Genomic DNA, 519,843 nt, shown 5'->3' on the forward strand with positions numbered 1-519,843 from the left:
GCGGCACGGTGGCATGGTGGGTAGTGCTGTCGCCTCACAGCGAGGAGGGCCTGGGTTCAATTCCCCGACCTGTGTGGAGTTTGCATGTTCTCCCTGTGTCTGCATGGGTTTCCTCCGGGTTCTCCGGTTTCCTCCCACAGTCCAAAGACATGCAGTCAGGCCAATTGGACGTGCTAAATTGCCCCTGTGTGTGAGTGACTGCCTGTGTCTGTCTGTGTGCCCTGCGATGGACTGGCGACCTGTCCAGGGTGTATCCTGCCTTCCGTCCGAAGACTGCTGGGATAGGCTCCAGCTTCCCCCCGCGACCCTGACGGAGAAGCGGCTTAGAAAATGGATGGATGGGTTTACCGAGTGATATCAAAGATACCAAAGATCTCATTTACTTACTACCAACAAGTAAACCCCAAAAGTATCTACTTAAAACAGGACAGCATGAAATTGCATAAATGTTTTCTGGATCAACAACTAGGCCTATATCTCTGAAATGCTTATTAATTCTACTGTCTGCAACTAGCATTTAGCTTGATAAGCAATCATTTGTTTCCCATCAGACTGACAAAACTAGCACACTGAAGTGTGGAGAGCCAGAACCAGTCTAAGGCCCAATCCCATTTCACCCCTTGCCCCTAACACTACCCCTCCGTTTTGCGCGTTCACGTCTATGGGTAGGGTTGTCCCGATTGTTGTTGAGATAGGGTAGGGTAGGGTAGGGTGGGGTGAAGTGTTAGGGCTACATGGCGATAATAAATAATTGCCCCCTCTTTGAAGGCGCATGATGCTCTAAATGTATTTAAGCAGTGAGGAGCTGAACTTATCCTGTCACTGCAGACCGGCAGGGTCGCCTACAGAGCAGCGCTAGTAGCTGTTAATGAAGTGATGTAGTTTTTTGTTTGTGCTCTTTTATTCGGTGACTCATTTGATTGATTGATGCATAAAACTGAAGTTGTGAATGAATCGTGAGTGCCCACGCTTTTCAGTCTTCTTCAGATAAATGGCAGATGTCAGTGTGATATACCATTATTGCTATAGTCTGGAGACAAAGCAGGTAAACATGTCCTGATTATTTTTTCAGGCTATTTTAAATACGATTCACCTGTCCTGTCATGTGACACACAAATGAGACCACCACAGTTGGAGGTGGCATATTGGAAATGGCTGGAAAACCTCATCTCATCTGTTTACGTAAAAGTTGCTAACGACAACTGATGACGCATCTGGTTCTTGAAGGGTTGTCCCATTTCATAGGGGCAAGATTTCAACCACTACCCCTTGTAACTCAGTTTCAAGGGGGAGGGTTACACTCCAAAACAAGGGGTAGGGGTAAAAATAAGAATTGGTATTGGGCCTAAATTGGCTCCATGATAAGTGGTATTCTGAGAGCTGTATTGCTTATAGCATAGAGTTTACATTTGTCTGTGTAACTCTGTGGGTGAAAGTTGAAAATAATTTAAAATAAAATTGCAGCATTTGCTGCTAGCCCCTTTTAGCAAGCTACTAAAAAATGCACTCATTTTTTATTATGAAAATAGTCAACAACTCTTGATTGTGTAAGGGGGAGTGAGGAGGCGGACGCATACGCTGAGATAAGCGAGATTTATTATGGGCAAATCCAGGGTCGTGGTCAAAACAGTCCAGGGTCAATGAGCCGACACGGACAGATCGAGGGTAAGACATGAGAAAATCCAGAACCAACACATCAAACAAAGACCAGACACAAAGATACAAAGTCTGGCCAACACAAGGGGCAAACACAGGGCTTAAATACACGGAACAATGAGGGACAGGTGAAAACAATCAGGGGCGGAGTTACAAAACCAAAACACAAACACATGGACAGGACTGGGAGGGGCCAACCGTGACAGATTGACTAGTCAGCTAGTGAAAAGGCATAGTCATAAAACCCTTATGATGTACACCCATTTCTCTTCAAGGTACATTTTTGGTGGTAGCTTAGTTGCCACCATTTTCAGGGTGTAGATAATGACTCTCACTGTGGTTCAGCAATGTACTAAAAACTTAAAAAGGGTTCTTTAACCCTTTGCAAACTTTTGTTCTTCTGTGCTTAAACTTTGTGGTGACTTCATCTCTTATGATACACGTCAATATGAGTGAGGCTTACATTCAACAGAGTGTGGCTGAATTCAAATGCAGTGTTCAATCTCATTATTAACTAAATTTGCTTAATTTGATGCATGAGTACTTTTTCACATGAGTGATTAGCATATTGGATTAATTTGCTCCTTAAATTAATAGTATAATTTTCAAAATATGTTTTGTGTTTGAAGAGATTCTATTTGTCTAGTTACACAATTTAATTAAAGATCTAAAAGCGTTCACTGTGACAAATATGCAATAACAGAAGATCATTGAAGGGGCCAATTTTTTCACAGCACTGTAAATAGTATGAATTTGCTTAAATACACAAATGATCGGGTTATATGATCAGCAGGATATTGCTTGCACTGCCCTAACGGAACTAAGGCTTGGTTTAATAACACTAAAGGGGCTCAAATTCTGTTTTTCTGTCAAAAAACAAGGAAGAACTAATTGTGCCTAAATAAGGTCTTCTTCTTTCGGCTGCTCCCTTTAGGGGTCGCCACAGCGGATCATCTGCCTCCATCTTGCCCTATCCACTGCCTCCTCTACTTTTACACCAATGTACCTAAATAAGGTATTGTCACCTTACTTCCAAGCTGTCAAATAGGTCTTCCACAGTTGACACAATGCCCAGACTAAATTGTTTAAGCTCACTGCTATTAAGTTCCACAGTCATTATCTTTCATAATCTTATGTTTGTCACAAACTTATTGTGAATTTGTGTTGCATTCAGACAAAATGTACAAGCACTCTTAAAAAGTAAACATTCCTAAATAGTTCTTGGCTTGAACATATAGTTCTAATAACAACCTTTTCATAATGTGGAGAGTCTACAGGATCTAAAGGATCTTTAAAATAACCGTCCTTTGAAAGGGTCTCTAGTAACCAAAAGTGTGTTTTTGAACCTTTTGGAATTATATGGATTTCTGCTTGAATGAAGGAAATGTGACAACAACAACAACAACAACAACAACAACAACAACAATAATAAAAATGAGGGCAACAACAACTCTTATTTAACAACAACACTTTATAGTGCCATCAGAAGTACAACATTGTGCAAAAGTCAGACACCACCCACAAATCAAATTTATTTATAACGCTTTTTACAACTGATGTTGTCACAAAGCAGCTTCACAGAATTCCAGTAAAGACAAAGTTTTGACATGAATGTAAAAACCCCCAGGTGAGCAAGCGAAGGGTGACAGTGGCAAGGAAAAACTCCCTCCGAGCTGAAGAAGAAACCTTGGGAGGAACCAAGGCTCACTAAGTGGGGGGGCCCATCCTCCTCTGGTCAAACTACCTACAAAGTTATTATACTACTAATATTAATAGTAGTAGAGTAGTAGTAGTAATAGCTAGGAGTCCATGAAAACTTCAATGTAGGGTGGGCAGCTAGTCCAAGGCAGGTGGCGGTAGCTGGGGCATGGGCAGCTGGTCTGAAACAGGTAGCAGGAGAACTCGACAGTAAGTCGTCCATCAGGGTCCGGCTGGATACCCACAAGTGCTCCTGTCCATCCTTTTGTTCTAAGAAGACACTCAGTGCCATTGATGAGCCTAAATTTGAAATCTTTGCAAATAACAGAGTGCAGTATGTATACTGCAGAAGTAATGAAATGTTCTTTAAACCATGTCTACATCCACCAAGTAGGGTGGAGGAATAGTCTTATGTACATCAACATCTGAAGTTGATCATTTTTTTTTTATTTAAGGCATCATAAATGTTGATAAGTACATCATACACCATGTAGTACCCTCTGGCACAAAATGAATTCAACATCAAAATGACCCCAAATACACTGCTGAGAAGACCAAGACATACTTAAACAAAGAAACTGCTAGTGCTCTCAGAACAATGGACTAGTCACCTCAACATTAGACCTCTTCACCAGTGAATGGCCCCTATTCTTCAAAGTTTAAAGTCAAATCTGAACGATCGTATAATAAGTGCATGCAAATTGGAATGATAGTTTTGTTACATATCAGTTTCTTCTTTGGCACAACTATACAATCAAACTTTCATCTGGTAGAAGTAGGCGTAGATTTGAATGTAAACGGTTAACAACCTGAAAAAAATGTTTGATTTGTGGTTAACTAATAACTTTAGTTAAGTTAAACAGTATAATGTATAATACCTGCAATAAAAAAACAACAAACAAACAAACAGTACTACTAAGAAATTAAGCACCTGGCACCTGAGCATTTACAACATTAAAGGGATTGAAAAAGAAATTCAAACAAGTTAAACTGAATTGAACAAAACTACTGGAGCCTATCCCAGCGGTCATTGGGCGGAAGGCAGGATATAACCTGGACACGTTGCCAGTCCATCGCAGGGCAGGAAAGAAACAAAAAACTATTTAAATAAAATGAAAGAAAAAGTTAAACTGAACTAAAACAGTTACAGCCTTTCGCCCAATGACAGCTGGGACAGGCTCCAGACCCACCCCCCCAACCCCCCAACCCCCCAGTGAACCAAAAGGAGAAGTGGCTTAGATGGTATGTGTGTGTGTGTGTGTGTGTGTGTGTGTGTGTGTAAAACAGTTACAGACTGTCTGAAGGTGGTTAGAGATTAAGAGTTCTGTTTTAGAGACTTTTGTAATAAATTCCAGGTCACTGGTGCTCTGTAGCTATAAGCAAATTTTCCAAGTTCAGTAAAAACTTTAAGTACCGGACAGTGTCCAGTCACTAGAGCAGGTCTGATAATTAATGTTATTTAAAGAAATCATAGATATATCATAAATGAATTAGAAACAAAAATAAGCCCCTGTGTTTGTCCCGTCATTGCTGCCAGTGAGGACCAACTAACTTTATCATACACTTTGCAGTGGTGGTGCTGTATGGGTGAGTTGCAAGGCAGAGCTGATGGACTGAGTCTAGTCATTTGAGGGTACAGGCAGACGCATGTCTATAACCTACATCAACTTAGTCCAGCTGTGATAGCAAGGCTTCCTCCACAGCTCCTTTTCTACCATAACACAGGTAGACAAGATTTATTTAGATAAAGGAATCTGAGCCTCTCTCTTTGCACTTACTGACTACTTTATTAATATGAGATTTTAATGCAAGCTTCTCATCCAGCCAGATGCAACCAAGTTTCTTATACCTTGTGATTAGCTCAATGCTGGATCCTGTCACGGTAGTAACTTTCACAGTATTTGAAGATCTGGAGAACAGCACAAACTTTTTCTTGGCTTTTAAACTTTAAAACTAATTTTTGCTTGTACAGAACATTCTATAAGGTGTTAAATGAACACTGGAGTTCTATAGCTGCATGAACAGATTGGGCAGAACAGTGTAAAACGGTGTCATCTGCATACAGGTGCACTTTGCAGTCTGAGACAACAAGATCATTATTATATATTTATTTTTAATGAAATTGGACCCAGAATTGAGCCTTGTGGGACTTTTGGTTAGAGGAAATTAAATCTGATTTACCATTACCCATTTTCTGTCTAAGAGGTCATTCTGGACCCACTGCATTGCATCATTGTTAAAACCAATCATTTGTAAGCATCCCAAAAGAAGACTTTGATCGACAGATGGAAATTTAAACAGGACAGACTTTTTATAAAGAAATGATTTGAGATGGCTATTCACAAACGATTCTGAAGTTATAACTAAACATGACAGTTCTTGTTATATATTTTTGTTGATTAACTGTAAGATTGCCACATATTTCTTGTAAATGACCCGTTGTGTTAAATAACTAGTGAAGATTAAAATCCATAGAACCTGCATTTCTGAAGCAGTATAGTGCAAAAGAAGCTCAGATATTTTATCCAATGCAAAAGATGGAGCCCTGTAGATCCCTACTTATACAAAAGAGTCATTTATTCCCAAGGAAACCTAGAAACTGAAAACATTTCTCTTTCAGCACCCAGTGATGATCAGTAATTTAGTATAGATATTTGTTCTTATAAAAATAGCTTCTTTGCCTCCTCTTGATTCTCTGTCTCTTCTATATAGAGTGAACTTATTTACAGTTACATCTGCATCACTAACACGGTGCTTAAGCCATGTGTCTCTGTTAGGATTAACATATCTGGGTCAGGCTGTGCAATCAAAACTTTCAGTTGATCCTATGCATCCTTTTGCAGTAAACTTCTGATATTTAAATTAATTATTCCATGTCCTTCTGTTCTTTTAAAACTACTAAAGAATTTTATGGGGTTTACAGGAGGTTTTGGCTGGGAAGACAAAGGAGGCGAAGGCTCAATGCAGATGTTTGTATTTATAAAGCCATTAAGTTTTTCTGCTTCACTGACATTTCTTTTGCACCAAGATAGAAAGCTGGTGCCAGATCTACTACCAATAACTACCGGTATATCTGAGCAAATATCTTTGGTATTGCGTAGTCTTTTAGAATTAAAACTGTCCAGCAAGTTTCAGAAGTGGGAAGCAGTGTACCTGCCTCGCAGAGTCCAGCAGTGGAGTTTGGTGTGGCTTACTGGCATTTTTCACAGACACTCAGGCTGTCTGTTAAGGGTCAGCAAGAGTGCTCGGCAGGATGTTCCTGTAGCAGAAGCCTGTGGAGAGGAGTGGTGTTTCTGCTGCCCAACCAATCCAGCTGAGGAGCTTGGTGGGGCGGCTATGACGCAGCCTCCAGTTGAGAGGTGGTGTGGCAGGTCCAGTGGGGTTCCAGGATGGATCCAGGGTGAAATGAATGACTGGAGAGTTTACTTGTGCGCTCAGTGTGATGGCTCCCTGTCTGTCAAGTGAATAGGAGAGGAAGGGAGTGGTGTCTTCCAGCTCTTCCCACATGGCGAACCTGTTACTCTGCTGGACTTCTTTTGGTACCGGGTGGCGGGTGGAGTGCCTACCACCATACATGACATACATTATTCATGTAAATGGTATATAAATAAGGTGCTGGTAGGCTAGAGCTTGATTTTATGAACCGATGCTTATTTATCATTTGCACTTAAATAAGAAGGTTTAATGAGTCAGATGCAGAGTTGTCTGTACGTCATTAAAAGCGATCAAATTTGTGTTCTTTTTAAGCATGTGACATGAATAAGGTCCACTGTGTTTGTGATTACTTGGATCATGAGAAGTAGAAAACGCATGTCTTAAATTGTCTTAAAGGTGTTTAGAAGAAGCATGGAAAAGTATCAGATTTCTTTGAGAGACAGAATGCAAGGGCTCATGAAAATAATCAAAGAGTGGCCACATGAAACACTGGAAATGTTGATATTATATTTAGTTTTCGATGCTCTGCCTAGTATTTTGTGCAATTTTCTGTCTGTCGCAGATTCCTGCAAAAAAAAAAGCTAAATATTGCAAAACAATTTAAATACTGCAAGAACATCTTGACATGCATGACTTATGCACAAGCAAACTTTTATCTTCACCTCATTATTCAGGAAGCATGAGGAGCGCAGATACAGTCTGTGATTTCTAATCAACTGGAAGACATGGGCGTGACATTTCTCTTTTTTTTGGTGTACATTCCAATAAGTGCTTGGAGCTTTCAGATTTCATGCTGCATCACTGCAGTTTGGTTTGGACAAATTTTATGCAGTTGTGCGACTGCTGCAGTTAATGGAATCAGTGAAAGTAGTTGTTTCTGTTCTTCAAATATGTGTTCCTTGAATACCGGAACATTCCGAAGGATTTTGCTGTGGATATTGATGGAGACAGGAAGATCATTTTGAAATTATGAAATATTGTAAGCCTACTGGAAGAAAGACAGACAGCATGACTTTCTGTAACCTGTTTGTGCTTGACCATAATTTTATGTAAAGAGCTATAAAAAGAAAAAAAAAATAGTCAAGATCAACAGTAATTTAAAGATCACAAAACAACTGAGAAACAGGCTTTTTGTTAAAATGTAAGTAGGAAAAATGTTTAGCTTCGCACACATCTCTTTACGATAAGCTCAAGCCACTGCATCCCAGGGCCTAGTTACAAGCTCTAAATCAATGAATTATGCCTGTAGTTAATCACCTGCATTAGTTTTTAAGAGTAGAGGGTGTCAATGTAGCCTAACCTTCTGGTTCTGTATTCACAAAGCACCTCAAAAAACAGGAGTGCTGACACAAAGTCAGTTTTCATTATAAATACTCCAATTTTAGCTTTGCTGATGAAATAATTAAACATGACAGATGGATGTATTTAAAATCTATAAGGCTTTAGATATAACCAGGAAAAAGACTAGGCCTGTGAAACCCATGCATATGTTAGATGAGTTTGTGAGATGATGCTGGCCTGGATAATCACACAGAAATGCTGAGGACTGATCTCTAATCACATTCCTTGATACTCCTCGATCTAAAACCAGAGTATTTGACAAAACATGCTAATGTCAAAACGTCTATTATTAAGCTTGCTTTGTGATACTTCCATGAACTGTAATGATTCACTAAAGCAATGCCTCATTACAACCTTGTAGTCAGGTGTGTCACTAGATGTTTATGTTTAGGGGGGCTAAGACTATACTAGGGGGTCTGGGGGTTAAGGTCCCCCAAGAGATTTTTTAATGACCCTAACATGTCTGTTCAGGTTGAACTTTGAGTGGCAAGAGCCAGAATGTTTATCAAAAAATGCCTGTTTGGTCAAACTAGAACACAGTAGATCTGTCCCTTTGTAGCTCATATTAAGCACAGAGCTAGTATGACTAACACTATATGCATCCAATTACAACAGGCATAGATCAAGCAAAGGTTCAAATACAAATATTATAGATTAGTTCAGTCTCAGTTGGTGCACTCGGAAAACGTTAGATTTTGCTCTGTAGGCATGAGTAACAAGGTAGGTGGTCATCGTGACAAATATTATCTCAGTTAAGTTCAATTAACTATAGTATTAGAATTGCGAGCTTAAACAACTTCCATGCTTTTTCTCTTGATCCCTAACCTCTATCAGATCTGCTCCTCCAGACTTCTGTGTCCTTCACCTCCTTTTTCTTTCCCTTTATGCCTGCATCAGACCTGCCTTCAACAGAGCTGCCACTGCTTAATTTCCATCTACAGGTTGAGGACTTGAGGAATACAAAACATTTCACTGACATTCACTTACTGTAAACAACAATATACGACAAATACTGTCAATGAGCATGTTTACATGCACTCAATAATCCAATCATAATCAGATTTCATCAGATAACTGCATATTCAAATGGTCATGTACACAGGATACACCAATTTCTTACATTGGAGAATAGATAAAGGTCTAGAAATCCGATTAAGAAACCTGGGAGTTGTATTTTAGTTCAGTAATTGGTATTTCTCAGCACATGTTCACTGACATGGATTTCTTATGGATTTCTCAGTCTGTCCATGTGCAAGAACTGACCGCAGCACCGGAAATATGTGAGCAGCTTCTAACACGAGAAAGCTGTGACCAGTAGACTTGTAGAGAGGAGAATTACCACTCTAATGTATTCCGTGTTTCTCAAAGGCTAGAGGGCGCTCCTGAGCGAGTACAAAACGAATGGGTTAAGATGAAGCATTTGAGTAAAATCATAGATTATAAATGCATAAACATTTTTAATATGAAAGAATACAATCATTTCCAAAACAAAAGATTTAACAATGCTGTTATAAGCGCTTTTAAACTTGAGTTATAGGAGCTTAAAATGGGACCTCATGTTCGTCTATGACGTTTGTGACCACAGCCAATGAGCTGCTATGCTTGCAAACCAATCAGCACTTAGTAGCAGTAATGCTAACATCCTGCAGCCCAAACTTTGTATAAAATTTCTATAAAAAAGAAATATACAGGCAAGTTATCTGTTTTTTTTTTTAGTTAAATACATGCTTCTAAAATTAAAGGAAAGTTCCAGCAAGTGATTAGAAGTTATTTTAACTTTTCATTTTTAGCAGTTGAGCATTTATTTTGAATCATTGAGGACTCGCTCGTGGGCACCCTCTGGCATTTTGCAGGGGAAACAGGAAGAGGCCAGGCTCCTCGTAAACGGCCGCAGATTTACACCTGCAGTTTGACCAGAGCCTGTTTATGAGGAGCCTGGCCACTTCCTATTCCCCCATTATATAAAAAACAGGATTGCTAAACAGCAGAGGGCTCCCACGAGTGAGTCCTCAATGAATGGGAGTGAATGGAGCTCAATGGCTAAAAACAAAGTTAAAAAAGTTTCTAATCACTCGCCCAGAACTTTCCTTTAATTTTAGAAAGGAGAAGGATGTATTTCACTAAAAACCCAAATAAAACTCATTTATATATTTCCTTTTGTCTACAACAAATGGGTTTTGGACAGCAGGAGGCGGGCTTTACTACTAAATCATGATGACTGATTGGCGAGTGGAGCAGCTCATTGGCTGTTCACGCTCACTAACGTCATGGACATACACGGGGTGCCTTTTAACCTCCTATAGCTCGAGTTTAAAAGCTCTTAAAAATATAACAGCAATGTTAAAATGTTTTATGATGTTCAGGAAATTATTGTATTCTTTTACATTTAAAGAGTTCAAGCATTTATAAACTATGATTTTGCTCAAATGCTCCATTTCAACCGATTCATTTGGCAATGCTGTTGTGTGGGCATTTATTTATTTTTTTGTTGTTGTTGTTGTTGTTGCGTGGTTTTACTTTCTGTACTGTAGTTGTGTTTTCTTATTTGGCAGAACGAGCTGCTTGGGGAACAGTAGATATGTATGAGTGCTTTTTTTTCCTTTATTAAGGTTAATTCAGGTAAATGTTTGTGTTACTCAATAGGGAGTGAGTCTTCTTACCAGAATTGACAGAATTTATTTGCAATAGTGTTTTTATATTTTTCTGCTAAAATTGTGCTTAAATTCCTCCCATATCAGGAGTGCACAACTCCAATGCTGGAGGGAATGTGTCCAGTACAGTTTGGTGGTTCAACTCAAGCAAACCCACTTAAATTGCCAATTAACAAATGAGTTGAATCAGGTGTTTTTAGCAAGTAACTCACCAAACTCTGCTGGACATTGGCCCTCTAGCACCAGACTAGAGTACCTCTGATACAGACCATTTCATGCAAGCATATGATTCTTTTCAGCAGCAGGGAGCAGTGTAAATTAACAAAAGAAAAAATCAAGTCTTTATTTTAAATTGATCAAACAATTGACTGTTGGATGAGTTGGATTATTTTTTTATAATCCCAATTCCAATGAAGTTGGGACGTTGTGTAAAACATAAATAAAAACAGAATTCAATGATTTGCAAATCCTTTTCAATCTATATTTCAATTGAATACACTACAAAGACAAGATATTTAATGTTCAAACGGATAAACTTTATTGTTTTTTGCAAATATTCACTCATTTTGTATTTGATTCCTGCAACACGTTCCAAAGAAGTTGGGACAGGGGCATGTTTACCACAGTGTTACATCACCTTTCCTTTTAACAACACTCAATAAGTGTTTGGAAACTGAGGATGCTAATTGTTGAAGCTTTGTAGGAGGAATTCTTTCTCATTCTTACCTGATGTACAACTCCAGTTGCTTAACAGTCCGGGGTCTCCGTTGTCATATTTTGCGTGACGCATTATGAAGTAGATATATCTATAAACATCTATCATTATCTATCATTGTCTATCTATCTATCATATCTATCATTATTTTCAATGAGAGATAGGCCTGGACTGCAGGCAGGCCAGTCTAGTACCCGCACTCTTTTACTACAAAACCACGCTGTTGTAACACATGCAGAATGTGGCTTGGCATTGTCTTGCTGAAATAAGCAGGGATGTCCCTGAAAAAGACGTTGCTTGGATGGCAGTATATGTTGCTCCAAAACCTGTATGTATCTTTCAGCATTAATGGTGCCTTCACAGATGTGCAAGTTACCCATGCCATGGGCACTAACACACCCCCATACCATCAGAATTGCTGGCTTTTGAACTTTACGCTGATAACAATCCGGACAGTCCTTTTCTTCTTTGGCCCGGAGGACACAACGTCCATGATTTCCAAATACAATTTGATATGTGGCAGATGAGCTAAGGCCCAGAGAAGCCGGCGGCATTTCTGGGTGTTGTTGATATATGGCTTTCGCTTTGCATGGCAGAGTTTTAACTTGCACTTGTAGATGGAGCGACGAACTGTGTTCACTGACAATGGTTTTCTGAAGTGTTCCTGAGCCCATGTGGTAATATCCGTTACACAATGATGTGGGTTTTTAATGCAGTGCCGCCTGAGGGATCGAAGGTCACGGGCATTCAATGTTGGTTTTCTGCCTTGTCACTTGCAGAGATTTCTCCAAGTTCTCTGAATCTTTTGATGATATTATGGACTGTAGATGATGAAATCCCTAAATTCCTTGCAATTGCACGTTGAGAAACGTTGTTCTTAAACTGTTGGACTATTTGCTCACGCAGTTGTTCACAAAGTGAATCCTTGCTTGTGAACAACTGAGCCTTTCAGGGATGCTCCCTTTATACCCAATCATGACACTCACCTGTTTCCAATTAACCTGTTCACCTGTGGAATGTTCCAAACAGGTGTTTTTTGAGCATTCCTCAACTTTCCCAGTCTTTTGTTGCCCCTGTCCCAACTTCTTTGGAACGTGTTGCAGGCATCAAATTCAAAATGAGTGAATATTTGCAAAAAATAATAAAGTTTATCCGTTTGTACATTAAATATCTTGTCTTTGTAGTGTATTCAATTGAATATAGGTTGAAAAGGATTTACAAATCATCATATTCTGTTTTTATTTATGTTCCAACTTCATTGGAATTGGGGTTGTATATGTGGAAGACCAAATTGTCAGCTCAATATCAGAACTGTTTGCAAGCAGAATTATGCTGGCTCTTAGGCTACATCCACATTACCAAGTGGCACAAGTCCAGTTTTTTGCCACAGTGTGACACAGATTTGACGTTTTGTGACCTGTGTGGACGCATTTCTGTTGTTTTCCACTGTGCATGCACGATCGTTCAGCATGTTACTAGCATTCTGAAAATACATTAGTATCTATCCAAGCAACAATATAAAGACTCAGAAAATCCATACAAAGAATTTAAGGTGTACATTTATTTATTTCTTTTTTTAATGGAATTGCCAGATATAAACAGCTATACATCTCACTGTGCACCTCTGATCAGGTCATTCGAGACAGATGTTAGTACACTAAGTGTAAACAGGGCCTATGTGAAATAAAACAGGGATGGTATTTGCCAAGCAGACTTGATCTCTGATCTCAGATCACATTCCTCCGTATTTGATAGTCATGGTTTCTTGGTGAACTTGTAATCTATGTTAGCAATAGTAAACATTGCATTGGTGCTCTGTCTTGCTAATGAAATAGAGTGGAATTTTCTTTGCTTCTACTGTATGGTGGTGCTGACAGCTTTCCACTGGTCCTGGTGACAGCTGTTTGCATATTGGTGTGTGTTCCCCCTTGTTTTACTTAAACACTTTGTGTTGCTTTTCCTGTATTCAAAAAGGGCTGTTGTTTTTTGGGTCAGCTGCTTTTAACTAACATTATTTGGAATGTTGTTAAGCTTGCTTTGTGACATACCCATGAACTGTATTTGTCCAATGAACCTTCACTACAATAATGCTTTATTTCAATCTCTTTGTGGCTAATAATGTTACATGAGACTGTAACGGATATGAAAAGCTGATGGAGCACTTTTGAGTTGAAGATCAGAGATAGATTCCCTCACTTTCTGTTGGAAATGGCTTCAAATTCAGTGTGGAGCCTAAACAGCTGAACACTGTCTAGGCCATGAGGCAGCAAACCAGCCCAAATCACTGCTATACTCCCGCCACCATGCTTCACTGGAATGAGGTGTTGGTGTTTGTGTTATGGTATTTTGAGTTCTCAGAGCATAATGCTGTATACATATATCAGAGCATTGAACTGTGGAACATATGAGGCACTGTCCCATGAAGCAGGTTCAACAAAAACAGGGTTCCAAAGTTTCACATAACCTAACAAATGGAACAGCAGGCAAATTGTAGATTTATATGTATAATGTAACATGTTAATAATGATGAAGAGCAGCATTGTAGCCACTGTGTTACTACTAACAATTGATCTTTATTGTTAATATTTGCTTCCTCTGCTAAAAAGCAGTACTCTTCAAGAGATGGATGCCCCAAACATCATGAAGAAAGAAGTTCACTGGAAGGGTCCACCTCCATAGTCCCTGATTGGTCAAAAGCTCGCCTTGATTGGATCAAAAGCTGTTTTTGATCTGAAATCCTGAACTTAATTATGTGTATGTGTATTTCATGGTGATGTGTATGTGTATGTGTATTTCATGGTGATGTGTCCTGGTAAAAAGTGATCTACCAAACTAAACTAAAGTTTAGGGTTAGATCAAGCTTTAACTTGTTATGGTGGTCTTTTGCAAACTTGATTCTGACTATGGACCAGGATGGAATGCCAGTACTTTACTTTAGGGATTTAATACTTTAAATTCTTAGACAGCCTGTTCCAGATTTATAAGCTTCAGTAACGTTTCATCTTGGGTCCTACTTTCTTTTGATTGGGCCATATCGTGCTTGAACAGAATATTGATTGGAATGTCGTTTTTTTATATTTTATATCTAAACACATGACTCCAGTTTATCTCATTCACTCTTTTTAAAGGTCATTATCTTACTCTGTGGTGTTGTTTGGTACAGTGTATATTTAACTTATGTCAAACATTTCAATAGTAAGTACAACAGTGCATGTAGTTTTAACTTGTGAATGAACACCTTTCAGAATGTTTTAGACCTCCAAAACATGGGGTGCTGAATGGTGTTTAATCTACTCCATGTATGATTCAGGAGCATTGATCAGCTTCAGCTGTGTGGAAATGCTGTTTATGTAAATGTGGGAGCGTGGTTTCTTACCTGTTTTGCACGCAGAACTATTACTCTTTTGAAGCACCTTGCACTGGAGTGACTTGTTATCAGGGATTATTTTCTATCTTATCTTGTCTGATGTAAACTAAAAGCCATGGCATTTTGTTGCAGAGCATTGCATGTTTTCGTGTGATTTTAAGGTGTTGTAATGAAGAATCAATAGGGAGAGCCTCACATAAGCTGGGTGCTTAAAGCTAGGCTGCAGCTGAGAAAGGTGGGTCTGCATTAGCACTGGCCTGTGAAAACTCCTTGTTTGTATTGCTTTGTCACATTATCAGAAAGGATTTGGTCTGAAAATTTTGATGGAGAAAATACTGCTGATGTGAATGATAGTAAGCTGGCAGGCAAAACACTAATGTGATTGATGTAATGTGGCAGGCAAAACATTAATTTGCTTATAATTAAATGCTATCCTGTAAGCTACAAACTGTTCAGCTCACTGAAAGCAGATACATGTCATATTGCTCTCAGTTTATACACTCTTAACTCTTAACTTTACTCAGGAAATAACACATTGTATATTTTCTATACACTTTACTGGCCTTGTATAAAACATTGTTATAGAAGGCCAGTAAAAAGGGCTCTTTGAGTATTCATGGTTCTATATAGAACCATTTTCTTCATTAAAGAACCTTTGAAGAACCACCTTTTTGAAGTGTATATGTCTCTAATCAAACAGGAATGTGTTTCAAGTAACGTGTTTCATAAATAGCATTAATTGGCCAGTCTTCTTAAAAGGGACACACAGGTCTCTAATTTGATTCTAATTCATAGAAACAAGTAAACAATTTTATATAAATAGATCAGACCAGATTTCTGAAACACATACATAGTTTCAATGCAAATGTAAAAACAAAAAAATATAGATTCCCATAAAACTACTAAACTTGAATAGGAAAAGAACAGATCCTGAGTGATAAGGCGATATAATCAGATATTATCTGTGAAGAAAAAGTAACCCAAGGGCGATGTGTAAAAAGCAATAAGGCATCAATTTTGGGAAAAGAACTGAGAGAACTAATTTACCGTTAAACAGTTTCTAGATATGCTGGGAAATCGGGGATTACATTTTAGGAATTGTGCAGGCATGTGCCCCAGTAATCAGATTTTTATATTTTAAAGATAGAGGTTTGCTAAGAGGTTAGTTATCACTATTACAGGAAATTCCGTGATAAACACTGGTAAAGTGACTGAGTATTACCTTAGAGCAGCTAGCTCTAACCTGGAGGAAAGTTCCTACAGCTGATGTTCTTAGAAGGAAAGGTAATATTGAATAATGTTGTAGCTCACTCCAGTGATGCTTTGCTCATGCTTAACTGGCCTGTATTTAGTTCTTACAACAGTACGTAAAGGTTTTTAGTTGCATTTTCAAGTATGTGATGTTAATATTTTGAGGTAATATGAAGTGTGGGTACTGAGTTTGGGAGAGTGAGGGATCACCATCCGGGTTTGAGTTCTGTTTCATAACCCCTGCCAGGATTCTTTGGTGGCAACGGCTGTGCTAGAGGTTTAAATAGTGTAACAACTGCTGCAGGCCTTATACGCATGTGAATGATGTGCAGTGATTTGTGGAGCATCACGGTAGTGCCAGACTAGCAATAAGAGAGGCTTTAATGTGTAAATAAGTTCCTGCTGAGTAGTTTAAGGTGTGTACATTTGTTATATGTGCTGGGCTGTGGGTTAGTTTGTGTGGGTTTACTGCCTACTGTCAAGGAGAGTTGTATGGTTAGAATCGACCTGCCTGCAATCTTGTCCTTTTCAGGGGGCAGGTTACTGATACTGTGTTCGAAAAGCATCAAGCTTGTTGATGTCTACAGCGCAGTGGGCAGTGGAGAAACCAGATAGCGGCCGAGCAAGCATCTCAGTGCTACAGTTTGCACTTGCTGGCCTTTCATACACACGGCACTTGTGCTGCAGAACAGAAAGTTATACAGACATTCCTTTTTCTAGATGGATAAATAGTCAGTTCAGTCACTCTGCTCAAAAACGGCTATAATTTATAAAAGAGCATGGTATATTTGCTTACCCATGACATCATTCTGACTTGATTGATTGAGTATTGGTCTCCAACCCGGAAGACCAACCAGACATCTGTTTTCAACCTGGATTTTTTTTTATCTAGTAGTTTATTTGATATCTTAATGAATTCAGGTAAATAGTTTTCTGTTTAATTTTCATTTATTTTCATGGCTCATTTCAGTGTGGTGCTGTCACCTCACAGCAAGAAGGGCCTAGGTTCAATTCCCCGGCCTTTCTGTGTGGAGTTTGCATGTTTTCCCCATGTCTGCCTGGGTTTCCTCCTATAGTCCAAAAACATGCGAGGTGCTAAATTGCCCATAGACATGAATGTAGTAAATGTCCAGGCTCCAGCACCCCCCACAACCCAGGAGGGTAAGCAGATTAGATAGGTTTGCGTGGATGTGCGATTAGTTCAAGATGTGTAGCTACATGTATTATATATACTGTCCTGTGCTGGGCTGAGGGATAGTTTCTGTGGGTTTACTGTCAATCGTCAAGAAGAGTTAGAAGTGACCTGCTTGCTATGTCAGCTGTTTCAGAGGCCCTGAGCAGTGGTTCTTCGCGAAGTGCATTCACCTAAAGCACTAGGTTTCCTGCAGCTTCTTCTTTGTTGACACCATAACAGCATATTTCCCTTTTGGAAATAAGAATAGTTCAAGTTTTTGTGTACCCCTAAAGTACAGAACACACAACGTTTTATTTAGTTTTGCAGGGGAGTGGTTTCCCTTTCCTCTTGTTAAAGAACCTAAGAAAAAACCTCTCTGTTTCTGTTTCGCTTTGTCATTTGAGTAAAGCAGCCAGTTAGTTTTTGGTCTTTATGTTCTTCATGCTGTTCCTGCAGTGTTTGCTTTGTTCTTTATGTTTTATGTCTTCTAAATGTTTGAAAGCGAGCGCACACAACGTATAACAAGGATACTAAGTGTCAGTGGTGCCCAAGCATGTAGTAACCAAAAAGCACTTCTCTTGTGTCCACAATGCTCAGTAGATTCAGCCATTTCAGCTAAAACAAGGTTGTTTTCACTTTAGTTACCGCAGTGGCAGTCGCTCCCCCTTGTGGCCAATCTTGGTATACTTAAGTGAGTGTGTATTATAAAACTAGTGGCGCACACAGGGTTTGCAGCACACAGAGAAATAGGTTTCCAAAACTTTTTGTTATTCAGAAATATCTGCGTAGGATTTTGGGTTTGGCTGAATAAATAAGGCTGCTTCTTCAGATGAGCTAGGCGAGGGCTAATACATTACTGGTCGGATGCGGCTGAAAAGATTTTGGCAAAATCTTTTCTCTGTGGACAATGTTTCATTACAGCCATTGCTTCACATGCTTTCCCCCTTTTCTGTATTTTAGTATTTTATACTAATGTTAAAACTCATCTTGTTCATATTGCTCTTTTGTTAGTTGCTAGCCGGTGTCGACCAGAGGAGGATAGGTTTCCCTTTTGAGTCTTGGTTCCTCTCACTGTGTTATGACACCGAAAGCATAATGGTTATTTGTTAATAAGGACTGCATAACATTATCATCATGTTGGTGTTTAGTAAGAGTACCTTTAAACCCACTTTTATTACAAAAGTGTACCAACTCTTTATAAGATGTTTCTCACACCAACCCACAACATGAAGGCCAAACAATTATCCGTACTAAATGCCCTAACACAAGGAATGATCAACAATAGAGATTGGTGACACTGTAAGGGTAAACAAAAATGCACAAAACCTTTTCAATATGCAAAAAAAAAAAAGATTTTATATGAGTTTAGGTGCAGATTATTTTATGCCATCTACTAATTGGATCTGGATCTGTATTTTGTAGTTGTTCGAAGATGAAAATGTTTAAATTCACAGAAACCTACTGGCCAACTCAGCTGTAAAATATTAAAAGATGCAAATAAAGATTTTACAGACATACATTAAAATTTCCAGTAATTTTACTGGCTACTGGTTGCTGTAAAACTGCAAAAAAAAAAAAAATTAGTATTTTTTTTAAATATGTAACTTTTAAAATGGCAAGTCTGAATTTTCAGAATAACTAAAATTTCATTTGAAATTTATGAAATTTGAAATTTATATAATAATAATGTTCTGTTAAAACAATCCTGAAATTTCACAGTGAATTACTGGCAGTTTTATTACAAAAACTGCAGCAGTGCTTTTCCAGCTGGTAAAAACAGCCAACCAGAAACTTTCTCCCACTCTGCCACGACAGACTTGTGAAATGTACCACTGTTTAGTGAGTGTTTGTCATGTTCTGACCAGTAACTGGCCACTCAGGAGCAAAAACACAGCCTTCACACTTCACATTTATCGTGATATGTATTGATATCAAATTATACGAACACTTTTATTATGAAAAGATTTTTGGCCATATCGCTCAGCTCTAAGGTTGAGCCCTTAAAAGGATTGTAATGCTAAAAAGCCAAACAGTGAATCTTTTTCTATTTCTCTCTCAAATGCTTCTCCAAGCTGTTTTGACAAAAAAAGCTCTTCATTTTAGAGATTTAATTTCTGGCTGTTTATTTGCACCCTTATTCAGTTTATATCCAAGAACAAAAGATATGTAATCAGTACTGGTGTATGGAGAAGCACAACAGGTGCAAATAATTTTGATTGCATGGAGCTAAATCCTGCATGTCACTGGTCACCAACTCTGGTCCTGGAGTGCAACCTTCCTGCAGAGTCTAGTTTCAACCACAATTTGCCACACCTGATTTAGCCAATTAACTTCTTCAGCAGTCCTTGAATGACTGGATCGGATGCATTAGTGCACAGGTCTACAAAACTAACATGCTGCCCCGCCCCCTTATTTAGCACAAATCATTTGTTAGATGCATTTACTAAGTGCTGTCCAAAGCAGATGTCCAGGAGGAGTATTGTTGACCACTGCATTAGCGTATGTGGCATTGCATGAAACCAAGGTTAATGAGAGCATTTTGCTTGAACAGTTTGAATAACTCAGAATTAGCATTGTTACGTCTCAGTGGCAAACTGACACAAGGCACACAAGTCTGTGCTTTTTCGTTAACAAGAACTTGTTCTTACAGCACACAATTCACTTTAAAAACCTAAATTATTCATTTAAAATACGCAAAATGCAAGCAACAGAAGGTAGGCCAGAGCCATAGACAACATACCAAGGGTGAATAAATCCCACCCAACATGCAATAAGTCCCACCCAACATGCAAATAACAGGATCCAGGAGTCAATGGGAGGCCTCCATGCCACAGTATGAATAAAATGAGTGCTAAACAAATACAGTTATGGGCCACTTCTTAGATGTTTAAAGGCATGACGCATAATGAATTTTAGATGAATTTTATGATCTTTTCCCGTCAGTTTAGGGGATTGAGGCTATTTCATGCAAACTAGTAAATGTATGTATGTATGTATGTATGTATGTATGTATTTATTTATTTATTTGTTATTTTGGTAGAGTCTACATATCCATCTGACTGGCTCCAAGGTGGCTGCAGTGGAGGATGTTCAGCAAATTTGGAACACCTGTGCAGAATGGTCTACTACTGTCTCCAAAATGAATAAGCAGTATCCAGTGTGTGACCAATATGTCTAAAGCTGACCTTTTTCAAAGCTTACTCTTGGTTTCAGAGAGAGGTAGTAAAGTCCTCCACTCATGAGGGTCATGGACTCTTTAAAACTCTGCAGCACATTTCTTGAAATGTATCCACACATGTTGCTAAAGGCCTGATCCGAAAAATGCTTAAAAGCAGCTACCAATGGTTGCTAAGTGGTGCTTGATTGCTGAGGAAAATGGGGCGGGTCTTCAGATTGGTCTGATTGTCTCAACCCCTGATGTTGGCAGTCTAGACATGTCCTTGCCCTGTAGTACAGCATGCGTACAGGATCTGTTGTATGCTGGATATTATGTTGTATGTTACTATGACTAGCAGTTTGCTGTACAGTATATGCTAGTGCAGTATGCAATGTGTAGTTGTATGCCATTTCGATTGCACTTACAGAGTACCACTCACTCAACTTTACCTTTTTTGCTTGAATAAATATGGATGTATTTTCAGAATACTATTCTGTATAGTCAAAGAATATTTCAAATCATGAAGACAAACTGTTGAACAGGTCAGGAACACTATCTAGCACAGGTTTGGCTACAGAAAGAGATACTGAAGAGCATATGCCTCAGCATTTACTATAAGACCAAGCACTGGTAGGGTTCGGGAACTGCAAGGTCACAGCTTATTAAACTTTACACAAAAACATCGTGTGCAGCTCTGGGAAAAAATGATAAATGTATAAGACTAAATAAGATTAAATAAAGATTAACCTAACTACTCAAGTCCAATCCGTTGCATCACTGGGCAAGATGCTCTGATGATGTTTGAGGGTCAGATTTCAGACAGACATCAGTTGAAAAGTATTTGCAATATTGCTATACACAATTATGTTACTTTGTTAAAAGTGTATGATTCCTATATCATCGGGGCATTGACGAGGCAGAGGCCTACAGCTTTTGACATTTTTTATTGCATATATCAATTATTAATGTAATTAATAATTAATGACTGGTTTTATATACAGTGTCAACGGCAATGCGTCTTACATTGACCTCTCCATAGATAAACAGTGTGTAAGCATTCAGTGATTTAAGCCAAATATAAGTTTTGTGTTTAATGCAAGATGCTGGCAATGAAACAAGAAGAATAGCAAAAGCACGGAATACAGTATGTTACATGGTTTTTCTAAGGGAAAGGTGGGCTAATTGAATGGTAGTTTATGCGTAGTAATTGCAGTCGTCAAAAGGAAATTGTGACGTTGCTGTATAAACAAAAAGCTTTCCCTTATTAATCAGAAGTGTGTGACACCATTCTTGTGTTGTCGTGTGTAGGATTGTAAGAGTTATGAATTTTGGCAGGTTTAATTGTTGACAGGCTCTCCTAAGTGAGGGAAGAGGCCCATGCATACAATTTTCAGGGGATCCCAAATCGTTACTGGTGCCCCTGTATATAGTTCAACCAATATAGATAAAAAATACCCCCAAATTAAAGCTTTTGGGTTTGATATTGAGCAGCAGTACTGAACCATGAAAAGACAAGCAACAACAACATGTCTTTTCTTTCTTTCTTAATTTGAATTATCAGAAGGTCTTTCAAGGTCCTTATTATTCATGTCAGTGAGGGAAGTTGACTGAGCCACAAAAAACATTTTCAGAAAAAAAGGTTCTAAAACTCTGAATGCAAAGAGGAAGAGCACAAAGGAACAAAAAGTTTTCTACCACCTTTCTCTTTCCTGCCCTTCACCCAGTTTCAGTCCACCAGCCCTCAACACATCACACATTAATTAATAGAACCATAACTTTAATCTTTTCATACTTTTTTAGATTAAATCCTGTTTGGGTTGTGAAATGAGGGTAATAAATAATGCTCTTTGCTAAAATACTTTGTCAATATGTCAAAAATATCAAAGGGAATGGGAACTATTAAATATACACAGTACGTGATTTTAGGCCCCAACGCTGAAAATCATATGCATGGAAAAGCTCTCCAATTCTGTGATTCTTTCAGAAAAGTTTTAACAGGTTATCAACCTCTTAAGGAATCCATTTTAAGTATCCTCATCATCTGTGTTGGGTATGCTCATCTATTTTAAGCAATATGTCTCCCTACAGCCAAACAGAGGGGAACCCTCAGGGCCTTCTAGTCTTTCTGAGAAAGCTTAATGATTTCTGGTAACTAAAAAAAATGTTCTCATTTTTGCTTAATAGAATTATCATCCTTGTTGCATTCAAACTCCAAAAGTATTGTAGTACTACTCTTCTTTCATTAAGTTTTGCTTAGTGAAAAAACACTGAAACACTGATTTACGTTTATTAAATTAATGGGTTCTGTTTAATACCCACCTTAATGGGTTTCCATCATGCAAGGACCCTTTACTGAAGAACGCCTCTGCAAAATACAAGGTAAAATACACGGTAATGTAACAAACAATGTCTTACTAGCTTCAAAGGTTTGTGTTAATCTGGAAAGACAAATAAATGTTCATGTGCAACACCACTGCCTTAGTGGTGACACGCAACTAAAATAGAAAATAGTTTTGAATTTATAGTCTGAGATGAAGGCCAAGCTCTAGTAGTCACAGTTTGCCATGGCAGCCAAATATAAGAGCTCATTGTGTTTGGTGAGTATGCATGTGAAGATGTATCGGTGGAGAATGATAACCATATTAGGCTAACTAGGGAGTAAATCCCCCCCAGGATAACCAATTCCCCCCTCTTCAAAAATCTCATCGCATTCACTCAAAGCATATAGAGCAGTGAAGTCTTTTCTGGAGTCGCTGTCATGCGACTATTCCTCAGTAGTAAAAATGAATGGAATTCAGAATTTCTATTTATTTATCACAAAGTTTGGCATTGTATGATATGTTGCATTCTTGATTGTACTCCATTCATGCCCTTTTCATTTTGATTTAGGGCTTGCTCAGAAAATTGGATGGTTATCACTTGCGTAGTCTCTGGAAATGGGAAACAGGTTGTCTTCCCTCAGAAAAGAAACATCTCAAAAACGTTGCATTGCTTTTCACAGATTTAATGCCTGAAAGAGCCTCGTCATTGTTATAGTTCTTCCTGCTGTATCTGTTTTTAGAAATATTTTCCCAGTCATAAACGAGTGATAAACAAGTGACAATATTTCCGAGGCTAAATATTTATATGGAGTGTGGAACGCTAAGTTGTGGCAGAGAGAGGGGAAAAAAACACCCCTCACCTCTCTCCTGTGGCTTTTCCATAGAAATTATTAATTTCTTGCCTTTTTGTTGAGATTTTTATGGAAAGTGGGTTTTCTGTCTTGGCAAATACTGTGGTGGGAGAAAAAAAATTATACAACATAGTGCGGTATTTTGTTTGGGGGGGAGGTATCAGTACACAGAGCTACAAGTTTCTTTTTATATTTTATTAAGAATTGTATATGTATTAAGATAATTGATATGATTGTATTTTAAGACTTTCATATGTATTAAGACCTTTGGTATGATTGTATATTAAGACTTTAATATATATTAAGTCCTTTGGTATGATTGTATATTAAGACTTTCATATGTATTAAGTCCTTTGGTATGATTGTATATTAAGACTTTCATATGTATTAAGTCCTTTGGTATGATTGTATATTAAGATTTTCATTTTCTTATACCACATTCAACAAAACGGTGCTGAGAAGCCTTTCATTATTTTCTTTCTGGTGAGAACAAGATATTATTTCAATACTTGTATACTTCCAGTACTGGAAGTCGAGTCTGAAGAGCAATATTTCAAATTAGGGCAAGTTATATTGAGGAATGACAATAAAAACCACTTGGACTTCAACTGAAATATTGTTGTCTGCTTCACAATTTTGTTTTGCTTCAGTAAAAAAGACTGATCAACAAAGCATAAATGTTACTAAGTGAAACAATTTTATTTTGGAGGCAGGAGAAATGACTAAATCACTAAATAAATATTAATATATATCATTATATATATATTTATATAATATATGTAAAACGTAAATATATAAAAATGACAGTAGAATTATACTGTGGCTCAGGTATTTTGATAGCATTGTGTTGTGGACCTCTAGGGCTTCCCAAAGTACATGTTTTATACATTTCTGTTTAAGTGCAGTCACTTAAAAGTGTTAGACATTAAAAAAAAAATCGAGCGATTGGATCAATTTTTCAAGCACTGCTCAGTTTTATGGTTTTATTGGGTATGAAGATATTGATTCAGGCGAGATAAGGAAACCACATGAATATGAAGTGCCTGATCAATAATACTCCTTTATGGAGATAAATTTGGGACCAGGAATGGTAATCAATATTTGGGTGAACATTGTAGGGCAGAGCATGCATGTTTGAATAAGTGTGTGGGAGAGTGTTTGAATGGAAAGTGGGTGTGTGGGTAGGGGAAGGGGGTAAGGTGACCAGCCTGAGTGGATGGGTGGGTCGAATTGATAGGTATTTTTTCAGACACTGGCTAAGTGGTTTGTGGACATGGTTTGTGTGAAGGAATGGTAAAGGCACGCCAAGGTTAAGGTAAAACTACATGACACAGCCCTAGAAAAAGACATCAATGGGAAAGAATACACATAGACTCTGTAGTCTAAGAGTGAGTGCCAGGATAAATCCACTTTCCATTAAACTTGTGGACAAGGGCTGATATCTTCTCCCTAGTTATGCCTCTATGATATGCTGCAGGGGAAGTGCAGTACTCCATCTGGGCTAGATTTCACCAACATTTGCTATTCATCCCCACTTTGGCTCATTAGATCAGATCCAAAATAATACTAACAACCTGCTGTTCCTGTGATACATACCAAATCAAATGATTAACAGATTAACTTGAAATGACAGTTGAGTTAGACACTAAACAGCTATTGTGAATATGTTACAACTTTCATCTAAATCTGGACATATTTTCTGTCACTAATACATTATAAACCCACATAAGATAGCACAACATACTCAAAGTTCTTAAAGAAATCTATTACCTTAACTACTTTGTAAGTTGTATTTTGCTGCTGAGAGTACTACATAAACACTATCAAAACAGAAACACATTTTTGGGTAGGCCTGTAGAAAAAGTTGGGTAACAGGCCTACCCAATCCAATGGGAAAAGAATATTTAGTAAGCCAACTTGTTAAGATAAAGAACTTTTATTGGTTTTCTTTGAATGCTATTGCTCTATTATGGCCAATCAAATTATTCTATGCCAAGCTCCGCCTTATTTTCTCAGCCCTCCAATCACTGCACTACAACCATTGCTCTCCGCCACTGTCTCAAGCACTGTTCGTTATCAGCACGCCATTGAATGTGAAGCTCCAGCTGTGGTTGAAACATGTAACTGGGTCGATTTCTACTGTAGTGGTTGACAGATTTCTGCATATTTGGTACTTACAATACTCTTTTACTACAAAGGCTCAAATAAGCTTCATGAAATTGCGAAAATAAACATCTAATGTTACTTCAATGCATGAAAAGTAGGCCATAAATGAACTATAGACCTTTTTCTTAGTCAGTGTGGGAGTTTGCTTTTACCTATTATATATATATATATATAAATAAATGAAATACACTCGCTGGCCACTTTATTATGTACTTATTAGCTTGTTAACACAAATAGCTAATCAGTCAATCACATGGCCGCAACTCAATGCATTTAGGCATGTAGGTGGTCAAGACAACTTGCTGAAATGCAGATTCTAATGTATATTGTGATAAACTCACTGCTGAGGTACATTGTTTAAAAATTTGCTTAGATGCCTAAAACTTTCACACAGTAATGTATAATCAATAGCTTTAAGGTTGCTGTATTATTTTTCTGATGTGTCTGATTTTATCTATCACGTTATCTTCTTTGGGTTGTTGGGTTGATTGTTGATGTTGACTATAACATACATTGCTGGAGAAGCATTGCATGATAGATTGGACAGAGCGCAGCTAGCACATATGAGCTCAAGTTGAAGTGCAGTGCAATATCAGGCTGACTGGCTTTTTAGTGGTTTGGCTCTTGGTTTATGTTTGACAAAGTTTCATGAGGTGAAGGTAGGATTAGAAAGAGGGACAGAAGGGAAAATAACCAAAATGCCTGTAAACTACATCCAAACCTAACACTTAGCATGAAAACATGTTATGATCCAAAAGCTGTTCATTTTATTTGAAGATAAATGAAAATAAGAGCTAACAGAAACCACCAAATCCACTAAGAATGCCTGGAAGCCCCACCTACAATACAAAATCAAAACTCAGCTAAATCACTTACATAACCTAAAAGAGTATGTAATTAAGTGTTAACCACACTTAAAATGTTTAGTATAAGTGCTGAATATGGTTTAAATTGTGTTTGCATAACTTGGTTCATTTATTTCAACTTCAGGGTTTATAGTGTAGAAGTCTCGGTTGTTGTTGTTCGCTAGCAGGGATAATCGCCATTTCTTCAAGTCTAGATTTGGGCTTCAACTTCATGCCTGTGCAGACCTCTAATGTCTAGTATCACTACAAACTGTAGATAACCTTGTTGAAACACATGCAATGACACAGTGACTAGTGTTTATATATGTTTTCCTTTTAACTTGTCAGAGTTTAATAGCAATAGGGCCCAGTGAAACAAAGTCTGCATGTGCTTGTTGAGGGTAATGTGCAGAAAACCTTTTTTTCTGGAACGTTGTGTTATCATTTTAAGAAAGCCTCGATTTAAATTGGAACGTTAGCAAATGAGTCAAACTGGATTGACCATATTTCCGTATTTGTGTGGGTTTGCTCTATTATGTGCTGCCAAATGGCATCTGAAATAACGACATTACATTCTGGAACAGCTCAGGCCAATTTGTGCCAGCCTGAATATTTGTCTTTGATGTCTTAAGTAGCCTTGAAAGAGAAATAGCCTTGAAGGTCCTTTTGATCCTTCTGTGAAATTAATGGATAGCCAGTGCTTCCCTTACTTTTGGCCTGGAAGACTGTAACGGTAGGATCTGTCTTGTTTCTGGGACAGGACCCAGTGTTATCAGGATCTCCAAGTTGCACGTTCCCAACCCCGCCCTGCTCTTTCAAATTCATGTCTTTACATCACCTATCTCCTGCTGCGTGAAGTTATAAAACATGACCAGAGGGATGTGGGAAAGTGTGGGAAATGTGTTTTAAGTTTGAGATGGTGAAATCTTAAGTAGCAAATATATAATGTGAACAGTGATGTCAGGTAAATGTCAGTGATGTCAGCAAATGTGGTGCTGCTGAGATTTATTGCTCAGCTGCATACAGAGTGGGAAAAACGAACTGGAATACAGTTCTGCATTCACTTTCCCTGTTTGCACTTCAATCTGCATTTGCTTCAGCAACACATCTCAAAAGCAGCCATCAGTCAGTTAGGGAAGCAATTCGGCTCGCTTTAATGAAAATGCAGTGTTAACTGAAACAGTGCAAGGCTATTGAAAGTTATAAAAATGTGCAAATTAAACGTGAAAATACAAGCTCCACTAAAACAAGCACATATGGGTCTTTTCTATGTTCAAATTATTATAAAGTTCAGATACTTTATTTCATCAGTTTTTGCAGTCGCAGTCCTGAAATCTGCACGTCTGTGCCGGCTTTACCTATTAAGCACTGTAAGCAATTGATTAGGCCCTTGCAGCTGCCAGGGCCACCCCCAACATTGTCCAGGTTATTACTGAACCATTATGTTGTCTTGTCGGTGGTCGTTTGCCCCTTGATGATTGATAATTTAACGCAAGAATGGCACTTAAAAGGAATATTGATAAAATTTTAACAAATGCATCATTCATGATTCCTATGTGTTTAACTGCCCCTTTCTTTGACAGAGAAGCCCTGGCTCTTTTTTTTGGCTGTCCAGTCACAACTTATCCACCGTTTGCTCACCACGCTGGCTGTGGAGTTACTTTATTATAAGAAAATTAACTAAATAAGCTGATTAAACTCAAGCCTGGGAGGTTTTTTTCCATCATCCATTGTGGGAATATTTCATTGTTCTAATCAATGTGGGTAATCATGAGAGTCGGGATCATTCTGAGTCTTACCTATTGAACGATCCTACCTGAGCAAGTATATTTCATTACAATTCAATACAGACTCTGCTTAATATTACTACTTATCCTCTGATAAGGTGATTTAACCTATCATAATATCCCACCTACAGTTGCATGTAGAGTGCTACCTATAATTATGAAGGACATTTCGATAGAGTAGCACAATTCGACAGAACACCAGTGGCACTGGAGGTGAATCCAGCATATTGGTTGATTTCTATTGTTTTCTGTATGGGTGGAAATATTGGAATAAGTTGGGTGAGGACTGTGCAGCTACCAGAAATAGGCTATAGGATGATGATGAGATTAGTGCATATGGAAATGATAAATTCCAAGCCCCACTTTGTGTGAGTAAAGAATTTGGTGTGGGCTGGCCTCAATTATGCAACTCCCACTCAGAAAAGAAGTCCCACTCTGGCTGTGATTATAGCCTGTCATGTGGTAGCAGGCTTAACTAAGTGAACCCATGTGTTCATTGTGTTTGTTAGCTTGTTTAATCACATTTTGTTGGCTGCCAGCTGCTATGAGAATCAAGATTAACTAACCAGAATTGTCCATTTTCCTTCACTTAGTGTTAACTGTCAACATATTTTGATATTTGACATTAGTGTCATTTATTCTATAGGTATTTTTAATAGGTTTTTTTCTGTAATGCTGCTTTGTGATAACACCTGTTGTAAGAAGTTACAAGTTAAATAAACTTTGCTTGCGTGCTTGTATAGCTGGTGTTTTAACATTTTGATCCACGTGCCCCTTTGAGCATCTGTACCTCTGAGGGTCTCTGCATGGCCTTGCACGAAAGCATGATGTCTATGAGGAACAGTTCATTGTGTGAAACATGAGAGGTTTCCATAGAAGGAAAAAGAAATTATATTACCTAAACATGTATTGAGTAAATGATTAGTTAACTTTAAATTTCACAGTACATCAGCTGGCAGTCTGAATGACTGAATGTCCCAATAACTGAATTATGCAAAAAAAAAACTCCCCCCTTAATTCCCCTTAAATCTGAACTGCTAAATTAGATTTACAAAATATACAGTACCATTCTAATGTTTTGCCACGTGCTGATTTTTTATATATAGCTTGTGTATATTATTTTATATAGCACAAACAATGTGGATTTAAATTTGCCAAAATATATTTTAGATAGAAGGGCGGCACGGTGGCGTGGTGGGTAGCGCTGTCGCCTCACAGCGAGGAAGGCCTGGGTTCGATTCCCTGACCGGGCGGCCAGGGTCCTCTCTGTGTGGAGTTTGCATGTTCTCCCCGTGTCTGCGTGGGTTTCCTCCGGGTTCTCCGGTTTCCTCCCACAGTCCAAAGACATGCAGTCAGGCCAATTGGACGTGCTAGATTGTCCCTAGGTGTGAGTGTCTGTCTGTCTGCCCTGCGATGGACTGGCGACCCATCCAGGGTGTATCCTGCCTTCCGCCCGAAGACTGCTGGGATAGGCTCCGGCACCCCCCCGCGACCCTGACGGAGAAGCGGCTTAGAAAATGGATGGATGGATGGATGGATATTTTAGATAGAGTTTTGTTTAACATTGATAAATAGTGTACAAGTTTATGCCCCTGATCAAATGGTATGTCTTGTTGATCTTTAAGGAATTTTAATTGATTATGTAAAAATAAGTTGACATCCTCTACAGAGAACACACTTTTGCACATTTTTATGCACAATTACTTTTTACTTGCTTTCCGTGAATGTTGGGAAAACATAAAATGTGGCATGTGCATGTTACCGCGACCCTGAGGGAGAAGCGGCTTAGTAAATGGATGGATGGATGGATGGATGGATGGATGGATGGATGGATGGATGGATGTGCATGTTACGGCACAAAACTTTCACTATGTTAAAACAAAGTCCTTCCACTTGGCAGTCATCTTTGCAACAACGCCCAGCAGTTATTTCCAGCCATATGAGACCAGGCTCCAGGATTCTATGTCTTTGAATGAGGAGAGATCTAAAAACTCAAAACTGAAGGTCAAATTACCATTTCAAACACATATTTCAAATCTATTAAGTAGTTTGTAGCATTTGGCTCAATTACTCACAAAAAATGTGTTTTCTCAGTTTAATCAGGCTACAGCACTTTTGCAAATCTCCACAATAGGAGGGGCTTTCCCCGCTTGTGGCATTAACAGCAAGCTGATTGGCTCTTTTTACTGAAGAGCAGGACTTTTCCTGAAAACAGATGACATATTGAGTGTTACAAGCTTTCCCATTCATATTTCGAGCAGTGACCGGTCTCCTCCTCCATAACCTCTTTGGGTAACTCAGCAAATAAATAGAAACTGTGCACTACAAGTTTCAGAATAATGCCATATTTAAGTGTATACCCTGTAGAGGATGTGGTTGACTTATTTCACTTAGAAAATCACCAAAATATGTTATTTTTGCACACAACTGTATTGTAATTATAAATCTATTTTCATTTTTTTTTCAATTTATCTGCATTGAGATTTGATCGTCACTTGATATGAAGAATTCTCAATATTTTAGAATATTATACATCACCGCTCACCATTCTGGACCCTTCTAAACTTTGGACATTTTGATTTACAGCTTTCTAGTGTCCTACTAATAGTCTGAAACATTGTGAAGTTTACAAAATTAGCCTATTATGATAATTTTATATGTGTCCGCAATTAAATTGGTTTCATATTTTCGAAAACACTGATTCCAAATATTTGAACAACGGTTCAAATCTTTTCAACAGTAGTGTAAGCAGCCTCCCTCTCTGATCTACCTTAACAGCTTGATTGCTACCCATCAAAGGGATACTTGTGGCAACAAGTGAACAATATGTTTGTTTTGATGGCTGCTGAAGTCATGTTCACAATGATTAGATGTATATTATCTGAAAACACAGACATGAAAAGAGCTCAACAGCCACACTTTCCTCTGTGAAACTAAAACATGATGCATTAAAAGTATAGATAAACAAAAAAAGCACTTTTTTAAAAATGTAGTTTTTCTTTTTCCTTTCTGTTTTTTTGTCTTAGAGAAATCTCATCTGGTTGCCGTCTTGGAGCATCAACAAACATCTCCTCCAGATAAGAAAACAGCTGTGTGATGTCCATCTTCCTTCTCCTTTTCTTCAAGAAAATGCAGATATACTTGTCACTGTCAGTCGTGGGGAATGGCAGAGCTGTCTCCATGCAAATGGATATGGCTGCCTCTCTGCTTTCTTTCACCTATCATTTCCCTCAGGTAATAAATGGATATGGCTCAAAGATACCTGAAATCTCCAACATGATGATAGTCATGGCACCACTTCATTTGTATGTGCTGGCTCCAGCTCTGAGTGTGCATCAGAGTGGAAACTATTGCACTATATTCAACACTGCTTTTCTTGTTCCACGAGTGGATGACACCTTGTCTGTATCCCTAGGATGTGCTATGACACACAAGAAGACCCCAGATGGAATATCGCATGCGCTTCCTGGGCAGCCATTCACAACAGATTATGTAGCAGCGTGGTGCTAGTATGCTAACAAGAGGAGGGACTATGACACTTAATTAACAAGAACGCCTGCATGCAGTCTGATGGCCTTCGTGGTGAAGAGAGCATGCTGACTAACAGATGGGACACTGGTAAACAAAAAGAAAGCTGTTTCAAAAGGTTACAATGGAAGAACTGTGCTGGGGCTTTTGGTTTCATTTTCAGAATCATGTTTTTTCCATCTCTTTTCTCTTGATATGTCTTATCATTTTTTATTACTGCGCTGTTTTATGTCTATGGTCATGCCCATCGCAATGCACATGATACGAGAATGCTGCAGATTTTTCCAAACTTCAGAATAATTTAATTGTTAAAAAGTCGTTCAGAGTGGTTTGATGAAAATGGCTATATTTGTATTGTAGACCATGTTATTGCTATCAAAACAATCATTGAACCTATGCTTTTTTTCTGAGGTTTACATCCTGTAAGTAATCTTGATAGTGGTAAATTAGTGGTAATTTATACAACCCCTTGCATGTTAGTGTGCCCAAGGTTACAAGTGTCCCTCTGATAGACTTGCAAATGAAAAATCCCCCATAAATTTTCAGTGAGATTCAAGTCAGGCCAACACCCTCTTGTTGAAATGTCCATCTTCTATTTCTGCTTGGGTGATGAGATTAAGTTGTCCTTTAATATGTCCCAGTACATTGCTCCATTTGCATTGCCTTCAACTGTGTGTCATGCCCCAATACCATTTGCACAAAAGGAGCCCCCTATCATGATACTCCCACCCCCATACTTCCCTGTGGGTATGGTCTTCTTGGGATCATTTTTTGTATGTCCCTGTCTCTCCCCTCACAGGTGTATTTGCCTTTGCCATCAGTCATGTCCAGTGTCCATGTCCCTGACCAGTCAGAAATCTGGCTGGTGTGATTAGGGGTGGAGCATAAACCTTAAAATGAAAGCATGGAATCTGGCTGAAGAGACAGAGGACTGCTACCACATGTGTGATGTGTTTTACAGTACTTTCTTTAATTTGGTTTACATGAGCTTGTCTCTTGAGTTGGGGGTGCACTTTGGTTTTGGTATTTTACCTGTATACTTTTAACTGTTTTACAAGAGATAACAGCTCTTTTGTTAAGAGTGTGCCAATGGGAACTCCCACCAACACACCTCCAACTTACATGAGCTGCTTTATCACTTATACCACTCAGGGTTTCAAACAAGTAAGAGAGGCACACCTATACATTTGCAGCACATCAGAGCTTACTGTCTAATTCTCTAATTCTAGTGTAGTAGCTTTTGTGTCATCGGGTGGTTGTTTTGTTCTTTCCTTTGGTGCGATCCACAGTTTGATCTTTCAGGGTGGTACTAGGTATCATAGCACAGTGTTTTTGTGTTTTAATTTCAATAAAAATGGCTTTAAAAGCATGTCTGGTTTTCATGCTTTTATACCTTCATCACCAATGTGTCAATCCCATGTGTTATTAACTGATCCCACAGTGCACTAGACAATGTGAGGTTGCAATAATATTATCAATCAATCAATCAATCAATCAATCAATCAATCAATCAATCAATCAATCAATCAAGCAATCAATCAATCAATCAATCAATCAATCAAACTTTATTTAATCTTGGAGAACATTGAGGGTGACCCTCATTTACAATGTTGCTGAGTTGATATAGAAGATAAGATAATGTAAGATAAGATAAGATAAGAACAAGGGATTGATCATTTCCAAGAACATATCAAATAATACAATTAAATTTAGTAACAAAAATATGACTTAAATCAGGTAAGTATAAAAAATGAAACATTAATAATAAAAATATAGTAGAAATTTGACATAGGTTGTACTGAGAGGTTGTTTAAGCTCAGGCGTGAGTGTTTAACAGAGTTGTCCAAGAGATCTTTAGGAAGGTCCTTCTTCATGATTGCTACTTGTTGTGTGAAATCTTCCCAACCAATGGCAATCTTTCAGAAATGACCCCAGGTATGTAGAACGTTTACATAAAGATCTTTTTAAAACCTATTTTTTGTTTATGCTGATGAATACATACGTCAAGATGTGTACAAATTTAAAGTGGGTATATGCAGTGAAAGTAAATGAAATAAATGTCTGAGTACGTTTCCCTTCAATGCATGCGCAACAAGAAAAATCCCCATTAAAACCTCATCCAGGGACTATCGGTTATGTGGTATATATGCAGCAAGAACAGTGTGCCAAACAGCAAATATGCACTGTAAAGATTTTGCTGTCTTTATGAAAAATTAAGCTGTCATCACCAATACCCCCTTCCACTGGGGGATGATAATAGGCTCTGAAATTTAAAACACAATCCTGGAATTGGACAATGAATTCATTTGAATGTATTTATCCACTAAAGAACATATGTGGCCTGCATGACAGCGTTAGGCCCATGATTAAGCTAAAATGCAAACATGAGTTCTGAATGAGATGCAGGCTGCGGCCCTCATACTGTACAGCAAAACATGCTACATACTTTATTTGATTTTCCTTGAACATCATCCAAGCTAAATGGGCACAAATTGTATCTTTTGAACAAACATCTACATGCATTACACCATGTATTGTTCTTTTTAGTACAAAACAAAATATGTCTACTTGTCATGCACAGTTTTTGGGGGTTATTTTAGCAGATCATAAAATGACTTTGATAATAAAAGTTAACCAACTAGTAAAAATGTAAAGTAGATGGATATTATTGGTCATTATACATTAGGATTTTTTATGATTTAGCTCAATGACTGGTGATTTAACTGTGATTCTCAAAGACGTTTCATGACCTGCTAAAATTACCCCCCAAATAATGCAAAAATAGTAGAAATATTTTATTTCTACTAAAAAACTCCTCTAGGGCCACTGAGCATTGGAGTTAAGGTCCCCACAGCCTCTGTGAATATAATGCTCTCCTAAACACAAACACCCCACGTATACAGTTGCATGCAAAAGTTTAGGCTCCCCTGGCCTTTTTTATTTATTTTTTATTTATTTATAGGTGAAAATGGTACACATCCTCTACAGAGAACACAATTCTGCACACTGTATTGCACAATTACTGCTTATTTGCTGAATTGAACATAATTTGAAGAAATAAAATGTAAAAGATATTTTATATTTTTTTCCCTCAAAATGTGATATTTAGATAGGGTGGTAGAATGTGTGAACTTATTTCTTTTAGAAAACAAATCAACAAAACTGATGTGTTCAAACTTTTGCACACAACTGTATATTGCTAACATGTTGACTGACCCAGTCATGGGCTGGAGGTTAGGGAACCAGCCCTATAACAGGAAGGTTGCTGGTTCAATCCCCAGAGCCAACAGTATGTGACTGAGGTGTCCTTGAGCAAGACACCTAACCACTGACTGCTCCCCGGGTGCTTTGGATAGGGCCGGCTACCGCTCCGGGCGAGTGTGCTGCTTGCTCACTAGCGTATATGTTGTATTTCACTTTCACTTCAGAGGTGAAATTTCCCCGTTGTGGGACTAATAAAGATCACTTAATTAATGAATTAATTAACAAATGACAAGCTGTAAGATCTGTATGTATGCCATATAGATATCAAAAACGTCATGTCTTAATATTATTTAACACTGTACATAAAACAAAAAGAAGCTAAACCATTTACCAAAATGTCCAGCATATATAGTCGCAACTAATGTGCAGCCTATGATTTATAGTGCTCTGGGATATTGCAGGGACTCAAAGAGAGAAATGTTTGGGAATTCTGACACAAGTCCATTTGTCAGCACAAGTTGCAACAGGTTTGCTGGAAGTGTGTCCTGTTTATTCTTTAGCTGCTCGGCTCCTCCGTCTGTTTGTTTGGTTCCACAGCTAAGGACTTTGTTGAGCAACCTTTTGGTGCCCCCATTTATTGGGAGCCATGGGCAATGCCCCAGGTTTCCCATATGGTAGATGACATAACATTACCTGGAGTAAAGTATGTAAGGAATCTGGTAAGGGAGGAGTAAACTTTGCATTTCCAGAGCTATTAGAAAACTGTGACACAGTTGTACAGTTCACTGTCTGTTATTTAACTGCAGTGTGATTTTGACTAGCTTATTCATTTCTGGTGAGCCCTCTATCTTCAGCTGATCTACTTTGGTTTAAGAGAACAATGCAATATGTTACTGCAATACTTGCAGAGTTTAAACACAAACATGCAAGATTATTCTGTTATATAAAATGAACTAAAAAATACAGACATGTATTTTTCTGTCCCCAGAAATCAATAAGCCTTCTCTGAAGGCCTGGAAGGGCCGGAGTGCCGCCCTTTGTATCAGAGCAATCACAAATAATCTTATAAATGATTTTCTTATAATCTTATAAATGGTTGTTCTCAGCACTGCAGTGATATCGATGTGGTGGAAGTGTGTTGTGCTAGTACGAGTGGATCAGACACAGCAGTGTTGCTGGAGTGTCTACTTGTCATCCACTCTATTAGACACACCTACCTTGGTCCACCTTATAGATGTAAAGTCCAAAGACAATAGCTCATCTGTTGCTGCACGGTTCTTGTCGATCATCCTCTAGTCCTTTTCAGGACGCTGCCCACAGGTCGCTGGACTATTCTCAGTCCAGCAGTGACACTGAGGAGTTTTAAAACTCCAGCAGCACTGCTGTACACACACTAACACGCCACCACCATATTAGAGTCGCTGCAGTGCTGAGAATGATCCACCACTCAAATAATACCTGCTCTGTGGAGGTCCTGTGGGGGTCCTGACCATTGAAGTACAAGGTATAGAAAACTCTGCAACATCCAGGGTTGTACCAGGGTTGTACAGTAGTACTGCAGGACCTGGACTAAGAAGCACTAGACTAGAATGATGTTCTCACAAAATTGGGCCCACCCTTTGTAAATCAAATTGTGATTGGCTGATTCCATTGTCACTCCCTAATTATATTCAGCTCCTGAAGTCTTTATTAACCAATGGGGGCTATAGCTTGACTTTACCTATCAAGACACCCTGGAGGAAAAAATTAAATTGGCATATTTGGAATTGGGTGTTCACCCTTTTTTTCCAGCCAGATGAAATGAGCAGTACTCATTAATTACAAATATGCACAAAAAGTACAGACAGGTATTTTTTTTCTGTTCCCAGAAATCATTAAGCCTTCTCTGGAGGCCTAGAAGGCCCTGAATGTTGCCCTTTGTATCATAGTTGCCATGCATTTTTAATGATTTTGCAGATGCAATCAAACTCACTGTGATTTTGCAATTATTTATGATCTTTTAGGACACATATAGCAACATCTAAGTAACACTTATTGACAAAAACAACAAAACACAGTGCCACTAAGTTAAAGTGTCTCACATTTCATATATTATGATAAGTTAAAGTAAAAATAAATAGTTCATATTATATTTTGTGCTTCCGTTGTTGCCTTGCTTTATCATCTCAGTAATATATTTAAAGCTGGGTCAGTGAACAGTTATACTGTTTCACAGCTGCCAAGTAATGCTGTAAATGAATTCTTATGGAGAAAAAAAAAAACTTTCAAGCTTGGCAGGAAATGTTTCATAAAGCCATTATGCACTTTAATGATTTTGTTCAGCTGTGATGAAAATCTTTTTCAGAAACATTTTAATTGACAATGTTATTTCAACATTGTATTGAACAACTCATAGATGTTTATTAATTGCCTTCTGGGGCGTTTGTATGAGACACACTGACATTTATTTATGTCTGTGCTTGATTTCAAAACTGATTTAATAATCTCATTAAAATGAGATCAGGCTTTATTGATTAGGCATTTGTGGAGCCATTCAGGCCAATTAATTTCATACCAAACACGGCTAAAACAATAGGTTTATTTCATTTGAAGACTGCTGGGCTTCCATTTGAGCTATTTAGGCTTTATGACTGATGAAGCTCTATCGCTTGCACCACTTTCTCTCTGAAGTCCTGTCCCAAATGCCACACTTGCAGTCCTGCAGTGCCCATTTGCACAAGCCTAGGAGGACCACATAGCCATACGATGTGAGTTAATTCTGTTTTACCTGTATTAAAATCTCAAAACACAATAGTTGATGTTTTACATTATGAAGTTTATATATTTTTGTAAAAAAATATGCTAATTCCAAGTTTTAACCTGGCAACACATTCCAAAAGACCTAAGACAGGAGCATGTTTACCACTGTCTTATATCGCCTTTCTTTTCTGGGACCGAAGATACCAAGTGAAAACATTTTTGCCATTAATCCATCTTCAGCTGCACAGCCATACAGGTTCGTGCTTCATAATGTGCCACACATTTTCAATGAGAAAAAAGTCTGGACTGCAGGAGCCTGTAATCTGAAATTAAGCAGCCATACTCTTCTACCGTGTCTACAGAGGTGACAAGTGAGTACTTCGTTACTGTACTTATGTATTTGTGTCTGTACTTTACTTGGGTATTTCTGTCCCTTAGGCTATGTTCACATTACAAGGTTGAAGTGGCACAAATCCGATTTGTTGCCCTAATGTGACTCAGGTCTGATGTTTGTGAACACGCATATCCGATCTTTTAAAATCCGACCTGAGTCATACGTGGTCCTAGATCGGATGCGTATCCCATTTGTGGCCATGTGACCTTAAAGTGAACTGCGCATGCTCCACCATTCAGCATTACCATGGCAGCAGCGCCGAACAGAGGTTAAAGCCTTTAAATGGTGGAAAAGCAACACATTTCACCTTTTTCGCCTTCGTCTCGCTCTAATAATGAAGCTGAGAGCTGAACAGAGTCGATTATCTTCGCAGCAAAGGCTCTTCTGCTCGTTAGTCTGTTTGCTGATGATGCATGTGACACACACGATTCATTCACGTGACAGTAATGAGCAGGACGTGGGCACGCGAGTCATTTCAGGACGCCGGTTCGTTCACATTAATGACAGATTTGAACCACTTTATCTAAACGAGTGTGAATGATCATGTCAGAGAGACCGGATTTGAGCTAAAAATCAGATTTGAGAATTGAGGCTTGTAATGTGAACATAGCATTTTTTACTCACTGCTTTTTCAAATCAGACCTGTTATTTTCGTTTTATCTATCTATGTATTTATTTATTTGTTTATTTATTTACATTTATGTTTATATATTATAATGTAATATATTTTACTCAGGCAACTGTATTCAGGTACCTAAAGACGTGAAGCTGTGCTTAGCTATTTTTTCGAGCAAAGGGATAAAAAAGAAACAAAGCGATGGCGCTGAGACTCTGAGACTAGACTGCATCCATGGCCTTCCTCAGAGTGCGTGGGTGATGAGGAGAGTCGGGAGAATTCCCGGTCTATCGCTTATTGTGAGCTAATGTATAAACTCACGCATATAAGCACAAGAACACTCACTTATACGTTTATCTGTAGGAAATTTACGGGTTAAACCAGCTGCCTCCACTCTGGTACACATCTGGTATCTGTCTGATACAGCCCTGGTTTGTGGATTACTGAGACTCCTACAGAAGATAGAGCTTAGGTGAAGCTGAAGATAGCTTTAGTTCCCATTCCACCTTAAATGATGTAGCGTTAGCAATAATGTTCAGCCGCCCGGATGAACAATACTGTTCAACTGCAGGATTTTTAAGGTGGAATGGACATGTTAAACTGACTTCAGCTTTGAGAGATCAGCACGACTGTGTGAACCTGGCCACAATATTAACCAATCTGCTGCTGGCTGATGGAACAAGCAGCTGTACCGAGTTTATCGCTGTTGCTTCAGTTCGTTATCAGGGTGGCTGTGGTTGAATTTTCAGCTCCAGTGGCAGTAAAGATGAAAACAAATGTAAAACACATTGTTGTTGCTAGTCTTCTGAAAATGTGACACTTACAGTGCAGTTGTACTAATAAGCTAGAATGGGCTGTGTGAAAACTAAAATTATTTGAGGAAATCAATACATCACATGTAGGAGCATAAATAGACCATTAACATGTTTCATATCCTCCTTTGCAGTATGTGTCTGCAGTTTTTAGGTTTAGATGTTTAAAATTGCTGCGCTGTATTTTAAGCCTTCACACATCAGCTGTTTTAATGAACTTTTATATTCTGTTCTCACGTCTATGTTACTCCCTGCTGTGGCAGTAACCTGTGTATTTGGTTTTGATTAGGTTTTAAGTTTATACATCTTTAATTTTAACTGGTCTGTGTGAGGGGAAATCGACGAAATTGTATTCTGCTTGCTAGTAAATAATGTGGCACAATGATGTGAACACTGCCTTTTGCTCTCATTGTGCTGTCCAATATGCGCAAGAACAATAAAAGTTTCAGACAAACCGCATGGAGTGAATAGAATAGAATAGAATTTAGAGCCATTTGTCACTGTGTTTGCACACTGTGAAATTAGACCTCGGCATTTAACCCATCCCTGCAGTGAAACATCCACATACATGCACACTAGTGAACACACACACTAGGGGGCAGTTAGCACACTTGCTCGGAGCAGTGGGCAGCCCTATCCATGGCGTCTAATTCTTCTTTGACTTAGAGAACAAGACTTCCATTTTTCTTCTTTGACCTGGAGACCACGACTTCCATTCTTCTTTGACCTGGAGAACACAACTTCCATTCTTCTTCTTTGACCTGGAGAACATGACTTCCATTCTTCTTCTTTGACCAGGAGAACAAAAATTCCATTCTTCTTCTTTGACCTGGAGAACAAAAATTCCATTCTTCTTCTTTGACCTGGAGAACAAAAATTCCATTCTTCTTCTTTGACCTAGAGAACACGGCTTCCATTCTACTTCTTTGACCTGGAGAACACGACTTCCATTCTTCTTTGACCTAGAGAACATGACTTCCATGCTTCTTCTTTGACCTGGAGAACACGACTTCCATTCTTCTTCTTTGACCTGGAGAACACGACTTCCATTCTTCTTCTTTGACCTGGAGAACACAACTTCAATTCTTCTTCTTTGACCTGGAGAACACGACTCCCATTCTTCTTCTTTGACCTAGAGAACACAACTTCCATTCTTCTTTGACTTACAGGACAAGACTTCCATTCGTCTTTGACCTAGAGAACATGACTCCCATTCTTCTTCTTTGACCTGGAGAACATGGCTCCCATTCTTCTTCTTTGACCTGGAGAACATGATGTCCAATTTTTCAATAAATAATCTGAAAGATTGACTAATCAGACCACAATACATACAGTGTATCACAAAAGTGAGTACACCCCTTGCATTTCTGCAGATATTTAAGTGTGTCTTTTCATGGGACAATGCTGACAAAATGACACTTTGACACAATGAAAAGTAGTCTGTGTGCAGCTTATATAACAATGTAAATTTATTCTTCCCTCAAAATAACTCAATATACAGCCATTAATGTCTAAACCACCGGCAACAAAAGTGAGTACACACCTAAGTTTACCAGAGCTTCACGGGTTGCCACTGGAATGCTTTTCCACTCCTCCATGACGACATCACGGAGCTGGTGGATATTCGAGACTTTGTGCTCCTCCAGCTTCTGCTTGAGGATGCCCCAAAGATGTTCTATTGGGTTTAGGTCTGGAGACATGCTTGGCCAGTCCATCACCTTTACCCTCAGCCTCTTCAATAAAGCAGTGGTCATCTTAGAGGTGTGTTTGGGGTCATTATCATGCTGAAACATTGCCCTGCGACCCAGTTTCCGGAGGGAGGGGATCATGCTCTGCTTCAGTATTTCACAGTACATATTGGAGTTCATGTGTCCCTCAATGAAATGTAAGTCCCCAACACCTGCTGCACTCATGCAGCCCCAGACCATGACATTCCCACCACCATGCTTGACTGTAGGCATGACACACTTATCTTTGTACACCTCACCTGATTGCCGCCACACATGCTTGAGACCATCTGAACCAAAAAAATTAATCTTGGTCTCATCAGACCATAGGACATGGTTCCAGTAATCCATGTCCTTTGTTGACATGTCTTCAGCAAACTGTTTGCGGGCTTTCTTGTGTACAGACTTCAGAAGAGGCTTCCTTCTGGGGTGACAGCCATGCAGACCAATTTGATGTAGTGTGCGGCGTATGGTCTGAGCACTGACAGGCTGACCCCCCACCTCTTCAATCACAGCACTGTTGCGCCTATCTTTCAAAGACAGCATTTGTATGTGATGCTGAGCACGTGCACTCGGCTTCTTTGGACGACCAACACGAGGTCTGTTCTGAGTGGACCCTGCTCTTTTAAAATGCTGGATGATCTTGGCCACTGTGCTGCAGCTCAGTTTCAGGGTGTTGGCAATCTTCTTGTAGCCTTGGCCATCTTAATGTAGCGCAACAATTCGTCTTTTAAGATCCTCAGAGAGTTCTTTGACATGAGGTGCCAGTATGAGAGAGTGTGAGAGCTGTACTACAAATTTGAACACACCTGCTCCCTATGCACACCTGAGACCTAGTAACACTAACGAGTCACATGACATTTTGGAGGGATTCTGTATATTGAGTTATTTTGAGGGAAGAATAAATTTACACTGTTATATAAGCTGCACACAGGCTACTTTTCATTGTGTCAAAGTGTCATTTTGTCAGTGTTGTCCCATGAAAAGATATACTTAAATATCTGCAGATATGTGAGGGGTGTACTCACTTTTCCATGGTGCACCAGTCCACTTCAGATGAGCTTGAGCCCAGAGAAGTCAGCAGTGTTTCTGGATGTTGTTGATCTATGGCTTCGGTTGTGCATTGTAACTCTAACTTGCATTTGTAGATGCAGTGACAAATGATATTTTTAGTGACATTGGTTTGTCAAGGTATTGCTGGGCCAGTAGTAGAAGTGAGCTGTTTTTAATGCAGTGTCATCTGTATAATTAAAGGTGATATGTCAATTACAAATACTTCTAATAAATACTTAAGAAAGATGGATCTGAGTGATTGCCAAGTTTTGCTTTCAGTTATATTTGTATTTGTGTTTATCTTACTATTTATAGCTATTTTGTCTTTATGGTTCCTTTTAAAAGGTACAACAAATCGATTGCAACTATGCTTTATTCCACACTTTGGCCTTGCACGCATCACACTTTACAAAGTACTTCAGACAAACACAAATAAAACAAATGGCTGCATTACAACATGCTAACTCATCATCTCTTACTTTGCTGACCAAAATACAAATAAAACCAAGGGATAAAATGATCATCATAGCACCAATGCAAACACTTCATATATCACAGTGAGGATATGTATATGTGTATAACTAATATGCTGTGACATAGACTGAATGGATCAGTTCAAAGTGTAATGTCAGCACTAAACCTGTGGCCTGGTGCACATCTCAGCAGAGAAAACCACAGATAATATTACTGCAAATATACTGAAGCTGTTTTTTCCCTCATCACTTTATTCTTTTAATTCCTCACATTTAACCTTCACTTTCATAGCACTTTTGAACAGAGGTGGAAAGTAATGTTATTGTACTTGACATTTTCCCTGCTATGGTACTTTTTGGAGTAGAATTTAATCATAGTACAAATAAATAAATTAGAAAAAAGCCTAATTGCATTTAAAAAATTCAGTTCTGAAAACCAATCAAAACAGAGCAGCTCCTGGCTGCAAAAACACTCCAGTGCAGAGCCATCCAGTGCAGTGCACTACACTGAAGAACGTTGATTCATTTTCAAATGAGCTAAGGACTATTGTGCAGCAAGGAAAATACACTTTTGTTGTAGTTTTGGAGGTAAGCTTCCATAATTTCACGATTCCATAATTTCATTGCACTCAGGCCTGTTTTATTCTTTCGATTCCTACTGGCCTAAATGTTAATCCCATCAGATTATGAGTGGTGGGGTATTAAGTTAAGTCACCTTACAGATAATATTACATCAGTGAGCTTTATTTTTGTCAGTTGATCACATAATGCAGCCTATCTCTGTCTCTCTTCCTCTCTCTCCCTCCCTGTCTCTCTGCCTTTGTGTTTGTCTTTGACTGTGTGTCACACCAGTCATTTCTGCTGCTCCTGTCCCTAACGGTGAGGACATGCCCACGGACTCCAACTCCCATAATGCCCTGGACTCTGGCATCACATGTCCCGCGGATCACATGACTCTAACCAGGTCTCAGTCACCTAAGTTTTACCTGTTACCACTAGTGTATATACCCCTTTGTTCACTGTTTTACTCGCCGAGTATTGTGGTTCCTTCCCTACTCTACAAAGCGTTCTTGTTATGATCTTTTTGCCCATTTCTCTGTTTGTGAATTTTTGCCTTGCCTCTAATATTGATCTGCCGTACTTCGAACCACTGTTTATTCATCCTGGTATGTTTTGTGTTTTGTACTTAATATTGAGACCCTGGCCCATTTTTGACTACACTTTTGGATTTGCCCTTTTTAATAAAGCCTCATTTAACTATCCGTTCTTGTCTTCTCCCTACCTGGACATGACACTGTGATTAGCTGTTTAACTGTCAAACACTAAAATAATTTCTGATTGTGTGTGAAGTAATTAGTATGATTACCAGGTAAATATGTCACAGTAAAGAAACTCAACGCTGGAACCTGCCTTTAAAACACTTGTCTTTTACCATTTTTATAATGAAATTTTTAAAAAAGTTTTTATTGAGAAGAAATCTTAGTCTGCAACTATATTAGCAATGAGAGCTGTTTTCATTGCTCTAAAAGACAGGAATGAAATCAGGAAACTTTTTAATATCTGAAGGATGTGAAAACATATAGATAAACAGTAAGAAATGCCATGACCACTGCTTTGCCAGGGGAGACTTACAAAGTACAGTGATACATGCAAAATAGCTCTACAGTAATAAAAAATAATCCAGCAGTTTTACAGCTGAGGCAACTGTTAGCTTATAGATTGTGCTGCCAAAATCAGGGACACAATAAAGTGTTCCTGTCATTAAAATAAAATTAATTTATGCTTCTTTATTATTATATATGTGGCACTCTGAAGAATCCAAACCCTAACTTAACCAGAGGGGCAAGCCTTATGTCTGGAGAAATTAAGTTTATTAATTTGCACGCAGGTACCAGACATCTAGCCAGCCTGTAAGACACTGGGCTGATGCTTTTTTTTTTTTAGCATGGACCAATGCCAAGATTAGGCTCAGCCTATACATGGCAAGTGACAGGTGTGACAGACATGACCATGTAGGGATAAACAAGAATAGACAGAAGAACGTTCTAAATACAGTCACAGTACAGGCACACACAATACAGAATATAGTGACATATAATGCAACACTAAACACATTACAGAGCAGTACTTTTCTACAATTCACAAGTTTGATCTTGTTAATGAAAATGTTGAAAATGTTCATATGAAAGCAACTCCAGACTTCAAATACTGTATGTAGATCAAAACAAAGGTACATGTATATACACGTGATGTATTTTTGTGCTATTGCATTCAATAGGAGTCTGTGAGCCAGATGGTGATATACATATTGCATATTGCACTGCTACTTTGTTTATACACCCAGGCATATTGCACAACTAGTAACATATGTTATTGTGTACAGTGTTTAGTCAGTTTGTTCATTCACTGGACGTGACATACACCACTGCATTGTCACCTCTATAATATTATGCAGTTTTACTTAAGTTTTTTGTACTGCACATTATATTTTATGGTTGTTTTAATATATTTTATTGCATATCTTTACCATTTACTATTTAACATACAGCCATGCTTTTGCTCTTGTTTTTCTCATTGCTGTACTTTGTGGTGCTGTAATAGATGACTTTCCCTCTGGGATTCTGTAGTTGTGATAAGGCAGTTGCAATGTGCAGTCTGTAGTTGTGATAAGGCAGTTGCAACATGCAGTCTGTAGTTGTGATAAGGCAGTTGCAACATGCAATCTGTAGTTGTGATAGGGCAGTTGCAACATGCAGTCTGTAGTTGTGATAAAGCAGTCTGTAGCTGTGATAAGGCAGTTGCAACATGCAGTCTGTAGTTGTGATAAAGCAGTCTGTAGCTGTGATAAGGCAGTTGCAACATGCAGTCTGTAGTTGTGATAAGGCAGTTGCAACATGCAATCTGTAGTTGTGATAGGGCAGTTGCAACATGCAGTCTGTAGTTGTGATAAAGCAGTCTGTAGCTGTGATAAGGCAGTTGCAACATGCAGTCTGTAATTCTGATAAGGCAGTTGCAACATGCAGTCTGTCGTTGTGATTAGGCAGCTGCCACATGCAGTCTGTAGTTGTGATAAAGCAGTCTGTAGCTGTGACAAGGTGGTTGCAACATGCAGTTTGTAATTGTGATAAGGCAGTTGCAACATGGTCTGTAGCTGTGATAAAGCAGTTGCAACATGCAGTCTGTAGTTATGATAAAACAGTCTGTAGCTGTGGTAAGGCAGTTGCAACATGCAGGCTGTAGTTGTGGTAAGGCAGTTGCAACATGCAGGCTGTAGTTGTGGTAAGGCAGGTGCAACATGCAGGCTGTAGTTGTGATAAGGCAGTTGCAACATGCAGGCTGTAGTTGCGATAAGGCAGTTGCAACATGCAGGCTGTAGTTGCGATAAGGCAGTTGCAACATGCAGGCTGTAGTTGTGATAAGGCAGTAGCAACATGCAGGCTGTAGTTGTGATAAGGCAGTTGCAACATGCAGGCTGTAGTTGTGATAAGGCAGTTGCAACATGCAGGCTGTAGTTGTGATAAGGCAGTTGCAACATGCAGGCTGTAGTTGCGATAAGGCAGTTGCAACATGCAGGCTGTAGTTGTGATAAGGCAGTAGCAACATGCAGGCTGTAGTTGTGATAAGGCAGTAGCAACATGCAGGCTGTAGTTGTGGTAAGGCAGGTGCAACATGCAGGCTGTAGTTGTGATAAGGCAGTTGCAACATGCAGGCTGTAGTTGTGATAAGGCAGTTGCAACATGCAGGCTGTAGTTGTGATAAGGCAGTTGCAACATGCAGGCTGTAGTTGCGATAAGGCAGTTGCAACATGCAGGCTGTAGTTGTGATAAGGCAGTAGCAACATGCAGGCTGTAGTTGTGATAGGGCAGTAGCAACATGCAGGCTGTAGTTGTGGTAAGGCAGGTGCAACATGCAGGCTGTAGTTGTGATAAGGCAGTTGCAACATGCAGGCTGTAGTTGTGATAAGGCAGTTGCAACATGCAGGCTGTAGTTGTGATAAGGCAGTTGCAACATGCAGGCTGTAGTTGTGATAAGGCAGTTGCAACATGCTAACAATTTCATTAAGGCAAATGTACAGCTGATTAGTAATGATTCACCAGGAGCATAAGTTGACTGGATTGTATATTTTATAATATGTGAAGATTTGTTGAAAGAGATGTTTATATCCAGAGTACTGAGTGTCCAATTTATTAGGAACACCTAACTTGTACATATACTTATATGCCATATTGTCAGGTACACCTAACCATGTAGTTTCACTTTGTAAGTTTACAATTACTGACTGTAGTTAATCCACTGCGTCACAGTTTATCAGCCACCCTATAACCACTCCATCAGTGGAAAAGAACCACCATACCACAGGACTACCCCTGACCAGCTGTTTTTCGGATTGAACTATTCACAGCACAGCAGTGTGACACTTGTGTAGCAGTAGAATGTTGCTGTATGGTGAACTGCTATATGTGTATTATGTTTTTAAATAGCCTATCAAACAAAAAATTATGTTCTGTGGTCAGAAACTGACCACTGATAAAGAGCTAAATGCAGTGTCCAGCAAGTGTACACAGTGTATGTGCCTAACATACTCAGAGTGGTGTATACCTAAGTTTTTCCTGAAGTTAAAGCAAATATTATATGTAAATAAATCATTTTCATTCTAAATCTGTTTTCTGATAAAATGCCACAAACTTTCAAAACTGGTTAGGAAGGGAGAGAAACAACATTGCACAATGTTGCCACAGTATTTCAACTGGGTGATTTTGGCAATAATGCAGTCTGTCAGTCTGGAAGATGGCCAGGTCAGCAACAAGGAATGATCCTCTTGTGTCTTATTGAATATCCCAAGACATTAAAACCCACAAGCTCTGCTAGGCCACGGCACAACATGACACACCAAATGTGTGTCATAAAATCAGATCAATCAGTTCAGACTTTTATGTCCACATGATGTTGTTTTGCAACTTTTCTGAATTGATGTTCCAAATGAATCCATATTTGTCAATATCAAATATGTCAGTATGAACACTAAGTGAACCAGAAATGCATCACTTTCTACTTTTGTAGTTTTGTCATATACAAATATTAACACATACTGAGATCATGTATGCATATCACAAATGGTCCAAATAGGCATATATATATATATATATATATATATATATATATATATATATATATATATATATATATATATATATATATATATATAGTGTCTGTATCATGCATTAACTTTTGCCACTATAATTTTCGGAATCTAAGGAAGTTACAGCTGAGGAGCACCAATTGCATAATTAGAGATATGCCCAGATGCTGACACTGTGCTGTTGCTATAAAAAGCAATGATGTAAACATGGCAGATAAATCTGTGATTAATTTATTAGCCCCCTTTCACCCTGTACTTCAATGATCAGAACCCCCACAGGCCCACCACAGAGCAAGTATTATGGTGGGTCATTCTCAGCATTGCAGTGACACTGATGTGGTGGTGGTGGTGTGTTAGTGTGTGTTGAGCTGGTATGTGTGGCTTAGAGACAGCAGTGCTGCTGGAGTTTTTGAACACTGTGTCCATGCCTGCCTTGTTCGTCCACTTTATAGATGTGAAGTCTGAGACAACGGCTCATCTGTTGCTGCACAGTGTGTTAGTTATCCTCTAGTCCTTCATGAGCCCCCTAATCATTCAATATGTAGTAAATTGTCTCTGTCTGTCTATGGCTGCTCTGCTCTTGATGACCGGTATTAGCAACTGGAATAACTGTGCATCAAACACACAACAAAAACAGTTTTTAGAGAACGTCTAGAAAACAAAACAAAAAACAAAACAAACTTAAAACACAATTCAAATGGACAAGCTAGAAGAGCTGAACTCTGCCTGATCAGAACTGTGCGGTTTTTTCAGACCACATGGTGATTGACAATGGTGTTGCCATGGCAACAAAAGCAACTCCATGGAAAAGGCTTTTTTGTTTGTTTGTTTTTTAAGCTTCCTTTTTTTTTGTCAGAAGTTGACCATGGACACCAGATTATGGAAGTAAAGTTACTTTTAACCAGCAGTGACCGTAACATTAGGTATGCAGTGACACCACTTGTGATGAAACCACTTGGCTTAGCTCATAATAATTACATAATATCCTATAAAGAGCATACACAGTATCACACTGAGTAAGATTACACATAGCATAACCAGTCACTGACTACAGTATCCATGGTGGTAAGTGGTAGTGTTAAACTCCAATAGGAATTTGGCCAACCACTTAAACACCGTGAACATTTGATAAAGCTGTGGCTTCCCCAGTCCTGCTGACTCCATCCCTTACATAATACTTATGTAAAATACACTTATATTTCACATTTGACATTTGATTTCTGCACACTTTGTGTTAAAAATACTTTTTTTTCACATGAAAAAGTTTGACCATATGTGAAAACCTGTAACGTTTAGATTTTTCTGTAAATGATGGTCTACACATTTTTGTATTTCCCTACTCTACACATGACCTAGGCCATACGGAGCTTATTAATTAGTTGGTGAGTTCACTCAGGTATGTTTGCTGAGACAAAGTACAAAAAACCCCAGAGTGTGAGGGTTTCAGGACTGGAACTGGAAAAATCTGTGCTAAAATATAATATTGTGACCTAAGAGGCAGGGGTGAAGAAAGACGATTTTACAAGTTAAAAGATAAGAATTCAGTATAAACTAATGTGTCTTTGGTGCAGGTCCCATCCTCGGTCCAGGTCTTAGAACGTTGAGAGCCTCACTGATCCTGCCGGATCAAAATGGCAGGACAGGGCCAACCCCTGGACAACCAGTTAGGGACCAACCTAGTGGTGGACAGGAGAAAGGGTTGCAATATCGAAGCATGGGCACCTGAAAGCAGCATAATAGGCAGGTAAATCAAGTTTTTAAGTATTTAAACGTTAAATAGAGTTGCAGGCCTGCTATTGGTCAGGAGTAATGAATGAATGAATGATGTAGCATTAGTGTTCCTGCCACAACTTTCACTAAAGCTTCCATCAACATGTACATTAGTCAGCTAAGTCTGACTAGCTACACCAAATCCGAATATTGGGCCTCATTCACCAGACGTTGTAAAAGCCACTTATGCATTTTTCAAAATGATTTTCACATTCGCCCATGATTTCTTATTTGGTATTTGTTATTGGGTAAGAACAGAATCTACACACATTTGAACACAAAGGTATGAACAGTTCTGAACATTGTGACTCTGACGTAGACTTTTAGGATTTTTTAAGAACACATTTCAGAAAAACCTAGGAAGATATTGGTAAATGAGGCTTATTCTGGTTTTGCAGTCAGTAGTACATTCATGCAGGAGCCTGTTGTTAAAAACATCAACAGCAAGTTCACAGCCACTTTAAAGTGAGGGTTGGCCAAAGATCAGTTCTGATGTTTGAAGAAAAGGTTTTTGTGTTTTGTGCTGGACCTACAAGAATACTGTAGCTTGTAAGAGAAGTTCATAGCTGCCAGGTATGCATTGTGCACACTGTTTGTCTAAATCAGTACATACTTGCCTCAAACTGTGTTGAGTTGCTAAATAATCTAAAACCTACTTGCTTATATGATACAATGGACAAATAGAGTATTTTTAGCAAAGCAACAAACTTTTTTCTGTTTTACAATTTGACTAATTGAATTAATACAGAATTTTAAATTTAACTGAACTGCTCATGCCTATTGGCTACATTTGCCTCACATCTCTTGGTGCAAAACAAAATAAGCAGACTTGGTACACCAAACACGTCACAACTGATTGAGAACATTTGGGATAAGGGAAAAATTGTGTAAATTTGATGTTTGGCCAAACCTTCACTTTAAGACAGAGTTTACAATGCACAATGTACAATGTACAAGCAAAACAACCCAATTATATCAAGTCTGGTTTCTCAAGCCCATATAGTCCCAAAACAAAAAAGAGAGATCACATCATTCCCATTTTGAAGGAACTGCACTGGCTGCCTGTATAATTCAGGATAGATTTCAAGGTTCTGCTACTAGTCTTTAAAATACAGAATTTACCATCTGTAAAATACAGAAAACATGGAGAGACTCTTTCAGTTATTATGCACCTAAACTGTGGAACTCAATTCCACCTTTTATTAGACAGCCAAGCTCAGTGCTTACTTTTAAGAAGCACCTAAAAACTTCTTAAACATTTAACTAAAACTGAATGTCTCGTGGTGTTTATCTTTATCTTGCAATTTAATCTTCTCGTCTAACTGTAAAGCACTTTGAGCTGCCACCTGCATGAAAAGTGCTGTGTATATATACTACAACAACATTATTGTTATTATTATTATTATTATTATTATTATTATTATTACTTCTAACCAAATTGTCTTTCTTGGCTGCACACTAAGTGAACTGAAGATGTGGAAGGTTGTATCACTGCTATCTAAACTTCTCCAATCTCCTGTCTAATTTCCCTTCACTGTTCCTTCACATTAGGAAAATGCAAATCTCACCCGTTATGCCCTCAATCATAGAGAATTTGATACTTCATCAGTCTGCAACTACTAATGAACATAATTGCCTTGTTAATACACTGCCAGTTACAGTGGGTGGACTGCGTGGGCTTTTGACAGGAGTAATTGGAGGTGCGTACCAGGCCAAATTTTTCTGATACCACTTGTCTGTTTCAGTTTAGTAGGAGGTACTTTGAGAAATGGTACAGTTATGTCCAAAGCTTTGGCAAAGCATCTCAACAATGCATTTAAAGTTGTCATTTTGCACTGGTATAAAACCTATATCTTAAAACTATCATCTAAAACCTACTTCATCAAAATCATTTCAAGCTCCAAATGAACACTGGTCCAACTTAATTCTGGTGCCAACAGAGGACGGTAGTAATTAGTATAATTTTCCTTTTTTACTTTCATAAAATTCAGAGTAATAAATGTGTACTTTTCTGAGTAATTTCAAGTTACAATACTAACGCAGATGCATATTTGAAAAGAAAGGAATCTACTTTCACTAAGTTCCATCATTTAAACTTAGTTCGTACTTGCTTACACTTCTCTCTTTGGAGTTTTTTAAATTTTATATCAAAAATATCGCAAAAAGAATGCGTGTAGCTGGTTTGAGGACACCTGCTCTTCCAGTGTTTCTTCTCAAATAAGGTGTGTTAAAAGGGAATTTGCCTCCCTGTGTTGCAGTAACAACTTCTATTTTTGGGAAAGCTTTACATTAGATGTTGGAACATTGTTGTGAGCATTTGATTGCATTCAGCCACAAGAGCATTAATAGGCCTGGGGCTGATACTGGATGATTAGTCCTGAGTTTTGAAAGCAGTTTTTTGTTGCAATTCTTCTGTCATATCTTCAGCTGTACAACTGTACGGGTGCTTCATTATTGTGTTTTGCAGATGTTTTCAATAAGAGCCAGGTCTGGACTGTAGGTAGGCCAGTGTACTACCTGCACCTGTATCCAGAATATGGCTTGGTATTGTCTTGTTGACATTATCTAGAAGGCAGCATATTCTGCTTAGTGTTCAGCTTTATTGGTGCCTTCACAGATGTGCCTGTTGCCCACTAATAATAACTTTACACTGGTAACATGGTCCTTTGCTTCTTTGGCCCAGAGAACACAACTTACATTGTGTCCATAAACAATCTGAGGTTGATTCACCAGACCACTCCACCTTCAATTTTGCTCATACCAAAGGTATTGTATGCAGGCTGCTCCACAGCCCAATGCTGGGGGCCTTTTTTGCCCCTCTAATTGACAATTGGCATTGCGTATGGTGACTTTATTCTCATGTGCTGCCGCTTCAGAGCATTCTATTCTATTGGCAATGTTTTTCTGTTGAGTTTATATAAGCTATTTGCACAATTGAACACCTATGTCAACAATATAATACAATATAACAAGCACATAATTGATCACTTTATGTATTATGAAACACAATATATTCTGAGGATTTTTCTGTGCATGTTCCTTTTTAAACCAAGGGACTTTAACTGCCTTTCAGTTTTGAATCACGTGAGTGGTTTTATGGTGTTTCTAATTTTGATTTTACATCATTTTAAATTACCATTCCCTGCATTTCACACATGCATTAGTGCCAGTGAGAGGGCCATGTGCTCCAGAAAGAGGATCAAATGGACCAACTCAGAGAAAAGGCAGTACTTCAATGATGAGGTGGTATTTCACTTTTAATTAAGAACATTGATCCAAGCTAGACTCACTTATTTTATCAGTTCTTTGTTTTTCATTTCCTGTATCTGAAACTCAAGAGGTTCTGAATGTTACTGCTATGTGGTCTTTAGTAATACAATTCACATAGGTCTATAGTATGGGGAACATTATGATACACTATTGTTTAATATTTGAAATCAATAATGTCAGCCTATATTTCTTAATCAACTGGTTTTGTTACACATAGATATATGAAACGATTCAAATGTTTTGCACTACTTCATAGGTTGGAAATACTAAATCAAACATTGGAAAATGGAATCTAATTTAGATGATTAAAATCTATATGCCAATATGACAAAATTTATTTTGTCAATATTTAATATGGCAAGTGATTCCACATTTTTGAGGGTAGTAGGGGTGAAGTCTTAAGCATCTAACTAAAAGGTGACTTGATAAAGCTGTTGCTCTGCAACTCCAAGTGGTTGTTAAGGTGTTGCTAAGCTGGTGTTATATTATCCCAGAAGGCCGCTAAGGTGTTGCTAGGCTGTGCTATGGAGTCTAAGGCAGTTGAAAAGCTGTTGCTGGACATTAATATTTTATCCCAAGTAGTTGTTAATATGTGTGTATATCTGCTAGTATGTATGCTTGAATGAACTCTGTAGGAAAACTGTATATCAGTCCTGAAAGCACAACCCACAAGCTCTACAATCCGGTAAAATTTCACTGAAAACTGTTAGCAGTTAAATGGTGCAAAAAAAAACATAGAATAATAATTCTACATGTAGGCAAAAGCCATGTCGTATCATTGTAGACTTATTGTTTAATTCTGAGTTTTACATATTCTGGATGCCTTTTCAGCACCTTATGCATCACCATGTTGATGGTCTGAAAGATGGCATCTGCTGGCTCGTTGGTCTAGGGGTATGATTCTCGCTTAGGGTGCGAGAGGTCCTGGGTTCAAATCCCGGACGAGCTCAGCCTTTACAAAGAAAGGTACAGCATGAATTGAATAGTTTCTCCTACATTCTCGTCAGGAAAAAAAAATTAATTGAGTTGGCGAAACTGGTGACGTGCTCCTTGATCTAGGGGTATGACTCTCGCTTGTCGCACTAACCTAAATAGTCACATAATTTCATGTGCCTTGAGTCCTAAAAAGTGAATGCATGTTATTGTACTATGGTCTTTAGTAATGTGCTTGATGGTTACTCATATTGTAGGCAAAATGACAGCTAGCAAAATTGATAAGTCACCAAAGCTTATGACACATTTGTTTACCTGCACAACTGGTGCATACCTAGTGGAGATATCCAACAGTTTTCAATTTCTATATAAATGCAACTAGTGGACTGACAATCAGGTGAAAACAGCACATAAAGAGAGCATAGAGAACATGTTATAACCACAGCTTTCTTTTTGCCTCTTTCTTTGCTTAGCTTAATAGTTATATAGAAATTAACAGAAAGAAAGTATTGAAAGAAAGTGATCGTACTGTGAATGTGCTTGAATGTGCTAAAAAATTGATCCTAATTTCAGATTTGAAAATTTCAGATCTGAAATTTCAGATTTTTACAAACTTCTGCATAATTAAATAGTTTTATTAACAACATCTTTCAGAGTGGTTTGGCATGAAATGCTCCAACCTAGAAAAACGTGCAGAGTCAGAATTGTTCACTATGATGGTAATAAAAAACAGATTAAAAATACACCCCTTAATGTCCAGGACACTCTTTTATCATAGTTTTGAGATAAAGTTCTAGCCTAATACATGTTTTTAAAATCCATTCCTGGTGAATTGGCACAAGCAGGATGTTGTAAAGCAAAAAAGTACGAAAAAAAAACTGTTCCCAGATTAACCACTATTCTACTGTTATCAGCATTGCATATGAAAACTCAGAAGACATGTAGGTTTGCTGGTGGTTTTGGGTAGCAAATGAGCTGGTTATATTTGTATCGTACACATCACAATATCTGGTTCCCGTCACTACCAATTTAAAGATCAGAAATCAGTGGAAGTCCTCTTTAATGAAATCTTTTGGGTACACATGTTGTTCATCCTCTATTTATATTACTCTTTGGCTTGCCACCTACCTGTAATCTCACCATCTTACTCTCAGTGTATCTTTTAGGTGACTCAGCAGATGGAGCTGTTTCTTTCAGTCATGCAAATGGACTGAAAATTAAAGAAAGACTCCTGGTTACTGAATACCAGTTTTACAGTCATATAAATAATGTGCAAATACACTTCACTTTATTATTTCATTTTTAGTTATATGTGAAGGACAATGGACATTAAAAACCTGAAGTAAATGTACCAGTGTCTGTTTTTAACTGACAAGACAGGTTTTACCTATTGAAACTTCTACCTTGTACTCTCCATTTTATGATGTCTGTCTACGTTACAGTTACACAATGTAGATGTACAATCACAGCGTGTCACTCAAAAAAAAAGATTGTCACTGCTCACCTGAGAGTTGCCCAATACCCAAAAATATCCAGCCAGGTGTGACTCTGGGCCAGAACTATCCATACCCTTTTGACTACCTGTGTCTGTTTCTCAGACTTTCTTGGAATTGGGTTTTTATATTTGGTTGTAAAGAGGCATACTGGTGCCATTAAAGGGCACTTATTATGCTTTTCTGATTTCCCCTTTCCTCTAGTACGTTATATAGCTTTTTGTGAATGTTAACTGTCTGCAAAGTTACAAAGTTTAAAGTACACGCCAGAGAGACTAACTCTCTTCCACAGAACCAATATTCTCAGCTGCCTGACATGCTGGAAAGCCTTTTTCCTTTGTTACAAGATGATGCAATATTTTAACAAAATCCTTATTACCTGCCTTACCCCCAAGATTGGCATGACCTCACACAACACACAGCAACTACTGGAGGCTGGGAAGATATTGTTCAGTTTTCTAGTCATGTCGGGAAGATTCCGACTTGACTTTCATGATTGGACTTTTACAGCAGAACTGACGTCATTGGAAAAATAGTCTCACCAGTGTTTACAGTTGCTCAGGAGAGAGGGGTCTGTCTGCAGACTGCAAGACAGGGGCAGAACAAGCAGGAGCACACTGGTCTCATGAGGAGGCGGGGCTTAAAGACACAGGAGCGTAACAGAGTGTTTTTGACAGAGGGTGCATAGAGATGTACAGTATGAGAAAAATAATGTTTTTGGAGCATTGAAGCTTGTACTTCTAGTCTAGTGGACCCTAAAAATAGAAATATGAACAAGGAAAATGAGCATAATAGGGAAATCAAGCGTTGAGATCTAAACAAAGTCATTCAGAGTGGTTTGATGTAAAATGAAAGTTTGTGTATACAATACAAATATATCCAAATAAAACAAATGGAATTCCCCTTTAGGTCAAACTAACTGTTGTTACACAGTTATTACCTTGAATGTTGATGTAACCTTGTCCTGGTAAGATGACTTCATAATGGATACAGCATTTTAAAATGTACACTTATTGAACTGCCCTCTGAACAGGTGATTATGTAGGGTAGAATACAGTGTGCTCGATTTGGTTGTGAATATGATTAATTTTGAATATTTGCACAGAGGGACTGAAGAAAAATTCCCCTAAAGGCAGGAAAAGTAATTATTAGAAGGTTGTTGCAGTTAAATGTAAATGATGCCTTAAAAGCATCCAGTGAAACCCATCTTTTTACTATTTTTTTGAGGTTCAAGATAACTATGTATTAAGGCATGCATAGATTCAGGGAAAGCAATTTTAGTGTGTGTTTTTCAACTGTTCTTTGTACTTTAGGCCATTGCATCATTGCCTGCTTGTGAATCCATGTGATTATACTCTCCATCCTGAGGATGGAAAAACCTGAGCGTTTTCTAATTATTAATTAAGCACAGGGGTAGATAGAAATAAAGAAAGAATAATAATGGCAAGAAAAAGTAGAAAAATAGCAGTATATTTAGCTTCTTTGCTGATGGGAACTTTTAGAGTGGCTCAGCAGGGGGAGGTGGGAGTGTAGCGTAGTGGGGGGGGGTGGTTGGTGGTTAGGGCTATAATTAGTGAACGGGGCTGTAGTGAACAGGACCTCTAAAATGTGCTCCAGGGAGTCTGCCACAACATATGTTTATTCCACAAAATACCTGGTATGCAGAACTGCTAAGACTGTGGCAGATACACAAGCCTGTATTACAGCTAATCCTGTATACTGTGGCTCAAAGACATGTGTCTCTAGTGGCTTAGTGAGTCATATGTTTGGGGATATATCTGCATTGTTCGGGTGACAGACAATGGGTGAGACTCCTTGTCGAAACTGTGATGTTTCTCCCAGAAAAAAAAGTCTGAGTCATGCTCTTTCCTGAACCTCAGTACACGCCAAGTCAAATTATATGTTTTGTTGATGCATTACTCTACAGGGAACAAACTGAAAAATAGCATTTTTTGCAGATTTTACTGCAACATTTCTGTGTGTTTGCCGAGCTTAAAATATTAAATCTATCTATCTATCTATCTATCTATCTATCTATCTATCTATCTATCTATCTATCTATCTATCTATCTATCTATATTTACACATACAGAAAATATTAAAAGTGCAATAACTTTTGCACAGGCCTCATTTTATTTTATTTTTCCCCAATATGTTCAATTCAGCACTAACTGAATGTATAGAAATGTACTTACCTTGAGTATGTGTACTTTCACCAGGGTGCCCAAACTTTTGCATAGGACTATACTTATCAATGGTTAAAATGCTGCTCCCATGATGTGCCAAGGTGATAGTACTCAACAGCCAATATGAAATTATTGTGACCAAAACCATCACTGACTTAGGAGCTACAAATTCCAGTCACCAATAATATTGGCTGACAGTTAAAGAATTAAACAGACTGCAGTCATTTTAGTTAAACACTGCTTTACTGACTGTTAGTCAGATTTATTTATCTTTTAATTAACATTTCTTACTTTACCAATGATGGTGTTTGCAATCAAATCCATTAGTTTAGTGTTGCTGTCATAGAATAGCAGAGGATGAATGTCAGCGTAGCAGTCTCTACAAGCTGGAGAGTTTGTACTAGTGGCAAAATGCACACATGCTGTAGTTAAGTGAAAATATAGATACCTTTTGTAAAATATTACTTGAGTGAAAGCAGAAGTTCTCTGTTTTGTGTCTAACTCATTTAAAGTCCAAAACTCCTTGCTTTTAAATGCATTTACTTATTAATGTTAAAAGTACTATGAGTTATAATATTTTTGAAAACCATCTCCTGTTAAGGTCCATGTGGCCGAAGAGTTTAAACTGAAAATTCCCTGTTCTTTAAAAAATTGTATTATCACAAACAAATGACAAGCAACATGGCATCAGGCCTATGTGACATTTTTCTATGGCACAAGTTCCAACTTACACAAGTCCCACTGCTTTGGTTACTGTTAATACATCTGGTTAGGGCTTTTTTTCATCTTTGTTATGGAAATCTTTATATACATTTATGTAATTTTCAGTAAGGTAAATGCCTTATAAGGAAGTGTGGAACTGGCTGTGGGTTTATGTTAACCTGTGTTCTTAATACTGTCTGTGTAATCTCGCTTTTTTTAAACCACTATAGGCAACCTGCTGTTGTTTTATACAACCAGGGCAGGTCAACACAGTTTCTTCTAAAAGACAGCACATAAATAATGAATAATTTAACTTTACATTAGGCTGTCATACTTATCAGAAATCTGTCATTCAAGAGCTTTGTTTCTAGAACCAATTAGATAGCCTCATTTTAGTTTTTGTATACGATAAGCTCCAGAATGTGCAGCCTTGTCCAGAATATCAAACAACATTCTTCCAAAAAAAAAAAAATGAAGGAATAAGTGTAAAACAGTTCGTAGTTATAACAGTGACATTCACCCAACATTGTAGTTAGTATGCTGCCGTGGTAATGCTGCACAGCCCCCATGTCACTGTGGTATCATAAAAAAAATCCCTGACCACAAAAAGGTAGCCAGGTAGGGACTCTCCGAGGCACCTGTAAATTGTTGATCTGAGAATGCATGGAAACTACGGAGTTTACAATGGCAAATGCACACTAGTGTACTTAGTAATGTTCGGATATTTTACTTGAATTGTTGTGTAATAAATAAAACAAACACATAATACTTCATCACTATCCTCCACTGGTTTCCGCACATAAGTGGTTTCTGTTACAATGTAAAACAAACCACTAAATACGGGTGCTTTATTAGTCTTAGTAAAAACCTACAATGCAGAGGAGTCTCCTACAGCTATGTTTGACACTCTGCTACATATCATTGGTACATAGCTGTCCAGCAAATGTCTGATTTACCTCCAGGAAGGGATTAGAGCCCCTCTCCTTTCTTTGTGGACTGACTTTGCTGAGTCTAGAGGTGTCCACATTACGCATGTTCAAAGTGAAAGATTAGTGTTTCCTTTGAGGGGGCCACTGGCAGTGATGGCTAGTGGTTCAACAGGACGTGGTGGGTGTGAGAGCATTAAGGTGAGATTATGTGACCTTGTTCATCCCGGATTAGAAGCTGCCTTGTAGGATTAGAATGGATATTTATGAAAGTAAACAGTCTGTATCCAAAGTTCCTTGATGATGCACCTAATGAAAAAGAACATCTTTTAAAAGCCCACCACTGCTAATGTAGCTTGGTTACAAGTTACAAGGACAAAATGTAAGCAGGTTACTAACAGGAATTTCTCTGTTGGTGCAGTGGAGTGTTTCTATCTTTCAAGGAACAGTACTTGAATGAACTTGAATCCCCCTCCTTTACGCTGTGGCATTTATAGTATATTAAAGAACAAGCTCAGTCAAACATGCCAGTTCTAAAAATGTTACTTTTTTTGGTCAAGCTATGCCTTTTATCAGAAGTACTGTACACAAATATTGATCCTCTGGTCAGAAACTGACCGATGGTGAAGAAGACAGAGGGTGGCAAATAATTGTGCATGGCAACAGTCAATATTTGTAAAGCTTTATAATGGACCTCATAAAGTGGCCAGGGGCAGGAAATACAAGGTAAGCATTGGATGACACTCAAAAACAAAAATGAATGTGGACATCAAGTTGGGGTGAAGAGTTAACCAGTTTAATGGGAGCCTGCGCCACTTCCTATTTCTACTATTATATCAGAAACATTATGGCAAAATACTAGAGGGCTCCCACAAGTAAATCCTCAGTGTATGGGAGTGAATGGATCTAACCATTTGTTCGGTACCTTCCTTTGATTTTGGAAAGTAGAAAGATGTGTTCCATTCACAGTTAAAGAAAACTTACAAGTACCTTTCTGTTTTTCTAGGGCAAACAGGTTTTGAGTTGTAGGACACTAGCATTAATGCTACTGAGTGCTGTTCAGCTCATTGCCTCATAGGCTCACTGATATTATAAACATACATGTGGCAAGTTTGAAAGTGCCAAAAAAATATATCAGCAGTGTTGAAATACTTTATGCTGTTCTGGGTTCCCATGTGTGCTTTTTTCTATGTAAAACACAATTAGGCATTTGCAAACTGCAAGCAAAATTTTGTAGAAAAGCTACATAGGAAGAAATTAATTTTGGCCTTGCTTGGGAGTGCCCTCTAGTGTCTAACTCTGAATACATTACTGAATGGTAGTTCTTTTTGCTATATTTTGTCTTGTGCAGACTAGTGCAACCAGACATGATCTCTTAACAAGAGCGTCTGAACGCAACCATGGGACATTTTGGGCTAAATGTGGGTGAAAATATAGTCTTGTCAGGATGGGAACAAACTAAGTGAAATTTATAAACCAATCCAATGCCTCGTGAAGGCAGACCTCTGTACGGGGTTATTTAACATTGTATGACAAACAACTAGCCTGTTGTTAGCCAATGAATGCAATGTAAGACCCCAAAAAACCTCAAGTTAAGCCTGTCATATGCAGAGAACACATTATATTAAACATTCTTCTGATGTCTGGATTTAATCACCATCGTTGTAAACAAAGACCTCTAGAGTGGAGTCTTAAGATCAAACCACTTTGAATGACTTTATTTACGTCATAACAAGGTACAGACATTTGAAAAAATAAGGAATTCTCCACTGACAACTTTAACTGCTCTCATTTTATAAATGATCATGAATGCTATATGAACCTTACTTAAAGTTTTAAAGTTAGTGGTCTTATTTCATGTCTTTCAGTAATACACCTGTAAAATTGATGGCTGTGCATAAATCTGTCATTGCCCCTGATGAAAAAATGTACATTCTTAAGCCTTCGATCATTACAGGGTAGAGTTCTTCTCTGCTTGCTTAGAGGAAATGAAGGGGAATGGACAGAGGGAAGAAAATGGTAGTAACTATTAAGGTGAACCCTGTGGGGTCTTTATTAGGGTCTCTGGGTTTATTAGGACCTATATGTCTAACAGGATTTTGTTTTTTCATGATCGCCCTCTCTTAATGATTTTAATGGTTCTACAAGACTGTTGTAGTTTATTGATGGACAGTGTATCTATTCGTATAAAAGGGCAATTTCTGTCATGATCTATTTCTTCACACCTAAAAAGAAGTTAGTATATGTATGCATGAGCATATACATGCATGTTACTTCAGCGGCTTGTCTTGACCTTCACAGATGTCTGCGATCCATAATTTCCAGGTTTCTAAGCTGCTTGAGGAAAAGCAATAGAAGCGAGTAATGCTCTGTGCATGCTGTGGCATTCCAAAGGAGAAAGACGACAGAGAACATGGATAATAAAACCAGTGCTGAGGCTGAAAAGTCTCACTTTGAAAGGCTTTCTATACACTGGCAAAGAGTCTCTAGTTATACCAGAAAATCCTTGATTTCGTTCTTCTCTTCACTTATTCATTTAAATACAATTGTCTCATTTTAAAATGAAAGCCGTACACTTCTGCTTAGCATTCCAGTGCTGAGCTTTTTAACTTTCTTACATAATTTGAAAACCGTAATAAAGCCTGTACTGTAGTGTGCAGTAAATGCAATGCATTTAGAGTGAAATTAAACTGAACATTCTTGGATCATTCTACAAAGTTGGTTGAAAATCAGAGTTGAAAACACATTTATCTCACTAGGACTTTACAATAAAATCCTTCTGCTTTGTGTGACTATGTCACAATCACAACTTACATTACCTAAATCATTACCTTAACATGACCAAATGTTTTGGGTAGTGATTTTACATTAAAAAAAATACTTAATTGCAGAAAATGTGGCAGGGATGCAGTCTAACATCCTTCTTTAAAATGCAGCGGTGTAGCTAAAATACCCCCCCTTGGACTACTCTTTCAGTAGGGAAAAACATGACACATGGAACAGCATTTGTGAAAAAAATAAAGTTGTGATTATTCTCAAATTTTCAAATTTACTTGAAATTCCTTGTTTTTTTTTTAATAAAAAATTCAAAACATGTATTAAAAAAATAAGTATTGTTCTGAAATTTAAAGGACAACCACCTCCCAATAGAAAGTCCTCTGTAAATGACAATTTTGTATATATTTAGCTTATTACAGTAAAAACCAGAATACAGAGCTCATAAGCATACTTGTTTAGTGCCACATAGGGTTGCTGAGAATTAGCTTTTGTATTAAGCACCAAAAGTTACTAACTGCTAATAGCATCCCCTTGTGGAGACTCCTCAGCCTGCTAAACTGAATTGTGTAAGTGAGGGAGTGACTTGCTTACTTCATCCATCCATCCATCCATCCATCCATTTTCCAAGCCGCTTCTCCGTCAGGGTCGCGGGGGGGTGCTGGAGCCTATCCCAGCAGTCTTCGGGCGGAAGGCAGGATACACCCTGGACAGGTCGCCAGTCCATCGCAGGGCTGCTTACTTCATGTACTTGCTTATTTAATAACTACTTACCAACAAATAAACAAGCCTGGTCCATGAAATAAAAATTAAGGGCCAGTTATATTTCAGCTTTGAGGGCATCCCATTCACTGCCTCTGACAGTGCAAAGTATTTGAAATGTTTAAAGCCAACCACACAGTGCTCCATAAGGTGATAAAGATATAGGAGCTTCCTGAGATCCCCCTCCCCATTTCCATGTCAACCTCAACTCGGTGCTTTGCAGCCTTTCTTTGTGCAGCCTAGCACATTGTACTCTGCATTGTAAGGCAGCAGCCAGCATGAAGGGGTGGGATGGTACAGGATAGCCTTAGCTCTGCCTTGGCAATGGCTTGTTCCAGTGATGCATACACTGCTAGGCCAACATGGCCCTGGAGATTCTCTGGCGTCAGTGCGATAAGAAAGCGTTGGGAAATTGGAGGTAGACCTGCCTTACCAGAGTGCATAGATTTACAGAGAACACCCTCAACTTTGATATTGGGTCCCTTGGGCTGTTTTGAGCACCGTCATCTGTCAGTTTTGTACCTCAGAGGTGCTGAGCAGCACTTGGAGGGACTTTCCTTACAGGCGCAAGTTTAGCTATGTGACCATGAGCTCTGTAGTTCAGTTGCAGTACCTCTCTATGTCCAGCTGAACCTTCAGAGATCCCAGGAACTTTCACCTTTATAGTGGGGCAGGACTATGTCTCCATCTACCAGTGGCTGTGGTAGTGGCACTGTGTTCTGTTTATCCAGGCCATTTGAGTACTGGCCACTAGCCTTGCTTGCTGTCTGCCCCTTGCTCAGTTCTGCTCTCTATGGGACTTTTGAGTGGCATCAGTTGTCAGCGTGTGGCAGAATTCGCCCTCTTGCCAGCTTTTCTATGGCTAGCTGCTAACTCTGTCTGCCCTTCTTCTTGTCTGCTGCTGCCGGGTCCATTTCCTGCCAGAGCTGCTCCACCTCCTCCAGCTGAATCGATTCATCCCACTTCTGACACCAATATATATGCACAGAATACTCACTGCAACATCACATGTTCAACTAGTAGTAGTTAATCAAGTTAATGCCATTGGTGGCTACATTACAGCTAGATGGACAGTTTTAGTTCATAGTGGATGCTACCATGAAGGCTTATTGGACATGCAAATAAGCTAGACACATACACAGAGGTCACAGTCACCACAATGTCCATGGCAAACTAATTAATTCACGTAGAATAAATTTCTGATGCATTCTGCCAGATCTTTGGCACACAAATCTTGTTTTTTTCAAACACTGTGCCAGTGCCAGTGGTAAAATATTAAGTTGCACAGTGACAGAACAGGAATAAGGACATCCTTTTAAGGGTAATCCACATACTTTGAAAAAAAAGGCAGTTATTCTATTAGTGGTTTTCAAAAATATTTAACAGAAAACTAATTTCTGCTAATTCTTGTTGTTGTTGTTGTTGTTGTTAATAATAATAATAATTTTATTGTTATTATTATTATTATTATTATTATTTTTATTATTATTATTGTAAGAACAAATTTTCTTTTAATTTTTCCTAAATGTGGTTTCAATAAAGGCTTCATAAACAATTCACTCCCACATGCCTGCTGATCTTGATGAGAAGTATTTATGGCAGAAGTCAATCAGGACACAGAGCAAGCTGCTTTTAGCCCAGGGTCAGAACATAACACAGCCAGTGATGCATGCAGCTTGGCCTGTGCTTTGCTGTACCCCACACAGCCACTTTGCCCATCATTAACTCACTGCCAACCTGATGACTGATGACAGGCATCTATTTTCCACCACTTGATATGGATCCATCAGACTGCTCTGGAGGGAGGGGGGTCCCTTGTTTTCGGATGTTGTTCCAGGTCAATAAGTCAAGGTGAGCACTACGCAGATTGACTGACACACACACACACACACACACATACACACACACACACACACACACTCCTCCCTGAGCCCATGGAAATGTCACAGTGTCCCATGAGGAGCTTGCTAATGTCGGGACATGTGGCTGGCGTGATCCAGACCACACAGTGCTCCAGTCCAGCTGTGCTCGGCCTGAACCCCCTTTCTGAGGGAGACTAATTGTGAACGTTATTGATTGCCAGCTCATAGCCCTCCTTTTCCCTCGGTTAGGATGATTGATGGACTTATCACTTTGTCATCAAGCTGGAGTGCTTTCCCCTCCTCCATTTTGTTTTTACAGTGACTCTTTGCTGCACGATAACATGTTTCAAGTTCACACCATTTGCCCTGATGTTGAAGTTCACAATTGGAAAGTTGTGTTTGCTGACAATTTTGGTGATTACTCAAACCTCTGCGAGGGGGAAAAAAGAAAGAGCCAGAAAGTGAAATTACTATGATGTCCTGAATGCTTTTGAGGATTGAAAGATTAAGACTCTCACATGTGGAAGACAGGAACTGAACTTTGGATAATTGACTAGAAAGGCAAACATTGCTCTTTACTAGGGGTTATTCCCTGAATTTACATTAAGCCTAACTACTAGAGTTGTGAATCTGCCTCTTTCAGACAACATGAAACTTGTCTTTAAACAGTCTATTAAACAGTAGTTATTCAGTTCAAATTAAACTTTACATGCATTAATATTTAATATGTCCTAAGGAATTACTATACCAAAACATTTCTTTACTCTCTGTATTATATCTCTATCTAGTGTTGTATAACAGCGTGGTTGTCATATGTTCTGTTCTATGACAGCTGTCATATGGCCTCTAGTTCTCTTCTAATAGGCTGTGTGAGCAAAGCAAGTTATCAATCAGGAGAAATGTACTGTGCTGTAACTGTAATATAAGACACAATGGCCCATCAATTGTTAAAGTTACTCACTCAGCGCCTAACAGAGGCTGTGTATCTTCCTTTCCTATCTGCCTTCCTTAATGTTGCCTGATTTGAAGTACATGGTGTCACTAAATATATTGGCATAGCTGACTTTGCATGTTGATCGACATGACTGCTAGATCATGCAAATTCAAGGAAAGCAGATATGTAAGAAAGTTGTACTCAACTACTTGGACACAGCTGGTGACTCCATCTCAAGTCACGTTTAAATGCTTACTGTTTTCATGTGTCTATAGTCATTAATGTGGGTCTAAATACCTCTGTGTCTCCTATGCTCATGGACAGCCCAGCATTGATGATGTACATTGATTGACTTGTGTGGTTTGTGTGTGTGTGTGTGTGTGTGTGTGTGTGTGTGTGTGTGTGTGTGTGTACACACACAGTATATAGCTCCTCTGCCTTCACACGCAAATGAACTTTAGTGACTTCCCATTCTTAATCCATAGGGTTTAATATGATGTAGGCCCACCCTTTGCAGCTATAACAGCTTCAACTCTTCGAGGAAGGCTTTTCACAAGGTTTATGTAAGTGTTTATGGGAATGACCATATTTCCAGAAGCGGATTTGTGAGGTCAGACACTGATGTTGGATGAGAAGGCCTGGCTCGCTGTCTCCACTCTAATTCATCCCAAAGGTGTTCTTTCGGGTTGAGGTCAGGACTCTGTGGAGGCCAGTCAAGCATTAAGAGTCCAACTCCTGAAAAACAACCCCACATCATAATCCATCGGATTGCCAGACGGAGAAGCATGATTCGTCACTCCAGAGAACACGTCTCCACTGCTCTAGAGTCCATTGGCGGTACTTTACACCACTGCATTTTACGATTTACATTGCGCTTGGTCATGTAAGGCTTGGATGCAGCTGCTCGGCCATAGAAACCCATTCCATGAAGCTCTCTACGCTATTCTTGAGCTAATTTGAAGGCCACATGAAGTTTGGAGGTCTGTAGTGATTGACTCTGCAGAAAGTTTGTGACCTCTGTGCCTCAGCATCCACTGACCCCACTCTGTCATTTCACGAGGCCGACCACTTTGTTGCTGAGTTGCTGTCATTCCCAGTCGCTTCCACTTTGTTATAATACCACTGACAGTTGACTGTGGAATATTTAGTAGTTAGGAAATTTCATGACTGGACTGTTGTACAGGTGGCATCCTATCACGGTACCATTCTGGAATTCACTGAGCTCCTGAGAGTGACCCATTCTTTCACTAATGTCTGTAGAAGCAGTCTGCAGGCCTAGGTTCTTAGTTTTTTACTCCTGTTGCCAAGAAAGTGATTGGAACAGCTGATTTCAATGATTTGCATGGGTGAGTGAATATTTTTTGGAAATATAGTGTATATATAGCTCAGCTTTTTTTTTGTTTAGTTGATATACTGTATTTCATGTTTAGTCTCATCTTTTTTTTGTTCCTCCTTATGCTGACTCTAATGAAGAGCACTCACTTTTGTGTCACGTCACCTTGTCTGCCTTACCAGCTCCAACATTTCAGATATATGCATGGCAGGGGAATACGTCAGTTGTCGAGTGCATTGATCTGTGACGGCTAGATTCAAACTCAATTTAAACTGTAAGTAGATTCAGTCGTATAACAGACTATTGGACTGATTTTCCAATTCTAATAATTGTTTCTTTGCACCCTTTAATACATTTTCATACGTAGAAATAGGGATTACATAGACTAGTCGACTAGTCTACTCATAAATCTTGAACAAAGAGTAGAGTGCCTTTTTTGCACTTGAAACTTGTTTGTCTGACAAGATTTTCTTCTGTAACTGTTACAATTGCATAAAGCTAGTGCAGATAAACCTGCCTCTATCACTTGCATTATAGGGGATTGGAACAACTTCTCTTGCATCAGACAGCGTGACAGCTGACTGTGTAACAACAGATCTGCTTTTTCTGAATTTGTTGTCGACCATAATAACTCTCCCTGCCAGAATCATTTCAGTCAATTGAGCAACTAAACTTCAAAAGTGACTGACAGTAAGATGAGCTGTTATTTTGCACCACAGCCTCAGCTGAAAATCAGTAACAGTATCTATCACATACATCAAGCATCATAGCAGATGCCGCTGTAGAGAGAAGGATGTGATTGCTAAACACTTGTATATGTCAAGAATTTGGTCTCCAGTTCCTGCACTGTAAACAAGCCAGTGACGGTTTCATTTTGTAGCAAGCAGCATTGTGTTTGTACAACAAAGAAACGTTGAAAGCTAACAGATTATATTTACCTCCAGAAAACAGCTTATCAAAGCGTCATTAAGCCAGCCGGGGCCTCCTCTCTTATATGAGCGGCTAATGATCCGTGTAATGTCTGTCCTTTCCCTTACGGATGTGCCACTCTTCCTTCTGCGGAAGGCTATTTGGCACGAGGTGCCCAGCCAAACATAGATGACCTCTTTGCAAAGACCTTTCATTAGCAATGCACACTTGTCTTGAGCACTTTTTAAAATTAGCTTGTTACAGTATGCTGCAGTATGCTTAATGATTTTTTTTGTTTTGTTTTTTAAACTTTTTGTGTTTGACATAAAACACCACTTAAAATACCTTTGCTTACTGTATAGCTTTGTTATACATGGTGTAGATGTTCATTAAAAAGTTGGATTATGGACAGGGGTGTACATATGGTAGGGAGAGGAAGTAATTAACCTTTTAGAATGAGTGCTCTTCCACAGGGGTGCTGTAATTAGATAAGTTTGTAAGTGTAAGGATAAAGTAGTAGGATAACAGCTTCACAGATTGAACAAGGGGAAACGCCAGTGTCCTTTGCCTGCTGTGCATTGCTAACACGACTGTTGTTTACTCTTAGTTTGTGTTCTTTCAGTCCCAGAACTGGCATCTCTCATTTCCTCTTATGAAGTCCAATAGGTTGAATGAAGGGCAATATCTATCTATCTATCTATCTATCTATCTATCTATCTATCTATCTATCTATCTATCTATCTATCTATCTATCTATCTATCTATCTATCTATCTATCTATCTATTTGTATCTCTCTCTCTCACACACACACACACACACACACACACACTATCTCTCTCTCTCTCTCTCTCTCTCCTTACAAAGTCCAATAAGTTGAATGAAGGGCAATATCTATCTCTCTCTTTATCTATCTATCTAAAAGTCATTCAGATTGATTTGATGTGAACTGGTGCATCGTAGAGAATCATACATTTTCTTTCAAGCATAGCTCATAGAAAATATTGAACTTTTGTCAAAGGTATAAATTCTAAACTTTATCAATATCACATTTTACTATGATTTGAAGTCAATGAAAATGTATTGTGTCATCTCAGAAAAGCAAACTCTTTTTTCCATTTTATAGACATTCTTGCCATTTCTTGACATCGCAACAAACAGAAATCAGTCAGAAGTGGAGGTCCGCTACCTGACCTGAGCCTGATGAGGCCTGACAAAACAATTTTTCAAATACAACTCTGGGCTCAGTTTTTTTTTCTTTATTTCTAATAAGAAATAATTCTAATAATTTTTTTATGCCGTACATTTGTTTTACTATGTAGGATCAAGCTTAAGTAAATTTAATGCAATCTTGTGCATCTAATCTCTTGTTTTCTCTCTCTAGTAATGTTAGCTCCGAAAAGAGTTCTGCTATTGTTACGATGTCAAGCTTGGCACTGTTGCTTTATAGAATCCTTTTCAAAAAGGTTCTGTATAGAACTGTGTGCAATTCATTTTTCATCAATCTGAAGAACGATCTTACCATGCAAAGAACCATTTAAACATGCAAATGGTCCTTTGTATTTTCCTGGTTCTATATAGAACCATTTCCTTTACTAAAGAACCTGTGAAGAACCATCTTCAAGAATGTAGGAGGTGGGTTTGGGCCTCAAATGCATGCCTGTTCAAACATCAAGTCAGAAGTGCACAACGTCCATGTAATCCATCATGTCACAAGTTGTGCAGTTACCATTTAAACAGTCTGCCAAAACAACAGCCTTAAATACAGATGTCTAAGGGTTAATAATGACAATTTATCACATGTTGGAAATCAAAAGTGTATTTTATATATTTAAAAATGTTCCTAACTCATATAGACATGCACAATGTGTAAGTGCATGGTAGTAGAACCTCACTGCATTCCTGTAAAGCTGTGAAGGTGCTGTAGCGGCTGGCTGATTTTGGCCTGGGACAGGTGTGGAATGCATTAGGGTTAGAGATGGCAGGACAGTGCTGGACGGCAGTGCGGCCTGTCAGGGCTCGGGAAATGAAGCGCTACCTCAGTCATTCCAAGGTTATTCCATGCTACGCTGCCTTCCAGAAACACATTTCCACGCTGTGCCTCCAACTGCCCTGCAGATATCTTACTTTTTGGCTCCACATTCTGCGCAGAGTTATTGCCGATACGGAGATTAATCCGCAAATTTTGACTCTTTAATGGGCTTTATAGAGGACCAGAGAGTTGCTGTTGTGTGTTTAAGAAAACTCATATCTATTAAACGTTTAACAAAGTGCTTATTGTAAAGGCTGAATGTAATGTATCTGTGGATTTATTTGGGCTTAATACAGGCTTCTATATTGCTATATTTACCTGTATTGCTATATTTACCTGTATTGCTATATTTATCTGTATTGCTATATTTCTATATTACTGAGTATTAAGATTATTGTATTTTAGCCATACTACTACTGAATTATGTAATATATTTTTCTAGTATCTTGCATCCTATAGTGGTGGTGCAATAGTATCTACAGCCTATGTGTCAAACATGAGCCCCTATACGGCCCACAAATTTATTTTAGATTTCTATTTACATTATAATATTTCAGTGTGTTGCACTACAATGCCCTACACTAAAATATTTGAAATAGCTAACGTTAATGTAAGGTTAGATAACACAATTGTTGTGCCTCCAGTAAGTGTCGAGGAAGCTTTTTCAAGCTTGAGTTCGGAGATGTACTGAGCCCAATTTTCAAATGAATAGACAGTAATAAACTCTTGCTACAAACTCTTTTGCTTGTTGTCACTTCACCTCCAGAAAGAAATCTGAACCATTTTGATTTGGTCTTGTTATTTGGAATAGAATGTAGAATGACCATTCTCTCTCTTGCATCCAACAACTGAGGATTATTAAACGACTGCCATCTCCTAGAAGCTGTAACATTACTCCAGTAGAGTGATGCGGAGCATATGAAGTGTGAGAAGGTTGATTTCACAGTTCATAAATATAAGGTAGCTTATGGTTTGCTATAGTCAATGACTGTTACCTGTGACATCTAAGATCACACCAAATTAAGTGTAATTTCCATACGGTGGTTAGGGGGCAGAATCCAAAAAAAAAAATGTTGATGTCACTTTATGCACTCTGTAGTGCCCAGTAAATGTTGGACTGAAGCAGAAGTATGAAGATAATAGTTCTGGGCATTTAATATGCTGAACCTACAGCTGCAACAACACAGTTGTCTCATCACTGTCATGCATAATCATGTGAAAGCCTTCCAAACCAACCTGTCCTTGTGGGAGAACCAAATGTGTCCAAATAACCTGGGTCACTTTCCGTCCTGCCAAGCAATCACAAGCGAGCTCAGTACCTCAGCTTTCCAAAGTACACATTTTATGATCAAACTCAGCACACTTTGCACAGAGTTTGCACAACAATTTACATACTTCAAGACAGTTTAATTTGGAGTTTTCCGTAATCTGTTTGCAGCTGATGTGGAGAGTGCACCAGTGAACATGCGAAAGGAGCTGGTAGAACAACAGTGCAATGGCACATTTAAAGCCGATATGTTAATTTTGAATATTTCAAATATTCATACAATACTTGAAAGTCTACAACAAGTGGCCTTATAACTCCAGATATGATTCACATACAATCTCACAGTGAGAAGGAATGGAAAAGGCAGGCTGCTTAGAGATTCAGGAAACACTTGAACCATATTTCTGTGCTGTATTTTCGCAAAGATAGAGAAACATAATGCAAACATCAAGTCATGGAGGTGGGAGGAAAAACAACAACTGCATTGGGTGGATTTTTGAGGACAGTTCATTTGAAATGACCTGTTACAGTCATTTCAAACTAAATGTAGCTAAATTGTATTGGATAAATATAGAGTCAACAAATGAGGTTTTACAAATGATATCTCGAATGTACAATATTTCCAAAAGTATTGATTCACCCATCCAAATCACTAAATTCAGGCGTTCCAATCGCTTCCATGGCCGCAGGTGTATAAAACCAAGCACCTAGGCCTGCGGACTGCTTCTACACACATTAGAGAAAAAATGGGTCGCTCTCAGGAGCTCAGTGAATTCCAGCATGGTACTGTGATCGGACGCCACCTGTGCAACGGTCAGTAGTATTACAACAAAGTGGAAGTGATTGGGAACGACAGCAACTCAACCATGAAGTGGTCGGCCACGTATAATGACAGAGCGGGGTCAGCGGATGCTGAGGTTTATAGTGCGCAGAGGTTGCCAACATTCTGCAGAGTCAATCAGATTAGCTCAAGAACAGCATAGAGACCTTCATGGAATGAGTTTCCAAGGCCGAGCAGCTGCATCCAAGCCTTACATCACCAAGCGCAGTAAACCAAGTTTAGAATGCAGTGGTGTAAAGCACCGCCACTGGACTCTAGAACAGTGGAGACGTTTTCTCTGGAGTGACAAATCACGCTTCTCCATCTGGCAAGTATGGATGAGTCTGGGATTGGCAGTTGCCAGGAGAACGGTACTTGTCTGATTGCATTGTGTGTAAAGTTTGGTGGAGGAGGGATTATGGTGTGGGGTTGTTTTTCAGGAGTTGGGCTTGGCCCCTTAGTTCCAGTCAAAGGAACTCTTAATGCTTCAGCAGACCAAGAGATTTTGGACAATTTCATGCTCCCAACTTTGTGGGAACAGTTTGGGGACGGCCCCTTCCTGTTCCAAAATGATTGCGCGCCAGTGCACAAAGAAAGGTCCATAAAGACACGTATGAGTGAGTTTGGTGTGGAAGAACATGATAGGCCTACATAGAGTCCTGACCTCAACAAAACTGAACCCCTTTGGGAGTAATTGGAGTGAAGACTGTAAACCAGGCCTTCTCGTCCAACATCAGTGTCTGACCACACAAATGTGCTTCTGGAAGAATGGTCAAAGTTCCCATAAACATACTCATTGTGGAAAGCCTTCCCAGAAGAGTTGAAGCTGGATTAAGAATGGGATCTTACTCAATTTCATATGCATATGAAGGCAGATGAGCAAATAATTTTGGCAATATAGTGTATTTTTAGCCTGCAGCTCAGTGTCTAGGCTAGCATTCAGGATTGTTTGAGAACTGTAGGGATTCTCAATACTGCGTATTTGTGTAATGCATGCATTCTGTCAAATCAATGCATCAGAGGCATACAACGCTGCACAGCAGAATACTGCAATAACATGAGAAATAATGCATCAAACTCTAGTTTTAGGTGAATGCCCCTTTAATCTAATCTATTGTATTCCTACCAGAGGTAGATCCGTTTAAACCAAATCAACTAAAACTAATATCTAGACCCAACAGATATGATGGTCATCAACTGTATATTTTTGTTGCAAATAATAAATGCTAAATTTGGTTTCTCCTTTGCCCACACACTGAATTTTTGAAAGATACTGCCAGTCTCACTGTTCTGTAATGGCACACTTGTGGGTTTGTGTCCCAGCTATAATAGCTGAACGAAAGAGACAGGTCCAGAAATTCATCTTAGCCTGTCTGATCCTACCTGACTACACAACTGTCAGAGAAACCCAATGTCCGCTAGCCCGAGCAACATACTTCTCTCCTCAAACGTAGCTGTCACTATAGATTATATTAGTACCTGAAGAACATACAGATCATTTTAGATTATTATTTGAGTTGGAAAAAGACCAAACGGCTCATATGTACAAAAATACTATGAGAACCCTGATCAGTCCTCACAGCTACCAGTGACTGTGAACTAATGTTGCTGCTTAGCTATAGTGTCACTTTGCAAAAAGCCATGTGTTTTCTGGTAGCCTGTGCCAGTATGTGTCTTACCAGCACATTGCTTAGTGTTTATTAATATTTACCATCAGCTGGACACTGATGGGTTTTGGTAACCCCCACACATTGCTGGTTTCCTCTAGCTTTTAGTCCTCCAGCTAGCCAGTGAGCATAAAAGCTACATGCTGTGTGTGCTAGCAGCCAGTAAAGAGCACTTCCTGATAATGCTTCTTCCTTGCTGGCTTTTACTTCAGTGTAAATGATAAAACAATTGCTGGTCATTCATCAAGAAGGAAGAATGTAATCGATTACTTTCACTTTAATCAAGTCATCATGAAATCCTGAGAATATAGCATAACATATAACAATCCCTCCCCGTATGTGCATAAACCCCATGAGGACAGCCTATAAAAGTGTGGCATAATTTATCACTGAATTTGGAACTTCTCAGTGACAGATTAATGATTCATGACATCCTTTGTGTCATTGAGCATTATGGCAATAAAATGTGGCCTACTGCACAGAGGTTGTACTATTTAAACACATGCAGAGAGTTTGTTGGATCTGTGTATCCCTCGTGCATTGACTGTAAGGTGCAGTGGCATCAGTTGGTTCTTATTTTGTCCTCTTCTTTTTTTGTATCAAAGGCCTTCTCTAAAAGTGTCTGTTGATAACAATCAATTTTTCAGTATGTAAAAATATATAATACTGTGCAGAAGTCTGAGAACATCCTTCATTCATTTAATTTCCAGTGAAAGATGCCAAGTACAAGTTATTTACTTTATCAGAAGATATCGAGAAGTGATTAGGTATAAGATATAAGATTGTATTAAAAAGGGGATAAAAACAGGAGTTTAAAAATATTTTTAAAAAGTTTATAAAAATGGAATTAACCAAAAAAAAAAAGAGAAGAAAAGAAAAGAAAAGCTGAGCAAGACCTGGTAGACCACCAAAGCTGTCACCATTGGATGAACAGTACTCAAAGGTTTCATCTTTGAGAGAGACAGCAGAAAGTTAAGTTCCACTCTGGTGTTTCTGTCTATCTTCTCCAGTGTGAGAAGACAACTTAACATGATGAGTCTGAGAGAAATTGTTTCTGAGAAAAGAAAATATACAAAAAGAAGACAAGACAAGAAGATGCTTCTGTTCACCACCCCAGAGCTCAGACCTCAACATCATTGAATGTCTTTGGGTTTACTTGAATTACACTATATTGCCAAAAATATTTGCTCGTCTGCCTTCACACACATATGAACTTGAGTGACATCCCATTCTTAATCCATAGGGTTTAATATGATGTTGGCCCACCCTTTGCAACTATAACGGCTTCAACTTTACTGGGAAGGTGTTCCACAAGGTTTTGGAGTGTGTTTATGGGAATTTCTGACCATTCTTCCAGAAGAGCATTTGAAGGGACCATACCCAAACTATTCCCACAAAGTTGGAAGCATGAAATTGTCCAAAATCTCTTGGTCTGCTGAAGCATTAAGGGTTCCTTTTACTGGAGCTAAGGGGCCGATCCCAACACCTGAAATACAACCCCACACCATAATCCCCCAACCAAACTTTACACTTGGCATGGTGCAGTCAGACAAGTATTGTTCTCGTGGCAACTGCCAAACCCAGACATGTCCATCGGATTTGCCAGACGGAGAAGCGAGATTTGTCACTCCAGAGAACACATCTCCACTGCTCTAGAGTCCAGTGCTTTACACCACTGCATTCCATGCTTTCCATTGCACTTGGTGATGTAAGGCTTGGATGCAGCTGCTCGGCCTTGGAAACTCATTCCATGAAGCTATTTATGCTGTTCTTGAGCTAATCTGAAGGCCACATGAAGTTTGGAGGTCTGTAATGTTTGACTCTGCAGAATGTTGGCGACCTCTGCGCACAATGCACCTCAGCATCCACTGACTCCACTCTGTCATTTTACGTGATCCACCAGTTTGTGGTTGAGTTGCTGTCATTCCCAATTGCTTCCACATTGTTATAATACCTCTGACAGTTGACTATGGAATATTTAGTAGTGAGGAAATTTCACGACTGGACTTGTTGCACAGGTGGCGTCCAATCATGGTACCACACTGGAATTCCCTGAGCTCCTGAGAGCGACCCATTCTTTCACTAATGTTTGTAGAAGCAATCTGCAAGCCTAGGTGCTTGGCTTTATACACCTATTACCATGGACGTGATTGGAACACCTGAATTTAATGATTTGGATGGGTGAGTGAACACTTTTGGAAATATATTGTATGAGAAGAATAAATGCAACCAACTTCAAAGACTGAACTTTGGAGGTGTGGAAAAATATCCCTTGTTTAAAAAGCTAATAGAAACTCTCCCGGAAAGATGAAAAAAATGGAAGGTTTAGTAAAGGCAAATATTGTGCACACCAAATACTGAAAAGAATATTATATTGTTGAGGCTTCTGCTAAATATGTTTTCTGTTTTTGCTCTGATGCTGAAAAATTAATTACGTGTCCTTAATTGCCACTTTGACTGGAAAAGAAATTAATCAGGGTAGTCTTTGACTGGACACAGATGTTGCTCTAGAAAAGATGCTGTTTAGTCTTATTTGCTGATGTCTATTCTTGCCAACTACCTAGTTAGAAAGTGCTTGAAGTGTGTTTTTCTCATCTTTTTGTTTACACTGATGATCACAAATGAATGGGCGCTGCTGTTTAATGCAGAAGCCTAACTAAAGGCTCATAAATAGTCTTTATCATCTGTTTAGCTGCACTTGCTAGAGCTACTGAACAATCTATGTTATGTTAATGCTAAGCCAGTGGTGGTGAATGAGCAGTTTATGGCATTTTTTCAAACTCTGGGTTTTGAAGCTCCCATTCATGGTACCTGTTCTTAAATGTGTTGTTGTATGTTGTTTTTGTTGTAGTATACTCCTTCAGTAAAGATTAACATTTAAGGCTTAGCCTTACAGCTATCTGCAAACCTTGTCTTCCTTCTGTAATCAGAGCAAGTATATAGAATATAGAGTGTAAATAAGTTACGGACAGTCTGTAAACATAATCCACAGAAGTCATATTATTTTTATAAAGCTCTTTGGGAAATCAGTGTTCAAAAATAAGTACAGGTGACTGAGAAGTAATTAAGCAATAGAATACAAGAGGGAACATCTTGGCACCGCTGTGATTTGAATGCATAGTAATGTAGAATATCATGAAGAACAAACAGATTAAAGAATAATCTATTTTGAGAGAAAGTTAAATAATATTGTAAAGACAAAAATGATAATCATGGGATTTACACATATTTTATATATACAATCACTTTTATTCTTGTTAGTTATGACAGGTGTTGTTTTAATATGTATATTCTAGGTTATGCTACTGTTTAGTGGTATGGCATACTGTTGACGCTTTTTATAAAAAAATCTTTCAGGACTCGATTTGTCATTTACTTAAATGTTAATTCAGAGTGCTGTCTCAAACATTTTTCTCTGATTTACATTCGGGCAGTATTTCTACCATCACTCTGCCAGATATATGTACATGCATAGGCATAGCTATGCTATGTGGACACCAAGGTCCAGACCTTGGTAGATTAAAAAGGGTTATATAATCTCCACCCGGAGAAGCGGAAGATAATGGATGGATGGATGGATGGATGGATATATAATGTCCATTCATTAGATTAGCTGTAGAAATGGTGCCTTTCTGATAATGTGGTTGCCTACTCTGTTGCACAGTCCAATCACTTCCATGGCCACATGTACAAAACCAAGCATCTAGGCCTGCAGACTGCTTCTACAAACATTTGTGAAAGAATGGGTCGCTCTCAGGAGCTCAGTGAATTCCAGCATGGTACCGTGATAGGATGCCAACTGTGCCATCCCTGCTGAGTCAAATGCTACAGACCTCCAAACTTCATGTGGCTTTCAGCTCAAGAACTGCGTAGAGAACTTCATGGAATGGGTTTCCATGGCTGACCAACTGCATCCAAGCCTTACATCACCAAACGCATGAAATGCAGTGTTGTAAAGTGCCACCACTGGACTCTAGAGCAGTGGGGACGTGTTCTTTGGAGTGATGAATCACACTTCTCTGTCTGGTAATCTGATGGACGAGTCTGGGTCTGGCGGTTGCCAGGAGAACGGTACTTGTCTGACTGCATTGTGCTAAGTGTAAAGTTTAGTGGAGGGGGGATCGTGGTGTGGGGTTGTTTTTCAGAAGTTGGGCTCAGCCCCTTAGTTCCAGTGAAAGGAACTTCAGCAGACCAAGAGATTTTGGAAAATTTCATGCTCCCAACATTGTGGGAACAGTTTGGGGACAGCCCCTTCCTGTTTTTGCCACACTCTGTAAATGTTTACATCCCCTGTTTATGTACAAACGGATCGAATAAAACTAATTCCATCTCCCTGCTTTCTTTCTGAGTATACAATCACCCATATGTCCGGCTGGACACTGAAGGACGACCGACTGCCGAGCCCTCCTGCTTCCCACTTCAGACCAGCTGCCCATGCCCCAGCTGCCACCACCTGCCTTGGACTAGCTGCCCACCCTATACTGATGTTCTCATAGACTGCTAGCTATTCCTAATACCAATATTACTGCTATTAATATTAGTAATATAATCACTTGTAGGTAGTTTGACCAGAGGAGGATGGGTCCCTCCTGGTGAGCCTGGTTCCTCCCAAGGTTTCTTCCTCAGTTCTGAGGGAGTTTTTCCTTGCCACTCTTGCCCCTGGCTTGCTCACCAGGGGGGGAGTTTTGTACATTCTTACAGTCCTGTTAAAACTTTGTCTTTTCCGAAATTCTGTAAAGCTGCTTTGTGACAACATCCGTTGTAAAAAGCCCTATACAAATAAATTTGATTTGATTTGATTTGATTCAACATGACTGCGCACCAGTGCACAAAGCAAGGTCCATAAAGACATGGATGAGCGAATTTGGCATGGAAGAACTTGACTGGCCTGCACAGAGTCCTAACCTCAACCCGACAGAACACCTTTGGGATGAACTGGCTGTGAGCCAGGCCTACCATCCAACATCAGTGTCTGACCTCACAGATGCACTTCTGGAGGAATGGTCAAAAATTCCCATCAACACACTCCTGAACCTTGTGGAAAGCCTTCCCAGAAGAGTTGAAGCTGTTATACCTGCAAAGGGTGGCCTGACATCATACTGAGCCCTATGGATTAAGAATGGGATGTCACTGAAGTTTATACGTGTGTGAAAGCAGACGAGGGAATACTTTTGGCAATATAGTGTACATAGTATAGGGCACATATTTTTGACCTAAATCAAATGGGGACAGAATATGTATTATGCCGGATTTTTAAGATATTGAAATTTGATTTGGTTTCTGTGAGTGCTGTCACTGTATTATGACTAATCAAAATCTGCCAAGCACTGCTTTATTTTCTCAACCCTCTTTCTGCTTAGCAATCACTGCTATCAACAATTGCTTCAGGACATTATTATTGATATCCATGAGGATATTAAGGTCTTTGAAAGTTTAAGAATGGTTTTAAGAGAATAAGTGTGAAATAAGCGACACGACTATACATTGAATAGTTCTCAACTGACCTCAGAACAACAATGGTTTGGCCAAAGACATAACCAATGCCAGCCATGTTTATCCAGAGACAGTGTTAGTGTATGAAGTTCTTCCCCATCAAAACATTCTAGAAGGGCTTTATTTTACTTTCGCTAAGAAAATAGATTTTGTCACACACGGAATACACCAGGTGTGTTTAATCAGGGAAATCACTAAACTGTTTTGGACACCAGACTTCGAGGACCAGAGTTGTGCACCTGGTTATTCTAATGGTAAACAGTATTTCAGGTTGTGTTTGAGGTTCATGTTTCCATCTAACCACTGTGTCTGCTGCCACTGTTAAAGGACTCTTTAAAAACTTTTGAGACCCTAGCAAAAATGTAGGCCTAGTTTTAAAATCCTAGACTGCACGTTTAGGCTCATGCACAAGTTCTGGACATGAAATACAGGCACGATACGTCTGATTTGTACCTGAAACTGGTGCAAAAGGATTAGTTCATCTGGCCTTTAGTGTTTCAATTCCATGCATGACTACCCAAAGCCTCATTAATTGATGCCTCACTCATGGAAAAAGCACAGTCATCTGAGTCCTCTGAGCTGGACATTACGCACATCTGCCAAGTTATGCCAGTCAATGCCCTTCAGCAGGATAGAGATACTGAAAATAATAGCCTCAAATTAGTTTGAGACTGTTGTCAGCCCCCTTTCCTGGAGCCAGGCTCCCTGCCTGCTTCAAAGCAAATCACACTCTTCCTACTGCATGCTATCCACCACACTGGGGGGAAAAAAGATATTGAATCCTCTGTATTTTATGCTTAAATCCTTCTGGCAGACTGTGGCCGTCATGGATCGCAGTTGTTAATAAGAAAGAGGCCTATCAGAGACCATTGTACATTTTAATTTTCAGTGTAAAGCGGAATGCAAATGCAATTTTTTTCTCTCCCCCCTCTTATTGATATTTCCACTGCCAGATTACGTGGGGGTATATATGCCTCTTAGCTGCGGTGAGCTGGCTTAGCACATACCCACACAGTGCTAATTCCACTTATAGGGCCACTGGTTTGTTTGTTTTTTTTTTCCTTCTCTTCTTTTTTGTTTTTTGTTAGAAACCTGAGGATTTCCTGGCACACAGCATAGCTCAAAATGGACATCTCACTAAAGACTCTTTGTTTTGGCATTAGAGGCAAAAACATTATGAAAGCAGATCATTTTGAGGGAGCTCGTAGGCCTTTTCTAGGTTAATGGCAGCTATGGGGGAGAGAGCAAGGAAACTGCAGTGGGTGACAGATGCTGCGTGGCGACACAAAGCTCAAAGATATAAGCAAAACTTGGCTGCAGAGATTAAATGGCCATGTTCTTCTGAGGTGTTTATATGTGCAGGTCAGGCTCGGGGAGAAGGACAGTTCCTCCATAAGAGTGACGTATGGTACGCGAGAATGAGCCGCAGGAGCTAGATTGTGTTTGCCCAGTCCACACTTTCATCTGTCTTCACCGACTCATTGTCATCTGGAATGGAGGTGCCGGCAAGTCGGAAAAAAGGCAAGAGGGACAGCAAGAAAGAAAAAAAGCAGGGGTAGCTGTGAAACAAATCAGAGGTGTGTGTTAGGGCCTGGAGATTGGTGCCCTGAAGGTAGAGAGGGACAGCAATATTGTATAACTACACTTCCTGCAAGAGGGGGGCTAAGGGACAGGTGGGTTTACTGCCATACTGCAAATGATATGTTCTACATGGTGCCTTTTGCAGCAGGAGAGGAGAGAAAGGACACACGAGGACACTAGAGGCTCTGTCACTGTACATCAGGTTGATATTAGACAGGTTTATGAAAGCACTGATGGACAGGCCAGAAAAGATGTATAAGGATATTTATATATCCATCCATCTACAGCTACATAGGGAAGGATATTATTGTATTATATTGCATCATCTCAAAAACAAATGCATATTTGTGTTTAGTTGTAAGTAAAGATATAGAATGACACAGACGCTCGCAAATAAAAGGTGAATGAGAGGCTTTACTAGTGCAAACAGAATCCACAATCGTAGTCAGGTCACAGACAATAGTCAAATCCAGAAAACACGATATACACAAAACCCAAACATAACCAGGTGAAAAGTCCAAAAGGGACCAGGCAAAAGGCAGGTCAAAAAACAAGGCAGAACAGGAACTGACAATCAGAAATAAAGCTCAGTATCTCAAGAAGCAATAACTCACAATGAGCCTGTCTACAAGCTCGGCTTTAAACTAAACTAATCAAAGAAGAACAGGTGGTACTGATCAGTACTCTGGGGAACTGGAGCACTGATTGGAGCATGAGAGTGAGGCTGGAGTCACATGATCTCCCAGGGGATTCTGGGAGATTGAGTCCAAAGAGCGTTCAGAGTTTAAGGGAGTCGTGACCTTAGTGGTGAAAAAACTACGGGCAGTGCTCTACAGAGATGTAGAAGTGAATGTGGTCAGGTGAGTCATCTGTTACCATATTTTTATAAGTGGAAGAGTGCATGTGTGGTGGACACAAAGCAAACAGTATCAGCCTGAATGTTTGACCCCTACAGTGAGACACTGATAATATAAATGTATTCTGACAGATCACTTTTACCCTATGATGACACATTTCTTATCCTGATGACAGTGGTCTCACAGGGCACAAGAGATACTGAGTGATTTTATAAGTATGAAAACAATGTATATCATATGCTGTGGCCTTCCCAAATGAACACTTCTGAGGGATGTGTGTGTATATATATATATATATATATATATATATATATATATATATTATATTATATTTAAAAAGCTACACACACACACATATATATATATATATATATATATATATATATATTATATTATAAATGGATTGCACTGAACAATAGCAAACCCTGCAGAGGCTTTCAAAATTCTAAAATAAAATAAAATAAAATGGGAGAAGATAAAGCAAAGTTTGAAAAAGACTAAAAAAAGCAAGAATGGAAAAGAATTCCACCTACAAAGCTTCAACAATTAGTGTCCTCAGTTCCCAAACGCTTATTGAGTGTTGTTAAAAGGAAAGGTGATGTAACACAGTGGTAAACATGCCCCGTCCCAACTTCTTTGGAACATGTTGCAGGCATCAAATTCAAAATGAGTGAATATTTGCAAAAAACAATAAAGTTTATCTGTTTGAACATTAAATATCTTGTTTTTGTAGTGTATCAAATTGAATACAGGTTGAAAAGGATTTGCAAATCATTGTATTCTGTTTTTATTTATGTTTTACACAATGTCCCAACTTCAGCAGAATTGGGGTTGTACATAAACACCTAAAACATGTGTTTTTTGGCAATTTTTTCTACAATGAACCATTGGCAGGTTTTTTTTACAATGAACAATTTCACATCAAAGCACTCTTAAGTCTTTGTGGGAGAATGCTGAACATGTTACACCAAGCCCAGGGATCGATGGATATACTTGGCCCTTTTGGATGTGATTGATGGCCACTTAAAAGCCTGTTTGAGTGGAAGCGATGTTGTGTTTGTCAGCAGTTGTGGAGAAAAGGATCATGTTGAATTGGACACATGTATAAAGCAAGGGACGTTGTGGCAAGTTGCCTCATAGCATATGCTTTGTAACCTGTTTATTATATCTGTAGAGCCCTAACAGAAAATATATTCACAATCAAGTGTTATTATAGTGCTTCTTGGCATATCAACATATTAAACTATAAGTATCAGTCATACAGCTAAGGAGAAAACAGTACCTCCTTATTGATGCCAAGGGTAGAGGTAAATACGAATAATGGGCATCAGAAAAATGTACAGAGTTGTAGAGAAAGGTTTCTTAAAAAGCAGAATAGTGGCATTTAGTGTTCTAGTCAGAAAGAGGAAAACTGAAGGTTTTTGTTTATTGTACATTTGTTATTAATTGTTATAAATTGTACACTATCCGGTTACTTCATTAAATGTAATCTTCCTTACACCTACTTTCTTTACACTCAAAAATAAATCATTGCATTAACACAATTTAATTATGCTATGCATTTTCCTTCAATTAAACAGCAGATGCAGAGTTATATTACCTCAATTTAAAATGCAATTGCAAATAATGTTGACACATTTTGGTTTGTAAATTAAACAGTCTGCTTGGTTCATTTATTTGAGTGTACAAAATACAACTTTGTGCAATGTGCATAATGTGTGAACCAAGGAACTCTGCATGATTGTAATGAGGTGGCGACTACACTGTAACATTTTGTACGGTATTCACTTAGACTAGCTACATTGCTGAGTAACCAAAAAAGTTGAGAGTATAAAAAATACAATGAAACATGCGCACACACACACACACACACACACACACACACACACACACACACACACACACACACACACACACACACACACACACACACACACTTTCTATGACCTTCAACCCCATAGACAGCGCTGCATTAGAAACTGGCATGCTTTTGTGATGGATATCACCACCTGGGTTCAGGAATACTGACAAATCATTGTCAATAAACAATCCTTGTAGCACTAAATGTCAGTTAAGTCTACGCACAGCGGAAGCCATATGTCAACAACATCTAGAAACGCTGCCGATTTCTCTGGACTTAAGCTCATCTGAATTTAACTCATGCACAGTCAATATTTTCGATTAAGTTGATGGAATTAATGTACATTAATTTTTGGCCTGGACAACACTAAAGGATCATGCAGATTGTTACCAGTGTAAAGTTCAAAAGCAGGGGTCTGTCATGTATGGTGTATTAATGCCCAAAGTTGCACATCTGTGACAGCACCACTAATGCTGAAAGACACATACACTTTGTGGAGAAGCATATGCTGTCTTTAAGACACTCTTTTTCAGAGTAGCCCATGCTCATTTCAACACGACAGCATCAAAAAAACATTCTGCATGTGCTACAATCAAAGAGTGCGAGTGCTAGACTTGGCTGCCTGAAAACATGTGGCACATTATGAAGTGCAAAATATGATAAAGTGCCTTTCCCTGATGTGCATTTGAAGACTTGTTTAACTGAAGAATGGCAAAAAATATCTGCATTCAAACCTGGATCAAGTTGTGTGTTAGGTCCCGAATATATATTGTGTTAATAAAAGAAAAGTGTTAATAAAAGAAAAGGGGGTGTAACATAGTTGTAAACATGCCGCTGCCATGTGTTGCAGGCATGATATTTGGAGTGAAAATACATTTTTACAAAGTGCATAAGGTAGAACATCAGTGTTTTTGTACTGTTTTCAGTGTAATACAGGTTGAACAGAATCATCTGTCAATGTGCAGTGCAGCTTCCCAGAAATTATACTCTTTTGCAGCTAAACCGTCATGGGTAGAACTGATAGCCTAGCTAACAGTGGAACACATCATTTTTAGTGCTTTCCTGGACATTTCTTCACTCCACTATGCTGCATAGACTCCAGATATCACTGTAGAGGTGCACCTTTAGGAATGATTTAAATCTATTTTTCAATGATTTGGTAATTGGTGGAATAATAGTGGAATATAGACAATGAAAATAATTCTCTAAGCTTTTATGTGTAAAAATAGCCAGATAATTTTGTTTTGGTTAAAAAATACTAGAAAATTGTATTGAATATATCCAGTTACAACTGATTTTCATAGATTTGTTTGTACTTTTTTGCTGAACTCATGCAGCAAGAATTCAGGCTGTTCTGGAGACAAAAGACAGATGCTGTTTAGTATTAAGGTACATATATTATTATATTATAAGTACACTCTCAGAAAAAAAGGTACAACTCTGTCACTGGGGCAGTACCCTTCTTGTCACTGTGGTGGTACACTCAGTAGTGCATCCCAGTACCTTTAGTCAGGGAATATAACTGTAACAGAATCCACTGAAATGATATTTTCTAAACTGTACTGATTCCACACACTCTGTCTCATCTCCAGGCTTTATGTTTTATTGTTCTGATTTAAAACAATAGGTTATGAAACGGTAGAAATATCTACTTTTCCACTAGGAAAAACTTTTGTAAGGTACACCATTGGACCTTAAAACCACTGTTGTACCTTTGAGGGTACACTTACATTGTTTGTTCCTTGATGAATGAATCATGTACTTGCATAATACGTTTATTTCTACTATATGTATTAAGGTACATATATTCAGGGTTGAGTAGTAAAAGTACATACAACATTATGTTATCAGGATACAAATAGAAAAAGAAAGTGTTTTCCATTACAGAAAAAAAGACACATTATAGAAATAGGCTGATTACTAGCCAGATTACATTTAAACCACAAACAATCCATAGAAGTTTTAGAATGTGGAATATGTAAGTACACTTTCACATGAAGAACAATAAATCACACCTTTAAAATTAGTTCTTGAAAATGATGCTAAGAGCCATTTATGAAGACATTATGAAGTATGAGGCAAAAGATCTGCACTCTTCTATGATCTTCTCCTGTTTCTTCAGAGGCAGCTAAGACATTTTAACTTAAAACTGAGATCTGAACGGGATTATTCTGAATAAAAATCTGTGCTTTGTACCTCAGTGAATATGTTGATCTGGGTTTACCTGCAACAACCACCTCATCCTCTCGTCAGAGCTGTAATCCTGCCCACACCTTCATGAAACTGTGGCAGATTTATAACAGATCAGTGATTGTTGAAAAGGATTCTCAAACACTTTGGAAAGTTCTTGAGGAAAGTTTTGAGCAGAAGGTTGAAGGTAAAGGTGTTTTTTTTGGGGGGGGGGGTCTTGTCAAGGGATTTACAGTACAGGTTGTCAGTGCAGGCAGGTGTTGCGCAAGAGAAAGCCTTCCTCTTGCGTTTGAAGAAATTGTGTTCGACTCGAATGGCATATCAAAGGCTTTAGAGCATGCTGTGATGACAAATAAAGCAGCCTTGCACTTGATCTTGGAAAGGCTTTTTGTTGGAAGATAATAATAAAGCAGATTCTCCAATCTGTGAGAGATCCCACAACCCCAGGATTTTGCTGGGTCCATCTGGCTAACATCAATTCCTCCTCAAGTTGCTCATTTTTCCATTCAGTGCAAGCAAAATCGATCTCGCACTCTGTTGCCAGAGTGTCAGTTTCATTTCAGAGATATCTCAAAAACACCTTAAATCTGTTCTCAGCACTTGGTAACCAAACATATTCTGTGATTGGTTTTAGTGTATACAAGGTTTGACAGGCTTTCAGCTCTGAACTGATAAAATTCATCACCATTTTCACGCCAAACATTGCATATTTTCTTCTGCTTTAAAGATGGTGTGAATGGCTGTTTGCTGCTGGAGTTGCTAATTATAGGTTTTCGATTTACAGGAAACAGTTTTTTGCAAAGCCCTAGTGTATGAATGTGAGATTGTTGGAACACAAACATCTTTACAGGGATATCAAACAATTTTTCATAATTTTTGCAAAATTTAGACATTGTGGCATGTTGTTAAGAAAGGTTTGTAGAGAAATTTATGAACAGTGGTGGGAGTTAGGAACCGCAATGTCTACAACAGAGGTCCATATGTTTACCACTAGAAAGTATGAAGGTCTTTTTTTTTTATTTTATTAATTTTCAAAACAGCAATTTTTGAGTCCTACAACATGGCATGTGCATTACTAAACATTTAAATATCAACAGATAAGGCGAACATTGTTTTATACTTGAAATCAGGCAAAACCATAGCAAATTACGCCAACATGTTTCACTCGTGAGTGGACAGTTGATACTGAATAAATCAAGCTTCTTTGTACAGCATTATTGCACGACTTATATATTGATATTGTTCACCATTTGAAAACATTTGATATTTTTCTGATTATTACATCAATTTTTATGACAAAGTACAATCACTGGCCCACCATGGACCATTTGCTCCACCTCAGTATTGGCCCAAGGACCACCAAAGGGTGGTCCCCACAGGTTAAGAATCCCTGGTCTTCAACACAAACATAACCTATATATAACTTACTTTACTATCCAAAGTGACTAGTGAACCTACATGTGTCTTAAGAGGTTTTATATATAGTAGTGATAAATATGAAGAAATACATTTTCTTTGGGTTCTGTTTCTTTGTTGTGGATGTAACTGAACTGGAAACAGTTGGTTGGTCTGTAATTTGTATAGCAGGTGTGTTAGCTAGCTAGTGTAATAGCTAATTCAGCTTAAGTTTTGATATTTTATAAAGCAATGTGAATTGTAGTTAGATCTAACTTTAGTTACATTAGCCGACATATATAATTGCCGTTGAACTAGCTAGCATATTTGCTATCCTAGCTGTCGACCATTTCAAGTCCTTTTGAGACACCACATTCACTGTGTGCAGGGCTTTGTTCTCTCCATCAGATTGTGGGCTTTCCTATTCTGGAGAGCTTGTTTTTTAGATATATTGAACCTGATGCCACTGAGATCTTTAGGGAACGGCATTAGAATAATGAATGTGCATGGCCATAGCAAAATTAACACACAAAGTTTTATTAATTTGCCACATTAAGGTCGATGGTCCTGATTTAACTAGTTTTGTTCTGTCTTTTTTTTTGTCAGGTTGATGAGCCTTTAGTTTTGAGCCCAGGTCAAGTTGCAAATCATTTTAGGGTGAGTCTGAGTTGAGTCACTATGTCATTTAAGGGCAGTACAAGGAACCAGGTATCACAATGTCTGTGACACACCCACACACACACACACACACACACACACACACACACACACACACACACACACACACACAAAGCCTACACATACTCTGTGTACTAACCTAAGTGACCAATGAATTGATGTCTTAAGAGTATTTATATTTATATATTTTGCTTCAGAATCTTTGTGTGTAACTGTGGCTGCAACACATTGACAGATGATAAATAAACTTTATTGTTTAAGAATATTATCTTATGTTATTAGCCTAGCTCAGCCCTCAGTTTAAATATAGGGTGACCTGAAGTGAAATAACAGAGCTAGCTATGGTATAGTGGACAGAAAAAATAATGATCTCAGGTTTGCCTTGAAAAATAGCCAAGAACAGCTACAACCTCTCCTTTTTAGGTATTGTATACATGCTTTTACTGATAAAGCATCACTACTGTTCTGCCAAGGTTTTTGTTTTCTTAAGTAGCTCTGATTTTTGCAAATGTTTCTCCAAACTTTTACATCTATAAACTTTCACATTCATTTATCTTTTATATTCTTGCATAATTTAATAACAAATTACACAAATAGCAGTTTGGATGCTTTTTTTTTTATCATGAATGATGCTTTGCCCATTTCATTGGTACAATTATCAAACAAACATATAACACATTGTATATAATGTTCTATTTTTTTGTAAAATATCCCCAAAAAAATTGTCCTTGGAAATTGTGACATGCGACATAACTGAATTTCAACAGTCTGACAGAGTATGGACAAGATTTTACTAGCAACACCTCACACAATGTGATATAGAGCTATGAGTCATTTAAGAGCAAGTTTAAATCTCAAGTCATTTAGGGGAGGAGTCTGATTTGAGTTGCGAGCCTTGTAAGATGACAGTGTGTTAATCCTCAAGTAGGAGTTGAGACGTGAGTAATTTAAGTTTTAGTCGAGATGCTTTGAAGTACTAATCTGAGTTGCGTCACAAGTAATTTAAGGGCTAATCTAAATTGAGACCCAAGTCATTTTAGGGGAGTTAAGCCTCCAGTCAATCAACAAAGCAACTCAAGTGACTTGAGTCACTGTCTCTGACAGAAAGCACTCCTGTTTAAAATATAATCCCATTTCCAAAAAAAAGGTTGGGACACTGTGACAAAGGTAAATAAAAATATAATCCAATGATATGTAAATCATGTAAACCATATTTTTAAAGGGAAATGCTACAAAGATAACATATCAAATGTTGAAACGGAAGAATTTTATGTTTTTTTTTAAATATATGCATTTTGAATTTGATGCCAACAACCTGTTACAAAAAGTTGGGACAGTTGTATGTTTGCAACTGTGTTTTATCATGTCTTCTTTTAAGAGCACTCTGTAAGCATTTGGGAACTGAGGAGACACTGCTGTAGTTTCGAAAGTGAAAGGTTTTCCATTCTTGTTTGATACAGGATTTCAGCTGCTCAACAGTCTGGGGGCTCATTTGTCGTATTTTTTATTTCATAACCCTCCAAATGTTTTTAGTGCACATCACCCATGCCATGTTCACTAATGTACCTCTATACCATCATGAATACTGGCTTTTGATCATTGCACTGATAACAAGCTGAGTGGTAGACGATTTCCAAAAAGAACAAAGAATGTTGATTCGTCGGACCACAGGACGCTTTTCCACATACATTTTAAATGAGCTCAGCCCCAGAGAAGGTGGCAGCATTTCTGGATCCTGTTTATATATGGTTCCTTCTTTGGGTTTAAGAGTTTTAACTTGCCCATGCAGTGATTTCCACTACAGAATCATGTCTGTTTTTAATGTAGTGCTGCCTGAGGGCCCAAGGATCATGGCCAGCAAGTACTAGTTTTATGCATTGTCTACTGCATACAGAGATTTCTCCAGATTCACAGAATCTTTTAATGGTATTATGTACCATAAATGATGAAAAGCAAAAGTCCTTTGCTCTTTTATGCTGAGAAATCTTATTTTTGAATTTGTGCACTATTTGCTCGTGCAGTCTTTCACAGACTGGTGAACTCCTCCTCACCTCTGAAAGACCCAGCCTCTCCGGGATGCTCTTTTTTATACCCAATCACGTTACTGACCTAATGCCAGCTGATGCCAAAAGCAAACATTTACATTATTTATTTAAGAATAGCATTTTCCCTTTCTTGTATATTCATGAATAATTTAAAAACCAAAAATTATACAAAAAAAACTGCTGTGAATACTTTTTTGGGGTAATCACATCACCTCACTTTGCCCATGCCATTGGTAAAATCATCAAATACACATGTATGACATTCTAAAAAAAACTGTATTTTTCCAAAATATATCTCCTAAATATGTCTCAACATTTTACATTATTTATTTGAGAATATCATTTTGCTTTTCTTTTATATTCTTGCATAATCTAATAATTATATTACATATTACACAAAAAAGTAAAATCACATTATCTCACCTTGCCTATGCCTTTTGGAAAAGCATCAAACAAATAAGACAGAAAAATGGATGTCAAAAGAAGGCAACAAGATTTAAAAAAATGGCAAACAAGAACCAAACAAGTGTGTAGCAAACACACTTTTAGGGACAGGTGACTAGGAAAATGTACATCAAAACAGCATTTTGAGGTTTTGCATCACAACTGACAAAGTCCTTAGTTTATAGGTCTGTCACAACACCATGTTATCTTTCCAAACCTCTAGTGATCAGGCAAAAGTGCCATATTAAAACCCTTCAAAGCAAAAAGGAGGCAACTTAAATCTTTGTAGCAGCTCAGTTCTGTCAGTGGGTCGGAAACTCTTTCAGCAGAGTCGTTAGGCCCGATTGCCTGCATGCTTTAATTCAGTTTACCACCGTTTACCAGCCTGCAGCAGTCAAAATCGAAAACGACTGCGCCGTTAATAAAGTTCTTTTCTCTTACATGATAAATGTTACATTCCTTATGAATATTTCAGCCGCGCATGCAATTTTGATGGCGAACTCAGTCTTCTATCTGTTGTAAGAGTCGGTAACTGTGTCAAGTCTCTTTCCTTTGTTCTAAAAACTGTTTCTGACATGGGAAAGGTGCTCTGACAGACAGTTAAAAGCATGTGCACGGTTACTAAGCTGGCCCCACCAACTTTTGTTCTTATTCAACAAATAAGACTCACATTCACTATAAAAATGGCAGTAAGGATTGATTTTAACTATTTGCGTGATTTTGGATTGACTATAACTGTGCAATCACGTTCCATGCTGGTTTAAGCTGGCTTATGCTGATCTCGGGCTGGTCTGGTTGCTGATTTAATGACCCAACACAGTCATGCTGGTTGACCATGATAGCTGACTTCTGTTACAAAGGCAATGAAAAGACACCCAATCATCCAGTTATTCATTAGTTTAGAGAATATTCTCCACCTACTTCTCCACCTGCTGATGCAGCCTATGTTACATTAATTAAATATGATTTTTGAACATTGGTGATTGACTGTAGCTTATAGGGGAGAGCAGTGTTGGTTAGCACAATTCAGAAAGCTGAACATTTTAGCTACATTCAGTTATGCACTTGTGCTAACTAGCCCCAACACGCCCTGCAAAAAATGGTGCATAGAATTAAAATGACTAAAAGTGATGGCACACAGATACAATTATTATATAAGCACAATAAATGCTAAAACAAGTAAACTTAATCAAAGCAGTTGTGTAACATATTGTCTTTAACACAATAAAATAACTAACCATTCTTTTCAGTGTGGGGTTGGTTGGCACAACAACTGTTCATTGGCAACCTGTTAACATTTTTGAATCAATTAAATGTTAGCATTTATTTTATCATTGACTCACTGTATTTCAAAGAACACTAATAAAACATGACAATTCATTATAAAGTTTTTTTTATCTTTTAATGAATTAAACATTCTGCCCTGCGATGGACTGGCGACCTGTCCAGGGTGTATCCTGCCTTCAGCCCGAAGACTGCTGGGATAGGCTCCAGCATCCCCCCGCGACCCTGACGGAGAAGCGGCTTAGAAAATGGATGGATGGATGGATGGATGAATTAAACATGTCTAATGCATAAATGCATGTTTGATGCATAGTTTTAGTTAAAATTTCATAATCAACAAGTCAAGCCAGTATAAAGTCATTAAATAACAAAGCTTAGAACCACTTGTTTCTAATTAGCACTGTTAGAAATAAAGGTACTATGGAGGTACATTTTTCATATAAACAACATAAATGTAACCTCAAAGATGTACCTTAAATAAGTTTTCCCATGGGAAAAGTACATATTTGTACCTTTTATCATAGAACAACATTCTAGTTACATTATTTAGTATACTATTTAGGATGTCTACTAGAGGTGGGGGAAAAATATATTCTTAGATGCATCGTAATGCAGACATGGGCAATTCTGAATTGATTCACAAATGTCAAAAATCGATTTTCAAAATTTTAATTGATAATGTAATGTTTACAGAACGCAAAAGACAGAACTTTGCAAAGTGCAGAGGTGCAGCGCCTGGACAGTCTGTGGCAGCACACTATGTTTAAAAGCTAGTGTAGGGGTGGGCAACCCAAATATTAATGAGTCATTTTGTCTTTATAACAAAAATCAACCATATTACATGTTTTCCATCACGTTGTAATTGCTGCAAATTACAAACTCTATCATGAATTTTATTGCCAATGATTTGCATCTGTACTCAGTCTTTCAGAACCAGGGCTTTCGTGTTATACCGAGAGCGCCCCGTCTTGAATATAATTTACTGACCCCCACTCTCTACAACGAGACCAAAACCAAAGTTATGAAATCACTGAAGAAAATGGGTAGGACAGCTGTAATCTGCTGCGTGCAGACCCATTGCAACAGGAACTTATTTCACTGTAACCCCATATTTTATCGCAGATGAGTGTCTCATGTGCTCCAAACAAGAGCAGTGAATGAGAGCCTTCCAGTTCACTTGCCACATCACTTCCATTTGATTTAGTAATAAAAGATATTAGAAGCAAATTCATTGTGGATCATTAAAAATTCTGTGCTTTAAAAGTTCGAAGATGTCACACAGTGTGAAAAAAAAAAATCCTGTATAGAAAAAAAAAACAATAATCGCTTTATAATCGCATCGCAGCCTTCTGAATCGGAATCGAATCGTGAGATGCCTAGAAGTTCCCACCCCTAATGTCTACTGCATATAAGACAAAATAATAAATGTGTGTGGCAACAGACCTTCACCTGGACAGCATAGCATTTTTTGACATGGAAAAAAAGGTTATCTTCACCTGAACAAGTGATGACATTTCAGAGCTCTTGATAAAACAGATGAATGTTGGTCAAGGGGGCAGTTTTTTGTATGTGCGATGTCCCCCTCCTGACCCAAAAATCAATACTGTGCCAACCAACCCCTGTGCTAACTAAACCTCTCATTCATTTATTATATAATAATAATAATAATAATAATAAAAATAACAATAATAATAATACAATATTTCTACACTCTTTAGTTCTTTAGAAAATGGAAAGCTTCTGTTTACAGGCCCATTTAATGCTTACATGATTCTTTGCATGGTGAAATGATTCTCCAGCTTGGTGGAACAAGTGTTGTATACGATTCTATATACATCATACTCCATCAATCTATATAGCACTAAAAAGGTTCCTCTACTGTTATAATGTCAAGCTTGTTACAGTTGAATAACCCTTTTCAGGGCTATATGCAACCATTTTCAAAAAGGTTCTCTATAAAATGACGTACACATTCTCCATCAATCTGAAGAACTATTTCACCATGCTAAGAACCATTTAAGTATGAAGTGCCTGATTATTTATCCTCGTTAACTGTTACTACCCAACCCTGGATATAAATGTAGTTATGTTATAACTGAGGTTTGTGGGGAGGATGAAACCCTGCCTTCCAATCTAATGCCCTATAAATTCACATCCTCACCTTCTGTTCATGTCACAGTGTTCACGGTTCCCACTGCCACCACATCTCTTCCCAGTTCCTCAGTCCTATATCAGTCCGACTATACAGCTATGAGGCAGGTCTGGCCTTCTTGCTACAGGCAGAAGCTGTCCAGAGCTCCAGCCCAGTTCCTCTGAGTCCCCCCGTCCCCCACCCCCAATCAGTTTTCCCTCATTCAACCACCACTTATTGAAGGTGGTCTGATCTCACAAAGTGACCATCAACTAAGAGGCTAAACACATTTATGGGAGCATCAGAAAAAAAAACTCATCTTGAAAAAATAATGGAGAGTTTGATGAACTAAAAAGATTTTCGTTTGTCTAGATCCTACTCCCTGATGGAGAAGGAAGGATGGATGGATGGATAGATCCTACTCAAAGGTCACAAACAGGCTTTTAAAACTGGTGTTGGACGTCCAAGCACATTCTGAAGTGTGAATTTGCTCGTCTTGATCATACTTGATTCAGGGAATGTATATGATACCAGTAAAGGCAGTTCAAGCTCAAGCTGTGGCAGATTTTTGCGTTTTAGCGTTACACTGTAAAGTTAAACTCACAACATTGTGACCGATGTCTGTGAAGTGAAGCTCTGCCTGGGCCACTGTGGTGTCACACCCAGCTCATGTGAAGGTAGCTCCTAAAAAGAGCTGTCCGTGTCTCGGTCCAGTCCAGTGCAGAGGGCTCTTTCAGCTTTCAGCGCGGACGGACCGGGTTTATATGGAGCCGGTGACGTCAGCAGGGAGCCGTTGAAATAGGCTGGAGCTGGCGGAGCTGAACTCACTCCACTCGCAGCTGAAGGATGGAGCGCTCCAGCTAAGAGCGGGGACGCGTTCGCAGCCTCGGTTCATAGCCCGACTGTCACGGAGAGTAAGAGTGTTTTTTTGTGGTTTGGAGCCCCTTCACCGCGTTCGCCTGGGCGTCATTGCTTCTTCACTCCCCGTTTCTGTCTGCGGTGGAACAGGACAGGTATGTAGCGCGGCTGCTTGCGCTTCATCTTACATGAGCACACATGACTTCTCGCCTGTTGGCCTTTAACGGGGCGAATGGGCGAGCGCTGAGACGCGGAGACGTGCCGAAGAGGAGTAGCCGTGGGCAGTAATGCAGCCTGACGCATCAGTTATGCCGCGTTCAGGTGGTAGAGATTGATGACGGTGCCAAACACGCGCAACTTCTCCAAACCTGTCCGCGCTGCAAATGCAAAGAGCCGACGTTTCTCCAGCTCCTGAACTAGATGTTCCACAACTAGCAGCAGTTTTAGTTGAGCCACTTGGCAGCTGTCATGTGCAGCCCCCTGCACGCTAAATGCATCACATCACTCCATCTGTCCAAACATGCCCAGCATCCATTCTGATGACTTGTTTTTGGTGATTAACCAGCCAGTAAACAACGCTGTCGTGGTGCAAGAGTATTGTAGAACGTTGAGGATGAGAGCCTCGAAGCCGAGACCGACGGCAGAGATGTTTACCACAACTACCTCAATCCAAAACATGGAAATCATCAACTCAGAATGCTGCTCTGTAATTGAAAGGTGCATCATAATGTTCTAGACTCCTTGTCTGCCTTAATGCGCCGACTCTAACTTTAATATGTATGTTATTATAAATAGCTTGAAATTGACTCCCTTAATAAACGCCTCAACGCAGTTTGGCGCACCGCGCGTTCACGCCAGCGGAGCTGTCCGTGGTGCTGAAAAGCTTCAACGGCTCGCAAAGGTGCGTTGAAACCACATTGGCTACAACCCGCTTAGGAGCGCAAGTGTTTGCGCACGAATGGTGCGCTATATTCGATACAGTTGCTCTCTAGATGAACAGCTCTCGCCAACTTTCCCATCCCACATCTGAAGGTATCCGTAAACGAGGTCACTAGGTGCACGTTCACTGTATTCACTTGCGTTTGTTTGCATAGTAGCTTCACAAGCACAGGCCACATATCATTTTGGATGACTCACCTTTCTCCACTTTGCCTCAGAATGTTATTGTTCCGGCAGATGACCCAAGTGGCGTGGACAAAAAGCAACTTTTTAGTATTTAACAAAAGCATGGACAGCTAGTTGGATTGATCATCTGCCTACATCATCTGTGAGCAAAGTTTTAAATTGTAGTTCCTGAGAGGAACCATGTTTCTTGCATTTAGAATCAGTGTACTGTTAGCTCCACACTGCTGTAAATGAGCTCTGTGCCCTTTGTCTCATGGTACACATTTTGTTTCAGATGCTAATGTTTAAATCATGCGTACATTGTATCAGTTAATTCAACAACAATCATTTCTTTAGAAAACGGACTGGGAAGGTGTGCAATCAAATTGGCAGAAAGCAAAACAGCATGATTGGAGTCGTGCTTGGCCGATTCAGCTTTGATCACTGAGATGTATTCCTCAAATTATGCGGGCGCTGAAACGGAGAATGGAAACCGCTAATGTGGATAAATGACCAAATTACATTCAGAGGTTCACTTGGCTGCTTGTGGAAGAACTGATTGCAGTTCTGTCACTCGCTTAGACAGCCTCTGTTTAGCTTTCCTGTCAGAACTGATGCATGCAGTCAAAGCTGTTTTGGTCATCAGATTCACATTGCCATCATTTCAATTTGGTTTGATGTTGTTCATTAGGAGCGATTGTTGCGTTGGTCTGTCCTGCTTGTTGTATAGTCTCTTCTCAGTGGCTTGGGAATTGAGTGTCGGATGCTTTTCACTCAGGTGCTGTGGACATGTGGAAGGAAAAGGGAATGAATGGTATGCTGTATAGATGGATTTCTATTGTTGATGTGTGCTCCCAAATATGCAGGATGGGCAAAAAAGTGGAGTGCGTGCGCAAGTGCTGGAACACGAAGAGGAAGAAGCCTGCTTCATTCTGGAAATCCCTTTTGTGTCTTGGAGGTTGACTGCGCTGCAGGCTGTCTCCTGCTGTCTAGGAGCTCTCGCTGTTATTTTATGGAATTAACAGTGGCCTACACTGCAGTTTGTGTGCCACACTTCTACTATCACACATAAAAATGGATTGCTATAACGAGTCTGACACTGGAATCAGGAGCCTTGCTGTGTATGTTATAATCTCTTGTGTCTTCATTCAGACATTTCCGACTAATGGAAGCTTGGTGCTTGGTGCTAACCCCGTTACATACTTCAGATTTAGGGTATGGTCTAGTTTGTCGAGAAACGTATAGGGTATATTTTCCAAACAGGTGTATAATGTTCAACAGTACATGACAGAGCGATGGCTGTGTAGTTAGTTAATAAACAGCCCAAAGGTAGTGACTTTCTAAAAAACATCCACCAAAAGAGTAGCTCTTATTAGCTCTTATTAGATTGTCTTTGGCCAATTCTTGCTCCAAACAGCCAATTTGTCATTTATCATTTTCATTTTGGCTGATCAATGTAAATAACATGAGTCAGGTAAGTGCACTCACGCTTTCAGTACTGCTGCTAAACCTATCTCAAAATGTTGCAGCATAATTGTGCATTACTCATTATGCTAAATAGCCAGTTACCTCTTGCTTTCAATGTAGCACTTTATTTGATGTTATTTAAATAGGCACCTGTTTTTTTTTTTTATTTAAAAATGTAAAATGTCAGTTGGAAGTCATAAAAGTCATTAAAGAGCAAATAATAATAATACTAATAAGAACAATAATAATAACCTTATTTATACAGCCTCTTTGGTATATTAAAATGCAGCACAAAGTGCTTTAAAGCATGAAGGAAAATGCAGCTCAGAGTGCTTTAAAGCAAGAAGGCAAGGAGCATAAAAGAGAAAGATGTTTGAGAAAATAAAAGTATTAAGGAAAAGGAAGGGGTAACCATTCTAAAAAGAAAAAAAAATATTAATGAAATAATGAAATGGAAAAATAAATGGTAATAAAATGTCAAAGGATACTAATAAGAATAAAACTAAAGAGCAGCTGAAGTAAAAATAAATGTCTGAAGCTTCTTTTCAAAATTACCAACCGAAGACACTTGCCGTACATCTTGTGGGAAGGAGTTCAACGGTTTGGGAGCGTATTCACTAAAAGCAGCCTGACCACTTCTTTTGTGGTTTGTTCTATAAACAGAAAGCGCTCCTGTGTTTAATGATCTTAAACGTCATGCTGGAGCATAATCAGTTACACAGCCTGACATCTAAGAGGGTGCTAGACCTCTACTTCCAAAACAACTGCTGTTACTGGGGTGGTACCCCCAAGGGTATATCTTTAGGACCATTTGTTGGGGAACATGATTGTCGCATTGACTCTCCATCCAGCCTAACTTGACTTTTCATTTCATTTTTCTACAAGGGCCAAATATGCCCCTTTCCTCTGGGAAAGTGGGAGTTTTCCATTTATGTACGCATTATATTTATAAAAAAGGAATCAGTTCATCTTAGCTCCTATGTGCACATTAAAACATGAGTGATATTAAAGCTCGATCTCAAGAAACCGGAAAAACATTGACGCCTGATCGAGCACTCGCTTGGATTTGTTCCGGCGAGTTCTTCACTCCTTTAGCTTCTTTCAATGTCACTTTGAACGGGTCTGAACCGCAACATTAACAACAGAGCTGCAGTTCACAAGCTTATCTCTGCAATGCCTAGGCCGCATAAATTCACTGCAGATTTGCTCCAATATGGCAAAGGTTTGTATGCCATTTTGTCATATAAATTCCTGCTTGGTTTGGCTGTAACCTGGAGACAGAATGATAGAGTGATAGTGACTAGGGGAAATGTGAATGTGTACGTGGCTGACAGGCGGCTTTATTCCTTCAGCCTCTCCGTATCAGTTACAGCCATATTGGCAGTAAACGTGAATGAGAAAGTCAATGGGCACGGGCATCGGAAACAATAAAAACAATATAAAAAATCCAGCCATGTTATAGAGCTGTAATTAGTTTATATGTATATTTTACCAAATCCTCATTTTGCCCCCCCCCCCAGTGTATTACATTCATCCATCCATCCATCCATTTTCTAAGCCGCTTCTCCGTCAGGGTCGCGGGGGGATGCTGGAGCCTATCCCAGCAGTCATCGTGCGGAAGGCAGGACACACCCTGGACAGGTCGCCAGTCCATCGCAGGGCAGACAGACAGACACAGACAGTCACACACACACTCACACCTAGGGGCAATTAAACATGTCCATTTGGCCTGCCTGCATGTCTTTGGACTGTGGGAGGAAACCGGAGAACCCGGAGGAAACCCACGCAGACACGGGGAGAACATGCAAACTCCACACAGAGAGGACCCCGGTCACCTGGCCGGGGAATGTATTACATTCAGAATTAAGCAAATGTGCAGTAGTGTGTTCTGTAGAGGATGTGAAAATGACCAAACATGAACTTTTGTTTGTGTGTGTGTGTGTGTATATATTATGTATGTTTACATTTGCCTTTTTAGGATAACTACTAGCTTTCCCCAATGAAGCAAACCAAGTGACTAGGTTATTAAAAAAAATCACAAAGTCAGATGAACAAATAAAGAGATAATCAAATATAAATATAAAAAATATAGAGATATTAGTTTGCTTAGAGAGTCTGTCTTGAGATGTATGAGAGTCACTGACTTTACTGAATTTAACATACACTGAAGTGCTGAATTTAACATACTGGGGGGAAAAAAACTACAACATAAAATGAGGCCTGTGCAAAATATGAGGCACATTTTAGATTTTATGATTTTGTGATACAATATTGCAAATTTAAGTTTACATCTGTGGAAGAGGTGTTAAGTTTTTACTTTAAAAAATCTGCAAAACATATCATTTGGTTCAAACTTCAAACTTTTGCAAACAGTTTTGGATATTAATTTTATCATAACATAGTTCATGATGCTACTCAGCTTTCCCAGTCATTTTTTTTCTTTTATCGTCTGCAGCTCTGTTCATCATTCTGTAGCTTCCTGAACTCCTACCAATTATTTGTAACGTGTAAAGGTACCCGGGGAGAGTATGTTACAATTGTTTTATTTACATGGACTTGTATTAGTTAAGTGAAAACATTGATTCCAAACTTTTGAAAGTTAGTTGCACACATACAGTACTGTGCAAAGACTCTAGGTAACTGAAATCAAATTAAAAAGCTATTTATCTGTAGGTGTTTAATAAAGCATGAATATTCAAATGAATTCAGGCAATATTAATACAATAAGTAGTGATTTTGTGGATGTTGATGCATTTGTTCAACCATTTCCATCTCTCCTTGTGGCAGCCTGGTATTGCTTGTATTAATCACCCAATACCTGGTTTGACTACTCAGTGCGGCATTAAGTTCAAACAGATGTGCTGGTAACAAAATCCATGCAATGGCTTGAACATGCATCAATGTTTGCTCTTATTCCAATGTTACTTGGTGTTCTTAAAGCAAAACACACTTACTGACAAGATAAATGGTATTAAACTATTTGCTTAGGTGCCCAAGACTCTGACAGTATACTGCATAAGGTTATTTGAGGCATTTTCATATTTGGAGATATTGGTTTGCTAGGAGAGGCTGGCATGAGTTGTGAAGATGTTACAATGCTCCAATCTTCAGATCAGTATTTCATAATGAAAATCCCAGAAGAGAGCACTCGGAAGAAAATTGTTTCCAAAGTGATTGAAGTTGCACTTTCTTAAACCCTGAAAAAGGTTTCACAGAATGCTTATGCGCTGCATACCATACATTCATTTGTGAACATTAAGTATTTCTTTGGCATCTGTATGAGGCTACTCGAAGAAGCATATTTTGCATCTCTCTCTATTGTCTCATGCAGAAGTGAGAAAGTTTCATCTCTCAAGGCATCTAGAGGAAATTTCCTCATTTGCATTCAGTGAAGCTTATGTAAAAATCATTGAGTGTGACTAAATTCAGTCGTCCCGCTGGTTTCTAAAAGCCGTTTCTATAGCTGTTGTCTTGCTAAGTTTTTCCCATCACATGCTTCTTCCTTTCTGGGTTTAAAATACAGACTCATCTCATTCAGATGTTTGATTGGAAAGGAGATGACTGTCAGAACATGGCTTGTGATTGAATATAAAAGCACGCTGGTAGCCCTGGCTGAGTCCCTAGTGGGCCTGCTTTGGGCTGCTGGCCAGTCTGGCTGGTTCCCTTGGCTGGGGGCCCTGGTCTCCATAGCTTATGAAACAACCAACCCCATGCAGAAATGCAGGGAAGCAGTGACGACAGGTGCATTTTGACGAAAAAGGCTTGGTCTGCTGCCTGTGAATTTGAAGCACATTGGCAAGCTGAGCTGTTGCTAGCTGGACAGGTTCTTTCATTATTACTGTCATATGTGAAGGGAAGCAGCGAAATCAATGATCGTGTGTCTGTGCGCTCACTAATAACATAAACAGTGATGAAGGTCCAGTAGGTTTCCGTTCTAATCAAATCACTATTGATTTTGTGTCAGTAGCAGAAGCTGATGGAGACAGGTTGCACGTCTGTCAGCCAGCATCCCTGCTTCTTGTTCGTATGAGCAGACATGTAATTACAATATTTGCACAGTAGCAGATCACAATTTGTAGCAGTTGAAATGATCGCAGTGTCATGGTAGTGTTCCTAAAATATGTGCATGTAGGTGTTTTGGTGCGGGTAAGGCCTGTGAATCTTATCAGTTAATCATTATGGACATCACATTTTTTCAAATCAAACAAGTATTCAGTTAAAATGTAAAATAAAAAATAAACTTTGGAACCTAAAGCCTAATCACATTTGCCATGACAAGGTAATATCTCCCTCAATCTTTCCACCAATTTTTGAACATAATTTCAGCCGAGAGATATTATCAAAGTCATTCAGAGTCAATGGTGTGATATGGTGCTTTGTAGAGAAGCTTACCAACTCAGACATTTTACAGTGTTGTTAATAGGAACCAGATGTCAACAACGCAAGCCACTTTATTTACCATCCAAAATGACTAGTGAACTCACGTTGTCTATGTTTTTATATGTTTTCTAGTATTTCTATGAAATGTTGATAATAATAAAGTAGTGGTAAATCTAGAAAAAGTACGTTTTATTTGGGGACTATTTTGTCTTAAAGTACCCTGCATGTATCTCACTACCATGAATGAACTTGAAAAATATGTTATGTCAAAACGTCATCTCAAATTATTCTAAAACAATGTTAAAGTCACCATGCAGTGCGTTTACAAGCATCTCATGTAACTTTTTGTGACGTAGCTTTCAGAGGCATTAAATGCTTGGAATGTCTGGTTCCTATCACCAATACCACTGTGAATAATTCTGACTTGGTCAGTTTCTGTAGAATTGTGCATTTTACATCAAACCACTCAGAATGAATGATTTTATGGGCTTTCTATCTTTAGCATTAGATAGAAAGCTGACACTAAATTTGCATAGTGACCTTAACTTATTGTTGGTTGTGCTGGAAATGCCTAATTATTCCTTCCACATCCCTGAATGCCTCAAAAGCAAAATTCTGGGGGTCCCAGTCACCTGGCTTTAATGTTCCACCTCTGGAAATACCTCTGAAAAACGTTAAAGTATGTCATAGCATGTTTGCACATTTGAAAACTTGCCTGATTTCACAAGAGATTGTTGCTCATTTCCCAAACTGAAGACAAAAGAGATGTTTTAGATCTCCATGAGTCTGTGAAAGAGTGCATTACCAAACTAGAAAAAAGAATTTCCACAAGAAGAATTATTGAACCAAACATTTTGGTGCTATTGAAGCTAGCACCATTGGCGCTAAGGCAAGCAAGTTAACAGTTCACCAGCGCCGCCAGAGTAGCCAGCTAACATGGGACCACCCCAAATACCAAGGAGTATTTCACACACTGGCTGTCTCAATGAAGAACTTTTATTTTGAACCATTACCATTTGTTTGAATTATAGATTTAAAATATAGACTAATAGCTTATAATACTATGTGCATCATTTTATGTTTGAAAATCCTGGGAACTACAAGCATTCAAAATTAGCTAGCTACTAAAAATAGTAAAAAAATTTGCTATTAACGACATTATGAAAAGGTGTTTGCCTACTGTGTTGATGTGGTAGAGATTGTATGGTAAAAATACGGTCAAAATAATCTAAATAAAGGTAAAAACAACATAGTGGTCAAATTTGTCAGCATAAGTAGTATGCTGTCATAGTAGAATGACACAAAATCTGCGCAACTTTGTCTTTCACAGCAAATAAATACTAAATCAAAAGAATTTCTAGGGGTGCTAGGGGCTTCAGTACCAAACATGGGGAAGCTAGCGATTGCAGGCGTAAATTTCTGCCAATTATGTCAGTGACTTTTCACTGATGTTCTCTATTTTCTACAGATGGAAGACATCTGTTAAAATTAGTTTGAGTCATTTACGAGGTGAAATCTGAGGAATTAGTCTTCAGTGGTCAAAGTAAGAGTTCTATTAGTCCTTTATCACCTTTCGTTTTTTATCTTGAACAGCATCACTATCCTCTTTGATGTTTTTGTTTTTTTACCTACCTTCCAACTTTAAAGAATATCTGACAAAAAACTCACATTCATGCCTTTTCATCGTTCTCGTCAGTTGCGACTTGTTGTTTCATGCGGGACAGCTGCAATAGCAATTATCGCCGGAGGAGAGCCGTCTCTATAATGTTGTTGAAGTGCCTTGTGCCCAGATTAATTAGTTGAGTGGTGATAAGTTTTGACAGCGCTTGTCTGTCTGAGCTGCATTTGCCTGTGGCTCTGAGTGGCAGGGGCCTGCCTGCATGGCTGTGTGACGCTTTGTGCCGTTTGTTTTCTCCCCATGACAGGCTGACACTGATGGGCGGGCTGGGCATTTGGGCACTCCCCATCCTGCTCGGAGCCTCTTTCTGGCAGGCCTACGAAGGACGAGGCAGCGTTGAAACAGTGAACAGCGCGGAGGAGGCCCCGGAGGGACTTCGGGAAGTGGTAAATGCTCTCTTCCTGTCTTTGTTTCCGTATCTTAGTTTGCTTATTTTTCTGCCTTTTTGCAATTCAGCTGTCAATGAAAAATGAGCAGTTTTATTTTCAATGATTTAAAAAAAGCACTTTATTACTCCAACACATGTATAGAGGAACATGGTGGTGATTGTGCCCGATATATCCTAATATCACTGTTGATGCCTCTGTCTGGTGTAATGCAGTACATCAGTTGTCTTTGAGGGTGTCCTTGTTTTCCTGTTATTCCACTCATGCAGAATTTCACCTGTTTTTAAAATTTTTCTGCATAGTTCAGTCATTCAGAGTGGTTTGATGTCCCATTGTAAAGAAACTTACTGAAATGCTGCTGACAGGAACCAAGGGGCTCAATATCTATAACTCAAATATATTTAATCTACTATCCAAAATGACCAGTAAATCTACATTTGTCTTTTGCGTTTTTATATGTTACATTGATGATAGTAAAATAGTGTTATGCTTTGCACAGCTTTACACCTGCGTCTACCTCTCTGCCATGAATGACTATAAAAAAACTACATTTTAGGCCAGAAACATACAATAAAACTATGATAAAACAATGTTTTAGGCACCAATGTACACATAACCACTTAGTGGAATAGCTTTCTTTGAGGCAGCTTTTAGAGGCATTATCCACACTGTAAAAATGATTTGTCAGTTCATATGGTAACAAGCAGTTGAACTAGTTTTATTCAACTTAAATACATACTTGATTGAAACAGGGGTTCATTTAAAGAGTGTTTGAGATGAATAAAGCTAGTTAATTGAGTTGTTACCACATGAGGTATGTTTTTTAGATTGAACTGTGTGTTCATTCCCCACCAATGAACAACTCTGATTCAGTTTCTCTAAAATGGAGCATGGATGAATACTCTGAATGACATCTTAATAATCTAATAATGCAGTAACTTCATCTTTAAAGATAAAAGTTGCTTGCTTGTGTGGTTCAAGGAAAACCCTTTTATTGATGTAGAGCCTTTATATTATATGGAGGTTCAAAAGTAGAAAAGGTTCTTCACACCTGCATTTCCCTTACAAAAATAGCTCTGTTCATAACTGTCTGTTAAAAGATTTTCTTTTGGAAACTGAAAGTGAGTCCTCTATAGCATCATTTTATAGAATGTTTTCAGTTACATTTAAGCACATTACGTGTGCTGAAGGCATTTGTAAGTTACTTCTCTAATACAGTGCGGAAAGGTTCTGCAAGAACACAGCCAACAAATTGCATCTATCAAGCGAACACACTGCCACGATACCATTTTCTTTGCTCTGAAATGACTCCCTTTAAAATTCCATTTGCTCCCATTTGCATGAAAACACCCTCAGGATCCTTTGCTTGCTCAAGATGTCCTGCCATATAAGTCATTGTGTTTTCTCCAGTGAAGCTTTCTTTCTGTACTTTCCTGCATTCATGCCCGCCTCATTCCTGAGCCCAGTCCATCAATGGAAGCTTTAGCGTTAGCTTACATTGCAGCAAGAAAAGAATGGGATTTTATGCCACGTCCAAGCAGTCTTCACAAGCCCCCGTCTCTTTAAATCAATTGCCCTACAGACCAGTGAAGAAAACGCAGGCTTGTTTTTTTTCCCTCACCCTCACAGTAGTTTTACCCCTCAATTCTTTGTGCAATTAAGCATGAACCCCTCTGGTCTGTTTTCAGTCTGTCTTGCCCATGGGGTGCCAAGTTGGCAGTGAGCGGGGGAATGTCATTGCATTCCAAACTCGCTTCTGCAACCTTAATCCCATGGCGCAAACAGATTCTTAGGCACCCCCGCCAGCCAGCCCTATTCTGAAGAAGGTAGGGTGGTAAAGCTGTCGGCTGGTGTGGGGGTTCTCAAACCCCGTGGTGAATTGGAACAAATGAAGGTGGATGCCTTCACAGACACAAATTGACTGTGCCAGCACTGCCAAACAGAAAAAAACAAAGAACAGACAGCATAATCAACCAATATTTACCTGAGCCTCGCAGTTATCTGTTTGTAGTTAGGATCAAAGCGAGCTTTCCTGAAGAAAAACCTGTCCCAAAACCTAATACCTATAAGTTTAGTTCTTCATGTAAAATTGATATTTACAATTTTTTAAATTTCTTTTAATGTGAATGGTTTAAAATGTAATGTGTTTAATTTAAAAAATGCTGTCCCATGTTTTTATGTTACTGCCGAAACACAAAGCATTTTGGTTGGTAGGTGGAGCCTTATTTTAGCCACATCTCTGCATTTTAGAGCAGGAACTGAGCGTCCCTTATGGCCACACGGTGAGCAGTTAAATCCTATTGCTTTGAACTAAATGTGTCCCAAAAATCTGAAAACCTTGTCACTACCGAAACATATTTTTGTGTTTTATTGAGAAATATTATGACTTTATGTTTGTACAACTGTTCAAAGCGGTTTATGCTAGTAATGTCCTAGCTAGCAGTTTTGAGTTCTCATCAAAATGAACTAAAACTAACGAAACATTTGGCAAAGTTACAAAGGAGTTATTATTGTACTGGTTGTGACAAAATGAAATGTTCAATCAATAATTTTTATAAAATAAACATAACGTGTAGCAGTCAAATGAAAAGGAATTTAGTGAGTTAAAATTGTGAAATGTGTTTTCAACTCAAACTTCAAACCAATTCAGTACAATGATCCATATACATTTAGAGCATTGGGCCTGGGAGTAACTACAGCTGAGGATAAAATGCATGTGCAATTAAAGCTCCTGTCAAACCTAAAAACTCTCTTTGGTCACAGCTGGTTTATATGCTTCACTTTTTTGATCATGAAATAATTTTAGTTCTTGTTCCTGATCATCCATCCATCCATTTTCTAAGCCGCTTCTCCATCAGGGTCACGGGGGGATGCTGGAGCCTATCCCAGCAGTCTTCGGGCGAAAGGCAGAATACACCCTAGACAGGTCGCCAGTCCATCGCAGGGCAGACAGACAGACACAGACAGTCACTCACACCTAGGGGCAATTTAGCATGTCCAATTGGCCTGACTGCATGTCTTTGGACTGTGGGAGGAAACCGGAGAACCCGGAGGAAACCCACGCAGACACGGGGAGAACATGCAAACTCCACACAGAGAGGAACCTGGCCGCCCGGCCGGGGAATCGAACCCAGGCCCTCCTCGCCGTGAGGCGACAGCGCTACCCACCACGCCACCGTGCCGCCCTGTTCCTGGTCATATTAAGCACAATTGTTTTTTTTTTGTTTTGTTTTTTTTTTCTCCAGAGTTGATTACAGTGAAGAGACTTTCATCTGACTCTAAAACAACTTTTTGGTTTTGAATACAAAAAAGAGCAGTATTTGTGCTTAATTTTTTAGTGTTATGCTTTGCATTTGCTTCACATTGCAGTCTTATGCGAGTTAACAATGTACAATAATACTGGTATTTTAATAACTATTAAATGTATACAGAAATTGCATGCTGCTTTCTATAAAGTCTAACATTGAGAGACATTTTACAAGAAATTTGTGGAAAGGTTTCCTGACTGAAGTGCGAGAAGAGCGGCTACAGCTGACCTGAAGCTTAAAGCAGAGCAAAGTAGGTCTGCGTTTTCGTTTATATTTTTGGCCTGTAGTATCAGCACATACTGAGATATGCTTGCAGCCAAGATGGTATAATGAACACAAATGTTTTGGCTTGGAAGGTGGTTTTATTTTTGTTGAAAGAACAAAATGCCTCTTCTTAACATTTTGGTTGCGACCCCTGAGCTAGGCCTACTAGTGAGGGGTGATCAGCGCATGGGACCCACGCATGCCCATTTGCTCTAACTGTCCGTGGCTTAGTCAGGATTGCACAGTTGCCACCAGCCCAGTTAACGGCCACATTACATGACTCAAATTTTGCACGTATTGCTTGAAAACTGTAGCGAAAATTTTAGATGCTAAAAATTTTTTGATGCTACAGCTATTAGCTGAAAAAAATTGTAGTTTGCAACAAAAAGTAGCACACTACTTAGCTACTCCCCCATCCCTGTATGTGTGTGTGTGTATATATGTGTGTGTGTATATATATATATATATATCGCTGTTGTCGGATTAAAACCTCGTATCTCCAAAATGGTAACGCTATAGGAGAAGGAAAAAACTTACTTTACTTTTAATGTAAACTAATGAAACCAGGCTTTTTTCCCAAGAAATTTGGGGTAATTTCTTTTAGTACATTCATCATGAAACTTACACACAATGTAAAGGGCGACAGGCAATTCCAATTTTTTATTTTTTTTCACTTTTATTTTCCTTCACAGCTGCTCTTGCTAATAGAATTAGAGTATAATGCTTACACAAAGGGCTATTTAACTATTTAGCATTAACGCATTCATTTGATTTTGGTACATGTTGGTTAAGATGCACGCAACTAGATCACAGATTTGTTGTGTTTACAGTAATATCTCAGGACCCTTAAATAGCTGTGTTCTTCATGGTGTGCTATAATGTGGACCATTAGTGGTTCAAAAAAAAGGAGAATACACATTTAAGCTTTATTATATTCCTGATTTCTAGATTATGATGTGCCCTTAATAAATTGTTAGGAATTCTCTCAACTCCGGCCTAAAGGTCAGGAAATAAATTAGTTCAAAGGATTTGCAATTGAAATTGCATTTAACAGTAAGATGTGTTGTTAAAAGAATCAAGCTTATCACAAGTTGGTAAGTTAATTATGCCTAAAAATGCTGCTTAACGTTTCTTATGCTGGAACTAGTTAATATTTCTTGCAGTGCACCTTTTAAGACAAAGTCAATGAACCGCATTTATATAGCATGTAGAATCCGGTAAAAACTGATGTAAGCCCTTCAGAGAGCAACATTTTAATTTCATCCAGATTTAATACCTAATTAGCGCATAGAGATTAAGAGTGTGTATGTCCTAGCCTAGCGTGCTATGAAGTCAATGCAGTGAAGGGCTCTTTTCAAGCGTACACTCCACCGAGCAGATGCTATTAAACTGAACAGCAGGCTGTCACAGACAACTGAATCTAAGTAGATATGTTCCAAGTCTCCATTTGAAAAAGGCACGTTAGAAAGAAAACATGCTGTCATTTCCCCATCATTGGATGTAGCTATAGCAAGTTGAGCTAAAAGGGCTGTGAGGTATTTGAACCACCGTTCAAGCAAGGTAGCTTGTTTTTCAAGTCTGGAGTAAAGGGTGAGGGAGACTATATTGCCTCTACCCCTTTTATTAAAAATAAAAGTGCTTAAATAATTCATGCCTTGGATAGAGTTCCAAGAAAAAACGCATACAAACTTTACGTCATGTGGGGTCTCTTTTTAAAACATTCCATGGTTGCAGCCATTATGGACAGACAAAATCTGATTTGATGCCGTGTTTAGTGTACAACCAAAAAGATTTGCTTAAAGAAAATCCAAGGTATGTGGCCTTTTTTATAGTTGCCAGAATGTGACATTATGGCTAGGGGCAGTGTGAAATAAGCAATATCTATCCCAATGTCTGTTTTGTAATATTTGGTTTTTATTAGCATTGGGTCTTTTGCCTTGCAATAGAGTGCAATGGTAATGAATGGGAAGGGAAATCAACAGTAAATCAAGAAGAAGAAGTCAAGCACTGAGATTCTGGAACCGTGCCATTCAGCCTAATGTGCTCAATGTGTGGCACGAATTCGTGAGAAGGCGAGAGGAAGGAGTGTTAGCATAAGGAAACAGGAAATGTAGGTATTAGCAGGGAGAAGACATCTTCAGCTCCTGACCCCCTGTGCCCTTCCATTGCGGGGGCGATTAGCACTTTAATTAGACGAATATCTGCGCACATAAAAGCCTCTTCAACCCTGCAGTGGAACTTCTTTGTCTCACTTCATGTGCCGAGCAGACACGTCTAAAATTACAGTTAATCAAAAAATACTTACGGGATGAATCGTGACCATAAATAGCCCCATAGCATGTAGCAATCAATCCAGCTAATGACGTGCATTAAACTCCAAATGTGGTGTCCTTAGATGTGATACATCATGTATTTTTCCCATTAATCGTCGCTGTGGACTCTCTGGGTCCCAGTTTTATGGAACTGTTGAATCTCTTGGCGACTGTCCATAAAGAAGGATACCAGCTGAGCTCATTAACTGTTGCCTCTCCATTAACTTGATGAACAAATGCTCAACACTGTGTCTTTATTTGATAACACAGATATCGTTAGATCTGAATGCAAGACCTCATCTGGGTCAGCTAGAAACTACCATAGACACAAGAGGATGTGTCTGCACTTTTGTAGTTCATCATTAGCTGTTTTTGTCTGTGGAAAAGTGCAAATTAGTTCAAATTATCAAACTAGTTTACTGCACCCTTTTAATCCTGCAAGTCACAAGGATAAGGAGAGAAAAAAGTATTGCCTACACACTGCTAACATGGGTCGCTCTCAGGAGCTCAGTGAATTCCTGCGTGGTATCGTCAAGTCCAGTCTTGAAATTTCCTCACTACTAAATATTCCCCAGTCAACTGTCAGAGATATTATAACAAAGTTTAAGCGATTGGGAACGACAGCAATTCAGGCACAAACTGGTAGGCCACGTAAAATGACAGAGCAGGGTCAACGGACATTGAGGAGCATAGTATGCCAATGTTTTTGGCTCCTGAGTCAATTGCTACAGACCTCCAAACTTCATGTGGCCTTCAGATTAGCTCAAGAACAGCATAGAAAGCTTCATGGAATGGGTTTCCATGGTCGAGCAGCCATGGATGAGCAAGTTTGGTGTGGAAGAACTTGACTGGCCTGCACAGAGTCCTGACCTGAACCCGATAGTGCACCTTTGGGATGAATTAGAGCGGAGACTGTGAGGCAGGCCTTCTCATCCACCATAAGTGTCTGACCTCACAAATGTGCTTCTGGAAGAATGATCAAAAATTCCCATGATCACACTCCTAACCCTTGTGGAAAGCCTTCCCAAAAGAGCTGAAGTTGTCATAGCTGCAAAGGATGGGCCGACATCATATTATACCCTATGGATTAAGAATAGGGTGAATAGAATATATATATATATATATATATATATATATAGAGAGAGAGAGAGAGAGAGAGAGAGAGAGAGAGAGAAAGAGAGTACAAAAAGCCTCTTATTATCATGAGAGCTCATGAAACAACTCCATCAACGCTGTAATACTGTAGATGCTGTAATACTCAGAAGATAGATCAATCTCAGTTTTCCACAGGTTGTGGTCATGAGAAATTTAGCCTAAGAGTTCTTTCAGTCCTATCATTTCAAATCCTTCCATTGAAAACTACTGAAGAACAGTAGAGAGGGATGTCAACTTACTGTTTAGTATCTTTTCTCTAATGTGCACTATAACCTGCTAAATCTGTTAAAAACAAGCTCTTTCTAGACTATGTGACGACAAAGACATATCATAAAACCTGCAGATGAAGATAATGGTTTGGTAGGCATGCCTAAGGCCTTTTATAGCCAAGAAGCTCTTTGCCAATTACAGAATGCAGCCTTTTTAAAAGTGTACCACCTGTCTCTACAAAATCATTTCAGAAAAAAATTCAAGCATTTCTTGGAGATGCACATTCTCAATCTTGGCTTAAAAATAAAGAGTTGCAATATCTGTTTAATGGATCCCTGAAAACCTTGGATTTTATATTTGGCCTTAAGTGCTTAAAGACTTAGTCAATCCTCCTGAATGTCCTGTAGTGGCAGGGAAGAACAGTTTGACTGAACCTCTTTCCAATTTTGTGGATTTTGTCTTAATGCCTTTGGTAACATCCCTTCTTAGCTGTCTCAGAGACATGGCAGACTTTTTACAGTGCCTGTCCTCAGTAGGCAGGATTGAGCCAAATGTCACCTTGACTAGTATGGACATTGCCTCTTTATGTACTTTATACGCATACCTCTTTATATACTCAGAGAGGGTCTCTTGGCCCTTTAAACATTTTCTTAGTGAATGTAATGATGACATTTGTCTTACTACTCAAATGATTACTGACATGGCAGAACTGATGCTTAGAAAAAGGATTTTCTGTTTGAGAATTCTTCCTATCTGCAGATTGAAGGCACTGCTATGGCAGCCACTGTGACCCCTGAATATGCAAAGAGGAACAATAAGACCATGCAGAGAGGAACAATATATGTGGACCTTCCATTACAGTTGGTCAACATGTAGACACAAAGTATGTAGATATTTTGAGAGTCAAAATCAGTGATGGAAAAGTTCCCTATATAGAAAGGACAGAAAAACAGTCTCCTTCATGCTGAAAGTGCCCATCCAGTTCCACTAAAACGTGGCCTGCCTTATCGTCAATTTACAAGACTCTGATGTATTTGTTCGAATTGAGCTGATAGTCGAGATTCTGTACAAGAACCTTTGTGTCTGTGGGAATTGGCTAAAGAAGGTACATTCCTCACTCCTTTTAAATCCACCTTTCATGCTTTTACTCAAGACATTTACTGTATCATCAACAATCAATGGTACATTTTATAACGTGATGGCCAATTATGATATCTTTTACAGATCCTCCCATTTGTCTTTTCTAGAGAAAAAAAAATGAAGAGACAAATTGGTATATGCAGACGCATACCTTCCTGTTGCTTCTGCAACTCTCTGAAGATATGTTTATTGTTGTAATTGTACCTCTTGTTCTCAGTTAGTGAAATTTCAAATTGTTTCACACTCTCAAGCTCTATAAGATTAGATCATTCAGAATAGAAAACTTGTGGACCCACACATGTGGTAAAACTAGCTCTGCAGTTTAGAATAATTGAACATACAAGTGCAATTCATAGAAAGGATGATCCATCCTCTGTTTTTTGTCATTTTGAATCAGCTAAACATTCTCACTCAGGTTTATGTAAATGTGTGTGTGTGTGTGTGTGTGTGTGTGTGTGTGTGTGTGTGTGTGTATATATATATATCAATGTATTAATGTGTGTGTGTCCTGTTTATCTTTGTAACAGCCTCCATTCATTTTGGGAGACGCTTGCGGTAGGAATATTCTTCCACGCCTCCAAAGTGTGGAAGTCTTTCAAGTCTTTGAAGCTGGCTGCATTTCTGCTTCTCATAACTCAAATTGTCCAAAACACATTCAATAACACTGAGGTCTCGACTCTGAGATGACCAGTTCATTGGTGATCGAAGCCAGAAATTCTTTGCAAATTTTCATCCTTTTTTGACTATTTCCTGCTTTCAGTAATGACTTCCATATCATTTCAGACTGTGTGACTGAGTTGTATTCTCACTATATACTTTTGTGAAAGCTGTAAGTACTGTTCACCAGATGAGGACTGTTTTGGTGGTCTACCAGGTCTTGTATAGTTAGAAGTCAATTTGAAAACACTTTGGAATGTTTTTTGGTTTTGGAAACCCGTGTTCTTTCACTTACTTCCCATTGACTTTCCCCTTTATGAAAGTAGATTATCTGATATATCTAATCTCGTCAGAAATATCCCCTGAAAAATTGACTTTTGACAGGAAATTAAACAAATGATGAGTGGTCTCTGACTTTTGCACAGTATTGTATGCAGCAGTATTCATATTTTGAAGATTTTATGACCTTGTAATTCATAGAACTTGGTCACATTTTGGGTATGTAGAACAAAATGTATTTGGAGTATATGAAACATTAATATCGACCACAGAGAAGGTCTATAGTGCTCTGAACATTCTTCAGAACAAAGCAAAGAAGCAAATTTGAGACAAGTGAACATTTTTAATAAGATAAATGGCTACATATCATTGCTCATGTTATGGTACTCTGGCAAATGCCAGTCTGGGCAATTACCATAATATAATTGGTGTCAATGTGGAGTTATCAGCTGAGATTTTTACAATGAATGCCTCTCTACAGTTAATGATGACTGACAATGATCGCCTAACGGCAGTGAACAATGAACTGGTCTTTTCAGTGAGTCCCGTAGGCAAAGTACACCAGTGATGATGTCTGCGGTATGCTTGCTGTCTTTGTTCAATAAGCCACGGTAAGCATGTAATGATTTTTCAATTAAGGAGCGTTTTCTCTTCTTACTCATTATAATCAGTTGCCAAATGACTCCGATAACTGACGGCTTTCTAGCAGGGGATTAGGAAAGCTTTTATTGTAAGTGTGGTACCACAGTGGGTACTGCTGGTCATAGCAGCACTTCAGGCCCTGTCCAGCCAATCATTATACTAGTACAGACTAAGTGCAGGATGAGGTGTGCTTAAGTCAAGTAGCTTAAAAGGTCCAATTCACACAAAGCTGGAAAAGAGCTGCTAGGTGGTTTCTCTTGAGAAATGGATTTTGTGTTTGGCTCCAAAGACAACCTCAATTCAGTATCAATGCAGATCAGTCTGCTAGTTTTGAGTGAAGCCTTCCTAACTGACAGCCTGTGTTAAATTTTGCTTTCTCTGGAACCTGATTCCTGAGGTCTGTCTGACGATGCTTCAGCTTAGCAAAACCTAACAAATGCAACCATGTTTAGCTTGTTTTAGGTTTTGCTTCCTAAAATGACTAAAGGAGATACTTCTGAGGAGATTAGATAGAAGATAATCCACTTGCATACAGAAGGGGAAAGACAAAGGGAAAGAAACTGGGAGAAAACAGGAGTTTCTAAAACCTGGCATTCAAAAAACTATTAAAGGATTTCAAGAAATGCGACTTCTGACAACTGTGCAAGACTCTGCAGGCTAACAAAACTGTCACCATCAGATAAAGAGTACTTAAAACTTTGATCTTTTGAGAAATAGGAGAAATTCAAGCTCCACTATTGCTTCAGATCTGAAAAAAAATCTAAAGTGTTTCTGCCCATCTTTCAGGGTGAGAAGACAACCCAACACTATGGGTTTGATAGAATGTACAGCTGACAAGAAACTGTTACTGAGGAAAAGAAATGAAGGAAATTTGCACTAGAGCATTGGACATCTGATATGTGGAGTAAGCCGTCATGGTGGTGTAACCCTGGTAAAAATCAGCCCAGGGTTACACCACAAAGGGATAGGTCAAACTAAGTTTATAAAGTTAGTTGGCTAAGCAAGAAGTCCTGTTCATGAGACAGTTTTTCTTGATTAATGGTGCCCACTAAAGCTCATTGGCAGCATTTAAAAGAGTATCAAAGGTGCCAGAGAATGTACAAATACTATTCTTGATACAAGCTTCTTGCTGTAGTGCCCTGTGTATTATATCTTGTTTAATGAGATCCGTTTTGCGTGACACCTCTTCATCAGTGCTCTTCCACTTTGGAGCACGTTTAGATGTAATAACGGACAAATAACTATGCGCCCTGCTCTCATTCCCTCCTTAACTAATGAGTGCAACAGCACTCTCCCCTCATCTCAGCAAACAAAATCAGGCACTCTGATCCTTTCAACTCTGCTCCTTGGTGGCGATGGGACACACGTCTGCAATTAAGACGAACAGATGGCAGGAGAACGGAAGATTTGACTTGGCTGGCGTCTCTGTAATCACGGAAACGCTCGACCACACTCTTAAGATGCTCTTTGTTCCTGACAATTCCTCAGGAGTATGAGCAAGCTATTTAAACTGGCAGTGAAAAAGAACGGACATATGCTTTAACAGCCTTCCAAAAGTGAGTCTCATAGGTTGGAAAGGTATCCATCTCTAGGGCTGGGCAACAGGACAGTGTTATCGTTATTGCAGTAATCTGTATAAACTGCACAGTAACACGCAGCTAAATGGATGTTAGGTCATTGTCTTCATAAGTGTATTTTTTTTTGCCTGAATTAAGAAACAAACTGTTCAATGTGACACTAGTGTTTTGCTGGCATATTTTCATCCATTGTAAATTGTATCTGCTTGGTTTCTGGGGGCTGGATTGGTGGGTGGGTGGGGGGTTACATTGTCTAGAACCTTTCTGCTCAAAGTAAAGCCATTGAACCTAAGACATTCAGAGTAAATAATGAAAAGCATTGTAGTTGGGTTCATGGATGTTGATGTAAAATCTTACCCATGCATTGCCCATTGCTTCTTTTGCTCATTGTGACTAAAAGGGACTAAACTGTTTAGCTGATTAGCTGTCTTGCTGCCTAGCCATCAACAGAAGATGCTCAAGCTCAAATAAACAAACATTATTTACTGCTGCCACTGGCCCAACATCAGGTTGAATTTAGTGGGGCAGTGCTTCATGTCCCACTAAACCAACTATCTTTCACTATAACTAAACTTTGTGTGCACTGTTTGCTTGCTGCTGATATAAAAGGCTATTGATTGACTTGGGAGAGTGTAAATGCATCATTCTGTATAGGCTGCATTATAGGGGTGCGCTGTTTCTCTCCTGAATGTGGAACCGTAGATCTACTGTACATTTATCACCTGTATTTCTTTGGCTTGTTGCTTTTTTTATTTTATTTTGTCATATGAATACAATGTACCAGCTGCCCAACAACTCACACCTCACCCATGGCCCCTCCATGGTTTTGGGATGCACAACTCAGGATTTAGTTCTAGTGCCAGGCCTGCACTGCCCTCTAAATGTTACAGCTTCCAGTCAGAAGTTAGAACTTTTGTGGGTTTCATAAGGTCTATGATATGTTTCAATAAATGTGTTTTCTGCTTTCTTTTGTTCAAGTTTATTTGCTGCAACCAAACAGGTCGAAATGCACCTAATTCATATTCTGTTTGTTGCATTCTGTTTGTAAACATGTGATTGTGAAAGGAACTGTGGAAAATAACTGCAATCAGCTTTGCAATCAGACCTATATATACAAGATCTTTCTTTTTATCCAGAATGTATATACTAGATATTTCACTTGTACAGCATTAGCATTATATTCTTTGTAGGCATCACTTTAGTCTCTTATTTGTCTATTAGTCTTAGGGTCAGTGAGTAGTGTAGAAAAGTGAATTTTGTACCTAAACACTGCATTTCCAATGCTTCTAATAAAGCAATGAGACAGAATGAGCTCTGCAGGCAGTTTCAGTGAGGCTTCTTAGAGCGACTGATTAGTTTTACATCTCTGATATAAATGTTTTCTCTCTGTCTTTTGCAGCAACATACAGCAACCGAGAAGAAAGACAACCAATGTAAGTAGAACTTCAATAAGATCTTGAGTCTGACACTCATTGCTGCAGCTTTCATTTAGATGTGTTTAGATATGGATTTGCTGGTCAGAGATTGTCAGAGTCCCACATGGAGGGTTGCTGGAGCCCTGCCGAAGTGTTCCTATTTTTTTCCGATATAATTTTCCACTGGTGATGTGACTATGGCAGCTTACATCGGTGTTATATAAATATAAATGTAACACTTGCTGGCATAAGCAACGTCTTTCTGCAAGGACATTATTTGCAATAGATTCTGGCTTCTAATCCATCACTCTTTTTACATTCTAGAATCGGCTAGTTTGTCTGTGTCCTGTTGAATTTTAGCAACGTGTGAAGCAGACTTCACAAATGTTCGCTGTCTCACTTAGCATGTGTAAGATTTTAAGTATGCGGTTGTTCATGTCAAGCTTCTGCTTGTACTGTGGGCATATTGAATTCCTTGCGACTGACAACAGTTACATTTTGCAGTTGCTAACACAGCTTGTTTTGACACGGTGCAGCCTAAAAATACTGCAGCATATGGCTGAGGTGTTCGTGTAGGCTTAGTGTGTGTTGAAAGATGCTCGACATTGCTTTGCTAATTTAACGCGTGCGCATGAAATGATTGTCAGAAAGCTGACAAGAAGACTTCCTATCATTGGCCTATCATGGGCTAGCAAGTGTTAGTTTGTCATAATCATTATGGTGCTGAGCCTCCCCTATGCATTCAGAGTTAAGTAAGTGTTAGCTTTTGCAGAGACCGTGCGAGGGAAACCGTGATTGTGTCAGCAGCTGTATCAGGCTTTCAGTGGCACAGGTGCTGCCAGCTACACTGTAGAAAATGAGATCTTGCCAAGTGAAAGCATATTGAATGTGGTCAGTATAGCTATTATTTCTCATTAGAAGATTGTACAATTGTTATAATATTTACTCCTCAGTCAGCATCACATGTCATTCACAAAAACCAAGGCAGGTTTGCCGAACTGCTGTATATGTTCCTTCAAAAACCAGATTGCAGGAGGACCATTCATATTTACCTGATTTTTTTTCTCCACAATGGTGAAATAACTGGCAAGGAGGACTGAATGTCTTAAAGCCTTCTGAAACTCACTTGCAACTCAGTTGCAACTGTCTCTACTTTGTCAAATCATTTTCATTAAACCAGCACTCAAAACATCCATATCAAATGATCAATGATTTCAAACCATGGATTTTACTGCATTATTATTGAATGAGAAAATAAAACATCAGTTTATTGGACAGCTGAAAATGCGATCCTCCTGCATAACTTAATTTGGGCAGCTTTTGATTTCGTCAGTCACCCAAGTCGTGACCACATAAAGAGTTTCTCAGAGCTAGTTCTCATTTCTTGATGCTCTGTAATTTTACATATTGTCTGGAGCTGGAGAGTAAAAACATTTCTAAATGAGGAAACTGAGATGCGGTTCTCCGTGAGCTTTCAAAGCCTCTACTACAGGCTGAACATCATTCATAATACAACCGTAATACCTATTTGAACATTTATTATAAAAAGATTAACACACACAGAACAGATTACAATCTTAATGTGTAGTAAAGAACTATAGATAGATATGTAGATCATGTCATTATACAGCAAAACTATGCTAACTGCAGGAGCAATCAAATGTATTGCATGCAACTTTGTTTTTGGTTTGTCTTATGTATCTGTCAAGCACCGGAATTAAGTTAAACACTGAAGTTGTATGCAACTCGCAGCATGCAACTAGTTGCATGTGAGTTTCACTGTCCAAAAACAGCCTTAAAGGAAAGACAGTATGCCTGTTTATAGTTTTATTATTGAGCTGTGAGTGTGGTTAAATGATCAAAATAAGATGTTTGAGTTATTACCCTTCGAAGAAACACCTTATTTACCTCTCTAATAATTCAGACTAATTTACTACCTCTCTTGTTCTCACTGCAGGTTTGTTCTCAGAGTTCTCAGAGGAAGTAGCATTTAGACTCGTTCTGATTGGCTTAGAGGTGTGGCAGTCATTATTTTGTAAACGTCAATCATCTGCCATTACATTAAAGACAAGATCGAAAATTTTTAGATATAGGATGAATCTTGAAATTCCATAATGAAAAATATTGGACATACACTTGTATGCAAAAGGTTTTGGCAGCCCTGGAGCTCCAAATGACATGTTTTATTGATTTTATAAGAAAAAATAAGTTAACAAATCCTATGCGGAGAACACACTTCTGCACATCTTAACGCACAATTTTTGTTTATTAGCTGAATTTAACACAGTAACACAAAACGTGTTAATGCAAAAAATATAGCACATTTTGTTTTATTTTTTTCCAATACATTAAACTCTGAAAGCAGAAAAATAAGAATTGTACACTAAAATTAGCAGAAAAAAATGCAATATTTAAGTTTGTTCCCTGTAGATGATGTTGATGTGCAAACTTTGCATACGACTGTATTGCCTACAATTAAGATACTTTCACTTACCAAGTTATGTGTTGTCTCTAACAGGCATGGGACTGTCGTTCAAATTCTCAGCAGCATCTGAGACGCTCTGTTTACTGTTGATTCAATTTCCTTCACTCCCTGAGCTTTTTGCAGGGTAAAACAAATCATTCGGCTTAGACCGCCAGCCAAATATAGTGCATCTAAAGGCTAAATTGCCGCAGGTAAGGGAAACGACGTTCCCTGAGCTGGAAAAACAGTGTTTTCCTTCGTCTGTGGGGTAGGAAACAGGGTGTTTTCCTCAACATGCCCTGAAATATTCAAATGGTCTGTTAATTCCTCTCCTGGGACTAATTATTCACTGTCTGTGCACTAACTTCACAACCATCACAAAACAAGCAACAGCACTCCCCCTCTTCCTTTTCTCTCTCAGATGAGAATCATAGCGTGTGTGTGTGTGTGTGTGTGTGTGTGTGTGTGTGTCACCCTGTAGCAAAGTGCTATCTCTGTCTCTTTCTTGCGCAGAGAGGCCTTTTTATTGTCATGTCTGTGCTTCTCCCTTCTAGACGCTGGCATTAATCAAAGTGTCCCACTTTTTCCCCCTCTTTTTTTCACATTTCTTTTCTTCCCCGCAAGAAGATGCCCGTCATGCCTACGCAAATGGCAACAAGGCGAAATGTGGCAAAGCCGTCACCCTGGCTTGCGCATCATAAATAAATAGTGTCGTGCGTGCCACCTTAAAGGTCAGCCGAAACAGCAAAGCCATAGAGGAACCAGATCGCGGAAGCATTCTTTTGTGGTCCGACACAAAGCACAATTAAATCTTTGCCATTCATCGGCTGAAATGCTCTGATTAATTTGGCCCTGGGTTCATATAAGCTTAATAAGGGGCTTCGTTACCATTGCAAATGAAACAATAGCATGAAGAAAACCCAGTTAAGCAGCCCCTCGGTTCATTTAGGCAGTAATTGGGAGGGAGTTAGATAGGGCACAGCTGCCAGTGGAGTTTCATAACAAGCTCTAAGTGACTGAGCCAGGGGGCAGAGAAGAAGGTGGGAGGACTAGAGAAGACCAGCTTATCGTGAGAAGTGAGGAAAAGTAACAGTTTTGAAATATAGAATCAAAAGATTAGAGGAGTAAAGATACTGTACTATTCAAAATCACTTTTCATTGAGTTGATTGAAATGTTATAAACTAGACATCGCAGTGTAAATGGGTGGTTTATTCACAGTTGAAACCAGGCAAATGGTTTTAAATAAGAAACTGTAATTATCTGTTTATAGTCATTTCTTCCCTGCTAGAAAAAACAGCATAGATCAGCATAGCTGTTCACCAGCAAAAGCAATATATGTTGTGTTTTGGATGCTGGTATGCTGGTCAGCAACATAACTGTCCTGGCTAACCAGCTAAACCAGCATCAGACCAGCATAAACCAGCCTAGAACAGCATGGGATTCATGCTGGTCTGTGCTGGTTTTCTCAGCAGGGTTGTTGTGCAGTTATGAATAGCTATTTGATCAATGAGATTTGGTTACCGCTAACATGATTCTGGACTTCAATTTCATCATAAAACTACATTAAAGCTATTTAAGTTTTGGGGATTTGGAGACCTCTCTGGCAAAAATGTGTAATTACATGCAATACACAGGAGAATATTTTGTATTGTCTGTTGTGCTTTGGGGCGGCACGTTGGTGCAATGGGTAGCACTGTCACCTCACAGCATGGAGGGCCTGGATTCGATTCCCTGGCCGGGTGACCAGGGTCCTCTCTGTGTGGAGTTTGCATGTGCTCCCTGTTTCTGCGTGGATTTCCTCCGGATTCTTCGGTTTCCTCCCACAGTCCAAAGACATGTAGTTAGGCCAATTGGATATGCTAAATTGCACCTAGGTATGAGTGTGTGTGTGTCATTGTGTCTGTCTGTCTGCCCTGCCCTGTCTGACTGGCGACCTCTCCAGGGTGTATCCTGCCTTCCACCTAGTGACCGCTGGGATAGTCTCCAGCAACTGTACCCTACTGTATAAAAATTCCGGGTTCAAATCGTGGTGTGCCGTGTCACTATCAGCGCGTTACTTTAGAACTTTAGAAGTATTGCTAATAACATTAAAGCCATAGATTGTTAATGTTGCATGATTTTATTGGCCAGCAGATATATTTGTTGGAAACTTTGATTGGTCAGGATTCTCACAGCATGCAGTGAAAAACATTGTGATTGGCTTATTTTATATTGCAGACTTAATAAAGAATGTCACAATAGCAATAAACCAACAGAACATAGTGGCCAGGCCTAAAATCACTACAACTTATCTACTTTGCAAGTCCTGAAAGGTACAAACTGCACTGGTGACTTGTTCTGAAGTGCTCAGCATTTTACCTCTTAAAGGAGGAAGCCCTTGCCAATGTTGAAGGCTATTGTTAGACATTACTGAGCAATGTCACTTATAAGTCACTATCATCCCACTCGACCATAAATCCCCAGAGATGTATAATTTCATTATGCCAAGGCCCAATAAAGTGCGCACCATGTACAGTCCATAAAATATACCACCCGAAATCAGTGAGCCATCAGAAAGTTAATCAAAATGTTAAATTATGACTGCCGAGGGGGAACGTCCCCCTGCCTCGCGGGGGTTGTAAGAACAATTGTAACACTCCCAAGTCTCCTCCGAGGTGGCAAAGCAGCAATTTCTATTCATATCATTAAATGTTCGTCAAGGAAAAATGACTTTTGGAAAGCCAAGCACCTGTACTCTTTCTTTTTTCAGATATTTTAATTTCTAAGTGTGCTTGTCTTTGTGAATGTGTGTGTTGCCGAAATAGAGCATTTTTCTATAGTTCTAAACCAGTTTCACTGTTTGAAATATAGTCACTGTCAGAAGTTTATAGGAGAAAAAACTGTCCCTAATTTTAATGCCCTTTAATTTAACAAGATAATTTTGGATCATTTCTATTGGGCCATTTGTCGTGAAATGCTCAAGTAATATAACGCCCAGATGGTGTTTTAAAACGGGGCAGCAAAGAGAGACAAAATTGAAGATTCGGTGTGACATCTGTGATGATGCATGCACTATGTAATAAGGACCAATCCTGACGGAGAAGCGGCTTAGAAAATGGATGGATGGATGGATGATTTATAGGGTAGTTTAGTTTAATTTTAAAATTAAAAAAGCTACCAAATGGCGGCTGACATCCGTTATCAACTCTGACTTTGAAGGAGCTGAGAATAATGATCCATATGCTGTTAATTAAATAGAAAACTTATAAAACTTGTTAATAAAAGTAAATGAAAGTGTGCAGAGTCGCTGTATTGTAACTTTGCTATATATCTTGACATTTGCAAAAGACCAACAGAACCCTTAGTCAAATCCCTTTTTCTTATCCCTATATTTAGAATTTAAATTTTTTCAATTTGTACATGAAATGCTTCCCAAAAGATTGTTTTGTGAGATTGCGAGCAATGAGAATAAAAGTCTTGCAGGTGGAAGAAGCGAGAAAGGGGAGGATGAAGCAGCAACCTGTGATTAGATATGCATTGAACACAACTCCCTTTGCCTCTGGGGTGACATTCAGACAGTGCTCTCTGAGCATAAGCATTACCTCTGCAGATTCATTTTTTCCCCCAACAAGAAAAAAACAGAACTTTTTGTCTTTTCCCCCCATCACAGTTTTATGAGGTAAAAAAAAACCAAAACAAAAAACACCTAAGCAGTCGCATGACATTTATATGATATTCCCACTCATCTCTCCCACTTTCTTTCACTTTCTCTCTCTCTTTCTCTCTATCATGGACAGAGTTTGAGAATAAGTCATGTGGTGAACCTCATTGGGCAGCACTTTGTCACTCGGCAGAGGACAAAGTAAATTTGCATATCTCAGGGGAAGTGGAAATATTAATCAGCGGCTGTCGCGCCAGAAACTGTGACTCAGTAAACAGTCTGAGTACCCATGCAGACAACATGCTTGATGGGTCAATGAAGGCCAGTGGTAATAAGACGTCAGCTGAGGGTCAGGTTGCTAACAGCAATGAGGTTGACTTACCAGAGCAATTGGACTTAGATTTGCATAAAAGGTAACCTAAGGGAATAACTTGCCCCAAATGCTAATGTTGCTAACAGTGAATGAAAACTAGACGTCGCCACTTGATGCATGTGTGGTAATGATAGCACTGGATCAATAAATGCTAACTTTGGTGAGTGGTAGCTTCGAAGAATTATTAACAACACTAGCATTTCAAATCCTAGCAAACAACAGGCTGGAGAGGAAGACAAGATCTTTTTAAGATTAAGAGCCCTTATTAGTTCCACAACAGGGAAATTTCACCTCCGCATTTAACCCATCGGTGAAATGACACACCACATACACACTAGTGAGCACAAACACACTAGGGGGCAGTGAGCACACTTGCCTGGAGCAGTGGGCAGCCCTATCCGTAGTGCCCGTGGAGCAACTTAGGTGTCTTGCTCAAGGGCACCTCAGTCATATGCTGTCAGCTCTGGGGATCAAACAGGCGACCTTCTGGTCACAAGACCGGTTCCCTAACCTCCAGTCCATGACTGCCCCAAGTTTTACTGACATTCAGGAGGACAGTGATTTTTTAAAATTAAAAACAAACTGCCTCAGTCATTCAAATGCAAAGGCAAATCTATCAGCCACTATGTGTGAAATCAGTAGATGAGCTAATGCTAGAATTAACAGTTTCATTAGACAAGGGACAGACATGAGGTCATTTCATTTCTGCTCAGTGGAGGAAGTGGAAACATAGTTGCTGGTTGAGATAACATTGCGAACAGAAGAATGTCTTTTTTCAGTTCAGCTATCACAGTTAGCCTAGTCACACTCCTTCAGACTTCTTGGCATGTCTATAGAACTTTACGGCACTTATGTTTTGCAGTTGAAAAATAAAATTATATGCAATAGTAACACTACTATACTGAGTGGGAAGTCTCCACCTGCAGTCAACAGACAAACTTTATTGTGGTGAATACTTAGGTACACATAAATTTGACATTTTATTAGGCTACTAATTTCTGATGTAAATGTAATGTACAATTATTTTTATGGTGTCAACTTTTTCCAGAGTCAAGTTTTAACATTTACAATTCTATATGTGAGGAGTTCTCGTGTCAGCTTGTGACAGCATCGACTATTTTCCTTACACTGGACACACAAAACAGTCTAAGAAATGCCGACAATGTGCTGATGAGTCAACAAGGGCCAGTAGTAAGAGGTTCAGATGAGATTGTCACCAAGTGGTAAGTTATCAGTGCACTCAGTTAAATTTGTCTCAGACTTGCCTAAAGGAAACTTTTGAAAATAGATAGCCACAAAATGCTTATGTTGCTTATGACAAATGAAAACAAATTAATGCCATGGTGTTAATGCTTACTTTGAGCAGATAGATAGTAGTTACTAGCATTCTAAGGGTTAGTATACAAATCCTTTAGGTAATTCATTCTGCAATTATTACTTATCAGACATGTAAAAATGATGGACATGGGTCAACAAGGGCCAGAAGCAAGACATGCTGATGAGATTAATGCTGCTGACAGTAATGAGGTTAAGTGGAGTTGGGCTTAAATATGCGTAAAGGGCAAGTTACGTAGCTAACTTTAGTGGATACTTGTTTTCATGCATTATTCACAACATTAGCATTTCAGCCTTTTAACCCTGGCTCAGAAATAACCTGAGCATCAACGCCAACATGTCTGATGGGTCAACAAGGGCTGGTGGTTAGACATTCAAATGAGGTCTAGGTTCCAGGCATTGAAGTTGAGTTAACAGTGCGTTCAATAAATCTGGTCTCAGAGTTGAATAAAAGGCAACTAAGATATATTTGCTAATACAGAATGAAAGCCAGAAGTTGGCAAATAATGCCAGCTTTTGGGGAGATATGCTAACTTTGGCATATTTTAATCCCAACCTAAAAACAGTCTCAGGATGAATTATGGCACCGTAGTGAACAAAAACTAGAGGCAGTAAGACAACAAGACCATGTGCTTTAAGATGTACAGAACAGCAACTTAAGAATAGACTGCCCTAAAAGGCTAATGAGAGTGAAAACTAGAAGCAGTGCTAGAACAAGAAATGCAAACTATGGAAAGACAGATGCTAATCTTGGTGGATACTAGCATGCATTGTTAGCAATGTCAACAGTTAACTGTGATGTCCCGATAGAAGTTCTCAGATGATATTCAGGTGAAGTTGAGGTCACCAGGGAGTGGATATGGTTGAATCAGTGAAGTTAGACTCAGATTTGCATACAAAGCAGCTTAAAGGAATAGGTTGTCCCAAAATGCTAGTCTTACAAATAATGACTAGAAGCTACTAATTAATGCCAGGGTGAGAATGCTAACTTGGTTACATAGCTTTGGTGGATCCTGGCTTTAGCTAAGATGAGGTAACAAGTGTGAGCTGAAATGTAAGCCCCTAGAAGCGCAGATGAAGATGCTGCAGAGGACAAGGAATAGTTTTCCCCATCTGCCTGATGGAGGCTTCTGGAATTGGCAGTCAGCCCAGAAGCAAGAGAGGCAGGGCTCTGCACAAAGAGTGGGCCGGAGTGTCGTTAATAATTAGCACTACAATGCATGCACCAATTGTTCAAAGTGAGGCAGTGGGTGAGAGGCATTGCAATTTGGTATGCCAACTGCTTAGGCAGACTGTATTAAGACAAGTAGGCGGACTGTACCAAGAGCAGTACAAACGGGGGTAGAATTTGTCCCTGTGTCAGCGCTTCTGAGCTACTTTAGGAATAATGGCCGAGTCCTCTATTCTGATAACTTGGAAATAGGCAAGAATTATTCATATTCTTTGAGAAATGGCACACTTTGCTATTCTAAAGTTCTAATTAAACATTTTTTGTGGAGTTTATTGCATTCTCACCCAAAAACACTAACAATAATGAAGTACGTGTTCACTACATGTTCCCTGGGGATTCTTGAGGTAATGTATTACATTTAGCCTCAAGGTTAAAATACAAATTCTTGCTCGCATTTTTCCTTCTTTAAAAGGGGGCTAGGAATAAATAATTCTGTATGTACTCATAAAAATCATGCTGGAGGGTTTTCAACACATTAATCTTACAGTGCTAATATGGCTTAGAACACGTCTTTGGCAGTGTGAACGACACCATATCTGCAGTGTATCTTGATCTGTTGATTAGCTGCTTCATTTCTTAAAAGCCATCAACACATGTTAATTTTGATAAGGGTAAGGATCTCTGCATGAAGTAAGGATGTAAAAATTCTGTGTTTTCTGCAACACCGTATGGAACCGGGAGGCTCTGCAGTGTACTGTTATTCTACAACTGTTTCACAACTTAGTAGCATAGTTGCAGATGCTATATTTAATGTCCTATTTAAAGTCAGTCTCGGCTCATGCTTCTTATTAAGCTAACAAGCTGAAGTTGTCAGTTTGGTCACTTTCACCTGTCTAACGGTTTCAGGCTGATGTTTTGATTAATGAGCAGTTTCACAAAGAGGTTTTTTAAGAGCTCTTGTCTGTTCCTGTTTGTGGTGAGTAGAGGACATAATCATGTTTTCACGGAGGAAAAACAAACCATTTGCAGAAATATACAAAATCATATTAAGGAAAACAAGCAGCCCTATTTTTCTCACTGTCTTTGAAAGAAATTTGACAGGTTTGTGTCTTATTAGACACAAGGAAAATACCCAGCGCATTTCTCCCATATCTACGCTGGAGGGGAGCGTTTTTGTGGATTTACTGGATTGTGTGGATTTGATTCCCTCCAGTAGTGACCTCCGGCTATGCATGCAGCCCTTGAGCTTTTTACAAGTAACAAGTACTTATATCCACACATTCAAACCAAGCCACATGTGAAATCACTTGTAAGAGGTTTTCCCACATTTGACAGCTAATTACAAGGGGTTTCATTTTAATGTCTAAGGACAGACCCGTCTTGCCAGCCCTGACGCTCTGCGACTGGCCTTTTTAAAATTCATTATGCCATGCATATGTTTAATGAGACACTAAAAGGTTTCTGTGGTCTGTGTGTATTTGTTAGGCATTATTATAGAAGCATTATTTTCCATATAATCGCTTTATACATTCCTGTGCATAGGTTTGGGCACCCCAGTCTAATGACTTTTGTTGCTTTTCTAAATGAAAAAAATAAAATAGCACACACCCTCTACAGAAAACATGCTTCTGAATATTTTTAAGCAGAATAACTGTTGGTGAAAGAATGTGGTCTGTGCAGAAGATATGACACATTTTATATTTTATGGGGATTTTTTTGTGCACTAAAATTTTGTACAGTTTAAAGTTCCCTGTATAGGATGTACTAACTTATTTTTACTTAAGAAATTTTTTTGTGGACACACTCTGCTAATTGGCAAGTCTCTGCCCAGCTTAGTCATTTTTTCCTGAATACAATGTCAGTACAGTGTCAGCCTATTTATATAAAGAATTGAAAGTGTGGAAAGTTATAATATTCAAATGTTTACTGTGTTGTATTTTGTAAAAAAGCAGCACCGTGGCCCACCCATCACAACATTCAACAGGAAACTGTAGGTGGAAATATGGAACTTGAGCTCTCTACCTGTAATGTTAATTTTGACAGGAGTCATTGGAAAGGCAAGCTGTTATTTATAAGTACAGTAGCACTATGTTAGGTATATTCTAGCTGTCAAAGGGAGACAGCTTTTCAGGCCTATTAGTCACACACAGAAACTGCAGCAGATCTAATTATTGTGTGGTGGTGATGTTTCATGTATGATCACTTCTTTTTGCTAGGTGCTTCATGGCCACTGAGGTGTTCACCAACATAAGCACTAGTTATTTCTTGAAGCGTACTTTTGGCATTTGTACTGCAGTCAGTAAGGCTGACTTCTGACAGTTTGATTCAATTACAGCACTGTGCAAATATCAGAGATATAGTTGAATTAATTTCCAGTCAAAATGGCCATTAAGTTTTTTTTAGGAGACATGTCCCATGAGACTAGCTAGAACATAATCCACTTGTGTAAAAAGAAAAAATAAGTGGACAAAATAGGAGTTTCCAAAATTGGGGTTCAAAATATTATTAAGACTCCTAACAATCGTGCAAGACCTGGTAGACCACCAACACTGTCCCCATCATCAATATGGGTCTGAAATGGTGTGTAGTTGTCAAGAAGCTCTTACTGAGAAAAGGAAAGAAAATTTGCTGCTTTGCTGCTGCTTTGATGCATTTTTACACCCCTAGCAATCAGAAGGGGAAAAAAAATTCACAAGGCCTACGCAATCCGCGCACAGGATGACTGTGTAGGGGGCTGAGTATTCCACTATTCCGACAGCCTTTCTGTAGCAAACAAATGCTGTGCAGTTATAAAATTAAGTTCTACAAAGAGAGTCTGATGCTTTCTGTGTTCAAAATCGTGCCATGCAATGAATAATAATAATAACAACAACAACGGGCACGTACTGTATGTGGGTGGCTCCTACGGCTGTCTCTGGAATTAAAACACTGAATTATTTATGAGGCGAATGTGAATCTGACTCAGGTGCCCGAGTAAGCACAACGACAGCTCTTCTCTCTCTCTCTCTCTCTCTCTCTCTCTCTCTCTCTCTCCCCCTCTCAGTGTAGTGCAGGCTAACAGCATGCATATATACTGCTGTATATGGCGGAAAGCAATGGCATGAAGTAACAGATTACATGTGCTCTAGTTGGTGTATTGCATACAGACTGAGGAAGAGCAATGGTTTAGTATAATATCGGAACTCGAGATGCATTTGATTCCTATGTCACATCTCAGACTCGCCCTTAAATGGCTCATAACTTGTCTCAGACTCGCCTTTAAATGGCTTGTGACTCGTCTTGGACTCACCATTAAAAGATTCACGGCTTTTCTCTGACTCACCCGTAAATGACTCACAACTCGTCTCTGACTCACCCTTAATTGACTTGCACATTTGCACATACTTTGCGAAATATGCTAGCTAGCATTGAAGTTGTCAGCTAATCTACCTAAAGTTTTATTAAGTTACAGATCACATTCCTTTCAAATTTTCTGAAACAGGAGTTGGAATAGTTATGACACTATCACACTTTGATCGTTTTCCTCTTTCCTTTAAACTCAGCATTTACTTCATGTTGTGCTTCAGTTCTGTCCTTTTTTCTGTAGTGAAAGGCTGATTTTGAAGCTTTGTTGAGCCTGACAGGTCAAATTTTAAACAAAAATTTCACCCCTGAAATCTTGAGACTCAATTCAGATTTGCATGAAGCAAGTTAAGACGTCTTTGGCTTATAGTAATGTAGTCAATTCAGAGCTATTTTCGCTATTTGTACGTACCTCACAGACCGCTGGAGACAAAGGTGCCCCATCTTTTTAGACGTAAGCTATTTGTTTTTCTTTTTGAAAAGGGATACAGTACCCTGATCTCTCTATGTGAATTTTATAGGTCGCTAAGTCACATCTTTTGACCATCTCTGGAGCTTAACAAAGTTTGACCAGGGTAATGGCAGGTAGTGACAGTGGTTAATCAGCAAGCAGTGTTCAGATTCATCTCCTCTGGGAAGGGGTCTACAGCATAATGTACGTTGTGTACAACTATACATTTTCACAGTCTCTGTTTTCCAACTTTACATAGTGTAGCTTTAAAGAACACTGATCATCTACATGTTGATGCAAACCTCAGAAAAATGAAATAGTGTGGTAAATATTGTGTATCATGAAAATTTCTTCAAGCATTGTGATTTTTGCCATGTCTTCCACATCTAGTGAGCAGAAGGCTAAGAACTAAAAAATGTGGCTTGGAATTATGTTCAGAAAGATACTGACATGGATTTAACTGGCCACAATACAATGACAGTACTTACAGAAAACAAATCAAACTTCATTATCTTAAGTAAATAAAGATTTGGTTCTGCCAAAAGTTGGTTACAAATGTTGTGCAGTTGCATGACAATTTAATTTTAATGCATGTGCATGTTTCACGTCTAATCCTTGGGGCACCCCTGCTGCTCGCATCCCCCCACAGTGCGTGTCCTGCAGGCTCCTTCCCCGCGACAGTGACTCTGACATACGACTTCAAGAAGTTCTGATTAGTATATCTAACATTTCTGACGAGTTGTTTACAAAGGACTTTTCTGTTGAGACCCGTTCAGATTATTGTGTTAATATTCACAAAAGCTGATCTCTATCTGCCGCATCAGTAGCGGGTGATTACCACTGATAGTAAGGCCGATGCATTTCCTTGAGCTCCAAAAAAAGAACAAAATAGCTGAACTGCTTCAGCACATTCTCAGTGGGTCCTATTATAAGTGGGTTTCTAGTGAACAGCCTTTCTGTTCGCTACAGATGTAGCAGATATTTGAGTCAAAATGCTGGAGCCCAATTTCCACAATAATATACTGTGTTAAAGCCAATCGATTTACATGATGATTTACATGTGATTTACTGTTGAATTCTGGGAAATATTTACAATACAGGCAATTTATACTAAATCAGACACCTTAGTGTATGGCTACTGTAATGTTATTGCAGCAATATTGTAAGATTACATCAAAATATAGAGCTTTCTCTTATGGTCGGCTTTAACAAGGTGCCAAAAGTCATTTTCTGAAGTTGCAAAGGACTATTATCTCCATTCCCATTAAATTTGTTTACGTTTATACTTAACTAGGAATAAGGTTAGTTAACAGTAGCCTACCTAGTTAATGCTAGATATCCAGTAGCATTCTAGTTTACCTGTACAAGTAATATGTGACGTATTCAAAGTTCATTGACTTTTTTATTGTGTCTTATATGTCATTATATTTAATATAGAAAATTTCACATTGCAAATATTCTTTTCTGTGTAAGTGTCTAATTACCACTGCTATGATAGTGCTAACTTCAGCTAGGTATGGGATTCAGTCTCTATGGGATTTGCAATGTTATGTTAGCACCAAGCTAACAATGGTGTACATTCACTTTCCCACATTGAGTTGAATACTAGCTCAATTCCAAAAATGTTGGGACAGTAGGCAAATGTTTACAAAAAAATGGAAAGCAGTTATTTGCACATCATTTTTGACCTCAATTGAAAACAGTACAAAGACAAGGTATTCAATGCTCTTATAGTTTATAGTTATAGTTAGTTATATTTGTTTTTTTTTTATTATACATTTATTCTAAATTTGATGCCTGCAACATGTTCCAAAAAGGGAGGACGGGGGCATATTTACCATTGTGTCACATCAGCTTTCTTTTTAAGAGTGTTCAGTAATTGTTTGTGAATTGAGGACACTGATTGTTGTAAAAGTGGAATTTTCTCCCATTTTTGCTTGATGTAACACTAAAGTTGCTTAACAGTCCAGGGTTTGTGTTGTCGTACATTGTGGTTCATTATATGCCACACATTTTCAATGGGAGACTCTTTCAATCTGGCAGGACAGACTAGCGCTCACTAACCAAAAAGCCATGTTGTTGCGACATGTGAAGAAAGTGGCTTGGCATTGTTTTGCTGAAACAGGCAGGGAATCCCCCAAAAAGGCATTGACTTGGTGGCAGCAAAATGTATATGCACACCACAGCATTATTGATGTCTTCACAGATGTGTAAGTTACTCTTGTCATTGCTATTGGCACACCCCATACCATGATGCTGGCTTTTGAACATTGGTAACAGTTGGGATGCTACTTTTCCTCTTTTGGCCCAGAGAACACAACATCCATTATTTCCAAAAATTATTTTAAAATAAATAAAAGTGGACTTGTCAGACCACAGCACACATCTTCCAGTTTATGTTAGACCATCTCAAACGAGCTGTAGCCCAGAGAGGCAGTGTTTATAGATGTTCTTGATATGTTGGCTTCCATTATGCATAATAGAATATTCATTTGAATTCGTAGATGCCATAAAAAACAGTGTTGACTGACCAGGGTTTTCAGAAGTGTTCTCAAGTCCAATGGGTTATGTTTATTACTGAACCATGACAGTGATTTCTGAGGGATTGAAGTTTGCAGGCATTCAATTGTGGTTTTCGGCCTTGCCATTTACACAGAGAGATTTCTTAAGATTCCCTGACTCTTTTGATATTCTGCACCATAGAGGATGAAATAACTAAAATCCTTCCAAATGCTCATTGAAGAACATTGTTCTTAAACTGTTAATGCTTATTTGGCAAAGTAGGAAGCGTCAACCCATCCTTACTCATCAATGACCTGTTTAAGATGTTTTATGAACATTTCCTAACATTTGCAGTCTTTGTAAAAAACATGGGGAAAAAACAGTTTAAAGATATAACATTAGATGTCTTTATACTCGTTTTGTTTAATTGCAGGTAACAATGAATTTATAAATCACAGCTTGATTTGCAGCTTAAAAACTCATTTTGGAGCTTGTACAATGCATTAAACATATTTTTACTCTGTATATTGTTGTTTTTCAGTGAATCCTTTAGAAAATTCTTCAACTTAAAGACTAACTGTAAGCATTATTAGAGGAGCCTGTTAGCTTTTACAGATGCAATTTAACTGCAATCTTAAAACTGCTGTTTTAACAATTTCCTTTCCTAATATGTGTGATTATATATATAATATTCAGGTACTCAGGATATTGCTGATGGTGTCGAAGTACAGTTTTGTACTGTGTTTAAATATATAAGACAGTATGTCATTACTGTAAACAGACGTTGCAGCATGAGTTCTTTAAATACAGCTGTCAATAGGCCTGTAAAATAACAATTTACAGTAATTTTACAGTGTATGGGGGAAGGAAAATATAGTGTTTCTAGAAGGTAATAAATGATTCAGAAAGAGTCTGCGAGAAGAATTGAACTGGTCAGTCACTATTATGACTTGGTCAGAGGTTTCATATACATATAGCCTGACACTATCTATCTGCCCACACGCTTCTAACTCGGATTCTGCTCAGATTCACGCCTACGCAATGCCAAGCAGTGTCACAGTGCGCTCCCCTTGCTCTTAAATGCAAAGGATTATTTATCTTTTATCCTTCCTTTTTTCATATCGTGCTTTGCGGCTCGTTTGATCTTCCACTCATCCTTGTGATTAAGTCGAAGCTATAAAAGTTTTCTCTTTTTTTCTTACCTCTCAGAGTGCTTGAAACTTTATTTATTTCATTTTTTTGAGGACATCCACAATATTCCCCAGCCATGTAACAGACGAGGCATCTCGCTGTAGCGGGCAATAAAGAAATCGCTCCATTTTGACACGGCATACTGCTTTCAAATGCTTCCCTTACGTCTGCACCTGTCTTTCCCCTCCCCCGACTTCATCTGCTCCCATACGGAGCTATTTTCAGGTGGAAAATGCGAGTTTGTCTTGACAGTGCACACTTTATGCCAGGCAGCTTTGTGAGCCAGTCTATCAGCATGTTTTAATGAGGAATGTTAGTTAGCATTTAAAAGACAGGTGCACCATTTTTCTATCTTTATTGTCCTGAGTGCCTCTTATAAATATGTTAACCCATAATTATCCACTAGAGGTTCACCACATGAGCAAGCAATGCATATTAATTGTCTGTTTGATCTCATGCTTGAGTTCTTAAACTCATGTATTCAGATTAAGTCCGCTTTAAAAGAAGTGCTTTTATGATTTTATAATCATGATGGGATATTTTTGTGATTAAATCTTCTTGCTTAATGCCATACATGCTTAACACTGCAAAAGTAGCCCCCCTTGACCTCCAGACTCAGAAACAGATATGGACGGGGTGGATTTAGGGATTCTGGGCCTTTAGGGAAAGGACAGTAATAGGGCCTGCGGGTAGGATTGGGCCGATAGACGATGCCATCGTCCGTCGCTGACAGACATCACAATTTTAATCTAGCATTATAACCCTGCCCCCAGCCCCTGGTCCATAGCGACAGCGGGGACGCTTTAGTCAGAAAGTCAGGCACAGACTTAGAATCATTCCGTTTTCACAGCGATGTCTAATGTAGAAATCTGTTTTTCAAACCAGCCTGTTGCATTTTCACTGCTAGTGTGAAACTCGCAGGGTTAGCTCAGCGCTGTTTGGGCTTTAATTAATTATTTATAATTAAATATAATTTTCATGTAATCTTAAATATAGATATTTTTAACAGCCATGTATGTAACAGTCTTTACTTTATACATCTCACTTATTAAGTGCTGCCTCATTTAAAGGCTTTTTAGCTTTGCTATATTACAACTAGACTCAGCCAAATCTGAAACTCATTCATTCCTTGTATACCAATGGTGTTCGGTTTTCTACTTGATATTCGGAAACCTAATTTGCATAAAAGGTTAGTATATCATGGAGACACACCAAAGTTTAATCCCAAATATAGTCTTATACAAAAGTTTGCACACCATTGGTCGAATTGCATTGTTTTGTTGATTTCCAGAGTAAAAAACAAGTACACATCCTCTGCAGTGAACATGCTTCTGTTGCACAGTTATGCTTTATGTGATAAATTTAACATACTGGGGGAAGAAATAAAACAAAGTGTTGCCTGTGCAAAAGTTATGGCACATTTTATATATTCTTAATGTGTTTTTTGTGTTATCAAGCCTGGTCGCTAGTCTATTTTGAACTGCAAAACAACGCTTAAAAATATGGTCAATTATTAAATGCAACTAATATAGTAAGTAAAGTAAAGTAAACATTTATTTATATAGCACTTTTCTAAGCACAGCTACAAAGTGCTTCACAAACAACAAGTACTAAAAATAGAATGATAAAACAAAACAGATACATATAACTATAAAAACAGTACAGCTACATTCATAAACAACATAAAACTGACATAAAACCATAAAAACAATGCAGCACTATCCAATAAATAACAAAAGCATCACCTGTGACCAAAAGCTAATGAATAGAGATGCGTTTTGAGTCTTCCTTTAAAAATGTAGTCTAACATCCAAAGGCAGAGTATTCCACAACTTGGGGGCATACACAGAAAAAGCACAATCTCCCTTTCGTTTCCGTTTTGTCCTGGGGACCACTAAGAGCCCCTGACTAGATGACCTTAGTGATCTGGTACTAGGATATGGTGATAATAATTCTGAAATATATTTTGGCACATCACCGTGCACCTAATATGGTTTTTGAAGGTGGTTTTGAGACCAAGCATTCATATAATTGCTCAGAAACAGCAACTAATATTCAAAGCCTGTAAAATGCTGTTTGGGCCAGCCCTACTGAAATGTGTACATTTTCATAAGGCTCACAAAACGACCTGCTCAGAATTTGATCAGTGTGACAAATTACATCCTTGCACCTGTAATAAGAGCTTAATAGGGGAATTATTGGCAAGTCTGAACTGTGATTTCTCTAGGTAGAGTAAAGAAGGAAGTAAAGAAAAGTCATCTGCCATTCAGTTCCCACAGGGAATACCTTTAAGGAGGGGTGGGATGTACTGCACATTCAAACACAAATGGGGCAATTTGTGCAAATAGCATGCGTAACTCAGGTGTGGATGTGCATGTGGACTCCTGAGAGTGGTTTCTCACCCCCACCACATCAGTTAATGCTGCAGAAGTGGGTCAGTGGAATGAATTAGGAGTGTCATTGGATAAGGACACTGGTGATGGAGAGAAAAATGCATTAGCCAAAATGAAGGGAAGCGTGCTGGCCTCACTTAGTTTATGCTTTTAGGTTTCTACTGATGTGTAATTCAAACTACGGTGACTAGAAGTCAATGGTAATGTAGGGTTCATTGGCTGAACTGACCTCTCTGTGACCCATCAACAAATGTGTTCTATGATAGCAACTGTTGGACAAGCTTTACAGGACACCCAATTCCATCTAATGAGGAACACATTTTTGTGAAAATAATATACATTCTGTGTGTCCTTAAAAAGGAACTTCACTACTTTAGAACATTTCTTTCTTAAGATATCAACAAAGTCATTGAGAGTGGTTTCATGTGTAGAGAAATGTGCGAGTCAGAATTGTTCACAGTGGTGCCAAATAGGAACTAGAAGAATTTAAGATGCCTCACAGGATGTTATTCTAAAAATGGTTATGAATATAAAAAAAACATTGTGTATCTAACGCATTATTTTTAAACAATAGTTACATCAGTGGTTACCAGCCCCAGTCCTGGAGATCTCCCTTCCTTCAAAATCTAGCTCCAACTGCAATCTGCTCCAGATAATTAACATGTTCCAGAAATCCTTGTTTGGCTGGATCAGATGCTTTTGCATTACCCGAGGGGAAGGACAGCTTGTTAGATGCAGGTTGGAGCTAAACTCAGAGGGGAAGTAGATCTCCAGGAGATCGTTCTATTCTTTTAGATCATTCTGGCTTTACCATTATTTTACCACTACTAATATTACATATGGCTGTTGTAAGATTAAAATCTTGTATCTCCGAAATAGTAACTTTACAGGAGAAGGTTAAAAACCTGCTTAACTTTTAATGTAAGTTAATGGAACCAGAATTTTTTCAAAGTCATTTTGGGTCGGTTCTTTTAATCTGTTCATTATGAACTTTACACACAATGTAATGGGTAACAAGTATTTTCAAATTATGTCAAAAACTGAAAAATGTGAACAATGGAGATATGCAATTTTCTTCCAACAGCAGTGATATAAAATCTCAGAAGACACAAATAGGTTCACTGGAGTTTTGGATAAGAAAAAGGCTACATTTGCACTATAAAAATTCTACATGGTAAGTTTCTCTGTTACTGTTAAAAAATGGGTCAGCCTTTACCTTAAGTCAGTATACTTGGTGGCTTTTTTGAGTTAACTGAGTTTGAGGGAATAGGAGTTCACAATTTCCTTCAGATTAAGTTAAATGATAAATTATATGTATTGAATTAAATTATATATTTCTGTAATTGAGGGCGGCACGGTGGCGTGGTGGGTAGTGCTGTCGCCTCACAGCGAGGAGGGCCTGGGTTTGATTCCCCGGCCGGGCGGCCAGGGTCATCTCTGTGTGGAGTTTGCATGTTCTCCCCGTGTCTGCGTGGGTTTCCTCTGGGTTCTCCGGTTTCCTCCCACAGTCCAAAGACATGCAGTCAGGCCAATTGGACATGCTACATTGCCCCTAGGTGTGAGTGACTGTCTGCCCTGTGATGGACTGGCGACCTGTCCAGGGTGTATCCTGCCTTTTCGCCGAAGACAGCTGGGATAGGCTCCAGCATCCCCCCGCGACCCTGATGGAGAAGCGGCTTAGAAAATGGATGGATTTCTGTAATTGAGCTAATGTTAGCATGGTCAAAAAAATGCATCGTTGTTGCTTTCAAACTTCCTTGCATTACCTAGTCCACAGTAATATAGGTCAACATTGTGGTGTAACAGTGGTCTGTGGGGAATACTCAAAAGCTTGTCCAACTTCACTTGCTGTCATAGAACGCGTTTGTGGGCAGAGCATGTTTGGTCAATAACAAACAGACACTTTTAGCCAAGAAGTGGTGACACAACTGGCACTGCGTTATAACCTAATAGACTTTAAATGACTTTTATTTGCCACTTTTTTCACAGCAGCCATCTAATTTCAGTCGTGATTCCCCATTAACACACACTTATTTAGCTTTGTGAAATTGTCAGACACACAGTTTGAAGCTTGTCAGTGTCATCTTGAGGAATTTAAAGAAGGCGTTGGTAATTTGCATCGTCTGACATTCGCGGTGTGTGTCCGTGGCTTTCTCTCAACTTTGACAGACACTCCACTGTACTGCTCAGCATGACACAGCACTTACATTGAAAGAAATGTTTGTTTGAAAAAAAGAAAGTGTTCACTTACAAAGTGCTTTAAATGATTTCACAGTTTAAGATGATATTCATTTTAATTTCACTTGAATGAAATGTAAAATGATATGGTGACACTCTGGCCATATAATTATACAGGCCATTAATTAACACCTTTTAACAGATACATTGGTCTGGCATTGACTATATTTTGAATGTTCCCACAGCCCTCAACTACACATTTCATTTAAGTTATTACTGTGGTTTTGTGTTGATATTTACATGTCATTTCATAGTTGCATAATTATGTTAATTGGTAACATTATAAATGACTAGTGTCATCATTAGTATCACCCTGTCGGCTTCTGTTGTTTTGCTGTATTCTACATATTGATTGGGATGTCATGTTCTCAAATGGTATCAAGTTGCAAATGTAAATGTTTTTGGGAGTTGTACGTCCTATAAATACTCAGCATAAACAGTGATTCCAAATTGTTTGCCTAATGACTCTTATAGAAACCACAGGTTTAGTTCCAAACAGCCAACACTCACTGTTTATCTGCTGCCGTTCCAGCTGTTTGAATATGTCTGCACTGGCAAGTGCAAGAAGGCAAATTAAACAGAGAAATCAAGCAAGTTTCAAAATTTCTTTCACTTAAAAATTGAAATATTAATCTTTGTTTTTAGTCAATCTTTTCAGCCTTTTTCTTCAAGGCAAAAATCGGAATTTCCATTTCTTATCATTTTACATTTACATTTACATTTATGGCATTTGGCTGACGCTCTTATCCAGAGCGACTTACAATTGGATCATTTTACACAGGTAGGCCAAGGTGGTGTTAGGAGTCTTGCCCAAGGACTCTTATTGGTATAGTGTAGGGTGTTTTGCCCAGGTGGGGATTGAACCCCAGTTTACAGCGTAGAAGGCAGAGGTGTTAACCACTACACTAACCAACTTTTTTCAGCAAAAAGCAGCGAATATTTCGGTGCATCCCTGCCACTTTGTTTATATGCTATAACTATGTTACATAATCTCACACAACATTTGTGTAGTAGCTTCTGAAGAAGTGTTTTTCTGTTCTATCTTATAGGCCAACACATATCGATTGAAGGGCCATGATGGTTTAGCAAGTGCCTTGGACAGATAATACTTGCAATTACAACCACAGCAGCACAGAGCACCAACAAAATGAAGACATTATGATTCTGCAAGGGTGTGTGAGAGCGCTTCTCTCTAAATGCAATTTATGAACATGACACTGATGACGGCGTCAGCATTCACCACCACGAAGCTTAGTGGAGCCCGTCTCTGTCATGGCTGACTCTCAGCTCAAGAACAATAAAAGAGATTTAGTGTGATATCAAATATTAATCATGGTGTCTGTGAATATTTTAATGGTAGATGAAGTGCACTAGCACATACACCCTCACACGCACTCACACACAGTGGGAAAAGGAGTACAAACGTACAAACACACACTTTCTCTCTTGTGGTGTGATATGTTGTGGGTGGGCTTGGGATTGATGAAAAATGCACAAGCTTAACTATCTTTGACATCCTCCCTGTAACACATAATTATAAGATGCAAGCAAGCATCTGGATGCTGATTGGGTGGAGAACTGGGTCTCAGCCTCATAGAATTGTTGTATTACATGTTTAACCTTGGCCACTTGGTTACACTTTTGATCTGGCCTCTGTTTATAGGGACGCAGTCAGGGCTGGGTTTAATTCTATTTTGTTCTGTTTTACTTTGACTAACAATCACTTGTGACTGGTCCGTATTCAGAAAAGCAAACAATAACTAACTAAATAATCAAAAATGATGGGGCTGTGTTTGTGTTGGCTCCTCTTTAAAGCCATTCACAAGCTATTTAGCAAGTGGTTTTTAATTTCACCTTCAGAAAGTTTGAAAATAAGTCTTTGTGGGCATTTTTAGACAAAAAAAGATCCAAGATTATCAACAGCAACATTGTGATATGCCTTGTTTTATATTTAAAATAGGTCCAAAAGTCTGAGGCTCCCAGTGAAAATGTTTGCATTTTGCTTTGTTTTCTAATTTAATACATATCAAACTTAAATAAACTGAGCTTGTGCCCTGCAACTTGCCAAAAAAAAGGACTTAAATTACATTTTTTAAATGACATTTTTAAATATATTGAAATGGGTTCATTTTCAATTGCAAAATCAACAAAACATGTCATTTGACTTGGGGTGGTCAAACGTTTGCATAAGACCCTTTATGTTTTTCATAAAATGTATAACGAAATGATATTTGTTACTGAGAAAAGTATTTTTTGCATAACACCAAACTGATTGTAGACCCTGAGGAGAAGAAATCCAAAAAATAAATAAATAAATACAAAATAAGATATATAAATAAAATACTGTGCACATGTCAAAGACCATCTAAGCCAGGTTTAAAGACTTTTATGATTTCAAAGCAGATTTTCAGAGTTGATATAGCTTAGCAGTTTTCTTTACGCAACATCAGGAACAAAGAACAAATTCTGTTTTGTACTGTATCGTCACAAATTTGCATGCCATGTCATGGCAAGACATTTTTTTAGCAGAAGCTGCAGACCTGTCAAAGATTGTCATCTAATACTTTATAGCTGTGCAAAGCAATGCCATGCGATTCAGACTAACACAGAATAATGGAGTGTGACAGAGTTAAATGTCTTAATAAAAAAAGGCTCTCTCCCTCTCTCAGAACGCTGACTCTTGGCAGGGGCACTAGCCTGTATTAGAAATAAACGACATTTAATCCATTGAGTTATCTGTAAGGCTATTGTGATAGAGCAGCTCACATAATGCACTTGGTTGAATAAGACAAACGCAGTGTGTAGTCCATTAAAGCAGGCTCCATTCAACTCATTACAAAAGCCAGTGTGCAATGCTTAATTATAGCCATCTATAATTGATATCGTATCTCAATATTATTTAGTCGGGGCAGAGTGATGTGGAGATTTTCCAGCCATGTGGACCGACTATCACACATAATTCACTCATATAATTTTTCATGGCAGTATAAATATTTTACTTATTCGAGATCAAGTCCAGATTGAGTGAGATAATAGTGTGAGATTTTTTTTTACATTGGCTCTTTTGTATAAAAAGGCTAAATCTTATCTTTGATTAGGGGAGATATAGAAGAATATTAGTATTTCTTCCAGAGCAATACAAATACAGACAACTAAAAAAGTTTACACCTCCAAAAAATACAGAGCACTACACTCACATTATCTAAGTCGCTTATCCTTCTCGATCGCTTGAGGTGCGGGAGCCTATCCCAGCACCTTGGAAATTCTGGAAGGAAGTAATGCTACAGGATGTTTGTGAGAGGGATGTCAATCATTGTTTTGCAAAGTAAGTAAGTGCTTACTGAAACTAAATAAACCTTTGACCTTACAGCACAGAAGGGAGAGAGAGGCTTTACACTGAGGCACTAATGCACAGTTGCACTGTGACTATATCAGTACATATGAGCATAACAGGAGAACTGTGTGATGTATAGGGTCCTCTTTTTTTTGTCCATAATTTGTAGGTAGTGTGACCAGAGGAGGGTGGGCCCTTGTGGGGTGGGGGGGTTACATTTCATGTTAAAACTTTGTCTTTACTGGAATTCTGTGAAGCTGCTTTGGAACAACATCAGTTGTAAAAAGCGCCACAAATAAATTTTGACATAATTTGAAAGTGGCTGTTGCTCTTTATATTGTCTGTAAATGCCATGATGAATGGACCAAAAGAAACGTCCCAAAATGACTTGGGGGGAAGTCTGGTTCCATTGACTTACATTAAAAGTAAGGTATGTTTTTTCCTTCTCCTGTAAAGTTACCATTTTGGAGATACAAGGGAACTGGCCCTGTGTTGGAACCTGTGTGGAAGGTTGCTGGTTCGATCCCCAGTGCTGACAGTCCATGACTGAGGTGTCCTTGAGCAAGACACCTAACCCTCAATTGCTCCCTGGGTGCTGTGGATAGGGCTGCCCACCACTCTGTGCAAGTGTGCTCACTGCCCCCCTAGTGTGTGTGTGTGTGTTCACTAGTGTGTATGTGGTGTTTCACTTCATGAATGGGTTAAATGCGGAGGTGGAATTTCCCCGTTTGTGGGATTGAAAAAAGTATAACTTAACTTGTTCCGACAGCTGCAGTATGTTAAATTTGTTTAGAATGATGCTTAAGCTCACTGCCACTTTAAGCTTTCACTTGATACAGCTGCCAACCAGTCATCAACCTACTGAATTAAAAGTAACATTTCATTTGTTTTTCACACAGCATGGGCCGATATTTGAAGGCTACTTTCAGATTCCTTCTGGTTTCATCTGCCAAATGCTAAGAAAGTACACAAAGCATTTTGCAGCATCCACTCACATATCGACTCCATGACTGAAGTGGTATTGATCTTTATTGGATGAAGTGCATGCACAGAACGCTCACTTAAAGGTTAACCCATCAACTCATGAATCTCCTGAACTCTATGAACTCCCATCACCCCTAAGACAGGCTACTAAGGTCCATATTATGTTGATTCCCTAAAAAAATTAAGGCTGGGTCACATTGCAATGTTTTGTTTTTTTTAGTTTTTTTTTTAATTTTGGAAAACCCAAAAGGTAACCACACTAGGCCTGGGCGAGATTAAAAAAAATAAAAAAGTTAAAAAGTTAAATATCGCATCATTACTTTTGAGACAATAACCTCCATTTAGTTTTGAGTAAGCATCAAAAGTTGAACTCCTTTTATTGTCCAAGGGAAGTTGTAAAACAAAAATCTGGACTCAAAACAGCATATAGTATATGGCCTCAACTTTTCCCCACATCCATTCTGCGTTTTCTCTTTTATGGATCGGTAATAGCAGGGTGCTTTAAACCTCAAAGGAGAGCATAGCATGCTATAGGTGTTTTTGGGGTGCAGAGGTTCAAAGATGACTACAGTGCAGCTAGAGATGCTTTCACTCACCACCTCCTGCAGTGGAGAAGGCCAGGGGCAGATTTAGTACAGGGTTTACACGCCGTCGTGCTGTGGTGTACTTCTTGTCGAGCTCTGACTTGGGCAGCTGTGCGTGTGAATGTGAATGTAAATGTGTGCTACATACGAGAATCTCAGTTTTATGTACAGGTGCCCCGATCTGATCCAATCCAAGTCTTGTATTGATGAATGTTGAATGTGCTGTATTATCTATGAATGCTGATACCAACAGGTTCATAGATAATACAGTTGCACAGTTGCATTTCCAGTACATTACAGTTAGCGTGTGTGTGTGTGTGTGTGTGTGTGTGTGTGTGTGTGTATATATATATGTATATATATATGAGTATATAGATATATATATATCTATATATATGTACACACACACACACACACACACACACACACACACACACACACACACACACACACAGTGATCAGGCATAACATTATGACCACCTCCTTGTTTCTACAATCATTGTCCATTTTATCAGCTCCACTTACTATATAGGTGCACTTTGTAGTTCTACAATTACAGACTGTAGTCCATCTGTTTCTCTGCATACTCTGTTAGCCCCCTTTTATATATATATATATATGTGTGTGTGTGTGTGTGTGTGTGTGTGTTAGCACATGCAAATAGGTATAATTTCTAATTGTTTTTAACACTTTTCCAAACCCCAAAGCGCTTTAAAGTAACCAGAACAGGAAATTTAACAGCTTGTTAGATCCATTTCTTTGGGTGATGAAGTGGTCATTAAGTATTATCATGGGCGCACAGCGCAGAGTGTTATGCCGTCTCTCTTCATTTGCTAGTATGAGACAAGTATCAGATCAAAGATATGGAGCATCTCTGGGACTCAAACTGTGTGGCTTCTGACCAGCTGGCTGCTCTGCAGATACTTCTGGTTCAAAAATCTGTGGAGTTCTGCTGTGGACAGAACGGTCTGTCCTTCAGCCTCAGCAACTTTTTTTGCGTACAAAGAACAAACAGAATGTTGTGGGCTTATAGAGTTACTGAGTGTTTTATTAATGAATTATAGATGAGAATATTGATTTTTGCTGCTGATATTAAGCAATGTTTTAAAGGTTATATAGCGTCTGTCAACTCTTCAGTTCCTGTTTGTTCTTACACTTACTTAAGACTACACTTGTACATTTGAAACCTTTACATGACTCTAGATTAGCACTATTAATCTGGAATCTTTGAAGAACTCCCAGTCAGTCTATTCCTGGTCTCACATGCCAGACATCTACTTTGACAGGAAAGGGCTATCTCATGAGCATGCCAAATAATTAACAACAGGCCGTTGTTTTGTGTGATGTGCTTTTTAATTGGGAGGAATGGAAACAAAGTGAAAAATAAAAAATACCAGCCAACAAGGATTACTAACGCCTGTTTTTCCCTCCAGTGACTCCACTGACTTGCTCCAAAAGAATGATCACAGTGTGTAGTGTACATAGCTATTTGCAAGACTGTGTTTCAGACAAACTGGTGCATGGAAGTGCGTACACACGATAATGAGGATAGCCAGTCTCAATAGTTGTGGCCAGTTTAGTCTGCAACATCCAACCTCTGTGGGCAGAGCATCTGAAGCTGAGACTGTTGTATTCCTGGCTTGGTTTGACAATACCAGTAACCAATACCCGTGTGAAACCTGAGCTTGAGAGCCTTCCTACGCTGATGACACTCTAAAGCAGTGGTTACCAACCCTGATCCTGAAGATCTACCTTCCCTTCAGACTTTAGCTTCAGAGCTAATCATCCCTACCTGATCCATCAAATTATCAATCTCAGAAGTCCTTCATTAGCTGTATATGGTGTGTTAGATTTGGATTGGAGGAAGGTAGATCACCAGAAGGAGGGCTGGTGACCATCACTCTAAAGAGTCATATGAATTGAGAATAACTTACATACTTTAACTGATTTAAGCTGATCAGGTCAGGGGCATCAAGCCATGCTTGGCAGCAGGATTTCTGGAATCCGTATGGAATATTTATCAGAGCTCTATCCCTCTGAAAACTGCTGTTTACTCATGTTGTTTGGTCTTTGAAGTGCATATTTGCTGCATTTCAATCAAATTATTCAGTCCTGTGACACAGCTTCACTTAAAAAACTCAACACAAGAAAAAAAAAAAACACATTAGTACAGTTCATGAAAAAATGGAACAGTTTCATGCATTGGGTCTCCAAACAAGCTATGTGATGCATTTGCACCTACCATAAGTGAAAAGCGTTCTATATTTATGTAGGCCCTATGTAATGTTTATGAGGATCTACAGACCATGTCATATTTTTGGTAGCACCTGAATTGATATATTGCAATTACTCACCTAACTAGCCAGCTAACATTTTTTCCTTGTGAGATAATTACAAGATACTGCATCATGCACTAAAAATAAAAGTTTGATCTCCTAGAATTTAAAAATGTCCCGACAACACTTCTAATTAGTGAGTTCATCTACTCTAAGATGCATCCATTGCTGACACAGGTGTTCAGCTTTGCCCTCACAGCTTGCATAATCTTCATAGAAAAGCATTGCCAATAGAATGGGATGCTCTAGAGCAGCTGCACATGAGTCTAAGTTCACCATGCCAACTGCTCAGCCTTGGTTAGAGAGGTATAAAGCTGTGCTTTCTGGAGTGATGGAGCTCAATCCAGTACCTTTGGGTGGACTTGGAATGGTCACAGCAGTGTTTCAACATCTAGTGTTACACCTTCCTAGAATAGGAACTAGAATAGGAACAGGAACCAACTTTATTAATACCCTTAATTTCTGAAGTACTTTTGGAGTGTATTTTGCTTTTTTGATACATACTGCTGTAGTTGTAGTATAGTACCACAAAGATCTATAAGTAATAAGACTTTGGTTGTTATGTACATCATATATGAAAATGTAATCAGCAGTTGCTTAATATGCAGCATTAAAAAAATGCCACATGGTGTATTAGAGCGTAAAATATAGGCATGAATTGCTGTCATATATTTAGACACTGACTGTCTCATTATGAGTTTCCCAATGGTACAACTGTCTAAGGGATTGCCTTATTGATGGGAGACCATTTCAGTTCTAGTCATGGTTGTACGGTAGTGACGGGTCATCAATATTGACCAAAACTATTGCTTCATTATTATAAATATCACTGTATAAGTAAAATTTACACCTTGTAATAATAATAACAATACGACTACTAATAATAATAAATAATTTCAGTGGACCATGCCTGAACGCCCTTAACAAATAATTGCTTCATCAGTGCTTCCTACCAGCCAGTTTTTGTTGTTAATGTCAACAACAACAACAACAACAACAACAAGGCATCCGTCTATTGCCGTCTGGAAGACAGCACTGCAGAATTAAGATGCGCATAAACAGAGACAGTTTTTTCTCATAAGCCATACAATTGCTGAATATTTGTATGCTGCACAGGCTGGACATCAGTTGCATACTGCACATCATGTTCTTGTAATGACTGGGCAAATAGACCGCACTACACTGTTACACTCTGCACTCTATTTATCTATATTTATTACTTGTATTCTATCCCTTATTGTACCTTATCTGTTGTGGAGCTCTGCACCAAACACTTGGACTCACTTTTATACGTTTTATTTTTGTTCAAATTGTGTGAACTGTGACTTAACAAATGTGGCTACTGTATGTAACTTATCCACTTCATAAAGCATATTTTTGTTGGCTAGAAATTGAGACACAATCGCTGATTCATGCATATATCTGACTGTGGAAGTCAGACTGTAGAATGTAGAGTGTATATAATGTATGCCTACTTGACACAGGGTTAGTTAAATGGACAGCAATTTCAAGAAGCAGGATGGAATAAGTTATTGCTTATTGGTTTTTCAGGGCTTTGCTTCTCTTGCTTCGCTTGGAGAACCTTAATTTCATGTGAAATGTTCATTGTGGCATTGTAAATAACAACTGAATAGTGGCTTGGGTGCATTGCAAGGCAGGCAGATGTGAGGGGAATATAAAGCTCAGTGTGGCTGATGCAAGCCATTTGTCTGGGAAAAACGATGGTACCTGAGCACAAAGCTATGTTACGATTTTACTCTGAGAAAGTCAATTAGCGTGATAAGTGGTATTTATAGCAGAGACGGCAGTTGGCGATTCAGCATATGCGGACAGCAGCTCTGCCCTAATGTTAGCAGGGGACGAAATAAAAGGTCTGGTGTGTTTTGTTTTTCAGTGTTTGCAGTAATTGCTAATTGCCATGGCTCCTATAGACTGTGGCCCAGTCCATCTCAGTAAGAAGAGAGAAGAGAGTGAGAGTGAGAGAGAGAGAGAGAGAGAGAGAGAGAGAGAGAGAGAGAGAGAGAGAGAGAGATGGACCCAGTCGAATCAAAATAATTTAATACTGGGCACTGGCTGATGATTTTGTTTTCATAAAAAATATAGCCACACATTTTTATAGTTTTTTAGCATGTGTATAATGTGGAATTCAAAATGGCATCTGTATTTATTTACTTGTTTATTTATTTTGGCCTGCTTGTTTTTTTTTTTGTATCATGCCTCAATTAGCTTATGATCGAATTTGATTTACCTACCTGGTGATTTGACTGGCAGTTAATTTTATATTCTGCAGTAAAATAACCACACTTACTTGAAATAACCAATTTATAGTGTGTATAGACTGTGACTTAATTACTCTGTGGACTGTAGCCTTCTCCTTTCTCTTATGTTTCCACAATTCCACAAAACAAAAGTTTTGCTTTCAACGAATTTTGCCAATGAAAAACATGGCAGGGGTGTATGTTGTATGCTTCTAGTAGCATGTAGCAGGCAGTGGTGAACAGTGACTGGGCATCCCTTCATGGGAGCTTGGCCTTCAGGTCAGGTCGTAAATATAAATCGGGAATATCCACCTTCACAAATAATGCCCATTTGTGCTTAGCACCTTGATGGGATTCTAGTGGTATGTCAGCACCAGAAGGGAACCCTCAGGGACTTGTAGTCCTTCTGAGAAGGCCTAATGAATTCTAGTAAAAATACATGTTTGGTCATATAAATTCATTTTTATTCAATGGAATCATGTTTCTGTTTGATCTCTGCAAGTTTCATCGTTACTTTTTGGATGAAAACAGAAGGGTTAAATTCTTCAGTGGAAAATTGTCCATTCAAAGTGTTTTTCTCCATGGTATCTAGGTAGATATTGCTAAAGAGCCTTTTTCCTATTGGTTAGGGCATCAGGAGCTGAACTGAAGGCTTAATGATGTCAGATTGCTCACTAATATAATTGGGAACTGTCAGTGGAATCAGCCAATCATGTTTTGATTTACAATGTGTGGGAACAAGTTTGTAGAAAATATCATTCTAGGCTTTCTGCAAATGGAAAACAGTGGCAGCTCTATGTTGGGGCTCGTCATGGAAGGAATCTTTGCAAAACACTGTATATTATATGATAATGTTATAAACTTTTGAAATGCTTTTTACAAGCTTGAAATATGTGTTGTTTAATTAGAATTTCCCAAAAAAGTTCATATGAATCATGGTTAGTTCTAGAGATTCTAGAAGGCCTAGACTTCATAATACCGGTAATACGTTAATCAAGTTTGGCCTTCTCATTAGCTCTTGAAGTCCTAACCAATGAGAGTGCTCACTTGGCTGTATCTAACCAGATACCATAGAAAGAGTTTTTCAAGACTTTAACCCTGGTGTTTCCAACCAAAACAATGAAATCAGAACATTAATACAAAACTTGCATAGATTTAAATACAAAACGCAAGATGATTCTAACTGATATAAAAGAAATGAACAGTACAGTACAGACTTTTTTTTTTACAGAAGTCATTCAGAAGGCCTTCTCTGAAGTGGTGGAGAGGTGAATCAGGCTTAAAGATGAATTCCATTAATGCCTCCTCACAGAAAGTTATTACATAAAATGAGATTAATATGATGCCTGATGCCTGAGACACTGTTTGATGATAGTTAAACCTTTAGTCATATTTTTAAAAATACATTTAAGCTGGAGAGGTACATGCTTGAAGCTATAAAAATAGAACTCAAAGACAATTTTTTTTGTTTGTTTAATGTACCACTATTTTACCACTACCAGCATTACATATTAAAACTCGGAAGACACGTGTAGGATTTTGGGTAGTTAATAAAATGGCTATGTTTGTGTCTTAGACGTTTTGAGCCCAGGTCCTGTCATAACCACTGTAAAGAAGTCAGGTTTCTCTAGAACAGTATGGTTAACATCAGAATCAGTGTAATTCCCCTTTAATATAGCCAGTATCCCGATCCACTAAAATATGCCTGGATCAGGACCTTCCGACTCATAGACGCTACAGGGGAAAAGTCTGTCGCTTCTCTTTGCTTGATTGCTTAGACATGGCTTGTAACAATCAGTGGCAATCATGAACTGATTGAGAACGACAGACATGTCAGCAAATAGAAAGAACAGAAAGGCAAAGATTCACTCTGAGATTTTCTGTACAGTCTTGACGCACGCATTTATGTATACTAAATCTTTGGAGCATTTATGCATTCATAAACATTCATATAAACATTTGATACTATTTGCAGTGCAACATTTGGCAGATGCCAGCAGAAAATGACACTGAACACCGGGCTGCCTTTTTGCTTTCGTAATGAAACTGCATATGAATGTTTGTATGAGAGATGGAGAGAGTGGTTCTAGCACTGGTACTTGAGGATAGTGCATTCTCCTCCTTCATAATCAATTTGAGCTTTAATCATATTTATTCTTTCTTCTTGCAGCTTACCCAGCTCTTTTATTTGTGGCTTTAATATTGAGTGTGAAGGGAGGGATATGTGGAGAGAGTTAGACTGGGGGTACTTTGGCTTCACTCAAACTCTGTCAGTGCCTTTCATCAGAAGATGCATTAGTGCATTGTTTTTTTGTTTTTTTTGTTTGTTTGTTTGTTTTTTGTCTGGAGTAAATAAATAAATAATTGAATAAAACCATGCGGTATTTGTTGCTCGCTTGCAATCTGAGAGACGTCTTCTCTGAAGCAAAGGTTTTATGTATTTCAAAAGTATTGTGCAGCATTTTGTTTATAATTGTTGATAGGTGGATCTAAGAATAAAAATAAAATAAAAAGGCTGAGAAAAAGGCAGTGTGTGGAGTCTCAACAAGCGTAAAATGTGGCTGTAATAGAATATAGTACCATTAGGTTCCCTAACTAAAACTACTGAAAACATACATAAGTGGAACAATAATAGTCTCAATGGTGAACCTCAAGAAATACCTGTTGGACTACTGAGATAAATCAATGATGATAATTCCATAAGAACACAAGAAGATGACCAAAGTTGTACTTGAACCTGATTTTTTACTTGATTTTTTTAAAATTTTTACCCAATTTAGTCGTTTTCCATCTGCTAATTAGAACTCTCCCAGATCACACGATACTACCAATGCTAGGAGGGTGAAGCCTAACACAGGCTTCCTCCGAGACCTGTGAATCCAGCCACGATATGTTTTCGAACTGCCAGTCACGCAACATCACTGGACAGCTGAACTCACTCTGAGGAAAGCGCTAACTGCAAGATCTTTTACGTCAGCTAACAGACGCCTGTGCTGACTAGCATTGAGTTGAGTGATGGGGGAGAAGGTGGGCCATCCTACCCACCCAGAGAGAGGCCAATTGTGCTGTCTTGGACTCCCGGCTATGGATGGCTGTAGCATCATCCGGGGTTGAGCTTGCGATCTCCTGATGAAAGGGCCAACACTTAGACGGGTTGCACCACTTGGGAGCCCCTACTTGAACCTGTTTGACTATATACAAAAAATCTATGTTTTATCTTATGTTAAGCTCTGCCCTGCTCTCCCCTAAAATAAATACCAAATTTTGCTACACTCTCAGAAATAAAAGCATGAACATCTTATGGGGGACGTAGCCCTCTTGCCAATGGGGTGGGACCCTCAAGGGTACATCACCTTTATTCAGGGGACATAATTGTTCCATAATTCATTGAAAATATATTTTATTTTATTTGTCTTAAGTTGTACTGACTCCACACACCCCGTCTCGTATCCAGGCTTTTTATTTTATTGCTATGTTTTAAAACATTAAGTTGTGAAAAAGTACAAATAAGTACTTTTCCAGTGGAAGAACATATTTAAGGTACACAATTGGACCTTAAAAATCACTGTTGTACCTTTGAGGAACCTTTATTCCTTTATTTCTAACAATGGACTTACTGAAATTACAATGGACCTTGCAATGAATATTACAAATATTGTAGAACATCTGAAAATATGATTGACTGGACATTTTTTTTTACATCAAAATAGTTTACAAATGTGCTAGTGATTCACCAAAATGAAAATCTATATCGAAAAAGGTGTTACTATATATTATTATAATTATTTTTAAATCCATTATATGTAACTGTAATGGTAATCAAAAATTGAGACGAGCCAAATATGCTAACATTGGTAATTTGGTCATGTTGCAATCTCACAGTAGCTAGCTAATGTTAAACAGTCTGATGTCCCCTAAGCACACAAACAAGTGTACATAATGGGGATGGAAGAGATGAGGCATCAGATATGAGAAAGCACACTCTAATGTCATCTCTGCAGATGATATCTTTATCTGGATAAACCCTCAGCAGCACATGTTCCACAGGCAGAACAGCTGCCCTCTGCCTGATGCACAGATGTTGATGGAGGTGACTCCGGCTCAGGGTCAGAGCATGCCAATGCTACAGCAGCGCCCTAAATGACAAGGTGCCACAGCAGAGTCTGCTGAGACCAGAGAACAAGACACTGATGGCGTTTTAAAGGGCAGGTCTGTAACTTCCGAAAAAAAAAAAATTCTGCTAATGTGTTCTCCACTGTATCGGCGGAGAGGCAGCCAGGCCTCCAGGGACTGCCTCATGAATGTCAATGTGTTCAGTGGATATTGCAACAGTAATAGTAAAAAGGAACATTCAGGCCATTGTTTCATTCATGTTTCACAGTTTAGACCCTGAGGTTAAGCATGTTAGATGGAGCAGTTTGCTCAAGAAAGAAGTTATACCAAGCACATCACTGCTAAAGAGAACACAGCAAAATAACCACTAAAATGCTTTTTTTCTATAAGGATGTTCCTCTTTTTCACTTGCCATGATGGTTAGTAAAAATATTGGACAGCAAAGTATTACTGTAGCATAATGGCTCACTGTTAGACGGATGAATATCACTTTGAAGGCCACTTTGGTAGATCTGTCTACCAAAAATGATGCTAATTATGCTGTATTGGTTTGGGAAAAGTGGAGGCAAAATGGAAGAGCTTGCGACAATGAAGCTGTCATGCGTTAAGCATAATTTTTCACATCAATAAATCATCCCTCAGCTTTCTGGCCTGCAGTAGTGTAGTGATGCATAAATGCAAGCATATGGCATAAACCCAGCCCATATACCCACCTACAACAGTGAGAAATACATCGGTGCCTGTATTTTGGGCTTGATTTTGATTTGACTGTGGAAAGCAAATACTTCAAGCTTGTCCAATCAGGGGTTAAATAACCACCACACGTCTCTGCGTTCTGCAGTGTTCTTCATTTTTCCTGGCATCGTGCTGTACTTGAGCAATAGAATAGAAGAGGGAGTGTGTTATTGTGAACAACATCCTGACTGTGATTCGATCGCAGACATGATCCCAAAGCATGTATCATAGATCATCAGTGGTGTGATGTTATTCGCAGTTACACCTCAAGAGATCTGTTGTTTTTAATACGAAAGTTCTGAAAAAAAGGAAAAGTGTAAAGTAAAGAAGACTGAATATTGTATCAAACGTGTATGTTCAGTAATATTGGCAGTTCATTCCACTAAAAAAATAGTATCCTGTTGCATTACAGATGAAACACCATGAAACAGTCATAATATCAGGTTCAGCTCAGGTTTTTCAATCCTTCAGTACTTGTCAGATTAACCTGAAAGTTGTTCTGTTCCAGTCTGTAAAGCGTTTCATGGCCATTCGGTTTCTAATGCCAGTTGTACCACTGTCACAGCTACTGACTGAAAACTTGCTTTGGGGCCACAACAGGTTCTGAATTTGATGTAATCCAGCTGCCACACTGTTCTTTAGAATCTGACCAAATGCACTCCAGGACAAATATTGTTTTACAGAACGCATCTAATGTATCGATTTTCATAATATGGTTCTTGTGAAGAAAGAACCCTTCGCAACCTATTGAAACCAATTGTTTTATAAAGTAATTGATGGAACTCTATAATGCTAGCAAGCAGTACCTAATTTATTGCAGTAGTGCAGGAACGAAGCCAACAAAAGTTGTTGTCTCCACTTTTTCTCCTGACAGCGAGAACATTAGATGCGTTCTATCTGACAGCTGAGCTGTGCTTGTTCCTATAGGCTACCGAAATAGCAAGCGAGCAGTAGTGCTTAATCGTGGTAAAGAACACAAAGTTCAATAATGTGAAAAAGGCCATTTTTCAGCCATTCACCCTTTGCATCTGTGCTTAATGCTGTAAAGAGTAGACATCTGGGTAATTAGCCACCCACTGTGGCATGCTATTAGTTGTTACAGTAACTAATGTAGGCCAGAAAAATGCATGGTAAGCAATCAAGTGTTTTGTTTAATATTCCAAAAAAAAAATTTCCATCTGATTATGGTAATGGGAGGGGATTTTCTAATGATTCAGCTATATTAAAGCTATCTAGTTGGTGGTGGCCATCCTCACTATAGTAATGTTTCTTGGCTGCAGTGCTTCCTAGCGTCCTAGCTGTCCTCTTAACCTGTAACCCGGCTCCCCTAAAATGAAATCCTGGCTGATCACTGGCCCACAGGGCATGGACGCGTACACTGTGGGTGTGCATGTACGATAAGGTTTTAGCTGTTGAACTAAACTGTTTTCACCATTAGACTTTTTGAGCATTTTTATATTCATCAGCTCGTTCCATATTGAAGTGTAGTCTAATGCATGATTATGCCACAGTGAAGACTTGTCTTTGTCTGTTAGATTAATACACAGAAAGTCATGATTTGTGTAATTGGCTCTGTAGTGCCAAGGTGCGTGTGATGAAACTAAAGACGCTGGCAATTCTTGCCTTGTTCTATGCGGGTTGGAACACAATATCAATATGCTTGTAGGATGTATATAGCTCTTGTTGCCAAGAATAGCTGTACATATGGCCCTCTGTGAAGAGCTGGACTCAGTGGGTGTTGAAGTCAAAGATTAGAACAAAGACCTGTTTCATTTCAGACCATAGCAGTAATGCTATGTGTTGAGATACTGGTTGACAATAAGAAAACTGAACAATCGCTTGATGTATAATTACGAGCAAATGCTTTAGTTAATCAGTCTGACATTTCATTAGGACTCCATTTGATTTATATTATGAATCAGATTTATGTCTACAAATATACTGAATGGGCAAATGTACATTTCTGTATTTGAATTCTGAAAATTACCCAAGAAGTTTGCTTTTGGTCAAGAAAATGCATGTATACTTAATTCAATATTATTAGAATTCATTCTACCAATCCAAAATTTATTCAGCTCTTTGGAACGATGTTACATTTTCTACCTCTATCAATGTGAAAACTCCCTTTAACAGTGGATGTATGTTGTGAAACAGAACTACTTGGCTTAAAGCAAAACTAAACAGCTCACTAAGGTGTTGGTCTGGCTATAGCAGCATAGATTCCAGATATAGGTATCCCATTATAGCAGAACCGGGGAGAGTTCAAGGAAGGTGCACAGTCCACAAGCCCATTTAGTGCTTTCAAACCAACAGCACCAAACACAAGTACAATACAGCCTCTCCTCCAGTGTGTATAAATGCCTGGCTCTTTCCATGTGAAGGTCAGCCCTAGCTAGAACAGAATTTCTGTGAAGAGGCTTGGGACTGGGAAGTGGAAGAAGAGAGAGAGGAGTGGAGATTGGTGAAGGACTCTCCTAAGGGAGCAGGCTGGCTGGTGATAACATTTGCTTTTATCACTTGTCGCATGGTCCACTGCAACTCATTGTTCAAGGCTAGCAAGTCCCATCAGTCTTCATTGGCTTCCATACCAAGCGATATAGATCATCCACAAAGAAATCGGTGCCAACATGTTCTCCTGAAGCTGGATGTGTAAGAAAAATGACATTTATAAATGTCCATTTCTCTCTAAAAGGCTGTTTTAGGGTCAATATCTTAGTTAAGGAGGTTTGTATAGCAAGGACCAAGTGGGCTTTACAGTCCATTTGTCTTGTTAACCTTTTCATATTCTTGGCACTGACAAATAATAATGTAACACCACAGTTCATATCAATAACATAGTAATGTAAATAACCAGGAAGAAAAAAATACCTCAGTTCTTCATTAATTCACTTCCGGTAATCAATAGATGTATAACTAGAGCAGGGCTTTTTAACCATGTTTGCTATTTGGGAATCATATTACTGTACCTCTACCAACATAAAATAAGGCATTTCAGTAAGTTTATGAACTTGTAATTTTATTGCACATGTAATAGCTACACATTTCATCATATAGACATCCATACTTATACAGACTCTGAAAGTAGCCTTTGTTTATTCAAAAAAACTAACGTACCCTTTATGGCCAACAGTATGTGGACTCGCCTAATTATTGAGGTCAAGTATTTCGGCCTCACTCATTGCTAACAGGTGTATAAAATCAAGCACACATCAGCATGAAGTCTCCATAGACAAACTCTGGCTGGAGAATGGGTTGTACTGAAAACTTCTGTGACTTTAAATGCTGATGTTTGTGAAACGCTAGATCTGCCCCGACAACTGTAAGTGCTGTTATTGTGAATTGTGTCGGAGAGCAACAACAGATCACCCGTGAAGCAGTAGACCACACAAGCTACAGAGCAGAGACACTGAGTGCTGAAATACATAGTGTGTAAAAATCATCTATCCTCTGTTGCATTACTCACTACAGAGTTCCAAACTGCCTCTGGAACCAACATGAGCACAAGAACTATTATGTCAGAGCAGCTGCACACAAGCTTAAAGCACTGGACTCTGGAACAGTGGGAACGTGGAGCAATGACTCACAGTTCACTCTGGCTGTCTGATGGACGTTTGGCGAATGTCAGAAAACTGGAAAACAAAAGTGCCAAAAGTAAAGTTTGGTGGAGGAGGGATAATAGTCTGGGAATGTTTTTTTATGGCTCATGCATATATTATATTTATTATTTACATATAATATATGCTGGGCAACAGTTTAAGGAAGGCCGTTTTCTGTTCCAGCATGTCTGTGCCCCTGTGCACAAACCAAGGTCCATAAAGACATGGTTTGACTAGTTTGTTGAGGAGCAACTCTGGTGGCCTGCACAGAGCCCTGACCTCACTGAGCACCTTTGAGATGAACTGGAACACTGATTGTGAGCCACTTTCTCGCTCAACATCAGTCCCTGAATTCACAACTGCTCTTTTGTTAGAATGGGCACACATTTCTACAGATAATCTTGTGGAAAGCTTTCCTAGTGCAGTGGAAGCTGATATAGCTGCAAAGGGCGCCAATTCCAAATTGATGCGCAAGGTTTTGAAAGGAGATGTCCAGCAAGATAATATGGAGGTGATGATCAGGTGTTCACATACTTTTGTCCATATAGTGTACATGCATTCAGGCATTCTATAATGTTCTACATAACATGCTCAATACATAAATGGTTTCATTTTTAGTCGACACTACACATGCCTTACTTCATTACCCAATAATGTAAACAAATGCTAATATTAATATGGAGATCCGTAAATTTGAATAAGCATGACCATCCGCAAACCTGGCCTGGTCTCAAGCAGAAAGCAATGCCCAGGCAGGAGGCAAGATCAACACTGAAAATAAATGTGCCTTTTTTCCCTCCCACATGAAGTTAACCTTGAGTTCTAATATGCCAATGACAGGTAGCCGCCACGCGAAAGCAATTTCATCTGCCACTGAGATCAAACAGTTGCAGGAATCTCCGCATCTATTAACCATACCTTCACACAAGCACAGTGGCATCTGTGTATAAATCACAGCGCAACGTCTGAAACGTAGGAATGTAACGAACAACACAAGTCAAGCATTCACTGTTACTAATGATTTTTAAATTAGCTGTTATGAGAAGGCACTGGGGCCAGGAGTCACTTCATTACTGTTCCCACATTGAGTACTGTACAAGTCATCATGGCAAAAGAGAGGGAGAGGAATTTTTATTGGTGCAAGAAGTTATGAGCTAGATCTGTCATAATGTAAAATGTGTCTGTCTGCATAGCTCTTTGATAAATCTCACATTACCACAGGGAGAGGACTTGGAATAGATTCAAGGTTATTCTAAGAGCCATCCATTTTGCCTGTCTTATCTTTTAATCAGCATTTTTTGAGTTGAAAAAAGAAATCATACATTATCACATGGCTTGGTGAATATTAATAGGATTGATCATTTTTCTGTTGTCCTTTTCCATGTGTAACGCGGAGCGAGGAGGTGGACGCATGTGCTGAGATAAGCGAGATTTATATTATTTATATTATAATATTTATATTAAATCCGGGGTCGTGGTCGAAACAGTCCAGGGTCGGTGAGCCAATACGGACAGATCGTGGGTCAGACATGACAAACAAACTATAAACAGACTCAAGCAAACAAATATAGACCAATACAAAGACCAGCGAACACAAGGGGCAAACACAGAGCTTAAATCCACAGGGAAAATGAGGGTCAGGTGAAAACAATCAGGGCGGAGTTACAAAATCAAAACAAACGCACATGGACAAACCAAAACAAAAAGGCACATGGAGTGGGAGGAGCCAATCGTGACACCATGGAGTCATCTCTCTTTTTAGTGAAAGTGACTTTTTGACAGTGGCTTCAGTTGACTTGTACAATGGTGCAATGGTTGAACTCAATTTGTCTTCATGTCCCAAATATCATTTACTACAATAAATGGCTATACAGTAATTTTGAATAGTGTAATTCATTGATGAATAACTACTCCTCACTGAGTAATCAATTCCATAAGTAGGCAGGTCTTAGATATATCTATATATAGATATAGATATCTTGGAAGGACCAACCTGTGTAATTGTTTTGATTAAACAGTTTCTCTATTTAATGTTGTCCATCTAGTTGCCTCAACATGGTATAAACCTACAGACTCCAGAGCAGCTTCCGTGCACTTGGCATAGATTCTACAAATCTCTCAAGCTGTGATGGAGGGATGGAGCACCATTTTTCTAAAACATATCCCCTCAACTGGTGTTGACAGAGGGTTGTTGTTGGTGCTGGACACTGCTGACAGGTTGCTCAAAAATCTAGCAGAGGTATTCAATTGGGTAAAGATCTTATGAGTGTGAAGGCCACAGCACCTAATTTACATCATTTTCAAGCTCATCAAACCATTCGGTGACACTTCATGCGCTGTGGATGGGGGCAATGTCATCCTGGGAGAGACCACTTCCATGAAGACAGAAATCATTGGACAAAGGTGATCAGTCAGAATAGCATTGTATTGATTTGACATGACCCTTCTGCCTGAGACAGGGTGGTGCAACAGAGGGCCAGAGTCCAGTTATGTGTTTGAGCAGGAAAACTGTGCAGGAGTCTGGCTCTCCAGTGCCAGAATTCCCCACATAGGGAAAGTGGACCCAATCCATGCCAGCAAAATGTTCCCCACAGCATGACAGAGACACCACACCCACACACTTTAGGGTTCAAGCATTCAGGCCTATAGTATTGTCTTGGTGTAAGCCACACATCCACTCTTCAATGTGTGGAGAATATGGTGAAGGATGGCTCGTCTGTCTGTATCACTTCCACATCTCTATAGACCAGTGCAGGACTCTTTGTAATGAGAGGTTTATGCATGGCAACTCTCCACTAACCCTCTCCACATATTTGTGGGTTGACTCTTTTTGCTGACACAGTCTGATCACGTCCTGCATTGACATTCTTAGTCACATGAAGAACAGCTGCTCTTCTGTTTTTCCTTGGATATCGCACTAATGCCCAAGCATTGTGATCATTAAATATGCACTTTCAACCACATTTCCAGACCTTATTTACTGATGCTTTCCCACCGGCCTGATCTAAATGCAGATGTCATTTAACTAACAGATTCTTTAGAAATGCTAGCCAATTGAGCAGTCTTTGTGTCAACTGCCATCCGTGCACCAATAACGAACCCTCTTCTGAAGCAACCTTTCATCCAAAAATAAGGTTCGCATGCTCAGCATTTCTATGCAGTTTTGTATGCTTCATAGATACATGTACGCATGTAGATGCAGGTTTGAAAGCTGCGGCACTCATTCTGTTTCTCCGCCCGTCTATTCAGGACTTCTTCATTTTGTTTTATTCATACAAATTTTACAAAATCTGCATAAACCTGTCATATTTGTTGTTGACATTTGTGGTTGAAGCAAGCATGCATTGTTACAATGTACTTAGCAGTCTGTAGTTTGCACCCTGCACAAACTGTAGTTTATGGTATTGCAAAAAAGATGAACAGCATATGTCACCAGACCACCAGCAGCGGTTTCCACCAGTTTGGTCTTTGACAACATCAACTGCATCATCATCCTTGGCCTCAACAAGACAGAAAGCAGTTTGGGCGCACAGACTGCATCAGTGGTTGCTGTATCAGTAACTTCTGTAGAGCTGTGTTGTGATCTCTCTCTCTGCATTATGGCAAGTTGCCTTATCAATGCCATCTGTCAAACAGTCATGCTTCCGTCAAGTAACGTTCTGTTTGATGTAGTTAAATTATACACACTATTTAGTGAAACAGGAAAAAATGGTGAAATTTTTTGTTAGTTAATTATAATGACAGCCTCCTTGGAGCAGCTTGGGGTTAACCTCTTTGCTCAGGGGTACACTAACCACCCAGTGGGATCAAACCTATGACATGTTATACTTTAAAGCTTAAGTGCTATTTGGACAAGATTAGTCCTACATAGGGAGGTGGGGTAATTAAGATAACAATGGCTTTAATCTACTATAAAATTAGCTGTAGAAATAACCCAAGGCTACATTAATTAAGTATTTCATCATATCCTGTGGAAAAGGAGTCTGTGTGTTTTTTTTTTTTTTTACCAAGGAAATATTTACTTGTATCCTCTGTGGCTCAAATTACAGCAAAAGTTGGAAGAGTCTTGGTCAAATGTTATGTTTGCATGGTGAAATCGTTCTTCAGATTGATGGAGAATGTGTTGGGTGTATGGTTCTATGTCTCTCATTTATACCCAAGATTTATTGTCCACTGTGAATCACTCATAAATATTACAGATGTCCTGTGGTAAAACTACATTGTTCCACCTCCTCATGTAAAAATTATCTTGTCTGAGTAGTACTTAATGGCCATTGGACATACATGAACTAAAACTTGATAGATTATTTGAACTAGACCTCCACAAGTAGTTGGAATTGAAAAAGAAATTGAATTACACATAAAAACTTTAGGAGTCCAGATGTCCCTCTGTACTATTTTGCCAAAATATAAGTTTTAGGCCAAAATTTTACATCGCCAGGTTCCCACCACTGCCAACAATCCCATGAACAATTGGCGTGAACAATTCTGACTCTGTAAGTTTCTCTGGAATGAGAATTTCCCATCAAACCACTCTGAATTACCTTGATTGCCTACATGGAGATTTAAAAAATCAGACGGAATTGATGGAATTCTTCTTTTAAGAAGATGGAACTGATAGAAATTCCCTTTAAATGGGGAATTTCACCATTTTTCCAAAATGTCTGCATAATTCAATCGTGATGTAAACAAAGTCACTCAGGGTGGATTGATGTGAAATGGTGTGTTGTGGATTGTGTGTAAATGCAGTAGAATCTGTATGTACTGGAAAAAAGAACCGGTAGAGAGTCTATGTTGTGCTTGATCGAACCATTTCCTGCCCCTCACTCCTTTCATGGGCCGCTTGCCTAATGTTCACTCTCAGCTATAGTTTATTATTAATCCTAATGCAACTGTTTGGCTGTTATAAAAGTACCCTTTGCTAGCTTTAGTCTTTGTGTTCTTCAAAGCCTATATTGATTTATTCACATCTATATTAAGCATTGTGAATAATCCTCTCTCCACATTCCAAGCAAGTTGTGTACAGTGTCCTTGATGCTTTTCAGCTTTTTTGTGCACTGCAGGGGGTATCAACACACATTAAAGGCATTTGATGGAGATACAAGCTACTTAAAATTTGACAGCACTTACTAAATGCAAATGTGCCGGAGACGTGCAAAGCACTCCTTGGAGTCATTTGCATGGATAGACAGGCATTCCTTTTGAAGGTGTCACCTGAAAATCTAATGGAGACGGAAAAGAAGAAAAAAAATCACACATTATAAAGAGAAAGAAAGTGGAAGTTTCTATTCTAACATATTCAAAGCTCTGTTAACATCAAATGTATGGTGATGAATATTAATGTGGACCATTTATTAAAATGGTCAGCATAATAGTGAAATAAGTGGCTCAGAATTTCGCTGGCTGTTTCGGGATAGTTTTCGTTGTAAAAGTGCTTTTATGTTAAGCAGATTATTTGTTATTTGTATCATTTCTCAATCCATTTTCTTTCATTTCACATTTTAGATTACCAGCCCAATTCCAGAGTGGGTAATCAGGAGAATTCCTGGTGGGCCAAGAGGGTTACTTTGGGCCAGTAACGTTGCATTTATGAAAACGACTTGCTCTTGAATTGCTTTACACATGTAAACACAAGAAGAATGCATTAATAATCTGTAAATGCAGAAAAAGCCTATTTTTGTTCTAATTTAGGGAGGTGAATTTGAAGCCCTCTCATCAAATGGTACGACCCTGTATATTCATTCAAAGGCTTTTGTGGAGTGCAGCCTGCATGTGACTCTGGTGCTGGATGACACAGCAGTCTGCGCTCTACAGTGTGCATTAAGTTAAGCATTGCTGGATGATGAAGCCAAATTACGTGAATCATGTGAGGATAGACATGAGGCCGAAAAGTGAAAAAGCAAAAGTGGCACAGAAAGTGAAGAATAACAGGGGCACTTGAGGAGAATAGAGTGAAATGCTTAGTGGACGGTGCGAAACGTGATGTGACAATGATTGAGAGTGATCCATTTGGCTATTTAGGATTAAATTATTATCCAGCGATCACACGTCCCCAACAAGTCCATTTCTGAGATATTCAGTGTTGGATTGGTTCATTTTGTCCTTTAGGATCGCTGCAGCAACACAGTATTATTGCTACCTGTGTGATGTCTTTTGAAATTTTCCCACGTTCTCATTTCAACAATGGAGATTGACTGAGGCACTTTGGCTATATTTATGCTTGACTTAATTGCTAATTAATAGTTAATTAGTAGTTAAATAGTTAATTACTAGTTAAATAGTTAATTACTAATTCTGGTATAAAAGTGACCCCATGTAATAGAATATTATGATACACTAAGCTTCAGACTAACTAGGACTGTACAGTGCTTGCATTTGTGATAATGTAAGATTTGTAAGATTTCCTCTGCAGCATTTAACTCTGTAACTCACACTCCCCATCCAGCGTATAACACCTAAAAACTAACAGAAGGCTGCCTGTATATTACGCCTCTCACATTACAGCATTTTACATGTGCTTAAAAAATCTTTAAGTAATCTCAACTTTACACAAATATGTAAAACCTTTCCCTTTTGAGCTCTTTTTTTGTCTTGTTTTGACTTTGTAAGAGTTTCATGCAGCAAGTTGCATGCATCCCAATTTCTATGCAGCCTGGCTGTTAATGTTACAAGAAGCAGTCCAAAAACAGTCGAAGCTGCGGGCAACAAAGAAGAATGAGCGCTAAAGCTCAAGCAGCACTTAAGCAGATATTAAGATTAGCTGCCTGCTTAAGCCAGCTGTTTACACAAATATAAGCTCTGAGAAATGTGGTTGTCTGTTGTCGAGAAACTGACCAAAAGAAAAACCACCAACCAAGTCAATCAGGCTGATGTGCTTTTCAACCGTCTGATAAAGCATACTCTCAAACTAACCCCCCCCCTTACAAGCTTTAAAAAGATGGTTCATCAAGGGTTCTTTAGTAAAGAAAATGCTTCTATATAGAACCATTAACAATCAAAGAAGCCTTTGTATGAGTAAAGGGTTCTTTGCATTATGAGACAGTTCCTCAGATTGATGGAGAATAAGCTGCAGACGGTTGTATATAGCCCCTTTCTGAAAAGGGTTCTATATATCACCAAAAAGTGCTCTTCTATTGTTACAAGCTTGGCATCGTAACTATAGTAGAACCCTTTTTAGTTCTCTATAGAACCCTTTTCAAAAAGGTTCTATATAGAACCATATACAGCACATTCTCCATCACCTAAAGAACTCTTTCATGAAGCAAAGAACCCTTTAATCATGCAAATGGTTATTAGAACCATTTTCTTTACTAAAGAACTCTTTTTAAATATGCAGAACAGAAGGTGAAAACTTTTAACATAAGTTAATGTAAAGAGGGGGTGGCGGGGCGGGTAGCGCTGTCGCCTCACAGCGAGGAGGGCCTGGGTACGATTCCTGGCCGGATGACCGGGGTCCTCTCTATGTGGAGTTTGCATGTTCTCCCCGTGTCTGTGTGGGTTTCCTCCAGGTTCTCCGGTTTCCTCCCACTGTCCAAAGAAATGCAGTCAGGCCAATTGGACATGCCAAAATTGGTGTGAGTGACTGTCTGTCTGTCTGCCCTCTGATGGACTGGCGACCTGTCCAGTGTGTATCCTGCCTTCCGCCCGATGACCGCTGGGATAGGCTTCAGCTCCCCTGCTGTGACCCTGAGGGAGAAGCGGCTTAGAAAATGGATGGATAATATCAAGAGGTTTTATTCCAAGTAAATCTGGAGCATTTCTACTGGTCCACTTTTCATGAACATTTCCTACAATGCATAGGAAAGCTGCTGTGCCCAAATCATGTAGAAGAATAAAAATGGACAGAAATGGTGTTGCATGTTTTTTTGGGCAACAACGATATTCTGTTTTTATTTCTTGTCCACTGGCTTTTTTTTAATCAGTTGACTGGAGTTTTGATTGCTTGTTGAAGTTGAGGCAGTTGCAACTGGGTGGATAGGTTTTGAACTGGTCAGTTTAAGGATTTACATTATAGATCAAATTTAGCTTATGCAAATTTCAACTAAAGCTTCTGCCACAAACAAGTGAAAGGCAAAGCTAGGATAATCTCCATAACCGAGAAAAAGAAGGAATCTCTCCTGCTGAAAAACCCAACATGCCTGTGTGTTGTATTTTGGAAGCCGGTTTGCTGGTCAACCAGCATTGAAAGCGGACTCTAGTTTCACAAATACAAGGCTGGTTGTTGATTTGAGGACAGGCTGACTGGAGTGAAAATGTGTATTATTTTGTTGAACTTTAGTGTTACCCAAGATTTTCTTTCTTTCCCCTTTCTCCTCCTCTTCTCTCTCTCTTTCTCTCTCTCTCTGTCTCTCTCTCTCTGTCTCTCTCTCTCTCCACTGGCGGCACCAGTTTCACCCCTCCCAAGTGGGCCCGGCTGTAATGGAGTTAATGGCGTTAACGCAGGCGGACAGCTAACACAGCGACTCTCCGCACCTTATTCAAACTTTATGGTGGCGGAGAGTGTTGCCCCCTCCCGCCCTCCTTCCCTGCCAGCCCGCTCTATGAATTATGCGTTTGCTCGACGGTGCACTTCTTTTAACCCTGATTTCTGCTGAATTATTGATGATCAACAGGGTCAGAATTTGCTTTTAGTGCTCCCCGGTGGCAGGCTCCCCCCGGCTAAAGCGTCGCATCTGCACTCATAATATCATGGCTCGGAGAAAATAGGCTTCATGTGTTGCACGCGCCGTCTTCCCACCCGAAGTAATGCATTTGTGTCGTGTGCTTGAGCAGCTACGTCTGTTGGAGAGAGCGCAAACTTCATGCCATTAGATCTTTGTCTGGGTGCATCCTCATGAGACCTTTACAGACACAACGCTGCTGTCAAGTTCTTATTCCCTTGTAATCTCACGTGGTTCCTTGCTTTTCCAGGTTGGGTTCAGCACAGTACCCCCCACCGTGAAGTTCAGTGAATCAACTCAAGCTCTAATCGAATTAGCTTTAGCTTTGATGCATACTGGACCAAGATAGCAGCCCCTCGGCGCTCACCGCAAACACACATGCACGCCAAAACAATTCATAGACAGTGCTCGGCTAAAGACAGAGGCTTGATTAAGACAGCTGTGTTTAATTGGCAGCGGGGAGCATTCTTTGAGTAACGGCCAGACAAAATTACTATGCTTTTTCACGAGCCCTTTTTTCCTGCTCAATGAAATAATTATGCGGGCCAATGAGAGCTAAATCATCAGGCTGTTCCACATTAGTCACATTACTGACTGACAAGGAAGGGGAGCGGGAGAAAGAGTCAGGAGCCTTCGCCAGGCTCTTACTTTTCAGCACATTTGGTACAGTGTTTGCAGTGACTGCACATGAGCCAACAGCTTGGCCATGCTAGCTAGAAGCAAAGCTGTGTGCGTTTATGGATGCATGCAAAATACGTACATCTGTTAATTATTCATTCTGAGTCATTAAATACGACAGAGGATGACTGGCCGATGTGGGTCTATGATATTGGTATTACTATGCTGGAAGTTGCTGTGAGATGTTAAACTAGCCTTGTTGCTCTTGGCATGTTTAAGAAGAGGCATGTGATTGCAGTCCAATTCAAGCTTGTGCAGTACTGAAAGCATAGCAGAACTCTCGTTTCACAAAGAGCCTGTAAACCACAACCATCAGTAGTGTAGCTTCAGAAACTCCATTGTAACATTGGATATCAGCCCATTGTTATCATATCATACATTGTTGTATCTGATCTGTTCACAGCTTGTTCTTAAACAGCAAAAAAATAAATAAATATCATGATGTATGCTGCATATCACAAGAACACCATAAAGGATCATGATGTTATATTTTGCCATCACCCACCCTCACTCCCAGATTAGTTCCAACACTATAGCTTATACCAGCTTGATTCATCGTCTCTCATTAATGCATGAATTAGACGCAAGCAGTGAGGAATGGTTATGGAAGACTTTAACTGAGTTTTTTTGAAAGATTTCACTGAGCTTTTTGGCTTTGTATACTTTACATCAAAGGCCTTTTTCCAGTGCATTTCAGTAAAAGAACTTTATCTTTCTTATGTACTAGTAGAATATTATGTATCAGCTTTACAGATTGAGTGGTAGTCTGAGTATCTTGTGTCAGTCTGTACATTATGTTTTTCACTCTGTGATTTATTAGAAGGATGCATTTCTACAATTTGCCCTTGATGAACCCAGTGGTGGGTCTCAGCAGAGAGCCAGTTGGAAGGAGCCGTGCAGTAATTTGACAGTGCTACCATTCAAGCTCATTATTATTACATAATAAAAGGTCTAAATTTACTAGAATATTGGGAAGCAAATCGATTGGAAAACAAGTAACATCATACTTATGTTACATCACAGATAGGCTACATGTGCTTGACTTCCATAGTGTGGCAATAGGCATATATATATATATATATATATATATATATATACTACTCAAAAAAATAAAGGGAACACTCAAATAACACATCCTATATCTGAATGAATGAAATATTCTCATTGAATACTTTGTTCTGTACAAAGTTGAATGTGCTGACAACAAAATCACACAAAAATCATCAATGGAAATCAATGGAGGCCTGGATTTGGAGTCACACACAAAATTAAAGTGGAAAAACACAACAGGCTGATCCATCTTTGATCTAGTGTCCTTAAAACAAGTCAATATGAGGCTCAGTATTGTGTGTGGCCTCCACGTGCCTGTATGACCTCCCTACAATGCCTGGGCATGCTCCTGATGAGGTGGCGGTCTCCTGAGGGATCTCCTCTCAGACCTGGACTAAAGCATCCGCCAACTCCTGGACAGTCTGTGGTGCAACGTGGTGTTGGTGGATGGAGCGAGACATGATGTCCCAGATGTGCTCAATCGGATTCAGGTCTGGGGAACGGGCGGGCCAGTCCATAGCTTCAATGCCTTCATCTTGTAGGAACTGCTGACACACTCCAGCCACATGAGGTCTAGAATTGTCCTGCCTTAGGAGGAACCCAGGGCCAACCGCACCAGCATATGGTCTCACAAGGGGTCTGAGGATCTCATCTCGGTACCTAATGGCAGTCAGGGTACCTCTGGCGAGCACATGGAGGGCTGTACGGCCCTCCAAAGAAATGCCACCCCACACCATTACTGACCCACTGCCAAACCGGTCATGCTGAAGGATGTTGCAGGCAGCAGATCGCTCTCCATGGCGTCTCCAGACTCTGTCACGTCTGTCACATGTGCTCAGTGTGAACCTGCTTTCATCTGTGAAGAGCACAGGGCGCCAGTGGCGAATTTGCCAATCCTGGTGTTCTCTGGCAAATGCCAAGCGTCCTGCACGGTGTTGGGCTGTGAGCACAACCCCCATCTGTGGACATCGGGCCCTCATACCATCCTCATGGAGTCGGTTTCTAACCGTTTGTGCAGACACATGCACATTTGTGGCCTGCTGGAGGTCATTTTGCAGGGCTCTGGCAGTGCTCCTCCTGTTCCTCCTTGCACAAAGGCGGAGGTAGCGGTCCTGCTGCTGGGTTGTTGCCCTCCTACGGCCAGTTCCACGTCTCCTGGTGTACTGGCCTGTCTCCTGGTAGTGCCTCCATCCTCTGGACACTACGCTGACAGACACAGCAAACCTTCTTGCCACAGCTCACATTGATGCGCCATCCTGGATGAGCTGCACTACCTGAGCCACTCGTGTGAGTTGTAGAGTCCGTCTCATGCTACCATGAGTTGAAAGCACCACCAACATTCAAAAGTGATCAAAACATCAGCCAGAAAGCATAGGTACTGAGAAGTGGTCTGTGGTTCCCACCTGCAGAACCACTCCGTTATTGAGTGTGTCTTGCTAATTGCCAATAATTTCCACCTGTTGTCTGTTCCATTTGCACAACAGCATGTGAAATTGATTGTCAATCAGTGTTGCTTCCTAAGTGGATAGTTTGATTTCACAGAAGTTTGATTTACTTGGAGTTATATTGTGTTAAGTGTTCCCTTTATTTTTTTGAGCAGTGTATATACATACACAAATGTTGGAGTAGTTGGCCACCTCCTTGAACTATAGTTTTTTGGTTTGATTGTCAGCTGGTTTGGTTTGCTTTGCAGTCTCTGAAGGATGCATGGATATTCAGAATAAATGTAATAAAAATATTTGAAAACTAGAAAGTCATTCAAATAGCCATTACATTGACCACCTTTATAAAACCACCCAGTTCTGTGCACTATTTTGTATTAGTCTGATGGGAAACAAACTTTTGTTCATCAAGCCAGTGCTAAGTAGCAAGGGCTCATCTTGATGCCTTGATGCAGTGATCCTTTCAAAAATGACAATCTGAAGCACAATAGATCAGATAATAGACACAAATAGGGCCTTAATTCCTAACTGTTTCAGTGCTCCAGAGGCAACAACATCAAGTTTAATTGACCAGTGCAGTTCAAATAAGTGCTCTGGATTGCTATCTAGTTAGCCTGCTGTCAGCTGCATTTATTTCTTGGAATAAATGAGCATGTAAGAAGTAGCTGCTGTTCACAATCATAAGAAATGTATTCAGTCTGCGTTGGCTGCAAAGTCCAACATTGTGCAGAATTTAGCACGAGTTCCAATAGAAAGCCGTGTCCATATTAATTAAACACCATCATAAGGTAATATAATCACTTAGCCTTAAGGAAGTATAATCACTTTTACTGATGAGATAACCAATAATGAGTTCTTTTTTTTTGTTTGTTAAAACATGCTTTTTCCTCTACCGTCCTGCATTGTCCAGTGTTTTCAGATGGTACACCATCTCTTATCAAAGCTTATTGTGCATAGAAAATAATTACCAAATGCAGTTGTATGTAAAGTTTAAACACCACCAAAAAACGGGACACATTCTCTAGTGACAACACACTTAAATGGAATTTGTTGCTAATTTTAATACACAATTTCTATTTATTTGCTTAGTTTAAGACCAGTCCAGGGCGTATTCTGCTTTCCGCCCAATGACCACTGGGATAGGTTCCAGCACCCCCTGCGACCCTGAGGGAGAAGCGGCTTAGAAAATGTGTGTGTGTGTGTGTGCTTAGATTAACATATTGTGCACATAACTGCACAGGAATTCAGGTGAAAACATTTCAAGTTTTTGCCAATGTGTTAAACTCAGCTAATGATTAGAATTTATGCATTAAAACTTCTCTTAGAAAATCACCAGAACATTGAACTTGACCATATTTTGCATATGACTGTATCTGTTTGTATACCTGTCTACCTGTCTACCACTGGTTTCTGTATGCGATTTGTCAGAAGGGTGCATCCTTTTCTTTAATGTGTCACAGCCCTTGCGTGATGAACTCAGTTGTTGGTAACAGCAGAGAATCAGGCTGGAAGAAACCATGCTGTATTGTTTTTTCCCTCTGCATGTGCTACCGAATACAGAGCCAGCAGCTATGCTTAGGGAGTGTAGAAAGGACCGAGGGAGAAAGGCAGTGGCTTCTTTTAGTGTTCCATCACAGCCATAATGTTCTCATGGTGATCTCTCATCACTTATTCACCAGTGTATCTATTATGGATAGTGAGTCGATTGAGAGAGGGAGAGTATGCACTGTTCTGGCCTTGCCGTGAACCTGCATTTGTGCACATTCCGGAAAAGCAGAGAGTACTGTGTCTCCTTGGAGAACAAATCCTAGGTGCGGTGTGGGTTTTGAGAATATGATCTCATAGACAGGCTATTTCCACAACTTACTAGCTTGTTTCAGCTGAGAGTATTGCTAAACTCATATATGCCCCGTCACATGTACTCTGAAATATTCACATCCTCTTTTAATACTGTTTCTCACCGCCACAAGTCAGCAGTTGAGTCATGTCAAAAAGAGGTACAGGCAAACCGCCAGTCAAATGACATATTTTGTTCATTTTTATGTGAAAATAAATGAGAACATCCACTACAGAGAGCAAACCTAAATACTTATTCATTTGGGGAAAAAAATCAATGTAAAAGACTAAAACTAAATTTTTTTCCCCCAGTATTTTCAACTCCGCATATAAAAAGTCATTGCATATTACAGTGTGTACTTATTTTCACTTAGAAAATCAAGAAAACGTAATTGAACCAGGGGTGCCCAAACTTGTTCATATGTCTGTATGTATATGTGACATGTAGAACATCAAGACACAGAAAAAAACACAATGCTGAAGAGCTAGAACCATTAGGGATCTTATGGTTGCTCAACCAAACCTGATTACTTGTTTTAAAATATAACTGAATTGAAACTTACCTTATAAATAAATTAGTAGCTTGCATGAAGATAATGCATATGAGGTCTTTGTCAGTGACAGGAACCAGGGATCACGATGTTTGCACAAACATAGCCAAAATGACCAGTGAACATACACATGTCTTCTGAGTTTTTATATATATCATTGATTATTTTTGTAATAAAAAAATCTTTGAAATGAGATGCATGGTTTGTTATTATTCAGTTAAGTGCATTTATTTGCTTTATTAATTGAACTTGGGAAAGCAGAAGGTTAAGGTGACTTTGGGCTACTTTTCTACAGTGTCTGCATTATTACTCATTTTACTGCACTTTTAACCCTGTAGAAATACGTGTTTACCTAAAGTAGATTTTTGTCGCCACTCTTGTTTGATGTAACAGTTTAGATACTCAGGAGTCTGGAGTTTCTATTGTTGTATATTGTGGTTCATAAAGTGCCACACTTTCAATGGGAGATAGGTCTAGACTACAGACAGGTCAGTCTAGCACCTGTACTCTCTTACTATGCATCCATGCTGTTGTGAGATGCTTGAAACGTGGCTTGTTGTTGTCTTGCTGAAACAAGCAGAGATGTCTTTGAAAAAGACGTCGTCTAAATGGAAGCAAATGTTTCTTCAAAAGGTAAATGTACCCCTCAGCATTCATGGTCCCTTATAAATCTTTAAGTTACCCATGTCATTGGCATTAACGCATACCCCCATACCATGACAGATGCTGGCTTTTGAACTTTACATTGGTGACAGTTGGGCCGTTCCTTTTCCTGTTTGGCACAAATGCAACGTTGATTATTTCCAGAAACAATTTGAAAGGTGGACGTTGTAGAACACTGTACAAAATATATGGAAATCAATACAGTTGATAAGATAAAATATGAAATCTCTTTTTTGTGTTGTTTTTAAATGAAATGCATGTAAAATACAGTTTAGAAATCTTTCTGTTTTCATTTTATTTCAACTTTTGTGGAATTGGATTTGCATTTATCTGTAAAACTATTCCAAGTAGTTTGTACTGTAACAGCATCAGCACAGATGCATGCAATGCCTCCCTGGTTGATGGTATTTTGTTTTTGAAAAGTGATTTCTTTTGGAATGGAGCATTGCTTTTTACTTCATTACCATGGAACCTCGCCACTGTTGTTTCTACCAGCGTGTGCTGTAGCGGCCTGCTCAGAGCAGTGCAGGTAGGCCTTCAGGCTGAAACAAAGGTGTTCTGTGCCTGCTAGTCCACACCCCCACACCTCCCTCCTCACAGCTCTAGCTTCCAGAAAGGCTGCTGAACTCTGGCTGATGGTCCCTGTGATGCTCCACTTCAGCTGCCGGGCCTGTCCCACTTGCCTCAAGCCCTCCTCCCCCGTGCCCCCGCCCCAGTCTAAGCAGTGATAGGTTGCCGTCGACACCGCCCTGGGTCAGCAACCAACAAAGCAGACCTAAGTGGACATGACTGATGCTCAGGCTTAGTGCACTTCGTGCCCTACGTCGGAGAGAGGTGACCATTTTGGCACTTTATTTATTTATTTATTTTTAATTTGTTTACAATATATAGCTGAACAATATTCATTGTGATTATATGGCTACATGCTGCTTTTGTGAAATGCCTCGATGGGCTTGTTATTTGTGTGATGCGAAGAAGAAGTGGAGGCTGGGAGGGTTCCCCATCAACAAGGTTCTGGAATACCTAGTACTGGTAGCTAGTACTTGCACAATACTACTTTTTAGTCTTAGCGCTGTTATAGAATACGATAAGCCCTGTTTACTGCATTGCTGGGTGCTTTAGATTACTTTGATTCATCAATTCAAAATACATAAAAACTAAATAAATGGTATGCTTCCTTCCATGTAGCCATTGTATTTACTATCCTGAACGTCCAGAGAACCTCTATGTATCTTTTGAGTTTTAGACATAATATTGATATTGGTAAAGTCGTGGTAATTGCTCTATTTTGCCTAGCAAGGCTCTGTATATATCTCCCCAAAAATGTGTTCTATGGCAAAACCTTGTTATAAAACAATGTCACAGGCACCAGGCAACGTATTCATAACCATTTCCTTTAAATAACTTGCCATTTAAAGGCATGAAACGCTTCCGATGCCTGGTTCCTATCACCACCACTGTTAACAATTTTGACTACATTGGAGCATTTCACATCAAATCACTTTGAATGACTTTGTTTGCCTCTTAATAGTTAGATTTTGTAAATATGTAGAAAAATCGGTTCTCTTTTAAGGTTCTCTATGGTATAAGTGTAAGAGTACAAAACAAAACAGTCCAGTCAAAACAAGCTAAGTATGGTTTATAAGACTAGAATGCCAGGAAACATGGGTTTATTGTGATACTGGTCAGGTGACGAAGTTACTTTAATATGGGATGAATTCCTCAAAACAGTCCTCTAGTGTAGGAATCACACTGAATGTGGCTTTTGATTGGAATTCCCTTTAAAAGATTACTATTACGCTATATGTCCAAAAGTTTGTAGACACCCTTTCATCAGTGTTTATTCTGAAATTTAATAGAGAGTTTATCCCCCTTCACTACAGGAACAGCCTCTACTCCTCTGGGATGGTGTTGTGCTAGATGTTGGAACATTGCTGTGAGAATTTGATTGCATTCAGCTTCAGGAGCATTAGTGAGATCATTTGCTGATGTTGTCCCCTTAGTTCTGGTTCCCAACAGTATTGGATGGAGCTTTGTCACTCCAGAGAACAAAGTTCCACTGCTGAGGGGCTTTAAACTCCACTAGCCAAAGTTTGCCACTGGGCACTGTGGCCTTAGGCTCATGTATGGCTGCTTCAGATCTTCCCATTCTATTGTAAAAGTTTTCTTTTACAACTGTGTGTGTGCAGTTGAGCAATGGGTGTCAGCAATGGGTGCACCTTAACTGAATTCACCAATTTAAAGAGGTGTCCACAAAGTTTTGGTGTGCTCAAGCAAATGAAAGCTAGTGACTTGTTTACGTATTTAATACTTGTTAACTTTAAGTCAGAATTAAAAGTGCTGTTGTTTGCAGACTAAGTATTTATTTAGGTTTTCTAGGTCTTCCTATTTTGTGAGAGATTTGTTTCCATGTTCTATCCATTTTTCATCTCTGCTCCCATAGGATTAGTACTCCCCTTTATGGGTGTACAATCCAAAGTGCTTCCCAGCTAGCAAATTTTTCGTTGACTGTGAGTTTTGTAAGAGTTTTCATGGATATTTCTGTTCAGAGGGAGTTCTTTTTTTTTTTTATCCACAAAAAACACCTGTGCAAAAGTCTTCGAGTGAGAATGAGAAAACAGGGCAGCACACCTGAATAAATGTGAGCGCTCGGAAGATATTAAAGCATTTTTTTTCTCGGGGTTAAATTTCAGTTTTATTGGAAGCGTTTTGGGTAAACACATAATACCTGGATGCGCTGCGTCTCTTTGCTTCTTGCCAGCTCTAGAAGGCAAAGCATAAGCAACGACAGGGCTGCACTTCTTCTACCTCTGCTTGGTGTTTTATTCAGTATTTCTAATGTTTTTCTCATACAGAGCTTCATGCAGGCCAAAAATACGACTAGTGGGATGATTAAGATTACTACTAGCATGTCTAGTAACACAACAAATACAAGTTGTAATATCTCTTAAGGTATATGTAAGGTCTTTATAAAATGTAATGGTGGTAACCAGTGCACTTCACTGTGATCATTTCAAAAGTACTGATCTGTTTCAATAAAAAGAAATGTTTATTTCCTCCCTTTTCTTATAGTAAGATTATAATCTGTGTTAGTTAATGTGCCTAGTAAGGCTTGGTACAGCAGTGTACGTACCTTAGATAAGCTTGCAATGAATATCAATATTTGTTTTACATTTACATAGTGTTTTATTCCACCATGACATATCTGCATAATGCAAAGTCAAACAAAGCAATTTAGTGTGAAATGTAGGTGGTGGTTATGGGAACCAAGGGTCACAATGTCTATAACACAGATATAGCCATTTTATTTACCATCTAAAACCACCAGTGAGCCTACACACGACTGCTGAGTTTTATATGCATTTACATTTATGGCATTTTGGCAGATGATCTTATCCAGAGCGACTAACAACTTGACTATTTTACAAAGGTAGGTGAAGGTAGTGTTAGGAGTCTTGCCCAAGGACTCTTATTGCTATTGTGTAGGGTGCTTGTCCAAGCAGGGGATTGAACCACAGTCTACAGCATAGAAGGCAGAGGTGCTACCCACTACACTATACGAACCATTTGCGATAAATAGATTTTTCAATTATAGGTTTTAAACCAAAATCGCACATCAAAATGGTAATAAAAACACTGTCATCATGAATCTGTAAGTTTCTCTAGAACAGAAAATGTCACATTGGATCACCCTGAATGACTGTACGGAGCCCCGCTGGTGACCTCTTGTATAAAAATAAATAACGTGTGGCCACAACTTAGTAAGGAATGGGAATGAGATGATTAAGTCATGGCCATGACTTAGTAAAGTGTGGGAACGAGATCTTAATGCATGGCCACGACATAGTAAGCCGTGATCTCGTACCCACACCTTACTAAGTCGTGGGCACGCATTAGGATCCCATCCCCAATAAGAAATCATTTTTATTTATACAGGATGTCACCAGCGGGGCTCCGTATGACTGCGTACATCGCCACCATTTAACAGTGAACTGTATTGAAAAATCGGCGCAATTCCACTTTAATATGCAAGTACAACAGATTCAAGTCTGAGAGTGTGAGATTTTACAGCATCCATTGAGTGGAAAAAATGCTCTAATAGTTGTCGTGTACTGTTGTCGTGTGTTTTTTCTGTTTTTTTTTATCATTTATATTAAAAACGTATTTGGAATAAGGTCCTGTTTCATTTCGGTGCTTTCTTTGCGTTTTGCGTTCCGCAGAAACGGAGCTCAGAGTAAAGTTCTTTTGTCAGTTTATCGTCTGCTGTTGTGTCCAGAATGAAGTGAGTATCCTTTACAAACTGTTATCAAAGCTTGTATGATCCTTTTTTGTTATTTACTCGAGTTTCACTTTCACAGACATGTTCAGGTTCGCGTTTGTGGTGAGTTAGCCATCTAGCTAGCTAGTGGCCTGTCGTGTTTAGCCGTTAGCATTTAGGTTGCGTTGTAGAGCTGCTTCGTGTTGTAGCGCTTTTAAGTACTAAACGGATGATTATACTGTGCCGTTTGTGATTAGTGACCCATATCAGTCAGACATTTTGTTGTTCACTGGACAGTTTTACTGCCACAGACTCTCTCATACAAATATGAGCCCAAATACTGAGTACTGCCTCGCAGGCTAATGATCTTGCCTGATTAACAGTGCGGAAGGTGCGTTCTTCCACCTCTCTGTGATCCTACCAGCACCTCACAGTGAATCACACCTATAATAAAGGTCTAAGAATTTCTTGCAGCATTATTCAAGGGGAATTACACCAATTTTTCTGCATAATTAAATTGCTAAGAAGTAAACAGTCATTGAGAGTGGTGTGATGTAAAGGTTCGAATTGTTCACAGCAGTGGTGCTAGGAACCAAACATCTGAAGAGTTTGAGGTTTCTGAAAGCTCTCTCACAGAAAGCCATTAAGTGAAATGGTAAGTGTGTTGCCTGATGCTTACACTGTTTTATAGTAAGTTTTTGGGCTAAAACATGCTTTTGTGATCCCTTCAAAGCGGAAGGCTACATGCAGGGTGTTGAGGCAAAACAGCAAAAGCAACATCACATATAAAAACTCAGAAGCACATTGTGGTCAGTTTGAATAGTACATAAAATGGCTATATTTGTGTTGCATGTTCCTGAATGCTATAAATTCAAGCTGCTTTGAATGCCTTTGTTTACATCACACTGATTTGCTGTTCATTGTATCTTAATTCTCATTTTGTCTTAAACTCTGCCTTGTACTCTGTAAGAGCAGAATGCTTACGTGATTCTGAGCTACTACACTAAAATGTTTGCACTGTATTCATTTCAACCTCCCACTCTCACCACCCTCCCTGAAGCCCTCCCTGATAGAAATATGTCTCATTACGGACTGAATGCACTGCGATTTGCCATCCATAAGTTCAAACATTTGAAATATGTTCACTACATGCCATTTAATTACTGTAATCAGTGAGTTTCAGTGCTAATTACAAACTCATTATCAATGCAATACATTTTATTTTCTATACATAAAACCAAATGTAAACTGTATAAATCTTTTGTGGTGTGCTTTTCTCATCAGAGACTAAAATGGACTTTTTGCATAAATGTAATTTGCTGATGTGTGGGGAAAAAGAATGTGCAAAGTGCAGTGCTGTTAACTTTGGTCCGAGACAATGCGTTGCAGGAATACAGCTGCTACTGCTGCTGTGGCCGGTGGGGGTGGTCACTGGGAGAATTGTGCTGGACTTTGCCAAGCAGGACTAAAAAAAACATTCTCTTGCTGGTCCACATGTAGAGATCTCTCTGACTGGACTTTTGTGCTTTTAAAATCCTCTTTAGGCTCCCTGAGGAACTACTGCAGTCAGTCCTGCCTGTCATACACACACATACACACACACACATACACATTTGTGAATTAATTTGGGATGTACACATCTGTAAATTGATGTGATTTGATTATCTAATTAGCATCCTGGGAATTTAGCCAGCCCAATGTGTATTTTCGCTGCTGACTGTTCTCCCAAGTCACATACGCAGCAAGCACAATGCAAAAAAATTCCTGCTTATTAATTCAAGAAGCAGCGTCTTCTCATCAACATGGAACACCACAATTAGATGAAAAATGGCAATGACTAATGTGTTTGTGTATAGTACCGCAAGAAATAATTAAATCAATTCTTATTTCAGGCTAATCGCAGCATGTTGTTTCTGTCCTATGAAAACGACATGTTTTTCAATTTATTTTTACACCATTCGACACCAAAATATTCTCTATTTTTTTCTATACCAAAAATTGTTATAGTAACTAGTGGTGCACAATGATATTGGATTGTGTGTGTGTGTGTGTGTATAAAGGGTGAGTGCCATATTATGAAGAAAAGAAATTGACTACAATAATCTATACATGACTATGGGATGTATAAATTAAACGACAAAGTAAACAAATGGCAAATAAATATTCTAAAACATGTAATGAAAGTTGTTGTCACCAGGAGTCGTGTCACTGGTGTTACCGCGTAACAAAATAACACTTAATTTGAAATATAAATCACATCACTTGACTTCCTTTTACCTATTTTCTGGGGATCTAGGGAACAAAAGCACATGGAGAGAGAAAGAAAGGGGGAGAGTGAAAGAGAGAATGTATTTTTTTCTGTAACCCATTACTGAGCAAACACAAGCTACACTAGCTACTGAGGACTGAGCTACGGCAGCTTGGCTAACCATGCTGTGCGCTGAAATATACATGGTAAGACAGTATGGTCTCTGTTGCATCCTCTTTCACAAAGACAAGTTTTAAAAATCCCTGTATTAATGTTTATATGTTGCAGTTCTATTCAGTCTCTTAAGTCAACATATATAAGAAATATTGACTTTTTCCCCTCCGTTCTGACTGCCAGTGTCGTCACCCATATTAGGGTTTGTAGTGTAGCGTGTGAGCAGACCTCAGTATCAACTAGTGTGGGATGCTATTATCAGTGCATTTTTAATAAGGTCAAGTGTAAGGTATAAGTGCATGAGCACAGTTTCAGGCTGATACCTAGTACTAGTAACGGTTTTGATGCGTCCCTAGTCACAAAGACTGCACAGTACACTACAGATAACAGTGGACATCTATTGCTGTTGCATTAGTGTTCTGTAATGACAACTTTACACAATGTCTGTCGAAATAAAATTTTGTATGTCAAAAACTGTAACCGAAAGAAACAAATGCTGTTAACTTGAGCGCATGTTACTGTTACAGGATATCACTCCAAGTAATTTTGAATTATTGCTATTGGTGGGTAGCGCTGTCGCCTCACAGCGAGGAGGGCCTTGGTTCGATTCCCCGGCCGGGCGACCAGGGTATTGTGTGGAGTTTGCATGTCCTCCCTGTGTCCTCCCTGTGTCCTCCATGTGTCCTCCATGTTCTCCAGTTTCCTCCCACAGTCCAAAGACATACAGTTAGGCCAATTGGACATGCTACATTGCCCCTAGGGGTGTGTGTGTATGTCTGTCTGCCATGTGATGGACTGGCGGCCTGTCCAGGGTATGTCCTGCCTCTGCCCAATGGCTGCTGGGATGGGCTCCAGTGATCCTGAGGGAGAAGCAGCTTAGAAAATGTGTGTGTGTGTGTGTGTGTGTGTGTGTGTGTGTGTGTGTGTGTGTGTGTGTGCGTGCTATTGGTGGGTTCATTACAAAAAGTTCATATCATGTAAATGACAGCTGGTATTGTCAAAGTTGTAAAGATATAAAATGATATGCTTTACTCTGTGTGTTTAATTCTACTCTGGCTGCTCCCTCTTAGCTCAGACTCCCTCTTTCTGCTGTATAAAAATGGTACTATAGGTCACTGGAGGGAAAGTTATCTTTTTTAGTAGAGATTAATCCCATTAGTTCTCCTCCGTGGTGAAGTTGTTTTATAGGCAGCCAGCTTTATTTTGGGCAATAACATGACATTAGAATCAGTTATTGCCAGTCTCTGAAGTAATATGGTCGCCTATGGCCTTTGTGTGCTACAGTGATGTCTAGCCAATTTAAGAGTCTAATTATATAAAATTTATCTCTGGCCCTTTGGGATTAACTGTAGAGTTATAACTTTTTATGTGTGAATAATCTGAAGGGCTTTTAGTTGGCTTGTATTGGTTTGTTGTCAGTAGTGTGCCTATCCTCTAGAGGCACCCATCATGAGCCACCTCCTGTAATTCAGTATGTAACTAAAATCTAACCAAGCTGGATTATTTTTACCTGGGGAGGTGCTGTAATTTAAGTGATTTCTTCCGAGATCCATGATTAAATCCAGTATGAATCTGCAGTGTCAGTTATTTTTAGAGGTCCACTAAGTGATAAGATCCCCGAGTAATAGTCCTGTTTGAACTGACATTACAGTAATGGAGTAACAAAACGCTGTAACAGGAAACAGCAGCTTCATTCTTATATATGTTATTGTGACCTGAAGACAAGGCTAAAAACTAGATGGAGCTCAATTTGACCCAATTCCTTAATCCTCAGGTTTGTGGCAAAACTAGTGAAATCCACAATTATGTGTGTATTCCCTCCATCTGTTTTTATGCACCATCATTTGGAATTGCTGTCGACCATGTGAAGTCTTCTTCATCCAGTGTTACTGTAACAAAGCAGTCATATTCCCCAACAGTAATTATGTGTGAGTTTTGCTGTTTCCCTACTATGTTGGCTTAGCAGTGAAACCACAGAGCTATTGAGGTGTGATTATTTGTGCCTTTTAGCTTTGTGTAAGAGAGAATTCATGGCCTGTATGGACGCTGCAATAGCAATGTAATGACCAAGCTGGGCAACATATAGGCTTAGACTCCACTGGCATCATGCTGCCTATGTTATGTGCACACTACATAATTAAATCATTAAATGACAGCTTTTACAAACAAACGGTGCTGAATAAAAGGTATTTATAATCAGTCAAAGATGCACAATATCCTATCTAACACAGAGAGAACCGTTTCAGAGTAGAAGCCGTAGTTTCATGATCTGTGCAGGGCACTGTATAGGAGCCATTTGAGTTGTAGCCGTAGACATACTCTCCCACTAAACCAGAATGATAACAGCAGGTTTTTGCCCATGCCCCTCATATCTCTGTGGCTGGTGCATGTTCATCATTTTCTAATATTAAAGCAGATCTGATGAAATGTTTCCTCAAGCCATTCCTCAAACACAATGTCATGGAAAGACAGGCAGCATCACAAAACATAAAGCAGTGTACACTTGTGTGATAGTGGTGGACATGTGCGGTGCATACTGGGCAGACGACACAGATCAGGTCGTGACAGTTGTTGTTTGGAAGCGTGCCATTTGTAGTGTAATGCCGAGGTAAACGTTCATGCAATGATGGTTCAAGCTGAGTTACTTGGGGTAATTTGGGGAAATGTCGCAAATGACAGTCATACAAGTAAATAGTTACATAACGTAAAATAAGTGCGTTTTACAACAAACATGTGTAGAGAGTCCTTGTTCGTGTGTGTATGGGCTGTTACAAATTTTTATATGGCATGAGTTTTACGCAACAAAAGGAGGAGGGGAGGACAGAAGCCATTGAGCTACTTTCTTGTGCAGTGATGATGCATTTGATAGCATAGGGATGCTTTAGTATTCACTCTCCGAAACTCATATGGCTGTATGCATCCATCTCTGAAGGTGGTTTGAGTGATCAGATTAGTCCTCTGGATTCCTTGGATCCCATTCACACTTGTACTTAACTCTGCCTATTGATGATGCCATATGCTAATATCAGGCGTTCGGTTGCCCACATGTAGCTTGGCCTAAGAGTGTGTTACCTACTCAGTGAAAAAATAAAGTTAACAGACTTTTGATTCATTTATTATCGATATGTCGACATCAAAGGAGGTAAACTTGCAGTGCTAGATGGGATTTTATAAAGAGAATTTCCGGGGACAGCCATAAGAAATTTTGGCTAAATGTGGGTGGCAACATAGACTTATTAGGGTGGAAACACTAGGAACGTCATACAGGTATCCGGGGATGGACTTTAGAGTCTTGTTTGTTACACAGTCAAGTGTCAGAAGATAAACAAGTTCCTCATTCATGTATTCTTATTATGAGGTTACGTCTGGCCCTGTGAGACTAATAATATAGTGAATATGAATCAACTGTCTAGTTAAATACTTCTTTTTAAAAAATAAAAAAAGAAGACATCTGCATTTTTCCCATGCAAAAAGATAATGGTAAACAATAGGTCATTATCATCTTCAGCCTCTACTCTTTCAGCACTGTTTGTCAGCCAGCCAGCTTATTGCAGGTGAGGAGATGGAGTTGCAGTGAAATATTTGCACTTGGCAGGATTTATTGTCAGAGTTGTTATCAGTGTAAATAACAATATTCAGTCTTAATTTCCCAAAACCTAATCTGGCAAGGCTCCTTCAACTATTGTTGTCGCAATTAATCCTTAGATGACAAGTATCGACCTGATCCATGATATCCAATAATATCCAAATGGCTTATGCGATAATATCTGAATAGCTCTTCTGTCTAATTACACCACATTGATTGTCTCCCATGTCTGGCTGCAGCTTAATAAAAGGCTCTTCAATGCCATGTGGGTCCAGAGCTGGAGTCCATTAACTAATGCCCAGGTCAAAGGACGAATGCCTGGGCATCGTAAAAAGGCAAAGTTGCCCTTGGTTCTGAAGCTGACCCCTGCTTCTCCGTGTGGTCTGGGAAATTGCATAGTGTCATTGAGGGAGGCAATGGGCTTGATAAAGTCGAGGGATGAAATAAGCTGCTGTGTCAGCATGACCACTCTGAGCTCCTGAACGCGGTGGGCCTGCAGATGGATCGATACGGTCAAGATGAGCACTGTGCTCACACAGGCACATAAGCACACAGGCTCAGAATATTCAGAGAGAAAGACGTCCGCTTTTCCTAATTGCAAAGTGCGGAAAACCTTACATCTTTAAATCTGTACTTCAGAAATGAGAGGTACAAGATCGAGGGGGTGTTATAGCCACACACAAAAAATCACAGTATTATTTGAAATATATCATGTGTCTGCATATGTTTTCTCAAACAAAACATTTTAGATGTTTGAATAAACCTCTTTTGTAGGTTAACAGTGACTGCAACTTCTAAGACCCAAAGATTATTCCAATAATTTCAGATTAAAATACTCACTTTCCCAGTCCATGGAGATTATTTGTAATTACTAGTTGTGTATATGCAGAAGTTCCCCTATTTAATCATAATATGGATGTTTTGAAATTATGAATCTTCCATATATATGTAGGTAGGTAGGTAGATAGATGGATGGATGGAGGGAGGGAGGGAGGGAGGGAATAAAATTCTATATATACACTGTTTTAGAGCTTCTTAGACTTTGCAGTCTTTTATAGCAGCGTGTAGGGCAGAGCCTCCATCCCTTTGTCTCAAGGAAAAGCTTTTCTGTGATAGGTCCCCATAGCACTTCCATGCAGTAAGAATACACAAATAACAGTTATCAGAATGGTTTTTGTCAAGACATAGTAAAAGAGTCATTTCCCTTTACCGTGGCGACTGCTGCAAGAGGCATTGGGAATGCACCGTGTCATTACTTTCCTCCAATTCATTGCATTGTTTCACCTATCTATGAGGCAGTTTGGTGTAAAATGTGGCAGGTGTAAGAGAGTTTTTCCCCGCCCTAAAGTACTGTTCTCAGCCCCCAGAGTCGACAGATGGAGGTGGGATGCAAAGATCAATAAAGCCTTATCAGGCAGACCAGTGAGACGAACAGAATGGTATTTGTTCAGCAGCCCCAGCTTAGTCTACCGCTGTTTACCTGCCTGCAATAGCAGGGTGGCTTCTTTCTCTCTCTCTCTCTCTCTCTCTCTCTCTCTCTCTTTGTGTCTCTCAATCTTATTCACTCTCTGTCTTTGCCTTTTAACTTCTATCTCCCTTTTCTATCCCTCCCTACCTTTTCTGTCTGTCTTGCTAACATTTGACCTCCCTTCTTTTCTCAAAGCACTCTTTTGTCCCACACGCTGAGCAGAGCCGAATAAGGGAGTTTCATCCCTGAGCTAAACACCTCTCTCCTTCTCACAGATGCCTTTTTTTTTCTAAATGCATGGCATTTTATACCTCTTAGACCCAGACTAGTCCTCTGATTACTTGACCCATACATGCTCTACCCACTAATGCGTTCTTTCAAACTGCAGTGCTGGACAAGCTGTACAGGAAAAAATCTTCTCATTCAACCTAATGCATATAGGCTTGAATTTAAAGTCATTACATAAAAATAAGCCTCCAATATAAAATGCTGGCTGGATGACGGTCACATGCAAGTGAAAAAAGTAATCGTCCTCTTCAGGGTACACACAGAAATAGGTAAAAAATAGTTTGAATAATTCACAATCTGTATTTATTGGCCAAGTTGAACGTATTGAAAACATATATATATATATATATATTTAGAATGTCCCAATTGGCTCCTCCCACTCCATGTGCCTTTTTGTTTTGGTTTGTCCATGTGCGTTTGTTTTGGTTTTGTAACTCCGCCCTGATTGTTTTCACCTGACCCTCATTTTCCCTGTGTATTTAAGCCCTGTGTTTGCCCCTTGTGTTCGCCGGTCTTTGTATTGGTCTTTGTTTGGTGTATTCAGTCGTTGTCCTTGCCCCGTGTAAATATTTATTGTCTGTCTGTCTGTCTGTCTGTCTGTCTGTCTGTCTGTCATGGCTTACCCCCGATCTATCCGTGTTGGCTCATTGACCCTGGACTGTTTTGACCACGACCCTGGATTTGCCCCTAATAAATCTTGCTTATCTCAGCACATGCGTCCACCCCCTCGCTCCACATTACAGAGAAATATAAAATGTGCGCTCCATAATTTTGAGTCTTTTTTTCTCATTATGTTAAATTCAGTAAATAAACGTTCACTATTTGCAGTAAAATGTGCAGACATGTATAGAAGATGTATACTTGTTTTCAACAAACATAATTTGATCGGGGGTGCCAGAACTTGCATACGACTATAAGCCAATGTACTGTCCTCTACCTTGAGTATGAAATTGTATTGTGTGTTATGATTTCTCATGTAGTTGAAAGTCATTTTTGTCAATGTTTTGTAAGAAGTCAGTGTCCTGTGTGAAGGAATCGGAACGGACCAAGCAAAGGTCATGAGTACGCTGTGTGCTGTGTTCTGAAATTTGGAATACTGCGATATTTACAATGCATAGTTATTGTGGACACAGTATTGACATTGCATTTTAGCCAAACAAGTTGCGGCTTTGACCAGAGATTTATTTCCTCTTCAATTTAGATGGTGAAGGCTAGCATGTGCTTCTTCTGAGAGACACATGATGTGCCACCACTTCTTTTCTAATTGCTGCTATAACATATCATTGGACAGCTCAATGTCCTTAGAGTTGAACTCCTAATTACCAATTCTGTTACATCTGTTAAGATGCTTGGCATTGGCATCGCAGTGAGGTGGAGAGGGAAAAGGAGGGCTATTCTAGAGTTCTCTTGGACTCCCAGCCACAGAGCTATGGCGTTATCTAAGATTCAACTCACATTCTCCTGAAATAGGGCTAACACTTAGGTCGTTGTGCCACTTGGGGGTTCCTACCAGTTTTTAAGAGGCAAAGAGCAGTACTGGTTTCACAAGCTCTTACTGTGCTAGGCCTTTCTGATTGCACATTCTGGTCCCTTGCTGCTCGAATGATAGATGCTGATGTAAATAGACACAGTGAACAGAGCTACAGCATGTCAGAAGGTGGAGTTGTGCTAGGACTTTTTTCCACTCACACTAAGGTGAAAACTCTTATCCTACTCAGCTTGGTGGAAGGAAGTGCAGGATGCCATGGAGAACTTATGTAAACAGTAACATAATATGCATCTGTGAATTAAAAGGCCTATAGGAGACTACTAAAAACACTCAAAGTAAGAACCTAGCTTTGTGTAACAACCAACTCAGCAGAGAGCTAACAGGCTAATCCATAATATTCAGAGGCTTTAAGTTGAAATATGTACTTAAGGAGTCACTGTAAAACTGCAACGTGCAGAGTATAATACTACCTGAATGTTACAAGTGCAGTGTTGCAATGTTGCTGTACATACACCACTGTTAGCTTAATGATAACATAGAAAATCTCATGTATACACTAGTGGACAGCATGATTTTAACGGTGGTATATTTAAATAAGCAAAAGTTCCTAAAAGGTTTCAACATTAACCACAGTTACAAAATAATTTGTATGGTTGGTGCATTTTCATCATGATATATGACTTGTACACCCTGTGCTTTATTATATGTTATTAATTGAAATAATTAAAGAGATATATATAAAATATATATATATATAAATGGCTCGTTCTGCCATTTAAAAAGTGACTTTTTAAATAAAACAGTTTTTTGTTTAAAAAAAGTTTTTTATACACTGAAAAAAAGTTTAGTTTTGTATACTGTACTTATGATCTCATTAACCAATAAAAGACTTAAGAGTTGTTTTTAGATCAGCACACGTCTAGCGTGGTAGAGTTGATAATTCAGGATAACAGCTTTATCACCACTTTATCCTGTAAAATTTGGAAGATTTCTATATCAGTATTCTATCCTCTGTGTACCTGCATCTCATTTATTATCTCCCTCAGACTAACTGCACATATGGAATGTGGACAGCAGCACATTTCATATTTCATAACTTATTACTGTGTAACTGTACATTGGAATAGTGCAATACTAGTGTATATTGTGTATATTCAGTCAGTATATATACTGAAAATCTTAGGTGCATAGCCCCCTTATAGAATGTAAATACATACATACATATATATGCATATATATATATATATATTTAAATTCTATAAGGGGGCTATGCACCTAAGATTTTCACTCACTTTCCACCTGTGTAAATGTGATGTGACAGTAAACGTGATTTGATTTGACTGTCCTCTTTAATTGACTTAGTGAAATGGAAACACATTTTTAATTTGCTCACCAGCATTCTTTGTCTCAGGTTAGTGTTTACAGGCACTCCATATCTAAATGATAAAATACTTGCTATTACAGAGTTACACACTATTACAGTACAGTTACACACTCATCACACGTATCTCTTACTGAAAGTAAAAGTTAAATGTTTTTAAATTTCAGTTTCAGCAGGCTTCTAATTTAAATCATTCCTTCTTAAACATAACGTGCGACATGACCATGAAATATACTCCTAAACCTGTCATAAGGTATATATGAAATGAGTTGACAGCTGACTATATTGTGAACTTGAGCTTGAGTGAACATCTGTTATTGCCAGGTTTTCTGTGCTGATAACTGCAGACAGATAGTCATCAAGGCAGTATTTTCCTTTTGCTCTGAAATGTTTGTTCAGAAAGTTGAGGGAGGTAAAATGCTGTTCCCTTGTGTGTTCCCTCTCAACTGCAGGACTGTTTTTGTTTGTTTTGCACATTTGGGAAACTCAAATCATCTATTTTGTCAGTGATTTTGCTGAGCACACTCATCAAAACAGAATGAATTGGAAATCCTAAATTTATTTTCTGCCAAGTGAGAAATGGTATCAGGGAGGGTGTCTAAGTTAACTGAGTGGTTCACTCAGTGAGAGATGGAAGGTTTGGAGACAGAACATGATATTATTAGTTTATGGTATATGGGGATTTGATCAGATATCAGAACATGTTTTGGATTTTAAAGTTAGCCTGTGTTTGGAATTTGGACATCCAAATGTAAAAATGCGTGATTGTTCATAATGTGAGGATGAGGTCAGTTGTGCTTCTGACCCCTTCCCTGAGCAGGTGAATCTGATTATTGGGAGTGCATTGAAGGAGTATTCAAAGAGAACACAGTCAAAAGGTGGTCAACGTCAGTTTCGATTTCATGTTGAGTTAAAAAAAAAACTTAAAAAGATTATTTACGCTCCCGAGTGGTGCAGCCATCTAAGCGTTGGCCCTATTATCAGGAGATTGTGAGTTCGATCCCTGTGTGATGCTACAGCCATCCGTAGCCGGGAGTCCAAGAGAGCACAATTGGCCTCACTCTCTAGGTAGGTAAGATGGCCCTCCTTTCTCCCCCATCACTCAATGCGATGCTAGTCAGTACTGTACAGAACTTGCGGTTGGCACTGTCCCCCGAGCACGTCCAGCTGTCCAATGATGTTGCGTGAGCGGCTGTTTGAAAGAAGTGGAGGTTGGTTTCACAGATCTCGGAAGAAGCCTGTGCTAGCCTTCACCCTCCTAGCGCATGACTGGGGGAGTCCTAACTAGAGGGTGGAAATGGAGATGACTAAATTGTGGTTAAAAAATAAAAAGGTTATTTACATTCACATTTATGAAAATGGTTCTGTAAGGATAGCTCCACTGAAAGGTTCTTTAGGGAACCAAAAGTGGTTCTTCTGTGGTGTCGCTCCAAAGAACCCTTACTGGCACCTTTTATATTTTACACCATTTTTAGCAGCGATCATGTCTTTTATGCATTGCATCCACAGTTTGATATGCTTTCTGTTTTATAATGACATCTTATGAGAGCAAGAATGTACCAATGTCCTTAAATGTTTAACCATATATAAATATTAAGTTGTGCAGACTTTCAGTGACCTCTTACTTGGCGACTTCTTATGAGACAGCAGGAGAAAGAGGTCAGCAGCGTGAATATAAAGCATATACTTTTTCACTTTTTCATCAACATGGTTATCTCTGGGTGGCAGATTGAACTGTAGTCTCTTAAATGGTATCTTAATATCAACCGCATTGATATTCACATTGAAGCCTTCTGCCAAAGGCCATTTGCCAGTCTGCGGTCATGGAGAAGAGAGTCAGCCATGAAGTGTTGTCTTGGAATGCAATTACATCCATCTGGTTTAGAATAAATAAAATAAAGGAAGATTAGCTGACATGTGAAAGCAGCCCTACTTATTTATTTATCAGTGCCGCCTTTCACGAGTGACTGTGACTCCTGTGTCATGTCCACAAATGTCAGACCCTGTCTCCCCCTGAGTCTGGCTTGAATTCCATGGCCACCAGAACAAATTGAAGTAATTCACCTTTCTAGCTGGAGATCAGCTCATGAATAAGACGGTTCATTGAATTTAGCTCATAACCATCTCTGGGACACATAAAATATATTAAGCATTAAAATAAATTAAGCACATTGCCAAAAAAAAATAAAAATGAAACCAAATCAAAGAAAAATGTACTAGAATTAGGGCGGCACGGTGGCGTGGTGGGTAGCGCTGTCGCCTCACAGCAAGGAGGGCCTGGGTTCAATTCCCCGGCCAGGCAGTCCTCTCTGTGTGGAGTTTGCATGTTCTCCCCGTGTCTGCGTGGGTTTCCTCCGGGTTCTCCGGTTTCCTCCCACAGTCCAAAGACATGCAGTCAGGCCAATTGGTCATGCTAAATTGCCCCTGGGTGTGAGTGACTGTCTGTCTGTCTGCCTTGTGATGGACTGGAGACCTGTCCAGGGTGTATCCTGCCTTCTGCCCAAAGACTGCTGGGATAGGCTCCAGCGCCCCCCCGCGACCCTGACGGAGAAGCGGCTTAGATAATGGATGGATGGTATTGGAATTAAGCAAAATTATCCGTCTGTATGGAGAGAATTTTACTTAAGACTCCAAGCATATTAATTGCATTTTAATTATCTTCTTAAAGCCTCATGTGGTACAAAGTCTTAAAATGGGATTTAAAATGATCACAGTATACATTAGAATAAAGTCATATTCATAATTCAAAGAAACATAGAAACAATAAAAAGTAACAAGAACTTCTTGGGTCCATATTTTTCCTTGACACCTTCACAGCCTCCACAGAGACTTGTTAATATCATCAATTACATCATGAGCACAATTTACTGAAGCACTGATTGGTCAAACCAGCAGCTACTTTTTAACTACATATAATACTGCACTTCCTTGAGGAGAGGTTTGGAAATGGTTCAAACACACATTTTCTAAGCCGCTTCTCGCTCAGGGTCGCAGGCGGGTGCTGGAGTCTATCTCAGCAGTCATCGGGCGGATGGCGGGATACACCCTGGACAGGTCGCTAGTCTATCGCAGGGCGGACAGACAGACAGATACACACAATCACTCACACACTCACACCTAGGGGCAATGTAACATGTTCAATTGGCCAGACTGCATGTCTTTGAATTCTAGGAGGAAACCAGAGAACCTAGAGGAAACACAGAGACACGGGGAGAACATGCAATCTCCACACAGAGAGGACCCCAGTCGCCCGGCCGGGGAATCGAACCCAGGCCCTCCTTGCTGTGCGGCAACAGCGCTACCCACCGCGCCACCGCATATAAAATCATAAGTGATTAAGTAGATGATGAGAAAAAGCACTTAAGATGTGGGTCTAATGAAAACAGTGAACACTGGACTTGGTGCTATAGCATGATTAGATGGCAGCGGTGAGTAATGCTTGCTTATATGAGCTTAATGTATTTCTGCCACCGATTGGAAGCTACTAAGTATTGACAGCTAGGAAGCAAAAGAGCTAAACAGCCAGTTTGGCCACTTTAAGCTTGTACTTTAAATGTTGCATACAATGAATAAGAAGAGAAATTGTTAATCAGAGTTCTTTATATGGCAGTTAATTATCAGGCTGAAATTTCAAGATCATGACAGGTATAAGAGAAGACTTAACTAGTGGGTGGGATTTGGTGGACATGACTAAATAAATGGAGACAGATAAATGGATAAAAAGTATTAAAATAGATTGTGGCTTCACATCGCCTTGATTTCCATCCATATATTTGTATGTAATTTTATATTGTTTATATGGTCTTCCAGAGTTACATATAGCTGTATAATTAACAACATAACAATGAGAAGTTGCTCAACATTAGAGAATTCTCCATATTCTTGGTCCATATATGCCAGAACTGTTTTTTAAATGAACCTGAAGTGTATTATTCTCTGTGCTCCTGGACTGCTCCTTTAACAGTCCACTGACGTGCTCAATATGGCCAGCTGGTAATCAAAATTACTGTTGCATGAATAGTTAAAAGGCGATACTCTGACCGAATCTTGGCCTTGCTGAATAATGGAGAAGGCAAATGACATTTCATCTGACATTTTGGAAACTTTGTCCAACTACTGTAACTTGCTGTCAGTGCTTGTGCCTGGAAACCTCCCAAAGGAATGATCTTAATATCAAAGTGGGAAATGTTCATATTACAAAAGCTTTTAGGGATTACAATGCCATTCCTGCTTCTTACTGACACTTTACAAATAAGGGAATCAATTAAACATATTTACTTGGTTACAATTGGATGAGGTCTAGAACAATCCAGTATTTAGCAAAACTGCCCCAAGATGACTCGCTTAATAATACTTCCAAAGGGCCTGGGATTATCCGTTAGCCAGCTTTTTAATGTAATGGATGTTTAACAGAGCTGGGCAACCAGTGGATTAATCGAAAAAAAACAAATGCGCTCAATGAATAACAGACATTAGACCCTCTATTGGCTTTTTTGGCAGGGCTGAAAGGGGTTTGGCCATGTAGTGTTATTGTTCAGAAGTTCAGACCAACTGGATTACTAGAGGCCTTGTTAACATCCTAAGAACTGAGGCAGTTCTTACTAAACATGACCAACAGTTTTAGAGTCAAGACTTTGTTTTCAATATGTCCTCCCAGCATTTAGCAATAATATGGCCTAAAGAGGGGGAATATGGGTATTGACAAGATTATTCAGCATGAGAGAGGGCCTTGGGGGAAGTAAGCGACAGCAAGTGGAGGGTGGAAAAAAAGAGAATGTCTTACACACAAGCAGGAGCCGGCTAAGCGCTTAATCTTCAATGCTCAGAGAATACTAACGATCCACTAATCGTCTTCGACCTTGACATGGAGCAACAAGGTCACTGGGGAGCCAAGGCATTTGCAAGGCTGTGAACTACTGGTGGAAATATTGTGAATAATTAGTAAATTGCAAGGCTCTGGGCGTGTACTTGCTCCTGCACCCTCCCCCAGAGGGGCTATACCTGCCTCTTCTGCCATCCGTCGAGCAATGTTTTATTATGATGAGCTGGGGTCAGCCGTCTGGGCATGCCTAGGTATATGTGTGTGCGGCGCAGCGGGCTCCACACCGTAATTAAAACGCGTTTATCTCCGGACACTGCAGAAGGCCAGCTATTATTCAGCCCGCCGCAAGGCTGAATACAGTCAAGTGCTCCAGAGACCCATTCAGTTTATGTTTTGTAAGGTTTCAGGAAAATAAAATGAACTCGCCTCCTGAGGGTGCTTACTTTTTATCATCAGAAGGAATTATGCCAGTGATTTTTGCAGAGCTTAAATTTGATCTATTCAGTCTGTAACTTTTCACTATTGTGCGCTGCCACTGTGGCTGCAAGCTGACATTCCGAAGGATTCACAACATGCCTGGGATTTCAGATCGTGAGATAATTTGGGGGATGGCGGGGTGGTCATAAAGTAAAAAAAAAAAAATTTTGTTTCACAAAGTGATTGTATTCTGATGTTGTTTCCTGTTGTACATATGAGGGGGACGATGTTGTTTAGCTAGGAAGTTACAGCCCTATGTTCACTTACATTGGGCTAGTTTGTATCCTCCGTGCCATGAACTTTTCCAAATAAAGTGCTGTGTTTGTGTTCACTGCAGCTTAAATTTTTTCACTATTCACCATCATCTGTACTAAACTGTACAAAAGACCTGTGGTCGCTGAAGCAGTCTGAACCATAAAATATGCAAATACCTTGACGTACGTGTGATCAGTTGCATTACATATGATGCTGGAAGCGATCTCCACTTTCTGACAGACACGTGAAGGGGTACAGGGGTCTGCACCTGAAAGTTGCAAACTGAGGATAAATGTGGCGACGGCTGTCCGCGCTGTACCTCATCGCTCCTACACAACACAGTAGATACATGTGGATCACTAGCTTGGCAAAGTCTAATTAAATGAATGCCAAAATAGATAGCTGTTGTTTGGATTATGATCAGCAGTACCTGGTTTACACCACTATTTCCAAAGAATGAAAATATGCTGATTCTCACTCCTGGCCTTAACTGTAACGATAAGCTCATGTTTGTTGGAGCAAATTTGACTGTTCAGTTGTGAAATCCAATTGTTGGCAAAGACTGGACTTTTCAGTTGTGAAATCCTATTAGTGGTCAAGAGGTCTGGCAAATAATGGCCAGAAGGAAGATGTCACTGGAAAGAAGAGCTCTTGTGCATGTGAACAAAACGTATTCATTACCATTTAGACAAAATCTACTTGATTTTGAATGTCAATTTCTTAAGATTGAAAATGGGCTAATTCCCACCCCTAGACCTACACAACTTTTTTTTTGCTTAAGTTTACTTGGACAGATAGGGCTGCGATTCTAAAATCCCATTGGTGTTGAAGAGGTCTGGCAAATAATGGCCACAGGGGAGACCCAATCTCACTGCAAAAAAAAGTAAGTGTGCTAGTTCCTGCTTTCTTTGGACTTGCTGCAGCTGAGTGCCTGCACCTGCAGACTCTGAAGGCGGTCAGGACTTGTGAGCCTCTTGCTCTCCTGATGCCCGATGGAGGTGCTAAAGCTGGTGTGGCGTGGCCGCTCCTCGGCCCATAAATCCAGCTTGTGATCCCAGCAGGCGCCGCCCCTCGCAGGCCCCTGAGGCGTCGCAAGATCAATCCAAGGTGGAGTGGCTGCAAGCCTCAGCAGCTTTTGTGCTGGTTTAAGTGCAAATGGAGGAAATCAGCAGGGAGCGCGAGGGTCGCCATGGGGTGGGGGTGGTTACTGACAGGTACTGTCTGGCTGTGTTTGAAAGGGAGATGGAAATCAGCATGTTAAAGTTCAAGAGTTCTTTTTATTTAGACAGAGGTCTAGATCATTGTCTGAATTGCATGATCTTGGTATTAAAAGGGTCTGTCTGGTTGAAGTTGATTAACTGAACTACATTGTGTCTGGAATGTATTGATTTTGCAGGCCAGAGATCACGTTTTACAGCTAGATGTTCTTGATTTGTTTGGATGAATCACAATCAAAAAGCATATATAATTTTATTGGAAAATAATCCAGGCCAGTCAAAATAAAAGTTTACTAATGTCAAACGTATATTGCAATCTCTGTGTTTAGGAAAGTAATTGCAGTGTCGTATTTTGTCCATATTGTGCCACCATAAGCAATACTGAACCACTACCTTTATTCCACCTGTAAATACAACCTTTCCACTGGTAGAGTGATAACTGGCTCAGTTTGGAGAAGTCTGACTGAGTGCTTGTTTGATTTTTCAAAGATCACAGTATGTATTGCAAAAATCTGTTGTATAACTTTTCATAATTGAGTGCTGCAACCATGGCAACAAGCTGACTTCACGAAGAATTCATCCCCCTTTTAATGAAATGCCTGGAATTATAGACCATGAGATAATTAGGGTGGGTCACTGTGTTGGTGAATGCATATTTTGGAGCATGCTTTTTCATAAAGCCTTTCTAATCTCTCACAGCAAAGATGTTGTGCCTTTGACTGCTGCACTGCATTTGAGGAGAGCAGAGCTGGGATGGCACAGGCCCAAGTTAGGTTTTTGTATGTAGCAAGTTAAAATTCTGTAGCTTGCTTTTTCGCGAATTAAGTGCTTTGTTTAGGTTCACTGCCGCTTCACCTTCTTCATTCTTTATTGTCATCAGCGTATTATCATCCTATATAAGCAGAAGCTGAGAGCGACTTGTGGTTGAATGAAGCATGCACAATGAGTTTTAGCAAGAAAGTTACTAAAATAAGCAGGAACGTTCAATAAGTGGGTAATATCTCTACCTAAAACACAGTGGCCCCTCTATATTTTATGTTGAATATGATTGTAAAGTTGCTTTGAGATTTGATCAACTTAATCCCACTTTTCCTGTTTCAGATGGGGGGCTGTGCCGGACAACTTACTGCGGAAGGGGCCGAGAGTGTGTGGTCAGGCAGCTGACAGGGCAGGCGGACTGTGTGTGCCAGGAGAAATGCCACAGCTCGTTTGTACCCGTCTGCGGTTCTGATGGGCATTTCTACGAGAACCACTGTGAGGTGTATCGCGCAGCCTGCCTGCAGAAGAGGAGGATCTATGTCGTACACAGCAAAGACTGTTTCTTCAAAGGTAAGCTTGTAATGTTAGATTTCTCATTGCTTCTTCTGCTCGTTGTTGGTTTTTCGCAATAACAAAGCCAAGTTTTTTTTTCCCCCTCAAGAGTTCTTTTGTTGGCTGTGATCGCATTGATATGTGCTTAACTTAAGTGAATCCATTGTTTTTCAATGAAACCAATTTTCAGCACTGTTAAAGGCGAGTATTATTGACTACAGCCTTGCTTGGGCTCACAGCAGTCGCAGCTGTTTGAGCAAACCTTCTAGTGTCCAATTGTGGGCACATGGCAAAAAACAAAAAAAATAAAGCTGCTTCCATGCTCATTTAGCTAATATCATTTAGGCTGTCACTGTGAATTGTATGAGTAACTGAGTAATCCATGCAGTATTTTGTCAGTTGAGCAATTTCTGCTTTCTTAAAAAGGGAAAGAATAAAATGGAGCGAACAGTTAAGTCCATTAAGCTGTGTTTCTTACAGTTTAGCTTTTTAAAATCCCAGGGAACACTGCCAAAAATATTCAAAATGTTTGCATAGTCCTAAAATTAAGTGTTAGGCTGTATTCAACGTCCCACAAAGTTTAATTAGAAATATAATAGAATGATGAGACCTAGCCGAGAAATGTCTGAGCATGATACTCGTAATCCAATGAGCACATATAATTGACACATCTCTGTCTAATACACCCAGCCTGCTTCGCCGCTCATGCTGAACTAAACACAATAGTGTGAGCGGGCAAACATTTTTGAAACAGGTTGTACATATGCAGGTGGTTTTCTAGACCCTGCTGTGTTCTTGCCTCACTAAAAATATTCTCCAGCTTTTATGTGATGACATCTTAAAGAAGATAAGAAAGGTTCCTGTTTGCATGGTTGATTGGATGAACGGATGACAGACAGACAGATAAGCTAGCTTGATAGGTCTGTTATGCTGGCAGGGTTAGCGTTTGCTTGCTTGTTGGCCTTCACTCCCTAGGTTTCTCCTGCTTGAACAGAAGGAGACTATAGAGAATAGTTTCTTGTTAAAGCTCTGTGTTTGAGATGAGCCACATCACCTTGTGATTTCATGAGGGTAGGTTTAGGACAACCTAGTTTAGACTGAAAGGGGACAAATTTGGCATGATACAGTCATCATGTAAAGATGATGCTTATTGATTGGACCTATCTGCCCAAATGTGATGTGTACGCAGAAGAGCAGATTAACTTAATTGGAAAGAGAACATGTATTTAGATTTACATATTCCAGCATACTTCAAACTACATTAATAGGAGAATTGATTATCTGCATCGCCATTGTGGAAACGTTGCTGATACATTAAGGATCTAATATAAAGAACATAATTAATTTAATGCCTGATTTTTTGGTATCACTTTACAAAAAGACCACTCGATGGGTATAATAAAGAGTTTATTAGAGTTTAATAATTAGTTCAGACAAGGCAGTTAATACATAAAAGTGCTATGGGGAATACCTGTGGTCCAATGATTGTGATGGCCCAGTATCAGAGCTCCTAACCCACCACCGCATCTACAGCCTCAAGGTTTCCCAACCTAAATCACAACACATAAATGTCCTCTGGATGCTGACTCAATGTCACATTTGACAAGTATCTGTAAGCTGTTGTTTTGCTGGTCCGTCATTGGCCCCAGCAGGAATAATGCCCATGGGAGGCTCATTTAGGTAGCTTGGGGCGGAGTCTTCCTTTAACTAACCCAAGGTCATTCTCAAACATGCTGATAGAAGCTCAGTACAACACTCTTCCCCATAAATAACAATGAACCCCCTGCATTTGCAGTGCCACCATGCAGAACTGTGCCACAAGGCTTTGGGAGGTCCATATGCATGAGCAGTGAGCAGCATGCAGCGAGGCTGTGGCTTTCAAATTAGAGAGCGAAATGGGAAAGGAAAAATATCCCTGCCGATTTCTAGCGGAATTCGTGCATGCTTAATCCGAATTAGGCAGGTGTTCAATAGCCATGTTACACATCACTGCTTTCCCAGAGGGCCCTGGAAAGAGAGAGGCACTCAGGAAAAGAGGCTTCGTTCTAAATGTCATGAAGGGATTGTTGTTGTTTTTTTTAATTTATCAGTTGAAAAGGAAAGCAGGTGCTTAGTAACTCAATCAGTACAGGATTTATTGGTGAAATTACTTCATTTGTTTGTTTAAATATCATCTGTACTTATGTAATATTAGACATTGATTTTGTAGTTATTCACTCTTGAAAAGCGAAGGATATATTAGTTGTTTTGATGAACTGTTATTGTGGAAGATCAAAATAGGTTGGAATCATCACTGTTGAAGTAAGGAAATGGATCTGCAAAAGATTTGTTAACATAATACAGCTGTTTACTAATATTAGAATTATATTGTTGAAAAGTCATCTTCATTTTCACATCGACTTTACTCTGACTTAATATCATTGTGAATAATGGCAGATATTATGAAGTTACTGAAAACCACGAAAGAAAGCATGCTTTTTTATTAGATATGACACCCATCCTATGCTGGGTAATGACATCGGGCTGATGTCTGCTGGATCGAAGGAAAAGATAGATTCCCATAGGTTTTGTCACAGGTCTAGCCTGAAATGCACAGGATTGTTGATAATGCTGCAAAATGTCAAGTGAAGTCAAGTTATAACCATTTTTATTTTGATTTTTATTTAGATTTACTTAGATTTCATGGTATAAAATATGTGATCCTGGCAATGGTTTCTATAGTTCTCTTTAACACAACCTGTGATATTCCTAAAAGCAGCAACTTGTGGGACTTTTGGGAACACTTTAGTTTCTCAGTTGATCACAGTAATGGCAGGCAAAGAGTGGAAGATATAATGGTGTTGTTCATGCTAATACCTCAACTATGCTGACATCACCCAAATGTGTCAGTTATCAGCGCAAATAGAAAATGCAAAGTCAGTTTCTTATTTGAGTTTTCCATTCCATCTTCCATTCCATCCAAATGGAGCTGCAGTTATGTGTTATTGCTTCTTTTAAGATGGAACAGGACATTTGAATAAGAAGCTGGCAAGTAGGAAGCCAACTGCAGCAGTGGCTACAACCCTGCCCCATTCCCCCCCTTCCCCAAGACAGCTCAGTGCTATGGCTCTGAAAAGATGCAAAAGAGCTTTCAACAAAAGAGCTGCTGGTGTTTTCAGAGCAATGGATTGACCACTGCAGAGCACTGAGCTCTGGTTGGGAATATGTGGTGAGAAGTAGAAAAGGCAACCAACTTCTTAAACTGAACTTTGCAGTGCTGGAAAAATCTCCTTGCAGAAAAACTACAACTTGTAATGCTTTTCATTTAATACTGAGATGTGGCCACAAAATGTACATTTTTCGTTTACTTTTACATTGATATTGCACTTTTGTTTATTTATTTTTACATCTTCTAAAAATGACTTATGCCAGTTATCCCTTCAGCAAGCATAGTCATCTTTGACATAATTTGGAAATGCCTGTTGCCCTTTAAATTGTGTGTAAATTTCATGTAGAATAGACCAAGCGAAATGGCCCAACTTGGTCTGGTTCCATTGACTTACATTAAAAGTAAAGTAGGTTCTTTCCTTTTCCTGTACAGTTATCATTTTGGAGATACAAGGTTTTCTTCCAACAACAGCGATATGTTAAACCATAGCAGATAAGCCATATGTTTTTTATGTAGATTAGAATTCACAGTACTTTAGTTCTTGCAGGGCTAATGATATTCATGCAGTCTAGAAATGGTGGTTTGCTGTGAATAACGCAGTGCAGATGGGCTCTGTTTGTCTGGGTGTTTTGCTTTTCACATGTGCAAAATTGCAGCTAAAAATAGTAAGAGTCTTTGGGGAACAATGTCGCTGAACTTGGCAAAAAGGTGATCCCATTCCATCAACATAACTGAAATTCCCCTGTTATCCTGTCTGTATACACAGAACTGTGGCTTCTTCGTCTTCTGCTTCAGCTTCACTCAGGAAAGCTGATAGAACCACAAGCGTCCATGAGCATAGCCACGTTTAACATACTATGCATGAATTGTTGTTACATTTCTTTCTGTTATGGCTAAATGTCTAAAAAAACAGCTGCACATCATTTGTGAGTCATTATTGCAAGACTGGTATTGGCAATACTGACTGTACACAGATGCAGATGAGCCCCTAGCAAATCATTATATCTTATGATTGTAAATATATGGCTGTCTGTAACATCCTGTCTCCCTCTGTCCCTGTCTTTCTGTTTCTGCCTTTGTTTTCTATGTCTGCCGTGTGCCTTTGTTTTCTAGTGCCATGTGCTTTTGTTGTTTTGTCCTGCCTTGACTTTACCCTACACCTGTTATATACCTAGTCCCATCTTCTTATTAGTCTCAGGTGTTCCTTGTCTTCTTTGTTACTGTGATTTGACATGTTCACCATGGATCTCAGTGCTATTTATCTGCCTGCATGCCATTTGGGTAATCCACATAAAGACTTAAAGAAAATACAATTGCGCTTGTACTCTGCCTCCTTATCTGCCTTATCTGTGTTACATCGTTGTTACCAATGTCGAACATTCCAGATGACGTTTCTGTGATTTTTGGTCAATGTAAATGATTGTGTTCAAAATATAAAATAATGAGGAACAATATTTTGTCCATATTGTGAAGTCCTAATATACGTTGTTACTGCACGCTTATCATTTCTACCTATGTTTGTCTATGTTTGTCTGTGAGAGCTGATTTTGCTTTTTCAAAGGCCAGTTGCTGATTCTGTCACAGCAGGCCATGCTCTGTTATTACTGTAACAGAGGCTATTCCCTATGAGCTAGAAGCCCTCTTTCTCTTTTTCTTTCTTGTTTTCTTTCTCTCATTCTCTCTCTCTCTCTCTCTCTCTCTCTCTCTCATTTTTTTCCTACACCCGAGGACAGAAATGGTGATGAGAGGGGCTGAGGGCTATTGATCCTCCCTTCATCCTCAAATCTCTCTTCTTTTCAGCATAGTATTCTCCCGTTTTCCTTCGAACAGACAGGGAAAAAAACTCTTTCAACACATGGGTTTTGTTGTGAGTGGTAGGATGTAGCAGATGGATATTCAATATTATCGATGAAAGCTTTTGGCTCTTACCTGTCAGTCCAAAGAGGGCAAGAGAGCTTCTCCAAAAAAATGCATAACCATTGTCACTCTTTCTAGTCCCTGTTTTATGTCATTATTCTTTGGGGAGCATTTAGTTTAAAATGGTGTATATTTATTTTTTATTATCTGTGCATAGCTCATAGAAATAAAATGCATTCAACACGTTCTAATGGAATTTGGAATTTGGACTTTTTACATACTTTTTAACATTGATATTTAAAAGTATTGATGAGGGTGTCAATCTTGCTGAGTAACATCTCAGCAAGACTGACACCCTCATCAATACTTTTAAAGTATTTTAAACCTCATAATACTTTTACATGAATGCAAACTGCCACTAACATGATAAAGAAAGAATTTTGTATTCGAAATTCTTTCAAAGATCAGAGATTACAGGGATTATGACTGAATTTAGGACAGTAGCTATTAGAGAATAATACGTCCCAAGTTCATAATCTTATCCTAAACTCCAAAATAAAAAACAGTATAACAGAAGCATCTTAACTAGACAATTTCTTAAATACTGTCCTAACATTAGGACATCGCAAGTGGTGTCTTAACTTTGTTTTAAATGTCTGTTTCTATTGTTTTTAGGCAGTTTACAAGCAGCATAGTTCAGTGCTAGCATTATGAAAGCATAATGCTGTTGTCAGAAGAAAACCTCGTATCTCCAAAATGGTAACTTTACAGTAGAAGAAAAAAACCTACTTTACTTTTAATGTAAGTCAATGGAACCAACCATTTTCCAAGTCATTTTGGGCCATTTCTTTTGGTCCATTCATCATAAAATGTACACACAATGTAAACGACACAAGGTATTTTCAAATTGTCAAACCAAAGTAAAAACAAAAAAACAAAAATGGAAATACACAGTTTTATTCTGAAAGCAGTGACATGTATTCATATAGCCAAAATTGTGGTTTGACTTTTGAGATTTTGAAAAAGCTGAGGTTTTTTAAAAATCTCAAAAGTCAAACCATCATTTGGCAATATGAATACATGTCGCTGCTGTCGGAAGAAAACTGTGTCAGAATGTCAGAAGAAAAAGTGTATTTCCATTTTTGTTTTTTTGTTTTTACTTTGGTTTGGCATAATTTGATAATGCCTACTGCCCAGACACTGCAGGCATAATCACCATCATCCCCTCTTATTACATTCTCCAGTTAATATTGGTGTTGCTCTTTACTAGGAGGAATAATATTTGTGAGGCCCACATGCTGGCTAAAGGTTGCATAAATGGAAACTGAAACTGGGGAGCAGCAGGAGGCATTTTCACAGTATTCCAAACTTCCAGTTTATTGTACTTTAGTTTTGTTTTGACCATTTTATATTGGTAACATTTTTAATATTATTTTGATTGCATGTCTACGTTTCAGCTTTGTGTATTGTTGGTTGCTTGGTAACAGACGAGACAGCTGATTATCACCTTTGGGTCGTTTAGAATTTTTTAACTTGAGATAAGATGCTATAAGATAAAATTCCTAAATTAAGATATGATTTGATTCTGTAACACAAATTTGTGAAAACTCTCATTTTGACCTGTCAGATTTTGAGTCAGGACAAAAGATAGAATATTTCTGTTGTATGGCCTCAGATTCCAGTAGAATGAGATGAATGTTTTTTCTTTACATTGAAAAAGTCAGAGATTATCCTTTCATTTATTTATGTTAAATGTGGAAGTTATAATTTTTTTAGCTTCAGGAAAAAAAGTAGAAAACATTAATGTAAAAGAAAATTGCACAAAAGAACAACAATTAATTGTATCACCTTTTATTTGGCATGTGCACCATGTGATTTTATTACAGCTTCCATTCATTTTGGTAGAACTACTATTTGGATTTTTTAAAGAAATCTGCACAGGTATATTTCTCACACTTCCAAAATTCAGTCTTAGAAGTTGGTTGCATTTTCTGCTTCTCACGATCCAAGCAATTACACATGTAAATGTTCGGAAATCTCATATGTCCATTTTCAATGATCTAGTGCAAAGATCTGTTTTCAGATCTGAAGTAAGAGAGAAGCTCTCATCTCTTATAGATTAAAGTGTTATGTATTGTTTATCTGATGGTAACAGTTTTGGTGGTTTACCAGGTGGTGTACGATTGTTGGGAATCCCATTCTTCTGTATCTTTTGATTTAAAAGATCATTAAACTCTAGTTGTAGAAGTCCTGTTTCTTTCAATTATTTATCTTTGCTTTTTTATGCAAGTGGAACTTATATCTAAAATATCTCTTCATTTATAGAAATATCTCATTTAACCCTTTTAAATACACATGGGAAAGAACTTTGTAAGGCAGCAGAGGTGTGTTTGGGTGGTAGTTTGTGTGAATGTTAGCATCTCTTTAGCTAGAAACATAATGTTATTGACTCTTTTGGGAAAGCTTCTGTCAGGAAGACACAGCTGCAACTCACTGATTTTAAATTTAAGGTTTTGTTTTAGACTTTGTGATAATCCAAGTGCTAAAATACTCTTATAATTGAAAAAGCATGCTACAGTTATGTTAAACTGTACTGAAAATAACAAGCTAATAAAGAGCACTGAGGTGACCCTCCCACAGGGAATAAAATTAAATTAAAAATGAAATCATGATCATCTTGTAAGATTAACAGGCTTTGCACTTTCACGACCTTTGAGAATACATGTAGGTCCATCTCCTACGCATCTAGTGATGAAACATCCTTGCATCTCTAAATATAAGCATGCTAATTTCTCTTTCTGTCTTCTTGCAAATGGAAAGAAATTGTTTACCAAGTTTGCACTTGCAATTAGAAAGAGACCTGGATCCGGCCTTGTGCCTCAACTTTGATTAAAACTCTCTCGCTTAGAAAAAAACAACGTAAAGTCATGGCAACACATGGCTGTTCTGGCTTTCATCTCTGAAGTGGCACAACGGCTGTTTGGCTGTGGAGTCTGGCTCACAGCAGGAGGCCTATGAAGTCGGAAGCTGCTTGACCACTCCGTCCCGTTCCACACGCATCTAGCCTGCCCGCGAGAACTGCACAAATTAATCATCGCTGGTGCAGACGAAGTTTTGGAGGGGTTACGACAGGGGCCGCGTCTCTGTGACACGTCTTCTAATGATCAGACTCAGGGTCTTGGCGGGTTTATTTGTCAGGGGGCAGAGTATTGCTCACCCTGGCCGGGGGCTTAGAGTAGCACAGTTTGATTTGTTCTTATCACAGACGTTTGGTTTGATGTCTGGAGTGTGGGCCATCAAAGCTTGCCTGCTTTTTTTCATAGCTGTGTCTGTCCATGCACCACAACTTCCCCTCAAAGCCATCAGAGAAGAAATGCTCTTTACCCTTGAGGGTCTGACTGGTGACACCTCTTCTAATGATCAAACTCAGACCTTGATGGGATTATTTCTGAGAAGCCATTTTTTGCTGTTGTATCTATTGATAGATATATCATATAGGGAAGAGCAGTGAGGGTTGTAAAGTTTTTTTTCCTCCTGTAATTCAGTGGTTCTGTGTGCTGTACCATTCAAACTATTATCAAAGGTTTTTACTAATACCAGTAGTGTATAATTATTTTTTCAAAGTTCTGTTGTCACAACTTTCTTCATCACTGGAAATAATAATTGAAAACATGCTTACGAAGTCACAGTACCATGCCAAAGTCTGAAACCAGCCTTAATTTATTAAATTCCTGTTCAAAACTGTCAATAAGTGCAAGGCAGTAACAAAATCAGAAGCCTCAACAACTACATTTAAGGTCACATTTTTGCGTATTTACTGTGTCCACTCTCTGCGTCCATTCTATTCAGGGAACTTGGTTTTAGTTTTTCTGCAAGGACATTTTTCCAGCACTGCAAAGTTCAGTTTAAGAAGTTGGTTGCCTTTTCTGCTTCTTACCACATATTCCCAACCAGAGCTCAGTGCTCTGCAGTGGTCAATCCGTTGCTCTGAAACCACCAGCAGCTCTTTTGTTGAAAGCTGCATATCTTTTCAGAGCCATAGCACTGAGCTGTCAACTCACAGTGGAGGGATGGACAGAAGCTCCTGTGGATTTTAAGCATCTAAAGCAAGAGTGAAGCTTGAGGGAAACTTGAAGTACTGTTTAGCTGACAGTTTGTTGATCTACCACGTGTTGCACTGTTGTTAGAAGCCTTGTTTTCTGATTTAGACCGTATGAGTGCTATCATATGTCTTGTGGATATTTAGAATAGTAATATCACCCTCTCTTATTACTGATTTGTGAAACTGGGGATCCATGTTCCAGTCCTCCCTAAATCTTGCCTATTCTGTAATATGTTTCTGTTTGGAGGTTTCACAGTCACATGGTGATATGTAGCTGTCAGTTTTTCTTATGGGATCCTGGCCAGTCTTTGGAAGTCTTTGAGTTCTGACTCTTAGTTTCATTTGTACATTGCCGGTTTTCCGTTAGAACGACCCTTGTCTCAAAGCTGTAATGCGGTCATGGCAGTGAGGTCAGCCATTTAATTTAAGAGTGATGTGTGAAATTTCCCAAAGTCAAACAGAAAACTTTTTCAGGGCCACAGTCTGAAGTTCAGAGCCAGGTGTGGCCATGCCTTTCGTAACAACCCTCAATTTTTCTTGTTTTTCAGTTATTAACGAGCTTTGGAATGCAACCCATCCTTCTTTCAGCATTCCGAATGCGAAGGGTCCCAGAGTCCCCTTGGTCACATGGTCACCTCATTAACTTGATTGGTCCCAGGAGATTCATTATATTAAAGTATTTGCTGTTTGAAATGGACACCGTGTCCCAGTTATAAATGTCCCTTGTTCCTTCATTAGTCCCTCGCCTCATAAACATCAGTCTGAGCCGCTAGAGAGAGTGCATAAAGTTCTTTTGGATGCCGTGTGGCGCATACTCAAGGATATTGTGCTGCCACCAACCCGTGACAGCCATATGTTCTCGCTATTGTGCTTCGTAACTGACTGAGGTTGTGTTCCGTTTGGCCACGAAATGGCAGAACGACATCACATTGTGTGACTCAACAGGGGGCAAATCGGAGCTACTTCCTCTGAAGACAGTTTAAGGCTATTAGAGACGGCTTTAGGCATTGTGTAGGCTTGTTTTGCTGCACAAAGTTCCTTTTGTCAAGCGGCTTAAGCAAATACAGGGTTTAGAACTTCTCTCTGGAGCGTCTTTCAAAACAGACCGCTATCATGCACTTTCATGGTACGGAGCCTGCAGTCGTCCAACAAGGCAGGATGAGCGCAACACAAACTGTCACTTTCAACAAATGCCCAATCAGCTCAAAAACAAAATAATCTCCTTTGAAAGCGCATCCTTACAGCCGCCTAAGAGCCTCTGACATTCCTTTTATAAGGCTGTTATCACTTTCCATGCCTTTTCACTCGAGATGACAGCCTGGCACAATGTTCTGTCTGGGTCTTGGTTTCATTGCATGGCATTTGCCCAGCTAAGCTGTACTCTACCCTCAAGCCGTTAGATTTGAAATGGTGAATTGGAGTTTAGAACAGCGTAATTCTGAATGCCCTCTTCGCTTAAAAACTGTAATTTGGGAATTCTGTTCACTAACATGGCGTTTGCAGTGTCGATGTGTGATTTATCTCTATAAATGCTCAGCCAATTTGAGGACAAATAACACAGTACAGGTAATTGAACATGAACTTCCTTTCACAGTAGACATAATGCCATTTTGACGTGTTTTGGAGGTCTGCTGGGTGTTTTCCTTCTTTCATACCGCTGTTGGAATATTATTGTACGACGGAAAACTGGAAGTGAGCTAGATTTTCATCAGTATTACTCAACATTTATATTTTATTATGTTTAAATGCCATTTTGAATGTGGCAGTTGTTTGGTTTTTTGCATGATTAAACTTAAAGCTATGTCTACTTTATCTAAGCATGGCTATCTTTGTGAAGAGGTGTGAGGTGTGAGTTGTTTTATTGCTAGTTAAAATTACACAAGTATGATGGGGTTGAAGTGCAGAACGTTAGCTTTAATGTAAGTCTATTTTCATTTGGGTAAACCATATAGGAACCATACATAATGAAACATTTAGATGCTCAGTTGCTTCTTGGCCAACTGTATGTTGTTGCGTAATTAGGTTATGTGTAAAATAGTGTCTAAAGCTTATTTTGGCTTGTTCACATCGCTTTATTTATCATATATGGGCTACTATTGCAAAAATGATATTGTGTATTCATTATCATCATTGGTAATTAATTCAGAGAAAAATGGATCATTTCCCAGTAGTCGCAGTTGTCTAAAAAACCGATTGGTAAGATTGTAACTGATTTGATAAGAAGATTAGCTTCTCTCTAAAGGCCACTGCACACTGGACAAGAAACACGATGCAGCAGAAATAATGTATACAAATATACAAAGCCCAGCTAAATCAAATATGAAGCATCACAATAAGGGTGGAGATGAACATCAAGCTCAAGTTCATTTTGGACTCTATTCTTATAAACTTAATTGAATCATATTTGGTAAAGCTGAGTAAATATTTGCAATCCTGTTGTATTTGAGGTGACGAGATTTGCTGAGGTGAAAACAGGTGACTCTGTTAAACTTGTAGACTACTGAGTGCCTTTCTCAATGTGAATTTTACTTACTATGGCCTTTTGTGAGCTGGTTTTTGTCCTAGTTTAATGCAGCAATAGAGAGATGCTAAATGCTACTTAGAAATGTTGAGCAGATTCATCCGGGGTTCCAAAAGATAAACAAAAATGTATTACAATGCAAAGCGCATGCCTACTTATTGAATTTCTCTGTTTGTTTTTTTATATATATATATATATATATCAAATCAAATTCTACCCAAATAATATTTTTGGATCTTCATCAAATGAAAAAAAAAAAACTAAAAATAGCTCAAACCTCAGCGTTTTGCATTTCTCTCAATTCTGTGTGTCTTGTTCTCCAGGTACAGTTCTGTTGTTTCTAGCGTTAAATTGAACTGTATGAAGTAGTGCTGCAGTGACTAGTTGGCAACGTTGATCAGTCGTCTATGAGATCAGTTACAGAGGAAGGTCTGGCTTCCGTCACTCATACCTACAGAGCAAGGTGAGGAGAAAATGCCAAAAATGTAATTACTTGAATAATCAGCTAATATTAAGGGATACTTTTTTGATCCCACAACAGGGAAATTCCACCTCCACATTTAACCCATCCGTGAAGTGAAACACCACATGCACACACTAGGGGGCAGTGAGCACACTTGCCCGGAGCGGTGGGCAGCCCAATCCACGGCGCCTGGGGAGCAGTTGGGGGTTAGGTGTCTTGCTCAAGGACACCTCAGTCATGGACTGTCGGCCCTGGGGATCAAACCGGTAACCTTCCGGTCACAGGGCCAGCTGCCTAACCTCCAGCCCCCGACTGCCCCTGCAACATATTCAACATATTAATCCGTTAAAGAAATAGCTGTTCGTTTTTATGAACACTGGAAAAGTTTTGGCTCAGAGTAATACCTTGCAATAAGATTAATACCTCTAATTAATACCTTGTAATAAGTCATACCTTCCTATGCCAATGAGGTGTTCTTGATAGAAGAAAGTCATTGCTTAATACATTCTCCACCTTCCCAAACATGAGCCCATTCCACCTTGGCAGTACAGCCTGTCCCGAAATCGAAGCATACATTGATTTATGCGTTCGGCAAGGTTTCCATTGAGCCACAGAGCGTAGAGTCTTACTCTGGAATGCGTCCCCTCACTGACACGCTTACACAGATTGGCTGAAGGAAATATTGTCACTCCCTCTTTTGAATGACGCTTTACAGGAACATTTAACTGGTCTTTCTCTTTGCTCTGCGTTAGATGAGCTGATTTTACAACTGTTCATAAAAGACGATCTTTAAGAGTTCCTGACAGCTGGACATATGCAGGTAGCACATTCACTTCATTCATCAGTTTATTGGTTCTATAAAATATATATTTAAAGGAAGGGCAGCAGAAAGATGAAGTAGTTGGACGGACACTGGAATGTTTGAGCTTATTAAGTGTGCTACATTCTTGTCAGGCTCTCTGTTTAATTTCACATGGAGGGGGATAATAATTAACATCCGAGAACTTGGTTGCATTGTGGGCCGCAATCTGTTAATGCAACGAGCACTTACAATCACTCTTTCACGAAATACCTACTAAAATTCTGGCACATGCTCGCTCACTCTCTTTCTCTCTGTCTCACTCTCTCTCTTTCTCACTCTCTCCCACTCTCTCTCTCTCTTTCCCTCCCTCCCTCTCTCTCCCACTCTCTCTCTCTCTCTCTCTCTCTTTCTCACTCTCTCCCACTCTCTCTCTCTCTCTCTCTATTTCTTACTCTTTCCCTCCCTCCCTCTCTCTCCCACTCTTTCTCTCTCTCTGTCTCCCCTCCCTCTTTCTCTCTCCCTCTCTCTCTATCACTTCTTGCTTTTTCTCTTTCCCTTCTCTCTGTATTTCTTCTCCATCTCTCCACCTTTCTCTCTCCTGATTTTTCTTCTCTCGCTTTCTCTTTTCTGTCTTCCTCTGTCTCTCCTCTCCTTCCTCTGTTACTCTCTGTTTTTTCACTCTCCTCTCTCTCTCTCTCTCTCTCTCTCTCTCTCTCTCTCTCACTCTCTCTCTCACACACACACACTCTCCCTCTCTCCCTTTTTCTTTCTATTTTTTCTTCCCCCTTTTCTCTCTATTTCTCTCTCTCTGTTACTTCTTCCTTTTTCTCTTATTCTCTTTGTTTTTCCTTTTCTTTCTCTTCTCGCTCTTTTTCTTCTCCATCTCTCCACCATTCTCTCATTCTTTTTTCTCCTTCTCAACCCCTGTTTCTCTCTCTCCCTCTGTTTCTCTCCCTCCCTCTCTCTTCACTTTTCTTTTCATTTAACTCTTCTCTCTCCTCTCTCTCCCTCATTTCTTTCCCTTTCTTTCTTTCATTCATTCATTCTTTCTTTCTTTCTTTCTTTCTTTCTTTCTGTCTCTCTCTCTCTCTCTCTCTCTCTCTCTCTCTCTCTCTCTCTCTCTCTCTCTCTCTCTCTTTCTGAACTCAGAGGAATGCTGTCAAGCTTCCTCCCTATTTTCTGGCCTGTGTAAAATTGGTTCGGAGATGAAGTAGAATGAGAAGCTCGGAGGAAAAAAAAAAGATAGCATTACCTACCTAGGCAAACGGACCTGAGGTAATATTGTGTGCATGTTGGCAGTGAGAGAGATATGGAGAGAAGGGGAGAGCGAGAGAGAGAGAGAGAGAGAGAGAGAGATGGAGAGAGAATTTATCCGGTCCCTGAAATGAGTTCTTTAGAAAGACCCTAAGGCTGTAACCTAGCTCTGAGCTGATAGTGTGTCATAAGAAAGCATGAGCTAAAGAAAGCTAAAGGCTATCACTCACTTTTATTTTAACAGTAAGACCTTAGTCCTCATAGCTAGGCCAATATTAAAATACACAGCATGGTAACATGCTAACTTCCCACCTGCTCTAAAGCTTAACAGAGACATTATTGCGCATACAGTGCAGTGCAAACGTAATTGTACTGTAAGACTTTTTGTAGTTTTCATTCTGTGGGCCTAATCCAGCACTTTGGATTTGAATTGAGGTGCAGATTGAGTGACTCATATGGGAATCACAGCACTACTTATGCACAGTACATATACATAATCATATAACTGTGTGATTTTAATGCAAAGCATGAGAAAATGTCAGTTTGCCCCTTTAGGTGTATTACTTAAATTCTGTCATGCACATTTTACAAGTAAACCATCAAGATGTAAACAGAGAAGACTGTCAGTGCATGACTGGTTATGCATCTACAAACCAGTAAGCAGTGGCACTGCCAATAAAATACAGCTCAACATGAAATGAATCTATTGTGACGTGACATTGGAATATTGATCATTCATTTTATTGACATTGTTAAATTCTACATAATTCTATTGTTGAAATGTAATCAAGGTCACTCAGAGGGGTTTGTTGTGATTTTTTTTTCTTTACAGTGGTTGTAATAGGAACCAAGATTTGCAATGTCTGCAGCATAAATAGGCACATTCTATTTACTACCCAACCTGACCAGTCAATCTATACATGTTACGTTGTTTTATATGCAGTATTGGTAAAATGGTGAAATGGTGATACATCTGAAAAAACAAGCTGTCTTTGGGTGCTATTTTTTCTTACATTGCCTTGCATGTAGCCTTTCATCATTATAGATTTTAAAATCCAAAACCATGTGTTGGGCATCAGGCAACTGATTGGCAATGATTGGTCAAACCAGGAGTTGCTTTTTAACTATATATAATACTGGGCTTCCTCGAGGAGAGGTTTGAAAATGGTTAAACAAACACACTAACATCCAGAAAATCCCCAAAAATATTATATATATATATATATATATTTACACACACACTCACCGGGCAAGTACACCTGTTCAATTGCTTGTTAACACAAATAGCTAATCAGCCGTAACTCAATGCATTTAGGCATGTAGAGGTGGTCAAGACAACTTGCTGAAGTGCAGACCGAGCATCAGAATGGGGAAGAAAGGTGATTTACGTGACTTTGAACGTGGCATGGTTGTTGATGCCAGACAGGCTGGTCTGAGTATTTCAGAAACTGCTGATCTACTGGGATTTTCATGCACAACCATCTCTAGGGTTTACAGAGAACGGTCCAAAAAAGAGGAAATATCCAGTGAGCGGCAGTTGTGTGGACGAAAATGCCTTGTTGATGTGAGAGGTCAGAGGAGAATGGGCAGACTAGTTCGAGATAATAGAAAGGCAACAGCAACTCAAATAACCAACCATAATCTCTGAGGAACATTTCCAGCACCTTGTTGAAAGTATGCCATGAAGAATTAAGGCAGTTCTGAAGGCAAAAGGGGGTCCAACCTTTTTCTAGCAAGGTGTACCTAATAAAGTGGCTGGTGTGTGTATATATATATATATATATATATATAGTGTATATATATGTATATAATGTGTCTTGGGTGCCTATGACTTTCGCATAGTATTGTAGCTTTTATGTGCATTAAAACCTTCAGATGTCTGGTTAACATCACCACTGCTGTGAATAATTCCCTCGGGTTACTCTAGAACAGCATACTGCACATCATACTATTCTGACTGACATCTCTATTTATATAGAAATTCTGTCTACAAATAGCTCAGCCAGTTTGCATTGAAGTCCCTGTAGTGACTGAATAATAAGCCTTAGTGTGTATTTATTTCATGTGTATTTTAAGGGGTTAAATATTAGAGATAAGGCAGGTAATAGGCAGGATGATGCTTAAGTACTTTAGGTCATCAGATTATAAAAAAGAATGTGTAAGCTGTGATTGAGTGTCAGAGCTGTGTCATGAGTCGCTTTGTGTGTGTGTGTGTGTGTGTGTGTGTGTGTGTGTGTGTGAGTCCTCCTCTACATGTCTGACCTTGTGCTGGAGAGACATTCGTCTCGGACATGTGAAATGCGAGCTGTCAGATTATATACAGCTGCTCCACCGGTCTAGACCTGTTGTTCACAGAGCAGAGGGTCAGCTGCAGCTGAGCTACGTGCTTTCATCTATAGACTCACATAGACAGGCTCTGTCTCCACAACCTGCTCGCCCTGTAATAAGCCAGCTCAGATGCAATGCAACTACTTTGATTTTGTGTAGGTTTAATAATCACCAGATCTTTTTTGTGTATATTATAAAAAAAAAGGGAACACTCAAATAACATATGAAATATTGAATAAACAAAAAAATAATGAAATATTCTCACTGAATACTTTGCTCTGTACAAAGTTGAATGCGCTGACAACAAAATCACACAAAATTCATCAATGGAAATCAAATTTATTAACCAATGGAGGCCTGGATTTGGAGTCACACACAAAATTAAAGTGGAAAAACACACTACAGGCTGATCCAACTTTGATGTGATGTCCTTAAAACAAGTCAAAATGAGGCTCAGTATTGTGTGTGGCCTCCACATGCCTGTATGACCTCCCTACAATGCCTGGGCATGCTCCTGATGAGGTGGCAGAGGGTCTCCTGAGGGATCGCCCAGACCTGGACTAAAGTATCCGCCAACTCCTGGACAGTCTGTGCTACAACGTGACAGATGTGCTCAATCAGATTCAGGTCTGGGGAACGGGTGGGCCAGTCCATAGCTTCAATGCCTTCATCTTGCAGGAACTGCTGACACACTCCAGCCACATGAGGTCTAGCATTGTCCTGCAGTAGGAGGAACCCAGGGCCAACCGCACCAGCATATGGTCTCACAAGGGGTCTGAGGATCTCATCTTGGTACCTAATGGCAGTCAGGCTACCTCTGGCGAGCACATGGAGGGCTGTGCGGCCCTCCAAAGAAATACCAACCCCCACCATTACTGACCCACTGCCAAACCGGTCATGCTGAAGGATGTTGCAGGCAGCAGATCATTCTCCACAGCATCTCCAGACTCTGTCACATGTGCTCAGTGTGAATCTGCTTTCATCTGTGAAGAGCACAGGGCGCCAGTGGTGAATTTGCCAATCCTGGTGTTCTCTGGCAAATGCCAAGCGTCTGAGAAGTACTGAGAAGTGGTCTGTGGTCCCCACCTGCAGAACCACTCCTTTATTGAGTGTGTCTTGCTAATTGCCAATAATTTCCTTCTGTTGTCTATTCCATTTGCACAGCAGCATGTGAAATTGATTGTCAGTGTTGCTTCCTAAGTGGACAGTTTGATTTCACAGAAGTTTGATTTACTTGGAGCTATATTGTGTTGTTCCCTTTAATTTTTGAGCAGTGTATATATATATATATATATATATATATATATATATATATTTTTTTTTTTTTTATAATAATAATTTGTAGGTAGTTTGACCAGAGGAGGATGGGTCCCCCCTTGTGAGCCTTGGTTCCTCCCAAGGTTTCTTCCTCAGCTCTGGGAGAGTTTTTCTTTGCCACTGTTGCCCCTGGTTTGCTCACCTGGGGGTTTTTACATTTCATGTTAAAACTTAGTCTTTACTGGAATTCTGTGAAACTGCTTTATGACACCATCAGTTGTAAAAAGCGTTATACAAATAAATTTGATTTGATTTGATTAGTGTTTACCATTACAGTACTCTGCAAAAGTCAGAGACCCCCCATTCATTTATGTGGTTTCCAGTCAAAACAGCTGCTAAAATAATTAAATGTTACATGTTAAAGAGAACCTAAATGAGTTTTTATAAGCAATGTTAATAATGGTAAAATAGTGTTTACTGTATAGTGGGTTCTATCTTGCCTTACAGTGCCCTTCAGGTACCATTCCACATTCATGGAAAATGCTAAATATGTTTCAGGCCAAAAACTTTCAAAACTATCATTAAAACACCAACAAGAGGCATGAGGCAGCAAACTCATTTCCATTTCATGTAGTAACGTTCTGTGAGAAAGCTTTAAGGGACGCTTTAGATGTCTGGTTACAATCAACACCACTTTGAATATTAATAATATTAAATTATAGTGGAAATCGCCTTTAAGTAAGTAATCTGAAATAAAACTTGCTTAAGTGGTTGCTGACACTGTTTGACTGTAAAGGTGGATCAGTACAAACAAAATGTAGGATGATGCAACTGCTGTTATAAACACTTTCTTCTACAATCTGTAAAGTTCTAGGTACTAACTAGGTAAGCATGAGGTTCAAAGTCAAAACTAACTATTTTGGGTATCATAAGTTCTAATGCAGTTTAACTAAATGACACTGAAATGCTCCGCAGGTTCTAGCTATTTAGTTACATCTTACTGGATAATTATTTGGAACAAGCTGGTAAGTACAAACATGACAGTTTCATCTTCATCTTCAAGTCAGTTTCATCTTCTCAGCATCACAGGAGCGATCATAAAGCTTCAGTGACTGACAGCTGGACTCAACACCAGGAATGTGTTCGAGCTTGCCGTAAAAAGGGCACAGTCACTTCTTCTGTCCTCGGATTCTTTAAACTTTGCTTTCAAATTTTGAACTATATTTTTAAATATTTTAAAAATATTTGTTTAAATATAACCTCATTCTCCTATGGCCACATTTCTTGGAACGCAGAGAGTTTTTGGATACGTCTCTTCTCATTTTTGCACAGATACGTTACACCAAATGTCTCAGTAGAGTGAAATTATGACATATGTGGAGCTGGATTGAAGAAAAAGACCAGATTTGGGTTTCTTTTTCCTGTGGTGTAAACATAGCCATAATGACACATGACATCAGATATCATTTTACCTCAGAGATTGTTTGGCCTTTCACTCCAGTTTTAGTAGGCTTTTTTGGATCTCACCGTCATTTTACCCAGAATAATTACCAAGTACTTTGGAGTTTGTACCTCGCACTTACTCAGTTAAACCTTAAAACCTGTAGGGCATTCTATGAGTTGTTTTAATAGACTGTCTTGGATCTCACCATCATTTTACCCCAAATAGTTGCCTAGTACTTTGGAGTTTGTACCGTATGTTTACCTAGTTAGTACCTTGACCCTTTGGTAGACTGTCTTTAATCTCACCATCATTTCACTCAAAATAATTGCCTAGTACTTCTAAGTTTGTACTTCACATTTACTGAGTTAATACATAGAACCTATAGGATGTCCTGTGTTATTTTAGCTGCCGTCTTAGCTCTCACCGTCATTTTACCCAAAATAAGTACCTATTATTTGGCGTTTGTACCTCACAATTCTGGAAATAGAATATTGAATTGAATAGTCTTCAATACTGAGAACCTGGGGAACTGTAAAAGAAAGCATCACCTTGTTTTTTTACTATGCTGCTTACTGTGTTTGGAGTGAGGAGAACATTTTCAAAATTAGATATTTGGTCCAACCATTGCTGGATCACGTGTTCTCTTGCTTCATGGTGATGAGATAGGAAATGCATTGCAATGCACTCCATGGGGAAGATCCAGCCTTTTTGTTTCTGTTTTGGGTCTCGCTAAGGGACCTGGCAGGAAAAATTGGTACTAATATCTGGTGACGTCCTGCCCTTTGCTCTCATTAGGAGAGGCTAGCATGTCAATAACGCCAGACACTCCTCATAGCAGGGCAGAGTATGTTCTAGAATACCAAAAAACGCTCTTCTGTGCTCCTTCTCGTTCTCTCCCGAGATAAGTAGTGCTGCCTTGGGGAGTTAACGGTGCATGTTATTGTTTTGTGTGGCTTCGTGATTTCCTCAGAGACGGACATGTGACGTGAAACACTGACGACCATTTTTATGCCCCTGTTCTGTGTGACAGCGCCCTGCCACTGTAGGCCTACTTCTAGTGGGGGAGTGTGTATGGATCTGTTTTCCTGTTTGTGCGTGTGTTTAGGATCTGTACAAGTGAGTGTTTGCTGCATGATTACTGTATAATTGAGTATGATGTATGCTTTAAATAACAAATTACTTTCAGCAACTCATGCTAGATGTTGCCCCAACACCGTCTGGTGGGAGTGAATACATAATGCTCCTGCATATTAAAATGCGGAAGCTTCATAAGATCATATTTGCTTGACAATCCAAGTCTGAAATTTCCCCAGTGAGGCAAGAAGCTGGAAAAATAAAAGCAAGAGAGTCCAAACAAGCGCAAATGTAAGTTTGAAAAGTAGGTAACTGTGTGTGGTCAGTTCCATGATCTAGTTTATTTTTTCAGTATTGTCCCACAATCTCAGGGATCAAAATGAAGCTTTTTTTTTCTTGTCCCATATTTTCTATTACAGTCCCAAGAACTCATCTGTGGAGTAATGATGATGAGTTTTGATTATTTCATTAACCTCACCATCTGCAGCCTTGCTAGCTTTAATTAATAGTTAAATGAAGGTTAAATGATAATTGTAGGACCGCAACTAGCAACTTTTTCCATAATCAGCCAAGTCCATTAATTTATTACTTAATCTAGAAAATAAAATGTGCGTATTTTAGTCTGTCAGTGATTATGTTTTGCATTATACACATGGTTTCATTCAATAAATTAAAATAATAAAAAGTCTTTTTACATTTTATGTAGCGTTTCTTCAAACACGAAACACGTATCCTGTCTTCTTGCAAATCATATTAGCAAAAGCAAAAAAAAATTAAACTTTTTACATACTGCTTTTGTTTTTTCACAGGTAAAATGGCAGCTTGTTTCTTGTTGAGTTTAATACTTTTAAGTATGACCTTCATGTAGTTTATGACGGTGCAACAATAATTTAATTTGTTTTACAACATTTACAGCTTTTCTAATACCAGTGCTACCTGCTCAAAAAGGTTTTCATACTACTATTAACAAATTGCATTGCTTAGTGGAAGATTTGTTTATTGTGACTTTTACCAATAATAAAAATGCTCATTTTTTGTGGCCAAATGAGTTGCAGCTAATGCCTCCAGCCAAATTTTTATTACTAAACTTAAATAAAGCAGACACATTTTAAGCTTTTCTGTGGTTCAATGGATGCAAAGTTTTCTAAGATATAAACTTGATTTTATATGTTTTACTGGAAAGATTACTTGATGAGGTTAAAGTGGAATTTGCATAATTTTAACTGTTTAGGTCTGTGACATCCGTTCACTCTTTGTCCTGGTCTTTCTGTTTGCCTTTTTCTTGGTTTCCTAGTGCTTTGTGTTTTTCTTTTATGTTTATCTGCCATGTGCTTTTGTTTTCTTTTGACATGTGCTTTTGTTGTCATGTTGGCTCCTCCCCTGTCCTGCCCTGTCTTCACCTGTTCTTTGTCTCCCAGCCCTGCTCTCTCATTAGTCTCATGTGTTTCTCGTTTTCTGTTAGTATTTATACCCCTGTGTTTACTCGGTCCCTTTGTCTTGCATGGTGTGTCTTTATGTCCTGTTGTGTGGTGCCCCTCATGGTTGATATTGATTCCTTGTTTAGTTATTGTTTGCTTTGTTTTACCTTGTACTGGATTTATCTGTCCCACTCACCTCTGGCCCGGTGTTTGTGAACTCTGCGTTGTGTGTTAATAAAAGCACTTGCATCTTGCCCCAATGCCTCATATGTTAAAGGGTCATGCACAGTCTGGTGCTGTAGTCTCTGCCACCCCTCTTCATCTAACAAGTAATGTTAATGGGGGGTCACAAATGTTGTCAAGCCAACTACCTGGTAATAAGATCCATTTCCAACAGTTTTTTTTATTGTTATTATTGATTAAGCTGGTTAGTTGTTTCAGCCCTAGTTCATTTATGAAATGACCCCCATTTTCGTAGTTGAGGACAAAAATCATGTCCTACTTCTTAGACACACTTATAAAAATAAAGGTGCTTCTAAGAACCATGTTTTGCTCTTGAAAGAACTTTTCAATGGATTGTTTTTCTTAGAACCTTGCTTTTGAGCCAAGAAGTATTACATTTTCAAGAGTGTGATCTAATTACCCGTTAACAAGGCTTAACACCTTTTCTGCTATATACTGTTGTAAATAAGCAACTAAAGTGAAGCTCTCTTTTACAGTTGTGAATAATGCATCAAAAATGTTCCAAATAAATTAGTTGCTGTCTTAAAAGTGGCTGTAAAGTTGATTCTTATGCTGTAAATGTATCATGAATGAAATCACTGTGTAATGGATGAAAATGTAATTTCCTAATTAAAATGTAATTATCATTTAAATGTCAATTCAGCAGTGAGGAAATTGTATCAGGAATAATGCCCTGGTCAGACCACATTAGGACGAGACTGTAAAGGCCAATGATGACATTAGTTGCTACCCAAGATGTTTTATTGTGATCTTGCCTTGTTCCCCTTTAAAGTCACTTCATTTATGACAAACGATACATTTTCCTGCTGTACTGCCTGAATGTAGAGCACTGTTAACGAATGACATTGCCTAGTGGAAATAATTGTTTATTGGGTTAAAATAAATAATTAATTGATTCTTTCACATTCTTTTTTCCCTGAAATTAACAAAGCTGTCATGCATGCTGTATTGTTCTCCCTGCTCCAACATATCCTGTTTCCCTCCGGAAGGAACACTGTTAATTAATCTAAAACACAGAGGGCAGTGGTAATTGAGAACCAGGATTGGAAACCAATAGTGTATTGTATCATATTGTATTTTGTTGTAATTTTCTGCTAAGTGCCGTTCCTAACAACATGTCTTAACCTTGGTAAAATCACTGTACTGCATGGCTTCTCGTGGCATATTGGTTTAATATCTTTAAAAGAGCTGTCCCATCCCAAATATACCACAAAGACAAAACGTGGAAAAAGGTCATGTCTGCGACGAGCTTAAGTGGCCAAACAGGGAGGCTAAAATGTTCAGAATGTGGATTTAAAAGGTTTTTTTTCCTTGACAAGATGGAAGAGGGGAAGCTCATCTGCTGCAGCCAGAACATATGTTACAGACCACTGCACTAGCAATTCAAAAACCACAGCCAATGACAGAAGCTGCACCCTATCCCTATTAGACCCCTAAAGAGGACAGCACCGACTCCATTTTTATAGCACACAGAAAGAAATGGACCGGAGATCCCCCAAGCTACTTTCTGAGCCACTTCCCTCACCCTCCCCTGAGCCTGTATTTGCTCTTCTCTTCTGTAACCTCCAGGTCCCCTCCCACTGAACACACACACACACACACACATACATGGGCAAATCTAGCCCAGACAACACACCCCAGCACTGCGTTACTGTCCCATCAGATCCCCCTGAACCAAGCCTCCAATGGACCTGCAATAATTGCTGTAAAACAGTCCTTCTTTCACTGACATCGTAGACTTGCTGGAGCGACTCACTGAGCTGATGTGTGTGAATAGGAGTGTTTGTTTTCAAATATTTTCAGGACATAAAAGGGCAGTACACATAACAGCTTTAAATATGTTTGAATCAAATTATTCATATTACTTCACTATTCACTGGTTCTAGTTCGATGTTATACAAAAACAAGAGCGATAGGTTCTCCTACATAAAGTCTGCTTTCTCTTGATCCTGATGATGAGACAATGAGGTATCTACCTCCATAATTCCTGAATGCTTAATCACTGTACCAGGTGCTTTGCGCTGAGACAAGATTGATGTTGCCGGAGTGCACAATTAATTGGCGCTATTATCAATAATAGCACAATGTCGTCCGGTGGATCTTTGGGTGATTTAATTAAGGAATGCGCAAAGATCAACAATGTTAATTACAGATTTACAAGCAGGTAGAAGCATCAGAAATAAATGTCAACAGCTGGCAAGCCTAATGCATTACTCATTCTGAGTCAGTCGCTAACACATTATGTCGTTATTGCAGTTAGGATAAATGATTAGCAACTTGGTGAAATCCCCCTTGATTGAGCCTCCTGGGAGATTGAAGGGTTATACAGAAGAGGAACCATTGGAATAAATATCTACAGCTGACACGTACCTAATGAGACTAAATTAGTCTGTTTAGTGCTTAGTAGAAGTCTGCGAACATGCAATGTAACTGTCAGTCATCAGCTTTGAAAAAAGACACCTGCAGGTATTTGTGTCAACATTTTATGAAGATAGTTCAACATGTCTCACGCTGTGGCAGTTGGAGTTTAGTTTTCCTTTTGCACCTCCATGTAGGAACTTGATGAGATGCCACAAATGTTTATGTTCACGCTTAATCAAACAGCAGGAGTGACATGCAATAACGCCGTACAGTAGCCTTCCGATCCAATTAAACCCCCTATCTGGGCAAACTTATTTTCAAAGGCCAATTACTTTCAGAGGGGGATCAGGCAATAACCTTTGAATAACCTTCTTTTCCTGTTCAGACCCCAATGTAATCCGCCATATATTTATATATAAATCTCATTTAAGATCCTTGCACAGATTGGCTTACGTTTAACAGCTATAGGTGTAGGCAGAACTTAAAGGTCTGTCAGTCAGCTTTTGTCAGTTGACTACTCAGTAGCAGAGTCATTCTCCTGCAGTAGGCAGGGCGGGTATCTATCTGAGGGTTTTATGTAAAGCTGTCTGAAATGGTTGATAATATCAAACAAAATCTGTTTGATATTAGCAAAAATTGTTAGTCAAAATTTCAAATGTTGAGAAAAACTGGAAATATTTTTTGATAAGCTGCAGAAGTTTCTTGACAGGATTATCATCGTCTTTTTTTATGGAAATGTGTCAACTCTTTTTTTTTTAAATAAAGCAAAAATTTACTTTTTACTGAATTGAATTTTAATGAACTGAATTAGTTTTTTTAACTGCGGATGACAAAAATGACAAAAGCTACTGGCAGCATGGACTCCCATTGTTGCATTGTACAACCCAGCAGTAACTATATATATCTTCTAAAAATAAACATAATGTTTTTTTAATATAATGTTTATTATAGGCTTAAATTTGAGCTTTTGGTGGTAATTTTACTTTCACAGCCTAATGAGGGGCCTGTTGTATGTCAGATAATGTCATTGCACCATTGCCCCTTACTTTAAGCCCCACCTTTAAAAGGCAATTGGTTTACAAATTTCATCATTTGTTTCCTCTATGTCTGCTTTTCAACCAACATTTTGCCCAGAAATTTTCATGTTCTTGTTATGTGATCACAGCTTATGAGAAGTACATTGACTCTACCAGCGGCAATATTCACAGCTTATAAGCACATTTTAATATTTGCCAAAAATGCATAGCGATGCATTGTGCTCTTTACCTAGAGCACAACTTCAGCTATTTAATGGAGCCTGAAGTATGCAGTGCGGCGCACATTTTCAGGGCAGTCACGTTTACCTCTAGTGCGGCAGATCAAGTGATGTGGCCTCTCTGCTAGCCTGGTACGTTCCTCTGTAGTAATTAGCAGGTCGGGGTATAAGAGATGCCCGGGACCCCCTGTTGTTCCTCCAGCAGATAGTAAGTCGCTGTTTCTAACTCCTGCTGGTGAGAGCCTCGGCTACCCTAACAAGAATGGGCCTCTCCTCAGCAGCCTGAGAGGCATTTTCATGTGTTCTGTTTCAAGAACCCGATCAGCATTTCAAGGGCTCCCCATACGTTCTTGTGCAACCTCAGTCAATAGATAAGCCAGCATGATGTTGAGAACAGAGCAGGGGTGTGTAACTGCCACATTCCACACTGGAATATGTTTTTTTATAGTGAACTATGAGGTATGTGTGGGCAAAATGTTACAGTACTTTGAAAATACTTTTATTGATACACAATATTTATCATGATGTTTAGTTTTAAAGAAGTTGGAAGTGGACAGAATGCACCAAGAGAGTAGGGCCACCTTAAAAAAATCTGTTTTTGATACAGAAATTTTCATAGGTCTGAAAAGAGTTTAGGACAAAACAAGAAACAAAAATTAATTAGGCTGACAGTGATGTGCAAGTGTACTATGTAGTAGTTGTAGTTGTTGTTGTTGTTATTGTTGTTTCCTCTGTAAGTGATCTAAATTGGTCTTGTTTGTGATACATATCAGAAAAACATCACAAACACAGTCCAACGTATTGTCATATTGCCTACCTACAAAGTACAATCACATGTAATGTATTGAATGTTACAGCACTAGTGTTTGTGAAAGAACAGTAATCATTTAAGTCAAATGTCCGCATTTATTTGGACTGCAATGAATGGTGTGCAAGTGCTGTGCCTTCATTTTGTGTGAAACTGACCAATGGGCACTCAAGAAATCACTCAGGACTCTCCCCTCACATCGGAAACCCTTCATTTTTTATTCAGTCGACATCGGAGACACAAGAGATGGCATTCAAAGAGTTCACAGCCACTGCGGGTACTGAAATAATGGCAATAATAAAGGAGCATTTTGATATGAAACATATGAGCATCGTGTTATATACAAGTGCCTTTAACAGTGACTTTAAATTGTTGTTCAGAAGTGCCCGTAGACCCCAGAGAGCTAGTATCCTACAAGATCCCAGGGAATCTGGGCACAAATATTAAAAAAGAAGTTCAAAGATGTTTCAGTATTCAAACACTGGCGGTGCTGAAACAACAACGCCATACTGGCTCAATACAGCGAGTGACAGATCAGTCAACTGACCCGAATCGCACCCATTCTGAGCCCCGGGTGATCCTTGCTTTTGAGCTGGAAGATGTAGGTGACAGAAGTGCAAGATCAGTTACTTACATAAACTTAAAACAAATTGTAAGCAGCCTCAAACTGCTGACTGTTGATGCACAAAATGAAGTCTTATAGCTGTACTCATCTTCTTAGCACTTAGTCCAATTATAAACTCATCTGATGCTCTGTAGGATGTTGAGGGTAATGGATTGAGTATCTATGTTGTGATTACAGCACAAAGTCTTAATGGGGTGATTAGCCTGCGGTCTAAGGGCATGTTAGTGTTGTTCCTCAGGTCTCTAATGGCCTCATGAGGTGCTGGGGTAAAGCCAACGGATGCGGTAGCACAATATTTCATAAGCTAATATCACTGCCCTGCAGTAATAGCACTAATCGCTATAATAAAAAACAATTATGACAGGTGGTAGTTAAACATTACCAAGGGGGTCGGACTTGCTCGTACTGAAAAAAGATAGCATGTGGTGTACAGTTAGTAGGTCTGATTATGATTGCCAGAATCAGTGACAGAGCTTAAAGCATATAGGAAAAACAAAATCAGCAGGCAAGTGATTGCAGATATGCTACACTTGAACAAATGTTGCAAGCAATAGCAAGACTTAAGCACCCATTTCCATCTCCAGCTGCTTGAGTTAGGAAAACATTTCCTGCTGAAAAGAGAGTTACTGATCCTAGATATACTGTGGGGACTCTTTAAACCAATATTATATTCCCTGAAGCCTCAATTATTGTGAAAGGCCAACACTGTCATTACGCTAGGAATCTTAATTTACCCACTGAAACTGCAAATTATTGTATGAAATGTTGCATTTAAAAATGCTGATTTATCAAGACTACCAGAGGGACTGTAAGCAAATGCATAAAGAGATGTGAGGCCATGAAGTTAATCACTGCAAATCAAACACACTGTAACTTTCAAAAATGAAAATTTTATCTGTGATTAAAACATGAGTGATGTTTCAATTAGTAAGCACATGAATTAACCAGCATCAAGAATACATTACAGCTTATAAGGTTCTGCAGTTCTTTTTGATTATGTATTTAAAAAAAAAAAAAATATATATATATATATATACACACACACACACATACATATGTTTCATATGTGTATATTTGCCCATATTATGGGTGATGAGCCTTATTCACACTTCACCTTTAATTCACAAAGAGCAATGGAGGAGTAAGACAAACTTTGGAAAGGCAGCTTGGATTGCAGCCTGGATTTGGCCCAGAAGGGATTGCCCACCCTCCACCCTCCAAAATGCAATTTTTGGCCACACTTTCAAAGTTGGTTATAAGTTATGAGGGAAACCACTAATTAGCACAGCTGTTGTAAACCAGACGGTAGAATTATAAACTGAGTTGAGCGATAAAACAAAACTACTGCTAAATAGACACCCATTTCCATAGTTAGGCTTGTAGTAATGAAATCTGACTACACAGACTATTCCTGGATAAATGGTACTATGGGTAAGATTAAGAGGCAAAGAAATTTGTTTAAAATATTCAGAATATTAAGAAGGAAAAAAGGTAGGAAATAAAATAAGAAGTAGAAAAGAGAAGCAAACCGATATAACTGACTCTTCTCATTTGAAGGTCATGATTTCTGTTAGAAATCACTTGAGCAACGTTACCGATTCCTAGTTCTGAATGACCAGATAAATAGTGAAAGGGGCTTGTGTTCATGTTAACATCAACTTAACATCAGCCATACAGAATTTGAGCCACTGCAAATGCAAGCTAGCTTCTTTAGCTAAAGATGGCTACCTAAGATTCATGACGAGAATTAAATCATGTTTTTAAAACTTTTACACATGAATACATGTCACAGAGACAAAACGTTAAAGCAAACATTGCTGTTTCGGAAAGGAACTCACTTTGAGTGGTAACTGTTGTGTCAGCAGTCCAGACATAGTTGGAGATGTTGTGCATGCGTAATGAAGCAGAGGACAAACTCGTCCTTTTGGTGTTTCTCAAAAAAGTTCAGGTTGTTATGATACCACTGATCGGTCAGCTTGCTTATTGCTATACTAGACACAGAGACGACAGTGACTGGTTGAGTGTGTTCACATTGCAAAACTTAAACAAAAGAGGAAGGAAATAATGACTTTTTTGCCATCTGAAAGATTTTGTAGATTGCAAGTTTGTAACAGTTATACATGTGTTTCAGGTTATTTATTGAGGTCCAAATAAACTGTGGTTTAATTTGATTACACGCAGTCAGCATTGGGCTGAATCTAGCATTAGCTAGCTAGCTAAACTTCAACGTCATAGTGTCTCCCGCACTTCTGAAACAAGAACTTGAGTCCAGTGGATGGAAGCCAGTATTGAAGCCCAAGTCAAGACCTGGAGAAGCAAAAAAATATCCTTTTGAAGTGGACTGGCGAACAGGATGTCCCCAGATTCACATCATTTGTGTTAGTCGTGTGCATTATTCATATCTCTGGATGGTGCTGAAGGGGCCGCGATTCTTTTTCCTCCCCCACTTCACTGAAAATAAAAAAAAAATCAAAAAAGGGGCTCTTTTGCCCAAAGCATGTTGCCCTCTTTTTCAAAGGATGCCTTTGAAATGGAAGAGGAGAAAGAGGAAGAAAGAGGGCCAACGGTCAATGTCCAGAGGGAGGACAATGGTAGAGAAGGCTTGGCACTGCCATTCCAGTCTGAGATGGGGCAAATACATTGCACCAGGTTGCCACATCTGCTGAAAGACTCTGCCATCAAGCCCAAACATATGAAAGCATTGAAATAATGCATGTAAGATCATTATCTCACCCTTCTCAAAAAGTTGGCTCAGAATCTCTTTTCTGGTAAGTTTTGACTGTGGTGTAAGTTTTGTAAGTTTTGACTATTTTTTGCCACCTAAAAGCTTTTTTTCTGACATTTTCTCCTAAGCCCCTAAAGTTCCTACTTTTCTCAGTGTTGTGACTGTTGCTGCGAGAAAAAAATAGACTTTCAATGTCTGCTAGTGTACAGGATGTGCTGCACCCACGTCTGCTAATATTATTGCATTTGACTATTTCTCTACAATCCTAAAATTAATTACTGGTTATTTCCAAAATTATATCATACCCAAAGATTTGAATGCATTTAGATTGTAATGAAAACGGTTGGGTTATGCACATATACTCCCAGCAATGATTAACATGAAAAAAAATTGCATTTTGGAATGGAACACAACCCTTCATATAAAAGATAAAGATCTGAAAACATCCACAGGTGTTTGTGTCCAACCGTCCACTATGAGAAGGCAACTTAATGCTATGGGTCTGAAAGGATGTGTAGTTCTCAAGAAGCTGTTACTGAAAAAAAGAAAATAGACAAAAAGCTGCGAGTGTTCTCAGAAGAATAGACTGGCTGCTCCAGAGCCCAGAACTCAAAATTCATTGAATGTGTTTGAGATTACTGTGTGAGAAGCAGAAAATATAAACAACTTCACAGACTGAATTTTGGAGGTGTGGAAATAAATCTCTGCAGATTTCTTTGAAAAACTGGAAACAAGACTCCTGAAAAGAACAGGAGCTATAATAAAGGCAAAGGTTTGACATTTAGTTGTTGTGACTACTGTGTAATTTTTTGTTAAACTTGTTTTCTGTGTTTTTTTTTTCTCCTGACACTCTTTTTAAGCACATTTTACAGTAGACTTTCTACTGCTTTATAGAAAGTTTTTATTGCTGGCTTACAGCCAAACTAAAACTCCCTAAGATGGCATGAGGAAAGGTAGCCCATCTTTATCTGGGCAGCACTGGACAGTGAAGTCATATACATAATTTTACATAAGCATAATGAGTACAGGAAGGACACATGAGAAGTAACCAATGAAGAAAGTCTATTACCTAGAATGACTAATTATTATGTTGAAGAGGTTACAGGATATCACAGATAAGAGCATGTTGCAGATAAGTGGGGAAAAAAAGCAGGTGGGTTGTTCATGAGGTTACTTTCAGTAGTTACCACCTGTAGTGGTACTTTCAGATTCACATTAACCCCTTACATGGCCAGGGCCCACTGTGCAGGCCACTTCTATACTTATATACCAGTTTGCATTGTATTTCCTGTAGTCAATGAATAACAAGCCTTAGTATGTAATAAGAATGATATTTTAAGTGGTTACAAGTTTGCCTTGTGTTAAAATGCGTATAACTTCTTACATTAATGCTACAGCTAATGTTCAAACCATGTGAAACATAATTTTATATGTGTATTAAGAGCCTTATTGAACAATACACTATGATACGCTTGTTACCTCCCCAGAAGCTACATTTCTCAACCTCTGTGTGACATATCAGGGTCTGAAGGAAAGGGTTTGAGAGTGCAGCACTGCGGCTCTGCAATTAGAATCTTCTCAGGTAGTGTCTTCCTCTGAAAAAGATAAATGAAAGATCAAGCATTTGGATTTTGTCATTTATGTGATGGTTGAAACTCAAGTGACTACAGGGAGTGTTTGAAATGGAGTAGCTTAGACTTAAGGTCACAAAAGCAGCAAGGCATAAGCTACCAATATTTGACAAGCTGGCTCGCATAGCTAACTACTTGATAAGACTGAAACACATTCCAGTATAAGTTGCCCCATTATATTAACAATTTTTTCAGGTGTAACAAGATATAAAGTGCTAGTGATTTGCTTAACCTGTTTTTAGCTGGCTAGTTTCTCAGTAATGAGGTTTGAGGGAAGCTGTGAAGCTTTGGCTAAAGCTGGCAGTAACTTCAGCCTTGTTAAAGGCAGACATAAGCACCCCAGTTAATCCCAGAATTTTGCAAGTGAATTCTCCTCAGTCTTTAATGCGAGTGCCATTTTTACTTCTGTTAGCCAAGTCTTGAAACTAAGATGAACTGCTTCACCTCAGCTAGCTTCTCACTCTTTTATGCCCTATAATCCTTTGATCTGCCACATGCCCTGTGACGGTAACCACAAACTGTCATTGCCACATCTCACCAAGGACCGATTGGTGAGTAAAGTCAACATGACAGTTTTTTATTCGCCTCCAGACCATCTTCTGCCAGGTAGGTAATTGGGATCACATGGTGTCTTGTCACTGGATTTAAGGGATTATCTTCAAATCCATTAGCCGGCTGTGGAGAGGACGAGAGAGAGAAAGTAAGAGAGGGAGTGAGGGAGTGAGAGAGTGAGAGAGAAAGAGAGAGAGGAGAGCTCATTAATGGTGCTGATGAATAGGATTCTGCTCCGTTGAAGGTGCCTGAGGACAGTATGGCAGTGGGTACGTGACTATCTCTCCAAAGAACAAGACGAGCTCTGTGAAAGAAGAAAGGGGAAAAAAATTAGCTACCGCCAAAAAATGCAGTGCAGCACAGGTATCAAAAAAGGGAATTACAATACAGACAGAAAACGCATCCATCATGCGATGACAGCTTGCCGCCACTCCTTTGCTTATCCCACAAAAATTGTTTTAGGCATGATTCAGATGGTATTAAGCTAGTGAAATTGGATTACCTTTGCCGTGAATCACGCCATACTGAACAAAGGTGTCAACAGAACTTGCTGTATGTGGAGGTATTTGTTATTTTTTGTGTACTTGTTTTGCCTTGGCGTCAATACTAAACTCTTTATTCTCTTGTGTGTGAGGATGGAGCTGAATGGCAATGTAAAAAATGCTCTTGTGTCAGAGTTTGGAGCACAAAATTGCCTCACACACACAAAAATCCATCACCTTCTCCACCCCAACCCCTGCCTGCTCTACACTTGAAGGTCTGACATGGGGCCAGCTCATTCATCACCCTCTGCCCTCTGCAGAGCAGCTGGACAGTATTATACACACACACACACACACACATAGCCTCACACTATCAGACATGTGTCCCACTCTGGGTCATGGGGAGAGTGTGTGTGTATGAACTTGATAGATGATGATCTCTCTGTATCTCTCCCTCTCCCCTCCTCTAACCGACAGATAAGGCTGTGAAGACATTTAAGTGCACCTCTGGGGCTGAATGCACATGCATGTGTGCAACGTCTAATTATCTTTTAATTAAGTTGTTAGGCCAAAAATCTAAATTACACAGTTGTCCCCTTTACCCATATAAGACATGTTTGTTGTCCAAACTTAGCTTCTTTAAAGAAGTTAAGGAAATAAATACACAGTAAAATATGGTATCCATGTGCTGCTGCGAGTCACCTTGCAAAGCTTGAAAAATAATACAAAAGTCAGATGCATCAAGCCACATCATATGTATATGATTTTGAGCCACATCATGTGATATGGTGATATGATGAACATGATAGTGATATGACAATAGTAGATAGTTTTTCTTACATTCTCAGAACACTTAAACTTCACAAAGTTTTCTTTTAGAATTCTCTTTTAATATTCTTTCATCAAGCTCTCTTACAACAGATTCACCCACGTTGGTTGTAATGGCACATTTCCACCAGAGAGGTCTCCAAATCCCCAAATGTTACATAGTGAAGCTTTAATTTTGGCTAATATACCTAATGTACATTTGAACCTTATAGCCCTCAGATTAGCATCATGTAAACCGCTTGCTTAAGTCATTACTTTTACTTGATAAGAGTTATTTTATGTTGGGAAGTGATTTTATTGGTTAATATTATCTTTCCTTGCCTGCTGGTGCATGTAGCCAAAAATCAGAAGACTTTTTAGAGGTGGAAAAGTCATTACATGATGTTGGAAGATTGCAGAAAAACAAAAATGTTGTCCCTTAAATAATATGGTATGATGAATCGAGATGTTGAATAAAACAGTAGTAAAAAGTCAATACTGGTCTCAACAAGAAACATTTATTTGTTTTTGAATGAAAGACGGCATCGGGACCTGATGATCCCTCAATAATTGGTCAGGGCAGTGGGATGAGGATGTGAAACACCATATTAATGGTTACTGGTCTGATTTTTCTCCATCCAATAGCACATATAGCCAAAAATCTAAAGACATTTTAGACATGGGCAAGTCACTGCATTTTGGTGGAAAATTAAGGAAAAACAACAACAGTTTTTCCTTTTAAATAATATGGTATGATGAACTGTGTTTAAACAGAAACCTGAATTATCTAGGTAAAAAAGGGTCATCATGATTTCAGGTTGACTTTCACCATGAATCAGAAATCACAGGGCATTTTTTCTTCCATACCTTGGCATATTTCAAGTGAAACACAGTATGAGTGAGGGTCTTCAACCTAGCATAGATTTTCTGGAACAATAGGTGTTTATTGGAGGAAAGAAGTTGATGTTAAAGATCAGAAGACATTTTAGAGGTGGAGAAAAGGTAGATGTAGCAGTGCATCGCAAACGTCAATTTGCCAATTTCTCATGGACTTTTGGAGAATGGACTTTTTATGAATTATGCCATCTAATGCAATTGCAGTGTTTGAGTGCCACAGTTTGCAAACAGCACCAGTCAACACCTCACTGCAACACTCCCTCTGCCGCACAGTTCTATTTTTAGTAAGCTGTGCAATAGCATTATATTTATAATTTTTCTTCTTAGGAATTTTTTCAGGAGACGTGCAGAAGTCATGTTTTGATGGAGGATTTGTGAATGCTGTCTATGAACAGAATGAATGATGGTAAATTGTGTTTAATACATTCAGGAACTTCAACTAACGAGGTTAAAAGATGATTTTGAGTTCAGGTTGACTGTGTTTTCTTATGATACATAAATTAAACATATTGTGACAGTGTTTAATTTATTTATCATAAGAAAACACAGTCAACCTGAACTCAGAATCATCCCTTTTTAAACATATTGTGACAGTGGCGGCACAGTGGCGTGGTGGGTAGCGCTGTTGCCTCACAGCAAGGAGGGCCTGGGTTCGATTCCCCGGCCGGGTGATTAGGGTCCTCTCTGTGTGGAGTTTGCATGTTCTCCCCGTGTCTGTGTGGGTTTCCTCCGGGTTCTCCGGTTTCCTCCCACTGTCCAAAGACATGCAGTCAGGCCAATTGGACATGGTAAATTACCCCTGGTGTGAGTGACTGTCTGTCTGTCTGTCTGTCTGTCTGCCTTGTGATGGACTGGCGACCTGTCCAGTGTGTATCCTGCCTTCCGCCCGAAGACTGCTGGGATAGGGTCCAGCACCCCCCCGCGACCCTGACGGAGAAGCGGCTTAGAAAATGGATGGATGGATATTGTGACAGTGGTAGCCTGAATTTCACTCAGATACTCAAATACCCATTGCAGTTAACACTGTGTTAATTGGTGAGTTATAGCTTTGCTTGTTCTATTGTTTGTAGCTGAAGTGAAAAAAAATAATGAAGGAAACTTCAGACATTAAACATGTCTTGGCTGATAAGGTAAAATCAGAAGAGGAACATTTCCATCTATGGACCGTCACTAAGTCACTGTGGTATAAACACTGCCATAACCATAGTATTATCATAGCAGCATTACAATGATTGCGTTATAAATAAATAATAAAGACTGCCAAAGCAGTCAACATATATATATATATATATATATATATATATATATATATACACACTTCATATCGATTATTTTCTTAGGTCTGCCAAGTTTGAAAGAACTAACAACTGCCAATCTGTTGATGCCATTTCTAGACATATTTTTGATAATTCTGTGAAACATCTGAAAATCCTTCAGAAATTCTATTGGAAGAAAAAGCTATGTCAGATTGGGCACGTCCAGGACAGATCAATGAATCAGTCAATAATGATACAAAAGTTGGCAAAGCACCCTGCAATAATAAGCAAGCATTAAATTAAGATCGATTTTGCACGTCGCATCAAAGTGCAATCTTAAACCTGTTTACTTGCGATCGTAAACGAAAGCAAACAAGCATGACAACCGGCTGCATTGAAAATGTATTACCAGGTGCAGAGGCATCTGGGAAAATTCCCCCAGGGTCCCCGGACGAGACTTGGTGAGATGTGCATTATTCAGTGACGGAGAGGTTTATGCACGTGTGTGTGTGTGTTTGTTTGTGTGTAAGGGATATGGGTGTGTGCCAACTCTGTCAGCCTGGCACAGTGGAAAAATTCATTGTGTGTGTGTGTGTGTGTGTGTGTGTGTGTGTGTAGGTGAGTGTGGACTGGGTTTCAAGCAAAACAACGGCAAAGTTAAAGTGTCACTGACTTATTAAATCATGAGGTGACTGGCTTCTGGCAGCAGCTTCAGCCTGAGCAAAGCGATGGCCTTTGAAAGCTACAGCTGCTGGAGCATAAGGGAATATGGCAGGCTTTCAGAGTGTGAGGCAGAGGGGAAATAGCGCTGGAAGTTTGTGGAGATCAGAGCCTTCGTGGTGTTCTCACCTCACATCCCAGACTGCTGCGTCGCGTCTTCTGTCGGCTGGCTGATGAAATCTGATGCAGCTTGTATCCTTTCTCTTCCCTCCGCTTTCGTCATATGTCGTGTACATTTAAGTCATATATGTACACTTTGGTCTGTCAATGTCAGTGTCATTCATATATAGTATAAGACATATACACATTATCTACACTACCATCCAAAAGTTTGGAATCACTGTTCAAAAGTTTGACATCACTGTTTTTAATAACAGAAAAGCAAGTTGGAGCAGATACAAGTATAAAGTGATTCTAATAGTATGGTAATATTATGTTGATGTAAATGATGCTAAAATAATTAACAAAGCTGTATAGGATATCAGTATATAGAATGAATTTATGACAAAATTATCCATAATGTCTCATATTTGAAAAGCATTGGCCAGATTTAGCTAAACAAATAGCTATGCACAGTAAATTTCATTGCAAGAAGTGATTAATTACTTAATTACAGCTTATTATGTAGTAATTATTTTCCCCAAAAACCTTTAGTTTGTGAATAAATCATCAGTTATGGTTTGGTCTAGTGTATAACATTGAAGTTGTTATACAGTAGGAATTATCAATATGAGAAGTAATACTAAACTTTTGAATTATAGTTTATATCAATATTAAAAAATTGCTGCATGGGTTCCTCACTTAGTTGGCCATGTATACCATAGGGATACATGTTACAGAGCTACATAGCTGACAATGTCATTCTGTGATTCTCTATGGAAATATTGTAAACATACTCTCCTCCAAAAATAAATACATATTTAGTGAAATAAGTGCCACATTTCCCTTTGACAGTGCCCATTTTAAGGATACCGGCAAGAAATTTCATGTGAAAGTGTAGATGTAGAAGTTTTATGTTTTGTGTTTACTCAGATGGTTTTGCTTAACATTAAGAAAAAATCTGGTCTTGTTCTCTGCAGAAAACAATCATGTTTACAGTTTGAGAGCTTCATTAGAAAATTGACCTATTCAATTATTTCTGGGGACAGCCATAAGAAATTTTGGACTAAATGTGGGTAAAACTTAGATTTATTAGAGTGGGAACAAACTGTGTGTGAAGTTTCTAAACCAATCCAATGGCTTGTAAAGTAAGCTCAAAGTAGGGTGTGATGATGTAACCATCAACGTAGTCCAACAGACTGTCATTATACCATGGATGTAAGTTTGTGTGCCTGAAAAAAAAAGTGCAAACAGGTACAAAGGACACTGTGTGTGCTGAGGATGCATTGCGCAAGCAGAGGACATATTATCTACTGGGAAATAAATATTACTTCTTGCATTGGGGTAAACAGTCCAGTTTGCTGATTCAATAGCTAGCTTGTTTTGCTTAAGTCATTGTACTCCGGATGTTGAAAGAGCTCAAACCTGAGGAATTTCGTCAGGTTTTAAGGGAACATACACTAGTTAGTAATGGATATAGCTGCAATCCAGCACCAAAAGTTTAACAAGTGTCCCTAGTGGAATATTTTCGTGTCAAGATCAATTGCAATGCAGAATTTTAGAATATTAGAAACTTGTACTTTGTCACCGACTGCTGCATATCATATATTTTGTTTGTACCCCATTCAGTATTAGTCAATTTCTGACCACATGGCCAATATTGACCAAATCATATTTGGGAGGTCTGTGCATTAACAGATTGGCTACCGTCTCTAACTGTATTCCAGCAAAATAGAGCTATAACATCAGAGTTTCTGTTAAAGTACCTAAACACCAATTCTGCATATACATTTATGCATCCATCTGGTCCTTGCATTGTTTCAAATTGCCTTCACGCTTAACTGTTATGAGTAAATTGAGAGGGATTGAGCTTTTGTGCAGTACAGCCTGTTCCTTGCCCGATTGTTTGTTGTGTTCTTTGAAATGTGCTTACTCTGTGCCACTACTATTGAGGTTATTCTCTACTGAAATTTTAGACTATTATTTTCACTTTAATTTCAGTCTCTAGTGTTATACAGCGGTTCACTAGTAACTGAGGCAAACTCAAAGCCAAGCCACGCATCTTTTAGAATGCCTGAAATTTTGCTTACAGCCTGCCTATTATATTTCACCAGTGCAGAATTAGAGGGAATCCAGGAATGAGCTCTTGCCAAGTTTGTCAGATTTTGTTTCACGTGGATCCTTAGTGGAATTCTTCCAAATATAAAGCTGATCTCTTACTATACTACATAAGCAAGAGCCTGGCATCTTTGCAGCATTGCGCAGTGCTGTGAGTGTACAATCTAGGCCACTGATTCCCAGTCCTGGTCCTTGAGTACCTTGCAATTACACATTTCAGTATGTTCCTTTTACTAACACAACCATTTGAAACTCGTGAAGGGATTGTTAATTAGCCGAAGAGTCAAGTCAAGTGTGTTGGGAGATGGGAAAAGATGAAAAGACAGCAGAATGTTTTTCACCTTTTGTTCAGTGCTGAACTTTAAATTAACTGGCAGTGCAGTTGATTTTATTTGCCTTAACTCAAAGCTCACAATGTGTCGGCTAAATGAAAACATGTTCCACATTAGCACAGTCCCACACTTTTTTTTCTATTAGCCAAAGTTGCGACAAAAATAACTTTTTAATGGTCCATTCTGGCATTTTAAATGAAAACTCAGTTGCCTGATTAAATAACAGGATTCCAAGAAGGTGTTAGACTGAAAAAGAGGCTATTAAGCACAATGAGTTATACGTTATTATGCTGTGATATTGAGGTATAAGTATAGCAGTGGCATGCAAATACAAATGGGTGCACTGGCTCATGTTATTTACATATATTGTGTTATTCATTTCTTTAGCATGGGAAAAAGCAGAAAAACAGTCTTTCATACCTCCAAAGTTCAGTCTTCGAAGTTGGTTACATTTTCTGCTTCTTGCAATCCAAAGAATCCAAACACATTTAATGATGTTGAGGTCTGGGCTCTGGGGTTTTCAGTAAGAACTTCTTGACAGCCACACATCCTTTCAGATCCTTTGCACTGAGTTGTCCTCTCACAGTGAAAGGATAGACAGAAACTCCTGTAGATTTTTTTTCACATCTGACAAAAAAGTGGAGCATGTTTTTTTTCCTATCTCTCCAAAATGAAAATGTAAAATGTGGTTTATCTAATGGAGATTATTTTGGTGGCCTTGCACTGTTAATGTGACTACCGTCTAAAAGCCTTCATTTGTTTGCTTGGGTAGGTGTTTTTAGTTTAGCAGATTAGAGTTATGCAAATCTTCGTGGAACTGCACATAACTGTCATGTCACTGTGGCTGGTAAGATCTAATTTGCCTTAATGAATTATTAATGTAACTATTATTAAGACCATTATTCATTTGTACTGATTTCCATTGCTCTAGAGACCTGTAGCTTTAATCCTCTGTATGGCGTGGTAATTGGATGTGTGTGTGTTGTTTTTTTTTGGGTTTTTTTTTTGCCAACGTATTATGTTCCCCAGCGACTAATTATATGAAAACTTCAGAAAAGCCCATGAGACGGAGTGTAAGGAAGAATATGACAGTTTCTGTTGTGAGAGATGCAGTGGAGCTGCTGATGGAACATAGTCTGAGTTTGATATCTGTATTTTTTTTTTACTTAACAGTGATATCTCACTTAGCTATGTGGTGTATGCTCAAGAATGAGTGTCAAAAGGCAGATGTGTATGGCCTTCCACCATGCCACTAGTTCTAGCCTGCTTTTTTGGTTTCAGTCATTACCTCTGGCTGTGTGTAACAAGGGGCCCTAATAACATCCCTCATTTCCTCTTCAGCTCCTGAGGGTGTCTGCCTATGTTTTCACTCTTTCCTTAATCTCAGGGTTGGAGCCATGCCGGGAATGAGATAGCTTTTGTCAGGATTTTTAATTAAGGGCCCTTTGTCAATAGACTCCGACTTCGCTCCATTGTCATCAAATTAGCCACCTGAATGATCAGGAGGGCTGGAGAAGATCATGCTAGCTCCAGGGAAAGAAGGTGTGTTAATTTTATCAGTCTGGCCCACATTTCTCCCCATTTCTGTCTTAGAAATTATACTCATTTTATTGCACAGTTAACCCTGTCACACCTAATGTATTAATAGGAATACAGTCGGAATCTATGACTTTATCCCCTTTAATTAATTTAAAATCACAAGCCAGAATGCACCGATGGGCCAAACAATTACAAACATGAGCAGTGTCCAAAATAATGTATTTCTTGTTTTGTTTGGTTGGTTTTTGTATTTATCAATCATTTGTACACAGTGACACAGTCTTTTACATTGTGTATAAGATTCATGATGAATAGACCAATAGAAATGCTCCAGTATCACTTAGAATAAAACCTATTTACTTTATATTACTTGTTTTTTTTCTCCTGTCAAGTCAAAGAAACACAGTGCTGCCTTTATTGTTGGATTGCACAAACATTCAGAAAGGAATTGATATTGCTATTATTCATTTCACACTGAGGCATAAAGTATATTCCTTATATAAAGTATATATTATATAACCTTTATTAGATCATGCGTTCATCTATCAAATGAAATGGCATTAATAAATCGTGTTATTGGATGAGAAGAGCAAATGAAATGGTAGAAAGAAATAGATATTTTTTAATTAACTCCACAACATTAATGGGTTGAAATGGGGAGAGAAGATGGAGGTTGAAAAAAAAGTAGAAAAAGAAAAGAAAGAAAAGGAAAGCGTTCTCATTGCATGCGCTAGAAAAGTCAATTTATGGGACAGTGGAGAACATCCTCATTGCGAATGCACTGTTGGTGAGTGACAAGCTTGAAGGATAGAAACTCGCAGTCTGGAGGAGATGAAGTGCCAATGGGTATTTTAATGGCTTTAGACCTCAGCTTTGAAACATGTCATTTCATTTGACACCGCACCGCTAAAGAGAGGCACAAGGGTGTAGTGTGTCCCCTAGCAGAGGGAAATCGAGCAGCGCCTGTTGATTAAAAAGAGCCCACTTCAAACCTTGCTTAGAAATAAGAGTTAGATTCAGAATGTACAACTGTATTGTTTATACAGTTTATACATGGAGACAGATTTACAGAAACAGCCTGTTTTATTACGTCATGGTGATGTCACAACCATGAAGACATTTGCATACAACTGCATAATCTGAAATACAGCTGACTACTGGGTCATCTCTGTGTGCTTGGCAATGTGGGGATGATTTATTTTTATTGAGTTTGCAATTATGTTTCTATTTATTATTTCATTACACTGTAGCTCAGAGGCATCAGCATTGCACCTAGTTCTTTTAAATAGGATGATAACTGATCGCAAATATTATAATTACCAATGATTCTAATGATGTGTGACTTGACTATCATAAATCAAAGATAAGATCAGACTTGGGAAATTAACCATTTGGACATAAACAACCTCCAAGCAAGTGATAAGCTTTTATTTTCTGGCAGGAATTGGACTTTGAATCTTGGTGTAATGGGGCATTACAGCAGTCTGACAGCCTACAAGTGTATTGTGTTTGCAACACGGTGCCATCACTTTGTTAAACCTGTGCTTCTGTTTTTCACTCTGTTCGTGCAATATGCATGCTTGTGATGTTCTTTATGAGGCCTTTGATATAAGATTTTTGAGATATTATCACTCTCTTCTGAGCCAAGATATTTGGGTAAGATTTGCGTTCTTATGTGGGTGGAGATATTTTCAAAATTATGATTTTGAGAAAGAAAAATGTTTCTCAAAGTATCCAGTAAGCAGCAGAAACAGAAACTGCTAATTACTTTTAAGAGTTAAAAACAGGGGTCATGTAAAAATGAATTCGGACTGTTTTTGTTTAAAATGAAGATTTGAAATTCAGGACACAGTCCATCAAAACCGAAACCAGGAAAAGCTGATGATAAATAAAACAGTTTTCATCTGATATATTTACCCACATTATGTAGGCTACAGTATGTGTCTTGAAATGCAAGAAAAATTAAAAATAAGGCCCCTTCAAGTGGGCAGAAATTGTTGTCAATTTTGTTTATTTCGGTGGTGTATTTAATAAATGGCTTAATCCAGCTTGTTTGCTGATTTGTTTGCCGGGCAAGCACGCTGGTGTACACAGAAGTTGTGTCTCGACTTTATTTGTTTATTTTTTTGGCTACAGTGAAGATGGTGCTTGTATTTACATATCTACAGGGATTCGCTAACACTGAGAGACATGTTTGACCCACATAGGATAATGAATGGGGTTTGGGGTGGGGAGGGGGTGATTGTGTGTGCAAGAGTCATATGGTGTGAGTCTCTGCCTCTATGGTGTGTTTGTTGATTTATTAATTTGCCCCTTCATTAGTTCCGTTCCTTGGTTAATGACTTATGTTCATTCTATTTACCTGCTTGCAGAAGGAGAAGGTGTGAGGGGGAGGGTAGGCTGGGGCAGTACTTGTTAATCACTAATGGCTTTGACATCAAACTTTCAGTCTTAAAGCCCCCCAGGTGTAAAGGGGTCGGGTACCCAACCAAGCTATTCCTGTAACTTCTGTTTGTTTCAGATAAATGAAAGTTTAAGCGTCGACAGGGGAAATGGCGCATGCTGTTTAAATATGCCTGCATTCAAATTAAAGGGCAGATCCTTTTTAGTTAGAAATGTCCTCCACAATACAAAATCATATCCCTGTTTTCTTTTGTTTATTTTTATTCTTTCTTCTTCTTTTTTTTTTGCTGTGACCGTAGATATTTTTGAAATGTGTGAGTGGGTAAGTGATGGCCTAATAGGTCACAAGCAGAAAATAACACTGAAAAAGAGAAAACAACAGCAAACAGTGACCACTAGTTTACATTTGCCCATCATAAAGCGAATATGAGTTCAGGGAAAGGTCAAAGAGTGTAATCAGAGCATATATATTTACATATGTGCAATTTATGTTTCGCTTTAAGGTCATATAGACCCCACAAACAAGCCATCTGGTGCGGCGCTGGCTACATTTCACTTCCAGCTCAAATAAAATTGGCCTTTTTTGTTTAGCTAATCGAAGTGCTTTCTTTTTTTCATCTTTTTATTAATGTGACTTGCCATATAGTTTGTCAGAGTCCTGAAAGTAAACCAAAAAAAGATAAATTCCGTGTGTTGCATAAACATTGATCCAGTGCTCTCGGAGAACAGCTGTGGGTATAGGCTTGCAAGCTGCCATTTGAAGCTGAAAAAATGTCCTCTCTGTCTAGAAAGCGCCACAGTGTTTTTAAAGTAAAAAAAAAAAAAACACGAGAGAGATCAAGACAGTGCACTTTAAAGCAAACATTCAAAGGCGAAATGTAGATGAAAGCACAAAATCTAACATGAAAGTAAGAAATTGCATCTCCCTCCATCTCTGTCTTGGTCTCCTGGACCCAGAAAGAAATGAAAGCACTGTCTCCGTCATTTTCTTTACCCATGTTTTACTGTAGTATGCCACAACAGTTATGCAGGCAACATTACCCCTCTACAAGTATACATCTTGTAATTAGTCAAAAAAAGACAGAGATTATGAAATCTGTTTAGGGGAGAAAGGTTTTGTGAAGGGCCTCTGCTAACAGAAAAGCTTATTCTGATCACTCAGGCAACGTAGTTTGCATTGGGGTGGGGAACAATAAGATGATGTGTTAACATTATTGTGGTAAATTGCATGATTGTGCATTTTAATAAGTATATCGCTGCTGTCGGCTCAAAACCTCGTATCTCCAAAATGGTGACTTTATAGGAGAAGGAAAAAACCTAGTTTACTTTTAATGTAAGTCAATGGAACCAGAATTTTTTCCACTTTATTTTGGGTCATTTCTTTTGGTCTGCTCATCATCAAATTTACACACAATGTAAAAGGCAACAGGGCTTTTCAAATGATGTAAAAACTGAAAAATGACAAAAATGTACATACAAGGTTTTGTTCCAACAGCAGCAATATGATGCATTGATACTGATACTGGTTTCACGTATCAGGCCGATGCCTTGCTCATTTACTCGTCCTGATGAAAAACGTTCTGATACCAGCTGTGGCATAAGCCAAGCATAAACTGCTGTGGTGGCTTAGCTTATATAGTTACTAATTCTGTGACAGTCTGACACAAAACGTGTGTAAAACATAGATAAAAACAGAATGCGATGATTTGCAAATCCTTTTCAATCTATATTTCAATTGAATACACTACAAAGACAAGATATTTAATGTTCAAATGGATAAACTTAATTGTTTTTTGTAAATATTCACTCATTTTGGATTTGATGCCTGTAACACGTTCCAAAGAAGTTGGGACAGGGGCATGTTTACCACTGTGTTACATCACCTTTCCTTTTAACAACACTCAATAAGCGTTTAGGAACTGAGGACACATATTGTTGAAGCTTTGTAAGTGGAATTCTTTCCCATTCTTGCTTGATGTACAACTTTAGTTGCTCAACAGTCCGGGGTCTCCATTGGCGTATTTTGCGTTTCATAATGGGCCACACATTTTCAGTGGGAGACACGTCTGGACTGCAGGCAGGCCAGTCTAGTACCCGCAGTCTTTTACCACGAAGCCACGCTGTTGTAACACGTGCAGAATGTGATTTGACATTGTCTTGCTAAAATAAGCAGGACGTCCCTGAAAAAGACGTTGCTTGGACGTCAGCATATGTTGCTCCAAAACCTGTATGTACCTTTCAGCATTAATGGTGCCTTCACAGATGTGCAAGTTACCCATGCCATGGGCAGTAACACACCCCCATACCATCAGAGATGCTGGCTTTTGAACTTTACGCTGGCTCTTGAACTTTACCATTTTTTGAACAATCCGGACAGTCCTTTTCCTCTTTGGCCTGAAGGACACGATGTCCATGATTTCCAAGAACAGTTTGAAATGTGGACTCGTCAGACCACAGGACACTTTTTCACTTTGCATCAGTCCATCTCAGATGAGCTCGGGCCCAGAGAAGCTTGCAGCGTTTCTGGGTGTTGTTGATATATGGCTTTCGCTTTGCATGTGAGAGTTTTGAACTTGCACTTGTAGATGGAGCGACGAACTGTGTTCACTGACAATGGTTCTGAAGTGTTCCTGAGCCCATGTGGTAATATCCATTACAGAATGATGTCAGTTTTTAATGCAGTGCCGCCTGAGGGATTGAAGGTCACGGGCATTTAATGTCGGTTTTCTGCCTTGTCGCTTACTTGCAGAGATTTCTCCAGATTCTCTGAATCTTTTGATGATATTATGGATTGTAGACGATGAAATCCCTAAATTCCTTTCAATTGCACATTGAGAAACGTTGTTCTTAAACTGTTGGACTATTTGGTCACGCGGTTGTTCACAAAGTGGTGAACCTCGCCTCATCCTTGCTTGTAAACGACTGAGGCTTTCAGGGATGCTCCCTTTATACCCAATCATGACATTCACCTTCTTCCAATTAACCTATTCACCTGTGGAATGTTCCAAACAGGTGTTTTCTGAGCATTCCTGAACTTTGCCAGTCTTTTGTTGCCCCTGTCCCAACTTCTTTGGAACGTGTTACAGGCATCAAATTCAAAATGAATGAATATTTGCAAAAAACAATAAACTTTATCCGTTTCAACATTAAATAACTTGTTTTTGTAGTGTATTCAATTGAATATTGGTTGAAAAGGATTTGCAAATCATCATATTCTGTTTTTATTTATGATTTACACACGTTTTTGTGTCAGACTGTCACAAAATTAGTAACTATATAAGCTAAGCCACTACAGCAGTTTATGCTTGGCTTATGCCACAGCTGGTATCAGAACGTTGGTATCTGTGTTATAGTTGTTTATCCATGGCTTGAAATTTACACAGAGAAAGGAAATCAGTCTTGAATCAGTTCAGTCCTGGGTTTATGTACTTGAAGGTGTGATACTAGGCAGCCACTCAGTTACAACAACAGTGAACTACAATTAAATAATAAAAAAAAATCCTGGCCCACAATTTGAAGACAATCAAGCAAGCAAAGTTTATTTGTATAGCGGTTTCTACAGCAGGTGTTGTCACAAAGCAGCTTTACAGAACAACCAGTATTACAGAAAAAAATCCATGTGCAAGCCCCCATGAGCAAGCCAGTGGCGACAGTGTCAAGGAAAAACTCCCTAAGAGCAAGAGGAAGAAACCTTGAGAGGAACCAAGACTCATAAGGGAAACCCATCCTCTTCTGGTCTACACCAGATAGCAAATATTGTTAGTATAAAGTATTATAGTATTATAGTACAAAGCGGGAAAAACAGGTGGGGCAGTGGTTAATTAGACTAGTTTATGATTATGCAGCGGCAGCAGCAGCATCTGAGGGTGAGGATGGCATTGTTGTACAGCATTAAGCTCAATGGTGGTCAAGCTGTTCCAGAAGGCTGGCATGCAGTGGCACCCGATCAAGGCAAAAGAGGCAACAGCATAAGACGCACAGGATGGACAGCTGTTTTACTCTGCAAAGAAAGTAAAGAAAACCACAGTCAGTTCTGTAATGTGACTGATTATTGTTTACTGATCTTTCCAGAGTTTGGGGGCTTTATAAGAAAAGGCTCTCCCCTCAGCTGCAGCCTTATGAATTCTAGGAACTATTAATAAGCCAGCACTCTGTGATCTGAGTAGTCGTGATGGCTCGTAATAGGAAATAAGGTCTTGCAGGTACTTAGGAGTCAGCCCGTGTAGGGCTTTATACGTCAATAAAAGAATTTTATAATCAATACAGAATTTAACAGGCAACCAATGAAGTGATGATCGCACTGGACTGATAGAATGATATTTTCTGGTTTTAGTGAGGACACTGGCTGCAGCATTTTGGACTAGTTGAAATTTGCTTAGATTCCTGCTCATACATCCTGACAGTAGAGCGTTACAATAGTCTAGCCTAGAAGTAATAACGGCATGTACTAGTGCTTCTGCATCACGCAGGGATAGGGCATTTGTTATCTTGGCAATGTTGTGAAGATGTAGAAAAGCTGTCCTAGTGATGCTGCCTATGTTTTGATCGAATGATAAATTTGAATCAGTTATGATGCCAAGATTTTTTGCTGCTGAAGCAGGTATAACTGGAAAGTCAAAGAGATTTAAAATTAAAGCTGGTAATTTATTTCTTGCCCATTTTTGACCCAGAAGGAGAACCTCTGTTTTGTTTCTGTTTAGTAGGAGGAAATTAAGTAACATCCAGCATTTCACATCTTTTACACAGTTCTCTATTTTCTTTAATCTGTATTTGTCATCAGGCTTGGCTGATACGTACAGTTGCGTATCGTCTGTGTAACAATGAAAGTTAATGCCATCGCTACTTGTAACTGTGTCTAACGGTAACCTGTATAGTGTAAATAATAATGGTCCTAAAATAGACCTCTGCGGAATTCCAAATCTCACTTTTGAATAATTGGAAGATAGAATATTTACACTGACGAACTGATAATGTTCTATTAGGTAAAATTTGAACCACAATAGGACTGTCCCTGTGATTCCAATCATGTTTTCTAACCTTTCTAGGAGAATACTGTGGTCTATTGTATCGAAAGCTGCGCTGAGGTCAAGTAGCACTAATAGGAATATGTAGCTTTGATCAGACGCAGGAAGAAGATCATTAGTTATCTTAACTAGAGCTGTCTCAGTGCTGTGATGTGGCCTGAATCCAGATTGAAATTTTTCATATATATGGTTCTTATGTAGATATTTGTGTATATAATGTATATATATATGTAGATAAGTTGTTGGGCCACAGCTTTTTCTAAGATCTTAGATATAAATGGTAAGTTAGAAATAGCAATGTAATTTGACAATACGCTAATATCAAGATTTGGTTTCTTGATCAGAGGTTTGATAACTGCTAGTTTAAAAGCTTTGGGTACATGGCTAAGGGACGAGTTTACTATGGTAAAAAGAGGGTTTATAATAACTGATAGTACTTCTAGAGGGTTTATAATAACTGGTAATACTTCTAGACTTGTGTATTCTGAATTTTCTGACTAGTTTTTTTTATTTTTAATTTGATATCTAAAGAAATTCATAAAATCATTGCTACTATAGGCTAATGGCGTCTGGGGATCACTAACTGTTTTGTTCTCTGTTATTTTAGAAAGTGCGATATAGTAGTCAAGGATTATTGTTATTGTTTTCTATGAGAGAGGAGAGATAGGCTGAGTGTGCTGCAGTAAGTACTCTTCTATAGTCTATAAGGCTCTCTTTCCAGGTGGACGGGAACACTTCTAGTTTAGTCAGGCACCATTTTCACTCTAGTTGTCTGGCAGTCTGTTTTAAAGCTCAAGTTTTCCTCCTCTCCCCTTCATCTTAAAAACAATAGATAAAAGAAGTTGATACCAAAAGTGATAAATTCACCTAATGATGTTGAAAGTTCCATTCCATTAAAGTTCATTAAATCTGTATGACTGCAGTGTAAAATGAGCTTGAGCTGTGATGCTTCTCAAATGAGCTTGAGCTGTGATGCTGCTGATGTTGCTACATTCTATCTGTTGCACGGCACAGATAATCTCTTCTGGAATCATTTATGTAGTTAATATAGACACTGTCTACTTTGAGTCACTATTAAAAGCCACTTCATTGGTAAGAGGTCATGCTGACATGGATATTGGTTGGATGGAATCGGTTGGCAGAGGTTGTGGCATTTTATGAGGTCATTTTTGATATAAACACATGGTCAAACACCGATGCAGTCAAATGAACTTTTATTTAGATGTTATCATCTGTTTGGATTGACACAGGCACTCGATTTCACATTGCAGTATAACCTTATTTCTGTGCATGTACACATTACTTGTAGAGGGCAGTTTGCACATGTAAATATACATTCAATCAAGTAACAATCTCTCATGAAAGGACAAAATAAGGGGCTTTGGGCCAGGTTCAGGTCAATTTGTTACATATGGCAGTTAGCTTGGGTCAGGCTTGCGTTTGTTTTCCTCTAATGAGTGAATTTTTATGCAATAGATTTGTTTTTATGTAAAGGTCTGTGTCTAGAGTAGTCGATGTCTCTCTCTCTCTCTCTCTCTCTAGTTATGTTATAGTTCATACCTGCATTCAGAATAGCTCAGATTTTGAGGAATAGGTGAACGTGCCCCTGAATGAAATTGGGGTGGTGGAAAGGTCACAGCCTTTTCAGTTTACATAAGCAAGACTTACATATACATCTACAGCATTTGGCAGGCGCGCTTATCCAGAGCAACTTACAATTTGATCATTTTACACAGGTAGGCCAAGGAGTCTTGCCCAAGGACTCTTATTGGTATAGTGTAGGGTGCTTTGGGGCAGTCATGGGCTGGAGGTTAGGGAACCAGCCTCGTGACCGGAACGTCGCCGGTTCGATCCCCAGAGCCGACGGCACATGACTGAGGTGTCCTTGAGCAAGACACCTAACCCCCAATTGCTCCCCAGGCACTCTGGATTGGGCTGCCCACTGCTCCGGGCAAGTGTGCTCACTGCCCCCTAGTGTGTGTGTGTGTGTGCTCACTAGAGTGTATGTGGTGTTTCACTTCATGGATGGGTTAAATGCGGAGGTGAAATTTACCCATTGTGGGACTAATAAGGGTCTCTTAATCTTAATCTTACCCAGGCGGGGGATTGAACCCCAGTCTGCAGTGTAGAGGGCAGAGGTGTTACCCACACTACACTATCCCAACCAACCAAGGCTTCTGTTAACAGTTGATCAAGAGGGTGAATGTTGTTGTCTGCCTGGGTACAATCAGCAGTTCCGCAAAAATGTACTAAAAGTGAATTCTTTTAGGTATCTCAGATTTGTGTAACGCCAGGTTATACGAAAATTTCTTTTGAACACTTAACAAAGCCCTCCAAAACCATGTCCACGATAATTCATCTATGTTAGAGCAGGTTGGGTTGTTGGGTTGGGTCTTAAAGTCGTGGCTATGAGTCAAGTTCGGCCTTTAATTTCATGCCTTTACAGACCCCTACCTCTCACACCCAAAAAACACACAGACTAGTATAGTTTGCTCTCGCTCTGTAGCTTAGAAAAAAAGATTGCTTTGATATGCATGACTGATGAGAAAACAGTAATTGATTAATATGGGGTGATAATTGTGAACTGCATAAAAGTGCTACTAAATCAGCAAGAACTGTGTGATCCCAGACTTCTCTTTGTCTTCAGCATAAAATTCACATTTAATTCCTTCACTTTACCAAGTGACCTAAAATTCATCTCTGATGCTGGTTTCACTGCATTTTCGATTCAATTATTCTCATATTATGGTGCATTTGCAGCCTTTATGCAATCATTGCACAACCATTACATGAAGGAGAATGAATTGGTGAAGGAGAACGGGGAGTAGAGAGGTGCTGTGTGAAATTACTTATAAAACTGTAAATACACTTGAGTGCTTCCATATACTTCATGCATTTAGAGAACAAAGGACCTGGGTTCATTATTACTGTATTATATGACCTTATAACCCTGCCTCAGAAGCCGACCATAAGCAGTGAGTACAGTTGAACATGACTAAAACCTTTTTTTTCTGCCTATCCCTTTTTTGGCCTATCCCTTTAAAGGTTTTACAAAGTGGTGGTGGTGATGGGAAACAGTATCTTAGACTTAGACAGACTTTAATTGTCATTCAAATTAACATCGTACAGTGCACATTAGAACGAATTTCGTTGCCTTGGCTCAGAGTAGATCGTTAATACAAGTAATATAATGTAGTGCAAAGTACAATGTAGTGCAAAGTGTAGTGCATTATGTAAATATATGTATATCAGCAGATAAATATTTTTTTTTAAAGTATATGTACAAGAGTATATTGCATTGGAGGTCCCATGTATGAGGTCCATGTATGAGCAGCGAGAACAATCCATGGTGGGGGTGGGAGGGGTCTCTGTTTATTTTCTGAGCTCTCATCAGACAGCGACTTGTCACAATGTCCTGTATTGAAGGAAGTGACGTCCCAATAATTTTCTCTGCTGTCCTTACCACCCTCTGCAGGGACTTCTAGTGAGAGGCGCTGCAGGCTCCTCCCCAGACAGAGATGCAACTGGTCAGTATGCTCTCTACAGTTCCTCTGTAGAAGGTGGTGAGAATCGGAGCAGGGAGGTGTGCTCTTTTTAGCCATCTCAGGAAGTGCATGCACTGCTGAGCTCTCTTCATCAGAGCTTCAGTGTGAGTGGACCAGGTCAAAGTGTCTGTCATCTGTACACCCAGGAACTTGGAATCTGAAGCTGGAGTGTAGTGCTTGTAAAAGATACCTCACAGAAAGTTATTACATGAAATGCCTATGAATAAGCTATGTCTGAGCCGCTTTTCCTGATAGTTTTAGATGAGCTTTTGGCCTAAAATGTATTTTTACTACTCATTCATTGGGGAAATTAATCAGGAAGGCAGAGAAAACATGCAGACCAACAGTTTAGTGAAATGTCGTGGTTTTGCTTTTATTTGCAGGTATCGTACATTACACTGGCTGAGAAGAAAAAGATGATGCAGCACCTTGATTAACTAGTCTAGCTGATGTTATCTCGATCCAGAAAATAACTTGTTTTGAGTCTTCATCAGCATCCAACTGATGGTTAGCTCTGTTAGCTCATTAGCTCATCCGAGGAGGCAACTTCTGTTATTTAAAGGGTGGAAAAACCTACCATTGTAAAGAAACTCCAAGTCAAACCAATGACTATGAATACATTTTGAAATTCCTCCTCAACTTTAGGTACCAAAAAACAGCAGTCTTACCTGAGGAGAATGTCTTTGGCCTTGTTTCCCTGGCCTCTTATGTGACCTGTTAGCATTGTCTCCTGCATTCCAGAAGCCCAGGCAGTTCTTGATGGATATATTTGTGGTATCAAAGCACTAAATCTCTTTAAAAACCTCACAACCAAAATACTAAAGATGTCTAACATCATCATCAGGTTAATTGCCATGTCAGACTAAGAAAAGGAAAGAAAACATCCTGGCACACTTAAAGGGCAACAGAGCTTAATCAGGTCCCAGCCCCCAGGACAGCCCAAAAATGTCAGTGGGTAGCTGTCCTTACACTACTCAAAACAGCCACAAAGGTCACTTCCTAACGAATGTGACATCTCTGTGAGGAGCATTTAAGAGGAGAAAGTGACAAAAGTATTATTTGGGTGGCATTAGCTTAACATAAGTGGTGGGGGAATGTAATTTTGTATGTAACAGAAAACCTGTAATGTTTGAGTGATTTGTGATTTGTTGAGTGATGGAAGTGGCAATTTGAATTATGCACTACCTTCACTTAAAAAAAGAAACAAAAAAACATCCACACATTACATTTCATTGTAATTTTCTTCACCTGAAGCATCCATCTAGTTGCTTTTAGTGAAAACAGTTTTATTACCAAGGTCATTAACTTGGGAATTAACAGCCATTCTGCAAGTTTCAGTACTTGGAGTCTTATCCTGACATTGGAGGGGGCGGTACATAAGTAGCATTAAATATCGGCCAGTATAAAACTATTCATTAAGTGGTGACCAAAGAGTATGTCTGTGAGTTGAAGTGGGAGATTGTGAGTGAAAGTGAGTAATTGCATATCATTAGGTGGTGGTGGTGGTGGGGGGGTGTCCCAATATTAGACGTTATCCTTGGACTGTAGCAAAAGGGCTCTAACTAATTTAACACTGCTATCAGTTAATGTGGTATCAGCTTCGAGTGACAGTTTTATTACATAGACTTAATTTAGAAACACTGTTCTTCGCTTTAATTTCCAGGCATGAAAATATTTTTGAACATATTTTCAGATAAATTGTTATATCAGTTTAACACACTATATGATGTGCTGTTGTTACCTCAGAGTATCATATGTTGCATTTATTTTATATAAAGGCACTATTCCAAAATACTAATTATGTTTTCATGTGTTCATTTTCACTTTCATGCTTACATTACTTGGCCACCGTACTCATATGGTGGGTCACATTGCAATTCCTAGCTCAAAGACCAAAATGGTCCTTCACTTCTCGTCACCAGACCACCCTTTCATGTTATTTAATCATTTTTGGTGCTTTTTTTAATGGAAAAAAACATTACTCACTGGATTAATGGCATAATTCAAAACTGTTTCTCTCCACATGCAAGGTCAAGACTCTCACTGTGGAGGGCCTTATGATGGGCAGCTTCTTACAGTGAAAGAATCAGTGGAGGCAGCCAGAGCTGAAGCAGCTCACTAAGCAATTTAATGCCTTGGACTCCCCTGGGACCACAAGGCCCCTGGTCCGAGGTCAGCTACTGGAAGTCCGCAGATTACAGCATTGCACAGTAGCCTCCAGGTGTAAGGGAGAAAATTGATGCTTAGAATGTAATTGAGGTTAGGGCTTGTAGTCTTAATCTATTTACTCTACAGCAGCTCAGCAATTGCATTCAGATGGACTTTGGGGTCAGAAAAGTATAGTCTGTGTCTGAAGTCTTTGCACTGTGTGTCAAGGAGGATTTATTTGTAGTCCTGATTGGGGTCATTGTTCAATTCTGTAATTTAAGTGGCATTGTAAGAGCCCACCTTGGCAGCGGTTACTGGGATGTGTAGTTGAGTTGACAACGATCAGGCCAAGGTCTCAAAATAAATAGCATTTTTGTAATGACAAAACAGTTGAGTTTAGTTAAGACTTGGTCAACTGTCTGTGGTCAAAAGTAGTCGATTATCGTTGAAGTCCTTAGGAAAACAGTGTAAAATATTATATGTTAGTATTATACTAAAATTGAGTGTTATATTAAACACTCAGCAAAGTTTGAATGAAAAACAGTTCAAAAACTGTCCGGGCCTGACATCCTTCTACCCAGCAGCCTGCTGAACACAATAGTGAGTGCCAGTAGAAATTAACATGATATACATATACAGATTGTTTTGTAGACCAGCACACTTTGTTCATGGCTCATGGCTTACAAATATTATCCAGCTTTTATGTGATGATGTCTTTACGAAGGTAAGGTTCTTATTCACTTTATTGCTGGATGTGCATCCAGTGAATATTGGGTTGACCAGAATGGTTCAATTGACAAAGGAACAACAGGTAGATGGACAAGTGATCTAGCTTGATTATGCCTTATGCACACTGCACTAGCTTTCTATTTGTTGTTAGCTTTCGCTCACTGTTTCTCTTAATCATACAGAAAGAAATTGTAGGGGAAACAATTATCTAAAGCACACATCAGACTTGTGATTAGTGAGAGTAATGCCTATGCACATGCCTCCAGTTTAGCGAAGATTAGGATCTCCTAGTTTACACTAACAGAAGATATATTTGGCCATTTAGTGAAAATCTATATAATGTATAATGTATAATCTGGGCCCACAGTAAGATTATCCTAATGATACGAAAAACACTGCTTTCCCATGGTTTTAACAAAGTGTTGTACACTCTACTATATTAGATTCTGCTTCTTCTTCAGTCTTCAGTCAAAATAGTCCAATATTTCTTATATCAATGTCCTTTCTGACTGTGATATTTTGTATTTCCCTTGGGCTTTATAGTTTTGAGAACTCTATAAGGGTAGTGTCTTGTGCCTAAGGTTATGTCTACATCTCATTCATGCCCTGCATTTTGAGTTTATATTTTACCACTGGCAGTGAGGAGGGGAAGTTACACACTCTGCATTTTGGCTGGAACATACACAGTGGAATCTAGTGCTTCATTACCTCTTACAGTGTTTGTTTGTGTGAAGTGGGAATTGACATAATAGTTTTTATATACTTAACATTTTTTCTTTACTTCAAATTTTTATAGTATATAAAATAGTTTTTATATACTTAACATTTTTTCTTTACTTTAGTTCCTTTCTTTATCTAGAGCCAGTCTCTTATTTCAGTGCCCACTTTCATTTGCATCCAGTTTTCTCCAGTCCTCCAACACAAAAGCCAACTAGCTGGGGTCCATAACAGGTAACATAGCAGAATTGCCAGTTCAAAGGGTGTTGAGCTGTATAGTGACTTGGCTTTAGCAGCAGTTTGAAAAGGTGTGGTGGTGCTTCACATGTCTGTAAAGAAGCACATGCTAGCTGTTTACTCTCCCGACTTGGTAGCATTGTGTGGTAGGGAGAACCTAGCTAGCAGGTGGGAATTGGACATGACTAAATTGGGGGAAACATCAGTGTTATGACCTAAGAAGTAAGCCAATAGGCCTATGTTAATTCCTTTTTTTGCTTATTCCTTTATGGAATGCACATCCTTAGCACGTTCATCTAGCCCTGACTGGGCACATATGGCTTATTGAGAGTCTGAGCTTGCTTATCGCTTATTGAGATCCTAAGCTTAGTTAAAGCCTACAATCCTGCCAAGCGAGGATAGGAGATGATTGGCTTACAGCTCAATGGATCTGGCAGTTGCGCTCTCACTTCCAGGTGTATGGCGACCTCCTGGGATGTCCTATGGAGGACGTTTGTGTGACTGCCAGTTGAGATATGCCTTACGCTTTGGTGGCATTTCACTGCTTACATGTAACAGTGTGTGTTATAGGTAGAAGCACTGTTGTTTCTCTGCTTTTGTCTTTTGCAGCTTGTTGGCTTTTACCCATCTTTGTTTTAGAAGTACAATATCTATATTTTTAAACCTCACTTCTTGTGGTGAAAGCATCTATCATAAATATTTATTCTGAAAGCAGAACATTGCACGTTTTCATTCGTTGTTTGCTGCGTTAGAATCGTGCATCTAATCCACATGCTGTGAGCTGTGTCGCACTGAAGGAGCGCCAAGCTGTCAGTGTTTAACTGACCATCATTTCTATTCTCCTCACAGCTTTCCTTTCGCCTCTTTCTGCTAAATAGTGATTCTAAACTGCAGCTTTCTATTTCATTCTTTTTAAATACAAGGTCATCATCCTCATTTAAGAGGCAAAGCCATTTGGCCTTTATTATCATCCGTTTTTGAGAGATCATTAAGGCCTACCAAGCATGATGGACATGAAGTAACTCAGACTAACCAAGTTAGCGAAGTTTGTGCCACATTCGTCATGTCCAACAAACATTACAGTGATATAGCTAATAACAGCACCAACTTAGTTAAAAAGCCAATAATGTTTTCAGTCAACAAAGCTAAGTATTTTAGTAGTTTACCTTCCAATGCAGAGTAAATTAAGCAATAGACCCCGAGAGGGAGAGTGTTATCGCAAAATAGCATCACGGCTATGATTCTGTCGCTGTATATCAGCCGTGATGTTATTTGCGATAATACACTCCTTGAGCGTTCTATTGCTTTTATACAACAGTTAAACAAATAAAGTAAGAAATAAATAAATTGGTCTGTGAACATGTTATTTAATATGTTTTAATGTTAACAGTTCCTTCCTTCAAATCACTATTTAGGAGAAAGAGGCTAAAGGAAAGCTGTGAGGTGAATAAGCAGCTCGTTGCTATGTCAGAGTAACAAGCTCTGCTCACTCGCTACACAGCCGGCAGTTTGTTCCCCAGCTCCTTACACTAAATTCCCAAACTGTCATCACCACTGAGCAGCTTTTCTGTTTTTTTTTTTGCGGCAGTTTTATGCCTCAGTTTGATTTGGTCAGACTCTGAAGAAGAGACTACATGTTTAGCAAATGGTATCGGGTTCATTTCTGGCTGATTCCAGGTTATTCAGGTTTTCTTCTGTCACAGCTGCCAATTGAAAGGCTGCTCAGTGGTAATGAGTTTGGGAATTTAGTGTTGCCTCATCTTCAAAATCTGACCAACTCAGCTATGAGTCAAATGTGATCTTGAACTTATTCAATTTGTTTGTGGCAAAGTAAGAAGTAAAAACGTTCAAATGGCTTGAGTGTCTCCTACAGCTGTCAAACTCGTTGCTTAGCAACGCGTCGTAGCGATAGTGATACAGTGAAAAAAAACCTGTGAAAAACCTGTGATGTTATGGTGAAACATCAGCCTGGTTAAAATGCCTCTCAACCAATCAGCTTGCGTGGTGGGAACCAACTGTTGTAAAAATTCAAATAAAAACTACAGAGGTATCCATAGTGCTCCTGGCTAATAAAATCCAGATGCTTATGTTTGGAATCACATAGCTAGCTCACAGTTTTTCTATATCTGAATTTACTCAAAGATAGAGGAGGGCATTTGCAAAAATATCTGAGCCATCAAGGCACAAGTGGAAATTACCATATGATTAAATGCTTTGGAGACCTCTAGTAAAAATGTCTGATGGATGTGAGGGTGTTGAAAGGGTATTCGAAGAGAATTTGGTCAAAATATGGTGAGGATGTAAATTAATCATTTACTATTGGCATCATATCTTCATCAGTAAAATACTGATTTGGCATTGGAGACTGACATAGAGCCAGACCTTTTCTGAACCTGTGTATGTGATATATTAACATGCAAAAAACTCCCGCAAAATCCAACCCAACACCTCTGACTTTTAAATGTTTATTTCAGACATTACAGGGTGAATCGGAGCAGTGTGGCCACCATAATATAGTGCGTTTTCTTGTCCTCCTCTCTCAGTAATGCTAATTCTTTACACTTTAACAAAAAATCTGAAGTCCAATCCTAATAAACCCGGCAGAGAACAAAAGTGCTCAGGTGCTAATTATGTGGGTTAAGAACACTTAATGAATCTGACTTAACAAACTTAAGAAAAAACTTAGGAAGTTATCAGAGAATGAGGCCCATTGCTATTGTAGCTGTGGATGCTCAGCATAGGTGAATGCATTCCATAGAGTGTCTAGCATTCCAGACCAATGGAAATTTGGCAGTACACTGAAAGGCCTATATTTTAATAATGATAAGAGCCTCAAGACAATTGGCGAAAGACATTTATTAGAGCATGAGCCACTTAATCCACTCTGCTTTTAAGACTTTGTGTTTGATTGCTTTGGTTTTGCACCAAATGACCACTATGTTGGTCAAATAATTCTGAAAATTTGAGGTTGTTTAAATGCACTTTGTCATTTTTTTTTTGCTGAAATTCCCAATTCTGCAAATTCTGTAGTTTCCACAGTTACAAATGTCAAATGGCAATGCATTCCACACAGTATTACATCTAAGGACATTTGATAGCATTACGCAGCATTTTGCACCCATCTGACTTACATACTACATCTAGTACTGAGTATCCAGGCTAATAATGTAGGTTATGGTATTTATTTATGGCATTTATTATTTTTTAAAGCTTTAGCTACTGGGAAGCATATGCAGTCTTGATCTGCTTCCCTTAGCATTAAGCATGATGTGATAATGTAAGAAAAACAGGTGATAATTTAACAGCTGTAACATGTGCTTCCACAGTATAACACTATTTATACCGCAAACCTCAGCCTGGGTTTAATGAAAAAGCTGAGCTTTCCCTCATGACAGCCTGCAATTCTCTGTGCGGGGTTCCCTTCACACCCAGTGGAAACTGGCTGTTTGATTTAATATCCAACCTCTTTCTGTCCCTCGCACAAATCTCTGCAGATCGTATAACTGAAAAAACATGGGATTTAAGTGTTCTGGTGACAAGAGAGATTTCAGGCAGTTGGGGAGTGAGAAACAAACATAGATATGTGAGCGCAAATAGATAGACCTCAGCGGAAACTGTTTGAGAAGCTTTAACCGCAGGGCTTTTGAGAGAAAACTAGTCCACAGTCGTATCTACGCCTCAAAGAACCTGACCCAACTTCTGCTGCTTTCCTCACTGTGGACAATTTCAGAGCCAACAGGGCAGCAACAAGAGAGGGTTGAAAGATTTTTTTTCCACCTCAGACCAAAATGAATCCAACCCAGGCTACTGGAAAACAGCATCAATCAGCCAGTGAAAAATCGAGCACTTGTGCATTATATGACACAAATTCCTCTGGCAGGTGGAGAGAGAGCTGTAATGCTTTACCCCATGACATTGTTCCAACTCAAACACATACAAGAATGAGCACTGATATGGGTAAAGGAGCCTGGACCATCAGATGTTTCCAGGGGCATTTTTTCTTTCATATGATCATGTTTATGCAGTCAAACCTTGAACAGTCTATTTCTAAAAGAAATTATAGTCTTTAGATTTCTATCACTCACTTATTCACAATAGCTTTTACTTCAGGCAGTATGCGCTAAGATGGCGAAGAGCGTTAAATAGAGAATCCGCCAGTTTCCAGAGGTCAGTTTTCTTCAAAATTAAAGAAAAAAAACAGATTAGCTTTGGAATTATAGGAAAATTCAGAGCAATATTTTATTTATAATGTGTATACCTATTCACTTAGTGGTGATTGGTCTATACCAGTTTTAGAGGGGGAGCCCCAGCGAGGCACAGAATCTGACCAGTGGCGAGGGGAGGTGGGGTAATACTTTACTAGTACTTTGTAACAAAAAATATGTTTTAGCAACTTAAAAAGCAAAACTCTCTTAATTGATTTCTTAATTTAATAAAAAGAATTCAAAATGTTAATAGTATTGATAGTAGATAGCATTTCTAATTAACCTTAAAACAATGTATAATAAATAACACTGGCTTCGAGAAATGCAACCCGATGCTGCTGCGCTCAGTGCCACACTGAAGCCACACCAGCTTTTTTCTGCTGGCCTTAAGGTGGGTTTGTTTACTTGGTCTATTTAAAAGTTAATTTTCTGCATAACGTGAATAAAACAGTAACTCAGCTGAACAACACGCTCAGCATCAGCTGTTCCATGTGGAGTCGCACTGTTTATTATTCAGTCTGACTAGCTCATATTGCCAACTACGAGTGTAATAAAAATGAAATGACTCACAAATGGAGGAAAACAAGTGTTTTGGAAAACACACAGATGAATGCAGAGCTGACATTTATAGGTAGCTTTCAATATGGGTAAAAACGATCTCCTCTGTCATTGCATGGTGTACATTTTAAAGTCACACAGGAAGTTTTCTCAACCAAAATATAAACGTACATACTAAAAAGGACTTGCATCGGTTGCTAAGCAGTAACTGAAGGGCTGAGGAAAATGGAGCGGGTGTGGAGGTGGTCTGATTGGCTCAGTGCTAGATGTTGGCAGGCTAGTCATGCACCTTTCCTGTAGTACGACACACGACTTGCGTCATATACTGGACACTGCACAGTATACTACTAATGAAGAGTGCATGCAGTATACAATATACACTGATGCAGTACACGATAGATTCATGATTTAACATGAGATTCAGATTCAGATTCAGTCCTCATCTCTCCTCTTCCCTATTCTCTCTTCTCCTCTGGCCCCCCTGGGAAAAGTTGAAGAGCCTGATGGCTCTGGGGACAAAGGGTCTCCTGAATCTGTCGGTTGAGCAGCTCTGTGACAGCAACCCGCCACTAAACATGCTCCTCCTGTCCATGATGATGGTGTGCAGTGGGTGGCCATCATGTTCCATGATGGAGAGCAGTTTGTGTAATGTCCTTCTCTCAGCCACCTTGACCACAGAGTCCAGCTCCACACTGACCACTGACCCCGCTCACCTGACCAGCTTGTCCAGTTGCATCTCGTCTCTCCTTTTTATACTTCTTCCCCAGCACACCACAGCATAGAAAAGACAGCTGGCAACCATGGTCTGATAGAACATCTGCAGGAGTGTCCTACAGATGTTAAAGGACCTCAGCCTTCTCAGGAAGTAGAGCCGGCTTTGAACCTTCCTGTACAGGATGTCTGTGTTGGCTTACCAGTCCAACCTATCATCCAGTTGCAGACCGAGATACCTGTAGGTCATTATCCTCTCCATTTCAACCCCCTCAATAGAGATAGGCTGTGTGGGTGGCCTATCCCTGCACAAGTTCACCACCATCTCCTTTGGTCTTGGCAGTGTTCAGAAGCAGGTTGTTCCCACAGCACCACTCTACAAAGTCCTTCACCAGGGTCTTGTACTCCTCCTCCTGCCCTCCCCTTACACAAGCCACAATGACAGTGTCATCAGAAAACTTCTGCATGTGGCACGTCTCAGAGTTGTACTGAAAGTCTGAGGTGTAAAGTGTGAACAGAAAGGAGGAAAGTACAGTCCCTTGTGGGGCTCCTGTGTTCAGCCTGACATACTGAGGTCTGCCAGTGAGGTAGTCAGTAATCCAGGAGACCAGATGTGGATGCATTTTATTAAGTCATTTTATTAAGTGAAATTATCTCACTATATTGGCAGATAATCTTGCTTGTTTTAAGAAATGTGCTTGAAACTAGCAAAGTTATCGATCCATATAGTGAGATAATTGTACTTGTTTAGCTTATTTACTTGTTTGAAATGTTTAGAAATAAACAAGGTAATCTTATAATAAGCCATCTCAAAATGGGAAATATCAGATATTTCGACTAGGTTTAGGATCATTTCACTTGACAAGATACAATAGCAGTGAACACAGCTATTCTCTTCAAGAGAATGCCCTGAATGGGTAAACTTTCCTGCAACATCCTGTTGTTCCCTTCCAACTGAACGTTGTCACACATATGGTTTGGAATCACACATTAAATCTTTTTTTAAAAAAAACAACACAAGGTCTGTTAGGACCTGCTTTTTGTCAAGTACGGATCTAGCCAACAGCTACCAAAACAAATGACACGTTTACTCTGTCAGTTAAATTTGCTTGTATTTTAGGGAGGGAAAGTGACTGACTTTACTGAAAATGCAGCTCACTTCTCAAAGCACCAATGCTTTGACTCTAACTGGACGAAAATGATACCCTTGCTGTTTGCACACCTAGTTCATTTGTTAAAGTCTAAACATAGTTTGAGTTTGTTGGGTTTTACATTGCAGTGACTCAAGTGCTCCAAATTATACACAGAGAAATAGAGACTTTGCTGGGATACAAGTGTTCTGTTACTCTGCCAACAAAAGACGTCCTACTTTGCATGAAAATAGAGATGCTTAGTGTCTATGCGTGTCACAGTCAAAGAAATAATAATAAACCTAACTTAATATCTGCTTCCATATTGACTGGTTTGTCAGTTGGAATGTAACAAGTCAGGTTGCTGATTCAATCATTCATCCATGTGCTAAAGGTAAAGGCATTGCTCTTCTATATTTTATTACTTGTATGACATTACTAGCATTATTATTGTCATTGTCATGCTGTAAGAACAGTATGGTTGTCTGTTGATGCTAAGGCAGGCAGATTTTCTGGATAGTACAGTGCTGATGTACTGCTACAGCAAGAGGAAAGCATCTGGTATCAAATTCCTTTGTTTGTTGTGGACCATTATTAAAGTGTGTTGTCACCAGCAGCAAACTGAACCAGACTTCACTTGGAATCAGACCGAGACCCGCAATGTTAGGGAGACCACGCTTTATCTCTTTGGTGCTCGCCTGAGTAAGGGTGAAGTGTTCAGACCAGTTAAAACAGAACTAAGGCGCTCAATAGGCCCACAAGAAAGAAGGTAGACGTGAAAGCACCTTCAGATATCCTGATTTAGTTTGTATACTGCATTGTTTGTCTCAGTCAGAACACTAAAAAACTTTAGCAAACATATAAATCGGTAGTAAATTTACATTTAAGGCAAGTGCTTACAAAATGCTCAGTAAGTTATTTTAATGTTCAAAGTATTTGAAGAGGTAGCTATTATAGTCCACAGTGGGTCACCAGGAATCTATAGCCACAGTAAAATAGCTGTGTGTGTGTGTGTGTGTGTGCGCGCACTGGTATGAGGTGCAGATAACAAAAAAAGAGGAAAGGGTTATGAGACCTTTCAGGGGAAAAAAGGAGATAATTGAGGACTTGGATTAATGGCATGTCATAACAACTTGTGCCATATCACCATTGACCTTTCCCGTAACACACTGAGTTGATGAATGCACTTCATTACCAGATTTGAAAAGTGTAAAATGGAATTCCTTCTTGTCTCCCTGCCAGATTCATCAATGATTGATCAGTGGGGGAAGGAAAAAACAGACTGCTGTGTTGAGATGACCCCAGTCCCAATGTCATGCTAACAGAGGACAAAAATGCATAGAGGCTGTATGAAGCTGCATCAGAAAAGCCAATCACTGAGCAATTATGGAAATAGAGAGACACTGTATTTTAATGTGCAGTTGTATACAAATCTTTGGAACACCCACGGTCACATTCGAAGTTTTATTGATTTTCTACATAAAAATAACAATACATCCTTTTCAGGAAACTGACTTCCTGCACATTTTAGTGCATAATTTCTATTTGTTCACTGAGTTTAACATATATTAAATAAATAGCACATAAACTGTGCCATAACTATTGTATAGTCCACATTTTATTTACTTATTTATTTATTTATTTTTTAATGTGTTAAATGCAACAAATACTAATATTGTGATACTGTTTTTCACTGGAACCGGAGGAGAAATGAACTCCTTGAGAATACAGTACTGTGCACAAGTCAGAGACCTTCATTTATTTATGTTATAAATGTATTAACTTAGTAAACGAATTTTACAGAAGAATACACAAAAGCCTCAATAAATAAATGTAAATCAGATTTTTTAGTATTTAGTGTGCCCACACTTTATCACAACCTGAATTTTTAGTAGACTTTCGGTCAGCTTGTCAAAGGAATCTACAGGGATATTTTACACCTACACCTGCAAAGTTCAGTCTCTGAGGTTGTTTGCATTTCTTCTTTCATACGGTCCCTGCATTTCCAGTTAAAATGTAGACTCTTCAGTGTGTAAACCTGTTTGAAAAGCAGTTTGTGTTCTAGTGCAAATTTTCTTCTTTTTGTCTACTTCTTTTTTTCTCAGTAAGTGCTTCCTGACAGCTACACATCCTTTCTCACCCACAGCACTGAGTAGTCTCCTTACAGTATACGGAAGGGTTTTTCCTTCTCTCAAAGATGAAAGCTTTGAAATGTTTTTACCTGAAGGTGACTGTTTAGGTGGTCTACCAAGCACTGCACAGTTGTTAAGAGTCTATGTTTTTTTTTTTTTTTTTTTTTATTATTCCAGTTTTGGAAACTGTTTCTTCACTTATTTTCGTTTCACTTTTCCCTAGTCGATTATTTTATCTAATCTATGAAGAAATATCTCCCTTAGATTTTGTGTTAGATGCACATGAGAAGACATTTGCAAAGCAAGCATGGTGTGTCTGGGTAGTTGCTTGTGTAAATGATCTGCTCAGGGAAGTGTATCGTCATGCAGTTTACCACAGTCATTTATTGCCCACCCCTAATTTATAGTATGAAACTATGATTGTAATGTAATGTCTGTGTATTACTCTAAAATCTTGCTCATAATTAGAAAAATACTTGTAAGGCATATACTTGTACATTTCAAGCATAGTTACTCTTGCATTTCCTTTCAGAAGGTGATTATTTTTCTAAAATGTTCCTCAAGTCCTCAAGGTTTAAATGCACGCATCATCTTCTCACTATTGGCAGGGTGGTTCTGAAATCAATTGAAATAGATGGCGATTATCAGAATAATGAGAAGTGACATGTGCCAAACTGCAAGCTGTCAGTTTGAGGGCATGTGGGCCAGGACTTGAATGCATCATTGTCCTTTTTTGTATTCATCTTCCATAGTTATGATTGCAGCTTGGGCTTCTCAGCGGGGGGCGGGGTTGTAGTGTGGGTCCTTTGAACAATGGGGGGACATTTCCTAATGACTTATTCATGTCTGTGAAGCTTTTAATATTTCCTGCGCTCATCACTTCAGTGGGGGACTGGCGAACACTCCCGTTGCCTGTCATCCCAGCCTCCACCCCAGTGACACTTACAAACAGCACTATTCCTCTCTGCCGTCGGAAGCTGAAGAGAGCAGCGCAGCGGGTGGCCCTTGTTGGCATAATTTTATTGCACGTAAGGGATAAACACCCACCCGCCGCAGTTGATTAATCACGGCACTCTTGCTTTCTCCACATGCTTAGCTGGCGCAAGTGTTGTCGGGCTGCGCGGGATTAAATGCGAAACTGTTTGAAACACTATTGCTAATCCCCCTACTCTGAAAAAAAAAAAAGAAAGTGCCCAAATGAGAGTGTTTACCTTTTGTCTTTTTCACGCAAATCACAAGATTACACTGAATTAATTGGGACCCCCTGTGCTGAGCGACTGTCCACAAAATGCAAATTGTTAGCACTTCTGCTTTCACACGCAAAACTCATGGAGACAGCTTCACCACCCCTACCCCAGCCGCTTGCAGCATACTGCTTTTGGACCAGGCCCAGTTAAATGAACACTAATTACTCTCATCTGTTGCGTTTGGTTTTCACAGCCGATACATGTACCATGGCCGAGTACAACAAGCTGAAGAACATGCTGCTGGACATGCAGCCCAAAGGCTTGACAAAGGGCGAAGATACGCTTGCAAACACAATGGACCAGAAGAGGGCCCTGGTTGACACCATGTTCAAGTATTTGGATATGAATCACGATGGGCACCTAAGCAGTGAAGAGCTAGCACAGGTAATGTTTTTCTTTGTTTTTTTTTTGGCATTGGAAGGGGATTTCATCAGAGGGACAAGTCTCTGACCACGCTTTGAATCAGTTACATATTTTTTGGAAACATGTCATGAAATCTCAAATTTCACCAAGATTTAATTTGTGTTAATTATTTTGGTGTGTAGTCAATAAAAAAGTAGGAAAAATTAAAGACAGTATATTAATTGGTTACAATCAATATTTCAGAAAGTACATATTTTGGGTTTAGTGGACATAAGGAGTTAGAACTAGAATTATGTGGAACCATGTGTAGCGTACATCACTTGTAGCGTACATCATGTGAAGCATGTAAACATATGAGCAAATCAAGAGAGCGCATTTGGCCTTGCTCTCTCTGGGTGGGTCAGATGGACCCCGGTTTCCCCATCACTCAGCACAGTGCTAGCCAGCGCAGGTGTCTGTTGCATTCTGTGGAGACTAGTATGAATGCTATTTATAGCATTAGCTTTCTAACTAGCCTATGTAACTTTAAAAAATAGTGTAAACTTCAGTAGATAAAGCAAAGCTGTCTTTTGGAGTAGTTTGCAGTTAGAAATAATAAAGTGCAGTAAAATGTCATACCACAATACTTATCACAAATCTTCAAATCTTGTAGTAGCTTTGTTTTATTCAAATACTTTATTCCCACTCCTAAAAATCAGTATACCAAGGGTGTTTTGGAAGGGGTGGTGGATGGTATGTTTGAAAATAGCCTGAAACTTAAAAAATTTAATGAGTGCATGCTTCATTGAATATTATTATAATAATAATTCTAATCTCTCCAACGTCAACACTTTCAGACTACACTGTACTCAGACCTGCTTTGCCCCTATATTCATATTGCTCAAAGCTGTATCCATTGTTTTTCTGTAATGAGGTATAAGCTTGGCAGCCTCATTTTTCAAACATGAAAAAGAAAGGCAGAGGAATCTAAAACATGCTTCAAAAAGAATCCTTTTTTTTTTTTTTATATACATATTGTTGGTGCATTTTAATATAAACTTTCACTTCATTTTGCCTCCTGCTTTCTACCAATTGCATGGTGTACTGAACCAAAAGTGATGTAATTGACTGTGCCTCAGTGGTCTTAATGATAGATTACTTTTCATGATTAATGACTTTTATTCATTAATTAGCAGACACCAGCAGAGGAGATATTCTGTAGTGTCTCTACCAGAGCTGAATAAATATGTAATACTGCTTTTTGGTCGTGTTTTTGTGATTGAATTTGGGTGCACGCTGTTTTCTAGATCTCCATGAAGGAGCATTTGGAGGACAGCTTATTGGAGTGCACCATGCAAGACCTGATGCGATATGATGACTACAACAACGACGGCGTCCTCACCCTGCAGGAGTTCTACACAGCATTTCGTGAGTTAGCCCATGTTACCGTGCTGCTGCAGTTTAAACCTAGGCTTGATCAGAGCAGATTATCCATGATCAGAGCAGCAAGGGTTGTCAGGGGTCTGTAGAAAAGGAATAAAGGAGAGAGGAGGAGATGGAGAAAATAAGAGATCGAGGGAATGAACATATCGGAGTGTGAGTGAGTGAGTGAGTGAGTGAGTGAGTGAGTGAGTGAGTGAGTGAGTGAGTGAGTGAGTGAGTAATAAGAGAGAAGGTAAAGCGTTTGTGCATCACAGATTCAGGGGTGAATCTAGGACATTTTGACTGTTTTTGCACACTCAAAAACAAGAACTGACCCCAACGGGAACCAAAGAAACTTGCAGTTCTAGCTCTAGTTCATTTTCCACATGATTGAGAGACGACTGAGAGATGAAACCATCATAACAATTAGTAGTGGGCTGAATAGCAGGTTATCTGTTATAGCAGTCAAAGTTCTTTACAGTTTTGCTGGAAGTGTTATGCTACAGATAACGTGATATGCAAACAGTGAGAAACAATGCTAACATTGTTAAGCCAGAGATGTTTCAGTCCCATATCAAATTAATGAAAAGGCAGGAGTCTCTCACTGACCCGCCACTGTTTATCTAATTGTACGCTTTGTTTTGAAGACAGTGGACATAAAAAAAAAAATGCCAGTCTTTTTGGGTTAGCCTTAGCTTAACATGGACAGCATCATACAGCATAAGATCGTTGGATCTTATACAGTCTCGTGGCCTTGTGTGCACTGACAACCATTGACTAGCTGGTACTAATAAGCTGAATAACTGTAAAATTTTCTAAATTACACCATGTCTGACAATCAGAGGCTTACATTCTAGCTGGATGAGTAAGGGATTTGCTAAAAGTGTTACCAAACACAGAGGACAAGTGCCATTAGTGTCTGTTGGTACCATTCCTGAGCAAAAACCATTCCTGCTTGACTAGTGGCCAATAGAAAAAGCACAGTTCCCGTTGTGTGGTACCAAAAGGTACCAGTACTATGTGCAGTGGAAAAGCTAACACTACAAAGAAATGCTGCATATTAAGTGACAATGTCTGGTTAACAGCAGCAAGCTAAATTCAAAAAGCCATTTTTTGCTGTCTTGGTTTAAAGTCTAACTAATGTAAGCAAGCTAGTAGCTAGCTATTTGCCAACTATGTGTGCACACTGGAATTAGACCTCTGCATTTAACCAATTCATGCAGTGAATCACCAACATACATGCATACTAGTGAACAGTGGCAGTGAACACACTTGCCCGGAGTGGTGGGCAGCCCTACTTACAGTGCCCGGGGAGCAATTGGGGGTTAGGTGCCTTGCTCAAGGGTACTTTAGTCATGGACTGTCAGCCGAGGTGATCAAACCAGCAACCTTCTGGTCACAGGGCTGGTACCCTAACCTCCAGCCCACGACTGCCCACTGTTACTACCTACCATGCCTAGCTAAAGGTAGATAATGGCCATGTGCTCAGTAGCATGTGTAGGAATTTTACTACGACATTAGCTGTGCTGAAGTTCAGTGCCATTAGGTCTAGGCTGGCTCAGACCAGATTATCCTTGATCTGACTACGCAGCAGTCCTGCCAATTTTTTAATACCAGCTAGGCATCATTATCTGCCTGAACAGCTTGGTCTATTTCTGTGAGCACCTGGTTATTTGGAGTAATAGCATCTAATCGTGGCTCCTGTGATGATATTTGAGCAGTTACGGCTGACAAGTGTGGGTGGAATTGCAACCCAAGATTGCATTGTGCAACATGTAAAACAAAGGTCCTTCTGCACTCGCTCGTAGCAGAGATCTCTAATTTTACATGCAGGACTTGCACTTTAAACAGAAACCTACAGCTGAAATTACACACCCACCAAGTGAGGTGATAAATCAAGCCATTAATGCAACGTGTGACTCCTGTGTTTTTTTAGATTTACCTAGTGGTGCAGAAAGCACAGGTTCATTAAACATCACTAGTCGTTAACCATAGTAATGGTGGGTTTTTAGGAGGTTGTTTGTTGCCATTATACAGATTTTTAGTTTAAGCTGCCAGATGGGCGATGGCGACACCACCAGTGGCTCTTGCACATGTGTCCACATTGTAGTCATTTAACTAGGGAGTGAAGGACTGGGCAGGGACCAATAAAATAAAAGAAATGACGCTGGTCAGGCACTGCTCAAGGTTAACTGTTGTGATACAAAGGGAAAGAAAGAGCTTGAACAGGGAGTTTTGGGGAATGTCATGTGGAACAATGGTGAGTAAATCATCTCCAGAGAGTGGCTCATTGGCAAAAGTGGAAGGACCCAGGTGTTAGACACATGGGAAATGTCCCGAAGGAGAGCGCATTCTGTAGGTCATTTAAGCTCGATAGACACATTTAAAATCTGGAGCAGAGGAAGTAGCAGGTATTTCTCGTAGGAGGGGAATGATAGAACTGTCGAGTATGAGTGCTTTTCTATGGATTGTTATTTAGAGGAAGGGCAACTATAGTGGCTATCCTTCTCTTTCAGGCCTATTTTCTTTCAGCCTTTTCTTGTTCATTCGGTTTGTAAGTGTTCTTTGATGAAACGCTGGTACATAAATGTTCAGCTACATTATTTCAATTTTGTCACCATTCCACATTGTACCCTACAATCACTGTAACAAAAAGTGATGGGCATGCCATCATCAGTGTAGAACATAGTAATTATAGCAGCTAAGATTCTTTCTGCCTCTGCATGTTTTACTGTCAAAATATAGTGATATGTATGTCTAATGTGGTGTCACAAAGAATTCACAGATTTCATTAGTATTATAGGACTGGAAAAGGTCTGAATGTATCAGACAGAAAAGATGAAATGACCATAAATGTCTCCTGGTTACTCAGGACCCCCTCCTGCTTTTGTAGATACAGCTGACTCTCAGGTCTGTCTTGTCGAAAAGAAATGACAGACGAAATATCCTATTGCTACCTTGTTATTTCACATATGGTCAGGTCTCCTGCTTTGTGAGGGAGCACTGGATCTTATTGAAGAACCCTTCTGGAATTACATAGACACATAGACATTTCAGCTGTGAAGAGGAAATGGTGGGGCAGCTCTTTGAGGAATGAAGAGCTTATTGCAGATATAGGTGGAGTACTCTTACAAATGTATAGCTCCTTGTATCATCAGTAGGACTAGGAGAGTTAGCTGGGCACTGAGAAAGAAGGAGGCTGAGAGGGAAAGAGAGAATACAGTTTGCTGCGTGCCTGACGCTTCACTCACCCTGAGTCTATTTGTTTGTCATGGCTCTTGTTGATGGCAGGGATAGACGGCTGCAGTGATCTGCGCAAGCAGCCACAGTCAGCAGGTCTGCCTAATTAATCAAGAGGCTGAGACAGAGAATGCCAGAGTAGCAAGGGCTGTCAGGGGTCTAGAGAAGAAAGGAATAAAGAAGAGGGGGGAGAGAGAGAGTGGGAGAGGAGACAGAGGGACTGAGAAATCAAGAGAGAGAGGGTTGACCATTTGTGAAATCACAAAGCCACTTGCAGATTGATATTTTGTAGCTAGATTTAAAAGAAATAATTTTCCATGACAATGTCTGGTTCACAGCAACAAGTAAAAAGCAAAAAGATGCTGTTGGTTATTTTGATCTAGAGTCTCTTCAATGCTCTCAAGATTGAACCATGTTGCCCACTATTACTACTATGCTGTTCACCTGCTGCACTATATGCGGTTTTTATACATTCAGAGAAAGAGTCGACCTTCAAAAAAATCTAGTACACATTAAACTGGTGGCAACTCATTTAGGCTCATCTACCAGACACTGGCATGGATTGTCATAACAGTGAAAAATGACGTGATGATTGTGCTTGGTTTTTAAACCATGGTCTTTGGCCTGTGTACAAATCGGAAAAGATTAGAAAGAGCAAGTGTACAGAGAGAGATGAATCATATGATAAAGTGATGGAGGGATATAAATGCAATTGGCTGGCAAAGTAGTCCTGCTGTGCATAAGGCCACTGAGGACAGTGGTGGGTTGGAAGGAGGCAGAAACTGTAACTTGGCCACAGTTCTGAAGGTCAGCAGGGTTTGGTGTGCCACGTTCACTTTCCCTGCATGATGGATCTCCTTCTCAGGCCCAAGGTGGTGGAGGTCCATGCTTATCACAGGGAGATCATGAAGGCCCTCCAGAGTGCAAATGACTACATTAGTTATGGCAGAGTCCATTAAACTCAGCTGAAAACAATGACTCTGCCTGTCGCTCGCCCTCATTAGAAGCTTTCTCTTTTGTCAGCGAACGAACCTGAGGCACTATCTCATTTTTACCCCTTTGTTTGGTTGCACCTGTGTGCCATTTTTAACCCACGACATGAAAGAACTTTAGTGAAAGTTGGTTAAAGTAAAAGTTACTTGTATCCAATCACAGACAGGTATGCATCTTCCTCTTAAAGCTGTTCTTCTTTGTAGCGCCTGCTTGAAAGGCTCAGCCCCCGTGACAAATTGCCAACATCTGTGGTTTCCGGGACGCTGCTTGGTTAATTACGACACGTCAAAGAGTTACTTCAAGCTTTTAAAACCTTTCTGTCTTCCTCATGACTCGACGGGAGACACGTTCCCTTCCTTTCAAGTCTCCACCTGTCCTCATCCTGTGTCCATCGTGGCCTGTGCGGACAAACAGCTGTCATGCAGAATAAAGCTTGTTATTCGTTTGGTTCTGCCTGCCGATTTGTTGGGAAACGTTGTCATAGCAACAGTAGGAGCCAGTATAATCTTTGTATAATCTCCTCACAATGCAGCAGATGATCTCTCTCCCCACTGAGGAGAGAAGAGTACCATGAGGTGTACCTGGGATCATTTACGCATGTTCGCTTTCTAAACACCCACATTTACAAGGGTCGTTTGGCTTGGAAACACCCCATAGCTAACATATTGTAGATGATGAAAGTCTTGCTAGTAACAAAGAATTGTTAGAAAAGTTGAGTGGAGCTTTGTGGACACAGATACCTACAATTGTTCCAGACTTTTACTATAAAGTAAAATAAAGTATCCTGAGGGGCATCACAGGCTACATTCACATGGTATACAGGTGTGTGATACTGATTTGCCTTTATGGGACAGTGTGAAAAGCAGAAAGCACATTGAATCTGACAGTTTCAGTTCAGATTTGGTCAACTATCATATGTGGTACTGAAATCTGATACATATCTGAAAGTTTCTTTAAACATTCTTAAGCCAATATGTCACTGTTTTGGCACTCAGTTTGTGGCCTTTTGCTGGCATTCTTCATCGTAGAAGTAAACGAATGTAACTGAGCTTTCTTCTCTCTGTTAATTGTCTTCCATATGCATTAATATTCATTGTCACGTGAAAAGGTTCTTTTAATCTTAAAGAAATATAGAAGACAGCTGTGTTTTTTGGATGAGCCAGCCGGAAGGATCAGTGATCTTTTGTGCAGGTCATTTTGGGAGCGCGGTCTGCTCAGGTAATGTAAAAGATCAAACAATAAAGTCTTATTTGGGCAGTAAATTGTATTTGAGCCACTTTCACTTGCAGTCTGAATGTAGCCTTACATTTGCCAACAATTTTTTTTTTTTTTTTTTGGTGGAAATGTTTTGAATATGAATTGAAATTGAAACTTGGATCCCAAATCAACTTGAAATGCCAAAGCAGTCCACATTTCACAAATGTATTGTCCGTTTTTGTGTTTGCAGACTTAGTCATTGTTACCTGAAAGCGTTCACAGCTGCGTTACCAAGAGCTAGTATGCCATTTGCAACGTCTTGTGAATGAAAGCATGTAAAATCGTTTCTTTTGACCTTTATTATCTTCACCTGCATTCTCATGGAAAAGCCAACCCTGCCAAAAAGCTTTTCCCTCCAAGCTTTTTTTTTTTGTGCACCCACTTTTGGTACGTATCCACACGCTGAAGCTGCTGCATTAGTCCTAGGGCTTCCTATGCATGCTGAGCCTTGGTCGGAGGCTCCCGGCTGTTAATATCGCAGCATGTGGGCTTCTTTTATCCCGGGCTTCCAGCTCGGGGGCCACAAGTAGGAAATAATTCATTACCATGCCTCCGTCGACTCGCTCTTTCGGCAGACCCCAGCTCCTCTCCGACTTCAAACAGGCGCATCAGAAGAGCCAAGGGTTCGACTCATCCCTTGGCTCGCGCACTCCAAAGACCAGGGAGGCATTAAGGATAGAATAGGCCTCTCTGATCTGTCTGAAGTGCCCCAACATTCTGCTTATCATTTAGAGGAGGTAGATGTGTGGATAGATGAGGAGGATCGTGGTGGTTACAGCCTTTCACAGCCTGAAAGTAGCCGTTTCCGCTGTCTAAGAGGTGATGGTGTACTTTGAAAGCAAAATAGCAACAATCTCTGTTATAAAGCTTCGGCTCTGAAAGACTTCTAGCTTATGGTTTTGTTCCAGGCGTAGTATGTCTCCAAGAGATGCTAGGAGATTCACCCTCTTGTGAAGAGTATAAAGAACACAGTAACAGTGTTAAGATTTCAATGTGTATTGAAAATTCACATGATCAGGATTCAAAATCACCCCTTGCACTCTCTTGAGTGTCTCTCAGTCAGAGTAAAGTGGGCAGGGCTCATGTTATGCATGCACCCATAGTCAAAAGACTTATGATGTAAATCATGCTGTGTATGATGCTGGTTGTGCTGATATAACGGGAAAACACCTTTTTTTAGAGCTGACAATGTTAAACATCTATTAGATTACTATTACTACTATTACAACTAAAATTTATGGAAAAGATATTCATGTACTGATGTTTAATCAATGGTACTCATACCAGGCATTCTGCTTATCATTTAGAGGAGGTAGATGTGTGGACTGAAGAGGAGATCTTTTCTCTTCTTTACTCCTTATGGGCTGTAGAGATCCATGTCCTTGCTCATGTGGCTACAAATAGGGGTACTATTCCTTGGATTACTACAACTCCATTAACTGATATTGTGTCCAAGTATAAAAAACTGCTAACGTTAAAAGCCAAAGGCTGTGTAAACCATTTCTTTTTCATTCCAAGCCTGGAGCCATTGTTATCGCTGTTCCAAAAAAGAGAGACCTCCAGATGACTCTTTTAACAGTATATTGATTAGTTTATACTGTCTCCAACCTTGCTAATCTGTTGTAACAAAATAACAACAATAGCAATGAATTGTGGTGTGACAATTTTGAGGACAAAAAGCCAACTCTTGTCCACAGGTGTAGTTCCATTGCCACAACGGAAGGACAAACACAGCCTGATACAGTAGTGAAACAAGGTGCTTCAGTAATATCCCTCTGTGTAGTGGTGGTATCTCCTCTCTGCATCAAAGCGAGGTGCACTGTCAGTGTCTTTCCTGCACAGTAAGAGGCTTTTTCTTATTCATTATGTTCGCACAGCAATTCCATGTGCTTAAGCGAGAAAACACTCAAATTTGCTGATGCTGCATGCCAAACATGTCTGCACTGCAGTGTTCATTGAGAGTCCTCGCTTAAATATCAAGCTTTTGGGCCTAGGCAATAGTTCACTGACAAAAGTATAATGCATTTGATTGTGCTGAAAAAGCAGTTATGGTTTCAGCTGTACAAGATCAGCTTGATCTAAAGGGAAATTGAATCAAACAATCATATACTGTGTTCACACGGCAAATTTAATGTTGTTATAGATGTACATTACTGTGCAAAAGTCAGAGACCATCCGCAAAGCAGCCATTAAGTGAAAGCTGTAATTTTTAAGTGTAAGACAAAAGCAGGAACTTAAATTTACACGACACGCAAAAAATACACAATATTTCCAACAGTAAGTATAAAATCAAACCTGTCAGTATGTAATTGGCTCATTCTTTTGGGCACTTTTGCGTTAATTCTTTTCTGCCACTTTAACTCTTCCATTAATCTAGTCTTATAATCAATGAGCTACAGATGTGTCCTTCCAACAGAAACTGTTCCCAAATGTGTCACTAACAATTTGTCCCCCTTTAAAGAGGCACTAACATTCACACAACTACCACATCCTACTTAGCAACTAAAATGGCTAAAGTCAAAATTTCCAAGGACTTAAGATTTCAGCTCTTCTGGGAAGGCTTTCCACAAGGTTTAGGAGTGTGTTTATGGGAAATTTTGACCATTCTTCCAGAAGAGAATTTGTGAGGTCAGACGCTGATGTTGGATGAGAAGGCCTGGCTCACAGTCTCCGCTCTAATTCATCCCAAAGGTGGTCTATCAGGTTGAGGTCAGGACTTGACTGTGCAGGCCAGTCAAGTTCTTCCACACCAAAATCTCTTGGTCTGCTGAAGCATTAAGGGTTCCTTTCACTGGAGCTAAGGGGCCGAGCCCAACTCCTGAAAAACAACCCGGCACCATAATCCCCCCTCCACCAAACTTTACACTTGGCACAATGCAGTCAGACAAGTACCATTCTCTTGGCAACCGCCAAACCCACAATCGTCCATCGGATTGCCAGATGGAGAAGCACTTTACACCACTGCAATCGACGGTTTGCATTGCGCTTGGTGATGTAAGGCTTGGGTGCAGCTGCTCGACAATGGAAACACATTCCATGAAGCTCTCTACTAATCTGAAGGCCACATGAAGTTTGGAGGTCCATAGCGTTTGAATCTGCAGAAAGTTGGTAACCTCTGTGCACTATGCTGGCCTACCACTTCATGGCTGAGTTGCTGTCATTCCCAATCATTTCAATTTTGTTATAATGCCACTGACAGTTGACTGTGGAATATTTAGTAGCGAGGAAATTTCACGACTTTCACAACAGGACTTGTTGCACAGATGGCATCCTATCACAGTACCACGCTGGAATTCACTGAGCTCCTGAAAGTAACCCATTCTTTCACTAATGTTTGTAGAAGCAATCTGCAGGCCTGTGTGCTGGGTTTTATACAGCTGTGGCCATGGAAGTGATTGGAACACCCAAATTCAATTATTTGGATGGGTGAGTAAACATTTTTGGCAATATAATGTATGTTTGGGATGATTTTTAGTCATTTTGTGTGCCTTTTTGCACACTGGTATTCAAAGTTTTGCAAGCTGGTTTCTGAGCAATCAGTGACTAAAATAGTGTATAATAGATGGCTCACATGGACACATCATCTTGTCTGTCCATCTTATCATTTCTCTCTACAAAAAGGAAAAAGAAAAAAAAACATAATGTCATCTCAAACAGACGTTCCAACTTGTTACTATGGCAACAGAGTGATACTAAAATGACTTGTGCACTCACACTGAATATGACAAAGCCAGGCCAGAATGGTGACTGTGATTGCATTCTATTAGAAACATGAATATTTGGCTGAGAAGATGACTTATCATCACAAGGCATTGGTGAGAATTTGTTGCCTTAAACAACGAAAGGTATCTGTCGAAGCACAAAAATAATAGTAGTCGTAATAATAATAATGCTCATTGCTCTTATGTTGTGTTGACAGCCATTCCAATTGTGGAGATAAACTAAACTAAGACCTTGTAAATCTACACTGTCCATCAAAAATGTCTTATTGCAACCTGCATGCTTTGCACAAAATCACAGGCGCCATAATATACATACTTTCTGCTGGCATATTAAGCTCAAAAGCCAATCACAGAGTCAACAACAGTGCAGTGCCCTGAAGCACTTGTCGGGTTAAAGACCTTCCTCTGGTTCAACACAGGAAACTCCCTCATAAATGAAAAGTATGTGTTTTGTCGATAGTACTAAATGCTGTAAAGAAGGATTTTTCTTTGGTTTAGTTCATAAGACTCCACTCACTGTTCTTGACACAGCCAGTTGTGCATGCCAACAGCACTGCCAATTTGCTCACACTGGCATTATGCCTGTCAACTTTCCCTTTAATGACACACTTTTGTTGACGCAACTGTGTTGAGATGTGACACAGTGACAGCAAACGTAATTATTTAGCTGCAAGTCTTCACATATCAAGCTATTATTATTTAAATGGTATGTTGACAGCAAACACAATTTTTTTTCTCAAAGAAGAACTGCCTAATATTTTGGAAAGGATTTAAAAACAGTTTGTTGCTGTTCCAAATCATCACACTTAGTTCTATGATTATTTTATCCCATCATCATAGTTAACAGACGGATATTTGATTAACCACAGCAAAGAAAAAAAATAGAGTGCAATCAAAGCTTAATAGGTGTGATTACAGTACTGTGCTAAAGTTTTAGGCATCTAAGCAAATTTTTAAACAATTGACCTCAGCAGTGAGTTTATCACAATATACATTAGAATAAAGTCAAATTCAAATAAACATAAAAACAATAAAAAATAGCAAGAATTTCTTGGGTCCACATTTTTCCATGACACCACAGAGACTTGTTAATATCATCAATTACATCATGAGCACAATTTACTGAAGCACTGATTGGTCAAACCAGGAGCTGCTTTTTAACTACATATAATACTTCCTAGAGGAGGGTTTGGAATGGTTAAACAACACACTAAAATCCAGAAATCACTATATATATATATATAGTATATATATAGATATATATATATATATATATATAATGTATTATATATTATATTATATAATATATAAATAATCTGGCTAAATGGATCATATATATTTTATATAATTATATATTATATAAAATATATACATTATATATATAATATCATTAATATTTAATGTTCTATACATTTTGTTTATTCAGATATTAACACTTCTCAGCAAATAAACACAAACTACACAAATAAATAGATTTTGAAAATGTGTCTGGGGTGCCTATGACTTTTGCACAGTGCTGTATTTGCAGAAGAATACATTTGAAAACATGTTTATCTTTTAACAGCAGCCTCAGGAAATCAGTAGATTTCCACATTGAAAGAGTAATTGAGGCTGCCCCTTCAGTATAGCCGTTATGCTTGTACTTCATGCCTCGTAGAAGCAGCTACAGCGAGGATTGCATCTCAGGCTACCCTGTTTAATAAGTGCTGGGTAATGTAGGGGGCTTTTAAAGAGGATAAATAATCTGGCTAAATGGATCATGATAGCAGCAACTAACAAAGTATACACGCTAGCAAACAAAGCTGTTTAAACTACCTTTGCTTGTCTGCAGCCACGACTTGGGTAACTAACAAAGAGGAAAAACTACCTACCTTAGGTCAGAAGAATCTCAATCTTCTGTTATGTTATTGTTTGACATGCTCACATTTGTTATCCATGTTTTTATTGGTAGTTTAATGACACTTGTTTCAAAGAAGAAAAGATGCTTGAAACTATTGCAGCTGAGTTTTGAAGGAGTTGAATGACATCTCTTCTTATGCAACTTAAGTCCAATTTTGTTTTATGTAAGTTTCAAACTAAAGTTGCATGCAAGTTTTACTGTGTAAAGCTAGCCTAGCAGAGCTTACCACAAGGTCTACACATGGTTTTTTGTCCTCAGTAAATAATGTGTCAGCATGGTAGTGTGTCAAATAAAGATCTTTGCATTGTTTCTGAAACATCAGAATTTAGCCTAGATAGCGAAAAATCCTTGCCAGAGTTAGCCATGAAACAGAAGCTGTCACTTCCTTAACAACTTGTCCTTGACAATACACTCACATTAAGGCACAAATACCAGTAAAATGGTCACATTATACGGTGCTGTCAGTTCTCGGTGGCACTCAATTGTTAGCCTGTGTTTCCTCCCCATGATGAATGAACAAATATCCAAATAGTGATTTCTGGGTTTGAATACTAACTAAATGCTTAACTAAGTACTTGAGTACATATTCATTGCATATACTTTATACTAACAATGTTTGCTATCTGGTGTTGACCAGAGGACGGATGGTTCCCCTTCTGAGTCTTGGTTTCTCTCAAGGTTTCTTCCTCTTAGGGAGTTTTTCCTTGCCACTGGCTTGCTCATGGGGGCTTGGACCCGGATTTTCTCTTTTCTTTTCTTTCTGTAACACTGATTGTTCTGTAAAGCTACTTTGTGACAACACCTCAGTGGTGGACGAAGTACACATCATGTACTTTAGGTAAAAATATTACTCCAGTAAAATAGAAGTCCTTACTCTAGACCTCAACTTGAGTAAAAGTACAAAAGTATTTGCCTTCAAATGTACTTAAGTATCAAAAGTAAAAGTACTAAAAGATTAATATGACTCTAATGACCTGTTATCATTTTTGTAACAAGACTCGCTTCATGAACTCTTTTTTAGGTGAAAATCCTCCAGTGTCTCTCTTGGTAAACCAGTCTTTTAATAGAATGTCATTAATCAGTGACACTAATGTCTATTAAAATTATCATAAGCACAAAAACACTGAAGGTAAACAATTTCCGTCAGGGGAACCGAGTGGCTCTGAAATCACTTTAACAAACAAGCAAAGTTTCAGTTTAAGATTACTTTGTAAATTAGTTACAAGTTGAATAAAAAAATTGGCTTTAAACTCAGGATCACAAGTGAGCTTCCTTTACTGTATTGATCTGTAGGTCTCTGTTCATAAACATAACTAACCGAAACTAATTACTATAAAATGAAAGTGTTTGTATAAAAAGGTAACATGCCAGTCACAACTGCATGTGTACATACTTCTAAGTTGTGGTCTATTTACACAAAGTTAGGTTAGTTTTATCATGTAGGTAGATGTATGTATTTTTACAGTGCTGGCACTGATGTTGAAACCATGTGTCCAAAATAGAAATACTTAAGTAAAGTACAGATACATGAAAAAAAACTACTTAAGTACAGTAACAAAGTACATTTACTTAGTTACTGTCCACCAATGCAACACCTGTTGTAAAAAAGTGCTATATAAATAAATTTTGCTTTCTTGCATGATACTGTGAAACAGTTGACTAGGCTGCTGGTCAGTGATCTCTCTGCCTTTACCATAGCAATTTAAACACTGAAAATCATGAAACACACATTTCAAAATATACTACAGTATTGCAAGTATTTACAGTTGAGAAAAAAAGCAATCTGTTAGATTTCAGAACTTATATCTCTGTTAGAAAGTTTGAGATCGAGCTACGCTGAGGGGAGAGGGAAAGGATTTCTGCTGTTTTCCGGGTTATTGAACTGTTGATGGTTTGCAGGCCCTTTTTGATGGAAGGAAAGAAACTCCTGAAGCGAGGTGATATAGGACATTCCTCTTGTTATTGCCCAGTTCCAAAAAGTGCTTGAAATCATACTGTGTTGCTGCTTTTTTCCCCCACCATCTTAAGCCAGTAGTGCAGCGTGGGTTGTAGTGGGTACTTTGAGCCTCTCCATGTGCATGATATCGCAGTGCTAACTGTTCAGATTCACTTGAACGCGGCTTCATTATCCTTCCAAAGAAGCTCTCCTTCTAATTTTGCTGTGTAATGATAAGTGGTCTATTAGAACCACGGGTGTAAAATTGCAGCTATCTTATTACAGAACATGAATATAGTATAAAATTTACTGGAAAATTTTCACTTTGAGTTTTCACATATTCAGCTTGCGTTTAAATTTTAATAACTGTTACAAAGCACAAAAACAATCTATACCTAAGGGAGAAATAAGGAGTTGATTAGGATCACCATTTAAATTTATAATCATTCATTTCAACCCTCTAAAATGAATGATTATATGTATTTTAGTTAATCTTAGCCAAAAAGCTTACCTTAGCTAAATGGTTTCAAAGTAACTTCACTGTTTTACTACAACCCAATTCCAATGAAGTTGGGACGTTGTGTAAAACATAAATAAAAACAGATACATGATTTGCAAATCTTTTCAACCTATATTCAATTCATACACTACAAAGACAAGATATTAACGTTCAAGTAGATAAAAATGTATTGTTTTTTGCAAATATTCACTCATTTTGAATTTGATGCATGTATCACGTTCCAAAGAAGTTGGGACGGGGCAACAAAAGACTGGGAAAGTTGATGAATGCTCAAAAAACACCTGTTTGGAACATTCCACAGGTTAACAGGTTAATTGGAAACGGGTGAGTGTCATGACTGGGTATAAAGGGAGCATCCCTGAAAGGCTCAGTCATTCACAAGCAAGGACGGGGCGAGGTTCACCACTTTGTGAACAACTGCGTGACCAAATAGTCAAACGGTTTAAGAACAACGTTTCTCAACATGCAATTGCAAGGAATTTGGCTATTTCCTCATCTACAGTCCATAATATCATCAAAAGATTCAGAGAATCTGGAGAAATCTCTGCAAGTAAGAAAACCAACACTGACATTCAATCCCTCAGGCGGCACTGCATTAAAAACCCACATCATTGTGTAATGGATATTCCCACATGGGCTCAGGAACACTTCAGAAAACCATTGTCAGTGAACACAGTTTGTCGCTCCATCTACAAGTGCAAGTTAAAACTCTGCCATGCAAAGCGAAAGCCATATATCAACAACACCCAGAAACGCTGCAGGCTTCTCTGGGCCTGAGCACATCTGAGATGGACTGACGCAAAGTGGAAAAGTGTCCTGTGGTCTGACGAGTCCACATTTCAAATTGTTTTTGGAAATCATGGACGTCGTGTCCTTCAGGCCAAAGAGGAAAAGGACTGTCCGGATTGTTATCAGCTCAAAGTTCTAAAGCAAGCATCTCTGATGGTATGGGGGTGTGTTAGTGCCCATGGCATGGGTAACTTGCACATCTGTGAAAGGTACATACAGGAGCAATATATGCTGCCATCCAAGCAATGTCTTTTTCAGGTACGTCCTACTTATTTCAGCAAGACAATGCCAAGCCACATTCTGCACATGTTACAACAGCGTGACTTCGTAGCAAAAGAGTGTGGGTACTAGACTGGCCTGTCTGCAGTCCAGACCTGTCTCCCATTGAAAATGTGTGGTGCATTATGAAGCGCAAAATACGACAATGGACCCCGGACCGTTGAGCAACTGAAGTTGTACATTAAGCAAGAATGGGAAAGAATTCCACCTACAAAGCTTCAACAATTAGTGTCCTCAGTTCCCAAACGCTTATTGAGTGCTGTTAAAAGGAAAGGTGATGTAACACAGTGGTAAACATGTCCCTGTCCCAACTTCTTTGGAATGTGTTGCAGGCATCAAATTCAAAATGAGTGAATATTTGCAAAAAACAATAAAGTTTATCCATTTGAACATTAAATATCTTGTCTTTGTAGTGTATTTAATTGAATATAGGTTGAAAAGGATTTGCAAAATTTGCAAATTATCGTATTCTGTTTTTATTTATGTTTAACACAATGTCCCAACTTCATTGGAAGTTGTATCTCAGCCAGACCGATATAGGTATTGTGTTTTTTAACTGTATTACGTTCTCAGCTTTACAGATTGTAACTAATCTTATCTGAATAGTTACTGTGTTCTTTCGCTATTTTACAATATATGCTAAACAGTTAATTTGTTTTTTTAATATTTTCTTTTTAATTTGTTATTTTAAAAAGATAACACGGCAGCTTTTATTAAACCTAAAACTTGACTGGCACCAGCTATAGGTGATGTTACAGAGCTTGCCAGCTCTACACGTCCAGTGCCCTCCACGTGCAAATCTAGGCTCTTTTCATTGTACCTGCAAAAATCTTAGTGTTGTGTAGTTGCCATGAGCAGTGACACCTGACCTGCAGTACTCCTGTTCCCCTCCAGTCCTCATGCTGTCAGACAGCTCGCGACATGACACAAAACTCACAGCGCAAACACCTCTCTCAGCTACCGCCTTACACTTGGGGCTGGCACTGGCAGGAATGTGTTTGTTGTTCAGTGACAGAAAGGTTAAGTAAGGACAAACTAGTTTTTCTGTCACAATGAGCCAATGATCTTTTTTTTCTCACAGTGCAAGGTGAAATGAGCATGTCAGTTCCCAGCCTGTCATCTGCAGAATTGGGGCCTGCTGAAAATTGATCCTTGTAGGGCTACAAAAAAGCCCCACTTAATAGTCTAAGCAGCTCCCTAAACCATAAAGAAGTTGTATGGAAATCATTTTGAGTGGATCGACAATGGACTTGGGATGAATTGAACAATCCGAAGAGTGAGTGACTGTTGAATAAGCTACGTAAGAGTCTCACTTGTAGCTATTTGAATGCACTTATGGATAGGGCACGTGTGTGTCAGTGCTTTACAGTGAAGTAATGATTTAAAAAAATTAAAACAAAAACACAGAAAAAATAGTAATAAAAATAAAATAAAAACTAGAACCACTGAATTTTTTTTGATTATCAATTATTTTTTTCTATTTAATTTTGTACAACCTTTTGCATTACATGTGTAAGGTGACCCCTTCCTTGTCAGCAAGCGTGCCATATGAGCTGATTTTTAGAAAAAAATTAATTTGCATAAGGGACAATTGATATGGACTGTAGTTTTATGTAAAAGCTTAATTAAAAATACATTCAAAAGATGTAGGTGGTGCAGTTCTTTTTGCAATAGAGGTGATGTTTGAAACTAACATAAGCAAGATTTGTCATATCATAGAATTCTTAGTATAATTTTTAAAGTGTGCGAAAAGTGGGTGGATCATTTTACCTTAAGTGAGCTGCATAAAATCCATTTAGGCAAATGTTTAAGTGTGTACTGAAACAAGCTTTTTTTTTGACAGTAGAAGAATATATATACAAAAAATATATACAGTATTGTGCAAAAGTCTTAGGCAAGACACATTTCAAAATCTATTTCTGTAGTTTGTGTTCATTTGCTGAGAAAAGTGTTAATACTTAAACAAACAAAATTGATAGAATATTAATTAATAATGATATATAATAAATAGTGATTTAATGGATGTTTGTGTGTTTAACCATTTTAAAACATCTACTCAAGGAAGCCCAGTTATATGTACAACCCCAATTTCAATGAAGTTGGGAAGTTGTGTAAAACATAAATAAAATGATTTCAAATCCTTTTCAACCAATATTCAATTGAATACACTACAAAGACAAGATATTTAATGTTTAAATGGATAAACTTTATTGTTTTTTGCAAATATTCTCTCATTTTGAATTTGATGTCTGCAACATGTTCCAAAGAAGTTGGGACAGGGGCATGTTTACCACTGTGTTACATCACCTTTCCTTTTAACAACACTCAATAAATGTTTGGGAACTGAGGACACTCATTTTTGAAGCTTTGTAGATGGAATTCTTTCCCATTCTTGCTTGATGTACAACTTCAGTTGACAACTGAACGTTGTCGTATTTTGCGCTTCATAATGTGCCACACATTTTCAGTGGGAGACAGGTCCCGACTGCAGGCAGGCCAGGCTAGTACCCGCTCTCTTTTACTACGAAGTCATGCTGTTGTAACACATGCAGAATGTGGCTTGGCATTGTCTTGCTGAAATAAGCAGGACGTCCCTGAAAAAGACGTTGCTTGGATGGCAGAATATGTTGCTCCAAAACCTGTATGTATCTTTCAGCATTAATGGTGCCTTCACAGATGTGCAAGTTACCCATGCCATGTGCACTAAAACACCATCAGAGATGCTGGCTTTGGAACTTTGCGCTGATAACAATCCAGACAATCCTTTTCCTCTTTGGCCAGGAGGACTCAACGTCCATGATTTCCAAGAACAGTTTGAAATGTGGACTCGTCAGACCACAGGACACTTTTCCACTTTGCGTCAGTCCATCTCAGATGAACTCGGGCCCAGAGAAGTCGGCGGCGTTTCTGGGTGTTGTTGATATATGGCTTTCACTTTGCATGGAGTTTTAACTTGCACTTGTAGATAGAGTGACACTTGACTTGTGTTCACTGACAGTGGTTTTCTGAAGTGTTCCTGAGCCCATGTGGGAATATCCGTTACAGAATGATGTCAGTTTTTAATGCAGTGCCGCCTGAGGGATTGAAGGTCACGGGCATTCAATGTTGGTTTCCTGCCTTGCTGCTTACTTGCACAGATTTCTCCAGATTCTCTGAATCTTTTGATGATATTATGGACTGTAGATGATGAAATCCCTAAATTCCTTGCAATTGCAAATTGAGAAACGTTGTTCTTAAACTGTTGGACTATTTCGTCATGCAGTTGTTCACAAAGTGCTGAATCTTGCCCCATTCTTGCTTCTGAATGACTATTTTTTGAGCATTCCTGAACTTTGCCAGTCTTTTGTTGCCCCTGTCCCAACTTTGGAATGTGTTGCAGGCATCAAATTTTGAACATTAAATAACTTGTCTTTGTAGTGTATTCAATTTAAAATATTTTGAAAAGGATTTGCAAATCATTGTATTGTTTTTATTTATTTTTTACACAATGTTCCAACTTCATTGGAATTGGGGTTCTAGTTAAAAAGCAAATGCAGTTTGACCAATCAGTGCTTCAGTAAATTGTGCTCATGATGTAACTGATGATATTAACAAGTTTCTGTGGTTGTGAAGGTGTCAAGGAAAAATACGGACCCAAGAAATTCTTGTTACTTTGTATTGTTTTTATGTTTATTTGAATTATGAATATGACTTTATTCTAATGTATATTGTGATAATCTCACTGCTGAGGTCAATTATTTTAAAATGTGCTTAGATGCCTAAAACTTTTGCAGAGTACTGTACCATAAGCATTTAACTTAAAATAATTACTTAAGATATTTTGTGCAAGTGGATTAAAATTTTACATCCAGATTTCCTACTACAGATCTGGCCAAAAGAAATGTTTTTGCTGGGCTTCAGCATCAGCTATCACTGTTTTGTCCCGATTAAATTGCAGACAGTTTCACAAGCCATTAAGAAATATCTGACATACATTTTTCCCTGCCTTAAGTTTCAAAGGGAATGGAAATGTGTACTTGTACATGCCAGTGGGCACATCCTTTGGCTTCTATTATAACTGTAAAATGTAATTGGATAGCTCTTTTTTCAGGGCCCCAATCAACTATGTGACCTGTGATCAGATGAACTGGGACATTGTTGGCTCTCTGTTTTTGGAAGGATTGTTGTGTTAAGCTGCTCATGAGCAATGAGGAGTTAAAGATGAGGTTATCTCAGTGCAAAGATGACTACGGCAAGATAAAATGTACTGTACAACTTTTTCATATCAAATAATCATGCACAAGGCATACAGTAAAAATAGCTTCTAAACACTGTAAAACAATTAAAACTGTTAAATTGGTTGGTCACAAAATCCAGTTTTTATTAAAATCTATTCCATCACTCTGTTAGTAGAAAAAATGCTTAGGTCAATTGGTGTAGCCGGGTATGGCTAGTGTGAGAGACACTATTCACTGTAGTAATTAACTGTTAGGTACAGATGTGGCAGATAGAGATTAGGTAGAAAAGTACTGGGGTATTCCTATAAACAGGCTGTTTATTGTGGACCTAGAACTAGAATTCTTTTGTCTCAAACAAAGCAGCCACTATTTTCTGTGCACACCGTTTATACAAGCTCCTTTCTCCACACTGCTGCGCTTATTAAAATGCAAAGTCGTTTTTTTCCAAATATGCAGTTGTTCCAGGGAGGTAAAACATGGAGAATGAGCACACCTTTTAGAAGAAAGGTAGTAATTCAGCAAGCTAGGTCATAAATATTTCTTTACTTTCAGAGGAAGAACTTGTTTGCTTAGTTTTTGTACTCAAGCTTTGCACAAATCCATTAGCTGTCATTGTAGAGAGGGAAAAAAAGAAAAGAAAAAAAATGCATTGATTCCAGCTTTACTGAGTCTGTTATAGGCAGTATAACCTCCAGAAATGTTCTAATGGCCCCTTAACTCTTCTTTTTGCAGCTTGTACTTATATTCCTTTTAGCTTAGGAACAAGCCAGGGCCATGTGTGAGGAAATAATCGATAATAACAGCCTGGTTCTTTATTGGTGCTTTTAGGGAAGTAATGTAGTCTCTGCAATAAAGAGGTTGAAACATTTTACCATTCTTGCAGTCAGTCAGTCTCCTGTGCCCAAAGGAAAAAAACACAGCCTGTTGTAGATGTGCATTCATACAAGATCAACAGGAAGGGTTATATAGATTAGAGTGGTTTGCTCCAATATTTAACTGTTATTTTTCCAGCCAAATTCACTACCATTCAAAAATTGGAATCACTTTTTAAAAGGCTGTATGCTGTTTATTAAAAACATTTAAAACCAGTTTTAATGAACAAGTCCTATCCCTCTTTATAGACTATGTAATTAGTAGAAAGCTATAGCTTCTGTTCAAAAAATAAACACAGAAAAAATGGTGCAGAATGATGAACCTGAAAAATGAAACTGTAGATAATTCTCAAAAGCTGAAATGAAGTTATAGTTATAATTAAAAATAATGGCCTGAATGCCTCAATCAAAAGTGACAGGTTCTTCAAAAAACTTTGGCAAAAATCATTCTGAATAAATACAGTATATTACATAATTTTTATGTAGTTTAATATCATCTTGTTACTATTAAATACACTGCTCAAAAAAATAAAGGGGACACTGAAATAAAACATCCTAGATCTGAATGAATGAAATATTCTCATTGAATACTTTGTTCTGTACAAAGTTGAATGTGCTGACAACAAAATCACACAAAAATCATCAATGGAAATCAAATGTATTAACCACTGCCAAACCGGTCATGCTGAAGGATGTTGCAGGCAGCAGATCGCTCTCCACGGCGTCTCCAGACTCTGTCACGGCTGTCACATGTGCTCAGTGTGAACCTGCTTTCATCTGTGAAGAGCACAGGGCGCCAGTGGTGAATTTGCCAATCCTGGTGTTCTCTGGCAAATGCCAAGCGTCCTGCACGGTGTTGGGCTGTGAGCACAACCCCCATCTGTGGACGTCGGGCCCTCATACCATCCTCATGGAGTCGGTTTCTAACCGTTTGTGCAGACACATGCAGATTTGTGGGCTGCTGGAGGTCATTTTGCAGGGCTCTGGCAGTGCTCCTCCTGTTCCTCCTTGCACAAAGGCAGAGGTAGCGGTCCTGCTGCTGGGTTGTTGCCCTCCTACGGCCTCCTACCCGTCTCCTGAAAGCACCCCAACATTCAAAAATGACCAAAACATCAGCCAGAAAGCAGAAAGGTACTGAGAAGTGGTCTGTGGTCCCCACCTGCAGAACCACTCCTTTATTGAGTGTGTCTTGCTAATTGCCAATAATATCCACCTGTTGTCTATTCCATTTGCAGAACAGCATGTGAAATTGATTGTCAATCAGTGTTGCTTCCCAAGTGAACAGTTTGATTTCACAGAAGTTTGATTTACTTGGAGTTATATTGTGTTGTTTAAGTGTTCCCTTTATTTTTTTGAGCCGTATATATACAATCATGCAAATGTTACATGTTTTGTTGATTTGAACTGAAAATAAAGGCAAATCCTGTGCAGAGCACACTTTTGCATATTTTAATGCATAGAATATTTGCTGAATTTAACATATTTGGTAAAAAACAAACCATAAAATGTGGCCTGTGCAATAGTTATGTATATTTTATATTTTGTCTCCCTTTTCCCAATATGTTAACTCAGGAAAAAACACAAATTGCATGCTAAAATTGCAGAAAAGTGGCTTATTTAACTAGTTTTACTTTACTTTCACTTAGAAAACAAAGTAAAGTGAATATTCATTGGTGGTTTCTGGCTTCCATTCATTATAAGCCACATTAGCAGTGCTGAGGAGCTATTCCTGTAATATATTGCCACCAAATTAGTTCCACTCCAGGATACATTGTCCTCCCGAATGATTGGCATGCTTGTTAAAAAATGAGAAAAACATCTTAGTTTGATCTTACAGTTAAAACATGGGGGATATCTAACCATTAAGTGTGGCTACAAAAGGCAAAAGAATGTTAGAGCAGTCTTTAGATGCAACAGCTATTGTTGCTCCAAATACAGGTGCTGTTTTAGAGGCAAACATTTGTACCTTAGGTTCAGATGATATTGAGCCCTTGAGGGTACACTTATGCCAGTTATACTTAGAGAGCTGAAATGGACCCTGTATCTATATTCCTGACAAGTTATTTTAAAGAATTAAATTGAAAAACATCATAGAAACACTTAGAGACTCCTGTAGGCTACTATATTTATGACAAGTTGGGTAATATTGCATCACACAGGTCGTTAGAACATATACATATTTGAATATATTCTTGTAAATCTATCAATCAAGACAGAAATACAAGACAGTGAACAATGCCGTGACTATTAGGGAACATTAATGCATTAATAACTCCAAAGCAGTGCTAACTCCATGCCCTGCAGAGCCACACGGCATTTCAGTGCAGTGGAGATTGTTATTCACAGCAGCTATTGCTGTATTCAGCTAAAAGTCAATACGTTCACACTCCATTGCTTTCTTTTTATGTATATTATAACGATCTGTTCCCCATTTGAAATGTCCAAGTAGGGCTCAAACGTAAGAAGGTGGAAAATGGGTTGAAAAAAAATCAAGCCTTGCCTGAATATGAATGCTGTTAAAGGGGGAAAGGGCTAAAACTGCATCCTCTGTAACGTCTACCGTACTTCTGCTAAATTTACTGACCTTTTGTGTTGTATTCTATCGCAAACAAGGAGCGCGTCTGCAAATTTGCTGACATTTATGTCACATAATAATCATTTACAGGTTAAACCCAGGGCATGCTCCAAACTTCTCTTGTTTCAGTAAACATTTCTTTAACCCTCAGGCAGGCAATTAATCATGTAATTTGCCCTTCATCTCCCTGCTGGTTAATGTGGTCCATTGGGAGTGCTGTGGCAAGTGATGCTAAGCACTATTCTCTCATTACGAAGTGAGGCTGACATCGTTATTGGTCTACTTTGAGTCCTTAGCCTCTGGCTTTTGGATATATTGGTGACATATTTTGTTGATGGCTCTAGAAATGTTTAGAAGGTACTTTAATGTGACATGGCTAGGCGTTGTAATACACTTAAATCAGCAGGATATGGATGTTTGAATGTGTGTTTGTACTTTAAAGGTCAATTGCTTCTGACATGAACCTTGCACTGTCATTACACACAACGACTCAAGTACCGATATATGGTGCAGCAGGCTATTTGGTGACCCATAAGGTCAGCCTGTATCACTTTGCAGAGAACGTCTATCTTTTTGTAAGGAGAACTTGTATAATGACTGGAAATGGCATCTCAGGTAAGTCTGGTAAAGCAGCGAAAACATTAAACACTTTCCAGTCTTGTTTGAACCAGATGAGCTTTTCAACTGAAGTATATAAAAAATGGCAAATAAACGTTTCATCAAAAAAAGTTATTTAGGAATTGAACTGTTTTGAATTTGTATGGGAGACATTTGGACCAGTGCTACATTACAGCCACCAAGAAGGTCATTAAAGTAATGTAGATGTGAATTCTGTGACTCAGTAAGACAATTGTGACTTATGTACTCAGTAATAAAATAAGTGTATGATGAAAATGTTTTGTGGAATTTTCCCCAACTTTATCATCAATTTTGTTATATTCAATTCCACCCACTAGTTAGGACTCCCCCAATCAAGCGATATCATCAGCCCTAGGAGGGCAAAAGCTAGCACAGGTTTCCTCTGAGACCTGTGAAGTGAGCCATCGCATGTTTTTCAAACTGCTGCTCACGCTACGTCATAGGACAGCTGAATGCGCTCTGAGGAAAGGGCAAACCGCTGGTTCTGTTATATCAGCTAAGATAAGATAAGATAAGATAATCCTTTATTAGTCCCACAGCAGGGAAATTCACAACAGACACCTATGCTGGCTAGCATCATGCTGAGTGATAGGGGAGATGGGAGGCCATCCTACCCACCCAGAGAGAGTGAGGCCAATTGTGCTCTCTTGGATTCCTGGCCACGGATGGTTGTAACATCACCAGGGATCAAACTCGCAATCTCATCATATTTAATTTTAATCTAGAATTTAAGTAGCAGCATTATTCTTTCAAAGAGGCCTCACCAGTCAACATCAATATTATGTTCTTCATCTGGCTAATGCAAAGTCCTGTTGAATTTGTGATCAGTTATTTCATAGAGGTGAATATGTTCAGGTTACAGTGTTAAATGAATGTTGCAGGACACATCTAAAATGTACACTGTCTTAACCTGCCACTTGTGCTGTCTTGGCTTCTGTCTTGGAAAAGTTGCTTTTATGGTACAACAGTTGTCTTCAGGGTTAATCTCATTCAGTATGTTCTGATTGCTGTCAAAATTTACTGATTACATTGCTATGGGGATATGGAAGCGTGACTGAAAAAATGTGTTATATTTTACCCCATGTTTGCTTGTTTTCTGATGTCTCTTACTGATGCAGTTTTTACTAGAATGGTTAGAACTCTCACATTCCCTAGCTGTACCACCACAGCAACAGTTGTGATTTCCTCATCTTCATTCTTAGAGGAAAAAATACTAATAATTGTTCCCACATCTATTCTTTGGGTCCCCCTGAGGAAGCACTTCAGCCGTGGTTTCTGTCAGAGTAGAGGCAAGACCAGCTCAATGCTTGAGGGAGTATGCGCTTCAGCCCATACCTGTGGAGAAGATTAGGAGGCCGAATGCAACATGATTAATGAGAGGGCCACTGATTGCTCATCTACTGTCCGGTTTTCTGGATTACCACCATCCTTCAGCTCGCCGCTATAGCACAGCCAAAAAATGTATCCAATTACAATGGCACCCCAGTAGTCCAGGCCAGGACTTTTTTTTTCCATTTCACTCTAATTGATTGCCTTTCAATAAACTTTTACATCACACTTTCTCTTGTGTCCAAGGCATATAGAACTCTGAACACACCATTTGTTGGGCAAGTTTTGCAACGACACACTTCAGAGAGACATTAGGAGTTTCCAAAAGTGGTGAAGAAAAAATTGTCCTCAAAATCTTAGAGTTAAAGTGTAGACACCCAGTGGTGAGCTACATGAATAAAAACGAAAGTGACCTTTCAAGTTTCTGCTTGAATGAAAGTATGAAATTATAGTGCCCTCCAGAATTGCCAGCACTCTCACAGGATGAGTAAAAAAGGCCATGAAAAATCACTGTTCATCTTATGCTCAGAATATGGGAGAAAATCTGCCTAATTTGTTGTAAAAAAAAAAAAAAAATATATATATATATATATATATATATATATATATATATATATATGTACAAAAGCTGATATACAGGCCAACTTCCATCCAGTAACAAGGGAAAAGCCACAGAACCTTACTGTACATGACATTATGTGAGGATCCAGAGGTTTTTTGGGGCAAAATCTGCTTGGAAGCTTAAATTGGGTTGTCACTGGATTTTCCACCAGCATAGTGATCCAAATTCATCTGAATGGTTCACTGCCTACGAACCAAGCCAGTCTATAAAAACCAAGCCAAAGTGAGCATTAAAGTAAAGGTACCAGGAGGCAAATACCCACAGAATCAAGTTTCTGCAGTGGTCATCTCAGCTCCCTCACCTAAAGCGTCTCTGGCAGCAGTGTAGTTTAGTATGAAGCGGTGTACTTTGACTAGCTGTTAGCAAGACTAACCTAGCTAGCACACAGCAATGTAGTTAAAGCACTTAGCCAGCTGCAGTCATATGCCAAAGTTTGGGTGCCCACGGGAGTAATCCAATTTTAGTGCACAGTTTTGATTTGTGTACCTTTATACATGCCACATTTTATGATTTATTTTTATGTTAAATTCAGCAAATAAGCAGCAATTGTGCATTAAAAAGCCACTTTGGGAACAGCAATACTTTTGCTGTAATCCAGAGAGACCTGCATCTGTCGGTTTGGTTGTTTTGGTTTGGTTTTTTTTTGTTTGTTTGTTTTTTTTTTCAAAAAGGATTTTGAAACAAATATTGTACAGTTCTATAGTGTATAGTGTATAGTGTACCTGTCAATCACATAAACTATACCTGTTATATTTAAGGAGGACTGTGTGCTGTCACCTCACAGCAAGAAGGGCCTGGGTTCAATTCCCCAGCCAGGTGACCAGGGTCCTTTCTGTGTGGAGTCTGCATCTTCTCTCTGTGTCTGCGTGGGTTTCCTCTGGGTTCTCCGGTTTCCTTCCACAGTCCAAAGACATGCACTTAGGCCAATTGGGCATGTTAAAGGTGTGAGTGAATGTGTGTGTCTGTTTGTCCTGTGATGGACTGGCAACCTGTCCAGGGTGTATCCTGCCTTCCACCCGATAACCGCTGGGATAGGCTCCAGCACCCCCCATGACCCTGAGGGAGAAGTGGCTTAGAAAGTGTGTGTGTGTGTGTGTGTGTGTGTGTGTGTGTGTGTGTGTGTGTGTGTGTGTGTGTGTGTGTGCTTTCAAGGACCAAGCATTCTGAGCTGTCCATGGATTTTCTCTGTTGATATATGATCTCGGATACCTTGCTGAACAGTGCTGGGCTTAGAAAGCAGTTGATTCACAATAAAACACATTTTATGAAGTATTTATGTTCATTTTAATGACATGAATCCTTCTGGAGGGCACTCTGCTGAAAGTTAAAGTAGAGTATGCAATGGCTTAAAATTTCAGAGTGTAGTTTTTGATTCATAACTATCCATAATTGGTTCAGACAAGCCAAAAGACTGCATTTCATTTCAAGGGGAATTACTTGGCATCAGTATTTGTCCCTTATATTTTCGCCATTATTATCTAGAATCAAATGCCACATACCATTACAAGTACTGACAGCTGAGGCATGAGTAGTCATTTGTACTCAATATATTACTTTTCAAAATGTACTTGTGTGCGTGAAAGACCCTTCTGCGGATGTTTCTCTTTGCTGCTACTGTCACGCTCGGCTCGCTCATTAGGGGTCTGCACCCAGGTTTCTGTGAAGCTGGTTCGTGACAATATCTACTGTAAGAAAATCACCATGGAAATGAAGCTGAATTGATTTTGAGTGAGAGGAAGTGAATATTTTTCTTTTTAAGTTGTAGGGTGCAAAAACCAACAATGCTGAAGGAGAGCTCCTTTAAAACTATTTACATATAATATTTATGAATTTGCTCTACTAAGTGGTAAGTATTATGCACTCCTCTACTACTTTCCAGTCGTTTGGTGAGGTTCTCCATCACTTGGCAATGTCATCAAAGGACTCTCTCTGCCTATTGTATCTGCTGCATCGTATGGTTGATTGTCATGGAAAAAAAATTATGCCTCGGGAATCATCGACTTGGAAGTCTCACTACTCTAAAACCGCAAAGTAACAGATTTTCTCTCACTGCAGTGAGGCTGGTGGCAGTGGGCACATAGTCAGAAATAACAGATCCTTAAGCAGCCATCTACTTTAACACATACATTGAATCTCTCTTATCTAACACTAAAAACTATGAAGTTTGCCAAGGCAAATGGCACATTTTAGTTTCTTGACTGATTTGGCTGAAAATGGGCAGATACCAATACATATCCAGCTGATCCACCAATTTTTATATAAACACATGTCCAAAATAAATTATGATATTATATAACTTATATATGCTGTCAAACACAAGAAAGAGTGGCAATTGCATAATATCTTATGTCCTTGGTATATTTATAGATGTATATGTATGTACTAGTGGTGCCAAGGTTAAGGTATTAATAACACCCAATAGAAGTAAATTATTATTTGTCACAATTTTTTTATGAAGTTAATGTATTTTCCTAGTTTTCAAACCATTTGTAGTTCCAACTGTAACATACAGTGTGCATACTTAGCAGCTGTGATACTATACTATACTATACTATAGTGAACATTATTTCTCTCTAATTTCGAGCTCCTGCCATGGTGACTATATATCACAAAAGTGCACTGAGTCTAAAGTATCATTTACAAGCCAAGCATCACTGATGCTGAAATACTAGTAATATCAATAAAGACTCAGCATGCTTCTTGCAGAGATGACGTTCGCCTGCCTGAGCAACATGACGTAATTTAGAGAAAACGAATAACTGCAGACGACACAAGGAGGCTATGTTGTGCAATGAAACTAAACTTTGAGGAGCTTCAGCTTTGGCAGAAACATATATATTTCACTGTGAAACACGCATTTGTTAAATAAACAATGAATATCTCCTAAATGTAAGATGCTAAGTCTGTTATTCTGTAATACTAACTAGTACAAAGCACCAAAACATATAGATTACCTCATATTTAGGTTTACCAGCTTCTTGTTTGAATTTTCCTGCAGTGTTCTGAGCTCAAATGTTGCCATAGTTAGACCAGTGAAAGAATCATTTCCCAGCAGTTATGAAACTTATCATAAAATGTTTTAGCATCATGTGGAGTGTCCAGAACAGGCAACACAAAACCACAGAAAGTATGTGAGCTTGTAAGTTTGCGTAGGCGTTTTCAGCTTGGCAAAACCCTCAAGAATTTCGTTTCACAAGAAGTATGCTGAGGCCTTAACGTTATCGCCAGAGGACGCCTTCGGCCAACAAAGCTGGACAGTCCTCCCAAGAGGTCTATGGATAATTCAACAAACAGTACCGTTACAATAGAAATTTGTTGTGGTCCTGTGGGGGTCCTATCCATTGAAGAACAGGGTAAAAAGGGGCTTGTATGTAGAGAAAAAGAGGGACAAGAGTCTGTAATATTGGATATACAAAGTGCACCTAAATGGCAAGTAGAGCCGATAAAATGGACCATTAGTGTAGATACAAGGGGGTGTACATGTTGAAGTGGCTAGTCGGGGTATCTAATTATGTATTTATTTTATTCTTTCTTATTCTTTTAGCTGAGGGACATGCCCAAAAATTCCAGGGAAAATAGCAAAAAAGGAATCTCATCTCATCAAGGATCCTTGAGGCTGCAGTTCTACGAAGAGCCTTCGTGCTCTCCAGACCGATGAAAGTTTCCAAGCTGACTTGTATTATAAGGGGGAAAAAGTAAACATAAGTACAAGTACAGTCAGATCTCATCTGCTCACAGGCGGTTTTGTGGAAAGTGTAAATGGAAACTGGACAAGTTTATCCAGATACAACCCAGACAATAAATGTTAATGCAAGATGTAAACAGGCTCTGTGATCCAGACGCAGCAGTTTAAGATTAGGCTGCAAAAAACTGAAGTATATTATATGTTAGATATAATCACAGTATCAGCCACTGAAATGTGATGGCCTACTTCCAGGCCTTGGGGCAGATTCAGCATAGCACATCAGTTAGCATCAAACTGTGACTGTGTTTTTGGCCTATTTCTGGATCTGATTAAGTCACAAGAGAGAAACCTACATAGATAAGCGTGCACATAATCACATCTTTCTGTAACTCTTTCAATTCAAGATTTTTATACAGCGCTATTTACAGTGGCCATTGTCACAAATCAGCTTTACAGAAAATCAGGTCGAAGCTCCAGATGAGCCGTTTAAGGGCACCAGTGGCAAGGGAAACTCCCTGAGAACAAGAAGAAGAAACCTTAAGAGAAACCAAGACTTCAAAGGGGAACTAGTCCTGGTTGACACTAGATAGCAAAACAATAACACAACAAGAGTGATATGTATAAGAATAAATGCTAATAATAATAAACAACAAGAATAAACTTATACAGGCTTATTGTCGAATGTCACCGGTAAATGCCACGTTTCCACATCACTGATCTTATCACAATGTACAGTGGTAATTGGAGTATGTTAGGGGTGTCATGATGTGCACATTAATATTGATTTTTCATAGTTACAGAGGTTTAGTGTATGAATGATAAGCAAGGAATGATAGATCAAACAGTGGCATTACGCGAGTAATAAATCCCATGCTAATACCGTAACTATGCTAACTCACCCAAATACATCAGTTACTGTAAAGAGGAGAAAATACAAGTCAGCGGCTACTTCTCCACACAGGATTTGAGCAGCCACCAAGTGCCAATCCTCGCTCCATAGGGATGCTTATAGCTTCCGATTTGCACCTCTACTCAGTTGTAGAGTACTGGATTCCACAGTTTGAGAGTTAAGAGCTTAGAGAGACAGACTTGGAGCAGAATTTGTTGTCAGACTTGGAAAAAGCGTGAGGACGTGCGAAGGAGTGTGATATGTTTGAAAAAAAGACTGCAGGGTGAAGTTATTTTAAATAATGCACTGATGCAAGTAAAGACAGCTAAAGCAACTTTGTTGGTGTCACAATTCTTACAACATTCGGATACCCAGCAGGTGCTTTGCCTCGTATAAGTGTTAACAAGCGTTTCATTAACCTAGTTTTTTGTCACCACTCTGCTATTTTGGCAGTGTGCATTCTTAGTGCAGCATTACCGAAGTACACACGCAGCTTTACGCAGAAAGGTCAATTTATTCATAAAGGTAACACGGCGAGTGTGACAGACTGTGTGGAAATTTTTTTGTTGTTTTTTTTTTTTTTTTTTTTTGGTGCTGTACAGTCTTGATAAATGATGAAAGCGTCAAAGCAGCTTGCACCCACCAAGTCTGCTGCGCAAGTCTCACACCCAAAGCCTGAGGTTAAGTGTATAATTTTCTTGAAGGAACCTCTTGTGATCTTGACACTGCTGAAGTCAAAGTCTCAGACTGGCTGCCTTTAATCTTGGTTTATGTGAGATTAACTGAGAGAGGGAAAATGTGTAAGAAAGCCGAGAAAGTGAGAGATATTTGTCAGATGCTCCTCCTTCCAGTCCCAGGCTGAGTGAGTTTGAGTTGCTGGTCTTAATGCAGTGTCACTGCATCAGAACCACGTCGCTGAGGTCTTTATCACCTCACCATTAGAATGAAGCTTGGGGCAGAGCTTTTTAAAGAACATTTTTAAGGCCAACTCTCCCACAGCAGTGTGTCTCAGACCTCCTTGTACTTCTGTGTCCCTTTTTGTAAGCCCATATGCTGCATTGCCTCTTTGTGAGCTACTTCTATCTTGTACCTGCACTCATTACTAGTTAGCAGTAGCACACACCTATTATATAGGTGTGCTTTATAGGTTTACTGTTATAGACTGTAGCCCATCTGTTGCTGCACAGTTTATTGGCCCGAGTCTACACTATTCATCTGGGGAAATGGACCATCATAGCTTCACTTTAACACTGACTGAGGCTGTTAGCTTGTAGTCTGCTGTTGCAGCTGGTCTGTCTGTTTATTAAGGGAAGAAAAAAAAGTGCAATAAATTTGATTTGATTTGATTTGATGCATTTACCCCTGTGATTTTGAAAGTCAGCCCTTTTCTTCAAATGACATGCAAGAAATAGGTGAAAGACCTTAAAATGGTTTAGAAAATGAGAAAAAATATTTGGCTATGAGTTTGAGTGTTGAATTACTAGGGAAGAAGAAACTGATCACATCCTCAGTCACTAAATATGAACTTGGCTATTCGTTCAGTAAACATGCTAAACTGCCTATGAAAATACATAGCTATAGAAAGATTTGAAAAGATTTAATCAAAATAATACATAAAAAAGTACAACGATTATTTAAATCACATAATATAAAATAAAGGCCAACAGAAAATTGAAATGTAGATAAAGATGTACAAGCATGCAGTTTACGGTGGGGGCTGTTCCAGAAATTTGGGCCGGCAACTCTAAATACCATTACAACAAGAACGATTGATGGAGTGAATATCCACAAGAATATGGGTACCAGAAGAATGAAGGGTACAAGTTTATCAAGATATGCACGAAGTAAATGTAGATAGGTTTTTGTCAAGGGTATTTGTACCTTTCATAACCTTTAAAACAGAACAAGCGAATAAAAAGCCTGGAGACAAGATGGGGTGTTTGGAGTAAATACAACTTAAAAAAAAATAACCTTGTAATGGAAAATGACACAGTTATGTTTCCTAACTAAAGGTACTGAAAACCTACCCTTAAGAGTACCATCATTTTCTGAGTGTGTACACTGAGACATGTAAACATAGGCCTAATGTGACCACCAGCACCAGCAAGTATTTGAAGCCTGTAAAATGCTATATGAGCCTGCCCTAAACATATTAAGTAATATGACATAATTACATTAATTCAAAGAGAATGAGAAGGGGATGGTGGGAGTTTTACATGGAGGACCATTTTTATCATGTTTTCTTAATGAAAAGATGACATTGCATTGCACCTCATTTCAAAATGAGCCCTGGGTGGTAAAACTGGCAACTCAATGCATGTGTAATGTTCTGGCTCTCTCTTATAAGGGTAAACATGACTGAGGACCTACAACTTCAGCTCTCCCCTGCAAGTAGACGTAGGTTGCTTTGCATTTGTTCACTCACTTTTTTAGGTCATGTGTAAGTGCTTTCACTTTGGCCTGCACAGCTCAGCTCAGATGGATCAATAATTTGCAAATCCCGGGAAAGTCAATTACTTCTGCCGAACGGCTATATTTGGATGAAGAGAGAACATAGGAGTCATTATAGAGATAATGTATTAGCCTTCTCCAGCGAGCAGGCCCGATGGGTAATTTGTTTGCTCTTCCACAGCGCAGGACTTTGTCCGTTTGGGCTGAGATTGTAAATAATCTAAAAAATGGGCCTTTCTGCATGTTGGACATTCAACAACCAACTAGGCAAAGTGAATGTGGCATGGGGAAACATGATGACTGGAGGCTCTGTGTGTGGTGGTTTGGGAACAGTTAAACAGCCAGTGATTTATAAAAGTTGACTTTTATTTCTTTGGTTGCCAAGTATTTGCCTTGTGAAAGACTGACATCAATATGGTGTAAATGTCGAAGAGCCTCCATTGAGTAAACTTAGCTAAGCTAGCGTGTGCTTGTAGCCTCTTAGGAGGATTTAAAAACTTTGGACCCAAAGTTCACCTGCCAGTTGCTAAAACTGTGTACCACTTCTTACAGTGGTGAAATGTTGTTTCGAGTCTGCCAACATCATCAACAGATGAGTAGTAATCTCACCATGGTACACTCACTGCAGTCTCAAACACGGCCCTAATTTGACAGGGGGATCAGGTGTAGTGCGGTGGTTTTTCCCTCTCGCCATGACGAATCAATGCGCACGGGTGGGCACTAGCCTGCTCCGTGAGGCCTGGACTGTCACCTCAATTACAGTTCTTTATTTGAAGGAATTAAATGTACCTGGAACCGACAGCCTACCGTAATGGTGCAGGCCAGCGTGCATGCGTGGTTTTCACCGGAGGAGAGAGTTTTTTGGCATGGCTCACATCCTAATTCGCTACCAGAATGGCGGTAATCAGCCCACAAAGCTCAATGTGTTCTGAAGTAGCAAGTGGCCTCATTTGTTGGATTACATCAGTGCTAGCTCCAGGGAGTCAAAAATGTGACAGCGGTCATTGCGGTCAATGTTTTCATACTGCCAGAAAGCAACATTTAAGTTTTTGTACAACACCAAAAATAGACCTAATGTTTCACAATCCCATACATAAAAAGAGCCCATGTTGTGCACACTTTGTTTTTGTGTGTTACGTAGCAAAGAGGTTCAAGCTGTGGAGCATCTCAGCTGTAAGTCACTCACATTTATGCTTTAATGGAGGACAAATTTGAAATATCATCAGGCGAATCACTGCAATAGAGATGTAAATTTTGAACCAATTAAATGTTAACTGACAAATAAAAATTTGGAATAGTCAGATTTGTTTGAATATCACTGTTTGAATAGGCAGATTTGTTTTTAAAGTTGAAGAACAGTTTGGAGTTGCAATAATTGATGATGCACTAAGCAATTGGTTTCGCTAGAAAGGCCTACTAATGTTTGCTGTCTGATATGATGCTACAAGCAGTGCGACAGACAACTATTTAGTCATATACACTTCCAATACATGCGTCATATGCTTCGTACGCAGTTGCATGCAAAAGTTTGAACAACCCCAGTGTTTATATTACGTATTATCATTTAGAAAGTCAACAAAATAAGTGAACATGACTTCTAGAGAAAACTTAAATATGGCATCTTTTACAGCAGAATTTTTCTATATTTAATCTATTGGGCAAAAAAATCTGAAATGTTTTGTGTTATATGTCTGAGTAGATTAAATTCAGTAAATAAATTAATTGTGCATCAAATTGTGCAAAAGTATGTTCTCTGTTGAGGATGTGTACTGACTACACCTAACTACCCTAGGCCTGAAAATGTTCTGTCAGTCTATTAGCTGATCTACACAGTGCCAACATAAGGTTTCCAAGTAAAGTTAAATAATAGTTCTTCTGTGGAGAAAGAACTTTTTGCACTTTTGTTCAAAGATAGCCTTATGCTTACTTCCTTCTCAGACAGAGAAGCATGAAACTGTTATGCCAGAGGCAACTTAAACTGGATTCCTAAAGATGGCTTTCCCCAAGTACACCAAAATGTTTGAGTGAACATAAAGAACTTACAGTCAAACTCGAATGCATGCACAGAACTGTCTGGTTCCAAATGCAAAGTATCAAAGGTAAAACTGAATGTGTCCAAGTGAGGTTCCTCTCTTCTTACGAATGCAAACTTTTCCCAAAAAGCAGTTAGTTATCCCAGTATCCAGTAGCAACCATCACAATAAAGTATTGTAAATTGGAGTTTTTGGCTTATGAAACCTCATCTGCTAGATAAAGAGTCAGGCCCAATATCTCAACACCCAGAAACAAGATAAACCATGTTGCAGTGTCTTCAGGTGAAGGCAATTGTTCTGCACAGTCTATGGGATAAGAGCGCATGGTGAGTGATTTCTGAAAGTGTGATCTTTCCCCTTCTAAGTCAATTTCTTTGAGCGTCGCTCTTAGTGTGATTTCAAGAAATAAAAATACAATCCCAATTCCAATGAAGTTGGGACGTTGTGTAAAACATAAATAAAAACAGAATAAGCTGATTTGCAAATCCTTTTCAACCTATATTCAATTAAATACACTACAAAGACAAGATATTTAATGTTCACACGGATAAACTTTATTGTTTTTTGCAAATATTCACTCATTTTTAATTTGATGCCTGCAACACGTTCCAAAGAAGTTGGGACAGGGGCATGTTTACTACTGTGTTACATCACCTTTCCTTTTAACAACACTCAATAAGCGTTTGGGAACTGAGGACACTAATTGTTGAAGCTTTGTAGGTGGAATTCTGTCCTATTCTTGCTTGATGTACAACTTTAGTTGCTCAACAGTCCGGGGTCTCCGTTGTCGTATTTTGCACTTCATAATGCGCCACACATTTTCAGTGGGAGATACGTCTGGACTGCAGACAGGCCAGTCTAGTACCCGCACTCTTTAACTACAAAGCCACGCTGTTGTAACACATGCAGAATGTGGCTTGGCATTGTCTTGCTGAAATAAGCAGGGACGTCCCTGAAAAAGACGTTGCTTGCATGGCAGAATATGTTGCTCCAAAACCTGTATGTACCTTTCAGCATTAATGGTGCCTTCACAGATGTGCAAGTTACCCATGCCATGGGCACTAACACACCCCCATACCATCAGAGATGCTGGCTTTGAAACTTTGCGCTGATAACAATCCAGACAGTCCTTTTCCTCTTTGGCCAGGAGGACTCAACGTCCATGATTTTCAAGAACAGTTTGAAATGTGGGCTCGTCAGACCACAGGACACTTTTCCACTTTGCGTCAGTCCATCTCAAATGAACTCGGGCCCAGAGAAGTCGGCAGCGTTTCTGGGTGTTGTTGATATATGGCTTTCACTTTGCATGGCAGAGTTTTAACTTGCACTTGTAGATGGAGCGACGAACTGTGGTGTTCACTGACAGTGGTTTTCTGAAGTGTTCCTGAGCCCATGTGGTAATATCCGTTACAGAATGATGTCGGTTTTTAATGCAGTGCCGCCTGAGGGATCCGAAGGTCACGGGCATTCAATGTTGGTTTCCTGCCTTGCCGCTTACTTGCAGAGATTTCTCCAGATTCTCTGAATCTTTTGATGATATTATGGACTGTAGATGATGAAATCCCTAAATTCCTTGCAATTGCACGTTGAGAAATGTTGTTCTTAAACCGTTGGACTATTTGCTCACGCAGTTGTTCACAAAGTGGTGAAACTCGCCCCATCCTTGCTTGTGAACGACTGAGCCTTTCAGGGATGCTCCCTTTATACCCAGTCATGACACTCACCTGTTTTTCAATTAACCTGTTCACCTGTGGAATGTTCCAAACAGGTGTTTTTGAGCATTCCTGAACTTTCCCAGTCTTTTCTTGCCCCTGTCCCAACTTCTTTGGAACATGTTGCAGACATGAAATTCAAAATGAATGAATATTTGCAAAAAAACAATAAAGTTCATCAGTTTCAACATTAAATATCTTGTATTTGTAGTGTTTTCAATTGAATATAGGTTGAAAAGGATTTGCAAATCATTGTATTCTGTTTTTACTTATGTTTTACACAACATCCCAACTTCATTGAAATTGGGGTTGTAGTAGGAAAATATTTTGATAAATGAATTTGCAGTTAGTGTTCTCATAAACTAAGGTATACTAGCTGAAGAAAAGCATAGAAGTAAACATTCTGTAACGCAAGTTTTTTTTTCTCCAGAAAGGTTAGTCATTTAGGAGATAACCATGTAATCCGATATATAGCGTTAGGAGTTTTGGTCTTGACTCTTACTGACATGGCCTAGCAACGGCATTGAACCCTAGTCTGCCACATGGAGGGCAACAGTGTTGCTCAGTTAGCACTATGCAAACTGCTTGCCTAAATCAGTGTTTTCCAACACAGTACTCAGGACTCCCAAAATGGTCTACACCAGTGGTACTGAATCCTGGTCCTAGAGGTCTACCACTCACTGAATTCATATTCACAACACCTAGCTGTTGAGATGCCCCTTTAAGCCATTCATCAGGTGTATTAGATCTGAATTGGAGCTAGTCTCTGAATGGTGGTAGATCCCCAGGACCTGGACTGAGCACCCCTGGTCCGCACTTTTGCTCAATCCCAATTTACATAACAATTCCTGTTTTGATGACTTTGTCATTGTTCTATTTCAAAGCTAAATAACCATCAAGAATTGGAACATCAAGTTGGCATCTCATTAAATGATCGATTAATTACAGTTCGGGTTAAGGTGGAAATTGTATAAATTTGATTTCACATAACTATCACCTAACAAAAGATCTGTTTATAGGGACACCACCGTTTTGCATGCAACATCCAGAAAGGCCTCAGCCTTCATTAAGCACACCATTTCATGGACAGTAGCTGGTATTTTTTGTTTTTAAAAATTGTCTACTTATGATATGTTTAACTAAAATGACTCAAAGAATGAGAATTTGTTATTTATTTATTTGTAACCATTCAGTGGGTCATGTTAATAGAAGTGGCTCAAATTACACCTAATCTGGGGTAAGTTGTGCAAAATACTTTTTTCCCAGACTGCATATCTACTATTTTATCTGGTCTTGATTTCCAAAGAGACACAACACAATAAGGCATACATTGTCATCAGCAACAAAAATAATGCCTTTGTAGTCCAATAAAACATTGCAAACTGCCCAGCTCTTCTTAACCGGCTTTCCTGTATAATATGCACTTGGCCCCAGTAGGTGTCAGCTAAGCTGTGATTTTGCTGTGTAGTCCTTGAAAATGCTATATACATTAAATGAGCAGGCTGTTGTTCATTTCCATTAGCTTGTACCACTAGCAGTAGGATCAGGGCTAAATTACGTGTATCATACTGTTTAAGTAATTTATGGCAAAGTGTAGGATCAATAGAGCTTCAAAACATTAATTACCAGTAAAGGGAGAAGTAATAGCTCTGGCACTTATGCCTGTGTGGCCCCAGTTAGACCTCTGTCAGATCTTGGGAATTATTATATATCAAGCCATCATGGGTATTTCTGCTGTAAATACCCAGACCATTACTGACCCAGGGTCAACCACACATGCAGTATTTATAGCACCCTTTTTCCAGTCGTTTATACCAGTTGGGCCAGGGGGCCTCTAAAGGAGAATGATTTTAGCTTGTTTGGATTTGAGAAGTAAAAGCCAATTGCAAAGCGAGTGAAATCCTAACAGATGAAGGTATGGTTTGTGATATTCCAGCTGATTTTCACATTTGGGTCATATGATTTGAAAAACTTTTTCTGTACAATGTCTCAAGGACTTTTGACTATGTTTGGTAAATAGTGATCTCTGTTTTGATCTCTTTTCAGAGGTTGTTCAGCTTAGTCTCCCAGAAGATGAGAGGGTGAGCGTTGCCACAGTGACCGTGGGCCTGAGTACAGTGCTGTCCTGCACTATCCAGGGAACACTGAGGCCACCAATCATCTGGAAAAGGAATGGCATTGTCCTTAACTTTCTGGACCTGGAAGACATTAACGTGAGTCGCTTACATTCTGGGTGTTCTTATCAAACCAACTCAAGCAGTCATCGCTACTTAGACTTTTCAGAAATTGCTGCAACTGGTAGGTCATGAGTATGAAGAGTTTGAGGAGGCAAGAGTTGTTGGATTGTGTCCCTTTTCAAGGTCAGGTTGTTATTCAGACATCCATGTTCCCTTGTGAAATGTGCAATCTAAAGATGCCTTGCTGTTTGAGGTTCTAATGAAAGGAACAACTCAAGGTGAAACATCAAATCAGCATCCAACAAATTCAGCTTTGCTAAAAGCATTTGCCGAAATACGCATTTTAGAATAGTGTAATTGGACGGCTGCTAAATATCTGATAATCTGCCAGAGCGCTGTTGGAGTCCAGTGGCATTGATTTTTCAGCAATTAATCAATGTAAGATGTGAAAGAAAACTCTCGTACCAAAACAAATTATAAATGCTAAAATTCATTAACAGGAAGCATGCATCATATTCTGTAAGAGGCTTTCATTCTTTTTGGCCAATTAATCCTCTTGTTAGCATTACAATATGGTTTGTATCGTTTGCTATAATTGCAAATAACATAATGGTTTTGGTCTCAGAAGCTGGGCCAGAAGCCACACCGATTTCAAAGACCGCAAACCACATTTGGAGTATAAAAATAAAGAGATTTGAAAAGGCTACAAATGCTTTAGGGAAGTGGTTGCTGGTTCAGTGAAGCATTCTGTTTAGTTCACCTGCATGCCTGACAGCATGGGGCTGTGTTTATCCACTGGCTGATTAGAATTTTATAATTATGTTGTTAATGAAGTGCTCGTTATGTGTTACTGCAGTGACAATGGTGCACAGGTCAACAAGTATATGAGCAAGAGCCCCTGCACTTAAACAGCCAAAGTGTTGTAACAAGTTGTTGTAGTAATTGTTACAGAATTATCAGAGCCTGAGCTCTTAGGCTACGTTCACACTGCAGGTCAAAGTGGCCTAAATCCAGCCCTTTTCTTCATGTGATGCAGACGCTTTTGTGTGGTGTTGTAAACACCAAAAAAACTACACAGAATCACAGATAGTTTCAGCTCAATTTGGAGCTCTTTCAAATGATATGTGCTTGATATATGGGATTGCATAGGAGTCAAGCCATTTGGTTTATCCATACAAAATAAATTTTTTCCACAGTTCTGGAGGTATAAGCCTGGGATATGTAAAATCTTGTCTAATACAGTTTTGCCTGTACACTGTGGACAGTTAACATAAATAATTCTGTCACGTCCAGATTTGATTTTCTCTTTTTTAAGTGATGTGCTCAGAGTGTGAGTGGTGGCATACTGATTAATGTAAAACTTTGCTGTTGCACACATGCCATACACAAAGAAAACAAATCAGATATTAAAACAGATTCATGAGAAATGAGCCAAACTATCAGAGCTCACCAGAATTTAAAAGAGTTTGAGAGGACAATATTTTTATTTGGGTAGAAGCAGTTCTATGTATATTCAGTGTGGTCAAGTCTGAGAGCTCATGGAAAATCTGGGGTTAATTTAATCTGATAATTTAAATAAGAACAGAACGTTTCAGTATTTTGAAAAATTGCAAACGAAAAAAGTCACGTTGAGTAAAATAAAAGATTCACATTCTGTATTGAAGTCACCGTTTCAATTCAAGTTCATGACATTGACTATAATCAAGCCTTTGTACAGAAATGTCAGATTTTTGTAGTCTTATCCCCTCCACTCAACCCTCTGGTGGAATGGACGTACTCATCAGAGGCTTTTGACATTTTAGAGATCAGAGTCTGTGCCAGCTTGAGTGCACACGATCATTAAAGCAAAAAGGAGGACAAGCACTAAGAAATTGTGAAATTCGAGCATATTGTGACACAATTTATCACAATAACATTAAAGTACTGTCATGTTGTCCGGCCCTACTGGCGCTCATGCACTCATCAGAGATTCTTCATAGTATCCTTGTACTCTAGTGTGATACCAATACTGCTTCTAAGTGCCAGTATCAGTGCAACCATAAACAATACATGCAGATTATGCTGCAAGAGGCTGTTGCTCTATCAGCTCATCACAGAACACAACCTGATTCTTTGCCCTTGAATTTTTGTGTGTGTTTTTAAATATTAATAAATAATTTAGCTGTCTAATTTTCAAATAAATAAAACTAAAAGCTTGTATTCTGTATGAAGAAATGCTTAAGAAAATCATAACTAAATAAATTGCTGCTGTTGCTGATGATTGTAAGGTTGAAATGTACTATACAGGTATCATTGAATTATATACAGTTTGGAAGCTGTATAGTACAGCTGTCTCTAGATTTTGACACCTGTGGGCAGGGTTACCTCTGTAAGAACAGTCAGTTTAGAATTCATGCAACTTTTTTACATCAGTTTTATATCAGTCTTTATAATTTTGCAGGCAGAGCAGAACGTTTATGGGAACGTCATCAAAATGTCTGTTAATATCATTATGCTTCATGTTTTTGGTTGTTTTGGAGGACAAGTGACACAGGTGCAGGCAGTGTAAACAAAGGTCATCTAATGAGAGGAACCAAAATAACAGCTATTTAAATTCATGTTAACTTCAAGGATGTTTTGAGTCACAGGAGTCACAAATCAAGTGTCTTAATCCTGTAGACGTTGTTGTTTTGGCACAGAGTTTGCATGTCTTTGCTAGAAATCTGCATCGTGACAGGCAAACAAAGAAACTAATCTTTATATCTCTGCTTCATCAGCTTAAAAATTTCAGATTGGTGCCAGATATAAACCACATTAAAAAGGTAATGTAAACAAGCAAAGACAAATTCTAATCTTGCCACGTTTTTCTGTGCATAGTGGGAATGTAGCCATGGTCTGACTAGACCTCATATATTAAACATTTGTGGTTCATAAATGTATGTTCTGTGTTTATCAGTTAAAAGGCTTAACACACATCTGAGCACTCAATAACATGTCATTGATCTTATGATCATAACTCTACACTAGGGCTAAATAATACTGACAGAAGATTGACATTGTGATATTTTAGATTTTTGAGATAAATACTACTATACATGAAAACAGAGGAAATTTACTCAGATAAACTATTTCCAAATGAAGCTAACTTTCACAATAACAAAGGAAAGTGTGTATTTACAGGGAAAACACTTTAGTGAACCCTTGATGCAGTGTGGTAATGTTTGACCAAAATTAGGGTAATTTTATGGCATAAATAATGTCAGGTAAGTGCACTCAATAACTATGTACAATAACTATGCATGTGTTATTGTGCTAAATAGCCAGATGACTCCCCCCATTCAATGTAACACTTGATTTATTAAATAACCTTTTTTCCATTTACAAAGTTAAAGAATAGTGAAAAGTTTCGTTTACACTTTTTTCCAGATACTGATGCAGTCGATCAGCCCAAACATGTTTGTTATCCTAATTTTGCTTCTTCAGTTTTCCCTGGAGCTACGGCTCTAAGATAGCTAACAAACATTAGAAGCCAGTAGTCACCCAGTTCTTTTTTTTTTTTTTTGTAAATTCATTCCTGAAACTTCTCTAAACCTTTCCTACTTGAACCGCATCCATCTTTGTTAATCCCACTCATCTTCATTGAGGTCACACAGGTTGTTACTGTACTTTAGAACACAATATGACTTACTGTGAACTACTAAAAATAAACAAAACTTCACAGTTCAGCTGAAAGCAGTGGGCAGTCAAGTTAGATAAGTTGTGCATATCATGAAGGCATATGGACTCTAGATTAAAGATTTCTGTTGCTTTTGATTTTTAAACATTAGTAATTGGAAAATGAAAGACTTGGCAGTTATTTATAAAAAAAATATGCCTGCACAATACCTGGCCAACACTACAAGATAATCAATCCAATTTGCTCCTCTCTACAGTCCTAGAAGGTCTCCTGGTAGAAGGGTGATCTTAAACGATGATCTTTTCTAATTGTCCTGTGGTGTGGTGTGTCTATAATCCGACCTTTACTGATCTGGACTACTTCTAGTCCAGATTCCCACCCTGATTCCCACAGTGTGTGACCTTTAGATTGAAAACAAATCAGACAATGTCCCATTTGGCTGTACAGATATTATAGTCGGTCATAAAATTTGATGACGGGTGAATCCATAATCCAGATTGTCAATGTTCATTTGATCATGTGAAAGCCAAATAACCCACAGAACATCTGTGGTAGGTCTGGATGTTGATTTGCATATTGCCCACTTCTACAATATCAGTAGCAAGGGCTGATGTAGCAATAACATTTAAGCTGCAGTATATTATGCAGTTCTGCTCTGTACCAGCACTGCTTACTGTTGATGGAACTGCCTAATCATCGATTTGTTGTTGAGTATGGATTAAAAATTGCTTGCATAATGGTCAGTAATGCAGTAACTACACAGGCATAAATAATTTTGCCTGTAGCAGCGAAACATCGGAGGCATAACTGCGCTATTACACCTTGACAAAGCAGTTCACTCTTGCGATTACTTTTTAGAGTTTTGCCAATATGTCTTGGTTTACTGATTTGTATTTATTTATTTTGCACTTTGCAGTTGTAAGAACAATGCATGCATTTCACAATCAATAACTACTGCACACGTTAGGATGTAATTGGATGCCTTGCCCTTGAGGCATTGTGGCCTATTTTCTATTTACAGTAGCTTCTTCCATGGCGGTTTCCCTGGATTGAAAAAAAAAAAAACCCTTTGCCCTCTGTACCAAAAGGTGGCACACTATTACGTCTTGAAAAGAGGGCAGTTTACATATTGAGTGGCTTCCCTTGGCCTAAGTAATTGTGCTGTGATTTTTGAAGATGGGGTGGCTAAGGTGAAGGACACTTCACTTCTTCAGACTGATAATATGCACACTTTCTTCAAAGACAAAAAAAAAGGTCTTATTCTGATTGAATTTCCCAGCTAGCATAGTGAATTTGTATTAATTATCAGATGTGTGATAATACAAATTCAGTATGCTAGCTGGGAAATTCAAATTATCATATGTGTGATTGGAGTAACACATTGAAATGCCACTCTGATTTCAAATACATTCCAGAAGGTTATTTGCAATGGTGTATAATTTTAAAATAGAAAAGAATATGAATGCATCTGGTGTGCTTGTCCTAAATTTTTTTTTTCCTTGCAAAGAGCATGATGTGAAACATGAAAATGTATTCTGAATTGTTTTTTAGCAATCAAGGTTATTGCAGACACACATACAACAGTAAAAGTGAGTTTATTTGAACTTAATGTCGATACTAGCATTGCATCCAAAATCAAATGTTCCTTCCAGGAGTGTTAGCTGGGCATGTAAAGATTCAGGGCTCTGTCTAGTTCACTGTAGAATGGTTTTGGGATATCATCCCCCAGAATTTTTTTAGCTAACCTGAACAGTCATTCGGTAAAAGATCTTGCTTAAAACTAAACAAAAGACAAAATTAAGAATTGAAGATAATGCTAAAGCAAAGCATTCTGTCTAGGTAATTCAGGTAATTAATTAGGTAATTTTAATTATTATTATTTTATTGTACTTCAAATAGCAGGTTAACAGAATGTAACACATTATTCTAGTAACTTAATATTCATTGACCTATAAAAATAATACAGCCATTTACTTTCTTTTAAAAGTAAATATTTTAGAGTAGATTTGCCTTTTTTTACAGAGATTTTGGGCACTCAGGTTTAGATTTGACCAATCTTTCACACCCTTATATGTATTTCAGTGTGGTGGAATGAGATTGGGTGGTGCTGAGATTTTCGCAGGGTCCACTTGTCACATGTAGAACTGTAAATGTTGACGCTAATAAAAATTGACACCATACAAATGTTTATTCAACAGTACTGTAGTGATGTCTCCATGTTCAACCTAGACACCTGGAACTTAATCAATGTTTTCTAGGTGAGTTTAGTAGATAAAATGGCCAGTGAGAGTTACACGGTAGGTGCATTAGGAATGTGCAATATAACGTTGATAAGGTATACCACAGTATTTGTAAATGATGCTGATATTTAAAAATTGTCAAATTTGTATTCTGTCTCTGCACAGCCAAATAAACACTATTTACAATATTTTATATTTATATTTTATATGACTGGTGGTGTGGGAGCTCACCAATAGATGGTGCTGATAGAAACAAAGAAAGAGTAATATCAAAGCCAGGAAAAACTAAGCATGATTACTGTTTGGATAGATGGTTTGGCATTTAATGAATGATGGCTGAAATCCATACACTGCATTCATTTATTGGTAACAATGTAAGTCATCTAAACTTTTTGGTTGTGTTTGATTTTGAAATAAAGCAGGACGAGACAGCACAAAAGCGACTTAAATGGTTTTATATCACAACACTTTTAATGTTACAGCAATTCTCAGCCTGAATGTAGTGAGTGGCTAAAGGAGTTAACAGAGTAGTCTTTTGTTGGTTCTAGCTAATCTCTTTCCATATAAAAACATCTTTCTTTCCAGGCTAACTAAACACATGTTTAGCTGTACCACTAAGCTTAACGTGTCAACTTATGACAGTATCAAATATTATCTTTACACCAGAATGTTAAGGTATCATAGGGCTATGTTATTTTATTTATTGTACCACATTTGTATCCTTATAGAAATAAATGTTCTCCACAGTGTTAATTCAGACGTATTTAGTTCATGTACAGAGGACCCAAAAGTTATTTAGACACTTTGAACACTGGTAAACTTTGGTTTGGTTTTGGAAACTGGTAATTTGATTGTTTGTATTTCTAAAATAGTTAACAAAATTCTATTTATTTCACAGAAAAAAACACTTTTAGTTCTGTAAAGCACAGGGGTGGAAATGCAAAGTCTTGGGCTGTATGCAATATTTGTGTGCTGATGTTCATTGATAGGATCATGAACTTGGAAGTGTATAGAGGTGGTTTGGATTCAGACCTCTAGACGTCTGAAAAGAAATCGCTTGAACAGTAACGTTCTGAAACTGTCTCTTTAAAGTAAATGCCACTTAGTTTGATATTGTATATCCTACTACAATGAGCTTAATGCATTTTTAGGCACCCACAATTCCCATACCTTTGCATCCCTACTATTTAGAATTTAGTGATTTTGCTCATAGATTGAGTCATTGGCCTGTGTTCTACGAAGGACATCTAACTCTCTCTCGCTGTCCCATTGTCCGAGTTTAAAGTGATGAACCTGCACATGCGAGAAGCTGATGTTACCAGAGTTTCAGAGCATGCCATTAGTTTCTCAGAATCGCTTATCCTCTGCACCTTGTTCAAATACGAAACTATTTAATGCCTTAATCCCCTCTAAGCCGCACTAAAACCCCAGGTGAGTTGTAGCATCCCTGAAAAACAACAACTGCTTCCATTAATCACGCTAATGTTGGCTATATTTTTAACCCTTGCCATTTATCAGCCCGAGCGAGCATGACAGGGTGGCACACACCTTGGTGCCCGCTCACTCGCGGGAGACTGTTGATTCATAGTCTTATCTATTTGGTGACTCCCTGCTGTTTTGTCCCCTCCCTTCCCTCCTCCCTCTTGTTCAATTAGGACTTTGGTGATGACGGCTCCCTCTATATTACCAAGGTGACAACCATCCACATGGGAAACTATAGCTGTCACGCATATGGCTACGAGGAGCTGTCCCAGACCCACGTGCTGCAGGTGAATGGTTAGTAATATAGCATATCTTTCACATCTAATGTTTTGTTGTAGCTTGTGCTTTGGACTAGTTAGGGCAAGAATTTCACATTTCAGATTTAAAATATATTTTTAGCAGAGAAGAACCTGTGAAATCCCCATTGTTTTGGATTTTGAAAATTGTACAGGTAAAAGAACAGTCCAGCTTTTTTCTGCCTAATCTCTATCTGTGTTATGTGGTCAATTACCAACAATCATTTCAATGCTTTATCTTGTACTTAGAAAGGAATGGAAATCCCAAACACATCCAAACCTATGATAGATTATACAACCCAAATTCCAAAAAAGTTGTGACGCTGTGTAAAATGTATATAAATGTAAATACATAAAGAATGCAATGATGATCTCAAAAAAGTTGGGACAGGAGCAACAAAAGGCTGGAAAAATAAGTGGTACTAATAAAAAAAAAAACAGCTGGAAAAGCAAATCTGCAACTCATATGACTGTGAATAAAAATAATATTTTAGAGAGGCAGAATCTGTCAGAAGCAAAGATGGGCAGAGGTTCATCAGTCTGTGCAAACTGCATCTAAACACTGAATAGTTTCAGAAAAATATTCCTCATTGTAAAATTGCAAAGACTTTGGCCCAATCCCATTTCTTCTTTTTACCCTACCCCTTGTTTTCGAGTGTCATGTTGAAATGGGACAACCCTCAATTAAAAAAAAAAAAAATCATCACACCTTGCTTCATTACTGGAAATCACTACATGGGCTCAGGAACACTTCAAGAAATCATTGTCTATGAACACAGTTTACCCCTGCAGTCCACAAATGCAAGTTAAAGTATCAATCAAAGAAGAAACAATATATAAACAGTATTCAGAAACCCCACCAACTTCTCTGGGCCCAAACTCATTTAAGATGCACTGAGGCGAAGAGGAAGAGTGCCCTGTGGTCCAGTGAATCAAAATTTGGAATTCTTTTTGGAATTAATGGACATTGCATCCTCCAGGCTAAAGACCTCCCAGCTTGTTATTCGCTCACTGTTCAAAAGCCAACATCCATAATGATATGGAGGAGCATTAGTGCACATGGCATGGCTATTAATGCTGAATGACAGGTTTTGGCAACATATGATGCAATGCAGGCAACGTCTCTTTCAGGGAAGGCCTTGCATATTTCAGCAAGACAATGCTAAACCACATACTGCATCCATCACCACAGAATGGCTTCAGAAGAAGAGTCTGAATGCTGAACTGACCTGTCTGTCCAGACTTTTCACCAATAGAAAACATTTGGAGCATCATGAAATGAAAAATCCAGCAAAGAAGACTCCTTCCTTTCCAAAGAAGACATTCCTTTCTGTTAAAATAAGAGGGGATGCTGCACCATGGTAGACACAGCCCTGTCCCAACTTTTTCGAGATGCGTTGCTGCCATAAATTTCTAAATGAGTTAATATTTTTCATGAAATGGTAAAGTGTTTCACTATCAACATCTGGATGTGTGTTCTATGTTCTACTGTGAATAAAATGATAAAATATGCAAATCATTGCATTTTGCTTTTATGTTCATTTACACTGTGTGCACAATTATTAGGCAAGTCTTATTTTTGAGGATTATTTTTATTAATGACCAACTACAGCGCTCTCAGTTAATCCAAAATGTTAATAAACCTCAAACATGAATGTTTAAGAGAAATAAAGTGAAGTTTTGGCTTTCTTAGAAGAATATCTATATGTGCACAATTATTGGGCAACTATAATGGTGCAGAATTACTACGCAGCTAAATGAAAAATGCACATTATCCCATCTCACTTTTTTTGTTTTCATCTTTTCAAGTGAGAATTATAAACAAACAACTCAAAGCTTTCCAATGAACATTTCTGAGAAATAAAAAAAAAAAATAGTGACCAATACAGCCATCCTTCTTTTCAATAACAGTGACAAGCCTTCCATTCATGGAGTCTGTAAGTTTCTTGATCTGTTGGCGATCAACTTTTTGTGCAGCAGCAACCACAGCCTCCCAGACACTGTTCAGAGAGGTGTACTGTTTTCCTTCACTGTAAATCTCCCATTTAAGAATTGCCCACAAGTTCTCAATTGGGTTCAGGTCAGGTGAGGAAGGGGGCCATGTCATAAGTTTTTCATCTTTAACGCCTTTACTGGCGAGCCATGCAGAGGAGTACTTGGATGCATGTGATGGAGCATTGTCCTGCATAAAAACCATTGTCTTTTTGAAAGATGCAGATTCTTCCTGTACCACTGCTTAAAGAAAGTGTCTTCTAAAAACTGGCAGTAGGCTTGGGAGTTGATTTTGAGCCCATCTTCAACCCAAAAAGGTCCAACCAGCTCATCTTTAATAATACCAGCCCATACCAGTACCCCACCTCCACCTTGCTGGCGTCTGACTCGAAGTGGAGCTCTGTCCCGTTACTGATCCAGCCACAGGCCCATCCATCTGGTCCGTCAAGAGTCACTCTCATTTCATCAGTCCATAAAATCTTTGAAAAATCTGTCTTCAGATTCTTCTTGGACCAGTCTAGACACTTCAGCTTATGTGTCTTGTTCAGTGGTGGTCAGGTTTCAGCCTTCCTTACCTTGGCCATGTCTCTGAGTGCTGAACATCTTGTACTTCTTGATACTCTAGCTAGGTTGCAGTTCTGGAATATGACAGAACTGGAAGATAATGGGTTCCTGGTAGCGTCATGCTTGATTCTTCTCAAATCCTTGGCAGTTAATTTGCGTCTTTTTTTCTCAGCACGTTTCTTGCGACCCTGTTGACTATTTGCAACAAAACATTTGATGGTTCTGTGATCTCTCCCCAATATCTTAGCAATTTCAAGAGTTCTGCATCCCTCTGAGAGACTTTTGGTAATTTTTAACCTTTCAGAGTCAGTTCAATCTCTTTTTTGGCCCATTTTGCCTAAAGACAAAAGCTGCCTAATAATTATGCACACCTTGATATAGGGTGTTGACCTCCTTAGGCCACACCCTCCCTCATTACACAGATACACATCACCTGCTATGCTTAAATCCATTAAGCATTCAAGTTTATCCAGCTTGGAGTTAGAAAATATGCCTAAAAATGATAATCTGGTCAAAATACTCACTTGCCTAATAATTGTGCCACACAGTGTATTTACATGTTACACAGCTTGGAATTGGGGTTGTAATATGAAACTGCTGAGAAATGAGAGAACATCTTATCAAAGCTCTTTTTTAAAGGAAAAAAAATCTCATTATTTCACTCAGAAAAATCTGACTTTCCCTTTCCCTGTTTTCATATCTACCCACTCCTGCTACATTGAAAATAATACCAATACCATCAAATGTGAATGTATATGTATGTATACAGATTATATAGAAAACTCAACAATATGTAGAATATACATTGCACGTCGGCTTTTTTCCTTCAAAATACATACACATCCTCTACAGAGAATGCATTTTAATGCACCGTTACTATTTATTTATTGAATTCAATAAAAAATGTGGCTTATGCAAAAGATGCAGTACATTGTATATGCTTTTAATTTTTGGTATATGGTAAAGTAATATTGGAGAAGTTCGAAAATGGTTAAACGAACACATTGACATGCATAAATTTATGACTGCTTATATTAATGTTATTTATATTTTTACTAATAGTAATGTTTTTGTGAGCAAAATAACACTTACTGCCCAAATAAATAGCTTTATAAATCTAATGTAGCTCATTTTCTCAGATGCCTATAAATTTTGCACTATTAATAACTTTCCAGCTCATCATTATTGGTGCATTGCAAACATCCTAGAAATTTACACATATCGCAGTCAATTCATTAAATAAGTTATTGATTTATTCGCCTATACAATCATATACTACAGTATAGTGTGATATTTAATTCACAGTACACATATTTAATGACACATTTTCATCGTTTTATTATACCAACACTCAGAATCTCTGTGACTGAACACCTCACCTATAAATATATTTAAATATATTTACTATAATTGTATTTATTAGAGTTTATTGTACTGGAAAAAATAAGATATAAAATATTAAATGTTCCATAACTTTTGCACAGGCCACCTCTTATGTTTTATTTCTTTCTAGTATATTAACTTCAGCAAATAAACAGTATTTGTGCTTTAAAATGTGCAGAATTTTGTATAATTTTTTTTCTCTTAGAAAATCAATAAAACAGTTTGTAATTTGACTAGGGACACCCAAACATCTCTGCCGACTAATGCAAACTGGTACTGCATTCTATTGCATTCATTAATCTCTGGTCTGCTGGTGTAGCTGCATCAAACAGCACTACTGCAGAAACCTGAGGGCTTGCTGTTAGGCGTTATTGGCGCATGGTGTAACCATAATGTCATTTGCAGGGTTATTTTTAGCAAAATGAGCCTCCCTCATCATCAAGAGCTCCATGAAAATCCACCGTTACTATATGGAATCAAAGATTTAAGTTCCAGTGCTTTGACTAATTGCTGTGTGATCCGTGTGAGAAAATAGGTGCAGCAAAACGTTTTCAATTATCAGAGACAATAAGCATGATTATGTTTGCTCAGAGGGGAATTGGGCTAATTGAAAATTGATACAGCTGCGCCTGGGACCTTGAACAGGATGCAACAGTTTTTGTTGTGTGGAGCCAACATTCTCTCTCTCCATCTCTCCAGTGTCAATTACCACAGAAATTGTTTTTCTTGATTCTTGAACATATGATGAGCTCTGTGTGTGTGTGTGTCTCTCTCTCTCTCTCTCTCTCTCTCTCTCTCTCTCTTTTTCTCACTCTCCTCAGTCCCTCCAGTAATCTTGGTCTACCCAGAGACTCAGGCCCAGGAGCCAGGTGTAGCTGCCAGTTTGCATTGCCATGCCGACGGCATCCCCAACCCTAAACTAACCTGGCTGAAGAACGGCCTCGATCTGCAGCCCCATGGCTCCAAGCAGCTCTCACTCATTGGTCAGTTCTATGCCTTATTTTTCAACTTGAAGAACACAATGAAGGGATTCTATTCAGGACAGTTTCGCATTGTGAACAACAGTCTCCCCAATTTATTCACACTTTCAGCATATTCAGGATGATGTATGGATGTTTTTTGTTAGAAAGAACATCACTTCATTGACCTCATTAGCATTTTTGCTAATCATCTAGATGAGTGGTTCCTCATTTGTCAGGGTCCCCCACGTGGTCCAAATATTTCCTTCATGCCTGTATGATGGTAGTTGGGTTGGAGCAAATGTGGACCATCTCAGGGGCCCAATGACCTGGTTGGGGACCTCTGATCTAGATCAACACTGACCTCAGTGTCATTTTACACCACCTGTATTTTGCTGTCAAAACAGCCATTATTCATTTGTCAGTCCTACAAGGTTCAACAGAAGCCTAGACAACTGAATAAAATGTCAGACTTTATAGTATTTAGTGTGTCTATCTTTTTGCCATCAATTCTTTTCCCAAGATTTGCTTTCAGTTTTTCAAAAAACAATCTGAAAGAATAGTTTCCATGTTTCTTGCAAACACTTCTAAAGTTTAGTCTTAGAAGTTGGTTACATTTAGGGCTGCAACAAGAAATCCACATCAATAACTTTGTTAGTTATTAGCAATGAATCTTATTATTGTTTTAGTTGTCGTAATGTGGTTTTCGTTCCCTGTTTAATTCTCTTGAATGAAAGAAGGAACACAGATGGTGGAGTCTATAGTACAGGGTTATACATGCCTAAAAAAAGTAAAAAATGTGGGAATGTTTAGCACCACCTAAAAAAGACGGTTTCCTGTAAGATGTGTGAAACAGCTCAACTTTGTAAGGATATAGAGAAAAACATTAATGATTGAAAATGATTGAAAATTTACTGAGTAAACCGCAATAAAACTGTAGTCAGAAGTTAAGATCAAGATGTCGTTGTCTGCATTTTAGCAAGCTCTGTATTGATTGAGCAAAATAAACACATCTATTGGCCCATATTGTTGAGTTGTCTTCTCTCAGTAAAAGGATGGGCAGGATTTTAAGTGCTGATTATTGAATGGTGACTATCAGATCTTCTATGGTCACTTTCCCTGCATACAAAAGGATTATGTTATATCTAATCTCTTTAAAAATATCTCAGTTAGCCATTTTAGCATATGGAAATGAAGGCAGCTAAGGTTTGGGTAGTTGTTGGGTAGTCATTGGTTTTAAGATTTTAAAGGACGGAAGAGTTAAAATGGTAGTAGGGTGCACAAAAGTAAATAGCGCATTAATTAAATAATGATACATTTGCTATTATATTTAGATATTCAGTGTAATTTTCTGTTGAATATATTTTTCTTTTTCCTGACGCTGAAAAATGAACTCATAATGGGTGTTTTGACTCAGAATTAACGACTGTCAGATTTTTATCCAGATTAAATTACAATCAGTGCTTTGAACGAATGCCATGTTTTCCACAGTCGTAACAGGACTGACTCTTTGTAAAGCTATAGACAACATCCACAATTTGTTTTTCAAAGAATCTTGAAATCCCTTCCCTAAGCCCACCCCCACCTATCTTTTTAATCACTGATGCATATTGCCTGGAAATGAAACATTTTCCTCAAAGAAAGAGCGTCTTGTTTACATCCCATGCCCCTCTGATTGTGCAAATTCGCTTAATGATGCGTGGAGGCACAGTTAAAGCATCCGAGATCCATACAGCTCTTTCAAGCACCCTGAGATTACACTTACAATTTCCATTGTTATTCAAGCACTTGATTGCCAGTCAGCCACCCCTCTCCCCTCTCCCCCACCGAACCCACCCACCCTTCACACCGTGGGAGAGTGTCTGCAAGGATGGTGATAATATAAACAGCCGTCTATGAAAAAGCCAATGTACTGTGGTCAGCCATGTGGGCCCTTTTTTAAAGGGACTTTCAATTTCAGCAGGACCTCGGTGGAGCATCGTCTATGGAGCACCACCCTCATTAGAAACCACTTTATTGGCTGTTTGTGGGTCATTACTTGCTGTAATAGGCAGTTATCGACGTCAGATGCTTGAGACTGCGTGGGCTTCTTAGAGTTCAGTATGAAAATGAAGGCCTTTCAATTCAGGTCTGCTGACTGGGTAAATGGGGTAAATGGCCATTTTCAAGTAACACTGCAGGACGCAAACATGGATAGGCATTTACTTTATTTATTCTTATACCTAATGTAAGAATTCACACAATTTGGAGCTGGTTTCACAGATAGAGATTGAGGTTGAGTCTCAACACAAGTTTGTTGTATTTGCTAAAACTAGTTAAGGACATAATTAAACCAGGCCAGTACAGTCTTTCCATATTGTTTGTAGAGTGAGAGATGCATTTTTTGAGAGATGCATTTTTTTTAGTGAGAGAGATGCATTTTTCCCTATAAACCTACAGCTATTGAGTTAAGTAGCAAAACCCAGTTTGTTAATGTGGGTCATTTCTTTCCGTCAGCAAACTAGCATGTAAATTTATGGGAAAAAAACAGATGGTTTGTCCTGCTGCCTGCTGCAGTGCTTACTCTGTCATTTTGTATATAGAACATTTTCCCTTCAACTTGTTGGTTGAGAGTATTCTTCACAGAATTTTGCAAAAAGCCTTATAGGTCACAAAGAGTTAATGCAGATTTAGTTAAAAGAAGGCATGTATAACTGGAATACCTATAGCGAGAACACCTGAAGATACGTTTCTTGGAAATATAGAGCTCTTTTCTTCTTCTATATCCTTGCTCAAACCAGCTTGAGATTCACACCAACAAACATCTGGTTCCTCTTGTCTAAAATGTGCTTTTTTCCTAAATTAAAGGGATATTGCAGTGTTTTACAACAAAATCTGCCACATCTGTTTCGTGCTATAGATTATCACAGGCACTTAAGACACATTTCCGTGTAGTTGGAAAGATATGAAAACCTTCTGACCTGAAACTCACTTATAAGACAAGCCTTTGGAAATAGCTGAGTTCTGTGAACTTTTTGAAGTTGAAGCCAGTGACAATTCCACTGTTATCTTCAATCTAGAAAGTATTTACATGTCTAAAAGAATGAATTATAAAAAAGTATAGCTTACTTTTCACTGGAAGAATCAATTAAATGATCTACAAAACATGTCTCAGCATAATCATGACAGGTGAAATTCAGTAAATGCCCCATGATTTCTATTACAAGGAGTAAAGCCTTAACTGTATATTGTTGGAGTAGCTTATAAGCCTGTTTGCCAAGCTGTTCAACCTGAACGTACAACCCCAATTCCAATGAAGTTGGGACGTTGTTTTAAACATAAATAAAAATGGAATATGATGATTTGCAAATCCTTTTCAACCTATATTCAATTGAATACACTACAAAGACAAGATATTTAATGTTCAAACAGATAAACTTTATTGTTTTTTGACAATATTCATTCATTTTGAATTTGCTGCCTGCAACACATTCCAAAGAAGTTGGAACAGGGGCAACAAAACACTGGGAAAGTTGAGGAATGCTGAAAAAACACCTGTTTGGAACATTCCACAGGTGAACAGGTTAATTGGAAACAGGTGATTGTCATGATAGGGTATAAAGGGAGCCTCCCTAAAAGGCTCAGTCATTCACAAGCAAGGATGGGGCGAGTTTCACCACTTTGTGAACAACTGCGTGAGCAAATAGTCCAACAGTTTAAGAACAACGTTTCTCAACGTGCAATTGCAAGGAATTTAGGGATTTCATCATCTACATCATCAGAGAATCTGGAGAAATCTCTGCAAGTAAGCAGCAAGGCAGAAAACCAACATTGAATGCCCGTGACCTTCTATCCCTCAGGCGGCACTGCATTAAAAACCCACATCATTGTGTAACGGATATTACCACATGGGCTCAGGAACACTTCAGAAAACCATTGTCAGTGAACACAGTTCGTCGCTCCATCTACAAGTGCAAGTTAAAACTCTGTCATGCAAAGCGAAAGCCATATATCAACAACACCCAGAAACGCTGCCAGCTTCTCTGGGCATGAGCTCATCTGAGATGGACTGACGCAAAATGGAGAAGTGTCCTGTGGTCTGACGAGTCCACATTTCAATTTTGTTTTTGGAAATCATGGACGTCGTGTCCTCCGGGCCAAAGAGGTAAAGTCTGGATAGTTATCAGCACAAAAAGTTCAAAAGCCAGCATCTCTGATGGTATGGGGGTGTGTTAGTGCCCATGGCATGGGTAACTTGCACATCTGTGAAGGCACCATTAATGCTGAAAGATACATACAGGTTTTGGAGCAACATATACTACCATCCAAGCAACGTCTTTTTCAGGGACATCCCTGCTTATTTCAGCAAGACAATGCCAAGCCACATTCTGCACGTGTTATAACAGCGTGACTTCGTAGTATAAAAGTACGGGTATTAGACTGGCCTGCCTGCAGTCCAGACCTGTCTCCCATTGAAAATGTGTGGTGCATTATGAAGCACAAAATACGCCAATGGAGACCCCGGACTGTTGAGCAAGTTGTACATCAAGCAAGAATGGGAAAGAATTCCACCTACAAAGCTTCAACAGTTAGTGTCCTCAGTTCCCAAATGCTTATTGAGTGTTGTTAAAAGTAAAGATGAGGTAACACAGTGGTAAACATGCCCCTGTCCCAACTTCTTTGGAATGTGATGCCTTTGGAATGTGAGGCATCAAATTGAAAATGAGTGAATATTTGCAAAAAACAATAAAGTTTATCCGTTTGAACATTAAATGTCTCGTCTTTGTAGTGTGTTCAATTGAATATAGCTTGAAAAGAATTTGCAAATCATCGTATTCTGTTTTTATTTATGTTTTATGCAATATCCCAACTTCATTGGAATTGGGGTTGTAGTTAAGCCAAACCTTATTTTCTGTGATGCTCAGAAAATTATTTCAGAGCTATTAGCTCCCCCTTCTGAAGAATCCTAGTCAGTTAAATATGGCTTTATTTATAATCTGTGTATACCATGTTTAACATTCATCCATCCATCCATCCATCCATCCATCATCTTCCGATTCTCCAGGGTTTGGGTCGCAGGGGCAGCATCTTAAGCAATGAGGCCCAGACCTCCCTTTCCCCAGCCACTTCCACTAGCTCTCCAGGGAGGATTCCGAGACGCTCCCAGGCCAGCTGGGCAATATAGTCATGCCAGCGTGTCCTGGCGTGCCCTTGGTCTTCCCCGGGGTCTCCTCCCTGGTGGACTTGCCTGTGACACCTCACGAGGGATGCGTCCAGGAGGCATCCTAACCAGATGCCCGAACCACCTCAACTGGCTCCTCTCGACGTGAAGAAGCAGCGGCTCTACTCCGAGTCCCTCCCGGATGACCGAACTTCTCACCATATCTCTAAGGGAGAGTCCAGACACCCTGCAGAGGAAACTCATTTCGGCCGCTTGTATTCACGATCTTATTCTTTCGGTGATTACCCAAAGCTCATGACCATAGGTGAGGGTAGGAACGTAGATCGACTGGTAAATCAAAAGTCTTGCCTTGTGGCTCAGCTCAAGATACTTAAACTCCACCACTTGAGGCAAGAGCTTATCCCCGACCCAGAGAGGGCTCACCACCCTTTTCCGCCTGAGAACAATGGTCTCGGATTTAGAGGTACTGATTCTCATCCCGGCCGCTTCACACTCGGCTGCAAACTGATCCAACGAAAGCTGAAGTTCACAGCCTGATGTCCCCAATAGGACAACATCATCTGCAAACAGCAGCGATGTGACCTTGAGGTCGCCAAACTGGGCACCCTCCGTCCCCTGACTGCACCTAGAAATTCTAGCCATAAAAATTATGAGTAGAATCGGTGACAAAGGGCAGCCATGATGGAGTCCAACTCTCACTGGGAACGAGTCTGACTTACTGCCGGCCATGCGAACCAAGCCCCTGCTTTGTTTGTACAGGGCCTGAATGGCTCGTAGCAAAGAGCCATGTACCCCGTACTCCCGAAGCACCTCCCACAGAATACCCTAGGGAACACAGTCGAATGCCTTCTCCAGATCCACAAAGCACATGTGGACTGGTTGGGCAAACTCCCATGAGCCCTCCAGAATCCTGGAGAAGGTGAAGAGATGGTCCAGTGTTCCACGACCAGGGTGGAACCCGCACTGCTCCTCCTGAATCTATAAGCCGAACTCTCTTCTCCAGTACCCCTGCATAGACCTTACCAGGGAGGCTGAGGAGTGTGATCCCCCTGTAGTTGGAACACACCCTCCGGTCCCCTTTTTTAAAAAGAGGCACCACCACCCCAGTCTGCCAATTCAGTGGCACTGCCCCCGATGTCCACGCAATGTTGAAAAGGCGTGTCAGCCAAGACAGCCCCACAACATCCAGAGCCTTGAGGAACTCAGGCTGGATCTCATCCACCCCTGGAGCCTTGCCACCAAGGAGCTTTTTAACTACCTTAATGACTTCGGCCTCAGTAGTGGACAAGCCTATTCCCATGTCTCCAGACTCTGCCTCCTCACTGGAGAACGTGTCGGTGGGATTGAGAAGGTCCTCAAAGTATTCCTTCCACTGCCCAATGACGTCTTCAGTCGAAGTCAGCAGTACACCATCTCCACTATATACATTGCTAGTGGCACACTGATTTCCCCTTCTGAGTCGCCTGACGGTTTGCCAGAATCTTTTCGGAGCCGACTTAAAGTCACTTTCCAAGGCCTCACCAAACTCCTCCCACACCCGAGTTTTTGCCTTGGCGACGACTGAAGCCGCAGATCGCTTGGCCTGTTGATACCTTCAGCTTGACGGCATCTCTCACCCAGGGTGTCCACCACCAGGTTCGAGGATTACCGCCCCGACAGACACCTACTACCTTGCGGCCACAGCTACAGTCAGCCGCTTCAACAATGGAGGAGCGGAACATGGCCCATTCTGAGTCAATGTTCCCCACCTCCCCCGATATCTGGTCAAAGTTCTGACGGAGGTGTGAGTTGAAGATCAATCTGACAGGTTCTTCTGCCAGACATTCCCAGCAAACCCTCACTATACGTTTGAGTTTGCCCAGTCTGACCGGCATCTTCCCCCACCACCTGATCCAACTCACCACCAGGTGGTGATCAGTTGACAGCTCAGCTCCGCTCTTTACCCGAGTGTCCAAAACACATGGCCGATGACATGACGACAAAGTCAATCATTGAACTGCGGCCTAGGGTGTCCTGGTGCCATGTGCACTTATGGACATCCTTGTGTTCAAACATGGTGTTCATGATGGACAAACTGTGGTTTGCACAGAAGTCCAAAAACTGAACACCACTCGAGTTCAGATCAGAGAGGCCATTCCTCCCAATCACACCCCTCCAGGTCACTCTGTCATTGCCCACGTGAGCATTGAAGTCCCCCAGTAAGACAATAGAGTCTCCAGGAGGAGCACTTTCAAGCACCCTTCCCAAGGACTCTAAGAACTGCTCTCTGAACTGCTGTTCGGTGCATAAGCACAGACAGCAGTCAGGACCCGTTCCCCAACCCGAAGGCATAGGGAAGCTACCCTCTCATCCACCGGAGAAATCCACAACATACAGGCACCGAGTCGAGGGGCTATGAGAAAGCCCACACCTGCCCGCCACCTCTCACCATGGGCAACTCCAGAAAAGAATAAAGTCCAGCTCCTCTCAAGGAGATTGGACCCAGAGCCCAAGCTGGGTTTTGAGGTGAGCCCGACTATATCTAGCCAGTATCTCTCAACCTCGCGCACCAACTCAGGCTCCTTCCCCGCCAGTGAGGTAACCTGTTCCAAAACCCAGTTTCAGCAACCGAGGATCAGAACGCCAAGGCCCACACCTTCGGACACTGCCCAATCCACAAAGCACTGAACCCCTACTACTGCCCCTCCCATTGGTGGTGGGTCGATGGGAGGATGTTTAACATTCAAAGTACATAATCACTAAGGTGTTTTTCTTCGATCAGTAAATATTTTGAGTAATTGTGACAGCCTTAATCGATTATGGCTGCCCTAGATTTTAGTATTACAGATAAAGTGTGCAGCTTTAATAAGTAATAAGCAAATGTGTTTGTATTACAATAACTTATTCATGGAAATCGACAGAATGCTTGCAATTGCTCATTGACTTCTATCATAAGTAAATTTGTCAATAAGTCAAAAGGTTTTCATTACTGTCAAGAACAAGGAGTCATGTTAAAATTAATTAATGTCTGTTAATCAATGGTATGATACAGATGTGTCAGCTTGAGGTTAGGTTAAAAATGCTGGAATATTCCTTTAATTTTTCATATTCAGAGTAGAGTTCCAGTGTCTCAGAATAGAGATATATTCTGACATATCAGAATTCAGATATATTCAGACATATTCTTTTCCATAAATATTCTTCTTTTCCGTTTATAATAGTATGACTTATGAAATAGCAGTGCAAGACATAATTAAATGTTTACTGAATGGCAGTGCAGATGGTACTAGATATCATCAACTCAAGTTTATAGAAAGCTGCAGTTTTCCCAAATTATAAGGCATCAGGAAGTTTTTAAGCTACCAGATAAAAGGATTGAGATCAGTGAAGACAGAGTGAGCAGAGGAGGGAGGGAGAGAAAGAGCACGAGAGAAAGAGAGAACTACTCAACGCACATGATATTTGACATGGTGCATGAAAGCAGTATCAGACCCGGGCGTTCTTCAGGCAGGAAGTGTTTTAAAGATTGCCGTGTTGTGATCAAGGTAGCATCAGCGGTGAGCGATAGATTTGAGGATGCAGCCATAGATCATAAAAGTCCAACGCACAAAACAGATGTCCCAGGATATCACCACATACCACAGCCCTGCCTGGGGGGAAGACGAGCTTGAATGTTTTCTTTTTTTTCTTCTCCCTCTCTCATTTTCAATAATTCTTTTTTTATTCACGTTCACTCAATTTTAATCCTCAGCTAATGGCAGCGAGCTGCACATCGGCAGCGTGCGCTACGAAGACACGGGAGCCTACACCTGCATTGCCAAAAACGAAGTAGGAGTGGATGAAGATATCTCCTCTCTCTTCGTAGAAGACTCTGCACGAAAGACATGTAAGTAGTCAATATGCTTGAGCACTGTCGGAAGTTTTTGAATTTTTTATTTTTTATTTTTTCGCCATTGATTTTTAAAAATCCAAACAATAAAAAATCGACTTTTGGAGCCTTTCGGATATTGCCAAGAGATAAAAAGGAATCCTTTGAAAGCACATTCATGAAACAGAATGCATTAAACTATGTATGTCCATCATGCTCAACATTTCAGTGTTGTGTCAGCACCAAGCTAGTGTTGTTCACTTCCCACATTGGGTTTAATACTACTCAGGCCAGCTGTATTTAAACACATACATTTGAAGGACAATAAAGTGACATTTACTGTGTTTATTGCAATTTTACAGTAAATCAAGCCAAAAAGCCTAGCCTTGAATGTTAAAGGAGTAGCCTGTTGTCCTGTTAATATCTACCCTGCTATCCTGTTAATAACAGCTGTTGCCAAGCTGTTCAGTGTACCTACTAAACCAAAATTTGTACTTCATATACATTAAATTTGTAACAACAAACAGACAGTTGTATGCAGACACTTGAGCAACCCTGATCAAAAGACTTGCTTTGTTGATTTTCTACACACTTCTGTACATGTTAATGCATGATTACTGTTTATTTGCTGAAGTTTGACATATTTGGGGGAAAATAAATCATAAAATATGCCTTGTTCAAAATTACTGACACATTTGCTAATGATAAACTCATCATATAAATAGAAATTGTGGTTTAAAATTAGCATAAACATTTTAATTTAAGTTTTTTCACTATAGAGGATGCTTAAGCCCCCTTTCACTTATAAAATCAACAAAACATGTAGTTCAACCAAGGGTGTTTTGCATACAACTGCATGTGCAATGGTGTGATCCTGCTGGTGTGGGTTTCCTCTTTCTGTGATGCTTATAAAAATCAATTTGTGCTAATTGCACTTCTGTTGAAGACTTTTAAGTCCGTGTAACACATTTTGTCATTCAAATTGTTAACTGATGCCTAAGCCACTCCATCATGAACATACATTTTAATTGATTCATTTTTCTTGATGTATACATCAAATACAATTGACAAACTTCTGTTAAGAAGGCTTTGAGAGTCAGTATTCAGATGAGGGAACAATGTGCAGTACATATTTCAAAGCCTCATTTGATTGGTCCAGTTAATGATATATACATAAAAGCTTGTTGCTTAATTCCATTCCAGCACAGAAGGTTCCTTGAAACGTGCCAAATTCTTCTGGGACAAATGCTTAATGTGTTCCTGGCAAAGGGAGTAGCGTAAGATGTATGACAAGTCGGATAGTTTATGGGACCACTCAACCCAAGGCAGCTAATTGGAAAAAAGGAAGAAGTTTACCAAAAGTAGAAGCTGAAACTCTTTTGCATATTTAGATTTATAACTTTTGACAATCATTGATGGGCATGGCCCACATGAATTACGGTGGCTGTGCTATTTATAGGCAGAGCTGGTCAGTGAAAGCGTGGAGGTTCAATTTCCATATTCCCTTAGGCGTGTTGCCTTTCTAATCATTGTGATGTCTTTCATACTGCTCTCAGTGTTTTGCTATCAAGAAGTATTTATGAAGTCATTTCTGTGATGTCTTACAGCATCAACAGACTTGAGTGATGAACCAAAAAAAAGATTGTATTTTGTTCCTTTAGCGTGCTCGCTCATTTAGGGGAACATACTGAGGGAATAAAATACTAGGTATGGATAAAATAGCCTGGATCAGCAATTCATATCATATTTGAGAATGGGATCAATGAGAGTATTCATGAAAAAGTTTATATTATAACTATATTTTGACGGCAACTCACAAAATGCTAAAATTAGCTATTTGGCTAAATAGCAAGATAATTAATAGTTTAAGCAGGTAGTAGAAGCAGTTTTGATCGCTTCTAAAAACATAATCTGAATGCAGTTGCTATATAGGACAATTTCAAGGGTGTTCTTCTTTATAACCATCTTTTGTTCTGACCCACTAATGAAACTTGAGAGCTCTGTAATACATATCCCACAAATCGCCATGCTGGGATTTTCTGCTATACTGCCTTAACTCTCACTAATGGCAAATGTGGTCAAAAAGAGAAGAAAGGGGGACTGCATGTGGGGTACAGCTGTGGCTGTTGCACAGTGGGAATTATAAAGGCCTGTAATTTCATTGTAAGAAAGCATTTATCATTGTTTTTTCTTTCCTTACCTTTTGTGGCACTCGGGACACTGCAGTGGCGAACATTCTGTGGCGAGAAGAAGGTAGTGTAATCAATATGTCTTTTGCAATTATAATATGTGGCTAATTGTTCATCAAGCTGTGCCAGCATATATTTTTTGGTTGATCCCGTAAATGGGGTAACCCTTGTGTCCTGTTGAAATTACATTTACATATATATATATATATATATATATATATATAAGTGTGTGTGTGTGTGTGTGTGTGTGTCAAGACAATTTAAACATGAGTAACATGTCCTTTACAACAACCTATGTTCGTGTTTCAGATAACTTGACACATTAAACTTATAAATAAGTTTATATTTACACTTCACCTTAAAATATAGCCTTTAAAATACACCTGAAATCATGTTTTCATGAGTCATTCATTATAGGTTGTGGCAGTGTACATTTTAGATATGTCCATGACAATTATTTAAGACTGTAACCTGAACACATTCAAACTGATCACAAATTCAACAGGACTTTGCATTATACAGATGAAGAATGTAATATTGATGTTGACTGTTGAGGCCTCTTTGAAAGAATAACGCTGCTACTTAAATTATAGATTAAAATTAAATATGCCGAGATCGCAAGTTCGATCCATGGTGATGCTACAGCCATCCTTGGCCGGGAGTCCAAGAGAGCACAATTGGCCTCACTCTCTCTGGGTGGGTAGGATGGCCCCCCCTCCTTCTACCCCCATCGTAACAGATCTGGCGGTTGGTGCTTTCCTCTGAGCAAGCTCGGCTGTCCAGTGACGTGTGAGCAGCAGTTCGAAAACATGCAGCGATTGGTTTCACAGGTCTTGCAGCCTGTGCTATAGCGATCACCCTCCTAGCATTGGTGGTAACGTGTGACTGGGGGACCAACTAGCAAGAGGAATTAGAGATGACTAAATTGGGGAGAAAACTGAGTAAAAATCCCCCCCCCCCAAAGAAAAAAGTAAATATGCCATTACAATCGGTAAATCAATGCAATGTTCAGAATGTCCTCATTCTTTTAGCATGTAGGCTAGTTAGTTTGGGGCAGTCGTGGGCTGGAGGTTAGGGATCTGGCCCTGTGACCGGAAGGTTGCCAGTTCGATCCCCAGGGCCGACAGTCCATGACTGAGGTGTCCTTGAGCAAGACACCTAACCCCCAACTGCTCCCCGGGCGCCGTGGATAGGGCTGCCCACTGCTCCGGGCAAGTGTGTGCTCACTGCCCCCTAGTGTGTGTGTTCACTAGTGTGTATGTGTTGTTTCACTTCACGGATGGGTTAAATGCGGAGGTGGAATTTCCCCGGTTGTGGGATCAAAAAAATATCACTACTACTACTACTACTTAACCACATTTTGTGTATTTGCTAACTCTATACTAAAAACTCAACATGGTTCATCGTTGTTATTCCCTTTTATCTATTGTGCAAAAGAAACCTTGTTAAAAAAAGAAAAAGAGAAATTGTTTCTGAGATGGATTTCCATACCATTTGAATGCATGTTTTCTTAGATTCAGTATTAAAAAAGGATAAAACATAGTTTAACTTCTAGCACTTACAAGGGCTAAAGCTGCAATCATGGAATCTCCCATTTAAAAATAGAGTCATTGGTTTTGGCAGAAGTTAGGCAAAGCTAACAGCTTTTCAGACCCTCATGTCTAAAACACATACACATACTGCCTAGACTGGTTGTTGTCAGTTGTCATAGATACAATTTTAACATGAGCAGGCGTTGATACAGCTTATTACCTCACTACCTATAATTAAGTTGTTTGCTATAATAGCTTTTAAACTGCTTGAGCTTACACAATAACTATTTTCAATGTACTATAATACTATACTATTAACTGTTTGTACTTTCCCTCCAGGATCAATAAAAGTCTATCTGTCTGTCTAGCCAGCTAGCTAATGTTAACCTTTGTTATTTTCAGATATGTTTTCTGAAATAAATGCTTGTCTAGTAGATATACAGTAAAGTTAGCATCACATTCCATGCAATTCAACTCTTAGCTCGAGCATCTGGAATGCCGGGGCTTACCAGAACTCTGTGCCAGATATAAGGTTAGGCTGCAGTTTCATCACATATGTTTGACACGCAAATAGACACACCTCCTTTTCGAGTATTATTCCAGCTACTGTACAGACCTCTCACCACTGGTTGGATCACAGATCATTCAGATTTTCTCCACCTCTTAGAAATATTTTTGATTAGGAAATTATTCATTCAGTAATAACCTTCAGTTATTATATAATATTATATATACTATATCATTTTTCAGTTATAAAAACATATTAAATGTCTGCGGAAGCCCTTGTCCTCTATTGTAATTTAACGAAATTCAAGATTTTAGAATCTAAGAATGTGCAGTGCATATCTCATAGCTTTATTCTTTTCACCATGGACCTACTTAATTTGTTGTGCTGTATATAAGTGAGTATATTGTATATCACAATGCAATTATAAACTCATAATTCAATATGAAGGAGTGTGATGGGCTTTCCATGTAAAGCAGTGCTCATATCATGACAGTCGCAACAGGTGATGACTTAATTAGCTAAAAATTATTGTGCTAATTTGTTTAAATAAGTACAGTAAAAGAGAATCGCAAACTCATGGTTCTAATTTGTGTGGCTAGTAGCTGCCAACAGTTTCGGACAGCCAAGTCAGTTTTTCAACACAGCTTTCATTCGGCAGTTAATTTGAAACAAAGAGTGAATTGTGTTCAAGGTGTGGTGAAATACTCCCAACATAGATTTCTGACTGTCACACTGTAGCTGTCAGCATTGGCACCACCAATAACATATGCAGCCTATCTGAGAACTTATCTTTTACACTTTATCTTTTTTGACAGCATGACAACTCTGCTGTCAGAGTAAGCATTACTCTGCTGGCGTGCACCTGCTAATTAGCAGCTGTTGTTTGCCGTCAGGTGACAGACCTGCAACTGCACTCATTGGAGTCAATTTCAGATCCATTATCCACAAGAGATTTTAATAGGCTGCCTAGCCATGTGACAACTACACTTTTTCACTATTTTCCTCTCTGAAGGGTCCAAAATGTCTGTTTTGTTGCAGATATCTGCTTGTGAATGTAGCATTAGTTAAAGCTTGTCGATAAGTCATTGCTGATTTGGAAATATACCTACGTTTTTGTTTTCATTCCAGGGCTGAGTGTGGGAAATATGTTCTATGTTTTCTCGGACGAAGGGATCACGATACTACAGCCTGGTGACTGTGAGATTCGTCGACATATCAAGCGGAGTGAGAGGATTGTGGCCAGCTATGTGAGTATAAATATGAGAAATGAACATCTACTTGGGAAAAAGATGGAAAAATGTGTTTGCTTGGCTTTAAAATAGGTAAATCAATAATTAATGTTTGAAAGAAAACCCTGATGTCTACCCCAAAATTCAAGTGAGGATGCAGGCTTGGATATTGAAATGTCCAGTGCCAATTCTTCAGATTCTCTAGTCATTTCTGAATCTCTTGAAGACGACAGATCATCAGTGATTGCTGGGGTGACAGTCACTGCTAAGAATACAAAACAGCCCTTCAGGTTTGAGCCTGAGATAGACGAAGCTGCATCAGAGAACCATGCAGAATCAATTAGAATCAGAATCTGAATCAGAATACTTTACTGATCCCAGAGGGAAATTGCAGTTGTTACAGTTGTAACCATTTATTTAAAAGAATAAACACTTTAATAATTTAAGACAAAAAGAGAAATTTGCAATATGTACATGTATAAATTCTTACAAATACAGTACAGTACAGAATAGCCTGACCTAGTAGTAATTAGTAATCATAATTTTTAAAGACTTAAACCATTACATGTTAGCCAGTCAATCACAGATTTTAAATCTGAAAGCTGCCGTGTGAAGCAACATACACAAACTAAGCTGCATTTTGTGATCACTCACTAGCTCAAACTTCAGTCTTGCTATTTAGAGCTTCTTTTATATCTGTATTTATTATTGTCATTTTATTGCCCTACGTTAGTCAAATATTTCTGTCAGATTTGAATGGGTTTCTCTGCCACTGTCACAGAAGGCTTTCAGGAGCCTGAGTCACGTTAATAAAAGAGTATTTGTTTATCTGTATGTAGAGTAAAATAGGATGATTTAGATATTTAGGATTGAATACTGTGGGAGTCTATTAAAGTATATCATCACTGACACCTCATACATTTAATATTATGTTTATTATTTTGAGATGAAGAGCCAGTACACATCCTGCTGAAGCTTCTAACTTACTGAATTATCCACCATCTATGTCATACTTGGGAAATGTAGGACAAATTGTAACATTTTTGTTGCAACAATCAGAGTTTTATTTCTAGAGTTTGATTTAGTGGACTTTTTTTTTACTAGTGATAATCACAGGTTAGTCATAGATAAAAAAGCAGGTGATTTTTCTTTAATTATTTGCAAAAAATGGTAACAGTTTATTTGAAGGCTACCCACATTGACAATTCCTAACACATAAGCATTGAATGTTATTTAGAATGCAGTACTTGAAGATTTATGAGCAGCTTATGCCATTACATGTAAGATAACATGTTTTGTGATGTTTTATGAAGTAAATAACATTGCATTGACTTAAGAGGCCTTAAACTAAAGTGCACTGTTGTGATGCATATAATGTATAATTTCCTATTTGCATTAATATACATATGTATGTTTCTGTACAAAACTCCTGTACTTGTGTAAGGTAGAAAGCCCAGGTAAAATATAAAAGTAGTGGACAAGTTGTACAAAAGTACAGAATCACTTGCTTGAAAATGTAGTATCAAAATTAATAGTATTTAGAGTTGTTTTCGGTATTATGTTCTTTTATGTTGATGAATTAGACCTATTAAAGAGACATATGTGTACTTTAATTAGTTCTATTACCTGAAAAGAATGATTTATAACAGTGTTAGAAACAGTAACTTAAAGATTAAGTAAGTTGAAGTGTAAGTTGATCTGCATGTATCAGAGAGGCTCGGAAATGAGACTTTGAGAACTATAAACTATAATTTACATTCTGGACTTTGTCAATATCAGATGACATCAAGTTGACTTTAACACCACATTCTTTATCTCACAACTTAAAATCCAATTTATGCTGTTTTGCTAGTGGCATACAGTAGATGTTGTTCAGTATACACGCTGGCTTTCTCGGTAGTTATAAGGAATGTGCCTTGTCAAAGCAATACCTTTATTTTTAGATTTTGAATGCTGTACCTGGGCTTCTGGTTCTAAATGTTTCACAGTCCCTTTCTAGCAACATTTCAAAACAATTGCTTCATTGGTGTAGCAACACACACTATACCTCCTATAATGAGTGCTTCCTGCCAACTGAATATGACCCCATCTATGCACTTGAAGGTATTGTCGTATAGTCAAAGGCTTTTTATGCAGCTTTATTGTCATCAGGAACAAAATGTAGTCAAATGACATGTTTTGTTGATTTTCTTAGTGAAAATACATTAACAGTTCCTCTACAGAGCACATACTTTGGCAAAGTTACTGTTTATTTGCTAAATTTAACATTTCAGAAAGGAAAAAAAAGCTGCCTGTGCAAAATTTATGGCACCTTATAGTTTTTACTATTATGTTAAACTATGTTAAATGCAATACATAGAAATTCCACAATAAAAGTTGCAGAAAAATGTCATGTTTAGGTGTGTTCTCTGTAGAGAACGTATTAACTAGTTTTCACTTACAAAATCAACAAAACATGTAAACTTTTCCATATGACTGTATATCCTTTATCTTGATAATGTCCACATTGCAGCAATTTAACAACAGCTGCAGACACATCTAGAATCAGAATATAAGAGGATGGTTAAATGGCACATGATGTAGAAACAGTGCAGATCGTAAAGGAAATGTCTTGATGCAAGTTGTACAGAGAGCCAAATATTCTTTAAAAAGAAAATAAAAAACTTTCTTAGCTTACTTCTTATTAGAATTGTTGACATCATTGGGCTCAAACATCCTCTCTGTAAGAAACCAGTATAATACTGTCATTATCACTTGTATTAGTTGCTGTGTAATCTACTGATTATCTTGATTATGTCAGAAATCTGAGTGATTTGACTGACTGAGCAATAACTGAATAACAAGGCATAGATGGCTTTTGGTATTTTCAGAATCTTTATTGGAAAAAAATAAACATAGAATTGTTTAATAAGATTTCATAAAAATGATGTAAAAGCACAATTTGGCCAAAATGACATGTTAATGGATGTTTATTACAGCCGGCTATGTTTATTACAGCAGTTGAGGTCAGTAGGATTACAATAAGCATTGAGTCACTTAGAGCGTAAATCTAAATTGTAACTCATTTAAATTTTTTGTAGATTTCAATCAGTTCATTTTTAATTTAAATTGAGTAATCATGTTTAGTAAATGAAACTCACTTTCTGATCATGTTTACCAGGTGGTTGTTGTTGTATTTTATTTGTATGTTTTTAGGAAGAAATGTGTCCCAAAAGCGAGGGTATTACACCTCAGCACTGTGTGTGGGCCTCTGCAGTCAGTGTGAGGGACAAATACGTCTATGTCTCCCAGCCTCTTCAGAAGCGACTGCTGGTCATTGATACTCAGGCACAGAAAGTGGTGCAGGTAAGCACTAATGCTCCTCAACTGTGAACACATTTCTCTCAGACTTCTGACTGTTAATAATGAACCTGCTTTGTTGTAATATCAAATTCTGTGGACCAAAGAATTGTATGTATATAAGGGCAGAATATCATTTGTGTACTTTGTACACATTGTTAACATTTCTGCTGTTTTCTCATTTACTGTTCTTTCACTCCAGTTTTGTAAAGAACATGTTTGTTTAATTCATAGCTTTGCATAACTTCCAATATGTGTATAATAGAAAGTTATTACAGGATTACAAACAAAAGTATCCCACTACCTAAATCTGCCTCATCTGCCTTACAATTTTTGTCTCATGTGCAACCAAAATGGCGAAATATAAATGAATATTTATTTCTAGTGGTGCTTTATTGTTGTCTGACTAGATGCATATTCAGGAGTGTAAGGCAAAGAATCTGGTAAAATTGCGACAGAGACCGATGCTATGAGACAGTCTGAAAAACTGCAGTGTCGAGAGACCCAGCAGCAGAGGCATGGTGAGATGGATGGAAGTGGAGGGCAGGAGTGAAAGACTACAGCTATGCTTGAAGACAGAGGGAGAGAAGGTGACAGATTTAAGAGCAGGACAGAGAGGTTTTCCAACAAGCAGGAGAGATACTGCCGAGATACAGTGTGTGATGCACACACAACAACTCGCTGTGTGCGCATATGTGTGTGTGTGACGGGGTTGCAGGTTAATGCATGCCTCCGGGTCTCAACAGGCCCCTCAGCTCTAGCACTCAGAATAACTATTTTAGGCTGGATACTCCCACCAGCTAGCAAATAACACCTGCACTGCACTGCAATCGCGTCTGGACAATCACCTGACAAATGATTTTATTTCCACTGCAATCCCCCCATGATGAGTGTTCTCCTCCATAACTTAGGATAACAGGAGCACTGTTCATTATAGACATCTATAAATCAGTGCTGTCTTCCATTTGTATTGAAAGTGATCATTTTCTTCTAACACTAATACATATTTATAATTTTAACTGATGTTTCTAATGTAATGCCGACATATCTGTCCACGCTGTTTACATGGATTAGTCTTTTCTAAATTTAATTAGAGCCTACTGATATGGTCATATGTAAAAGTTCAAACACCTCTGATCAAAGTACATGTTTAATTGATTTTGGAAAAAATAAAACATGAAATCTGACAGCTTTTGCACAGGCTGCATTCTATGTTGTTTTTTTTTTTTTTTCAATATGTTAAATTCAGCAAATAAACAGCAGTTGTGCTTTAAAGTGTGCAGAAGTGTGTTAACTTCAAAATCAACAAAACATGTCATTTGATCAGTGGCACCCAAACTTTTGCATATGACTGTATAAATAAACAATAGGCAACAGTAAATAGCAACAAACAATACATTTGATTTGATACACACTGTCAAACAGTTGGGAATCGTGTTAATAATGACTTTTATTTTATTCAGTAATAACTTATACAATGTAGATTGCAATATTAGCGCTAGACACCAATATTTAAGATGTTTTATTCAGTATTTCAAATGGTTTGGGACATCAACAAGTTATTAAATGATAAATAATACACTGTACTTCAGTATTTATAGTAATTTATTGGTAAGTGACCTGCCTATGTGTGTTAATTTCATAAAACAAAGAGAAGGAGCAAGTAATATAAAATATACAATATATTATCAAGCAACACATAAGGAACTCAAGCATATATGTATATGTATATCTACACTATATTTTTCAAAAGTTTTCACTCATCTGCCTTCACATGCATATGAACTTGGGTGACATCCTATTCTTAATCCATAGGGTTTAATGTGATGTCGGCCCACCCTTTGCAGTTATAACAGCTTCAACTCTTCTAGGAAGGCTTTCCATAAGGGTTGGGAGTGTGTTTAAGAGAATTTTTGACCATTCCATCAGAAGCGTCATCATTTGTGAGGACAGACACTGATGTTGGATGAGAAGATCTCTAATTCATCCCAAAGGTGTTCTATCGGGTTGAGGTCATGACTCTGTGCAGGCCAGTCAAGTTCTTCCACATGAAACTCGCTCATCCATGTCTTTGTGGACCTTGCTTTGTGCACCAGTGTGCAGTAATGTTGGAACAGGAAGGGGCTGTCCCCAAACTTCCAATTTGTTATTATACCAATGACAGTTGAGTGTGGAATGTTCAGTAGTGAGGAAATCTCATGACTGGACTTGCACAGGTGGTATCCTATCACGGTACCACGCGGAAATTCACTGAGCTGCTGAGAGCAACACATTCTTTCACAAATGTTTATAGAAGCAGTCTGCAGGTCTAGGTGCTTGGTTTTGTACACTTGTGGTGATGGAAGTGATTGGAGCACCTGAATTCAAAGATTTAGATGGGTGAGTGAATACTTTTGGCAATATAGTGTACACACACACACACACACACACATTTTCTAAGCCGTTCCTCCCTCAGGGTCGTGGAGGGGTGCTGGAGCCTATCCCAGCAGTCATCGGGCGGAAGGCAGGATACACCCTGGACAGGTTGCCAGTCCATCGCAGGGCAGACAGACAGACACACACAATCACAATATAGTGTATATATAGCTTAAATAGAACAATATCATTTTATTAGTTTTAGCAAAGAATGCACAAAGACAAAACATGCTGTAGCACAAGAGTGTAGATTTAATGGGACACCCTGCTCAGAATGCTTGAGAAGATAGATATTACATCTAACACTTAATTATAACTTAACTGCCCTTTACTGGCAAAAAAGGATGGATTCTGCACCCAGATTCTGATTTGAGTCTGAACCCAGGTTTCTGCCACTGGACTCTGGAGCACTCCACTCTGTGGAGTGACGGATCACGCTTTTCTATCTGGCAGTCTGATAGACCAGTCTAGGTTTGGCGAATGCCAGGAGGATGTTACCATGGAGGAGGGATAATGCCATGGGTTTTTTTAAGAGTTGGTCTAGGCCTCTTAGTTCCAGTGAAGGGAAATATTAATGCTTCAGCATACCAGTACATTTTGGACAACTGTATGTGTCCAACTTTGTGAGAATAGTTTGGGGAAGACCTTTTTCTGTTTCAGCATGACTGTGCCCCAGTGCACAAAGCAAGGTCCATAAAGGCATGGTTGAGATTGGAGTGGATGAATTTGACTGGATCACACAGAGCCCCTGACCTCAACCCCATCGAATACCTTTAAGAACCACAACGGAGATTGTGAGCCAGGCCCTTTCACCCAACATCTGACCTCACAAATGCTCTTCTTGATGAATTGGCAAATAATTCCACAGACATACTCCATAAAAAAAAGCTTTGGAAGTGGAAGCTGATATATCTGCAAAGGGGGGACCAACTCAATAGTAATGCTTATGGATTTAGAACTGGATGTAATAAAAGGCTCCTGTAGGTGTAATGTTTAGGTGTCCCTACATATATAGATAGATAGATAGATAGATAGATAGATAGATAGATAGATAGATAGATAGATAGATAGATAGATAGATAGATAGATAGATAGATAGATAGATAGATAGTGTATCAGTTAATTAGATTAATTGGCATCAGGTCAATAACATTGAATATAAAAAAGAGCATTTCAGAGACTCTTTCAGATTGTTCACCGCTCAGTGAAAGACTGTGATGCAGCAGTTCCAGAATAATGTTTGCTAATTTTGGCAATTTTACCATATACAGTACATAATATCATTAAAAGGTTCAGAGAATCTGAAGAAATCCATGTATATAAGGTTGAAAACCAGTACTGAATGGCTGTGATCTTCGGGCCTTCAGGTGGTATTGCATTAACAACAGACATGATTCTGTAGTGGAAATCACTGCATGAGCGCTTAAACACTTCCAAAAACCACTGCCTGTGAACACAGTTTCTCACTGCATCCACAAATGCAAGTTAAAACTCTACTTTGCAAAGAAAAGAACGTTTATAAACAGGGTCCAGAAATGCTGCTGCTTTTGTATGGGCACTAGCTCAAGAGGAAAGGGGACAACCAGCATATTATCAGCACACAGTTCAAAAACCTGCATCCATGATCTTATCAAGAGTGTCATTGTACATGACATGGGTGACTATGAATGTACCATTAATGCTGAACAATATACACAGATTTTGTAGCAATTTATGCTGTGATCCAGATGACGTCTTTTTCAGGGAAGGCCTTGCTTATTTCAGCAAGACAAAGTAAAACCATATTCTGGACGTATTAAAACAGCATGGCTCTATAGGAAAAGAATCTGAATGCTAAACTAGCCTACCTGCTGTCCAGAACTGTCACCCACTGAAAACATTTGGCCCATTATCAACGAAAAATGCAACAAACTGTTGTGCAGCTGAAATGCTATATCAGGCAAGAGTGGGAAACATTTCACTTTCTGAACTATAGCAATTGGTTTCCTCAATTTCCAAACGCTTACAGAGAGTTGTTTAAAGAAGAGGTGATGCAACACAGTGGTAAACATGTTCCTGTCCCAACTTTTTTTAAACATGTTGCTCACATTAAATTAAAATTGGACATATATTTTCCAAAAAAACAATAATGTTTGATACTCAAAATATTTGATTATTGCTATTTTCAATAAATTTAAATGATTTACATTTTGCACAGCATCAACTTTTTTGGAAACGTTTTGTGTATATATATATATATATATGAACAAAAATTGAGGACAACTCCCTCAAGCCTACAGGAAATGTATTTCCAAACATGTGAGTCTCTGATTAAACTCTCATTGCCTTCTCATGTTTCAGTGGAACAACACAATCTCCTCATATGGCAGGTCTGGCAGCTTTATTTGTATTTCTCTTAACAAATTAAGGAAGACAAGGAGGAAACGGAGCCCTGAAGCCAAGGGAGACTGCCAGAGCCACTGAAGCATCAATGAATTTCACGTTTCCAGCTCAGTTTCCTGATTGTGTTGCACACGCATTTTGTAATGTAATAAGGATTTCTCTTTTTGTCTGAACCCTTTAGGGCTTGTTTGTATGACATACTGTGCAAAAGTCAGTGATAACAGTTCTATTATTTAATTTTCAGTCAAAAAGGCCATTAAGTACAAGTTCAAAATTCAAAAATGATTAAAGGATATAGAAAAAATATTGGCAACAAACATGTAACTCATGGTAGACCACAAAAATTGCACCCATCAGACAAACAGTACTTAAAGCTTTCATCATTAAGTGGAAATCAAGCTCCGCTCTTGCTCCCGATCTGAAAAAATACACAGGTGTTTCTTTTTTCTGGTTTACACATTTACAACACATTGATTTTTGTTTGCATTATGAACCGTAACAAATGTCATTCTGAGTGTCTTTTCAAGCCATTTGATCTCTCTATAAGTAACTCTTAAAATTTTAAGTAAGTCGAACCAGACTTTTTTTCCTCATTTGATGTCTCCAAAATTTGTACTTTTATAATGAAAGCCAGTTTAATGATTTGTGTGTTTCTGTGCCTTCTAATATACTCTCTGCTTTTCTGGAGATGGAGTATCACAGTTTATTTATAAGGGTTATGAATTTAAAATTGGGGATGTTCTCATTTTGAAATCAGATAAGGCTGAGATAAAATCTGTTTTTTGGAGCTTTCTGGTACTTTTAATAGAAAGAATGTTATTTATCGACCACCTGTCTCTGTCACCAAAGATATTACATACAACTGGATAAAAGATTATATTTCAGACATAAGGCAGTTTGTTTGCATTAAGGGTTGTTATTCCAGCAAAACTAGATTATTGTGCGGGGTTCCACAGGGATCAATTATTGAACCATTATTATTTCTTATTTATAGTAATGATTTGTCTAATGTTTCAAATATTCTTTCTCCAATAATAACAAAGGCAAAGGATGGACACATAGTACTGAAAAAAATTGCATTGTACATAATAGTTGAGGCTTCTATGTATTTATTTTTTTGTGTGTTAAAATTTTCTTTTTTCCTGATGCTGAAATATGAATAACTTGTATTTAATATCTGTTTTGACTTAAAATTACATGAATGGTGGTCTGTGACTTTCGCACATTGCTTTAAATGGTCTTAAAAGGTTTAAAGTCACTGTGATTTAGAAATCATATCTTTTTTTGTTCATACTGAGACATATTTCAGAATGAAATGCAGTACAATGGAGGGTGTCTGATCTAGCTGAGCTTTTTTCATAGTGGGATGTCTATTACATTCTTTGTTAATATTATTTTTCCCTGCCTGCTGGTGCACAGTGAGGTAATCAGAGAGTTTTGGAGGCAAGTGAAAGTTACTATGATCAAATATATACTTGATCAAAGATTATATAAAACAAGAATGTTGATTTTTTATGTTATGGAATGACAGTATATAGGGGCATAATAATATGTAATAATAGGTAAAATGTCATTTTTGATTTCAAGTTGACTGTAATAGAACAGTTTTCATGTACATAATTTCTATGAAATGCTTTTATGTGATTTATTCATGTTGAGTAGGATAGAAAGTGACATTTGAAACAAAGTAATGACTCAACTAGTGCTGCATGCCTTGAAATTCTTGTGAAGGCATAAATACATTCTAGCCATCTTGCTGGAAATGTGAAACACAGCAACTGAAAAAATGAGTTTTTAGAATGAGCCATGTCAGTCAGCCTCACTGATTTAAAGCCCACTCACATCAGTTTTGAACATTAGCCAAAAGGTCATGGCCCTCAGCTTCACTCCACTCCTACTCCTCAATATGAGTGGCACGTATCAGGTAGAAAAAAGAGGCGCGGCTCACCCATTAACCAACACATTTCTCTGTTCCACATCAGCGACAGGTGGACAGCAGACTGGCCCTGATTGCAGAAGTGGTTAATCCACTTGTTGTGGCCACACTTCTGGGCCCAGTGCACAGCTCCTGCTTGTGGTTTTTCTCATTAGCGTGCGGCTGTACCACTCAGGAAAGGTCACTGGGGGTTTGTGAGTGGTTTTCAACAGTTTAGCACACTAAAACTTTGTTTGCACTATCAATATAACAAAAAAGGCTTTCAGAAATGACTTGGATACCAGGAAAATTTCAACCTTACATTAGGGGCCCCTTATAAGCTCACCTAAAACTACATAAACATTTTTAATCGGGTTTTCACATTTTTAGTGATATATATTATTAAAAATCAAAGATTTATCTTTCTTTCAAAGGTAATAATCACGAACGCTTTATTTAAAAAAGTGATAAAGAACAAAAAAGGTAACAGTTGTAGACTGGGCTTAAAGGGGGCTTCTTGTACTCTTTATAACTTTCATACTGTACTCAGAAATTACTAAATAAATAACAGGACATTTGGAACACTGACATTTTTTCATTTGAAAACCAAACAGTGCATTCTAAATTGATGTTGATTACATAATACAGAATGCAAAAAGCTAGGTATTAATTCATAGGTATGTACAGAAGTTAGAGACCATCCTGAATTATTGGTGGTCTCTGACTTTTGCACAGTACTGTATAGACCCCAAAGCATTCAGTTTTCCCCATCTTTTTCCATCACAGGCCGTGGAAACAGACCCAGTGCCAGTGAAGCTGTTCTATGACAAATCCCATGACCAGGTGTGGGTGCTGAGCTGGGGAGATATACAGAAGACCCACCCTACCTTACAGGTGAGGAAGGGGTTCTAGGAGGACCTGGCTTAATACTAAACTAACATCAGACTACTTTGTGTTAAATGTTGAAAGCATTCAGTAATTTGCAGTCACACATGTCTTAGCATTGTGTATATGTACAGCCATATGCAAAGGTTTGGGCAGCCCTGCTTAAATTACAGATTTTGTTGATTTTTAAAGTGAAAATAAGTTAGCACATTTTTTCCAGAGAACTAATTGAATATGACAGATTTTGATGCACAATTTCTATGTGCAGTTTAACATCATGGGGGAAAAAATCTAATATAAAATGTAGAACTTTTCACAGGCCACGCTGATTTTTCATTATGCTAAATTTGCAATTTTACAGTAATTGTGCATTAAAACATGCAAAAGTGCTGTTGAGGGATTTGTTGTACTTTCATTGAGAAGATCAAAAAAATTTATTTTGACCAGAGGGCCCAAACTGGTGTGTACAGTATCCTGTTTGGTCATCAGTTCCATTTTTTGGTTAGAATTCCTGAATTAGACAGTAAACCCCCTGTGTTACACAGTCATGTTAGCCCTTCTGGATATTTAATAACACTGAGTGAGAATACTGTATATGTGCTTTGGGGATTTAGCTGTAGGGCTGACTCTCTGCTGTCTTACTTTGGGGACAGCCATTGCCGTCATCATGTTTATGATTTGCCTGAATTGTGAGAAGTCCAGAATAGGCAGGGGAGCACTGCAGGACTCAGCACCTATTATTCTCTGTCTTTCACCAAGGAAGAATCCCATTAAAATGCTGTAAGGCCTACTGTCTCTACACGGAGATAAAAAACACCTTATTAACAAGAGAATCTATTTCAGTCCTCGTCAGGTTTCCCGCTCATTGTTGTTCATGCTTTCTTCTCATTCACGCAAGAACTGCATGGCCTCACATAAAAACGTGGGCAAAGAAAGGCTTTTGTCTTCCCTCCAGTTTGTTTAATTCATATTTTTACACATGTCGGTAAAGAAAAAATCCATGTCTATCTTTGCTTGTTCACTTTGCCCATACGGAGCGTGTTACAGTGCTCAATAGTAATGAATAATTACCACAATGGGCATGAATCACTTAAAAATGCTAAAGAGTAGATTTTGAAGGGAAGCTACATAATGGGCTGTGGGGCATATGGATCCTCACCACAAATAAATGGCCTGATAATATCATGATCGTTCAGAACACGGGTAATTGACCTGGGCACCGGCAATTTGCGGAGGCTAGAGGCAATACTCTCGCTCGAGTGGTGCAATATCAAACCAAGCATTTTTTATAAATGACTCAATATCCTTAGTCAAACATCTGAATTTGATTGTCAATCCATTAGATTAAACAAACGAGCAAACCGCCAGCGTTAAGGGAGATAGAACAGCATTTTATTAGCTTGGCTCAAGTCCCACAGTCATCACTGAGAGTGCGGCTTTCCACAGGAGAAAGAGAACTGCCTTGTTTGCCTTCATAATCAACTGCACCAGTTATCTTATAAACACTGAATTTCTGACATCTGTTATGTACAAAGCTGAAATACAGTGGGGAAAAATAAGTATTTAGTCAGTCACCAATTGTGCAAGCTCTCCCACTTAAAAAGATGAGAGGCCTGTAATTGACATCATAGGTAGACCTCGACTATGAGAGACAAAATGAGGAAAAAAAAAAAAAAAAAAATCAGAAAAACACATTGTCTGATTTTTAAAGAATGTATTTGCAAATAATGGTGGAAAATAAGTATTTGGTCAATAACAAAAGTTCATCTCAATACTTTGTTATATATCCTTTGTTGGCAATGACAGAGGTCAAACGTTTTCTGTAAGTCTTTACAAGGTTGGCACACACCGTTGCTGAAATGTTGGCCCATTCCTCCATGCAGATCTCCTCTAGAGCAGTGATGTTAAGGGGCTGTCGGCGGGCAACACGGACTTTCAACTCCCTCCAAAGGTTTTGTATGGGGTTGAGATCTGGAGACTGGCTAGGCCACTCCAGGACCTTGAAATGCTTCTTACGAAGCCACTCCTTTGTTGCCCTGGCAGTGTGCTTGGTATCATTGTCATGCTGAAAGACCCAGCCACGTTTCATCTTCAATGCCCTTGCCGATGGAAGGAGGTTTGCACTCAAAATCTCACAATTCATGGCCCCATTCATTCTTTCATGTACACGGACCAGTCGTCCTGGTCCCTTTGCAGAGAAACAGCCCCAAAGCATGATGTTTCCATCCCCATGCTTCACAGTTGGTATGGTGTTCTTTGGATGCAACTCAGCATTCACTCTCCTCCAAACACGACGAGTTGTGTTTGTACCAAACAGTTCTACTTTGGTTTCATCTGACCATATGACATTCTCCCAATACTCTTCCGGAACATCCAAATGCTCTCTAGCAAACTTCAGACGCGCTCGTCTGAAGTTTGAAGTGCCCGTCTGGCACTGCAAGATCTGAGTCCCTGGCGGCATGGTGTTTTACTGACAGTAGCCTTTGTAATGTTGGTCCCAGCTTTCTGCAGGTCATTCACTAGGTCTCTCCGTGTGGCTCTGGGATTTCTGCTCACCGTTCTTGTGATCATTTTGACCCCATGGGCTGAGATCTTGCGTGGAGCCCCTGATCGAGGGAGATCAGCAGTGGTCTTGTAGGTCTTCCATTTTCTGATTATTGCTCCCACAGTAGATTTCGTCACACCTGCTTGCCTATTGCAGATTCAGTCTTCCCAGCCTGGTGCAGGTCTACAATCTTGTTTCTGGTGTCCTTCAACAGCTCTTTGGTCTTCACCATAGTGGAGTTTGGAGTGTGACTGTTTGAGGTTGTGGGCAGGTGTCTTTTATACAGATAACGAGGTCAAACAGGTGCCATTAATACAGGTAATGCCTCTTAAATAAGAAGTTACAGGTCTGTGAGAGCCAGAAATCTTGCTTGTTTGTAGGTGACCAAATATTTATTTTCCACCATTATTTGCAAATAAATTATTTAAAAATCAGACAATGTGATTTTCTGAATTTTTTTTCCTCATTTTGTCTCTCATAGTTGAGGTCTACCTATGATGTCAATTACAGGCCTCTCTCATCTTTTTAAGTGGGAGAACTTGCACAATTGGTGACTGACTAAATACTTTTTTTCCCCACTGTATGTGTTTTGTGCAATCATGATTCTGCGATGGACTTCTTTCAGCATTTATATCAAAGACATCATTGTGTTCATAATTCACCTGTGGTTAAGCATATAACTAAAGATCAGAATGCAAATTATAAAGGAAAGACGACAGACAATCATGACTTTACTCAGTCTACAAATAATCACAATATAGTTTGCGTAGTCTGTTAAAAAATTTGTCTGTGAAAATGCTAAATTACTGATGGCAACATTTTACTGAAGGACAGTGTTCATACAGCTATGCAACACCTGCATAAGCCTTTCATGACAAACTTGCATAGACCTTTGTAAAAGTATATTCCTGAAGCCATCAGTTTCCAATGCTTGCTAAAGTGAAATGACATCATCGCTGACAAAAGCAGCCTTCATGACAACTGACACTTGCTGGAATAAGCCTTTATAAATGTTAGTGTACATTGATGTCATTTGTAATGTAAGGCTTATTATGGGTAAAATGGAGCCTTATGAATGCTGCCCTTCAGTAAAGTGTTAATGGAAATACTTACTGGTTAATGTTAAGTTAGATTGCAAGGGGTACTTTTGAAAACGCTGGCTATGCTGTATGTCCAAATGTATCAAGACACCCCTTCTAATTACTGAATCATCTACTTTAGGCTTCACCTCATCAAATCAATTCATAAACTAATTTAATACCTATCAAATGAGCAGTGATAAATGCAACAGGGTCACATGTCCCCAAGCCCCTGATAATGATGAATTACAATGCTGCTACAAGTCTTTACCCAATCAACCAGCCTGGCCTTCAAACAAAAACAGGCCAGCTTCAGCTTAACTAGTGAACTAGTGCAGTTTTCTTTACAGTACTGTGCTGAAGGCACAGAGGGCACCCTTTTAGTGAAAATAGTCATTAAGTTTATTTATTTTATTTTCCAGCATCAGGAAAGAAACTGAAAATATTTAACAGAAAATTACACAGAAGCCTCAGCAACTCAGCAACAGTCACATTTTTCAGTATTCAGTATTTTTCAGTATTCTACTAGCGTTGCTCTGTAGGTGACCCTGCAAGTCTGCAGTGATAGCAGAGGAGGGTAAAGCTCAGAAATCTCGCTGCTGGTCTTTTGTTAAATTTAGGACATCATATTCCTTCAAAGAGGGGGAATGCAGCAATTATTTATCACCCACCCCAATTTTTGGTGATATGAATCTGACATCAGCTGTTCTACAGCTTCTTTTTTGAATTTTTCCGTTCCATTTCTAATGGTGCAGAAGTTACATTATGGTGCCTCTCATGAAATAGGAAATTTAGTTAGCTAGCTACTGAGACATTATATTTTTAAGCTTATTATGATGAAAAGGACCATAATACATTGAAACACCATACCTAATATACTACAGGGTGGGCCATTTATATGGATACACCCAAATAAAATGGGAAGGGTTGGTGATATTAACTTCCTGTTTGTGGCACATTAGTATATGGGAGAGGGAAAACCTTTCAAGATGGGTGGTGCCATTTTGAAGTCGGCCATTTTGGATCCAACTTTAGTTTTTTAAATGGGAAGAGGGTCATGTGATGACCCCAAAGATAAAAGTCTAAGGGGGTCAGATCGGGAGACCTTGGGTGCCATTCAACTGGCCCACCATGACCAATCGACTTTGGAAGCTGGCACGTTCCCTGAGTTTTTCCAGCAAGATGGTGCACCACCACATTATGGGTGTCAGGTCCAACCATTCCTAGATGAACAGTTTTCTGGAAAGTGGATTGGTCGTTCTGGGCCAGTTGAATGGTCCCCAAGGTCTCCTGATCTGACTTTTATCTTTGGGGTCATCTGAAGGCAATTGTCTATGCTGTGAAGAAACGAGATGTGCAGCACCTGGAACTACAGATACTGGAAGCCTGTGCTAGCATTTCTTCTGCGGTGTTGTTATCAGTGTGTGAAGAGTGGGAGAAGAGGGTTGCATTGACAATCCAACACGATGGGCAGCACTTTGAAGACATTTTATAAGTGGTTAGAAAATTGTAAATAACTCATGAAAGAATAAATTACGTTAAAACCAGCACACCATTGTTTTTCTTGTGAAATTCTCAATAAGTTTGATGTGTCACATGACCCTCTTCCCATTGAAAAAAACTAAAGTTGGATCCAAAATGGCCGACTTCAAAATGGCCACCATGGTCACCAACCATCTTGAAAAGTTTTCCCCCTCCCATATACTAATGTGCCACAAACAGGAATTTAATATCACCAACCATTCCCATTTTATTTGGGTGTATCCATTTAAATGGCCCACCCTGTACAATGGTTATCATAATTTAACAGAGAAAATGCTCAGATTTGTTGGTTTCTTTAGTGTCTTGTTCAGCTGTTGTCGCTGCTTCTTTTGTTTCTCATAGCACTTTGTTTAGAGTGTGCCTCTGAAAAACACTTGGCCCTACCCCTCTGTCCCAACAAATATCGGGACATGAACATGCAAAATTGAGGGCTAAGGGCTAAGTGGTAGGGCCAAAGGGTGAAATGAGACTGGGACTTCCTTTGTTTTTCAAGAAATCTACAAGAATACTTTTCCATAACCACCAAAGTTCGGGCACCATTCATTGATGCTGAGATCTGGACTCTGGGGTGGCCAGTCCATTGTTCTGAGAACACTAGCAGGTTCTTTGTCTATTTCCTTTTCATATTAACAGCTACTCAACTTTTTTTGTAAAAGTGTCCTCTCATAGTGGAAGGATGGACAGAATCACCTGTGGATTTTTGATGCAAGAGTGGACCTTGTTTTCTCCAGTATCTCAAAGATGAGAGCTTAAAGTGCCGTTTATCTGATGGTGACAGTTTTGGTGGTCTACCAGGTCTCACAGGGTTGTTAGGAGTTGTATTGTCTTTTAATGAATTTAATTTTCCATTGACTTTCCCCTCTCTTATGCAGATGTTTCTAATCTCTTCAGAAATGACTCCTGAAAAATAAATACCTTAAGCCTCATGGCCATTTCATCTGGGAATGAAATAAAAGAAGATGCGTCTCTGACTTTTTCACAGTACTGCACATTTCTGCCCTTTTGTCTTTCTTTGGTCTTTGTTCTCTGGTTGCAACAACAAAGCTGCTTTCTTATTTGCTTTAGATTCTGAAGAAGTATGATATTTTTGGTAAGCGCTGGGCACATTAATAGCACAGCAGTCTCTGGCAGTGTCCAAACACTGTGCAGGCCATGATTAAGCATTTGTCGTGAAAGCTGCAGGGTGGCCCCACACCAGAGACTACACACGTACTCCATTTCCATGGTGATAAGATAAGATAAACCTTGAAAGCAGTGCCTCTGTATCTATATTTATCCAGAAATCTCTTTTATGTTCCTTAGGGTGGGTTCTGTTCTTACATCCTGTCCCGTTCCATCCGTATTTTAAATCTGTTTATTGTGTAGTTTGAACGATGCTATGCCACAGTGTTTAAAATATTGTTTTTTTCTTTGCTTACATTAGTATTGCACTGTTTCAGGTCATTGCGCAGGCCAGTGTAGGGGAGCTGCACTACACCATCCGCACCAAGTTCCAACGAGTAGAGGACTTCTACATCCCACCCACCAACCTCATTATTACCCACGTTAGGTACGAGATGTCAGCTACCCTGGCATAACCTCTAAAAACTCATCAAAATTATAATTCCTAAAAGGAGAAATGGGCAAATTATAACTGTAATTAAAAAGAAAGTGCTTAGTGAATACAAAAAAGACTATTAACCTTTCTTTGACCATTGTCGTCTCAGGTTTGGCTTTGTCTTTTTGAAAGCGGAGGCTGCGGTGCATAAAATTGACCTGGAGACCCTCCATCACGTCAAGACCATCAGTTTGAAGAACTATAGTTGTGTGCCTGCAAGCATGGCTTATACTCACTTGAGTGGTTACTACTTCATCCAGTGTCAAGGGAAGAACAATTCCAGCCCGCAGCTTCTGGTCGACAGTGTTACTGATGCCATCATCGGGCCTAATCGTGGTGTCACCGGACATCCTTTTGTGTCCCCAGACGGTCGCTATGTGGTCACACCAGACAATGGGAACAGCAAGCTTCAAATTCAGACCATCTCATTCCAGGGCAAGCTTCAGTTAGGCCCAAAGTTAGACGTCCCAGCTCCTGTATCAGACTTGGTTTTCCAGCCATCTTTTGCTGAGTCCAACCAGTATGTGACGGTCGCCTCCTCAGCTCAGGGTTCTGACCTACTCTTTTCCAACCTGTCCACAGGGGCGAGCAAAGTGGTCAGGAGTCTCAAAGAGCCGCTTCTAGCCAAACACTGGCCTTGGGGCAGCGCCAACAGAGTGGTGGTATCCAGTGGCCTGTTTGGGCAGTATCTGGTCACACCTTCAGCGGAGTCACTGTTTGTTCTGGATGGCAGACAGAACAGCCTTCACTGTGAGGTGTCAGACATCAAGCGAGGAAACACAGTGGTCTGGATCGGTGAGGTATGAGCCATGGACCGCTGGCCGGTTCCGCGCCCAACAGCGTTGGCCAGTCAGGCCAATGCCACGGAACACTTTTGAATGGACATAAATGGACTCAACCCTGGGACTGAGCGAGAAGAACACACACGGGTTACTGTAAGAAAAGTACACACACACACACACACACACATACACACACAAAATAGAGTAATTGACATCTATTACGGGAACCTATTATGTTAAGAGGGATTGGGTGATGATGCCCTTCAGTGCAACAGTGATCTATGAGCACTCACCCAACAAAGAGATGTAAATTTTTTGCACTTCCTTGTAACACAGATATAGTAAGTTAAGCAAAACAAGAAAGGATAGATGACAAACCTTTTGAAAATGAACTATGCACAAAGCTAATATTAATTTCTTTAGACTTCAGCGTTTTTTTTATTTCCCAGGATGTCTGTCTGTCACCAATGCTGCATATAGTCACTATAAGAAATATGTCTGTCAAACGAAATGTGTCTTTTTGAAACTATGTTCTTCTGTCTCTTGCTAGTGAACATGATAGTGTCTGTCTGCCTTGTCCAAATGTTTTCTTACTAGACTCAAATCAGTGTTTTGTTACATGCCAGTCTCCATTAAGAATGTTCATATTCCACCAAGTTCTGTTGGTTATTCATTCATCAGAAAGCAAAAACATACAGGAACATCCCCTGATCTAGATCAAGTGAAGTTGTGAAAACCCTCCTTATTAGCTACAACCTACAACCCTTTTATCCTCAAAGCCTGACTGGTGCAAAAAAAGTATTTATTTATTTTTTAATATACATGTATTTTCTATTAAGTGTACACCTAGCACATCACAGAAGTTCTGTCTGAATTATGTATTATTCTTAACAGTTTCTTTTTTTTCATTTCTTAAATATTCATTTTGTTTGTTTTTCTTGTTTTCAAGAGCCCCTGACATTCATAGTATATACGTTGCAACAGCATCTTATATGAATACAACAACAGTTCAGTACCCCGTTATTTATGTTCAAATATTATTACAAATGCCACAGTACATATAGATCAAGAAGAATGAAAGTAATATGTAAGAAATGAAAAATTGAGAATAATTAGATTTTGGCCTGATGTAATAATACAATACTGTTCAAAAGTTTGGATTCAGCAATATAAAACAAATTTGATTAAATGTACCAGGGGCATAGGTACATTGGGCTCTGTGGGGGGGGGGGGGGGTGTAAACCAGACCCCCCAGATTTCTGATTATTAAAAAAAAAAAACAGTTCTACAATGACAATGAAATTTTTACAAAAGGTAATTGGGCAAATTGTGCTGTTTCTTGCATTCTTTATGGCTTAAATAAATAATAGACAAATTATGGCAGATGCTATCATCCTGGCAGCATTCAAATGCTTGTGAATTAGCATCAATTACGCAAAACCTTTTCTCAAAACGAACGAGTAAACAGAGCATTAGCTTGCTCCACTGTTTGGTGAGAACTTGAGAAGCTGAGTTCACGCTTACTTAGCTAGTGAGTAGTAGTGCTTCATTGTGGTGAAGAAAACAAACTTCAGTACTGGCAGAAAAAACATGTGCACCCATTTGCACTAGTCCCCAACACGGAATGTGGACAACTGTTAACTAGCCTTTACTCACTGTGGTATGCTGTCAGTTGTCATAGTAGCCAACATTGGCCAGTTAAATATGAGGAAAGCAATCATGTGTTATGTTTAGTATAAAAAAATGTTTCCTTCTTATGGTATGAATAATTTTCTAACAATTTAGCTATAATGCACTTGGCTAATTGGCAGTGGACATCCTCCATAGCAATGTCATTGGGCCTTAATACTTAATAGCTGGCCCCCATCCTGTAAACAGACCCCCCTAGAATGAAATTCTGGCTATGCACTGGCAGGTACATGCACCTTCTTAGAATTCAGCTCATTCTGATAATCGATATCTTCTAATCAAGAAATGACTATGAATGCGTAATTACAGATTATATTTTGCCATTTAATAGTTTTTGGTGTTCCCAAAATACTTTATTGAAATATTGAATTAACCATGTTGAAATACCTTCTGATATGGGCATAGTATACTATAGGGTACAGTATTGCAGTGTACACTGTTTAGATAATAAAATAATATTAATATGACAAATTATTCTACATGGTAGTGTATATAAAATATGTCAAATCTGGATTTTAGTTGTTGTTCAATTTAAGGGTGTACTATGGTTTTATGTATAAAAAGGTAATAAATTGGTAGGACTTAATGCAAGACGTTATTGACTATTCTAGCAGCTGATTCTTTTTACAGAAATATGGCCTCCCCTAGACAGTGCTTTGCCAAATCCCACAAGAAATCACCCCAAAAAAAGCCAGACTGTGATTGTAACACTGGGGAGCTTTTTGCACTTTTAGTCATTAAGTGATTTCATACCCTTTTCAAGTGGAAAGGGAGTTCTTAGCAACATTAGACCACTGTTGCACTGATGCAAACTGAAGTAATACAACCAATTTAGGAATTTCTAACCACAGGCAAATGTACAGTATAGGATCTAGGTTTGTTAGCATTTAAGATGGCCTGATGGATTAGCTTGAAGTCAGTGCTGTAGGGCACGTGCACTTGGTATATGTCAGTTTAAGTCTTCTTAAAGGGTGGCATACCAAAATCATGTTCTGTGGAGGATCACAAAGTTTTAACAGCAAGTTTAGATTACCAAACCGAGTCAGGTAACAATAGGTTCCAATTTCTGGCCTTTACATTCATTAATCACCTGCACATGGCTCTGAGTTTGCATCCTTTAAATGTAATATTCACTTGTCCCTGTTAAACAACATTAAAGAAAACCCGGCCAGAACCTAAACCATGTCAGTGTAATAGACATTAGATTCATTGTTGTAATTCTATTGTTCTTGTTAGAACACTGAAAAAAAATGTACAGATTTGAGTTTTGTGTGTTCTGCTTTATGACGAAAATGGTTTGTAAAAAAAACTGACTAATAAAAAAGGAATAAAAAAATTGCAGCTGTGTTGAATAAATTGCTTTGGATATAAAAATGGACATGATTCAGGGCGATCACAACAAGTGTTCACAAGGCGCTGTAAAACATTTTGTTGAAGCAAAAACAGGCCAAGCCAGCATCCAGACAGACAACTTTGTCTTTCTTTTAGATTCAAATGATAAAATGAACAGTAGCATTAGCAAATAAGTGGTTAGGAAATTAGTTAAATGATATTTTTTTAATCCCACAAACGGGGAAATTCCAACTCTGCATTTAACCCATCCATAAAGTGAAACACCACATACACACTAGTGAACACACACATGCACACACACACACACACTAGGGGACAGTGAGCACACTTGTCGAGAGCGGTGGGCAGCCCAATCCATGGCGCCCAGGGAGCAATTGGGGATTAGGTGTCTTGCTTAAGGACGCCTCAGTCATGGACTGTTGGCACTGGGGATCAAACCGGCAAACTTCCGGTTACAGGGCCAGTTCCCTAACCTCCAACAAATAAAGGAGAATATGGGATAGCCTTTTCCATTAACTTCCATAAGTGTTATGGGTAAATGTACAAATTTTTACAGAAAGAAGAGTCAGTGTTGTTCTGCTCAATGTTAATGGCTTCAAACAGTTGATGAGTAGTTGAAAAATCTAGACTCTGACCAGGCCAAAATATAAGCCTGATGGACTTGTTCTCAGGCCATTTCTTGGTGGTCTTTGCAGTGTGAGCTGGACCATTGTCATGTTGAAAAGTAAAATGTGATCTTTTCTCTTTAGAGGAAGCAAGTTTTTCTGCAGTATTTTTCTGTACTCAAAAGCAATAATTGGCTTTTCACAGTGAAGTAGCTTACCAGTACCAGCAGCTGAAAAGGCTACCTCACATCTTGACACATCTACATGCTGAATAGTAGTAGAGATTCATTCAGAGTTGTGTTTCTCACGAGATCTTTGAAGACACCTCTCTAGACCATCACCATGCAGCTGAACTTGTGATTCTTCAGTCCATACAGCTCTGCTGAACCACTCAATCAAACTTTCCATATTCTGCCAAAAACTTTATGTTTCTCTTAGGCAGGCGTGTCTTTTTAACACACCTCCTAGATACAAAACCTGCACTGGGCAACATTCTGGTTATTGTTATTCTAAAAAAGTCTTGTTTTCTGTCTCTTGAATTCTATTCTTTGAGAACTGTAAATTTCAGCAGGTGGTCCTCTCTGTTTAAAAAGACTTTGGGCCTTCCAGATCCTTTCTTTCTGTTGTCACAGAAAGCATTTGGCTTATTATCTGAATAGCTCATAGTGAAATCGGGATTTGCTGTGCCTTTAGGGTCTTGTAAATCTCAGTTTTGCTGCAATTGGCCTGATGAAGACCAGATATATGGTTTGTCAGCAACCCCTGCAGGATATTTTGCTCTGTTTGGAGCAGATTTCTTCACTTGTTTACGTTGGGACTCATAAGACTGTATGTCACAGATCTCTACCTGTAGATATCTGTCCTGGTTCTATTTAGATTTTTAGGCTTGTGATGGGCTGCATCAGGTGTAGTAGATTAGCAAATAACCCCTAATCAAAGAAAAATAGTTTGAACACCCGGACAGTGTTAGTTTGACTTTTAAAACATTTTCCCCCAGCTTAACCAGTATTAACCAACAACTGGCAACTGGTGGCACAGGTGCATTTTCTTAGTTGTTGATCATTTTCTGACCAAAGTTTTGTTGTTAAAGTCATTAAAAGCATTAGTCTCAGCAGTAAGTGTGTTTTTGCCTGTAGAAACAATTAATATATAACATCAGCACAAATACAAACAAAGAGAAACGCATTAAAAAGTTTTGTTTTAAATAGGCCTTTGGTCAGTGTTGGTATCTTGGTTTGAAGAATACAGTTAGAAGAATACAAGTTTAGTTCCTTACTTCCTGCTGCACTCCATGCATTGCATAGATGTTTTAAATTCAGCAGCACAACTGATTTAATTTAATGTAGGATTGATTAGCTGATAGTAACTGTAAATGCTGGGCTTCCTCAAGGAATAGGTGAGATAACACACTGATGCACAAAATCACAATCTACTGTTTATTTGCTTATTCTATTTACTCTAATGCTGTAAATAAATGCGTACTGCCCAGATATTTAGCTTTGTCTGTTTTCTCAGATGTTTAGTACACTGTACTGTATATACACAGTACTACACAAAAGACAGAGAAAGGCCTTCATTTATTTCATTTCCATACGTAGTCAAAAAATTACTGATACTTCACAAATTAGATATCAGTAATTCATTTTTCAGTGTCAATGGCAGAAAACAAATGCCTGCTGCTCTTTACATTGTGTGTAAATTTCATGATGCATGGACCAAGAAAAATAGCCAAAAAACTCTGGTTCCAGTGACTTACATTAAAGTAAAGGAAGTTTTTTTCCTTCTCCTGTTAAGTTACTGTTTTAGACATATGCGGTTGTGTTCCATCAACAGTGATATTTAAGCCTCAACTAAATGTCCTTTCAAAATTTTCAGTATTTAGAGCGTCTACAATTTGCCTATATTGACAGCGTCTCCTCTTTTCAGGAGACTTCCAAGAATATTTTTCCAATGTTTAGTCTTAGAAGTTAGTTGCATTTTCTGCTTCTCAAAATCCAAGCAACTCCAAACACATTGCGATGTTTGGTTGCTCACAATCTTTTTACATTCTTCTCAAAGCAGATTATCTTCAATCTAAAATATATTAAACTATAACCTAAAAAATGAACATCATTTAATGAGTGGCTGAAGAAATGAAGTGGCATTTGAAGAAATGAAGGATGGTCTCTGACTCTGGCACAGTACTGTACGTCCATGTGACAACAGAGAACTGACAGAAAACTCATTAGCAGTTCACCTCTTTTGGGGGTGGAACATAATTTGTCCCAGATAGAAGCTGTCCTATACACACTCTGTATTTGTTATGCAAATTTCTGTTTTCAGCTCATTGAGTTATGAATATCTTGCATCTCTTCGCATCATGTTCAACTCTAACTCCATTTGTCTTCATTAGGCTTTCTCTGCTCTAAGCCAGCTTCAGTTTCAGAGCCTCATTCTGAAACATATGCTTGCTACTGTGCTCAAAGCTGAACTGAAGCTTTTCTCCCCTAATTGGACCGAATATATACATATGAAATGCAAACAGGTATAGCATGCATTGCCAGGTGCAATTTTAATATTAAACTAAACTATTTCATCAAGGTCAGAGATAAAGGTCTGCTCTCAAACAATAGCATTACAAATAAAGATATTCTGTTCCATGTACACATGTACACATTTGGAGGTGTTTCCAAAAGGAGCTGGCTGAAAAAGACAATGCAGTGTCACAGATTTTAGCTTACGTTGGGTTAGTATTAGTTAGTTGTTTGTTTTTGCAGCCTATTTAATATCATACTATAAAATGTTACATTTAACATGCAGTACCAGTGCAAGGTTTGAACACTCTTTTACAATGGTTTTGTCTTTTTTCCACATTTTACCATAACCAGTGACATCAAACCATGAAAGTGCTTATAACTTAGAAATAACTTAGAAATTATGCAGCAACCACACACACATATATATTCTAAGCCTATCAGGATACACCTTGGACAGTTCGCCAGTCCATCGCAGGACAGACAGACAGACACATTTACACCTAGGGGCAATTTACCATGTCCAGTTGGCCTGACTGCATGTCTTTGAACTGTGGGGGGAAAACAGAGTACTCATAGGAAACCCATACAGACACAGGGAGAACATGCAAACTCCACACAGAAGGGACCCTGGTCACCCTGCCAGGGAATTGAACCCTGGCCCTACTTGCTGTAAGGTGATAGGGCTACCCACCACACCACCGTGCTGCTCCATGCAGCAACCAAAAATCTTCCGTTTTTAAACTTGTAGACTTATCAAAGTGGCCCTCTTTTGCCTTGGTACAGATGTAAACACTCTTGGCATTCTCCTAGGTAGCTTCTTGAGGAGCCAAATTAGATGCTTTTCCAATAGAACTGAAGAAGCTCCACATATGCTGAGAACTTGTTGGCTGCTGGAATCACTGATGAGCCAAAACATTATTCCACTATATGCTGTTGATCCTCTGTGTAGAGCCAAAACAACTTTGACCTGCCAACAAGACTCTGGAGAACCTCTGAAAGTGCCCTGTGGTATGTGGCATCAAGATGTTTGCAGCAGATACTTTAAGTCCAGGAAGTTGTGAGGTAGAGCAACCATGGATCAGACTTCTTGTTGTAGCACATCCCACAGATGCTGGATTGGATTGAGAGCTGGGGAATTTGGAGGCCAGGATAATGGTTTGAACCTTCATCATGTTTCTCGAACCATTCCTGAACAATGTGTGCATTGCTGGGTTAGCATGGGCACACAGCGGGGTGCGATGCCCTGTGCATTGTGGCATATTCCTCCCATAACCATCATTAAATATTTCTGTAACGTCTGCCACAGTAGCCCTTCTGTCTGTTTGTAATGATTTGGCGCTTGTCAAAATCACTCAGGTCTTCATGCCTGTCCATTTCTTCTACATCCAATTTGTCAACTACAACCCCAATTCCAATGAAGTTGGGACGTTGTGTAAAACATAAATAAAAACAGAATATGATGATTTGCAAATCCTTTTCAACCTATATTCAATTGAATAGACTACAAAGGCAAGATATTTAATGTTCAAACGGATAAAGAGGGAGAGGAAGAGGAAAAGGACTGTCCGGATTCTTATCAGCGCAAAGTTCAAAAGCCAGAATCTCTGATGGTGTGGGGGTGTGTTAGTGCCCATGGCAGGGGTAACTTGCACATCTGTGAAGGCACCATTAATGCTGAAAGGTACATACAGGTTTTGGAGCAACATATGCTGCCATCCAGGTAACGTCTTTTTCATGGACGTCCTGCTTATTTCAGCAAGACAATGCCAAGCCACATTCTGCACGTATTACATCAGCGTGGCTTCGTAGCAAAAGAGTGTGGGTACTAGACTGGCCTGCCTGCAGTCCAGACCTGTCTCCCATTGAAAACGTGTGGCGCATTATGAAGCGTAAAATACAACAACGGAGACCCTGGACTGTTGAACAACTGAAGTTGTACATCAAGCAAGAATGGGAAAGAATTCTACCTACAAAGCTTCAACAATTAATGTCCTCAGTTCCCAAATGCTTATTGAGTGTTGTTAAAAGGAAAGGTGATGTAACATAGTGGTAAACATGCCCCTGTCCCAACTTCTTTGGAACGTGTTGCAGGCATCAAATTCAAAATGAGTGAATATTTGCAAAAAACAATAAAGTTTATCCATTTGAACATTAAATATCTTGTCTTTGTAGTCTATTCAATTGAATACAGGTTGAAAAGGATTTGCAAATCATCGTATTCTGTTTTTATTTATGTTTTACACAACATCCCAACTTCATTGGAATTGGGATTGTATGAAAACCAGCTGTTTATTCTCATATACCCATTATATACAGATATAATAATCTCATAGACCCATATTTTATTCACAATAAAACATATAACACATATCAGATGTTGATAGTGAAACACTTCACCATTTCATGAAAAATGTTAATTTACTTAGAACATAGATGGCAGCAACACAGGTCAAAAAAGTTGGGACAGGGCCATGTCTACCACTATGTAGCATCCCCTCTTCTTTTAACAACAGTCCATTAACATCTGGGATGTGAGGACACCAATTGCTGGAGTTTTGTGAGAGGAATTTTATTGTCTGATGTAGGATTCTAGCTGCTCAACAGTCAAGATTTTTCATTTCATGATGTGGCAAATGTTTTCTATTGGTGAAAGGTACGGACTGCAAGCTGGCCAGTTCAGCACCTGGACTCTTCTTCTGCGAAGCCATGCTGCTGTAATGGATGCAGTATGTGGTTTAGCATTATCTTGCTGAAATAACCAAGGCCTTCCCTGAAAGAGGCGGATGGATGGGAGCATGTGTTGTTCTAAAACCTCTGTGCTGTTCAGCATTGATAGTGCCCTTCAGATGTGTAAGCTGCTCATGCCTTAGGCACTAATGCATCCCCATACCATTAGAAATGCAGGCCTTTGACCTGTGTGCTGATAACAAGCTGGATAGTTCCTAAATTCTTGAGTCCGCAGAGCACAGTGTTCATAGTTTCCAAAAAGAATTTAAAATTTTGATTCTTCAGACCACAGAACAGCTTTCCATTTTGTTCTGTCCATTTTAAATTAACTTTGGCCCAGAGAAGACGGCGGCGTTTCTGGTTTGTATTGACATGTGGCTTCTTCTTTGCATGACAGAGCTTTAAATGAAATGAAATGAAATGAATGGAAATTTAATGAAATGAAAAGCCTTTATTGTCACATAGTCACCAGAGTAACCAGCGAAATTGTGAAGAAGGCGCCCTACTCGGCATCCCAGTCCAGGTATCTCAGTTCGCAGCGTGGTATGGCGATAACACAGCAAAATTGCCATGGAGACAACCTTGATCAGGCCCAGGCAGAGTCAACAATCAGCAGGAATCCAGGGAAGTGGGGGAGGGATGAAGAGCTTCTTGCAGCAGTGTTCCTCTGGGGAGATGTGATGTACCAGCCAAGGCCAAGGCCCGCACTGATACGTGGAGCCGAAAGCAGATAAGAAAGGGGTTGCAGGCTTCGAGCGAGTAGCCGTATTTTTTACAGTAGCTCACCAAGTCCATTATGGTCACACACGTCCTCAATAGCCTCCACGGAGAGAGCCGCCAGGCACACGACATGCCACCTCTCCCATGCGGCCATTGTGTAGCCAGCTGCAAACATTCTGGCAGGACAGGTTGGTTCCCCCGAACCAGGACTTCTCATCGAGAAGATGGTGTCAAGTTCGTTGGGAGACCATTTGATCAAATCCATTTTTTAGGTTTGAAGAACAGCGTAGAGAGAGTCTCTCAGTAAAGAGCTCAGACAGTAGACTAGACACAGAAGTAAAGCAGGAGAGATAAGGGAGAGGAGAGGGAGAAAGTGTGACCGCATTTGTTGAGAATTTAACTTGCATTTGTGGATTGCACGGTGAACTGTGTTCACAGACAATGATTTCTGGAAGTGGTCCTGAGCCCATGCAGTGATTTCCAGTACAGAATTGTGGCTGTTTTCATTGCAGTGCTGTCTGAAGGCCCGAATATCAGGAGCATCCAATATTGACTGTTTTTTTCCCCCAATATGTTAAATTCAACAAAAAAAAACACCACTGAAACACCATTCAGTGTAGGGGTGTATTATTTTCAACAAAACCCAAATGATTGCATATAATTGTACATTGTGAAATGCAAGAACATCTGTACTGTCAAATTTCTCTCTCTCTTTCTGCTATGATATGAATTGGATCACAAAATACTCAGTGCAGTATCAGCTCACATTCCTTGCAAAACGAGCAAAGAAAATGAAAAACCTCATAGGCCTGTTATATAATATGGTGTATATACAAAGTATATACAATGTAATACATATAGCTTAAGAAATCAAATGTAATATCTGTACTTTAAAGGTTATACATGTAATAAATGCCACAGGGAGTAATGGCACATTCACAGGACCAGCTTTCCTGAAGGCAGTGTTTAAATCCAGTCCCATTTCAAACAACAAGCAAACAGGCCACTAGACATCAGGCTCACCAGCAGTGAAAGGAAACATTATTTGGATTCCTGTGAAAGAGCAAAACCTTTTTCAGAGTGGAACACAGTGAGGATTCATTGTTAGGAATGCTTATGCTTATGGCCAAGCACTTTTAAGGTCAAATTTCCCTGGACCTAAAATATTTCCTGCTACATCTTTGGCACAAAATACACCGAATATTGGATCAGGCTAGGGGTAGAACACTCACACTAATGTATGCAATGAGTTTATGTTATGTGAACTGTACTAAATCAAGTGTCCACATCATATGTTGATGAACAGAGGTAATTTCTCTTACTGGGAGTAAAACTTATGGATCAGCTTGCAGGTGGCCAAGGTTAATGCCAGAGTGGTTAATTGGGAAAGTTCCCAGTGGGATGGCTGGTAGCGTTTTGGACTGGTTACTGTGTATACATTTTTACTGATAGTCTTCTTCTATCAGTACACTGGAACAACATTCTACATCATCACTATCAAAATAAAAGTTGAGCCGAAATGCTTAAAGCACTTTGTATTCCCAGGCAGTCCCCCATCCAGGTATTAACTCAACCCTGCTTGGCTTAGCAGACAAGATCAGGCATTCTCAGAGTGGTATGGCCATAAGCGAAAGCCGACCTGCAATACAGCCCCATTATAGCTTCTATCCACTCTATAAACCATTTAACTTAATTTTTTACATTTTATTCTTTGAAACTTGACAGCAAGCTGAACTTATAGCATCTAGAATTCCCAGGCGGTCTCCGCTCCCAGTGCTAACCAGGCCCAACCCTGCTCAGCTTCCAAGATCAGACAAGATTGGACGTTCTCAGAGTGGTTTGGCCATAAGCGAAAGCCACCACCTAATACCGTCCCTTTATAGCTTCTGACTCTATTTAAGGGCTCCCAAATGTCCAGAAATGGCCCTGATGGCAATTCCTCAAAACCAATGTTTTTATAACTGCGTCATAATTTTGACAGAAAATTAATTTTACTGTAGCCCTAAGACAGTGCATTAGTATCGTTGGTCAGCGGTGGTTAAAGTACACATATTCGCTGTTAAGTAGATTTATTTTATTGAGAGCGCGTCACTACGAGCGACTGAGAGCACGTCACTACGCGCGACTTTTGTGCTATGTGTGCGACGTTTTTTGTGCTATCAGCTTCTAAATTGACAAAAAGCGGTAAGTGGCTGAAATATCATGGCTTCTGCTGGTTGTTTCATCTGCGCAGAGTGTGGCATGTTTAGTCTAACGCCCTTTTCCGCATCTAGTGATAGAGATAGTGGCTGTGATTGTGCTAACTGCCAGCTAGTTAGCTGCTTGGCGGAGAAAGTGGACCAGCTTGAGGTTCACTTCCGGGGGTTATTAAGGGATAGGCAGCCAGATGCAGCGTTAGCAGCTCCGGGTGCCCTAGGGAGAGTTAGCACCCCCTCGACTCCGGCGTTAGAGCCCTCACAGCAGGGCGAATGGGTGACGACTTGGCGGTCTAGCCGGAAAGCTAAGGCTAATGCTAACGCTGAGGCCAAAGCTAGCCCACCAGAACACCACGCTCCTCTGATTCACGTGTCAAACAAGTCTGCCCTGCTCAGTGAAGCACCCACTGTGAAGCCTGTTAAAAGTACTCTGGTCATAGGAGACTTGATTGTTCGACACGTGAAGTTAGCTACTCCTTTAGGGGCGCCAGCGGTTACAGTTAGATGTTTATCGGGAGCCAGAGTGCCGGACATTAGTGGCAACCTTAGACTCTTAGCTGATAAGAGATATTCGAGGATAGTCATTCATGTAGGGGCCAATGATATTTGTCTGCGGCAGTCTGAGGTCCAGACTCAGGCCCAGACAATGTCCGATGCCGTAATCTGCTCTGGCCCCATCCCAATGCGCGCTGAAGCCTACAGCAGGCTTACGGCGTTAAACTGCTGGATGTCCAAGTAGTGTTCTGAAAATCAAGTGGGCTTTATAGACAATTGGTTGTGTTTTGAGGGCAAGCCTGGTCTTATAGGTAGGGATGGTGTTCACCGCACGCGGGAGGGTGCTGCCTTACTTTCGTGCAGCATAGCACATAGTCTTTTAGTTAGTCGGCAGAGTAGTGTAAACAGCTGCTGACAGTCCAGAGCCGGGACCAGGCCACAGACAGACAAGCTAAACCGACCGTCTGCAATCCGCCTTGAGGCATCACCCAAGATCAGAGACTGTGTCTTTGCCCCGAATTAAAACTAAATTTAACCACAGAAAAACTCAATCAGTCCGTTTAAAGAACCTAATCAATATATATCCATGTTCTGATTATAGCCCTAACACCTTAGATCTAAAACCTGGACTACTTAATATAAGATCACTAAACTCTAAAGCAGTCGTCGTAAATGAAATTATAAGCGATCATAAATTTGACTTTTTTTGTCTTACTGAAACGTGGGTTAGACCAGATGAATATTTAGCTTTAAATGAAGCCACGCCTGTAGGCGATAATTATGCACATAGGCCAAGATTATCAGGCAAGGGAGGTGGAGTCTGTATAATATACCAAAATACTCTCGATATCAGTCAGAAACAATGCGACACTTTTACTTCCTTTGAGGTCCTCTCTATTCACGTTACAAATCCAATCACAAAAAAGAAGGCATTTTCATTATTTAACATTTACAGGCCACCAGGGCAATACTCTGAATTTATAAAAGAATTTAGTGACTTCACTGCAAACCTGGCTGTGTGCAACGATAAAGTAATAATTGTAGGAGATTTTAATATTCACTTTGAGGAGGTAGATGACCCACTAAAAAAGGCATTTACCTCAATCCTAGAATCTGTTTTACCCAAAATGTAATACGGCCTACACACTACTGCAGTCACATGTTAGATTTAGTTTTGACACTAGGTCTTAACATAGACAAGCTTAATATCCTACCGCAAACCACAGCAATCTCCGACCATTACCTAATTTCATATGAGCTACGACTTAGCCATAATATATATGTCCCCTCGTTATTCAACAAAGCGCTCAATAAAACCATCTACCGCCCTACAATTTATAGAAAATCTCCCAGAGCTATCAATCCCAGTCTCCACTCCATCAGACCCAATGGAACTAGATTTACTAACCGATTATTTAGAAAATACCTTACGATCCACTTTAGAAAATGTGGCCCAACTTAAAATAAAAAGAATAAGGCAGAAAAAGCTCGCCCCGTGGTACAACGATAAAACCCGGACCTTAAAACATACAGTTCGGAAATTAGAGCGGAAATGGCGTCAAACCAAACTGGAAGTGTTCCACTGCGCCTGGAAGGACGGCCTTATAGATTATAGAAATGCTCTCACTGAAGCTCGCTTAGCATATCTGGCCTTGCTGATCGAGAATAATAAGTATAATCCTAGAATACTGTTTAATGTGATTTCCCAAATCACAAAAAATCAGGCAGGTACTGAACCAGAAATTCTGGCAACTCTCACTAGTGAGGTTTTTATGGACTTCTTTAATAATAAAATTGAAAATATTAGACAACAAATTCAACCCACAGTATCAAATCCAGCTTGGCTTTCATCTGACTTGGCTGATATAGAACAAAACACAGCTGTAGAAAAGAGCCTGGAAACCTTGTACCCACTCCCACAGCTAGAACTAGAGAAGATTATCTCTTCTGCAAATTGCACAACCTGCATACTCCATGCAATTCCATCAAAATTACTCAAAGAAGTATTGGCAGTTATTATAAACCCTCTTTTAACTATAGTAAACTCGTTCCTTAGTCTGTGCCATGTACACAAAGCTTTTAAACTAGCAGTTATCAAACCCCTGATCAAGAAACCAAATCTTGATGTCACCCTTTTGTCTAATTACAGGCCTGTTTCTAACTTATTTATCAAAGATCTTAGAAAAAGCTGTGGCCCAACAACTTAGTTCATATCTACACAAGAACCATATATATGAAAAATTTCAATCTGGATTCAGGCCACACCACAGCACTGAGACAGCTCTAGTTAAGATAACTAATGATCTTCTTCTTGCCTCTGATCAAGGCTACATATCTCTCCTAGGTTGGCTATCGATACAATAGATCACAATATTCCTTAGAAAGGTTAGAAAACATGGTTGGAGTCACAGGGACGGCCCTATCATGGTTCCCGTCTTACCTAACAGAACGTTATCAGTTTGTTAGGGTAAACAATTCTTCCAATTATTCAAAAGTGAGATTTGGAATTCCGCAGGGGTCTATTTTAGGACCATTATTATTTACACTATATGTTACCGTTAGGCACAGTTATAAGTAACCATGGCGTAAACTTTCATTGTTATGCAGACGATACTCAACTGTACATATCAGCCAAGCCTGATGACAAATACAGGTTAAAGAAAATGGAGGACTGTGTAAAAGATGTGAAATGCTGGATGTCACGCAACTTCCTCCTATTAAACCGTAACAAAACAGAGGTTCTCCTTCTGGGTCCAAAATTAGCAAGAAGTAAATTACCACATTTAATTTTAAATCTCGCCGACTTTCCAGCCACACCTGGCTCAGCAGCAAAAAATCTTGGCATTATAATTGATTCAGATTTATCATTCAATCAACACATAGGCAGCATCACTAGGACAGCTTTTCTGCATCTTTGCAACATTGCCAAGATAAGAAATGCCCTATCCCTGCATGATGCAAAAACACTAGTACATGCTTTTATTACTTCTAGGCTAGACTACTGTAACGCATTACTGTCAGGATGCACGAGCAGGAATTTAAACAAACTCCAACTAGTCCAAAACGCCGCAGCCAGGGTCCTCACTAAAACTAGACAATTTGATCATATTAGTCCAATGCTATTATCACTTCATTGGCTGCCTATTAAATTCCATATTGATTATAAAATCCTTTTATTGACTTATAAAGCCCTACATGGTCTTGCTCCCGAGTACTTACAAGACCTTGTTTCTCATTATGAGCCATCACGACCACTCAGATCACAGAGTGCTGGCTTATTAATAGTCCCCAGAATTCACGAGGTTTCAGCTGGGGGAAGAGCTTTTTCTTATAAAGCCCCCAAACTCTGGAATGATCTTCCAGAAACTGTTTGGGACTCAGACACAATCTTTAAGACTAGGCTGAAAACTCACTTATTCAGTTTAGCTTTTGGTAGGTAATGGTCCCCCTAGATAAATGCACCAGATCCAGGGGTCTATGGACACAGGGAATTATAGTAAACGAAGACACTGGTGCTGTCGTCCTGCTGCTTTGCACGCGGTCACTCAAGTTTGTGGACGGTGGAGCGGAGGGATGCCGAACTGTTTCAGACTGCTGCCGTGTCTGTGTGTCCTTCTGGTTCTCTTCTTTTAGCTAAGCTATCATAGTCAGATCTGCCAGAGTCATTAGCCACACTCTGTAAATGCTTACATCCCCTGTTTATGTACAAACAGATAGAATAAAACTAATTCCATCTCCCTGCTTTCTTTCCGAGTACACAATCACCCATATGTCCGGCCGGACACTGAAGGACGACCGACTGCCAAGCCCTCCTGATACCCACTTCAGACCACCTTCCCACACCCCAGCTGCCACCACCTGCCTTAGACTAGCTGCCCACCCTACACTGATATTCTCATGGACTCCTAGCTATTCCTAATACCAATATTACTGCTATTAACATTAGTAGTATAATCACTTGTAGGTAGTTTGACCAGAGGAGGATGGGTCCCCCCTGGTGAGCCTGGTTCCTCCCAAGTTTTCTTCCATGTTCTCTGGGTACTTTATATTAGTTTTGCTTCCAGCTTACCCAGTTTTCGCAATGATGTTGATGAATGGATAAATGTAAAGATATAGTCAGTTTATTTTACATTTTTGTTGATTTTCTACAGAGAACACACTTCAATGTGGCAGTTTTCTGCTAGTTTTGGATTTATTTGCGAAGATTAACATAAACTATACCATAAATTTTACACAGACCAAATTTCATGCATTTTTTTCACAATATGTTAAATTCAGCAAAGAAACAGCAATTGTGCATTAATATGTGCAAAATTGTTCTTTCTGTAGAGGACATATGAACTTACTTTCGCCAGGGTGCCTACACTTACATACTCCTGTAAATAGCCCTAGCATACACAGCTGCACAGATTGGTTAATTTTAAAAATAACAATTTTTCTAATTCATTGAGAGAGCCAGAGATGAATAAACCACCACATGCAGACACGAGACATGCAATGAAGCATTAAATTTAACCAGTGTTTTGTGGTTCGACTCCAGCTTATTGCAAAACTCCCAGCAGGGCCGCCTCCTTTGACAGCGGCTATCTGATCATCTTGACTGATGCTTGGATTCTGCACAGAGGTCAATGGTTTGATAACCCCTGTACTGTTAGTTCGTGTACTCCCCCAGGTTATCCTCAGTCAGAGATAGTGGCGGATGGCGAGGGCACCAGCTTTCAGTATTCAGCCACAATTCACAGCTGCAATCTGTATAGCTAAGTGTCCTACACAGCCTCCAATCTATGGGCCTCGTTGACAGCATTTTGCTAGTGGAGGAGGCTGTCAATACCCTCTCCATCACTGTCACACAGCAACAAAAAAAAGTCAATTCCTGTCGAAGCTGCAGTCACAGACCACAATCCTCTGGTCTCTGGGCGTAATTGCATGCATATTTACATGGTACTTTTCACCGCACTGTGACTTCTAATCAATCAGCCTAGGTATTTTTGTTCTATCAACCTTGATGTGACATCTGGCACTGAGTAATTGTTTATTAAGAAGGAGGTGCTTAATTAACCATTTCATGTAAATAACTGAACCACTACTCACTGAAGCTTCAATCTTCAGGCAGTACACTTCAATCAAAGATTAAGGGACAACAAAGATTTTGAAATTGCTAGTCTATGCTGGTCTGCTGGTCCAGCATCCAGAACATAACATATGATGGTTTTGCAGATGACCAGCACGATTCATCATCCTGTTGTTGTAGATGTCCTGATGCATTGGCAGACTACGTCCAATGATCCTCTCCACTGTTTTGATTATGCACTTGCATGTTCTTGTTAGGCGGAGGAACCAAACCAGATGGTTGTGGTTGATGTTAAAATGGACCGAATGATTAAGAACTGGATTATCAGGTATGTTAAATTTCTTCAACTGTCTCAGGAAGAACTTTCTCTGCTATGCTCGCTTAGCTATAGAGTCAGTGTTCCTCTCCTACTCCAGGTCCCTAGGTAGCTTTGTGCCTGGAACTTGAGTGACTCCAGAGTGGAAACCACAGAGCTATTGATGTTGAAGTGGTTGCTGCTACACCAGGAGACCAGCTGCTTGACTTCTTTTGTGTAGGCAGACTCATCACCATTGCCTTTGACGCCAACAATGGCAGCTGCAAATAGAATCTTTACAGTTGGCTCTTTGAAAATGCAGTTGTTTGTGTAGAGAGTGAAGAAAAGGGGCATGAGCATGTAATCTTGTGGAACTCTAGTACTGACGGTACTGGGGGTCTGATGTGCCTTTTCCATACTGTACCTGCTGTCTGCGGGATGGGGTGTGGGGGGTGGGAGGTGATGACGGGGAGGAATGGAATGATGTTTGAGGTTCCAGTGATTTGTTGAAGATTTTTGAGAAAAATGGTATTTGTTTATCACAGCAGTGCTTTAGAGTGGATGGATTGAATATGTATGGCTGGAGCTTTTCTCACCTTTTGTCTACTGAAGAACCTGTTGACATCCAGCTTAGTGATGGTGAGATGAGCAGGGGGCAGAGGTGAGAGAGCCAGGGTGGGGAAGGAGTGAAGGGCGCCATAGGAGAAAGGGAGAAGGGTCCTTTTTGCATTCAAATCTGCAGTAGAATGCATTCAGGTTGCTGCAGAGTTGGTGGAAATGCTATTCCCTGATTCCCCTGGCCTCTGAGACCTGAGAGAATATTTCAAAAGGACTATTTTTTTAATGTTATGTTTATTTTACATAGAAAAAATGTGAATATCACATTATTTTTAATTTGATGAAGGAAGCAAAACGTTCTGCAGAGTCAATCACTACAGACCTCCAAACTTCATGTGGCCTTCAGATTAGCTCAAGAACAGCATAGAGAACTTTATGGAATGGTTTCCCATGTCAGAGCAGCTGCATCCAAGTCTTACATCACCAAGTACAATGCAAAGCATGTAAAGCTCCGCCACTGGACTCTAGAGCAGTGGAGATGTTTTCTCTGGAGTGACAATTCACGCTTTTTTTCATCTGGTAATCCGATGGACAAGTCTGAGTTTGGCAGTTGCCAGGAGAACGCTTCAGCGCCAAGAGATTTTGGACAATTTCATGCTCACAACTTTGTGTGAACAGTTTGGCAACGCCCCGTTCCTGTTCCAACAAGGTCTAGAAAGACATGGATGAGTGAGTTTAATGTGAAAGAACTTGACTGGCCTGCACAGAGTCCTGACCTCAACCTGGTAGAACATCTTTGGGATGAATATGAGTGAAGACTGCGAGCCAGGCCTTCTCATCCAACATCAGTGTCTGACCTCACAAATGGGCTTCTGGAAGAATGGTCAAAAATTCCCATAAACACACTCCTAACCCTTGTGGAAAGTCTTCCCAGAAGAGTTGAAGCTGTTGTAAATGCAACCCTATGGATTAAGAATTGGATGTCACTGAAGTTCATATGTGTGTGAAGGCAGATAACCAAAAACGTTTTGCAATATAGTATATTTTCCAACACTCATCAAGGTGTAATAGGAGCAGGTTCTACATAAATAGTGATTTGAAATGAATGTTTCTATTTTTTTTCTATTTCTATTTTCTATTTCTATATCTGAAACTCTACTGTGTACTGAAACTTTATCTGTGTAATCCTTGCTTTACTAAAGATATTCATTACTTCCTGTAAGCTGTGGCTTCTGTAGAAGAATCACAGCTTTTGATGCACTTCACATAGTGAGTATACATTTATCATGAGTTTAAAATTATGTAGCTCCCGAAGTATTAGTATGTGCTTATGAGTAAAATTAAACAGAAAGTCAAAATAATCACTTATTTTCTTGAATTTCTCACTTATTGTTTTGAAATAATGCTTTATTTTCTCAAAATAATGACTCATTCTTTTAAAATAATCACATTCATTCTCAATGCTTAAGCTGTCAGGTGGTATGGTGGTGCAATGGGTAGTGCTGTGGTCTTACAGAAAGAAGAGCCTGGGTTCAGTTACCCAGGTGGGTGACCACAGTCCTTTGTGTGGAGTTTGCATGTTCTCCCAACGACTGTCTGTATAGGAAAATCAGAGAAAGATTAAAAACATTTATTGCAGAGACATGCTTTCATACAAAAAGCATGCAGGCCAAAAGGGGTTTGTACTGTGCTATGTAAATTGTGCCTGTGATTATTTGCATGAAAGTCCTTATTAAACAAGCTGCTAAACTGGAAACAAGCATCAGTGTGTTTGCACAACAAGTTGTTTGCAGTCAGTAATTACCAAGCTAAAAAAGTGAATTTCAGGTCAACTTTAATTTCTGCTTGTTTGCCTAAATTCTTGTTTATGTTCTGGTTAATCATATACAAAAGTTACCGCAGTGAATGGAATGCCTTCAGTTCTTCACAGTTCTTCTCTGTTTGGAGAGGAGCCTCTGATAAGTGTTTGATTTATGGAAACAGCAGACAATATATCATGCCACTAAGTACAGTGCTAATTTTAGGATGCGTTTCTATTGCCTTTGTGAGCCGTAATGTTCTTCATCAGCAGGAATAATTGGTTCTCGTTACTCAGTAATTCGCAGCGTTGATGAATGCCGCCCTTGACAGTACACATCTGCCACTTTCTGTAGTCGTGGTATGCTTGAAACAAACCTCATTGCACTGTCTTCAGTGTAGAACTCATCACCCGAAACCACTATGTCCCTCTGGCCATCATGAGCAACTGAAGTCTTGATGATATGCAAGCCACGTGATATATATTAGTCATGAGTTCAGACTTTGCAACCAAAGGTTTTTGGGTATTATCCCAAGCGAGTTCTCACTAAGCACCTCCATTTGCATTTGAGCAAGGCTATTCACTATGAGTTGTTTCAGGGATGCCAGCATTTATCACACTGTTTACTATCAAGCAGAACATGCAGGTATGGCTTACATTGTATATTTTATATTTTATTCATTTTTTTTCAACAAATAAACAGTAATTATGCATTAAACTGTTAAACATATTGTAAAATGTTTTCTGTAAATGGTGTGTGTTTATTTTCATTTAGAAAATCAACAAAACATTTTTTGACCAGGGTGCTCAAAATTTTGCATGCAACTGTATCTTGATTTTTATGTTTTTTATTTAATTCCATAATTTGAAATTATACTATTTACACTGCATCCACATTGAATGGCAAATATCCATCCATCCATCCATCCATCCATTCACCCATCCATCCATCCATCATCTTCCGCTTCTCCGGCGTTCGGGTCGCGGGGGCAGCATCCTAAGCAGACCTCCCTTTCCCCAGCCACTTCCACTAACACCCTGGGGGGATTCCGAGGCGCTTCCAGGCCAGCTGGGCAATATAGTCATGCCACCGTGTCCTGGGTCTTCCCCAGGGTCTCCTCCCGGGTGGACTTGCCTGTGACACCTCCTGAGGGAGGCGTCCAGGAGGCATCCTAACCAGATGCCCGAACCACCTCAGCTGGCTCCTCTCGACGTGGAGAAGCAGCGGCTCTACTCCAAGTCCCTCCCGGATGACTTCTCACCCTATCTCTAAGGGAAAGTCCACACACCCTGCAGAGGAAACTCATTTCGGCTGCTTGTATTCGCGATCTCATTCTTTCGGTCATTACCCAAAGTTCATGACCATAGTTGAGGGTGGGAACGTAGATCGACCGGTAAATCGAGAGCCTTGCCTTGTGGCTCAGCTCTTTCTTTACCACAACAGACTGTTAAAGAGCCTGCATCACTGCTGACCCAGCACCAATCTGCCTGTCAATTTCCCGCTCCCTTTTACCATCACTCATGAATAAGACCCCGAGATACTTAAACTCCTCCACTTGAGGCAAGAGCTTATCCCCAACCCAGAGAGGGCTCTCCACCCTTTTCCGTCTGAGAACCATGGCCTCGATTTGGAGGTACTGATTCTCATCCCGGCTGCTTCACACTCGACTGCAAACCATCCATCCATCCATCCATCTTCTGCTGGAGCCTATCCCAGCAGTCTTCGGGCGGAAGGCAGGATACACCCTGGACAGGTCGACTGCAAACCAATCCAGCTAAAGCTGAAGTTCACTGCCTGATGTCCCCAATAGGACCACATCATCTGCAAACAGCAGCGATGAGACCTTGAGGTCACAAATCCGGACACCCTCCATCCCCTGACTGCGCCTAGAAATTCTAGCCATAAAAATTATTAATAGAATCGGTGACAAAGGGCAGCCCTGATGGAGTCCAACTCTCACTGGGAATGAGTCTGACTTACTGCCGGCTATGCGAACCAAACTCCTGCTTTGTTCGTACAGGGCCTGAATGGCTCGTAGCAAAGAGCCATGTACCCTGTACTCCCGAAGCACCTCCCACAGAATACCCCGGGGAACACAGTCGAATGCCTTCTCCAAAAGACTGGTTGGGCAAACTCTCATGAACCCTCCAGAATCCTGGAGAAGGTGAAGAGTTGGTCCAGTGTTCCACGACCAGGGCAGAACCCACACTGCTCCTCCTGAATCTGAGGTTCGACTATCTGAGGTTCGACTCTCTTCTCCAGTACCCCTGCATAGACCTTACCAGGGAGGCTGAGAAGTGTGATTCCCCTGTAGTTGGAACACACCCTCTGGTCCCCCTTTTTAAAAAGAGGCACCACCACCCCAGTCTGCCAATCCAGTGGCACCACCCCCGATGTCCACGCAATGTTGAAAAGGTGTATCAGCCAAGACAGCCCCACAACATCCAGAGCCTTGAGGAACTCGGGACAGATCTCATCCACCCCTGGAGCCTTGCCACCAAGAAGCTTTTTAACTACCTTAGCGACTTCGGCCTCAGTAATGGACAAGCCTATACTGGAGAACATGTCGGTTGGATTGAGAAGGTCCTCAAAGTATTCCTTCCACCGCCCAGTGACATCTTCAGTTGAAGTCAGCAGCACACCATCTCCACTATATACAGTGCTAGTGGCACACTGCTTTCCCCTTCTGAGTCACCTGACAGATGACAGTGAATCTTTTCGGTGCCATGTGCACTTATGGACATCCTTGTGTTCAAACATGGTGTTCATGATGGATTGCGCAGAAGTCCAAAAACTGAACACCACTCGGGTTCAGTTCAGAGAGGCCATTCCTCCTAATCACACCCCTCCAGGTCTCACTGTCGTTGCCCATGTAAGCATTGAAGTCCCCCAGTAGGACAATAGAGTCTCCAGGTATCTCTCAACCTCGCGCACCATCTCAGGCTCCTTCCCCACCAGTGAGGTAACATTTCAAGTTCCAAAAGCCAGTTTCAGCAACTAAGGATCAGAACACCAAGGCCCACACCCTCGGATACTGCCCGATCCACAAAGCACCGAACCCCTACTACTGCCCCTCTCATCAGTGGTGGGTCAATGGGAGGGTGAATGGCAAACAGATTAATGTAAATGTTCCAAAATGATTTGGAATGAAGTCTTGTTACATTAATTTACAGTGAAATAAGGAAGGTTTAAGTCTGACAGCAGCAATATACTTAATATATGTTGTAAGCTTCAACTAAAACATTGAGATGCTTTATAAGCTTCAAAAGTCCTTGTTTAACCTACGATGATGGCGATCTTAGCGATAATATGCTACTGGGAATCTCATAGGGATGCTAGCAGAAATTAGATATGTTGTAGAGATGTTTTGAGATGTATGACCTGAAATGAAGGTCTAACTCTAATAATTATGGTTTGTTGCTTGTAATATATAATGTACATGTGCATGTTGGTAAAGCATAAAGTAAATTTTTTAATATAATTTTTTTTATATTATGACATTGCAGTTACATCAACGGTTATCTTTATATCTAGTGTTTTCCTCCAGTGTAACTTACAGAACATGCAATAAATTATATAAGAGATATGTTTAGCACAAGCCCAACTGCTCCTTAAACCAATAAAAGCAAGAACTGTACAAAGACAATGAATGTCTTCAACTTCTAATTTTGTGACTGTTAAAATGGGACAGTGCATATTGAGTGCAACTCATGCTAACATTAAGGACCAAGGTAAGGACTACTAGAAGTCCAGAGTTTCATGCAGGTGTAATTCTAAAATGTGGCTTGGAGGTAGTGGGAAGCAATACATTTGCATACTTGAAATGCAAGGAACTAAGCTTTGTAGTTGATTTGTAGTCCTGCTGCAACTGCAAGCCAAGGAGTAGCATCACTAGAGGAGGTGTTCTGGAGTATTTTGTGTGGTTCTGGCCCAGGTGCTCTAGATGCTTTATATAAAGGGTGGATTATGGAAAAACAAGGCCAAAAAGGAAAGTAAGAAGTTGCAGTAGGAAACTGCATCACCACTCAATGTATAACAGTAACTGAGCTATCGGTGATCCATTCTCAAACATGTTCTACTGTAATTACTGTTTTGAGGCTTTCCAGAATGTCAAGAGTTTGACAAGAGTCATATTTAACATACAAAGAAATTGTACATCCAATTTAGTTTTCATCAAAATAATTGGAAATGATTATTTCACACCCCCCTTTGCACAGAAAGATAAGCAGCAATTAAAATAATAATAATAATAATAATAATAATAATATAATATTAATACAAATCTTCTTCTTCTTTCGGCTGCTCCCTTTAGGGGTCGCCACAGCAGATCATCTGCCTCCATCTTGCCCTATCCACTGCCTCCTCTACTTTTACATCAACCATCTCCATGTCTACCTTTACTACATCCATAAACCTTCTCTGAGGTCTACCTCTTCTCCTTCTACCCGGCAGCTCCATCTCAACATTCTTTGACCAATATATCCACTATTCCTCCTCAACTCCTCAATGTCCAAACCATCTCAACCTGGCCTCTCTGGCTTTATCTCCAAACTGCTCCACCTTCACTGTCCCTCTGATCTGCTCATTTCTAATCTTGTCCATCCTTGTCACTCGACAACGAAAATCTCCACCTCCAGCTCAGCCTCCTGTCTTTTAGACAGAGCCACAGTCTCCAAACCATACATCATAGCAGGACGCACTACTGTCTTGTAAACCTTCCCTTTCACTCTTGCTGCTATCCTTCTGTCACACATCAGCCCTGACACCCTCTCCACCCACTCCATCCTGCCTGCACCCTCTTCTTCACCTCTTTCCTACACTGTCCATTGCACCTTTACGACCTCTACTCCTTGCATCTTCACCTTACCACCTGCCTCCGTCTCATTCACACACATGTATTCCGTCTAGTCTCTACTGACCTTCATTCCTCTCCTCTCCAGTGCAAACCTCCACCTCTCCAGATTCTCTTCCACCTGCTCTCTACTCTCACCACAGATTACAATGTCATTTGCAAACATCATGGTCCATGGAGTCTCCTGCCTGACCTCATCTGTCAATCTATCCATCACCATTGTAAACAAGAAGGGGCTCAAGGCTGATCCCTGATTTAACCCTACCTTCACCTTGAAACCATTTGTCACTCCAACTGCACACCTCACCACTGTCTCACTATCCTCATACATGTCCTGCACCACCCTAACATACTTTTCAGCTACACCTGACTTCCTCATACAGTACCACAGTTCCTCTCTTGGCACCCTATCATATGCCTTCTCTAGATCCACAAAGACACAATGTAGCTCCTACTGACCTTCTCTGTACTTCTCTACCAACACTCTCAACGCAAAAATTGCATCTGTGGTACACTTTCTGCATGAAACCAAACTGCTGCTCACTGATCTGAACCTCTCGCCTTAGCCTTGCTTCAACTCTTTCCCATACCTTCATGGTGTGGCTCATCAACTTTGTCGTCATCAACCTCTGTAGTTACTGCAGCTCTGCACATCACCCTTGTTCTTAAAAATGGGGACCAGTATACTGCTTCTCCACTCATCAGGCATCCTCTCACTCTCCAGGATTTTGTTAAACAACCTGGTTAAAAAGTCCACTGCCTTCTCTCCTAAACATATCCATACCTCCACAGGTATGTCATCTGGACCAACTGCCTTTCCATTCTTCATCCTTTTTAAAGCTGCCCTCACTTCCACCTTACTAATTCTCTGCACTTCCTGATCCACTATCTCTCCCCCCATTGTCCTCCTCTCTCTCTCGTTTTCCTCATTCATTAGTTCTTCAAAGTATTCCTTCCATCTACTCAACACTCTCTGTTCACTCACTAGTACATTTCCCTCTCTATCCTTTATCAGCCTAACCTGCTGTACATCATTTCCAGCTCTATCTCTCTGTTTAGCCAAACGATACAAGTCCTTTACTCCTTTACTGTCCAGCCTCTCATACAGCTCATCATAGGCCTGAGCCTTTGCCTTTGCCACCATTCTTTTCACTATGCGACTTGACTCACAGTACTCCTGCCTACTTCCTTCATCTCTCTGGTTATCACACTTTTTCTTAGCTGCCTTCTTCTTCTGAATACTCTCCTGGACTTCCTCATTCCACCACCAACTTTCCTTGTCTTCTTTCCTCTGACCAGACGAAACACCCAAAACATTTTTGACAGTTTCTCTTACCACCTTAGCTGTAGTTTCCCAGTCCTCAGGTACCTCCTCACTGCCCCCAAGGACCTGTTGCAATTTTTCCCTGAACTGCCTGCAACCATCCTCCTCCTTCAGCTTCCACCATCTAATCTTTGGCTCTGTCTTCACTCTCTTCCTCTTCTTTGTTTCTAATCTCATTCTACAGATGTCACGAAATGGACGGACAAGAAGTGAAGTTTTATAAATTGTATTGGAAAAAGGCTGAACACCATACAGGTTATGCATATCTGAACCGAATCACACAACTCCAATCAACTCCCAGACATGGTGCGTGTGACGTATCCTAAAAGTATTCTCTAACACATTATCAAAATAAAAGCCATGTCTCATGACATCTCCCCCTTTAAGTTTGTTTATCTAACAAATATCAAAAAAACAAATAATCCTAAGTATGTCTTCGCACTGCTCACTATTTCTACATTCTAGTTTCATTCCCACTGACATACTGTAATAAAACATTAAAGTAAACTTCCTGTAAAGACCACCATCTATAGCATTTCTATGGTATTTCTTTTAACTACAACAAACTTAATTTCTCTTTTCTTTAAACTAAGCATTCATCGGACAAAGTCTTTGAACTTCACAGGAGTCTTAATAGTGTATAACTTAATGACCTTTTGACCAAAGGAACTGGTGTAGACGGCTGCTGGACCGGCACTCCTTCTGGTGATGCCTGGTCTGTAGCCTTTGGTGCTGATATGGGCTGAGCTGGCTCACTAGTGGTCTCACCAGCTGGTTGGGCATGTTCCTCTGGCGGTGTCTGCCCTTCCAGGCTGGGTTGCTCTGGGATGAGCTGCAGGTGACGTCGGTTTCGACGTGTGACTGTGCCTTGCTCAGTTCTCACCATGTATGATCGTGGCTCTGATGCATTTGAGACTATCACACCAGGAGTCGTCCATCTCTTCTCCCCATCCAGCTTGACCTTTACGTGCTGACCAGGGCGTAGAGCTGGAAGGTCACACGCAGAATGTCTCCTGTTGTAGAAGAACCTGTAGGCCTGTTTAGTCTGTCTGTCTTTTTTCTTTCAGCTGCTTAGCATTGACAGTGCAGGGCTGCAGATGTTCTGTGAGAGTGGGGACTCTCATCTGATCTGGCGACCAACTGCAAGCTGGGCAGGGCTCTGTCCAGTTGACTGACTTGGGGTGGCTCTGTAATTCATCCACGCCAAGTGTGGGTCTGGTTGGCGCAAGATCCGTTTGGGAGTCTGTACTGCTCGCTCTGCAGCACCGTTTGCTTGCGGGTAGTGCGGGCTTGAAGTTGTATGCTGGAAGTCATAGGCGTTCTTGAACTCACTGAACTCTGCTGACACGAACTGTGTGCCATTATCAGTGATGATCTCTAGGGGAATACCCCAGCGTACAAACATGCTCTTGAGGCAACTGATCACTTGCTTATTAGTTGTACTAGGCAGGTGGGCTATCTCTATATCACGGGAATAATAGTCAACTGCGACTAAGTACTGTTTCCCGTCTAGCTCAAACAGATCAGCAGCTATCTTCTGCCATGGCCCACTAGGTAATGGAGTAGTCATTAATGTCTCTCTGTTCTTAGTCTGAGTAGGTTTGTGTGTGATGCAAAACTCACAGGTTGTAATGCACCTGGTAATGTCCGGTCCGATGCCCGGCCACCACACCGACATCCTGGCTCTCTCCCGGCTCTTGGTCAAGCCGAAGTGACTCTCGTGGAGCTTGGACAGCACTTCCATACGCTGTGACCCCGGGATGATGATTCTGTCGTCGTACAGCAGCAAGCCGTCGGCTTCAGAAAGATGAGCTCTCGCTTTGTGATAGCCATGGAGCGTGCGTGGCAACTGCGATATTGGAGTTGGCCAGCTGTGATGGATATAGTGAGTGACTCTCTGGAGATCCTGATCCTGGAGGGTCGCCACTCGGAACTTCTCCAGTCTGTTGTCAGACACTGGTCTGGTACCCATCACCGCTTGCACGTAGGCTTTCACATCTTCTTCAGTATCTGGTGCTTTACTGACTTTCAATGGGTTTCGGGACAGTGTGTCCGCAATTATGAGTTGTTTGCCTGGCACATGTACTGCCTTAACATTGAACCTCATGAGGCGCATTAGCAAGCACTGGCATCTTAGTGGTGCTTTATCCAGGTCGTAGGTGTTGATCAATGGTACTAATGGCTTATGATCGGTTTCTAAACAAAAGCTTCCATGTAGGTAACGTGAGAATCGTTTGCATGCCCAGACACTCGCCAGACACTCCTTTTCAATCTGAGAGTATCTGCACTCTGTCTCTGTCAAAGTGCGTGAGAAGAATGCCACTGGACGTAGAGTATCTCCCTGGTCTTGGAGAAGGGTGGCTCCTAGGCCGTAACTACTGGCGTCTGCACTCACCACTGTCCGCTTGCTGGGGTCATAGTAGGCCAACACTGGTGTTGTGACCAGCATCTTCTTCAGCTCTTCAAGGGCCTGTTCTTGGGCGACACCCCACACCCACTGGACATCACCCCTCAGCAGAGAGGTGACCGGCTGCAGCACTGTGGCCAGACGAGGCAAGAACTTGGCCAGGTAATTCACCATACCCAGCATTTGGCGGAGTTCACTACGTTCTGGGGACTTGGCATGTTGGTTATGGCTTTGACCTTGTCACCATCAGGCTTTATTCCATCCGCTCCAATGACATGCCCGAAGAACCGTAGCTCTGGCTGTGCAAAGTGGCACTTGTCTTTGTTGAGCTTAAGCCTTGATGCCTTGATTGTCTGCATTACAGCTTTCAAGTTGCTGTCATGTTCTGCTTTAGTCTTCCCAGACACAGATATATCGTCCATCACCACAACTGTGCCTTTATGTTCACGTAGCAGGGTGCTCATTTCTCTCTGAAATATTTCAGGAGCAGAGGTGATTCCGAAGGGCAGTCTTATAAAACAGAATCTCCCTATTGGAGTGATGAAAGTCGTCAGCCTCTGACTGGCTGGGTCCAAGGGTAACTGCCAAAAGCCGCTGGACGCGTCAAGGGTCGAGAAGACAGCGGCCCCTGACAGCGTCGGTGCCACATCTTCCAGCGTAGGCAAGATGAACCTCTCTCTCCTTACCGCTCCATTCAGTCACTTTAGGTCTACAGAGATGCGAATTTTGGAGTTCTTCTTGACCACTGGAACCATCGGCGCGCACCAGTCCGTGGCCTCTCTCACCTCCTCGATGATCCCCAATGACTGCATGTGTGCTAACTCCTGCTCTGCTTTTGTGAGCAGTGGGAAGGGGACACGCCGTGGGGTTGTGACGCTGTAGGGCTGAGCATCCTCTCTGAGCTCAATTTTCACTGGTTTGCAATTTAAACGTCCAATATCACTGAAGACACTGTCACACTCCAACTCGTCCACTCTCAGCACTAGTCCCATCTTGCATGCAACTGCACAGCTGAGCAGATTGTTTGTGCACATGCCACTCACAACGAATATCCAAAAGCTGTATTTTTGCCCCTTTCGTGCAGTGATAGCCAGGAACTTTCCCATGAACTGAAGCTTGCCACCAAGACTGCGCACATCTGCTGCTGTCTGGCACATGGCTGGTCGCATGGGCAGACTGAGATATGAGCTGTATGACATGACAGTAATATCAGCCCCAGTGTCAATTTTGAAGCATAACATTTTGCCACAGATTGGCAGGTCAATGTGCCATCTTTCATCTGCACTGTTCTCATTATGAACAGACTCCAAGAAGAATGCACCCATTGACTCTCCATCTTCATTTTGTGCGGTTATTTCTCTTACAGTCTTTGTTTTGCACACAATCTCAAAATGTCCCGTCTTGTCGCATTTTCGGCACTTTTTCCCATGTGCAGGGCATGCGCCCTTCTCGTGCTCCCTATTGCACCTCGTGCACTTTCCCTCTGTTGTTCTATCTTTGTATACATGTTCCCACTTCCCCGCAGAGCCCTTTTTAAACTTTCTGAATTGTTTGTGGTTAACTTCGTTCACTTCACTTTCCGTTCTCATTTGTGTTTGTGTTTTCACGAGCTCAAATTGGCAAGCCATTTGGATTGCCTTCTCTAACATGAGCTCAGGCTCTAGCTGAAGCTTCTGAGACACTTCACCGTCCGCGATCCCAATGACTAGTCTGTCCCGTATCTGTTCGTCCTTACTAGCCCCAAATTCACAATGCTCTGCTAGCTCGTACAAGTTGCGTACAAAAGCCTCAACACTTTCCCCACTCTGTTGGGAGCGTCGGTGAAAACAGGCACGTTCGTGTATAACGTTACGTTTGGGCACAAAATGTTCATCAAACTTTGCCATTACAGTATCAAAGTAATTCGCCTCTTGCTGATCAGTGAAAGTAAAAGTGCTAAACACAGGCTCGGCGTCTTTGCCCATTGCATACAGAAGTGAATTTACTTGCACATCCTGGTCTTCTTTACCCAGCTTTGTTGCAATCCGAAAGCATGCAAACCGTTGCTTCCACATCGGCCATGTGGAAGGCTGCGTGAAGTCGAAAGCTTCGGGCGTGTGGAACTTCGGCATTTTCCCTTGTCGTTCTCACTTTCCTCCCTCTCGTCGCTTGTCTTTACTTCACTCCACAACTCACTGCCGCTTTTCTCTCTCTCTACAGAAGCGTTTACGCCACCACTTCTGACACCATGTCACTTCTGACACCATACAGGTTATGCATATCTGAACCGAATCACACAACTCCAATCAACTCCCAGACGTGGTGCGTGTGACGTATCCTAAAAGTATTCCCTAACACATTATCAAAATAAAAGCCATGTGTCATGACAACAGACAACCACCCTATGCTGCCTTGCTACAATTTCCCCTGGTACCACTTTACAATCTCCAATCTCCTTTAGGTGGCATCTCTTGCTAAGGATATAATCCACCTCTGTGCACCTCCCTCCACTCTTGTATGTCACCCTGTGTTCTTCCCTCTTCTGAAAATACATGTTCACCACAGCCATTTCCATTCTCTTTGCAAAATCTACCACCAACTGACCTTCTGCATTTCTGTCTTTCACACCATACATACCCAGCACCGCTTCATCACCTCTGTTCCCTACAACATGTCCATTGAAGTCTGCACCAATCACTAATCTCTCCTCTCTAGGGACACCATCTACGACTTCATTCATCTTACTCCAAAATTCTTCTTTCTCCTCTAACTGACAACCAACCTGTGGTGCATATGAACTGACCAAATTCAAAATTACACCATCAACCTCCAACTTCAGGCTCATGATCCTGTCTGATACATCCAGAACACTTTTCACAAGCTGCTCCTTTAGGATTATTCCTACTCCATTTCTCTTTATCTCTACACCATGATAGAACAGTTTGAATCCACCTCCAATGTTCCTGGCCTTGCTTCCTTTCCATCTGGTCTCCTGGACAGACAGAATATCTACCTTCCTTCTCTCCATCAAGTTCTCTGCCTTTACCAGTCATTGTCCTTATGTTCAGAGTCCCTACTCTAATCTCCACACTCCTGCCTTTCCTTCTCTCTCGCTGCCTTCTAACCCGCCTTCCTCCTCTCCTCTTTGATGGTCTTCGACCTACAGTAGTCCAATTTCCATCGGCACCCTGCTGGTCAACAGCACCGGAGGCGGTCGTTGTTAACCTGGGCCTCGACCGATCCGGTATAGCAATCATATCTGTGATCCGCATGATAGTTTTGGCACGTTTTACGCTGGATGCCCTTCCTGACACAACCCTCACCATTTATCCGGGCTTGGGACCGGCACCAGAAGTACACAAAGTACACCCCTAATGGCTGGTTTAAAATATTAATACAATTAATTAATTTTAATCATATTTATTTTTTGTATCCTATTACCTTATTTTGCTGATATTTAGTGGAATCCATTCTTCCACATACTTGTGCAGTTTCCTGTGCTACTGGCTGCCACATATCCCCAAAGCATACTAAGTTAATCTTAATGCTTGACAGTTGGCAAGGTGTTGTTTTCATCAAATGCTGCTCCTTTTTTCATCCTAATATATTATTGTGTTAATATCACTTTAGTTCAAAAGTTGACAAACTATATAATTTGGCCAAGGGTGTTCAGACTTTTGCAAACAGCTGTATGTATGAAAATCTCAGTAACATGCTGAAATAATTTGAATTTATTAACACACTCTATGTAAAACAATGCAATGGTTGTGGGTGGACCATGGATATGTCAATACATACACAGTAGAGGAAGAGAATTCAGCACTTAAGGTGTGTGCGGTGCTGATGCAGGCATTGATTTGTGCAGACACAGCTCAGATAATCTTCACAGAAAAGCACTCCCAATAGAATGAGATGCTCTGGAGCAGCTGCACCTGAACCTCAGGTCACCTAGTCTCAGCCTCAAACCCAGAAATTTGAAGAACATTCCTGAATTCCTTTCACAGGATGTATTCCAGTCCAGTAATTAGTGCAGACTATGAGGTCCTCTCCTATGCCAGATGCAGTTTCATCACAGCTCACTCTATTTTAATAATGCAGTCTGTTGCAGTTGCATCAGACCCAGATGCAGTTAAGAAGCTTAGACACACATCAGGGAAATGCATCTTTTCATCATAACATGTTTACACAAGGTAGAGGGCAACTGGCATTTTAAATGGCATAAGAACAAAAAATTAAGCAAAACACCAAACTTTACAGGAGAAAGTAAAATAGTAATAATGTATGTTCATTTAACAAGATTTCACTGAAGTTGTTTTAAGCCTTTTTTTGGGCCACTCACTGTGAAATTTACACACAATACAAATTACATTTACTGTGATGATACACTGATTTATTGTGTAGTATGGTATATTCTATATACAGTACTGTGCAAAAGTCAGGGACCACCCTTCTTTTATTTTCGGTCAAAATGAACTTTTAATACAATATATTAATTTTTCAGCATCTGCAAATATTTAACATGAAATACCAGAGAAGCCTCAACATCATAATATAGTTAAAATATATAAAATAATATAAAATATTAATATATAGTTTTTTTTTTAAGAATCTGTAGAGAATTTTCCACACTTCTAAAGTTCAATCTTAGAATTTTGCTTCTTATGATCCAAGTAATCACAAAATTTGGGCTGCCTGCTCACAGTGGAAGGATGGATGGAAACAGCTTCTCAGAACTATCTTTTTTCTTAATGGCTGTTTTGACTAGGCATTAAAAAATAAGGATGATCTCTGACCTTTGCACAGTACTGTATTTATGATTTAATGACTTAATCAATAGTAGAGAGTGTGTAGAGTATGGCAATAAAAAAAATCCTTTTTTCCTGAAAATGTCAGTGTGCTTTAAGGAAAGATTACAGTAACAGTGGGATACAACAGGCGCAGAACAGTTTTCAAAATGGCTCTCAGCAGTCTGACAGACCAACATGCTGAGACATTGCTAAGAGCTAAAATCCCATCGAGTTGCAAAGGCCTTGGTTTCTTCTTTTTTTCTCTTAAATAAGCAGTCATCCAGAGAAAACCAGCTTGCACACTGCTCTGAGGCCAAAAAACAGTGGAAATATTCTCAACAAATTTGAGATCACAGGAAAACAGTGGAATGGAAAGCTATGCACCAGTTCTACACAAAAGACCATTAACTGACTTGATGCAATTCAGTACACTCTGCAAATATTAAATGGACTTGGGGGACATATTTGCAATTGACCCCGGTGTTTTATTGCATTTCTGTTTTCTGACACACCAGGACAGGTCCTTTCCTAGCCAGCAGCGTCACACATTCCCATGGTCCCAAGGTCTTTTTCACGTAGTAGCCCGAGGTTGCGCAGCACCTCCAACAGTAATCTGTTGTCCGATATTAAGCAGGATCTGGAGATGATAGACATGTTCACCAGTGTGTCTGATGAACATCTTGGGTGAAATTATTTCACAATCTGACCAGAAGAAACAAAACCATTATGTTTTCAGGAGCTGAAGCAGCCACTGCAAAAGAAACGTGCTACCATGTTAGACCTTTGTCTGGACCTCAGGAAGATGGGACTGCAATTACGCTGCTGGCTGGGAGAGGGCAGCAAGCATAAATGTGGTCAACACAGGGGATTGAAGCTTCTCTAACATCTGCTCAACAAGCTGCACCACCTCAGATACAACTAAAATCCCAGCGTGAACTCTGGGACTGCTGCGCTTTTGTTTTGAATGAAATGTTGTTCAGTGACAGGACTGTAGACACAGCCATACAACTAGCAGGACTAACACTAGACCATGCGGACAGGATAGCAGCACTGACAGACTTCTTTTAAGACCATCACCATATGTGATAACCAGAAGCCATGGATGAGTGCAGAGGTGCATGTGCTGCTGGAAGCCTGGAGCTCTGCCTTCAAGGCAGATGACAAGGCAGCTCTTAGCACAAGAGCAACCTGTCACTGGCTATCAGAGAGGCAGAACACAGCTATGTATAGAGAATGAATTTACATACTCTAGACACCAGAGACACACGCCATATGTGACAGGGCATTCAGGCCATCTTGTGCCCAGACACACTGAACAATTCCTATGCACAGTTTGATACAGAACAACCAACCAGCGAGAAGGACCACCCCTCCTCCAACAACCTGGTAATTAGTACTCAGTCTATCCATGGTAGATGTTAGGCCAGGTGCTAGGGGCTGTGACCAGCTTGCAGATGTCCTAACCAACATTGTCAATTTCTCTCTGAGCCAGGGAGTTGCTCCAGAGTGCTTAAAAACAGCTGCCTTCATCCATGTTGACTATTTTTTGCCTCAATGAATATGCACCCATAGCACTCACTCATCATGAAGTGCTTTAAACTACAGAGCAGTCTGTCTGTCACACTGGGTCCATTTGAGTTCATGCATCACCCTTATCATTTTACAGAGGATGCCAAATCTTCTGCCATTCACTTCTTACTGACACATCATGGCAGAAAAGACAATTATGTAAATGCTGTTCATAGGACTTCCTGACTGAGAGACCTCAGTCTATCAGCATTGTTAAGAAAACTAAGAAGACCACCACATTGAAGCCTGGTGCTCCCCCTTGCTGTGTGCTCAGTCCCCTGCTGTTCACACTGCTGACTAATGAATGTGCTTCAAAGCATAGCTCAATTAACACCCTCTTCAGTTTGCTGATGACACTACATCATGGATGGTGGATTTATCAACAATGATGAGTCAGCGCACAGGGTGGAGGTGGAGCTGCTTGCAGACTGGTGCAGAGATAACACATCTACTCTATATGGACAAAAGTGTTGGGACAGCTACACATTACACCCACAGGAGCTTTTGTGATATCCCATTCTAAATTTTTAAACATTAATGTGGAGTTGGTCCAACGGCTTCCACTTTTCTGGGAAGCTTTCTGCAGGATTTGGATAGTGTCTGTGGGAACTTTTGCCCATCCATCCTGAAGAGCTTTTGTGAGGTCAGACATTGATGGGCCATTCAAATTCTTCCACACCAAACTCACACAACCATGCCTTTATGAACCTTGCTTTGTGCTCTGGTGCTCAGTCATGCTGGAACAGAACTGTCTAAAATATCTTCATATGGTGAAGCATTGGGATTTCTCTTCACTGGATCTACGGAGTGTAGGCCAACCCCAGAAAAACTACCGCATAACATTATACCTCCTCCACCAAACTTTATTGTTGGCATAATGCAGTCAGGCAGGTAATGTTCTCCTGGAATTTGCATCAGACTGCCAGATAGAGAAGAGTGATTCATCACTCCAAAGCATATGTTTCCACTGCTTGTGGTGGCGTGCTTTACACTACTCCATCAATGCTTAGCATTGTGCTTGGTGATATAAGGCTTGCAAGCAGCTGCTTGTCCATGGAAATCCATGTCATGAAGCTTCCAGTAGACAGTTTTGTGTGGATGTTAATGCCAGAGAAGGTTTGAAACTTACTGGTCAGCAGAATGTTGGTGACTTTTATACACTACATGCCTCCGCTTTGTAACTTTATGTGGTCTGCCACACTTCTAGTTTTTTTTGAAGATCAAAGATATGTTTATTGACTGCAGGACAACTCATGGTGATCACTCTTCATAACACATCAATGCTTCATCTGTGGAGAGAGTCAAAAGTTCCGTGTTCCTTGGGATGCACATCTCCAAGGACCTCACAGAGACCCTCAACACTAAACTGCCTAGCCAAGAAAGCCCAGTGCTAACTTCGCTTCCTGCGAAAGATGAAAACAGCAAATATTCTGTCCCCTTCCATCCTCACTACATTCTACATGGTGACAGTAGAGATCATCCTGACCATCTGTCTTATTGTCTGGTATAGGAATTGCACTATCACTGATGGCAGGACGCTACAGCGGATTGCAAGGACAGCTGAGATCATCGGTGTCAACACCATGAACACCTCCTACCACAAGTGCTGTATTGTGGATGACCCCTTCCACCCCTTTCATGGACTCTTCATCCTCCTGCCCTCTAACAGAAAGTACCGGAGCATATGTTCCACCACCATCAAACTATTTAGCAGCTTCTTCAATAAGCAAGGTGGGAGTTCATATTACTGAACACACTGATGCACCCTAACATCGACATAGTCCTATGTAATGTATATTGGATGGCCACAAATATGTGTTCAGTGGAGTCATGTTTAGGGCTCTTTGCAGGTCACTGGAGTTCCTCCACATCAGACTTATCAAACCATAAAGCTTTGTGCACAGGGTCACAGTCGTCCTCAAACAGGACAGGGCCTGTCTGTTACCACAAATTTGTAAGCATGTAATTGTCTGAAATGTCTTTGGATGCTATACCATTAACATTATCCTTCACAGGATTAAATGGGCATATCCAAAACTCTGAAAAAAGAGACCAGGACATTATGCCTCCTCCACCAAATTTTTCTGTTAGCACTATACATCCCAGTAGGTACGAGTCTCCTGACATCTGCCAAACCCAGATTCATCTACCAGACTGTCGGAGAGTAAAGTGTGATTCATCAATCAAGAGAATCCGTTTCCACTGCTCCACGGTCAGTTCTGAGCCCCAAAGCAGCCTAATATACACTGCTCAAAAAAATAAAGGGAACACTTAAACAACACAATATAACTCCAAGTAAATCAAACTTCTGTGAAATCAAACTGTCCACTTAGGAAGCAACACTGATTGACAATCAATTTCACATGCTGTTGTGCAAATGGAATAGACAACAGGTGGAAATTATTGGCAATTAGCAAGACACACTCAATAAAGGAGTGGTTCTGCAGGTGGGGACCACAGACCACTTCTCAGTACCTATGCTTTCTGGCTGATGTTTTGGTCACTTTTGAATGTTGGTGTTGCTTTCACACTACACGCCACGTTGCACCACAGACTGTCCAGGAGTTGGCGGATGCTTTACTCCAGGTCTGGGAGGAGATCCCTCAGGAGACCATCCGCCACCTCATCAGGAGCATGCCCAGGCATTGTAGGGAGGCCACACACAATACTGAGGCTCATTTTGACTTGTTTAAAGGACATTACATCAAAGTTGGATCAGTCTGTAGTGTGTTTTTCCACTTTAATTTTGTGTGTGACTCCAAATCCAGGCCTCCATTGGTTAATACATTTGATTTCCATGGATTATTTTTGTGTGATTTTGTTGTCAGCACATTCAGCTTTGTACAGAGCAAAGTATTCAATGAGAATATTTCATTCATTCAGATCTAGGATGTGTTATTTGAGTGTTCCCTTTATTTTTTTGAGCAGTGTAGTTTTTTTTAAGTGAACACATTAATCTAGAGTAGTTGATGTTTTATCAATCATTTTATCAATCTCATGCTTTCCAGTGTTAAATCTCACCATGTGACTGTGAGCAAGACAATTTCAACGCCACTTAGCAACAATCTGATTGGTTGCTGCTCAAAATACTTAGACAGCTTTACGGTTTTGGCACATTAACATTTCCAGTGATGATTAATCATTATTTTATGTACCTGTCATCAATTTAAACTTAATTTTATCTTGGCATTGTGTTTTGTTTGTGTCATCTTGATTTGTAGCTTGTGATCATAGAGTCAGTTTCTGAATTTTGTTCTGAATTCTTTACTTAAAAGTCCATCAACTGAAAGCAACCAATATAGATGCCACACACATTAAATACTGAATACTTAAAAAATAACAACTATTTTCATGCATAGCCCCCATTTTTAGGGGCTGAATAGCAATTAAACCAAAGGTGTATGTTATTTCCTCATTATTTTAATCACATGAAAGCAGATAAGGTCTTGATTTCAAGCATAGTATTTGCAATCTGTTGCTGTCTCATGACCAAAAAGCTGTTACTGCCACCGAAGCAAGCCATTTTTAGACTGAAACAGTAAAACAGCTGTCATGCCTCAGACAGATCCTTTCAGTGTCAAGAACTCAATCTCCCAAGATACACTGGGAGAACACATGACCTCCAGAGCGGACTCCATTTCCCAGGAGATGCTGAGTGATCAGTCACGCACCTGGTTCAGATCACGGATTACTGATTTTCCTACCCCTGTGTTAGGCAATCACATGACTTGCTATGAGTATAATTAAGCTAGAGCTTTAGCTTGTGCTCATTGTGAGGTATTGTTTCATCTATGAACTTGCTGAGTGGTTTTCTGATTCTCCTGATCTTGTTTTTGTGCCTGACCCTTAGCCTGTACATTTGGACCTTGTCTTTTGCCTTACCCCTTTGGTTTTGTTTGCCTGTTTTTGGATTCCTGGTTTTGACCTTTTTGCTTGTTTTGATTACCTCCCGTATTGGATTATCCTTCTGCTTTTGTTTGTCTTGTGTCATGATCACTCTGGTGATCGTTTATACGGTTTTGGTTTCGACCCACGCCTGCCTTTGGACTGCCCCACGGTTTCACGTAAATAAATCCAATCATTTTACTAATATCTGCATTCGTCTGACTGATACTGAATTCTTACAACAACAGGATGAATTCTGAAGTATATAGGGCTATATTATCTGCTGAGGTTTACCCAAATGCTTTAAAACTCATTGATTTGATATTCTGCCTCCCATCGCAGATGGCCAATGACTTAAAGCAACCCAAGAATTATAGAAGGCAAAGAAGTGGAATGTTCTGCAATGGTCAAGTTAGTCAACTAACCTTAGTCCAATCAAGCATGACTGTCACTTACTGAAGACAGAACTGAAGGAAAAATGCCCCAAGAATATGGTACTGAAGATGGTTGCAGTAAAGGCCTTGCAGAGCATCACCGGGTTCCAGACTTCGGTCAGTCATTGGCTGCATAGCTTTTGCAACCAAGTATTAAAAGTAACAATTTCATTTATGGTTTGTTTGTGAGTTTTGAAAAGCCTTCAATATGTGGTGGCAGAATGAAGGATGGCCGATTAAGTGAGGGAGGAGAACTAGGAGAACTTGGGTTGGAGTTCTGGGTAGCTAGAAGGCTGGAATCCCCTTAGAGCTGTGATATGACTAACATACGACTGAGGAAGGTTCCTTCCCTGCAACTTCAATTAGAACATAACTACGTTTAGTTAGTTAATTTACCACTGAACTCTTACGGTTGTAATTCTTTCTTTTTTTAAATGTACCAAATAGTTGATTTGGCCTCATCTAATCTATCTGCTATGTCTTTGGTGGGTTTGTTTTTTTTTTAGGCTTAAAGAAGGCTTGCTTTACTGGTAGTAACAGTTTTTTGAATGTCATTATGAGAGTAAATTAATAAGTAAAATAATCAGGACATAACATACAGCCGTATGTTATAGGCCCTAAAAGTAAGGGCTTGTGAATGAAAATAGTTGTAATTCAAACACCGTTCACCTACTTTAGATGTAAATACTCTCAAATGAAAGCTTAATTTGAACTCCAACATGCTGTGGTACAATACAAGTAAAATAATCCGAATATTTATGAACATGACTGTACATCACTCCCGTGGGTTTGTGCGTTGTGTGGGTCAACTGCTTTTCAGTAAATAAAACGAAGAAATTGACAACTTGTTTATTGCTGCTGCAAACCCAGAAAAAAATAACATGGAAGACAAGAACAAAAAGGATACGAAGATTTAAAAAGCATAATTTAAACTGAAATATAATGATAGCTGCATAAAATAAGGATTTCAATGACAAAACCATTGTAAGCCGTCCAAGTACTTTGCCATTTGGAGACAAAATAAACTATTCAGTTTCAACTTCAGTATGCTGAAAGATATAACATCTTTGTTGACCTATAAATATTCATGAACCTGACTGTAGGTCAATATGTTAGAAAAAAGATTAAGTAAGATCGACTGGCTTACATGAGTATTGTTCATTTAACTATGTATTCTAACTATCAGTAAAAGCCTCTATTAGATTTCCGAGTTAAAATGGTGTTCAATGAAATGAGAATGGCACTGAAAAACGAGCACAAAAAGGAGTTAGCAAATCACATGTTAACAAGACCAGCTGTGGTGGTCTAATCAGCTCTAATGAGGATGGTGTTTATGCGCCTGGGCTGGCATGACAGCTTGGCATTTACTCACATCTTGCTGGCCTTCTGAATGGTGAGGGATGATGGCGAAGGTGTACAGGAAGGCTGCTGATGGATTGACCAAACAGAAACCCATTCTGGGCCTGGCTGGAGTTAGCATTGCGGAACATCCCAGCATGGGCGACTGCAGATGGAAATACTTTGACCTTTTCCTGCACTTTAGCGGCGCGAGTGCATGACTTGATGATGCATGATTGCACACACCCCACCCAAGCGAAGAGGAAATGAATGAGGAAAGCACACAGGACAGGCGCTGTCAGCCACTTACAGCAAATTGTCAGATTCAATTAATTAGTGCGGGAAAACTACGAGGGCATGAACGTGATGAAGGAGAGTAGGAGAAAGGCATCAGAGAACATCTGCACTGCTGAATGAGTGCAGTGGGAGGAAGATGAGAGAGAAAGAGTGATTGATTCATCATTATAGCCTTAATAGTTCCTTACTACAAAAGCATACAGAAATGGTCTATTCAGTGATATGAATCATTCAAATCTATCGTTGAGCAAAAACTAAAGTAGCATTTTTGTGATTTGTTTTCTGATAAAACAAAATAGAGGGAAAGGGCAGCAAGGACACAAGGTAATAGATGCATTTGTGTCGGGCAATAAATAATAAAATGTATTGCATTCAAACAAAATAGACATCAAGCAAACAGAGACACAGGCCCTTGTTATTTGACAATTTCAGCAATTTGACAGAACTGACATTACCAAAAATCTGAGGCCAAGCTTTTTTGAATAATAGTCCTGATTCGTGGTCAGTTTTTAATTTAAAACCAATCTGACAAATTTTATTAATCTATTCTCATATAACTTCATACATCCATGTATTAAAGGCCAAAACCTAAATCAACAGAGAAGTTAGATAAATATGGAATGAGCCTGTCATCTGGGATTTGTCCTATTTGTGGCTGGCTCACTCAAAAACAGAAATGTTTTTTTCTTACTGTGTAAAGTTACTAACACAAAACTATGCAGGGCATTTGAGGTGAAAACAACAGATAATAAGATCAGATATGAGCACCCACACTTACATCTCTATAGTGATAAATTGATTTGCCATACCTGGAGCAAGCACATCCAACAAAAGTCGGTGTAATCATCAAAGTAACCAACCCTGTCCTTATTTTCTACCTTCTTTTGTTTCCCATAAGGCTTGCTGTTTTGGAATAATGCATGTGTGGAACAACAGCAGCAGTCTATTCAGCTGGACGTTCTGCCTATGTTTTACTGAACAGTAAGTACACTTTTTTTTTTTTTCTGAAAGAGCCTGTTCATGTTCTGAATTTAAAGTGGAATTTCTAGCAGCAGTATGTCAAAATTTTGACTTAGTGCAGTGAATTTAGACTTATTTTAGTGTTATTTTTGATTTGGACTTACTATCGCACTGCACATTCCACTAGTTATGTGTTCAGGATATGTTACATCAGGAATCTGCTGTTAAACAGTTATTCAATGCTCAAAACATTCTTACCTTGAACCATGAAAAAAAACCCATACTATTATCCCACCTCCACCAAACTTTACTGTTATGCAGGGAGGTAATCTTCTCTTGCGATCCGCCAAACAGATTCATCCATTAGACTACCAGATGAAGTGTGATCCATTTCTCCATATGACACACTCCAGCCAACACTTGCCATTGCCCATAATATTTGGCTTGTGTGCAGCTGGAACTCTATAGTGAGTGATAAAGCAAAGGATAGGTGATCTATGGGCTTCAGCACTCAGTGGCCTATGTTCTGTGAGTTTGCATGGTCTACTACTTTATGGTTGAGCTGTTGTAGCTCCTAGGCGTTTCCATTTCACAATAATAGCACTTACGGTTGACCTGGGTAGAGCTAGCAGGGTAGAAATATCACTAACCAAAGGATGCAACTTATTACAGAGCCACGTTTAAAGTCACTGAGCTCTTCTGTATGATCCATTCTATTGACAGTGTGTTATATGGTACAGCATAATCTATGTTTTGAAAATGTTGGATTGACCATTCTACTAAACTAACTAGTAATCTAACAACATAGGCTACAACATTAGTCTTTAACACTTTAAAATGTCAGATTTATTACATACCAAAGCTTATGTAACGTGCGCCCGCCCCCCACGCCCTGATGGTGGCTCTCTCCCTGCTGTCCTCACTGGCTCTCGCAGCCACCATCAGGGCCCAGGTGGCGGGCTTATGCCACATCTTATTATTCAGTGACTTCAGTGCAAACTGGCTGAGCTATTCATAGATTATAGAAGTTTGTGCCAAACTTTTGGCCAACTGATGGGCCCTGGACATTTAAGGGTTTAATCCAAAGGAGAGTTGCAGCCTGCAGTAAATAATAAACTGATACTGTCTTAGATTTTTACAGTTACTGTTAGCACTGAGCAGATAGGGCTTAGTTCACTTCAGTTTACTAAACATCCTTGATAGTCTTGAACAAAAGTGGAGCTGGCTCAGTCTGCTAAAGTACCATGAAAGATGCTGACTGTATACAAACTGCATTTCTCATTAAAGCGAAGGGATGTAAAGACATGACAAGATATGGATTTAAACAAAAGATCTTTTCTGTTTGTCATAATTACTTAAAAGCAGTATGATTTAAAACAAAATATCTTTCAGTGAAATTTTCAGAACTAATTATTGGGGTGAAACCATTCACCCCCTTCAAACACTGAGAGGACACATCCCTCTCTGCCCCCTAAATCTATTCCAGTTAGAGAGACTAAGTCAAAATTTTAACAGGCCTTTTTTCTTCTCTCCCTCAGTGCACGTAATAGGCATCTGTAGCTAAGCCATGGATTCTGAGTGATTTTGGTGTACATCTGAAAGTCAAGAAAGTGCCCTGTCTCATATAGAACTTTCTGAATTTGCCACAAAAGAAAGAACAGCTAATGCCCAAATAATTTCCTGAGTTTTTGAAAGGGTACTAACGCGCAAATAATTTCCATGCATTTTTGACATGGTATTGGGAAATGTATATGCAAACTCTCACCTGTTCAGCCTGAACATTATGTTCAGCCTGCATTATGGCAACAACCTGTTAACATGTGTGAAGTGACCCCATTAAATTCAGAACATTAATGGGCTCTTTTGATCATTAATTCCACTCTTTGCTCCCCTTTTCTCACTCTCACTCAGCACAAAACCATATAGTGATAGCAGAGTAGGTCATTTAGCAGGACAGATTCCATTACCTTTCCTTACCTTGTCATCCAAAAGGATGGATATTAACAGCTGAAAGCAAGAAAAAGAGCTGAAGGTTTTTTTTTTTTCTTCAAATTAGCTTTTCACAGTTCATATTCGATTTCTAAATGGAAGACAGACGGATCACATGAAAGCAGCTAATAGCTCTGTGAAGACAATTCTTGTCAACCTAGCACATAATGATTTGTCATTATCACATTGATATGTTTTGATAGCAACTTTGACATAACACTAAATAAGTGGGCGGTATATTTCTGTATCTTTAGCAAGAATTCTCTAATGCTTAATAGCAAAGTTGCTGTTTTTTGTGTCTTGTTCAAAAATCAGTCCCGACTGAAACACTTTTTTTAATTTCATTGAGATTGGACAGGGCTAATTTTTTGTTGACTGAATAGGTGGATACATGTAAATGTGTTTTACAGTGTTTTCATACTATATACTACATTAAACATTATCATTTCAAATTGCTTTTGGGGACCCACTACTAAGGACAGTTTCAACTACTCCCAACCCAACACAACTGACCTAGCAATTAGTTGACGAGTTGGATCAAGTGTGTGGGGTCTGGGAATACCTGAAATGGAGCAGTGGGTCCCCAGGAGCAGGATTAAGAAACACTGCCTTAACATTTTGTCATTTTGTTCAGCATCAACAGCACATTATAGACCACTGTTCATGCATTTATGTCTATAAAAGTCAGCTGTCTTAATCAATGGTAATTCTTTTCAAATGGAGAATTGAGGCTCAAAATGAAGTACAAACAGAGGCAATCAGCATTATATGATCACTATGCACATTGTGTAGAGCTCTGCAAAACACAGTGACTAGTCTCTCAGTCAAGGTTTAGTTACAAATCTGGACTAATGCAAATCGAAAGCAATAGAATAATATTGACTATTGATTAAATATTGAATTAAAAATGTTGATTAGCAGGGCATAATGGGGAATATAAATGCACATCTGTCAGTACATAATAACCATCATCAAGTATTCAGCCATTCAATCATTGCATACTCAGCCAAGCCATACTATAAGTAATATTTACAGCTGAAAATGCATAAGAAGAAATCTGGGGATTTCTTTATTGTTTAAATCAGCCTGATGCAGCTGATCAAGTGAATATTAGTATTACAGGCCTACTTATTCTTAGACCAACAGATGGAGCATATTAAAGGAGGGGGGACTTTAGCACTGGGGTGCCAGGTGTGACTGTGTGGCAGTTGCAAACAGTCATGGGTCAGGCAGGAGTGCCCCTTTGCAGAATTTTGCTCAGGGCCCCAGGGAGGTCAGGACCAGCTCTGAATACAAAGAAGGCAATAGTGTCAAAAAGTATACTGAAATTTGAGACTCTTGTTGTTTAGTAGTCTACAGCTGTCTTTCACATGAATGGGGCCACGTTATAGATTCTGTTTGACCTGCTTATTTAAAAAAAGAATAAATAAATCAAATAAATAAAAATCTTCATCTCCCCCTACCCACACAGACCATATTTCAGCAGTGATGCACAAACCTGCTCATTTAGATTATATTATTACACTCTGTGAAATTCATCACTTGCAATGTTTCTTACTAATTGCTAATCTAGAATTTGATGTTCTTCAGAGATGTGCGCTAGCAAAGTTCAATTTGTGAAAGCATACCAGTATCAAAATTTAAATGAAAATGAAATATGTGAAATTATCACGTTTTACCCTGTACACCTCACCTGTCTTTGGTGATGTTTTTAGTGTAATGATCTCTCTTAGCTGAGTCTTCACTTCTAGAAAGTCAAAACCCATTTGGATGGGAAAAATATAAGTAGATGAGGGAATAAAGGATGATTAGATCAATTTAAATAGTGAAACTGTATTTAGTAATGCTGGGATGTTCAATTCTAATGTACTGACACTATGCAAAGTTATTAAGGTGCACATCGAGCTATGGTCCAAAGGCAACTGTCACATGATCGTTTTTCGACACAATTGCTTTGAAGGCTTTAGTCATTCACGAGACCTCATTTCACCCATCACTAGTATTTAGCCTTTTCCTCTGTTGGAAAAAGGCCACGAATTACTGAGACATGTAACACAGTCAGCTTCTTTCTAATGTTCTTTGTTCTTCAGGAGTTGCAGTTTTGCTTCAATTGCAAAACTAAGAGCAAACTTAATCTAATATAGGAAACTTGCAGTGTGACTAATCAGAGCTTGCTGTTGGAGAAAGTCAACACGTCAACACGAGCTCAGATGACTCACATTAAACTCTAGTCAATGCATAATTCTGTCTATAAAGTATAAGTCTGTGTGTTCTTACAACCACGATTTTGACTCTACATTGCCCTTGCTTCAGCCTACATTTAGCTAAATTAAGCCTATTTATCCCACAAATCCTGCTGAATCATGTCACAGTAGTTACAACAAATCCCAAACCATTTTAAGCAGCCTCAGCGTTAGCTGCATGGCTTTCAGGGGGAGATTATATGAGAGGCTATTTTAAAACCAAAGACCAACACAGATATACAGTTATGACTGCCAGGCTCATAAAGAGAAGCTGGAGTGCAGGGCTGGACAGCCCATTGGCCTGCTGATCCCAAATGCAGCTTATCTACTTGCACGTGGCTGGGCAGGCAGAGCATGTAGCAGATGGATTCTCAGCCACCCAGATGATGCCTGATGTGCTAGCTGATAGATTGAAATGAAGTCGTTGCAGGTAATCATGAACAAATCAATCCAAAGTGGTCATGGTTTATTTAAATCAGGTTTGTTGGGTTTGGAAGCTGTGTTAATATTCACTGTTAACCCACCAAATCTTACCAACAGTTCCTGCCCACAAGTTATTTTTGACACACTGCTTCAGTATAATATTAAAACGGAAGATTCCTTTTTGTGAACCACTTGGATGTGCTCTTCTGTCAAGTCAGGGAATGCATGACTTGCTCTGATCAATTGTCATGTGTATTTTTTCCTATTTGCAATGGAAACAGTCATTAACTATGCTGATTATTAGTTTGCAATTTGGCATGGACCAGTGGTGGAGCTATGACAGCGTCCAGCGGGCTGAGGTCTACCCATGTTTAGCATTCGCTCACCCAAAATTATTTACTTTCAGTTTTAATGTTTTGTGAATAAATAACCAAAAAAGGGGATATACTGAATGTTTTTTCACATCGACTGATCATCTCTTGTGACAACAACACTCACAAACACCTACAGTTTACAGTGCTGAATAAAGAAGCTTCTCATCATGCTGATATGAAAATGAAGTTTAGTAGTAAAGGATACAATTTAGTATAAGATACATATCGTCACATGTCCGGCGAACTCCCTTAAAGACTCCATTTCCCAACATACTGTGTGCAATCATGTGACTTCCAGCTCAGACTCCAATTTCCAGGAGTCTCCAGAAAATGATGTGACTTTTGACTCATATTTGCGCTCCTATCAGCACTCACAATCTCCGGAATTTTAACCTGGTTCACCTGTGTTATATGTCATATGACTACTTGGCTTTAGTTTATAAGCCCGGGCCTAGAATAGGATTATTGCAAAGTATTGTTTCCCTGTGAATCTACTGAGCGTTTGTAATGATTGCCTTCTTGTATTGTTTGACCTTTGCTTGGATTACCTGTTTCTTGTCTTTTTGCCTTTGCCCCTTTGTACCGTCGCCTGTGTTTTTGGATCTGTGTTTTGACTCTTGGATTACATTTACGATTTTGCCTAATCTCTTATTTGAGATTTAAACTCTCCTTTTATGATCTGCATGAGTTCTGTTGCTTCATCACACATATTAGCTACAAACTTATTTTCACTTCAACAAATCAACAAAACGTGCAATTTGACCAGTCCAAACTTTTGCATGCAATGTATGTCATACTTCCAAACTTTTAAATCATCTTGAATCAGCATAACATGTCACATGATATAATTTTGTGAGATTGAATGGCATATTTCCAGTATTTTTGTATTTTCGTTATGGATTTTTTCAGCAATCACAAGTAGGCAATAGCTCTGGATGAGTTTTACTGTACACTTTCAAATGATCTTATTTGCATTACATGTCATGATGTCAAATCAAAGAAGAGAAGGCATCTTAGTTAACTAGAACTTGGTGGCAGAGAGTACTGTCTTAGATTCTTATGTTTCTGAAAAAAAGTACAAATACTTTTCTGTCTGCCTTGTCTAGCACTATTCAGAAGGAGGATTGTGCTTTCACAGGCTGTTGCCATTGTTCTTATATGCAGACTGTTCCAGTTCTGGAACAAGCTTGAGCTTGCAATGTCATTCAGATCGCAATAGATTTTTGATGTCAGAAAATGACATTTTATGTATATTCTTTCAAAATGAGAGTAATGAAAAATCAAATGAACACCTACAATTTATTCATTTGTTTTTATTTTTTACAAAGTCTCCCCTGGTAGATGCAACACTTCTCAAAATAGGCAATCTTCCTCGCTTGAATGGGGAACACTGTGTGATCATGAGCAGGAGCTGAGAACCACAAAAGTAGCATTCCAGTCTGGAACAAAAGAGCCAATGTGGGGACTAAAAATGGGGGCTCCTATTTTAACCCTATCTTCCATAACACTTCATCATTCATCACCTAGTCCTAACAGCAAGCAATGTGAGTGAATGATATTGAGTACAACATTCCCATTATTGTCATTAAAACCATCTGCATCAGGTACAGCACAGTACAGGTCGACTACAGAGCACAGGTCACTCTGCCATTCTACCTCAAAATTAATGAGAACAATTTCATTCATAAAGTGGAGAAAAGAAGAAATCTCGAAAGCCCTATTTGAGTAGGATTAGTATCATCTGGGGCCATGCCGTAATTTGAGTGATTATCTGTGAGCTCCGTGATTTTATTCCAGTACAAATCTGCAAATTACCTCCTATAATTCACCAGACTCAGACCTCCTCAGTAATAGTAATCCTGCTCATCTCAGTAATACAATAATATAATCGAATAATAGAAAACAGATGAGGCTGAAGTTGTGTTCCTATTCCCCGGCTTGCATTCTTGTTAGAATTTTCCTGAATCATCTTTAATGGTGCAGCGTTTTCTTGCATCAATTCCTTATTCACCAGCTTCTTTTTCAAATTTAGTAAATGCTGCACTATTTAAGGTGGAAAGAGAAATTTCATGTAGCAAGCTGACTTTTGCTGAGAAGAAAACAGTGTCTCCCTTTGTTCTTTTTGTGAAGACAAGGCTATCAATGAAAACGAAGCTCAATTTGACCCTTAATCATCAAGTTCATGACAAGACTACTGAAATCTGCATTTTTGTGACTGCCAAATTACATGGAGAAGGAAAATTAAGTATCTTGAACTTGCTCTCCCAAGGCAGTAGTTTTCAGTCTTGATTGGTGACATTGCTAAACTGAACGAATGAAAACTAGCCTAACTTTACTAGTCTAATGATAGTCTAAATACCATGGCATCTGTCCCATAATGCTGACGTAAAAGTAAAGGTGCAATGATTTTTTGATAATTTTTGATCGATCCCTAATTTGGGGAAATTACAGTGAGCTTGTATCTTGCAAGAACCGATCCTTCAGATTATTACACTACTGGATCTCCTGTAGTAAAAAAAAAATCCCACTCAAACAAGGCTTAAGACCCAACCAGTAAATATTAAAAGGATGTTAACAGAAAGGAAACTAATTAGGAGAGGATTGGGTAGTGATGGAGGATGTGTAACAGCATTACATAATCAGGATAAAAAAAGGTAGTTGTATTCCATTACAGTTACAAAAAATCTGATTACGGCTGCATCATAAAACAGGATGATCAGCAGGATTATATTCAGTCAACACACATGCAAACACACCAACTTTTTCTGAATTTCACTGTTCTGAATGACAAATACGTCAAAGAAATTGTATAGATTTGAGCTTTTTGTTTTGGGAAGGCATCTGGGAGCTGCCAGCAGAGAAATCTGATTAAAAATCCTCACAAGCAGTAGTGCAGAGTATTTTATTCAGCCAATTCATATAAATTTAAGTAAGTATTTCTGTTTATTGCCAGAACTGAGATCTACAGCGTTTTTCTGAGGATAATTCTGAGTCATAAATCAAACTTTTGCTAATGTGCGCTGCTGAAAGGTCTCTAAAGATGATTTCTACCAGATTAACCTTTTGACTCTGGAAAAAAAGCAGGTAATCAGTAATCTGTACTGGAATACATTTTTAAAGGCTGAAATATAGTTTGTTTTGGTCACTGACTGATAAGGATACATAGATATTTATATAAGTAAACTTAGTAGATACAAGTTATCAGATACACTGAGCTGCCCAGCACAAGGGTGGCATACTGCTATTCTAAATATCTTGTGTAGATTACTTATGTTAAACAATAAGCATGTGCATGAACTGTTAAACACACTATTAAATGGCCCATTTATTTTTTGACTTGACACACATATCTGATGTATACGGTGTAGACACCCTGAAGGCTTTTCGACACGATGCACGAAATACTACATTTGAACACTTGCTTGCAGGGTCACAGGAAGCAAAGATCACAGATTTCAGGATTATTTAACTACAACTGCTAAAAATAATAACAGAATAATTAGAAACAAGCAGAATTCTTAAATAGTTTGAGCTTGGCAAAGACCCACGTGTGCTTAAATTTGTCTTCTGTTCATTGTTAAAATGTCACCCTAAAGATTATTGTGTGTGTAGCATGACACAAGGGGTTTCCTTCTCACCTCAACAACTGATTGGGCAGCTCAGCTGATTTGCATCAAATTTGTAGCAAAATAGAGAAGAGATAGCAGTGCATTCTGTGTCACATGTGCACATCTGTTTTACGATACATTCTGTTTTGTGCTATCCAAACAATTCAAATAAAAAACAAAAAATGAATACTTAAAACAAAAGTATTTGGCATGACATTGCGATGTACATCACCTATACACTGCAAGAACAGAGCACCCTGACTTAAAACCCGCAACTTCCAGCGGCTCTGCTTGCTTGCTGATAAGACGTGGTGTAAAGCTTATTGTTCGCTTAAGGCACAGAAAGCATTTAAAGCTGATTTAGTCCAGAAACAGACTCTATGCAAGAACATGAACACAAATGATGCACTGCTTATGCTGTCCTGCTGTACAAACTTAATGCTCATCCTCATGGTACTGTGGCAGCTAACACATTAAGGATTCAAGGGGGGTGACAGAGCGGCAGCAGCAACCACAACCATGTGCTGCTTTACCTGTTCTTGGAATTTGTCACAGATTCATACAAACAAATCAGTTCTGCAATTGACAGGCCTGCTATGTCAGTTAACTGGATGAAAACACAGTGGAGGTACAAGACAGCAAGGCCATTACTATGAGTGATATTAACGGTAATAATAATCTTTATTTACATAGCAAACATATTTACATAGCCAATGGCAGCTCATGGTGGTGCATGTGAAAGCTTTGAATGTGTTGCCCAATGCTCAGCATGCAGCTTGTGCTTGCATTGCATTATGAATGAAGTCATGGCATGTTTTAGGACATCATGATCTGTGTTTGTATACCTCGAAGTGTTTACATTTGTGCACTTGCATGAAGCATGTTTCTGGCGTTATTCTTAAAAGTTTTTTTTGAGTTTTTGAGAATTGGGAGTGAGGAATAGAAGGCCATTTGAGGCTCTAACCAATTAAAAGCTTTCCCGTGATTATTTCGGACGTGTGCATGCCTGTGCTGAGCACATTAAAACGTATCAGTAGATGGGAATCTGTGTACTACTGTGTTTTCTATCACTATATAAAAGAAGCATAATGCTGCCTTTATTGTTGGATGCACTGATGGTTTCTGTGAAACCATCCTTATGCATACAGAATAGGGCTTGGCTTTGTTGGGTTGTGTTCTTTGCATAGCAAAATTAATGTGGCAACAGCATTGAGAAATAATGTTACTAAAGAGAAGCGCAGATAAAAAAGCATGAAATAGCCACTTTTTAATGTACACTTCCCAAAGCACAACAACAAAAACAATGGAGGAGGGAAAACTAAGGGCAGGCCAGGGCAATTAACCAGACAAGGGGCATGAACCAAGGCTAGTTCTTAATGAGATGATTGCAGGTGTGGTTGTTTGCCACAGACCTTCTGGTGTGGGCAGTTGGCCCAACCAGCAGCAGTTTTGGGACTTCATGCATCTCTGCCTCCCTAAGCTGGAGCTTAGCCATATCATTAGAACTCTAGGTGGTGCCTTTTCCACTAGCACAAGGAGTGTCATGCTCGCCAAGTCTGTAGTGGTGCTATCTCTCCTATTTGGAGATACTCTTAGGGTGCCTATGTCAGCACTGTTGCACAGAAAGATAAAAAAGGACCAAGTACCTAAAACACCAGAGACAGGAGAGGCTAGGTAGGACTCAAACTGTGGCACAGACTGGAGATACTGGGAAAACTATGATTGGATGATTTGAATGCTATTTAGGTTGCTTGGGCCATAAAGCAGGGAGTTGTAGAACCCAGGACAGCAAAGAAACAGGTAAAACAGATATTGTCAATCAATGTTATTGACTTTACTCTGGATGTTAAAAGAGCACAGACTTGAGCAGGTATTAGAAGGTGCAGGTTTTAGACTGGACATACATTTGTTTGTTTGGCATAACAGGAACAGAAGAGCCAGAAGTTGCATGGACAACAGACTCAAAGCACTTGAAGACAGAAATTATGGCGCTGGGGGATGGGTGGAAGGGCATATGAGACCCCCAAAGCCATGAATAGTGAAACTGTGGCCAAAGAGAACATTGGAACTATGGAAATGGAAGCAGAATCTGGATCAAAGACTGAGGCACAGCTTCACTCAGACTGGCACTGGATTCTAAACCAGCGCTGGATGTAGCCAGAGGAACAGAATCACAGTGGCTGGGACCATAGAAAACCAGATTGTTTAAAGTGGGTCTAGTATTCACCTCAGTAACAGTTTTGAAATCTGTGTTGAAATTCTTAGTAGGTGCTCGGTGACTGAGACAGGCTTTAGTTTAGCTGGAGCTGGTGCTTCTTCTGTTTAGCTGAGTGGTTGGGCCAGAAATATTTCAGTCATGTTTCTGATGAAAGTGAAAACACAGCAGTCGTTCAATTATCTTCTGCTGTCCTTTGCATCTGAAGCAGCCCAGTTTGTATTTGAGGCAGCAGCCGTGAAGGAATGGCTAGTGTCTAGCCTAACATGAACACCAGAGTGCATCTGTTTCTGCAGAGCTGGTGTTAGAATGCAAAACTGGCATAGTTTTATTTACATGTTGTTTAGATTAGGTTTTGCTGTGTTGCACAATAAAATATTTCAGGTTTACACTGGTTGCTGAAAAAATTAAGAAAAATGAATCTATCAACAGTACTTTTGCCTATACTGCCCACTACTACTGTGAAGGTTGGCCAATTCCTACTAATTAGTAAGGCATTCCTGTTAATTAGTCATGTAAATGGTGCACTGAAAGAGGAGGCCCTCCACATCTTCTGTAATACCAGCAGGACAGCGAAATGCAAATGCATGGGAACCAGAAAATATAGGATGTTTTGAAGTTAAACCAAGAGAAACTGAATAATATTATTATTAAATTTTTTATAATGTTGATTTGCCTCATTTACTCAAATACTTTGTTTGCCTTCTTGTTGTACTCATTTGACATTCTGATGCAACCATTTTCAGAATAGCTTTTATTATATTGTAAAAAAATAGGCATAAATATAGATGTTGTTTACTCTCTGTATGAAATGGATAATAAAGCACCACTGCGAGCATTAACCCAAATATGCATGTTATCAGGGAACGAAAAAATGGAAATATCAGCAAGTAGAAAATGGCAGTTATCATTAAGTGTAAATGACAAATGAAATTGTAACCAAGTCTTGAAAAACAAATACCTGCTACAACAGCTCACTGTTAAAAAGGCTTATTACACAAGACTGTTTAGAATCTGCTCACAGCCTATTGTCAAGCCACAGATGATCTTGTGGTGCCCTTTTAAACAGGAAATGTCAGATCAAATGCCACAGCGGATTTGGGCCAGCGATGGAAGGGCAGGCATGTATGCTAACAAACAATTAAGGGGCTCCTTAGGTGCCTGCATCACAAGATATGTTCGTCATGACAAATAGCCACTGCTGTATCTTTCTGAGTGTAACTGATGTTAAGAATGAAAACCAATCATATGGTTTGGTAAACAAACAGCAGAGGCTGTTTCCATATGTGCAAACAGCACCATTGTGTAGTGAGCATTGTACTAATGGCATTGTTTTTTTGGCAGCACACAGGTAGCTGTGATCTAAAGAAGGAAAAATGTGAGAAGTGCCAAGGTTCATGATAACAGCGATTGCCAAGAATCGGGAACCCTTTGACAGCGAATGATGAAGTTTTTTGTATATAATACAGCATTAATACAGGGTTTAACACCTTAAAATCCCAGGCTTATTATATACTACAGCTTATTAATCAGTATCTACAGTAACTTTAATGTAAACTGGCTGAGCAATTCTTAGGTTATAGAAGTGAATGATAAAAATTTGGAATCTCCAGTGGGTCCTGGCCATTTAAGGGGATACACAGATTTTTTTTAAAAATCCTCCTTAATTAAAATATAGCCATTTTATTTACTATGCAAAACATATATGCAAAACAAAGGAGCGTACATTTGACTGATATTTTAACATGTAATATTGATAATGATAACATCACAGTAGATGTGATATTTGGGGGGCAAGGGGGTAAGGTGGGTACTGTAGTGCTTTCATTGCAATGGAACCCCCCAACTGCAGTGGCCTCCTTTAACAGGATAATACATCTTGTCACACTGCACATATTGTTTGGGAATTGTTTGATGGACATGAACAAGAGTTCAAGGTGCTGACCTGGCCTGCAGATTCCCCAGATCTCAGTCCGATTGAGCATCTGTGGAATGTGCTGGAACAATAAGTGTGATCCACAGCGGCTCTTATATGTCCTGGTGCCAGAGTTCATGTGTGTGTGTGTGTGTATATATATATATATATTAGTTTTAACTACAAATGAGAATCATTACTTACCTCTTTAATATATCTTTAATATATATTATTAATAATGATTCACAAGTTCAAACTGCTAGTTAAAAATGCTGTATCAGTATGTGCAAAAATACAAAGGGCACCATGTTCAGTGTCTGGAACAGTACACTTACTAATCTACTATTTCAGGCCTCAGTTAATTACATGACATTTCTCAGAAATGGGATTTGGTGGTTCACTGCAAAAGTTTAAATAAGTAATCGTAGACAGATCCCTCCATTATGTAGTTAGAGCTCTGATACAAAAGGTGAAACCGTTAAAGGTGAAATCCCACCAGAACAGATGTTTCTTGAGATATTTATGCACTTAAATCAAACATTTATCACCCAACCATTATAATTTACTTACAAATGTGTTTATAGTGTTAAGGCCATAAAAAAGATCAGACTGATCTCTTCACTCTGTTCTTAGCATTCACCACTGTCTTGTCAAAATGTCTTTGTCAAATTTCTCTTGTACAATTCTAATTAAAAATAAAATCTTTTGCATATTACAGCAAAAATACCTGTGGAATTCCAATGAATTGTCAAAATTTCTGAGCCATTAAATGGTTACGATGTAAACAAAGCCATTCAGAGTGGTTTGCTGTGGAATATTCCATTCTAGAGAAACTTTCATTAGAATTGTTCATAGCGGTGGTGATAGGAACCTGATATCTGAAGTGTTTAATACCTTCAAAACCAACTTCACTTGAACCTATTATACAGAACTTATAATTAATGTCCTGTCTGATGCAGAAGATTCCAAGGGTTTGGCCAAGAAAGCATTTTTAAATACATATACAGTTGTGCAGTTTTACTATGTAAATTGCTCAGGAAGTATCTGTTTAATCATTGAGAGTGAATTTGACAGAATTTTAGAAATTCTTTGTTAAGACACAATCAGTCACTTAGAGTGGTCTGATGTGAAATGAGTCAGTTTAGAGAATCCTACAGAGAATTATTCACAGCAATGGTAAGAGGAAGCACATGTCTGAAGCAATTAGGCCAGAAGTTTTACTCAAAACCAATTTTAAATAATATCCCAGGCATCAGGCAGCAATTTGTAATCATTTCATATATTAACTCACTGTGAAGTAGCATTTAAAGGCATTAGGTACTGCTGTTCTCATGGGGACAGGTCTTGCAAGGTTGTTAGGCCTCCTAATTTCTATGTATCTTTTCATCATTTTTTAGACAATCCTGGTTTTCCCCTTCCTCATGCAAGTGGACCTTAAATCTAATTTCCTCATGTCCCGCAAAATGCATGACTTGTACTTACTGACCCTTTGACTGGAATTAAATGAAGGGTGGGTCTCTGACTTTTACAAAGTACAGTATACAGCTGTTTGTATTCTATGGCAAAATTAACCTTGAATAAGAAAGCTAAAAAAAACCCTCTTGTGTAGAGTCCCATTCATTTCACAGACACTTGAAGAAATGGGCTTAGAGGTAGAGGCGTTTCACACCACAAGCTAATTATGAAGTGAGACAGATGAATTACAAGCCTGGCCAAAGTTTTCTTTTCAGCTAATGGCAAAACAACAACTTTCAAGACTCTCCTTAAATTATTGAAAAAAAAAAAACACAACATGGGTGGAGGAGACTTGTAGGACCAACAGTTACGAGTTGTAGGGCTCTCTTCTGAATTATGCCATTTGTTTTTCAATTCTAATGGCCTTGGAGGTCTGCTTTCAACATATTTCACAAAGTCCCCAGAGAGGGAGGGAAGAAAGAGAGGCCGAGCGAGCAAGTGTGAAAGGGGGTGGGAAGAAAAAGTGCTTTGGGGGGCATCATGTATTCCCTAATGGAGTCGGCTTCACAGGGCTGGCCCTTCTCCTGTGGAGTATTCAGGAAAGGGGACACTCTGAAGAATCTCTCTCTTTCTTTCTCTCCCTCTCCCTACTCCTCTCTTTCTATTCCTCTTCATGTGTGCAAGGGACCACACACAGGGATGGGCAGCGTTTCAGTCATTTGCAATGTTTTCTGATCTCTTTTGATTATTTTCTAAATAGTACAACATTTTAGATACAATTACAAAAGACATCATTCATTATAAACAGGAGACTGTTACTTTAAAAACCTGTTCAGAAAGGTAATCTTAAACCAAATCCATAAAATCCCATTTTAAAGTAAAATAATTCTGTTACTACTCAATCTTAATTATAAAACACTGCACATCTGAGATCATTATTCAGCATTTCACTAAATTCAGTTACTTTACGATGCACCAATTGCTGACATAGGTGTTCATAGTTGCACACAGCTTGTATAATATCCATAGAAAAACATTGGCAATAGAATTGGATGGCCTGGAGCAGCTGCACATGAGTCCATATCACCATATCCAATCATCCAAGCATCAGCTAAAGAGGAATGAAGCCCCCCCAGCATTGGCCTGTGGAGCAGTGGAAATGCACTCTCGATGAAACGCCATCCAGTACATTTGGGTTCAGCTGAAGTGCCATTTGTGATCCAGAGCTAATCATCCAACACCATTATCTGACCTCAGTAATGCTCTTGCAATCAAATCCTCACAGCAGTGTTCCAACATCTAGTGGAAAGCCTTTCCAGAGGCAGTAGAGGCTGCTACTGCAGCAAAGGGGAATGAACTCACTATTAATACCCTTGATTTCAGCAGAAACTTTGGAAAAGAACTTGTGTTTAAACATCTAGGTGTACAGAGTATAATTAGCACTTAGAACAACCAATTACACACATAGATCATCTAAACACCTTATCATCTAAACCACGGTGGGGTGCTGGAACCTATCCCAGCTGAAGGCAGGATACACCCTGGATAGGTCACCAGTCCATCACAGGGCAGACAGACAGACATATACGTTCACAACTAGGGGCAATTTAGCATGGCCAGTCGACCTGACTGCATGTCTTTGGACTGTGGGAGGAAACCCACGCAGATACGGGGAGAACATGCAAACTCCATGCAGAAAGGACCCTGGTCACCCAGCTGGGAATCAAACACAGGCCCTTCTTGCTGTGAGGTGACAGAGCTACCCACTGTGCCAACATGCCGCCCTGAATAACCGTTCAGTTTCTGCGTAAGCTAGGTATATAACTGCATTAAAGAAGGTCCTGCAGTACCACTGATTAGGCCTTTCACAACTACTACCTATTCACCTGTTCACAATTAGTTTGAGTTTAATATTTAAACTTACTGCAATTAGACTAGATTGTTAGCTTAGTTGTTGTACAACTAAATAAAAGAATAAGCAGTTTCCAGTTTCCAGTTACCTCAGATAGAGACAGTGCTCATGTGGCCTCACGAAGAATTTCCAAGTCCACTGTACACCGAGACCCAGTCCAAATGATGTTGAAACTGAGGCAAGACTAAGACTGCTCGAAACCAAGACCAGGCACAGGTGCTACAACATTAGTATAAAAAAAAAGCAAAAAGACCATTAAATTGTTCATTCTAATTCTTTATATGCCATATATCCATCAAGTAAAATGGTACCCATCTCACTTTTCTGTTTGTATCATTGAAAAATGCCCAAAATAAATATGATTAAATAGTTTAACTTGTCTTAAAACATCAAATACTCTGTATTTGAAATACATGTAAAATACTTTAAAGTTTCAGAACACTTTGCCATCAACCAGATTTTTGTCTAGACTGGAGGGAGTATTTTTAGGTTTTAACAAGAAACCTTTAGATTTTCACCCTTGTATGATCACGCGAACAGACTCCTCACACTCTAACCCGTTTTCTTCTGCACGCTCTGTGCAACCGTCACCCTGCACAGACATTCCTCTCACTCTCTGCTTGTGTGTATGTGTGAGCACCACTCTCGCGCTCAGATTTCATGGCTTGATGGCTTCTCTGTGTGATACCGTGGCTTGATAGCTTATCTGTGTGATGCTCCTCTGCTCCGAGTAAAGGCCAGTAATCGAGGAGAAAAGCAGCCGGTGACAGACACCAGCCCCTTGGCGGCCATATATGAAAGAGTGATACCCTGCCTGAGCGGCAGGAGGAGTGACAGCAGGGTCTTGGCTGTTACTGAGCACCACCCTCTAAGCAAGGACACCGTCCAATAGTGCGTTTGGATGTTTTTCGTCAGCTCTTGAAGTTTAAAGAACATAAATGATAGAGTAAAATAAGTATTTAAACACTATATTAAAATATGTATATGTTACTGTTACATAAAGATACATTTAAGATCTTGGTTGCTATGTTTTCTGCAACAGATAGCAACTGTAGAGAAGTTGGAGGAGCTTTTTGAAGGTCTCAAGGGCAACATTACTTAATGATACTCAAACAGAATAAGTACAGGGCCCTCCCAAAAAACTTAAACAACAAGCCAGAAGTGGTTTGTAAATATGCAATTTCATTGAACCACAATTAATCAAACCTTATTTATATCAGGTTAGCCACTACTTGCTCTCAGATTAATAATAAGGAAAGTAAGAGAGAACCCAGTGGTTACTTGAGTTGTAAAAAAAAACAGCACAATGGCAATAATTTAGCTTGTCAGATTTTGGAGAAAGAAGGGTTGTAAGCATAAACAAAAGAACATCACACCCACAGTGAATATTGAAGGTGGGAGCATCATATGATAGGGCTGCTTCACTGCAAATGGTACTGGAGAGTACTGGAGTGTCAGTGGTTTGAAACACTAAACATTAGTGTAAAACATGAATAGCATGATGTACCAGGACATATTGAGAGGAATTAAACCTCATCTGCCAAGTAACTGAATCTGAGGAGAATGAATGTTTGAAGGTGAAGGTGCTTGCATGGCCTAGCAAATCTCCCAACTTGAGTCCCATTGGGAATTTATAGAGGATTTTAAAATCAGAGGGATCATCATAACCTTAGGGAATTTAAGATTTGTCAAGGAATGGGCCAAAATTTAACCACAATTCTCCAAAAAGCTAATTGCTTCCTTTCTGTATATGTCTCAAAGTTGTTATTGCCACCATTGGCTTTGCAACAAAGCACAAATGCTGCTGTCATACAATTAAAATTATTCAACACAATCAATCACTTAATCATTATTATGTCAAACATGATCAATCACATTTGTTTTATTTGCTCAAATGAGCCGTATGATTATCTTGAACCACTCAAGAGTGGAGGCTCTTGAGGTGAACTTCTCATTTTACTTTGTCAGTTTGCTGCTTATTGATTTAATTCACAAAGTTCAAATGTATTGTTCTAAAAGCCAATTAAATTATGTATTTGAACAGGAGGGCTAGAATCATGGATAGCACAGCAATATATAGCTTGCGAATAGTTGGGCTTCAGCCTGCACTACTACGGAGGGTAAGAATGGTCAAACTAGGAATGAAGCATGAATAAAATGAATGAAGTGTTAGACTTAATAGGCCCAGGGGATATACATATTAGTCACTTTATCAATTTACCTGTTGCTGAAGAACACTCAAATGCAAACAACTCATAGTTCTGATTTAGTGGCAATTTTACAAGAACTGTCTGAACACCATTATTCTACTGTGTTCATGTGGCGAATGTATTGCTTGTGAACTTTGTGAACTTGGGTAACATGGAACCTTCCTTATTGGGAAACAAACCATTGGAAAGAAGCCTGAATTACTTAAGGAAAGTAACTAAACTAAACTAAAAGTGTAACTTCTTTTCGAAAGGTAGTAGTTTTTCCACATTTCTGCATCATACTCTAACTCAGCTGGTGGCACTAATAGGTTGTAACATTTATTCGCCAACCACTCAAAAAGAAGAACTTGCCCAAGTTCACCACTTGTATTTACACTGTTGTCAGCCATCAACTTTTTCAACTTCCTTGTGATAAACTCACAAGTTTATGAATTTACAGACCATCCAAATGCACTACCAGCCTCTCAAATGAAACCAGGTCTTTCTGCAGAAAATGGGAGCGTGCCTCCCTGCTCCTTTCTCCACCACCCCAACCCCTGTAATGGAGGAGCAGCCATCCCAGTAGGCCCTGGAATGGATTGCACAGCCACGCTTATCTCGTCAGACACATGGTCAGGTCTCAGGAATCAATTCTGCTGCCGATCAGCAATAAAACCCTTGCTGTCCTATTACACCACCCACCCCTCTCAGTGACCTGACTCTCCGGGCAGAAGAAGCCGCTTCAGTCACGGCTGTTCAAACACCACGGCTGCCGCAGCCATGATTAAGACATTACAGGAGAGAGGAAGAGATAGAGACAGATGAGGCTGGGGGATGGTACTGCTCCCTAGTGGCCATGGACCATATCGACTATATATATCACCACACAGCCTCTCAGCCTTTGCCTGCTACAGTACATCAACCAAATTGTCGAGGAGTGGGCCATATTATAGCATTGGGATACAGTGGCTCAAGCTCAACAGACTGAGCTGTCGTTTCTACAAATTGAAGCACAGTGCTGCTTGCTGTTACACTGGTTAAAGTTTATTTAAAAGAATGTATCTTTAGAGAGTTAGACACACAAGAAAGTGAAGAATAAAACTTGTGAAAATCAAGGATGTGAGAGAATGAAGAAAGTTGAAGCACAGCATGTGGCCTTGTTCACTGCACAGATGCGTAGTCAGACAAGCTGTTTGCACTTCTCAGGATAGTAAAGTGAGCAGAAAGCTTTAAAAGATGGAAAATAGGGGTCAATTATAAGTGATACTTTAAGGTTATAAGTGATACTTTTTTAATCCCACAACCGGGGAAACTCCACCTCCGCATTTAACCCATCTGTGAAGTGAAACACCACCTACACAATAGTGAATACACACACACTAGGGGGCAGTGAGCACACTTGCCCGGAGCGGTGGGCAGCCCTATCCACGGTGCCTGGGGAGCAATTGGGGGTTAGGTGTCTTGCTCAAGGACACCTCAGTCATGGACTGTCGGTGCTGGGGATCGAACCGTTTAGCACCGTGGTTAGCACTGTGGTTAGCATACATGAGATTTTAGGTGTTGGTAAAAGGAAACTACTGGAAATGATTGCTTAACAAACACTGACTATTCATTTTTCAATTAGCATTCAGGTTTCTCCCCTTTATATTTTGCACAGGTGCATAAATTCCTTCTCAACAGTAACATTTATTAATCTTTGGTAAATGCGGTTCCCTGTGGTGATTAAATTAAACTGCTCAACATTTTAAATAGTGTTAAAGTTAATTAATTGGATTGAATGAAGAATAATTCAAATATATTTAACAGTTATACTAAAGTAAATCTATTGAGTGTGATATATGCTTTTTGAGTTTGTGAAACTGGTAACTTTTGATTTAATAAAATATTAACAATTACATTAACAATTCATTAAAAACAGGCTGTTTTGGGGGCTTTCTTTAAATGTGCAGACTGACTGAGCTGAAGAGCGAATGGTATGTTTTCAAATTTTAGCAATGATATTTTTTAAAAAGTGGGGGAAATCCAGATTTCCATGATATGGGACCTCTTAGTAAACAAGAGCCATCCATAATAGACACTTGACACCAATGGTTGTGTTTGCAGTGAAGCTCAAAAGCTAATGTAACTTAAATGTCTTGAGTGAGCAGTCCTATGACTGTCTGTGATATGTATCCAAGGCTTGGGAAATATTTAAAATAATTTGTACATAATGTCTAGTTAAAAAATCACGATTATCAAAACAAAAAAAAAAAAATGTATTTGTATAGCGCTTTTAACAATGGATGTTGTCACAAAGCAGCTTCACAGAATTCCAGAAAAGACAAAGTTTTAACAAGAATGGAAAAAAAAAAAAACGGTAATAGCTAGGAGTCTATGAAAATATCACTGTGGGCGCATGTGGTGGTAGCTGGGGCTTGGGCAGCTGGTCTGAAGTGGGAAGCAGGAGGGCTTGACAGTCAGTCGTCCTTCAGTGTTAGAGCTAACTTAGCTGCTCTATGATAACTTGCAGTCATTTTAGCCCTTTGCAGAATTGCTGTAGTTCAACTACACTTCAGGCCTTTCGCACATAAATTGTCCATTTAAGGTACTGGCATAGCATCTCAGTGAGGTTCAAGTTTGCACTTTGACTAGGCCACTACAAAAACATTAACTTTCTCTTAAGACACTTAGAGGTGCACTTGCTCTGGTGCCTTGCTGCATCACCCAACTGCACTTGAGCTTCAGATCATGGACCAATGACCAGATTTTTCTGGTAGAGAGTAGAATTCATGATTCCGTCACCTATGACAAGTTGTCCAGGCTGAAGCAGCAAAGCATGTCCATACTATTATACTACTACCACCATAATTCTCTGGTGATATGATGTCTTATTAGCCAGATGTAACAGGACCCCTGTCTTCCAAAAAGTTCCAAGTTCAACTTTTTATCAGGCCACAGAACATTATTTCAAAAAATGTGGAACCATGGACACTGGCAATCTGCAATGTACAAGAAATTCTTGATAGACATACTTTTTTTTTATTTGATAAACTAAAATGTCTCAAACAGCAGTTTTTGCAGGAAACAGCACCATTACCTAAAGTCTGGACATTTGGGGCATTTTTATTGCTTTAAAATGGAAACTGCCTATTCAGATTATGCTAGCTGTCCTTCAGGCACTTTTGTCAATTTATAGTCATGATAGCACAACAGCACAACACTGGCGACAATAGGATCATGAAAAATGTGAGTTAAGTCACCCTGCACCCCGAGTTATTAAGTTCATGCCTTCACAATGAAGTCTCACATTAATTCAGACTATCAGCCATCATATCAAACACATGCCTCCACGTTCAAATCTGCAGAATATAATCAGCATGAATCTAAATAGGTATACAGGCTGACTCGGGCGTTCCATCTTAGTCTTGTTGTATTCTTTTGCTTTGGCAGAAAATGGGTGAGAGAGCACTGGGGAGTGAAATTATGAAATATTGATTTGTGGCCTTTATGTTCCCGATGTACATTTTCTCAAGGTGACAGAGATTAGAGTGTGATGGGTGTTCGCAGGAAATAAACACATTTTCAAATCAATGAACTCAAGGAGGTAGAGGAGTAAACAAAAAACACCTATGAAGGTCAGGGCTTATGGCTGAGTAGGAAACACTTGCCTGATTACTGTATGTGGTTACCTATTCAGTTCTCATATTAATATTTCATTTGTTAAACTTTGCTACATTAAAATTACATATGATGTCCATTACTCGTTTACTATTTACAAATAGCAATGTAAGAATGAATGTCATTTTATTTTTGCAAGGAAGGAGGTGTGACCTTAGTTGATGTAAGGTGGCCCACAGAGTACAAATAATTTCTTTACCACAAGAAAAGCAAAGAAAGATTTACCTGACGAAGTCACGCTAGAGGAGGTACTGTTCTCATGGCCTTAAAGCAACTCATATTGTTTTATTGCATTGCACTCTTGAAAGACTTTTTTTCAGTCTGGTGAAACGCATCTCCTGCAGGTACAGGCTATCATAATGCTGGAGTCTCTCTCTATGGCTCCTAGTCTCCATTATTACATTATTCTGTTCTGTTTGCTTTGGTCCCATATACCACCGGTACAGCACATCTTAGGTGTATGAGTCCAAACACATGTTGTTATGAATGAATGCATAGCGTCAGTGCAACATTTAGTTTAATAAAGCAATATGTCACATGAGACCATGCACTACAGTAATCTTATCAGTGGTGAATCATGGCTATTAGAGCTAAGCCTTTGGGCCATAAGTATCAAAACCTGGTCCAAAAACAAGAAAAAAAAACACAGAAACCTGGTTGGACTATGGCTTATATCCAGAGTTAGTGGTGTGTGTAGGACTTTCATAAGGCCTAAAGCAGGGGTCATCAGTCTTATCTGCAAAGGTCCAGTCTGGCTACAGGTTTTCATTCCAATCAAGCAGAAGCACACCAGATTCCACTTATTCAGTTCGTCTCAGTCTTCAAACAATTAATTACAGTTATATGCAGTGCTTCTGTTTGATCGGAATAAATACCAGCACCCACACTAGCCCTTTGCAAGCACGACTGGTGACAATGATTTTCCCTTTGTTACTAATCACTATATATCAAAAAGTAATTGTATAATTCCACAGTCACTTCCTAATTCCTTCTGTGTATCTCCTGAAGTCCTAACTAATGAGAGCGCTACCTTGGTTGTATCTATTTAGATGCCATAAGGAAAAATTTCTGATTGGACCATTTTGAATCAGATGGTTGAAGATTTAAACTAGCCTGATTGATCATGCCTGAACATGATTGGGTTGCCAAGAAAGCACTGTTAAGGACATTAATGAGAAGCTTAACTACTCTAGCTTATGCTCTTTAGGTCCACAAGTAATGAAAAGACTTTTCTCTGACAAAGGACATGAATGCACATTGTCTACTGAGGAGAAAATAAGACAAATAAGTCCTCATCAGCATCCAATTTGATGCTTGTTAGCTCTGTTAGCCCATTAGCTCATTTGAAGAAGCAGCATGAAATTCGAATAGCCCAGCATTATTTATTATTTTTTTGCCTTTGTTTTTCCCTCTCTGCGGGTTAACCCCTTAAAGGCCAGGCCCAGCTTGCAGGCCAAAATTATTGTTCCACACTTCTGTAACCTAAGAATAAACGGTTTGCATTGAAGCCCCTGTAGTAAGTAAGTCACAGTCGCAGTCCAGCCCCCTTGTTTTCTGACTCCGCCCCTGATCGTTGCCACCTGTGTTTCCACCTGTATCCTGTTTTCTGTCATTATCCCTGCTTGTATTTGAGCCCTGTGTTTGCCCCTTGTGTTTGCTGGTCTTTGTTTGATATGTTTCATGTTTGAGGCTTGATGTGTTGTGTGTTGCTTGATCTTCCGGCTCTGTTGTTTGTTTAAGCTGTTCATTTTCATTATGTCTGTTCCCCGCTCTATCGGTGTTGGCTCCCTGAACCTGGACTGTCTTGACCCTGATTATGGATTTGCCCTCAATAAATCTTGCTTTTCTCTGCACATGCGTCCGCCTCCTCATCACTCCTCGTTACACTGTAGAACCCTGAGAGTTCCCCACTTTAATTTACAGTGGTAAAGCAATGACACAAAGTGAAGTAAACCTGTAGTAAAACCACTGTAGCATACTGTATCACAATAACAATTCATGCCCCAAGCAACGTATTGTAGCTTGTTAATAGATCATTGCATGTACAGTAAAATGTTTTTGAAAAACATGGTGTATTAATACCAAGTTAAGTGGTCATCTGTGTGCGTATTACGAATTTCACAATAAACATGGTTCAGCCAATTCGATTCTAGAATTGTTTTTGACAAACTGGAAAATATTCCAATCGAATTCCACATGGTATCACACAGCTTCAGTACCCAGTGAGGTGGATTTATATATAGATTTTGTCTGTCCAAAGCACACTTGCCAAAACTAACATAAGCACTTCAGTAATAAGGCTTCTCCTAGGCTGTTAAAGTGATGGACCCCCTATAGGCTATGATGTATGTGGGCAATCTAGCCACAGCTTTTCACTCACCCCTGAAATGTTCATAACCATTGATTCTTTGCTTTATGGCATTTAGCCATCGCTGTGATGTATCTCCTGTACCGACCAACATAGTTCAGATAGCTCACTAATATATTTTCTGGCCTCATACCAGAAGACTTTTTACTCAGTATGTGCCTCACATTCTTCACCTCATCATCTTTACTGGCTGAACATGCCTTCTAACGTTAAATCATAGGAGGTATTACAGTTTTTGTTGGTAAAGCACATGCATTTCAATATCAGTGAACATTGATTACAACCACAGATGTATATAATGTCACTTTTACAGCAAAACTTCTGAGAACTGGTAACTTTATAGGAGAAAGATCACAATTGTGACATTTATGGTTTCGTGTACAATGAACAGTTTACATTTTCATTTTCCAAACTCATATTCCCTTAGAACTAAACATGCTGTTTTTGTAACTGTGCCTTTAGGACTGATATGTAAATGAGCTCTTTTCTCATCTGATTGGCTGCCTTGCATTGTTCCTCATTCAAAAAGCAGTCCAGCTCAAAACATTCCTTATAACATCAAAGTGAATGGGTTGAGCTGAACTGCTGCATATGAATTGTGAGGTATAGGTGATGTTTCTTTGCCACTGCAAAGCTATTTCAGTCAAGTGACTTATGGGGACTTGATTCAATGACTTGGACTCACCCTGAGGCCTGAGACTTAAAGACTGAGAAAAAAAGAAATTAACCCCTAACCAAGCCATGGCCTGTCAGTTGGCCCAATGTTTTATTACACACTTCTGTAAGCTAAGAAAAGCTTCATTAGTTTGCATTGAAGTCCTGTAGTTAATTAATTGTAGTTAATTACAATAATTTGTAGTTAAGACTGGAATGTAAAAGAGTTAAATTACAACTGCCATGCTTAATACAGTAAATGAGTAAACCTTTCCGTTTCCACCCTTGCATGTGGGAGTTGCATGTGCCTGTCAGTTGTGCTACAGTCCTGCACCGTCATCAGTGCATTCTCCCACAGCTCAAAGTGGTATAAGATTCAGTAGAGCTTCAAGTAACAACCCTTATGTTATAGTAATAACTTCAGATTGAAGATAAGAGCTGGTACAAAACATGCAATAAATGTGGTGTTTAAAGGAAAGAGGCAAACAACCTTCAACTGCTGGTCAATTTGTAGTTTGGACAGCATAGAAGGTATGTTGGCTAGTGCAGTAGGTAATTTAGCTGAAAGGTACATACCATAATCATTTAAAACTTAATAACATCTTTTATGTTACATTAGCTAGCTAGCATACTTTCTATACAGACTACAGACTGAGAATGTGTTTGAAGTTTTAGGTTGTTTTACCATATTTAAGTTCCTTTCCTTTAAACACTGTATTGGCTGCATGTAGCCTTTAAGTTCAGTCTTGGCAGATTGTTAGTGTAGGTTTAATTGTATAACGCAGGAACTTACAAGACTAAACTAAATGTGTCTACTGAAATGTTAAGACTCCCACCTCAGTGATTCGAAAGTCAACTTAGACTTGCAGAAAGTGATTTGTGAACATCTCTGCCTAAGAGCTAAAAATACAAAAAAATGAATATCAAAAACAAACATCTAAATCGGACACAGAAATACACACGTAATTCAACAAAAAGAACAGCATCCACACTGAGCTCTCTCTCTCAGCGTTGTGGCTGCTGCGTCTTCTGTGTCTTTCTCAGTTTCTGCATCGAGGATTTGGTTTAATGTGAAACCTGCTGAGACTTGGCTGCTTACTTTTCAAACACATATCCAGCCACCGCTGCGCTGCATGCCCCCCTGCCACATCCTGTATCACCCTGATAGTGTACCTCCCACCGAACTGCATCAACACGGCTGCATTTCTAACTGTTTATATGCAAGGTCAGCATACACACATTAGCTCCCCAACAGATAATGGCTTCTTCTTCCTTGTGAATAGTGCATTAGGCGTAAAGCAGGATTAACCAGCAAGCATGATGCAGATGCAATTTTTCTCTTTCTGTTTTTTTTTTTTCTTATATTCTCATTTTCATAATCATCAGCAGCTTGCCTTTTACAAGGCTCTGCAACATCCAGTAAAAAAAGAGCTGTTTGATTTAGTCCAAACCCCACCAGAGATTAACGTGGCCTTTTATGTTGAGCCACCAAATCAGCACATATAAAAAACAGTCGTAAACATGAGTCATTGCCCAACTGTGCAAGGAAAAAAAGAATGATCAAAACAAAAGATAGGAAAACAGGCTGTAAATAACACAAATGCTAAAACCTGAGTCAGAGAGCCGAGAATAATGCTAATAATACTGACTTTGGCACGGCTCAGTAGGTTTGAAGTAAGAATATTCCTTGCAAATAACATTCAAAACTAACTGGTTAAGTTGCCTAAATAGCTCACTGGCATAGTTTTTAACTGTTGCTGGGGTTCAGTCATTATACATACTGCGGTGACCCCGATCCAGCTTGTTTGCATCCTCCTTTGAGCCCCCACAGCTGCCTGTAACTGTCAGCGTAACGTTGCTGTTCAGTAGCAGTGGTTAGCTACAAGTGTGCTTCTCTGCTTGTCTGTGTTGTCACACGATTCCTATCACAGTTTACCATCAGTGGGAGGCTTTAGATAAGTGGCCAGTTTTTATAGCTTTCCACTGCTCCAGCTAGCCACAAATCATTAAGAGCTAAATGCTAGCTGGCTAATAAAGAGCATTTATATATCCTTCCTGCTGAAAAAAACAAGACAGCACAGAGCAGCATGCTGGTCTATGCTGGTCTATGCTGGTTTATGTTAGTTCAGTGCTGGTCTTGTGCTGGTTTAGCTGGTTAATAGCCTCTTCATATTAGTTGAGCAGCTGAGCAGCGTCCAAAACACAGCATTCACATATGCTGGTTTAGCTACTGACCAAATATGATGATCTATACTAGTTTTTCTGCCAGGGCTCCTCCTCACAATGCGATAGATGTGATAGGACATGCTGTTTCACAGTTTTGTTATTACATTACTATGATGTTGAATTGAACAGGATTGCTATTACTGCAGGAGCTCAGAGTTCAGTGATTATAGAAGGTAATTCGATGCATCATTACTACTTAGCAGGCTTGTGAAAACTATGGACACTGCAAATTCATGCAGGATTATAATCACGGCTCTCATCAGTAATCACTCAAATTAGAGCACCTCCCCAGGTAATACTAATCCAGCTCGATTAGGGCTTAAGTTTCCCATCTTTAAATGCTTAGATGCAGTGTGATGTACAGGCTGTAGTTAATGTGAAACTAAATGATATTAGAGCTGTAAATGCAACCCTCTTTTTATTCTGTTTTCTCAGTCTTGTTTTCACATCAAGTGTTAACATCATTGCTCAGAATAATGTGGGTAATTGCACTGAAATTATGGCTGCAATTATATTATGAAAATTATTGTGTTATAGGTGTCTGGTTCTATGCTTCGTCTGTTACTTTCACAAGTAGGTGCACACAAAGACAAATGTCTTTACCCAAGAACAGAGGAATCAGATATATTGAGACTACACAGAATCAGAGCTGGCAAGTGCAACACATGTTCCTTTTGTGTTATGTGTTAACAAAAACACCACATAAACCCTTGAAGCACCATATTTTAAGAGTGTGAAGACTACACGTCATTTTTAGGTTAATGCAACTTGTTTCCATTATTTTAATGTTTTATTACCAATGTGTCATTTATTAATAATTTATTAATAAATTATTATTTATTATTAATAAATAATGTATTAATAAATTACTCATTTATTATTGAGTGACATCAAAAATTACAATGATGTTTTAACTAAAAGTTAGAGTGCTTCATTATATTTTAGACCAGTGGGTTGTATGTATGTTGTTTGTTGCCAGTTGGTCTAATATTACTCATGATCTATCTGATTTTTCATTTAGCCTATATTAGATTTGTTGAAAGATGCTGGATTCTATCAGCTGGATTCTCTCTGGAGATTTTTCATCGATTTTTCTAAGTTCACCTCACTGCTGACATGTCAGTGGATCGAGGTGAATTCCTTTTATCAGTAAATACAAATGATCATCGTAAGTGTTATACGGTGCTTATTGGATGACATGAACCTTTTCATTCATGTTTCTGTGCTTGCCACCCCTAATGATGTCATTGGGGTAATTATGTATATAAAATTATGTAGATTCTTTACTACCTGGAAATGCACAAGAGAGAAAGGCTTGACCAAAAGCAGTGAAAAATCTTCATGAATGATGAAGAGGTAAGGTCCAGACTTATGCTGTTTGATGCTGCTATAATGCAGTGCTGTCTGCATGTAATTGGGCAGCTATAGCTTTTTGTTGTTTTTGTTCTGTATTCCAACACAGTGACTATCAGATTCAATTCCTGAGTATTTACACTATATATAAAACCACCCGGTTTTATACTTTCCGCTTCAGGGAGCTATAGGTAATTGAACAGCTGGCTGCTCAGTTGTTTCTTGGCCAGTTGTGTTATTAGTTCATGCACAGAGAGAGCTAATAATAGGCCAATTGTAGATGTGGCATGTGGAGTCTGTGGTTTTTGTCTGTCAACATTTAGACCAAAGAGGTGTCAGAATCTACAACCCCAATTCCATTGAAGTTGGGACGTTGTGTAAAACATAAATAAAAACAGAATATGATGATTTGCAAATCCTTTTCAACCTATATTCAATTGAGTACACTACAAAGACAGGATATTTATTGTTCAAACTGATAAACTTTGTTGTTTTTGGCAAATATTCACTCATTTTGAATTTGATGCCTGCAACACGTTCCAAAGAAGTTGGGACAGGGGCAACAAAAGTTGAGGAATGCTCAAAAAACACCTATTTGGAACATTCCACAGATCAACAGGTTAATTGGAAATAGTGTCATGTGTCATGATTGGGTATCCCTGAAAGGCTCAGTCATTCACAAGCATGGATGCAGCAAGGTTCACCACTCTGTGAACAACTGCATGAGCAAATAGTCTAACAGTTTAATAACAACATTTCTGAATGTGCAATTGCAAGGAATTTAGGGATTTCATCATCTACAGTCCATAATATCATCAAAAGATTCAGAGAATCTGGAGAAATCTCTGCAAGTAAGCGGCAAGACAGAAAACCAACATTGAATGCCCGTGACCTTCAATCCCTCAGGCGGCACTGCTTTAAAAATCGACATCATTACGTAACGGATATTACCACATGGGCTCAGGAACACTTCAGAAAACCATTGTCAGTGAACACAGTTCATCGCTCCATCTACAACTGTAAGTTAAACTCTGCCATGCAAAGCGAAAGCCATATATCAACAACACCCAGAAATGCCGCTGGCTTCTCTGGACCCGAGCTCATCTGAGATGGAATGGCGCAAAGTGGAAATAAGCCCCTGCTTATTTCAGCAAGATAATGTCAAGCCGCATTCCACCTACAAAGCTTCAACAATTAGTGTCCTCAATTCCCAAACACTTATTGAGTGTTGTTAAAAGGAAAGGTGATGTAACACAGTGGTAAACATGCCCCTGTCCCAACTTCTTTGGAACGTGTTGCAGCCATCAAATTCAAAATGAGTGAATATTTGCAAAAAACAATAAATTTTATGTTTGAACATGAAATATTTTGTCTTTGTATTGTATTCAATTGAATATATGTTGAAAAGGATTTGCAAATCATCGTATTCTATTTTTATTTAGGTTTTATACAGCGTCCCAACTTATTGGAATTGGGGTTGTAGTTCAAAATCTGGGTCAAAAAAATAGGAAGTGTTTGACTGGTCAATTCAATCATCCAACCTAAACCAACCTGACCATGCATATCAACTTCTCAAGTAAGTACTGTATCGGATGACACTGTCATTGTGGCTTGTGTAAGGGGAGGGCAGGAGGAGGAGTACAAGACCCTGGTGAAGGACTTTGTGCAGTGGTGTCATGGGAACAACCTACTTCTGAACACTGCCAAGACCAAAGGAGATGGTGGTGGACTTTTGCAGGGATAGGCCACCCACACAGCCAATCTCTATTGAGGGGGTTGAAGTGGAGAGGATAATGACCTACAGGTATCTCGGTTTGCAACTGGATGATAGGTTGGACTGGTCAGCCAAAGCCAGCTCTACTTCCTGAGAAGGTTGAGGTCCTTTAACATCTATCTATCTATCTATCTATCTATCTATCTATCTATCTATCTATCTATCTATCTATCTATCTATCTATCTGTCTATCTATCTATCTATCTATCTATCTATCTATCTATCTCGGGATGCACACTTCTACATCACATCTAAGTGTCCGCTGGGCTGGCCACTACATTACTCTGCTCCCAGGCTTATGACTGTTTATGGGCTACAAGGCTTCCCTGACCAGCCTCCTGTGCAATGTTAAAATGCAGCCACAAGGCCTCACAGGCTAAGATCTTCCTTCTCCCTGTGGCTAATGACTCTTTGCAGGCTATGAGGCTTCCCGGGCTGATTATGAATATTGCTATTACTATTAAGATAAACAAAACCAAAAAACATCACAGGCCTGGTAGTGCATAAATACATCATGGTCATGTCTGTGAGTCACACATTTCAGGTAGTCATTCTTTACCAAGTAAGCATTAAAAAATGCATTCATTTGACATATTTATTTGTCTAAATACATTGCAACTGAAATTATCTATGTATAATAAGGGGTGTGATTACCATATGGTTCACCAAATATTGATGTACACAGGCACAGACCTCAAAGTAATTGTTTCTAATTCAAGATGCTGGAGTATAGACTCACAACAATAATGTGTGACTGTCCAATTGTTTAAAGACTGCACTGTAGTTTCCCAGGTTGACTGTAGAGAACACTTGCCAACTGTACTGTGAAGAGCAGCGTATGTTTCTAGGAGCCTGAGGTGCTTTCTCTCAGTCCCACTAGTTTAGGCTTGGTGGCATGAATATTCATTTTGCTGTCAAATTTCCCAGTCTAATATGTTTCCTCAGAGGAACTGTAGTCCAACATTGTACTCAATATGAATCCTTGATTCTCACAACAGGTTGAGGGACACCACCACTCTGGAGAATCTACCATGTGTTCTGAAGTAAATTAAATTACAAGGAGATGCCAGGAGCTTTTCTAACCTCCAGAGAAACTGGAGCTACCCAATGCTGCTTGTACATCGAAATTACCTGAAATAGGAGTGTATGGCTGGGCAATTCTTAGGAAGATCTGAAATAATATGGATAACCACATTATGAAGAATCAAGAATGCCTCCCATCTCCTAGAATTGCACGGTTTAACATTATGCAGTGTGCTAAGCAGTGCTGGCATAGAATTGTACAGAGCTAGAAAACAAATGGAGAAAAAGTGGAATAATCAAATTTCATAAAGAAAATACCATACTAAAACAATTTTTTAGACTTCAAAGCAAATGAACATACATAATTAAAACTTGGCACATGGGAAATCAGAACAGCAGAGCAGTGTGTAAAGATGATGTAAAGCCTTGATTGAGAGGAATTTAGCCAAAAAGAGGAAACAGATTTGTAGGATTCCTTTGCAATATTTCCTGCTTCCTTAGAGAACCGAAATCATATAAAGGGGCCTGCTGATCACAAAAAAGTGAAATCCCCATGCAACACATGTAATTATCAAATCAGTAAAACTTACTTTTAATTGCCAAATACTCTGCTAATTAGAGGTAGGTCCGGTCAAAAATGTATTCCTGTCCTGTTACTTTAATATAACAATTACTACAAATAACAATTACTTAAACTAGATATCTACATATACACTCACTAAGCACTTTATTTGAAACACTATACTGAGATGAGGTAGGGCCTCCACCATGCAACTCCTGCAGATTTTTCAGGTGCGCTTTCATGCTGTGTTAACAGGCCCAAAGTTTTTTTCTTTATTGTGAAAAAAATAAATACTTCGCCATTACTGAAATGCTGAAATCATCCCATCTGGCACCAACAATCTTGCGACAGTCAAAATTACTGATATCACCCCGCGACCCTGACGGAGAATCGGCTTAGAAAAATGGATGGATGTTTTTTTTTTCCTATTCTGATAATTGATGTTCAGGTGTACCTATTAAAGTGCTCAGTGAGTGTATACTTATGTAAGATAAAGATTAAGTATCTAGTGCAAAAGCTACTGAAGTAACGAGTTACTTCACAGGAACAAACACATATGCACAGAGCTCCACACATACACTTGTGTGGGTGTGTGCAACAGTTCTGAAATAAAATTCAAAATCAACAACCAAATGTCAAGTGTTTAAGGACTAAGCCTATGAGTGTTATAAATGAGATAATAGTTCATTTTCAGTATCTGCAGTCCCCCAAGCTTTGGATATTATTGTTTTTAAGGGATTTCAAATCTCTTTCTGGCTCCCCATAATTCAAACACTGCTGTATAACTTCAGAAACACTGCAAAGCCAGTCACAACATAACATAAATGTTTTCTAGAGGACACTCAACAGGGCTGTTAGGGAACAGCTAAATTCTATGAAGCATAAACATTCACTGGTGAAAGTAAGTTAACTTTTATTGGAACAGCATATATCACAGCTAATATCACTGTAATGGGACTGATAACTACCAATTCACAGCTATGACATGTCAGATAGCTAACAACGAAGCCAAGATAACTATACTTTTTAAAAAGATGGTTCTTTAAGGGTTTAGTAAAGACAGTGATTTTAAGCAGAACCATGAATGCTGGAAGAACCCTTTGCACTATTGAAGGGTTCTTTGCATCATGAAAGGCATCTTCAGATTGATGGAGAATGTGCTATAGATGGTTCTATATAGAACCTTTTTGAAAAGAGCTCTAACTAGCACCAAAAAGGGTTCCTCTATTATTACAAGCTTGGGATTGTAACAATAGCAGAACCTTTAAGGTGCTATATTGAACACATTTCAAAAATGGTTCTATGTATGACCTTCTATAGCCCATTGTCCATCAATCTGAAGAATGCTTTCATGCAAAGAACCCTTAAATCATGAAAAGGGTTTTGTTGATTGTTTCATGGTTCTATATGTACTCCAACTGCTGGTTCATTGACAGAGTCATGTAAAATGTGGCTATAATTATGATTAAACAGAGGTGCAGGGGTGTGATTAAGGAAAACAAAAGCACCAATGATGAAGGGTGAAGAAGCTTTGGAAGAAGGAAGGACGCAATGTTTACTTGCATTTCCTTTGCCTTACAAATGAACTCACATAGAATATAAACTATCCACTATTATTTTTTTTAAGTTAATTAATGGAATAAATGTAGCATGTTACCATAAACCTAATTCAATTTGATGCACTTGCTTCCCAAAGCATAGGTTCTTGTGGAATATATATTTGGCAAAGATGAAGCAGTGAGAGACAGTATAATAGGCATGTTCTTTCAAAATTGCATCAGAAATCATACCATATGTAAGTTGAGCATGTACTGAATTATGATAACCATAATTTCTAAGCTAATAGATAAGTCTTCATGCAAGTAGTGAGTCTAATACACGTTTTTATCTCTGCATCTTTTTTCTGCCAATGTTTTTAAGCAACACTGGTTTTCCGAGAGGCTCTACTGGTGAGAGGTAATTTCCCTCTGCTAATCAAACATTCGTGCTGTCTTCCAGAATGAGATTCTCCTCTGAATTTAAACTGCTGAGTTCCTCTGAAAAAAAACCCCACCACTTTGGGCTCTGTGGGAAAGGATGGAGCAGACATTAATAACAAAACCTGGTATGAGTGTGAGCGTGGCACAGGGACAACTTTTTGATCCCAGCAGACAAGTAGTGTATTAGTGCTAGTGCTTGTATATACGAGGGGAAAGGAAACTACTGGGTAGAACAGATAGGATGGAGGTGGCCAGCTTTATTACAGAGGCGTCACGTCAACTTGTGGTTTCCTGTGGAGCCATAAACACTCCATCACTAGTACACACCACCCTGCCTATTTGCAACATTCAAATAAATGTTGAATGGCAGCAGTTTCCAGTGCCCCAATGCTCGGCTTGTACCACTGCAGAAAAAACAGCATAGACTAGCAAAGCTGGCCACCAGCAAAAAAAACTGCATATGTTCTAAGATTAAGACACTCTTATTTGTCCCATAACAGGGAAACTTCACCTCCTCAATCTAACCCATCCATGCAGTGAAACACCATGTACGCACTAGGGGGCAGCCCTATCTGCAACACCCAGGGAGCAGTTGGGGGTTAGGTGCCTTGCTTAAGGGCACCTCAGTCACATACTGTTGGCTCAGGGGTTCGAACCAGCGACCTTCTGGTCGCAAGGTTGGTTTCCCAACCGCTGGTTTGGATGACTCAGCTTGATGACCAGCTAAACCAGCACTAGATTGGAATAAACAGCATAAACCAGCATAGACCAGCATGGGATAGATCAGCAGAGTAGATTAGACTGTTCACAAGTCACTTTGTATGAGTCCAAGAGTATCTGACGTGCATGTCTAATTATTAGCTGCACCTGTACACTAACTTTACACTTTATTTAACTTACAATTACACTACTTTACAGCAGTCAAAAATAAAAATATGTTGGTACCAAAAAATGATAAATTCAAATGTGTCTATCTATGTGGTGTGGAGCTAATGTAGAGTGTACTACAATACTACAGTAGCTTAGCATGCTACAGCTTTACACCCCACAGCACCGGTTAATTCCAGCTCACTGAAGCAAGTCTATCCTTGTTAGCACAAGAGGCTAGCATTAACTTAGAGAGAAAACTAAAACAGCCTTATAGCCACTACCACACAGGTTCGTCTGACTCACTGACGCTGCACTGGGGAAAGTTCAGAGAATAGCGACTCAAATCTGAGCAGATAAATCTATGTAATTGTGTGTGAAGCTGTTAGCTTAAGCTACTTTTGATCCTTGTTAGAGCCAGAGGCTAATGTTAGCAAGAGGGCTAAAACAGCTTCATGCACGACCACACAGTTTCATTCCACCTCACTGCTACACAGAGGCAAGTTTAGAGGATAAAGCCGCAAATCTGAATAGAGTGACTAGTTCTAGAGTGGCAGAAAGACAGAATCATTCTGATTATTGTAGTTACAGTGAGAGCTTTGTTTCTGCTCTGCCTCATCTCATCTCTTCAAATTTAGAGACAGCGTACAGGGTAGTGGGGGGGAGGGCAGCATTTCGAAATGGGACATTTACAATATGCATAATCATACTTGTTCATTTGGTCACACTTTATGTTGATGGTCCTCTATAGATGATCTACAGATACTGAAATTATTAATAGACTTGCAAACCATTTTATGATCCATTATTCACAGTAGTGATCAGCTCATTTGCAACATTTGAAGTAGGCTAATGAACCTTGATGAATAAGCATTGATCTGTTTAGAGATATATGAGTCAGGCAGGAATAAACTTTTCCATTCTAGCCTCTGTTACTCTGCCTTAGTCATTTCTACAGTTATACCAATGACTGGAAAAAAACTTGAGATTGATATCTTTCCTATTAGATCATGATCATGACAGAAGCCCAAAGTATGTGGGAACTGCACCTTCTTTTGCTTACACTCTTAAAAATGATGGTTCTTCAGGAGTTGTTTAGTAAAGAAAATGGTTCTATATACTCAACCTTGTACACAGACTAACGGGTTTCTGAAAGAGATCATGAAAGGGTTCTTCAGATTAACGGAGAATGTGTTGTGTTGTATATATTTTGGAAAGGGTTCAATATAGTACCCAAAAGGGTTCTTCTCATGTCGTGATGTTAAGCTTATATTAATTTCCAAAAGGTTCTATATAGAACCATCTACAGCACATTCTCCATCAATCTGAAGAACACTTTCATGATGCAAAGAACCCATCAATCAAGCAAAGGGTTCTTTGAGAGTTCATGCTTCTACATAACCATTTTCTTTACTAAGGAACGCTGGAGAACCATAATTTTTAAGTGTGTAGGCTATGCCATCTCAAGCAACAGTTAAGAGGCTAGATATCAAAACTGCAGTTCTAATACAATTAGTTTTGCTTTTTTTTTTCATCTGGCTTAAATTTAGTACGTCTTGAGTCTCAGTCGAGTCAGTTAAGCTCACATCCAAGTTGAGTCAGGTCAACATGAGGGCACTGACTCAAGCCCTCATCTCTGGTCAACAGCCACTTTTTAGCTTTCTCCATCTCTTCTCCCGTCCCTCCTCTGCTCGTCCTCCGGCAGTCCAAATCAACGGACTTCCTTGACATTGATAAAAATAGTCCCAATGCTTGATCACTAGCTGACATCAATCAACCAATCTTCACTGCCCATCACTTTCTCTCTGCTCCAGGAACATTACTCTTGATTACTGCAACATCTCCAAATCTGTACTCTGTCTCGCTTACAAATTACACTCTCCTTCCTCCTCTCTAGTTTCCCCTGCAGGTTTATAACCTGGCTTTTTTTGATGTCAGGGCATTATGCACCCAGTTTTCTTCAGGAAAGAGTTCAGCAAAACATCAAATTTACTCAATTTTCCACTTACCCTAGACGTAGTCGATCAGCCTATCTAGTTTATGCATTCAGATCTTTTCTGTAAACACATGCCCGAAACTTCTCTAAACTCACTTGAACCACATCCATGATTTTATTGCAGGACGCAGCATGAGTTATTGTGAACTGTAGCAATGAACTTAACTTCCTTTTAGTGTCTAGTGTTGTGCCGAAATCTCACTTCACCAGAGAGTCTGACTCCCCTTCACCTCCACAACATCATAGAAGCATATGGATGTTACACTATATGGCCAAAAATAGGTGGATACAGTTGTTGTGCTGATGTTGCCTCCACCTCTATTTAAAACTCTGTAGTGACTGATGAAACAACAGGTGTTATCACAAATCAGCTTTACAGAAAAAATCCAAGTCTGAGCTCCCAAAGAAAAACCAGGGAAAGAAAAAAACAGGTGCCAAGGAAAAACACCTTAAAGAGCAAGAGGAAGAAACCTTGAGAGGAACCAAAACTCAGAAGGAGAACTCATGCTCCTCTGGTCAACAGTGGATCGCAAACCATTTCTGTTGTTTCTTTTTATAAAGGTCTCTTCAGTTTGAACATTCATGAGTAACATTATTATTAATTCAACATGTAGCAAAAAAGTTACTCTCAGCTCCTCTTATCTTTTGGAGCTCACAGTATGTAACTACGTGCCCCAAACCACATCAGCAGGTCTGCAGGACCTTAAAGTTTTGGGGATGTATTTACAGAAAATGTTTGGATGTCTATTGACTTGGTTTAAATAAAACGAACACTGTGGTTCATTAGAGTAAGCCAGAATTCCCTATAGTGCACCAAATAAGTCAATCTTGGTCTGCTTCAGAACTGAAGTCTGAACGCAGTGGAGACAAAAGATGTCTAAATGGATCAAAGGCAGAATGAACCATTGTCTCCTCTCTGCAGAATTTCTTTAATATATGGAAGGTTTCTGATGCTGTTTTAACATGTGCATGTGCTTTATCACCCCTTTATAAGCTCTAAATCGGTAATTCCAGAATGGACAATTTCGGTTCTAAAACCAAAATCTTTATACTAAGCAGTAATTTGATTGAGTGACCTTTTTTAGTGTCACAACAGGGAAATTTCACCTCCACATTTGACCCGTCCATGCAGTAAAACATCTCATACACACTAGTGAATCCACACACATTAGGGGGTAGTAAGCACACTTGTCCGGAGTGGTGGGCAGCCCTATCCACGGCACCCGGGGGGCAGTTGGGGGTTAAGTGCCTTGCTCAAAGGCACTTCAGTCATGTACTTTCATCTATACGCAATAAAAATTTATGTTGAATGGCATTTATTAATTTGTTTATTAATAATATTATACGTTGTTTAAGAAATACGTCTCTGCTATGATGAATGGTTTCAAACAATGTGCTTAGGTGCCTAAGACACTTACCCAGTACTGCATTTTAGCCCACTAAAACTGGCCCAAATATTTACCTGCCCAGCAGGAAGTACAACTGATTCTCCCACTTACCTGCTCCAGCATTGGATTCTAAATAGGCCTTTTGTGCCCTAGGCAGCCAGTCTGGTGACAGCAAAGCTTTTCTACAATAGAAACATTCCTATTAGTTAGTATAATGTCTGTTTCTTAGAACAGATTAAAATTTTGTTTTTTAATCCATCAGTAGCATGATAGGAATTAAGGCCAAGATTCAGTTCCATGGCATTTCAGAATTAGGCTTCAGTGTTAATTGAATTACTTTCTTACTTGTGTCAAAAATGAATATGCAGTGATAGTAATGTCGTGCACTTTTTATTGGGTATAGGCATGTCCTAGTGGTTCCCTAGTGGGTATACCTGCATATCACCTAGACTACACTACAGAGGATGGTAGCGACTCAGAAATTGTGTGTTTTTTTCCTGTGAATACACAGAGGAATCTAAGTGAGGTGTAACTGATCTCTAAAACCAGCAGATCTAAAATAAATTAAAAGGGAACGTGGCCCCCTAGCTTGAATAGGCATGATGCTTCTCCTTTTCAGCACCTTAAACATGGCCTGCGGAATCTACACGCTGAAGTAAGTCAATCACATCCACAGACACGAGCGCAGTAGGGCCAGGATAAATGGTACAGCCTTCCTACCCCCTTAGGGACATATATCTGTCTCAAGAAGGATTTAAAGCATTTGGATGTGGGCTTTTCAGCCACATGCTTTCGCTTACCTCAGGCGCATGCATGCAGCACAACTGCCAGATTCACTTTCCCCAAGGATATATAGATGACACATGTTTTGACCTGTTTTCTGAGGGTGCATGACCATAAACTGTCAGCCTTGCAGGAGGTGTGACAGTAAGATTTTTGCACATGTAGACACACAAAGTTTATTTTCAGAGAAAGCTGCAGCAGCCATGTCCCTCACAAATTAGACATTCAGGCTTCCCCGACTGACATTTTTCATTCCCAGTAACATCACCAGCAATAAAAACATTTTTTAATTTGATATTCATTATGTTACAGGGCTGATGCCAGCTATAGGCAGAATAGGAAATAGCCTATGGCCTCCACATTGCCAGGGTACCTCCACATCATTGTCCTGCATCAACTGTAAATTATTATTAATTATTTTATTAGATACTTTGGTTGGTTGGTGATCACTGGTATAAAACCAGTTGATGTCACTGATTCAAAGTAGGTCCTGTTCTCTTAATATACATTGTAAGCTATAAGTATGTGGACACCACTCCAGGAGATGTTTGGCATTGTACATAGTGATATTAGACTTGTGTGCAACTGCTCAGCCATGGAAACCAATTTCATGAAGCACCAGGTGCCCAGTTCTTGAGCTGATGTTGCCTGCAGAGGTAGTTTGAAGAGGATAGGCAATTTTTACACGCTACATGCTTCAGCATTCAGCAGCCCCACTCTGTGAGTCAGCATGGTCTACTATGTCAGGGCTGAGTTACTGTTGCTCTCAGAGCCTTTCATTTCACAATGATAGTGCTTACAGTTGATTGGGTCAAATTTAGCAGGGTACAAATTGAATGTGGCAAAGGTGGCACCTTATGACAGTGCCATATTTAAAGTAACTGACTTCTGTGGAGATTGCATGGCTTTATGAGGCATGTTCTCATACTTTTGGCCGTATGGTGTATGAAGAGATCTGAAGCCCATGTAGACCAACACTCTGCCCCCTCCCCTCAAACCAGAGTGGAAATGTTACTGCTACTAGTATGAGCTACAGGACACATCAATGATGTGCATAGCATCTAAATACATGATTAATGATTCAAGACTTTTTTTTTATTTTCGTATTAGAATAACAAATTAAGTTAACAAATACTAAGACAAGTGAGGTCTGGGTAGAGGGGGGTCTCTAAGGTAAAATCTTGCCTAGAGTCTCCTTTAGTCTAGATCTGACCCGGCTCGTAGCTCACGAAAACAAACAGAGAAGGTCAATTAAAAATGCACCTTCAATCGATGCAAGAGTTGTGGGTATAGGCAGAAGAGGAGATATTTTGATATGGTGTGAAGTCATTGTTGTGCACACAGCAAAACTATCCTTTACTTTTTTGCCATGTTTCTCATCACTGACTTCAAAATAAACAGAAAGAAGGCAGATGTTCACATATTATCATATGACTTTGTCATTCCATTTAAATAGCATAGCAAAACAACAAAAACCAGGCTTCCAATTGTTAAGTATGTGATGCAACTGAACCTAGAAATGCATGCTAGCTCCATTATCAAATCCTCATTCCTCACTGCAATGCTACGTTTAAAAGATAAATCCAGACTGAATGCTTTTATTTCTTACAGAACAGAAACAGCTGGACAGATATGGGTGATTTTGACATTTTGTTTTGTTTCAAAGTTTGCTTCTCTCAATGAGTTTTTTCTCCTTTACCAATATACCTGCCATATTTACCTGCCATATTACCCCACTTATCCGACTCCCACCTCTCGGATCCCTTTCTCTGCCACTACACACCCTTTAACTGCTGCTGTACTCAGCACTTTAACTTTATACTCATACTTTGCACATTGTAAGGTTTACAGGTATGACTGTGTGTGTGTGTCTGAGTGAGTGATGGTAGGTATGCAGGTTTTATTTTATTTTATCTTGTTGATTTTATATTTATTTTATCTTATTCCCTACATGTGAATGTCTGTCTGGTTCTGTGCTCTGTGAGCTCCTATAACCAAAACCAAATTCCTTGTATTCCTGGCCAATAAAGCTTGATTCTGATTCTGATATAATAGGTAGGAGCTAAGAGGACTGGGAGAGTAGTAAGTAACCTATGGGACACTAGGACCCAGCAGCCGTAGCTAATACAACGGCAGCAAGACCCAGCAACGTTACAGCTACCTGAAGGACAGTAGGACCCAGCGGCATTACACACTGACGCCCCACTCACCTGTGGCTCACGTGAGTTTGTAGTGGCGTGTGCGTGTGCGTGTACGTGTGCGTGCACGGGGTGAGTTTTGCGTCTTTGTGGCGTTAAACTAAATTGGTTTGCTGGAAAGGAGAGGTTTCCGAGTCCTTCTGGAGCTAAACTGGGTGCTACATTTGTTTTACTTCTCCTGTCCTGTGACTCTGGTGTGTACGGAGCCCCACTCGTGACATCCTGCAGAAATAAAAACAATGCGTGGCCGCGCCTTATTAACGGGTGGGAACGAGATCCTAATGAGTGGGAACGAGATCACGGCTTACTAAGTCGTGGTCATGCATTAGGATCTCGTTCCTGAGTCGTGGCCACGACTAAATTATCAGGTATTAGCAGCAAACTGATCCCAGAGGGAAAGTGCAGTTGTTACAGTTGCAGCCATTTATTTAAAAGGATGAACGCTTTAATAATTTAAGACAAAAAAGAGAAATTTGCAATAAGTAGAAGTTTAAAATCTTACAAATACAGTAAAGTGGCAGTGACTGTGATAATAAATCAGACATACTGTTATTGTACATAGAGGGAGGAGTTATAGAGTTTATCATCTCATTCCCACACCTTACTAAGTTGTGGCCACACAATATTTTTTTATTTCTACAGGATGACACCAGCGGGGCTCCGTACACACCAGAGTCACAGAACAGGGGAACTAAAACAAATGTAGTACCCAGTTTAGGAAAAATATCCTGTTGCAGTTGCCCTCTGCCGTCAAGGAGGTTGAAGCTTGAGTTTGGTAAGCAAGCACTCTTTTGATTGTAGCACTGTTACTTGTCTAGTTTATTTTTTAGCATAATGAGATGTTTCGTGCAAGGGCTGATGTGTGACAGAAGGATAGCAGCAAGAGTGAAAGGGAACGTTTACAAGACAGTAGTGCGTCCTGCTATGATGTATGGTTTGGAGACTGTGGCTCTGTCTAAAAGACAGGAGGCTGAGCTAGAGGTGGCGGAGATGAAGATGCTGAGATTTTCGTTGGGAGCGACAAGGATGGACAAGATTAGAAATGAGCAGATCAGAGGGACAGTGAAGGTGGAGCAGTTTGGAGATAAAGCCAGAGAGGCCAGGTTGAGATGGTTTGGACATGTGTTGAGGAGGAATAGTGGATATATTGGTCAAATAATGTTGGAGTTGGAGCTGCCGGGTAGAAGGAGAAGAGGTAGACCTCAGAGAAGGTTTATGGATGTAGTGAAGGTGGACATGGAGATGCTTGGTGTAAAAGTAGAGGAGGCAGTGGATAGGGCAAGATGGAGGCAGATGATCCGCTATGGCGACCCCTAAAGGGAGCAGCCGAAAGAAGAAGATGTTTCGTGCTACTTTGCTAACTAGAGCAAGTGGGAGGCCAGCGAAGTCCTCGGCTGACCAGTGCTGTTCCCAGTGCAAATATTTGAAACATATTCTCAGATGACTCCAACCAGAGTTTAGTTTTTAGTACGTTTAAGTGATGTTAATTGTAGTTGATTTTATTTTGATATAATGATACAAGACAATTAAGTTAACTAATACTAAGACAGGTCAGGTCTGGGTGGAGGGTGGTCTCTAAGGTCAAATCTTGCCTAGAGCCTTCCTTAGCCTAGAGCTGGCCCTGCTCGTAGCTCACAAAAACAGTGAAGGTCTATTAAAAATGCAGTTTCTAAACCTTCAATCGATGCAACAGTTGTGGCTATAGGCAGACAAATTTAGCTTCTGGGTGCCTATAATTGATTTTACGTGACTAGTGATGCTTCTGATTCTATTGGAGTATGTTAAGGGTTGGTTTCTTTAGTTTATTTTTGTTTGGTTGGTTACTTTATTTCTGTAATATGATAATTATTTTAGAATCTCCATGATGGGTCATTGTGCTCCTGGGATGCTGGGAGGGTACCCAGGTGGTAAATAACTGCTGCCGATGTAGGGGCAGTTGAACTACACAGGGATGAGATCCTGTGGTGTCATAGGCAGTTGCCCAAGTTTGTAGCCTGAAAGGAAGTTCTAATAGCACTAGCCACCGCCTGTGTTCCATTTATTTTGCCGGACCAATTGCTATGGTTTTGGAATTTGTGTTTTGATGTTGTTTTAATTGAGTGGTGTATTCGGATTTGGGCTTATAAAGGGACTAAGCGCTGCCGCTCGTACCCACACTAAGTGTTTCGGAGGCCTATAAATGAGAACTCTCTCTAATTAATTCAGTTTCTCAAGGAATCAATGTGTTTAACTAACTTTATCTCTAAATTCAACTTCTGTGCAAGACAGGCCACTAGAACGCTCTTTGGGGTGCCAGAAGGACCCTTGAAAACTTTGTTATGCAGGGGACCCTTGCCTCACCTCACCACGGAGTGAAATGACTCTCTGTGGCTCTACCAAGACATACTAGTCTCTTAATGTATAATCTTGGTGGACTTTTGGGGCATGTGAAGTCTCAGATAAAGAAGTTATATTTGATCCTGACCTCAGGTTTGATAAAACAAATGGATTAATTGGGAGCTCCTTTTACTAACAGACATCATTTGCACTTAGTTCAAAATGTGGCATCTCGTCTTCTCACAGGCATGAAAAAAGGGACCAGATTACTCCCATTTTGGCATTCCTGTATCCTATAGGATCCAATTTAATTTCATAAAGTCATTAAATGGAGTGCCATCGTCCTATAAAGGAGATTTGCTTTAATTCTATCCGGCCTCCTGGTTATGGTTGCCACCTGTCCTGGTTTTCCCGGGACTATCCTTCTTTTTAATGTTCGGTCCCGGGAAAAAAAAAAAATCTCATTTAATGTCCTGGTTTTCACTAGGTTAGTTTAACTGACTATTTAGACTTTTTCTGCTGGCATTAACTCTGTTTTATTTTTCGCTGACGTGCACTATTGTGCCTCATTGGTGCCGTGGGATCATGTAATTTCACTATTCAATCGGTACAGGCAGCTCCTATGGGTAGAGAATCAGTGGTCCTGCTATAGCGTCGTTTGAGGAGTTGAATACAGCGGTTGAGATGGGTGACTATGGCGAGTCTGTGCCTAGTGAGTCTGATAAGCCAGTCAAAAAGAAAATTAAACGTTCCTCTTATTTCAGTAATGACTGGATGAAAAACTAAAAGTATGCCGCATGGCTAAAGCCAACCCCTGATGATCCATTTTCGGCTACCTGCACCATGTGCTCAGCTAAAATTGTGATTAAACACGAGGGCAAAACTGCATTGGATGACCATGCTAAAACCAAAAAAACATTTTAATCGTATGCAAATTCACTTCTACGAAATACAGGGAGATTCTGAGGCATGTCCCCACACATTGGCTATCTTTGCTGCCCGCGATCCAAAGAATTTTAGAGTGCTGGCCAGCCTTGAAGTCTTATTTTGTATCCCTTGGAAAGGATGATTGTCCAAGTATTGTCTGGACATTTGTGGGCGGTGCTTCTGACACAGAACATGTGGACCATACTATGAGTGAATGCATCCTGGCATTTATGCACAATGTAATGCAGGAATTTGATTCCTTTATCAGGAAGCTAGAGAGTGACAGTGCTACTGTCGTAGACGTTTACTCAGTGATGAACCGATTGCACAACCAGCTGAATGCAAGGCGAGCCGACAGATTCTATGGAAGTAAAGCAAAACAAATAATGAGAAGTCTTTCACCCCAGCAACAAGATCACTTCAGAAGCCTGGTAGACAGTTTCCTTGAGAAAGCAGTACTGTATATCGAGGAGAAATTTGACTTCAACGACCAGCTTCTTGCACATGCTGGCTGTCTCAGCTTTGGTGAAGGTCAGTCACTCCAGTGATCTGAGCTGAATCATTTACTGGACAAATTAGCCCTGGATGTTGATGAAGACAAGCTGTATGGTGATGTAGTCATCCTGAATGAAGTATCAGACCTTACCCTAGAGAAAAAGTGGGCCTATTTTTTCAGCAAGGCAACTGAATCCAGTGAACTGAAGAAAGTAGTTGCTTTTGTTTTTTCCATACCAGTCAGCAATGCCGAGTCAGAACGAGTGTTCAGTCACATGGAGGATATTTGGTCTGACAAAAGAAACAGACTGTCGATTTCAATGGTTAAGTCTGAGCTTCAAGTCCGTCTGAATTTTAAATTGTCATGCAACGAGTTTGTCATTTATTGAAGAACAGAGACTACTGGTAGCTGCAGCAAAGGGAAATGCCAAATATAAATGGAAAACTAGGTAAGGAGAGGCCTATGATGTGCGTTTCAGGCTTATGTGTGTTTTCTTATCTTCACTTCATTATCTAAAGATTATACACAGTAAATGTCTATAGAGTTGGTCTAAATGTGGTGGTCAAATCTGATGTGCTCTCCCTCTTTAACCTTTTAGCCAAGAGGGTGCAAAAGTAAGCACAAGCAAAGTTCACACCAGTACTTAGAAAAGCAGGTAAGCAGCAGTTCCTTCTCATACTTAATGTATTTAAAATATTCATTGCTTTGAATTGTTGTATGTAAGAAGTATATTCCTTCATATGAAGAGATTTTCCAAACTATTACTAAACTGCACAAAAAAAACAAAACATTGACATTGTTCCCAGTATAGCACTACTGTATGTTACTGTATGATTATGATTTTGTTTTCCTCAAAATAAACCGATTAATGTCGACACTGTGATAGCAGTTTGAGTTGTTAAAGTTGATGGCAATATTAGAAACAATGTGATTGAAAATGTCTTGCCTCCATATAAGCCACAGTACATTTAGGCCCATTTCCCATGTTAAGGAAGGCTTTAGAGAGTTCAGACTGCAGCAGGACTTTAGTGTGACTATGCTTGAAGCTTGCGGTAAGCTCCTTTGTTTTATGCTGACATTTAGCATTTGGTTGTTATTGTGTCACTGCTTTGTGAGCTCTGCCACCTCGCTCCACCTCAAATGAAGTTTCATTAAGGTCGTAAATGAACCGAATTATGCTATTATAGTGAACTGGATGATACGATTGTTCTCCTGTACAGCAACCTTTTTTTACAGTTAGGCAAATGCCTTTGTCTGAAAAGCTTGTTTACCCATGAGATTTTTACAAAACTCAACTTTTAGCTGGTCTCAGTTTTAGCATATGTCAGCACATTGATTGTAAATAAGAATTCTGATTTCTATTACAATCCATTAATATTAAAGCAGTTTTGTTTCCTGTTGAACTGTTTACAAGCCCACAGTAGCGAGATATCGTTCAATGCTGCACCTCAATAGACAGATCAATACTTCATTAATCCACAAGAGGAAATGTCATGTCAAAGGCAATACAAAGTGACAATTATGGCACAATGTGGACAGCCGAGACAAAGCAAGAAGTGCCATTACAGTGTTCTGTCATATAAATTGCAGTTTTTGCAAGTTGGGTCTTCAAAGTCTGTGCCTAAGTGAAAAGGGTTGGGTGTTCATGTTTTGCTTTAACAAACAACCCATTAATCCTGAAGAGTTATGGGACAAGGCCTCATAAATCATCCATTTATGAAGAGGAAAGAAAAGGCAACAACTTTTATATGTTAAATGCTAATACTTTTTTTGAGACTTTTTTCATAATGATGTCTGTAAAAGGCATTTACTCCAGGACAGCAAACTGTCAGAAGTCACTGGTGGTTTTTATTCATCAGTACTACTCAAGTGATGAGCATTAAAATAGTTAACCACTTAAAATTAAACCCCTTTATTTGCTTTTTTAATTTTATGGAGCAAGTCATTAACCCCTAGCAAAATGGATTGTACACAGTAGCTAAAAGATCTCTAACCCTTTAGAGTAACCTTTTAAAGTAAACACTTTAAAAGGTTCTTTAAGGGAGGATTTTTCAACCACTGGCCTGTGGCCCTCAGGTTGGCCTTGAAACAACTTCTGGTAGTCCTCTGGCCATGACTGAGGGCGTGCCAGTGGTCCTTAGTGGGCATGCGATGGCACTTTGTCATGGAAAAAAAAAAATTGACTTAATAGAACAGAACTACTTCCAAACTTTAGACAACATTAATATAAGGCTGGTGAAATTGGAGCACAAAAGCCAATTTTGTGCCACTTGACTTGTAAAGGTTGAGAACTTCTACTTAACTTAAAAGTTCACTGCGAGTGACCGAGAGCACGTCACTGCGAGCGACAGAGAGCACCACAGCTTAGAACTTCAGATTGAGCAGCGTTCAACTTTCACTTCAATAATTAACACTTTCAGACCAGTAACCCCTCACGCCTTTTCCCTCTTTTTGTTTCCTCCCTCTCTCTTTCTATTTCTCTTCTCTTACACAGATCTCAACGCATCTTCCCAGGACCGAGCAGAACGAAGCAGGACGAGCTCCTTCAGCAGAAGTCGCAGCTCGAAGCCCCCCGGGAAGTTTCCCCCTCGGTGGTCGCGCCAGCTTCAACTCTTCGAACACCGGGAGACGCCGTTCTCACGCCAGCCCCAGTCCCACAGGGTCCCTGGGAACACCAGCGCCGCAGACAGCCTTCCAGACCTTCACCGCCACCCCAGCCGGTCTTCACCTCCTGCAACCGATTCGCCGCCCTCAGCTCACTGCCTACGTCTCGGGCCCCGACGCCCGCCGCAGCGCCTCGGCGGTCTGCACAGGGCTCGGTTTATGTTATTGGTAGTTCTATTGTCCGCCATTTTAGAGTCAGAGGTGTAAACAGCCGCGCCACTGTCTCCTGTTTTCCAGGTGCCCGGGTTTTAGACATCGCCAAGCGCCTCCCCTCAGCCCTCCGCAGATGCGACACCTTCGGGACATGGTTATCCACGTCGGGACCAACGACATCTCCGACCGACGCAGCGAGGTCCTGAAGGAGCACTTCCAGACGCCAGGAAGAAGACGGACGCCAGGATCGTCATCTCTGGCCCTCTTCCCACCTACGGGCGGGGAACCGAGCGGTTCAGCAGGCTCTTCACGCTGCAGTCCTGGCTCCGCGTCTGGTGCACCTGCAACGGTTTGGGCTACGTGGACAACTGGTCCTCGTTTTGGGAGCAGCCAGCACTCTAACGGAGGGATGGGCTTCACCCTAGTCCTCTGGGATCCGTCGTCCTCTCACGGAACATCGAGAATAGAGGTCATGTACACATGGATTGCCTTAGTAACCTCATTCATATCAGACCAGATTACAACGACCGCACCTTTGGTCTAAAACTAGGACTGCTTAATATTAGATCCCTTACATCTAAAGCCATTATTGTAAATGAAATTATTACAGATCACGATTTCGATGCTCTGTGCCTCACAGAAACGTGGATTAGACCTGATGAGTACCTTAGTCTAAATGAAGCCACTCCCACAGGCTACAGCTATGCACATAGCCCTCCTTTAAGCGGCCGGGGTGGAGGTATAGCAACCATCCATACTAAAGCTTTAGGCATAAGCCAGAAAGTAGGATATACATTCTCTTCTTTTGAAGTTCTTCTACTAAATATACTTGATCAAGGAACAAATAAAAATTCATTTTTATTAATTACAATTTACAAGCTACCCGGTCTATATTCTCAGTTCTTACAAGAATTCTCTGAGTTTCTATCAGACTTAATGATGTTTTCAAGTAAAGTACTAATTGTCGGAGATTTTAATATCCACATTGAGAACCCTCACGACGCATTAAGTCTTCTTCTTCTTTCGGCTGCTCCCCTTTGGGGTTGCCACAGCGGATCATCTGCCTCCATCTTGCCCTATCCAATGCCTCCTCTACTTTTACACCAATACGACACATTAAGTAAGGCATTCATATCTATCATAGACTCCATGGGATTCACCCAAATTATAAAAGGGCCCACACACCACCTCAGCCACACTCTAGACTTAATACTGACCTTTGGTGTAGACATAGTTAACTTAGCTGTTCTCCCCCAGAGCACAGCCTTCTCAGACCATTGCTTAATCTCTTATGAAATCCAGTTTAGTGGTAATGTGCGTTCATCACCATGTTATCTGGTTAAGAGGACTATAACTTCCTCCACAGCTGGCAGCTTTATCAGAAACCTCCCGCAGTTATCAGCTTCTGTCAGCTGTCCATCTAATCCTACTGAGTTAGATACTATGACCAGATTCCTAGAGTATACTCTTCGATCTACTTTAGATAGTGTAGCTCCATTAAAAAGCAAAATAGTACGGCAGAAAAAACTCACCCCCTTGGTATAACGATCACACTCGAGCTTTAAAGCAGACTGCCAGACAACTAGAGCGAAAATGGCGCCTGACTAAATTAGAAGTGTTCCAGTCCACCTGGAAGGAGAGCCTTATAGACTATAGAAGAGCTCTTACTACAGCACGCTCAGCCTATCTCTCCTCTCTCATAGAAAACAATAAGAACAATCCCAGATTACTATTTAGCACAATTTCTAAACTAACAGAGAACAAAAAGTCACTGAACCCCAGATGCTATCAGCCTATAGCAGCAATGATTTTATGAATTTCTTAGTGATAAAATCGAAAACATTAGACAGAAAATTCTGAACACACAGTTAAACTCCATAAACCTGCTGGCTTATAATGCCAGTCTAGACCCTGAGAATATTACAGTCACTGCAGATAGGCTGGAATCGTTTACCTTACTTCAAGAAAACGAACTAGTTAAAATAGTTTCTTCTGCAAAACCATCTTCCTGTATTTTGGACCCAATTCCTACAGGTCTACTCAAGGAAATCTTACCAGAAATAACCAAGCCTATTCTGTCAATAATAAACTCCTTTCTTAGCCTTGGATACATCCCAAAAACTTTGAAACTTGCAGTAATTAGACCGCTGATTAAGAAAGCTAACCTCGATCCCTGTGAACTATCAAACTATAGACCTATCACAAATCTCCCCTTTATATCTAAGATCCTGGAAAAAGTGGTAACCAAACAATTAAGCTCTTATTTGCATAGGAATAATCTACATGAAAAATTTCAGTCTGGTTTTAGGCCACATCACAATACAGAAACAGCACTAGTAAAAATTATAAATGATCTTTTATTATTCACGGACCAAGGACATGTCTTTGCTAGTCCTCCTTGACCTTAGTGCAGCATTTGACACAATAGACCACTCTATCCTACTAGATAGACTAGAAAACCTTGTAGGGATAACAGGAACAGGTCTTTCCTGGTTCAGATCCTACCTCACTGATCGCTATCAGTTTGTTAATGTAAAGGGTGAATCATCTGTTCTTGCGAAAGTAATGTATGGTGTTTCACAAGGCTCTGTTTTAGGGCCTATATTATTCACAATATATATGCTACCATTAGGTACCATTATCAGTAAACACAGCATAAATTTCCACTGCTATGCCGATGATACTCAGTTATATATATCAAGCAAACCGGATGATAAAATTAAACTTAGCAAGATTGAGGACTGTGTAAAAGACATAAAAGATTGGATGTCAAGTAATTTTCTGCTACTTAACTCAGATAAAACAGAGGTCCTGCTTCTTGGTTCAAAATCAGCTAGAAACAAACTGTCTAACTTAACACTTAACAATTTCTCAGTTGCATCAAGCTTATCTGTTAAAAATCTTGGTGTCGTGATAGATGCTGATCTGTCTTTCAATGCACACATATCTAATATCACTAGAACAGCCTTCCTGCATCTCGGCAATATTGCTAAATTAAGAAATGCATTATCCATACAGGATGCAGAAAAGTTTGTTCATGCATTCATTACTTCAAGGCTAGATTATTGTAATGCCCTGCTGTCTGGATGTCCCAGCAAAAGCCTCAACAAGCTTCAGCTAGTCCAGAACGCTGCAGCCAGAGTCCTCACAAGAACCAGAAAGTTTGAGCATATTAGCCCAGTTTTATCAGCCCTGCACTGGTTACCAGTTAAATTTCGCATTGATTATAAAATCCATTATAAAATGGTTATCCACGTCGGGACCAACGACATCTCCGACCGACGCAGCGAGGTCCTGAAGGAGCACTTCCAGACGCCAGGAAGAAGACGGACGCCAGGATCGTCATCTCTGGCCCTCTTCCCACCTACGGGCGGGGAACCGAGCGGTTCAGCAGGCTCTTCACGCTGCAGTCCTGGCTCCGCGTCTGGTGCACCTGCAACGGTTTGGGCTACGTGGACAACTGGTCCTCGTTTTGGGAGCAGCCAGCACTCTAACGGAGGGATGGGCTTCACCCTAGTCCTCTGGGATCCGTCGTCCTCTCACGGAACATCGAGAATAGAGGTCATGTACACATGGATTGCCTTAGTAACCTCATTCATATCAGACCAGATTACAACGACCGCACCTTTGGTCTAAAACTAGGACTGCTTAATATTAGATCCCTTACATCTAAAGCCATTATTGTAAATGAAATTATTACAGATCACGATTTCGATGCTCTGTGCCTCACAGAAACGTGGATTAGACCTGATGAGTACCTTAGTCTAAATGAAGCCACTCCCACAGGCTACAGCTATGCACATAGCCCTCCTTTAAGCGGCCGGGGTGGAGGTATAGCAACCATCCATACTAAAGCTTTAGGCATAAGCCAGAAAGTAGGATATACATTCTCTTCTTTTGAAGTTCTTCTACTAAATATACTTGATCAAGGAACAAATAAAAATTCATTTTTATTAATTACAATTTACAAGCTACCCGGTCTATATTCTCAGTTCTTACAAGAATTCTCTGAGTTTCTATCAGACTTAATGATGTTTTCAAGTAAAGTACTAATTGTCGGAGATTTTAATATCCACATTGAGAACCCTCACGACGCATTAAGTCTTCTTCTTCTTTCGGCTGCTCCCCTTTGGGGTTGCCACAGCGGATCATCTGCCTCCATCTTGCCCTATCCAATGCCTCCTCTACTTTTACACCAATACGACACATTAAGTAAGGCATTCATATCTATCATAGACTCCATGGGATTCACCCAAATTATAAAAGGGCCCACACACCACCTCAGCCACACTCTAGACTTAATACTGACCTTTGGTGTAGACATAGTTAACTTAGCTGTTCTCCCCCAGAGCACAGCCTTCTCAGACCATTGCTTAATCTCTTATGAAATCCAGTTTAGTGGTAATGTGCGTTCATCACCATGTTATCTGGTTAAGAGGACTATAACTTCCTCCACAGCTGGCAGCTTTATCAGAAACCTCCCGCAGTTATCAGCTTCTGTCAGCTGTCCATCTAATCCTACTGAGTTAGATACTATGACCAGATTCCTAGAGTATACTCTTCGATCTACTTTAGATAGTGTAGCTCCATTAAAAAGCAAAATAGTACGGCAGAAAAAACTCACCCCCTTGGTATAACGATCACACTCGAGCTTTAAAGCAGACTGCCAGACAACTAGAGCGAAAATGGCGCCTGACTAAATTAGAAGTGTTCCAGTCCACCTGGAAGGAGAGCCTTATAGACTATAGAAGAGCTCTTACTACAGCACGCTCAGCCTATCTCTCCTCTCTCATAGAAAACAATAAGAACAATCCCAGATTACTATTTAGCACAATTTCTAAACTAACAGAGAACAAAAAAGTCACTGAACCCCAGATGCTATCAGCCTATAGCAGCAATGATTTTATGAATTTCTTAGTGATAAAATCGAAAACATTAGACAGAAAATTCTGAACACACAGTTAAACTCCATAAACCTGCTGGCTTATAATGCCAGTCTAGACCCTGAGAATATTACAGTCACTGCAGATAGGCTGGAATCGTTTACCTTACTTCAAGAAAACGAACTAGTTAAAATAGTTTCTTCTGCAAAACCATCTTCCTGTATTTTGGACCCAATTCCTACAGGTCTACTCAAGGAAATCTTACCAGAAATAACCAAGCCTATTCTGTCAATAATAAACTCCTTTCTTAGCCTTGGATACATCCCAAAAACTTTGAAACTTGCAGTAATTAGACCGCTGATTAAGAAAGCTAACCTCGATCCCTGTGAACTATCAAACTATAGACCTATCACAAATCTCCCCTTTATATCTAAGATCCTGGAAAAAGTGGTAACCAAACAATTAAGCTCTTATTTGCATAGGAATAATCTACATGAAAAATTTCAGTCTGGTTTTAGGCCACATCACAATACAGAAACAGCACTAGTAAAAATTATAAATGATCTTTTATTATTCACGGACCAAGGACATGTCTTTGCTAGTCCTCCTTGACCTTAGTGCAGCATTTGACACAATAGACCACTCTATCCTACTAGATAGACTAGAAAACCTTGTAGGGATAACAGGAACAGGTCTTTCCTGGTTCAGATCCTACCTCACTGATCGCTATCAGTTTGTTAATGTAAAGGGTGAATCATCTGTTCTTGCGAAAGTAATGTATGGTGTTTCACAAGGCTCTGTTTTAGGGCCTATATTATTCACAATATATATGCTACCATTAGGTACCATTATCAGTAAACACAGCATAAATTTCCACTGCTATGCCGATGATACTCAGTTATATATATCAAGCAAACCGGATGATAAAATTAAACTTAGCAAGATTGAGGACTGTGTAAAAGACATAAAAGATTGGATGTCAAGTAATTTTCTGCTACTTAACTCAGATAAAACAGAGGTCCTGCTTCTTGGTTCAAAATCAGCTAGAAACAAACTGTCTAACTTAACACTTAACAATTTCTCAGTTGCATCAAGCTTATCTGTTAAAAATCTTGGTGTCGTGATAGATGCTGATCTGTCTTTCAATGCACACATATCTAATATCACTAGAACAGCCTTCCTGCATCTCGGCAATATTGCTAAATTAAGAAATGCATTATCCATACAGGATGCAGAAAAGTTTGTTCATGCATTCATTACTTCAAGGCTAGATTATTGTAATGCCCTGCTGTCTGGATGTCCCAGCAAAAGCCTCAACAAGCTTCAGCTAGTCCAGAACGCTGCAGCCAGAGTCCTCACAAGAACCAGAAAGTTTGAGCATATTAGCCCAGTTTTATCAGCCCTGCACTGGTTACCAGTTAAATTTCGCATTGATTATAAAATCCTATTACTGACCTATAAAGCTCTAAACGGACTCGCCCCTCAGTACCTGAGTGACCTTCTCTCCTACTATAAACCATCATGCCTACTTAGATCGCAAGGCGCTGGCTTACTACTGGTACCTAGAATTAATAAAGTTACATCAGGGGGGTAAGCTTTTTCATACAAAGCCCCCCAGCTCTGGAATAATCTTCTTGTTAATGTTCGGGAATCAGACACAGCCTCAGTCTTTAAGTCTAGGCTAAAAACTTACTTGTACAGCCAAGCCTTTGGTGATTAGTCTTCCCTGTCAGATCTAGACCTGCTGGAGTCTCTGCTGCTCTGTTGTACTGTAATCTGTGGTCAGCCACTCTTTACAGAACTGACTCTGTGTTTTTCTTTCCTTTCTCTGCCGAGCTGATTAGCTGCCCATCCTGTGCGTCTGATGCTGTTGCCTCTTCTGCCTTGATTGGTGCCGCTGCTCACCAGCCTTCTGGACCGGTTTGACCACCACTGAGCTTCTTGCTTTACAACGCTGTGCAGTCCTCACCCTCAGATCTTTTCTTTTCCCACTTTACTATCATACTTCATACTAATAATGTTTGCTATCCAGTGTCGACCATAGGAGGATGGGTTCCCCTTCTGAGTCTTGGTTCCTCTCAAGGTTTCTTCCTCTTTTAGGGAGTTTTTCCTTGCCACTGTCGCCACTGGCTTGCTCATGGGGGCTTGGACCCGGATTTCCTTTTCTTTTCTCTTCTTTCTGTAATACTGATTGTTCTGTAAAGCTGCTTTGTGACAACACCTGTTGTAAAAAGCGCTATATAAATAAATTTTGCTTGCTTGCTTAAAAGAGCAATGCACGAGAAGTTCTCGATCGTGGAGGAGATGCATTGAAGTATTAACCATTAACTTGTCTTGTTTAAATGTAAAAAAACACTCCAAATAGTGTAAAGATTCTGAATTTCTTGAAGTCATATGGCCAAGCCAGAAAGCATTTATTCTCAAGAGCATGCTATGCGTTATCCTGTAACTACATCCTAAAAAACCCTTAGTAGATCGCTGTAGTGGTTATAGTAATGGTTATAGAACCATGACATGATGGAGAACATTGTTCTAAATAGATCTTTCAAGCAGTGGTTCTCAAATTTAACAAAGAGCCATGGATCAAAGATGATCCATATTTTTCCTCTATTCATTTGTCTCTCCTGGGACTTGGGGGGCTGGGTGCCCCTGGTGGGCTGGTTTGAGAACCACTGCTTCAAAGAACCTCTTAATGGATCTATATAGCACCAAAAAGCGTTTGTCTATTGTTACAAGCATTTTGCAACATCTCTATCTCTTACTTTGCACAAGCTGTTTATTTCAATCTATGTGTACATGACCTCTATTGAGCTTCATTCCGAAAGCAGTCTAAGGCTCAAATGTGATCTAAGCTGTTCAGTTTGGACTGATATCCTCAAGCAACATAAAAATATAAACTCCCAATACTTATTTTGAATGCACCGGGCTGAACTGCAGTAGGCAAAAATGGGCAACTGTGTGAAAACGTAGTCTTGGTTGTGACATCATAGTCATGGTTATATATGAAAAATCTCTGCAAGGTGATTGTGATTGTGACTACCGTCTGACGTCAGTTCCGGGTGAGAGTGTCGCTGGTGTCTGTGTGTGATTGCCGCTTCTCCCTGTGTCTTCTGTGTGACTATTTTTGTAGAACTGTAAACAAAGCTTGTTGTTTTCTGAACGTAGCTGCTCCATTACGACTACTCTTCCCTGCTTGTACGTCGATTCTGTCTGACTGCTGCACTGCGACAGTGCTCCTCTGGAGGTGGCTGAACTCTGCTCTGCACGCTGGCAGGAGGTGGCTGCACCGCCGCGGCTATACTCTACTCTGCCTTGCCGCCAGATGGAGGTGGCTGCACTACCGTGGCTGTACTCTGCTCTGCCTTCCCGCCAGCTGGAGGTGGCTGCACTGCCGTGGCTGTACTCTGCTCTGCCTGCCCGCCAACCGGAAGTTCTGCTCTGCATGCTGATTGAATGTGGCTACTAAACCGCTGTGATCCTGCACTACACGACAACTGAGTGAGTGTGGCTGCTTCCACTATTGCTGATTATATGTACTCTCCAATTCAATGATGCTGTCATTAATTGCCTTGACATCACTGTTAAGTGCCCCAGTTTTTCCTGGCCCTGTGCACACTCCGTACTGCTCAACGCCTCCTTACTGTCCTCAGCTTTTATCCTATACAGCTAATGAACTGCGCAAATTGAACAATTTCTACCACCTCCCTAAAGCCACTGCTATTTCTGCCAGTAGAGGTGGAGTATTAACGCCGTCGTCATTATGTCCACCATGGCTCAGGACAACACCGCAACAGAACTATTCACCATTCTGGTGGCACTAACATACCCTCATTCTGGACCACATCTTGCTCAGTGGTACTCTCTGTGCGTCGAAGTGCTAACCTGCATAACTTGCGCTGTCTCCCTCCCGCTTCTCCTGGTACCAATTTTGGGTTACTGAACATTCGCTCCCTGTCCAACAAATCATCTGTGCTGCAGGAGCTTATACAGGACAATTGCATTGAAATACTTTTCCTAACTGAAACCTGGCAACAAGCCAGTGATTTATATGCTCTAAATCAGGCGAGCCCACCTAATTTCAAATATATCTGCAAACCTCGTTCTTCTGGAAGGAGGTGGTCTAGCTGTGATTTTCAATAGTAAAATCAACATCACAGAATTTAGGATTACATCTGCCACTACTTTTGAATATATTGCTCTTAAATTACCTGGCTCTGTTATTGCACTGTTGCTTTACCGTCCCCCAAAACCTAATGTGTCATTAATGTTCTTAATCCACATCCTCTATTGTTCCCACTCTCTGATCACAAGTTGATACTGTTTACTGTTCGTCTGGCTGTCCCCCGTGACGCCGCTCAAAAGAGTATTTCCTTCCGTGAAACTCAATCTGTTGATCCTCTCCTTCTTATCCGGTCCATTTCTTCTGCCTTTCCTCTGCTGCTTCTTCTCCTGAAGCTCATGCTATGTTGTTAAATGAGGCTCTCTCTGAGTCTCTAAATGCACTAGCCCCTCTGAAATCCTTTGCCTTTTTCAACTCCTGCTCCATGGTATACTGGTGAGCTCCGTACTGTGAAGCTGGTTGGTCGCCATCTGGAGCGACTTTATAAGAAGTCGAAGCTCACCGTTCATGGTGAGGCTTATAAACAACAGATCTACCTACAGAGATGCCTTACATGCTACTAAGTCACCTTATCTTTCTAGCCTCATTAACAACCAACACAGCACAAACTCCTGTCATCTCTTCTCAAGTCACCAAGCTTTTTAAACCTCCTGATGTAGCTGCTTCTTCTGAACTTTGCAGCACATTCTTACATTTCTTTGCATCTAAAATTGCAAACATTAACAGCTCCCTGGCAACTGCTACAGCTGATATCCCTTTTCAGTCTTCTCCTTCTACTCTTCCTCCTGGCTATAAACCATTCTCGTCCTCTCTTTCTGCCTTTAACATTGTCAAATCTTCCTTCATTGCTAACATCATAACTACTTCCAAGAACACAACGTGTTCTCTTGATCCACTTCCTACAACCTAAACTAAAGCCAGTCTACCTGTCCTAGTCCCTCACCTCACCTTCCTTATTAATCAATCATTGCTCCTAAGCCGGGTTCCTTCAATCTATAAGATTGCCATAGTAACACCTATCCTTAAAAAAAAAAAAAGGGCCTTGACCCGTCTGACCTAAATAATTACCGTCCTATCTCTAACCTTCCCTTTCTGTCTAAATTTCTTGAACGAACTGTCGCAGGTCAGCTGCAAGAGCACCTAACAACTAATAATCTCTTTGAACCTTTCCAGTCTGGTTTCCGTCCATTCCACAGTACTGAAACAGCTCTAATTAAGGTCACTAATGATCTCCTTGTGTATGCAGATGCTGATGCTTTAAAAATCCTGTTACTGCTTGACCTAAGTGCAGCCGTTGACACAGTGAGTCATTCCGTTCTCCTGTCAAGGCTGCATGAAATGGGCATTGATGGTACCACCCTGGACTGGTTTACATCCTACCTGACCAATAGGCAGCAGTTTATCACCCTCTCCGGTTATACTTCCTCTACCTCTGCCGTCTCACAAGGGGTCCCACAAGGATCCGTCCTTGGACCTCTCCTTTTCATTGTATATGTCCTTCCCCTTGGACACACACCACTTTGACACCCAGATTTACCTCAATGCCAAATCACTTCAAAATCCACCCCTCTCTCACTTAGAAAGCTGCTTATCTGAAATCAAGAGTTGGATGAAAAACTTTCTTATATTAAATAGTGGTAAAACAGAACTTATTCTCATTGGATCCAAATCAACCCTCAAGAAAACTCCTCTCACACTTTGCATTGATGATGTAGCTATCTCTCCTTCCCCAATGATCCAAAATCTGGGTGTCATCCTCGGTTCAAACTTTCCATTGTCAAACTTTCATTTTTCCTCCTGCGCAATATTGCCAAAATCAGATCATCCCTCTCTCTGTCATCTGCAGAAATCCTTATCCATGCTTTCATCTCCAGCCGTCTAGACTACTGTAACTCTCTTCTAGTGGGAATCAGCTCTTGCTCCATTCACAAACTTCAAATGGTTCAGAACTCTGCCACCCGTCTCCTCACCCACACTCGAGCACATCACCACATTACCCCTGTTCTCCAATGTCTCCATTGGCTTCCTGTGAAATATCAAGTTCAAAACTCTTCTGCTCACCTATAAAGCTCTTACCAATCTCACCCCTTCTTACCTTTCTGATCATCTTCTTCCCGATAAACCCTCTCGCTCTCTCAGATCGTCTTCAGCTGGACTACTTACCATCCCTCCATCTAACCTCCAAGGCTTTGGTGACCGAGCTTTCTCAAGATCTGCCCCTAGACTCTGGAACTCTCTTCCACTACTGGTCAAGCAATCCAATTCACTCTCCATATTCAAATCTAACCTGAAATCATATCTCTTCACACTTGCCTATAACCTCCCTCATACCTTCAATGTCTGACCCTGCCCGTGTACAGTATTTCTTATGTAAACTGCTCTGCCTCAACATACTCATAACCTGCCCTCAGTCTGTTATGCTCCTTCATTTGACCTCCCATATACTGCCTTGTCTTTTTTATGTATTACTGTGCTCTTGTTGTCTGTATTAAGTGTGTTATCTATGTACCTTGAATTGTAAGCATCTTTGGGTCCTTGATAAAGCGCTATATAAAAATAAAGAAATTATTATTATTATTATTATTATTATTATTATTATTATTATTATTATTATTATATGGACTACATGAATTGGGGAGTAAATGGTATGTTCACAAACTACATCAAACTCCTTTACCTTCAGGTAAATGGAAATTCAAGGAAATTCAATTACCACTATATGGATATTGCCATTATACAGAGTAATTTGTTCTCATTATGCCTCAGCTTGATTATTTTAACAATTCCGATGATTTTCTAGCTGTATTACATTTGATCGAATAAACTTACAGCCTGCTTTACCTTTAAGTCCTCAGACAAACCTGAGTTCTGCTCAAATGTTCATTATAAGTCAATGACTATGAAAACAGCCAAACGCTCAGCTTTAAAAATGTACTGTACATGGCATAAAGCAGCTTTTTACTATAGTGTAAACCTGATTCCAAATAAATAGATGTGCCAGACAACCAAACATAATGCTATGTGTGACAGCAAAGATGAAGTAAATGCTTAACTCAGCAAAAAATGCTGTTTGACTCTAGTGGCGCTAAACATGTTTTGACTAGTGTTTTTGAAGGGCTCAGCGCACATATTAAACCAAATATTAGGTTAGACTGATGAATTAAACATTTTCAAACCATTAGGACCAGCATTGACCATGTCATTTCAATCCAAAATGCATTAAAAGGCAAGCATTTTCATTTTTTATTCCTCTTTTATTTCAACGCTTCAACCCAGACCAGCTGTTTCTGCACTAATTGTTCAAATCTGCAATCATGCTCCTCATAACCATCAGTACAGCCAGTCTGCAGTCGATCCACAGGAGTAGATTTAAGTAGGTTAGGGGTTTGTGTTCCCATCCATGTTTATTAGAGGGGGATACCTGCACCTTCCCCAAACCATTTGGTCTTAACACGTCCAGACTTTGCTATTTAAGAGTGTGTGGTGATTGCTTTTGGTTATTACATTTGGCCAAAACTTTATTTTTTTTTTTTTAAATAATGACTATAGAGAGGATCTTTGGATTAAATCCACATCTTCCATCATGTCTTTACATCCCTGCGCACAGACTCATGGACTCATGCAATGCATTTAACAGTCAGCATCTTTTATGCTTCTTTACTGTAGGAGACTGAGCGAGCTCCATTTCTCTAATGTTCAAGACTGTCGGGGGTGAAGTAAACTAAACACTAAGCTAATTGTCATAATGGGCAAGTCCCATTGTTACTGATTAGACACTATTATTACCTACTATTGTAGGTTAGCGGTGGCTTATTATTCTACGATGTCTCCTCACTTTTAATAAGTGCTATATTTAACAACCAAAGTAAATTTGTAATATTTTATTGCCAAACATGGTAAAAAACTAAACTGAACAATGTTTTGTTAATAATTTGTTAATATACTTAATAATAATATGCTAATAGTTCCAAAGCATGCCTGGCAAATACGGTGCTAATATTGTTCCACATGTCTACAAGGCTTTTTATTCAGCAGTGTTGTTCAAATAGAGCAGTAGTTACAATCTTGCACCTCTACAGGCACCTGAGTGTAACTGCAGCACCACTTAAGGTGGAACAGGAATTTCGAATAAGAAACCAGCTTCAGCTTGGATGCATTTCTCAAGTCATTTATCGTTGTCATGGGCTGGAGGTTTGGGAACCGGCCCTGTGACCCCAGAGCCGACAGTACGTGACTGAGGTGTCCTTGAGCAAGGCACCTATCCCTAACTGCTCCCCAGGTCCTGCGGATAGCCCTGCCCACCGGATAGGGCAAGTGTGCTCACTGCCCTCTATTGTGTGTGTGCTCACTAGTGTGTATGTGATGTTTCACCACATGGATGGATTAGATGCAGAGGTGAAATTTCCCTCTAATCTAATTTAAAAGTTGGTAAATATTCCAGCTATACAGCTATCAGTACCAGCCAGTCCACTGCTTGTTTCACACCTAAGATCTCAAGACTACGGCGTCAACTGAAGCAGATGTTGTGTGGCTTCTCAGGCAAAGAGAGCAAACGGAAGCAAAGCAATTGCTCTGGTGCCCATGTATGGTTAAGGCCTTTCCTTTATGTCCACTTTAAAACAGATGTACTAGACAGCAGGAGATAATTTAGAGTCTGCTACTTATTTAAAACATGCTTGGAACATCCTTGACTGCCGTTTGACTAAAGAGGCTAATGGTAGTTTGGTTTGCAGTGTTGCATCTGTGTGCATTTGTGATGCATTAGTATTAAAAAAAATGCTCTATGAAATGGTACACCACTCAATACTAGTTGGGTGTATATTGTTTTTGTAAGCATTGATATAGAAGTGCATGAAATTGTGAAGTTTCTGTTGCTGAGGTTGATGAACTAGTTAATAAAGAAGTCAGTAGCACTTTACAGATCACTAATAAGCATGTAATGATATGGCAATAAGAATCCTTTAGTCCCACAACGGGGAAATTGTTACAGCAGGGACAGCAAGGCACTCAAGAAAAAAGAGGTAACAAGAAGAGAATTAACAAGCAAGTAATTAAGTACTTAAGGTTTTTTAGTTTGTTGCTTGTTATTATGTAGACAATACATATAATACTAAACATAAAAAAAAAACTCTGTTCTTCATATAATTCTTCAAATTAACAATATAAATAATTATAAATGAATATAAAGCTTTTTACACTAATGATTTTTTCCCAAAATTCACATGCAATATTGCACATGGGGTACTGGTTTAGATTAAGTGACCCTTATTAGTCCCACAATGGGGAAATTTCACCTACACATTAACCCATCCGTGAAGTGAAACACCACACACACACTAGTGTGTGTGCACACACACTAAGGGGCAGTGAGCACACTTGCCCGGAGTGGTGGGCAGCCCAATCCGCAGTGCCTGGGGAGCAGTTGGGGGTTAGGTGTCTTGCTCAAGGGCACCTTAGTCATGTACTGTCAGCTCCGGGAATCGAACCGGCGACCTTCTGGTAATGAGGCTGGTTCCCTAACCTCCAGCCCATAACTGCCCCACCTATTATGACACATGGGATGGTGAGAAGTTAACAATGTAAACAATTCTGAATAGAAAGATAAAGAATATTTACACTATAGAGATTTTAAAGAATTATTGTACATGGTACACAAAGTTGTATTTACCTAAAATTGCATGCTAATTTTCTAGTTGGTACTAAATAATAATTGTAACATTACCATCAGTAATAAAATGGGAAAATAATGGTAGCAACTACCAAGAAGTCAATTACAATATCATTATGATTATAATCGTGAATGTTTCTGGTGACAGGGAGATTGGTAGCTCAATTTGTCTAAATATAATTGAGGTTAGTATTATTTTTACAGAATAAACATGTACATATTTTTTCAGAATAAACATGTATTTTCACTGATGGTTTTGGATAGTAAATAAAAAAAGGCTGTATTTGTGGTATGAATATAACGACCCCTGGTTCCTATTACCACCACTGGAAAGAAATTCAAGTAGGTAAGTTTCTCTTAAATGAAGCAGTTCACATCAGGCCACCCTGAATGACTTTGTTTACATCTCAAAGATTGAATGACACAAATTTTTGGTGGAAAAAAAAACCCTGGAATGACAGTAACAGCGCATTCCTAATGTAATATTAGATCTAATTATCATGGGTCAGATGTTATGAGCCATGTGTTTTCCCCGAAGTTGAAATGAAACCCACACCACTGAGTTTATCTGACCAGTTTTGCAGAGCAAAAGCAAAAAGCAGGGACGTGCTGGGAGAGAGCGCAGCAGGTAAATTAGGGCTGTGTCCCCGAGGCTAGCGTGGCAGTGTGTTCCGTATTCCACAACTTCAGCTGACCCCTCACCACGGGGCTGAAGCCATCAGATCAGCTCACTGCACTCCATGTCCTTGAGGTGGCTTTGACATCCTGCTTTTTATTGTGCTGCTTTCTCTTTCTCTCTCTCTACTTCTCTCTCTTAACAGGATGTAGTCATCCATTAACGGCTCCCTTCGTCCACAAAGTGACCCTGCTGGCCCACTTTCTCCTCCTCCCTTTCACTCTTTGACCCTCTCTCTACCTACACCATTTTTTCCCTTCGAAACGTCCACCATGAGTCACCTCAACGGGGTTTTGCCCCCTGAATGGATACGGGTTAGTGACTGCGCCACCCACCCATCTACCTACCCCTGGCCACATACCCACCCCCAGCAGTCCCTTATCGACCGGGGACAGAGGAGAGAATGTGAAGGAGTGTTACCAGAACAAATGGAGCAAACTGCAGCTCACAAAGACCTAATGTGACCTGAGGCCTGATTTAATAACACAGCAGGAAGGTACCCTAGGTTCTTATTGAGATTTCCTCTGGAAGCTTATCCTCAACTGCTTGTGAAGCCACAAGAGTGCGCAACTTGATTTTTTGCTTATTGACATTTTCATTGTCAATAACTTTTTTTTTTAAAGCTGTCTAGCTGGCCTAAGCAGGTAATGCCCAGAAGTCTGCAGAGATATTTCTCCTCATCTCCAAAGTTCAGCCTTTAGAAGTTGGTTTCATTGTCTGCTTCTCATTATCCAAGTAAGATGCATTTAATGTCTGGGCTCAATGTGGTCAATCTGTTGTTCTAAGAAAACAAGCAGTTTCTTTGTTTGATTTGCAAATTTTCTTTTTTTTCTGTCTATTTTATCTGTACAACTTCTTGACAGCTACACATCCTTTCAGACTCACAGCACTGAGCTGTCCTTTCACAGTGGAAGGACAGACTGTCAGATCTGAAATGTGGATGGAGCTGGATTTCTGATGGAGACAGTTTTGGAGGTCCACCAGGTGACCAAAAGGTCTTTTGACCTTCCCCTTCCTTATGCAGGTGGATTATCTTTAACATAATCTTATCATTAATATCTTCTGAAAAATGTATAACCGTTTATTTTGACTGAATAACCTTTTCATTTTGAATGACTTTCCATAGTATTGTAACTGATAAGTGGCCTGTCAGTTGTATATAAACTCTGGACCAGGGGCCAATCTTTACAGTATGTTCAACTTCAAGTCAGTTTCAGCTTCACAAACCACATCTTACTGTTAACAACTTTCTCTGTTCACTTTAGTTTAAACCCAAGCTATGAAAAGTGATCCACTGACAGAAAATCCAATCAAACAGCTTAAATTTAACTAAAGAAATCCTTACTTTTAATAAGAGAAGTTCCAAGATTACAATCATAACTTTAACAACTTTAAGACTAATGAAAATTATAACTTATTTTTAATTACTTTTTCATAGATGTAGGTGCTCAAAGTGCTTTAGTTTGCATTCTGAAAGAAAGAGATATAGTTAACTTCATTCTTTTTTTGTGCCAGGTGCTTTATATGAACTTTTGGGAGAAGGAGAGAGGATGTAACCTTGAGAGAAACCAAGACTCAAAAGGGGAACCCGTCCTCCTCTAGTCACCTCTGGATAGTAAAACAACACACAAGAAATATGAACAGCGAATGAGATTTTACAATTAATATACAATACAAAATATAAGGAAAAAGGAAAAAAAAATCTGCCATGTCGTTAGACAAAAGTATTTAGATTATGCAGTGATAGGCCTCTAACAGTAGTCATTGTTTATCAGAGTAACCATGCTTGCATGTACTAAATTTTACAGCCGTGTTGCCCTTATGGATGTCGAGTCTTATGGATGTGTGTGTTATGTTGTCTTTTGATGGAGGCGTAGTAAATTGTCACTGTTGTAGAAGTTAAGAACTGAACTGAACTGCAAAATTTTCTCTCATGGCTCCTCTCTCTGTCTAAAAGTTTGGCAGAGACGGCTCTTTACCCCACAAACACAACCAAGAACGGAACCTGGAGATGTGTTGGCTCGTCGCTGCCCCCAGAAGCGCTTCAGTGCGGATATGCTAATAGCGTGCTAACTGCAGGGCGCGGAGAGCATTAGCACTCTGCTCACTGGTTTTTAATGTCAATTAAAATCAGGAGCGTGACAAGCCCTCCATAAAGCAACTGCTCCATGACAGTGGCCGCTCCCTCCGGCTGCTCTATGGTCCTTGAATGAGTTATGCTAATGGTCGCCCCCAGTGGCCGAAATGCCATTTCGATTTGCATACGGCACCTCCTCTGTCTCCGCTGGGTTTGGGAACGGCACAGGCCCGGCTGGACTGACACTTTATTGGATTGGATTGATGCTTCGTGACATCTGGTGTGGCAACGGGACTCTATTTTTTGCACACCTTCAGATTCGATAGACACAAATGGAACTGCCAAGGCCCCATTCGGAACCGCCATCGCGGACTCGCTGTCTCTGCAGGCGGGCTTAATGAGGAAAAGACTGTGACTGATGCTTATGAAATGTTTGGTGCTGTGCTTGGAACACACTCGCACATGTAAACCTTCCAATTGCTCACACACAATCGCATTTTGATAGATTTACTCATTTAAAGTATGAATACTGCACAGCCCCATGCTTCACTTTAGATCTTTCAAATCACTGCATACTCATGGAATAATCTTGGAAAATCTACAACAAAAATAAATCTACAAAAAAAATCTCCCTGAAAAATTGACTATGGCTTTAGCAGAGGCAAGCAAATGGCTGAGAAGTAGGCCTAATGGAGACCACAATATGTGTCATTCTCTGAATAGGTTGACAGAGTTAATCCCAGGGGTTGCTGACATTAAAACATGCTTTAAATACAAATTATGCCTTCAGTTATGCCTTCTTTTTTTATTTGAGATTTTATGTCTAGTCTGTGTATGTAAAATAGGCTGTCACTGGTATCACCCTCTGTAACACCAGTAGCCTAGTGGTACACAAGGACAAAAATTCAAGTTTAGTGTATTTATGGTGAACATTCTTGATGGGCATTTGATCATTTAAAGGGTATTTGGGTATTGATTAGGGTATTCGATCACGCGTGTATCAGTTCGCCTGTGTATCAATACAAAGTGTTTTTGTTCATTGCTCAAATGTATGATGAGATTTGTAAGGATTTTGAAATCCATATGGATCAGTGTGTTATATTGTCCCTACAGTAGATTTCATTTTATGAAGCCAATGACACTAAGGTCATAAATGTACCCAATGAAAGCATTTAAATGCTGTATTTTTAAAGCTTTTTAACTGAATCTTTACATCTTTACTATTTTCATTCAATACATCCATGTAAAAGTAAGACATTTAGTTTTTGAGAAAAGGACTTTTAATCTGATAACATCAGTGACATGCAATTTGAAATCTAGATTTTTTTCAAAAAAAAAAATACAAATAGATACTAATACTGAAAACAAATAATGGAAAGCCAAATGTCCATGTTTTTGGAATAAAGTTTGAAGTAATATGTAAACATTGTCGAAGTTATAAAACACCATTCATCACCTGGTCAATACAATCCATATATGGACACCATGCAAAACCAACTCATTTACATATTTTCACATATTCAGCTCAGCTATTTAAATCTAAGTGATAAAGGGAGGTCGGAAAATGGTCAGGTAAAACTGAATGATGACCATTTTTGACACATAAAACCACACTAATGTTATAAGTGGATCTCGGATGAAAAAATAAAATGATAAAAAAAATTGCAGGATATGGGCCTTTTAAAGCCTTTTAATTTTAAGTGTTGACAAATGACATTGAAATCTAAAATAGATTATTTACTATAAAGATTTTCTGAATATTAAAATGTATATATCCACCCTGTTCAGGTAATACTTCATGTAACAAAACTGTGGATGAGGCCTCAAAAAAAAAACTTTTTTTTCGTACCTAGAAGGAACAGCAGACTCTGGGACAATCTGAGAGTGTCAGCCCTCCTCCCACAAGAGGGGAACAAATCATTTTCCCGCGTCACACACACATGTGGCACACTCGCACGGTAAAGTGCAAGTGTGAGGACTCCTTTTGATTAATGTGAAATCGCGAACACGCTCACGCATCAAAAGTAGCCCTCTCGAGAGAGACCGCACAGCCTCTCCGTGTGATCACGAGTTGAGTGTGGAGAGGGAAATAAATAAGACTACACTACTTTAAATGCTAATGTTGTTTGAGCCTGAAGATCTTACTCATAACAGTGCCTGCCTGTAAATGTTACAGCCTACATGACATTTACTCTGATGATAGGAACTGTTAGAAGTTATAAGGTAAATCTTAATAGATGGGTTTTTGCTAAAGTTTGGCAACCCAAACGAAATTACGTATTTCGTTGATTTTGAAGTGAAAAGCAACAATCCCTGCAGCAAGTAATATTTTTCTGCAGATATTGTTGCACATTTACAACCCCAATTCCATTGAAGTTGGGACGTTGTGTAAAACATAAATAAAAACAGAATATGATGATTTGCAAATCCTTTTCAACCTATATTCAATTGAATACACTACAAAGACAATATATTTAATGTTCAAACGGATAAAAAACTTGTTTATTGCAAATATTCACTCATTTTGAATTTGATGCCTGCAACACGTTCCAAAGAAGTTGGGACAGGGGCAACAAAAGACTGGGAAAGTTGAGGAATGCTCAAAAAACACCTGTTTGGAACATTCCTCAGGTGAACAGGTTAATTGGAAACAGGTCCGTATCATGATTGGGTATAAAGGGAGCATCCCTGAAAGGCTCAGTCGTTCACAAGCAAGGATGGGGCGAGGTTCACCACTTTGTGAACAACTGCGTGAGCAAATAGTCCAACAGTTTAAGAGCAACATTTCTCAAATCATGGACGTCGTGTCCTCCAGGCCAAAGAGGAAAAGGACTGTCTGGATTGTTATCAGCGCAAAGTTCAAAAGCCAGCATCTCTGATGGTATGGGGGTGTGTTAGTGCCCATGGCATGGGTAACTTGCACATCTGTGAAGGCACCATTAATGCTGAAAGGTACATACAGGTTTTGGAGCAACATATGCTGTCATCCAAGAAACATCCTTTTCAGGGACGTCCCTGCTTATTTCAGCAAGACAATGCCAAGCCACATTCCAGTTACAACAGTGTGGCCTCGTAGTAAAAGAGTGTGGGTACTAGCCTGGCCTGCCTGCAGTCCAGACCTGTCTCCCATTGAAAATGTGTGGCGCATTATGAAGCGCAAAATACGATAACAGAGACCCTGGACTGTTGAGCAACTGAAGTTGTACATCAAGCAAGAATGGGAAAGAATTCCACCTACAAAGCTTCAACAATTAGTGTCCTCAGTTCCCAAACGCTTATTGAGTGCTGTTAAAAGGAAAGGTGATGTAACACAGTGGTAAACATGCCCCTGTCCCAACTTCTTTGGAATGTGTTGCAGGCATCAAATTCAAAATGAGTGAATATTTGCAAAAAACAATGAAGTTTATCCGTTTGAACATTAAATATCTTGTCTTTCTAGTGTATTCAGTTGAATATAGGTTGAAAAGGATTTGCAATTCATTGTACACTGCTCAAAAAAATAAAGGGAACACTCATAACACATCCTGACACCTGCTGACAACAAAAACACACAAAAATCATCAATGGAAATCAAATTTATTAACCAATGAAGGCCTAGATTTGGAAAATTAAAGTGGAAAAACACACTACAGGCTGATCCAACTTTGATATAATGTCCTTAAAACAAGTCAAAATGAGGCTCAGTATTGTGTGTGGCCTCCACGTGCCTGTATGACCTCCCTACAACGCCTGGGCATGCTCCTGATGAGGTGGCGGATGGTCTCCTGAGGGTTCTCCTCCCAGACCTGGATCCGCCAACTCCTGGACAGTCTGTGGTGCAACGTGGCGTTGGTGGATGGAGCGAGACATGATGTCCCAGATGTGCTCAATCGGATTCAGGTCTGGGGAACGGGCGGGCCAGTCCATAGCTTCAATGCCTTCATCTTGCAGTAACTGCTGACACACTCCAACCACATGAGGTCAAGCATTGTCCTGCATTAGGAGGAACCCAGGGCCAACCGCACCAGCATATGGTCTCACAAGGGGTCTGAGGATCTCATCTCTGTACCTAATGGCAGTCAGGCTACCTCTGGCGAGCACATGGAGGGCTGTGCGGCCCTCCAAAGAAATGCCACCCCACACCGTTACTGACCCACTGCCAAAACGGTCATGCTGAAGGATGTTGCAGGCAGCAGATCACTCTCCACGGCATCTCGAGACTCTGTCAAGTCTGTCATATGTGCTCAGTGTTAAGCTGCTTTCATCTGTGAAGAGCACAGGGCGCCAGTGGCGAATTTGCTAATCCTGGTGTTCTCTGGCAAATGCCAAGCGTCCTGCACAGTGTTGGGCTGTGAGCACAACCCCCATCTGTGGATGTTGGGCCCTCATACCATCCTCATGGAGTCGGTTTCTAACCGTTTGTGCAGACACATGCACATTTGTGGCCTGCTGGAGGTCATTTTGCAGGGCTCCTCCTGTTCCTCCTTGCACAAAGGCGGAGGTAGCGGTCCTGCTGCTGGGTTGTTGCCCTCCTACGGCCTCCTCCACGTCTCCTGGTGTACTGGCCTGTCTCCTGGTAGCGCCTCCAGCCTCTGGACACTACACTGACAGACACAGCAAACCTTCTTGCCACAGCTCGCATTGATGTGCCATCCTGGATGAGCTGCACTACCTGAGCCACTTGTGTGGGTTGTAGAGTCCATCTCATGCTACCACGAGTGTGAAAGCACCACCAACATTCAAAAGTGACCAACACATCAGCCAGAAAGCAGAAAGGTACTGAGAAGTGGTCTGTGGTCCCCACTTGCAGAACCACTCCCTTATTGAGTGTGTCTTGCTAATTGCCAATAATTTCCATCTGGTGTCTATTCCATTTGCACAACAGCATGTGAAACTGATTGTCAATCAGTGTTGCTTCCTAAGTGGACAGTTTGATTTCACAGAAGTTTGATTTACTTGGAGTTATATTGTGTTGTTTGTGTTCCCTTTATTTTTTCGAGCAGTGTATTTTGTTTTTATTTATGTTTTACACAACATCCCTGGACTTCATTGGAATTGGGGTTGTACATATTTAACAACAATTAAAACAGAATAAAATAAAATGCAGATTTTGGCTTGTGAAAAAGTTTATAATGTTGTAAAGTCTCATTATGCCCTAACTTACTTACTAGGACTGGTTAGGAAAGTGAAAAACTGTCAGCTTATGGCAATTCCAGGCTCTTCAAACTCTGAGCTAACACTCAACAAACATGGCCTCCTCTATGCAGATAGCTAATTCATACTTACAAAATAAGGCAATCCTATTAAAAAGTATCAAAGTGCTTCCAGCTCACTATTGCCACTGTCTGAAATGTCATAAAAATGGCAGTTAAGGGAACCATGGTAGTCAAGGCAAGACATAGAACCGTGAAAAAACATCTGCGATAGAACTGCTCATATGCTGATCAAAAAGGCAAAGCAAAACTGCCGTATTACAACAAAATAACCTGACTAAAAGTTTAGCTAGCATTTAAATGGTGGTGCACCATTTTACTGTGCAGTGTTGCTTGCACAAATATGATCTGCATAAAATAGTCATAAGAAGGAAACCTTACATACCCAAAACATATAGGTAAGCCAGAGGCATTTTGGAAAGGAGTGTTGGAATAAACAATAAAAAGTGTTGGCTGATGAAATAAAAATGATCTGGCCACAATGATAAAAGTTATGTTTGGAGTAAAACATGGAGTGCGCCATTTCATGAAAAGAACACCTTGTCAACTGCTCAGCATGCAGTTGGATCTGTTATGCTTTGGGACTGTGTGACAGTCTGTAAGCACAGAAAACATTGCATGTGTAGATGGAGAATTTATTGTAATAAATATTAACAATTCTTGACTGGCTACAAAGGGCATTTGCAAGCTGTGATATCTGTGAAAACGGGGTGTTACTAAGTAGTGAGTGCATCTACATGCACTCAATAATCCGATCATAATTGGCAGTGGTGGACGAAGTACACCCAAGGTAAAATATCTCTCCAGTAAAAGTAGAAGTTCCTCCCTTTACCTCCACTTGAGTAAAAGTACAAGTAAAAGTATTTACCTTCAAATATACTTAAGTATCAAAAGTAAAAGTACTAACATTAATTCTGACTCTAATGTCCTGTTATCATTTTTCTAACAAGACTCGCTTCATTGACATTTTCCGTGAAAATACTATAGTGTCACTGTTGATAGACTAAAAAGTTAGACACCTTTTTAATAGATTAATCATAATAGATTAATAGATTAATCATAAGCATGAAACATTGAAGGCAAACAACTTCCATCAGGTAGAAACGAGTGGCTCTGAAATCACTTTTTGCAAAAGAGCAAACTTTCAGTTTGATTTATTTGCAACTTTAAGTTTAATAAAAACTTGCTTTAATCACAGGTTCACAAATGAGTTTTCATTTACTATATTGATCTGTAGGTCTCTGTTCATAAACATAAACTAGACAAAACAAATTAAGTATAAAATGAAATGGTGTTTGTATAAATTCAGAAAAAAAGACGCGTCAGTCACGACTGCATATGTGAACATGTTTCTACATTGTGGTCTATTTACACAAAGTTAGGTTAGTTCATCATTTATGTTGAATAGACACTCCTACAATTTCGCGCTGCTGCACTGATATTGAACCGTGTGTTTGCAGTGGGTCGGTCCAACAGGTCAAAACAAGCTCAAATTAAAGTGTGCGCTGTTCCCTGATTGGTGTGCTTCCTTTGTGCTTCTGTCGTTTTGACATGTTACATTTTTATACACACACAAGCCAAAAGAAACAACAGAGTTTGCAGATTGTAGTGGAGTAAAAAGTAAGATATTTATCTTTGAAAAGTAGTGAAGTGAAAGTCTTTTTTTTTCTTCTTTACTGTTCATCACTGATAATTGGATCTCTGCAGTTATCTGATTATTCAAATGGTCATGTAAATACCATACTTAAATATAGAAATCTGATTAAGAAATCTGATCAAGAGAGCTGGATTTTAGTTCAGTAATCCTGTTTCTCAGTCTGATTTCTTTCAGATTTCTCTGTCTGTGCATGTGCAGAACAGACAGCTGAAATAATAGGCAGCATTGCCACAAGACCCCAGCAAAACACTTGGAGCGATGCTGAAGCCAACTTCATTCTTGACAATGTGAATCATTTAAATATTCTTCATCTTCTTGATGATGTGTGTTCATTTTTTCAGGTAAAGTGGCATGGTGTCTTAAAAAAGCTGCTGCATTTAGTTGAGTTTTACATTATTTTTACACCACGTTGTCTTCTGTGACTTTATTGGCCGACTGCAAAGCAGAAATCCAATTACTGCCGGATTCATGTACATCAGGAGTTTTCCATTATCTGATTACTAATGTGCATATAAACGCATTGATTGGAATTACTGAAATTCAGATTTTCTGCAGTCATAGGATTATTAACTGCATATAAATGTACTCACTGACTTTTGAATAGGCTGTAATTGCTGTTTTATGTTTCTGTTGTTAAAGTGAATCAAAGTAATTTTGCATTAAGGTTTGCAGAAAAATATTTTTATAGTAGCTTTCTGCACAGTTTGTTTGCTTTTTCACTTTTTAAAAAATTTGGCCAGGGGTACACAGCCTTTTGTACTGTATATTAAACTGTAATATAATGTAATGTAATATAAACCATATTATAATATGGTCTACACAAGATAAATGTTAGTTATTTCTTCAGGACTATCCAAATGATATACTTCATAGGATTATTCACTGGCCTGAGAGAAATACAGTTAACAGTAAATATTGATGGTATTGGTGATTTTCTTCATGGCCTGCTATGGAGATACTGCCATAGATGTAAGCTGGGTTATGGTGGGGTTACTTAAGCCTAGTCTATTTTGTACATTTAGAAGTTATTTTTGTATTAGCTGTAGTGTTTTCATAGAAGTGCTTGCTACCTGTTTCTGTCCATTTTATGATTTTCTTTCCCCTAGTCCCGGAAGTGAACATTTGTTTTGCCCCTTTCTTTGACTGTTGCCGCACCTAGCCGAGTTAACTAACAGCCAACCTGAAAAGCAAGATGAAACATCAGCTGAAAGCTTTTTATCAAAGGACAGTTTTGTTTTAGCACATTTGTCTTAATTGCATCTCTCATGGTGTTACTTTACCAGCTAACTTCAGAGGCTACTGCCATTTACATTTATTCATTTAATACATGTTCTTTTCCAAAATGATTTGCAAACTGTGAGAGACAAAGCTAATACAAAAGAATTGAGCAGAAAGCCAGGATGGCCTTTTCTATAAATAAAAAAGCTGGTGAATCTGTTCACTTTCGCTGATTCTGACTGTGGAGACTGAATGCATGCTTTCTGATTAAGCCATCAGCAATAACACGGTGCATGAAGTGCTTAACATCTAAAATCTTCAGACAAACTTCAGAAAGCATTGGTCTGTTGACATTATCGAAGGGGAAATAACCACCACTGAGGCCCAAAAGAATTTGTCTGGACTGTTTTTGAACCCTGTCCACACTCAACTGTGACCAGACAACTCCTATCTGTAACCCCCGCCGACACGGCCAAGGATGATGTCCTGTCAAGATGAGATGTGTCCAAAGGGAGGGAGAGGGATTTTTTTCCCCCACCGACACGTCCTACAGCCAGACAGGATCAAAAACCATGCTGAAATGGAGGGAGCGAAAGCATTATCCCTCCCCGAAAGCCGCGGCCAAAATGTTCCAGATCTGTCTGTTTGAGAGACGAGAACGAGTGTGCAGGATCCTGCAACCCATTTCGGGCTCCTTCAGGCTCTTCAGAGGCGGCGGAGAAGCAATCTCAGGCCGACAATCAGCATGTAATGAGAGGTAGAATCTCCCTCAGCACAAAACAAACTGCTGTGAACAACTGTCTGCGAGATGCGTATCTGGTCGGCCTCGCTAATCCCATTTGCTTTTTGCCTCCTTCGCTTCCTCTGTAGTCTCGCTGTGGGACAGAGAGGCCTCTCCAGAGTAGAAGGGGCTAATCAAAGGGGGATTTGTCTGTTTTATCAGAGGGCTGCAGAGTGCCTCTCCTTTGTGCCCAGAGGAGATTAGGCTTTAAAAAGCAGGGAGTGAAATCAAGACCCCACGCTGAACATGCAAATCTATTTGTGGTAATAGAAAGTCATTTCAGCTGATCAAAGTGCTCTGTGTTCAAACATGACTGAACAAACACGAGTGGGCACAGTTCTAATAGATTGTGTTTAATAACTCCAGTGCCCCATTATTAACATGAGCTGTTCTTTGGTACTTAGCTAGTCTTTTCTAGGCTCTGAGAAAGAGCCTCTCCAGTGATGAGCCTTCTCTAATTCCGGATTTCTTAAATTCAGTTAATTAAATTTATTTCAACTGAGCTGACATTTGTCTTCCAATTGTCACAAATATTGCTTCATGATATGTGTTACATCTTAAAGCTAAACGATGTACATTGTGGAAATATGTAATTCCATGCAACATGTGGTAAAACACTTTGTTTCATTTGGTTCATTTATATTCCACATCTGTCAAATGTGGTGTAGAACTGTCCTAGCAGCAGGTAGAAGTAGCTTAGCATTCTACAGCTTCACATACTGTCTTTGTGAGCACTAGGAGATAACATTAGCTTCACAACACAGGTTCAGTTCTGGCTTGCAGAAGCTTCTTCCGAAGCAGCTTTTGAGGACTTGAATCCAAAACGATGAATCATTTTTGGTGTGGTAAGCCATGAGCTATGCTAATCTTGTTCATACTGTTCTAAGTTTAGCGTTAGCTTGGCAAAACAGTTTCGCATAACACAGGTCTCATATCTGCCAGTTTAAAGGACAAAGACTCAAATCTGAGCGAGAGAAGTCCACTGGCTGTTGCTGGAGTGAAAGACACAATCTAACCTGTCCCGTGGTGTGTTTAGCTATGTTATTAGCCTAAGATAGTACTAGCAAAATTGTCTCTCCTCTGTACTCTGTACTTAGCACTGCTCAGTGTTTACCAAAAGACCTTAACAAGTTGGATTCAGAAGTAAAAAGCCTGTTCAGTAATCGATTTTAGAATGTAGACTTGGCACAAGCTTTGAGGTCATGAGATGTTGGTATACATTCTCACTGAAGCCATATGTCAATCTATTTTTAGCTAATTTTAACTTCTTGTATTCCACAATCCCTCATACAGAAATGAACTACTGAGTCCTAAAGCAAGTTCTACAAATTGTTTCCATTGCGGTATCTGTTGGATAGCTGCATATTACACCACATATTGCATCACTGTCAGATATGATGTGTTTATTTAGGGACAAGAAGACTTGCGTTCGAAGGAGTGGAATCAAAGCCAGTGAAATTTGTTTAGGGGCAGATTCTGTCAGGATCTACTGATAAAAGATAGGACATACAGGGTCTTGGTGGGTTTTGGAAGCCAAATATTCAGTAACTTACAGGCAGCTATCTTGAACTACACACAGATCAAGTCATCATGGTTCACAGTATAAAAACCACCCAGACAACATGAACATCTTCATTTATGGTGCATAATATTGTAAAGTAGAATAGTTCCAAGGGAGAGTAAAAAAAGTTTTGTTACAAGAGTGACAGGGAGACCTGAAAACAAAAACACGGGGAAAGAGAAATTATGACCGAATACCTTTAAAATAAATTGGGCTTAAAAATAATGAAAATAACTCCTTCACTTTCCTCTACCTTCTGACCTACAGCAGACAAAATCACACATGCATGTAGAGTGTAAGTTTCACACACCCCACGTTCCCTTTCAGTAATTATATTTGTCTACTGGGACCACTTTAATGAGTAAACTATAAGAGAGGCCATGTGAGGATTAATATACTTTTATAATCATTTTTTCATAGTAAAATTTCACTGTACCATGAATAACTTGCAGACAAGCTAAAAAAAAGAACTACCAAGCCAGAGTGACAGAAAAAGGAAATGCTGTATGTACATAAATCTATAATATAAACATCCACCTGGCCGGGGAATCGAACCCAGGCTCTCCTTGCTGTGAGGCGACAGCGCTACCCACCACGCCACCGTGCCGCCCATAATATAAACAGTAGCTAGAAACTACATGTATATCAATGCGGTCAGAACAAAAACTTATATCTCCAAAATGATAACTTTACAGGAGAAGGAAAAAACCTGCTTTACTTTTAATGTAAGTCAATAGAACCAGAATTTTTTGCAAGTCATTTGTAGCCATTGCTGTTTGTCCATTTGTCATGAAATTTACAAACAATGTAAAGGGAAACAGGTACTTTCGAACTGTCAAAAATTGAAAAATGTAAAAAATGGAGATACAAGGTTTTGTTCCGACAGCAGCGACATATAACCTGAAAGAAAACCAGTCAACAAATAGTATGTGATTGCAGAAGTTGGGTTGATTGGTTGAACTCATTCTCAGTAGTTCATTCTCTCCTTTTTTGCCCAGAATTTGATCTCGTAGCTGCTGGGGTCGATTGGGTGCGCTTTATATAAGGATGTCCCAAAATGTCTATGAGAAAATGCATGAAATTTTTACCAGAACCAGAGCTGCAGAAAAAGTGGGCAGTCACTTATGGTTTAACATGTAATGAGGGATGATTTGAAGATTCAGTGGTGAAAAGCACAGCATCCCTGGTGAGTAAATGGAAGGAGAGGTTGTTGGAGAGTGGGAAGCAAAGGGGTGTTTACATGCATATTCAAGATCTTTGCCTTCTTAAATTACGTTAAGGTTTAGGTGTGATGCCATTTTTAGCAGTTTTGTGTGGGCAACATAGTAGCTTAAATGGCTTTCAGGCTTTATAGTGTCACTCACAGCACCATATTTTAGCAAGTTTCTTTCCATTTTGATCAAATGCACTGTGCTGCTGTAACAGTAGGTGCACTCTTCATTTAGACTTTAAACATTCAAAGTTTCAACCAGCAGCCCATGCCCTTGCAGTAGCCATTGGCAGCCTAAGACCTGGCACAGCTGCAAGAACAGATTAAGTGGGCATATGCTGCATGCTGCATTCTGGAATGCCCGCCTTGGGACTGGCAGTAAAAGTGGCAAGTAATTCACCCACCCCAGGCCCCTTCGCCCTTATCCAGTGAGCCACTCCATGCCAAGCTCTGGAGATCAGTCAAGGATACGAGGCAAAACCTGCCAAGAGCAGTAAAGCATAATATTCTGCTGTTAATGAATGGATAGCCTTTGCTATGACTGGCTATCATTTATCTCCGCTAATGGGATGTAGCAAAGCTGCTGTTCGGGGACCAGTTGTGTGATAATCAGAAGTTATGTTTGAGGATAGGATTTAGATGGGCAAGACTGTTCCTAGAGCAGCTTTTAGGATGGACTGCATCCTGGAGCTCATTTATATCTGATCTAAATGAGTTGGCTGACCTGGCCGAATCTCAGGCACATGGTAATGGCTTCAGTCTTTAACCTCCTTATGGCTCTGACCTTTATTGGACCTGAACGTGCAAATTGCTGTTCATCACGGAAAAGGTTTTTCCAAATCTAAAATGTGCTGTGCACTAGTCATTGCGGCTCAAAGTAGTCATATATCACTTTTGTGATCTTGAGCAGTATAGATTTCTAATATGGTGCTACAACTGGCTGAGGAGGTGGAACCGCCAGGACGCCTGAGAGCAGGAGAAGAACATTCACAGCAAATTCAATACGATCTATGGAGAAATGCGTGATGATGAATGTTCCTTGTTTGAAGACCTAGGTGGCATGGCTTTTCTAAAGTCACCCAGAGGAGTTTTGTCAAAGTTATATGAGCTGACATAAGCTAAGAGTTGGTAGAACAAAAAGAGAGAGGTATTCTCATGTCAAATCAAATTTGAGGAGAGGATGCCAGGGATCAGAATTTCACAGAACTATTGCAGCAGATGTTTTGACATAAGGCACATATGGACTCTAGGCTGAGAGACTAAAAAGCCTGACCAAGCATTGTAAGCATGATATGACATTATAAATAGATCAGTAGGAAAGTACCACAAGTTGCCAAATTAAACCTACAGTACTGTGTAAAAGTCAGAGACCATCATTTATTCATTCATTTTCATAAAACTGCCATTAAGTACAACATATTAAAAGTTTACTTTTGACTGGGGTTCAACAGTGATTAAAAGTTACAGAGAAAAAGGACTCCGTACATATGTACAAAGCCCGATAGACCAACAAAATTGTTTTCATCAGATAAACAGCACCTAAAGCTTTCGTTGTTGAGAGAAAATCAAGTTCCCCTCTTGCTTCAGGTCTGAAAAAATCAAATGTGAGAAGACAACTCAGTGCTATGGGTCTGAAAACATAGCTGTCAGGAACCTGCAAACTTCCACGTCACCAAATGTTTTTGGAATGAGAAACAGACAATGTAACCAACTTCAAAGACTTATCTTTAGAGGTGTGAAAAAATATCCCTGCAGACAAATGTGATATTTTAAGTCTGCAATTTCTGTTGAGCCCTTAGCCAATCATAGGCCTGCCAGTGAGCCCAAAGTTTTATTACACTCTTTTATAACCTAAGAATAGCTCCATTGGTTTGCACTGAAGTCCCAATAGTCACTTAATAATAAGGCTTAATAAGTTACTTGTGTAATGAAATAAACCTGGGCTATTCAGAGGTTAAATATGTATTTTCTGCTTTTTCCCCTACCACTAAAAAATGAACAACTTGTTCATAATGGCTATTTTGACTGGAAAATAAATAAATGAAGGAAGGTCTCTGATGTCTGCACAGTACTGTATATGGGGTTAGTTAACATTAATTAAACGTGATCAAGGTAACTGAGTTTAGTAACATTAGCAATAGAAGCAATCTTCATCCAAAAGCCAACATCAGACCCATGTTCACCCCTGAGCCTGGAGCCTGTAAGTTAAGGCACTTCCTTAACTTACAGGGCATCCCTTTGTTATGCACATCAATTATGAAACCTTCCAGAACACACTTTTTTGAAAAGGTCATTCAGGGTGATCAAACCTAGACTGATAGAAAAAAGGCAGATGATAATGTGTGAGATTGCAGGTCTTTTATGTGAAGGTGTGGGCGCCCTGTCACAGCGTGCTGAACACCCTTTCTTCTTCAGTCACCATTTGACGAGTGGGATCACCCCCGTATTTCAAACTTTCAGTTTCCCCTCTAAAGACAGCGGGAAGCCTAGCCGCCTTTGCTTTTTGGAAACATTCCCCTTAAAACCTAAAAAAAAGAAAGAAAGGGGGAAATAATGAAATAAAAAAAGTCCTCAAATTGTGAGATGTCCTTGGTCGCCTTGGTCGCCAGAACTCATTTACCTTTTCTCTAAATAGCCTCTTTAGGGAGTGATATATCGCCCCTGGGCGACATGGAATATTGCGGAGTGGAATACAGTGTTGTCGGGTTGTGAAAGTGGGGCTATATTAGATTCACTGCCACCTCTAGCCCATGCCACAATAGCTGTCAAAGGAGCAGTTCAGCGAGAAATGACACCAAACTGCCAAGCTTGCAAAGTGACTGCGGGGGGAGAGCGTAAGGACACGGTAATTCTCCCACGAGGCATTAGCATTAGCAGCAACTGCATTAGCAACGATTAAAAAGCCATTGTGCTAACAACATGCCGTTCTCATCTAATCAAAAGGTCTATATTCCGTACCCCTCCTCCATTTCGTTATGAGGATGGCTTGAATGGGCCGGCCATTTCTGTGCCCTCCTTAACCTTATAGTTTCTCAATCTCCTTTAAGAGTCTTAATACAGATGATTCAATGTTGAAAAGATATGATCTAGAAATGCTTCTACCTGAAATGAATGCATTCTTTCAACAGACTGAACTGAGCAGATTCTTCTAGGTATAAAGTGCTGGGGGAATGGAAAAATGTGAAAGTTTGCGCACCCCTGCCAAAGCTACTTGTGTTTTATTGATTTTCTAAGTGAAAATAAAGTACACGCCCTCAGAGACAACACACTTGTGCACAATCTTAATGCACAATCCCTGTTTTTTTTTTTACTAAATTTAACATATTGGAAAATGTTTCTGTGGCACATTTTATATTTTGTTTTATTCTTTTCAATATGTTCAACAAATATTCAACAAATAAACAGTAATTGTATGTTAAAATGTGCAGAAGTGTGTAGAGGACGTGTGATGGTAGAATAACACTGACAGCCAAGGAAGCAAGTTTAAGCCTAGAGTGAATTGTTGGCCAAAAACGTTCTCTTTTGTGGGCCGTGGCTGTGACCAAAATATAGCCTGTAATGAAGCACAACTTGTGCATGGATTGGGTCTGTTTCTCTGCAGTATCAATAAATTTTTTTCACTTGAAAAATGACTTTCACATATGACTGTAACCGGCAACTTCATAGGAGGAGTTTCTGTTGGTCACGTTCATTTAAGCACTGGAGGATTACTTTTCAACATGCAATATTTGACTTGCTACATTCAACTAAAGTTCCAGTTATAACAAAGTTTTTGCTTACAAAGGTGTGAATAAACGAAGTAATATGTAAATAAATGTCATCAATGGTTACCTTTATATGTTTAACCATCAATAATTGATTCAGTGATTAAAAGCAATTAATGATTAAAGCAAATAAATACCATATTAATTTATTTTAATAAACTGTTTTATTACAAATATGCCTTCATAATCTGTTGAGCATTTTAAAATTTCATGTCTTTTGGTTATTGTTTATAAAAATGAAAGAAAAAAAAGGTAAAGGGTCCATATAATGTAAAACCAAATTTGCCTCACCTGATTTTCTTCACTAGTAAATTGCCTGTAATGCAATTTGTCAAATTATTGTGGATAACTTTTGCTATTGTTGTTTATATTGAAATTGTGGGTTCAAGGCTGTGTTGAGAAGAAGGTATGTGGACCGTGATCTTAACAAGATGAATTTATTCTGTTGTAGAATTTCTGCTACTACTGTTCTGTTGTAGAGCTTATGTTACTACTTACTACTTACTTCTGCTTTTGCTACTACTACAACACTTGATTGGGTACTGGCATTACAGTGTGGATAAGTCAAATTGGGAAAATCTCTATGAATATCATACCATTTAGCAACCTACTTTTGTCATAGAAATGACCGAAATGGGACACAGACACTGGTGAGACTGTTCCAACTGGAAGATTTTAGACAGAGGCTCTTTTTCTCTGACAGTGTTGGCTGTATACTGTATATATTGTTCACAAGCAGTGGAATTTATTTAGTTGTATAATGCATATTTTGCATTTGCTATCATGCTGGATAGTGATTAAATCTGTGCAGAATAAGATCACAGGCTAGATAAGGCCCTACCACATTAAGTTAACCATTAACAGTGTTGGGTTATCACCACCATTACCATCAACATTTACATTTATCCACCTGTTGGCGGCTGGCGTGTTGTAGGTAACACCTCTGCCTTCTACACTATAGACTGGGGTTCAATCCCCACTTGGGATAAGAACCCTACACTATGTCAATAAGAGTCCTTGGGCAAGACTCCTAACACTACCTTTGCCTACCTGTTTAAAAAATGTGATATTGTAAGTCGCACTGGTTAAGCATCTGCTAAATGCCATAAATGTTCAGCCTACAGCTGCTTAGCCCCTTCCATTCATACTAAAGTTCTAAGAGGTGATTCCGCCTTTTTGAAGCTCAGGATAAGGCAGCCAATCAGAACAGATCTCATTTTCATATATCAGTCCAATAGACAGAGTAACATCCTATTCTGATTGGTTTATACAAAGAGAGATTGTCAAATGGTAATGTTAAAATAAATTCGGACCATGTTTGGTACAGAAACTACACCAATGTGTCCCCAAAAGTAGATGTTAAGTGGACATTCTTAATTGTCCTCAGAGCTAGATTTTGTGGGTGGAGTTAGATTTTGTGGGTGGGTTAATTCAAAGTGATTTCTTTCACAAGAATATTTTACGTTTTTTGACTACACACACTAGCAGTGTCACAGATGAGACACATTGTTACTTTTTAACAAGCCCTGCTTTCCTCACTGTTCTGCCCCAAAATAGTAAATAAATAAAAGAAAAATATCTGTGAATACTTTCTAAACTGATATGTATCCCTGTTGTCCTGGTGAACTGCCTTCAGCAAAATTATTTACATACAGGATTGGACAAAATACTTTGAAAAAGTAGTGGTAGCTCAATACTGACTACACTGTCCTGGATGTATTCAGTAACTCAGTATTCAGTAAATGTATTCCATTATAATACATAAAAGTGCAACATATTCCAAATACATTTAGAATACAGGCTGTTTTATTCATGTGACAATTCAGTTAATATGTTTTGTGAAACATTCACTTATCATTTAAACAAAGTTAAAAAAAATCCATAACTTTCTTTCCTTTCTCTCAATGCCTGCTTCAGTCCACTTCTCCTCCCACAATCCCCCCCCAAGCAGCAATCAGTTAAACACCAATGCCAAACTTATCATTTGCTAACATGTCCACTAGTGAGGAGATTATTAGTTTAGTTACCCCTGAAAAGAGTTTAGTAGCACAGATTAATAACTGGTGTATCACATTGATTTATCAGTCTACTCAGGCTTTAGCAGAGCTCATTAACACTGAGCTTAATAACTGATCTTCACATTGATTTATCAGTCTACTCGGGCTTGATTGTATGATTGCCATACCAGATCGGTCGAAGCCCGGGTTAACAACGACCGCCTCCAGTGTTGTTGACCAGCAGGGTGCTGGTGGAAATTGGACTACTGTAGGTCGAAAACCATCAAAGAGGAGAGGAGGAAGATGGGTTAGAAGGCAGCGAGAGAGAAGGAAAGGCAGGAGTGTGGAGGTTAGAGTAGGGACTCTGAACATAGGGACAATGACTGGTAAAGGCAGAGAGCTTGCAGACATGATGGAGAGAAGGAAGGTAGATATTCTGTGTGTCCAGGAGACCAGATGGAACACTGGAGGTGGATTCAAACTGTTCTATCATGGTGTAGAGAGGAAGAGAAATGGAGTAAGGATAATCCTAAAGGAACAGCTTGTGAAAAGTGTTCTGGATGTAAAGAGAGTGTCAGACAGGATCATGAGCCTGAAGTTGGAGGTTGATGGTGTAATTTTTAATGTGGTCAGTTCATATGCACCACAGGTTGGTTGTCAGTAAAAGAGGAGAAAGAGGAATTTTGGAGTAAGATGGATGAAGTGGGAGATGGTGTCCCTAGAGAGGAGAGATTAATGATTGGTGCAGACTTCAATGGACATATTGGTGAAGGGAACAGAGGGGATGAAGAGGTGCTGGGTATGTATGGTCTGAAAGACAGAAATGCGGAAGGTCAGATGGTTGTAGATTTTGGAAAGAGAGTGGAAATGGCTGTGGTGAACACGTATTTTCAGAAGAGGGAAGAACACAGAGTGACATACAAGAGTGGAGGGAGGTGCACACAGGTGGATTATATCCTTAGCAGGAGATGCCACCTAAAGGAGATTGTAGATTGTAAAGTGGTGCCAGGGGAAAGTGTAGCAAGGCAGCATAGGGTGGTTGTCTGTAGAATGAGATTAGAAACAAAGAAGAGGAAGAGAGTGAAGACAGAGCCAAAAATTAGATGGTGGAAGCTGAAGGAGGAGGATGGTTGCAGGCAGTTCAGGGAAAAATTGCAACAGGCCCTTGGGGGCAGTGAGGAGCTACCTGAGGACTGGGAAACTACAGCTAAGGTGGTGAGAGAAACTGGCAAGAATGTGTTGGGGGTTTCGTCTGGTTAGAGGAAAGAAGACAAGGAAAGTTGGTTTTGGAATGAGGAAGTCCAGGAGAGTATTCAGAAGAGATAGTGGGGGAGAGATAGTGGATCAGGAAGTGCAGAGAATTAGTAAGGTGGAAGTGAGGGCAGCTTTAAAAAGGATGAAGAATGGAAAGGCAGTTGGTCCAGATGACATACCGGTGGAGGTATGGAGATGTTTAGGAGAGAAGGCAGTGGACTTTTTAACCAGGTTGTTTAACAAAATCCTGGAGAGTGAGAGGATGCCTGATGAGTGGAGAAACAGTGTACTGGTCCCCATTTTTAAGAACAAGGGTGATGTGCAGAGCTGCAGTAACTACAGAGGTATAAAGTTGATGAGCCACACCATGAACGTATGGGAAAGAGTTGTTGAAGCAAGGCTAAGGCGAGAGGTTCAGATCAGTGAGCAGCAGTTTGGTTTCATGCCCAGAAAGAGTACCACAGATGCAATTTTTGCGTTGAGAGTGTTGGTAGAGAAGTACAGAGAAGGTCAGAAGGAGCTACATTGTGTCTTTGTGGATCTAGAGAAGGCATATGATAGGGTGCCAAGAGAGGAACTGTGGTACTGTATGAGGAAGTCAGGTGTAGCTGAAAAGTATGTTAGGGTGGTGCAGGACATGTATGAGGATAGTGAGACAGTGGTGAGGTGTGCAGTTGGAGTGACAAATGGTTTCAAGGTGAAGGTAGGGTTACATCAGGGATCAGCCTTGAGCCCCTTCTTGTTTACAATGGTGATGGATAGGTTGACAGATGAGGTCAGGCAGGAGGCTCCATGGAACATGATGTTTGCAGATGACATTGTAATCTGTGGTGAGAGTAGAGAGCAGGTGGAAGAAAATCTGGAGATGTGGAGGTTTGCACTGGAGAGGAGAGGAATGAAGGTCAGTTTGGAATACATGCGTGTGAATGAGAAGGAGGCAGGTGGAAAGGTGTAGATGCAAGGAGTAGAGGTCGTAAAGGTGGACGACTTCAAATATCTTGGGTCAACCATCCAGAGCAATGGACAGTGTAGAAAAGAGGTGAAGAAGAGGGTGCAGGCAGGATGGAGTGGGTGGAGACGGGTGTCAGGGCTGATGTGTGACAGAAGGATAGCAGCAAGAGTGAAAGGGAAAGAGGAAGGAGAAGGGGTAGACCTTAGAGAAGGTTTATGGATGTAGTGAAGGTGGACATGGAGATGGTTGGTGTAAAAGTAGAGTAGGCAGTGGATAGGGCAAGATGGAGGCAGATGATCTGCTGTGGCGACCCCTAAAAGGAGCAGCTGAAAGAAGAAGAAGAGTGGTTGATTCACTGTGTTGAAACACTTTGCTTTGTGTTTCAACAGTTGAAGACTTCTGCTATAGAACATACCATGCAATGATGGCTGGTGGATCTGACCCTTAGATCTGCAAAATGCTTGTTCATTGTAAGCATCATTAGAACAGTTAACTAATTTGTTCTGAAATACCATGTGTGTGGGAGATATGATCAGACCTCATGCTGATTTCAGAATTAGTTTAATCACTGACATTATCCCTGTCGTAAGCACAGAAGAACACCTTCTCAGTGATATGCAATAATATGATAATGAAAACTAAGTGCAGTTAAGTGGAAGAGAAGACACGTGAAGTACACTTGATACCTCTCTGCTAAGTGGACAGAAGAGACTGGAAAACAGGCACTGATTAAATGAACAGTTCTTCTGTTTCTAATGGAAATTCCACCAATTTTTGAAAATGTCTGCATGATTCAGTGGTTGAGACATAAACACATTTGGTTTGGTGTGAAATAGTTCATTGTAGAGAAGCTTGCCAACTCAAATTTATTTACAATGGTGGTGATAGAAACCAGGGGGTTGTGATTTCTGCAATGCAAATAAAGCCAATTTATTTAGTGTCTAAAATGGTGACACACAAGTTTCTTCTAAATCTTTAAAGATATTGTTGATCATGGTAAAATAGTGGTAAATCTGAAATAATACAGAAGATGTAGCAGCATTCAATGTACTTAAGTTTGCTTTTCTACATTTTCAGTTATTTTCATGCATGTATATGCAGTCATTAACCATAAATGTATGAAGTTATTCAGTTATAAAACATAGTGACTGATGTAACAAAGCTTTTTTTATGCTAATTTACAGGAGTTTATCATCAATTAACAGCAAATGTCATTACATAACAGCTCCAAGTTAAAGTGTCCATACATCAGAGTAGTACAGTGTCTCATGATTGACTCCATCCCTGGGAGATTGTGGGTATGTTGTGGGCGTTTTCACTGTAATTATATTTATGAAAAATAACTGCATGTAACACTTTCTTTTTGCTGCAAGATCATACCGTTTCTTACAGCCAAATATTACACAACAAATATTTGCTTTTCATTAGCACCTCTCCTCCAATGAAATTCTATCTACCACTCTTCAATTAGGTTGTACACACACACACACACACACACACACACACACACACACACACACACACACACACACACACACACTAGAAGAACCTCTGTTTCCCAAAGAAGTTTTTAATGTATTGTTCTTTAAATACCAATCCTGTAAATGGAATGTTACATTCACATAATGTAATGGTTCTGTGACAAAGTTAAAGACCAGCATTTTTTCCATTTCCAGTCCAAAAGAGTACTAAGTACAAGTTGTTCATTTTTCAGGAGATGTTTCCAATTAGGGGTAGCACGTTGACGTGTTGGGCAGCACTGTCGTCTTACAGCAAGAAGTGCCTGGGTTTGATTCCCTGGTCGGGTGAAGAGTCCTTTCTGTGTGGCGTTTGCATGTTCTCCCCATGTCTGCGTGGGTTTCCTCTGGTTACTCCACATTCCAAGACATGCTGGTCAGGCCAGTTGGACATGCTAAATTGCCCCTAGGTAGGTGTGTGTGTGTGTCTGCCCTGTGATGCACTGGCAACCAGTCCAGGGTGCATCCTGCCTTCTGACCGATGACAGCTGGGATAGGCACCAGCACCCCACAACCCTGAGGGAGAAGCAGCTTAGAAGATTTGTGTGTGTAACAAGATGTGTTTCCAATTAGATATAAGATCCACTTGCATAAACAAGTCAAAGGAAAGTTTAAAAAAGTAAACGTGACTCCTAATTATTTTTTAAGGCCTGGTAGACGGCCACAATTGTCACAACCAGGAAAAAAAAAAAACAGTACTTGAGGCTTTCATCTTTCAGAAATACAAGAAACCAAGCTCCACAATTGTTTCAAATGTGAAAAAACCACGTGTTTCTGTCCATTGTTCCACTGTGAGAAGACAGCTCAATAATATCAGTCTGAAATTATGTGAAGCTGTCAAAAAGACAATAGATAAGTTAAAAAATCTGCAGACCAACCAAAGATAAGTTAGATGAAAATAAGATGTTCTCAGGACAATGGAGCTCAGACCCCAACATCACTCAAAGTTACTTGCAAGAAATAAGAAATATATATACACTGCTCAAAAAAATAAAGGGAACACTCAAATAACACAGCCTAGATCTGAATGAATGAAATATTCTCATTGAACACTTTGATCTGTACAAAGTTGAATGTGTTGACAACAAAATCACATAAAAATCATCAACGGAAATCAAATTGATTAACAAATGGAGGCCTGGATTTGGAGTCACACACAAAATTAAAGTGGAAAAACACACTACAGGCTGATCCAACTTTGATGTAATGTCCTTAAAACAAGTCAAAATGAGGCTCAGCATTGTGTGTGGCCTCCACGTACCTGTATGACCTCCCTACAACGCCTGGGCATGCTCCTGATGAGGTGGCGGACGGTCTCCTGAGGGTTCTCCTCCCAGACCTGGATCCGCCAACTCCTGGACAGTCTGTGGTGCAATGTGGCGTCGGTGGATGGAGCGAGACATGATGTCCCAGATGTGCTCAATCGGATTCAGGTCTGGGGAACGGGCGGGCCAGTCCATAGCTTCAATGCCTTCATCTTGCAGTAACTGCTGACACACTCCAGCCACATGAGGTCTAGCATTGTCCTGCATTAGGAGGAACCCAGGGCCAACCGCACCAGCATATGGTCTCACAAGGGGTCTGAAGATCTCATCTCTGTACCTAATGGCAGTCAGGCTACCTCGCCCGAGCACATGGAGGGCTGTGCGGCCCTCCAAAGAAATGCTACCCCACATCGTCACTGACCCACTGCCAAAATGGTCATGCTGAAGGATGTTGTAGGCAGCAGATCACTCTCCATGGCATCTCCAGACTACTATCACGTCTGTCACATGTGCTCAGTGTTAAGCTGCTTTCATCTGTAAAGAGTACAGGGCGCCAGTGGCAAATTTGCCAATCCTGGTGTTCTCTGGCAAATGCCAAGCGTCCTGCACGGTGTTGGGCTGTGAGCACAACCCCATCTGTGGACGTCAGGCCCTCATACTATCCTCATGGAGTCGGATTCTAAACGTTTGTGCAGACACATGCACATTTGTGGCCTGCTGGAGGTCATTTTGCAGGGCTCTGGCAGTGCTCCTCCTGTTCCTCCTTGCACAAAGGCAGAGGTAGCGGTCCTGCTGCTGGGTTGTTGCCCTCCTACAGCCTCTTCCACGTCTCCTGGTGTACTGGCCTGTCTCCTGGTAGTGCCTCCAGCCTCTGGAAGCTGACAGACATAGCAAACCTTCTTGCCACAGCTCGCATTGATGCGCCATCCTGGATGAGCTGCACTACCTGAGCCACTCGTGTGGGTTGTAGAGTCCGTTTCATGCTACCACGAGTGTGAAAGCACCACCAACATTCAAAAGTGATCAAAACATCAGCCAGAAAGCATAGGTTCTGAGAAGTGGTCTGTGGTCCCCACCTGCAGAACCACTCCTTTATTGAGTGTGTCTTGCTAATCGCCAATAATTTCCACCTGTTGTCTATTCCATTTGCACAACAGCATGTGAAATTGATTGTCAATCAGTGTTGCTTCCTTAGTGGACAGTTTGATTTCACAGAAGTTTGATTTACTTGGAGTTACATTGTGTTGTTTAAGTGTTCCCTTTATTTTTTTTGAGCAGTATATATATATATATATATATATATATATATATATATATATATATATATATATGTGTGTGTGTATATGTGTATATATATGTATGTGTGTGTGTGTGTTTGTGCGTGTGTGTGTATATATATATTTGTACTTGATTAGTTATGTTTTTAACGGCTGCTTTGGCTGGAAATTATATAAATGAAGGCTGGTTTCTGACTTTTGCCTATACTGTGCATTATAGGAAATCAAGTCATCCCAGGTCTATTCCATAGCAGTGCAAATCTAGAATGTAGACTGCCCCAATTTCCCAGATTGTTCTGCAGCCCAGTTCATTCTGAGTGTGCCAATAGAGACCCTTGTTTTAGTTCAGTATTGATCTCGGATGCAGATACATGGGGCGAGAGTAATTGGGTATTATCTTGATGGGTGTAAGTTTAATGATGTTGACTGTGGAGATCGATCCCCAGGGCCATCAGGGGTGGGGGGGGGGGGGGGGGGGGGGGGGTGGACACGGACTGTGCACTTGAACAAACACAGTCCGGCATTAAGTAATGGCTGATATGCTCCCAGATGGCGGAAAACCATTATCATTATTATAAATGTCCTGTCTTGTCAGGTATCTGTTGCTCTGTCACATTTGGTTCTTTGGAGGAAGAGAAAGAGAGAGAGAGTCCTTCGCTTATCTCAGAAAGAATGCATACATACACACTGCAAGACATCTGCTTTATCTAGAAGCTACAGGGATCAAACTGAAGTGCTGACGCCAAAACCTGTTGACACAACATCACTGATAAACAACTCAGTTTACACATCTCATAGCTTGTGTAATTCCCATGTACAGACCTTCTCTGGAACAGAAGGACGTAAACTGTGTGCTTGTGTTGTTTTGTCACCATTTGTGGCATATTTGCAGTGATGGCATGTCAACACATCCTTCCCCATGCAAACAGCTAGCCGAGCTAACTCTGGTATGTCAGACAGAGTGGGACACTAGGCCTATCCTCACGAGGGAAGCAGGAGGGGATCCAGCATTCTTTGCTGAGACTATCAAGTGGATGCTGCGGAGCGAGAGGAGGTATTTTGAGTACTATAATGAGGTGAAACCAGACTGTGACCCAAGACTCAAGGAAAAAAAAATCCTCATGCCACCCGTTCCCAGAGGAGATTCTCACCAGAGAATGATGTCATTCAAAGGTGAGGCCGGTGAGAATTACCTGGGAAAATATTCCCTTCTATGGCTGAGCTGCTGCATGATTGACAGGGCCATCTTTAGCACGGTGGAATACATGACGTGATTATGATTTCCCCAGTGAACCCAAGGCTGTGCGTTTGCATATCTCTTCATCTTTAGTCATATTGAAAAAATTATTGGAATTTTTCATTTTAGTCTTTTTTCAATGCCTCTGAAAGATGTATCGAATCTAAACTGAAAGGCTGAATGCACAATCTACATGTGGATGTAAGCACCACACACTGCACTGCTGGGAGAATTAAGACTGTGAATGACAATATTGTTAGCATTTGAATTAGCTAATAATACTGCTGAAAAGATTCATAATTGTAAAAAAAAACTTTTCCATACTAAACTCCACTGCGTTAGCTAATAGAATGTTTACACCTTGCATTAACATGCGTTTCATGTCCCAGTCATAATGTATATACTTTGGTCAGTTTCTTTTTGCTCTTTTTTTTACTAAAATATGTCCCCAGTGTGGCCAAATGAGATCCGATTTGACTCAAAAGAACATCAACACTTGCGAGTACAATTTGACAAGCTTGTCTTGTGGATGCTTGCATTGTGCAAGAAGTCTCTTTCTTTTGGGAACTTCAGCCTTACATATCCTCCATCTTTCATCTCCTTGTTAATTCTCCCTTTCACTTAGTGTAAGAGGGTTTTAATCCACCTCTGACCACCTCCGAATGTGGTTTGAGTGATCTGATTATATCTGAACACAATACGTCCTGGAAGTATTTATGACTTTTTATGTTGTTGAGTGATATGCCTTCCCGAAAATGTTGATGCAGGCCCAAAATGTAGGCCCAGTGTCTTGTGAATGGGTCATTTCTGAAATTAAACTAAAAGAATGAATGCATAATTTATATTTGGACATCATGCAGGTCTTAATTCTCCCAGTGGTGCACTGTATGCTGATACAGTGCACCACTGGGAGAATTAAGACCATGAATGACAGTATTATTTGCATTAGCGTTGGTTAATAATACTGGTAATAATGTTGAGAGTTGTAAAGGAAATGTGGGTCAAGACTTTAGCCCATGTTAGGACTTTACAAGGTTGCCCTATGCTGTAATTAGAACCATTTTGAAACATAAACTGTGTAGTATTGGGCACAGTTTTCATACTTATCTGGGTTGAAGAGGGATTTCATTGATGGTTCTTCATTTCTGCATATTAGCAGTACTGTACAGAACTCACCCTTCATTTATTTATTTTAGAAATAATGTACAAGTTCAGTTTTCTAGCAGATATTTCTGAAGATATTAAACAATCCATTTCCATAAGGTGCATGAATGAGCATTGAATTATTCAATTCAATTGATTGCAATATGTCATGCTGCACTTATATATTGTATTGCACTGTGTATTGTAGTTTATTGTAATTTATTGTAGTTTATTGTATTGTATTGCACTGTTCTGTGTTCAACTCTGTTCCATTTATCTCCATTCCATTTTGTATCAACAGTGACTATTGTTTCTAGCAGTATCTGAGCTCAGGACTGTCTTTCTCTCTAACCTATTGGTAACTAGCAAAGATACTTTTTCTAGACAGACAAAGTACTTCTCATAAGTCGCTCTGGATAAGAGAGTCTGCTAAATGCTATAAATGTAAATGCTGTAAATGAATCTCAAAAACAAAGAAAAAGGAAAAGTTTCAACTGGAAATTAAATAAATTCAAGGATGGTCTCTGACTTTTGCACAGTATTGTAAACATAAACAATCATTCAGACTGGTTTAATGTGAGTGACATGATCTTTTTGAGAAACAGTGGAGACAGTAGAGACAGAACTGTTCATAGTAGTGGTCATAGGAACAGGACATCCAAATTGTTTAATGCCTCTAAAAACGTCCTCAGAAAAAGCCATTACATGAATGTGTAGAAATATGTTGTTTGATGTCGGAGGCATTTCTTTATGATAGCTTTGATATGTTTTTGGCCTGCAATGTGCTTTTTTAAACACATTCAGGTATGTGTATGGCAAAATATTCCCCAAAGAAAACTTTTTTTTTACCATTATCAACATTACATAAAATAACTCAGGTTCATTGATCAGTTTAGAATAAATAGCTATATCTGTAGACACTGGTTCCTATCAATAACACTGTAAACAACACCCCGTTTCACATGACACCACTCTGAATGACTTTGTTTACATCTCATTGATTGAATTATGCAGAAATTTTGCATTATTCCCCTTCAGCTTCCCCCGAGCTCTGTGAGGGTCATGTTTTTTGACTTCTCCAGTGCATTTAACACCGTCTGGCCTGCTCTTCTGGGTGATAAGCTAGCAGTGATGCAAGTAGATGCCCCCCTTGTGTCCTGGATTGTTGACTACTTGACTGGCAGACCACAGTATGTACGCCTGCAGCACTGTGTGTCGGACAGAGTGGTCAGCAACACTGGAGTTCCACAAGGAACTGTCCTCTCTCCCTACCTCTTCACCCTCTACATCACGGACTTCAGCTACTGCACAGAGACTTGCCACCTTCAGAAGTTTTCTGATGACTCTGCAATAGTTAGATGTATCAGCAACGGAGTTGAGGATGAGTACAGGGCGACGGTGAAGGACTTTGTCACATGGTGCGAGCGGAACCACCTGCAGCTCAATGTGACAAAGACAAAGGAACTGGTGGTGGACCTGAGGAGGGACAAGGCAGCGGTGACCCCTGTGTCCATCAGGGGGGTCAGTGTGGACATGGTGGATGATTACAAATATCTGGGTGTATATATTGACAATAAACTGGACTGGGCTAAGAACACTGACGCCCTCTACAGGAAGGGCCAAAGTCGTCTCTATTTTCTGAGGCGCCTGAGGTCCTTCAACATCTGCCGAACCATGCTCAGGATCTTCTATGAGTCTGTGGTGGTGAGTGCAAAGAGGATTCTTTGCTGTTGCATGCTGGGGAAGCAGGCTGAGGGTGGCAGACGCCAACAAACTCAACAAATTGATCCGCAAGGCCGATGATGTTGTGGGTGTGGAGCTGGACTCGCTGACGGCTGTGTCGGAGAGGAGGACGCTGTCTAAGCTGCAGACCATTATGGACAATGGCTCCCACCCACTCTACAACACAGTGATGAGGCACAGGAGCTCATTCAGTGCAAAACTCATCGTACCAAAATGCACCACAGAGTGCCACAGGAAGTCATTCTTACCTGTGGCCATCAAACTCTATAACTCCTCCCTCCGTGTGTGATTCAAAAACTCAATACCAAACTGTTCATATGTGCAATAACAACAATTGTGTGTGCAATAACTCAGAGGAACACTAACTTAATTTAAATAATTTAAATAGTTGAACTGCTTTATACCAGATGTTTCATATTTATTATCACAATCACCGCCACTTTACTGTATTAATAAATACTTAAATCTTGTGTACATACTGCAAATTTCTCTATATTGTTTTAAATTATTAAAGTCTTTATTCTTTTATATAAATGGCTGAAACTGTAACAACTGCAATTTCCCCCTGGGATCAATAAAGGAATCTGAATCTGAATCTGAATCAAACTCTCCTACAAAGCTATATATGCCCCCCAGTTTCTTTTGAAAGAGTTCTGTCTCCAGTCCAGCTTCTGTTGACTTTCTGGTGGAAAACACACTCCGGGTCCCTGAGCTGTTTCTGAAATATGGAACACTGCTCTCAAAACTGTCTAATCTAAGAGCATGTTGTTGCATCCTCAAGGACAGCATGACCCCCTCCTGTGCTGAAGAGAAAAAAAAGGAAAAAAAAAATTAATTGAGTGCGCCAAATACGACACAAATGTCACACAGGACAACGAGAGCAATGCCAATATATAATAAATAGAAGTGTTAAAAGAATGCTTCGTGAACAAGTGAAACATTTAGCCCCAGACAAGCTGTGTAATGGTCATGAATAATAAGGAATCGTTTTTGTGTTTGTATTGAACTTTTGTCCTGATCTTCCTTTCCAGTTCCATTTTTCATATGTCAAAATGTCATAAATGTACAGTAGAACAGCTGGTGGACTAATGTATCAAAGTCATGAGAGAGAGATGGAAAAAATAAGCCTAATTCTTGTCTTAAGAATTCTTGTTTCCTTCTAAAGGCACACACAGCAAGGACCACAGGTCTACTCCCCCATATCTCATTTTTCTCCGACGAAAGGGGGAAAAAAAGTTACCAGAGGACACGGACACATTATTATGATGCAATGCCACACGCTAGACGGAGCTAAAAGTTATAGAGTGCATGTCAAATGAAGCAAGGGCTTTCTGCTCAAATAATGCAAAATAAGGGTTTATTTATGTGCATCCACATTCTCTTATGCCTCATTGTAAAAAGAGTCCCAGTTTGCACTCCCTTTGAATAGGCCGCCCACTGATGTATTCATTGAAAACAACAAAAAAAGAGTACTTGCATAAAATAAAACCTTAGCAGTCACATTCCTCTGGTTTTATGGTATCAAGGGAAATGTAATCTTTGTGTCTATAAAAATTCATGAATGATAGGGAACACAGTTGGGTTTAAACATTTGAGTTGGTGGGAGCTGAATTGCATCGTTTGTTCAGAGTAAGCAATGGGTAACATTTGGTTCTTGTCAGATTGGTTATCGGATATTCATCGAACATCAGGCTGTCTGTCTATGTCATTGACATATGTCTTCATAAGAGTATAAAAACAAAACAATGACCCTAGATCCACTTTCTTACTCTTTGAGAAGACAAGCTCTCTCTGAGAAAACAGTAATTTGTGTTTGTGCATTGAAAAGCAGTTGTTATTTGACGGTTAGGAACCGTTTTCTTCCTTTTTTTTCAGTTTGCCAACTCATCTCACAGTTTTCGAGCTATTGACACTGTACCGACTCCAGAATATTTGGTCTGATTGGGAATGTCTACAGCAAAATAATAAGTTAAATGATCATTTCTTCATCCTATAAAGACTTAATGGCAAGTGCTGTATCAACATCCTAGTATTCATGTGAGATGTCATAGCAAGTGCGTAGCTACACGCAAGCAACCACTTAGCAACACCATAGCAATCACCTGGAATACCACTGCAACCTCTTAGAAACCCCCAAGCAACTACAAGGGATGCCACTGCATCAATCCAGCAACACGCTATATAGTAGTTAAATGGCTACCTGCGTAGGTTGTTTGGGTGCGCTGCAGCTGTGAGACTGCCTGGTCTGGCAGTGTTAGGCTACATGAGCAACACTGTTATTTATTGTTGATTATTTTTTTTGTTACTTTTGTATATTCTCATTATTTTATTCTCTTTATTCTCATTATTATAACCCTCCCTACCCTACTGACCTGCCTATTATAAATCTGCACTTATCGAGGGCACCCTAGTGACCTTTTCTCCTGGTTGTTCACAGTTTATGAAATTGCATAGTTTAGTTTAGTATACATGGTGAACTGAGCCTTCCAAAAATGCATCAGTATATGTTACTACTATTTTTAAAGACAATGTTTGTGTGTGCATATTTCTCTGCCTGAAGGCTTGTGTGCAGAGCGGTGTCTGGATGAAGATGAGCGCAGATGCAACAGTCTATTGGACGTTTGTTGTCAGTAGAGTAGCCACGTTCCCTCGCGGATCAGAAGGCAGAGCGTAAACAATAGGCCGGCGCACATCCAGAAAGTTTCTCGTTATCTCCTTCATTTCCTGCTGCACTCACATGCTTTTCTCCTCCCCCCTGTTCTGCATGGAAGAACATACTCCGTCTGAAGAACAAAGCAGTTGCACCTCACTCTTATCTCAAAATGTTATTTAAAGCACGTCGCAATGGACTGTTTGTTCAAGCAGAGTGTTGTTTTCCTTCCAGCGTTTGGTATGTTTTTTGTGGACATATCCGGGTGTGGGTTGGAGGGGGTGTTTGGGGCAGTCACAACAAGCCAATGTTCAGATGAGTCCACATGCACCTTCTGTGAAAATCAAAGTGGTAAGCCTGCTTTGGGTCCTTTTAACTTGATACAGCTTAAATAACATAGTGGAATCAATATGATCAGGGAGTGCAGCGTTTTGCTGTCTTATCAGACATGATGAGCAATTTTGTCGTAGTCCTTTTAAATTATTAATGTAACACATATTTATTGGTCTTGTGTCTTACATGTCTAAAAATATATAACTGTTATTTTGGGTAGTGACAAACTCAAATTCAGGTATTCATAAATGAAACTGTAACATTTTTCTTGCACTGACCAGCCTAGCAGTGTCCACTAAAGGGCCAACAAGGCTAGCCATGCTGGTAGTGGAACTAAACTGCTTAGTTGTCTAGAGGTAGTTCACTGCATTAATATAAAGACAGTGATTTGGAGCAGCAGGTCTCTTTAAATGAGTGTGCTGAGAAATAAAGCCGGTTTCAGTGACTGACTGTCACTCTCTGTGGGTAGAAACAAGAAGATACTATAATAAGTCTTAATCAACCCCAGAAAAGAACAGCCAACCACAGCATGGCGAATTTATTCCTTTATTCTAGTGATTAAACAACATCGTCTTTATAATCTCGTGGTAGCAGTAACTTGTAGCGGGCACAGTCTTTACTGTGTTTATCCCAGTGCTGCCTTTAGCTATATTCCCCTCGACCCACAGGACTGCAGATGTAACCATTTTCTGACCAATACACCTGATTCAGTTCATGGAGGGCTCAGTAATTAGCTGATGAGCTGCATCAGGGTTTTCAAAGAAGAGTTGAAATTGCTCATGATGTTGAACATAAAGCCATAAAATACTGCACTCATAGCAGCACTCAGTACAGTGTACTCCACCATTCTGGGGGCGGTTCATGCCGAGTGGCTTCGTGTTCACTCCAAATTAGTTAACCAACAGAAAGTGGGAGTGAATTTCATCCTCTAAGACCCACCCCCTGTGAAAAAGTGCCAAAGTCAGAAGCAAAAAAATAAAGATTTCAAAAGCAAAAAAGTGATTCCATCAGTAACAAATCAGCAAAATCAGCAAATAGAAAACTTGAAAGCAGAAACTGGCAAAAATAGTAATAACTTGAGAATAAAATGAGTTGAAAAATTTAATGGAAAGTTTAATTTGACTTTCATTATTTGCATTTGCAATGTTTATATTTATTATTATTATTATATATTATATTATATTGTATTATACCTTTGGCACTAAATTAACCCTATAACAGCGGCTGGTGAATAACATTGGTGTTCCACCTCTGGAACATCTGGTTGATATTCATAGAGATTTTAATGGATCTGGCATGAAAAGGACTGGTCATGTTTCTGGTAACTCAATATAGCTTTCATTTGGTCAGTTAGGTGTGGCACCACAGCCAAAACGCACCTTCATGTGCAAAAAGTTCATAAGTGATACCTCCAAGGCACTTCATACGAAACCAGCCAGCTACGTGAGACAAATGACAACTATGTTTTTGTTAAAGAAATCCATGCAGTAGCTCTGATCAGGGTTGAGCAAGGACTGCTCCAAAAGCATTTGCAGTCGTGTCTCGTCTCAATCCCAAACATTGTTTCCCACTCCTGCTGTGATCAAACATGCTGCTGATGGACTCAGCTGATGAAGGGCTTTCTGAGTGATGCGCCAAAGCCTTCGGCTTCCTGGCATCCGCAAGAGCCAAAAAAAGAAAATGAAAACAAAGGCCCGCAGTCAGTTTGCCTCAACCCATGGTCGGTGTTTTACTGTGGGCTCTGTCCCACACCTGCACACCCATTATAATCCATCACTGCGACCATTAGATTGATCAGCTGAGTCTAGTGTAATCACATCAGAGATGTGGATTGATACATGGTCACAGAGGTTAAAAATCGGTGTCAGAATATGGCTATTGATCTGGGACTGGCCTTGAATGGGAAATCTCTAACCTGTTTGATGGACGTGGTGCGCAGCTCCTGAGTTACAAGCAGTTACTGTTCTAAGCAGTTGTTTTGAATTTTGATTAGGTCACATCATACAGGCACTTTGAATTAAAGGCACACAAGTGTTTCTCAGCTCTTTCTCGTTTGCTGCATGTGTGTGATACCGTCGATTACCAAAGACAATAATTTCAACATGTTTTCCTCAGAAAAGAGCAGAAAACCCATTTACCTAAAATTCCTTTATAAAGGAAGACATTGGGCAGTTGCTAAATTTGCATACAGGTTTGAGATTAGAGAATATATTACCAAAGCTGTTGTTGTAAAGTTCAGTCAAAAGTTTGAGTGCTGAAGGAACATAATAAAGAAGAGGTTTTCCCGTAATTAGTCTTTAATTTATTGTTAATCAATTATAGAAAAATTACAGAAACCTCATCCTAGCTCTGGAAAAACACATTATACACATTTGCAAATATAAACCCAATTCCAAAAAAGTTGGGACTATAGAAAAAATGAAACTCAAAATAGGCAGCAATGATTCACAAATCCTTTTTGGCCTTTAGTCAATTAAAAACCATCTAAAGACAATATATATGATGTTTGTCTAGTCTACCTTATTATTGTTGTACATTTGTGCAACAAATTCAGAAAATGTTAGTATAGAGGGATATCACTTTTCTTTTCAAAAACATTAGTAATCATTTGGGAACCAAGGACACCAGTTATTGTAATTGTGACATTAAATTTTTATCCCCATTCATGCTTGATCTAACACTTCACATGCTCAAATCTGGTGTCTCCATTGTTGTATATTGCACTTCATAATGCACTGCATGTTTGTAATTGGCCTCTCCATGGATTATCGTGTTGGAGGGGTTTGCGTGCTTGAATGATCATAGGAGCTATGTTGTCTGGAGCAAAAGCTCCTGGTAGGGTCTCCCATGGCAAACTGGTCCTAGGTGACAGGTCAGACAAAGTGTGATCCATAATCACCCCTATGAAAACACAAAAACAGGACTTGTGTACCCTGCCCGGAACATGGTTACCGGTGCCCCACCCTGGAGCCAGGCCTGGGGTAGGGGCTCGCCAGCGAGCGTCTGGTGGCTGGGCATTTACTCATGGTGCCCGGCCGGGCCCAGCCCGAAGGAGTTACATGAGTCTCCCCTCCCATCGACCCACCACCAATGGGAGGGGCAGTAGTAGGGGTTTGTTGCGTTGTTGATCGGGCAGTGTCCGAAGGCGTGGGCCTTGGCGTTCTGATCCTCGGTTGCTGAAACTGGCTTTTGGAACTTGTAACGTTACCTCACTGGCAGGGAAGGAGCCTGAGTTGGTGCGCGAGGTTGAGAGATACCGGCTAGATAGAGTCAGGCTCACCTCAACACACAGCTTGGGCTCTGGGTCCAATCTCCTTGAGAGGGGCTAGACTTTATTCTTTTCTGGAGTTGCCCATGGTGAGAGGCAGCGGGCAGGTGTGGGCTTTCTCATAGCCCCTCGACTCGGTGCCTGTATGTTGTGGTTTTCTCCGGTGGATGAGAGGGTAGCTTCCCTACACCTTCGGGTTGGGGAATGGGTCCTGACTGCTGTCTGTGCTTATGCACCGAACAGCAGTTCAGAGTACCCAGCCTTCTTAGAGTCCTTGGGAAGGGTGCTTGAAAGTGCTCCTCCTGGAGACTCTATTGTCCTACTGGGGGACTTCAACGCTCACGTGGGCAATGACAGTGAGACCTGGAGGGGTGTGATTGGGAGGAATGGCCTCTCTGATCTGAACCCGAGTGGTGTTCAGTTTTTGGACTTCTGTGCAAACCACAGTTTGTCCATCACGAACACCATGTTTGAACACAAGGATGTCCATAAGTGCAAATGGCACCAGGACACCCTAGGCCGCAGTTCAATGATTGACTTTGTAGTCGTGTCATCAGACTTGCGGCCATGTGTTTTGGACACTCGTGTAAAGAGAGGAGCTGAGCTGTCAAGTGATCACCACCTGGTGGTGAGTTGGATCAGGTGGTGGGGGAAGATGCCAGTCAGACCAGGCAAGCCCAAACATATAGTGAGGTTCAACTCACACCTTCAACTCACACCTCTGTCAGAACCAGATATCGGGGGAGGTGGGGGCCATTGACTCAGAATGGGCCATGTTCCATTCCTCCATTGTTGAAGCGGCTGACTGTAGCTGTGGCCGTAAGGTAGTTGGTGCCTGTCAGGGCGGTAATCCTCGAACCCAGTGGTGGACACCCCAGGTGAGAGATGCCGTCAAGCTGAAGAAGGAGTCCTACCGGGCATGGTTGGCCTGTGGGACACCAGAGGCAGCTGGCAGGTATCCATTACAGGCCAACCGATCTGCGGCTTCAGTCGTCGCCAAGGCAAAAACCCGTGTTTGGGAGGAGTTTGGTGAGGCCTTGGAAAGTGACTTTAAGTCGGCTCCGAAAAGATTCTGGCAAACCGTCAGGCGACTCAGAAGGGGAAAGCTGTGTGCCACTAGCACTGTATATAGTGGAGATGGTGTGCTGCTGACTTCGACTGAAGACGTCATTGGGCGGTGGAAGGAATACTTTGAGGACCTTCTCAATCCCACCGACATGTTCTTCAGTGAGGAGGCTGAGTCTGGGGACATGGGAATAGGCTTGTCCATTACTGAGGCCGAAGTCACTAAGGTATTTAAGAAGCTCCTTGGTGGCAAGGTTCCAGGGGTGGATGAGATCCGCCCTGAGTTCCTCAAGGCTCTGAATGTTGTGGGGCTGTCTTGGCTGACACGCCTTTTCAACATTGCGTGGACATCGGGGACAGTGCCACTGGATTGGCACACTGGGGTGGTCGTGCCTCTTTTTAAAAAAGGGGACCGGAGGGTGTGTTCCAACTACAGGGGAATCACACTCCTCAGCCTCCCTGGTAAGGTCTATGCAGGGGTACTGGAGAAGAGAGTCTGGCTTATAGTCGAACCTCAGATCCAGGAGGAGCAGTGGCCATGGAACACTGGACCAACTCTTCACCCTCTCCAGGATTCTGGAGGGTTCATGGGAGTTTGCCCAACCAGTCCACATGTGCTTTGTGGATCTGGAGAAGGCATTCGACTGTGTTCCCCGGGGTATTCTGTGGGAGGTGCTTCGGGAGTACAGGGTACATGGCTCTTTGCTACAAGCCATTCAGGCCCTGTACAAACAAAGCTGGAGTTTGGTTCGCATAGCCGGCAGTAAGTCAGACTCCTTCCCAGTGAGAGTTGGACCCCTTTGTCACCGATTCTATTCATAATTTTTATGGAATTTCTAGGCGCAGTCAGGGGATGGAGGGTGTCCGGTTTGGTCACCTCAGGGTCACATCGCTACCGTTTGCAGATGATGTGGTCTTATTGGGGACATCAGGCCACGAACTTCAGCTTTCGCTGGATCAGTTTGCAGCCGAGTGTGAAGCGGCCGGGATGAGAATCAGTACCTCTAAATCCGAGACCATGGTTCTCAGGCAGAAAAGGGTGGAGAGCCCTCTCTGGGTCGGGGATAGGCTCTTGCCTCAAGTGGAGGGGTTCAAGTATCTCGGGTCTACCTCCTGTTTCTCCTGTGTCTGTTGCTCCCCGTGGGCCTCCTGTTCCTCCTCTGTCTGTTTCTGTATCCACTATTTTGTCTGTCCCTTTGTTTTTGCCCTCCTCTGTTCCTGTTGTTGTCTTGTTCCCTTCTGTCGTGTCTGTGCCCATTCCTGTTCCTGTTTCTCCTTCTGTTTCTCTCCCAGTGTCTGTCTGTGTGTCCGTTTCTGTGCCTGTTTCTTTGGTTCCTGTTTCCCTCTCGTTTGCGTGGTCTTTTACATTCTTGTTTCCCTCATCCTGTTGTGCCTTCCGTCGTCCCTCATTCAGCGTCATTTTGTGTTGTGCCTCCTCATCCTCCGTCCGTGTTTCATCCTCGTTCTTTTCATGTTTCGTCTATTCCTGTGTCTGATGCTGTGTCTCCTGTTTCTGTGTCTGTGCCCTTGTCTTCTGTTCCTTTTTCTCATGTCCCTGCTTTGGTGCCCGTTTCTGCTTCTGTGCCTGTTCCTACTTGTGTGTGTACTGTTTCTGTGCCTTTGTCCTTGGCTTCTGTTCCCGTTCTGGCTTCTATTCCCGTTTCTGTGCTTGTTCCATCTGTTCCTCATGTCCTGTGTCCTGTCCTTGATTAGTTCGCTCTGTTTTTGGTCTATTAGTCTGTTGTGTTTGGTTTGGTTTTGTTTTTGTTCGTGCACCTCGTTGTTGTGCGCCTTTTTGGTGGGGGGGGGGGGGGGGGTACTATCATGATTGGCCCCTCCCTGTCCTGTCCATGTGCTTGTATCGTGTTTATTTCCCAGTCCTGTCCATGTGCTTCTTTGTTTTGTTTTTTTAGTCCGGCCCCCCATTTTCTGACTTCTAATTGTTCCCACCTGTGTTTCCACCTGTCCCTCTTTAACCCTTGTATTTAAGCCCTGTGTTTTCCTAAGTTTCTTGTTGGTTTTTGTTTGTATGTTTGATTGTGCTGGATGTGCTGTATATACTGCATGTCTTCTTGTTTGAGGTTCTGTGTTTCTGTTTGTCATGTCTGAGCCATATTCTCTCCGTGTTGGCTGTTTGAACCTGGATTATTTCGACTATGACCCTGGATTTGCCCAAAATAAATCTTGCTTATCTCAGCATATGCGTCCGCGTCCTCACTCCTTGTTACATGCATTAGTAACAATCAAGATGTTCCTTTTATTCTTTTCCTCTTGCAGCTACCACCAGGGCACAGGAACCAATACTGATATTAATCTAAAATATACCATAATATGGTATATTACAGATATGTACAGATATGATATGATTTCTCCTGCATGCATCCACAGGCCCAGTCCATGGTAACTGACCACTCACTACAACTGTGAAAGGTAGAGATTGGATTGAAAAGCATTGGATGGCTTTAAGACAGTAAATTTTTTGTTGTACACTATGAAAGCGCCAAAAACAGAACACTTGGCAGAAACACGGGAGGCTCTTAGAATAAAATCATTCCTGACAGATCTAGGCAGACTAGTGACCCTTTTTCAAGTGCAGTTTAATGGAGATGTTTTCTCACCCACCTCCACTCCACCCCCTGCACAACTCAGGCAGAGCTGCTATCTCCTCTGCATGGGGGCAGCAATTTAACTGAAAAAGACTGGGAGCTTTTATTGGGAGTGAAACTTGCCTTTGGACAATATGAGGCGGCACAAAATCTTTCTTGGCTGCAGATTGCAGCAGCATTCCTTTGTGAGGCCATTTAGTATTGGGAGTATGTTTATCACACTCTATGGCCTGAATAAAAGATGGTGAATATGAAGAGCATGCTTGGGAGTGCACAGCAATGGTCCTAGATTAAGTAAGAGTGGTGCTATTGTAGTGATAATTAACCAGAATCCAAGCAAAAGTATTAAATATGAAAATTACACCAGACCAAGAAGCAGTTAATTGGCTTCCTAAGCTTTTTCACTAGCCTACCTTGAATGTTAGGTAAAAGACACAGAACACATAAGCAAGGTGTAAAATACAGGGAGTCCTGAGTTTTGAGGTGATGGAAGGTAGATGGAGCTTCTGCCTTTGGTGTTAACTAGTGCTAATGCACTGGTCAGCCTCAGAGTGGTGCTTTATTGGCTTCATTATTGGCTTTTACCCTCCCCTAAAAAACTGAAAGTCCTGTAATTACGGCTGCTCACTTTCAGAATTTTTTATCGCTGACTCTAAATTCCAAGACCCCATTACATACAATAGTCTCGATTCCAAAAACCAAAGCATAGAGAAAGGCATCTGGCAAAAAATAAAGAGAAAAATAATTATTACATTTTACCTCCACAAGGGAATTTGTTGTGAAAGAACACATGGGTGACAGAGCAACACAGCAGGTCACCAGCAAAATTAGCAAATGTTGTGTTTTGGATCCTGGGTATGCTGGCCAACCAGAATGACCATGATGGGTGAGCAACTAAACTAGCAGCAGACTAGCACTAGACCAACACAATCCAGCTTAGACCAGCATGTACTTATTCACTTAACCAATGGCACAGTTAAACCGTGAGAGAAACCGCATTCCTAGTGAAACCTGATATTAACAAGTGAAGTCTTTGTTATTGGTAACTCCTTGAATTAAGGGAGTGGACTAAATCCACAAAGTGAGTATGAAATTCCTGTGAGCTGCAGAGCTTCCAGATAACTAAATACTTAATAAGACAGGAAGGGGTATACAATTTAATTGCTGAAATGCAAACAATTATATTTAATGTATAATTATATTTTAAATTATATTTAATTATATTTAATTGGCCTGTAGTACAGGAACAATGCTGCTGTTTTATTTTATATTCATTGACATTTGGTTTCTGACTTTTTTTGAGATCTTTATTCTTTTAGCAAAGGTGAGGCCCCGGTAACCCTAATCCGGGTCCTGATGGGCTCCATCATATGGGTTTTTTTTTGCATCACCCTTTGTCTGGCCCATCACCTAGGACCGTTTGCCTTGCAAGACCCTACCAGGAGCTTTCGCCCCTGACAACATAGCTTGAAATGCTTTTTGGAAATTATGGGTACCACGTGCTCCTGCTTATTATCAGCCTTGCTTACTTCAGCAAGGTAATGCCAAACCAAACATTTCGGCATATATTACAACACGGCTCCATGGCTCCGTAGCAAAAAAGTTTGGATGCTAAACTGGCCTGTCTATTGAAAACATTTCATGAAACGAAAAATATAACGAAGAAGCCCTCAAATTTTGAGCAGCTGAGATCCTAATTCAAGCAAGAATGGGAAAACATTTCACTTTCAAAAAGTACAATTACTTTCCTCAGTTCCCAAACACTTACAGAAAAAGAAGAGGTGATGAAACATGGTGATTCACAAGGCCTTGTCCCAAATTTTTTGAAATGTGTTTAAGATAGCCATGTATTAAAAAAAAATCATTAACATCTCGCAGTTTCAACATTTGATATGTTGTCTTTTAATTATTTTCAACCCAACTTAGGGCTTAAATAATTTACATATCATTACTTTCTGTTGTGGGCGGTATGTTGGCACAGTAGGTAGTGCCGTCACCTCAAAGCAAGAAGGGCCTGGGTTCAATTCCCCGGTTGGGTGACCTGGGTCCTTTCTGTGTGGAGTTTGCATGGTTTCATTCCACAGTCCATGCAATCAGGCCAACTGGACATGCTGAATTGGCCATACATATGTGTATGTGTCTGTTTGTCTGCCCTGCAATGGACTGGTGACCTGTCCAGGGAGTATCCTGTCTTCTGCCCAATGACAGCTGAGATTGGCTTTAGGCTTTTTCACATTAAAAAAATCAAACAGAATGATGAAATTTCCAAACTTTATATTGTCTCTAATAACTATGTAGTTAGATATAAATACCATGTGCAGCAACAATGTAGCTACTAATGATTTAGCCAATGTTACAGATGGATTACAGAAGTACAGCTTATGTAATTACACGAGTGTATCTTGATAGTTGTAACAGCCTATTCTCTCTCACAGGGGTAATAGCATAAATGTAATCAAACTGGTACAGCAGTTTTGTTTTTTCCAGCAGTAAAAGATAATATATAATAACTTATATTAAGACATTACTTACACTGTATCTGCCAGCATTTCTAATATTTAGCTGGCATTTGTATTGCTAGTGCTGTGAAACTGTAACCAGTTTCAGCTTTAAACCATTCTGTATGTATGTGACAGGACAGCAGACGTCCACTTAACTTAAAATGTAACTTTAGTGGCATTAATTAAATGTGTTGCATTTCCCCCAAAGCAACATCTATATTACCACTTCATTATTACACCCTACCCACATAATAAACTGTCCACCTATTTTAAAGTGTAACTTTAACACTGCACTACAGGAACATTCCTATGTAGAAGATACACTTGTGTAATTACATGAGGCAAAACTGAAGTTGATTAATTTATACATGTTTAATTTATACATGATAAACAAAAACATGAAGCAGTGAAATTGAAACAGCTTCTGTCTAATCTGTTTCAAGGTTGGCCTATACTGAGTGATCTGATTAGGGCTCTATCAAAGAATAAAAAAAAAGGAGAAAAGATCTTGTGAAAGGGACAGTTACTCCATGTTGCATCATATGCAAGTTTCAGCACCAGGCCACCAGCTGTGGGATGTTAAGTCTCGATATTCTCAGGGAGTCCTTAAGCCTGATGTCAGTCTTGCATTTAATATGAGACAGCACTGTCATATGAGACAAAGCCAACAGCCACGCACTTAAGCATCATTTTGCCATCTCACTGTAGAGTAATTCTCACTGCTTGTTGAGAATAACTACTGTGCACTGGCACACATGCACGCAGACACATTCATACAGCAGCAGGTCTATTAAATGCAGCTTTAATTCTTGGCTCATCTTGGAAATCCCAATTTTGTTGTGTTACAATAAGAAGACTTTGGTTCAGGCCTTTATGAAGATTTTCAGGATGCTTTTGGCAAATTACAAGAGGATATTTTTACAAAACTACTGCTGAGGTTTACATCAAATTGATACTACAGGTTTTAAAGAAAATTAGAAACTAAAATCCACTGAACGAGTAGACCAAAATGTGTCTCAAAGGCTTATGTAGTCTCTGATACTGTAGGATACTTATGTGTAAAAATTGTCAAAGCTACATTTATATTTTAGGCTTTGAATAGATGATTTGAAATGATTCTCAGTTTTATAGATAACAATATTTACATGTGAAAAAATAATATGATTTTTTAAATTCCTGCAGTCATCAGATTAAACAATTTCCTAGAATAAAATGTTGAAAATAGCTACTTGCTTGACAACTTATAGAATTCTGAGAATACATTTCAACTTTACTGGCGTGGAGTTGTTCTATAGCATTTTTCCTACTTCCTGGAGTTTATTGTTGGATTTCAAAGAGGAAAAGCGATTATTGTTTGACTCATGAAGATTTTTCACATGATTACCCAAATGTTTGTAAACATGTTGAACGAATAGCTGATAAATTCTGATATTCTATACAATATTAAATACATGTAAATGCACTCTTAGTTCAATATCAGGGGCATCAGACCACTATTAATGCTGGACCTGACTAACCAGGGCCCTCTCTGGATGGGGAGCCCCCAAAAATCTTGGAAAAAAATAGATTTTGGTTTCTAATTCCTGCACTCTTTGTTATTTTAGAAATAAGCATGACCGTATCTAACATTAGAAGTTCTGCTTATCTGCCTGTTGATTCCTTGATCCCTTTTGCCTCAAAAGCTGAAAAGATTTGATATTCTAGTGTGCACACCCATCGTTAGTGGCTGCCTGCCCATTCTGACCTGGTCAAAATGAAACCAAACCCAAGGTTTCAGAAACGTAAGGAGCGGAGAGTGAGACTGCAATAAATACAGGTGAGACTAAAATGCCAAACAGTAAATATGTTGGAGTAATGTAAAGTAGCTAGCTAACTAGTGATTAGCCATATCTATGGTAACAAGCACAAGCTGTTAAAGAAGCACAGGATTTGATTAATTCATGATTGTGCCTGGGGCCCAAATGTTAATGCTACAGCCCTGCGTCTGAGTCTTTTGCCAAAGCTCAAACTTCCAGTTTCCTTGCTGTACACACGGAAAAATGCAGAAGGCATGTGTCCCACTCATGCATATGCATTTGAGGGAGGGCCACACAAAACATGGGAGCATCTTGCAAAAAATAGGTCAAGATGTTGAAAGGATTACTTGTTCCACTAAATTTACTAACAATTAAGAGACCTGGTTATGTGGTTGAGTAGTTTTGTGTGCATTTTTCTAGTTATTAAGTGAATGAGTCTTAAAAGGGTCTTGCTAAGAGCAGACGCAGTCCTGACAGAGAAATAAGGCTCTCACTAGAATGTATTTATCTCAGCAACAATAGAGATGTTTATACAACCAGCACATTTCCGCTACAGGATGATTTCCAGCATCATCTTTTCTGAACAATTGAGCTGAGTGAAATAAAGTAAACAAAGATTTGATTATCATAATATATTACAGTGTGAAAGTGCACAGTGAAACTGTCAACATGAATAATATAATAACAATAGTAAATATAAGTAAATAGAAATTACTGTATTTAATTTTGTAAAAATATTCTGTATTATGTATTTTTATAAATGTCTATTAGGCCTGTAGGAGCTAAAAATTGCAGTTGAACCAATGTATAATGGCGCATATATATATATATATATATATATATATATATATATATATATATATATATATATATATATATATATATATATATATATGGATGTGTGTGTGTGTGTGTGTGTGTGTGTGTGTATATATATATATATATATATATATATATATATATATATATACACACACACACACACAGTGTGTACATGTAGTGGCATGTAGTCTGTGTTTCACAAATCCTGTTCATTGTTAGAGTAGAATTACATCATGGTGGAATGTTTTGGTTGGAAAGAATTATTAATTCAAATGAATATTTTCTTTTGTCTCAAATTTGTTAACCACTCAATTATTAAACTCAGCGTGTCAGGAGCACAAAGTTAGTAGGCAGGCTGAATGATAAGCTGTGGTTTTAGTAGAGTGAACATTAAATTCAGGTGAGTTGTGGCTGTATACTGTGGTCATACCAAGGCACATTGTGTGCTGCGGCTGCGATTGTACGTACATCTGGTCCTCAGTGTTTCAGACGGTATCAGAAACCACATGAGCTCATCAATTTGATAAGTCAGGATATTTAAATCTTATTTTACAGTTTATTCAGTAGAGCTGTGCATTTGATCGAATATGTTTTCATGGAAATGTGTAGGACAAACCCAGAAATGAAACAGATCGTCGTGGGGAGCCAGCAAGTCCACGCTTTTGTTGTCAGATTTGTCACGGCGCAGACATCTTTGTGCAAAGTAATCACTTTTCTTGCAGCAGCGAATTCTAACTCTCCACTTTCACTCCTCATTGCTCGCCAGCAGCTCAACATTTCACTCACAGACAACCAGCGATGTCTCAGTTAATCTGATAGGACAGTAACAGGGATGAATAATTGATTGTGTAAATTACAAATATGAGTCGATTCTCATTCCACTGGCAGAATATCCTCTAGGAAGCTTGGGGGTAAAGGCTACGGCAAATATTTGATCATTTAGACATTTGTGAGCATAGACATAGTTTGCACAATGCTAATAATGGGACATAAGATTCTATTATTTGTTAGCTACATTAGCCTTTTTTGAACATCTGGGACCCCTAAGAGACATCATATTTTTCAACTACCCACCCCAGTCAATATCTAAAAATGTCTGAGAAATGTTAACATAGAGACAATAAATAATAAACCAGGATTACTTTACCAAGAGTTTTAAGTATAACTCAAAACACTAGCCAGTACATGTCTAGCAAACAGCTTTTGAGCAGTACACCCATCAAATCATAAAACTTTTCACTAAAACACAAGAAAGTTTACGTAACTGCAGAAAATCGGTTTGTTCTTAAGGACGCACACTAGATTTATGAGTTTGGGACATGTTTACTTAAAAACAAAGGAAAGTGAACTGCTCATGGGGGACCATGAGGGACAGTGATGCAATCTCACTTTCTGCTCTATAATGCAGGGGTGTGGCTAAAATAATACTATAAAGATTATTATTATGAATATATCAATAAGTAATGCATAAAATGAGCAAATCATACATATGTGCCTCTTGGTGGCTTAAGGGCACCTAAGCTTATATCACTTATAGCAAGTAGCAGTTCTGCTAGCAGCTCCAGTGCAGAGCTAAATTGACTACAGTAAGCAGAAGAAGCAGAAGAAGAATTCTTTGCCAAATTTAAAAACTTACAGTGACTGCAGTTTGGTATCCAGCCAAGGCTGCACTTTCCTGGCTGAGCAAGGCCTCTATGGGCTTGGCGCAATTTTTCAAGTAATGCGTATTACATCTCTGTCATTTAACTGAGCAGAGGAGTTTTGGCATGTACTGGAAACCCATTTCTCTTCCCTCTATACATATAAACAAACACACAGCACCTTCCCCACTAAGGCAGACTCTATTCACACCATCTTCTTAATGTCACTATCTTCAACTAAAACTGCACCATCAGCATCAGATAAGACAACTACCGTGCAGCCATGTGGTGTAAGAGAAAACAATATGGGAAGGGTTCTGGATTCAGCACCTCCCAGTTTGGGTCTGACACCTATTTTAGTGGACCCGGCACTTTGTCCACTAATTATATTCATACGATGATCTGTAAAGATGTATCAAGTAAAAATCATATATGTATAAAAATACTATTTGGAACATTTAACTAAAAGATGCCATGCTGTCTCCTGTTCACATGTCATGCATGCATTTGTGTATCCCAGGTGGTCACTAAAGTTTTGTTAGGCCATTGTTATACTATCCCAGGTGGTTGTTAAGGTGTTGCTAAGCTGGTGTTGCAATTATATCCCCATGTGGTTACTATGGTATTGCAAGGCTGTTGCTGTACTATCCCAGATGGTTGCTAAGGTGTAGCAAGGCCATTGCTAAATCCAAAAGCACAAGCACACTATTTCTGTATAGGCTCTACGGTTGTGACCTGTGAAAATAAGAGCCTAATAAAAAGAAGATAACAAAAAGTAGTATGTTTTTTCGTCAAGTTAAATAAACAAAACAGTTTATCGCTTACAAATGTGTAACTACTTGTCAGTGGTAGCAGCATGAGGACTGCTGTTTATGATGATGGCATGAGAAATTTGGTACAGCCAGTGCTACAGCAAAGGTACTTAACCATGACTATGAGGTGTCTGCTCAGTGTCAACTACACGACAGGGAAAAAAACTGAAACAGAGATACACAGAAGTCAGAACACTTAAAAGAAAAGTTAAACTCAAATTATAATGTCAAATTCCCAGTTTTTCTGTTTTTTATGTGCAAATTTAATGAACCACTTTCAAAGCAGGATAATTGTAGTTGTTGTATTTCAGTTATATTTATGTGTGTTCAGTTCATTTCAGTTAATGAACACACTTTATACAAAGCATGTCACATTTTGCAATTTCATTTGTATTTGTGGTTTTGGCTTATTTATACCACCTAGTCAGACCACTGCCTCTGCTTGAGATACCTATTTATTAACTACGCACGCATTAGAAACTGGTTGTTGTTAAAACAAAATGGGAGAAGGAAGGAGGGATAACTATATCGGACGAAGAATGGAAAATAATATGGAGATATCAATGGAAATGCACCAGGTCCCAGTATTGGAGAGAGTTCGGGTGGAAAACCCTGATACGATATTTTCTTACACCCTCTCAGAAGGCCCATTATGATAATAACCCCCAGTGTGTTGGAGGAACTGTGGAAATCTAAACGCAACTCATTACCATATATTTTGGGACTGCCCCGGTATTAAAGTCTACTGGAAGAGGATACATAAAACCTTGCAAGAGATTTTTGAATGTGAAATTACCCTAGAAAGTAAAACTTTATATTTTGGGCTCATACCCCAAAAGTGGGAGAAAAGAGATAAACATCTAATGAACATTTTGTTGGTGGCAGCTAAGAAAGCTCTCACTAGGAAGTGGCTGTCACAGGAGTGACCAACTTTAAAGGTGTGGATGGATATTATAAAGGACATATATGTCATGGAGAAAATAACCGCGTTTTTTAATCTTACAATGAGACAGTTCCTCTCAGATTGGGAAAATGGGTTAAATATGTCACACCCCTTAGGCCTGATTTCATATTCATAAACTAATTATATTTCTGAACAGACAAGATCACCCCCTGTATGTATATAGTTCTGATACTGTGGATTTTTTTTTTCCCTTTTTGTTGTTGTCAGGGGGGGGACAAAAAAAAAAGGCTTTATGTATAGGGACTTACAGAAATTTATGACAACTGTGTTGTTTTTGACGTGTGATGATTGAAATATGTCCCACAATGACATGTATGCTTGTGTATGACAATAAAAATATAATTAAAAAAAAAAAAAAAAGAAACGGGTTGTTGAGAGAATATTAGTTTGATGCTCAAGAGCCTCGTTAAGATCCAATATCATGGGGATGCTTCCCCCGCCTTATCTACTCCCAGGATCCCCTCACTGCTGAGTGTGTTCCAGGCCCTCACTATTTATAAATTAAGCCCTGTCTGAAATTTTTAGCCAAATCTTGGATGATATGTACAGTGACATCATACAAAATGATTTGCCTTTATCCTATTTACGTATTGTGGATAGTTTATGTGAGTGTATCATAATTAGGCAAGAGACAACAATAAGTATATCACTGCTGTTGGAACAAAACCTTGTATCTCCAAAATAGTAACTTTACAGGAGAAGGTAAAACATACTTTGCTTTTAATGTAAGTCAATGGAACCAGACATTTTTCCAATTTTTGGTCTTTTTGGGCCATTTCTTTTGATCCATTCATCATAAAATCTACACACAATGTAAAGGACAACAGACATTTTCAGATTATGACAAAAACTGAAAAACGACAAAAATGGAGATAAAAGGTTTTGTTCCAACAGCAGTGATATATAACTGACACAGAAACCTCTGGCAGGATTGTGTCACACCCATACTCACGTGCTGAGATTCAACACTCAACACACGCACATTGAGTAGGTATGTAGCCTAATGATTGACAAAAGTATGCAAATATATTCCAAAATGATTATAGTATATTCATTTTAAGTGTAGAAACATGATAGGCTGCTTAATTATATTACATTTTTTGTCATGCTGTAATTTACAGATGCTTAAGTTCTAAGTTTTAACCAGGTAAATGTAGAAATCCCAAAGTACTAGGTAAATATTTTGGGTAGGATTATAGTTCCAAAACAGTTTTACTGAATTACACTGAAAACAGGTTCTATGCATTAATTATTTTGTGGTACTCCACAGTACTGCAAAATTATAAAAAGTACATAGTATTCAATAGATGAACACTATACATGAGAGTCTTAAATACTATGTACTTCTGTTACCAATAAATGGAACTGAATGTGGGCTGTAAAAGAACGCAGTGATCCTCCTGAGGTTTTACTGTTTCCTCACCATGTACTCCAGAAATCTATGCATGTTGCGCTGTTATTTGACGCTATATAACTACCTGGAGGTGCTTCTGATTTACTCTCTTGCTAAAACATGCGTCTTTACATGCTGATTTATGCTTATTATTTTAGATTATTCAGAATAAGCACACACACTCACACAGTTAATTACTAGAATGTTTTTACCATTTCAGTGTAATTTAGTTAAACTGTCTTAAGCTTACCATCATGTTACCCAGAAGAATTATCTAGTACTTTGGAGTTTGTATTTTACACTTACCTGGTTAATACCTAGAACTTGGGGAACTGTAAAAAAAAAAAAATTATACCTTTATTATAAGCCTAATACGAAGCCCTGCTGGTGACATCCCGTATAAATAAAAATAATGTGTGGCCATGACTTAGTAAGGCGTGGGAATGAGATGATTAAGTCATGGCCACAACTTAGTAAAGCATGGGAATGAGATCCTAATGCATGGCCACTAATGCTTAGTTAGCTGTGATCTTGTTCCCACACTGTACTAAGTCATGGCCACGACTTAATTGTCTCATTACCACACCTTACTAAGTCGTGGTCATGCGTTATTTTTATTTATACAGGATGTTACCAGTGGGGCTCCATAGCCTAAAATTTTGTGATGCCAATAAAAAAGTTACAAAAGAAGTGTACCATTGTGTTGAGTCTAATGGCTTGTTGCTTTTCTTAGCACTACCAGCTAGCAGTTAAGGCTTCTGTAACTAACTAGCTAACTTAGCCACTATTTAAGAAGAAGAGAAAGAGGAGGAGGTGAAGAAATAATACAGAAATTTCTCTTGGCCAGTGATCTTTCATATAGACAGCCACAACAATCCAGACCATTAATCCACTCTCACTGGCTAAATACTAACTGTCTCCTCAACAATGTCTCAAGTTAGCTCACTGAGAGTAGTACTGCTTTACCGAGTGAGTGGTCTTCTTTTAGTGAGTGAGACATAACATCTAACTCAAAATCACACTATCACATTTAGCATTTAGCATCATTTTAAAGCAGTCCCTGCTGAAAAAACAGCACAGACCAGCATGAATGCCATGCGGTCTAAGCTAGTTTATGCTAGTCTCATGCTGGTTCAGCATGCAAAAGACAAGTTTTCTAGTCACCAGTCATGCTGGTTTTTCTAGCAGGGGTGTTAATGCAAGGGGACAGAAAGGCCTCCCTGCCTAAACAGTTCAAATACTTGTTGGTATTTGAAACAAGCACTTGAATACTTACTCTCAAAAGCATCCTTGTTAATAATAGTTACATTTCACTACTAACCATAATTTTGCATGTTTCATATATTTTTACTGCAGTTACTGCAGCAACAGTTTAATAAAGGTGAAGTCAGACAAGTAAGGCAAGTAGCCTACCAAGCTGTACTCATATAGATAACTGCACTTTATGATTAAATACACATAATTATTCCCTCAGTTCATCAAACATGTCTTTCCTCCACCAGCTTCTTATCGCAAATTGTTATCGCTGGATAATTCAAAGTGCTCCCATGCATGTAATTTCAGTATCTTTGTCCTTTTAGCTTTAATTTTCCAGTTTTTCATGTTCTAGCTATGATATTTGGAATTTCATTGGTATCCTTTGGCACAGCATAGGAGTGAGATATACTATGAACTTTGACATCCATCCCAACCTGTGACTACCAATGACTACCAAGTGAAAAGAACAAGCAAAACATGAATTCAGAGTGTCCTTCAATCAAGACAAGCTGACCCAAAACACTCCTTACAAAACAATATGGCAATCAAAAATCAAAAATGTTGATTAGTAGCTGAGGAACGGACTTCAAATCTGTCTTCAAATAACCAGCTCCACTCTTGGTCCTTCATGGTGGCCTAAGAGGCTGTGGCTCAACGGCTGTTCTGTGGTGGCTGATTAAAGTAAGTATTCAGTTTTATTTGTAGGTTTCATGTCAGTTTCATCCAGTTTACAAATCATCTCCCACCACAGACCCCATGGATAGTGCTTCTCAATAATGTACAGTCCTCTGTTTGGGTCCTCTGTCTTTATAGCTTGATAGCTTGTTTGTGCTGTCATCTGTTTCCTGCAACTGTTTCAAACATAACTGTAAGTTTTCAAACATAACTGTTTCAAACATCTTTTCTAATAAATTGGCTCTATACACTATGGCCAAAAGTATGTGGACACCCCTTTTGATGAATGAGTTCAGATGTTTCAGCACCACCCCTTGCGAAAGGTGTAGAAAATCAAGCACATTGCCATGCAATCTCCATAGACAAAATACTGGCAGTAGATTGTTGTTGTATTGAAGAGCTTGACTCAACTTGGTCAATTTGACTTCAAATGTGACATTGTCATAGGCCAAAAGTCAGCTGACTTGAAATTTCCGCCCAGCTAGATCTGCCCCAAGTGCTATTGCCATGAAATGGAAGCATCAGAGTATTGAAACCCATAAATATCGCTTCCAAACTACATCTGGAAGAAACAACAGTACAAGAACTGTGAGCTGGGACCTTCATGAAATGGGTTATCATGACTGAGCAGCTGCACACAAGCCTAAGATCACTATGCAATGCCAAGCGTCACCCAGTTGTGGAAACATGCCACCACTCTGGAGCAATGGAAACATGTTTTGTGGGGTAATCAAATCTCAATCTTTAAGACTAGGCTGAAAACTCGCTTGTTCAGTTTAGCTTTTGGTAGCTAATGTTCCCCCTTAGATAAAGGTAGCAGATCCAGGGGTCCATGGACACAGGGAATTATAGTAAACTGAGACGCTGGTGCTGTCGTCCCGCTGCTCGCACGCGGTCACTCAAGTTTGTGGACGGTGGAGCGGAGGGATGCCGAACTGTTTCAGAGTGCTGCCGTGTCTGTGTGTCCTTCTGGTTCTCTCCTTTTATTTAAGCTGTCATAGTCAGATCTGCCGGAGTCATTAGCCACACTCTGTAAATGTTTACATTCCCTGTTTATGTACAAACGAATAGAACAAAATTAATTCCATTTACCTGCTTTCTTTCCGAGTATACAATCACCCATATGTCCGGCTGGACACTGAAGGACGACTGACTGTCGAGCCCTCCTGCTACTCACTTCAGACCAGCTGCCCATGCCCCAGCTGCCACCACCTGCCTTGGACGAGCTGCCCACCCTACGCTGATGTTCTCCTAGTTATTCCTAATACCAATATTACTGCTATTAATATTAGTAATATAATCACTATAGGTAGTTTGACCATAGGAGGATGGGTCCCCCCTGGTGAGCCTGGTTAATCCCAAGGTTTCTTCCTCATTTCTGAGGGAGTTTTCCTTGCCACTGTTGCCCATGGCTTGCCCACCAGGGGGTTTCTGTACATTCTTACAGTCCTGATAAAACTTTGTCTTTTCCGAAATTCTGTAAAGCTGCTTTGTGACAACATCCATTGTAAAAAGCGCTATACAAATAAATTTGATTTGATTTTGATTAATGACTGCTTCACTATCCAGCAGTATAAATGCAAGGAGAATGCTACCTACTGATATAGCATAGTGCCAACCATAAAGAGTCCGTCTCAAAGGGTGCTAACAAAGTATTCAGAGCAACAAATGGATTAAAGTCTGTAATCATTGAGCTACAAAGTGCATTTATAAGTCGATTGCCAGCCGTGAAACCTGGGTCCTTTCTGTGTGAAGTTTTCTTGTTCTCCCTGTGTCTGCATGGGTTTCCTCTGGGTCTGCTGATTTCCTCCCACAGTCCAAAGACATGCAGTCAAGCTGATTGGACATGCAGCAGGCTGATTGGACATGCAGCAGATGCAGATGCTAAATTGCCCCTAGGTGTGAATGTGTGTGTGCAAAACAATGTCAGATCTGAGAGGAATGAAATAAAGGGTTAAATCAGTGTGAACTTTGTAATTTGTACTTTTCCACCTTGGTTTTGCCTTGCCGTCTCACAAGACCCAGTGGTTGGTGGAAGAAAACCATTTCAGTTTCCAGCAACTGCGGGTTGAGGTAGCTAATCCCAGGTTTATTTTGCTCATGTACAGTATAAATCATTAGGACTGGGTAATCGTGGAGAGAGGCAGAGTGACAGATGTGAAAAATGCTCCTGTGAGTTACTGAGTGTGAAACATGGCAGAATTTAAAAAGCTTTTCATGCACAGGGACAGCTCAGAGGCCCACACACAAACTCTCCCCACCCCCCTCTCCTTCACACACATGCACACACTCAAACACTTGTATTACTGTCTTTGTAGGGGTCCTCTTGGTCTGTTTTTAGCTGAAAAGTGCATAAAAGGACATTACGACCTAAAAGTGTAGTGTACCGTTATTTCTTGTGTTATGTGGTACTATATGTCTCAGCCTCATAATGGTGGAAAATAAGTATTTGGTCACCTACAAACAAGCAAGATTTCTGGCTGTCACAGACCTGTAACTTCTACTTTAAGAGGCTCCTCTGTCCTCCACTCATTACCTGTATTAATGGCACCTGTTTGACCTCATTATCTGTATAAAAGACACCTGCCCACAACCTCAAACAGTCACACTCCAGACTCCATTATGGTGAAGACCAAAGAGCTGTCGAAGGACACCAGAAACAAGATTGTAGACCTGCACCAGGCTGGGAAGACTGAATCTGCAGTAGGCAAGCAGCTTGGTGTGAAGAATTCTACTGTGGGAGCAATAATCAGAAAATGGAAGACCTACAAGACCACTGCTAATCTCCCTCGATCGGGAGCTCCACGCAAGATCTCTCCCATGGGGTCAAAATGATCACAAGAACAGTGAGCAGAAATCCCAGAACCACACAGGGGTGTGAATGACCTAGTGAATGACCTGCAGAAAGCTGGGACCAACATTACAAAGGTTACTGTCAGTAACACACTACGCTGCCAGGGACTCAGATCTTGCAGTGCCAGATGTGTCCCCTGCTTAAACCAGTACATAGCTGGGCGCATCTGAAGTTTATTAGAGAGCATTTGGATGTTCCGGAAGAGTATTGGGAGAATGTCATATGGTCAGATGAAACCAAAGTAGAACTGTTTGGTACAAACACAACTCGTCGTGTTTGGAGGAGAGTGAATGCTGAGTTGCATCCAAAGAACACCATACCAACTGTGAAGCATGGGGGTGGAAACATCATGCTTTGGGGCTGTTTCTCTGCAAAGGGACCAGGACGACTGGTCTGTGTACATGAAAGAATGAATGGGGCCATGTATTGTGAGATTTTGAGTGCAAACCTCCTTCCATCAGCAAGGACATTGAAGATGAAACGTCTTTCAGCATGACAATGATCCCAAGCACACTGCCAGGGCAACAAAGAAGTGGCTTCGTAAGAAGCATTTCAAGGTCCTGGAGTGGCCTAGCCAGTCTCCAGATCTCAATCCCATAGAAAACCTTTGGAGGGAGTTGAAAGTCCATGTTGCCCGCCGACAGCCCCAAAACATCACTGCTCTAGAGGAGATCTGCATGGAGGAATGGGCCAACATACCAGCAACGGTGTGTGCCAAACTTGTAAAGACTTACAGAAAACGTTTGACCTCTGTCATTGCCAACAAAGGATATATAACAAAGTATTGAGATGAACTTTTGTTATTGACCAAATACTTATTTTCCACCATTATTTGCAAATAAATTCTTTAAAAATCAGACAATGTGATTTTCTGAATTTTTTTTCCTCATTTTGTCTCTCATAGTTGAGGTCTACCTATGATGTCAATTACAGGCCTCTCTCATCTTTTTAAGTGGGAGAACTTGCACAATTGGTGACTGACTAAATACTTTTTTCCCCCCACTGTAGGCATGTTTACAAATGACGTAGCAATGGTTACATTTTTTTATTCTAGCTGAATTGACCCTTAAGGTATCCTGATTAACTTTTGGGAAGTATTTGGGTATTTTAGATTTTCAGGTGTAAGCTGCATTTAATGTACAAAAGAAAACAATTTTTTTTGTCGCATATATTGCTGTTGGCGGAACCTTGAATCTCCATTTTTGGTGTTTTTCAGTTTTTGACATAATTTGAAAATACTTTTTGCTCTTTACATTGTACGTAAATTCCTTGACTTTTTACGTAAAGAAGGTTTTTTCCTTCTCCTGTAAAGTTAGCATTTTGGAGATACAAGGTTTTCTTCTGACATCAACAATGTCTAATCTGTTCTCTGTTCTAATCTGATATTATAATACTTCATAATCTTAAGATTTTAAGCTTAATGGTTCTTCAGCTTGTTGGAGAATGTGTTGTATGGATGGGTTGATGGAAAATACATTGTATATGGTTCTATATAGAAGTTTTTTTGAAACTGACTCAAAAAATGGTTTAATATAGCACCATAAAGGGTTCTTCTGTTGTTACAATGTAAAGCTGTATAGAACCATATGCAACACATTCTCCATCAATCTAAAGAACCTTTCAAGAACCCTTGAAGAGCCATCTTTTTTAAAAGTGCCATGTACCATACCAGTAAAAACAAACCAGTCAAAAAATACACAGTTGAATCATTTAATGCAGGATATACAAATTACACTTGATGTGCTAAATACAGCTTTTGACATGCTACAGACAGGCTGTGTCTTTTGATATTTTGATATTACGTACATTCTGAAGTTTTGAACGTTGCATGATGGACTGTAAAAAATCAAACTTAACATTTTTTGTCAAGTCAATTAAGTGAATGTCCTTGAACTTCATACTCCATTATGAACAAATATCATTTTTCTGTGCTGCATTGTATTGCAGTATGAGGGGTGATGTAGTGGTTAACAGCACTGTATGTCAAACAGCAGACCAGGGTTCACATCCCTGCTTGAGCCACACTACAGCAACGAGCCCGTGAGCAAAATGCCTAGTTTTATGTTTGCCTGCGTCTGTAACATGATTCAAACCTTACATCACTCTGGATGAAATGATCTGCCAAATGCCCAAAATGTTAAAGGAGAAAAATTGATATAACTCAAGATTTTGTTTAATTATACTTCTTAGAACAACAAACTGTTTTTTCTTCGCTTAATGAAACATTTCTTTTATTGCTGACAACAGAATGTCTGTCAGTAGAACTAATTGTTTACAAAAGTAAAGCTAGTAGAAACTGGCAGTAAGATTTATTTTATTGTGCAAACTCAATTTCTTAATCTGGTTAATCACCATCTGGTGGTGAGTTGGATCAGATGGCAGGGAAGACTGATGGTCAAACCCGGTAGGCCCAAGCGAATAGTGAGGGTGTGCTGGAAACGACTTTCAGAGGCCCCTGTTCGGAATGATTTCAACTCCCACCTCCGGGAGAGCTTTTCTCACGTCCCGGAGGAGGTAGGGGACATGGAGTCTGAATGGACCCTGTTCAAAACCTCCATTGTGGAAGCTGCCAGGCGTAGCTGTGGCCAAAAGCTTGTGGGTGCCTGTCGGGGCGGTAACCCAAGAACCTCCTGGTGGACACCGGTGGTGAGGGAGGCCGTCAAGCTGAAGAAAGAGGCCTTTAGGGACTGGTTGGCCCGAAGGACTCCCGATTCAGCAGATAGGGACCGACAGGTGGTAAAGGTGGCAGCTGCAATGGTGGCAGAAGCAAAATCCAGGGCATGGGAGGAGTTTGGTGAGGCCTTGGAAAAAGACTTTCGTTCGGCCTCAAAGAGGTTCTAGACAACTGTCCGGTGACTCAGGAGGGGTCGGGGTGGCTGCACCCAAGCAGTATTCGGCAAGGGTGGAGAAACTCTGACTTCGAATGAGGATATTGTCGGTCAGTGGAAGGAGCACTTTGAGGAACTTCTTAATCCAGGAGATGTGCCTCCCTCACGGGAGTCAGGGCCAGAGGCCTCTGGGGTGTCAAGTTCCATTTCCCTGGTAGAGGTCACTGAGGTAGTTGGTAAGCTCCTCAGTGGTAAGGCACCGGGGGTGGATGAGATTCGTCCAGAAATGCTTAAGGCTCTGGATATTGTGGGGCTGTCATGGCTAACACGCCTTTGCAATATTGCATGGACCTCGGGAACAGTACCCTTGGACTGGCAGACTGGGGTGGTGGTCCCTATTTTTAAAAAGGGGTGTGTGCCAATTATCGGGGTATCACACTGCTCAGCCTCCCTGGGAAAGTCTATGCAAAGGTGCTGGAAGACTCCGACCGATAGTTGAACCTCAGATTGAGGAGGAACAATGTGGATTCCGTCCCGGCCGTGGAACAATGTTTCAGCTTTTCACCCTCTCACAGATTGTTGAGGGGGCATGGGAGTTTGCCAACCCAGTCTACATGTGTTTTGTGGACTTGGTTAAGGCTTATGACCGTGTTCCTTGAGATATCTTGTGGGAGGTCCTCCGGGAGTATGGGGTGCCGGGGCTACTACTCCGGGCTATCCAATCTCTGTACTCCCAGAGTGAGAGCTGTGTCCGTATACTCGGCATTAAGTCAGACTCTTTCAGGGTTAGCGTTGGACTTCACCAGGGTTGTGCTCTGTCTCCACTCTTGTTCGTGATATTTATGGACAGAGTGTCCGGGCGTAGCCGGGGTCAGGAGGGCATTATGTGTGGAGGCCGGAGGGTGGCGTCTCTGCTATTTGCAGATGATGTTGTTCTTTTGGCAGAATCACATGGATGCCTCCAATGCTCGCTGGAGCGGTTTGCAGCTGAGTGTGAAGCGGTTGGTATGCGGATCAGTACCTCCAAGTCTGAGTCCATGGTCTTGGCCCGGAAAAGGATGGCATGCCCACTCCAGGTAAGGGGAAAGGACCTGCCCCAGGTGGAGGAGTTTAAGTATCTTGGGGTCTTGTTCACGAATGATGGGAAGAGGGATCGTGAGATCGGCCGTAGGCTGGGACAGGCAGCAGCAGTAATGCGGTCACTGTACCGGACTGTAGTGGTGAAGAGGGAGTTGAGCCAAAAGGTGAAGCTCTCTGTTTACCAGTCGATCTACATCCCAACCCTCACCTATGGTCATGAGCTGTGGGTAATGACCGAAAGAACGAGATCGCGAATACAAGCGGCAGAAATGAGCTTTCTTCGTTGGGTGGCGGGCTACACGCTCTGCGATAGAGTGAGGAGCTCGGTCATCTGGAAGGAGCTCAGAGTAGAGCCGCTACTCCTCCGCATTGAGAGGAGCCAGCTGAGGTGGTTCAGGCATCTGATCCGGATGCCCCCTGGACGCCTCCCGATGGGGGTCTTCCAGGCACGGCCCCGGGGTCGCCCTAGGACCCGCTGGAGGGATTATGTCTCCAAGTTGGCCTTGGAGCGGCTTGGAGTCCCCGGGAATGAGCTGGAGGAAGTTGCGAGGGACAGGGTCATCTGGGATTCTCTGCTCTCCCAACTGCTACCGCGACCCTGTTTGGACTAGCGGGCAACGATGATGGATGGATGGAGGTTTTGTTCTGACAACAGCGATATATCTGAATATACTTGAATATAACACTGGTAAAGAGTTATTCTGTAGCATATCCTCACTATTAAAGTAGAATTATAAATATATGTTGATTGGGACTTTAAGTACACGTACTTGAGTGAATGTAACTAGTTACTATCCACCTCTGCTTTCGCATGTGAAACATGGAAAGTCTTTTACAAGCTTCAAATCTTCAAATGTCTGTGTTTAATAGTTACTAGTCACTCAGGCTTACAGAGATGCTGCTTGCTGCGCCACACAGTCACATTTTTTTCTGAAGTGTGTGGAGAAGCGGAACATATCATTTGTCTGCCACGGAGCATGCTGTCAGTTCAAAGTGTGAAAACGACTGGACAAACGGGAATGAGGCAGGAAAGAAATGGAAAATCATCATCATCTCGTGCAGCATAGAATTCTACGGAGATGTTGGAACGATTTGCGTCTGCATTTTCAAACAGCCTGTTTCTGCACCCTTCTTACAAATGTTTGATATGATTCACTCACCATCTGTGTGAGTATAGAGAGAGAGAGATGCATGGAAATGAGTGGCGGCAGAAGTCTTAGGGCACGAGGTTTGCTAAACCAGGCAAGACAGCAAAGCAAATATCAGCTGCCTGGAATGGAACGGAGTGTGCCAGAAGGCCGCTAGGAAATGGCTGTCCCATTGCTGCGCAAAATAAATTACTTCTGTGGTTTCCAGCAAGAGTCTCCTTGTACCAATTACAGCCCTCAAATGCACTTGTACTCACAGAGGTAGAGGATAAGCGAATGACACCACGAGGAAAGAGTGAAGAAAGCCTGCAGCAGCTTGGTTGCGCTAATAAGCAAAACAGACAAAAGCATGCTGTAGAGGTGTAAGATCTAGTATACAATAATAAAGAGTAAAAGTGACTGCAGGTCTAATGGAAAGCTATCAGTTTTGGGCACCTGATATTCCTAACAGGAAAATTAAATGTCTATCTGGTTAACTCTTTCAGTTCATTTTGGTACTATGTCATAACACAGTAATTAAAGTTGTTAACAGACTGTTACCATATGTGCTGATCAGCATCATATGTTGAGGCTGACACTGTTCCATGTCTCACCACCCTATTCTTACAATTAAATAAGCAATAAAGTAAATACAATAAAATAAAGACACAGTGGGCCGTATATTACATTGAATTTATCACACATGAGGATGTTATCCAACCCCCTTACCAGGGAGAAAAAAATTACGGCCCATGGAATATTATAGTTATTATTAGTAGTATTTAAGATGAACAATCATGGGTTGCTGAAACAGGACAAAAATTCTCAGTGAAGCATTCATAGAAAATGGTCATTTTCTATGGTTTTATTTTTTGTCATATAATAATAAACATATAACACTGTTTAACACAAAAGCCTTCACTTTATTACAGTTTTTTTTTAAATCACTAATTTAATACAGTGGTAACAATGCCAATTTCTATTAGTGTCTCTGTGCGACCTCCATTCTTATTAATGGCCTAGGTTTTGAATGTCTATCTTCCCATGCTGGGGCTGAATCTCAAATGGCTCCCTGCTCCCCATGTAGTGCACTAAGTAGGAATTAAAACACTGGCTTTCTCTTTCACCCAAACCATGCATATCTAATAAGAAGTCATTTGCAATTGAACCACATTTATGCTCTACAAATAGTCCACTATTTGAGCCTATCGCTGCTGTCGGAACAAAACCTTGTATCTCCTTTTTGTTGTTTCTCAGTTTTTGGCATAATTTGAAAATGCTTGTTACCCTTTACATTGTATGTAAATTCCATGATGAATGGACCAAAACAAACAGCGCAAAATTACTTGGAAACATTTCTGCTTCCAAAGACTTACAGTAAAAGTTAAGTAACTTTTTTCCTTCTCCTGTAAAGTCACTATTTTGGAGATATGAGGTGTGATCCGACAACAGCGATATGAGACATTCAAGTGACATATTCATTAGACTTTTAGATTATTATTCAAGTCTGTGATGTTAATGCAGGAGTCCTTGTTTGCTGTCTTTTAGCCTGTGGATTAGCCTATTCAAGTTAAGAACATAAGGCTCCCAGTTTGAACAAAAAACGGGTTCTTACTTCAGTACACCAGTGGGTACTTCAGTACACCCAGGGGTCCGTGTTAGCAGCATTAAAGCCAAACATTATTCTATTAACAGCACGAGGTTTGTGACTTTACAGAATTCTGTTGTTGTGAGGCGGTCACTGGTCTGTGTATATTGAGTACTGTACAACATTGTTCAGAAAGAAAGAGCCAATCACAGTAAACGTAGTTGAAAGGCAGATAGTGCTCTAGGGTAAAACACTAGGGTAAAAGGAAGGTTGTTACCTCTATTATGATTCAGTGATTTATATGACAAATCTCATGTAGAATTCTGCTTATCTGAACTTGTATTCCTTTCTCTGTGCTTGCTTTAAATGCTTCATTAAATATTCCATAAAAGTTTGAATATTGATCGAGTTTCAGCCTTTGCGGAAGTTAATTATTTCTAGACACAGGGTATTACCAGATGGTTTGCTGTGGTACCAGATGGATGGTCTGTATGTCTTTGATTTCCAAAAGGTTACAAAAACAGCATTTTACAAATGCTGAAGTTTGATCCTGCACCATTTTTTGGTAAAATTGTTCAATTGTTTCTTGTGATGGGGACGGATCAAGGTTGAGGTGACCCAAGCCCTGGACTGCAGACTTTTACGATGGGTGTGGTCAGGCATCAGTGCTTTTAATATGCTCCCAGAATCCTGTGATAGTTTGTTACTGCTTACAGAGAGCAACCGGTTTGGTTAAATTCACGCTGGTGCAGAATTAAAGCAATCAGTCATAAGGAAGTGGATGTGAAATATGGTTTCGTTTTAATTGCACTCAGAAAAAAAGATACTAAAGCAGGGGTCCTGGAGATCTACCATCCTGGAGAGTTCAGATTCAGAATTCAGATGCTTATTGGGGCCTTCATTAATTGAATCAGGTGGGCACCCCTATGCTAAACGGTCACTGGCTATGCCTCACATCTCTAGGATGGTCCCTTAAAACCTTTAATTAGGGAACATACTGTATGTGTATTGTGATCCAGTACTAACAGTGGTGGACAGTACTAAAGTAAATGTAATTTGTTACTGTACCTAAGTATTTTTTTTGTGTATCTGTACTTTACTGAAGTATATCCATTTTGGGTGACTTCATACTTTCACTCCACTACATTTCAAAGTCAAATATGTCACTACCTACATTATGCAAAATCTGTAGTTCCATTTAGCTTGTGTGTATGTATATAAAAATGGCAAAATGAAAGTAGCACAAAGGAAGCACACCAATCAGGGCAAAGTGTTTAGAGCTTGTTTTGACCTGTTGGTCATATCGACCCAGTGCAGCACACAGTTCAACGTGCAGCAGTGTAAAATTTTGGGAGAGTCTGTTCAACATAAATGATGAACTAACCTAACTTTGTGTAAATAGAGCACAATATAGAAATACGTCCACATATGCAGTCGTGACTGACACGCCTTTATTTATTTATTTATATAAATACTTTTTTTTTTTTACTTTAGGTACATGTACTTTAACTCAAGTACATGATTTGTGTACTTCATCCACCGCTGACTACTAACTTTAATGTTAAGATTGTCATTGGGAAAGGGGGGGGGGCAGTATATATGTAGCAGATATACGTTAACTACTACATACAAAGAATATTAAAGGTACATTTTTTTATGTAGGGTTGATTGTGTTTTGAGCAGAGGAATCTGATTGAGTGTTGGAAGAGTATTCAAAGAGAACTTAGTCAAAACTGGGTAAAGGACGAGTTTTCTGAGGATGTAAGAGTTATGAGGATAGGCTTTTTAAACATGAGGGTCAGTCATATAAATAATCTGTAGCCATAATATCAAATCAATATCATAATTGATTATGATCTTGTCATCATATCCTCATTAGTATAATGCTAATTTTGCTTTTGAGAACTAAACCTCATACATAATACAACTTCAGAGATATAATGTAATTTGATATGAATACATTTCTTAACTAGACATTTGTATTTGTGAAAAAAACAAAATATAATATTTGATTGCATTACATTTTATTATAAGTTTATATATATTATCAAGTTATGGACTGGAAAAACTATGATGTGAATCATTAATTCTATAACATAATGCACTAACATGTAACACAATGTAATATACACATAATATATACATAATGTTAACATATAATTACAAAAGCAATTACATATTAACAATTGAATAGCATAGCAAAATGAAAGTGGTATGTCAGTGGATGTCGGAACATCTAAGCCTTCCTTCAAGCTATAACTTTTTGCGGGGGTCATGTTATAGAAAGTGCAATGTGCACTCTGTGCTATGAAGTGGCTTTTGCTTGCCAACTTTGTTTTGAATCATTATGACTGGCTGGAGTGTTGGGTTGCTCGCAAAGTCACCACTTTCCTGAAGGGCTCGCTGTCATCACACTGTTTGTTTATATGACTGACCCTCATGATTAAAAAGCCCATCCTCATCAGCGCAAATGAGCTCTTTGTCTCTGGTTACACTTTTTGCAGGACTTTATTGCCTGGGGAGTGCAGATAGTCCTGAGTCCACCTCCCCCTGCTCTTCCCACTTCATTGATGACCAGTGAGAGAGAGTTGTTGGCCATTAACAGTAGCGTTTAAAAGTGTTCCAGGGAGGAGAGGCATATGTTGATTCACCAGGGGAAAAGCAGCAAATGAGGGAAAACACAATTGAGACAAATATAATCATCCTCTCGACAAAGGCCTAATCAAGTCGTTTTCAGCGCAAACCAATTTTGCCAATTTGTGCTCTAATGAAATGGGTAATCACGCTCAGAAAATAGGCTCAGCTTAATAGTCTTCTCACAAATCCTCCTTGCTTCAGCCGCTTGGTCTTGGCTCTTGGTGAGGGTGAAGATGATAACTTTCCGAAGTGAGCAGCCACTGCCCCCTGGAGTTCTCCCCTCAAATTGCACCCACATGCTGAAACCAGAAATAACAAACAGGTGCCATACAGACAAACACAGAAATGGATCTTATCTAAACTGAAACATGACTAATTCACAGTTTATCCTCTCTCACTCCAAACGTATTATTCAGTTATTAATCTAGAGACTTATTATTCAGAAACAGTGAGAAATTATTCTGTAATTACTGCAAATTATTCAGTAACTACCATGAAGCTTTAACATAAACAAGAAAGTTATTTTAAACTGACATGAAAGTGTTTTTTCATAACATAGAAACTTTTGTTGAACTAGGAAAAGCTGCTCGTAGTTATTGTGCACCACTGAGTTAAAATATGCTAAAACACTCTAGCTCAACTCAGTTGTATTACTCAGCCAGTTTAAATGTGCTATTTCCAATAACCTACTTTTCAGTTTAATTATAACTGTTTCTTTACTGTTTTATTTCATTGTTAATTTGTCTTAATAACCATAACAATTTTTAAATGGCTTATGTTATTACTTCTTTCTTTGACTCATTACATTTATTATATTTGGCTTGGCTGTAAATGAGAGCTTTCATGCAAGATATTCTGAGTTTAAATCAATGTTTTTCACCATGAGTTCACCAACCAAAAAACAGAACGAGTCAGTTGTGATGGTGTCAGATTTACTTGATAAATGTTTGTTTGGTCAATGAAGCTTTGTTGACTAAAACCCAGCTTTCCCGTTGGCTCTTGCCATCATCTAATTGTTTATTGTTCTGCTTGTTTTACTCACCCTTTGTGTTTTATTTCCCCTCACCTACCTTCCCCTGTGTGTTTCTCCTGACCTTGTTGTTTTGGCCTGTAAGAGTGGGTTACTTGCAGATGTAACTCAAGCTTTTTAACCCAACACAATATTAAGATGATGTGGGAGTTTTTCGATAATATAAAAGCTAAAAGATTTTTCAAAGGTAATGGATGAATTGAACGGAGTTCAACGAATTGAAATGCAGCAAATGTTTGTTGCTGAAAAGTTTTAATCAAATTGTACCTTTTCCCTGCCAGTCCTGGTGTTGTTGAGTTTTATTTTTAGTGCTGCGCTGCAGAGATGTTTTTCCATGTAGTGCATATTTCTTAGGAACTACTTAACATGATTACATGCAACCAACTGACAACATTTAAGGACATTTTTGAACACACAATTGCATGAGGAAGGATTGCTTGACTGTAGGTGAGAACTCTAAGTTCTAGGTGGCTTCTGCTCTAGGCAAGAATGCCAGACCCCCTCATGATGAACAGAGGTACTGAGAGATAGGAGCAAGGATAAGAGAGGAGAGAAAGAGCGAAAACCTTGTCACAGGTAGTCAAGTCAGTTTATTCATGTAGCGCTTTTTACAACAGATGTTATCACAAAGTAGCTTTACAGAAAATCCGGGTCCAATTTCCAGTGATCAAACTTAGGTCAACAGTGAAAAGGAAAAAGTTCCTAAGAGCAAGAGGAAGAATCCTTGAGAGAAACCAAGACTCAAAAGAGGAACCTATCCTCCACTGACAAAACTATCCCCTATATGCACTCTTTAAAAAAACAATAGGGTTTTACTTCAGTTCAGTTTTAAGTCAAAAATGTATTTTTGACCTTTAATCAGTTTAGTAGAATGATTAGTAGATCACCTTTGAAAGAAATACCACTAATACCACTAACTTGTTTGTTAACTATTTTGAATCCAGCAGACATCATGTAAGAACACGTCATAAAGAACACTTATGTTGAACCCTAAAGCCTGAGTAGACTGATAAATCAATGTGTTAAATCAGGTATTGATCTCAGTGTAACTAAACTCTTCAGTAGTGCACATGTTCACAAGTGATTAGCTTAGCATTAAAGTTGTACTGGATTTGTTTATTGATGAGAGTTTTTATAAGTTTATAAGTTTATAAGTTTTTATTAAGTTAATTTCAATTATTAAGTAACCTGTATTTGAAATGTATTCTAAACATATTATTTTTTATATATTGTAACAGAATGCGAGGTGCCACGGTGGTGCGGTGGGTAGCATTGTCGCAAGAAGGGCCTTGGTTCGATTTCCCAGCTGGCTGCCTGGGGTCCTCTCTGTGTGGAGTTTGCATGTTCTCCCTGTGTCTGCATGGGTTTCCTTCCACAGTCCAAAGACATGCAGTTAGGCCCATTGGACATGCTAAATTGCCCCTAGGTGTGATTGTGTATGTTTGTCTGTCTGCCCTTCGATAGACTGGTGACGTGTCCAGGGTGTATCCTGCCTTCCGCCTTCAGCCTTCTGGGACAGGCTCCAGACTCTGAGGGAGAAGTGACTTAGAAAATGTGTGTGTGTAACAGAATACATTTAAGCCAATGTATTTAGTATTCAGCCATCCCTACCTTTAAAGAATTCTACCCGATTCTGACGATAGACTGGAAATTGAAGAACTTCCAAACTCCATTTTGAATAAAACAAAACGAAAGAAGGTTATGAGCGTGAGGAATAGAGTTAAAGTATACATCCACAAATAAAAGGTAAAGACAAACTGTGTGCACTGGACAGCTTCTTCCAGGTTAAAATCATTGGAGCTGGTTTGCTAGCTTTAGGGTCTAGGCCGACTCTGTGGGAGACCATGAGATCAGGCACATTTGTCCTGCAGTGAGAAATGAGTTTGCCCGACCTGGCTTCTGGCTTCTGCCATGAGGGATAACAAACAGACCAAGAGGCAATGTGTCTGACACAGAGCCATTGATCAGAGTCTCAAACACCTCCTCAGTCTCCTGTCTTGGATGCTTGGAGACCTGAACTTTTCTCTGACAAAGATCCAGACTGACCATATGTGCCTGAGTAATGGAGCAGGAGAGCTTCTGATTTTATTGAAGTTCAGCAAATGTATCTTAATTTTTTAACCTCCCATCACTTGAGAGGGAGAGCAGTGAAGATGCTTCACTTGTGCACAGGGATGGGGGGAGTAGCTAAGTAGCGCGCTACTTTTTGTAGTTAGCTACAAATATTTGTAGCTAGTAATTGTAGCTAGTAGCTGTAGCCATAATAGTTTTATGAAATGCAGCCAGGGCCTTCAAATTTCTGTGTAGCTATAGCGATAATTTTCGTTACAGGCCTCAGTCAATCCACACAAAATCTGACCCATAGAGCGGCCTGTCACTGGGCTGGTGCTGACTGTGCGGTAATGACTGAGCCAGACAGCTTGAGCAAATGGGCACGTGCTGCCCCCGCGTGCTGATCACCATCTACAGGCTTCGTTCAGGGGTTTAATGTGCTAATTCAGGCTAAAACACTTAATATAAATGAAAACACGACTCAATTTGCTCTGCTTTAAGCTTTAGCTCAGCTGTAGCCGCTTCTCTTGCACATCAGTCAGTAAATTTTAACATGTAAAACGTTTCTGAATGTCCGACTTTTTCCCGAAGCTGAAGTCAAATTCTCATTTACCATCTTCTTGTTCTGATATTTCCGTTCCACCTGAAATGGTGCAATAGGCCCTAGCACTAGTACGTTTCTGCTGCGCCATTTAAGGTGAAACTGAAGAATTAGAACGAGAAGCTGACTTCACAACTTGGTGTTTGACAGTTTCTGGTTGCAGATTAAACGTGTCCAGACACCAGCTGGAGTGATTATAAATGTCCATTATATTATAAAGTCCATTTGTCTCCAAATGTTTGATGTTTGTCTTAAATCTGGGGACAGAACATTCGTTATATGACATTTGTTTTCTGAGAGCACTATCACTGAATCATGGCCAGTCAAATTTGCCAGGCTCCGCGTTGTTTTCAACCCTCCGCTTTGTTTTCAACCCTCCCTTGCTAAAGCAATGCGCAACTATATTGTTATCCGATTTATATTCTTCTTCTTCTTTTTCTGCCGTTTCTTTGCCGCATAACTAGTCCTGCAGGTCTCGAGATACCAATATCTTTCCAACCCGATTGTGTGATGCATGCTTGTATAGAGCTTTTTGATTGGATGCACAGAATCCGTGTTGGAATTCCATGTAGCTGAATATCTGGGAATTTTTGTCCCATAGAGAATGAATGGGCGGACTGTTGGCAGCTTGTCAGACATGATGTCACAATGGCCCCCTCTCTCACACAACACATACAAACTCACACACGGAGCTCAATGTCTCACATGGTCCCAGCCTAAAGCTCAACAGTACCAGCACACAAAATGATTTTTTTTCAGGTGGAACTGCTTTTAAGGTGGATTTGCATTTAGGTAGCACTGAATTTTAAGGTGGAACTCCTTTTAAGGTAGCACTGAGTTTACACTGAGAATGAATGGGTTGAAAAATTGCATGATAACCTACAGTACGTCTGCTTGCTTGAACGACACCGTTTCACAAACATTACCTCAGGGCAGGCCAAACATGAATTCACTGTTGTTCTGACCCGCACTCATGTGTTTGTTATTTTATTCCATCCCTCGTTTCTCCCATAGACTCTAATCAATTTTTGCCACCCCACAAAATCTACACCCCACAACTTCTTGGCACGTCAGTCACCATAATGCATGTACTCATTCAGAGCAGGTCCCCAAGTTCTAAGCCACAACCATACTGACCTGCACTCTTCTATTTGTTGTTTTTCTATCCCTCGTTCCTCCCATTGAGTCCCATTCATTTTTGCCACCACTCAAACTCTCTTACTTCTTTGCCTGACAGCCATTAAATTACATGTTCTCATTCTGGGATGGTCCCTAAGCTCTAATCCATAGCCATACTTACACTCACTCCTCTGTTTCTCATTTAGAGCTTAGTTAATTTATGCTTACGCCTGTATAGTTAACCGTAGCTCTAATCTGTTATATAATTTGTTTATATTTTAAAAACTTTCTATTTTATATTTAAACCTTTCTATTTCTATTGCACCAAGAGGGGAGGGGGGGACTGTAAAACCAATTTCATTGTGCAATGTGTAATCACAATAAAGGTTCATTTCATTTCATTTCATTTCATTTTGTTGACCCTCGTTCTTCTCGTAGAGTCCCATTCATTTTCGCCACCACTCAAACTCTATTACTTCTTTCCCAACAGCCAGCAAAATGCATGTATTCACTCAGGGAACATCCCTAAACTCTAATCCATAGCCATACTTACCCGCACTCCTCTTTTTCATGTTTTTTTCATCCCTCGTTCTTCTCATAGAGTCCCATTCATTTTCTAACCCAACAAAGCCTCAGTCTGTCTTGTTTCCCGACAGCCGCCAAAGTGCATGTATTCATTCCGGGCAGGTCCACAAGATCTAATCCACTGCCTTCCTGACCCGCACTCCTGTATATGCTGTTTTTTTTCATCTCTCGTTCCTCCCATAGAGTCCCATTCATTTTCTAACCCAACAAAGCCTCAATCTGTCTATTTCCCGACAGCCGCCAAAGTGCATGTACTCATTCCGGGCAGGTCCACAAAATCTAATCCACTGCCTTACTGAGCCGCACTCCTCCATATGAAGTTTTTCATCCCTTGTTCCTACTATCGACTTCCGTAGTATCCGCTGCGCAACTATTCTGCGTTTCCTTCAGAAAAGGCACTTTTATAGTTGATTGTTGCTGTCCGCAGTTACTTCAGTAATCAGCGCCTGTGACCTTCATAACTAGCATCAGGACTCCGAGCTCCTCAGAGGTTTTTCAGGGTTTTACAAGGTTGAAATCGTTGAATCGGTGAAACTACACAGCGAGTGGAAAGAGGTTCTCAGCTGACCTCAGTACAGCTGTGAACTGCCCGCTCTGTTTGTCTCTGTACGAGATGCTAAGCAGCCCAAAGAACCAGAGACACCACAGCCCAAAGAACCAGAGACCTGCAGCCCAGAGAACCAGTGATGCTACAACCCAGAGAACCAGAGGCGCTAAACAGCCCAAAGAACCAGAGCCGCTACAGCCCAGAGAATCAGAGGCGCTAAACAGCCCAAAGAATCTTAGACGCTACAGCCCAGAGAACCAGAGAGACGCTAAAGCCCAAAGAACGAGAGACGCTACAGCCCAGAGAACCAGAAAGACACTACAGCCCAAAGAACCAGAGACGCAGCAGCCCAGAGAACCAGAGACGCTGCAGCCCAGAGAACCAGAGATGCTAAACAGCCCAAAGAACCAGAGACACCACAGCCCAAAGAACCAGAGACGCTGCAGACCAGAGAACCAATAAAATAGAAAAATAGAAATATAAACTAGAAAAAAAACATAAATAAACAGTTACATGATTAATCTTAAACAGGGCAATTGAAGTCAGATAAGTTTATGGAACATAAATAGCAGTTTATGGAGGAACAGAGGGATGAAGAAGGAACAAATGAAAGAAAAAACTGCATAACAGTTATAGATGGGTAAAAAAGGAGCAGTGAATGAATGAAAAAAGAAACTTATTGTTGCTGTACTTCTCATATTTGGTAGTTATTTTCATCACAATCAGATGTAAGTAACAAATAGACCTCACAAAAAAATCTGATCCTAGTTACGGCCCTAGTTATATGTCAACTCCAGCGTTTAAGACCATTAATTTGTTGTTAAAACTATGTTAGAATGATCAGCAGACTCAAAAGTCTAGTTCTGCTGTACTAGGGCAGTAAAAATGCCATGTGTTGCTGATCCCTGCCTTCAAGTATATGTGTCTGCAGCCTGCAGAACCAGTGGGGGTCATGAACGGGCGGAGTCACTGTCAATCATTTCTTGCATCGGCCAATCGTATAACAGATGGACTGTCAATCAAAACTTGCATTTACCAATCACAGTGTGAATGACCTGTCTCTCATTGTATGCATCAGCCAATGGTTTGATGGAAAGTGCAAAAAGGCATCACCTACTGTTCAGGCACACGGACGTGGGATTTGAAGTTGCCTCAGAGTATCACCTAATTTCTTATTTCAGATCAATACCTTATTAGATTAAGTGACCCTTATTAGTCCCACAGTGGGGAAATTTCACCTCCGCATTTAACCCGTCCATGAAGTGCGCGCACACACACACACACACACACGCACACACACACACACACACACACACACACGGCTGAAGCTGAAGTGTTGCTGAAGTTTAAGAAAGGACCCAGAATATCATACCTTTCTGGGTCTTGCTGAAATGTTTAAATTGGAGCAGTTTTATTTTAACAGTTGACAGTGTTTTGTTCAGTTTTGTTGCTTTTTGTTAGGAAAAACCTGGAATGATTGACTTTGCCTTCACTTAATCTACGTTTTTGTTGGATGTCACATCTTTAGTTGTTTAACTTTGATTGTTGGCTACACTTTTTGGATCTTTTTGTATATTTACAGCTTTTTAATTGTACGTTTCTTTCTGGCACAGGATTAAAAGCAGTGACTTGTTCACACTTTCAGTTGGGCCTGTTTGGTGCATCAAGTGAAGATTCACATTGTGCTTTGAAAGTAGCTATAAAATTAGCCACTACTCTTTCTGGAAAAGTAGCTAAATTGTAGCTAGCTACAAAGTAGCTAACTACTGAGTTTTAAGTAGCTATCCCAACCCTGCTCATGCGTGAGATT

General features: G+C 39.6%; 1 protein-coding gene, 1 long non-coding RNA gene and 1 other non-coding gene across 3 annotated transcripts; all 3 read left to right on the top strand.

Annotated features, from left to right (window-relative positions):
- The first annotated feature begins 54,018 nt into the window (after positions 1–54,018).
- Positions 54,019–54,091, top strand: trnap-agg. The gene has a single exon. It is a non-coding gene; the product is annotated as a tRNA-Pro (tRNA).
- Positions 54,092–94,518: 40,427 nt separating this feature from the next.
- On the top strand, positions 94,519–346,476 carry fstl4 (follistatin-like 4). The gene is made up of 16 exons (XM_017705294.2): positions 94,519–94,712; positions 103,434–103,572; positions 116,516–116,549; positions 193,217–193,444; positions 258,524–258,714; positions 259,980–260,100; positions 297,801–297,967; positions 305,482–305,602; positions 310,365–310,526; positions 319,394–319,528; positions 321,737–321,763; positions 324,868–324,986; positions 328,164–328,313; positions 335,806–335,913; positions 342,510–342,619; positions 342,777–346,476. Exons 2-16 carry the CDS (start codon positions 103,444–103,446, stop codon positions 343,471–343,473), a joined length of 2,499 nt encoding a protein of 832 aa, XP_017560783.1. The 5' UTR covers positions 94,519–94,712; positions 103,434–103,443; the 3' UTR covers positions 343,474–346,476.
- A 35,702-nt stretch (positions 346,477–382,178) lies between these two features.
- On the top strand, positions 382,179–382,884 carry LOC108431849. The gene is made up of 2 exons (XR_001858183.2): positions 382,179–382,454; positions 382,618–382,884. It is a non-coding gene; the product is annotated as an uncharacterized LOC108431849 (long non-coding RNA).
- The last annotated feature ends 136,959 nt before the right edge of the window (positions 382,885–519,843 follow it).

This window comes from Pygocentrus nattereri, chromosome 16 (genome assembly GCF_015220715.1).
Source record: "Pygocentrus nattereri isolate fPygNat1 chromosome 16, fPygNat1.pri, whole genome shotgun sequence".
NCBI lineage: Eukaryota > Metazoa > Chordata > Actinopteri > Characiformes > Serrasalmidae > Pygocentrus > Pygocentrus nattereri.

Excerpts from the sequence above, each read along its gene's own strand:
- fstl4 (XM_017705294.2), top strand. The coding sequence starts at position 103,444 with ATGGGCGGGCTGGGCATTTGGGCACTCCCCATCCTGCTCGGAGCCTCT. Across the intron at positions 116,550-193,216 it reads CGAGAAGAAAGACAACCAAT|ATGGGGGGCTGTGCCGGACA; the intron begins GTAAGTAGAACT and ends TTCCTGTTTCAG. Across the intron at positions 319,529-321,736 it reads AGACTCTGCACGAAAGACAT|TGGCGAACATTCTGTGGCGA; the intron begins GTAAGTAGTCAA and ends GGGACACTGCAG.